The following is a 576,716-nucleotide window of genomic DNA, read 5'->3' as shown; positions in this document are numbered from 1 at the left end:
CAAGGTGCAGAGTCTGTCTGAAACATCAGATTATGGTCGCCGGAGCTTCCAACTGACTAGGGCAGGTATGTCCCTTTTATCTTTGTTGTCGCAAAGTCACTTGGCTTCACTCAGCAGGGTTCTTGCCTCCAACATACATTTTCCAAATTTGGCAAGATCCAAAGGGGTAGTGCTGGAGAAAAGAGCTGATACTGCCTCTACCCATGTCCGTGCCGGGTGGACAGATAGATCGATCCTCATAATGTGCGTGCAAGATTGCAGCAGCATATGAAATGCAACAGGGACTCCTCTCTATAGTTGTAAAGTCTGTATCCGACAATGTGTGAGAGTGGTTTCCATTCCTGATATAACTCCTTTGTCTGCCCTCTGGATCTCTTGCTGATATTTCTTTCCCAGGGCCAGGCTCGGATATTGCTGCATTTTATGGACCTCATAGTATGCAATAAGTGCTGACTGCCCTTTTCCCCCCTTATATCTGGTGACGTCCGCTTCTCACAATAGCGGGTGGACTTATTTATTTATTGCATTCTTTAAGGCCATGTAACTTATACCATCTGTTGCCCAGTTTTCAGTTGCCAAATTTAGGGATTGCCACCACTTTTTGCAGATTGCTGTTCCAGGAGTTATTCTTTGCTGTGTAGATTTGTTTGAAAACTTCCTTCATGGATCCTACTGGAGCATTCAGGGCCCAATAGCAGTATTTTGTCGGAGTGCCTAGACATTCATATTTTTGTTGCGTAAGGCCAAACTCCAGGCGAATCGGGGTACTGTGCATGTATTTTAGTAGCCAGAAAATATGCTTATATCCCTGGCACTGGGCTTTCTCCAGCAAAGCATCAATTTGGCCTTAATATGTTTATTATGCGTACCCTCTGTAGCTAGTAGTTTTGCTTTAATGACTCTCCTGATCGGTACAGTTGTTGGGCTGTATAGCTTTCTATAGAGTTTGCACAGAGCATAGGCTGTCCCTTGGGCTTTTGTTTTTATCTTATGTTGGTGTGTTGTCGACTTCCTTGTGCCGCTAAACCATGCCCCAAGGTAGTTGTAGGTTCTTGTGGTTGCTATGGTCTGGGGTCCCAAGCTCCATCTATGTAAAGGCTTTTTTGCATAGCATCCAAAAATCACCACTTTGGTATATTTTGGGTTGGCCACCAAATCATTAAGTTCGTTATAGCTGTGTAGACCATCTACCCCCTTCTGGAGACCTGCTTTTGTGTGGTAGAATTTTACCAAGTCATCTGCACACTGCAATAAATGCACCTTTTTCATACCTATCTTCGGGGTGGCTAAGTTTGCTCTGTACAACTGTTTGCCCAGATCAGCCGTATCTAGATTGAAGCATGTTGGGGCAAGGAGACACCCCTGTTTAATCCCTGATCTGTGGGGAGTTTTGAGGATACCGTGTCCCCCAGCCAGTTTTAAAAGCACCCAAGTCCTCCTATAAAGTGAAATAATGGCGTTCAGGAGGTTGTTGTTCGAGGGAGATTTTTTAAGGGTCAAGAGGGCAGGGGGCTGAACACAGGGCTCAGGGAACCTTCACCGTATGATCGAGGAGGTGAGTTAGGGACAAAAGGGGCACCTTAATTTGAGCCGGGATGTCTGGGAACTCTCGCTCTAAAAATGAAGTAAACAGATATGTGAGCCATGGAAACTGAGGCTGAAAGTTTAACAGTTTTATTAAGAAGATGCAACTTTAAGAAAAAGGCATAAAAATACAAAATACAAATATAGTGACCTCGCATGAATCAGAAGGCATTGAACTCGTTTGGAGAGAGACACTTCAGAAAACCTCAAAGACACATTCATAAATGCATTACAAAAAACATAAGTTAAATCAAGGAAAATATTCTCAGAATGCAAAACACACTTGATCTAAAATACTGAGAATACTCACGTACCTATCTAAAACCTAAAATAAAGCAGCTTTGCAAATGTAATATAAGTATGAAATGCTCAGTAAGAAAACACCAATTTAGGGACAAAATAGCATACATAGCATATACAGCAAATATATTGGCAAGTTAAATTGTATCTTAAAAACAAAAAACAAGAGTTCTTGGGGAGCACCCACACCCGCCTGCCATCTACTAACAGACGGGTGGGGTAGTCCGCCGAGAACTGTGTGAGCTCCCTTTTTATACTGTTTAAGGCTATGAGAAGCGCCTACAGTAACGTCATCTCACGCCACTTCTACCTACGTCACTTGGTGCATGGTTTGCACATTTTATCAGACATGTCGTGTCTATCCTACTAAATGCGGAACGTAGACTAGGTGAAAGGTTATATTCTCAGGCCAAGCGCTCGTCGTAAATTGCATAGGGCAGGCAGAAAATATATAATGCAAAGGAATAAAATATACATATATGAATATGTGTCTTGGTTATTCATCACCCCAGCTTGACGCGGCTGCGGTGGAAACTTCTCTATTTTCATGTACAGACCCAGGATGTGATGTGCTATATGTCGACAGAATAGAGAGACAGTGAACTCTGCGCCAGTGAACTTTGCACACGGGTAGGGTGGGGGCTCTTTAGTTTGGAGGAGGAGGCCTGCAGAGAGAGGTGGGCTGTGATTCTTGGTCAGACAAGCCTAGAGCCTGCTGTTCAGTAAAAATGGGTGCAGAGCTTTGGTCAACTTAACAAAAGGCCTACAAATCAGGCTCGCAGGGCCTACGTAGGGGTTCATACTGGCTGAGTGACAAGGATGGCCCAGGGCATTTGTTATATAGTAAAACAGGACCCTCCGGTCAATTTAACACGGCCTACAAATTAGGCTGGCAGGGCAAGGACAAGGGGCTTATACCTCAGGTGTGGACAGAACGGGCCTGGGGTACCCTATGATATAGAAGAGAACCTCTCTCATTGTCTGGAACCAACGGTTTATACTTTGCTTTTCATTCTTGGCTCATGATGGAAGCCTGAGTGGCAGACAGAAGCCACATTAAAGTCGGCTAGAACTTTAAGTGGCTAACCCATCTTTACCAAGGGGGCCTTTTACATGCATGTATAGGGGTACCAAGGAGTGTACACCATATAAATGTGTAAAGGAGAGCCCAGAAAACCTTACGTATCCGAATAGGAGCATCAAAGATAATTTGCAAATGTGTAGATGTGACTCAGGAGTTATTTACCAAGATTTTGCATGAGTGCTCATGTGGCACACAGTGAAGCAAAGTGACACAAAGCATTGCGTTGATTTACTTAATGTTATAAGTGTGTGTGGGTGGAGCATAAGCTTGTGCTGCGTAAAGCAAGCAACCAGCCAACCCTTAGTAACTAACCATCCTAGTGCATAGATAGGAGCACCAAATTGACCTTATTTAGGTGTATAGGAGCACTGAGGAGTCCTACTGGATGTGTATAAGAGTGCTGATAAGATCCTACATATGTATATAGAAGCGCTAAGTAGTCTTACTTTGTGAATAGGAACACCAAGGAGCCGCATGGGTGTATAGGGGCACGGTGGGTAGGACAGGCACAGAAAATAGGCCTAGGCACAAAAATAAAAGAGGCCCCATTAGTGAATTAGAAAGCTAAAAAAAGTGGCCCATGTTTGCAGATGTCTTAACTTGTTAAACACAATAAATAAAGTGTTTTTTAAAGTATGGAAGACTGCATGGATTGAGCTTGATGCAGGCAGTGTATGTGTTAATATCAGGGAAATCAGCATTAAAAACAGCCCAGCAGACCATAAAGTAGGCCCCCAACCAGTCCAAAAACCGACCCACACCACACAGACATCATGACCAGCCCATCGGGCACTGCCTGATTGTGCTAAAGGGCCAGTCAGACCCTGGGGGCCCAAACTTATCTACATACGAGCACTGAGGATCCCTTATCTGTATGTGAGCTCAGAGCAGTCATTCTATATGTGTGCGCAATGTGTGCAGGAACATCGACGGTATGTTATATATGTGTACAGGAATAACAGGAGTCCATATGAGTGTGTGTGCGCGCATGCACAGGTGGATAGAAGAGACCTTATACATGTCTATAGGCGCAGCAATGACACCTTACAGATGTGGATAAAAGAAGATAGGGAATTAAAGTGCTAAGTGCCTGATCCAAGCCATTTATGTACAGGGTGAACAGAAATGGGGCCAGAATACATCCCTGTCTCACCCCACTTGAACATGGGAAAGGGTCAGTGGTACTTCCCTCCTGATTGTATCTGACACTGGCAGTGGTATTCTGGTGCAATACCTTTAGAATGTTAATAAGTCCAGGGTCCACACCAAGACCTCCCATAATTTCCTACGGTTGACTCGGTCAAAAGCCGCCGTCAAGTCCATGAAAGCCAAGTACACAGTTTCTTGGCTGGCAATGGTGTACTTGGCTACCAATAAATAAAGGTTAAGACATAGATCGGTGGTTGACTTTCCGGGCCTAAAGCCATTTTGGGTGTCAGTGATAATCTGTTGATCCTCTGCCCAGTCCATTAACCGGCTGAGGATAGCCCTTCCTAGAACTTTCGCTAACACATCGATTAGGGAAATGGGCCGGTAGCAAAGTGGGCTGTCCTTTTTGCCCTTTTTGAAAATAGGAACGATTATGGCTGTGGACCAGGGTGGTGGCATACCTCTGTCTACTGCTGCATTAATGACTCTGGTCAGGAGTGGTGCCCAAAGATCTACCTGGCTCAAGAAAAGATCAGGAGGAATCCCATCAGGCCCCGGTGCCTTATTTCGAGTCAGTCCTTTAATTCCTACCTTGATCTCCCCCAGGGTGAAACTTATCTGGTTGATAGACTGCTCCCCCCTTCTGCTTCCGTCTGGGCCTCATTCAGGCAGTGATTGTAAAGTCCATGGGAATGCTCATACCATGATTCTGGCAGGATGTGATTAGCTACCCTTGGTTTATTTGCCTCTTGGAAGCAAGAGTCATTTATAACTTTCCAGAAAGCAGTTGTGTTCTTTAACGCTATTGCTTCCCTTAAGTCCTCCCAAGCCTGCTGCTGCAACTAGCTTTACGGCGTTTTACTGCCGATTTATCATTTGCCCTACATAGGGTCACCCTCCTCTTATGTCTTGGGGAGGATTTTAATGCTAATTTCAGCTCTCTCAGGGCGCGGGAACATTTTTGGCCGAACCACTTGGTTCATTCGTTCTTGCTTTGTATGTTTTGGCCCTAAGCAAACCAACAATTAGATGGGCAATACCCTCGAATACCATGACCAGTTCAATACCCTCCACATTTGGGTTTAGACAGTCTGCGATAAGCTGTTGGCCATTTTCAGCTAATGCTTTGTAAAAAGCTTCGCCGTTAGTTTGTGACCATCTGAGACTCCTCCCTTGATCTGTGGCACATGCCCCCCTCCCTCCCCACTCTCTGTGGATTCTTGTAGGGATTTAACTCCACGAGGGACATGACTAGAGGGTTATGATCACTGAAAATACTTAGACATATTTTGAAACCTGTGACCCATTTTTTTTAGTGTATTCGAAACAAAGATAAAATCAATAAAAGAAACACTTCCTCTGCCTTTAAATGTGGGGTGCACAATTTTATCTTTTCCAGCTTCAGCCAGGTCCATGGTATGTGTAAGGGCATGTGTGTTTACAAGCTTGCCTAATGCCCTTCCCTACTTTGTATATTCCATGTGCGGGCCCTCTTCCAGAGTGCACGACAACCAGTCCCCCCCATTAACTTTCAGGTGTGGGCACAGGTGGCAATTAAAATCACCAACTAAAACCAGCTGGGACATCTGCGCCCCTTGCTCCCGAATGCACGTGAGCCTACTCTCCAGCTCGTCCACTCTTGCAGTACTCTGGCCCGGTAAAATCGCATTATAGAAATTAATAAAATTTCATTTGTGGCCCTTATTATAAAACTTAATCCCCTGCATAAAATCTGAGTTCCAGCCCAGATCGGTCCATCTGCCCTGTAACTTGAGGTCAACATAAGTAATCAATCCTCCCCTTGCTCTCCCCGATGTGGCCTTACTTGCAGGCACAAAATAGGTTTTATAACCCTCAAGGTGGAGGGTACTACTATTTACCTCCCTCGTCTCCTGTAGACAAATAACCAGACATTTTTTAAAGTAAACTAGCCAATCCTCATTTTTAAATTTAGTACCTAAGCCTGCTATATTCCAGGAGATTATCTTAAAATCCCTCAGGGTATGTCCGTCTGGAATATCTGGTGTAAGGCAAAGTAGGGGACTGTGGGGTTCTGTGAGTGGGTGACTATGCTCTTGCGTGCCGGGTCCCAAAAGCTCTAAATGCGATGGACTTAAGGTGTCCTCCTTTGGATTTGCCCTAACGGTTCCTCCCAAGTCTGTGTTAGAAAGATGACTCTCTACACCATGGGCGCCCCTAGTTTCCCCCGGCCAATCCAGTCAATCAATATCATTTAGATCCCTTGCATTCTTAAGTGAGGCATACCGATTCCATACTGAGATTGTTGAGCCACCCCCATATGTTTCCACCATGTGGCCCTTGTGTTCACCACTGTTGTTCGGGTTAATCGTATGCCTATAAAAGAAGCTACTGAAACAGTAAAGAAACATCAAAAGTTAAAAGGATTACTGAGGCAACCTTATATGGGAGTATGGGGCACTGAGGAGGCTTCAAATGTGTAAAGGATGTATATCTATCTAGGTGTGAACAAGGCTGGGGACCCTGCTGAAACGCGTTACAGCGCATAAATAAACAACAACTTCACCTAAAAACTGGAGCTGCAGTGTTGGTATCTGGCTGTGCATGCTGGAGCTGGTCGTGGGGATATATGTGTATTTATGTGTGTATATATATATATATATGCCACTGGGTAGTTTTAGTTAGGACCACATTTCCATAGGATTTTGGGGTTTTCCAATAACTTTGGCGCTATTTGATGCATCTTCACAAAACTTTTCCCAAAAGTCTTATCCACCTCAGCTCCCTCCTGGAAAATTTTGGTGTGATCCGTCAAGGGGGGCAGAGAAAAAGGGGAGCTCCAAAATACATTTATACTCTTGCAATTTTCCATAGGAAAACTGAACTGAGATTCAGAAAAAATGATTGCACAGAATTACATCAAATTTGATAGAAAGCAATAAAGCATGCTTTTTGTGATTTGGTGTAATTCCATTCTGTAGTTTTTGAGAATTTAAGGTTTGACATTTGAAGCTGTCTGGGTGTGGCTAAGTGATTTGATTGATAGGCAGCAACTTGTTTTGCTAATAACTTTGGCACTGTTTGACGAATTTTCACAGAACTTTCCCAAAAATGTTAATCCACCTCAGCTCCTTCCTGGAAAGTTTTGGGGTGATCCATCAAGTGGGGCCAAGAAAAAGGGGAAGTCCAAAACTAGAATTTTCCCTTGCAATTTCTGGTAGCTTGTGAAAGATTTTTAACACCGATATCCATTTGCCATCATGTTTACGTCTCACGTACTTTGTTGTGAGAAGTTTTTCTAGATAACAGTGGACTTAGATACGCCCACTACTTATCATTGGTTGGCTTCACTGTCACTCTTGTTTACTTGCTTATTTGTTAGCTTGTGTGGGCTTTCCTTCCTCTTCTTGTGTTTGTCCTCCCCCCGAGAGCAAGGATGCATGACTTGTATCCTTCCACTGCTCAATGTTCAGGTGCTACTTTTTGTTTAAGCACTCCACAAGAGTACATGTGTATTCCAGATGTCTCCCTAGTGTGCTTCTGCTCTCCCCCTCTCCGCTCCATGTTGATTTCTCTCGTTTGCCTGAGTGCTTCTTCCATGCTCGCTCCTGTTGCTCTATCGCCCATTTACTTTACTCCACATTACTCTCTCTCCATGGGAGCTTGGTTCCCTTTCTGACTATTCCGTGTTGCTCCTCACACCCATGCCCCACGCCCTTTGTGTTGCTTCTCCCATCCTCTGTGATTCCACCTACTCACTCTCTGTATTGCTCTTCTTCCCTCCGTGCCACATGTTGCTGTCTCTAGCTTTTGGTTCTCCCTTTGCTTTGTAGAGAAGCTGAGGATATTAGAAACTGCTTTGCCAGGGAGCAAATGACCTGCACAACTTTTGGATCAACTTTGCCAAGGAACACATACTGCAGCTCCACTTCTAAACAGCACTGCGGCACCATGTGCTCTGAGGTCTATAATCAGAGGCTAGAGTGTCAAGATAGAGCAGGTCAGGCCCTCCGTATTCTTTCACTGATGTGCACAACTGCACCTCTGACACCCAACACCAGCTGTGCTCCTTCCCTTCCAGAGACACTAAAGAACAAGCAGCGCAGAGGAGCAGAGTATTCTCTTCTTCTTTCAGCTCCACAAGTTTTAGATTTGAATCACAGGGCTCCCCAAGTTTTACAACATCACAATTTGTAGGTCTTATGTACGAGGCAGCTTTTAGCTGTCTGTGGACCACTATCAATCAATCAGGGTTTGTAAAGTGCGGCTACTCACCCGTGAGGGTCTCAAGGAGCTGTGGGGCGTGGTGGCACAGCAGATCAGAATAAATGCTGAGTTCACAAGCCTGTAATCCGCAAAAATCCTGCAGACTCCTCTCCCATCGTAGCCTGGAACCCCACCATCGCTGCCTGCCTGATCCTGGGGCACAGTTTGGTCCGTCTTCCACGGCCCTATGACCCATTGCTGCTCGCCTTCGGTGCCACGTGTGTCCTGGGCCCAGACTCTGCCTCACCGACACCTGGCCTGGTTCGGCTCGGCTGCCTGTCTGCGATCCCTTCGAGGCTGCTCTCCTTCCCTGAAGGCCGCATCCACGTGCCCGAGCCGATTGTAGAACAGCTTGGAACTGGTAGATAGTTGGTGCTCTGGTTCACTGCTGATCCTGACTCCGGAGTCCAGGTTTTGCGTTTGACCCGAGACCGGAGATCGGCGGGAGCGGGAGCAGGCGAGGACGCTGGATGTCGGAAAAGCTTGCTCCGTTGTTTTCAAAAGCTTTTTGCCGAGTTTTTGCCGGATTATACTGGAACAATATCAGACTATCGCCGGACTGTCGAGGCACCCGAGGTCCTTGAGGCAGGGGGCCAGCCTACTTTGCCTGCTTTGTCCGACTTGTGAGTTCCAGGCTTACTGAGCAGTTTCATCATTTGGAGCAGTCGCTGCTTCCCGTGTTTCCATTGTTCCATGAGCATTTTTTCAGGAATTCATTGAGGCAACAGATTGGGATACAGCCTGAGTAAGCGTCTTTTGTAGAACGTCGTTAGCTGGTGTTTTACTTTTCAAGTTTTCTAAGAAATACACGGGTGTCTTCAGGCAGATAAGGTGTTCGCAGTAGCTTCTACCAAGTGTGCTCTGGGGAGGAATCCCGTGGTATTTTGACATTTCCCTAATTGAAGGAACTCTGGTGGAGTCTTCGAGCCCGTGTGCTCCATCCCTGGCTTTGCTGTGCTGTTCTGATTAGCGGGAGCGGGACTGCGAGGCCCAGAGGTGCTTGCGCCAGGACATCGCGCGCACCTGGTGCCTCTTCCCGCCCCCTCCTCCCTGAAGGCCTTTTAACGCCTCGCGGCCCCCGCTTCGCGGGAGCCGCTCGCAGTAGCTTCTACCAAGTGTGCTCTGGGGAGGAATTCCGTGTTATTTTGACATTTCCCTAATTGAAGGAACTTTGGTGGAGTCTTCGAGCCCGTGTGCTCCATTCCTGGCTTTGCTGTGCTGTTCTGATTAGCGGGAGCGGGACTGCGAGGCCCAGAGGTGCTTGCGCCAGGACATCGCCACCTGGTGCCTCTTCCCGCCCCCTTCCTCCTCCTACTAAGCCCAGCTCCCTTGCGCGTAAGCGGGACGCGCGCGGACTGCAGCGCGGGCGAAGCCCGGGACAAGGGCGGGACAGTCTTAGACAGTCCTAGACTGGCCGGGACTGGACTGGGCCCGCCACTCTGCCCGCACAATTATCAAAGCTAGTCGGCTGAAGTAAGACTATACCACCTATTTTATCAAAGTAGTTTTCATGTGATTGTAGTTAGCGCGCACTTATTCTGTTGTTATTTGTTTGTGTCGTATAGCAGTGTTTACTACCAACAGAAAATATGCCTAAGAAAATCGTCTCTGGAGCTTTAGATACGTTTAACACCATAGATAACTATCTGGTTCAGGTGGTAAATAAAATAAACAGTGACAGAAGGCAATCGCTAGGTTTGAGTCAATCCCCTGACCTTCACTTAGCAAGCCCCTCCACTAGTGCGCAAATGACTGATACATTATCGCTAGACCCCAGCATGAACATCCCTGACACCTACCCCCTTGACGTCGGAAACCATGATCAAAGCATAGAATTGTTGGTTGACCTAGAGACAAACGCAGAGTCTGACCCTGAGTCTCAGGCGGAACTCATAGCAGAGGAATCCTCACCCTCTGCGCCTGTGACTAGGGCGGTGAGAACCTGCAGAAAAAGTCAGCCTAGACGCGGGGGACCACGGTCAGGGAGGAAAAGGGCCCCTTCCCCACCAAAGTGTAAGGAAAAAAAACAAGAGCATGAGGGAGATAACCTTAGACAAATTATAGATGATGATCTATTTGACAGGATAGCGGATATGATAGATCTAAAGATAAAGACTATCATTAAGCCACTGATTGGAAAAATTGATAAGCTTACCGCAGAGGTGAAAAGGTCAGGAGGATTGCAACGTAAGCTAATAGAAGAAATTGAGAATGTAGTAACCAAATGTCACTAAACCAGTAGACACTGTGTTGGGAAATAATGGGGGTGATATAGTAGCAGATGAAGGCTTATCAGAGACCATTCCGCCTGGTCAGGCACCACCAGCTGTACCTAGTCAGGAAGCAGCAAGAGAGGCCCCTATACCCCCATCTACTGCACCAACACTGCCATCCCTAGGGGATAACCCCACACAATTTATAGTGGAAGCTTCACCATTGGTACTGGTACTAGCGAATGTACCCATCTTACCCCCTGGCCAGACAGAATCTATTTCATCTCCGACAAGCAAGGCGTTACACTGGCTGTCAAGCAACATGCAGATGGCACATTATGGGAAAGAGCAGTTGGCAGGGGAAATTGTAATGGCGAGGAGGATGACATGGATTGGGAACAGGGAAAAAAAGTTCAAGGGGGACTGTGTAGTGTTAAATTTCTCAAACGCAGACGTGCTCCCAAATGTCCTGTCAAATATATTTCCCCCCCAACGAAGAAGTGGAACTATAATCCCTCTCACCCTAAAATTTTTCTATAGTGAGCAGCAAAACGCGATCCATCCAAATATTCCAAGACCAGGGTGGGTCACAAGAAGTAACAGATGGGGTGGGGGTTTTGGACCCATACATAATGGCCATGGTATTGGCCCAGCAAATAGATTCGCTGCAGGGCCAGGTGATCATCAGAATGTGTTATTTTCTAAGACCCCTAGATCAAACTGGAATATAATGAATAGGTGGGGGGCAGGTGTCCCGGTAAATGACCGAAATGACCCCGGGATCTGTGGAAATGGGTTTGGAGCTTGGCCGGTTGATGAGCAGTTTTGGATGCGTCCCAATACCCCATTACCAAGGTGGAATGTAGCAACAAATGGATGGGGATTGGAGGCCCCACCCTATGATTGGGGGTTTGGTACAGTGAATAGGTATGGGGTTTTGGCAAACTTAAATGATTGCGATTGATGTATGGGGGCCCAAATACGTTAAAAAATGGATCAAGGGTCCCATGCATAATAAGCCACACCAAAGATAGGGGCAGAGGTCTTATAGATGGTATAAACATGTTTGAGACAATTAATCTGGAAGGCCGCAAAGCGCAAGTTGCTCTAGAAAGAGAAACCGCTCCCGACCAAATTGTGGGTGTGATCGTTGGTGGTTCCCTTAAGGAGAACGAGAATGTTATTGTTAATGATAATGATATTTCGCATGATCAGTTAAATGCAGTAGAGAGAGTGGGCAACTTATCGGCTAATGGAAGCCCCCACCTACGAGCAGAAGATGGGGTCCCCTTGACCGATTTTGTGGCGAAGAGAACTGTAGAAACATGCAAGATACTATGTTGGAATGTAGCGGGACTTAATTCCAAACGTAATGATAAGGAGTGGTCAAGCTTTGTTGTAAGACATAACATTATTGCCCTCCAGGAAACCTGGGATAAAACTGCTAACTTTTGGTGGGATGGGTTCACTAGCTTCGCCAAGGCAGCTATTCCTAGCCGCAGCGGCAGAGCTAAGGGAGGCCTGTTATTGTTATTCTCTCTAGAATTGAAGGGCTCCCTAAAACAGATTAGTACTGACTCGCACAACATACTTATCGTAGAGAGAGAGATTAACCCCACTAGGAGGTCCTTATACATCAATTTTTATAACTCCGGGAATAGGGACTACAGCGGTAGCAATATCGCCACTTTAGACGCTATATTAAGGTCAGGCAGCCAGATTACTCAGCTTGACACAGAGTATATCCTACTAAGCGATTTTAACATTCATCCCTGCACGTTAGCATGCAGTTTAAGTAACAAGGAATGGGGTGATGGTCCCGAGGGACCTCACTTTGAACATACCACAGAGGGAGAAGAGCTAGAGGACTTCCTGGCAAATTTCAACTTGTGCGAACCAGAGGGGTCCCAAGAATAGCTACCTTCACGGGCACCAATCCCGGAACCATAATTGATTATATTTTCACCACACAAGGTATTCTAAACCAGGTGCTTTCCTACTGCACTGTGTTATCTCACCACAGTGATCATAACCCTGTCTTACTTGAAGTGGCTTGGGGAGATTACATGGGGCCAAATCCGGGGAAAGTAAGGTCGGACCATTCTTTGCGTACCTCTGATCAGGGTAGGAGAGTTAAGTGGGCTAAGGTGGTCCCAGAAAACTTCTATGCTGAGTTTTTCCCGAAAATTAAGGAACAGGTTGAGGTTTGCCAGAACCCTCGTGCCCCGGGTTGTGAAACTATAGGGGCCTTTGAGTCGATCTGTGGGCAGGTGTCGCATGATCTCCTGGCTAAACCAAAGAAAGGAGAACCGAATAAGAAGCGCTGGTTCGACACCGCATGTTCAAAAGCACACAGGTCTCTGATGGTAGCTTTGAAAAAAATACCTAGGGTAAGGGGCGAGATTGTTAGATTGAGGAAAACCTATAAGTCAGCTATAAAAATCAGACAAGAAAGCATCAAACGGGAAGCCTGGGAAAATCTCCTATCCGTGGCTGTCCTGAAGGACAGTCGGAAATTTTGGGAAATAATTAAACAACCATTCTTTTCCGACCAAAATAACGAGGCCATGGACTGTGTCATCCCAGATGACAAGTGGTTGAATCATTTTAAAAATGTGTATGGGGATAATGATCAGGCAACTCAGGATGTGTCGCTGGCTACTTTAGACGCCACTCCTAATCATTTCTATAGTACAGAAGTGGAGAAAGCTATCTTGGCCACAACCAAGCATAAAGCCCCGGGCCCCGACGGGGTGCCAGCCGATTTTTTCATACATGCCCCAAAGTTGTGGGCAGAGGTATTGGCCAATGTCTTTACCGCCGTTAATAGCAACCCTACACCATCTTCCTGGGACATTTCCACCATCGTCCCCATCTTTAAAAAGGGCCAGCGGGACGACCCCGGGTGTTATAGGCCCATATCCCTCTTGGACTCGTCGGTGAAGATCTTAGGCAGAGTCCTTTTGTCCAGGCTGAGGGATAATGTTGAGAGTTGTGGAGGGTTGTCAGAGATCCAGTATGGGTTTAGAGAGAGGAAAGGCACAATCGAACAATGCTCCAACCTACACCTGCTCATATCAAAGTATACGGTGGCCAAGGAGGGGTCCTTGTTTCTAGCATTCATGGACCTCTCCTCGGCCTTCGATTTGGTGAACAGGGCTAAGTTATGGATGACCTTGCTGAAAATGGGGATCGACGAGGCATTGGTAAGATTTATGGCTTCCCTACACCAGGAGCTTTTTTCGGCCGTACGAGTCAAATAAGGGTAGGTGCACGTCCCTTTTCAAATCCCTGAGGGGGGTAAGGCAGGGCTGCATATTGGCCCCTCTGCTCTTCACAATTTATATTATATTAACGGTCTGGGTGCACATTTGGAGGAGAAGGAAGTCGACGTTCCGCGTGCGGGAGCAGTTAAGATCCCAGCGCTCCTGTACGCGGACGACTCCGTGCTAATTGCGCGCACGGGTGTCGGCCTTCAACGCCTCTTAAATGCCTTTGGCACATTCATGGAACAGCTTGATTTAAAAATAAATGCTAGTAAATCGCATACCATGGTGGTGGGCCGAGAAAGTAGTAAGAGGAGAACAAAAACCTTTACGTGTAGAGGGGATATGGTTTCTAGAGTTTACACTTTTCCCTACTTGGGGGTACTTTTTGACCAGAGAGGAACTTGGGGTCCTCAAGTGAGGGCGAAGAGGTTGGCGGTTATTAGATCATCGTCGGCCCTCATGGGCTTTGCGGGCAGGTTAGGTGCCAGGCCCATGGAAGCGTTGTTAAAAATTTACAAGAGTAAACCTGTCGCCGTTGCGTTATATGGTTCACCAATTTGGGGCTATGTAAACGTGGAACCAATCCAGAGAGCGGAGAACAGATTTATACGGACACTCCTCTCTGTGCCGCAGTCAACACCAACTTACTCAATACACTTGGAGGTGGGCCTAGATTTCCTTACTGATGGGTTGAATATGGCTCCCCTGATCTTTTGGTTAAAGACGTGGCTTAATGAAGACCTTCCACTGAACCATAAGATCATGTCCGACGTCTTGTCCCTAGACCATTGTAAAAAGATCCCCTGGCTGGCCTATCTGTTGAAGGTATTCTCAGATTTGGGACGACCAGAGCTTTTTACTTCCCCCCAAGATATCAAGGTCCAAGACATCGATCTTGTCAAAAAGCATTTTATGGGGAGGGCAAGAGCACTTCGTGAAGAAAGGGAATTAGTGAAACCATCAGTAAGGGGCCATTACTTACTCGTTAATTCATTTTCTTTAGCACCGTATCTTGGTTTTGTTACAATTCCATTCCATAGGTTTCTTTTAACCAAGTTCAGGTTTAATTTGTTACATTTTTATTTAGGCACTTTTAAAACATGGGAAAAACCGGAAATAGCCTCACCCTGCAGTTGCGATCATTTCTCACCCCAAGACACCATGCATTTTGTTATGTTCTGTGGGTTTTATTTAGAGCCAAGGAAAAAATATCTGGTATCAGCTTTGAAGGAGGCGGGCTTCACACAAGTGAGACCGGCTCTGCTCTTCTTGCAATCATTGCCCAACATACATATTACCTTTTGTATAGCCAATTTCTTGGTAGCTGCAGTTAGGATGAAAAAACACACCCATTAGATCCATCGTTATTCCTTTTTAACTTTTGTATGCCTAGATTTGTTTTAATGTAAATTATTTTATTGTCATATTTTAACACATATGAAATGTTCCTAACTCTTTGTATGAAATGTTTTTTTAATCTCTTTGTATGACTTTAATTGAGTCGAATAAAGATATTTTGACTGACTGACTGACTGAGTTCATCCGAAGAGACCACTATACTTTAAGTGAAATGAAAAAGGTGTAGTGGTGGGTCTCTACAGGGGGTGTGGTCTAAGAAATTAAGGGTGTGGCTTAAAACAAGTGAACGACAATCCCGTGTTTTACACAGAATACTGCCTAACCAGCCTCTGTGGGATGCCTGCTAATGCTTCCGAACATATCACCCAACAACAAACGCTTAAAACAATCCATATCGATTGGCTTTGTGAGTGCTTGTTAGTATTTTGATAAATAAGTAACAACAATTAGAATTGGTAATTACAAGCGGTGGCTATGTGACCATCACCCTGTGCGCTCTGGAGAGAGGCCAAGGTTCGGATAAGCAAGAAATCTGAACACTACTATGGTCCACTGACTCACACGACCTTCAGTCTCAGCTCCAGAGACCTTACCTAGACGCCTAAATGTGGCTCAGCTCACAGGCCCCCATACAAGCACTGGTAAACCCAGAAGCTCAGGCTTTCAGAGTCGAGCCCTCTTTGCTTTGCCAACGCTTAGTAAAATAAATTCGAATTACAAAACGACACTAACTCAGGTTTTCCAAATGTTAAACTCATAATCTTTACTTACGTAAGATATGCAATATTAATACAGTGGAGCTGGGGAACCAGGTTCGGGTCTGGTGTCGGCTTAACATCCTGTCATATCAGAATCTCCCCGTTCCTTAAAAAAAAAAATTTTCTTAAAAAGTGATCATCTGTATAATGTAATCTGGTGTTCATGTAAGTGCTCTGATGCCTTTGGGTCAATTTCGCGCTACATAAAGCTGAAAAAAAGAAGAAAAATGACATGTAAAACCATTGGCACAGGCAATAGACTGCAAGGGCTACTGGCTTTGCCAATGCTTATTAACAGGTATTTGAGAGGCCCTGACCAAAACAGTAATGTTGCTCTAACAATGCAAACACTATCTTCATAAACAAAAGCTTTCACAGAAGGCGCCTGTGTCTCACGTCTTTGTGAACGTGGGTTGGCGTGCACGTACGGCGCACGCCTGCACGTACAAATCTCCAGGTCTGCAAACCGGGCAACTGTGGGTTTAGCAGTGAGGCTACCAGACCAGGGTCTGCTTTGCATTCCTTGCAAAGCTGGAGGGCAGGACGGAGTGGACAGCTATAGATGCATATTTGAATGCTAAATTAGCGTCCCCAGACTGCTCTCCTCTCTCGCCCCATCATAAAATATTCAATATCCCAGCAAACCCCCCTCCCTCCACTCCCCCCCACCTCCGAGTCTTATAAACGAGCAGGATCTAAGGAGAGAGTATGGGACTCTGGGGGATTCAATAATTAATGACTGGGACCAGAGGGAAGGGAAGAGGCTGCGCTGCCAACCATTCAGTATTCACACCTCGCAACAGCCCTTGTTCTTCGCATGTTTCCTTTCCTACCAAGCCCAGTTGTAGAGAGGGTGGTGAGGTGGGCCAGGCCCTTCACCCCCAACCAGAGTAAGCCCTCTGACCCACCCAGGGCCCATTCCCAACTGGAAAACCAGCTAGTGCCATTATCGGCAACTTACCATCACCCACCGTCTGAACATGCATGAATAAATAAATACACAAGACAACTTTTGTTCTGGGAAAATATTGCTGCAGGTGTATTCCATACAAAGTATGCAATATGGTGGGTTATCTTACGGGCGATCCAAGGGCGGGTAGCTGTACCAACCTATGCTTCCCCCGCCCGCCTGATGAGCCAGCACTGTGGGACACCCAGACAGTGCTACAACTTTGGTGATCCTCTTCCGGATCACGTGACACGTTGGTCTCTTATTACTCACGCCCTTTCCGGAGCGTAGCAGCGCAAACCCCCGGTTGGTCAGGCCCCCAACCGCCCGAAGGACTAACGGGCGCCCTCGCGGTTTTCCAGGAACCTGCCCTGAGGCTCCAGGTCTTTGGCTCTGGCACTGTTACTGTGCCGCGCAGAGGTACCCTTACTGTACCCGTCTGCCGCAGAGGTACCCTTACTGTACCCGTCTGCTTCCAGATCGCCCTGTAACTCCGCCTGCAACGAAAAAAGAAAACATTACAACGTTCTACGTACATTGCCTGCCAACCCCACGCCAGGAAAGCGGTAGGGTGGGAGACGGCGTGTCTGGCACAAAGAGGACGCCAGAGAGGTAGGGGACGAGGTATAAGTACCCTCCCCCGACCTCTGTCTGCCGGAAGTGATGCGCCTAGCGTGCCAAGGCGAAGGACTCCTTCCTGAGTCCAATCCTTGGCCAGTGGGTGGCGTTTGTGCCCAAATGGCCCTAAAGGGCTGCCCGCCGCATAGTGCCATTATCGGCAACTTACCACCACCCGTCTGCCAATGCATGAATAGATAAATACACAAGACAACTTTTGTTCTGGGAAAATATTGCTGCAGGTTTATTCCATACAAAGTATGCAATATGGTGGGTTATCTTACGGGCGATCCAAGGGTGGGCAGCTGTACCAACCTATGCTGCCCCCGCCCGCTTAATGAGCCAGCACTGTGAGACACCCAGTCCCACAGTGCTGGCTCATTAAGTCACAGTCTCAGTCTCTTCTTACTCACACCCTTTCCGGGGCAGAGCGTAGCAGCGCAAACCCCAGGTTGGTCAGGCCCCCAACCGCCCGAAGGACTAACGGGGCGCTGTGGCGGTTTTCCAGTAACCTGCCCTGAGGCTCCTGGTCTTTGGCTCTCGCACCCTTACTGTGCCGTGCAGAGGTACCCTTACTGTACCCGTCTGCCGCAGAGGTACCCTTACTGTACCTGTCTGCTTCCAGATCGCCCCCTTGTAACTCCGCCAAAGCTCTGGAGGCGGCCCCCGTCACCGCCAGAGCCCCCCCACCAAAACAGCTAATTTCTGACCTGCAACCTGCTTTCTAGGGCCTCGTGCATGTCCAGTGGAAAGTGTCCATGCTCACCTGTGACAAATGCACCCCATGTATGTCAACCTGACCTAGGCGTACGACTGGAAGGCAATGGTGACAATGGACCCCATCTTCAGCAACGTAGCCTTTAACATTAGCCTGAATCAGCTCGTGTCTGGTCTGCGAACTTGCACCATGAACAGTTCCCTCTTACAGGGATGTTCAAAGGCCTCCTCTGACTTAGCTCTGTGCCACCTCTGCGGGGGATCATCTCAGACCACCAGAGCTCACATTGACCCATGTAGTTGCTGATCTCATCAAAACAGCACATTTCACACATGCGACCACTCATATCCAGGCCTCCTGCAAATCTAAGGGACGAGATCCCACCCTACTGGTGATAGATGAACCCCATCTATATCACAATAGCCCTTGACGTTAGCCTGGATCAGCTAGTGTCTGATGAAACAAAAGACCCTTCTGGCCTGTGAACCTGTGCCAATGACTATCCACCCTCCTGCGGGAAAGTTCCACTGCCTCACATGACCTAGCCCCGTGCCAACTCTGGGCGGGACGATTTCAGACACCAAGGCTCACATTGCCCCATCTATTTGCTGATTCCACCTAGCTGCCGTCCTTCTAGCACCGTGTGTGCCTGAACCCCTGTGTCGCCCATCTATGGGACAGCAGCCCACTTGTTAGGTAACCGCTCCCACCCCCGCCTGCCTACTTGGCTAATCAGGCGAGGAGGATTATCCTTAACCTTTGCAGTCCCTTTGCTTTCTAAATCATGACGCACAGGAATGTTCATAACTAGAAGTGTGTGACAATGAGCAAGGGTGCCCTCCTGCCCTTGCCATACATCCCTTATTCCTTATGGGAATTCCACCAGCTCAGCTCCCTCTGTGGTGAAACCCCCTAGGCCAGTGGTTCCCAATCTTTTTGACCCATGGCTCCCTTGACCCACTTGGCAGTTGGCCGTGGCTCCCCACCATTTTTTTACCGGCGCACCGGGGTGCCGCGGCGCACAGTTTGGGAACCACTGGTCTACATGAAGAATCAAGCCTAGACGTGATGAAGGATTCAGAGAGTAGACATCACCATCATAAAACTTTATTTGCAATCAAAAAGATCTTATAAAGTACATCTCAATTGCTAGAGAAAGGCTCAAGGAGCTCTGTGGCGTTACAAGAAGTTTACATGGGGTGGGCTCTGATGAACCCAAGATGGCTCACCAGATCCCCTCTACCCAGTGTTTTAAGTGTGCTGGGTCCTGCTGGTGCAGTTCTAAAAGGCAGGTGTTAGGACAATAGGTAAGTTTTACAGACACATCAGAGGAGGTCGCACAGTAGTACATAACTAAGCCCAGCCATATCCAAACATTTTCAACCATTTGCAAACCTATCCATCATGTATCCTTCCATCTATCATTTCACTCATCCATCCCTTCATCCATCCTTTCACTCATCCATCCATTATCCATCCATCCACACTTTCACCCTATCCATCTGTATACGCATCCATCCACTCTTCTACCCATCCATCCATTCACTCATCCATCCAGCCATTTACCCTTTCACCCATCCAGCCATCCTTTCACTTACTCATCCATCCACCCAGTCACTCATCCTTCCACCCATCCACCCTTTCAGTCATCCTTCCACCCATCCTCCCTTTCTCTCTCCATCGACCCTTTCACTTAGCCATCCTTCCATCCATCCATCCACCCACCCATCTACTCATCCACTCATTAATCCATCCATTGACCCGATCACTCATCCATCCTTTCTCTCCTCCATTTATCCTTTCACTCCTTCACTCATCTATTCATCCTTTTGTCCGCCTACCCTCCCTTTCACTCACCCATCCATCCATCCTTACATCCACCCTTTCACTCATCCATCCATCCATTCACCCTTGCACTTATAAATTCATCAATCCATCCATAATTTCACACCTCCATCCTCCCACTTACTCACATCATCCACCTTTTCACACATCCATCCTTTCACTCATCCATCCCTTCACTCATCCATCCACCCTTTTACCCATCCAGCAACCCTTCGACCCATACATCCAGCTATTTACCTTTTCTCTCATCCATCCTTCCACTCACTCATCCATCCATCCATCCTCTCATTCTCCATCTATTCAATCTTTCATTCATCCATTCACCCTTTCACTAATTCATCCAGCCATCCACCCATCCGTTCACTTACTCACTTGCTCACCTTTTCATATTAATTTTGAGCTGAGCCTTTTTGAGAAGAGGCCCATCAAGAACTTCACCCTCGCTGCAGGAGCCATTCCAGGACTGGGACAGAAACCACCCAGGGCGGAGACAGGATCCACCATAGGGGGGGGGGGGGGGGACAGGAGACATCACAGGTTTTGGGGGGGGGGGGGGGACAGGAGCCATCACGGGGGGGGCAGGAGCCATCACATGAGGGGGAACAGGATCCACCAGGGTGGGCACAGGGGTGGGCATGCAGTATTCTAGTATCATCTTTGTCTCTTCCAGGGTGGGGTAGGGCTCCTCACCCCCTCCTGGACAAGACAAGGAGACGACAGGGTCTCTGTCAAAAATGTTAGTTTTGCCATCCCCCACTGTGATGTACAGTACTTAAAGGAGAACTGATTTAACGGATTGTCCTCCATACTTTGTTTATCAGTGTGGGTGCGATTGTGCCATGTCTTTATTTTATTACATTTTAGACTGCATGTTTGAAGAACCGAGGTTTTCTTACAATTTAGTAACATGAATTAAACTCTGTGGAGAGAACCACGTGCTGCCTCGGTGTAATCAGGGCCTGTTCTACGATTTTTATGGCCCTGGGCAGGAAGGGAATGTGTGAGGCCCCTCTAAATTGCAGAGACATGACACGACGCATTCAGGGTTGTTTGCATCTGAAAAGATGCCCCTGCGACCGAAGCTGCAGCCCCTCCCTCTCAGTCACCTTCAAACACGACTTAACAGCTCATGACGGGGCTGAAGGTGTGAGTGTTGCCATCCCGCTGTGCCTCTCCAATGCTGCTGGGTATCTGAGCTGCGGCTGCAATCTCCCACATCCTGCGCGGCGGCGCGGCGCCCCTGGCTTCTAATCGCGGCGCACCGGGGTGCCGCGGCGCACACTTTGGGAACCACTGCCCTAGGCATACCAGCTAAGAGAATCTGTCTGATTTAATACAGTGCACACTGAGCGATAAGGTGCCTAACATTAAGGATTGATTAAGTCCTATCTAACCTCCCTCCTAGAATATTCCTGAAAAGGGGGCAGGGGCGTTCACACTGCCCACCCATGGGCAACCACATAGATGGAAAATTACCTGCTCCGTTAAATTGTAATCATTGTTGATCACTGGACGTGCCAAATGTTCTTTTACATAGTAGCCTTTGTGCTTGGCACCTTGCTTCCCCATTTCTTGTGACAGCAGCCCACTATGTTGGCTAACAGCGTCACCACCCAGCGAGGCTACCACAGCTAGCCGGGTGGGCATTTGAGCTTAACTGCAGGAACATGTCACCTACCCTTGGTTCTGAGGTGCACTTACTTCCCCCGTTGACCAGACGGTTGCACAAACCCCTTTGATTGCTAAACCCTGGTGAACACCTTGATGGTATCAAAGCTGGTTTGAAACAATATATGTCTTGTGCCTTCTACTGGAGACACCTCACCCTATCGTGCAATTACACTCACGCAGCGCACCCCGATTGGCTAACTGGCGTCGGATCACATCTGCACAGTACCTACTGTCCATCTACAAGCCTGGATGCTTTAAACCTGCCAAAGTGACGGAAACCAAGATTCCCAGTTCCCCGTTTAGCTGCAGTACACCTTCAATGGGTCCGCTGGGAGATACCAGAAACCGCATTGCTCATGCAAACCTAAAATACACAATTTTCACCCGGGCGTTCTTCTAAATGAGACAGGCTCTACACAGCCGTAAGGCCAGAGACACACATATATGTATTCTGCCCACTATTGGAGACAGCTCACCTCTTCATGGAGTGACAACTGCACAGGTGCCTACACAAATCCCCCAACAGACAAGTTGGCCCTGACTGCCTTGTGTTCTGGTGCTAGATTTGGAAAGAGCCTTGCCTCCACTTGCTGCCCCCTGGGAAACGCCCAATGCCCGTGCCCTGGCCGCAATGCGGCGATGCCCTCGTGTAGCATCGAACCCCTGGTCAACTAAGAGTGCCACTCCAACTGCTTAAACCTACACCTTGACCATGGGTGGAGTCTGGCTCTCCCCAAACTTCTGATGGTGTAACCCACAGACATGCCTCCAGTTCAGTTCAACTTAGTAATTCATAGCACTGACAACCACAAGGGCCTACTGCTGGGCTGTGTAAGTGCGGCCCAGGGTGACCTTAAACAATCGGCTTGGTGTGGATGGGTGCTAACATTACCTGGCTTAAGTGCAATCCCTTGGACAATCACTCCAGACAAGATGTGCTAATGCAGGTAGAAGCAAGAGTTAGACAGCCCGCCTTACTTCCTGTCCCAGCTATCTGGGTAAATTAGTGAAAGATGCACGTTTGAACTGGCAGCTGATACTATTACTTACGCCTGCAAATGCTCTGCTTGGAGCAGCCTGCTAGACAATGGCTTCCATTGAAAGGCGGTGCCAACAGACCTCCAAGCACTTAAAGCGGTACCTTCGAGTAGGGCTCTAATCTAACAGATGCCCCTTGCATTGGATGCCCCTAGGTGGCTAGGCAGAGACTTTGGCTTATCCCAGAGGCAGTGTAAATTTAGTGTGCCAACCGCACTCCCACAGTGGCACACTACAGAAGAGACTCTATACCAGTTTATTTTAATTACCCTTCATATCGTCCATACAAGAGAGACTTGTTACCATCTGCCCCTATTACCCTGTGCTACCAAAACTCATCATGACAACACAGGGATTACATAACTCACTAGGTCAATCGGGCCACTGTCCTATAGCTCAGGAGTGTAAAGTCTTTCTAACGTAGCCAACGGACGGTTTGTACGTAAGTGACTGCCCCCCTTATGGTACAACCAAATCAAGGGTGAAGCAATTGGAGCATGAGGCCTCAAGCAACGGGTGTCTTTGTGTACTGGAAACCCGAATTAAGCACGCAAAGAACCATGGACATCCCCTTAAATGCGAGTCACCCGATTGTCAAAGAATTATTTATGGATTCGAGACATAGGCACCATCTAAACTACTGAATTAAAATTGGCGAGAATAGTTCTTTGAAAGAAAAGCATTGAATGAATTGCTCATCAAAGTCAAAGGACATATCAAACCGCTATGGTCTACCTTGCTGAAAAGGATGGAGCATAGCCCATTGTTGGTCTTAGTGAATGTAGACATTATTCATTCATGTGCAGCCAGAGTGAAAAACACTACACCAAGTGGCCTTCCCACTTTATGGCACCCAAATTGGTTTAACGCACCAATAATCAACCCTAAACTGATATACTGTTTTGCCCCACCCAGGGCACCCCGTCCGGTTACTGCCAAGGCAGACGCCCCGCAATGCAACGCAAAAATGAAATCAAGCCTGTGATGTCATAGTCGCTACCTCTGGCATATTCTCAGTGTAACCGCTCCATGCGGTGCAAAGGCTCTTGCTATAAGAGGGAACCTCAAATAAAGTGCTTTCTTTACCTACCTTCGCATAATCTGCAGTCATGTGACCTTGTTGAATATTTGAGTAGAACCTTGGCTGGTGTTGAGCCATACCTGACCATAACGGAAAATGAAAACTCTGGAACTGTAGACATGAAGGCTAATTAAATGAAGACCACTGAACCGAGGCAACTCCTCAGGAGTTTGGCCTTGCAAAGCTGAAGTCATGAGACTGACGCATTTGCGTTTGTAACCTTGGGGGCTCACCCTACTGAACACATGCAGCAGGACGCATATCAGGATTACCGCCTGTCCCAAATAGGCATGTGGAGGTCCCCACGATGGAGGCCGGCTCGGCAGGCCTAACAACTCTGCACTGCTCATTGCATAGAGTTTTAAACCTCCCTAATAGTCTGAATAGTAACTGCAACGTGCTAAGGCAGTGTTAATTTACTGTTTTAAAACGTTACAAAGACACCAGATATCTTGTTGCTATCGTGAAACCTGCCCAACTTAATAATTGCTGCCCTCCGAAGGCTGAAAGAGAAACTTACAGCACCAGCTGGCTGATACCACGCTACAGGGATACAGCTCCCTGCCCCAGACCAGCACATAGGTGGTGAGCATGTCAGGAACCAGGGCATCATACCTGTCCAGCACCCAGCGACAAGCTAACCAAAATATATACCAAGCACAAAGCAGCAGGCGCGCAAAGCCCTCCACCAGGAACGTGGCCCATTCAGGGCACACAAGCAGGCCCACCAGGCGAGAGCGCCGCCAGCATCACCAGACGACCTCAGAACCGGAGCGGCGCCCTTATACAAGTGCAAGCATGGTACCAAAAGTGAGGCCCGAGGTGCGCCTTTTAAATAATTGCAGGAGAAACCCATTGAATGGGGAACACCAGAGGGTACTTATATGGTGCAGGATAGCAATGCCCTCTAGTGACCTAAATGCATACGGCTGGCCTGCGGTGGGCTCCGTGCTTTCTGTGAAAACATGCTAAATCGATTCAAATAAAAGCTTCAACATCAGGCGCTGCAAAAGCATCGAGACCGCCTTTAAAAGTAGACAGCTCATGATACACCTTCGTCGGCAAATAGCTGGGGAATAGAGTCGCAATGCCCCTCTAGTGGCCTGGATGCATAAAAGCTGAACTGTGGTGGGCTCCGTGCTTTCTGTGAAAAACGGATAGATAGATCCAACCTAAAGTCTTCAACATCAGGCGCTGCAAGAGCATCGAGACAGCCATTAACAGTGTTGTCTAGTCATACAATGTGAGCCACCCGCCTAAATTGGGAACGTAGTCACGTAAGTGGCTTAAAATATCTTAGTATAACTGTTTGCAGGTTTAACCAGGGCTGTGTGCATAAACAAGGACCCGCAGCGATTGCACCAGAGTCTGACCTCAGACAGAAAGCGCTTGCGATCATTGATGCATCGGCCATTCCCACTCAGTGCTACCAACAACCACCCGCTGTTACACCTCCCGTGAGAGGCAGCCGCCAATGTTACCCGCCCGGTCAAAAAACCGCAAGCTCCCGCTACGCCGCCGTTACAGTGGTACTGTAACTTGAGTTACAGTGGAGCATTGCCAGCCATGCCACAAAACGCATTACTTCATTGCCTAAAGACCACCTACCGCGGCATTTTTTTAAATTTTTTATTGCCGAACAGTGATCGGCGTGAACTCAATTCACTTAAGTTACAGTGGGGCAGTGCCCTCTGGTGGCCGAAGTACCATGTTGTGTATATGTTGCAGAACCTCAATCCTTTTCTTTCGCATCAAGCCTCCAAAACAAAAAGACCACACTGCCCCACCATTATTCTTGTGCAGCGTTAATGTCGAATGATATTATTCACAAAATCATGCCCTTGCATTATGGTTTATTGCACTCAGATTGCCGCCTCGACAATGCGGGCCCCGGGGGAAGTGAAGGTCGCAGACCAGTCTTCCCCCGGGGAATTCGTGCAACGACCGGAAGGAAATGGTGGGGGTGGGATCATAGGAAGGAGAGGGGCGGGAGTTGGGAGGGTATATAGGTGTCAGGAGAGGAGTATCCGGCCTCTTCCTGACACCTGAGCACCACCGGGGGGAGAAAAAAGTTTGTGGAGAGTTTATAGCGTTAGGCCATCTGCCGATTTGTCGATCGGCGGGGGGCTGACACTGGTTGGGAGGGCGGGGACCGTGAATTTGCCACAACTGGCTGGACGGCATGGTGACTTCGGTGCGGCGGACGTTGGAGCGGCATGAGGTCTTGGCTGGGCTTGGCAGATAATCTACGTCCTGGGGCGGTCTCATCGGGCGTGGGGGCCGGGATGGCCTCGCGTGCGCTGGCTGGCGGAGTCGACCGTCCGCTTCAGGTAGGGGGCGGGGGGGCTGCCCTATCGTGGTGTCTGGGATGCGGGGGGGATGGGGGGGGGCCTGCATGCGGGCGCGTCTGTCGTTTGCGCGTGCGTGCTGTCGAGGTCCATGCGGGAGGGGGGTGGGGGGCAGGGACGGCTCTCTCGGCAGCGCGACCTTGTCAGGCGGCCCAGGGCGGGACCGAGGCGGGGGAAGGCGGGGTATGCGTGTGTCGCCCGGCGTGCAGTCCTCATGGGTTCGAGCCTCGCGGTCGCGCCCCCAAACTGTGATGCTGGGGCAAATCACTTCATCTCCCCGTACGGGATGGGTAATGCGGGTAGGGGGCCTGGGAAAGCGCCCCACTACCTTAGGGCGAGTCGCGCTATACATTGATATGCGAAATGGGCTCTGCACATTGCCCACGGGGGTCAGAGGGACGTGGTGTGGGGGGGGCGGCACGGGTGGTTGTTTTCGGCTTGCCCAACATTTGTGGAGCCTCTTCACGGTAGTGGACAGTGGGCTCACCCCAGCGGCTTTACCCACAGCTAGGCAGGGTCCGGCATAGGTTTCGGGGGGGGGGGGGGAGGCGGGAGCAGATGGCAGTGTAGGAGCAGCGAGGCAGGGCTTTGCGTAGGTGCTGCTGCTGGGGAAGGAGGTGCAAGGGGAGTCAGGGAGCTGCAGGCAGTGGTGGCTGAGGTCATCGGAGTCCGGATGAGGGACTGCCAGTACGGCATGAGACCCGGTGGTGCTGGGGACCCACTCAGTTTAGCGACCGAGTGGGGGGGATCCAGGACCGGCGGAGAAGGCCGGCAGATGAGGGGTGTTGCCAGCGGGGCGCACAACAGCTCTGAGACGCTGGCCAGAAGCAGTAGGGGGGTCCGCGGCGGCCTGCCCTCCTTCGAGGGATTCGCGCATTGAGCAACGCAACCTTGTGAATCCTACCGAGTTCCGAGTATGTGCGGTGTGATGGGTGGTATGGCTGGGGTTGGGGGTGCAGATGGAAGACTGTGACGGTGTGCGACAGAAGAGGAGTTGGTGTGCCGGATGCAGTGCGATAGGCAGGATGTCCGATGGCGTGGCGTTATACTGTGAGGTTTAGGTGTTCACGCCCTGGTTGGCACCGGGTGCTAATGTCTAGGTCAGTGCAAGGAGCGACATGCGTCTCCAATGGGGCTTTGGAGAGGGGGCTTGCCAGGGGCGGGGGGGGGGGGTTTAAGTCTTGGTGTCGTACTTTGCCGATACCGTGTCCATGCCCTGGTTGTCATCGGGTGCTCAATTTCTGAGTTTATGCAATGGTATTTCCTTCAAAGCACAGCTGGTCAGCGGGGGAGTTCGGTGGTGATACCTGCAAGGATTGGTACGTCGCCAATGGGGCCTTGGAGTGGGGGATTGCCCTAGAGGGGGGGGGGAGGCAGCTAACCAGTCCATTTGTTATATGTTTCAGGCGAGTGCGGCCTCAGACGGCGCAGGGGCAAGGAGCTCCGGTCTGGAAGAGGAGGTCCTGGACGGACGCTCAGGTAAATGACTGGGGGGGGGGTTTAAGTCTTGGTGTCGTACTTGGCCGATACCGTGTCCACGCCCTGGTTGTCACCTGGTGCTCCATTTCTCAGTTTATGCAATGGTATTTCCTTCAATGAGGTTGGGACAATGCTGGAGGCCTGGGGAACCCAGGGCCTACGTGAGTACGTCGCCAATGGGGACTGGGAGTGGGGGATTGCACTGGAGGGGGGGGTGTGCAGGTAACAAGTCCATTCTGTTGTTTGTTTCAGGCGAGTGCGGCCTCAGACGGGGCAGGGGCAAGGAGCCCTGGGCTGGAGGTGGAGGTCCTGGACGGACGCTCAGGTAAATGACTGGGGGGGGGGGGGGTTTAAGTCTTGGTGTCGTACGTTGCCGATACCGTGTCCACGCCCTGGTTGTCACCGGGTGCTCATTTTCTAAGTGTATGCAATGGTATTTCATTCAATACGGTTGGGACAATGCTGGTGGCCTGGGGAACCCAGGGCCCACATGACGCATAGCTGGTCAGCGGGGGTGTTCGGGGGTGATACATGCAAGGGTTGGTACGTCGCCAATGGGCCTTGGAGTGGGGGATTGCCCTGGAAGGGGGGGGTGTGGGCAGGTAACCAGTCCATTTTTGTTGTTTGTTTCAGGCGAGTGCGGCCGCAGCTGGAGCGGGGGGCAAGGAGATCCAAGGGGGATGGCAGCTCCGGTCTGGCAGAGGAGGTCCTGGACGGACGCTCAGGTAAATGAATGGGGAGGTTTAATGTCTCGGAGTTGTACTTGGAAGCTTAGGTTTCACGCCCTGGTTGGCACCGGGTGCTCATTCCTCAGTGTCTGCAATGGTAGTCCTTCAGTAAGGTGGGGACGATGCTGGGGGCCTGGTGCACCCGGGGCCCAAATGACGCGCAGCGGAGGCAGCAGGGGAGTTCGGTGGTGATACATGCAGGGTAGGCAGGGGCCTGGGGGCCTCAGTATCTGGCGCACGAGGCGTGACGAGGGCAGTGTTCTGCAGGTAGGGACTTGCCTGGGGAGTGGGGACTGATGGAGGTAGTTTGTGGGCCACTTGATACGATATTCACCGCTCGGTAGGCGTCGCAGTAAAGGGGGCTGCGGGGGTGCGCCGGAGGGGTAGCGGAGGAGACTGAGAAGGCTTGGGCCGCTGCGTGAGGGAACCGGACGGGGTCGGGGGTTTTTTCGGGCACTGCACGATGCGTTTGGGGATCGTCACCGGGGTTGTAGCTGGCAATAAGTTGGAAGCAGGGATTCGGACTTGCAGGGCGCAGTTTAGGTAGGGGGGCCAGGACCTGTGTCTCAATGGTAAGTCTTGTGCCTACAATTGTGAAGGATCTCGCAGGACAGGGGTTCGAGTTCCGCACGCGCTGTCGGTGTCGTAAGGTGGTCAATGTCACACTCTTTTTTAAACATCGGGGAGATGTGTTGCGTGTCGGGGGCGAGGAGCCAACACACGGTGGTCGTGTCGTAACACCACTGCCACTGTGGCGATTTCGTCGGGGGCATCTGGGAGTATGGTAGTGCGGGGCACGGGAGACGAGATGACGTGGTACCGGTGGGGCAGCGGACATGGGCGCAGTGGCTGTGGTGAGGGGGAGCGCAGGAGGGGGGGAATGAGGCACCAGTGATTGGTGGTAAGCGAAGGGAGGCCTATGGCTGGGGATTTGGGGTTGCCAAAAGTGGAAGGTAGTTTAACGGCGCTACAGGCTATTTCGGTTTCGTTCGAGGACTGGGGCCGACGGGAAGTGGCTCCTTTACGGAGTGGCACGAATCTTACGCCTGAGGGCGGGCACAGAGGTGTCAGCAGGAGGGCTGTTCGGGGGTGGAGGGGGGAAGTCGGAGATTGGGGAGATGGCAGCATAGGAGGGTGTGTGGTGCCGTTGTAGGAAATAGAAGGGTTTAGGCGGGGGTTTGGAGAGATTGGGGATGGAGGGGGCAGGGACATAATACTTGCGGGACTAATCATTCTTTTTCTACTGCAGGTAGGGGGAGTGGCCTGGGATCCAGTGTGGTCGCATGGACAGGCGGACACTCTCCCGAACGTTGGGCAGCAACAGAGGCGACATAGCGGGTGTATGGATGTCATCTGGCGGGGGAACGCAGTCATTTGGGATGTATGATGATTGTGGGGGAACGGTGGAATTGACTCAGGGTGAGCGTGGCGGCCAGTGGGTGTGACTGTGCCATACGTTATGGTAACTGGCTCCACTACAAGCAAAGGCATTGGAGAGAAGGTTCTTCGGAACAGGGCAGGTCTGGTTTATTCCAAGAGTCTTGGCAAGGGATATGGTTCAATGACAAGGAACTTGGGAAGCGGGTTAGGGAGCAGCACTGCGCATTGCAATGAAGGGTCTCTGGGGGACGTCTAGCATGCTTACAAGGAGTCAGGCTGCAGTGAATGAGGCTGTTTGGGGGACACTGGTGGCCTGGTTGGGGAGGGGGGCGCTTTCATGGATGGGGAGGCTCCTGGACATGTTTCTTGGTTTACGAGGGACACTGGAGTAAGGGTGGATCGGCATCCACCGATGGTGCATTGCAGAGGAGGAACTTTTTTGGGGGCGGTTTAAACATGCTTTACAGCTACTAGCCCACAGGTCAGGGGGACTGTTTGAGGGGACGGTTGGTTTTGGGATGGAGCGTTTTTCATGACTGGATTGCCCTGGAAATGTACCTTGTTGGAAAGGTGCGCTGGCTGTATGGGTGGATGGTAGGCCACCGATGGTGCCTTGCAGAGGATGGATTTTGAGGGCTGTCGGAAATGCTTACGGGGGTACGGCCCGCAGGTAATGGGATTATTGGACGAGGCACAGGCGGTCTTGTTGGGGCTGGGGACGCTCGTCAGGGTTGGGGGATTGGCCTGGAAGGTTACTGGATTACAACGGATACTGGCTGTACGGGTGGATGGTCATCCACCGACGGGGCCTTGCCAAGAAGGGAGTTTGGGTGCGATGGACCAGGATTACGGGGGACGGTCTGCGGTTAAGGAGACGGAGGGAAGAAAGACAGGTGGTTGTTTGCGATGGTACAATTTTGTCTCGGACGGGGTTCGTGTGGTAAAAGCTGCTGGTTGTCGCAGGACATAGTTTCAGGGGTGGATGGTCATCCACCTGGTGCCTGGAGCGTTAGGATGGGCAACCTGGGGGACCGGTGGTCCTACTTAGAATAGGTGCGCCTTTCGCAGTCTGGGGTGTCCCGACGAGAGAGAACGTTGTACGGGATGCAGGTTTTAGGGGATGGGGGGGTCATCCACAGGGTGCCGCAAGGTAGACTGGATGGAGGCGAAAGGCGCACTAGAACTGGGGGTGGGGCAGGGAACCGCCCTCCGGGGGTTTCCCTGGTTGGCGGTACTTTGGAGGGGTGGGTAGTCACATACGGGCGGATCCACCCCTCGGGAGGGGAGAACGGTACACAGGTGACTGATAGCGGGCGCGGGAAGCAATGACCAATGAAGGAAATTACACTGAGGATGCTTGGAGGGCAAGTGATGGGGAGAGGAAGGAGGTCACCGAGTGAATGGGGGAAGAGTCTAACAGGTGAGATGGTTTTGAGAATGGATGAAAGGAGAATGAGTCGGTATGGGTTGGGGAAAGTATATTTATTGCATTTATGTACTGTCGAATAAAGTCTAAATGATTGCAACCATGTCCTAATAAAATGGCCTTTTACGCTTCAAGTAACAGCGTGGAGTGTGGTTCTTGCGCGATGCGGGCCCCGGGGGAAGTGAAGGTCGCAGACCAGTCTTCCCCCGGGGAATTCGTGCAACGACCGGAAGGACATGGTGGGGGTGGGATCATAGGAAGGAGAGGGGCGGGAGTTGGGAGGGTATATAGGTGTCAGGAGAGGAGTATCCGGCCTCTTCCTGACACCTGAGCACCACCGGGGGGAGAAAAAAGTTTGTCCGCCCACCCACCCTACAGACATTAAGCGAAGGGTTGGGATAGATTTTGGGCTGAGCGTGCCAGTTTAGGGCAGGGTTGCAGAGTAGAGGCGTCACGGTACTTTGGAGGGGTGGGTAGTCACATACGGGCGGATCCACCCCTCGGGAGGGGAGAACGGTACACAGGTGACTGATAGCGGGCGCGGGAAGCAATGACCAATGAAGGAAATTACACTGAGGATGCTTGGAGGGCAAGTGATGGGGAGAGGAAGGAGGTCACCGAGTGAATGGGGGAAGAGTCTAACAGGTGAGATGGTTTTGAGAATGGATGAAAGGAGAATGAGTCGGTATGGGTTGGGGAAAGTATATTTATTGCATTTATGTACTGTCGAATAAAGTCTAAATGATTGCAACCATGTCCTAATAAAATGGCCTTTTACGCTTCAAGTAACAGCGTGGAGTGTGGTTCTTGCGCGAACCTAAATGCGCACCGCCTGCGAGGCGGCCGCCATTATCGCCACATGTACATTTGCAACCTGTATCTTGTTATTGGTAGCACCTCCCTGTACCCATTTGTGCTACCTCGTACCTGAAACACGCAAATACCTTGGTTCAAACTAACCATCGGCATGCGAGACCATCATCGTGAACCTCGTCCACCAAACCAACAATCTAAGATGATTTAAATGTACATTTCTCAATCGAGAACAAAGGGTAATAAGTCGTACTTTGAAACGCTTCCGTGTTCTGCGCTTACCATCGGCGTGGGAGAAATAGATGCTATCACTCAGTAGGCTATCACTCACATCAACAAACGAATAAATCGGTTTAAATATCAGTTGGCAGTGAGACACGTTAATAACTTCTTACTGCTCTCAAATAAGCAACTTTTCGACCGTTTAAAACCTCCCAATAAAAACCAAGTCTCGTGGCACTACATGACCCGCATGGGGATCGAACCGGCAACCTTGTTATTCCAAGTGCCACACTGTAACCGCTTGAGCTACCTCGTACGTGAGACGAAACAAATAACTCAGTTTAAATAGACATAAGCATCTGAGAAACAGAAACAAACACTATAAAACGTTTCAAAAGCTGTTCGCACATAAGAACAACATTTCTTAAATTTGTTACTGTAAAATGCTCCGTGCCGTGTTGTGTCACGATTGCCGGTAAACGTTGGGCGGCTGGTGTGGGCCACCCTGTGCCGTGACCCCGCACCTTCGCCATCGTAATAGGCGGTCTGGAGCTTGTTGCCTCCGGTGAACTGCGAGCAGCCATGTGCACCCCACGATATCAATGCTCTGAACCCCCATTGCTGATAGCCGAAAACTCGCCTCGCCATTTGCTACGGACAAGTAGCTGGCAGGGTGAATACATGCAGGCCCTACGCTGCGTTTGTCGAGAGAGAACTCTACGGGGTGTCGGGGCTGCCTAACTTGTGCGTCCCGCTAATAAAGTTCTCAGGCGAGCAGCAGGCTAATAGCAAATACACCGGGGCGCGGGAGAGGTCACAGCCAGCCATGTGCGCCTCATCGTAATTCCCGGCGCTCGCCGCAACCCAACACCAACAGGGGCTAATTCCGGTACGTAACGGTTACCCAAGATAGTCCCTCCATACAGCCTTCCTCAAGATGCGGGTCTGAATGGGCCCTGTTGGGATCCACTCGTGACATGGCCGTCACCATAGGCTCGGTAGTGATTAATATCACTCAGCTGCCTCGACCTTGCCACCCGCAATACCGTGACTAATCAACCGAGGTTGCTGCGGTTCACTGAACCGGGCACTCGCACTTCCGAAACCGCCCCAGCGTGCTGAAGCTGGGGCGGAAGCAGCCTGTCTGTGGCGCCGGGGAGGGCCCAAGGGCACTCTCCCCGCAAAAGCTGACTCGCTGCACCCCCAGCACGCCCGGGGCCAAATCTATGAGCTTGCGCCCGGTCCTAGCCGACCGCTGCGATTGTGGCTGGTGGGGAGAAATTATACATTGGCCCATCGGGGCTCGAACCCGTGACCCGCAGGCCACACAGAGTGTACCGACACCTCTAGCCGAACCAGATCAACGGAGGTCACCTCGATTCGGTACTATGCGCTTTACGTGCACCTCTTTGCTTAGGGAGGTGAAGAACTGCGACGCTGCTCGCCACGCGCTGGAGCTGCACGCTGGTGAGCCTGGGCTAAGTCCAGCTAGTATGCGCTTGCTGCCAGCCGCCCCATGGTACCATGCTCCCATAGGGGGGGCGGGGGGGGGCGCTGGTCCCCGGCCAGAGGGATGGTGAACGGAGCTGGTCGCCCCTGTAATTGGGGGGATAGTAGGGTTAGGATCGGCGAGAGGCCGGCGGAAATTCCCCTCAACTCCGCCCCGATCCGGGCCACAAACACAGCTGCACGGACTAGCACCGAGCCGGCGGACCTCCTGCGGGCCGCACCACAGTGTATGCAGCTGGGGCAGAGTACCACACGGGCATCGCCACGAGGTGGGATGGAGAAGGGAGGCAGTGCCTGCACTCACCAGCCTCATGTATCTAGAAAGACCCGCACCACAACCAGGGAGACGGCGCAGGTGCAGGCAGGCCCAGGCCCCACTAGCTCGTGACACGACGCACCACAGCAGCACGATCACCCCCCATGGTAGGCCTCAGTCGACCTAGGACGCCGCTGACCACACAGGCCATTGCACTGGAGCGTGCCCGGGGGGGGAAGAGGGGGAGTATTTGCCGACTCACCTCGCAACAGCTAACGACTCGGCAACGGGCAAATGGAACTGCAAATACTGCCAACACTGCGAGTTAACGCGCCACAACGAACGACCCTCGTTCTCGAGCGACCACTCGACGGCGTGTCTGGCACAAAGAGGATGCCAGAGAGGTGGGGGGGGTACAAGTACCCTCCCCCGACCTCTGTCTGCAGGAAGGGACGTGCCTAGCGCGCCAAGGCGAAGGACTCCTTCCTGAGACCAACCCTTGGCCAGTGGGTGGCGTTTGTGCCCAAATGGCACTAAAGGGCTGCCCATTGGAATAGCCCCCCTGCGGGGGCCGCGGACAGCCGCATTCTTTCTGTTCTTGCATGTTAATGCTTCACGGGACGGTCGGCGGGCCCGATGGCTCCGCCTGATCGTTTCCTTTTCATAATAAACACCAATCACATGGGCAACTTTAAGGCCAGGGTACTGGTGTTGAGTCACCAGGACGGAAGCTGCCATCATGCACAACTGAACAGCAGGGATATGCTGCAACGCTTCCACTATTATAAACCATCTCTCGCAGACCCAATTTGTCTCACCTCTGCGACCTGTTGGCTTACCCAATGGTTTTTAGCTATGCTGTACAGCATCTTCAATACTATACAGCATGCCTAAAAAACACAAAGTAAAAAAGGTGCAATGATGTGGCGGTTGCATCATTTTCTAGGGGCTACCTAATAATGCCAGCGTAATTTTTTATTTACTAATGATCTGGCTCAGTAGGAAAAAAAGATGCTTTTTTTAAAGCATTGGCAACATGGAAGGCCGGTGGGGGGGAAGCAACACACATGGCATGGGACGGAAAAAGCAACACAGGGAGGGACAGAAGTAAAACGTAGTGCAGGATTGGGGAGAAGCAACAGGAGTGAGAGAAGTAGGGTGAGCGTGGGAGAAGCAACACAAAGGGCAGGAGTAGGGAGGAGAAGCAAAGGGCGAGAGAAGAGGAGGGCACGGGCAGGAAAAGCAACGGGCAAAAGAGAAGGAAGGCATGGGTTGGTGAAAGCAACATAAATGGGGAAGTTTGGAAAGGAAAAGGCACGAGGGAGAAAGCAACAGAGCAAGAAGAAGCATAATTCAGAGAAAGCAAGGGGGTTAGTACATGAAGGTGAGTGCAACTGATAGGAGGGCGGGGAGAAGCACATGGACAACAGACATCAACACAGAGTACAGGAAGAGAGAAGTACACAAGTGAAGACAGCTGGAAAACACATGTACTCTATGGAGTACTGAACCCAAAAGAAAAAATAGTGCTTGAAAAGCAAGCAGTGGAAGCACATAAGCCAGCCAATCAAGATAGATGGTAAAAGGTCTAAGCTCCATGGGAGAGACAAACACAGATTCACAAGCAAGGGAGCAAATAAGCAGAGAAATTGGAGTGGCGGGAAAGCCAACCAATGGTAAGTAGTGAGTGGGCTCCAAGGCCCTTTATGTTTTTGGTACGCCCACAGTATGTCTTGCAACAGAAAGCACATGCTGTGTCTAGTAGGCCTGAACTAAAAAGGACTGCGAGCTCCCATCAGAAGTTACTTTGAAGTTGAAAACAATCATCAGATGGACCCACTATCTTGCCTTCCATAGACTAGTAACTGAAAATGTGCAAACTATAATAGTATATGTTTTAGTTTGATTTATTGTGTACCCGCTGAGATGCCACTCTGAACTAGAAGCATAGTATGAACAAACATTGGCAAAGCCAAAAGGTCTTGCCCTTGTTGGCCCATTGGCCATACCAATGCTTTTTCCGATGTGCTGCTGCATAGACAAAAAGCAAAATGGTTATGCCGATGTCGTGCAACATCGGCAAAAAAAAAAAAAAAGCACTATGATGCTGCTGCTGTTGTTGGCCGCATCATTCTGTAGGCAATTTAAAGCATTATGACATATGTGAGTGCATGTGTCACCACACATGCACGCACCGACTGAATAATGGAGATGCCATTATCTTTTCTTTCATTGACTAATCTCAGATGGTGGACGCCACTTAGATCGAGAAATTAAAGTGTGCAAACAGCACATTCGGCAGTAAATGGCAGCTGTTGGACTACCAGAAAATAAACTTTATAAAAAATGACGCGAGAGAGCAGCACACAATGGAGAGAATAACACAGAGTGTGTGTGTGTGTGGTGGGGGAGGGGAGAGAGGAGAGAGGAGAGAGGGGAGAGGGAGAGAGAGGGGGAGAGAGAGAGAGACAGAGAGAGAGACAGAGAGAGAGAGAGAGAGAGAGAGAGAAAAAACACACACATGGAATGGTTAACCAAAGAGTTCCCTAAAATAAGCAGGGGACCATGCAGTTCCCCAAGTGTGGGCAGTGGAAGGGTACACGTTAGTCAATAAAAAGAATGGAAAGAGGCTATGCTCTAGGGAGAGGCAAGCACATGAAGAGGAATGCAAGCCTTCAAATAAGAGGCAGGCAAATGTAGCGATGGTGTATCGCTTTAAGCAGGCTCGTGGGTAGGAATAGAATCTACATCTGTATTAGGAATGTTATGGTTTGAGTGTGTATTCTTACTGAGTGTCAGTTGTACTGGGTGAGCTGCTGATCTCTGGATGTACTCAGCTGTACTGGAATAAACATTGGAATTATAACTACAATCTTCGCTTTACTCCTTCTTTGCCTGGATGAAGTATAGCCCGATACAACACAATTTTGGCGACGAGGATAAGAACTTCGTTCTTTTCTTGGGTTGGCGGAATTTTATTCCAAATTTGTTTACAATTTTGCAAAAAAAACTTATGAGATGCGAAATTTGTTAAAGAACAAGGTTATATTTGACTGGACGCCTGCTTGTCAGAGCGCATTTGTCACCATTAGAGAAGCAATTGCTCATGCTCCCACATTGCAGGGTTTTGATCCACAGGCGTTTTCCGTGGTCACGACTGATGCTAGCGGTACTGGTCTTGGGGGAGTATTGTCTCAAGTAGTGGATGATGGTAAAGAAGTAATTATAGCATTTGCGTCTCGTTCGCTTTCTCCTACAGAGGAGAAGTACTCTGTGATAGAACGCGAAGCTTTAGCCTGTGTTTGGGCAATGGAGCACTTTAGGAAGTTCATATGGGGTAAGAAATTTGTGTTGCGCTCCGACCATAAACCGTTGATGAAGCTATTGACGACAGAGGGTTTGTCTAGAGCCTCAGCGAGAATCGCAAGGATGTCTATGCGACTCCAAGATTTCGTATATGAAGTGAAATATGTACCTGGCGCAAAGAATATCATTGCGGATTTCTTGAGTAGACTTCCGTTACCTATGAAAGAAATTGACCTAGATCCTTGGTGTGAATTCTCTGTGGCTGGTGTGTTTGATGACACAACAGGGTTGCGTAAAGATGATTGGCACTTGGAGTGTAACAAGGACAAAACGCTGGAAACTGTCAGAAATAGAGTCATCCAAGGGTGGTCTAATGAGTGCAAAAAGGATTTGGCATTGAGAGCTTTTTGGGAATTGCGTGACGAATTAAGCCTTGATGGGGAATTTGTATGTAGAGGAGGAAAAGTTATACCTCCGCATGGTATGAGAAGCAAAATTATTGTGATTGGGCACGAAGGACACCCAGGCGTTTCTAGTACCAAGAGGAACATTAAGGCATTATATTGGTGGCCGAGAATTGACTTGGAAATTTAACGGTTTGTAAGGGAGTGCATCAATTGTGAATCTTCGGATAAAGCACAGAGAACACTCAATCCCCCAATGTCTTTGTTGTCTTGTCCAGAATTGCCTTGGGAGGAAGTCGCTTTAGACATTATGGGTCCCGTAGAATGGCAAGATGGTGTTACCAAGTACTTAGTGGTGCTTGAGGACATGTTATTGAGGTGGAAGTGGTGACGAAGGTGAACACTTAAACAGTTATTGGTTTTTTACAAAGATGCTTTCTTAGAGAGGGTCTTCCTGCACGCATCCTTACTGACAATGGTGTTCAATTCAAGTCTGACTTGATGAGAAAATTCATGGAGAATACTGGTATTCAGCAAAGGTTTACAGCTTTATATCACCCAAGAGGTAATTCAGTGGTAGAAAGAGTTAACAGGGTCTTGAAAGGTGTTTTGCAATTGGCGAAGAAAGGTAATAAGAATTGGGATGATGAACTGGACAAGTTGATTTGGTCATATAGAATCACCCCACATGACACTATTGGGGAAAGTCCGTTTGGGATAATGCGGGGGAGATTTCCACATTGTAAAATTAATCCTGGGTGGATTGGCAGAAGTAGAAAGTATGACTGGGATGCTGAACGTGTAAAAGAAGCTATGAAGGCTTCACAAGAGAAGAATAAAACATATTTTGACAATAAACATGGTACAAAAGAACCATGTGTTCATGTTGGACAATGGGTAAGGGTTAAATTTGCAAGAAAATCTAGCAAATTGCAACCCAGATTTTCAGAACCTAAAACCATTATAAAAGTCATGAGGAACACAGTGCAGCTTGATGATGGCAGTGTCCATCACATGAGCCGCATTGCGTTGTCAAATGATCAAAGTATAGCAAAAAATGATATTTCAGAGGAAAGAAGAGACTATTGGTGGATGGATGTTTTCCCGTCGGGGGGAGAAGGTAGTGAAAGACGAGGGGATATAGATCTGGGCGTGAGTGCGCAGTCCACAGAACCTTTGGGTTTCCAGATGGAGCAAAGTGGAGCAGCCGAAGTTGTCTCTGATGAGGGGGATGACATTGGTGGGAAAACCTTGGAAGGGAGTGTGTTAAAGGATGGTCAAGTTCTGGGTAAAGGTGGTGAAGTGATAACACAGAGTAAAGAGCCTATCAAGGATTGTGTTACTGGGGGTAGGGTAAACAGGTTTGGTAGGTGTATTACAACTCCCCGGAAACTTGATGGTTTCGTTATTTGTAAGTAGTGTATTATGTAAATTATGTTGTTATGTTATTTTGTAACAATGTGCGAGTTAGTTTTGTGAAAGTATATTTGTATACAAAGTATTATTAAGAAGGGAGATGTGTAGCGATGGTGTATCGCTTTAAGCAGGCTCGTGGGTAGGAATAGAATCTACATCTGTATTAGGAATGTTATGGTTTGAGTGTGTATTCTTACTGAGTGTCAGTTGTACTGGGTGAGCTGCTGATCTCTGGATGTACTCAGCTGTACTGGAATAAACATTGGAACTATAACTACAATCTTCGCTTTACTCCTTCTTTGCCTGGATGAAGTACAGCCCGATACTACAGCAAATGAGAGTGACAATAAAACCAAACAATGGCAAGCTCTAAGTCCATTGTAAGTTTTTGGTCAGCCCACATAAGTTATTTCTCAACCAGACAGCTTGCGCTATGTGGGAGTGAGACATACAAATACATTTTTAAAAAGTCAGCAAAATAAGTGTTGCATCATTGATTGGGGGTCAAGTTGTGGCAGCAGAAAGGTGGTGGAGTAATGAGGGGTGAAGGCATGTGAAGCAGCGTTTGAAAGTTAACTTATATTTTTTTAACCTCTGCTGCAAAGAAATTGGCAACAAGGACAAATGTGGCAGTAAATCTGATCAGGCACACTTATTTGTTCACAAAAAGGCTACATTTTAAAATATCTTACAGTGTTAAGGCACCTGTTGCAGAGAGTCATTTTTAGGGGATAGTAACAGTAAGATAACACTGCTGGTTAATGCACGTGCTGGAGAGATGTGTTTATCTAGTCACAGTTTTGACTCTTCATAAAGTAGCATAGAGGGTTAACGTGCCTGCCTCAAAGCACTCCATGTATCATGCAGATCACAGATTTGTGTTTTATGTAGATACCTCAGCGGGTTACTGCTTTTGTCTCATATCCTTTTGTTACTTGCAATTCATAAATTACAATCCTTCTAATATAGCACAGTGAACTATGAACCTCTGTCCAGGAGCAGCATGCAAGCTGCAAAGTTTAGAACCTTATTTTTTAAAGATCTTTCGTCATTCTAAGGTTGCTAAAAGAGTTCCTTTGGGAAATAATAAAGTCTTATTAGTAAAGATAACCCAAACAAATAATTACATTTTAAATCCTGACCTTGTGTTTGTCCAGATCAAGAACTCTTATCATATAATGCCTACCACTATGGATTGTATGTGAATCCTATACGTTGTAACCCTTATTGTCTTATATAACATTTCCTGTAAATTAATGTACACACATATAATTCATCGGCTCTGTATAATGTGTGTGCGATGCAACGTGCCATGGCGCCCTACACTGGGATGAGTAACACTATAAAATAAATTAAATAGAATGATAAATGAGCAAGTGCTAATTACATCGTTATTAGTATAATTCCCCAGACTCGGGATTACTGAAAAACATCAAGTGATTTAAAAAAAAAAATAGAAAGACATCACAGCACTACAGAAATACCTTATTTATTCCTAAAGTGTGGTGGAAGTCTTATCATAGAATATTGGTGATCATTCAGAATTAAACCGTTTGGTTTTGTAGAGCACTATTATGTGTTTGTTTTCTAAAATCACCTTAACAATCCGAGGAAATTCTGCTTGTGGCTAAGCAACTCTTGGGTGACACAGCTGGCTTGGAAATGGTGTGCCTCCTTCCCTTAGGATTGGAGGATCCAGGTCTGCGATAAGCCCTTCTACTCAGAACCCTACCTTTGAAGTAAAGCGTTCGCTGAGGAATCGTCTCAGAGTCTCACCTCATTTAATGTCTACATCAGTACCGTGGCGGATACTGTTCAGTCCTATGGTCTTGCCTTGGTATTCTATGTGTATGACACCCAGATGGTCATTTCCTTAACCCCAGAATATCATTCAAAAGCAGCTCAGTTAAAGGCATTGCTTACAGCAATTGCCAAGTGAATGGCGTATTGCTGTTTAAAATTCTATGGTGGAAAAATTGATGTCATGATAGTAGGTAACAAACCAAATTGCTGGACTCCTGAGTGCCGACCAGACAGCCTCAACCTCGGCCTAAACTGGTCAACACAAATCTAATAATCTGGCTTGATGTCAAACTGTCATTTGAAGTTCAGTTGAGGGAAACTGGGGCAGGTTGTTTTTCTATTGTAAGAACAATAGGAAAGGGTCTGGAAATTCTGCCTTGCTTGAGCCAGAGAACTCTATTCCAGGCCCTGATTACATCCTGCCTGGACTATGAAAATGTACTATACCAGGGTCTCTCTCAATCGGCACTGAGAAGTTTGCAGATTGTTCAAAATGCAGCAGCTCCGCCTCCATCCCGGAGTCTTCCCCCCTGGAGGATAGAGTGCTGGATGGCCATGTTCCGGACAGCACGATCTCCCTCATTTACAAAAAATTGATTAATGATCGCTCGGGCTTGCTGACTGGCCTCCGCGAGGCTTGGGTTGCCGACGGGCTGGAGTTGGACGACGAAGACTGGATTTCCGCGGTGGCCTCTCCGAAGGAGGTGGCCATACCGGCTCGCCTTCGCTTTGTCCAGCTTAAGATACTCCATCGGGTTTACATGACGGGGCCAAGGCTTCTGCGTATGGGCTATGCTGAGGATGGGTTGTGTAAGCGTGGGTGTGGTGCTTTGGCGACTTTTTTGCATATTTTGTGGGAATGCCCGGAGGTGGAGCGATTCTGGCGTAGTGTGCATGAGGTCCTGCGAGTGGTTACGCATGTCGCGCTGCTGCCTGAAGCGAGGAGATGCCTGCTGAATGTGTGGGAACCAACTGACTACTCGGTTCCGCAGACGCGATGGGTGACTCTGGGATATATGATAGCTAAGCGTGATATTGCTCAACTGTGGGGATCCCAGAGGCCCCCGGCGGTGTCGGCCTGGAAAGAACACATGGATTGGTGCATGTTCCGAGAAAAGGTGGTGTATGTGGCGAGGGGTAAGCCTGGGGCATGGGTGAAAGTATGGGGCCCCTGGAACGTCTACCGCGGGGGTATCTGCGTGCCACCATTGCTGCCTGCGGCCTCACCAGCCCCGTCCCCTTAGTTGACTCCTTTCCATAGCCCCGAGCACGGAGTTCCCCCAGTCCTCGATCTGTTCCCTTTCCCCTCTTTAGACTCCTGTTGATGGCTGGGGTCCCCGATTCGGGGAGCACGTGCTGTTACTTTCGATTGCGGGTTGCCTTGCGGGTGTGGTTTTTGTGTTGTGTGTATAAAATGAAACCGTATTGTGGGGTCAGAGTGATGTGGCCCACGACGCCGATACCTCCTGATTTTGCTTCTCTGCACCGCCCAGTGTTCTTGTATGAATGTCATATGCTCCTGTCATTCTAGCGGCCGGCCGGAAGGTTGTAAGCCCATACTTGTATATTCTTGAGATTGCAATAAACGGTTTAAAAAAAACAAAAAAAACAAAAACAAAAAAAAAAAAAAAATGCAGCAGCTCGTCTCTTGCTGAGGCTGCGTAGACACCACTCTGTGTCCGCCTGTCTGGTAATACTTCATTGGCTTCCGATTAAAGCAAGGATTTAATTCAAAGCCTTATGTTTCGCTTTCTGAGTCTTTAACAACAAGGGCCCGAGTTTGTTGCGTTATCAGGTCCAACCTTATACTCCAGAGAGACCTCTTATATCCTCGACTTCTTGCTCTGCAGCAATTCCCAGATTCCCTCAAAGCAGAAGTGGTGGCTGGTCCATCTTCCTTCTTGCTTTTAAATTATGGAACTCTCTTCAATCTTCCCTCCGGAATTCCTCTGATGAACACATATTTAGGAAATCTCTTCAGGCTTGGTTGTTTGAGCATTTGTGTTACGATCTTGTCCGACTCATACCTATCGTAGCGCTGGGGTAGACACGTGCTTTACAAGTCATCGTAGAATAGAATAACTGATATACGGTAAAGATATAATGTTAAGTTTTGTAGTGTGCACCCATCATGCCCTAAACACCTGTTGAAGTTTTTGTATTCAACAAGCTGCTTAGCAGAGCTATGTACATCACATTATGGTGTATTCCAGTCTGAGTATGTATACGTTTAATGTTTGTTTATCATAGGCAACTGCTATATGAGTGAATGAAGACGGCTTCTTTCATGGGCAGCTCACTTGGTACGTATTTAGTTGAATAGTGTGAATGTAATGATACTGTAGAGATATACATTGGTTTTCTGACTGCACATTCGTTAGCCGGAAAGTACATTCTTGGAATGGTTGTACATGGGTATGTTCTGGGTACTACTGTGATTCACATGCACATTTGTTAAACTAACTTTCCAACTGCTAGAATGAATGTACCTTCATTACAGTAGTTTTACATCTGATTAGGCTCAGTTTAATGCGTTTATAGTTAACGGTGCAATCCTGGTTCCAGATACTGAAAACAATTATATCATTTTAACCAAAGAACTTGCACTAATAATGATACTGTTCACGTAGGAACGATTGAGAGTAGGGTGGAGTGGTATCCTGGACGGTCTACCACTCAGCCTGATTGCCAATGGCCCAGTGTTCCCACACCCGGATTTCCTAGAAAGGTGAGCACCAGGCCTGAGTTTAACCTCTGGAAAATCTAGCCAGTAAAATCGTTTTGAGACTGGGTTGCAAATGAAGCCCTGGTACAGTCCACAGCCCTCAACTGACACCCTTCTGAAGCACAAGGGGATCATGAAATGCTGCCTCCTACCAGGCCATGTCTTTTCTTCCCTCTGGCATCCTCCTCACCCACTTTCACCCATCCTTGGCCCACACTGGCCGTCTGGTTTCATTTGCCACCATGTGTGAGCAGGAGACAGAGTAGATTGTTCCGAAGTAGAGTGAAGTGGTGTAGAGTGGAGTGGAGCAGGGTAGAGTAGAGTTGAATGGTAAAGAGTAGTGGCGCAGAGTGCAGTATTGCAGAGTGGAGGGGTGCAGAGTGGAGTGGCCTAGACTGGAGTTGTGTAGAGTGCAATGGCGAAGACTGCAGTGGTGCATAGTAGAGTGGGGTAGAGTACACTGGCATAGAGTAGAGTGGTGCACAGTAGAGAGGAGTAAAGTGAAGTGGCTTATAGTGCAGCATCAGAGTGCAGTGTTGCATAGTAGATTAGAGTGGCATAGAATGCAGAAGAGTGGTGCAGAGTACAGTGCAGTGGCGTAGAGTAAAGTGGCGCAGAGTAGAGTGGCATAGAGTTCAGTGACAGATTGAAGTGCTGCAGGGTAGACAGAGGCGGCTCCTCCGTAATGGCGGAGGAGCATCGTCCCACTCGTCAAAGCCAGTCAAGGAAAAATAAAATGATAATGAAACAATATCTTTATATTTTTCTTTGACTGGATTTAACATGCTTGGAGGGCGGGGCCGGGCCATGACAGGCAGGTGGTGGCATTTAGAAGTGCGCATGTTTGTTTGGGTGGCGGTCCTAGGCTGGCCAAACATACATGCGCACTACTATTTCTCCATCCCTGCTGTGACTGCGGCTGTGTTCACAGCAGGGTTGGAGAAGTGTCTCAGGCTCACAGGCAGTGTCTGAGCGGCAGAGCAGGCTGCTCAGACCAAACCGGATGCTGCTCTCCCAGCAGAGCAGCGTCTGGATTGGCTGAGCAGCTTCTGCCTTTTGAGAGTGCGCTGGGAGAGCTCCGAGGCTGGAGGCGGCTGTCAGCTTTGGAGGCTACAGCGGAAATGGCAAGTTAAAAAAAAAAAAATTCTCCCCCAACTCCCCCGGCCGCGACTGAGGGTAGAATGTCATAGAGTGCATTGGTGCACAGTAGAATGGTGTACAGTATTCGAGAGTAAAGTGACAGAGTACAATGGTGTAGAGTGGCGCAGAGTGGAGTAGCATATAACAGAGTACAGTGCAGTGGAGGAGAGTAGATTGGCATAGAGTGTAGTGGCGTAGAGTGTCTTGGTTTTGAGTAAAGTGGTGTAGAGAGCATTGGTGTAGAGTGCAGTGGCATATAGTGAAGTGCTGTAAAATAGAGGGGTGTAGTGTGGAGTGGCATAGAGTGGAACGGTGCAGAGTGGAATAGAGTGGCGCAGACTGCAGTGGCATAGAGTAGATTGTTTCAGAGTAGAGTGAAGTGCTGTACAGTGACAGTGGTATAGAGTAGAGTGTTGTAGAGTGCAGTGCTGCAGAGTGGCTTAGAGTGGATTGGCGTAGAGTACAGCTGAGTGGAGCGATCTAGAGTTGTGTAGAGTTCAGTGGTGGAGAGAGCAGTGTTGCAGAGTGACGTAGAGTGGAGTGATGTAGAGTGGTGTAGAGTGCATTGGCATAGAGTAGAGTGGTGCAGTGGAGTATAGTGCAGTGGTATAGAGTGCAGCAGAGCGGCATAGATGCAGTCATGCAGAGTCCAGTGGTGTAGAGTAGTGGAGAGAGCAGTGATGTACACTACATTGGTGCAGAGTATTTATTTATTTATTTAGCTTATAAAGCGCGCTTATGCTCAAGGGCGTCCTGGCGCTATCTACTGACTCCTGAGAAGAAAACGGGGATCTACTCCATAAATGACCAAGTCTTGAGCCCCTTTCTAAAAGAGAGGAGCTCCGAGGCATTCCTGAGATGTCCCGGCAGGCTGTTCCAGGCTTTTGCTGCACAAAAGGCAAAGCTGTTTCCTCCCCATCTGGCCTTTTTTATTTGTGGCACTGCCACTAGTCTGCCTTCGGCCGAGCGAAGCGCTCTTCCCAGTACATACCACTTAAAGCACTTACTTAAAAACTCTGGGCCACTGCCCGTCAAAGCTTTAAAGACCGTGCATAGGGCTTTGAATTGCGCAAGTCTTGTTACAGGCAGCCAGTGGAGTTGCCTGAGACCCTCTTGTACAGAGGTGAGGAGAGTGGAATAGAATAGGTTTATGTAGAGCACAACGGTGTAGTGACGTAGTGTGCAGTGGCTTAGAGTGCAGTAGCATAGAGTCGAATGTTGTAGAGTATAGTGGCATAAAGAGCAGTGGTGCAAAGTAGTTGATGTAGGAACAGTGGCGTAGGGTTCATTGGTTTTGAGTAAAGTGGTGTAGAGTAAATGGGCATATAGTGCAGTGGTTTAGAGTAGAGTGGCCCAGAGTAGATTGTTTCAGAGTGAAGTGGAGTGGTGCAGGGTAGAATATAGTGTTACAGGGTAGAGTGCAGTGGCATAGAGTAGTGGCGTAGAGTGGTGCAGCATTGATTGCAGTGTTGTGGAGTGGAGTAGAGTGTTAGAAACTGCAGTGGCATAGAGTAGATTGTTTTAGAGTTGAGTGAAGTGGCATAGAGTGCAGTGTTGCAGAGTAGAGAGGCATAGAGTGAAGTGGCGTAGAGTACACTGTTTGAGTGCAGTGGTGCACAGTAGATTAGACTGGTGTAGGGTGCATTAGAATAGAACGCAGTAGAGTGGTGCAGGTAGAGTGTGCAGAGTAGAGTGGTGCAGTGTAGAGTGGTGCAGCGTAGAGTGGTGCAGCGTAGAGTGTTATAGAGAGCAATGGTGCAGAGTAGATTGGTGTACAGTGCAGTGGAGTAGAGTAGATTGGCATAGAGAACAGTGGTGTACCGTGTACTGGTTTTGAGTAAAGTGGTTCCGAGTGCAGTGGCATATAGTTGAGTGGCAAATAGTGCAGTAGCGTAGAGTGGCGTGGCGTGACGTGGAGTAGAGTGGCATATAGACTGGAGTGCCATAGAGTAAATTGTTTCAGAGTAGAGGGAAGTGGTGTAAAGTGCAGTGGTATAGAGAAGAGTGCAATGGTGCAGAGTAGATCAGAGTGGATTGGTGTAGTGTCATAGAGTTCAGTGGCATAGACCTCATTGGCAGAGTTCAGTGGCATAGAGTGACCTACAGTAGAGTGGCAGAGTGCAGTGTGGCAGAGTATACTTTCGTAGAGTGCAGTGGTGTGTGCTAGAGTGACATAGAGTACAGTGGCAAATAGTAGAGTGGCGTAGCGTGCAGTGGCACAGAGTGCAGTGACACAGAGTAGAGTAGAGTGGCTTGGAGTAAAGTGACAGAGTACAATGGCGCAGGGTGCAGTGGCATTGAGTGCAGTAGTGCAAGCTAGATTAGCAAAGAGTGCACTGGTTTTGAGCAAAGTGGTATAGAGTACATTGTTAGAGAGTGTAGTGGAATAGAGTGGTGCAGAGCAGAGTGGCGCCAAGTGAAGTGGTGCTGAATGCACTGGCGTAGAGTAGATTGTTTCAGAGTAGAGTATAATGGTGCAGAGTAGATTGGAGTGGCGTACAGGGGATTGACGGAGTGCACTGGCATACAGTGGGGTGGTACAGAGTAGAGTGCAGTGCCATAGAGTTGTGTGGGGTAGAGCGCATTGGCATAGAGTGGAGTGGTGTAGAGTACAGAGGTATGGAGTGATGCAAAGAAGAGTGCAGTGATGCAGAGTGGAGTGGCGTAGTGTGGAGTGGCGCAGAGTAGAGTGCAGTGACATGGAGTGGTGCAGAGTAGAGTGGGGTAATGTGGAGTATGCATGTTATGGTAGCGTACTGCCATTACAGACAACACATCTTCCATCAAAATGACTATTACATTTATACTCACATACAGTTTTACTGATAAAAAATATACAGCACACAAACAATGTGTGGAAATATCTTCACCTAGTGTATTGATTTGATCCTCAAATCAGTTCATTTACAGACATTTAAATTGTACTAAAAAAAAAATAACATTGTACAGCCTTCCCCAGACACTTCTCAAGATGATTGTCACATAAATCCTCTCACTTCGAAGTCAGAGAAAGAAAAATAAACACCAAGCTCCTTGGAAGACACAGCCTCTGTCGTTGAACACACAGCAAATGTGACAAGATAAGAACAAGATTTTAAGGCCTGTTTACAGAAAGCAAGTTCTGGTAGGCTGCAACCTAAAAACCTGAACACGACCGAAAAATAATCTTCTTAGGCATGAAGGTAAAAGCACCACAATGAGCCAAAAACGTGTCACCCTCCCCTACCAAAAGGCTATTACGTGAGTGATTGACAAAACATCCTTTATTCAGAAAAAAGCAATAATGCAGCTTCAGCGCACAGAGGGTTCGCAATGTTTCCTTATTGTAATATTCTAATACAGGGGTGATGTGAAAAATACGGTGTGCACGCGCAATTTAATTAAGAATAATGACTCCGGCAGCTGGCTCCCACAGAGAGCTGTTTTCTCAGTAATTTCCAGTGTGTTCTACATTAAAGGCTCGCCGGATGCAGACTTAAGTGCATAATTGGGGTCTAAAAAGGTTCATTAGTGCTCACGCCCGTGACATTAGTACCCAGAGTCTGCATACTCCCGGCGGCAGGGAATAATGTGTATAGCTACATGTAATTTCAACACAATGCAGTACAATACATGTAGACGGAGCGCGTAATATGCTATTTATTACCCGCGATGAGCGTGGGCGGGGCCAGGGCTCAAGCGAGGCAAAGCCCCGAGTGGATCATAATGCTCGTTCCTTCCCTCAACAACGGTATTGATTCTCACGTGCATACAGGAATTATGCCACGTGGTTGAATCACGTGCAGCAGCTATAAACAAAGGTGTTTAACCAGAGGCGTAATACAAGGGGTTAAACCCATGGACTGAGATACTATAACACTGAATAGGCCTCGGACTGTTGGCAGTGTTGTTTTACTCTGTCAAGCCATTATAATATGTATTACGTTAGACAGTGGTATTTGGTTTTTAAGCCAGTTCCGTTGTAGTGTGGTCATAACGTGGGAATTCACCTGCACAAGATGTACATATCTGATGTTTGCATTCTTAGTAACTTGGCTTCCCCTTTACCAATCTGCACTAAACTGGGTGTAAAAATGGTCTGGAGGTATATTCAATAGCATGTTCAATTTGGTATAGATTGGTCAAATGGTTAAAACGTTATACAGTTGGGACTCAACTCCTTTTTACCTTCCAGCCGGACCAGAGATATGTTGTCCAGATATGTCCGCGTGTCTTCCCCTGAGACATATGAACAGGAAGCATAGAGAGCGGAGCAGAATGCTTTGAACTGGTTTAGTAGGTTTGCTGTATCGTAGTGCTAAGTACCATCCTTCCTGTTTATTATAAGGATAGCCACATCGACCCTTGATATCCTAAACAGAGTGGCTAATGTTTCCCTGGGACGCTCCCGATCCCATATCTTCTTGCCACTATGTATTTCCCCCCAGTAGTGAACTTATCTGTCTGTAATCTCTCTATATTCAATGTTGGCTTCATTCATTTCAGCCAACGTTCAGACACCTCCACCAAAAGCTAGTTCTTTCTCTAGAGAGTTCGTCTGTGCCTCTATAGTGCCGAAATGGCCCCTTAAGGCTTTTAGGACTCCACCTTGTTTGCCAATGCAATGCCTCCTTACATAAACCTTGAATGCTTCCCACAGCAGCCCCACTGATCCCACATTCAGCGTGAGGTAGTCAGCGGCTTGACTTATTTCATCTACAAGACCACATCTAGTAATGAATGGATCTGAAGGAAAGTCCCATCTGCAGTTCAATTTATGTAAGCTAGGGGGCCTGAGCCACAATATTACCACAGTGTGATCCGATAAGGTGCATGTCACTCATTCCACTGTGCCTGTCCACACAACTACGATTTCACTTCCTATCAGGTAGTCTAGTCTAGAGGATGTGTTGTGTACTGACGAGTAATATGTATATTACCTTTCGTCTATGTGTCTCATCAAGCATTGAACAGCCTTAGCGGCCACTGATGAGTACCTGCCAGTCTGTTGTGACCTACGACTAGCTAAATCTCTACTTAGATTTATATCTCCTACTATCGCTATTGTGCGTGCATCTAGGTTGCAGCACTTTATGAAAGAACGCCGGAGAGTCATTATTTTGACCATATATGTTCACAGCAGTGATATGTGTGGTCTCCACAATTAAGTGGCGTCCCTCTTTGTCTGTTGTTACCTGGAGAGGTCCTAAATGTGCAATTTTTTCTATAACAGTCACTACCTTCTGAAGTAACTGGGATACGAAGCAAAGAACCTGTGTGTGCTCTACTTAGTCGTTGATATATGTTCCCTGTTTGCTGCCAGGTAGGTTTCTTGTAACAGGGCTATATTTACATTGCGCCTGTCGAGGAAGGCCATCACCTATCTTTTTCATGGGCTGTTTAATCTTCCAACATTCCATGTGAATATTCAATGATCTTATCTGTTCATCTACTGCTCCCAATGACTGACATCTAGAATCTTATGTTGCCTTGTTCCCTATAGACATTTATACAATATGTCCACTACATCTCGTCTAACTTTAGTGAATCATTTGCTTGGAGTACGAAAACACCCAACTGTTCCCTTAACCCCAAACCCCCGCTCCACACACACAACACCGACTTCCAATGTGCCATCAACAATCCTTCCCTCTCTCTGTATAATTGCTTTTTATGAACTCCTAGTGTTCACCCTTCCAATCATAACTAAGAGAAAAAAAAGACAATATAGCTCTATGCGTGGAGGGCCTGTGGAAGAGTTTTACACCACCAATACTTGGTTGTGACTGGGTTAAAGTATTTAACAGGTACCATGTGAAATGACCTCTTTAATTAACTCACATTTTGTCCGTTTAATCAGGCTCATCTTTTATTTTTCTCAGGCAAAGAACACATCACTTCCATTGTTTGCCCTGCACTGAGTTTTGCATCATCTGTGCATTGCTAATCATTGTCGCTTATACGGGTATCTCTTGGAGTTTGAGGCGATGCACAGATTTTCCTCTCTTTCAAAAAGGTTGATACTTGCGATGGATCTGGGAACACATGGCACTTTTCATCGTAACACTTGTGGGATATAGCATCCTGGACTCTGTTCTTGATGGATTTATATTCTCTTGTGGCCTCCTAGACTGCCACCATGAAGTCTGAAATATGGTTGTCTTGGACCCTTCATACACTAGAACTTTTTCCTCCATGACTAGCTGCAATACTGTGTCTTTGTCTCTGTAGTTCTAACAATAGCACAATTATCAGCTGCACAGAAGCTCCCGGTGAAGGTCTAGGTGCAAGCGAACTGTGTGCTATTTCGCCTATGAAGACTGTTGAGGGTTTGATCTGTCAAATAGGTCGGTAAAATGTTTCTCAACAAAGGTTTCCATCCTGCCGGTGTTGGCTGTCTCAGAAATACCTACCATCCAAATAATATTCCATTTAGAACTCATCTCCAGTTCTTTTGTTTTTGATTTTATCACGTTTAGTATCTTTTCCATCCCGTTTATTTGCTGGGTTTGTAATGAGACATTATCCTCCAGGTTGAAATTCTTTGTTGGGTGCATCAATCCTGGCACCTGTTTGTCTAGGGTCTCCATCATGCAATCTATGCAACCTGTCAAAGTGTCTAGATTCCTTTTTATTGGTGATAAACTGTTTTATGCTGGAAAGTAGTGTCTTCACCTCTAGCTTTTTTCTCCAGGTTACATGCTCCATCTTGCACAGCAGTCCCTTTCTCATCAGTGATGACCATTTTCTTCGCATCAACTGTCAATATGGCTTGTTTATGATCTCCTTTTCCCAATTTGAGTGTGTTTGTAATTACAGTCAGCTTCTTCTTTTCATGTATTGTCTATTGTTTATTTTGGGTTTCAACTGCTAAATCACTCTACCTTTGCCCTCTATTATGAGGCTGCATTCTCTCAAAGCCATCACAATTCACTCTGTCTGCGCATTTGCCTCAGCTCATCAACAGCTCTAGTGTTAGATGCTTCCAAAAGTTTGAAGAGACAGCCATTCAGCCTGTGTTCTGCACTTCCAGTCTGCTCCACATGTGCTAGGGCATGTTGCTGCATTATTGCAGAGAAGGACTATGTTGTTGAGACCATTATTTTCATCTTATTGTTTTATGCTAATAAGCACATCTGAGTCTGTGCACGTTTCTTATGTTGTAGCCCTCTTACCAACTGAGGCTCTACATTTGATTTTCTTGTTTCTCCCTCTTGTTTTTGTTTCTTAGCAGTATCTTACCACTCCTCTGGGCTACAATTATCGTCAGGAAACACAATGGGACCGCAATAAAAAGAAAGGTGCAATGACTGAGGATTTCACAGAAGCCTCGGGGGAGAGGGGTGATAAATTCTAGCCACTAAGAAAAATGTGGACTACGAGCGATACACATTCAACCTAGCCTCGCAAGAAAAGGGAAAATCGATGAGCGAGTTCATCAGAAGATTGCGGAGGCTCGTCAAACACTGTGAATTGAACTAATTCTTGGATGAAGATGCAATCTGACACTGCATCATAGAGGGATGCCAGTCGGAATCCCTCAGACAAATGCTGCTAAGCAAGGGCTACAGAAGCAGACATTCATGTCATGGATGGGTGCTCAGCAGTTCTGTACTTGGCAGAGGAACTCCACCTGTAGTAACTCGGCATTCAAAATTATTCACTGGGCTGGGTAAGATGAAAGACTTTACTGTACGACTGCACATCAATGAACATGTCACGCCAGTAGCCCAACACTACCGAAGGATACCATGTCATCTGCAACAAGCAGTCGAAAGGGAATTCCAGGAGGTCCTAAAGGAAGATATCATTGAAAGGACACAAGGACCAACACCATGGGTGTCTGAGTTGGTAATAGTACCCAAGCGCAACACAGAAGGACATGTGCGACTGTGCATGGACATGAGAATGCCCAACATAGCGATCCAGAGACATCAACACTCGGGACTGCATCTAGCGGACATGATCTCACTTCTCGAAACTCTATCTCAACAAAGGAAATCAGCTAGAACTACACGAAGACTCAAGATACCTCATAACATTCACCACTCATCTTGGCCTGTTCCAGTACAAACGGCTCAGTTTTGGAGTGTCATCGGCCGCTGAGATCTTTCAAGAAGCCATTAGACGCACCATCAGCCCCACAGTAAATGCACTTAATTACAGTGACGACATCCTGACTTTTGGAACAACAGAGGAACACAACAACCATACACTGGAACAAGTATGCAAGGCTCTACAAACAGCCAACCTGACACTAAACCCAGACAAATGTGAATTTCACAAGGCACTATGAGAGACACTGATTCCCAAAGATGCAAGCGGTGCCAGGATATTCCTAGGGACGGCCAGTTACTGTGCTCGATACATCAAAGACTATACAACAATCAGGAAAGAGCTGAGAGACCTTACCAAGAGGGACATAAATTTAAGTGGACATAGGAATGTGAACAAGTGTTTCAAGAAATTAAAAGGAGAGTCAGTAGTGCCACCAACATGGCATATTTCAACCCATCCTGAAATAGGAAACTTACAGTTGACGCAAGCCCAGTGGGCCTAGGAGCCGTTCTAGCACAACATCGGCAAAAGGAGGAGAGACGATCATCTCATGTGCCAGTCGCAGCAAATCAGACATTAAATGGTCACACTCACAAGAAGAAAAGGAGTCATACAGTGGTATGGGCATGTGAGCACTACCATATTTTTGTGCTTGGGAAGCATTTTGACACCATAACAGATCACCAAGCGCTAGTGACAATCTTTGGAAATCCCTGAGCGAAAATGCCACCCCGCATATAGCAGTGGGGAACTAGTCGACAAGAATAATCCTACTCCTTTCACCCCAAACCAGGGAAAGATAACAACCCCACAAACTACATGTCTCGCCATCCACTCCAGGAAAAGAAGCAAGTCTTCTCTAGCAGAAGAATATCTCCTTTTTTATCATATACCGCTTGATCCCACTGTCACTTTCAATAAACATGATCGAAACAAGCAAAGAGACAGACCCTCCTTGGAGAAACGCAAGAAGATGGATCCAACAAGGCCAATGGAGACACTTAGAGGACAAGCCAGAAGAAGAAGGCATGAACATGAAGGACATAGCTGCACTCAAGACAGGTGAGTGAAGAACTAACTGTGAACCTTCAAGGAATGATACTACGGGACACAAGGATAGTTATTCCTCAACCACTCCAGTCCAGATTCATAGCCCTTGCACATGAAGAACAAGGGGGAATAGAGGTAACCAAGAGAGCAATGCGAGATCGTGTACGGTTCTCAGGGATGGATCAGGTAATGGAAGACACACTCAATGGATACCACTGTGTCAAGAGACAAGTTAGGCACTTAGAACGTTGCCACTCCAAATGTCGCCCCTAACAGAATATGTCTGGCACACCATTGCTATATATCTTTTCAGCTCACTACCATCGGGCAAATCCATTCTAGTGGTGATGGATGAATACTCCAGGTTTCCCATTGCAAAACAGGTCCCATTTGCCGAATTTGCTGCTCATCTAGAGTTCAAAAGCAGATATATCACCCCCCTCTGGCGACAAGCCAATGGCATGGTATAGTGATTGATGAGAACTCTGAAGAAACAGTACAGCAAGCAGAACAGTGTCACACACCACTACAACAAATGCTCAACACTGTTCTATGGGCATCCCAAAACACTCCCCACAGCACCACAGGACAATGTCCCGCTACACTTGTGTGGCAGGGAGCTTCAAAACAGCACATCCACCTGGAGTCGCCCTGTAAACCAAGCGCGAACATGAAAATCACATCCCAAATACTAGCTGCTGACACAGAGGCAAAAGAGAAGATGAAAAAACATGCAGGCACATGCTGATGGGCCAAAGACTACAACATCCAGGTCAGTGACCGAGTAATGGTGAAATAGCGACAAAGCAAAAAGACGGACCCAAGATATGACCCCCTCGACCCATGTGTGTAATCAGAAGAAAAGGGACGATACCAGAAACAAGGACAGACAGATAACAATAAACATATCCCACTTCAGACAATATTATGAAGCTGATGACAATCCTAACATGATGAAATACACAGAAGAGGAGAATGATGGGACACCACTAGCAAAGCACTGCAGGTGCAGCAGACTGAGGAGACCGTTACCAGCGCGCACACGCTGAAGAGATCAACCAAAAGACTCATCGAAGAAATGTGACTTGGGGGAGGGGAGAGTAAAAGGGTCAAGGAGGACAGGCAATTGTTTTCTCTGGCGGGTGGAAGGGGGATGCAAAAAGACGGGACACCGCAGGCAGGTCAGCAGTCTAGCTGACCAAGACAGGAAATGGGAAGCAGAAACTTCCTGGGAGGTGACGGCAGATTTCAAAGACAAGACAAATGAAAAGACGACGTGTGGGGACCAGCTCCACATGAGTAGGCCAGCTATTGTAAAAAATAGGGCATGAAGAAAAGAGACTGATACACCCTCCTTCCAGGCTTCTTCCTTCCTGCTGAGAGCTACACCGACTGGGGCTCAGCAAACAGAACACCTTGTGTCTCCTCTCCTCCATTCTCCAGGTTCCAAGATAAAGGGGAGACCCTTCAGCCAGGGCGCACTGTTTCCTCTTTCAATATAGTGCCTAAGGCTGCCACAGCAGAGGCTTCCAGCATGAGGTTGCTGTGCCCTGCACCATGGATCTCAACCCTGCCACCAGATGCTGATTGCTTCTGACAGTCTCCATATCTATTTTGGGTTTTGTTCCCAAATCTTGTCTCCCACTGGGCCAACCCAAAGCCCAGTCCAGCCTGTCCTGTATGTTACGTTCTGCAGGGGCATGAGCAGGCCACAAGTCCATGCCAGACTGGGCTCCCACAGGCCGCCACCCACCTCCACTTAGAGCAGCCCTGCCAAGTGCCATGCATCTTGCATTAGAATAATGCATTTCCAGTAATTTTCCTACATTACTGCAATGCCTGCATTTGTCACACAAAAGAACAGTGTCCTGAAGTGCGATAGTTCAAGTTTCTCGCTTTGCTGGGACAAATGGCATAAAAGCTGAGCTTGAGTGCTGTTTTTTATAACGCCACAAGAAGGTTCTAGTGTGCAATGGGAGGTATAGGATTCTCAATATATTACGACGTGGAAATATCCTGCTATCACAGTAAGCCAAACAAACTTCAGAGATTTGAAGACAAAAACACAAAACCATACTCTCGCCTAATTAATGTAAAAACCACTCCCTGCTCAAACCATAGTATCAAACAGATGTGGATGTACAGCTTCAAAACGAAGCCTCTAAATACATGCCAAAATCTGGGCCAGTCTAAAACTGCAGTAAAAGAGAGGCCGAATTGGAAGAAGATCTCCGCTGGGCCCTTCTCACATCCTGTAGTCGGCCTCAGGTCCCACATGGTAGGGAGCCTGGACAGACTCTGTCAATTGATCATGATCTGATCATGCCACTAATTAGATTGGTTGCCAGCCAGAGAGGTGCAGGCTGGGTAAGGCAGGGAATCTCTGTTTAATTTACTGTTTCTCTGCTGCCTCGCCCAGCAACAAGTGTCCGACCAGGGCTGCAGTCTGTGCCATGCTACTAAGTGTGGGTGATATTATACTGTTCACGATAAAGTGTCACTCATAGTCGCTGAATGTCACTCATAATGACACTGACATTATGAAAATGTCTCACATAAGCAATAACACTTGAAAACCAGAGTTTATCTAATGCATCTTTAATCTACATATACCTACTTCCTTTATGCATCTATGTACCTTCCATGTACTTGGATCTATATACTTATTAATTTTCTCCTAAAAAAGCATATTCAATGCACTACCCTATTTCTCATCCTATACCTCTACCAATATCTTTAATCTACATATGCTTACCTCCCTTATGCATCTATATACTTTCCATGTTCTTATGGATCTATATATTTATTACTTTCTTCTAATTCGGCATATCTAATGCACTACCCTATTTCTCACCCAATACATCTCTCAATATAGCTTCTACCCCAACTTTCTGACTCATCTCAAACTTCTCTCTACTACTCTTTCCAATGCACTACGCTATTTCTCAGCCTATACCTCTATCAATATATCCTCTACATTCACTCTCTCATCTAGCCCAAACCCTGTACCACTACTATGATCCACAAAATAACCCTTTCTAGACTCTCCCCTACTCTACCCCTCTTGGCATCATCTGACACCTCTTTTACTATACCGATCCCCCAAACCAAGCCTTTCTAAACTCTTCCCTCTGACTCTTCCCCTCCACACCTCTTTTTACACATCCCAAGCCTACTCCTATGACCTCTAAAACAAACAAAAAAGTCTAAATCCTTCACTCCTCTATCCCTCCACTATCCTTTTCAATCAAAATTACAGACTAACATGTCCACTTCTCAAATGTCACATTTCATTATACTAATTCACCACTAATTCTTTATGGGTCCCAGAGTAGCGTACTACTCACCAAAAAAGCGCTTCAACACCTCTCAGGGGTAGCAAGCACTATATAAATGCAAACCTTTTTCCCTCTTCTATCCCTCTGCTACCCTTCTCTATCCAAATAACTGAATAACATATCCAACCACTCAAATTACTTTCATATTTCACTATACTAATTCAACACTAATCATTTATGGGTTCAGGAGTAGCGTGCTACTCGCCAAAAAAAGCACTTCAACACTCCATCAGGGTTAACAACTGCAATATAAATGCTAACCTTTTCCCCTCTTCTATCCTTCCGCTATCCTTCTGAATCTAAATAACTGACAAACCTATCCACCACTCAAATTACTTTCATATTTCACTATACTAATTGAACACTTATCCTTTATGGGTTCCGGAGTAGGGTGCTACTCCCTGAAAAAGCGCTTTGACGCCTCGTCAGGGGTAGTAAGTGCTATATAAATGCAATTACAATAATACAATAAAATGAAACGTTGGCAGCTATTTTAGAGGTATCACTAGCCTCAGATTGCCGTGCCCCACAGTTCAGACACTGGGTCATTACCTTGGGTACCACTGAGCATACATCGCTTTAGAGGTGAGTGAGCCTGGCTCAAGCCAGATGTCCGGTTCTAGCTCAGCTCGCGGTCCACCTGAAACTTCGAGCCCGACCTCTCCCCCTTCAGCAATAACTCAGGCTGTGAAAACTATAATTGTGATAGCGAAACACAAACAGGGGAGCATTGTTGCATTTGTGACCACTAGACAAAGTGCCCGTGTTGGTGTATTAACATAATGTCGGCGTCTGTGCCTGCGCGTGCATCTGACACAGATGCTCGTTTCAGCTGAGGAAAACGACTTCTATTTTGGTTGCAGCCTCTGACAGAAGGAACAGAATTTCTGCTCACATTATTTGAGGTATGTACGCATGCATTAGGGGCCTACGTCAACACCTTGAAGCAGAACTGAACTATTTACTCAATTACTAATGAAGTCATGTCTAAAATAATACATGGCAGCTTGCAGCCCACTGTGTCGCCGCCACTGCCGTCAAGGTTGCATTTAAATTGCCAGTATAAAAAGCAGCATTTGAACAACAAAGGCCGCAGCTCATTAAATGTCCCTTGTATGGCTCCCACTTTCTCACTAAACAATTGAGCACTGTCCTAAACTCTAGAAAACGCCAAAACGAACGCATTGCTTTTTGGCACCAATAAACAATTCGTCCGTACTGGTGTTTCGAGTTTTAACACTATCTTGCTTTTCGCAGGCCTGACCTGTATTTTTTCGCCTTAACTCAGTGCTTAATTTGTAAATGAATACGTGCCAGGGCTCTCGTCAGCGGGGGCTTGCAACTTGCACCATCTATTGCCCCTGCCAGCTCTGCCAGTGAATGTACCAACACAACTACTAACTGTCACACTCTTACAACTGTGACAATTCATGTTATTCCAGGTCCCCAAAGCTTTAAGAATGGCTTGGGTGGCAGGTATCAGTCATTGTTAATGTATATTGCATTACTAAACAGCTGTTGTGCTCATACCTGAATTTGTCTGACAGCGCCACCATGTGACAGACTGTCATAAGCACCGGTGCTGACAATTAATTGCAGGTGCCCGAGCACCGGAAACCACAGGCTCAAATTGAGCACTGATCAGTACAAACTTTAAACAGAAAACTTAAGTACAAACCACTTTAAAACATGCTTTTGGAGACTTCTGGGTAAGATGTTGTCCCAGTGGTGTAACAATAGCCCCAGCAGCCCCGGTGATGCGGGGGTAGGGTTGAGCTCCAGGGGCTCTCTCAGGCCTTATGCACGGGTGGGCCTGAGAGCTCCTGACTGGGTCCGGAGCATGGGGGGGGGGCACAAGTTTCATACACCACTGTGTTGTCGGGGTAAGACACATCGTGATCTGATCCTACCCAGGCATGCTCTCCTCTGGACTACTGAGAGTAGAATGAAAGCCCATGTGAAGCAGAGGCGATGCTGTGCTGGCCGGGCACTCCACCAATCACTCTGAGCGAAGCTGTGAGGGACAGGAGTGTAGCTTCGGTGACGGGGGTGTTTGGGAACCCTGTTAGTAATGGGGGTCTCTAGTTGGCAGAGGTAGGTACCTTTGTCCAAGTAGGGACCCTTCTTTCTAGTCAGGATAAGGGAGTTACACTCCTAAAATAACCCCTGCTCACCCCCTTGGTAGCTTGGCACGAGCAGTCAGGCTTATCTTAGAGACAGTGTGAAAAGCATTTGCACATAACCAACAGTAATACAGTGTAAGCACTACAAAAGTACACCACACCAGTTTAGAAAAATAACCAATATTTTGATATAGTAAAGACAAGACCAAAAACGATAAAAATCCACAATACAGTACTGAGAAATCTTCAGTTATCAAAATAACCTTGAAAAACAGTTCCTTGATGTTGATAGCTCCGTCCTGGGCTATCATGGCTTTGTGAACAAACAAATCCAAACAGTTCTGGCTGACCGCATATCGTGGCCCACCTATGGCATCGGGAAGACCCGCAAAATAGTACCTTTAGAAATGCAGGGCATTGGCGACCTCTTTTTGAGCTTCTGAAAGCACGGCATCTGCATTCGGCAGTTTCGGAGGTCGGTGCAGAAGTTGTCGGCGCCCTTGAAGTCACAGGCGTTGCACATCGAACTCCTTGCGGTTGAAGTCAGGAGCGCTGGTGCCAGCAGGCGTCGGGTGCGAAGTGCAGTGGTGCGGTGTGCCCTAAGGTCACGGTGCGAGCAGCGGCTCGGTGGCGGCATCAGATGGCATCGTCAGTGAAACCAGGGTCGCGGTGCGAAGTGATATGGTGCTCATCGCGGTGCTGGCAGTTCACGGTGCAAGCAGTGTCGCCATTGTTGCTGAAGCGCTGTCGTCGGCTGATGAGCTGGAGTCGATGGCGCCGGGAGGCCAAGGCTGCAGTGCGGGAAGAGTGCAGTGCGTCGTGTAACTTTACGAGAGGTGTCCTTGAACCACGGTGAAAGCAGTAGCGTTGATTTTGGCATGAGGCGGCATCGGGGATACCAAGGCGGCAGCGTGAAGCGAGGTGATGTGGAGTACGGGGCCCACAGGTCGTGGTGCAAGCAGCGGCTCGGTGGCGGCATCACAGGCGGTGTCAGTGAGACCAGGGTTGCGGTGCAGCACTGCGGCGGTGCCCTCTGAGGTGCCTTCAGGACACGGAGTCGGCAGCGGCGTCATAGACGGCGTCGGGTTGCTTTTCCTTCTGTTGCAGCACAAAACACTTAGTCCCCAGTGCTGAGGGCAGAAGAACTTGAAGTCTTTGCTGTTCCTGAGACTTCTTGAACAGGGGGCAAGCTCTACCTCAAGCCCTTGGAGATACTCAAAGAAAGAAGTTGTAGAAAGTTCAGTCTAGTCCTTTCACTGCCCAAGACAGAAGTAGCCACTGCAGGCCAACACAGCAAAGCGCTCAGCAAAGTGGTAGTTCCTCCTCACAGCTTCGCCAGCTCTTCTTCTTGGTCCAAAAGAGTTCTAAAGTTCAGGGGTTTGAGCTCCACCTTTGATAGCCCAAAATACTTTGTCCTCTCAGGCAGAGAATGTCTGTGCCCAGCCAGAACCAGTTCTTCCTTCTCTGGTGTGGCTTCCTGGCAAGAGGTGGAGACGGCATTGTCAGAGGCAGACCAGGCCCATTCAGGTGCAAGGAAATCTCCTACCCCTATGCTAAAAGCAGACCAGGTCTATTCAGCCCTTTCCTGACCCACCTAGACTATCTGGAGCCACTCCTGTCCCCAGCCCCTGTCATTCAAAACCCAGACAGTCAATCCACAAACCCAGCAGAGGCCTGCTGGATGGCTGAGCAAGAAAATACCTACTTTCTGAAAGTAGTATTTTCAAACCCAGAATGTACAAATCACCTTCACTAAAAGATGCATCTTTAGATTCTGAGTCCAGGCATACTAAACCTTATTTTCCTACCTAGTTCCCAGGGCCAGTTATGTTTATAAGCTACACCCACTCTCTCATTTATCCCAAACCCCATACCACTACTATGTTCTCCAAAATAACCCTTTCTTGACTCTCTCCTACTCTACCCCTCCTTGCATCACCTGACACCTCTTTTACTATACCGATCCCCCAAAACAAACCTTTCTAAACTCTTCCCTCTGACTCTTCCCCTCCAAAAACCCTTTTTACTCATCCATAAGCCTCCTCCTACTGCTATGATCTAAAAAAAGAAATCCTTCACTCTTCTATCCGTCCACTATCCTTTTCAATTAAAATAACAGACTAACACGTTCACTTCTCTAATTACATATTTCACTATACTAATTCACAGCTAATCCTTCATGGGTTCCAGAGTAGCGTGCTACTCGCCCAAAAATTGTTTCAACACCTTGTCAGGGTTACAAACGCTATATAAATGCAAACCTTTTTCCCTTTTTTACCCCTCCCCAACCCTTCTCAGTCCAAATAACTAACTAACATATCCACCACTCAAACTACTTCATATTTCACTATACTAATTTTCAACACTAATCCTTTATGGGTTCCGGAGTAGCATGCTACTCGCCAGAAAAGCGCTTCAGCAGTCCATCAGGGGTAACAGGCGCTATATGAATGCAAACCTTTCTTTCCCTTCTATCCATCCGCTATCCTTCTCATTCCAAATAGCTGACTAATATCCACCACTCAAATTACTTTAATATTTCACCATACTAATTTACCACTAATCCTTTATGGGTTTCCGGAGTAACATGCTACTCACCCAAAAAAAAAGCGCTTCAACACATCAGGGGTAAGAAGCTCAATATAAATACAAACCTTTTTTTTCCTCTTCTATCCTTCTGCTATCCTTCCAAATCCAAATAACCGACTAACATATCCACCACATAAAATGTAATTGCATGTTTGACTATACTAATTTAATACTAATCCTCTATGGGTTCTGGAGTAGCATGCTACTCGCAGAAAAGCGTTTCAACACCTCTTCATGGGTAGTAAGCGCTATACAAATGCAATTACAATACAATAAAATACATTAAACAAACTCTCCATTCTGTCCTATGGGAAACACGTAGCCTTGCAATAGTGAAAAACTAAATTGGCAGTAATTCACTATCAGGACATGCCACACACACCAGGGCATGTCCTACCTTTCACATACACTGCACCCTGCCCACAAGGGGTACCTTGGGCCTACCTTAGGGGTGACTAATATGTAAGAAAAGGGAAGGGTAGGGTATGGCAAGTGGGTGCACTTGCTAAGTCGACATGTCAGTACCAGACTGCACACAGGCTCCGCAATGGCAGGCCAGAGGTTTGTGTGGGTGGCACAATCCAGTGCTGCAGCCCACTAACAGCATTTGATTTACAGGCCCTGGCACACTCAGTGCACTTTACTAGGGGCTGACACATAAATCAAAGAGACCAATCATGGAAATACCAATCCATAACACATTTTACCACAGGAGCACTTGCGCTTTATCACTGATCAGCCGTGAGAAAAGTGCGCAGAAACACTAAGCCAGCACAAACAGTCAAAACCGGGAGGTCAGAAAGCAATTCAATTCAATTCAAGCTTTATTTTGACAGAAATGTCATAAAAGCTACAAATAAAAATACATTGCTATTGTTTAAAAAAAGAGGGTACAGATATATGGCGTAATTAGTTGACATAGATGTTGGTACAGCCAAACGATCAGTAGAGCAAAATAGCAATGATAAGTAAATACATAGTTGCCTTACAAACCAGTATAAAAATAGTCAGTGCTTCATCTTTGTAAATAAGCGATGATACAAAACTAAGAAGGCATTAGGTTTGCCTAAACATGACTGCAGGGATTTAAAGAATAAAGTGCTTGTGCATGGTAATTCTAGCAGCAATAACATTGTAGCCTTAAAATCCACACTGACCTATATACAATAAAAACTATGTCTATCTTGAGAGGGCTTTCCATCTCATGAACCAGGCTTATCCCCAAAAGTTTGCTAAGCAGCATACAAAGAAAGGCCTGGGGTCGGACCTGAGGATACGCAGTGCTGTGTAGTGGTCGCGTCTGCCCAGTTGCTGGCAAAGCGGTTTCAGCCATTTAGCCCGTGATGATTTATACACCGGGCAAGCAAACATTAAGTGAGCAATGCTTTCTATCGGGGCCTTGCAACTTGGGCAATCTTTCCCATTGCTTTCGCACCATTTTGCTGTCACTTCGCAAACAGGGAGAGATCCATACCTAAAGTGCATATACAGCATTCTATCTCTTGGTACCTTGATTAAGTCAAGGAAGGGTTCATATTGTCTCATTTGTTTATGGGAGTAGAATTCTATTGTCAGTTTGCACACATTGGGTTTCCTGTTCTCTTGTTGGTCCACCCATTCCCAGTATATGCGTTTACGTTCTTCTCTCCTCAGGGGTTCCTGACTGGCCAAGCAGCCACCAAGTCCTATGGCTGACAACGTTCTTTTGATGTCACTAATCCAGCCTATTTTCCCGCCGGTATCTAGGTGGATAATCTTGGTGAGGGCTTCTGCATAGAAAGAGTGCTCGGGGGGTCTGCCTAATGCGAGCCCAAAAAAGTAAGGGGCGTAGCCTAGCTACATCACCTATTGACCGCCTGCCCATGTCCAGCAGCAAGGGGGTAATGGGGACGTATTTGGGTGCCATAACAAGGTCTCTTAGGAATTTGTGTTCTGACCTGCAGAACTCATCTAATTTGTCGAATCCTCAAACTTCTGCTCCGTAAAGGGCAGCGCTAACTGCTCTTGTATCATATATTTGGAGGGCTGGAACTACAGGCCTAGTGTGTGAAAGACGATGTTCTTTCCCTATTGCTCCAGCCACTCGTTTGTGTCCCATCAGCATCTTTGCTAGGTGGGGTCTCCAAGACATTTTATTGGAGAGTCTTACACCTAGATAGTCGAAGGTGTCGACCTTTTCAAGGGGAACCCCACCTAGCAAAGGGCCATTCTAACATGACCTGTGGCAATTAAAGGCCATGAATTTGGTTTTAGCACCATTTATGACCAATCCCCGGTTGTCGCAGAAGAGTTGAAATCTATTGATAAGGCGCTGTAGCCCTGCTGGAGTCTTAGATATCAGCAGGGTGTCGTCCGCAAACAACAAAGTTGGTATCTTATTGCCCCCCAGGGTGGGCAAATCTGCTGGCTCCTCCTGGAGGAAGTCAACTACCCCATTCACATATAGGGAGAACAGGGGTGGGGCCAGAACACAGCCCTGTCGGACTCCCCTATTAACGGGGATGCGCTCTGGTAATTGTCCCTGTTCCCGCCACCTGACCTGGGCAAAATTCCCCTTGTGGAGCCAGATCAGTAGTTTAAGGGGGATGCCCATTTCGCCGAGTGTCTCCCACAACCTAGATCTGGGAACCAGGTCAAAGGCAGTCTTCAAGTCAATGAATGCAAGGTAGAGACTGTACTTGCCTAGCACCACAATCTTCCAGTAAATGAGGAAGAATCTAAACACTTGATCCATTGTCCCAGTCTTTCATCTAAATCCGGCCTGGAACTGGGAAAGGATATCCTCATCTTCAGACCATGCCTCTATCCTGTGCAGAAGCATCCAGCCAAAGACCTTCTGCATAGTATCAATCAAACTGATTGGTCTGTAGTTGGTGGGGTCGTCCCTAGCTCACTTTTTGTGTATAGGGACTACTTCAGCGGTCTTCCACAACATCGGGACTGGTGCTCCATCGGCTAGAGCGTTTGCTAATAATAAGATATAGCGTGCCCAGTGACTGGGGTCAGCCAAAAATAAGTAACCAGGCAGGCCATCAGGGCCTGCATCTTTTGAGGGGAAAATGTTGTTTATTGCAGCTTATACCTCCAGAATGGTTAAATGCTCCTCCTCTGTCAGGTGCCCGTTTAGCCCGGCTAGCTCCCCTTCCATCCTAGCCTCTGCTGCTGAATAGAGCCGTATGAAGTGGTCGTGCCAAGTCTGACTGATGATATGATTTGGGGGTGAGCGTGCACCTGCCCTACTTCCCCAAGTGACCAGTTTCCAAAACAAATTATTGTCCTTAGATGTGCATGCATCTTTCAATTGCTCCCAGCGTGATTCGTCCTAATTTGCCTTAGCCTCCCGCTGGGCTGCTTTATAGGAATTTCTGGCAGATTCTATGTGCAATTGGTTCTTCTCTTTAATAGCTTTCGCCAGAGATGATCTTTTTTCCCTGCAGTCTTTGTTACACCAAGAGTGTGGGTCCTCGGTGGATTTGCTAGGTTTGTTATTCTGATTTGGGACATGGAAGTATGCATTGATTTGGGTAATGGTATGCATATGGGCCCTAGGCACGTCTGTTAATCTTGTTGCACTATGTGTCGCATATTCGAGCTTGGCCGTGCCTTCAGTTAATTCTTGTTTAATGCCAACAATCTTTGCCTCACTCAAAGCTACCCTCTTCCATTTAAAAAACTTTTTGCAGTTTGATGGAACTATATCTCTGGTGACTGTCAGGGGTTGGTTGTTCAGCTGGTAATAAGTTGCCTCCCAAAGGGGTTTCAGAGCTAAGCACAGGGGATTGTAGTCACTTTCTTCGGTTGAGCCCACTAGCATATCAATCAAGTGCCCCAACAATTTAACATCGAGGAGGATATAATCGATCCTGTATGGGCAGCTAACTTTGTTGTAGGTGTTGGCGCCTTGCTTATCAGATGGTGACCTACCATTGGTTGCCCTTAGTCCGTCCTCCATAATGATGGAATTCAGTTGGAGTACCTGTTGTGTCCATCTTTTAACTAAAGTAAGGTCAAGTTGAGGAACTGCCCATCTACTGTCTTGGTCTTCTGTTCCCATTAATTCCTCCGTGGCCAGGGGTTCATAGGTGCAATTAAAATTTCCTGCAACTATTACTCTTGCATGGGGTGAGCACTTATCTAGACATTTATCTAATGCAGAAATGATCGTTGAGGATCTACCTCCTTTTGTCCCTCTTGCATAAACATTAAAGAGTTCAATTAGGGGTCCACCCCTGGGTCCCCTGATACTTAGCCACAGGATATCTAGGCTTGAACTTGTTTGGAGAGAAATTCGGCAGTCTAATGCAATACTTGTCCAAACAATCAAGCCCCCTGACGGGCGCCCTCTCCCGACAGAAGTTGCGGGTGTATGGAAACAGGAGTAACCAGCTTTGTGTAGTGGAACCAAGCTCCACATCTCCTGAAAAATGCAGATATCGAAGTCTCCCACAAATTAATTCCAATGGGGAAGTGGAAGTTAAGGTCAGAAAGCATAAACTCAGGGGAAACACGCCAAAAGATGCCAAGTCTAACAACCCCCCTATTACATTTATTTTCTCATAAATAGTTGGGTACAGGTGCTTTCAGTCGGGTCTGGTGATGTGTCTTTTGGATTTGACCAGGAATTATTAGAAACACACAGACAAAAAAACACTGTCACAGCATGAGGTGTGCCTGCCTCCCTCCAGGTGTGACAGTCTGCAATGAGCTGCTGATGGGAAGCCATTAGCACTTACTCTTCAGGGCACTGCAGCAGTGGAGAGGACTGGAGCATCAGGTGGTGGGGGTCGGTGAGGGCCAGCGAGGGAGCTCCTCAGTTTATTTCTGTCCTCCTCCACTCCATGCAAGAGGTGGAGATAAATCAGTCTCTGCTCTTCACCTTTGTCTGCCACATAACAATTACTGCAGTCAACAGGGACAAGTTATGGCTTTAGTTTACTTTAAAACTGGGAAGCAGGTTCAAGTCCCAGCGTCAGTTCGACTTCCTGGGATTCTCTGCAAATCACCCAATCTACATGAACCTAAAAAAAAGAATATGACCCTCTGTAATATTATCTGGTGCTCATGTAAAGTGCTCCAATGTCTCTGGGCCTAGTTAGTGCTATATAAAACTGCATGTAAGGAAAGAGACACTATTTTGGGTTTATTTTTGCATTTACACACTAGCGTTATAACCTTTCTTAGAACGTACACAAGATGCTAGCCACAAGTAAAACAAAAAACACAGATGCACCCTTCACCAGTCTGTAAACATTGGAGGGCCTCTCTTAAGCACTGCAAAAAATAAAATGAATATTATAAAAAAGTGAGTGTAAAAGGCAGTTTAGGTCTGTGCCATATGTCCCCCAGTGAACATTACTCAAAATATCCAAAGCAAACGTATGGATAGAAGACACAATTAAAAGTGAGTTCCTAGTATTTTGGCTATTTCTGTGCTTCTAAAGTTTCTTTTTTTCATTGAAATGTTAGTTTCCTATTCAAGTACTGGTCCTATTAGCTTTAAAATACATTTATTACCACCAATGTTTGTCATCATTTAGCTCCATTATCCTAACTAATCAGTGTATTGCTAAAGGTTGCGATCTGCGAATGAGGGTCAATTGTTTTGGCTGCCGGGCTGAATTGTGGCCCCAATCTAACCCTGCTGCCCTTGAATAATAATGTATTTTAACCTAATACGTCAGCACGATTATCATAAAATTTGAAGCCACCCCTCATCTTATTGACCAGGCTGCGCCCCTGGTGAGGGCTGGGGCTCTCTTGAAACATACCTGTGATGGCGAGAGGCTCGTGAGGTCTTCTGGGGGTCCTGCCTTGCAGCGCTCGGCGTGGTTGAGCTCCGTGTGCTGTGTCGCTGCTGGAACTACACTCCCCAGAATCCTGTGCGGGGCACTTCCGCCCATAGCGCGCCCGGAGGCGCAGAAAAGCCGTGAGACATCCCCCGCGTCGCGGGACGCGCGCGGGCAGCGCCGGGCTGAGCCCGGGCAGAGGGCGGGCCGTCTGTGGCCGTCAGGGGCCAGAAGAGGCCGGGCTGGGCTTCCCCCCCTGAAAACCTTGGTACCACCACACTTGGCCCCATTCAGGTACTGATGCTGACTTTTGTGATCATTCGCCTAACGCAGTGGTTGCAGACCGGGGTTGTGCCTACTGGTCTCATTTTATGGTAACCTGCTTGCTGTTTGTAGGCACGATAGAGCCTGGGACTTTTTTGCCTTAAAATCGGACTGTTGGTATCCCTTATTCCCCATTGTAACGTATTATTTAATTTTGTGTAAGGGCTTTGTTGTGTTTTCTTCTATAAAGCTCTGTTTAGTAATAGTAATGTCAACTCGTTCTGGGAAAAGTTTGAGGGGGAAAGAGGGGGGTATGGCGGGCACTATGGACTAGTTCATCACTCGTGTGGCCAACGTTATTGATAAAGAAATTACTATGGCTGAACGGCGGCTATCCCAAAGCCCGTTTGCCGATAGACGTTCTTCGATTGGCCAGCTAGCCCAGATACCCTCCCCGGACCGAACCTCGGTCTCGTTCCCTCATGCCCCCCACTCCTTGGACCACCCTCGAGTTGCGGCCTTGAGAGCCAATATAGAAGGCCTTGAAAGCCTGACGGCCACGGCACTCAATATCCAAAATGATGTGGCCCCTATCTTAGCAGTAACCAAGCCAGCCACTCATTCTTCTTCACATTCGGCCGACCCTACTATCCTCCTAACATCACCCCCCACGGCGGTTATCGGGGTGCAGGCAGAAATCCATTCTGCCTCTCCGAAGAGGATAAGATTTGTCACACCCCGGAAAATCAGACTGCCTAAAAATTGTAAAAACAAGAGGCGGGTAGGTGTTAGGAAGGTTGTTCACAATAAATTAGTGGGGAGGGTGATCAGTCCCAGCCAGGAAGAGAATGATGAGGACACTACTGGGGGGCCTGCAGATTCTGTGTTTAACAATCAGACTGCGGGTAGTGCGGTGACTCTCCCCCTAGATTCTCCTCTCACCAAGAAAATGGAGGATATAATGAAATCCTTACTCCTTCCAGTACTTGATAGAATTAGAGGGTTAACTGAGCGTGTGGACATTGGGGTGGGATAGCGCACGTCTGGAGCACGGTTGCTGAACGTCCCTCCTGGGACACGGCAGAAGCTTGCTTACTGGGGCTTTTACCGCTCCCCTTGAAGGCGAAGCTGCTACGCCGCTTCGCTAACCTGGCATTAATGCTGGCAAAGCGCCTGATAACACAACAGTGGAAATCCCGCACGCCGCCACGTGTTGAGACTTGGGGAGAAGAAGTCTAACGTTGGGCGGTGGCGGAACGCGAGGCGCTGTATCGTGAGGAGAGTCGGGGGCTGCGTAAGCGGCCTATCTCACTGGAGTGGGCGCAACTGACTGAATCATTCAAGAGTGAGATGGAGGAGGCGGAGGGAGGAGCTACGGTACCCACCCCCCCGGATTCCCCCCGCATCAGTGGTGGTGCTCGTTGATAGAGGTGGATCGGTGGGAGTGAGAGGGGGTGCCTGACTCCGGGTGTTGTGCGGTGGGGTGTATGGTGTGATCGGGGCCCCTCTGTCGGGATACATGGATTGGCCTATGTTCGCCCTCATACAGGTGCTTGGGATGGGGTTGCCCTCTGCCCCGGCTGGTGGTCCCTTCCTGTTCCCCCCCCCCCCCCCCCCAAGTGAATGCTTCGAGGCCCCCAGACTGTGACTGTTTACTTTGTGGTGTGGGTGGGTATGGAGGGTGGGTTTTGGGTGGGTTTGGGGTTTGTGAATAGTTGAGCGGTTCCCGCTCCTCCTGACCACATTCGTTCAAAAGCTGGGTATGGAGAGCATAATACTGAGACGTACAGGCGACCCTCCTAGCGGGATTGGGACGTTGTCGTGTTCTTTTGTGGACAACAGCGCAACTTGAAAGGATAATATACAAAACCTGAATTGTATCCGGTGTTTCCGGAAAACAAATTACCTGTGCACTGTGAGGTGTAATTTGTAATACCTGCATATGAAAATCACAATAAAGTTTGTTTTAAAAAAAAACTGAGCGTGTGGACAAATTAGAACAGACAACCTTAGACAACTTTTTCTCATTAAAATCATTCATAAAAGTGCAGCTAAGGTTGAGGGAGGAAGGACTAGGGGGGGGGATATGATGGTAAGGCACTGTCTACCGTTCATCATAGTTTAGTTACCACCGTTGACAACTTATCAGTTGGGTTGGAAGTACCTAACTGTGATTTGTACCCTACTGTGTTGGCGGAGGACACTGCCAGTAATCCAGCCCACCCCTCCCATAGGCCTGCGGTGAAAATCAAGACCCCCAAGGCTCCCAGCCTCTCCTCAGGCAAAAAGACGACACGTTTCTTAGCCCCGGGTTGTTCAGGCGTCGAAAACTCAACTACTATACCTACCTCGCCAGTAGTACATAGCACACATGAGACCCCAATCGCCAGCTCAGTTCAAACTGCAAAGGTCAACATGGTGCTGCCAGGTGAGGCCACTTCTTGCATGCGGGACCTTAACATAAATCTTCCTCCTGATTGCCAGCCCTATGTAGTTGTGTTGACCGGTGTACCGGTGCTTAGTCCGGGCAAGAGTGAGCCTTATATCGATTTGTTTAATAAGACTCTATTTTGGCTCAAAGAGAATAGACCCTTGCCCGACTCTTGGGAGGGCCGGATAATCCATGTACGTAGAGTTGGATGTATTGGTAGCAGGGAAAAATCCATTAATGGGGACTGTATCATAGTGAACTTTGAAGACCCAAGGATCGTCAGCTATATATGTAGGGGACCAAGGAAGGCACATAGTCCAGTAGGCAGTATGGGCTCAATTGATACTCGTGACCTTAGTTATTTTAATCCTCCAATCCCGCCTGTGAGACAAGCTGGACTCCACATGCGGGAGGGCTGGGACAGCTGCCATTTTCGTGGTTGCACCTCTAAATTCAGCTTATTTAATATTAACCTCAGCCAGCCGCAGGGCCGTCTTTGGCAAGGTTATTGAAAGGAAATCTGCCCTAGACAGGATTGCCATATTGAAGCATCTGGGGAATCTGACATCGACAACTCTCCCCCTGGAGAGCAATTGGGGAACCCTCCCACCCCTACCCTCGCCCCCTTATCTACCCCTTGGGGACACCCACAGGCTGTGCCAGAGCCCAGTAGGGATCCATCCACTAAAGGCCTTCTGACCACTTATGATGTGGCACCACTTGTTGGCGATTTAAACCTTATTACTAACCCTACTCCCATTATAAGAGCACCAGCTCTAGGACAGGGAGGGGACCCTAATACATCTCTGAAGGTAGTTAGCTGGAATATTGCCGGTCTAGCCCGAAACATAGGTATCCCAGACTGGAATGCACTCATTGAAACCTTTGGGATTTGCTTGTTCCAGGAAACTTGGTGCCTGGAACCTCAGCATAAGCTGGGCTTTACCACTTATTTTGTTCCAGCTGTTCGACCGAAGGAAGGTAAGGGGCACCCTTCAGGAGGTCTCTTAATTTGGGTAAGCATTTCCTTGCGGTATTCTATCAAATGTTTCGCCACCACTTCCCCGGACTTACAGAGACTTTTAGTTCGTGGCCCGTGTGGAGGGCGGGCACTCGAAATATTTAATATCTATGTCAGAGACACTAGGGGTGGTGTATCCACCCTCTCCCCGACGGGCATTGAAGAGGAACTTAAGAACTGTGGTCCAGATTCCCTTGTTTTATTAGCGGGGGATTTTAATTGCACATTCGAACCTCTTGCAGTGGACGATGTGCTGGGCCTCAGCGACGACGACACAAGGAGAGGCATCCCGTCGCTGTCAATTGCTCCAATCAAAAGATGGTCCCAAACCGCAATTGACCTCAATGCCCTCTGTCTGGAGTATGGCCTTAGAGCTACCAATGGCAGAACTAAGTCAGACCAAATGGGGGCACACACATTCAATAGAATAGGCCATTCCTCCAGGATTGACTACATTATGTTGAATTTTCGTTTGTGGTCTTTCTTGGTGGATATGGAGGTCCGTCCATCCATCGACAGTGACCATAACCCTCTATCCTTATCTCTGTCCCCCTTGTGGAAGGGAAGCTCCCCTCTCTCAACTCCGCATTTGTGGAAATCATCACACGAAGTGTGTCCGTCTAACTGTGGCAGGCGCCTGAAATGGAAGAATTTTATTGGCAATGAGGTCAAGATGCGGGAGGCACAATCTATAATGGCTAATATTTTACCTCGCCTAGACTCCCCTTCTATCAGTGCGCCAGAGGTATCCGCAGTTTTTGTACAAACCACAAAGGCTATAGGTGAGTTATTCATAGCCAAGAACGTGGGAAAGGGGGCTAATATGAGAGATGGCAGGAAGGGTCCAGCCGGGTGGTTCTCAGGTGCATGTCGTGTGGCCAAATGGGAACTACTAAAGGCAGTAAAAGCTAAGAATAGAGCCCTGGTATGTGCTGCTAGGGACAATTACAGGAGGGCCTTAAAAAAAGCAAAGGCAGATTGGGAAGACCAGTTTTGGTGTGATCTCAAAGCCGCAAGCTTAAGGAAGGATGCAAAGGGTTTTTGGGACTTATTGAGATCCAGGGAGAAACCCGTGGACACAATGATTACATGTAATGTCCCAGAGAGTGCGTGGGTTGACCATTTCTCCCAACTTTATTCAATGGCTCAGGAAGTGGGGGACAACTTGAGTGTACGACACCCTTATGTATCCCCCCAGTCTAAGGACGAGCTTCTATTTACATCTAAGGAAGTGGTAGGGGCGATAAATAGCCTGGTGCCCAATAAAGCAGCAGGTCTGGATGGCATTCCCGGAGACTTGTTACACACCAATCCGGAAGATTGGGGAAAACTTATTTCTACCCTATTAAATTCCAGTTTTGAAGGAGCAATTTTCCCGACTTCATGGAAGGGTGCTGAGGTCGTCCCGATTTTTAAGAAAGGCTGTCGGAATGACCCAGCTAACTACCGTCCAATAAGTCTCCTAGACACTTCACAAAAGGTGGCTGGAAAGGTAGTCTTGACCAGGATACTGCAGCGGGTGGAGGAAAAGGGTATCCTTTCAGACTTTCAGGCTGGCTTTAGATCAGGCACGGGGACAATAGAGCAATCCTTTCGACTTATGATGCTTTACTGGAAGGTTGTTGTATTCGCCAAGGGCAGTCTGACTCTTGCTTTTATAGATTTGCGGACTGCCTTTGACCTAGTTCCCCGCAGCCAACTCTGGAAAGTGCTTGACGAACAGGGTATTCCACCCTATTTGTTAAATCTGTTAATAAATCTCCACGTGGACAATTTTGCCCAGATCAGGTGGGGTAATCAGGGGCAAAAAACAGCATGCATCCCTGTAAATAGAGGGGTACGCCAGGGATGTGTTCTTGCTCCCACCTTGTTCTCCTTGTATGTCAATGGAGTGGTGGAGCACCTGCTTCAACACCCTGCAGACGCACCATCCCTGGCCGGAAGAAGAATACCTACCCTTCTATTTGCAGATGATACCCTCCTGATATCTAAGACCCCTGCAAGTTTGCAGAGTTTAATAGCAAACTTCAAGTCTTTCTGCGATACGAGAGGGCTAGTCATTAATACTGCGAAGACCAAGTATTTGGTCCTCAACCCCCCGAAAAAGTTGGCCAAACCACCGACTCTAGATCTTGTCGCCCTTGAGAGAGTCTCAGAGTTTGACTACCTCGGTATTCGACTCTGCGACTCCATGAGCTGGAATTGCCACCTCCAAAAGATGTTGCTGACCCACAAGAGGGTGGTGGGTGCCCTGCTCAAGGAACATCGTGCTTCAGCCTTGAAACCCATCGCTGCTGTTTTAGATATTTACAGGGCAAGGGCTGTTGGTGCTGCTCTATATGGGGCTGAACTTTTGGGGGTTCACAGGGTGGAACTTCTTTCCCGCTCAGAAAACAAATTCCTTAAAGATCTAATGGGGCTCCCCTATAGCACCCCAACCCTCCCTTTGCTTCTAGATACGGGTATTCGCCCACTTAGCGATCAGGCAAGGCTCCGCCCTCTTCTCCTATGGGCGAGAATATGGAGAACACCAGAATTATCCAGCTATGCGGATGGCTTAACTGATGTGTTGGGCTCTCCAGCCTGGGCCAAGATTCCTTGGCTGAGGGAGGTCAAGCGTCTTCTCTTCAGCCTTGGACTCGGCGAAGACTGGAATAACAGAACTGCACCTCCTAAGCCAGAGCTGAAAAAGATCTATTGGAGCTGGGTAGCTGGCACTAGAAGTAGCAATGCCAATCTGTGTAGGTCCTCCATGGATTTTCTCCTGATAAAGGAAGTGCATTTCTGTGAACCTTACCTGGACATTATTTCAAACCGTAAGGACAGGGCTTTATATTTCCAATTCAGAGTAGGCTTACTCCCCGTTGGTGAACTGACATGCAGGTGGAAGGTTCCAATCCAGACAACTCCTTTTTGCCCCTTTTGCGAAAAAAGGTCTGAGTCTGTCCCCCATTTTCTGTTTGAATGCCCGGCCTATGCAGCCCCCCGGCGTAGATGGCTCAAGCCTCTTTGCAGAGAACTTGGAAGTAGACTCCACGTAGAGGCCATGCGAATACTAAAAAATGATCCACGGCCCCTTTTTGCCTGTGGGTTAGCCAAGTTCCTAGGTTGGGCTTGGCGTATCAGATCAGCTAGGCTTTCGTATCTTGTTTAATATGTTTTTATTTCAGGTTTTTATTTAATTTATTCGCACCAGTAGCTGTTTTGAAATGTTTGTTCACTTCTTTATGCACTGGTTCCTTTTTACTATTTTATCGTGTATTATTGTAATCCTGCTTTTTAAGATATAATCATATCGAAATAAAGCCTTCTTGACAGTGACAGTCAGTTCGAGGGCCCGACCGTGAAAGTGAGGAGGCTGCTCCGCAAGGAGTATAGTGGTGGCCCCCGGAGAGTGACTGGACTGCGGGAAACCTTGCAGCGGGTCAGCAGACTGCCCTTGAGAAAAAGAGAAGGAACTATAGCTCGAGGAATTACTACAGGCGGGGCTAGTTTGCCAATCTACGGGGGGAGGGCAAGGAATGAGGCTCACTTCAAGAGTGGCATGTGACCGTCATTCCGGGTGCTGTGTGGAGGGGTGGCTGCCCATGATCCGGCAGATTGGGATGACCCACAGAGCAATGCTGGGGGTGGAATGTACTTGCAGCGATTGAGACAGAACATATGTCAGAGCCGGTTCCCTGAAAATCGGTTCTTCCCAGTATTTGCAATGATAGATTAGCCTCCAACGCTTCGCCGGCACAGTGGGGGCGGTCAGGTAACAGGGCTGGTGAGGTGGTTGCAAAAACAAAAAAATAAAAAATAAACACTTACCTTTAAAACGGCTGCCATCGGGGGGCGTGGCCAAGATGGCAGAGTGAGCGGACGTGTATTCTCCGAGCTCCGCTCCCGCCGGGCCTCCAGCATTTACAATGGCACTTCCAGCGCACAGATTCCCCCATCGGAGGCTTCATTCCTGTGGGGTCGGTCCGGAGTGTGTAGCGGACCACCTTTGCACGTCTGCAGCGGACTGCCCGAGCGAACCCGGGCCGGCCCACGGCTCTGATGCCTGTGGAGGAGGTAGGCCGGGCCTGCAGTGTTGCTGCCCGACGGACTGCCGTTCCACGGCGCTTCTTCGCCGATCCTGCTGTTGAGCCCCCGGACAGTTCGCAGCCCCCAGCGTGGCCCGGAGGCCCGGGGCGGTTTCTGGCGGCTGCATCCAGCTTCAGACGCTCCCCGAGAGGCGGGCGCATGGAATTCGCATCGGCCCAGAGGCACTGCCGCGATGGCCTTCCACACACGCGAGTCAGCGGGCCCGCGGCGGGTCCCTGCGTCAGCCACCAACGGAGGGAGAAGAGCCACCTGATCCCCCTAGAGCGCAAGGCAAGTACCTACGGGGTGCAGGCAACTCCGGCCCTGCTTGCAGCCCTGCGGGGACCGTTGTACTACCCGGGAGTTGGTTGCAGCCTATGCTCGGCCGGTGGAGCAGAGGGGGGACCCCCAAAAGGCCTGCTGCGCCTGCGGGTGCGGACGCATCTGGCTGTGAGAGAGTGGCGGCTCCCTTCAGAGTCGACTTCGGGGCCCCCTGGATAGCGCGAGTGCAGAGATTGCAGCTGTAGCACCTTGGACGAGTACGAGCTTGTGAAGCCGCGTGGGGCATAGCGGCAGGTGAGGCCTACTGTGCTGGGGAGCGGCCGGTGCCTCCTGCCCTAGATCAGGCCTCCTTTGTGCGCCTCCCTGTTCGGCCTGACGGGGGCCCTTGCTGCAGGTTGGACACTGCTGTGAGTAGGGGCCACCTTGCTAGAACTGTTCATGAGCAGTGCCGATGGACGAGAGGGGGGCAGATTGACCTGCAGCATCTGGGGCCCACGATTTTCCCTCTCAGCCATCTCTAAGGCACGCCCCTAGAAGAGTGAAGGTGAACGGCTTTTGTCGCCACCTGCTGTGGTAATTGCAGAGCAACACCTTCCTGTGCCAGGGGCGAGGCTCAGACTGCGCGGAACGAAGCCACAGCAATCATCCTCCTGAGAGCTGGCACGCTCTCCCGCACCTCCTGCGATCGCCCAGCACCGGCGTCTCCCCTCTCCGGTGGCCCTACACGACACCTAGCCAGTCCGGCCTGCTCACCTCACAATGGCTGCGGCCAAAAACAAAAAGGACAGATCTGTGAAGGACCTCCTCTTGAAAGCTGCGGGTGACGCTCCGGGCTTTGGAGTGACGCCCGCTGGGGAAGGCCCAGACAACGCTGTCACTAGGGAGTTTTTGGAGTCCCTATTTGCCTCGCAAAGGGAGGATATCTTGGCCATCAAAACCGACCTGCAGTCGGATTTCTGAGAGGTTCCGAGGGATGTGGATGCGGTGGGAGAGCAGGTTGCCGCCCTGGAAGATTCTGCGACTGTGAGGGATGAAGAGATTGCGGCGCTCCAGCAAGAAGTCTTGCAATTGCGAGACCAGCAGCTTGACCTCCAAATCCACTCCGAGCACTTAGAGAATAGGTCATGGAGGAACAACATTCGTATTTGAGCGGTCCCAACGGGGGCGGAAGGAGAAGACCTCATGGGATACGTGCAGGACCTTTTACGCCTGGTCTTAGGCTTCTCCGTGGAGTCTGCAGTTAAGATTGACCACTGCCCCAGCTGACATCCTGATATGTTCCACAACTATAAGGTGAAGGAGGAGATCCTCATGGCGGCCCGCTCCAGTCAGCCTCTTTACTTTAGGGATCATACCCTTCAGCTGTTTCAAGACCTGGCGGCTAGCACTCTCTAGAAGCGACGAGACTTTCGCCCCATTACGAATCACCTTCGCTCACAGAATATCTCCTATGCCTGGGGTCACCCCTTTCGCCTCATCTTCCGCCTCAACGGGAAGTTGTACCAGATCCCTTCCCTGTCCTAAGCCTTCAAGGTGTTGAAGTTGTGTCCCGACGACCTGTCGTCTCATTCAGATGCTTCGGAGCGTGATACACGGAGGCCACCGGGCTGTGGGCCTCGAGGCAACCGCAATCTGGAGCGCCTCCGCCCTGACCCGGCCACCATCTGTAAGGAGCGGTCTGCTGTGCTCCGGACTTTGTCAGGTGGAGGGGGGATCTTTGGACACTAATGATTGGTGTTACTGCGCCTTTGAGGGCATAGCGTTCTTGTGGCTCTGGCGGGAGCGAAGGGATTGCCTCGCTTCCTTTTGGAGATGTCCCTGATTCCCTTGGCTGTCCCCTTCGATAACTGCCCAATTTCCGAGGTGGACTGTGTGCTCTGTCCGGCTCTCGAGATGAACTTGGTATATTTCTATTGGTTGTTCTTCATTTGTTATGGAGTTTTTTGTTGTTGTTATTTCTGGGTTGGGGGGGTCCTCTCTCCTCTGAGCTTGCTATCTAGGGTTCCTTGGTCAGGGCGCCTGTGCGCTTGCATGCACCCCCTTAGGGGTCCAGCTCACCGCAACAAGGTAAAATGCATCAGTTATGGCTCTGGGTGTCTCTTCTTCACTTGATGGCTGTCCAACTGGTTAGCTTCAATGTTAGAGGTCTTAACAACACTACAAAGAGGAAGGCTGTGCTCTCATTGCTTGAGCATACGAAAGGGGAGGTGTGCCTCCTCCAAGAAACTCACCTCCTTCATGGTAACACACACCGCATGCAGCACAGAGAGTTCCCTTTGCAGTTTTGGTCCTGAGGGAAGAATAAGAAGGGTGGGGTGGCCATCTTGATCTCCAAGCACTTTCGTGGTTCAGTCATAGGCACAGTGGCGGAGATTAAAGGACATCTACTAGCGTTGCGACTGCGCATAGGCTCCTCCAATATAACTATAGCTTCATTTTACGGCCCCAATGAGCACCAAGAGAAATTTTTGCTTAATGCGCTAGCTATAGTTCTTTGCACGCTAGACTCCCTAGTGGTGGTGGAGGGAGATCTGAATCTGGTTATGGATGCAGGGATGGATCGCTCTTGTCCAAGATGAAGCGGTGCGGGTGCCATATCGAGGTACGGGAAGGGGTGGCTTGATGACGGCGGCATCAGAGATGCCTGGCGCTGCTTACACCCCAATGAACGGGATTATTCCTTTTATTCAGCTGCCCATAAGTTGTATGCCCGCCTGGATCACTTTCTTGTTACCTAAGCAGCGTGGGCTTGTACTCCGGCCTCCACCATAGAGGCCCGCTCCCTCTCGGACCATGCGCCTATCCTTGCGGCTCGCCCTTGGGCTACCGTCCCCACCACATTGGCGTCTCCAGGACTTCCTTCTGCGGTCCCCGCAAGTGGTGGAGGACCTCCGTCATACACTAACTGATTATCTAGCAACCAAAGATAACGGCTCCACTGCTTTGGCCTCCATTTGGGAGGCACTCAAATTAGTCGCGAGGGGGGCTCTTATCGCTAAGGCGGCCCGTGACAACAAAGAAAAGCGGGCTAAGAGACAGGACCTTGAAGACCGGGGTTAAAGAACTAGAGGCCATACACAAACGTACAGGTGCCCCTCGTATCTGGCGTCAGCTAGAAAAAGAGCGGCTTCAGTTGAACCGGCTGGACCTTGACAGGGCCGAATACGCGGTGTTGCGGCTGAAACATAAATGCTACGTTGGCTCTAATAAGGGTGGTCGCATGCAGGCACATTGCCTCCGCAGCCAGCAGCAGTCTCAGGCAATGAGAGCGGTGCGAGTGGCCCAGGGAGCGGAGGTGACAGATGATTCAGACATTGTGGTGGCGGCGGCCTTTCGGGCCTTTTATACGAGTCTCTTTGGGGCGCAGTGGTTACTCCTCTCCCAACCCCCGAAACGGATGGGTTGGAGGCTCCTATTCGGATTGAAGAGGTGGTCTCGGCCTTCGCCTGTCTGAAACCCTTGAAGGCACCGGGCCCAGATGGTTTCAGCACCCTCTTTGACAAGACTTAATGTGAGGAACTAGCCCCACTACTCACCCGCTTATTCAATTCATTTGCTGACAGAGGCACACTCAGGTCCTCTATGCTCCAGGCGATGATCTCTGTCATCCCCAAACCAGGGAAGGACCCATTGTCCTGTGGCTCCTATTGGCCGATCTCCCTGCTGAACATAAATGCGAAGTTATTCTCGAGCATCTTGGCCCATAGAGTTAACCCGTCACATGCCTGGCTTGATTGACCCGGACCAGTCGGGCTTTATACCGAATCGGCAGTGTGGGGTCAACACCAAACGGTTATGCCACCTGATTGATAAAGTGCACAGGTCAAAGGAAGAAGCTCTGCTGCTGGCGCTAGATGCTGAGAAGGCCTTTGACCGGGTGCACTGGCCGTATTTGTTTGCTATACTGGAGCGCTTCGGTGTGGGGCCTAAGTTCCGCAGGTGGGTGGCTAGTATTTATAGTGCCCCTACTGTGGCGGTCAGGGTCAATGGCGTGCTTTCAAGAGACTTCGCAGTGGAGAGAGGCACCAGACAGGGATGTCCTCTCTCCCCACTGCTCTTCACCTTATATATGGAGCCCTTTGCCCAACAGCTTCGGGATAATCCACGGGCGCAGGGTGTCCCCTTTGGGGCTGACCACCGCTTAGTCAGCCTTTACGCGTATAATGTCATATTCTCTATGGCTCACACCCTGACTTCTATGCCGGCCATAGTAACAGCACTGCAGGCTTTCAGTCTGGTCTCTGGCTTTAAAATGAACTTGCAGAAATCACAAGTTCTGAATCTTACTGCGAAACACACTACTGTGGACGCATTGCGAGCACAATTCGACTTCGACCGGGTGTCGGGGGGCATTATATACTTAGGGTTGGTTCTCTATGATAGTCTGGACAAGACTATGCTACTTTACTCTCACACATCCGGAAAGACCTCCCTTTATCGCCACAGCCGAAGATGCTCTTGCACATCCAATTGGAAGGGGAACATTTCATTTGGGGTCCGATCTCGTCCAGACGGGAGAAAACGCTGCTACGAAGACCTAAGAAAGAGGGAGGTCTGGCCGTGCCCAACTTCACCCGCTATTTTCAGGCCTTGCTGTTGCAATAGCTTGTGGAATGGAACAGTCCCATGACGGAAAAGCACTGAGTGTTTATGGATCAGATGGTGGCCAGGCGGCATACCTGGAGGGAGGTCTGGCTGCCTCGATCAGCGTGCTCCTGGTGACTCTATTCCTCGCCAGTCACCCGCCCCACTATGATTGTTTGGGATAGAATGTCTAAATGGGCTAACCTCACCACGTTTCCCTCCCCCATGTCCCCAATTTTTCAAACCCTGACTCCCCTTCCGGGATAGACAGGGGGGTGGGCACACAGTGGGTGGAGGGCGGGTGTAAGCGCAGAGGGCATCTCTTTGACCACCAGGGTCGCATTCCCTTTAAAGAGCTCCGAGAGGGTTAAGGCCTTGCGGATTCGGACCTCTTTCAATACACACAACTGTTGCACTGGACATCCGGCCCCCTGGTCCACCCCCTGGTCAGCAGACCGTTCCTTCTGTTGGAGAGGTGGCTCGTGCTGAAGAAGGATGATCGCAAACTCATCTCTGAACTCTATACCTTCCTGACGAAAGGTGCACAGGGGGCTCTCTCGGCAGGACAGAAGCGGTGGGAGGCTGAACTAGGATGCACCCTTTCAGATAAGGAATGGGAGGACATCTTTCACAGGTCACACCACTTCGCCAACTCTATGGGCCACACAGAGACCGCATCTAGATATCCTACTGGTATTACACCCCGGCCTATTTAACTAAGTGAAACTCGCAGTGTGACGGCCTTTGCTGGCATGGCTGTGAGAGCCCTGGCACCCTCTTGCACCTGCTGTGGAATTGCCCAAAGCTTACGAGGTGCTGGGAGAAAATCCTCGATGAAATTGACAGAGCCTTTGACACTGCCATTCCGAGATTCCCCGCCTACACTATCTTAGGGCTGACCAATGCTCTGACCTTCACCCTGCGCTCGATCAGGGGGAGGCAGATTGCCCTGGCCTTGAACGCCGCGCACTGGGTCCTTCTAGTGGGCTGGAAGACAGACAGGGTCTGTAGGAGAGTAGGGTCTGCTTCCTATGGTCACCCCCACTTTTTGCTTTTGCTTCACTGGTTTTCGGCTTAGATGTGGCTGTGGGCCTGCTAATCAGACCCACAGCCCAGCTGTTCTCTCTCTAAATTAATACTATGTACTTTAGGTGCATAATCCAATTGGTAAGGATCACCTTATAGGGCCCTGTACAGTGTACCTTAGGTACCCAGGGCATGGGTGTACCCTAGGCCTACCAGGGGCTGCAGCATGTATTATGCCACCCCTGGCTGGCCTCCCATCATGACACAACTGGCTGATCACTCAGCTGGGGCAAGGTCGTGTAATCACCCCTTGCTTAGGTATAGTATTCCTATACCTACCTTATATATAGACACATGGGTAACCTTTCAGTCACTCCTATGGCAGGCCTTACCAATCCTGAAGGCAGAGTGCTTGGTAACATGTGAGATGGTGCTCTAGCATGAGCTGAGCCTGTCTGCAGCTTTCGGAACCATGTCCTTATAGCTGTTCTATGATATCGCCTACCATATACTCTTAAAGTGCCTTATAATCCTCGCGGTTATGGTAACTATGGTTTGGCTTTATCAAAACATGTCGTGTAAGGTGTCTAACACTTTGGAATACTACCCCCACACCATTTCTGGCGATGAGGATATTATTCCTCCCTTCTAGAGGGAGAAGACATGTTGAAGACCTACTACCCGGTTAAAGTTAACCAGAGCCCCAGCATCACAAAATGGATGCTGCTGCCACAGACACAAGTCTGACCTCCTGCTGCTGGGAGTCCTTCCAGCGAAGGAGGCTTGGACAATAGGTTTCCTGCCTTGGGAGGTGCTAGCACCACCCTAGACAGGGCTTAGTGTATTGGGGGATGGAGGGATGAAAGAAACGAGACACTGCCTGGGGCACACAAGGTGTCCCATGCATAGTTCGGTTCAAACCGGTGCTGGGGCACTCCAGCCCCAGTCCTGGCGCAAAACTGGACAAAGGGAAGGGGGTGTAACCACCCCCCTCCCTGGTCCCACCCATAGGAGGGACCTAGCAGGTAACCCAGCCCCCCAGATTAGTATAAGAGTGGGAGCTGAGTCCCTAGGACTTTGGATTATCCTGAATTGAAACTAGACACGAAACTCTGGACCTTCGACATTCGACAAGAAGACTGAAGAATCTCCCTTGTGGCCAAGGAGTTGCCACCCTGTGCAAACAGGCACCAACAAGCGACCTGCCGTTTGCTTTGCCCAAGTTCTACGAGGAACCGACTGCAGAGCTCGACCAGCGCCTTGAGCTCCAGACTTCTCTGACCCTGATCCACATCCACAGCCAAGCTGAGATCCGTGGAGGCGACGAGAGACGTGGGACCGGCTACCTGGGAAAATTGGCGAGTAGCTTCCAGTGCAGCTTCTGAGGCATCCTCGAAGTTGTGCTCTGGGGATTGAGAAGCCCCAACCCCCGAGCACCCTCTGCACCGAAGATCAGCCCTCCACACTCCACGAGTTCTGCGTGGGGCCCTTCTGCATTTTCCTGCTCGACGCGTCTGTCCGGTTGCTTGCCCGTTGGCTAGTAGCCTCAGTGACAAAGAACCCTTGACTTTCCACCGCTGGTTTGGCTCCTCCAGACTGGCCCTTGCTTCCCTGTGAAAGAGAAGCAACTCAGACCTTCCTGGTCTGCACCTGATGCGAATTTCCTATTCCGCGTGGGTTGCCTTTGCCAAGGCTTGTTGACTCCAATCGGGACGTCGACTCTGCCATCAGCAAGATCCTTCGTGGGACAGCTCGTACCCTGGTTCTGGTTGTCCTTGACGCCTCCTGGTCCACGCAGCTGCCGAGACAAGCTTCAAGCCATCACCTGTGTTCTGCACGACATCGCCTGGTTCCTTCCTGGTTCCACACGGTCACTGGCTAGTGACCCAGACTTTGTCCCCTCTGCTTGCAGGTGTTCTTCCTTCAAGATCCACCCTTGGATCCACCGGACATCTTCCTCCTGGCCGCCTGCCAGCATCTGTTCTTCAGGCATCCATAGGATCCAGCGACGACACCCGACACATCTTCACACCTATGCACCCGTCTCCTGTGGGTGAGGTAACGCGAGTACTCCGGTGCTCCAGTGGATATTGACTATCCAAGTGTCTAAGTCTCTAGTTGCTTCCTCCTAGTTACTTCGGAAGTGTCCTTATTCTTCCTATTTCTAATTACTACATTCCCATTGACTTTAATATAACCCGCGTGTGTGTTTCCACACTGCACACGCTTCCCGTGGGCCTCCCACTTCCTAACTATTGGTAGGGTAGTGTAGCCCCAGCGATTCCCTAGGCCTACTCCCTGTTCGTGACGTGGTACTTATACCACTTTCTTAGTATATGGTTTGCGTGGCCCCTGGGCCTAACTGTATTTTTCCTTTGTAACTTAACGTATGCTACTTAAGAAATTGTTGTGCTTAGAACTCTGAACTCATAAAGAGTGCTGAGGGTATATGTTAGAATAAATACATTCTAATTTTATATATATCTGGTCCGGTGTCCTTTCATTTGGTATTCAAGGGATTATAATGGTATAACAGCTGGCTTCACATGCCATACAGAGTTTAGCCTAAGACTGCTCTTGTCCATGCTACCACTAGGATAGCTGGTCTATAAGGTTGACTTTACAACCAATCACCATAAGGGTTGTTTGGACTGATACAAGGTGTACACTAGAACTAGTGACATCATATATCAGGCCAACTTCTCACAGGGTCCCAGACCACTATCAATGACTGCATCAGTTGTGGTCCCTTCTGGATGTGGAGCGCTTGTCTATGGCTACACTCTGAGACAAATCCGAATTTGCCAAGACATGGGCCCCCTTCATCTCCATTCTATCCCTAGAGTTCCGAGAACTCTCATGCCCTGCCTATTTAAGGCTACTAAAACTGATTCCTGAGAGTGGGGAGGGAGGCTAGCAGACGGGGCCACGAAAGACCTCACTTGTTACCCAGGGACCTGGCCACTTACACTTAGGAACACTTCTGGCTCACCGGGGGAGAGGAGGGGCGGGGGTGAGTGTAGGGCATTATTGGTTGGGTTTTGGGAATGTTCCTTTTTCTTTACTTTTTGGTTCTCTAAAAAGCAGACGTACTCGCCCCAAGAGGGCCTTAGGGTGTCATGGTTACATAAGCATGTATCAGTGCATGTTGGATAAGACTCATCAGTTCTCCCTTCTTATAGTGCTGAGTATGCCCAATGCTACACGTTTTCGAACGTGGCCGGCCTGATTCGGGTTGTAGGCGGCATGCTGTGTTAATCACTTGCCTGGTTCACGTCTGATTTATATGCCCTGTTTCTTTTCCCATCACTATGACGGAGCCGGCCCACTGGGTTGTAGGCAATGACGCTCTGTATTTTCATGATGTGAGTTCTGCCAATAAAAATCGATTTAATTCTAAAACGGCCGCCATCTCTTAGTCGCTTTGATGCTCTTCTTGGGAGGTCCAAACCAGGAAGCACCCTGGCTCCCCATAGCCAATCACAATGCTGCAATGCAGCATTGTGATTGGTCTGAGTGCCGTAGTTCAGCTCTCAGACGGGGAGCCTCTGCATGTTCCTCAGCAGGCTGTGCATTACAGCCTGGTGGGGATGATGCTAAGTACACATGACTGGCTGGTTCGAGATGGCCGGCCAAACAGTCATCATGTACACTTAGAGTGTGCAAACCACTCCTACCCCTGTGACTCCAGCACAGCCCGTCCCGCTTTAACCCAGCCTCGTAGCAGAGAAAAAAAAATGATAATAACGAAGTTATTAACATTTTATTTTAATTTGTTTCTTCTCTGCGAGCAGTGTGGCAACGCTCCTCTTCTTTAGAGGAGGAGCAGTCCCTGCGCAGTGACCCCTTTGGCACCCTCCACCAGGCAGACATTTACATCGATGCGGGGTCAGAACGGCCTTTGCTCTCCAGGATATACCTTGCCCGCCATCAGCACTAACAGAGGGCTGTGTTGGTATAGGGTGGAGAAGACTCAAGCATGAGCCCTCCATCTTAGCCCTGGGAACACATAGGTCTGCCCTCTAGTCCGCTTTACAATCATAAGGCGTAATGGGTGTACCTGGACCGGAAAGCAGAAATGGGGAGCCACCCAGTGAAGCAGAATATTAGTGCATCATGGTGACATAAGAGCGCCCAATAGGCACAACTTTCAGTACACAAACCGTAGACTATGCCACAATATGGCAGTAAGGGCAGTTAGAAGACAGTAAATGCCCATGGCACAGAAACGGTGTGAAAAATATATTATGGGCTACTTCTTCAAAACAACTAGCATAGACACAGACACTCAACACCCACAACCAGTCATAGCAGGCAAGGGGTCCCCCTTGGACGAAAGAGGGCCTCAAAGTGTGCCTTGCTTAAATGCAACAAGATCTGGATCAAAAAACCTGCAAGGTTTGCACACTGAAATCAGAAAAGATGTTGGGGAGATAAAAAATTACGTGCAGAAGCTAAGCCAGCGAATTGAAAGAGCAGAGGAATTTATAGTGTCGGCGACAGCAGTGGACCAAGTGGTCACTAGCACCACATACTTTCTGGAATCACAAGTATCCTGGTTGGTAAATAAATTACAAGGCCTAGAAAACAGAATCACACGTATCCTGGCTGGTTTTGAGTGGTCTTTCAGGCAAATGCATACCTACTCATTGACATAGAAAGAGCACACTGGCTGGGATGTAAAACACCAGTGACGAAGGAGAAGCTACGGGACATTGTGGTCAAACTTACAAGCTTCCCCATAAAAGAACGCATAATGGCGATGGAGCGCAAATCAAGTTAGACTCCTTATGGAGATAGTGACGAATCGCTATTTCAGGATCTCTCTGTGACCACGCTCCAAAAACGCAGAGCCTTCAAACTGGTGACCGCGGAACTGAGCAAGAAGAAATCAGGTACCTATGGTTTGTTCCGGAGGGTCTGTAGTTCAACAGCAGACACTACATTGACATTTCAAGTGAGAACTAAAGGGATCCATCCCACGATGAAAGGCTGACATACCAAAAAAACAGAAAGAGGACTTAAATAGAGAAGCCATGAAAAGAGGTCAAAGGAGAGCTCAGCTCCCCGCCCCCCATAAAGAAGGAAAGAAGCAATCAAAAAGAGGCAATGTGGCGCATAGAGGGGGGCAACATGGAGGGTACAGGGGGCATTGAGGAGTCCAATGAGGTACAATTAACCAGGGTTCTTACACACAGCATATAGTAAGGGAGCTTGACAAGGTATCACAGGAAGGTGAGTAGGGGGTAGAGGGACCATAGCACAGTACCACTACCACTGATGGCCAGACACACAAACAAATTCAATGCAGGGGGCCTCAGGTCTCCACATGGAGGCAAATGAAAGCAGGGCTCTGATCCTATTCACTTAGGATTAAGGTTCTCCCCTACCCATAAAGGAGATATGTTTGTAAGGTTAACTAATTCAGTTATAGTTCAGGGGACTAAACAACACACAATGCATGGGTGACATGACAGAAGGGGCTCCTGCCCCCTGGCTACTGCAACACAACAACCATCATTGAATACATCACTTTGAATATTCAGAGTCTCGACTCGCCTCGGAAACGCTGCTTAATTTGGCGCTACCTAAATCAGCAACAAGAAGAAAAAATCTTCCTACAGGAGACACATCTCTTGAAGCAAAGTCAATTCAGGATGAAAGACAGGAGTTATCCAACACAGTACTGGGCCTCAGGGGAAGCGAAAACAGCAGGGATAGCGAGCCTCATAAAGAGAAACCTTCCTATACAATCACCAAAATATACAGAGAGAGAGTTCAGAAGCCTGGCATTGCAAGCCTTGATAGCGGACTCCCCCTATACACTCATTAATATATATGCCCCCAATACTTATCAAGAAGCGTTCCTTGGAACGAGTATTATCAATGCTAGTGGGACCAACAGAGGGGAGCATTATCGTGGTAGGGGACTTACATTTAATTTGGCATCCAGAAAGGGATAGGACAACACACAGGTCACAAGAGTGGCTTCTCAGAAGCTGAAATCTTTTCTTGCAGAGCTGGGGCTGATAGATTGTTGGAGACATTTCCACTCCTACACTGATAAATACACCTTTTATTCTCAGGTTTAAAAGTCATATACTAGATTAGATATGTTTTTTCTCTCCAAGGACCATATTTGTTGGGTTATTGATATTAATTTTTAAGGGGGCACTGTATCAGATCACCGCCAAGTGGACATGTGGTTGGAAGATGCTCCGATGGAAGCTAGACAGAACTTGGAGGCTTCCACCTGACATTGAGAGGGATGTGGTTCACAGAAGACACTTGGCACAAAGGAGCGTATTTAACAACAATGACCCAGGCAACACTTCCAAAGCAAGACACTGGGATGCGTTCAAGGCGACTTTCAGGGGAGCGGTCATATCATTAATGGTTGACAAGAAAAGGCAGTCAAAACAGAGTGAACATCGGTTTCTAGTGGAGCTGGAAAAAGTGGATGGCCTGCATACATGTTGTCCCACTAAGCAGACAGAAAGGGAACAAAAAAAAAATGCGAGGGCAACTTAGGGCCCTGATGTAAGAAAACAGGGTTTTTGCAGATGCCCCCCCACACTTTTTGCCCTTATTTGGAATATTCTGAATGACTACAATTCTGCTCCCAGGAGCCTTACATCAGAGTGGCCACCTTGAGTCAGTCTCTCTGGCACCCCTTCCCATCCCAACATGGAGTGTCTGGTGTGTATTTCAAACTATGCATATTTATGGTATTGTTTATGACCTAGCTAGGTATATTAGATCACGAGCAATGAACAATGATACAGTGTTCATAGTTAATACTTTGTGCATGTGCACTGTGTTATAACGCAGCTAGGTATATTAGATCACGAGCAATGAACAATGATACAGTGTTCATAGTTAATACTTTGTGCATGTGCACTGTGTTATAATGAATGGAGAAAATGGAGAAGGCCTACCTATGTCATAGCAAGAATGAGTAGAACAACATCTACAGATGTATGTGTTGAATGAAAAATACAGACCTAAGCTGTCTACAATAGCAGAACAAAGAGCACAAATTGAGTCAGGGCCTGGGGGAGAGAAGCAGACACAGGTTTTAGTAGAATAGAGAAATATAATTAAGTAAACACAGTACAACGAATAGTTACAATGTAAACCACAGTCATGCAGTGCAACAGCACATCTCTCTCTGAGAAAATATGTAGCTAGGAGTTGATACAAAAGAACAAAATAACTAAGCGGCTAGGTTACAGAACAGTAGACGCGTAGGGAGTAGGGCATTACCAGGCTTCAAAGCAGGAGACAAGCCGAGGACACCAGTAGTGCAGCGGTGGCGTGAATATTAGCAATCCCATGTGAACTTGAATCACATGCCATAAATGTGTGGCTAGATGTTTTTGCAGAAACTATTGCTTTTTGCTGAGATGTAAAAAGATAACAATGTGCATGAGCAAACACTTGATTTGATATACTAATAATGTATGACATATTTGTGGCTGCAAAAGTATATAAGAAACTGCCTGCTACATTGTAATTTTGAAGTTCAGTTTTCAGTTCCACGGAGCTGACTGACCTTCGACTTGGATTTCATAAACTCTATACTATGCTACCAACAGAAGTTGTGTTGTCTTTTTCTTTAGTCCATCAACAACTCAAAATCTCTTGCCTCCCAATGTTTGCTAACATTGAGAAGAAATACTAAGAACATTTAAAGCAGCACAGCAGGAAAGTCATGGCTTGCCCACTTCCCCATCCAAGATGAGGCAGAGTCTTTTCTAATCAGGAAAGGGATTTAACAGACCTTCTGAGTGTTAATTATTTGTCATCATCTTGTATCTTCGCTGCCACCATCACACGATAACACACCCAACATCATATGGCAGCACAGCCTGCATCATATATCCTGTCACCCAACATCATTCAACATACCCACCATCATATTACAACACACTCATCATATGTCCCCATAACCAACATCTTATGACAATGCACCCACTGTAGTGAGGATACGATATTGCCTGCAGACATTGCTATGTTGGCATGAGTGAACTATATGCTTAAACACCATCTTGCCGCTTCTGCACACAACACTTCATGCTTCTGCTCTCATAAATAAAACTGCTTGCTTTTCTTCACATGGGAACGGTCTGTTTTTCACAAGTACAAGCTTACACTGCGACCTCGGTCTGCACAGAGTGTTCAAGGTCGAATAACAATGTATGCTGTTAATTCATGTTGATCAGTCCCACTCACTTAGACATAACACGAACACAGCTGCAAATAACGGGTGCTTTTAATATTGCATTGCATGCATGTGGGGAGCAGTTGGAGAAAACCTTTCCATCTACCGAGAGCTGTGCTTGTCCTGGGATATGATTCCCTTCATCTGATCTTGGAGGTATGGGGTTCCCCTTTTAAACCTAGAGATCTTCTATTATTATATAAACTAGCTCCCAGCCTGGGGAGGGTGGTACACGGCGCTATAGTCCTGGTTCCACTATCATTATATAATATGATTTCTCCTTTTGTGTTTTATGGAATTGTAACAATGCTGATTGTATTATTTTTATGCATCTTTTTACTAGTATTGGCGAAAATACTGCATCTTAGAGCACGTAGTTAAAATAAACATTTTAAACTATATCGTGTCTCTGATTACTCATGTTGTGGACTGGTGTAAGTGTTAAACCGAAAGAGTGTTCTTGATTCCCACTATTCCTGAGAGTTCACTAAGTCGCTTGTTCTGGGTTGTCTAATCACTGGTAGCTTCGCTGTAGCACGGAGAACGAATGAGACAATGATGCTAGTCGGATTGGGGTTCTGGGCACCGAGGTGGATTTTTGGTACACCACAATACACTGAGGTCCTGGTTTCCAGCGCATAGTTCTGTGCATGAGCAGAATCCCTGCAACATGGCGCACCTAACGTTTGGTCTTATTTTCGAGACACTTTAGTAGTGCTTATACTTGTCCACAAGACCCTCACTCCTGTTTCCGGACAACAGTTGTGACGGCATACCTATATAGTTCTGTCATAGGATCATTCAAGCTTGAGATTGTAGAAAGGTTTATATGTTGAATTACTAACCCTTTTTGTGCTACAATTTATATACATTGTTTTCCTCCTCTATGTCCTTATGGATGCGATCGACATTGCTCTGCATAGTCGCGCAGCGTTCCGGCGTCATTTAACGTAATACGGAGTGCCTAACGCAGGTATGGTGCTTATCTTTGTAGTTAGTGCGAATGCAGAGTTTCCCTTTGAGATTTTCTACTCTTGGGTTACTTTTGGGGCAGTAGATGGGGATGACGACTTGTTCCACTCATATACTCTCACTGCAACACCTGCGAATTATAGACCATATACGACACAAGAAGTTCCGATTTCAGCATGGCAACACCGTATTTGGTTTAATGGCGCCCTCCCCCACACCGTGACTCCGGTATGGTTAGGCCCTTTGTCTATACCTGGGGCCATTTGGCCAGTTTTTGCCGGGTTTACACCGCATCCACGTTATCTACAGGCCCCAGTAGACGATTTACATTTGCTACATACCTCCTTAATTGGGGTACATCGGGCTCTAGTACAATACGTTTCTCGCAATCTCCAGGTAGGGGCACCTGGGGTTGCGCCGCAACCAGTTGGACCGGCCGGGATGTAGATTAGTCCTGTCATGGTTAATTTGGTTACGGGCAAGCGCCCCCAAAGTAAGGATGATTTGCCTTATTGGCTTGCTTAGAAAATTGAACAACTGGAGGCAGTATTTCATAATACGAAGCCTGTGGAAAAACACAGGATCCTGACAATTAGTTTGCAAAATGACTTAGTACAAGAGGTGACCGATTGGGAAAATTGGGGTAAAGTATTTGCAGCAGTATAAGCGAAGTATTTCGGCACACCATCTATGAACGTCCTGACCTCCGTGATCAAGCGTCTTCAAGATGAGCATGGTCCGGAGGCAGCCGTTGAGTTAGGAATTAGGCTAGTCGAAGTGTTTGACGTAGTTAATGCTTTGCACCTTATCCCAAATACCGAGAAACCCCGTGAGTTACCAAAAATTATTGCGGAGGCCTATAAGACCATTGGCCGCAATAGTTTAGGTGTTAAGCCTTTTGCTAAATCAGCGGCGCAACAGCAAACACAGAAGGCGCAGTCTAATAAGGACAACCGGCCAGTTTTTTCTAAAAAGAATTGGAAAAATAAAAAACAGGGAAAGCAACAACTGAAACAGGGGTCGCGTGCTGCGTCATAGATACCAGAGTCTACTGAGAGCACTTATGATTTGCGTGACCACGCGAGAATGAAGTCTCCTGATAGATTTCAGAACCTGAACAACGTTCTTCACAGGAAACATCGGGCTCACAAGCCGGTGGCGGAGAACGCGGCTGAGGTCGAGTTGCCCCGCAAGGAGGTGAGCACCCTTGTCCGACTGACGGTCAAGGAACACAGGACGATTTTCCACGTCAACGCCCTCCGTTTCAGAAAAAAAAAGTTGCTGCATTAACAGCAAGGTATGCCACAGACGGTGAGAACTCAACTTCGGAACCTAACATGGGCAGTAACGCTGCTAGACAGCACAGCAGAGGATACAATAGTGCGGCAAGCACTGCCTCCATTTCTGAAGGCGACAGCAACTGACACTTTCATCACAGTTGAAACTGCTGACATTCGTGTGGCTCCCCCTGACAGACTATATGATATAGTATTTTTAATTGAAGGTGACATAAAACGCGTATATAAAGGGATTTTTTGGGGAAAATCTGACTTCCTCTTATGACATTTTGTTAGCTGAGGCAGATTGGCACCCGCCCTTCGTTTTGGCCGCTCCAAGGGGGGAGGATGTAATCCTCCCTAGTTTTTCACACACTGTGCCCAAGGAGCAGGTGCAGAATTTTAAGGAGGAGTGGACTCTGGTGCTTGCACCAGCTTTGTATCGTACTCAGGTTGGGTGGGATAAACTTTCGCCCCCACATGAGATACCTTTGCGGTCTATGCCACAGCCACAACCCCAATATCCCCTCCGACGGGAGGCGAAAGCTCCTGTTGCTGAAATCCTTGGCCAATTGGAATATCAAGGTGTGATTGAGACATGTGTGTCACCCATGAATAACCCTCTCTTTACTGTCACTAAACCAGATGGGTCGTACCGCCTAGTTTTGGATTATCGGCATTTGAACTCTCATTGTCGGACATGTGCGGTACAGAATACCCATAGTTTTGCACTCGTGAGAAAAAGAAAAAGATTTAAAACCACACTAGACATTTCTAATGGCTTTTTTAAGTCATAATCTGTCCTCTATTAGTAGTTAGTGGACAGCCTTTACCTCTGGCGGCAAACAAAAACAGTTCAAACGATTGGCCATGGGCTACAAAAACAGCCCGGGCGTTTTTGCCGCAAGTGTTGTCTCTTTGTTGGACAGCATAAACCCTGATGCGTACTCGTACGTTGATGATATTTATCTCATTGACGACGAATTATGGCTGCATCTCTGTCGCGTGGACCGCATCATTGTTTTGTTTGCGGACTACGGTTACAAATTTAACTTTGCAAAATCACACATTGCAGAGTACACAGTGTTGTTTCTGGGCTATGAGCTCAACAATGAAGTTCGAAGACTAGCACCTCACTTTCTGGAGAAATGCGCTACTCTGTGTTCTCCTACGGCTCGTAAAAAAATTACAATCTTTGCTGGGCTTTTAAAATTTCTTTCAAACTTACATTCCTGATTATGCCCAGCGTATCAAGCCGCTTTATGCCTTAATACAACCTACTTTTACCAAAGCCTGCTGGCTTCCGGAACATTCTGCTATTCTGCAATCTTTGCAGACTGATCTTCTTGAATCTGAATTCTTATTGACACGTGACAACCACACAAACCTGGTAATAGGAATTGTGGCAGGCGCGGTGGGTTTCACTTACTTGACGTTAAATGAAGGGGACATAGTACCCATTGCTTACAAGTCACACTTGTACACATCGGCTGAAATGTTCTTTTTGACTGTTGAAAAAGTTTTGACAGCTGTGCAGATGGCGATTCTAAAAGAACGGGTACTATCACAGGGAAAACGCATGCTGGTTGTTACACTGTATCCTGCCCTTGAGGCAGTGACGAAAGCCAGTGTACCAAATTCTAAAGCTGTACATCCCCATTGGATTCAATGGGCTACTTTGCTGACATCTCCTGATGTCACATTTATCTTTGACTCCTCAGTGCAAACACAGGAGTTTTTGCAGTATGAATTTGTTCATCCTGCTCCTCTGTCCATGCGACCGCTTGAGGATTACCATTGTATCATTTACACAGACGGTTCGGCGCAACCGGCAACGGAATCTAAACATTCTTATTCAGCAGCCTGCGCAATAGAGGCTGGTTCCATGGTGAATGGAGAATTCAAGTCCAATGTCGTGCACACGCAGGCATTAGGGGACTGGATCGCCCAGTTGGCAGAGCTACGTGCTCTGGGGCTTGCACTGGAGTTTGCTGATCCATATGTGACTACTTTGATCGTAAGTGACTCTTACTACTGTGTTCGGTCTTTCAACGACAATTTATTCTTTTGGAGTCAGAATGACTACCGTGATTCCAAAGGTAGCCCAATTAAGCATAAAATGTGATGGGTTTGAGTCGCAGAACTTAAAGAACGTCTGCCTCTCACACATGTAATTCACACTCTTGGTCATCAGCGCGTAGGAGTACATGCGGTTGGCAATAGTTTAGCTGATGAAGCAGCGAAAACAGCAGTAGCCACATACTTAGTAGCAGCAGTTACAAGGTCTAAAAGTAAGATTGATGATGACATCTTGGCAGCCATCGCTGCTAAGGAGAAGGGTGGTAATTACCCTAAAGTTTTGCCTTCTAAATATTCTTATCAGTTAAGTTCCGATAAAGTTCCCTATGTGAGAATTAATGACGTTGGTGACAGGTTGATTCCCAATGCGGACCGCAGACTTTCCTTGATAACAGCCGCAGACGAAGGCATGGCCTAGGCACATGCAGGCGTTTCTGCGACTGTTTCTATCTTACAGCAACGTTACTGGCGGTGTGGGTTGTATAAACAAACTTGTGATTATGTCCTTTCTTGTGACATTTGTCAGCAGATTAAACCTTCTACTGCTGCACGGTCACCCCAAACATAGCTGTACATATCTAATAAACCATTAGGTTGTGTTTACTTAGATCACTGCGGTCCTTTTTCATCTGATACTGCGTATAAGTTTATCTTAGTTGCAGTGGATTCGTGCACACGCTTTCTATGGGTTTGGCCACAACGCGGTGCTGACGCACGAACTGTCATCAGAGATTTGCGTGTCTTTGTGGGAATTTTTGCATGTGGCACCTTCCATTCTGACCAGGGTCCAGCGTTCGCCTCTAAGGCGTACAAGGAAGCCATGAGATCTTTGGGGGTGCAAGTCAAATTTTCATCTCCATACCGGCCCGAGGGCAATTCAGTTGTGGAGCGAATGAACCGTGATTTAAAGCAATCCTTGACAGCTAGAGTTTTAGGTCCTGGCAGCAACTGGCTCGTCCATTTATATAGCGTACAACGTGCACTTAATAATCTGCCGAGAAGATCTCTGGGTGGGCGAACCCAATGCGAAATGCTCTTTGGCATCAAAACGTTTGTCCCGGACCTTGATGGTCTAGACATGGCGGCGACAACCGCACCCTTTGACGTAGATAATCATTCTGCTGTATTACAGAACCTGCAAGAGACTTGTGATAGTCTTGCAAAGGAACATTTGTCCTCCACAACTGATGCTGCACTACAGATTCCGGTAGTGGGCTGGCTACCTCAGGTCGGTGACCTGGTCCGTGAGAAGGTGGAGAACAAGAAGGAGTTTGGCCCCTCTTACCGTGCACCGGTTCCAGTGCTTGGCGTGCAGGGTACTTGAACAGTCATTTTACAACCAATTTCCGGTCGCAAGGATAACAGGTACATCTCCATTGACAATGTCAAACTACAACGAATGGCCGATTCTTCATAGTATGACTCCAGCAGTTTCCTGCCCAGCAATGATAAGGAATTCTATTGTCATGGCCTCGTCAAACACCATCAGGCCTGAGGTGGCAAAGGAGATGCACACTGTTACTAATCCATTACTGAACCCTCCGGCTTGCAGTCCTAATGAAGATACTGAGTATGCGTACCCCTCAGACATGTCATTACCTGGTGTCCAAACAAATGCGAACAACCAGTCTTGGTTTTCATTTGACACTAACTCCACGACATCAAGTATCCCATCGAAATTGTCTATTTTTGTTACATGGTTTAAAAAACATTTTTTGAGTCCACCTTGGACTTACATCTGGTAGGTCCTCATCGCCATATTTCTATTCATGTTGATTGAATTTGTCCTAGTTTTTTTCCGACTAATTAATGGACATTACCTTACTGAATGCTCTGCTGTGAAGGTAATTGATGGAACTTTGGAACCACACTCTTCTTCACACATCATGAAGCGAGACCAGACTTTTGTCATCATCACTGCCTGGCCAGTGTTGGATGGAATTGTATGTGATGCTGTTAAGTTTCAAATTCATGGTCCCACCGAGGTGGTTCATGTCCCAATTGCACTCCGTGTTTGAATGGGGGATGTTGTGAAACAAAACATACGCTCTGATGATTGGGACGTCCAAGCCGTCGAATCTCTATTTTCTGATTTGAAATATTATGCTGCATTTGATGCTGAAGACTTGTATTTATATTCTGCCAATTATGCAGATTTGTTTTGTTATCAACACTATGGCTATCATTTCCTGCATACAACTAATACATTTAGAAATGTGGTTAATTATACACAATGAGAACATTGCCCAGCTCCCATTGAAGGCAGCTCAAATACCATTTTGAACAAACTTACATACTTCACTGATTTTAAACGATTCAATCCTGACCCTTTTTATTTTAAATTGACTTCTAAGTCCAATTCTAAAGTTAGACTCACCCACACTAAGTTGCTGTATTCAAAATCCTTTATTGACCAGTTAGCTATAGGTGGCTATGAGCTATGGAAGGATAGTGTCGATCTTAAATTTGTTTGGAGTTCTAGACCCTGACAGGAACAAGGCACGGAAGCTTTACATCGTGCGTGCCTTACCCCAAGCCACACGTTGTTTCTGATTAACTATTTATCAAACAACCTGTTTTGGATTGGCTACTTCGAAACAGCTGAATGCCCTGAAAAAGTCCAAATCTGTATGCTTATCATACATGGAATAATCACACAGATCTGTCCCTTGATGAATTCCAGTTATTAATTGCTAATTCGTCATTTAATGTTTCTAGTCTGGACCCCATGGGTTGGTTAGTTTGGCAAACCAGTACTGATTCATGCCAACATTGTTTTCTGGGTATGGCCACCGGCTACACACAAGATAGACCGGATGCCATTTTTGAAAACTCCCATTCAGTTACTACCTATTCAGTAGGAAAATTATGTCAAAATTGGCTGAAACACTCCACCCTAGCGTCAGTTAAACATCATTTGTCCTTACTAACTGACTAGGTTGATTTGACTGATTTTGTTAAAGGCCCTGTAGGTGGCAGGTCCAAAAGATATACCTATGCTATTTACAATGAGATTTAGAAACTGTCACAGATCGAAGCAGCTTCACGTTTAAGGGCAATAGACCAAGCGAATTTAGAGAAAGTTCTTGCTGCCGTTGATAATAGCATTACCACTCTATCCTCTCAAATTTACACATTAGATAATATTGTTTCATCTGTTGTGGACATTGTACATGATGAAGTATCTGTTCTGTACCATGGTCAAAATCAATTGCGTTCTATCATGCAGTTTGCTTGGACTTTACAAACATTGAAGGCTGGGAAAGTCCCATGGGACTACATGAACACTTCATCTTTTTTATGCCTTTTAATTTAACAGAAAGACAACAGTTCATGTCCATGAAGGATGCAACATACTCTCTATTACATATTGAGAAATTAGAACCATTACCATTTTTGGTAGCCAAATCTAATTCTGCTGTATGGCTCATCCATGGGGTTATAACTCTCACATTTTCCTTGTTTAAATTTAGTTTGTGTATGAAACATTATGCACTAGGAAGATATAAACCCCTGGGTAGTGCTTTTCTCCATGAAGTATGGTCTTTGCCATTCACACACAGATGTCTGAGGGATGACAAAGAGGTTTACTTGACTGGGTAAGATTGTAATTCCACACCTGATCACTCGCTTGTGTGTAAGAATATACAATTGCACGGCGCCTGTAATCTACAGGCACCTAATTTGGCTTGCATTTTAAAGGGTAATCCAGTGCCAGCTATCACACCAACTTTCACATTGCTTGCTAATGGTAGTTATTTACTTTTAAATAATGAAGCTGGCTGTGGTATGCTGGCTGGGATCCCTTCCATTATGACTGTCTCACAACGTGTAGTTAGCTGTAAAAATGTGTTTTTTCTGCCCCCGCATGGGAGGCTCGACATCTCGATTTGGCCTTCCATTCCGACCTTGAAGGCAGAGTTCAATAAATTGAGTAGAATAAGAGCACTATTGTCCCAAAAAGAAGTAGCTCTTACATCTTCCCGAGAAACATTTGTCCTTCACGTGGCCAACGCCCGTACAGAGGTGCAGGCGCTTTTCAATACTGATCTCCCACTTCATTTCGGCGCCTTGATTCACACTATTTTCAATGCCTCTACTACAACAGGCTTGGCCCATTTTTTAGGTCTCGCCTGACCCAGCGCATGCGCTGGTCTGGCGAGACTTATTGAGAGGGCGCCAAAAAGTGCTACCAGGCCAGCCTGGAGCTACAGTGCATGTGTGTGGGCACACGCGCCATGCTTTAGCGCGATTACTTTCACTTTAGCGGCCGCTTTGATGTTTGATCGCGATCACTTTTAATTTCCCGGCCGCTTTCCATAGCCAATAGGTCTCGCTTTTGGGACCTTATAAGTATTTAGTTATGCAACTGTTGCATTGCTAAACACTTTAAGGTCCCAAAGGCGAGACCTATTGACTATGCCAATGCTTGTTTAAACTTGTGGGCTCCGGCCTTGTAACCTCATTCCAAACTATATTTGGTGTGATACCGGCATTTTTTCATTCTATTTTTTCCAGCATCTTCGGCGGTTTCCCACTAGTTTCGCCTTGGCTGCCGGTGTGCTGCTGCTGATTTGCTTGCTCTGGAATGGCTGCACTGTCTGTGTCACAAAACAGCCGACCACGGCGGATACAGCTTCGTAGCCGTATGCTTGAATACTATGGAACGCTACCGCTAGCCACTCTAAGCGTGGCTTATGGATTGTCTTTCCGATTAGCATATTTCACTTGCGTGCAACCTGTGTCCCATTGCCTGGATTGGTCCTATGAATGGGCACTAGATCTCTGCCTCTCCAATATGGTGTCTCCTGCCCCGGATTATGATCGGCTAATGAGTCCCTTAGTGGCACATGAGCTGGACTGTTCTGGTGTTGGGATTGCGGCTGCGCACGGAGTTTTGGCTCAGTGGGATGTCGGTGCGGCTGCACATGACTTCTTGGAACAAAGTTATCTTGAAGAACACGCAAATTGTCCTCTGATGGATTAAATTGACAGCCTTCCATCCTCAGTTGCATATTTTTAATGATTTTTTTTATCTTTAGCTGGCTGACCCGCTGTTAAGTGAACCATGATTGCTGCTACACCAAACAGGTATTCGTCATGTGCAGGTACCAAGTTGGCAACCTCGTATGCCAGGTGGCTGCTGTGAAGATTGCTGCCATACTGATAGGATAATAGCCTGTGTTCTGTACCATGTCAGCGTCCCTGTTTGCCAGATGGGCACGCCGTGAAGATAGCTACTCTGCATACTTGGCCACAGACTGGGACTCCTGAGACTCAGACTACTAGTGGGGCTGAATCTGAATGGCACCTATAGTGAATGGGGAATAGCTACTACCACTAGCGAGAGGAAACTGGGACTCAGGGCCTTGCCTAAGAAACACTAGAGCCATGACCTCAAGGGACTGTATGTATTGTTTGTGAATGTCATATTTTACTTTGCGTTCATATATAAAAACTCCTTTTTTTCCCTATAAGCAAATATTAGATTGCACAATCCTTTAAGACTGCAAGTATTTGGAGTTGTGAACCTGCATTCACCCCCATATGTCTACCTTCCCCCTCTCCCCCAGCCCCTGGTAAGCCTTGGACTGCTCAACCTCCTATAGCACAGAGACTCAAGGTCTGAAATGGTACTTGGCTCACTTGCTCAGGATCCATAGTAGGTCGGACCCCATAACATCAAGAGTAAAAGGCCTCAACCCCCATGGTTGGACACCCGATGCTTACCCCGTGGCCCTCTGAACGGGGTTCTGACACACCACATTATCAAAATGAAATGATATTAAAAAAATTCCTCTTGACAGACAATTAACAAAATACATAGTACATTACCAAATAAAAAAGCACTTTGGCTCGTTGTCTCACCGGCTACTTAGTCACACAGTCATACAATCTTTTACAAGCTGATTACCATACTCACATCACCTTCACATCTCATATCCACCTGTCACAAGTGATGACAGGTAGAAGTTAAGGATGAGGTAGTGTGGCAGGGTGGTAAAATTAGGTTTAGTTTAATACTTTAACTTTTGAATTTCATATAATTTTAGTTCCCCTTCTACAATGGTAATAAATACTATGTTAATCTAAGTGCATTTGCATATATCATTTATGCTATTGTATTGATTTGGGTGTATTTGTGGTTTAAAAAATTTAGTTAATCAAAACCAGGTAGCAAGCGGTTACACTTAAAGATTAGCAGAGTTGTTTTCTTTTTTAAAGTCATTGTAACATAGAATCTGGGATCCAGTTTACAGAGTTTTCTCATGTCAATTTGCTTAACGGCTATAATAACATGGAATTTGGCCTCTGCACTCTAACAGTAAATATGTGTAAGTGTGTTTATTAGTACAGTTGCTTATAAATGTGTTCTTCTGGGCCACATCCATTTTAACTGACATGGCATTCATACAAAATATTATATCATTAAATATATTGTCCATTTTTATTTACCAGCAGCAAGTTGTTAATCAACTCTATTTTAGTGGCAGGTTTATTCAATGATAAGTGGGGTCAACATCATTTTACTATTTTCATCATCACTCTTTTGGTTTGTTTTTCACCCTGTTGTGCAATAATTTAATTTATGACTATACTTTAGATAGATTAATGTTTTTAGTTTAGTTCAAATTGCTTATCACCCTTTCCTTTATGGCTTAGAATGTAGTTTGTCCCATAATTTTCAACTTCAGGAGCACTGCCATCCAGTTTACCCACTCAGAGCTGAAAACATCACACACACTAAACTGCATGCTATTAAACTGTAGGACAGCAGTCAATCATGCCATCAAAATTGCGGACACCATCCAACTATACAAAATCAACATACATTTTCTAACTGAAACCTGGCTAAACGACCCCACAGGGCTTCTCAATCATTCGCTGTGACCGTAAAGATTGTATCTGTGGTGGATCAGCTAGCAGACACATGATCTCTGCCTAAAACTCTTCCCCACAGCTGTAAACGCCACCTATGAATACTTAGGAGTCGATCTCTATTCCAAAGGTTCCAACCCCATCAAATTCCAAGCCCTCTATCACCCACCAGGTGAGAAGCAGCAATTCTTAGATGATTTAACAGACCTAATAACACTAAACTCAATGAAGGACTCCAAGGACATTATTTTAGGAGACCTAAACTTACACCTGAACGATGCTGACGATACAACAGTACAAGTCCTATCCACCCTTCTTGAATTGAAAGGTCTCACTCTACATTGCAAAATGCAAACTCACAAAAAATGCTCTGCCCACGAAGCAATCCTTACCAACCATAATTCCATCTCCCTTCATTCCTATCTACTCCTTGACTGGACTGACTGCCACCTTATTCTATTCGATCTTGTTAAAGTCAAAACATTTCATAAAATGTGCCTTGGTCAACAATAAAGAAAATGGCCTGACATTAGAAAATGCTTTCAACTTTATCACAGCTGTAGAAGAGAAAACGGTAAACATAGAAAATGATTCTTTGGAATTTCATAAATAAATCATGTAGCTTTAACCATAGTAGACGAAGCTTTCTTGAACGTGTAAAAATAAATGTGCAGCTTAAATAGTAGGCTGTCATACCTAAGGAACTTCTATGACTTGGCCTCAAAAATAATTTGTCAATTTCTGCTTGACATTAAAATAAAATCCCTCTTAGAAACTGCTGATCCAATCCTCTAACTGTAAAATCGTTCGGCACTTTAAAATATGCTGCTCTAAGAGAAATGTATTTCTTTGACTCATCACAATATATGATTTCCTAATTTCACTCAACAATGTATTCTGCTATATTTTATAATGAGTAGAGTATTAGCAATGTTGAACTTTATGAAGATATTGTTTTTCATGATCTCATCAAGGCTTACTGAAAGAAATGTTTCATTGCTTTAGATGAGCCCTTTGTCCACACAATGGGATACTGACAACAGCAAACAGAATAGGCCTGCAAAGGTTCTCATGACAACCTTCCTTCATGTATCTAGTGCAAATCATATTAGAAATGTTTAGATAACTGCTCATTGACATGAATGTTTACAGTGGGGAATGGGGGGAGAGACGACAGAACATCGGAAGACCCATTTCCATTGGATGAACCGTGCTGCATGTTGCAAATATTTTATGTTTTCATATTTAGGTGTTCTTAGTTAGAGAGGATTGATGCATTCTTCCTTTTCCATGCCACCTTACCCTTGATGCTTTGTGCATTATTTTTCGCTTATCTTTGCCCAGATTGCTGTGTGCTACTACTAACAGTGATTTCCTATTATCCTGATCTTTTTGTGGGGAGCCTTTCTCCTACAGTTGATCATAGCTGCTGCTGTGATTAATTCTCTCTGACTTAATTAACAGTTGTTACTACAACTTGTTAGGGAACTTGGCTGAGTTTCCTGAACTACTCCTTATGTGGAGTTTGTTTTTTACCTAACTAAATGCTCCAGAATCTTGCTCTTTTCCAAGAGAACTCTTTATGAGTTTTTATTTAGATTAGAACTCTTAGACTAAGATATTGATTATTTCCTACATAGAATATGCTGTCTATTTTATGCTGATTCTAATGAAAGCTTTTCTCGAGATTTCTTTAAACTGATTAATGTGAATAAAACCGAAAAAAAACAAAAATCTTTTATTGAGAAATAAAGCTTTAAAACCATTCCAAACCTCTCATCAGAGACTGAACATTAAGTTTCTGAAAGTTGATAATTATATTTGAAATTAAATTTGTTACAGCTCCATTCTTCAATGGCATCTAAGATCCGTTGGCTTGGAGACGGACGAGCACCAAAGATAGGAGGCTTATGCTGTAAGTGCTTTGGGTTTGCACTGGTCATCAAATTGCCATCCCACATTTTGGGTGCTAGCAATCTCAATGTCAAACAACCTAAGCTCACCGCCCAGTGCTTAATTTGAGCTGGTGGTTTCCGGTGCTCGTCACCGGCACTTAATTGTCAGCACTGGCTTTAGTAACAGTCCGCCACATGGCGGCGCTGTCTTAGATGAGCACAACAATACGACCATATCACGCTATTATTATAGCTTTGTGTGGCCTGAAATAGTCTGAATTGTCACACTTGTAGGAGTGCGATGGGTAGGTACTATGTTGGTACTGTTATTGGCAGTGCTGGCAGGGGCAATGCGTGGTGCAGGCTGCAGTGGCCTTCTGAGAAGGGCCCTAGCACTTACTTTTTTACAAATTAAGTACTGCACCCACCCAAACCTATTGTCCTAAGCACTGGACAAGAAACATACACCAAATAGCTCAATCAGAGCTAGAATCTCTAATCAGTTCCAGAATTCTCCCACCTTCCAAACTTACCATCACCGACGACCTCACCATGGAGATTAAATGAACAAACCTGGAGAAAACGACCTTTGCTGACCCATTTCTCCCTTATCAGAGCTGAACGCCTAAAAGACAAAATGCATATCTACAGATAAAAATCATCTCTCTTCCGAGCACAACGTGACCACTCCAGAAAGAGACTCAAAGACCTTTTCAAAGTTATTAAATGTCATACCTCCTCTATCTCACAACATTCAACTTGATGTCTCTACCAAACGCTGTGCAGTTTTTCCAAATTTTCTTAGAACAAATAACAAAACATTGAACTCTCTCTAGACCCCATCACCTCATCTCCTGGCACCAATGATGGTCCTTCTACCAAAGATAGCCCTATCCTTGCCACCTCCCCAACCAATGGTCCTACCAAATTTACTCCCTCAGAGAACAAGTACACCAACAACAGCCGCTTACAACTGAAAAACAATGCTACCTGACCAACTCTGAAAATATTGTGGAAAAAGAAGCCCTTGAAATACCTTCATGTATGAAGCTGACATCCCACTGCTCCGACACGCTTCCCTCCTCTCTTGTCAAAAGTCTCAGACACATCATCTCCACAGCTGGACTAAAATCATTAACTCCTCCTTATCCAGTGGCTCTATGCCGACCAATACTCTCTCTCAGCTTGCTGGCATCAATAGAACTGTCATGCAGTTAGATCCCACCTAACCAAAATAAAAATTCCACCTCTACAACAGTATTAGTCCCACGAGGAGTTCCCCAAAGATCAATCTTGTCCCCTACCCTGTTCAACCTTTATATGGAACCTATTGCAGTGACCTTAAAATGGGACAGAATTGCTGATCATCTCTATGCTGATGACACCCAACTCTAAACAACACTCTCTAAATTGTTTAAACCTGGCTGACTAACAACCACCTAAAGCACAACCTCAACAAAACTGAACTCCTCTTCATCCAGTCTAAAGGAAAGTCTTATCCTATCCACAACTGGCTTGACAGCCTTAATGCACTAAACTGTAAACTTTCTGATTCTGTTAAGTCACTATTGCTTACTCTTGGCAATAACTTGAACATGAAAACCATATTAATATGTCAGTAAAAAGTCCCATCTTCATGCTGAAACACCTATAAAACAAGCATTTGCAATGCAATAGGTCTCACATTTATGAGTGTTTAAGCTATTGGCATTGTAAATGACAATGCCTTTTATTTATGTGTTGTTTTTAAAACAGATAAATAAAAGCCATTGTCACTTACAATGCCAATAGGTTAAACCCCCGCAAATGAGAGACCATTTGCATTGCAGATGCGTGCAATAACATTTTTAGAAAGCGTTAGGAGAGAGAGTGTCCTGCCTGCAACAGCAGGCAGACAAAGCAATTTGAGAAAATAGTGCTCGGAGGCTGTAATTAAAGCCTACTGAGCAACAACACATGTAACAGGGGATGTCGCCATGGGAGGTTACAAAATGAGACAAGACGGTACTAAGAAGGGACAACTAAGCTTTTTGACAAATAAACAGTTGACAAGGACACAAGTCAATCAAAAATGTGGTCAAAGAGTCGTCGGAATTTCAAGTCCCTACCTCAATACAGCATGCCTCGCAGAGCAACTGCTGCGCTGCCCAGGCTCGACCTAAAAAACATGTGTTATGATCCCCCCCCCCCCCTCCCTGGGGGACGAGCGCTGGCAGCGATACTCCGTTGTGCGCACACGGAGCTGCCCGAACTACAGTTCCCATGAGGCATAGCGCGTCTCGCGAGACTACGCGCTCAGACGCATAAAGCAGGAAGTCACCGGCCTCCCGATGTCGGAAATACCTGTATGGAGACGTCTTCACCATCCGATCCTTGTTTCCACGACGTGGCTTAGAGTACGGTAAGGGTGCTTGCACCAACTGTTGTTTGACCCTCCGTAGTCGAGCGGGTGCTCCTACGAAGACTTACGAATTTAACCTTGCGGATTTGTTCGGCCTGCAATTATCGGCAGGCGGGGAGAGCGAGCCTCTCACCTGGGATGTGTTTGGCCGGCGGTGTCGGCCGGCGGAGTGGAGGCGCATAGCCTCAAAACAGACCTTGTTACAAGTGCACAGATCAGCGCGTCCGTAGAGCCAAACCAAGGAAGCTCCTGGGCGCAGGACCATACCTTGGCTGCCTGTACCGCTTTGCACAACTTACGCTATCAGTATGGCTTGAACACGAAGAGAGAGTGTGGTGAATGCTTGATGGGGCATACAGTGATTGAAGCAGTACCTTGTTGTATTGTCTAACTGGTGTATTCTATGGCTCTATCTTAACAGGGGTTATCACGAGTGGTAGAGGGCTACGCTCTACCCCTGTGAAGCACGGTGGAGTCAAGTGGAGGAAAAAACCCTCCCACCACCATTTTATTAAAGGATGTTATTTTTCTTTACAGGTATAGGGGCTAGGGGAGATACCAGATCCAGGAAACAGTATTGATTCTTGTATATGTTTGGGGTGATCCTTACAGGTGTGTGTTCTGTTCTTTTTTCGTTACAGATCTCCCTCCCTGGCGTTCCCTACCTTTCCTTCCCTCGCTTGATCCTTCCGCTGACCTGTGCCGTTACGGCAATCAGGCTTGGTTAGATCAAGAGGTGGACCCCTCGATCATCAACCCACTCCTGAGGACCGGTCGGCGTAACACCCACTTCCCTCCCCCTGCTACTAACCCCCTGGCAGTACGGGATTTGCAAGCTGATGATAAGTGTAGCACTAAGCAGTGAGGTGAATCCCAAATTATGCCTTCTGAAGGACGGAATACTGCTACCTTGAGTCACAGTAATCTTGGAGTACGGCTCAATGAGAAAGCGTTCACTGTTGAGCTGAGTGGTACCTTTTATATGCCAGCAAGACAGACTCAGCCGTCCATTCATCCAAGGCTGGTAAAGAAGATAGTATCATCTGATATAAACAGTGGTTAAAATCAGCAGAAATGTTGTATGAACTACTATATAAAAACTAATTATTAGTGGTAGTAGCAGCAGTATTACCATTAACATTTTCTGAAACTGACCTTGAGAAGTCATCTGGTTTTCCAACTTCCCCAGACATCCTTGAAGGGCTGGGTGCACATTCTGCTTCACTTATTACTCTAGGAACTAAACCCATCCCAACTCCCGAAAACTAAATAAACTAACGATCATAGCTATCAAAGGTGCCGGCAAACCTCTGAGTGCCAACATTTGGAATTTAGACCTGCCTTCTAATCCTCCTGGAACTCTCAGTGGCCTTTAGTACCGTTAACCACAACATTCTCCTAAACACTCTCTCTCAGTTTGCTGGATTCAATGTAACAATCATGCCGTGGCTCACCTCATACCAGAACAAAAGATCACACCTAATCAAATTAAACAATTCCACCTACCCAACAGTATTAGTCCTACGAGGAGTTACCAATGGGTCAATTTTGTCCCCTGCCCTGTTCAACCTTTACATGGAACCCCTTGTAGTGATCTTAAAATGGGCCAGAATTGATGATCATCTCTATGCTGATGACAACCAACTCTAAACAACACTCTCTCCATGGTTTAAACCTGTCTGACTAACAACCACCTAAAGCGCAACCCCAACAAAACTGAACTCCTCTTCATCCAGTCTAAAGGAAAGTCTTATCCTATCCACAACTGGCTTGTCAACCTTATTGCACTAAATTGTAAACGTTCTATCGCTGACTCTGTTTAGTCACTATAGCTTACTCTTGATAATAACTTAAACATGAAAGACCATATTAATGTCAGCAAAAAGTGCCTCCTACACGCTGTAACACCTATAAAAAAAGCATTTGCAATGCAATAGGTCTCAAGTTTATGAGAGTTTGAGCTAATGGCATTGTAAATGACAATGCCTTTTATTTATGTGTTGTTTTTAAAACAGATAAATAAAAGACATTGTCATTTACAATGTCAAAAGCTTAAACTCTTGCAAATGTGAGACCTATTGCATTGCAAATGAGTGGTATAAAAATGTTAAAAAGGAGAGAGAGTGCCTGCTGCAGGACAAAGCTTTTTGAGAAAATAGTGCTCGGAGGCTGTAATTAAAGCCTACCGAGCAACAACACACGTAACAGGGGGTGTTTCAATGGGAGGTTACAAAATGAGACAAGGCGCTACTAAGGAGGGACTACTAAGCCTTTTGACTAATGAACAGCCACAGTTTACAGTGGGCAATGACAAGAGTCAATGAAAAATGGGAACGAGCTTCAAGTCCCTAACTGAAAACAGCATGCCTCGCAGAGCAGCGCATGCGCTGCCCAGGCTCGACCAAAAAATCACATTGGAAAGTGCTTCCCCACTTGCCCTCACCCCCCACTGCTACCAACCCTGTGGCAGTATGGGAGTTCCAAGCTGATGATACTGAGCAGTGAGGTGAATTCTGAATTATGCTGACTGGAGGAAGGAACTGTGCTACCTTGAGTCAAAGTAATCTTGGAGTACGGCTCAATGAGAAAGCGTTCACTGTTGAGCTGTGTGGTACCTTTCAAATGGCAGCAAGACAGACTCAGCCATCCATTCATCCAAGGCTGGTAAATTAGATGGTATCAGCTGATATAAACAGAGCTTAAAATCAGCAGAAATGTGGTATGAACCACTATAAAAAAACATGCATTGGCACAGCCAATAGGTCTCGCCTTTGGGACCTTATAAGTATTTAGTTCTGCAGCACAATATCCTTGGCGCAACAAAATCATGTGTTGCATGGCTAAACACTTATACGGTCCCAAAGGCGAGACCTATTGGCTATGTCAATGCTTGCATAACACATCAACATTTCTGCAGCTTCACCATGGTAAGAGCAAATGTATCATTTGTTTACAAAATCAGAGCACATGAAAAATAAACATCACTACCTGAACACGAAGAACTATGTGATTATCTTGAATATTTATTCAGCACCCTCTATGCTAATGTCAACCAGAGATGTTCGAACATGTAATAAACACTGACAATAAAACGTTCTTTGAATGAATAGATTCAGTGAACAAACGGAAGAGGTTGCTACATCCGAGCGGTGGAAGTTTCATTGTGAGCAGAACAATAAATGCAATGAAAATAAACTATTATGACTTCAGCTTGCTGCCTGTGTGAGAGGGTGTGTGCAGTGGGGAAATCATGAATGAGTGACAGAGATGACTTCCATCTTGTTCAAGATGGTGTTTTACACAGAAATGTGGTACAACTAAAACACATTAGAATACACACTTCAACACATCGTAGGAAATTTGTTTCAAATGCAATTATATTAAATCAGTCTACTGATGTGAAATCGTGTGTGTAAATGCATATGGTGCATTTTTAATGATGCTCAAAAATATAATCTACAAAACGCCTATACAAAGAAGACAAAGAAATGATGATAGAATTGAAAAAAGGACAGAGAGGCCCAAAAACAGTAAGTGTGTTGGAGAGAGAAGTGAAGAAAGGAAAATAAGGAGAGTAAAGAAAGAATGATGGATAGGTACGTAGTAGAAACTGGGAAAAGGGGAGGAAGAAGGTAGGAAGCAATGGTGAATGGAAGGACTAATGAAAGGTATACAGGTAACATGAAAGGAAGGAAGGGAAGTTGGAAGGAAATGTGAAAAGAACAAAGGATGGTACAAAGGTAAAATGATGGATGGAAAGGTGAAAGGTTTCATTGGTGAAAGGATGGGTAGAAGAAAGGGTGAATGGATAGTTGAATGGAAGGATGGCTAGGTGGATAGAAGGATGAATGGAAGGACTAAAGGAAGCATGGATGAGTGAAAGGATAGATGAGGGGTGGATGGGTCAGTGTTGAAACGTAATGGTCACTGGATGGAATGCTGAAAAACGGGTGGATGGATGAAGGAAGGATGGAGGATAGAAGGTTGGAAAGTTGTAAAAATGGTGGATGAATGTAGGAATGGATGGATGATCAGTGGATGAATGGAATGGTGAACGAATGGATGGGAGATGAAAGGATAGAAGGATGGAAAGATCAAAGTGGAAGGTCAATGGTAGGATGAATGGATAGATAGTGGATGCAAAGGGTCAAGGAAAATATTGTAGGAAAGGTTAGGCATGCTTGCTTTGCTCACTCTGTTATCTGTGGTTTGGCTCAAAGGAGGGGGTTAATTTTCTGGCTACTCCCTTTCACAGAGCTGTCTCAGAAGGTCTCACCTCAGAGAGGAACCCTGCAGATGACCGGGATCTGTGACGCTAATCCTCCGGCCATGACCAGTGACCTGAGCCTTTTCTTACCCCGACAGAGAAGAGGCCAACATACTGCTACCACTTGCTCTCCTGAAGCTGCATCCCTTCACCCCACCAAAAGCAAAGAAAAGCGGGCAGGAAGGCAAGGGAGGCCACTTGACAGCACACTCACATGCAGACACACACACTCACGTGCACCTACACATGCACACAGACACGCTGTATAGATTGCCCTGCTCTTTTACACCAAGCGCTCTGTCCCCTTTGGGCCTTTGGGAAGGGACACACGTCTCAACAGTCATCCGGCGACGCCAGCTAAAAACACGAAGGCGCAAACAATAGTAGTAAATAAATAAATAAATAAAAATAACCAGCAACAATCACACAGGCAGCATGAGAAACTGCCGGGGCACGCTTTGAGGTGAAACTCGGCACCCTCTCCGCCGAGCACAGCAGTTATTTTCATCTCATCATTCAAGCGTACAGAGGCCGCTTCTTTTTCGTTTTGTTAAGCGCAGGGACACAACAGGGAAATGTGTTTCGGGAATCCCAGCACTTGCCAGATCACGCAGGAGGTCAGCCCGCCTTTGTCTGGGACCAGAACAGAGAAGAAAGACGGCAATCAAACCTCCTCCTTGAGATGGTTTACAAGCACATGTGCCGTGCTGTCAGCGCCGCGGGCCCCCAGGTGACATTTGTAGCTTGTTGTCCTCATGCCAAGCAGAAAACCTTACGCACATTATCTGCGTGCAAAGCTGTCCCCGCCCGCCCCTCCTGCAGATCACAGATCCAGGCTAAAGCGCTGTTGTGGGGATTAAACATGTTTTCAGGGCAACTAGATTAGTGCCTCCTTTCTCACGAGTTAGAGAAATGGAAGAGCAGATAACGTGATAGTTATTAACTGGAAATGAAGTTAATCAGCACAAACACAAAGCAAAACCTCTACTAATAACTAGAGAAACTTGGTTTAACAAGGGGTGCCTTAAGCGCCTTTGGGCGGTTCACGCAGTCTCCATGCCTGGACCAAACAACAGACAGGCATGCGAGTGGTGCGCGCGCGCGCCACAGCGAGACATCTGTTTTGCATTATCGTGCATGCATCTGTGCACGATAATTCAAAACAGATGTGGCTCATGCGGGTAACCGCAAGCAATAGGCCGTGGGCAGAGCAAAGGCGGGACATGCACCCGCCTTTGACCAATTGCGTGCTGTCTTTCTCAGAAAGACGCACGCAAAGGCGAATAGCCTCTGAACGAAAACAAACCACACGCACGAGCATGTGGTGAGTTTTCCAAAGCCCTTTTACTGTTTACATAAAGTCTCGCCAGAGCAGCGCATGCGCGCTGCTACAGGCTCGACCTAACTAGTTATTAATAGTAGCAGCAGTATTACCATTAACATTTTCTGAAACTGACCTTGCGAAGTGATCTGTTTTTCTAACTTCCCCAGACATTCTTGAAGAGCTGGGTGCACATTCTGCTTCACTTTAGAAACTACCCCCCCCCCCCCCCCAAATAAAACGAAATAAACTAACGATCATAGCTATCAAAGGTGCCAGCAAGCCTCCTGGGTGTCAACATTTGGAATTCAGATAACCGCAAGATTGGATCAATTGCAGCTGGTTAGTGAGCTGAGAACTGAATAGGTTGACTGAACGCTTCTCCAGGAGTCTCTTACCCTGGGGACTGCGGACTGGCTTCCCCCATCTCCTCTGGCCAGGGAGAGTGAATGGATGTTAACGGCGACTCTAGCGGCTGGCGGATAGGAGCTACACCCCTCAGAGACAACACATGTTAACGGTGACTCTAGCACCAGAAGCTGTGAAGAGATCGCCTGTCTCTTCCTCCCCGAGCTTCGCTCGGAGCTGACACCCAAAAGTTTACCGAAGGTGCCCGGTAAGACTCCGGTCGTCGGTTTCCGGGTGAGAGGAGGCAGCGCCAGTATTGGACGCAGAGAGCCAGCAGGGGAGAGACGCGAACGACGCTGGGACGGTGGCTGGGACGGAGAGCTGGAAGACCAAGCAAACAGTTGGCGAGTATTGGGAGAGGAGAGTGTGGTCTAGAGCACGAGAGGGGCCGGGAGTGGAGAAGCAGATGGACAACCCCCCCGCATAGAGGCATTAACTGCGCCGGACGAATCCCCCCATATAGAGGTATTAACTGTGCCAGATAGTAGATGGCCATACTTCCATCCTGGACTGACGCTCTGCTGCGGTTGTGCCACCCGGTGGGCCTGTGCGGGTGAGAGAGTGTCGGTCAGACCTGTACTTCCAGCCACGGCCCCGGAATCTCTTGCCTTTTTGGGGGGTCCGAGGAGCGGTGGAGGTCTCTACCTGCCTCCCTCGGGGCACCTAATTGACTCCTGCGGTTGACTCGGCCGCGCGGCCATACTGGATTGCCCCTCGGAGACGCCATTGCCGGCGGGTGAGATGACTGCACTCTAAGGTCGCAATTGGAAAGATCCCGGTGCTGATCCATAATTCGAAATACGTAAACTCAGCCTGAGCTGCCGGGCCCTTTTGTTTTCCGAAAATATTGTAGAATCGAGTCACCTCTTCCCTAGACTAATCCCGATTTGGAGCAGAGAACAACGGGAAAGGTAGTCCACATTCTAACGGAGGAAGGTACTGGCGGACGCCGCTCACCGGGCCTGCTGACAATGCTTATTGCCTGCCCGGTCGAGCCGAGCTGAGTCCAGTGAAGCTGAGGCCCCCCCCTCGGTGAAGATTACTTCGAACTCCGAGGGCGATCAAGGCCCCAGTTGTGGACTTGAGAAGAGGTAGCATTTCTGTATAAGATAGACTGGACTGGGAGATCACTGTTCTAGACTCAAGTAGGGTGCGGATCTGGACTGTTTATTTTTGGTTAACTGGGGTACATTTATTTTTATTTTTTTTATTTTTTTTCCTTATAGTTGGTTTTGCTTTTTTTGTATCTTGAAGGGGGAAGACCTCTTGTGCTTGTCTATTAATCATTATACCAGTAGAAATTGTACACAATGGCTAGTACGGTACAAACAAGGTCATCCAAGCAGAGCTTGATTACTTCACTTAATCCTCGTTCTGCGACTAAACCTGCTCAGCCCACCGCAATTGATAGAATGTTGCGAAAAGCCATCGGTGCGGTTGCTAATGAAATCGAGCGCTCTGAGAAGCGTCTTTCATTAACCCCGCAAATTGACCCTATCCCCTTGTCCCAAGAGTCCGAGACTGACATGGTTGTAATCCCCCCAAATGCTCTAGCAGTCTCTCCATCTACTGATATTCCTTGCGCCCAGTTGGCGATTAATGACGATTTAGAGACACAGATAGTGGGGGGGAAGGGACAAATCGCTAGGAAAAAGAAACCCAGGCAGAAGAGGGGAAAAACTACCTCTGCCCCACCCGAAATCAGCAATGTGGTTGCAGGGGAACTTAAGGGGCATGCGTCGCTATCACAAGTACCCCCAAACTGGGTATCCCAAATCATTTGTGACTTGCAGAATTATTTTGAGCAGCTTATCAACACTCAAATGAAACTAATTCTGAGTCGGCTAGACAAAGTGGTAACCTTGGTCAAAACAAAGGGGGTGGGGGCGGGCAATACTTCGCCTCCACTAACAACTGCTAAAGTCACTGAGACTATCACTACGATCCCGTTAGTCGTACAACCAAGTAATCCCCCAGAAGGGCAATCCGCCATAGCCAAGCGCCCTCTATTGTCCCCAAACCCCACACACCAGTCGTGTTCTCAATGGCTATACTGTGAGCTCAGGTGATGTCACTCTTGCCCCACCAACACGTACCCCCCAAGGTTTAGCCCATAAACAGCCCTCACCAGAATTCCCACCCCAGTGTCAATCGGAAGGGCCACCCCCCAAGGCGATCATTAACTCTCTACCCTGTATAAACTTACCCCCAGAAGCGGCCCCATACGTAATTATACTCACGGGGGTCCCGGAGTTGAAGCCAGATCGTCCAGAGGCCTACGATGAACTCAAGAACAAAACCATGTTCTGGCTGAACAAGAATAGGCCGCTAACAGGGAACGATCAGGGGGAAATTCTGTTTGTCCGAAGGATGAGCTGGTTGGGGAACAGGTCAAAGGATGCTACCGGCGATTGTGTGGTGGTAAATTTCAGGAACCAGCGCGTAGTTGACCAAATATTAAGTTGGGAACCAGTTAGCCAATCAAGCAATATTAGATCTTTGCCCCTGAGCTTTTTCTACCCAAGGGGAATCCCTTGTTTTGGTCCAGGCCCCGGATTTCGAAGTACAAGTGATAGCCCTTTGGGTGGGAAGGGTTATTGCTGTCCAATGCCATATGCTTCCATTAGAAATCAGGGAGCACTTAGCCTGAGGAATAGATTCGGCCCCCTTATGTTTTTAGAGGAGCTGGACTGACTAAAGAGCAATAGAACCCTTCCCACGAATCGACTTTGTGAAAAGAGTTGTTCCCCTAATATCTCCCAGACTGTAACTTTATCTCGCCACCCCGCATTGAATGTGCCCTCCAGTCATGTTGTGGAGTCCCCGGATGGGACTCTTATGGATTGTGTTGCGGCCCCCCCTGTTTTAGGAAATACCCCTGGATTACCGGTTAGGTCATCAGGGAGCGAGGAAGTAGCGGGGCTGGATCACATCTCCCTGCACCCTCAGCGACCAGAGAATTTATATAATCTGACCAGGTCTAATGAGGACTCAAAAGGCGAAAGGACAGAGGACAATAACCTAGCTACACTATATCCAAGAGAGACACAAACACAGGAGGGGCTATCATGGAATATAGCGGGATTATCAGCAAAATTTGACAACCAGGAATGGAGGAAGTATATCACCAGGTTTCAGGTAATCTGTTTGCAGAAAACCTGGGTGATAGACTGTAGCCCCTTTCATCGAGCGGGGTACAAGTGTTTTTCTGTGCCTGCACAGAAGTCAACCTCGGGAAGAGCTATGGGAGGACTTTTTATATTTGTAGATCTGCAGTTGGAAGGAGTATGGACCAACCTAAACTGGCCCACAAATAATATTCAGGCCCTTGGGTTCCACACAAATGGGCTAAATGTGATTTTGATTAATTTGTATAACGCAGTGGCAGTCAAGGGGAAGGGATCTATAATAAGTGAATTAGATAATCGATTAAGGGCAGAGACAGCCTCGAGGAAGGGAGAGGTGGCCCCGTTTGTGGTTTTAGCGGGTGATTTTAATTGCCACCTGTGCCCCAACCGGATTCCTGTTAATGAGGACTGGTCTTGTTGCACGTTGAAGGAAGGTCCGCACTTTCAGCACTCTGGTGAGGGGATGGAATGGGATAGGGTCCTGAAAAGTCACGCCCTAGTACACACTATAGACCTTGTGGCTATAGGAAGTGGAGGGGAGGTCATTCCAACATTCAAGGGTAGAGGGTGTCGCTCTCTCATAGACTACGTAGTGGTCTCCAGTCTATTTAAGGACTGGATAAGAGGGGCAGAGATCGAATGGAGTATATTCAGCGATCACAACCCCCTAGTGCTGGAGTTAGTAGACCTGTCCCCCAGAAGTGCTAGGAGAGTTATAGGGGTAGCCAGTATTGAGAGGGTAACGGATCAGGGGAGACGACTTAGATGGACTAAAGTGGATGGGGACGCCTTTTATAAATCCCTAATGGAGACAGGGAATGGAGTGATTGGGGCGTGCCTTGACCTTTCGGTGGAGGGACCTGCCGTTGTCAAAGCATTTGAGGAAGTGGCGCATCTAATAGATGGGCTACTAAAGACTACTAAGCAAGGGAAAGTAAACGCCACCACCAGATGGTTCGATAAAGATTGTTCCCGGGCACAGAAAGAGCTAAAATCTAGCTTGAAAACTGTACCCCGGGACAAGTCACGCATTACACTGTGTAGGATCACATACAAAAAGGCGATCAAACGTAGGAAATATGCCCTCCAATCACAAGCCTGGAAAGATTTAAGGGCCGCAGCAGATAGAAGGGACATAACTGCGTTCTGGAAAATTATAAATAACCTATGTTTTCAGGACACTAATGCCCCAGAAATTGGTACCACCATTTTGCCAGAACAATGGTACGATCATTTTAAAAGTTTATATAACCACACTGCTGAGAATAATAATAAGGATGATGGGAAGGATCCCCGGTGGGTTACCACAGTTTAATTTTCTTTGCAGGAAGTGGTAGCAGGTATCCAGGGCTTAACGCAAAACAGAGCACCAGGACCAGATGGTATCCCACCAGATCTTTATTTAAGCAAGGTGGAGCTGTGGGCCCCTATTCTCACAAGGGTGATAAATGCGGCGGTCGCAACCGGCCTCCTGCGTTCATGGTCATCGACAAAAATAGTCCCCATCTTTAAAAAAGGGAACAGGGATAACCCCCAGTGCTACCACCCCATATCTTTGATCGATGTGACGGCCAAAGTTTTGGGACGAGTGGTCCTCAACCGCCTTACGGACTGGGCCGACGAACATCAAATCATCACAGACACTCAGTACGGGTTCAGGGAAGGGAGATCAACAACGGACCAGTGCCTGAACCTCTATCTATTGGTGGCAAAATATACTCTAGCTAGCAATGAGGCTATATATCTTGGGTTTATGGACCTCACTGCAGCTTTTGACCACGTCAATAGAGAGAAGCTGTGGGCCTTGATGTCCAGACTAGGGGTTGATCAGGGCTTGGTTAACATCTTGAGAGCATTGCACTGGAATACCACTGCTAAAGTGCGTTTTAATTTGGAAGGGGGCACTACGGCACCTTTTGTCTGCAATAGTGGGGTCAGACAGGGATGTATTTTGGCCCCGTTTTTGTTTTCCCTATATATTAATAATTTAGACCAGGCACTAGGCAAATTAAAAGTAGATTCTCCTCGAGTAGGTTCCCGCCCTGTCCCTGTGTTGTTGTGCGCAGATGATGCGGTTCTTTTTGCCCGCACCCCCAAGGGACTTCAGCGCCTGATAGACGGGTTTGTCAGTTTTATGGATACCTTAGACTTGTCGGCAAACCTGACTAAGTCCTATGTCATGTTGGCTGGAACCAAACCCTGTAAGAAGTTCTCATACAAAATAGGCACACACAAACTAGGGCAGGTACAGACGTTCCCCTACCTTGGCTTGTTATTCGATGGGCTTTTAAATTTAAAATTTTTAATTGAAGAGCGGTGCTCCAAATTAGTGGCCTCGACGGGGGCGATCATGAATTATGGACGCAGGCTGGGCCAGTGGTCACCAGAACAAGTTATGAACTTATACAGCTCAATTTGTTGCTCAAAAGTGGCATATGGGTCTGAAGTTTGGGGTTTTGTTAGCACTCAGCAGTTACAGACAGAGGAGAATAAATATTTGAGAAAGGTGCTCAAGACTTCACAAAGTATTCCCGCCTACATTATCCATGAAGAACTAGGAAGGGTATACATTGAGGACCTGATAAAGGTCAGACCTCTTATGGCCTGGCTAAAGATTTGGTCCAATACCGAGGCAGACCTGAGTAGACAAATTATTAGAGACTGTACAGAAAGGGACAAAGGAATGAGTATTCCCTGGCTAAAATACGTGAAGTCCACACTTGAGGGAATTGGTTGTAAGGATCTTTTTACCAATCCAACGGAAATTATCCCCCAAGATATACTGAGAGTCAAAAAAAAATTCTTGGACCTGGTAGCCTCACGTAGAGCGGCTGCGGAAGAAAGTAAAACCTCAGTCTGTGCTCACAGAATGGTGAAAACAGAGGAAGGAATGGAACCTTATCTCGCTCTTATGTATAACGCCCAGGATAGATTTTTAATCACTCGTTTTAGGCTCAACCTTTTACACCACCTACTGGCTGATCCACCAGGTTTTACTTAAACCGTTGAGCAGAAGGGTTCCTGCGGCTGCGACAACAGGTCTCCGCAGGATACCCTTCATTTTGTACTATTATGCCCATTTTATGTTTTACCTAGGCGTAGCTATTTAGTAAGAATTTTAAAACAGGCACAGTTTAAACATGCCAAGGTTGCCTTACTATTCTTGCAAAGGGCTAATGATCATCATACACTGTTTTGCATTATGAATTGTATTAAGGTTGCTTTAAGGTTAAGGAACTCAAGAGGGCTGTGTTGAATGAATTTTTTTTTTGGGCCAATTGTCTTCAACCATGTGTTATGAACCGTATTTTACTGATTTTAACTGTATATGGACTTTTATGGTATTTTTTAAGTACTGAATAAAGGATTATTGAATTTAATTGAATAGATTGACCTCCACGCTCTTCTGGAATCAGCATTCTTGCATCCATGTCAGGAGTAAAGAGATGTCTTTTTTTTATCAGCGATTGAGATAGACTCCGAGCTATGATCTATCCAGACCCATTTAGGTTCCCAAAATATAGCAGAACTTAGTGTACCACTAATTTCTGCTGGAGAATTTTTTTACACTCCTGATTCTATTTAGGCCGTTATCTTATCCAGGGTTAGTTTTGATCCATCAAGGTGATTGAACTTTTTTATTAAAACAGAATTCTGCAACAAACCTTTTTCCAAATGTTGAATGTACTTAATGGTGAAATTGAGTACATCAACCCAGCATTCAGAGATATATTCTGTGGCCTACCAGCTCGACAAAGATTTTAGTAATCTTTGCTATTATCATTGCATCAAACGTTTTCTATTGTGTTTTAAATTTTACTCTGTAGTAATTGTTCTCGAATGTAGTCTAATTTGTACATGTATGGGGGAGATTATGTCAGCTGTTGGTGTGGGTTTTATCAAGCTGCGGAATATTTAGGTTTTTTTCCCCCCCAATTTTTGTGCACCATTTTGAAAAGTCAATAAAAAAAAAGAGTATGCTTATGAAGAATACTTATTGCTGATTGTTGTGAGAGCCTTGCGAGGTGAATAAATGGTTACCCGTTGATTTGCTAGGTGGTTTAGAAAGAAAGCCTCCAGCTTTACGTATTGTCTTCCAGGGATACATTTGCGGTCATTGAGCTTGAGATGATTTATAATGAGGTGCTTTGGTAAGAAGAGAGACCAAGAGTAGGAGTGAAGAGAGAATTGGGCCTGCCTAGGCTCCAAGCAATGCATGGCAAGGGCCTGCCTGGACTCCAAGCGATGCATGGCAAGGGCCTGTCTGGACTCCAAGCGATGCATGGCAAGGGCCTGCCTGGACTCCAAGCGATGCATGGCAAGGGCCTGCCTGGACTCCGAGCAATGCATGGCAAGGGCCTGCCTGGACTCCAAGCAATGCATGGGAAGGGCCTGCCTGGACTCCAAGCGATGCATGGCAAGGGCCTGCCTGGACTCCAAGCAATGCATGGCAAGGGCCTGCCTGGACTCCGAGCAATGCATGGCAAGGGCCTGCCTGGACTCCAAGCAATGCATGGGAAGGGCCTGCCTGGACTCCAAGCGATGCATGGCAAGGGCCTGCCTGAACTCCAAGCAATGCATGGCAAGGGCCTGCCTGAACTCCAAGCAATGCATGGCAAGGGCCTGCCTGGACTCCAAGCGATGCATGGCAAGGGCCTGCCTGAACTCCAAGCAATGCATGGCAAGGGCCTGCCTGGACTCCAAGCGATGCATGGCAAGGGCCTGCCTGAACTCCAAGCAATGCATGGCAAGGGCCTGCCTGGACTCCAAGCAATGCATGGGAAGGGCCTGCCTGGACTCCAAGCGATGCATGGCAAGGGCCTGCCTGAACTCCAAGCAATGCATGGCAAGGGCCTGCTTGAACTCCAAGCAATGCATGGCAAGGGCCTGCCTGGACTCCAAGCGATGCATGGCAAGGGCCTGCCTGAACTCCAAGCAATGCATGGCAAGGGCCTGCCTGGACTCCAAGCGATGCATGGCAAGGGCCTGCCTGAACTCCAAGCAATGCATGGCAAGGGCTTGCCTGGACTCCAAGCGATGTCTGGCAAGGGGCAGCTCCTAAAGGAAATGGTCGCTCACTCATCTCAAAGATTGGCCATCTTCTCCCAGCAGGTCTTTGCTAAGTGGCACAAGAGAGCAGAGAGGACCCCAGCACATTTCCAAGGCTTGAATCAGTGGTCTCGTACTGGCTTCCGCGAGCATAATAGCCCAGACACTGAGCAGGATCTAGGTTCTTCCTTATAACTGACCTCCTTCCCCTGTTTCAGTCATTCTTTTTAGAAGCAAACAGACAAAGCATATATCATTGTAAAAAAACAAAAAAAACTGCAAAGAAAAGTCAAACCAAATCCTGCATGGTATTTGTTGAACTATTCACTTCCCCCTCCCCTTTCCCACGTGCATGCCTTTCTGAAAAACAAAACGCTGGTGAGTAAAAAAATAAAACCATGTATTACGTGTTTTAATTGCATGCATTTTATGCAGAGTTTTGTCCTGGTTTGGAACACGGCTTCTTATGCATTCTCACCTAATCTTCACAACCTATGTAGATGGGATTGACTATTGTAGTCTGAGTACTCCGCTGACACATGTGAATAGATTGCCTGGCTGCTTAAACTAAACGGCCTGCTGCTATTTTGTGGTACAGCGCCGAGACTTCTGAATAGGACTGTGCTGTCCTCCTTCCCAGAGCAGGGTCACACAGACTGCGTGCGGGGATATTCTTCCCAGAACAAGCTGCAGGTTTGTATTTGGCATTCCCATGATTTTCAGCGGGGTCTACCTTCCCTCGTGGTTTCTGTACACTTTTGACAACGCGCTTTGCCGGGAGCACATATTACTGTCGATCCAGTTTGTTGCAAAAGCTTGTGTTTGTGTAGTGGAAGTAATGCATTCCTTTTTAATCTTGCGAGAACAGAAAATAATTTTGAAGAATTTTGCCACGCTCTATTATCCATATTAAGTTTTTACACAGTTGATGCCCCTGCAAATTCGGGGCCAGAATAAGTGTTTGTGAATACACATGCCTAAAAGAATGTTTTAACCGTGCTTTGCCAATCCATATGTAAAATTGATAGAAGAACACCAGCATGGATTTAATAGAAGCATTTGCAATACAATAGGTCTCGCAATTGAGAGATTTTGATTTATTGGCATTGTAAATGGCAATGCCTTTTATTTATGGGTTTAAAAACCCTGGAATAATAAAAGGCATTGTCATTTACAATACCAATAGGTCAAAGTTTGGAAAATTCGAGACCTATTGCATTACAGAGAGCACGGTGTCCCACTTCAGGGACACTGTGCTCTGTTTCAGCTATTTTTTTTACTTTAAACTTTAATGCTGCGCTCAGCATTAAAGTTTAAAGGAAAAAAATATAACTGAAACAGAGCGCGGTGTCCCTGAAGTGGGCACTGCGCTCCACATTATAGTAAGAAAAAAAAAAAGCAGAGCCCGGGTCCCTGAAGAGGGTGCCGCGCACAGCAGTAAAGTTAAAAAAAAAAACCTGAAACAGTGAGCTGTGTCCCAGAAGCAGGTGCCGCGCTCAGCTTTAAAGTTTGAAGGGAAAAAAAAGCTGAAAGAAAGCCCCCTGAAGCGGGCACCGCGCGCAGCTTAAAGTTTTAAGCACAATAAGCGGCCGTTATTGTCCTGCGAGTCCTGTATAAGGGGTGGGGGCAGTCACATTTAAAGTGTAAGCGCACATAGCGATCCATACAAGAAGCGCCCACCATTGTCCCTCGAGTGCTTTGTAGGCGTGCTGAAAATACAAGAAGCAGCCAGCCTTTGTCCCCATTATTCATTAAACAAAATAGTGCTCCCCGACCTAAAAAGCGAACCGTGTAACAAGACAAGTAAAAGGTCCAGTCGTAATGGGAGGTCACAAATGCAGACAAGGCGGTACCTAGGAGGAATTAACACTCCGATTCACAAATGAAAAGCAACCATTTAGAAAGGACAGGAGCCAAATTAAAAGATGGGCGGAGCTTGTATGCTAAACCTCAATACAGCATGCTTCGCAGCAGCGCATGCGCTGCCCAGGCTCAACCTAAAGACAAAACAAAACATTTTCATCCCCCTTCAAGACCTGAAACTGTAGTGCAATCCCTAGTGCTCTCCAAGCTAGACTACGGCAACGCAACAATCACTGGTACTCCAAAAATCCACCTTCTACCTAAGAAATCCACGCTCAAAGTGAGCAGCTAGACTCCTCTCTGGGGAGAAGTGATATGACCACATAACTCCCACACTTAAGAATCTCAGTTGGTTAACAAGCGAAGTGAGAAGCATATTCAAAACCTCTTGCATAAGCCACAAAGCTCTCTACACTGGAATTCCGAGCTACCTCACAAAAAACTGGCAAAAGAAGGCCTCTGCAAAGCTCTAACATTCTGCTCCTGATTCCTCTCAGTAGTTAATTGTAGTTAGGAGCTAGTTTCCATAGGAAAGCACTTTTTTATTTGCCAATAACTTTTGGCCTATTTGAAGAATCTTGACGTAATATTCATAACTATCGGGATAGTCACTTCAGCTGCTGTCTTGGAAATTTCGGGGTGATCCATAAAGTTGGGGCCAAGAAAAAGGGGGTCCCAAAACACTTTTTTCTCCATGTTAATTTCCATTGGAAACTGTAGACACGGCTACAGCCCGAACTGCTGAACGGAATTACACCAAATTTGGCAAAAAGGTAGCGCTTGGTCCAAAAAGCAGTCTTTTTGTTAAATGGTGTAAATCCGTTTAGTAGTTCCTGAGAAATGTAAAGAAATTCCCAGTTGTATATCTAAGGACATGAAGGATCCGCAAACCCTCCCAATCTCATGCCTGAGATCTGATTAGCTGCCAGCGCTTCAAACTAGGAAGTGTTGGCAGCCATCTCGGTTGAACTGAGTCACAAGAAAAGAACGTAAAAACATAATTTTAAAAAAGAGGGCAGGGTAGAAACACCATGAAACCCTATGCCTGTTCAGGGGGTCCAACAGGGAGCCACAGGGCCAACAAAAGCTTCTTTTTAATAATAATTAAAAAAAAACAATTTTGGTGGGAGTCGCGGTGGATCCACAAGTACAGCTGAAAATTAGAAAAAGCCCCTGGGACCCGCGCCTCCCTGGGGCTAAATCCGTCAAATACGGGGGGCATGCGGCACCCCCGCAGCCCCGGGGACGCCACCTCCCTGGGGCTAATATTTTAAAATGCGGGGAGTCGTGCGTCTCTCCGCTGCCTCAGGGACTGCCACCTCCATGGGGCTATATTAAATTAAAATGTATAGGGGGCTCTAGCCCCCCCCCCCCAAGTAGCCCTGGGGACCACCACCTCCCTGGGGCTTACTATTTGTTGGAAGGGGGCCGTGCAGTGCCCCTCATGGAGCCGTACTGGCCCTGGGGACTACCACCCCCCAGGGCCAGCTCCAGCAATGTCCCAGGGTACCCACTCTGGGACATTGCAGTCTGCTAAGTCTTGGCGGGAGCCCTGCCCTCGCCAAGCCATAACAAACTCTGCTCCAGTTTATGGAAGCAAGAGCAGTAAAAATGCTCTCGCTACCATTTGGATAGAGAGGGAGCTGCATGTTTGCAGCTTCGTTTGTCCAAATGCAATGTCGGCTCCGGAGGTGGTAAGCTGGCAGGGATCGCGGGGGCCTTGAGGATCACCCCGCAGCCCCCCGACATGGTGGCATGCCCGGGCATGGGGTCACAGGGGCAATATCAGCCCGGGGAGATGGGCCATGCTGGCCCCCCTCCCTTTAAAAAAAATATTGTTGAAAGCCTGCCCCGCGGAATGGGGTTCCCGGGGCTGCAATAGGCCTGGGAGGAGGACTGGGAGAGGTCCCCACCCATGTAGAAAAAAAATAATAATAATCAAGGTGTGGCCCCGGGAATTGGGTCCCTGGGGCCAAAATCAGCCTCGGAAGGGGGGTCACGTGGACCCCTCCTATTTAAAAAAGAAAAATGGGCATGCCCCAGGGGATGGGGTGCCTGAGGCCGAAATGGCCCATGGGCGTGGGCCCTCGTCCCCCCTTCTTTTGTACTTTGAAGAAAATTAAAATAAAGGCCAAGCCCGGGGAGATGGGGTCCTTGGGGCCGAAATCGGCTGGGGGAGGGGGAGGAGGCGTATCTCCCTCCAGTTTTTTAAATACAATTTTTTTTTTAAAGGAGCTTGTCATTTGAGGAGTCATTGACAATGTTATGAGTGATGTAATATGTGAGGTCATAAGCAGTGCATTGCAGGGCGCGAGTTATAGTTAACTCAGGTAACTACAACGGGTACATTTCTCTGGTTTTGTATAAGTAAAATCTGACCCTAACTTCAACGTCCTTGTAACCTTTTTTTTTTTTGTGTGAATTTGTAGGGTTTTTTTTGTTCTATTTGCTAACTATAACGTCCCTGTAACCTTTGTTTTTTTCAGTGAATATATATATATATATATATATATATATATATATATATATATATATATATATATATATATATATATATATATATATATATATATACACATACACAAAGGACGGCACTCAACGTGGTGCGGTTGAAATATTTATTTGTCCCAATTGCAGACAAAACGTCTACGCATTTTGTCTCTCACTGCGCCTTGATATACGGTTTTTGCCTTACCGTGGAGCACACAGTATTTTTTATGGGTTTAGAATTTTTTCACTTTAGATCATTTAGGGCCTGATGTATCAAAGGGTTTTACCCATTCTGTGTCTATGGGAAAATGTGTTGATACATATGGCCCTAAGATCCAAGTTTTTTAGTCTATTTATTCCAATAGTTATGTCCAACAACTTTAGCTAGGGTATACTCTGGCTTTAAAAGATCATGATAGGATCAGGGGATGTAGCTAGAATCAGCATTTATGCAGCAATAGGAGTTGCACTCCATAAAATTAACGCTCCCCCTTCCAACACCTATCATGGCTATTCGTTTTTCGTGATAGAACCATAATGTGAGATTGTTATTTGTTCATTTGCACAGTTCAAGTAAAAATGTCTTGGCAAGCATTCATGCAGCAACAGAATATGTTTTAACATTTAACATTTCTTATTTAATATTCAATTATTTATAATGCATTTTAGATATTTAAAACATTTAATATATTTGAAATATATATATATTTATACATGTTTTAACATTTGATGCATTTATTAATTCAATGTATGACAACACTGTGACCAAAGAACTGCTTATAAATTGATGCACTGTACAATACTCACTGGTTTCTCTCTATGTTAGTATAGCTTTTTAATTATGACTATGACATTTTTAACTTTGTAGTAAATAGAGAAATTAGCGGATCAGAAGACAGACTATGTGATAGGTTCCAACATAGTATGCTGTCTCTGTCTATTCTAATCACGTGACACGGGGAAATGACACAAGGCATAATAAAAACTGTAGGCGGACTGCGTTTCCGCATGTGTTGCCCGAAACGCGTGATACGACTTTCGTGAAATAAAGACCTGTTTCCGCCACGTATTTTGGGTCCATGACTCTCTCTTCGCCGGCTGGAAGCAGGGGGAAGTCAATAATATATATAATATAATATATATAGAGATTTTGTGCAACTCTTCAAATAAATAACATCTTGCCTTATTTTTGGGGTTCGTGGTGTCTCTGTTCGCCGAGGAGGAGGCAGCACTTTAAAACTACATTATCCAGCATGCCCGTGGCCCACATGGGCGGGACTTTGAATGCAAATAAATCATGTTCCTTCCTTCCTCATCCTGTTTCCTTCCTGCCAGTGATCAAGGGCTCAGTGAAGCCCGAAACGCGTTTGGCTGCAGAAGGGGGAAGGCAGCCTCGCATTACACTGCTGCCTGCGGCGTCGAGTGCAGTAACCCTGGTGTATGCGGCATCCTCAAAAGGGCAACCTTGCGTTTTGATATATATATATATATATATATATATATATATATATATAGTATTCCTGTCTTGTGTATTCTAGGGACATCTGATCCCCCTCATCCTCTTACATGTATAACTCTTGATAGTTTATTGGGCTAGTGCAAAGGACTGATTACTAAGTATAGATGATTTCTACAAGAATAAAGTTATAGAGACATGCAGAGAGAGTCTACCTTGGAAAATCATTTAAAAATAAAGTATCTAAGAAAGCACCAGGAACTAACACCAGGTAAACAGGATGAAGGCAAACAGCAACTGAATGGTACGTAGGGGAGATGTTAAGCTCACGTCTGTGGAAAATATTACTCCTTGAGGCATCTTTCTCACCATTCCTGCAGGAATGAAAGGAATAGATTGAGTGGAGAGACGTCTTTACGAACAATAACATAAGTCACCCTGAAACGAAAGGAGCAAAGCAGAGAATAAACCAGAGTGTGCGTGAAATAATTACATATTAAGCAACTAGAAAATGTGATAGATTGCAACTAATACAAATACGTTTTTAAGTGAGATAGGTGACTATTCAGATCCACCTGCATTTTGAACAAACTGTTGATCATAAATGTCCAATATTCCTTTGATTAGCTTAAAAGGGAAGCACGCCAGTCAGCAAGGCATAATAGAAGCTGAATGAGTGAAAAACTGAAAAATACAAGTACCATAATGCTAAATGCGAAGTGAAACGGGAAGGGCCACACCTGACCTGTCGTACTGAAGGCAAAGGTTTGACAAATTTGAAAAGAAAAAAGCTTCTATGTTTGGGTGCGGCCACCCATCATGTTTTCACTTACTAATCTAGAGATTCCAGTAAAGGGCTCTCACTTCGGCACAATGAAACATGCATGACTCTTGAAAGTTCATAAAGCCTTCGATTGGCTGGCTATGCTTCGAAATGAACAGCCTTGCACCAAGGTACTCATAACAGACTGCACTCGGGGAACACAGAACATGCTGCTGTATAAAATGCATTTTAGCTTCACTTTCATGAGCACAATCAGAAGCAGCCTACTCGAGGAGGAAGGTCAGGAACCACTCCAGCACAAGTGAAAGCTGATATTTACTTCCTCTACTGCAAAAACGACAACAAATGGCCTTGGCAGCACTTTTCAATATACCTCGCTCTCTCCTGGCAGACTCTTAAAGGTAAATTACTTTAACTGAGGTAGTAGAATTATTTGTCAGCATAGTGCACAAAGTGAGATGAGATAGTTGGTTATTGGGGCAAGAAATAACACACCGACATTATATCTCAGCATTCATATTTGAAACTATTCAGGCTACCCGAGGGCGTAGAAGGTTCAGAAGAGAACATATATCTTCTGGAAGAAGCATTTCTAGATTTAAAAGAATGGGTTTTGGGTAGGAAATATATGGGGCCACAGAACCTGTTTGACATGGGGTTCTACTCCGTGTGCTCGAGACCAGAACTAATCTAATCTTTAAGCTATTTGTCTAAGAGAAAAAAATCTTCTTGCCAGAGAAAGCAGTGTGAAATTCATCCTTGAGCTTTTGGGCAGCATGCAGGGACAAGGCTTTAGGGTGGTTTGCAAGAGCCTGGGATCTTGGGCAGAGCAGAGAGGTCTGTCAATCCTAAATTCTATGATGTAGATCCAACGCAGTAGCCATTTTGTAAGTATAGATAATAAAGTTCCAATCTGGCCAGGCACAGCTACTAACTTTGCCAATGCTTGCAACACAGTTTTACAAGCAACGGCAAAGCCAATAGCAGTAGTTGCAGTCATCTCGAAAACTATAGTTTATACTTTTCTGGTGGCTGCCAGGTTGCGTCTAGAAACAACAGGACAACAGGACGGCCATCTTGAAAGTATAGGAAATGACATTTCAAGATATGGCTGATTAAAGCTATGTGCTTTGCCAAAAAGCAAAGTGAGAATGATTGGCTTTGCCAATGCTCGTTTGAATATTTGCAGAATGTTGGTTAGCAAATTGTTAGCTCAAAGAGGACTGACAACAGATGTGTGCAGTCAGACATCCAGCTGAAATAAGCATGTGTACAGTTAGTGGATAATTTAGCCCAGCAATCCGGCCTATCATCTGAAAGACCACCTCCGAAGCGTTGTCTCTCAGCCTAATAGAGGCAGAGATGGACTGATGCTGTGCGGCAGATCTTGTCCGGCCGGTATCTCTAAAGAGGCTGGTAGCCGTGGGGGTTGGCTCGCTAACAGGGTCTTGTAAGACTTCATTCAGAGGCTGCAGTAGTACCTATCTAATAAGAAGGTGAGTGGGGTTCTGTCCCTCTCTACAGAGGTTTATTGGCCAATTGGGAAATAAGGGATTTTCACAACATGCCTTTACGACGTAAAGGCCATTAGTATACTACAGAGTCAGTCACATGCACACAGGCCTGTTGAGCTTTAGGAAGTTTCAGTTCTTACTGGGCGACCATAAGTGTCTTGTACTGCCTGAGAATATCTGCATGTCTGATAGCATTTGTTGGTGTTGAGTGCCTGTAGGTTTTCATCTGTAGGTACAGGAATGTCTACGGTACCTCTAGTTTCTGGGTCTTTGATAGTGAATGTTGGTCTCAGAATCTAAAAGTATTTGTTGGTGTTTAGGTGCCTGACAGTGTCTGGTGTTCTCTGGTTGTTGTTTAGGGTATACTGGTCTGTGGGTGTCAACTGGTCTTGAGACACCTCACCTCACTGTGGTTTAATGGGTGTCTCTGGGTATTTGATTCTCTCACAGTGTCTCTTTTACTTTGGATGTTTCATTATCTTGGCTCTCTGATAATGTATGCTGACACAAAGGTGCCTAGCAGTGTCCATTCTCCTCTTTGTATCCGTCTCATCTGTCTCTGGGCATCTGATATCGTTTGTTTCCTTCTGGTTATGCAGTCAGTGTCTAATTCAGCAGGCAATGGGGGATTTATTATACTGCACGGGGTATCTGATAAAGTCTACAGGCTGTTGTGGCACTACCATAAGTGCAGCTGCACCAAGGCCACTGCACCTCAGTCAATAATAGCTATTTTTTTTACTACCAAGCTGGGGTTATTTTTTAGGTCGACCTTAGACAGCTAATGTGTTGTCTCCTCGAGACATGCTGTATTCTCTCTCTGGGCTTACAGCCTGGCCATTGTCTTTTTTTTGTTTCTTCGATTGCCGTTTAAAAATGCTTGTTCTTGTTTGCTTTGCGGACCTTGGGACAATTGCTAGGCTACTTTCTACGGAACTGAATTTGTCTCTGTTGGACTTCCGAGTGTCTGATAACAAATCAAGATCTTTAGCTGTGCCTGCTTTCTGTGTTTGAGAATGCCGGCAGGTCATCGGTGTCTGATAATAATCGGTTGGTCTCCAGTAGGGTCTGTTGGTCTCTGGGTGTCAGATAATCTTTCATGAAAGGGCCATTTCTCGGGGCAGGCTGACGGGGGCACTGCACTGAGTGCAGCGAGGCTAGTGCGCTACAGCAACAGTTGCCAACTGTGCCCCCTGGACCCAGACTGTTTGTAGAGGAGCTTGAGTCAGTGTGCCAATGCATTCTTGGCATTAAGGGAGGAGCATAGTACCACTGGCATAAAAGGATATGTAATGTGCCATTCGATGCACAGCGGCTTCAGACAAACAAGCATTGGCATAGCCAATAGTTCTCGTCTTGCGGGTCTTATAAGTATTTAGCCCTGCAGCACATTATACTGGGTGGTACAACATCTACTGTTCTTTAACGTATAAGCTTTGACACAAATAGGCACATTATAGCGCTGCATTGTATTTATTTAAAGTGTTATTTTTGCCCAACTGGTAGTCTGAACTCACATATCTGGAAGTACTTTTATACACAATTATGAAGACAAAAAAGGAGTTTCAGTGACATAAATAATTTGCCTGATAACACAATTTAAGCAATTAAGCCACAATGCATCCAGGTTTTCTGGTTCCACTCTGTACAAATAGCCAATAAATGCGTATTAATGTGTATTTCCTTATGCTAAGGTTTATATATATACACACACACATACACACTCTCGAGCGCTAGGAATTGTCAGCAGCTGAACACCCTAATGGCTATTGTGTCTCCATTATGGTGGCTAAGGTTTGATTATGCGAAAACAGCAGGTGTTGTCTCCTGCGCATGTTTTAAAGCCAGCAATTTGACCACGATACATTGTGCTATATACCAGTGTCATTTTAAAGTGTTACAAATGTAATGGTGACCACTGCCTGCCCTTAAAAAATATTTTTAGAGACAGTCACAAAGTGGAAGGGGTCCCCTGGGGACCCCTTCCAAATTGCGAATGCATTACCACCCTCTTGAAGAGGGTGGTAATTTGTGAGTGTTTTGCACATTGATTTGTGGACGCAATTAGGAAGGGAACGCCCCTTCCTAATTGGGACTCGCAATTCCTAAATAGCGAGTCCCAAATAAATTGCGACTCGCTATTTAGGAATTGTACATGGCCCATTGTACATTGTACGCAAACCCATTTGCGCATGCAATTTAGGGTCGTACATCTGGCCCTTTGTGAACTGGGAGAAGAACCGTGCGCCAGAACTGAACACTTACTGAAGACACGAACACTGGGAGCAGAGACTGCGCTGAAGATGAACACGCGCCAAAGACACATGCAGGAAACATTACAAACGAGAGAGCAGAAAGAAAAAGTAGAGCACTGAAACTATACATATGGGCAATAGTGAAAGGATCCATGTAGCTGGGCAGTTTCCAGGGTGGAACAAAACAGCCAAGAGGCAGGACAAATGTATATTATTCACCAACGAAAACAAAGGAATTTCCAAAGGCAGATGAAAGAACCATGGGAAAGCGCTAGGTGTGTTCAAAGCCCATAGAGTGAATACCACAAGTCTTGAAGTCAGCACATACCTAGGCTCGACCTAAAAAAGAAGGGCAACAGGGAGAAGATAAAATACAAAAGGGAAGATACGAAAGAGAGCTCCAAACAAGAGTCAGAGAATCTGGAGGCAGGAGACCTGGGCATCTGCGTGGTACACAGAGTAAGAAAGGGAACAGCAAGAGTGGGAGAAGAATAGGAGGGGTTTGTTACAGAGGTGTTTGAAAAGATGGAGGGAAAATAATGTGAATGGTAGGAGAGGTGAAGACAGCACACACATAAGGGAATGTTTTACAAGGTACACGTTTCACATTTAGGGTCAATGTATGCTAATGTATTTTATGTGGGTTTCCTGAAAATCTGGCAAGGATCCATCCCTCATGGACGACACTACATGAGTGAAACAAGCATTGGCAAAGCCAATAGGTCTGCCTATGCAAGAGCTATTGGCTTTGGCAATATGTTTTAGCCATTAAGTACATCAGTGTGGCTGCTGTTCAGCATGGCTAAATGTTAGTGGTGTAGTGTGGGGTTAGATTGGAGAGGGATGGGTGAGATAAAGTGGAATGAGGTGGATTGAGGTAGATTGCTGTGGGGCAGATTAGCAAAGACTGGAGTGGGGGTAGAGTGAGGTAAAATTGACTGGGGTGGATTGGGGTAGATTGGAGTGAGGTAGATTGGAGTAGCAGAGTTGGGTAAATTAGCGTGGGGAACTGGATTAGGATAGATTGGGATGGAGTGCGGTAGATTGGAGTGGAGCAGATTGGGGTGGATTGGAGTAGGGTAAATCTAGGTAGAGAGGAGTGGGATATATCGGGATAGATTGGAGTGGAGTGGGGTAGGTTAGGGAACAGTGGAATTGGTTGGATTAGGGTAGATTGGAGCGGCGGGGTAGGTTGTGTTGGAGTGGAGTAGATTGTAGTGGAGTGGGGAAATTGGACTGAAGTAGATTGGGATGAAGTGGAGTAGAGTGGATTGGGCTACATTGGAGTTGGGTGGATTCTAATGGATTAGATTGGACTGGGGTACATTGGAGTGGGTGGACTGGGGTTAAGTGGGGTACACTGGGGTAGATTGGAGCAGAGTGGAGTAGATTTGAGTGGAGTGCGGTAGATTGGGGTTGAATGAATGGGTTAGATTGGAGTGAAGTGGGTAGAATGAGGTAGAGTGGTGTGGGTTAGATTGGAGTAGGATAGACTGGATCATATTGGAGTGGATTAGGGTAGGTGGAGTGGAGTGAGGTAGATTGGGTTAGAGTGGAGTAAATTGACGTGGGGTAGATTGGAGTGGGGTGGGGTGGGGTAAAGTGGAGTAGATTGCCGTGAAGTGGAGTGGGGTAGATTGGGGTACATTGCAGTGGGATAGAGTGGAGTGAGGTAGATTGGGGTGGAGTGGGATTAAGTGGTGTGGAGGGGCATAGAGTGGAGGAGCATAGAGTGTAGTGGAGTGAAGAGTGTAGTGGAGTGAACTGTGTAGATTGGAGTGGTGTGGAGTGGCATGTCGTAAAGTATCTTAGAGTGGAGGGGCTTTGAGTGGAGTATGCATGGTGTGGTAGTGCACTGCCCTTACAGACAATACATTTTCAATTGAAATGACCATTACATTTGCACCGAAATACGGTTTTACTGAACAAAAATGATAATTTGTGCAAATGTCATCACCCAGTATATTAATGTTTTTGATAGTATTCACATATTTGTTTCCACCACACTTCAAAATTACAAGAAAATGCAGTTCATTTGTACTAATTCCGATATATTCTGAAACATAAGCATAGTTAATTTTTTTGTGTGTGCTAGAAAAACAAAACAATCCTACACCCTCTCCTCTTAAATGGATACTCGGCAAGATTGTCACAAATTCTCTCACTTTTAAGTCGGGGAAAGAAAAGTAAACACCAAGCTCCCTTGGATGACAGAGCTTGACATTTGAACACTGTCTTTGAATGCACAGATAATATGACAAGATAAGAACAAGATTTAAAGGCCCGTTAACAGAAAGCAAGTTTGTGGAAGAATACAGTACACAAGGTTTGGGCAATGGGAGTGAAGAACCCTAGCTGGACAACCTAAAGTAAATAAAGACAGTAACTAGAAATCCATAAATTGTGAGTTACAAACCACAAAGCCAATGGTAAGCAACAGGCGGAAAGCATTCCTAAGTCAGCTTTCTGAATGTCCCTAAGATATTTTTAGCAAATAAAACAGCTGGGCTGTAGGGTTGGCTTCGACCTAGAAAATGGAGAGTTAAAGTTGTGGCTACAGAAACGTGGGAAAAGGGCAGCTTGAGAGAGACAGGAAGGGGTAAAACAGGTGTGGAAAAATAACAGAGTATGAAATTGTAAAATGGAGGAGGGAGATGTGGAAGTATTTGAGAATGATAAAGTAGAGGGAAAGGAAGAACAAAAGGAGAAAAAAAGGGAGAAATAATAGGCGTAGAAAGGCGTCACATGATATAGCAAGACAGAGTGAAAGGAGAACAAGGGAGGTAGCTTAGATAAATAAGGGTGAAGTGTGGTACAGCGAGAGAGGAGGGATAAAAAGGAAGAGTAAGAAAAGAACAAAGGAAAGCAGAAATATGAAAAGGGGGATCAAGGAAGGCAGATAAATGAGAAAGAAGGAAAGTATACGGTGACAATGGGGAAGGAGGAAAATGAGGGTGGATAAAAGGGAGGCAGCTTGAGTGAAAAAACCTGTGAAGCTAAAACAGGAATTTTTGAAGCTACACGGAAGAAAGAAATCAGAGAAGATTATGGCCAGGGCCGGACTAGCTGCAGCGGGTGTTTCCCCTGTGTGCCGGAAGGATGGGGGGGGGATTTTGGACTGGTGGGGGCGTTTTTGTTACTGGGGTCCGGTTTTGCAGCGGTGCTTCAAAATCGTCCCCTTGTAGCAAAATCGCACCAGCAGTGTTCCCGCCAGCCGCCATCATACCCCCCCCCCCCCTCCATCCCCACCCAGGGCCAGTCGGACGTACTAGCCTGAGCTGGTTTGCGATCCCAGTCCAGCCCTTATTATGGCTGACTAAAAGAGACATATAGATGTAGAACAAAAAGGGGACATAGTGAGCAAAGAGTACAAAGGAGGGAAAGCAGGGGAAGAGGAGAAGAGAAACAATGAAAGATAGGAGATTAATACAGAAGGGGAGTAAAGAGAATACAGAAGGGAGAATGAAGGAATGGGGAAAAGAAGTTGCTGGGTGTTTGGTATACCTTGCAGTCCATAATGCATCCTGCAGAAGAGGTGTGGGAGTGCCTGCAGAAACTAAGCAGAGGGTGCTTGATGGTGCTCCTTAGAGTAAATGCAAGACCTTACCGGGCTGCCTCCAAGAGCTGTGCTGAGTGCCTGTAGGAACTCTGCTGAGTACTTGCAGGAATTATGCTGAGTGGCTGCAGGAACTGTGCTGGGTCTCTGTGAGTGTTCAGTAAGTTGTCTGCATGAATGCTGTTGTATACTGCAGGACCTCCCCTTGGGTGACTGCACCTCGTAAAGTACCTGAAAAAGCTGTGTGGAGTGCCTTCTGAAGCTGTGTTAAATGCCTGCAGGAGCTCTGCTGGTTCTCTGTAGGTGTGTAAGCAATCTGCAGTAGTTAAGATGGGTGGCTGCATGCGCTCCCTTGTGTGACTGCAGGAGTTCGGCGGTGTAGCGTCTTTCTAGCCTGGGCACCCGCCAATAACCACGCCACACACTGAACTTAGTATTTCACGTCTTTATTCTGCTGAGTGTAACTGCAAACTCAACATTCTACAGCAAGCTTTCATGGCATTGCGCTCTGATATCTACGTCACAGTCCGTTTGGAGCAAAAAGTGTTCCACCATAAAACATGCAATACACTACGTTTTGCCCTCCGTTAAATAACAAATTGCATTTTTTTTTACAAATCAACAGATATATATATATATATATATATATCGAACCACACTCCCTCGAAAAGAAGTCGAGCACACACGGATTCAAGTCTCCAACAGCCCCTTTATTTGGCTCACAGCATATATATATATATACATACATACAATCACATTTCTTCAAGCAAACTTCTTGGCGCTTTAATTATTCGACCTGATCTGGTTACTGGGAGCGATCATCTTCACTGTCAGGAATCTTCAAAGACGATAAAGAAGTAACAGCGGTCACTAGGTTTTCAGGTTCAGTCTTTCTTTTCCCACCTTGATCAGAAGATCGATGAATCAAATGCCAAAAGTGAGAAGAGTCTCAGGTGATAGACTTCTCAGGACACTGAGCAGTCACCATATGTTCCTTGGTGGGCACAACGTAGAAAGATGCAGCATCATATGGAGCATCAGATCTTGTCCTTCGCAGTTGGTGAGTGATCACTTGATTTCCCATCTTAAACTCAATGTTCTTTGGATGTCACCTCTTGTCGGCATAGGCTTTCATCTTTTCCTTGTTAAACAAGTCTTCCATTCGAGTTGTATTCTCACCTCCTTCTCTTTTGTTGGCTCGCTGAGGTAACTTGGTTGTAATTGTTCTCCCGAACATCAAAGTCAATGGACTTTCACCTGTTGTCATGTGAGGTGTTCAACAATAGGCTTGTAGGGTAGAATTCAACACAGTTTGCAAATTGAGCTTCTCAAGAGTTGCACGCTGTTCTGCTTTCTTTATCGTACTCATAAAACAAGTCTGTTGACCTGCAGCCACAAAGGGATACTCTTCTGACACTTTACATTCAGATGTTCCAGAAAATCTGTGAATTCTTGACTCTGCAATTATCAGACTTCAAAATGGCTGGAATGCCCCATGTTGCAAAAATTTCGCCAAGTCTCTCAATGACTCACTCGTGAATTGTGAATGAGAGATCCTCTATTAATGGAAATCGAAAGTACTCATCCACAGTTGCCATCAGATGATGTTCATTGTCGAGTGGACCAAGGAAATCGATGGCTATTCTATCCAATGCATGTTACGGAGTTCTGACATGGCAAGAGTATGTTAAGTAATGTTTGTAGAGAGGCAGTTACATAGATGACAGGCCTTGAGTTCCTTTTCAACCCTCTCATCTAAATATGGATACCAAATACGATCTCTGAGAGCGCTCTTGATGGCAACAATACCACGATGTCCTTCATGACCCACTTCAATTATTTTCTGTCTTAAACTCTCTGGAATTAAGATTCTCAACACTTGCAGTATACTCCTTCTTGAGTTATAGACAGTTCATTGTTAACGTTTTTGATCTTTACCTTTTCGCCATCACTGGTGAGAGGTCGAGTGCGTCAGTTCCGTGATTGATATGTAATTATATCTATCAACTTCAGCATGTCACTATCATGGCTCATGTCAGTGATGATCTGGGCTAATGTAATGGCAGCTGACGTATTTGACTTTACAATGAAATTATTGTAGGCTTTAGCTGTCTTGGATGAAGCACCATGACCTTGTATAGGCACTCTGGAAAAGTAGTCAGTAGTGTTTTGCTGCTTCCATGGATGATGTACAGTGGTGTAAGCATACTCTTGTAATCAGAGTCCCCACCGTTCAATGCAAGGAGGCATCTTGGCTTTTGGATAGCCAAAAGATAGTAAATAAAGCTTGATGATCAGTTAACAGCGTAAAGGGCTTTCCATATAGGAATACATGGAAATGTTCACAAGCCCATAGTACGGCCAAACTTTCTTTTTTGTATTAAAAGTAAGCATGTTCTGTTCGGGACATAATTCTACTGGCATAGACCAGAATATTCCTTACAACTGGGGTGTCTGCTGTGCTGTGCCAGGATAGCACCTAGCCCAACAAGCTCTGTGTGAATCTTTGGATTGAAATAGGCTATTTCAGGAGAGGTTTCAATGGATTGTTTGATTTTCTTGAAACTTCTCTCATATTCTTGTGACCACTTCAATGAAACATTTTTTTTCATTAATTCTCGTAAGGGAGTGCTTATGGTAGAAAAGTCTGCTATGCATTTTGAGCAGTAACTGGCCATGTTAAAAAATGGAGATATCACAGAAACATCTTGTGGGGAGAATCACTATTTGACAGCACTTGTACTTTAGCAGGATCAGGTGTCATACCCCAATCAGAAAATATACGGCCAACATTTTTTAACTTTGTCTTGTGGAACTCACACATATCTGCATTCAAAGTCAGGCTTGCATCAGTCTATTGAATGAAAAAACAATTGGGTGAGAACTTTATCATGCTCCTGTTTAGCTCCAAGAATAAATAATACATCTCTATAGTTGAATGCATTCACAACTGGCTGTATGACACATCGAAGGACGTCTTGGAAAAGTTCTGCAGCCGATGACAAATCAAAGTTGAGTCTTTTATATCGAAATAGACTGACATGCGTAGAAAATGTTGTAATATACCTGCAATCTTCTTCAAATTCCAACTGATTATAACATTTATTTAAATCAAGGCGAGGGAAAATCTTGACACTGTTTAATTGTTTCATCATGTCAGCAATATGTGGACCTGGATGTCATTCTCTTTCACTTGCCTTGTTCTCTTGACGCATAATGCATATGCGCACAGCTCTTTCAGTGTCCTTTTTGGGCACTACCACTATGAGAGAAACCCATGGCATCGGACCAGCTGAAAGCTTAATAATGTCAAGCTTAAGAAATGATTTAAGTTCTTTTTCAACAGCTTCTTGTAAATGGAAAGCAACTCGCCTATGTCTCTAAGCAATAGGACTGACACCATCATTAATGTGCAACTTTACTTTCATAGTCTTTAGCTTTCCCAAGGCATGAAACAATTAACTTACTGTTTTTTGGTGAGCATTCATGTTGTAATTCACAGAATTCAGTCCCATATCAGCAGCGGAACTGAAACTGAGCAGACAGGCACTTGCCGTTGTACCTTGAAGCACATGGATGGGTGCTTACATCTTTGCTTTCTTGTGTTTCAATGTCACTACAAATGAGCCTTGACTTTTTATGAGCGTTGATGCAAACCAAGTATACACTTTGGTTTTCGATGGCGTAAATCGAGGCAATGGAGACAATCCATTCTATTTCTCTTCAGCATTACATTTATTGATGCACCACTGTCGATGATGAAAGATATCAAGCAGTGAATATCAGAAGGGAACAGTTCCTCTCTCTGGGCCTGAGTAGGGAGTTACAATGACTATCTACACAATTGAGGATGGTATCTGGGAGGATCTGCAAGTTCAGATCGTAATGCCCTCACACACCTGTTAGGGGGTCATGCTTCATCATTGGGCGCTCCTCGTCGGACCGGCGCTGCAATGTCCGACGGGCCTGGTGACATCTTTATCGGAGATCTTTTTGATCTGAGAATGCCGTTTGATGAGTGAGGTGTGTGGGGCTATAGGAGAAACATTGTCCTCTAGAGGTTGCAGAAAGTGATTTAAAATGGCCCCTGACCTTGTTAATCCACTTTATTAACACTCAAGGTAGGGACTAATTAAAAACAGTGAGGCTACGTCTAATAAGTGAGGGTATTCGAGTAGCCTTTTGTTGATTAGGTCAACATGTTTCGTGTCTGGTGCTCTAGGGTAAAGCGACACTTCTTCAGGACCGATATGATCTGACCGCTAGTCATCATCCAGGTGAAACCAAGACGAGTAGGTTCTACTACGAGCCCGCTTCCTACTTAGGTATACCCGTTCCAGTGGTCGGGTCATCTTCCCTCATCTATGAGGCCTTCCATCCAACCTCTAGGAGGTGGAACGCCATATCAAGAACACTAGACTAAGGATTTTGTCTTTAAGAAGGGGAGTTCCCATCCCTTGACTGACGACTAGCGGTCAGATCATATCGGTCCTGAAGAAGTGTCGCTTTACCCTAGAGCACCAGACATGAAACATGTTGACCTAATCAACAAAAGGCTACTCGAATACCCTCACTTATTACACGTAGCCTCACTGTTTTTAATTAGTCCCTACCTTGAGTATTAATAAAGTGGATTAACAAGGTCAGGGGCCATTTTAAATCACTTTCTGCACCCTCTAGAAGACAATGTTTCTCCTATAGCCCCACACACCTCACTCATCAAACGGCGTTCTCAGATCAAAAAGATCTCCGATAAAGATGCCACCAGGCCCGTCGGACATTGCAGCGCCGGTCCGACGAGGAGCGCCCAATGATGAAGCATGACACCCTAACAGGTGTGTGAGGGCATTACGATCTGAACTTGCAGATCCCCTCAGATACCATCCTCAATTGTGTAGATAGTCATTGTAACTCCCTACTCAGGCCCAGAGAGAGGAACTGTTCCCTTCTGATATTCACTGACATGCCTTGGAGCATAGGAACAGGACCTCGATAAATAACAAGCTCTGACGTCCCCCCTTTTGATTATACGAAAGATATCAAGCAGTCATGTATTATCAATGTAATGTTTGTATGACTTTTGTGCTTTGGCATGTCGACTTTTCTTTGACTGACATTTTTCCTCACATGCAGCCTGTCAGTGGTGTAGCAAGGGGGAAGGTGGGGTGGGGGGCAGGCTGCCCCGGGCGGCACAAGTTTTGAGGGCAGCGAGACTCTGCCCTCCCCGTCCTACCTGCAGCCGCCGCAAGGCAGTGGCGGCCGCTGCAGGAATCGTCAGCAAACCCCCACCCCCTCCCCTGTGCTCTCCAGACAGCCGCCGCGGGCCGGAAACTCAGGGGCCACCACGGGCGGCCGCAGGTCTAGCTACGCCACTGCAGCCAGTCCGACATGCGCATGTTTCTCAAAGGTAAACATAGACAAAGCACAACCATCTTCCTCACTTTCACAGGATATTGAGGTGGACAAACTATTTGACGATGATTTATATGACAATGGACTTCGTTCAGTGTCAATTTGCCTCAATTGATGTCGCTGCTTGGCCTTGTCGGGGTGCATTAAGCGTTGCCTCTGGAATGTTGTAGTGATCATTTTGTCTTTGCACCGTGACGCACTTGCTTTTTCCTTCGATTTACAAACCGTCACAAAATGGTTCTCTTTCCTACAGCCTTTACATATCTGTCCAATGGCGGAACATTTACCTTCCTGTGGAGACGAAAATCCACCTTTAAAACATAACTTCTTTTTACTTGTAGACAACACTTTGTGTCCTTCAGTCTTTTGCTTTGTCTTACTTTTTATAATCATGACTGATTCACTCTGGGTGCCCTGGCCTCTATCTGTGTTTCAGCACGCTCCTCAGCCTTGGCAGCTATCAACACTCGCTCCAGACTAAGATTTTCTCTCAGCATTTGTCATCTGAATGAATCTCACTAGCATCCATCATTAACTCTCAGTTGCATACCTTCCACATCATTCAATTCATTGAATTTACAGTGTTCGATGAACGTATCAAGTCTCTCCACAAATTCAACACTGGTTTCACCAACTTTTTGTCATTCTATCCTGATAATGTATCTTTCATAATCAACTTTTGGTACTGAATTGAACTTTAGATTCAGCATTTCTTTAATCTGACGATGTGTAATTTCTAAATCAGTATGCAGCCTTTTCTTTAAGACTTCTTTCATACCATCACCAGCAGGATTTTTGAGATACTTGATAAGCTATTTGTCACCAGTCTCTTCAACTGTATCAAGGAAATCATCAAATGTCTCTATCCATGCAGACCATTTATCACCAATACTTTGGTTTTTGGCAGTATTTTTTTTTTTTTTTTTTAAAGAAACCTTTATTTGACTTCAAAGAGTTACAGACATGGGCCTACAACCACTTGGGCCGGCCACTAAGTAGTACGAGAAGAGTTAGTTCATCGTTATACAGACATGTCAATCAAAAGATCCCGTTAGTCCGTTCGCACCCTGAGTAAAGGCAGCAGTTGTATCCGAATACCAGTATAAAGACAGTTTCAGCTTTTAATTTAAAACTTACAAACATTTCACACGAACAAGGCAATAAAAATTATAAATATCAGTACGTGTTCCCCGGGGTAGGAAAGTCCCCTCCACATAGCAGTCATGAATGGTCTGCGACAGAGGAGGGGGGGGGGCCCCGGGAGTGGAGATAAAGTCAAACTGTAACATACTCATGATATAGCAAATTAGGAATGTTCAGCTAGGGGGACAAAGGAACATCCAATACTATCGCCAGAGGAGGAGCGCAGATGTCTCCGCGATAAGAATTCCACGGACCCCACACCTTAGACCATTTCCTGGGCTTGCCTCTCGCCACATACACCGTCTTTTCTCTAAACATGCACCAGTCCATATTCTTCTTCCATACCGAGATCGTGGGCGACCTCTGAGAACCCCATAACTGTGCGATGTCGCGTTTAGCCACCATATTCCCCAAAGTCGCCCACTGCGTCTGTGCCACATCATAATCATTTGGCTCCCACACGTTCAGCAGACACCTTCTAGCTTCTGGTAACAGAGCGACGCGTGTGACCTCTTCCATTACCGCATGCACCCGACTCCAGAAGCGAGCCACCTCAGGACATTCCCATATGACGTGAAGGAAAGTACCCAGCAAACCACAGCCACGCTTACACAGACCATCCACGGAAAGACCCATGCGCATCAGGCGGGGTCCAGTGACATACACTCTATGGAGTACCTTCAATTGTACGAGCCGAAGGCGTGCCGGAATTACCACCTCCCTCGGGGAGGCCACCGCCGATACCCAGTCTTCATCGTCTAATACCAAACCATCAGCTACCCAAACCTCCCTCAGGTGGGTCAACAGGTCCGCCCGGTCGTTTATAAGCTTTTTATAAATCAAGGAGATTGTGCTGTCAGGCACATAGCCATCTAGCACCCTGTCCTCCAATGGGGAATATTCCGGGATAGCAGTAGCATCAGGAAAAACCGAACACAACGCATGGCGGACCTGAGCATATCGGAAGTACTCCCTATCGTTCAGCTTATATTCCACTTTCAGCATGTCAAACGTTTTAAACTTCCCTTTCACCCAAAAATCACTCACCTTACAGATGCCAATCATATCCCATTTCTCAAATCCTTTTGTTTTCCACAAACAGCCCAGCCTTTCTGAGGCATACAGCGGGGTCGCTCGAGTCAGGCGGTCCTTCCATCCCATCGCAGCGTTCGCAGCATGCCATACACGCACAGCTATCTTTGTTGGGCCTGTCAACTGCACACCGGGAGACTTCGAATAAAGTGCCCTATTATAATCCCCACCAGGCAATAACATTTTATCCATCGCAAACGCCGGGTTCAGGGCCGGTCCGTACATCCCGTGATTTACCGCCGCCAGTTGGGACGCCCAATAATATCGCTTGATATCGGGGAGTGCAATACCCCCATCATACCAAGGGAGTGTCAATTTTGTGAGAGCGATTCGCGATCGCCCGTCCCAGAACAATTGCCTCTGCAAACTCTCCACCTCACGGAAATAGCGGGCCGGTATAACGTCAAGCGTGTTTTGTAGGGCATACAGGAATCGTGGTAGTGACATCATTTTAAACAACGCCGCACGTCCGAGCGACGAAAGCGGAAGCCTTCGCCAGCCCAAAACGTCGGCCTTTAGTCGCTGAAGTGGGGGGAGCAAGTTCCGCTCATAACGGGCCACAGGGTCTAATGTTATGAAGATTCTCAAATATTTAAACCCCAATTGCGAAATCTGGATAGGGCAATCACGCGGGAGGAGAGGAGCATCACCCGAGAGAACGTAGACGCATGACTTAGTCCAGTTAATGACCAAGCCGGAGTTACGACCAAATGAGTTTAGAACATCGACTGATACAAGTAGAGACTGCCGGGGAGATGTGAGGTACAGAAGAATGTCATCCGCATAAAGAGAGATGCGGTCCTCAAATTCGGGCGTCCATCGAATGCCCCGCAATGAGGGCTCCCATCGGAGCCAAGCAGCCAGAGGCTCCAAGGCAAGTGCGAAGAGAAGAGGCGACAACGGACAACCCTGCCGCGTGCCTCTTCCCAACACAAAGGGTGTCGACACTCTGCCATTCACCACCACCTGAGCCAATGGTTCATCATACAACAACTTCACCCAACCAATAAACCCGGGGCCAAAACCAAATTTCGCGAGTGCCGCCCAAAGATACGGCCATTCTAGAGTGTCGAACGCCATTGTCGCATCCAGAGAGGCCAAAATGTCCGGCTCACGGATGTGCGCCACTCTGGCGAGCACTCCATGGAGACGCCTCAGGTTCAGAGCCGTGTTACGGTGAGGTATGAAACCAGACTGATCCGGATGGATCAGTCACCAACAACCCTAATCAGACGATTAGCTAAAACCTTCGCTAGAATTTTAGGCTCCGCATTCAACAGTGAGATAGGTCTATAAGAGATACATCGATCCCGCGACTTCCCCTCCTTGTGAATCACGACGATTGTGGCAAGACGCTGATCATAGGGGAGGGAGCCCACTTCTCGTGCTTCAAGGAACACTGCACGTAGATGAGGCGCCATCTTGTCCGGACGCAGTTTATACAGTTAGATGGGAAGGCCATTAGGACCCATTGCCTTGCCGGAAGCGACCGAGCGAATGGCCAAAGCAATCTCATCAGGCGACAACGTCGCGTCCATCAGTATCCTATCCTCCTCTGACAAAGACGGCAACGCAATATCTCTCAGCAGTAGATGAGAGTCATCCTCAGAGCGATCCGAGACTGGAGAATATACTTCGCGGAAATAATCCGCGAAACATTCAACAATTTCCACAGGGTCAGTCCCACGTGCGCCATCCGCTCTCTCAATGACTGGTACCACTCGACTCGCTCTCTCTTTCTTGTCCAACCATGCAATCAACTTTCCAGCCTTATCCCCCACATCATATAGGCGCCCTTGTTGCTCCCTACTCATCACCTTGGCAGCATCGGTGACCAACGCTCTATAGTCAAGCTGCTTGAGACTGAGAGTGTGCAACTTATCATTCGTAACACCCAGCTCCAGGTCTCCTTCCAACTCAGCTATTTCGTTCTCAAGGCGAACCACCTCCTCAGTCTTGCTTTTCTTGGTGTGGGAAATTAGGGAAAGGGCTTGCCCACGGATCACCGTTTTGAAGGCTTCCCACAATGAGACAGCGGATGATACTGACCCCACATTTTCATTAAAATAATGTTCGAGAGACTTAACCAGTTCCGCCCGAATTTTAGGATTACGCATGTACCAAGGGTTAATCGGCGCAACCCTCCCCTCAGCCCCGGGGGCGACCTCCATGTGCAACAGTAGTGGGGAGTGGTCAGAGATACCCCGGGCCAGATGTCTCACTTCCCTAACCATCACCGCTTGTGCCGCCGGCATAAGGACATAATCAAGTCTCGATAGACTTCCATGAGCCCCTGAGTGGAAAGTGTATTGCGCCTGTGCCGGGTGCAGTAATCTCCAGCAGTCTATGAGTCTGAGGGTATCTATAAACCCACTCAGCCAGGTCTGCGCCCCAGGGAGATCCCTGGGAGGGTGACGATCCGCCCTACCGGATACGACAGAATTAAAATCGCCCCCCAGCACCAGAACCCCACGCGGGAGTCCCAGGACCATGCGCCCTAAATCAGCAAATGTTACAGTCTGCAATCCCGGTGGGACATACACAGAAACCAGCGAGACAGTTCTGCCCTCCCACCGTCCTACGAGTGCAGCATACCGCCCTCTGTCATCATGGATTATATCGTCCACCTCCAGCGGGAGAGAGGCTCTAACCAAGATGCCCACTTCCCTCGAGCCAGAAGTGAAACCGGAGTGAGCAGCGAGACGATATCCCCGCCTATTCATAGCATGGCAAGAATTCCCAATTAGATGCGTTTCCTGCAGAAAGACAATGTCTGGCGAGAGCCGTTTCAAAAACTGCAGCACTACCCCACGTTTAATCCTGTCCCCCAATCCATTCACATTCCATGAGAGTACTCTCAATCCCCTACCCCCCATCCCAACCTCGTGCACAACCCCCTCCCCCCAGAGAACACGACCCCAACCACCATTTATATAGCGTTACGTTGCCATGTAAAACATTCAAACATTCCCCAACCCCCCCACCAACATTCCCGTTACAACTCCCCCCTCCCTGCACCCCTGCGTGAGCCCATGTAGCCACCCCAACTTGCAGTGTGCCTGTCGCCCTACCATTGACTAATCTACGAAAAGAAACCCCAGAGGAGGAAAGAGCCTCACTAAGCACCCCACAACCCCCGGGCATGTAAGAATGAGGCACTGAATAGAAACATCGAACCAAGGCATTGAAGTGTCATCACAATGTTCAGTCACCGGGAGCCTCCTGCCCCGTCAAGCCCCCTCCATTCTCCTCAGTCTGTTCCTCTTGATTGCGTCGCTGGGGCAAAGTATCAAGCCAATCTCCAACCACCTCCGGCCGATCGAAGAAATGTGACCGATCCTCAAACTCAACACGCAACCTGGCCGGAAAGAGCATCGCATATTTCAGCTCCATGTCCCTCAGGCGCCGTTTAACACCCATGAATCCCTGTCTCTGCTTTTGGACCGATTGTGTGAAGTCCGGGTAGAAACTTATATTAGTGTTCTCAAACTTCGTCGGCCCACTCACCCTCGAGGCCTGCAGGATAGCGTCCCTGTCCCTGAAATTGAAAATTCTGGCAATAATAGGCCGTGGGGGTGCGCCCGCTTTCGCCTTACCACCTGGAACTCTATGGGCCCGCTCGACCGCAAAACATTTACTCAACCCTTTGGGTGCAAGATGGTTGATCACGAGGTCTTCCACGAAGAGGTCGGCCGCAGGAACCTCTGATTTCTCCGGCACCCCTATTATGCGCACATTATTCCGCCGAGCCCTACTTTCAAAGTCCTCCAGCCGTCGGACAAACAAATCATTGGATGTCCGCTGGTTACGGACCTTGGTTTGCAGGTCGGACACGTCTGTTGTCAGGCTCGACGTTCTCAGATCCAAGGATGTGACTTTTTCATTCGTTTTTTAAAGGTCCGCTCTGACTAGATTAACGTCGATCAAAACTGCATCCAATTTATGGGCCAAGGTGTCGAATTGCTGACTAACCGCAGCTTTCATCTCGTCGATGGCACCCATGACATCCTGCAATGTTAATTCTGTGGACGATCCCGGGTCTTCCTTGGAACTCTCCGGTGACTTATGCAGTCCACTAGGGGATCCTTTTGACTGAGCATAGCGGTCCATGTTATTTGCTTGGGTATAACCTCCCCGCCTAGTCATCTTGGATTTTTGTTTAACTCCGTCCGATCTAGCTGCCATTGTCTGAGGGCCACCAAGGTTGTCGTCCACCAACACAATTAGTAATCTCTGGACAGGCGATCTGATGAGCCTCGTCGATCACAGAGTGTAGGCCACACTAGTGTCCAAAATCCAGTCAGGATTCCCAATCGTCCCACTACCGACGTGTCGTTGACAAGCCAGGGTCTCTCAGCCAGTTTCAGCGAGGAGACCCGAAACCGAAAGTGAAAGTGCGGTGTACACACCAGCCCAGGGCCTGCATGCCGTTGTTGTTCACTTTCTGCCCGGCACCACGCCAATTCGAGTCCGGGGCAAGGCCAGGAGTAGGCCGCCGACTTGAAGCCAATGCTATCCCGGTTCCTGAAGTCCGATTTAAATTTGGACAACGGGAGGGGCCAAGATGGCGACCGGGACGGCAGCGTAGACTCCCGGCTCCGTGAACCTCCGCATCCCGCACGGATATCCTGCACGAGATCCTCAACCTGTGCTACGCGGTCGTGTTTCTGAAGGAGAGTGGCACCCGACTGTGTGACTCCGAGGTTTCTGGCTGCGGTACCGCCGGAGAAATGTGCATCTGAACTTTGCGGCCTGTGCGGCCCCGGAGCCGGGACCTCGAGTGGACGCCGTGGCCGGGTGGCAGGTCAACAACAGCGGTCTGTTGTGACTGGGTGGAGTCGGTCCACCGGAGCGGTGCCAAACTCGGCCTACATTTCGTCGTGGTCGTTTCTATTGTCAAGCGTAGCGGACCGGGTGCATGCCCGGGGGTGCAATTCTCAGATCCTCCGGTGGCTGCCCCTGCCTTTGATGGTGAGCTGCCCGGCCGCCGCCCGTATCCTGCCCGGATCATTGCGGGCCGCCCCCGGATTTTTACGGGAGCTGGTCCGTAGTGGGGACGACTGTTGCCCGTGACCACGCAAAGGATAACTTTTTGCCTGCCCCCGGAACCCGGTCACCAGCGACGTGGACATCGAGACGCTTGTCCCAGGGTCCCGGCCCCGGTGAGGGTCGGGCATACTTGGCGGCCATCTTGTTGCGATGAAGCCTACCATCCTGTCCGCTGGGTCGCAGCGGGCTTGTGAGAGTGCGACTTTTGGGAGTGTGGCGGCGCGATCCCAGAGAGCTGTGCTGGGGTACGGCGACCTACTCGAGGCCCTTGGTGCTCTTCACTCCTCCTTGATCCATGGTGTCGGGGTCTTGGGGAGTAAGCTCAACGGTGTGGCGTCGGCGTTGGGGCAATGGCGACCCGCCTGTCCGCACGTACACAGGGACTACTCACACTGCGCACAGGAGGACACTTTGGCGGCCACCCCTGAGGTTAGTGCACAGCTGGACACTCCGGCCAGTATGCTACAGTGTGTTCGTCCAGTTGAGGGCCTGATCTGTCCCGGAGGCATTGGCCCTGAGTGGGATGTGGTAGCCTCGTCCCGTACGTGCCCTCCTGCGACCCAAGGACAACTCCAGCAACTATTGTCTGCTTTGGCTGCTTCTGCCTTCCTGGACCTTGAGTGCAGTGCATATCCTGGGGCAGCACTGGGAAGCCTGTTTCTCCACGCTGCGGACTGTGTTGATGCTCAGAGACTTCCATCCCACCTGTATGCGTCGCTTCTCGGACGTTTTTGGACAATCCTCTACCTTGGAACATCGGATATGGTGCTGGGTCGAGGGGTAGGCATGGGCAGAATTCCAAAGAGTGGTCAGGGATAAGGCTGATCCTTCAGGGGTGGTCATCTAGTGGACGGGCGGGCTCAGGGGTTGCGTGCTCTCCTGGCATAGCTAACAGCATAATAGGTGCATAATGCTCCCCATCTTTCTTTGAGAAGATCGATTTTGTGCTGTTTATTGTTCACCTTGGGGGAAACTTGCCGTGCGGGAGGGAGAAGCCGGGGGTATGTTTTGAAGGCCCTCCTCCAGTTTATTAATACTCTCTCTACCCCCCCGTCTGGTGGGGTTCTTTTCCTACTTCTTTTTCCCTATTCTCCTATATTTCGGGTCTGGTTCCAGGGCGACAGGCACACTGCTGGGGGGGGGGGGCCGTACTCATCTGCAGAGGTGCAGGGTGGGGGGTTGGGGGAGGGGATTCTTTAGTCTTTTCTCTCTTTTTCCATGGCCTCCTTTTTCTTCTCTGTTTCTTTTTGTTTTTCTTTTTCTGGGATCAGTGTGATACACTTCCTTTGCTATGACTCGCTGCCGCTCCACGTGTACCACAATTTCCGGGGTGCTCTCCGGGAGTTCTGGCGGGGGACTGCAGGCGCCACTGCTTACGATATTTTTCCCCATCCTGATGTTCTTGTGTTTGCGCCATTGACCTAACAGATTGCTGTAAATCGTTTCTGTCTATTACTCTGCATATCTGTAATTGCTGTTTGAAAATTGTCTGGCACCTGATCCTTCTGCCTTGTTTTATTATAAAATGAAAACCTTTTTCTCCTGGTGCCCTACCTACGCTGTTCACAGTATTAGCATTACGATTCTCCTCCCCGAAGTGCTGCCTGTGTTTACATTTGCCTGTTTTTGCTCTGATTGCTTAGCGGCCGGCCCCGGGGGGTTGTAGGCCCATACCTGTTCTTGATTGAACTGTCAATAAAGGTTTTCAAAAAAAAAAAAAAAATTTGGACAACGGGTATCACCTCCGCTTATGTTCGCCTGTAGAATCCCGTCGATAGAATCAGGATTTATTCAGGATAGACGTGAGAGGTTGCGGAGGCCCTTGGGAGCCCTGTGCCTACGCGGCCATCTTGGTTGCGCACTAGGCTCCTCCCCCCCGGTTTTTGGCAGTATTGAAAGGTGGTGGTGGTTTCAAAAAGGTGGCATCATGGTAACTAATTATGGGACTGGCTGACCTTGAGGTTGGAGCTCTTTCTGCTTCTGTTGGCTGTTCATTTGAGCCTGTGTCATTTGTTCTGTTTCTGGGGCCTTGTGATGGACCAGCCTCAGAGTCGTCATGGACAATCAGGGAAGAGATTACTTTCTACCTCGGTCTCAATTAGAGCCCTTCATTTACTGGAGACCTCTGGGGTTGTTCTAAGCCATCACCTGGCAGCTTTGATGGTGAGCCGCTTCAGGTATCAGACAGGTCAGTAAGCACAACCTTCGCCTTGGGTCCCTTGTCTAGTACTGGCGTTGTAAAGCTCTGCTTATTTAGGCTCTGGTAAGTGCAATGAAATATACTTCTTTCCGACTTGTTCTGGCAGCCCTCACTGCTTGCTGTACCAGTACATGACCACCTTTTGCAGAATTGCTCCGTATAATGTACAACTTTATCTTGCGTGGCAGTAGGGTACCTTTATATATTGCTTGACCAGCAGGTTCTTGACCATTGAAGTATAAATTCTTTGCAACACTTCCGTTATCTTCATTTGCTTTACAGCGACTGGAGTTGCTCTTTGACGCCACGTGCATGAAGCGTGGATTCCATTATGCGACAGCGACACACGTGGAATGCACAAGCTGCTTGCTTGGACCACCGCAAACTCTCTGGGAGAGCACGGTCGTTCTTTGGGTTACTTATCCCCTGTCTTGTCGCCATTCGTAGAATATTCCCTGCCTCAGTACCCACCAATGACCACACCACAAATGGAGTTTAGTATTACACGTCTTTATTTTGATGCATGTAACTGCAAACTCAACATTCTAAAGCAAGCTTTCATGGCATTGCGCTCGGACACTTGCGTCACAGCCTGTCACAGCCCTACAGAGTCCATTAGAAGCCAAAAGGATTCAGTCAAAAAATATAGCTAGACACCACAGGTGGGCTGCCTCCAGGAGCAGCTGGGTATTTTAAGTGTTCAATAAGCTGCCTGCAGGAGCACTGCTTGTTCCTGCAAGAGTTCTACTGGTGCTTGCAAGAGCTCTTGTGGCGCCTGCAGTGGCTCTACCGGTGCCTGTGGGAACTCTGCTGTTTCCTGCAGGTGCTCTGCTGGTGACCGGAGCTCTACTGGTGCCTGCAGGAGATCAGTGGGATTCAGGCAAGAGCTTGAGTGCCTATGGACAAAGAGCCAGTTAAAATCTATGGGGATTACAAAACAGCACTATTGAATATTTTCAGGCAGGGTGATCCCATTCAAGTCATTTTGCTTGTTTGGTGGGTGAAGAGGAGGCCAGGTAGTGTGACACTCCGAAATGAGGGGGGTTTAGAGGTTTGATGTTGGTGCTTGCAGGAGTTGGGTTCGGTACCTGCAGGAATTCAGTAGATTAAGAATGTGGATTACAAATTAATAAAAACCAGCTCAATTCCATTTGATCTGGAATAAATATATAATGCATGGGATTTTTGCAATCCTTGTACAAATGCCTGTCTCCAGCTTATGGTGACAAGTAGAAAGAACGTGTATTTTTTGCACTCCTTAGATAACTATAGAAAAGTTAGAATCTGATGGCATGTTTCTATATATTCCAAATGACCGCAGTTTAAAGAAGAAAAAACACTGACTTGTACTGACCTGCTTCTAAGATCTTTTTGCAACAAATATAGAATACGTTTTTAAAGTTTAATTTTGCATTAGAGATTTTACTTTTATTCTTCATGTTTGCAAACATGCTCTCTCCTTTATGTGAAACCAAGGTTTTAAGTGGTTTGTGTGAAGGGTTATGGTGTGACCATGTATTATGGGATAAAGTACCCCCGCCGTACAAGATAAGGATATTGCAAGTCACCTCGGAGTTCCATAACCTTATAAAGTAACTCAGCCTCCAGTCCCATTCCTCTATAGGGTTATGAAACTCCTCAGTGACTTGCAATACCCTTATAAATGTACGGCAGGGGGTACTTTATCCCTTATATAATCTGTTTCACTACACAAGCAGTGCTGAACATTTTTAAAATAGAAGAGGTATTTACAGTTTTGCCCTGGGTGCCACACTGTCTTGAAACTGCCTGGTCTGCTAGTACCTCTGTTCTTTGGGTACCCGATTACTTCCTGTTGGTCATGTCTGAACTAGGCGGGCGAGCATTATCTCAAAGACATCCGGTGGAGGGTTAAATGTCGCTATATCCACATCAACACCACTGTCCAAAAACGATTTAGCATCCTCTGAACTGCATACAAATACGTCATCATGGTAAGATTATATTTATTATTCTTAACTCTACAGCTACCTTCCTGGGTGAAACCGTGGTAGCCGATGTAGTGGATGGAATATGTTTGTCATGAGATGTATTTCATGCCATACGGTGACCCCCACGCCGTAGTGGAGGAGCACTAGGGAGCTTTATTGGTAGGTACACTGGGACATTGCCCACCAAGGCCTTGCGGATGTGTATTTTGAATTTCACAATGTGTTGTGTGTTGTTTTGTCTGGTTGAGACACAATTTGGCTGCCTGGTTTTGTACCCTAAAGGTTTTGATTGTTTCAGCAGCCAAACAGAGAACAAAAACGGTGTGTACACAACCTGAGCTGCAGGACGGCGAGTTCAGTCGGTGCAGAGGATTTACGTAGAGGGGGTGGAGGGGGGGGGGGGTTGGATGTGGGGTTACACCTGCTCTTGGCTCAGTGTGTCTACAGATTTTTCATCACAGAAAGGATTAGTTGCGTCTGTCTTTCTGATCCTTGCCGGTAGCTGCAGACTGATTCTCATCATGTGTTCTTTGTCTCATCTCTTGTACAAACTTCTTCTACCCCACCCCCTCTGGATACTGTATTTGTAAATAATCCTTGTTGAAAATGGGAGTTCAGCGCATGCGCCAAGAGACCAACAGATGTAGTCAGAGATCTGGGGCATTATCAGGCAGACAGAGAACAGACACCAGCAAAGATCTACAAGAGCAACTAGGGATCTATTTGCATTATCAGACACCCAAAAACCAACAGTCTCAACCAGACATCGTCAGACACGCAGAGACAAACTGACACCAATAAAGACCTAAAAACATGTCAGACACTAAAAGAATGTGAGATAAACAGAAACCTTCATACATTATCAGATCCCCTAGGGACTAACAGGCCTAACCAAACCCCTACAGACCTCCTCAGGCATCCAGGGACTAAGACACACAGCCAGAGGTCTAGAGGTAATATAACACATCCAGAGAACAACAGACACCCATAGAGGTCGCCATGCACAATCAGTGATCTACAGGCATTATCAGACACTTGTAAATGGACAGACAGTATAGGACCCCCTGGGGAGTAACAGGCACAACCAAAACCCTACAGACCTCATCAGACACCCAGCGACTAAGACACACAGCCAGAGGTCTAGATGTAACATAACACATTCAGAGAACAACAGACACCCATAGAGCTCTCCATGCACAATCAGTGATCTACAGGCATTATTAAACACTTGTAAATGGACAGACATTATGAGACACCCAGAGACCAATATTCATTGTCAAATTCCTGAGACCAACAGATACATGAGATATTATCAGACACCCCCCAGAGATCAAGAAACACAACTAGGTATCTACAGCTATTCTAAAGCACACACAGACAATGGACCCCACCAGAGATCTACAAATATCTGACAACCAGAGACGAACCAACTCAACCACAGGTTTACAAACATTGTAGCACACCCAGAGAACAGCAGGCACAGTGACCTCTAAACATCACAAGACATCCAGGGACTGACAAGATCTTTCGATCTCTATGTCTGTTTGACACTCAGAGAGCAGCAGATGTAAAAAGGAGCACCCCTTTGGTCAACAAATATGGAAAGTGATCTAAAGAAAGTATTCCGACACCCACAGAATAACAGGCACAGTGGGAAACCTACAGACATTATTAGACAAGAAGAAAACAACAAACACATCTAGTGATCCAAACATTATGTGACAACCAGAGGATCAGAGTAAGAGCTGGAGACTAGAAGCCATTGCCAGAAAGCAAGAGGACAATAAAAACAAGCAGTATCTACACACATTGTCAGAAATCCAGTGACCAGTACACACTGCAGAGCTTGCTTATTCTTCAAATAGATAGATCGTTAGAAATCCTGTGGAGTTCACTCACCAGGGTGTTAGAAGAGCACTTAGTGCAGGAGTGTCTCTTTTTGGTCCACAGGATCCTGTTCATTTCAGATTTTCAAACTAACCACAGAATAACAAAACGGCAACAATGAGCAAAAATTGGTGAAATTTGCGTTCGTTAGGCATCCATTGACGGACATGAGCAACCCAATTCAGTGTTACCCTACCGGAAGCCTTCTGATATTCCCTCCACTCCTTGGCTATTTTTACTGGTACTTGAAGCAGTGTTAGGTATTTGAGGACTGTAAAGAGGCAGAAAGGATCTACTTTTACAGAGCAAGCCAACAGCAACAAACCCGATGCCAATCCTGTCGTCCACCCAAAAAGTGTGATGTGATGCAGGCAAGAGGCTTAACCAGCAGAGTCAACACATACTACCCCACTGAAGCCTCTGCGGCTCAGCTGAGAGAAGCAGATGGGCCACATCTATAGTAGCCTGGACAATGAGGTGAAGTCAAGTAGGGCGACAGTGGTTTCCCTAAATAACAGTCTTATTTTCTATCAGGACATACCATGAGATCTGGATCTTTCAATAGTAAGATCAGGAATGGGAAGTTGCTTGATTTTCTGGAATACTGAAGTCTACACATCAAAGGTTTCTGTAAAGATGGCATGAATATGGATTTAAATGTAATATCCTTGTAGAAACTGGGTTAATTTAGGTAAGGAATATCTATACTGACCTTCACTTACATTTTTACTTGCAAGTCAATGATCTGAACTCTACATAAGTGCAGGTCATTATTTGTTGACCTCAATATTTAGACCCACAACCATCCGCCAGGAACCCCAGAGCAATCAGAGATGTGTATGAGTTACACGTCATAGACGTATCTCCTGCAGGGAGTTCTTAGCAGGCGGCAGAAAATAACAAACCAGAATGGTTTTAGATCCTTCCTGACCTGGAAGGAGGAAGGGGAAGGTAGGTTTCTGATTTGATGCTTGCTGGCAGTCAGCTTCAAAGCAGATCTGAGCGAATCAGGGTGATGTGGTCAAATTTTCTGTGACCAGTGATTTGGCAGATGTGCACAGCAGCCTGCAGGTGGGTGAATGAAGGCTCTGGCACACCATTCAACAGGCCATTCCAGCTGGCAGTAAACACTGGGGTGAAAGGTGGCCTGGAGTGGAAAGGTTTTATCTTCTCTGGAAGGCTTGTTCGATACTAAAATGATTGTGACTTCCTGGTAAAGGGTGCTGTGAATGTCAGCCTCAATGTGGAATCCCATTGACTTCGCAGACTTACCGAGAGAGGTTTTGACACTGTCATCTTTCATGCCTGTTAGCCAGAATTAAATGCGATCCTGGTTGGTTCATCCCTAGAGGTTGACAGCAGACTTCCAGGAGCAGACAAGGCTGCAGCAGGATCTGACGAGGAGAGACATCTCCATATCTGAGGCACTGAATGTCATGCGCTGAAGGCACTCTGGGACTGAGCTGCCTTTTGTTTGTGTATTCATGTTTGTTGTGTCTTCAGAGGGCAGCAGGGCACACCGGGGCTGCGCGGGAGCGACACTTCTCAATCATGAACGCTCGCAGTGGCTCGAAATGTATTCAAACTACGGGGGCCTGCGTGCACCACCGCCGCAGATCCAGCCATACTGGCCTACTGGGGTTAATCGGGGCTTTAAGTGGGCTGGGTCCTGCCGGTGCACACCACCGGCAGTTCTAAAAAATAGGTGCTCCGACGGGTCCCTATTGGGCTCTCCATTTCAGCCCTCACCCTCAGGATTATTTTTTTTTTTTTTAACTCTGCAGCAGCGCCACCCTTTACTACCTTTTAGATGCAACTTCAAAGAGACTCGTTATAGTTCTTTCACAGTCCTACCATTTCAGAATGAAAGCATTTTTAGTACTATATATTACAAAGCCAAAGATGTTGCTAATTTTATCTTATACGACTAACAACCATTGACAAAGTAAATAGTCCTGACTTGTATGTGTAATGTTACTTGTTGTATTAAATATCTGGATTCAGTGAGGTGGCACATTATGCTAGGCACAGTTTTTTAGCTTAGGTGTTTTTAAACCACGCCCTTAATTACAACGTCCCTTCGAGAGATCCCCCCACCCCCAGTTTTTTCATCCCACTTATAGCCCTGGGGTTAATGAACCACTTATAAAAAGAGAAGTAAACATATCACAAGTTGAAAACAGTATAAGCTCACCTCAAGGCTAGACTTGAAAGACTGAAGCGAACAGACACAAGGGTGGACCCTGTGGGGCCCCACAAATGACAGGGAATTAGAGGCACATGAAGGTGTCCTCAGACCTAAACGTTTGCTGTGTGTATGCTCCTAATGTAGACCAGACTGCCTTCCTTTCCAGGTTATCGGGCTCGTTGGCCCATTGCCTCTCCGGACCCCTCCTGCTCGGTGGAGATTTTAACTCAGTAGTGGATGTAGATATGGACCGCTCGCATCCACCCCTCCCCGATTCTCCGGTTCGTCGCTTGGCTAGGGATCGTCGGGACTGGCAGACTCACTGGGGTCTAACGGATATTTGGAGGGCGCAACACCCCACAACCAGGGATTACTCCTACTTCTCGAGCCTCCATGAATTGCACGTTCGACTGGACGGATTTCTTGGCTCGCCCGAACTGGTTTCAGCAGCGGTCCGGTCTGAATATTTGACCAGGACCATTTCTGACCATAACCCCCTCCTGTTGGACCTTGGCTGGTTTCCCGGGGTGCCGGCGGTGCCCACCTGGAAGTTACGGCCCGAGATCCTTGAGGACAGTGTCTTCAAGGCGGACCTAGGTGATACGATTTCAGAGTACTTTGCGTCCAACCGTGGCACCGCGAGCTCGAGAGCGCTAGAGTGGGACGCTTTTAAGGTGGTGGTGAGGGGGTACTGCATTTCTAAACAGGTCGGCGTGAGGCGAGGTATCCTCGCCGACCTAGAGGCAGCGGATCGTAGACTCCGCGAGTTGGAGTTACGCCGCCCCGGGCGCCCCGAATTGCAGGCGCGCACGGCGGAGGCGAAGGAGGCGGTGGCGGCGGAGGTCGAACGGCTCCGCTGTTTTGACTATAAGGCCTATACGGTTCGGTCCATCGCAGAGGGGGATAGGTCGAGCGCGCTGTTGGCATGGCTGGCCAACCCTACGCGGCAGTCCTCACTGACGACGTCCATGCGCAGGGCAGACGGAACCCAGGTGTACACCCAGCCGGCGATTCTGAGCTGCTACCGGCAATATTACGAGCGCTTATACCGCAGTCGCTCGGTCCGAGACCCTGACCTGCTCGATAACTATTTGCGGCCTTTAGAGATCCGAACAATGGAGCGGGACGTGGCGAAAGCCTTGGGGTCCGACATAGAATTGGGAGAGATCCGTAGCGCCATCAAAAAGATGGCGAGAAATAAGACCCCGGGCCTGGACGGTCTTCCTGTGGAGTTCTATGCGGCCTATGCCGATCTCCTAGCCCCTAGATTGTTGGTAGTATACAGGGAGGCGAAGAGGCTTGGGCGTCTCCCAGGCTCGATGTGTGAGGCATTGGTGGTCCCGCTCCTCAAGCCTGGAAGGGATTCCTCCGATCCGGGGTCGTACCGTCCCTTATCGATGCTGACGGTGGATTATAAAATACTGAGCAGCATCCTGGCCTCGAGGCTGCTCGGCCACATGAGCTCCTTGGTACATGAGGACCAGGCTGGCTTTATCCCCAGGCGTAACACGACCATGAACATTCGCCGGTTGTTCCGCTTGCTAGGGGAACCGCTTGTGGACGCCCCGTGCCCGGTTGTCCTCTCAGTGGATTTAGAGAAGGCTTTTGATAGCCTGGAATGGGACTACCTTTGTACTGTGTTGCGGAGGTTCGGCCTCGGGGAGGGCTTCATCAGGTGGACCAGGGTTCTGTACGCCTCGGCGTCGGCCAGGGTTCGGGCGGGACCGCTGATTTCCTCACAATATCCGGTGGAACGAGGCACGAGGCAGGGATGCTCGTTATCCCCACTGCTCTTTGCGCTGGCGGTGGAACCTCTTGCGCTGCATCTCCGGTCGGGAGCCCATTACACGGGCCTGTGGACTCCGTCGGGCCCGCATTACATCTCACTGTATGCAGACGACCTGTTGCTCTTCCTAGAAGACCCGCTAGATGCCCTACATGGGGCTGCGACGGCGCTCACGGAGTTTGGGGAGGTCTCGGGCCTCCGAGTGAATTGGACTAAGACCTGTCTTTTCCCGGTCCGCAGGGGCACCCCTACCCCTACTCTGAGTAGGGAGATTAGATGGGAACCCGACTGCTTTAAGTATCTAGGGGTGTATGTCTATCATGAACCTTCTGGCCTCCTGGATGGGAACATTGCCCGGGGCATTCGAGCACTTCGAGGCAGTATGGGCTTTTGGGCCACGCTACCGCTCTCGGTGGCTGGGAGGATTGCTTTGCTTAAAATGGTGGCGCTCCCCCGGTTGCTATATTATTTCCGGACACTACCGATCTGGGTCCCACCGACCACGTTTCGACTTTTACGATCCATGATTGTCGGATTCCTTTGGGGTTCGGGCCGCCGGCGGGTGGCCCTCAAGACCCTACTGAGGCCGAAGGAGGAGGGTGGGCTTGCGGTGCCGGACTTCGAAAAGTATTATTTAGCGGCGCAGCTCCAGGCCTTCACCCAGGAGATCGCCCGGGAGTTCCGGGGCCCCGAAGAAAAGAGGGGAACGGGCATGGCCAGGCATGTTCTCTCCTTCATAGCGATGAGACAACGGTTGGCCTTGCAGGACTTGTCAATGGAGGAGCGGACTATCCGCCTGTGCTGGAACCGAGCTCACGCCCGGGGCCACCTGCGAACACCGTACGCGCCCGAAATACCGCTGGGGATGCTAACGGCTCTGCCCCATGGGGGTGATTGGTCACGGTTGGCGACCTGGGAGGACGCCGGTTTGCAGCTAATCGGGGATCTATACGAGGACGGGTCGCTCTTGCCCTTCCAGGAGCTCATCGAGCGCTTCGGGATTCCCCGCGGCGACTTTTTGCTGCACTCGGCCCTTGTTCGAGCGATCCAGGCGCACTGGAGACGCGGGCAGGAGGAACCTCCTTTATCCCCAGTATGCCAATACGTGATGATGTCTGCGGGCACGGTGAAGGCGGTCACTTGCCTTTACGGCAGACTGATCAATGAGGGGATGGCTCCCCTCACCACTTTGAGAAACCGCTGGGAGGAGGACATTGGCAGGGAGATCCCGGAGACGACCTGGGCCCAGCTAGTGCGGAGGGCCTGGAAGGGCACACGCCACGCCCGCTTTCAATTGGTCCACTACTACGTGCTCCATAGAGCCTATTTGACCCCGGTGAAAATCAGGCGATATTTTGGTACGACTTCGGCGGAATGCCCCAGGTGCCCGGCCCAGGAGGCGGACCTCCTCCATATGCTGTGGGCCTGCCCGGGATTGTCATCCTATTGGGAGGAGGTGGGGAAGACCCTGGAGGAAACGACGGGGAGATCTTTATCGCTTGACGCGGCGGTGGGTCTCCTGCACTGGTTCCCTCATACCCCCAAAAATAAAATTTCTAGCAAGTTCATTGATCTGGGGCTGCTCCTTGCTAAACGGGAGGTGACCAGGAACTGGAAGGCACGAGCTGGTCCGACGGGAAGCCGGTGGCGCAGCGAATTTTTGAAGTGGGCGGCGGGGGAGAGTACGCTCAGATACCAGCTAGCTTGGAGGCAGCGTAATGAGAAGGCACAGGAGGCAGCGCTGGAATGGGAGATGTTAGTGCAGGCCCTTAGGGATTATGGCGCCCCCAGCGACTCTGAGCTTGAGGAAGAGGCTCGCCCTGAGTCCCGATAGACGATTGCACTTTTCAGATCTATTGCTTTCCCCGTGGGTCCTTTTGGAGATCCTGTGGCGGTTGGTGCCGCGCGCTGATGGCGGGGGGGGGGGAGGGTTTACCTGGGTTTGGGGTGTTTTAAGAGTGGGGTGTTATTTTGGGTTTATGGGTTTGTTTGGAAAAGCAGATGACGGACAGCGGGTTCTCCGGGCCAGCTTCGACATCCTCCTGAGCCCCCATTGAATTTCGCCGCCCGACCCTAGGGTTGTGGGCTGAATGGCTGTGTAAGTAACTTACGGTGGGGGAACGGAGGGTTGCATCTCATTGATCGGGCGTGATATATAATGTTGGCCGATTATGTAACGATTTACTGATGCCTGCAATAAAAATATTTTAAACAAAAAAAAAAAATGAAGGTGTCCTCAGGGCTTTAAGTGGGAGAAAAAAACTGGGGGTGCTCTAAAAGAGGCATGGCAAATTTCTTAAAGGGGTGTGGCCTATCCAAGTAGGGGCGTGGTCTAAATCAAGATAACTAGCATTGTGTGCTTAAGAAAATCATGAAGTTGCATCCAGCAAAGGATAATAAAATAGGCAAAAAGGTATATTTATTAAGTATCAACCACAAAAAAAATGATTGTATCCTCATGTAACGCAACTGGTGCTATTATGTAAAGCGCTGTGATATCCGATTTGGGTCAAGTTCGCGCTATATAAAACTCCGTTAAAAAAAAAAAACTAACAGTGTACTTAGGAGAGGATATTTCCCAACAGTTGTTTGGAGAAAATGCCAATTCAAGACTGGAGCAAACTTAACCATCACCAGAGAGAAATTCCACAGTAATCGGTGCAAATTTGCCCAAAGTTTGTTGAGCTGGCTTTAAGTGAGCACTTGCGGTCCATTCCTTCCCATTTTTCTTTAATTATTCTCTTATTACACACTTAAGGGAAACTGTCTAATTTCAAGTAAGTGTTATTTGGTATCCCAGTAGTAACTAAGCAATTTCGCTGAGACTGCATAGTTAACAAAGGCACTTGATGCAGACTAATGGTTTCCTTTAAGCTGTTTGATGTCATTTTTCAAAAACATAAAATATGGTATAATTCAAGCATTCCACCCATCACATTTCCCTCACTGAGAAACCCAAGTGTAATGGATTTGTCATATCCCGAGTCAAAGCAAAGTTGCACATCAGCCTTTTACCTGTTACCAGTCAGTGTGATTGTATATTCCCCATCTGTGTAGAGTGTCACACAGGACTTAATTACATCAGTGTTAGTAAACATAGGAAGAGCAGAGCAATGTGAAAGTAGATGAAAATGAAACTCAGAGGGGTCCGTCTGGGTCGGCTTTACTATTGACTTGAGAGATCTACTTACTTCTGAATTGTGCCTGAACATTTTCAATGCAGCCACAAGCAAAACTAAAATTCTCAATTGCAACAATATTTTCGAATTCTGGGGAACCAGTGGCGCTCAATATTTGCCTTGGTTTCCCTTCGGAGGGCTGTTCAATCTTTTCTACGCATACGCAGTGCTTTCTATGAGGGTGCTTTACCACCGCATATATAAATCAATAAACAGAACAAGTCAGCATTGGCAGTGAGAGTGTTTTGAAAAAGATGAATGGCACTTTGCGGCGGAATGAGAAAGCTGCGGGGAAGGGGATTCAAAAAACGGCCATTAAAATACTCACGTTGCGATCGTGTATACTGGGAGGGCAAGTCTTGTGTGGCTTCAGAAGGATCCTGGCTGAGGCAGCTCTGATGCGGAGGCAGGGTCCCGATGGTGATGCTAGGGCTGGGGAGGCGTCACGAAGGTACGTTTCCTTTTCACTGCTGCTGGATTCTGTTGTAGACCCTCGTCCCTCAGTTGCTTTAAGGCAGAGCAGGGTCACACTGGTTGCTGGAGAAATCTTGCTGCAGGCCGTAAAAGCAGGGTCGTGCAGGTTCGAACCAGCTGTTGTTGTGCCGATGGCTGGCACGATGACGTAGGTGGCGATGCTTGTTCAAAGAGAAGGGAAATCCCGATAGAAAGTGTCTCTATTCAAAGGATTTCCCTTCCTGCTACAATGACGTCACGCCTTAAGCAGTGCGCACACATGCTCACCCGACGTCTGGTCACCCTACCTTTGACCTTTGAGGCCCGAAAATAGAGCCCACTAGAGACCCCTTTTGAGGCCCCCCAAAAAACTGGGGGTGCTCAGACCCCCACCACTTAAAGCCCTGGGTGTCCCTCTGGATGACATGCCGAGGGAAGAGCGAAGGAGAAGAAGCAGTGATGGAGGGTGGAGGTGATGTCCATGTGGTCGGAAATGATAGTTAGGAGGGCCTAGTGACAGTATGGAAAGCCTCCAATAAGTCTGACAGCATGAGGCGCGGGATGGGAAGCGTGCCACAGGCTCCCTGGATACACTATTTCTATATTGCAACGGGGAGGACATTCTAAGTGAGTATGGGGGGGGTGTTGCCGCAAGCTAAAGATCGCGGATGAACATTACTACCCCTTGTAAACAATCAATCAATCAAGGGTTGGTAAAGCACTGCTACTCACCCGCGAGGTTCTCAAGGTGCTAGAGGGGGGGAAGAGGCGGCTTCGATGAGTGCTAGGGTGATCAGAAGAGCTAGGTCTTGAGGTCCTTCCCAAACTGGAGCTGTGTAGGGACTTTCCGGAGGTGGAGGGGGGGGGGGTCGTTCCAGGCCTTGGCTGTGAGGTAGGAGAAGGACTTTCCTCGTGTTCTGGTCTTGCTGATACTTTGGACGGTGGCCAGAGAGAGCTCAGCTGATCGGAGATGTCTCTTGGGTGCGTGGAAGGAGAGGCGGTTGTTCAGGTATGCTGGTCCAATGTTGTGGAGGGCCTTGTATTTGTGAGTCAGGAGCTTGAAGGCCGTCGAAAAAAGATAAGTGCTGCATTTGGCGAACATTAACACGTTTTGGTTGTCCTTACAAGAGGAGGCTTCGAGGAAGTCGAGAGTAAAGAGGAGTAAGCCTAGGGTGAGAGAAATGTATGCGAGTATGTCGTGTGCATGAACGGAGACAGGTTTCGTTCGGCCAATATTGTGTCCTAAGTTGGTAATGACGACAGAGGGAGTGACGCAATGTTTTATGGATTTGCACTCTCTTTCCCCCCACTTTGGGTTTATGAGATGGATTGCAGCCCGTAGCCAGATTTCACACGTGTGACGTGGGCACATTTCAGCGAGGTGAGCCGAGCCTGTGGGTGACAGGATGCTTGAATAATGCATACTTGTACATGTCTCTCAGCGCTGGATCTGTTACAGACTGCCTTTTGGGACCGAGTTGTTCAAGTTTGCATACGTCTGTCATGTTTGAATTTCGCCTCTGAGGCTCTTGAATGTCTGAATTCGACGTCTTTGGAGCGTGGGGAAGTGCGCGTGTCAACAAAGACGCACTGGCGTAGTGATGCACTGAATAATTCAATCATGAATACATTAAACTTGCTGCAATTGGTAAGTAACGTGGAGAAGACGTAAAGGAGAGGTGTAATGTCGCGATACCAGGCCCTGACGTGACACGCGATGGTGTGCGCGTCAGGGCACGTTGTTGTACGTACTACAATAAATGTGACGTCACGCGGATGCGGCGGCAGTCAAGCCCCGTGCTGCGGAGACGGCAGCATAACCAGCACCAGTGTCCCAGAGTCTTTGTGCGCCACGCGCGTTGCAGGCCCCACGCGCATCGCCTGACACGAGCACAGGGACACTACAAATTGGCGACGAGGGTGCGATCGTGCCCCTGCGCAGCCTCGGCGCGTCCGGTTGGAGTGGCGGCCGCTAACGGTCCTCGTTGCGGTGCTCGTGCCCCGCCGGAGCGCGCTGGAGGCCCCCATACTGTGAACACACACAGAAAGCATCTCGGTGTGCCTGCCTGTTTGCGCTGGGGCCGGCTCTGCTATCGGCGCCCAGCGCGCTTCAACAACGTCACGTGCCCTGACCTCCTGACCCGGAGAGCACGCCGCGGCCTCGGTGCCCCGCCTCTTTGCCACGCGATCACCCAGGGAAGGCACACGGTGTCACCGGGACCATCGGAGGCCTGTGAAGGTAGGGTCAAGCATCCCCTGGACTCCCGTAGACTCTCCAAAATCAGACGGCATAAGGGAGGGGCTGGCCCACTCACACACACGGATCCCTGGGGACCCTGGGAACGAAGGACAGGCCAAGGGAGAAGAGGTCTCGCCTAAAGTTAGCCTAACACAGGCCAAAAGGTCTCGCCCAGGGGAGCCTGAACGGCCCAAGGGAAGCAAGGTCTCGCATCGCGCCGCACACACACGTGCGTCAGAAGGTCTCGCCCAGCGGGCCGGCGCCTGAAAGAAGGAGGTTCAAGCCCGCGCAAGCCACGTGCGCGCACCATGGCGACAATCCCGCCAATAGAGCCATTCTCCGTCGAGGGGGCCCCATCGACGGTAGCGGCCCGGTGGAGAGACTGGGAGGACCGGGTGCGCATTTTCTTCGAGGCCACGAAGGTCCACAGAGATCAAAAGCGCGCCATGATAATTCACCTAGGTGGGAAAGAAATTCACAACATAGTGAAGACTCTCACGGAGGTCACCCCCAAGACGCACACGACGCTCATAGCCGCTCTCAACGAGCACTTTGAACCGATGGCAAATCGGGACTATGAACGGTTCATATTTCGCCAGGCGCGCCAGGCGCCGGAGGAGTCGCTCGACAAGTTCCACGCTCGTCTCAAGAACTTAGCGGCCACCTGTGGGTTTCGAGACGAGGCGGAAGAGATACGAGGCCAGATAATTCAAGGATGTGCGTCCGCCAAGCTTAGGGAGAGGATCTTGGAGGAATCCGGGAAGTCTCTAGCGGACATCCTGACGATGGGCCGAACGAAAGAGCTATCCAAGGCGCGCGCCGCGCACATGGAGGCGGCACTGCAAGTGCCAGTGAAGGCCGAGCCGGTCAATGCCGTGGCGGTCAAGCCGAAACAGAGGTGGCCCCGACGAAAGCAAGCCCCGGCTGTTCCAGAACAACAGAAGTCCTGTGGGTACTGTGGTGGCTCACCCCACGCCCCGGCAGAGTGCCCAGCGAGAGGGACCAAATGCAGAGGGTGTGGACGCTTCAATCACTTTGAGAAAGTGTGCCGTTCGAAGGGTTTTCGTAAGCCCCGCCAGGCTGTGCACACGGTCGAGGAAGGAGGCCCAGGGGCCAGCGACATGGATGACGACGAAGAGGAGGAAAAGGTCATACACCGGGTGCACATGATAGGCACGGCAGCCCGCCGAACCAGGAGGCTACCGCAGTGCAGCATCCGGATAGGGTCAGAAGAAGTCACAACAGTGGTAGACACAGGAGCCAGCATCAACATCATGGCCGCTGCCATGCACAAGACCATGTGCCCTCAGCCCCCATTACAGCCCTCGACCATCACAGTATTCGCCTATGGACAGGAAGAACCGTTGAAGGTGCGGGGAAAGTTTAGAACGGTGATATCCCATGGGACCCGATCTATCACATCGAACGTCTATGTCACCGAAGACGGACAAGGCATGCTCCTGGGCTGTCGAGCGGCGGAAGACCTGGGAGTGGTGACCTTCGCGTTCGGGGTACACCAGGAGTCAGTACAGCGCACTCTGGAGGAATTTGAGGACATCTTTCAGGGAATAGGCAAGTTCCGGGGGAAAGAAGTCCACCTACACATCGATCCCACGGTCCAGCCGATAGCCCTCCGACATCGCCGCATAGCCTTCCACCTCAGGCCACTCGTGGAAGCGGAACTGAAGAAGCTGGAAGCGGCGGGGATCATCGAGAAGGTGTCCGGACCGACCCCGTGGGTGTCACCGATTGTGGTGGCGAAGAAACCCAAGCAGCCAGGCGCTGTCCGGATATGTGTGGACATGAGACTCCCGAACGTGGCCATCAAAAGGGAGCGACATATCACCCCCACGATCGATGATATCGTTGGTGAAATGGCCGGCGCCAAGTGGTTCTCAAAGTTGGACCTCCGCTCAGGGTATCATCAACTAGTCCTGGATGAGGCGTCACGGAACATAACGACATTCTCCACGCACGTAGGTCTGAGGCGGTACACGAGGCTGAGCTTCGGAGTCTCGAGCGCTGCGGAGGTGTTCCAGAATGTGATCCAGGAACTGATCGCGGGGATCCCCGGGGCGCTCAATGTCAGCGATGACATCGTGATACACGCCACGACGATAGCGGAACACAACGAGAGACTGGTGCAAGTGCTACGACGCATACGAGACGCAGGCCTCACGCTGCACCGGGAGAAGTGTGAGTTCTTATGCCGAAAGATCCAGTTCTTCGGCTACACATTCTCAGCTGATGGGGTAAACCCCGATCCGGACAAGGTCAGAGACATCAAGGAAGCAGCTGCTCCCGCCAATGTCACAGAGGTGAGAAGTTTTCTAGGCATGGTGAATTACTGTGGCAGGTTCATCAAGGATCTAGCAAACCTCACAGCGCCGCTGAGAGAGCTCACGAAAGACTCAACCCCGTGGACGTGGAACATGGACCAGAGCAGAGCATTTGAGGAAGTCAAACATGCACTCTCAGAAGCTACGACGCTGGCCTTCTTCGACCCGGCCAAGCTGACACAAATTGCCGTGGATGCTGGTCCGGTTGGGCTAGGAGCAGTCCTGCTGCAGAGGAAGACGGACGCTGAGGAGTGGGCCCCGGTGGCCTTCGCAAGCCGATCACTCACTGAGACGGAGCAGAGATATTCTCAAATAGAAAAGGAGGCGATCGCCATTCACTGGGGGTGTCGCCACTTCCACTTGTATGTCTATGGCAAACCATTCGTCGTGACCACCGACCATAAGCCACTGGTATCCCTGTTTGCAGGAACCTCGACGAAGCCGCCACCACGGATAGAAAAGTGGATGTTGCAACTGCAGGACTACAACTGCAAGATTGAGTATCAGCCGGGGGCGCGCAACCCGGCAGACTACCTCTCTCGTCACCCCCGAACAGCCACTCCAAGAGAAGCACAAGAGGCGGCAGAAACGGAGGAGTATGTCCGGTGCGTCACGGCGCGGTCGTGCCCCCGGCCAGTGTCCATGACAAGCCTGTCCCAGGCCACCCGCGAAGACGAGTGCCTGCCGAGGGCGAGAATGGCGGTCCGGGACAACAGCTGGACCCGCGCCCGAGAGGAGTGGAAGAGTCTGACGCCTCAGGCCAAGCAGATCATGGAAAGCCTATACCACGTGAGGACAGAATTAACGGAAGACGAGACTGGTTGCCTGCTGAGAGGCCACCGGCTGGTAATCCCGACGTCCCTCACTCAGAGAGTGGTGGATCTCGCCCACATCGGTCACCAAGGCATGGTCAAGACCAAGTCACGGCTCCGAACCAAAGTATGGTTCCCTCTCATGGACGACCTCGTGGAGGCGACAGTTCGCGAGTGCCAGGCGTGTCAACTGTCTGGTGAAGTGCCACGGCCTGCCCCGGTAGTGATGGAGCCTCGCCCCAGGAAGCCCTGGTCGAAGATAAGCGTTGACTTCGGCAGCCTGCCTGACGGAAGGCACACCTTGGTGGCCATAGACGATCACTCCAAGTATCCGGAGGTTGAGATACTGACCGCTCTGAGTGCCCAGGAAGTAATCCCGAAGCTCGAGAAGATCATGGCCACACATGGCATTGTCAAGGAAATCAGGACCGACAATGGGTCACCATTTCAGAGTCAAGACTTCGCGGCATACCTCCAAGCGCTCGGAATTCACCATCGGCGGATCACTCCACGATGGCCTCAAGCGAATGGAGAAGCAGAACGCTTCATGAGGACTCTCAACAAAGTCATTCGAATAGCCCACGAAAAGGGCCAGTCTGTAGAGCTTGCCATTTTCACGTTCCTCCGGAGCTATCGTCAGACGCCCCACTCCATCACGGGAGTGGCTCCCGCGCACTTGCTAATGGGGCGGGTGGTCACCGATTCCATACCGCATCACCCAGATTGGCAGCCCGAAACTCCCAATGACAGTGCCATTGATGCGCATCGACGCGGAGCGTTTGCCCAAACCGATGCCCGGAGGAGGGCTGTGTCCTCACCGATAGCCCCAGGTGACTATGTACTGATCCGGAACAGAGTGCCAGGGGGCAAGTTTCGTTTGAACTTTGAACGTCAGCCCTGGAGGGTGGAGAAAGTGAGAGGCACGTGTGTGACGGCCCGGAAGGGCGCTGAAAAGATAACGCGGAACGTCTCTTTCTTCAAGCGGATTCCTGTGCCCTCCGGAGGGGAGGAACAACGACAGGACAGGGAGATGCAACGACAAGGCAGAGATTTAAGAGACATGCCGCGAGAAGAAGGGTTTTCAGGACCCGAGAGCCCCGTGAGTGACAGGGTAGAGCTCACCAGTTCAGGGCATGTCACCATGCCGCCCCGGCCAGAGACCCTGCCGCCTGGAGTCGCAGGCGTACCTGAGGCCGGAGAGACCGGAGCTGAGAGTGACTTTGTGAGTGGAGATCAAGACGCTGCCGGTGAGCGTGGTGGAATGCGATATGACCTGAGGCCGCACCCAGCGCCTTCCTGCCGGCTGCGAGACTACGTAAAGTAAGACTGTTCATGTTTAGATATGAGCCTGTTTGAACTGCCAAAAGGTGGACAATGCGTGACCTGCCGTCCGTGTTGAATAGTGTGATTACGGACTGTTCTGGGGAATATTGTAATTTTGTTTTGTGTGTTGGGGAGGAATGTAATGTCGCGATACCAGGCCCTGACGTGACACGCGATGGTGTGCGCGTCAGGGCACGTTGTTGTACGTACTACAATAAATGTGACGTCACGCGGATGCGGCGGCAGTCAAGCCCCGTGCTGCGGAGACGGCAGCATAACCAGCACCAGTGTCCCAGAGTCTTTGTGCGCCACGCGCGTTGCAGGCCCCACGCGCATCGCCTGACACGAGCACAGGGACACTACAGAGAGGTTCCGTCATGGAGGGGCTTTAGAATGAACGCGTGGCGACCTTCAAGAGTTTTTGTTGGCCCTGGAGCAGGGTTGAGTTGTGAGTGATGGTGGTGATGGTGAAAGGGATGGGTGGGCGATGGCTAGTGTAGCTATGAGGCAACGGGCTTTTGTAAATGACAGCGGAGGCGAGGAGATACGGTGTTTTCTCTTGAGGGTGGGAGTCACGCGATGAGCGCGGAGAGGATTGATTGCATGCTCGTATGCAGGACTTTACGTGAGATTAAAATATGGGGAGGGGTCTCATGGGCGTGGTCACAGAGGCGCCACCGAAGAGTGCTTTATAAGGGGCGGGCTCTGTGTAAATCAGGACATGGTCTAAGTAAAGTGAGTCTAGAATCCTATTTCTCACAAATTTATCAAGTCAATTCAACAAACAATAACTGAAATCGGCAGCAGCATATTTATTTATCATGTTATGGTATGTTAGCTGGTTTTGTAAAGCGCAACTGCGCAACAGATACTCAGAAACGCCTTCCAGGCGCTAACAGGAGGTAGTAACCGAATATGTAAAATAAGCTGGAACATTATCTGAAAAGATGGGTTTTTAGTTGTTTCCTGAAGCTTAGTAGATTGTGTTGGACCTAAGCAGGGCTTTAAGTGGGCCGGGTCCTGCTGGTGCTCAGCACTGGCAGTTCTAAAAAGCAGGCGCTAAGATAGGTGCCCATCGGGCTCTCCATTTCAGCCCTCAGGATGAAAAAATAAACCACTGCCTCTGATGTAACTTAAAAGTGACTCGTTATAGTTCTTTCAGTCTCATTTCAAAACGGAAGCATTTTCAATATTATATACAACGAAGCCACAGTTGTTGCTTATTTATCTTATGCAACTAACAACCATTGGCAAAGCAAATAGTCCTGGCTTGCTGTGTGTGTGTAATGTTACTTGCTGTATTATATATCTGGATGTAATGACAGTCGCAGAAAAATGTTAGTTGGGGGGCACAATATGCCAAGCACAGATGTTTTGCGCGACCTCCTCCTCTGCCCTCTTGATTGTGGGCCCTGCCCAAGCATAAGCACTAGGACACTTTACAAGGTGCATGTACATTTCTGTGCGGCAGTGAAAGGCATTATATTTATTGTAAGGACCTTTCAGAGCTGAATAGTGATAGGAACATTCAAAAGAATGTAACCAGAGAAGAAAGGCTGCCCAAAAAGCGAGGGTGAGGCTAAAATAACATAGGCACAGGGACGAGAGGAGAAAACCAGTCTTTCTCCATTTGAGGGAAAAGGCAGATGTACATTTGCTCTTTTCACTCGACTAGTCCTGCTGTGAAACGTGACCGAAGAAATGATGCAAAGAACAAGCCTACACCCCCACTGCTACCCCCACTTCGAGTACCACAGAAGGCGGGGTCTGCAGCTCAGTAAATATGAGGATTAATATAGAGCCTGAAGGGGAACCCGTATCAATTCCCCTTTTAAATTACTGCAGGTGCTCAGACCCGGCCCACTTAAAGCCCTGGTCTTAGGGGAGGCTGACGTATATTAAAGGTGTATTTGCGTGTGTGACTGTGGTGTCTGCTGCGCAGTTTTGTGAATACGCTTTTTATGAAGAGTTTATGTGGGCCCAGCCCGCGGGGCGGGGGGGGGGGGTCTTTAGCAGTAGCGGCTGCTACAGGATTCGGGTGGTGGCCGGTGAGGGCGTAGATGGGGGAAATGAAAAGGCTAATATAAAATAAAAACACTTACCTGGTTATGGCCAGTGTTGCTGCTGACTCTCCTCCGATCCTCTTCATCTTCATCTTCTTACTGTCTGGAGTCCGTCAGCAGGAAGTACCGGGCTCCCAAGCTCCCCTGACTAATCCAGTGGTCGAAGTGGGGGAAAAAAAGTAGGGGAACTGTGGGCGGAGAATCAGAGGGCGGGAATAACCCAAGGATTGGCTCAGTGGGCGGAGCCAGAGGTGTGGCCAGAATGCGCATACATCCCAATTTTTTGTATTTGTTTGGCATTTCACTGCCGAGTTTAATCAACCAATGGATACACAGGATTATATAAGGTTATAATGAGTTATTGACATTAAATCACATTCACAAAGTGGGATACCCTTCTAATCACAGAATGTCCCAAATACGATAAAATGTGGAAGCCCAAGCCATTTGTCGCCGAGCCATGGAGTTTCTGTCATCAGCACTTCTCCCTTTTTCCACAACAGCAGTTCAAACATGAATGGCAAAATATCCTAGTTTGCAAATGTTTTCTATATAATTATGGCTCTGCCATATTTGCCTCCTAATGCAAGATCTGCTGCATGATCTGACCATTTAAACTAATAAATTGTTTATAGCTCAAACATATCAAAAGTTAATAAAAAATGTGACTTGTTTTGCTGCGGAGTGGATGGCTTATTGCAATGGTTGACTGATCACCTTTCTCACTGTTGCATTTGTATGTTACACTGGTACTAATAAGGGAAAATCTTTCCAAAGACTGTTAGCATGTGTACACATGTCAAAATAATAAAATATCAGAAAATATACTGCATTACGCTGCAGCCTTTTTTTAAATGCATAATTTAGTCAACACTGTGGCATAATTTTGTCCTCCTTTGCTGCATATTTAATTCCAGTGGCCCCACAGCAAGCAGCACATGTTAAAAGTGCTTGTGAATGAACCAGAGAGACTGTGAAGTTTGCAAACTTTGTTTGGTGTGCGTCCAAATTCTGCATTGCCAATCCCTGGTGAGTTGCAGCTACTACTTCTGAAATAAGGCCAATGGAGCTAACTATAGGTGAGGCAGACTAGCCACAAGGGCAGGGCCGGTTTTAGCACTGGTGGTGCCCTGTGCATTAATGTTTGTTATTACCCTCTAATGGCCACCTCTGCCGTGGATTCCCTCACTACCACCCTTTAACAGTGCCCCTCAAGTCTCCATAACCACACTCTATCTCAGATGCATTTAATTTGATCTACAGCACCACTCATACCAGTGTAGGGTGTCAGAGCACTTTACATCACACACATTACTCAGAGACAATCAATATGTGTGTAAATCACTGTATAGAAAATGTTACACAAGACTAAGGGCTACAAGGTGTAGGAGTCATATGACAACCATACTACTAGGCCTTATAGTTTAATAGTGATTGGTCTGCAGAAACATAAACTCCGAATTTTTAAACGTAATACCATGGTTGGGGGTTCTCTTTAATAATCAGAATTGATTTCTGTCCAAAAGAACACTTTTTGCAACATTAGGATAATCAAAGACTGGGGGGAAAAACATAACGCTCTAATTTATACCTTGCAGTTTGTATGCAGCTCTTAGATGAAAGTTAATAGCTCACTGTTGTATGTTAGGATTTTAACTTATAAACTGCAAGTAACAAAAGTATCTCTCTGACAAAAGCAGTAGCCCACTGACCTATTTACATTATGTGCACTTAGTGATCTGTGTAGGAAGGTGGAATCTGACTGCATGGTTGCCCCCACTTTTTTCCTGGTGTTTTGCTGGTTTTCGACTTAGTCTGGCTGGGATCCTGCTATTCAGGACCCCAGCCTATCTGCTTTCTCCCTTAAATTGATTACAAGTACTATAGGTACACTCCAGATTAGAATCTGGGGTACCCTTATAAGTCCCTAGTATATGGTATACTATGTACCAAGGGCATAGGTACCCCAGAGGCCTACCACGGGCTGCAGCATGTATTGTGCCACCCCTGGGAAGCCTTCCAAAATGACACCACAGGTCTGCTACTGCAGCCTGGGTAAGGTGGTGCATGCACCCCTTACTGAGATATAGGTTAACTATATCTCGCTATATCACTGCACATATAAACCTATCAGTCACCCCTATGGCAGGCCTTAGCAATCCTGAAGGTAGGGTGCTGGGTTTTATGTGAGAGGGTGCCAATGCATGAGCAGAGCCCCTCTGCAGCCTTCGGAACCTTTATTCTGGGGTTGTTTGTGATGCAGCCAAACCATACACTCTTAAGTGCATTATATCCAAACGGTAAATGCCACCTTTGGGATGGTTGCACGGAAACATGCCGTATTTGGTGTCAAACACTTTGGAATCATACCCCCACACCATTAACTGGTGTGGGAGTATGATCCCACCCTTCTAGAGGGAGAGACATGACAGCACCGGTATACCAGGTACCAGCTAATAGAGCCCTGGCATTACAAAATGGATGCTGCCAGCCACAGACACGAGTCTGCCCTCCTGCTGCTGGACGAAACTCCGGCAGGGGAGGCCTGGACAATAGGTTTCCTGTCACAGGGAGGTGTCACCACCACCCAGAAAGGCTTTAGTGTATTGGGGCTGGGTGGATGCACTCAAAGAGTGCTTTGAAGTTCAGCACTGGGGGCACATTTGGTGTCCCTGTGCATAGTCCAGCTCAAACCAGTTGCAGGGGCTACCATCCCCTGCTCTGGCGCGAAACTGGACAAAGGAAATGGGTGCAGCCACCCCTCTTTCCTGACCCTCCCATAGGTGGGTCCCTAGAGTTTGTCCCACCCCTTCCTTGGGTATAAGAAAGGAACCCCTGGCTACAGGACTTTAGATTACACCTGGACGAAACTCTGATACTGAATGCTGGAACTTCGACGATCTACATTGAACTAGATGAGTGAAGAATCTCTCTTGGAGTAAAAGGAGTTACTCCCCTGCAAGGCAGTCACCAAAGACACACCTGACCGGTTTGCAGCTCCGAAGCTCCTGCCAGACTCCAAAGAATTTTGCAACACAGGAGGTGGGTTTCCGTGGTCTTAGAGGTCGATCAGTGCCCACAGCAAGTCTGAGGCCCGTATCCCTCGTGGCGACCGTGCAAACCGAACCCCTGGACACAACTTCACTTTGCAGAAGCATCAGCTTTCCAACACCTCCTGCAGCTGAGCTTTGGATTACTTATAGCCCTGACCACGAGCAGCATTTGCACTGAAGTTTGCCCGCCTACACTCCATGAGTGTTCTATGAGCTGGCCCTTTGTGTTTCCTCTCGAGGTCCCTTTCCGATCCCTATTCTGTCGACTGGTGGGTCCCTGTGAAGGCAACTTTACCTCTATTTAGGCTTACCTGGTTGCTTCAGAGGTGCCCAGACTCTCCATTGCTTGGGGAGTCCCCAGGACCTTGCTGGTCCACACCGAAGCATCTTTTCTCTTCCTGCGTGGGTTGCTGTTGCCAAGGCTTGTTGTGTTCAATACGAGCACCGACACTGCAGCACTCGACATCCTTTGTGGGACAGCTCAAATCCAGCTTCTGGTTGTCGTCGACGCCTCCTGGTCCTCGTGGCTGCAGAGTCAAGCTTCGCCTCTTCGCACCTGAATCACCCAACATCGGTGGGCTTTCGTCTACCGTGCCCTTGGTCACTGGCAAGTGACCCAGACTCTGTCCCCTCTGCTTTCAGGTTCTTCTGATCTTCGATCCAGGCTTGGATCACACCGGGCACTTTTCTCCTTCCCGGCAGCAGCACTTTGCAGCAGATCGCCATTGAAATCAACGACGATCCCCGACACCATTTGACACCTATGCACCCGGCTTCCCTGGGTGAGGTAACTCGAGTACTCCGGTGCTCCCGTGGGTGCTGGCCCTAGAACCCCCTAAGTCTAAAGGGATTTGCTCAAAGTCCTCTCCTAAGTGTCCTTAACTTCTAAAATTCCAACCGTGACTATCCCATAAAATAGTACGGGGCTCGCGCCTGTGTTCTCACACTGCACGCGTCCCCCGTGGGTCTCCTGTGTCACTACCTTGGGTGGTTCCTTGGAGTCCCAGCGATTCTACGTGCTTTAGGCACTGTGTCTAGTCAAGTTGTGGTTCTTATACCAATTTCTTGATATATGGTTTGGTCCGCCCCTAGGGCCCATTGTATATTGTGCTATTTACTGTCGTTTTAAAACTGTATTATTGTGTATCTTGGACTCTAATCTCATAAAGAGATTAGTAGTGAGTGTTTAGAAATAAATACATATATTTTATATATACCTTGTGTGGATCTCCTTTCATTTAGTAATTGATGAGGTTATAAGAGGTTATAATCTGGTAAACCAAGCTGCTTTACACTCCTTCAAGACTTAGCCTAAAGGCTGCTCTCCATAGCTACCACTAGGATAGCTTTCAATAAAGGTTGTCTTTAAACCTATCATCAATAAGGGTTGTTTGGACTGGTACAAGGTGCCCACTATAACTAGTGGACAGCATATACCAGGCCAACTTCTCACAATCTGTATGGTACTTGTTCTTTGCAGCAGGCACATTAACCTTTGAGCTACCTTTCCATGAATCAAAACTTCCACTAGACAAAATGATCTCTCTCTAGGAAGAAAATTAAACTCCAGAGACATCATAACATTTTTATTAATGCCTCCACCCAAAGTCAGCACCCGGTGCGGTCACACCGGTTGCACTGCCCTAGAGCTGGCCCTTCTCAAGTGTCCTGTGAACACAGTGAAAGAGTCACTGTCGCTCTAGGGCAGAGGTCTTCAAACTTTTGGATGCCGAGACCCCCCTGTCAACATTTTGAGGCGTAAGGACCCCCTCTTGACAAAAATGTCTAAACCTGTTGACCAAATTGCGTGGGATGAAAATGTAAATAAGGTTATGTGATGCCGCGTATTTTGGGATAGCATTGCTTCATTATTTTGATATTTGTTACACACAGTAACGCTGAGGAAAGATTTCACCCAATCAGTACCCATTTATAACCAAAATACAGTAATTATCATCAGAAAGATTTCAAGTCAACCTTTGTGAAGGGCCTTCCACTCTGCAGCAATACGTGCTGCCACATTAGAAGCTCACCTGGCCCTGACCGGAAGAAGCAGGGGTCCCTTAAAACCCTGGCGGTTTTGTGTAGAGTTAAGCCTTTTACCCATGCAGCTTTCCTCTCACCCCCTCCCTTCCATCCCTCTCTCCTCTCCTAACCCCGGATCCCTCTCTCACTTTGCAGGTCATTTTCTTTCACCCCTTTTTACAACTTCTGAACTCTCCCCATTCAACCTCTCACTTCACCTTTAATCACCTCTTGCCATTCTGTCCTTTCACTGCCCTCATCTCTAACAGTCTCTCACATTTATCTAATGGCCTCTCTGGCCCTGTCACCTCCCGTGCCCCTCAGCACTTCTCATTCACCTCGTCTCTTCATTCAAATTTTTGTCTATTTGTATCTTACACCTCTCCAGTCCCCCCATTCCTCTTTCACATCTCCCCTTTGTTCTAACAGAAGCCCTCACCTTTGGATCACACTCACTTCTTGCGTGTCCACACTTCTCTTCGGCAATTCACATTTCTCCTCATCCCTGACCTCTTCAATCAAATTCTCTCACTCCCTTGCTGTCCTCTCTCATTTTGGGTGCGGATGCAAGTTCAGAATGGGATGAATGAATGTATGATTACTGATGGGCTTGTTTGAGTGAGTTGCATATTGAGTAGTGAGGGGGACAGGTGAGTGAAGTGTCACATGAGTGCAGGATGAGTAGTGTACTCGTGTGACTGCAGGTTGAGGTATAGTGTGAGCAGGACAAGTGCATTTTGAGAGCAGAGTGATCACTGTGAGTGCAGGGTGAGCGGGTGAATGGTGCAAGTGCATGGTGATCAGTGTGAGTGCATTGTGATCGCTGTGAGTGCAAGGTGAGCGGGTGAATGGTGCAAGTGCATGGTGATCAGTGTGAGTGCATTGTGATCGCTGTGAGTGCAAGGTGAGCGGGTGAATGGTGCAAGTGCATGGTGATCAGTGTGAGTACATTGTGATCGCTGTGAGTGCAAGGTGAGCGGGTGAATGGTGCAAGTGCATGGTGATCAGTGTGAGTGCATTGTGATCACTGTGAGTGCAGCGTGAGCGGGTGAATGGTGCAAGTGCATGGTGATCAGTGTGAGTGCATTGTGATCACTGTGAGTGCAAGGTGAGCGTGACAATGAAGGGCGAGAATGAGGAATGAGTTGTCTGAATGCAGGGTGCATTCCCAGACCCATGAAGTAACTCAGCATGTTATTGACGGGGCGTAGACTTTAAGATCTAAGTTAAACTATTGCGGCATTAATCGGGGATCGAGGGTGAAGGAAATAAATAATGTGCTGATCCTCCAACAAACTTCCAGTCCTATGGTTAGGGTTTCCAGCAAATTATTTTGGTGGCCCAGTCGGTAAAAAAAAAAAACAGTCACCTAAAGCGGTATTTTCAGCGCTTATCTGTGCATACTTCCCAGGGCCGGCTTTAGTGCTGGTGGTGCCCTGTGCGACCATGTTTGTTGGTGCCCCCCACAATGACCACCCCCACCACGGATTCTCTCACTAGCACCCTTTAACAGTGACCAAGTCTCCATAACCCCACACTCTCAGATGAATTGAATTAGTTATATAGTGCCACTCATACCAGTGTAGGGTGTCCGAGCACTTTGCATCACACACACATTACACAGAGACAATCAATCATAAGTGTGTAAATCAGTGTATAGGAAATGTTACATAAGCCAAAGGACTAAAAGTATAGGAGTCACATGTCATCCATACTGGTAGGCAGTATAGTTCAAGAGTGCTTGGTGTGGAGAAGCACAAACTCAGAGTCGAAAAAGAAACAGCATAGTTGGGAGTTTCCTTTAATAATAAGAATTGATTTCTAGCCAAATTAACCCTTTTTGCAACATTAATCAATGGTCTAATAATGTATTCTTTGTAGTGTGCATGCTGTTCTAGGATGAAAGTTAATAGCTCACTATTCTCTATTAGGACTTTAAGTTATAAATTGCAAGTAACAAAAGGATGTCTCTTTTGAAAGCAGTAACCTGCTGATCTCTTCACATCATACGCACTCTGTAATCTACTTGGTACACGTTCTTTGCAGCAGGCATATTAACCCGCTGCACTAACATCACCCAAGTCAAAACCTCAACTATACAACATTCTGATCTCTCTCCAGGAAGATAATTAATCACACAAGTTATCTTGACATTTATGTGAGGCCTGGTAATTGCCGGGGAAAGAAACGCTGCTGCAGGTGCTTCAAAAGCACAATAAACTTTCACACACAGCGCCCCCAGGAAGGCAACTTTGTATTCCTTTCCATGAAATGCATTCTCACACTACGGCAGTGAATGTAAAATCCAAATGTAAGGAATAGGCACAGTGGGGACCCAGGGAGTACTGGAACCAGCAAAAAAACCTAAGCCTCTGTAAGCAGTTTACAAAGGCATGTTAAAATGCAAATGGTCTTTAAAGACCTGTGAAAAAACACGGGGGTGCGGTGCCGGAGATAGGAATCCAGACACTGCCCAGCTGAGCCCCCAGCAGCTCAAGTTTCACTGCAGCAGCCCCGGCTGAGACACAGGACGGGGGAAAGGGGGGGGGGGGCTGAAGCCCTTGGGCCTGGGCAGAAGTGTGACTGGGAAGGCGCGACCCCCTTTGCATCACTCCACGGCCCCCCTGGGGGTCGCGCCCCACAGTTTGAAGACCCCTGCTCTAGGGTGTGCTGCTTCATATGCCTGTCTGCAAGACTGGAGGTGAACTTCAGTATGGATTGTGGTGGACAAACCTTGAAGGTTAACCCACACTTGCCACTGCTAGGGTTCACCTGCTGGTGCTAAGACACCATAGCTTCTAAGGTCTTGCGCAGCCTTCTAAGGTCTAGCATAGGAATGTGCTCCCTCAGGGGAGTGGTCTGGTGGACTGGGTATTAAGGCTGAACCTGATTCCCCAATTCCAAATTCAGTAGCTCTGGCCATAGTGCCACATCCTCTCCCCCGCTGAACACCATACTGCCCCACTGAGAAAAACTCACACTGCCTTCAACTACAACCCAATTGCTGCCGGCTATAAACACCTGGATACGGCTCAATTTAAATGACGCACTAGACAAGAGCAATATGCGGCCTACAAAAAAAAGTAACAACATCCTGGAAAAAGCAAACCCTCATAGGGAATGTAAAATTTAGCAAACCATGTGAAATGTAAGCAGGAACAACATGGTTACCTTAATGCGTTTACACTCACTATTCAGAAATCAGTAAGTGCTTTTGCCTGAAAAGTTAAGGACATGACTACAGGGCCCTGAATGGACCCATTTCAATGTCCATTGCTGATATCCTTACAAAACGTAAGCAGTATGGTAAAAAGACCACATCCCTGGATGCAGAGCCGCAGTACACATTTTGTTTTCCAATCCACACATTGCAGTACCTCCAGGGTTGGTGCACTAGTTGCAAGCTCGGGGAAAACAAAGACAAGAAAGCAAAAGTAGCGCTTCACTGGCAAACTGTAAAAGTGGCGCTAATGTGTTTGGGTGTGAATAAAATTAATCTGGTCAGTTTGCTACCACTCAGTCTTACTTTATTTAGTTATTTTTCCTATTTTTAACCTTTTATTCCAGATGCTGCACTTTGGAATTAAAATATGACATTTCCAGCAAAAATTATTTTCTTTTTTGGATCCATTTCACAGGGGAGCAAATAAAAGAAAGGAGAGGAAAGAGTGTGAAAACCCCATCTTGAAATCTCGGTTTTCTGTAAGAGAAGAACTGCTAGACAGAAAGAGAGGGAAGAAGGAAAGTGTGGAGGGGGCAACTGAAGCGACAGAGCAGAAGTGGACACTGTATTTTTCTTCTCTGGGTAAGAAGGAAAAGACAGAGTCCTGTTACTTCTCTGCCGCCCTTACTCGAACGCCGGGAACGCCGAGCTTTATTTATAGGCGATGGTGATTTCTTGCGTCCTGGGACGCATTTTCAAAATAAAAAAGAAGGGGAACGGAATCCCTGGAATTGAAGAAGTAGGGGCACGCCGTGCCCTGCCGTTCCCGCCCACTTCGACCACTGGACTAATCATAATGCTGCAGCGTTGTGATTGGTCTGAGTGCCCTAATTTGGCGCTCAGACCAAGCTTGGGAGCCTGGGGCATGTTCTCCACCCACGACGTAATGCAGCCTGGATGGAGAACATAGCAAGTGCACATGACTCTTTTGGCCGTCCCCAGGAAACAACGGAGCCACTAAAGTAGGAAAAAGAAAATGATAATAACGTTACGTTATTATAATTTTTTTTCACTGCTCAGAGAGCAGTGGGGCGACGCTCGTCCGCCTTTGTGAAGGAGCCACCACTGACTCTGTAGACAAGGCAGGAGGATGTGCTGGCGTACTGCGAGAGAACAGCGTGGAGAGCAGCTTCCTAAGGAGTAGTTGGGCGGGTGGCGGGGGGGGGAGAGTGAGAGTTCAGGGAGGTGCGCGTCTGATTGTAGGCTAGGCTGTTTTATGACTTGCTAACACAGTTGTTACCCCGAATGCTGTAGCCATCTGGGAAAATCGCCTCAAATACTTTAATACAGAAATAGGCACGAAATGGTGTGGCCAAGGCAGGTTATGCCCCTCCCTCTGAAAGAACAGGGGACAGGACATGTCCCTACTAGGGCTCTCTTTACAAGCAGCATGGTTAATTGTGGTATGTGAGGCAACTGCTGTTACCGCACATACTGTAAACATGTGTTTTGTAATTGCGATTCTCCTATTAACATGACCAGAGAATCTGGATTTCATTAAAGACACGGAGGCTAACATTATGCTTACACTTTTAATTGCGTCACCAAGCAGCCGCATACATCACAAAGGAAGTATTCCAAATAGAACATTAACAACAATAAAAGGCATGAGCCCACAGTATACTGCCTCTTTTAAATAGCGAGAAAACAAACAAGATAAGTTCATTAAAATCCTTGTAATTGAAGAAAACGTCTTGAAATTGAAGAAAACGTCTTGTTGAAACGTAGGACGTCGAAGAAGGAAGGACACCGAAGATGGAGAAGAAGAAAAAACTCTAATCCAAAATTCTTAGAGAGCATCTGCAAAGAGAGAAAATAAGTGCAAGTAAAACCAGAGCAAGAGACTGATGTCCAAGAAAAAAAAAGTATAAGAGCATGAAATATGTCAATTCAACAATATCAAGACAAATCAACAATATCCAAAGAAATGGATAATAAACAATAAATCAATTACAATAGATGCATAACAACCTCCAAAGGGAAAGAGGAGGGGGGGATAATGTTAGCCTCCGTGTCTTTAATGAAATCCAGATTCTCTGGTCATGTTAATAGGAGAATCGCAATTTCATTACAAGACCGGAGGCTGCCATTATGCTTGTTGGTAGCTTTGTAAAACTACATCAGACACATGCGAAACAGGTTTACAATAGTGGTGAGCAAAGGTCCGAGCATTAGACCAATCAGCAGCCTTGAGGATATCATCCAACTTACCTCCAGACCAGAAAGACTTACTGGCCATAGCGCCTCTGATAGAGTGTGGTTTAAAAATATTAAGGTCGATACCTGCCAGGTTTAACACAATCTTAACCCATCTAGAGATAGAACTAGAAGAAACAGGTTTGTGTGGTCTTACGAAAGAAATGAGCAACTGTGTCGCATTAAGAGGTCGAAGAGAATTCATTCTAGAATCGTATTCTTTCATACAATCAACCACACAGTTTGGGATAATCATCAAAACGAGGATAAAAGATAGAATTGGACATGGTCTTTGTTCTTCTGAAGAGTTCAAAGTTAACTCCAAACATGGTATAGGATCTATTAGATATCTCCAAAGCTTTGACATCAGAGACTCTACGACAGGAAATTAAGCAAAGTAAGGTAGCCAGTTTAATAGAAAGTTTTTTATTGTCTAAGAGTGAATTAATAGGCCAATTAGAAAAAAGGTCAAGGATCAGGTTCACGTCCCAGAGGGATTGATATCTGGGTTTAGGAGGTCTTCTGAGTCTTATACTTTTAAGAACCCTGCAAACAATTGCGTTTTTATCAATAGTTTTACCGTTAATAAGGGAGTGACCAGTGGAGATGGCAGATCTATAACAATTGATAGATCTATAACTAAGGCCTCTCTCAAATTGTTCCACCAGAAAATTGACTATGTCAACGATAGGTGCCTGTACGGAATCCAGATTCCTTTCCAAGCACCAACGAACCCAAGATTTCCAAATGTTGTTGTATCGGTAGTGTGTGCCAGGGGCCCAAGATTCGCCGAGGAGAGTTGAAGCTGTTGACGAAAGTCCTGAGAGATCATTGGATCTCCTGACACTCTCCAGGCAAGAAGGTTCAGTTTCCCTGATTGAACCATGGGGTGAAGATGACCGTCTATGTCTGTAAGAAGGTCCGCAAGGAAGGGAATTAGGAATGGGAAGTCGTAACTCATCTCTAGTGCCGTTGGGAACCAGGCTTGAGAGGGCCAGAAGGGAGTGATTAACACGATTGAGCATTGGTGAAGTCTGACTTTCTGAAGCACTCTTTGAATCATGGAAAAGGGGGGAAAGGCGTAGCTGTTTCTGCCTTGCCAAGGTTGGAGGAAGGCATTCACTGCCAGAGCACCCGGGTCTGGCATCCAACTGTAATAATTCACGATTTGGAAGGTTAGTCTGCTGGCAAAGAGGTCTAAGTCTAGAGGTCCCCAGTAGAAGTTGAGGGTATTGAAAACGGAGACGTTGAGTTTCCAATCGCTGAAGTCCAGAAGGAATCTTGAGTTCCAGTCTGCCGATACATTGGATTTGCCTGGGAGATATTCGGCTCTTAAGGCGATTTTGTGTTCCAAGCAGAACATCCAAAGTTTCTTGGCAAGATTGGAGAGGTCGGCAGATTTGGTTCCACCTAGCCGGTTTATGTAGGCGACAGCGGAGATATTGTCCATTTTTAGGATGATAGATCTGCCCTGAATGAATTGTTTGAAACTCATCAGGGCGTAAAGACCAGCTGTCAATTCCAGAAAATTTATATGATGTAAGGATTCTTTCAGAGACCAAATTCCACCAGTGTTCTGGCCTTGAAAGCATGCTCCCCAGCCATGAAGGCTGGCATCTGATTCTAAAACGAATTCTGGAGTTGAGCCAAAAATTGCTTTCCCATTCCATGCCTCTAGGTTGTCCAACCACCAGGTCAGTTCTACCTTGGCCTCCTGGTCTAGCGAAATAAGGTCTCCGTACCAAAGGCCCGATTGAAGGGCCCTTGCTTTCACCCTCTGAAGTGCACGGTAATTGAGAGGGCCTGGGAAGATGGCTTGTATCGAGGAGGAAAGGAGACCTAGTAATCTGGCTAGTTCCCTTAGAGGAAAACTCTGAAGTTTTAGGATATGTCTTATCTCTTTTTTTATTTTGGATATCTTTTTTGGAGGAAGGAGTAGTAGACAACTTGTGGTATCCACTGAAAAACCAAGGAATTCTATTTTTTTTTAAGGTAAAAGGATGGACTTTTCTCTGTTTATAATAAAGCCCAGATTTTCCAAAAGATCCATCACGGTCTTCAGATATTTGAGAATTTGACAATGGTCCTGAGAAAGGATGAGGATATCGTCTAGATAAAGTATCATGCGAATACCTTTTTCTCTTAAGCATGAAGCGATTGATCTCATTACCTTGGTGAAACACCAGGGGGCTGATGAAAGTCCGAAGGGGAGGGCTTTGAATTGGAAAAGATGGTTTTTCCAAAGAAACTGAAGATAGGGTTGGTGAACCTTGGCCATAGGAATCGTGAAGTAGGCGTCTTTTAGGTCTAACTTTACAAGCCAGTCTTCTTTTAGAAGTAAATCCCTGAGAAGGTGAATGCCCTCCATCTTGAAATGTCTGTAAACAAGGAATTTGTTGAGGGCTCTTAAATTTATGACGGGTCTCCACCCTTTGTCTTTCTTCTTGACCAGGAAAAGGGTGCTGATGAATTTTAGCATTTCTAAGGGGACTTCTACTATAGCACCCTTCTGAAGCATGTTAGAGATCTCCTCTTCTATAATCTTTTCCTGATCTAGGGAAAGAGGCATTTCTTTTGGGAAAGAAGATTGGTAAGGGGTTTGTGTAAAGTCTATCATGAAACCCCTGACGTTATTTAAAACCCATGGGTCCTGTGTTATCAACTTCCAGTTGTTGAAAAAGAGTTTGAGTCTCCCACCCACTTTCAGGAAAGGGGTGGAAGGAGAAGAAACAGAAATTGTACTCACTTTGGTTGTTGTTGTCGGTAGGCGCTCCGCGGGATCTGAAGCTTCTAAAGCGAAAACCTCTTCCTCTTTGCGGAAAGAATTGGGGAGTGTTTGGGTTGAAGAAGCCCCTTCCGCCATATCCTCTTCCTCTAGGATAGGGCCTTCTGTTGAATCGGCCGGAAGACTGGCCCCGTCTACCGGCCCTTCCGAAAAGGTTATTAGAATTAAACACTCTCTTCATATTTTGATGCGCTTTATCTAGGGCTGTGAATGTAGAAACGTATTTCCCTAGAGTCTTAATCAGGTCTTCCCCGAAAAGCAAGCCCTTAGGGTTGGCAGATGGCTCTTTGTCAGCTAGATCACTGAGCTTGGGGTTAATTTTGGTGAGGACCACTCTTCTCCTCTCAGAATTTAGGCTGGCATTTGCGTTACCTAAAAGAACGAGGGCTCTTTGACTAAGACCTCTGATGAGTTCTGTGTCGAGGGGAGTGCCATTAAGATGGCTTTCTTCTGAAATATCAATGATTCTTGCCAGGGGGCCCAAGATGTCAAGGACCCTATCTTTGCAGCCTTTTAGAGATCTCTCCATACCCTTCCTAGGGTCTCTTCCCAGCTTGAAAAGGTACTTTATAAGTTCTGGGTCGAGATTTGGGGTTTGAGAAGCTCTATCTCCGATGTTGGGTCGGCAACATTCTGCCCTTAGCAGGTTTCTAGCGTCCCTGTCAAGCGGGTTTCTAAGCCACTTAATGATGAATTTACTCACATGGTCGTGAGGGATCCATTCCGAGCTCCTTGGATGCTTGATGTTAAGGGGAGAGAACATCTCTTGTCCTAGAGGGTCAAGGATGGCATCTTTTGAAGAGTGAGCGAGGTCGTCGTCAAGAGAGCTAAACTCTAAATCATCATGGTCTAAGTCTAGGACATATTCGTCAGGTGAATTAGAGGCATCATCATCAAAGTAAAGGTCATCATCATCATTATTGGTATCATTGAGGTCATTTTGAGCACTTAGATATTTTGTGCCGCGGTGGACACCTTGATATTGTGTGCCGCTTAGGACACCTTTATGCGTTGTGCCGCTGGGGACACCTTTATATGTTGTGCCGCTAGGGACACCCATGGAAAAGGAGGTATGGTGGCCTCTTGTAAAAGTAGAGGTACTAGGACCTCTAGTGCTCTTCGGGAAAAACTCTATGTTATTACATTTTTTTGCTCTTTTTCCCTTTATATTAGTGAGATCTTCGCTAGTATGTTGTTCTGTAGAATTGTCCTCATCAGATGGAAGGGATCTTTTAGCAGTGATAACTTTGGACAGTGTTTCCAACATACAGGATCTCATCTCTTCCTGGATGATGTCTTTAAAGGCCTCGTTATTAAATTTGGGGGTAGGGGCGCTAGCCTCAGCTTCGTCTGAGTCAAAGTCAGACATGGTAAAATTAAATTATTATTTACGTTTATTATTATTTTTTTTTTTTATAAATTAACAAATAAATCTAATCTCACTCTCTTCTCCCCTTTTTTTTTTTTTTTTATATTAGAATAAAGGTAAAAGGTTGAAATAATTAATTTGGAGAATGAGGAATAATTATTCCTATATTTCTAATAGCCTTTCTGCTAAAGGCAGGCAAGAGAACATAAAAAACTGTGCCAGCGAGTCAACCGTCGTCCTCCGGTGATTAAAATGCGCTCGAGCGCGATCACCGAAGGGTATTTCCTTGTTGGTTGCCATGGAACTCAGACGCGTAAGCAGGGACAGCCGGAGGCTTCGAGGAATGTTCCATGGCAACGCGACGACGCTAGCGACGCGTTGCCAAGGTTCATTCCTTTAAATTCAGTGCGACGGTCGAAATGCAAAGGAAGATGAAAAACGCACTTAGCTTAAAATTAAACAAGTCCAAATCGGGAGGGGAACGATCGGAAGGACGCGTAATCATCATCCCATCTCCATAAATTGGAGAAAGGGAGACCGAAACGAAGGGAAGGGAAATGGGGGTAAGTCCAAAAAAACGTTATTTTAAGTAGAGGGAAGCCGTCTGCAAAGCGTGCTAAAGTGAGAATAAAACCAGAACAATTTCAATAATACAAAGAGAAATATGTATACAATCTCGGTAATACTAAGAGAAATATGTAAAAGAGTCGTGATACAACAGGTTATGTAGGGATCAGATACATAGAATAAGAACAAATATTTATAAAATATCAATACAGTTAAAATATAGCAAGAGAAGAAATGTAAGGGATAACTTATCTGCCTGGAGCCGCATTTAAAAGAGGCAGTATACTGTGGGCTCATGCCTTTTATTGTTTTTAATGTTCTATTTGGAATACTTCCTTTGTGATGTATGCGGCTGCTTGGTGACGCAATTAAAAGTGTAAGCATAATGGTAGCCTCGAGTTAACCCTGCTTGGGGGGGTGGGGGGGTGGTTACCAGTATTTACCATAACATGAGCATTTGGGTGCAATAACAATCACTATCCGCATGCTATTCCCCACAAACTTGTTGAAGGTAAAAATTATTGCACCCAATAAAGACTGAACACTTTTGTGTCAGTTTTACTCAGATGCAGTAATTATCACATCCAACAGCACCAGCAACGAGGACCTAATTGTTTCAGAACCAAACATAACCGAGGCTGGAAATCACTTTTGCCATTCATGGCACCCCATAATTTAAGCGCAATAAACGGAGAGACTAAGCCAGGCCGATCTGACTGTTCCCATTTCCCGCACTGGCCTCCACTGGATGGGGAGTGGATCACAAAAGAAGAGGGGATAGAATTGAGCACAGCCATGATCCGTAGTTTGACTTCAATTGCATGGATGTAGGTTAGGGGAAGCAGCTCTATCCCTAGACATCCATCTGATACCTCTGGCCCTGTACTTGCCACCCATGCACTCAGGGGTGATGAAGGCAGCAACAGGAACTTGAAAGGTTTGAAGAGCCCTGTTTATTTTCTGTAGTTTGTACTCACTTCACTTTTTCTAACTTCCCCTACATCAAATCTGATGTTACTGGGAGTCAGAGGAGGTAAGAGATCAAGCCTGTGATGGTATTGGGACTCAAAAGCTGTGCAATGTCATTTCTGCAACCCGTGACCTTTTACAGAAATGACTTCCATTTTTACGATGGTATTTTGTATGAAGACTCTGCACAATGAGGTAGAGGCACATGATTCACGGGCTGAGGATGTAGCTTAGTGAGTAAGATTCAGGGGTGTGAATCTCAAATTTCACAACTAAAAAAAGCAGCGGTCTGCAGGGTGGAGAGGTGAGATAGTAACACAAAAAGATGATGGACCGAATTCTGAACATTGTCAAACATTCACCCCCAGTCACAGATCTGGGTTAAATCCATTGTTATTTTTGCTCACCACGACAGCCCATTTTGGACCATATGCAAATCAGTCTTGACCCTGCTCCTCATGGGAACAGTCCAGCCCGAACTGCCAAGCCAGGTCTTCCCTGGACTGGAAAGAAGCATCCTGGGACCAGTTTCGGGGTATCACCCCTCATCAGCCAGGATAGCTTGAATCCAGTGGCACAGTGAGCAGCGGACCCACATCTGGGCATACCCTTCTCAGTTAGGGCAACTATAGCAACACAAAAAGATGATGGACGGAATGCTTAACATTGTCAAACATCAACCCCTAATCACTGATCTCGATTGGCTGTTCTTATGAGGAACAGGGTCAGTACTGAGTTGTATTAGGTGGGTCTCTGTCTAGAGTTGCACAGTGGGTGAAACATGATGGCTTGGAATGCCACCCTGAGCAACTGCCACTGGTTAGACTATTTGCAAGCATTCATCCCGTCACCTTTTGGGTGTTTGATTGCCAGTAGTATGCCTGGAAACTTAAGCGTGGCATCGCTTTCCGAGCCTACCACTGCCAATGTTTTAAATGTAGTACAATTGCACACATTCAAGGAGTATCTCTATGGTTGCAGATATACGACTTTTTTTAGGTCGAGCCTAGCGCAGCGCACACGCGCTACCCGTGGAAAACGACCTCTTGGAATCACTCTGGACTGTGTGTGTTTTTTTTTTATTGCATTTTTTCTATTGGGCTTTGCGTGCGTCTTTCTAAAAAGACAGCATGCAATTGGGCAAAGGCGGCTGCATGTCCCACCTTTCCCAGGAAATGTATTCGCCCACGGCCTACGGCTTGTGGTTACGAGCAGGGGCGCCATCTTTTCGGGGTCATGTCACCATCTGTTTTTAATTAGCGCATTCGCAATCGCTGCCGTGCTCACTCGCCCCTGCTTCTCTCTCGCGCCTTTCTTTTTAACCAACCCTCTCTTCACAGGCCACATGCACACGCACAGCCCTGCCAATGCTCTGTTTGTAATGAGAAACTTGTGCATTCGCTTTCATGCTAGGCCCATTGCTGTTGACTTGTAGAAGGAGGAAGGCAGCAGAATTGTGTTTTGACATTGGCGGCAGAGGTAGCGAGGCCTCTGCTTACACACAAGGCTCCTGATTTTCTCTACTGTGTTTGCTTTCTGATTTGGTACTGGCATTATATAATGCAACCTTAACTTTAAGGCAAGCACCCTATTGATCTTATGTTTGACCTCACAACCGCAGGTTCAAACCCCAGCGCGTCTGCTCAGCCTTTCATCCTACTAGAGGCAGACGGACTAATTAACATTCATTTGGTTGGCAATAAACATCTGTTACTCGGCACCAAGATTCAGCATACTCCAGCCCCGCCTTCACTTGCACACTGAGATAACTTACTTTCACCTCCTTTCAATTCGGCTCCTGATTTTCTATACTGTGCTCACTTTCTGATTTGGTACTGATTTGGTACTGGCATTATATAATAGGAACAAGCAGCGGCGGCGCGCAGGCTGCCATCTGTTTTGGGTCAGGTTTCATTTCCAGACCTTGCCGCTTTCATTAGAAGGCACCTCCCCTCCACCCTACCTCCACAAGAGTGCGCTTTCATTTTCTCTAAAACACAAAGGAACAGAAACAAAATCAATTACGGTGACATCTAACTTTTCAGCGGAATCGTCAGCACCGTCTAATGAGCGGGCCTTGGCCAACATGCCTACCCTGGAAGGCAGCAAGCAGCTGCTACAGTAGTTAAATCTCCTTAAAGACCATTCATGTCTTGGGGAGGAAGGGAACGATCCTCGTGGGGTTTCATTAAATAGCTACATTGTGATGCTTAACCATTTGTTGACCGGATGATCATGCTTCTGGTTAAACAAAACAGAAGAACGTTAGCAATCAACATTTTACCCTAACTCTTGTGGAGAAAAAACAAACATCTACAGAAGGTAGGCACAGTGAAACTCTACAGAGTGCATCTTTTCGCTCCCCCACCTCAGAAATCTGCAAGCACTCCTCCTTTCATTACTTTTTATTTTTTGCATTATGTAGCGCGAATGAAGGTATCAAAGCACTTTACATAAGTAATCTGCCCTGTGGGTGATAATGTGCTGCATGGCTAAACACTTATAAAGTCCCAAAGGCGAGACCTATTGGCTATGCCAATGCTTGTTATAAACTAGCCCCATATATGTTTAATATCCTGATCCAAAAACTGAAAAAGTTAAAACCTCTTAGTGAATTGAGAGCAACGCGAAAACCAACACAGACATGGTAGACCCGACTTAGGGTCCCAGACCAAACTACAAAACCAAGAATGCATTTGAGGGGTGTCATAACCCAAACACCTCCGCTCAATCTACGCTCCTGTCCATCCCACCTGGGTGTTGTAGATCTCCCTGGAAACTCATGACTACGATCATATATATATATATATATATATATATATATATATATATATATATATATAACACAATGGCTTAGAGCCCTCCTCCTGGGCTAACTTATTTTAAATGTATTTTCACTGCACACACTCTTGTTCGTGTCTGCTACAAGAAGACTTGATGGTAGAATTGTAAAATCAGTACATGTGGGCAGGTCACCATATTTCTAATCCCCCCTTTTACAAATCATTTTATCAAGTGCCTGACAGCCCCCTTAATACTAAGCTCAAATTGCAAATTGAGGAGGGCGCGCAGGCAAAATAATAGGGCAAGCCGAGCCTTGTGTCTGGCATAGATCTAAGAGTCCATGCGTGAGCCGAGCCATGAAAACGTTTGGCTTGTATACCGTGCAGCAAACGTAATGTAAAAATATAATACAATCTCTTCAAGATTCGAAAAAGTGTATTTCTTCAACACGCGTAAGCATTTCACCCTAGTACAACAGATTATTTCACTGCATAGACTAACATGTATTAAAAGTGATAGTTTTTAGAAACATTTATGGTTTGTTCCTATGACAATGTCATTAGTGAAACAAGAGACAAGACAGTAGTCATATAAATCCCAAATGTGGCTTAGATTCTTAATATAGATGGAGCAACATTTTACTCTATTAAATCAAACATAAGAGGGGCTTATACACCACACATCCTGAATTCTATTATTTAAAAATGCGCTCATATATTATAATAAGGAGGCTCTGTGAAGTAAAATATTTGTCTAGGATCACACAATTTTGACATGCAGGGAAGACAGTATTTATTAAAGGTCATACAGGTTATCTGGTTTCACATTTTGAAAATCCTGCCACCAGACGTCTGTCTCTCTCACATGTTTACATAAAAGGTCACTGTTTTGCCTTTCATTCTTACAACCGACACAGAGATGGCAGTCATGACTCTGGGACCCCAGACCAAATAGCCAAGAATGTATTTATTTGGGGGGTGCCACGCCCCAAACTTCCCCTTGAAGTTACGCCCTTGCTCCTGGCTACCAATAAGGGCATGGTCTGATCCAATCCAGCGACACCAACACAATGTCAAACCGTTACACGTGTTACCAAAGATTCTTTCCTCTTTAAAGCACACCTCAACTACTGGAGTAGTATTACATGCATATTTAGGTTGAAACAACTAACTGCAAACACCATATATGTGTATAGGCCTATCTTAAAACAACCAATATACCTAAATACACCGATCATTTCACATCTTTTTGGCACAAGCATGTTAATGTGCATGTTAATGTGCAGTATTGGTGTATATAACTCTGAACACTTCTAGAAATCTCACATACCAAGGCCCCCCCTTCAGCCTCACCTTCTGCCAACAATACATGCACCTTCCGGTCGGCAACCAATGAAACAAGCTATATGAAGTGCTGCAAGACCACATGTGGCAAAACAAGCTATAGAAATTCGAACAAGCATGGATAAAAAATGGTTCTCGATTAACAATGACGAGTGACATAGTGGATCACAGAGGCCTTCCAAGTAACTCTGGGCAACGTTTTATATGGAGGCACGATACTATAGTTTTTAGTGTGTTATGTCACACTATCGACCTACAAATATATTTTGTTTAGTTTATCATCTACCACTACATCGCCAAGGTAAAATCCAGTTACTTTACTATTGTTAACTCCTTCTCTACTTACATTGATGATGTAGTGAATTCAATATTTTTGCCATGTAATCTATTGCAAGTGATATAGTTCTCGCGCCCACCCAGTTGTGCCATAAAAGCATGCAGTTCCATACTGAAAAACCATGCACAAAAAAACTAGACTGCTAACCTGGCTTGATTCTAGTGGTTGCGTTCAAGACTCGCTAATTCATACAATAAAAGATTACACCCCAGAAGAACCAAAGGTGCTGAATGTTGTTTCGTGAGGACCAGATCCATGCCAGATTTTTAGAATATCCACAATGAATACATTTACAATAATTCCAGATAATCAATTATAAAATCAGCTGTTGTCCTGAAAATCAGACATAGTTCTGGCCATCTTGGCTATGCAATGTACACTCCTAACAGGCTGCATCGCTTGCCACAAGAAAAATGTTTTTGTTTTGTATTATTTATTACGTTTTTTGTTGTCATTTACAAGCCCCCATGCCACGCTTTCACGTTAATAGAGGGCGCTCCCCTTTCTTTAAATGACCTGTGCCCAAAAAAAGGGCAGCGGCTGCTATGAAAGTGAAACAGCGGCATGGGGCGCTTTTACAAAAAAAAGCATTTGTTGGTCAACTTGACAAGCAAATGCTTTTCTTTTTTTGTAAAAGCGCCCCATACAGTGCTTTCACTTTTATGGTGGCCGTGCCTCTTTCTTTCGACGTGGCTCCTCTAAAGAAGGGGGTGCGCCCTCTATTAACATGAATGCACGGCATGGGGGCATGTAAACAGCAAAAAAAGTTTGCAATGCAATAGTTCTCGCATGTGCAGGAATTTAAGCATTTGTCATTTACAATGCCAATAGTTCAAACTCTCGTAAGTGCGAAACCTATTGCATTGCAAATGCTTGTTATTTTATGAAGATAGGCAAGTGGGTTACTGCTTTTAACCCACAGATCTTTTTTGTTACTTGCAGTTCATAAATTGTAATCCTTCTAATGTAGCACAGTGAGCTATGAAGGACATGACTCCTACAACTTGGAATCTTCACTGTCTAAAATAACACGCCTTGTACATTGTTTTACACACACACATGATTTATTGTCAATGTATAATGTATATGGTACGTAAGGCACTCTGACACGCTGCACTGGGATGAGTGGCACTATAAAAGAAAAAAAATAGTGGTATTTAAATTGTTATTTGTGTAAATACTGGGACAGACCAATACGTCTGACATTTTTACAGTGCATGCATATTTCTTTATACAGGGACAAAACAAAGACAAAAGCATGCCTCTCTTAAGTACCTGTGAAGTGATGATGTTAGACCTGGCATCTTTTGGTGTGATTTCCCCTGTCGTTTTTGCTTCTGGCCTCCTGTTTTTGACTGTGTACTGAACCTCATTTTTGCTGGTTTTAGGACTCTGTACACTTTACCACTGCTGACGTGCATGTGCTCTGTTTCTAAAATGTAATGGCATTTGGTTTCTCCATGATTGGCATATTTGATTTTCTAATGAGTCCCTAGTACAGTGCACTGTGTGTGCCCAGGGCCTGTAAATCAAATGTTACTAGTGGGCATGCAGCACTGATTGTGCCACCCACATGAGCAGCCCTTAAAACCTGTATCGGGCCTCTCACTGAAGAGGCTGTGTGTGCAGTTTTAAACTGTAACTTCGACCTGGTAAGTTCACCTGCTTGCCAGGTCCAAACCTTACCTTTTATTACATGTAAGACAACCCTAAGGTAGGCCCTAGGAAGCCCCATGAGCAGGGTGCAGTGCATTTAAAAGGTAGGACATGTTACTTGTGAGTTTTATATGTCCTGGTAGTGAAAAACTGCTAAACTAATTTTTCACAACAGCAAGGCCTATCTCTCCCATAGGTTAGCATTGGAGCTCCCTTGTAACATCTTACAAGTCTATCTTCCAATTAGGAGCAGATAGAAAATTGGAGTTTGGTGTTTCTGGACTCACAATTTAAAAACACATATTTTAGTGAAGTTGGTTTTTGAACTGCAGGTCTAAAAATGCCACTTTTAGAAATTCGCCTCCTTTACAGTATAAAGCTTAATTCCTTTACAGCTTGAATCAAACATAAGCCTTTAATGTTTGATTTCGGGTATTTATTAACCCAACTTATTTAAGATTTTTCGTGTATTTTTTGCAATATTTTTCAAAAAGTGGGAAAAGGAGTTATGCATAAATTTCAATGATCAAATAAACATACATCAAAAAAACATAACACGAAACAAATTGACAACAACTACATTCAAATAAAATACATAGATAAGCAATTAGTTAACTATACATTATCTTTTGCATCATAATTCATTCAACATATGGCTAGCCTTCAGACTTTAATTAAAGCCCACAATCAAGGCAATGCCTAACAGGGGGAACTTCACTTGTTCGCGTTGGAGGGGGAATTAATTTATAGTCTGAACTCTCGCCTACACCAACATTATATTTATGTATTTTTGGAGCGTGTTTGTTTAAGTAAAAGTCATATAGTCTAGGCGCTCATTATTCTTATGGGTTCTTTGTTTGCATCGTTTGTTTTTCAGATTTTCGAGAAATATTTACAATTAATAAGCCCTGACGATAAGCACAGTACTTGAAGCCTGTGCTGTGAAACGCGTTGGCGTTTCATATCAACACTGCGGAACTACTTAAAAATATTATGTTGGTGTAGGCGAGAGTTCAGACTATAAATTAACTCCCCCTCCAACGTGAACAAGTGAAGTTCCCCCTGTTAGGCATTGCCTTGATTGTGGGCTTTAGTTGAAAGTCTGAAGGCTAGCCATATGTTGAATGAATTATGATGCAAAAGATAATGTATAGTTGATGAATTGCTTATCTATGTATTGTATTTGAATGTTGTTGTTGTCGAATTGTTTTGTGCTATTTTTTTTGATGTATGTTTATTTGATCATTGAAATTTATGCAGAACTCCTTTTCCCACTTTTTGAAAAATACTGCAAAAAATACAAGAAAAATCTTAAATAAGTTGGGTTAATAAATACCCCAAATCAAACATTAAAGGCTTTTGTTTGATTCAAGCTGTAAGTAAAGGAATTAAGCTTTATACTGTAAAGGAGGCAGGTATCCCCCTTTGTTTATTGATACGTAATACGGCCCTACCTCTTGTTCAATGGGCCTAACCCCTTTTGTGGTTTGAATTTTAGAAAGTTGGCATTTTCTTAACTTAACCAGTCTGTGCCTCTGCCTGTCCCTATAATACATGTCTGGGTTGGATGACAGTCTGGCTTTGTGAATTCACTCTAGATATTCACACACAAAGGGAGTTGAGGTGTGCCCTTCACATCCTAATGGACCATCACCCGGCTGATGAGCATTCCTAAGCTAAAGTGGTAGGAGGAGCTGACACTTGCACCTGAATAAGGCTGTGCCTGTTCCCACACAAAGAGCTGCATACCCCCCTGTAGTGTGTCTGGAGCCAGGGCCGGGAAGGACAGGGTCTTTTGCACTACAATGACCTTTCTTTGAAGCCTCCCTAATTCAAAGGCTAAAATGAGAATAAGTACTGGACCTCTTACACCATATACTTAGAACACTTCTGGACTGAGGACATTATGCCAAGAAGAAGAGCTGTTGAGCTGCCAGGAGGGACTGCCATTTTGCTGTTTACTTTGCTGTGTTGGCCTGCTGCCTGCTGCTTCTTGCCTGAGAGTGAGATGACAGGACTTTACTCTCTGCATCCTGCTTTCAAACGTTCTCCAAGGGCTTGACTGACCTTGCTTCATGTTGCTGAAGTCTCAGGGACATCAAAGACTTAACCTGCGTCTTGCTACCAGCACCTGGACTCCTCTGCTGTGAGTTCTGTCAAGTGGTGCCAAATTCTGAGCCCTTGGAGGTGAATTTGGTGCAGCAGTCAAGAAACCATTGACTCCAAGCGTCAGTTTGGAACCGGTACATCCCTGCGACATCGACACATTGCCGTTGCTTGCACTGAAGCTGTGGACACTGCTCAGTGAGTGCCCAACGCACCAACATCAACCTCCAACGCAACCCCGACTTTGCCTCAACGCCTCCGAAAAAACACAGCGCATGAGTCTTGAGCAGAGACTCACTGAACTGTGACGCCTCGCTCCGACTCCGATGCAGCCCGGCCCTGCGGTGGTTTTGACTGGCGCATAGTCTTCAGCCCAGCGGATCGCCATTGATGCCGAAGAATGGACACAGCGCACTTTCAACATCGACAACATGTTGCCTTCAAGAACCAAGGCCTCACACAAGCAACCATCACATCCCCTCATCTGTGCAACGCATCTTCCTGGAGCAGCAAAGCTTCAACAACCCTGCACCACCTTAAGGAACCGACACCCCATCTGCATAGTCAATGACTCACCTGCATATGCGACACCTCACCTTCTCTGCGCCATGCATCGTCTTTGATTTCCAATGCATTCAAGGTACGGTAAAAGGCTGTGTGATTCCTGCATTCGACCCGTGCTCCATTGCAGTCGGACTGAACTTTTGGATTCGTCCTGGTCAAGCGCAACCAGATAGCCCCAGTTGGAGCTACAGATTTCCAAGCACTGCATTTCGATTTAATCTTTAAATATTCATATCTTGACTTGTGCATGTTGATTTATTTGTTGCTATGGTCTTGTTTTACTCAGATAAATATGGGCTGTTTTTCTAAACGGGTATGGAATACTTTTGTGGTGTTTTCACTGTGTTACTGTGTGTGTGTGTGTGTGTGTGTGTGTGTGCGCACAAATACTTTACATGTTGCCTCTTTAGTTTAGCCTGACTGCTGTGTGCCAAGCTAACAGAGGGTGAGAACAGGTAAACCTTAGCGTGTACTATATTTACCCTGACTAGCGTGTGGGTCTCTACTTGGACAGGGCGCATAGCTCTGCTGTTGGAAAGTGGATTATTGGTAGGGGCAGATATGCATTTACCACTGGCAGTAATACCACTAACACAATATAGGGCACAAAATAGGTCTTCGGAGAATATTCCCATGCTCAAACCTTGGTAGCTTGGCTGCGAACAGGCAGGCTTAACTGTAAAGAGAGGTATGTAAAGCAGAGTTAGGTAGTAGTGTTCCCCAAAATGGGAAAAAAAACGCACTTCAATTAAGCAAAGTACGGATTTTGAGGTGGGTCCTAACTCACCTGTTGGTGGTTCACAGAACTTTCTTCAGGTTCCCTGTTGTTACTTGGCTCCTAGACATTAATAGTGGGTTGGCATTTCTGACATAGTTGTTCATCCGTATTCCACTCACGTCTTGGCTAGGCCTTTTTTATTCACTCTTCTATCCATTATACTTTAGGTTTGCACTTCCCATATGATCCTATTTCCTTTTCTCAAGTTGAATCCCTTTCTACAACAGGCCACGGTGATGCTTATTTCTTTTCGATCCGCTCCTTTTCTGACTGGGTTTTGGGACTCATACTTACACTAATTCTCTTATTAAGCTATACAATGCTTATCACCGGACACAGATAGCCTTCTTCACCTCTATCGTTGGCAGGACTTTACCTTTTGGTTATATTTCTGTCTTCCATCTTTTTTGTTGCTCCTTCAGTTTGTGTTTATTCACATGTGTATATTCCTTGTCAACAGCCTTGAAAAAGTCATTGTACCAATTAAGTACAGACGAAACACGTGTTGGCTGCATCTGATATTGGACGTTTGTACCACAATTTTTGGAGCTGTATTCATTACTGGACGACTGTATTACATCTCTTGGATATTATTTTCTATGAATAAAAAGGAATAATCTGAACATAACAGAGGACTACTGTATCCTGTCCAGTAAATCTGATTGGATATCATGAACTTCCCAAAGACATTTTTCCATATGATGTGCACACGCAGATGGACTGTTATATACATTTCGGAATAAGGGTGTGCTTGATAGCTGGTCTTTTCCTAATATAGGTATGTAAAGCATTTAAAAACACCAATTCAGTATATATTTAAGACACAACACACAATAAAAATCCAACACCAATTTATAAAAATATGAAATACTTTTAACTTTAAAATGACACCAAAACTAAACAAATCCACAGTAGGGAACCAGGGATATGATTTTTTTTATAGGTTAAACACTTTCTAGAGCTTAGAAACCAATAGTGCTACTTTAGGACATTTGGTTGCCTCTGACCAGGACAAAGTCAAAGTTTGAGGCTGACCGCGATGGAGCCATGGTCAGATACACTAAGCGGAGGCCCTGGTCAAGATTTTACCTTCTCAGCTAGAAACCTCTCTGGAGGATTTCTCACCAGACGTCGAGCAGCCTCCTCCAGCAGGCCAGATTCAGTGAAGAACTCCTTCATGAAGTTCCTCTTGCGGGTCCAAAGTGTCCAAAACACAATCCAAGGGTCTGAAATCTCCAAGATGGTCCTTGAAAGATCGGGACCACAATTTCCACAAGGCACCTGGACAACACTCTTAAAAGTCCACAGGATACACTCCAGGCAGCGGACTCTTGGTGGAGTTGATGCAAGTGAGCTCTGTTAACGTGTAGCTTGCATGGAGACCACTCTTTATTTGTCTTGAAACAAGGTACATCCAAAGGTCTGTAGTCCCAGATAACTCAACTGGCGCAGTCTGTCGGAATGCAGGGCCTGATGGTGCAAATCAAGTTTCCAGCTTGGTGTACCCTCTTTATTCCTCTTGAAGCAAGGTACATCCAACGTGCTGTAGTTCCAAATAATGAAGCAGGCACAGTCTTAAGAGTGCAGGGCCTGGTTACTGCAAATCAAACTTCCAGCATGGATCCTTCTTCTTTCTTAAGTTTGAAGCCGCAGATCTGAGAGACACTGCCCCTCTCAGATACTTATTAGGTGTTCTCTGGGGTCAAGCATGGGGGCACTTTTGTCCAATGAGATGCAGGCTGGAGAGGACGTGTTGTGGAGTGCACACTGAAGGAATAAGATTCTCCTCTCTAATGAAAGGAATAGTAATACTGTGCCTCTGCCCAGCCCTTTGAAGACTTTCTAAAACAGAAACTAAGGACTGGACAAAGACTCCCATATGACCGAAAAAGAAGAAAAAGACTTCAAAATTTGGAGAGAAAGTGTCCCATTTGATTTATTTTGATTTCTTGAAGGGGTCCTATAAAACAACCTTTCGGTCCCAACGAAAGCCATCAACACATAGGGCGCAAAGTTGGCTGAAACATGTTGACCTGGTTGTTCCAAAGATATATGTGAGAGACACCTAATACCTCTCTTTTCACATCTCGCATTTTTTAATCATAACACTACCTTTGATCTTCTTAATAAAATGTGGCTTGACCCATGGGAAAAAGTCCAGCCAGACAGGCACCGGCGGTTTCCCCGGTGGGATGCCAAGGTGGGGGCCAGTTTTGGGGCCCCTGGGGGCCGTTTTTGTTACCGGGGCAGCAATATCGGCCCCCTGTAACAAAATCGGCTGAAACCGGCCCTAGCAAACAGCTCAGCTACAACCCTCCTCCCACCAGGGGGGATGGCCGAGCAGTTTGCCAAGGCCATTTTCGGTTCCCAGTCCGGCTCTGAGTCCAGCTCGAACAGCCAGTCTAGGTCCTCCCTGAAACTGAAACAAGCATCCTGTTACCGGTTTCGGGGTTTTACCCCTCATCAGCCAGGCTAGCATGAATCTGGTGGTGTAGTGAGCAAGCCACCCACGTCTGGGCATACCCTTCCCACTTAGGGTGACATATGCAAAAGTAACAATTGATGGACAGCATGCTGGACAATGCAAACATTCACCCCCGGTCACAAGGATCTGGGTTAAATCCATCATTCCTTTGCTCACCACACCACCCCAGTGTGGATCCAGCCATATGCAAATCAGTCTTGTCCCTGCTCTCCATTGGAACAGCCCAGCCCGAACTGCCAAGCCAGGTCCTCCCTAGACCAGAAACAAGCTAAAGAACGATGATGGATTCAACCCAGATCTAATAGTGACTGGAGTGAGTGTCTGAAACTTTTCAGCGCTCTATCCATCATCTCTTTGCGTTTGTTTTGTTCTCCCTAAGTTGGCAAGTATGCCCAGACGTGGGTCCCTTGCTCACTTTTCCACTGGATTTAAGCTAGCCTGGCTGATGAAGGGTGTTACCCCGAAACCAGTCCCAGGATGCTGGTTTCCAGTCCAGGGAAGACCTGGCTTGGCAGTTCGGGCTGAACTGTTCCCATGAGGGACAGAGTCATGACTGATTCGCATATGGCTGGGTCTGAAATGGGGTGGCGAAGTGTGCTAATGAACGATGATGGATTCAACCCAGATCTCTGACTGGGGGTGAGTGTCTGAAAAGTTTCAGCACTCCGTCCATCATCTCCTTGTGTTTGCTTTAAACCCACATAAAAGTTAGACAATTGCAATTTGAAAATGCACTTCTAAAGATACTACAACCCTAAAGGTATTAAAATGCGTTAAATCCAGCCTCTACTGTAGCAATATGATTTATGCTAAGCTACCTATAGCTGCCAAGTTTCCCAGGTTCATGAACAATGTGCTGCTCCAGTCCAGGTTTCTATTTGAATTTTGGGACTTATTGTTCTGTTTTATAATGGAATAAACAAGGCTACAAGTCTCAGAATAAAATGAAAAAAGCTTGGTCAGGAGTAGCACATCATGAAGGGACCTGGGAAACAAGGCAGGGTTGATCCCTTTCATGAGAAGTGTAAGGCCAATTTGGAATGAGGGAAAAACCCAACAACGTGACTCATACCTGGCCTGAAGAGATCACACTACACCCGCTGCCCATGGTGAGCATGTTCCCTGATGTAGGAAGCAATGAACATCAAAGCCACCTGTGTAGATAGGGTAACCAGGTGTCCCGGATTTTCCCAGACTGTCCCGGTTTTCCGTCTTTTGTCCTCGCAGATCTAAAATTGGCTCAGGTCCCGGTTTTTTAAAAGGGTATACTGAAAAGAGTGAGAGTGAGAATAATAAGGAACAACTAGATGTACCGCAGACTAATTTCATCTTTATTGTGGTGGCTGTAGCCCGGCTGCTTATTGCTACGCAGTGGAAGGATGTTGAGCCCCCTACTTATCAGACTTGGCTGGGGCGCTTATTGGCCATATACAATCTCGAAAGAACGCTCTATAATTTGTGAGGGCCGGCATCACAAGGCAGAGGGGTGGGAGGGACCGGCTGGCTTTGGACAGATGAGAAGGGGGGCTGGGTTTGTAGGAAGGCCTCCCAGGAATCATGCTGTAGGAGAAGCTGACCATTCATCATTATCAATCAATCAGGTGTTTGTTAAGCGCGACTACTCACCCGTAAGGGTCTCAAGGCGCTGGGGGGTGGGGGGGTCGGAGGTTCCAGTCCATCAAGGAGGGGGTCTGTCGAAGAGCCCGGTTTTGAGGTTTCTTGCGAAGATGGGGGGCAATGTTCATCATTATCTCCTCCTACCTGTCTTTTCTACTTTACGCTTTATCGTACTGTATCTGACTCATCTTTTTTACCCATGTGTTTTATACAAAATGTTTATCGGATGTATGAAATCTTCACAATATTAATTGCCAAATTGTAATATTTGTTCTTATGAATGCTTTTACTCTCTTCCCTCCCCCCCCCCCCCCCCAAAAAAAAAGAACAACTTTTTCAGGTGTTCCACAGCAGGGCTAGTAAGCAGCTGTTATGAGTAAGCACTTTAATTAACAGGTATGATTCTGGTTTTAAAAATTAAATTTGTTTTACTTTCTTAGTGGCTTTTTTGTGTTTCTATGAGGATGAGGGCTGTCATTCTTAGCCACTTGATTGATGTAAATGTGAAGTCCTTCCTCTATTTTTGCGAATTGTCTCGGTTTTTGGGTCGCACGATCTGGTCACCGTATGTCTAGAGCATAAAGCACACATGAGCGACTGCTTCAGGACTCCCTGATGCTCGGGGCTCCCCTTCCGAAACATACCCTACCTCGGCGGGCGAGGTTCAAGCAGGGTGCCCAGGTCACTCCACACCATCAAGAACGCAATGCCGGGGGTCCAGGATTTTCTCTCACAAATCCTTTCTGGTCTGGTGGTTTACTATATGTAGTTTCAGTGAGGCTAAGCCTACAGCTTCCAGAATGCGTCATGGCGTTTAAAAAAAACACAAACTTTATATAATCTGGTGCTTATGTTAAGCGCGCTAATACCCTTGGGCAAAGTTTGCGCTATATAAACCTGCAAAGAAACAAGAATAAATGCCGAGGACTGAACCACTGTGTCCTTATGTGACTTTCAGTCACCTCACTACCACCCCCCTCGTTTCCACGAGCACCCTGAGAGCCCATAGTACCCCCAGGGGCACCCCGCTGTCCCCCCTCCCCTATGGTAGGTTACCCAAATGACATACACAAGACAGTTGGTGTTGGGTAACAATGCTGCAGGTTTATTACATAATTCCAGAATATGTAATGGGTGGGTTATCTTACGGGTGATCCAAGGGCAGGCAACCAACTGGGTCGCCTGCCCGCCTGATGAGCCGGGCAGCGCGGGATCGATGCCCGCCGTTGCTGCCCTCCATGTGATTCTTTCTACGATCACGTGCCGTTGGTAACTTCTACTCACGCCCCCCTTCTGGGGGCGGAGCGTCGCTGAGCAAGCCCCCGGTTGTTCAGGCCCACAACCGCCCGCAGGACTAGCGGGGCGCCGACACTGCTTCCGGGACCCTCCCATGAGGCACCTCGGTTTTGGCTCAGGCACCCCCTATGGTGCCGCGCAGAGATACCCTTTGTACCGGCCTGCTTCCAGATCGCCCTGTAACTCCGCCACAGCCCTGGAGGCAGCTCACCTTTGCAGCCAGGGCCCCCCACCAATCCGCTATAGTCTTACCTGCAACCTCTCCTATCTAGGGCTCCCTGCAACTAGCTGAAAGGGAACCATCCTTGCAGAAAGAAGAGTTTGAAATTCTGCCACCTCATGACAGTGTGACAGCGCTAGCGGGACTCAAACCCTGTGAGATCCCTTATATCCACAGGCAAAAGATCCTAATCGGATAGGGTCTGCTGAAATAAAGGACCCGTTGGGCCTGCGAAGATGTGCCAAGAACTATTCGCCCCCCTGCGGGAAGGTTACACCTCTTCACAATTCACGGCCTGCCCGCTTTGGCTATTATGGCGAGAAGGGTTTTACTTAACCTTTGGACAGTCCCCTCTGATTGCTAAACCTGGAGCACAGGAGTGCTCCTAGCTGCCAGCGCGTGACCATGGGCAAGGGGCGACTCTTGCCCCTGCCCACCATCCCTTATTCCTTGTGGGAATTATGCCCCTACAGATCCCTCAGTGATGAAACCCCCTAGGCATACCAGCTTCGGGAATCTGTCTGGCTTAAGCATTGCGCGCTGTCTGTAAAGTTCACACATTGAGGATTGACTAAGTCCTACTTCGCCCCTCCCATCATGCACCCCAGTAGGAGGGTGGGAGGGGGTGCCCCCCCCACAAACCCAGAGCATCCCCAGCGGTGCCAAATTCCTGCTCCGTTGAAGTAGAGATTTAGTACACCCTGGGCGAGACAAATGTTCTATTGACATAATGTCCCCTTGTTTTTGCCCCGCTGGCACCCCAGTTATTGGGACAGCAGCACCATATGTTGGCTGGCATCGCCCCCTGAGCGTGGTAAAAGTGTCCGTAAACCAGGATCCCAGTCTCCTGCAGTTGCAGTACGCGACCAGTGATTCCGTTGGGGGATACCACCAACCGCAATGGTCCGCTAGACATTAAGAAAAGCCCTATTTTACCTGGGCCTATCTCCAAATGATGGTGGTTTCACCCAACTATGGGACCTATTTACTTGTTTTGCTACTCGGCCCCCTTATGGGTAGGCCTCAGAGTTAGGGCAACGTACGTGCTCCCAGGGCACGGTGCTGCTGGAGAGCAGATGTCTGTTACCCACACGCTGATACTTTATCTGTTGCTAAATGCCCTACCGCTGGAAGCTTCCCAAGAACCGTAGACTTCGTGGTCCCACCTAGATTGATCCCATCGCCTGGGGGGAACCCAGTGGTGGAAGGACCTGCATGGTAACTCCACCCCAGCGTAGCTATCGCTTATTTGTGACGCCGAAGCAGGAGATGCCCCCTTAGTCTCAAGTTCTAACCCCTAGAGGATAGCCTTGGGGCAGACAAGTCTGTGGGAACCAACCGTAAACTTTGGTAACCCCTAGAGGATAACCTTGGGGGCAGACAAGTCTGTGGGAACCAACCGTAAACTTTGGTGCAAATACCGGCCCTATTCTGAATGTTGCGAATGCTGCATGGTCAATAATGCCCTGACGCCATGAGGCTCTACGTGGTGTTTACCAAACTTTTTGAACGACCGCACACTTGCTATATAACAACTATACCACACACAAGCCGCCTTGGCTAAAGCGCGGGTGGATAGGTCTTCATTGAAGCAACCCGAAATCTGTCTTTGGTTGCAGGGGAATGCCCCCCAAAGTACATCTGGACCTATTTCTATATGGTTCCTTCAGCTACTCCTCCTGCAGGCCTAACTCTTGGTTATGGTGCCCAGCTCAGTGTGCTGCAGGCTGGTGTTGTGCGTCTTCTCACATGGGTCTAAATGTAGATTTCAAGATCACACTACCCCTACAACCCCCAGTGCCGATGGCTTGACGAGGCTTGTGAGTTAGCCTAGGTGTTTCCCTTCAGTGAATAGCAAGCTCGCCCCTGGCATGTGCTGCGGGCACCGTGACGCCAATCGGCCAACGTTTAGCTAAGTAACGTGGCATGCGGGTAGTCCCATGCTATGTTCTCTGCCTGACACCCCCAGGGCGCTGTGCTTACAGCCTGCCCTCTCTAGAGGCCCCTCTTAGTCCCACTGACCTGCACGGATGCTGGGGCGGGGGTCCTGGGAAATAATGACCAACTGAGTGGTCACTTGCAACCCGATCGGGTTGATTGCCCAGACAGAAGTTGTATTGAATAATTGCAACCTACATGGTCCAGATTTAACTCGGGCGCCATGAGGCGGTCTGGAAGACGAACCGTTGTCCGGTAAGTCGGCTTAACAATGAACTATCGGTGGATTTGAGACAGAGGTACACTCCAAAACACCGAAATAACCACGGTGAGAATAGTTTTATGAAGAAATCCTTGAATGACTCGCTCCTCAAGTGACGGGACAAATACCCTGTCCAGTCACCACCGAAATAACCACGGTGAGAATAGTTTTATGAAGAAATCCTTGAATGACTCGCTCCTCAAGTGACGGGACAAATACCCTGTCCAGTCACCCCCGAGGCAGGCGTACTGCAATGTCAGCTGAGGCCGAGTGACACACAACCACCGACCTAGAGCTGATCACGGCAAGACGTACCTAGAGAACCAGACTGCGCAAAACTAGAAATTGGTATACGCGCGCGCTTCCACCGCAGGCAGTTCTACGGAACCCTGTATACTTATTCAGCTGGCGACAGTGGATTTAAACCAATGCATAAATCCAAGCCTGTTGGGTCATCTCTACTATATACATACCGCCCCGGCTCGTGGCAGACCGTCCCCAGCACCAGGTTGCAATCCGCTCGCGAGCGGCGCACCCGCAACCACTTGGTCAATCACGCCGGTAACCTTGTGCCGTGATTTTGGCCCTAGTGAGGCGCTATGTGGTGACCACTTATTCTTTTGCCACTATGTCAGTGCGTCCCCGTATTCAATGCGATTGGGGCACTGAGCCACACCCATATCTACACTCATCTAGTGGCTTAATCCAGGCTTCCCTTAGCATTAGATAATAACTACCATTCTATCTCGTTTGCGTTGCCCTTCCCGACTAGGCACCCACCTGGGTGGCTAGGTTACAGTTAGATATGTGTGATTTTCCCCATATCTGTGCCACAATGAGTGACAGGTGAAGGCGGCCCACATAAGCATGTTGGCGGGGCAGAGTTGCGGGCTTAAGCATACCTCTTTTATACTGTCGGCAGCGACCCGTGTTTAACTGCTACTAACATGGCCATGACCGTTCTACGTTAGGACTATCCCCACTCTGGTCCACCCTGCCCAAGGACTGATGCACTTGGGAGCGCAAGGCCGTAAGCAATGGGGGTGGGTGTCAAGACAACAACAACAATGACAAACGACCCAAGGCCCCTTTCAGCAAAAGGTTGGGGACGAGGGACACGTGATGCAATCTGTCAGTATAGTTCGAATTCTCACGATGGCTCCAACAGTTAACTCCCTAATTGGGACGCACCTCCCCTTGGCATGTGTGGGGGCATCTGCGAAGCATGAATCCTGTCATGGCTGCTCAAACTCATGCAGTAAAATGTGCTGAAAACGATCTTGTGGGACTGCTGTTAACTAGACATGCTCATCTATGCATTAATGTTAGTCAACCGTGCCGCACATGGCAACGAAAATTAATTCCATCCTATCTCATCCCTATACCTCTACTTTCAGGCTTAGTGCTGGTACAGCATCTCCACAGTGCCAACCGGTGGCGTACCATTTGCAACATGGGCAAGCCTGAAACTAGTGTCTATCATGTGTACTAGGAGCGACACCTTCTATAAGCGACACCTTCTAGATTCGACATTCAGTCCGCAAAGCATGCGGACTCGACCCGAAGGTATTGGAGAGCTGTACATGAGTACTGCCTTTACATTGCATACTCAGGCACAGGGGGAGATTAAGTGATTTGCCCAAAATCACAGGACACGACCTTGAGGCTCGAACCCTGGTTTCCTGCGCCAGAGTAGACGGCTGCACATGAATGCCGTATTTATAATACATATGCAGGCACGGGGAAGATAAGAGATTTCCCCAGGATCACAGGACGCGACCTGGAGGCCCTAACCCTGGTTTCCTGCACTAAAGTCGGCGACTGCACATGGTCAGTATTTTCATTTCATATCCAGGCACGGGTAGATTAAGAGATTTTCTCAAAATCACAGGACGCAACCCTGAGGCTCTACCCTGGTTACCAGCACCAAAGCCGTGCTTGCTTAGGCAAAGATGTGGCGGTGGCGCGAATATATAATGAATATATATTTGTTATTTTCTTGGCGCACAATCGGCTGGGATATACCGCATAAGCACCAGTTCAATTACTCCCACATAATTACCTCCCGGCCGCCAAGCATCCTCGGGCTCTGCCTGCACTTGCCACTTGAGGAGACGTGCAAGCCCGGCACAGGCCCGCTCGAGGTCACAGACCGCAGTGTCCGTACTGCAAGCTAAGCGACCACAAGCTTGCGATGTTAAAGCTGTATATGCGCCGCCCCGTGCCTCGAGTCGGCTGAGCGAGGGCAAAATAAATAAGGACGAGGCTTAACACATGTGCTTGCTTACTTAGTTTAGAGTGGTGGGCCTCCTGACCTGTATGTCGCTGTTCCTTCCGACCTCCGGATAGAACCAGTAACATGCCTACGCGCTTATCCCACTACCCCATTAGGCCCAAACCATAGGGAGCCGGCCGCCGTGCATAATGCTGTTTCTGACATTGCATCCAGCCATATGAAATCGTAACGTCGGACCTACGTCACTTAGCACTATTGGATTGTCAAGGGTTGTATGTAGCATGATCTGAAAAGGCAGAAACTATGCATGCTCACACTCACCGCGTGCAGTTCCTGTGGTGGGTGGGGGATCGAGATGCAGGTTACAAAGCGTCACGTGTGGTCAGGATCGGACTGCGCGACCATTGCTGTAAATAGCACTTTTATATCGCGGGCACTCGACCCGAAGGTATAGCAGCGCTGTGCATGAGCACCATATTTACATACATATTCGGGCACGGGAGTGAGATCATGAGCCGCCAGGTCCGCGACCCTCGGGAACCCGTGTGCGCACAACGGCGATGCGTTCTTGAGACACCGGTTGGGGGGGGGGGGAAGAAGCATCTGTCCATAGCGCAACTGCGCGCCAAAGTAACTGAGCACCGGACACGAGCACCGTACCACATTAATCAGTTCAGGTGCGGGAGATGTAGTCATGCCCGGGATCACGTAATGAGCGCGCATGTATTGGAGCGCCGGACACGAGCAAAGTGTCACACATTCATGCGCGTGGAATGTCGAAATTCCTCAAAACCGTAATGCGCGCAAAAGTATTAGAGCGCCGGACACGAGCACCGACCAAATAACCCATTCAGGTGCAGGGGGTGTCGTAATGCCCGGAATCACATAATGCGCGCGAATGTGGGCACGAGCAAATTCTTGTGAATAATACATGCACTTGTATCATGTATCTGCATTATAGGAAGCCAGCCAATACATGTTGCATAATTATCTAGCGTGAACTCGACCCGAAGGTATTGGAGCAAAATCTTGTGACCAATGCACGCACTTGTATCAAGTATCTGCCTTATAGGAAGCCAGCAAATACATGTTGCATATTTATATAGCGCGAACTCGACGCCAAAGGTATTGGAGCGCTTTACCTGAGCACCGTATTTACATTACACCTGCAGGCACGGGGAGCTTAAGAGATTTGTACCATTTAACACGATCACCGTGCCAGATCACGCGAGCACCGCACCAGATTAACCATTGAGGTGCGGGGGGTTTAGTAATGCCCGTAATCGCGTAATGTGAACAATGCATGCACTTGTATCATGTATCTGCCTTATAGGAAGCCAGCAAATACATGTTGCATAATTATATAGCGCGAACTCGACCCGAAGGTATTGGAGCGCTTTACATGAGCACAATGAGCACAATATTACATGATCGAATGTACCAGATCACACGAGCACCGCACCAGACTATCCATTGAGGTGCGGGGGGTTTAGTAATGGCCGGAATTGCGGAATGCAAAGCGACCACGCGTACCGGAACCTGATTTCCCTATACCAGCGTCTGGCTCGCAGGATACAACGCCTACCCCTTGCCCCCGCTCCCGTCAGCCCCCCACAACAGCGCACTCGCTGCCCATGAGCACGCAGCCCACTACATGCCCCCCCCCGCCCTCACCGACTGGAGGGGGGGCGATAACCTTATCCAGGGAGCGCCACAGGGGTTGCACCACCCACTATCCGCGGGGACCCAGGCAGCTCCCAACCTTGCAGTGCTGGTGTTGGGGGGGGGGAGGGGGGGGGGGACTAAATCATAACGGCTCCCACCCGGCGCAGAGTATGCGGTTTATTGGCCAGCCGCTCCCCCATTCATCTACTTGCTCGCGAGGGCCGCCGCCATTGCTATACCCCGAGGGACGAAAGGCCGACGGACACACGATTGATTCAATGTGTACTCGACCGGACATTAATGGAGCTTTCCCCAACACTTAATCTCGCTGCGGCGACGCTTTGGCACGGGATGGTTTAGACCGTGTCCGCGAAACCCTAGTTCGATGCGGCGGGGGTGGGGTGAATGGATAGCCCCGGCTGGCAAAAGTCTCATACTCTAACCATTAAGCCACCATGATTTTGAAGCTTTCACATTTAAAACCCCACAAACCCTTATCTCTTCGCGGCTGATGCGTGGGCAGGGGATGTTCAAGACCGTGCCCGCGAAACCGCCCGAAGCCCAGTTCGATATGGCGGGGGTGGGATGAAGGGAATGGCCCCGGCTAGCAAGAGATTCATTCCCATAACCTTCGAGCCACCGTGACTTTGTAGCTCTCACATTTAAATCCCGCAACTCTTTCGCGCCATTTTCCGCGCGCCCCCAGGGCCCCCCTAATCACGCTAAGGCCCCGCTACACCGCGCTCATTACGACGGACCGCAGCGTCGTCCTATCAAGCCACCATGGCCCATCTTGCGCCCCCCCCCGCCCGTGGCCATCCGAGCCACAGGGCCCGTCGACCTGATACTGCCCAGGGACAGGGCCGGGGCGGAGTGGGTGCAGCAAGACTCACCGTTGTTCCTGTAATACAGTAAGATGACGGCGGGGCCGGGATCGCAGCGACGAGGCGAGGACAACGACCGATGCCGCTGGAGACGACGACCGATCATGTGGCGAGGTGGGCGACAAAGAGGTCGCCAGGAGGGTGGGGGAAGGCTAAATAGCCTCCCCCTCACACCAGGGCCAGGAAGTGACACGCCTTGCGCGTCACTTCCGGCCAGCCCGAGGAGGGGGGCTCCGGTCGTCGTCCCCGGAGGGGAGGGGTGACCGGTGCCCCGGGGGCACTAAGGCGCCGACCGCCGATTGGCCCCCTGCGGGGGCCGCGGTCAGCGGCATTCCACCCAGCCACTCACCCACCTTCCAAGTTCTGAACTCCTCCCCCACCATTCTCTAAAAGCGCATTGAAGCCACCACATGACAGTGTAAGCGCTCTTCAAAGTTAATTCAATTATGCCGAGACGATGTTGCGCCTCACCTGCTCTCGCTGGGAGCGTATTCTTTCCATATTCAGACACATGAGGCTGTTCTGAGGACCTGACGAGCATGCATGTGTATCTTGTCACAGCATAGCGCTACTTCAGCCCAAAGGCTGCAGCCTGCAGGGCGCTGAAAAGAGTGATTGAGTGGTCGGCATGATACGTCGTCGTGACGCACCGTTCTTTAAAGCGGTGCGGCTACAGCTCTTGTGTGAATTGGCAGGGACAGGCCTGATAGACGCTGGGGATGCCGTGACGGGTCCCCGGTTAGCACATCTTGTGAGCGGTAACAGCTTTCAGCTTCATTCCGATGCGTTCCACATTATGGCAGCACGCGAGTTATGGCTCTCGAGACCGCGGCGAGGCAGAGGTCGGCCTGCAATGTAGACGATGGATGCTCGAACACAGCATCTACATTTGATTATCTGGGAATGAGATTAACAGCTGACCCCCCGCCGTGCGAGGCCCAGCCTCTGCAAACCCCATCCAAACAGAGCACTTCCGGCTCCTCAACAGACGACGCATAGGCTGCTGCTTTTTAAAACCGCCAGCCCATTTCAAGGCAAACAACGAGCAGGGGCGATATACATGCTACTGTACCAATCAGGAGTACAAGATCGGAATCTGGGTTTCATCCGGAAACTCTACTAGTTGAAAGCACGAAAATTACTCTTTTTTGCAGATTTATACAGCCCGAACTCGACCTAAGGTGATTGAAGCGCTTTCAACGAGCACCAGTTACGTTACACAAGGACACATTCATTTTGGGGGGGGGGGGGGGTAGGCACTGGGCGATTAAGTGATTTGTCCAGATTCACAGGATGTGGAGTCGACCCCAAGGCTCGAACCTTGGTTTCCCAGCTCCAAGGTCGGCACTGCAGTCTACTGTGAGACCACATCCTCTCCCCAATGCCCACATAATGCCTCAGTCCTGGGGACAGTCGGCCTCCTACTTCTAATGTCTGGTATATTCCACTCCAAATACTTGTAAAGTCTGGAAACTTCCACCCTAATGATGCTGTTATGGGTATATCCAGGGGGCACATTTTAGGGGCTATGAGGAACAGAGGCGCAACTAGAGCCACATTTCGGGGGGGGGGGGGGGGAATCTAAGAAAAAATTTCGGGGGGGGGGGGGCTGAATCTTTTAAGCCATAGGCAAAGTGGAACTGCAGGGGCTCTTAGAAGGGGTGAAACAACAGCGAGGCCTCATTAACATGCAAATGGTCTTTTAAAGACCTGTGAAGTGCTTGGGTGCGGCTGTGTGGGCGCCGGGAAGCTGTCTCATCCCGGGCTGACACACACGCGGGGGTGGGGTGGGGGGGGGGAGGGGGGTACGGGGGGTTTGGCTGAAGCCCTTTGAGTCCAATGGGTGTTGCGCGCCTGATGTGGAAAAAGGCTGATATGGGGGTTGCCCTGTGGTCGAAGTGGGGAACAAGCATTTACAATGCAATGGTCTCGGCAATATTATAGGTAGAGCTATTGGTATTGTTCATTATTTTTTTATCATTTTTGTATCCCTAAATAAATGGCATTGTCATTTCTATTGGCATTAGCTTTTTTTTTGCATATGTGATACCTATTGCTTTAGCAGAGAGAGAGTGAGGTAGTGAGAGAGAGAGAGAGAGGTATTGAAATAGAGAGTGAGGTAGTGAGAGAGAGTGAGGTAGATAGAGAGTGAGATAGAGAGTGAGGTAGATAGAGAGTGAGATAGAGAGATAGAGAGAGTGAGGTAGTGAAAGAGTGAGGTAGTGAGGTAGAGGGATGTTGAGAGGTAGTGATATATAAGCATAGAGTGTTGTTGTGATGTAGTGAGATAGAGAGAGAGGTAATAAAAGAGAGTGAAAGTGAGTTAGTGAGATAGAAAGAGTGAGGTAGTGAGATAGAGAGTGATTGAGGTAGTGAGTGAGAGAGAGTGAAGTTGTGAGGTTGTGAGCTAGAGAGTGCGGTAGTTATGTTTTGAGAGAGAGAAGTTGTGAGATAGTGAGTTAGTGAGATAGAGTGGAGTAGTGAGGTAGAGAGAGTTATGTAGTGAGAGAGAGTGAGGTAGTGAAACAGTGATGTAGTGAGGGAGAGGGATGTTGTGAGGTAGTGAGATGTAAGCAGAGTGGTGTTGTGATGTAGTGAGATAGAGAGAGGTAGTGAAAGAGACAGTGAAAGTGAGTTAGTGAGATAGAAAGAGTGAGGTAGAGAGATAGAGAGTGAGTGATGTAGTGAGTTAGAGAGAGAGTGAAGTTGTGATATAGAGAGTGAGGTAGTGAGAGAGTGAGGTAGTGATCTTTTTAGAGAGAGAAGTAGTGAGATAGTGAGGTAGTGATATAGATAGAGGGGAGTAGTGATGTATAGAGAGTTATGTAGTGAGAGAGTGAGGTAGATAGAGAGTGAGGTAGTGAAAGAGTGAGTTAGTGAGTGAGGTATTTTCTGACGTAGTGAGATAGAAACAGTGAGTGATGTTGTGAGGTAGTGAGATAGAGAAAGATTGAGGTAGTGAAAGAGAGAGTGAGGTAGTGAGGGATGTTGTGAGGTATTAAGATAGAAACAGAGAGTGATTTAGTGAAGTAGTGAGATAGAGTGAGGTAGTGAAAGAGTTAGTGTAAGTGAATTAGTGTATTTGAGAGAGAGAGTGAGGTAGTGAGATAGAGAGAGTGAATTAGTGAGTTAGAAAGAGAGTGTGAAGTTGTGAGGTAGTGAGACTGGTGTAGTGAAGTTTTGAGAGAGTGTGTTGTGTTATAGTGAGGTAGCGAGAGTGAGATACAAATAGATAGTGATGTAGTGATAGAGAGTGAGGTAGTGAGATAGAGAGAGAGTGAAGTTTTTAAGTAGTGTGTTAGAGTGAGAGATAGTTACTGTGGTAGTGATATTGTGTTGCTGTGAGAAAGAGAGTTGAGTAGTGAGTTAGAGAGTGAGGTAGAGAGTTAGTGAGAGAGAGTGTAGTATAGTGAGAGATAGTGAGGTAGTGAGAGATAGTGAGGTAGTGAGAGAGAGAGAGAGTTAGGGAGAGAGAGTGACGTAGTGAGAAAGCCAACCCCACACACATACAGAACCACCCACACAGAGCCACACACATACAAAGTGTATCACCCAGACATACATACAGAGCCACACATACAGAGTCAGCCAGACACAGATAGAGAGCTATCCACACAAATATTCAGAGCTACAGAAATCCACATACAGAGCCACTGACTTACACATACAGAGCTAGCCAGAGACATAGAGTCACTTAACACACATACCGAGCTAGCCATCTATACACACACAGAGGCACCTATGCACTTATTGAGCTACACATACACTGAGCCACACACACGCACAGCTACACACATAGAACCACACAGACATGCACAGACTTACACATACTGAGCCACACACACAGAACCACCAACACATACAGAGCCACACACACAGAGCGCCACAAACACAGTTACACACAGAGCCACACACATATATCCAGCCTAAACTTAGGTACACACAGACAGAGCTACTTCTAAATAGCGACACTTAGCCATAAAGCAATCTACACAGACACATGTGTACACATAGATCTATATACATTCACACAGTGCAATATAGAGTGGACGCCGTGTACCTGCGTTTAACCCTGACTCGTGCCCTGGTCTTGCCTCAATTGTGACGGCCCTTGTTCCACCAAAATCGGCTCTTTTGATTCACTTTAATTTGTGTGCACTACACCGGGACATATGTCATTTGCAGTGGGTCTAAGAGTGGGAGCTAAAACCTGCGCAACGTAAGGTAAGGCCTTGGTAGTTTGACAAAAAGAACGAGATGGGAGTTTAAAATGGTAACCAAATCCATGCATGAAAAGTTATTGCATCTCCATGACATCTTCAAAGAACTACCAAAAAAGAGAGAAGGGGCTGGAAGATTACCAACAGGTCATCGAGTCGACACAACATCTCAACACTTGGCTCCTTCACTTCTCTAACTTTCCGTGAACATGTGTGCGGTGTCTCTTATTGGGTTTTAAAAGCAGGCAAACACAAACCACTACTACACAAACATACATGCAGTACAGAAAGCACGAGTAAGAGTGGTGTGGGGAGGGGAGGGAGTTGTTTAAAGTATGGAAGAAAATAAAGAATTTGAGATAGTAGGCAGGACGATGAAGATAATGAGGACTAGTTCTTTTAGAACCTGCCATTCAGGTTCTGCACTGGGAGAATGTTCCTACCCCTCTGGGCATGAGATGAGCTCAGGCAGAAGCGTGAGGAATGAGATCGAGCAGGCTATGGCTCCAGAGGTCAATTACGTCAGACTGGTCGGACAATAGAGAGGAGGTGAGCGTTTCAGAGCGAAAGAGAGGTTTAATTTTGATTCAAGAAATGTGTTTACTACTACCGTTTGTCGACCAATTTGGAAAGTTGGCACTAACCTTACCTGCTGGTAATAGTACTTCTTCTCTTTATTCACCCATACCTTGAAAAGGCCTCTTAATTTTGGGGCAACCACTATTAGCTTCTCGAGCAGGGGGAAAAAGGACTTTTTTATGTTCTCTGTATTCAGAATGATTTAGTTGACGTACTTATGAAGCACAGGAGACTAGCTGGCCCTCAGTACTAAGCCGGGAACTCTACTTCACAAGAAGACCTCCGTAGGCTACACCCACTCCTTAATCCACTGATAGATCCCTCCACTTTTCACATACTTGAAGCACTCAGTGGGGGGGGGCACGGGGTTGCTGGTTGGGATTAAGGTGTATTGGCAGAGGCAGTCTGGGAAGCTCGCGGTACATCGCGCCCTGCACCTCTCGCTGTGTTACCCTCCGCTTTATGCTCCTAACAGGATGTAATACAGCCAGTGGCACAACAGTCGAGCCACATAATTTTATTAGGAACGGGGAGATTAAGTGCTTTGCCCAGAATCACAGGATGTTGTGTCCCTGCCGAGACTCGAATCTGGTTCCCCAGCTTCGAGCTGGACCACTCTGGCCATTATGCAACATCCTCTCCGTGTAAATTATTACTTCAGGTGCACCTGTCCAGTCGTTTAATTCGGAGCAAATCGTGCCCATAGCTCCTGGGGTGCCGTGTGCTGGCTGAACAAACCGGCCCCTGTCGACTTACAAGCCTGGCATCCCGAGCTGGCAGTGTTTAATGCCACTCTCGCACTGACCAGCCCAGAGTCTCGTGCACCTACTTAATGTGCTGCTGACCTGTGCGCTCGTCCTCCAGGCGCTGTGCAAGCTCCTATTACATGCCCGGTCTGTTAATGCTGGAAGGGGGTTGGTGAAGCTGCGCCATAGAGGGGTGCAAATTCGGAGCAAACCCTTACTGTGTTTCACAGGTAAAGACTCACAAATACATTGCACTCTCTGTGGCAGATAAAGCGCTGCGGGTTGAGGTCGGGCTGTGGGCGCATTCAGGAAGTTTTTCGGCGGCCAGAAGATCGATGCGTTAGCTGAAATGTAAAACAAAAAAAAGTGCGTCAGAGTACCAGTCCGGTCTGTTAATGCTGGAAGGGGGTTGGTGAAGCCGCGCCATAGAGAGGTGCAAATTTGGAGCAAACTCTTACTGTGTTTTACAGGTAAAGACTCACAGCTACATTGCACTCTCTGTGGCAGATAAAGCGCTGCGGGTTGAGGTCGGGCTGTGGGCGCGTTCAGGAAGTTTTTCTGCGGCCGGAAGATCGATGCGTTAGCTGAAATGTAAACAAAAAAAAGTGCGTCAGAGTACAAGTCCGGTCTGTTAATGCTGGAAGGGGGTTGGTGAAGCCGCGCCATAGAGAGAGGTGCAAATTCGGAGCAAACCCTTACTGTGTTTTACAGGTAAAGACTCACAGCTACATTGCACTCTCTGTGGCAGATAAAGCGCTGCGGGTTGAGGTCGGGCTGTGGGCGCGTTCAGGAAGTTTTTCTGCGGCCGGAAGATCGATGCATTAGCTGATATGTAAACAAAAAAATAGTGCGTCAGAGTACGAGTCCGGTCTGTTAATGCTGGAAGGGGGTTGGTGAAGCCGCGCCATAGAGAGAAGTGCAAATTCGGAGAAAACCCTTACTGTGTTTTACAGGTAAAGACTCACAGATACATTGCACTCTATGTGGCAGATAAAGCGCTGCGGGTTGAGGTCGGGCTGTGGGCGCATTCAGGAAGTTTTTTGGCGGCCAGAAGATCGACGCGCTAGCTGAAATGTACGCACAACAGCAAGAAGATCCTCACGGCCAGACGATACCTAAAAAATGGCGGATAGAAGCTTACAAACTTTTTCGGATTCGAGGGCGTGTTCCTGCTGTTCTAAAGAGGGCGTGGCTAAAAAGTGGAAAGAACAGCAAAAACACGCCCCCGAATCTGAAAAAGACGGAGCCTATTTGGAGGGACGGCTCTCTCCTCCAACGGCGGCCCTCCGTTTAGGAAGCCAGCCAATGGAGGAGAAGCAAAAAGAGAGGCGGGCTAAATAGCCACTCTAGGAAACATTAAATCTCGACTTCCGGTTCTGCCTTCGGCAGACCGGTAGTCCTCGACCTAAAAAAAGTAGTTGAACTGTGGGCGGAGAATCAGAGGGCAGGAATAACGGATGATTGGGTCAGTGGGCGGAGTCAAAGGAGTGACCAGCAAGAGCAAAACATCCCAATATTTAGTATTTGTTTGGCATTTTACTGACCTCTTACAGCTTATTACATTATTTGATTCAACCAATGGATACACATGTTTATTTAAGGTTTAATATGAGTTATTCACATTTAAATGTATTCACAAAGAGGAATATGTTTCCAATCAAAGAATGCCCCAAATACGCTTAAAAATGTAATCATAAGCCATTTGTCTCTGAGCCATGGCGTTTCTGTCATCAGCATTTCTCCTCCCTTTTTCCACAAGAGCAGTTCATACATAAATGGTAAAATATCCAAGTTTGAAAAGGTTTTCCACATAATTATGGCTCTGCCATATTTGCCACATAATACACCATCTGCTCCATAATCTGATTTTAACTTATAAATTGTTTGTTGCTCAAATAGATCAAAAGTTGCAAAACAATGTGACTTGTGCTGCTGTGAAGTGGAGGGCCCTTTGCAAAGGTTGACTGGTCTCCTTTCTCATTGCTACATTTGTATGTTACACTGGTACCAAAGGCAAAATCTTTGCAGAGACTGTTAGTATGTGTAAAAATGTCAAAATATGAAAGTATCAGAAAATATACCGCATTACACTGCAGCCTTTTTTTTGCTGCATAATTTAGCCAACACAGCAGCATAATTTTGTCCTCGAGTGCTGCATAATTCCAGTGTCCCCAAAGCAGGCAGCACATGTTAAAAGTGCTTGTGCATGAAGCAGAGAGACTGTGAAGTTTGCAAACTTAGTTTGGTGTGGGTGCAAATCCTGCATTGCCGATCCCTGGTGAGTTGCAGCTACTAATGCTGAAAAAAGGCCAATGGAGGTACCAATGGGTGAGGCAGACTGGCCTCAAGGGTCCTGGGACTCCAGTGACAGAGTCACTGTTGCTCTAGGGTGTCCACCCGTGCGGTGCACCGGGGGATTGCCCGGTGCCCGCTATGGCCTGTCTGACCCTGGCTGCTTCATAGGCCTTCCTACAAGAGTGGAGGTGAACTTCAGTATGGGTTGTGGTGGACAGGCCTTCAAGGTTTTTAAAATATATATATTTTTTAATAACAATTGGCAGTGTACAAAGCATCAGCATTTTCATCAAAGTGCGACATTCACACATTGCAAACAAATTTACAGACAGGCCTTCAAGGTTAACCCACACTTGCCACCAGGGTACACCTGCTGGTGCTAAGACACCAGGGCTTCTAAGTTCTAGCGGGGACTTCTAAGGTATCGCATGGGAATGTGCTCTCTCAGGAGAGTGGTCTGGTGGACTGATCATAAAGGCTGAACCTGGTCCCCCAGTTACAAATTCGGCAGCTCTGGCCACAGTGCCACATCCTCTCCTCCACTGAACACGTTACTGCCCCACTGAGAGAAACTTGTACTGCCTTCAACTCAGCTACAACCCAATTGTGCCCCACTGTAAACAACTGAGTGCGACTCAATTCAAATTATGCACCATATAAGCGTAATATACTGCCTAAAAAAAAAAAGTAACAACATCCTGGAAAAAGCAAACACTCATAGGGAATGCAAGATTAGGTAAAGTATGCGAAATGTAAGCAGGAACAACAAACAACATGGTTACCTTAACGCTTTTACACTCATTATTCAGAAATCAGTGAGTGCTTTTCTGACCACCTACCACTCCGTGAAGCTCGCGCTGCACTAGCGCTGTGTTTTTTAACAATTCTGCTTGTTTGTACCTGGGTTTGTATCTGTCTAGCACTTACCCTCGTTTTTAATTCTCACTGCCTCTTGCTGCTCCTTGCTTGCAGCGCGCGCCCTCTGGCCTCTCACTGCACTTAAAAAGCGCACTCTGCGCCTCCAAGCACCACCACTTTGGTGGGTCCGGGTCCTGGGGATCGATTTTGGGTGCCATTTTGGTTTGGGGCATTACTTTTAGCGGCGGCCGCCATCTTTGAGCGGACTCGCGCGCGTAGGGTGACGGGAGAGCCTACTTAAGGCGGCTCCTTGTGTGGTGGTGTTTCTGACCACCTACCACTCCGTGAAGCTCGCGCTGCACTAGCGCTGTGTTTTTTAACAATTCTGCTTGTTTGTACCTGGGTTTGTATCTGTCTAGCACTTACCCTCGTTTTTAATTCTCACTGCCTCTTGCTGCTCCTTGCTTGCAGCGCGCGCCCTCTGGCCCCTCACTGCACTTAAAAAGCGCACTCTGCGCCTCCAAGCACCACCACTTTGGTGGGTCCGGGTCCTGGGGATCGATTTTGGGTGCCATTTTGGTTTGGGGCATTACTTTTAGCGGCGGCCGCCATCTTTGAGCGGACTCGCGCGCGTAGGGCGACGGGAGAGCCTATTTAAAGTCGCCCCTTTCCGCGCAGCGGAACGCGCAGATGGTAGCCTTCGCTTAGCCTGAGTCGTGCCAGAGTCCTGCCCGTCTGCGCCCGTCAGCGTCTCGGAGGCGGCGGGGCGGCTGTGGACTCTGCTTGGGAGCGGGGAGGATGATACATTATACCGCTGCTACGCTTCGAGCCTTGCGTACCTCATCTAGCCTGTGTCGCTCTGTTTTTCCCGGTCGACACAAGGGTAAACGTCGCTGCCCGGCGTGTGGCTGGTCGCCCACTGGGTCACTCTGCTGCGCCCCTAGGACACCTAAAGTGCATGCGAAACATCTTTTCTTGCTGTTGAACACAAGATCGGTAGGAAGACATGCACAGCACATTTACGATCTTCTTGTCAGGGATAATCCTCTCTGCCTGCTCCTGACCGAAACTTGGCTGGGAGAGGCGTCTAATCCAGACATCTTCACTGCGATCCCTCCAACCTATAATATTTTCCGCCAAGACAGGGCGAAGGGTAGGGGGGGCGGAGTTGCTGTGGTGGTGAGGAAGAACATTTCCTGCTCTGTTCTTCCTGTTAACTCCATTGGGGGCTCTGAATCCCTTGGTTTTACGCTTAGACTGTCTCCAGCTCAAGCACTTAAGGGTCTCTTGGTTTACAGGCCTTCTGGCCCGGCGGGTTCCTTTTGGGAGGACCTACAGACAGCCATCTCGGAGTTGGCGCTGTCTGCACAGCATTGCTTGCTGGCAGGCGATTTCAATTTTCACCTCGATGTCACGGACGATCTGAATGGGGCTAAACTGCTGGATATTACATCTCCGCTTGGCCTGGATCCGTTTGTGTCAGGGCCTACACATGAGAGAGGGCATACCCTCGATCAAGTGTTCTCTTCTGTCCCAATTGTCGACATCGAAACGCGCCCGGTGCTCTGGTCGGATCATAGACTGATTGGGTTTTCCGTGTTGGAAAATGGGCGGTCTGACATCTGTGCCCTCACGGTGCCTAGAACGGCCTCGAGAGCGTTGCACAGAGTGACGCCTGATATGTTGGAGCAGGCGCTCACGGAACATCCCTGTCACCTCTCGGGGGATCCGGAAAGAGACACTGAGACCCTACAGCTATGGCTGACTGAGAGGTTAGATGATCTTGCACCAAGGGTAACCCCCCGGTCCTCGGTGATACGGCAGTCGGCGCCGTGGTTTACGGAGGCGCTGCGTTTGGCTCGCAGTCAATGCAAGGTTGTTGAGCGGGCCTGGCGCCTTCAATATGATGGGGAGGCCAAACTCGCCTATAGATCGGCGGTGAAGGCCTACCATCGTGACATTCTTGGTGCCAAGCGGGAATATCTTGCCAGGAGGATTGAGGTGGCGGCGAACTCCTGTAAGGAGATCTTCACGATTGTGAAGGAGTTTACGGCCCCTTCCTTCTATTCACCCCCGCCTGTATCATCGGACGCGTGGACGCGTGATCTTGCCACTTTTTTCACCGACAAGATTAAGGCAATTCAGGCCTCCTTCTCGGAGAGCGTTGTGGAGGGTTGCTGTGGCCTCGGGGCGGGACTTGGAACATCGTCTCCGCCTACCGCAGAACTGGCTGACTTTCCCCCTGTCTCTAGTGATATGTCCCGGGCTCTGCTGGCCAGTCTTAAATCTGGCTCCCCGCTGGACCCCTGCCCGGCCAAATTTTTGGCCGGGATGGCGGCAGTGGTGAATCCCCTGGTCAACCCGATCCTCAATGCCTCCTTGAGGGAGGGGTGTGTCCCTCGCACCTGGAAAAGGGCGATGGTGATCCCCCTCCTGAAAAAGCCTGGTCTTGATGCCGAGGTCTTGGCCAATTATAGGCCTATTTCACTTCTCCCGGCCTTGGCTAAGATCACCGAGAAACATGTTCATGGTGTCTTGTCGAGCTTTTTAGAATCTAACAATTTGCTCCATCCATCCCAATCCGGGTTCCGTCCGAACTTCAGTACGGAAACGGCGTTGGTGGAGGTCTCTGAGATCATCAGGGAGACCTTGGATGTGGGTGGCAAGGCCATGCTAGTCATGTTGGACCTGTCGGCGGCCTTCGACACCGTCCCCCATGAGGCGCTCCTCGCTAGGCTTCATGACATCGGCCTAAGGGGGACGGTGTTCAGATGGTTTTCATCTTTTCTGGAGGGCCGCCGCCAGACGGTCTGGGCTTCCCAGAGCTCCGCCGAGATGCCGCCATTGGGAGTCGGGGTTCCACAGGGGTCTGTGTTGAGCCCGACTTTGTTCAACATCTTTATGTCCCCTCTGGCGGCTGCGGTGGAGGCTTACGGAGCCCAGATCGTGTCCTATGCCGACGACACGCAACTCCTTTTCACATGTGCTAAAGACCAGCCATTTGATGGGGAGAGAATACGGGACTGCCTGGATATGGTCTTTGGCTGGTTCCAGCGGAACAGTCTAAAGGCCAACTCCAGTAAGTCGGAGGTGCTATTCTTCGGCTGTGTCATCGATCCCGAGTGGCGGCAGTGGTGGCCGGCCGCCATGTGTCCCCCGGCACAATCTTCCTTGGTGGCCAAAAATCTTGGCGTTAAGCTTGACAACAAGCTTTCTCTTAGATCGCATGTTCTTGGCCTGGCCGGCACCTGCTTCGGTGTTCTGAAAATGCTCCGCAAGTTTCTACCACTACTATCTGCGGAGCATAGACGGATCACGGTGCAGGCGCTTATCGGATCCAGGCTAGACTATGCCAATGCCCTCTTCCTGGGTCTTCCAGACTACTTGGTCCAGCGTCTGCAGGTGATACAGAACTCTGCAGCGCGCGCAATCTTTGGTTTGCATAGACGCGCACGGGCTTCTGGTCTTCTGCAGACGCTGCACTGGCTCCCGATCCGAAAGCGGATTATGTTCAAGTCCTTGACGCTGGTACATAAGGCTCTGTTTGGTTCAGGCGCAGGATATCTGCAGAAGAGATTGGCTTTTTATCGCCCCGCCCGCTCACTGCGTTCGGAATCCCTTTTCACGGCTGTGGTTCCACGTGTGAAGAAGGCTCGGATTGGGGGGCGCTCTTTCAGCTTCAAGGCCTCCCAGCTGTGGAACTCGCTCCCACTGGTACTTCGTAGTACTCCCAACTTGCTTCAATTCAGAAAGAATTTGAAGACCTGGCTTTTTAATCTTTCTGTTTAGGTGGATTTTCTTCTCTTTCTTTTTCGGGGCTCCTGTTTTTCTTGTTATGTTGTTATACACTGCAGCTGTATGTGGAAAGCGCCGGGACACTCTTTTAGAGTAGCCGAGCGCTATATAAACGCATTTTAACATAACATAACATAACATAACCTGAGAAGTTAAGGACATGGCCACAGGGCCCAGAAGGGACCCGTTTCAATGTCCATTGCTTATATCCTTACAAACCGTAAGCAGTATGGTTTATATGGACCACATCCGTGAACACAGAGGAGCGGTACACATTTTGTTTTCCAATCCACCCAGGGCTTTAAGTGGGATGAAAAAACTGGGGGCTCACTCAAAGGGGCGAGGTCAATGTAATTATGGGCGTGGCTTAAAATAGGTGAGCTAAAAATCTGTGTTGTGCATTGTGTGCCGCCTAACTTGTATTTTGCCGTTTCTGTCATTGCATCCAGGTATATGATACAACAAGTAACATCATACCTACAAAAAGCCAGGACTATTGGTTTTGTCAATGGTTGTTAGGAATATATGTCGTTACTACGCATTCCGTTGCAACGCATGCCTTTACCACGCATGCGTTACAACGGAATGTGTTTTCCACGCTTTGCCGTTACCTCGATTTTACCTTTACTCCGCTTTTTCTTTTTTTGGGGGGGAGACCCCCCCCAAGCCCCCTTTCTTCTTTTTTTTTCCTTTTTCCGCAGGTCTCCGCCGACACTGAAAACGGACTGATGCTTTTTTTCGGATTAGGATGACGTTGTTCCGTGATGACGTTGCTTGGGTGGTGAAGATGGTCGTTGAAGCATTACGCGTTGTGAAGACGTTTACGAGGTAAGTGTATCGTTGTAAACGTAATGCGTAGGAAATGCTTCGTGGTAAAGGCTGTTTCCCGTTGTTAGTTGCATAAGATAAATAGGCAGCAACTATGGCTTGTATATAATATTTAAAAAGCTTCCACTTAAAGCCCTGGTGACACCACGACAATGTTACTGCTCCTGCATTTCAAAAAGAGAAGGGAAATCCAGAGAGAAAATTACTCTTTAAAGGATTTCCCTTCCCCGACAACGCTCACCTGGCATGACATCATGCTGTAACTTCTCCACTAGTGAGAAGTGAGCAATGTGAGCAGCGCATTTCGATGTGCCTGCTGCCACTGCAGTCTGGGGAAAAACGGACCGCCTGTGCCAGGGAACAAAACAGCCCGATAGAGGCACATTTTAAGGCCTCCTTAAAAAAACTGCCGGTGCTCAGACCCGGTGAGACCCGGCCTACTTAAAGCCCTGAATCCACCCATCAACCAGGTATTGCTGTACCTCCAGGAATGGTGCACTTCCCCACCTGGGTAAAACAATGTTGTTTAAAGAAAGATGAGAAAACAAAAGAAGCGCTTTACTGGCAAACTCTATCAAGTGGCGCTAATGGATGAAAAAAATCACTCTGGACACTTTGTGACTACTCTGTCTTGCTTTATGTAGTTTTTTATTTATTTTTCATATTTTGAACCATTTATTCCTCTCTGAGGCTTTACTTTGGAATTAAAAAAAGTCAGAAAAAGACATTTCCAGCAGAAGTGTTTTTCTGTTTTTGGATCCATTTCACAGGGGAACAAATAAACGAAAGGAGAGGAAAGAAAGACGGTAAGAACCCTTTCTTGAAGTCACAGTTTTCAGCAAGTGAGGAGGAGAGAAACGGAATGAGATGAAGACAGAGGAGGGGGTGGGTGCGGGCTCCTGCCAGTGGCAGAGCAGGAGAAGTGTACACGGTCTGTGTCTTCTCTGGGCAAAAAGAGAAAAGACAGAGTCCTTTTCCTTCTCTGCCCACCCCTACAGTCACACAACGGCAACGAACGCCGAGCTTTATCTATAGGCCTTGGCTAATTCTGCCGTCCTGGGAAGCATTTTTAAAATAAAAAAGAAGGGGAATGGGTCTTATTAAATTAAAGAAGTAGGGGCACAAATTAAAGAAGTAGGGGCACGCTGTGCTCTGCCGATCCCGCCCACTTCGACTACTGGTGTTGCCTCATTTTAACAATTTTCAGTCCGAAGTGGCCAATGTTGCCCTGCATTCTGAACTGCAACCAGGGGCGCAACTAGACCTGAACTTAGAGAGGGAGGGGCTAACACTCCTAGCCAGTGCTGGTTAGGGTTGCCAGCTCATTATTTTGATGCCCCAAACAGTACAACAATAAGCCATATTTTCAGCACTTATCTGTGCATACTTCCAACAGCAAATATAAATAGAAAGCACTTTTAATTGTGTTCTAGGGCTGCCTCAATGATCAATGACTGATAATTAAAGGGAACAAAAACAGAAAAGTCACATTACAAATGAATACATACTTTTTTATTTATAACCCTATTTAGTGTCAAGACCAGGTCTTTGCAGGCTCTTTGAACAACACATGGCTGGCATTTTTCTTTTGGCAACCATACTTTATATTCCTTTTCATGAAATGCATTCTCACACTGCGACAGTAAATATAAAATACAAATGTAAGGAATAGGCACAGTGGGGGCCCAGGGGGGACTGGAACCAAAACAAACTAAGCCTGGGTAACCAGTTTACAAAGGTAACTAAATACGCATATAGTCTTTAAAGACCTGTGAAAAACTTGGGCTTGCCGGAGATAAGACCATATATAAACTCCAGACACTGTTCAGCAGAGCTCATATCAGCTCGAGCTGCAGCAGCCCAGGCTGCGATACACGACAAGAGTGGGGTGGGGATGAGGGGGTTTATGCGCGTGCCTGACTGCGCATTCCTGCACCCCGTCAGCGCCCCAGATGCATTAATTTAACTCTTATAGCTTGTTATTCTGGAGGAACTGAGGCTGAGCGGAGAATACAGACTTTCCGGAGGCCCTTTCTGCAGACTCAGGACGCGGCGGGGCTCTCAGGCCTCGGTTCAAGCACCAGACTTTGTTGATACTTTATAGTCGTTGTATGTATATATATCTAATGCACATATTCTGATATCTTGTAACAATAACGTGTGTAGGAGACACCGCCTCTATTTTGTGGCTGAATACCGACCACTTAAGGTTCACAGGCCCATGAATGAGTAACACTTCCGGTCCTTAGCTTTGCATTCTGGGACTTGTAGTCCTGATTTTATAGTGAGGTAAAATGAGCTACAAAATTTATAATGCGAAGAAATATCCTGGACCGGATGGCTCAAGGATGCAGAAAACTTGAGAGCTCTGAATATGAGGCGGGATGAGTCTAGCAACTAAACTCACAAGACTGCTCAAAGCTCATGTGGTTAAACCACATCAGTAAACGCTGAGAAATGTGAGTGACTGTTTTCTGTGACATGCTGCATAATGCTGCCATTAAGTGGGAACAGTGTACTAATACCCATAATGGAAGTGTGTCCAATCAAGGTCCAAGAAGGCCAGATCCTCTCAAGATTGTCAGGCTAGCCACCTTAGACAACTAACTATATATGAAATGAATTTAACTAAAATTCATTTACATTGTTGGGTGTTTGTCATAATAATGCAATAGTTGAGGACGCTTACTCAACAGACATAGGAAGCTAGAGACACAAGCATTGGCAAAGCCAATAAGCCTCGCCTATGAGAGAGCTATTGGCATGTAAATGTCTTTTAGTCATGCTGTTCAGCAGGCAGCTGCTATGCAGCATAGCTGACAGTAAGAAAAAAACGCTATGGCACAGCCGTTGATGGCTGTGTTTAGCATGCTTTTTTTCTGGTGGGACAGGAAAAGGCAAGCACCAATGCTGGAGGAGAGCAGGTGGGGCAGGAAAATTGATCAACATGGGATTGGATAGGGCAAGAAACAACAACAGCGGGGTCAGCAACAATGCAGGATGGGGGGATGGAGCAACAATGTGGGAGCGATGTGGCAAGTAAAAACGCAGGAAGGGGTAGGAGGTGCCGGGCAAGCAACAACAAAGGGGCAAACAACAACGTAGGAGGGGGCAGGAAAAACAACAATGAGTTTCAGGAGGAACGGGGCAAGCAACAACGCAGGAGGGGGCGGGTAAGCAACAACGCAGGAGGGGGCTGAAGGGATGGGTAAGAAACAATGAAGGAGGGACAGAGTAGCAACAATGCAGGAGGGACGGGAGGGACAGGGTAACAACAACGCAAGAGGGGGTGGGAGGGATGAGGTGGCAACAAAAAGGGATGGAGAGGAAGAGTCAGGATAGCAGCAACACGGGAAGGGACAGGGCAAACAACAATGCAAGTGGGGGGGGAAGATGGAGCATGCAACGATGCAGGAGGGGCAAGCAACAACACAGGAGGGGGCGGAAGGGTTGGGGCAAGCAATAATGTGGGGGGGCAGGGGATAAGGCAAGTAACAACAGAGGATGACACAGGAGGGAAAGGGCAGCAACAATGATAGCTAAAAACAACAACACGAGAATATCCAGCAACAACACAGGCTGGGAGGGACAGGGCAAGCAACAATGTGGGATGGGGTTGGGAGGGATGGGGCAAGCAATAATGTGGTGGGGAGTGGGATCAACAGGGCAAGCAACAACATGGGCGTGAGGGACAGGATTTGGGCAGCTGGAATAGTTAAGCAATACAAATCCTCCTGGTTGAGATGGCTAGGTTGGTGTGTGCCGAGGGACATGGATCCTGTACGGTTCGATCAAGTGCAAATTCTGAATTTCGTGTTTCTCTTGGTCATAGAAGGAATGGCCTATAGATGAGTGAATATGTCCTGATCAGCCATTTTGATGGGACATATCCCAATAGAGGGGTCTCAAGTAGGAAAACGTCCTCTAGTAAGAAAGCTGATGAGGGGAATGTGATTGTTGCTTCCCCCAGAACCAAGGTATTCATCACTTTGGAATGTAAACATAGTACTTCATCTTTTTCTATCAAGAGGAGTATTAAATATCCCTCAAGACAGAAGCTTTCAGGGAAGCTAGCCATGCGGTGTGTTGTGTCTAATCTTCTGTAGGAGAATCTTGAATGTCAGGGCCTTGGATATTACAGGTAGAGCATTCACATTTCTGGGAGAGCAAAATGTAATGCCAGGGTGATTTCATATCCAGCTTTCAATAGTGCCCCCAGGTTTTGTGTAGTCAGGGTATCGAGGCCTATTAAGGCATATCAGATGAGTTTCATCCCCCAGAGGAATGCCATCCACAAGCCTTTTAAGTCAGTCTCCTCTCTCACTACAGTGAGATGGTTCAGGTAGACAAGGTAAGAGGTGGGCATTGCAGTGGCGGCTCCTCCGCTATGGCGGAGGAGCGTCGTCTCACTGCTTTCAAGCAGTGAGAGAAGAGGAAACATAAAATGATAACTTTGAGTCAATATCATTATATGTTTGTGCTGTTTTACAGGTGGACGGGGCTGCTTTGCTGACAGAGCAGAGCAAACACAAGGAGATGATGGATGGAGCGCTGAAACTTTTCAGACACTCACCCCCAGTCACAGATCTGGGTTGAATCCATCATCGTTCTATAGCTCACTTCGCCACCTCAGTTCAGACCCAGCTAAATGCAAATAAGTCTTGACCCTGTGTCTCATGGGAACAGTACAGCCGGAACTGCAAAGCCAGGTCTTCCCTGAACTGGAAACAAGCATCCTGGGATCGGCTTTGGGGTAACACCCCTCATCAGCCAGTCTAGCTTGAATCCAGTGGAAAAGTGAGCAAGGGGCCCACGTCTGGTCATACCCTGCCTATTTAGGGCAAACAAAGCAAACACAAGGACATGATGGACAGAGCGCTGAAGCTTTTCCGACACTCACCACCAGACACAGATCTGGGTTGACCCATTGTCGTTCTTTAGCTCACTTCGCCATCTCCGTTCAGACCCAGCTAAATGCAAATCAGTCTTGACCCTGTGCCTCATGGGAACAGTGCAGCCCAAACTGCCAAGCCAGGTCTTCCCTGAACCGGAAACATGCATCCTGACACCAGTTTCGGGATAACACACCTCATCAGCCAGGCTAGCTTGAATCCAGTGGCAAAGGGAGGACCTGGCCTGGCAGGTCGGGCTGGACTGTTTCCATTGGGCACAGGGTCAAGACTGATTTGCATATGGCTGGGTTCAAACTGGAATGGCAAGGGGAGCAAAAAATATGGATTTAGGCCCAGATCTCTGTACTGAGGTGAATGTATTACCTTGTTCTCCCTTCTGTCCATCAATTGTTCTTTTTGCAATTGTCACCCTGAGTGGGACGGGAATGCCCAGAAGTGTGTTCCGTGCTCTCCATGCCACTGGAGTCAAGTTATCTTGGCTAATGAGGGTTGAAACCCCAAAACTGGTCCTAGGATGCTTGTTTCCAGTCCAGGAAGGACCTTGCCTGGCAGTTCGGGCTGGACTGTTCATATTGGGTGCAGGGTCTAGACTGATTTGCATATGGCTGGGTTCAAACTGGAATGGCTTGGAGAGCAAAAAACCGATGGATTTGTTACAGATCTCTGTACTGGGGTGAATGTATGGCATTGTTATGCATTCTGTCCATCAATTGTTCTTTTTGCATAATGATCTTCAGACAGGCACTCATTTATTAAGGTCAGATTGGTCGATACCAGGGTGTTAAAATCCAATGGGATGTCTTTCCCCTTCCAACAAAACTTAAACTCATTGTCCTTTATAATAGCATCAAGTGGGGTTTTGTTCTGGGTATCACAACGTTAGGATTGTGATCAGTGAAGGCACTTTGTGCCCCCTTACTGAACCTATGCACTTATTGTTCTGGAACCAAACACATAGTCAATTATTGTCCTGAAACCTCACTCAGTAAGGTTGCATGTTTAAATCCCCCACTATTTCCTGAACATTCTACAAATCAAAATCCATTAAACATTTGAAAACCACAGCACCCCTCAAAACCATCTTGGTATGGAATTTGCCTGAATGACAGTCTAGATTCAAATCTAAGATAGTCGGGAAATTGCCAATTTTTTATTTAAAATCCACCCCTTCTCCCAAAACAATAAGAAATTGCAGACCAAGGTCTCTGACGACCTCAAGAGCAGAAAAAAATAGGCTAAATTCCCATTTTTAGGGCTCAAGGAAACCTCATTGTAAAAGTTAATCAGGAAGAAATTAGAATTCCTGGAACAACGTAACTAGAAAATATTTATCCCAGGATGCTCGAGGGGAATAGGCACAGTCTTAAAATTCAAGGGGATTTTAAATAGAATCAGATGGTCACGCTTTGCGTGGCCAGAGGCAGACGGACATGCAGGCTCTATTTAGCTACAATAGCCACAATGAGCTATATTAGCTACAAGGTGTCGTGACCAAATCCCACGTCTATTGAAGTATGATTATGTCAAATTTATTAATAAAGGAAATCCAATCCCTATCTGTTATCTTGGAGGCCAGGCCGGAAATATTCCAACTGCCCATATCTAAGGACTCATTTAAAAAAAAATGTTTTTTCATCCATAAACCATCACAGTATGTAGCAAGTATGATTGCAATCCAAATACAAGCAGCCTGTCCTCATATCTAACAGAGAAAAAGAAAAAGAAACTTCATATTATTAAGGATCCCATTCGATCATTCATCCTGTGCTGCCTATTTCCTGCTACATTGGAATATGGACGAACAATATTCAAAAACATATCTAAATAATGTAACTGTAAACAAACCTCCCATCTCCCTCTTAGGTCACCTGGATATACACCACCCGTTCATCATGTGCCTCGAAGTTGTTATTAGTGCCAGATGCTGTAGCCCACCCGTGGGCTCACTAGCCGGCAGCCATCTATACAGTATCACGGCCCTCCAGGCCCTGGCGGACAATTTGTGTCCCCCACCCGTGAACTGCGAAAGGGAACCCTCCTTCTCTTCCTCCAGTGGGACCTCTGTTTTCATACCCTGCCATGCTCTCGCATCATCTTCTAATTTCTCGTCCATCTGGACTCGTCGCATGCGAATCAATTCCGCTGTAGCGCATTCCACCAAATCTTTAGTCCAGTTTTTCATTGTAGGTGGCTCTGCATATCTAAGGACTCATGATGAGTACTCCCCTTACACTGATGTTTAGTGGACGAGCCGTTACTTGGGGTTGAAGCTACAGCTGGGGGCTCACCATCATTGGTGGGGGCAGGTTGCCTTTCTAGATCACCCAGGCAGTCCACCGGGTTCAAATCCGCATAGAACTAGACACGGTTCTTCAATGGAATAAATTCTGTGAGTGATCGGGGATGTTGTAACAGTGCTCTAACATGCTGCTGATGCAAGACTATAAAAGTAGTCAAGTGGTAAAAGCCCGGTGCGATCAGTACCTGCGGGTCTGATGGGGGCATACTGCAGTAGGCTCCTAGCAAGGAAGGCTTCTTACAGGTTATTACAATGCTGTTCCCCTTGTTACCTTGGTCAAGGGGTCAGCCCAAGCTACTCTCCACACAAACAATATGTTTTGCAAAATCTGCTAGAGTGAAGTTAGTGTAATGGGTGCGCCAGTGGCACACTTTGTTTTTAAGTTGATCTGTGGATTCTGGAAGCGTAGAAACATTGACCAACACAGTCACGTAAGGACAGACTTCTGGGAGTGGATGTAGACTTGATAGTGATGAAAGGGGACAAAGCCATTATTGAGGCAAGGGAGCTAGGTTAACCCCACTTTGAGCCAAAGCTTCAATGACACCAAGCAAGTGAGCCCAATGCTACCCACAAGAATGCCCTTGTCTCTTCCATCCAAGCATCTATCTAGTCACCCTTTCACCCTTCCATCCACCTGATAACCACCATTTCACCTTTAACATTCTGTTATTCTTTCATCCACCATTCAATCTTTCACCATTCCATCCATCCATTGGCTGTTCCACCCATTTATCAGTACACACATTCATCATCTATCCATCCATACACCCATCCACCAATACAGCCATCCTTTGACTTGCCTATCCATCAATAAATCCTTTCATCAATCCATACTCTAGAATTTCCCTTTACTCTGCCATTCTTTCACCTGCCCATCCACCTATCCATTCACTCATCCTTTCATCTGCTTATCCATCCACCCACTCATCGATCCATCTTTCCAATCACCCTTCCTACCTTTTATTCACCCTTCCTTTCACCTTTCCTTATTTTTTACTTTCTATCATTCTTGCCCTTTTTTATCAACCCATCTTTCTTTCTTTCTTATAGCATTATGAGCTTTTGCCTGGCAACGTGCAGACAGAAGAGGCCCATTTTGAATGTTTGTGCTAAAGGCGAAGTAAGTGCCAGAACAGAGGCTCACTTTTACTCCTGACGAAGGCCCTACATTCGGCTTACTTGGGCACAAAAGTATCAGTGCTGGGTGCCAGTGAAATATGCATTAGTGACCTAAGCTGGGTGAGGTAGGTAAGAGATCAGCTGGTAAAACTGGCAGGCTTGTGTGAAATGCAGAGCTATAGAGAAGTGGAACCACTGTTCCTTTAGAAAAGGGAACCCAATGGAAGGGGGCAGCTTGATATCTAAGGACAGAGATTTGACTTACTTGCCTACTAAATAGTCCACTGATTACCTGAGAGACTCTTGGGTTCTTCAATCGGTCTTTCCTTACCTCTTTAGGTTACTCAACTTTGTTATGTTCTCAGCAGTGTTACGATTTGGGGTGGGGTTACATTTTGTTTACTTTGGGTATGTGGGAGAGTTAAGGATATGGGCCGAGGAAGGGATTTGTAACTGTGGGCCAGGGTTGCTTTGTTTTACTGTTCATATGTTAATTGACAATATAATTTTTTTTACCCTTAAGTCATTGTTTTTGTAAAACCTTTTTTGCAGCATTGCAGCGTTGTGATTGGCTATGGGGTGGGAGCCTGGCTGCCTTCTTCCTGTTTGACCTGGAGAGTCGGACACAGGCGAGCAGGCGAGAAGACATGGGACCTGGTGGAGGCGGCAAGGTACTTTTTTTTTTTTTTTTAAAGCAGCCCGCGCCCGTCCTCCCACCCGCAAGCCATGCCGGGCGTCCCTGGTGGAAACCACTGGGTGTACTGTTAAGGTGAGGCAGGTCCCATGACCATGCTCGTAAAGTAAGTTCAATTTTATCTGTCTCATAGCGCACGGGGGCAGGGGGTTGGCTTTTCCTCCTCTGGGAGGAAGCCTACTTGCATATCAGAGGCGGTGAGAGCTTTGAAGCTCACCGCTCCGATATGCCACTTCACTAGCCATCCTGTCAAGGAGGCAAGTGACACCTGCCGCCCAGGCAGGTCTTCGTTTCTGACTCCTGGGAGCCTTCACACCTCCTGGCAGGGGTTCAGATTATTGCCTTGGCAGCAGCAGCTGCAAGCTGACAGTCGGGGCACAGGAATGGCTGGTGCAACCAAGTGTGACACCTCTAAGGTAGTCACCTGGGTATCCGACTTTGGGGGAAAAGTCGGGTTTGATGGAACAAGTTGTTTGATACCAAACCTGACATATATTAGTGAGACCATAAGGGAGCTGGCCCATGTTATCCCATGGCACCCTGAACACTTATAGTATCCCCTAGTGGCAGGAGGCTACTGCAGAGACATGTAAGCTTGCAATTATATATACACACCTTTAATATAATACATCCTGCCTCCTTGGATCAGGACGCCTAATTAGGGAAGACTGGCATATATTAAAGGTAGTGCTTGGACCTTGCCACTCATGTTGAGGACAAAGTCGGGTTGGAGCAGTTTGCACTCCTCCTGCAGTCTGCAATAGCAGGACTGCTGTAGCACGATTAGTGCCGCCGGCCCAGGTGAGCCATTTAACTCCCATGCCCTGGGTATCAATGGGACCACTTACCAGGGACTTATAAGGGGTTAAAGTCCTTGCTAATTGGGTTTACTGATTCTCATGCTTCATATTTTAGAGAGAGTGCACCAGCAATGTGGCCTGGTTAGCAGGCTCCAGTGCACTGGAGAAAAAAAGTGTGTGTGTGCATGTGTGTGGGGAGAGGGGGTGACATGCAAAAAGGGTACCTTCCTACATTTGTGATATAGGTATATCCGTGCAATTTTCCCATCTTTCTGGCTGTGCACTTTTGTGTAATTCTAACCTACGGAGGACTAGTTCTTGTAAGTATGAAACCAACCAATGCCGAAGCCGGACAGACAGAGAAAAGGAATTTGTCCAAGGAAGGGGAGGGAACCACCCAGAAGAAGAGGAGATGGAGAGAGAAGAAACGGACCAAGAAGCAGAACGCAGGAGGCCCTTGCTACACGGGTGCAGGAGGACGCCGACTCTGATGAGACCCAGACTCGTGGAGTGAAGAGTGGTGGTCCCCCACGGAGGGAGCTGATGTGTGGCCGCAACTCAGGAGAGTTTCGGCAGACGCGGGTACGTGCCCATAGAAGAGAGCGGGGATATTCACACGGGCGGCTGGGACAAAACAGGGATACAGGAGGGTGCTCACAGCTGGGTGTGGGTAATGGGGTATTCCTTTCTCTCTTGTGGGCCTTAGTTCTCTCTTCTTTTCTCTCCATTAAGAATCCTAATTGAAGTAATCTTGGCCCTTCTCTAAAACAGAATCTTCAATGCTTAATTTGTAAAATATTAAGTGCGAGGGCTCTGACCAGCCACTGCAGCTTGCACCACCCATCGCCCTTATCATCGCTGCCAAAAAAACTACTAACCATCTCTTACGCATGTAAATGCAACAGTTCAGATTATTTCAGGTCCCCAAAGCTAACGGAATGGCTGGGGAGGCAGGTATTAGCAATTTTAGTGTATATTGTATTCCTAAACAACCGTTGTTCTGCTCATCTCTAAATTAGATGAGCAGCGCCCCCATGTGGTAGACTGTTCTAAGTATGGTGCTGACAATTAGGTGCCGGTGCTGAGCACCGGAAACCAATTAAGTGCTGGTGCTGAGCACAGGAAAGCACCGGCTCAAATTAAGCACTGATTGCATCTTCATTTGTTTGTTAAAGAACTCCTGGATTTAAAGGAGCCCCCCCTAACGTTTTCATTAATTTATCGCAGGACTCTTTAAGGTAAAGGAGGTTCTGCTCTAAGCCCTTAAAGATAGATTTGAACCGCACATTTGTTTTCTTTTTTTGGTTATTTCCTCTGGGTCCCTTTGAAAGGAACGGGTAGGAGGAGAAAACCATAGACTAATGTCAGGGATCTCTCACTTTAGACCCTTAAGAGTAACCCTTGCAAGAAAGCCTGGGACAAGGAAAACGCTAAGGGTAAACAAGACTGTATGTGCCCCTTTTCACTAAGAGTGAGGTAGTTGGACCACAGAACTACCGGCACCTGGGTGTGGTGATGGTTTCTAACTTTTAATAGTCTTGAAGGAAGTACTCATACTTAACGCTGTGTGGTTTTTTTCTTTTGAGCCTCCGGGTGACCCCCTCTTCATAGAAATGGGTTTGCTGAAAGAGAGAATAACAAAGAAGATGTAAAAGAAAACCACTACTTAAAAGAGAAGTGCTATCAGAAGTTGAAAGCCATTAAGATAATAAAGGATTCCACCATTAAGAAATACATTCAGCCTCCTCGCTTCTTTTTCCGATCAGCCCTCCCACTATGAGATGCTTCATTTTTGTAAAATGTTCGCATGTTTCAGGAGGAATACGTTTAATGATTACACCAATCTTTAGTGCTCATGTACTACCCTGGATATTCGTTTGCACGCTGCCCAGCGGATTTGTTGTAAAATTAATAATTGATAATCAGTGGAGCTAAATAGAAGATTTTATCACCCAACTCCAATGGCATTATGAAAAGAATTTGAGGGAAGAAGGAGGCCAAATATGAAAATAAAGAATGGATTGCCATCACGTATTACTAGGGCCTTTTGGAATTATGCCACTGCAGCAACCTAATTATACAGCAATGTGGACTAAATTTTGCGGCCAAAAAAAGGCAAATTATTCAGCATAATGAGTCACATTGTTTTAACGTATTACTTCATCATTTTGTCATTTTTACTCATGGTAATACTGTCTGGGCAAAGATTCCACCTCATTAGTACCAGTTTAACAACCAAATACAGCAACAAGCAACAGAAAGATGACCAGCCAGTGGCGGCTTCTCTGCTACGGCAAGGCAAGTTTCTTTTTTTTTATCCCCCCCATACGACCCCCACAACCCCCCCTCTCCCACCGGAACGCCCCGCCACCCGCTAACCACGCCGGCAGCCATTGTGACCAGCCAACGTTTGCAAGGGCCTTCCCTCCACCGCGCGGGAATACTTGCTGCAACAGTTGATTCGCTTGAGCTAGAAACTATTTTTTGTTCAAATCTGCAGATTATGCAACAGATAATGGATTATATGTAAATCCATAATTGTGGATAAAAAGCCGCAGCGTCTCCTGATTCCAGTGGCGCTGTGCATAACTTAGAATGAATCTGGCTGCGTGACGAGGCTCCACGTGAAGGCGCCAGGTGGGGTGACTAAGCCTAGCCTCATGTGCAGCTCACTAGAAGCTCTGCTTCCTTCAGCACAGTGACACCACCAGCCTGAGATTTCAATTTCAGAGTTAATTTCCCCAGGCGAGCTTAGCCGTTTCCCACCCCGTCCCCTCATTTGGAACAAATACCCTTTCCAATTACTGCTGCGGCGCTGATTAAGAGACGGTCTGGAGAGATTGCTTTCAGCAGGAGAGTGCAGTCTCCCTCTTTTGTTCAACCAGCATGCATGAGCAGAAGTAGCTTCCGAATAATGCAGAACCGGGTCAGCAAGCAGACCAGCAGCGGAGCCTCTCAAAGAGAACAGGTACAGCAAACCTAGCCGAGCAAGCTCCCCTCACATGCAGAACAGGTATAGCAAGCAGGGCAGTAGCAGAGCAAGCTTCCCTCTTACAGAAAACAGGTACAGCAAGCACAACAGCAGCAGAGCAAGTGCCCCTCTCAGAGAGAACAAGTAGAGCAAGCGGACCAGCAACACAGCCTCTCAAAGAGAACAGGTACATCAACCCCAGCAGAGAAAAATTCCCTCACATGCAGAACTGACAGGTACAGCAAGCAGAACAGCAGCAGAGCACGCTTCCCTCTTAAAGAAAACAGGTACAGCAAGCAGACCAGACTTCCCTCTCGTAGAGAACAGGTATAGCAAGCAGAGGAGCAGCACAGCCTCTCAAAGAGAACAGGTACAGCATACCCAGCAGAGCAAGCTTCTCTCACATGCAGAACAGGTACCGCAAGCAGTACAGCAGCAGAGCAAGCTTTCTTCTTACAGAGAACAGGTACAGCAAGGAGACTAGCAGCAGACCAAACTTCCATCTCACAGAGAATAGGTACAGCAAGCAGAACAGTAGCAGAGCAAGTGCCCCTCTCTGAAGGAACAGGTGGAGCAAACCCAGCAGAGCAAGCTTCCCTCACATACAGCACAGGTACAGCAAGCAGAACAGCAGCAGAGCACACGCCCCTCTTAAGGAAAACAGATACAGCAAGCAGACCAAACTTCCCTCTCACAGAGAACAGGTATAGCAAGCAGAGGAGCAGCATAGCCTCTCAAAGAGAACAGGTACAGCATACCCAGCTTCTCTCACATGCAGAACAGGTACAGCAAGCAGAACAGCAGCAGAGCAAGCTTCTTTCTTATGGGGAACAGGTACAGCAAGCAGACTAGCAGCAGACCAAGCTTCCCTCTCACAGAGAATAGGTACAGCAAGCAGAACAGTAGCAGAGCAAGTGCCCCTCTCTGAGGGAACAGGTACAGCAAACCCAGCAGAGCAAGCTTCCCTCACATGCAGCACAGGTATAGCAAGCATAACAGCAGCATAGCAAGCTTCCCTCTTACAGAAAACAGGTACAGCAAGCAGACCAGCAGCAAACCAAGCTTCCCTCTCACAGAGAACAGGTACAGCAATCAGAACAGCAGCTGAGGAAGTGCCCCTCTCACAGAGAACGGGTACAGAAAGCAGACCAGCAGCAGACTAAGCTTCCCTCTCACAGAGAACAGGTACAGCAATCAGAAAAGCAGCTGAGCAAGTGCCCCTCTCACAGAGAACAGGTACAGCAAGCAGACCAGCAGCAGACCAAGATTCCCTCATACAGAGAACAGGTACAGCAAGCAGACCAGAAGCAGACCAAGCTTCCCTCTCACAGAGAACAGGTACAGCAAGCGGACTAGAAATTAAGCCTCTCAAAGGGGACAAGTACAGCAAGCAGAACAGCAGAGCAAGCTTCTCTCTCACATAAAACAGGTACAGCAAGCAGACCAGCAGCAGACCAAGCTTCCTTCTTACAGAGAACAGGTACACCAAGCAGAACAGCAACACAGCCTCTAAAAGAGAACATGTACAGCATATCCAGCAGAACAAGCTTTCCTCTCAAACAGAAATGGTACAGCAAACCCAGCAGAGCAAGCTTCACTCACATGCAGACCGGGTACAGCAAGCAGAACAGCAGCACAGCAATCTTCCCTCACATGCAGACCAGGTACAGCATGAAGAACATCTGCAGTGCTAGCTTCCCTCTCAAAGAGAACTGGTACAGCAAACCCAGCAGAGCAAGCTTCACTCACATGCAGAACGGGTACAGCAAGCAGAACAGTGACAGACAGCCACGGCCTGTGCAGGTAAGAGCGGTAGGGCGGTGGGGCCGGGTGGGGGGAGTTAGTCAGACAACAACGAGGGGAAATTAATTATTTAATTTTTTCTCATGGTCATCTGTCATTACACCCCCCCCCTAACCCGGCCACACCGCCCTTACCTACACGGGCTGCGGCTGGCTACAGAGCAAGCTTCTCACTCATAGAGAACAGGTACAGCAAGCAGAACAGCAGCAGAGCAAGCTTCTCTCTCATAGAGAGTAAGTACAGCAAGCAGAACAGGAAGCATAACAAGTTTCTCCCTCATTGAGGACAGGTACAGCAATCAGAACAGCACAGCAGAAAAGCGAGCTTCCTTCTTACAGAGAACAGGTACAGCAAGTAGAACAGCAGAAGAGCAAGTGTCTCTCTCATTGAGAACGGACACATCATACCCAGCAGAGCAAGCTTTACTAAAATGCAGAACAGATACAGCAAGCAGAACAGCAGTACAGAGCAGCAACAGAGCAAGTACCCCTCACATGTAGACCAGGTACAGAAAACAGAACAGCAGCAGACCAAGCTTCCCTCTGAGAGAGGACAGGTATGGCAAGCAGACCAGCAGCAGAGCAAGCATCTCTCTCACAGATATGAGGTACAGCAAGCAGACCAGAAGCACAGCCTCCCAAAGAGAACAGGTACATCATACCCATTAGAGCAAGCTTCTCACACATACAGAACAGTACATCAAGCAGAGCAGCAGCAGAGCAACCTTCCCTCTTACAGAGAACAAGTAGAGCATGCAGACTAGCAGCAGACCAAGCTTCCCTCTCACAGAGAATAGGTAAAGCAAGCAGAACAGCAGCAGAGGAAGTGTCCTTCTCAGAGAAAAAAGGTACAGCAAGCAGACCAGCAGCAGACCAAGCTTCCCTCTTCCAAAGAACAGGTACAGCAAGCAGACCAGCAGCAGACCAAGCTTCCCTCTTTCAAAGAACAGGTACAGCAAGCAGACCAGCACCAGACCAAGCTTCCATCTCACAGAGAACAGGTACTGCTAGCAGACCAGCAGCACAGCCTCTCGAAGAGAACAGGTACAGCATATCCAGCAGAGCAAGCTTCTCTCACATGCAGACCAGGTACAGCAAGAAGAACTGTGGCAGAGCAAGCTTCCCTTTCATAGAGAACAGGTACAGCAGGAGAGCAAGCTTCCCTCAGATGCAGAATAGGTACAGCAAGCAGATTATCTGCAGCGACAGCATTCCTCTCAAAGAGAACTGGTATAGCAACCCCAGCAGCACAAGCTTCACGCAGAGGCAGACCAGGTGCAGCAAGCAGAACAGCGACAGAGCAAGCTTCTCACTCATAGAGAACAGGTACAGTAAGCCGTACAGCAGCAGAGCAAGCTTCTCTCTCATAGAGAACAGGTACAGCAAGCAGAACAGCAGCAGAGCAAGCATCTCTTTCATTGAGAACATATACATCATACCCAGCAGATCAGGCTTCCCTAAAATGCAGAAGAGGTACAGCAAGCAGAACCGTACTACAGCTAGTTTCCCTCTCCCAGAGAACAGGTAAAGCAAGCAGAGCAGCAACAGAGCAAGCTCTCCTCACATGCAGACCATGTACAGCAAGCAGAACAGCGGCAGACCAAGCTTCCATCTCACAGAGAATAGGTACTGCAAGCAGACCAGCAGCATAGCCTTTCAAAGAGAACAGGTACAGCATATCCAGCAGAGCAAACCTCTCTCACATGCAGAAGAGGTATAGCAAACAGAGCAGCAGCATAGCAAGCTTCTGTCTGACAGAGATGAGGTACAGCAAGCAGACCAGCAGCACAGCCTCTAAGAGAGAGCAGGTACATCATACCCAGCATAGCAAGCTTCCCTAAAATGCAGAACAGGTACAGCAAGCAGAACAGCAGTACAGAGAAGCAACAGAGCAAGCTCTCCTCACGTGTAGACCAGGTACAGCAAGCAGAACAGCAGCAGACCAAGCGTCCCTCTCACAGAGAACAGGTACGGCAAGCAGGCCAGCAGCAGAGCAAGCTTCTCTCTCACAGATATGAGGTACAGCAAGCAGACCAGCAGCACGGCCTCCCAAAGAGCACAGGTACAGCACACCCAGCAGTGCAAGCTTCCCTCACATACAGAACAGGTACATCAAGTAGAACAGCAGCGGACCAAGCTTACTTCTCACAGAGAACAGGTAAAGCAAGCAGAACAGCGGCAAAACAAGTGTATCTCTCGGAGAGAACAGGTACAGCAAGCAGACCATCAGCAAAGCAAGCTTCCCTCTCACAGTGAACAGGTGCAGCACACCAAGCAAAGCAAGCTTACCTCACATGCAGAACAGTAACAGCAAGCAGAAAAAAGCAGACCAAGCTTTCCCCTCACAGATAACAAGTTCAGCAAGCAGAACAGCAACAGAGCAAGTGTCCCTCTCGTAGAGAACAGGTACAGCAAGTAGATCAGCAGCTGTGCAAACTTCTCTCTCACAGAGAACAGGTACAGCAAACCGAGCAGAGAAAGCTTCCCTCACATGTAGAGCAGGTAAAGTAAGCAGAACAGCAGCAGAGCAAACTTCCCTCCTATAGAGAACAGGTACAGCAAACCCAACAGAGCAAGCTTCACTCGCATGAAGACCAGGTACAGCAAGCAGAACAGCAGCAATCTTCCCTCACATGCAGACCAGGCACAGCAAGCAGAACATCTGCAGAACTAGCTTCCCTATCAAAGAGAACTGGTACAGCAAGCAGAGCAGCAGCAGAGTAAGCTTCTCTCTCATAGAGAACAGTACAGCAAGCAGAACTAGCCTCCCTCTCAAAGAGAACTGGTACAGCAAACCCAGCAGAGCAAGCTTCACTCACATGCAGAACGGGTACAGCAAGCAGAACAGCAACAGACAGCCGCGGCCCGTGCAGGTAAGAGCGGTAGGGCGGAGTTAGTCTGATGACGACGAGGGGAAATTAATTATTTATTTAATTATCCCTCGTGGTCGTCTGTTGATTCCCCCCCTAACCCAGCCACACCGCTCTTAACTGCCCGGGCTGCGACTGACGACAGAGCAAGCCTCTCACTCATAGAGAATAGGTACAGCAAGCAGAACAGCAGCAGAGTAAGCTTCTCTCTCACAGAGAACAGTACAGCAAGCAGAACAGCAGCAGGGAAAGCTTCTCTCTCAGAGGACAGGTACAGCAAGTAGAACAGCTGAAGAGCAAGCATCTCTCTCACTGAGAACAGACAGATCTTACCAAGAAGAGAAAGCTTCCATAAAATGCAGTACAGGTACAGCAAGCAGAACAGCTGTGCAGAGCAGCAACAGAGCAAGCTTCCCTCACATGCAGACCAGGTACAGCAAGCAGAACAGCAGCAGACCAAGCTTCCCTCTCACAGAGAACAGGTACAGCAAGCAGACCAGCAGCACAGCCTTTCAAAGACACAGGGACAGCATATCCAGCAGAGCAAGCTTTCCTAACATGCAGGACAGGTACAGCAAGCAGAACGGAAGGAAAGCAAGCTTCCTTCTCATAGAGAACGGGTTTAGCAAGCAGAACAGCAGAAGAGCAAGTGTCCCTCTCATAGATAACAGGTATAGCAAGGAGACCAGCAGCAGAGCAAGCTTACTTCTCAAAGAGACTAGGTACAACACACCAAGCAGAGCAAACTTCCCTCACATGCAGAACAGGTACAACAAGCAGAAAAGCAGCAGACCAAGCTTCCCTCTCACAGATAAAAAGTTCATCAAGCAGAACAGCAGAAGAGCAAGTGTTCCTTTCATAGGTAACAGGTAGATAAAGCAGGCCAGCAGCAGTGCAGACTCCTCAGTCAAAGAAAACTGGTACAGCCAACCCAGCAAGCTTTACTTACACGCAGACCAGGAACAGCAAGTTGAACTGCGGCAGAGCAAACTTCCCTTTCATAGAGAACAGGTACAACAAGCAGAACAGCAGGAGAGAAAGCTACCCTCAGATGCAGAACAGGTACAGCAAGCAGATTATCTGCAGAGAAAGCTTTACTCTCAAAGAGAACTGGTACAGCAAACCATGGCAGCACAAGCTTCACTCAGAGGCAGACCAGGTGCAGCAAGCAGAACAGCGACAGAGCAAGCTTCTCACTCATTGAGAACAGGTACAGTAAGCAGAACAGCAGCAGAGCAAGCTTTTCTCTCATAGAGAACAGGTACAGCAAGCAGAACAGCAGCAGAGCAAGCATCTCTCTTATAGAGAAGATATACATCATACCCAGCAGATCAGGCTTTCCTTAAATTCAGAAGAGGTACAGCAAGCAGAACCATACTACAGCAAGCTTCCCTCTTCCGGAGAACAGGTACAGCAAGCAGAGCTGCAACAGAGCAAGCTCTCCTCACATGCAGACCTGGTACAGCAAGCAGAACAGCGGCAGACCAAGCCTCTCTCTCAGAGAGAACTGGTACGGCAAGCAGACCAGTAGCAGAGCAAGCTTCTGTCTCACAGAGATGAGGTACAGCAAGCAGACCTGCAGCACAGCCTCTAAAAAAGAACAGGGACAGCATACCCAGCAGAGCAAGCTTCTCCCACATATAGAACAGGTACTTCAAGCAGAACAGCAGCAGAGCAAGCTTCCCTCTTACAGAGAATAGGTAAAGCAAGCTGAACAGCAGCAGAGCAAGTGTCCTTCTCAGAGAGAACAGGTACAGCAAGCAGATCAGCAGCAGACCAAGCTTCACTCTTCCAAAGAACAGGTACAGCAAGCAGACCAGCAGCAGACCAAGCTTCCCTCTCACAGAAAATAGGTACTGCAAGCAGACCAGCAGCAACGCCTCTCAAAGAGAACAGGTACAGCATATCCAGCAGAGCAAGCTTCTCTCACATGCAGAACAGGTACAGCAAGCAGAGCAAGCTTCCCTCTTACAGAGAACAAGTACAGCAAGCAGATTAGCAGCAGACCAAGCTTCCCTCTCACAGAGAATAGGTACAGCAAGCAGAACAGCAGCAGACCAAGCTTCCCTCTCACAGAGAACAGGTACGGCAAGCAGACCAGCAGCAGAGCAAGCTTCTCTCTCACAGATATGAGGTACGGCAAGCAGAAAATCAGCACAGCCTCCCAAAGAGAACAGGTACAGCATACCCAGCGGAGCAAGCTTCTCTCACATACAGAACAGGTACAGCAAGCAGAGCAAGCTTCCCTCTTACAGAGAACAAGTACAGCAAGCAGACTAGCAGCAGACCAAGCTTCCCTCTCACAGAGAATAGGTACTGTAAGCAGACCAGCAGCAGACCAAGCTTCCCTCTTCCAAAGAACAGGTACAACAAGCAGACCAGCAGTAGACCAAGCTTCCCTCTCACAGAGAATAGGTACTGCAAGAAGACCAGCAGCACAGCCTCTCCATATCCAGCAGAGCACACTTCCCTCACATGCGGAACAGTTGCAGCAAGCAGAACAGCAGCAGACCAAGCTCCCCTCTTACAGAGGGAAGGTACAGCAAGCAGACCAGCAGCAGAGCACACTTGTCTCTCACAGAGATTGAGGTACAGCAAGCAGACCAGAAGAACAGCTTCTCAAAGAGAACAGGTACAGCATACCCAGCACAGCAAGCTTCTCTCACATGCAGAACAGGTACAGCAAGCAGAGCAGCAGCAGAGCAAGCTTCCATCTCATAGAGAACAGGTTCAGCAAGCAGACCAGCAGCATAGCAAGGGTCTCTCTCATAGAGAACAGGTACAGCAAGCCGACCACGGAAGAGCAAGGTTCCTTCTCACAGAGAAGTGGGACCAAAATTGTGCACGCTTCCCCCACATACACAAGTGCAGCACTGTCAGAGCCAGTACAAGCTTCCATCACACACAGAGGACAAGTGCAGCAAGGGTAGGAAAAGGTGCTAGCTTAGGATAATGGTTAGAAGTGTCACTCACAGTAAATAGAGAGCATTGTCAGAACCTGTGCAGGCTTTGCTCACGTACACATGGCTAGCACCAAAAGTGCATGCTTTCTTCACACACAAAACAGGTAGAGGAAGGATAACAGCTGGGCAAGCCTCCCACATACACCGCACCAGGTACAGCAAGGGCAGAAACATTTCAAATGTCTCTCAATCAAGAACAGCAAGTGAAGGGGCAGAAACACGGCAAGCTTCCATCACATGAACAAGACAGGTACAACACACGTACCAGGAACTGTTAACTTTAATCACACATGGAACAGGGACAGCAGCAGTCCGGCGACCTTTACGTACAAACACTAGATGAAAACTATAGTGAATATTAAAAACACAAAAAAGATACAGCAAAGAAAGCAGGACTGCTATCTTTTTTCAGTCACAAAACAAAGCACAGGCCTCTGCAAGTACAAGCTTCCATCACCGACTGATCATGTGCAGTTTGGGCAAAAGAGTGCAAGCATCTTTCTTAGTAAACAGAGCTCATAGGCAGAACCAGTGCTGATTTTGCTCAAATAAACTGTTCAAGGGCAGTAAGAGCAGATACAGTGCAAACATCCTTAATTGGTAAAGGGCAGGTACAGCAATGGGCAGAAGTACAGCAAACTTCCCTCACCCACAAAACACAAATAGCCCTGGGTAACAGCAGTGCAAGCTCTCACATAATAGATACAGGGTGGGTAGAAACAGTGCAATAATCCACAACATACACAGGTGTAAACAGGTAGAGTATAGGCAGAAAGAGTGAAATTTCCTTTACACACAGTGAACAAGTCAAGGGCGGACAGAAACACTGAAAGCTCTGCTCACACAAAAGGTAGATCAGGGACAGAAAAAGGGCAAAGTTTCATCACATGCATAGGAGAGGTGCAGCCAATGAAAAGCTGTGCAAGCTTCCAGAATGTAAGCACAACAGACAGAGGACTGGCAGAAACAGAGCCTGCTTCCATCAGAAGCAGGGGACATAAGCAGGTGCAGCACGGGCAAAATTGTGCAAGCTTCCCCATTCCTCTTTCACACACACACACACATATAGATAACCTTCTCTAACAAAGGGAATATGCACAAAAAGCGCAAGAACCCTTCCACCACACAAATGATGCAACACAGATAGAAACAACAGTGAAATATTCATTGCACATGAACCAGGTAAAGAACTAGGATCTGCAGGGCAAGCTTCCCTCACACTCGGAACAGGTAATCCACAAGTAGGAGTGTCCGGATAATGGTACAGCGGCAGCAAAGTAAGTCTATGTGCCATGGAGAACTGGTGCAACACAGGCAGCAGCTGTGGGAGGTTGTCTCATACACAGAACAACACTGCAAGCTTCATGCACACACACGGCACAGGTACAGTATTAGGGAGAGCTCAATGTGTGGCACGTTCTCTGCTGTAAACATGCAATGATTGACAGGTCGAATCACGGCAAGGCAGTGTCAGCCTGCCAACCTCAAGATCAGCAAACTCATCAGCATTAAATTGGTTAGCAGTAAGGTGTATACTTATGTAAGTGGGCACCTTACACCAATCCACACAACCCTTATGGGGATTTTAGTGGTCTTAGACAACCTTAGAAAGCTCTCTAAGTGGCAGCTGTGGAGAGCAGCCTTCAGGCTTAGTCCACAGGAGTGTAAAGCAGCTTGCCATGCCAGAACATAATCTTATAGGTATAGATTAAGTGAAAAAGAACCAGGTGTATTTATAAAAATATGTACTTATTATAAAACACTCACTAACATACACAAATATTTCCTAGCAGGAGATATACACAGTGCACACAATACTTTTCAATAGAAAGAGGTAAGTAGCACGAAATACACAGTAGTCGCCAGTGGGAGACCAAACCATATACTAAAATAGTGGTATGTGAACTAAGACTCAAGTCAAGACTATACGCAGAAGACACAGAAGTTCCGGGTGTGAGAAGTTGGCCTGATGTATGATGTCACTAGTTCTAGTGTACACCTTATATCAGTCCAAACAACCCTTATGGTGATTGGTTGTAAAGTCAACCTTATAGACCAGCTATCCTAGTGGTAGCATGGACAAGAGCAGTCTTAGGCTAAACTCTGAATGGCATGTGAAGCCAGCTGTGATACCATATATAATCCCTTGAATACCAAATGAAAGGACACCACAACAGATATATATATAAAATAAAGTGTATTTATTCTAGTCAAACCCTCAGCACTCTTTATGAGATTAGAGGTAAGTACAACACAGTCTTATTCAAGCATACATTAAGTCACACAGGTAAGTAATACAGTTAGGCCCTAGGGGCCACGCAAACCATATACTAAGTAAGTGGTATAAGGACCACTGTCACGGATATAGGATAGGCCTAAGCCTAGGGAATCGCTGGGGCTACACTACACTAGCAACAGTTAGGAAGTGGGAGGCCCACGGGATTCAGGTGCAGAGTGGAAACACTCACGCGTAATGCGTAAAAGTCGATAGAAATAGTAGTTGTTAGCAATTAACAGTTTAAGGACACTTCTGAAGCAGCTAGAGAGTCGAGACTCGGAAACTAGACCCTAGGATAGTCACTACCCTCGTGAGCACCGAAGTACCCAAGTTACCTAGCCCACGGACTGCGGGTGCATAGGTGTGAACTTGCGTCGGGTTTCGTCGTGGACTTCTATGGATGCCTGAAGGAAAGTTGCTGACAGGCAGTCAGTGAAGAGTGTCCGGTGGATCCCAAGGCTGGGATCAAGAAGAGAGGAGACCTGCAAGCAGAAGGGACAGAGTCAAGGTCACTAGCCAGTGACCACGTGGAACCAGGAAGGAACCAGGCGATGTCGTGAAGATTGCAGGTGAAGGTGAAGCTTGTCGCTGCAGCCACGAGGACCAGGGAACATCGAGGACAACCAGGACCAGGAGGCGAGCTGTCCCACGAAGGCTCTTGCTGTCGGCGGCGTCGAAGTCGAACTAGGACTCACCAAGCCTTGGCAAGCGGAACCCACGAAGAACGGAGGACTTGCTTCTGGTGCAGACCAGGAAGGTCTGGGGTGCTTCTCTTTTGCAAGGAAGCGGGAGCCAGTCTGGAGGAGCCAAACCAGCGGTGAAGATTTCTGGATGCGTCGTCACAAAGGCCACTAGCCAACGGGCAAGCAACCGGACAGGCGCGGAAAGCAGGAAAATGCAGAAGGGCCCCACGCAGGACTCGTGGAGTGTGGGGGGCTGATCTTCGGTGCAGATGGTGCTTGGGGTTGGGGCTTCTTAATCCCCGGTGCACAACTTCGAGGGTGCCTCAGAAGCTGCGCTGGAAGATACTCGCCACTTTTCCCAGGTAGCCGGTCCCACGTCTCTCGTCGCCTCCACGGATCTCAGCTCGGCTGTGGATGTGGATCAGGGTCGGAGAAGTCTGGAAGTCAAGGCTCTGGTCGGGCTCTGCAGTCGGTCCCTCGTAGAACTTTAGCAAAGCAAAGGGTAGTCTCTTGATGGTGCCTGTTTGCACAGGGTAGCCACTCCTTGGCCATAAGGGAGATTCTTCAGTCTTCTTCTTTCGTCGAATGTCGAAGGTCCAGAGTTTCTGTTCAAGTTGCAGGTTCAGGATAATCTAATCTCCTGGGGCCCAGCTACCACTCTTATCCAAATCTGGGGGGCTGGGTTACCTGCTAGGTCACGCCTTATGGGTGGGACCTGGGAGGGGGGTGGTTACACCCCCTTCCCTTTGTCCAGTTTCGCGCCAGGACTGGGGCTGGAGAGCCCCAGCACCGGTTTGAACTGGACTATGCACGGGACACCTTGTGTGCCCCAGGCATGTCTCATTCTTTTCATCCCTCCCTGCCCCAATACACTAAGGCCTGTCTGGGGTGGTGCTTGCACCTCCCAAGGCAGGAAACCTATTGTCCAAGCCTCCCTTGCCGGGATCACTCCCAGCAGCAGGAGGTCAGACTCGTGTCTGTGGCAGCAGCATCCATTTTGTGATGCTGGGGCTCTGGTTAACTTTAACCGGGTAAGTAGGTTACAACATGTCTTCTCCCTCTAGAAGGGAGGGATAATATCCTCATCCCCAGAAATGGGATGGGGGTATTATTCCAAAGTGTTAGACACCTTACACGACATGTTTTGATAAAGCCAAACCATAGTTACCATAACCGTTTAAGATTATAAGGCACTTTAAGAGTATATGGTAGGCTATATCATAGAACAGCTATAAGGACATGGTTCCGAAAGCTGCAGACAGGCTCAGCTCATGCTAGAGCACCATCTCACATGTTACCAAGCACTCTGCCTCCAGGATTGTTAAGGCCTGCCATAGGAGTGGCTGATAGGTACACATGTGTCTATATGTAAGTTAGGTATAGGAATACTACACCTAAGCAAGGGGTGATTACACGACCTTGCCCCAGCTGAGTGATCAGCCAGTTGTGTCATAATGGAAGGCCAGGCCAGGGGGGGCATAATACATGCTGCAGCCCCTGGTAGGCCTAGGGTACACCTATGCCCTGGGTACCTAAGGTACACTGTACAGGGGCCAATAAGGTGACCCTATCCAAATGGGTTATGCACCTAAAGTACATAGTATCAATTTAGAGAGAGAACAGCAGGGCTGTGGGTCTGATTAGCAGGCCCACAGCCACATCTAAGTTGAAAACCAGTAAAGCAAAAGCAAAAAGTGGGCCCTACTCTCCTACACCGGGGACCCAAGGAACCACCCGAGGTAAATAACCAGGAGCCCCGTGGAAGCCGTGGGCAGAGTGGGAACGCGACCGCAGGATCAATGCAAGTCAATGGGTAAGTCGCTGTTGCAATTTTAAAGAAGAAGAATGCTTCCTAGTGGACCCTGAAGAAACCCTGTGGAAGACAGAAGGTTGGAGAGCCACCCCACCTGTGGATACCTTAGGAACCAGGATACCTACACCATGGAAGCCGGGTGCATAGGTGTGAAGTGGCGTCGGAAACCGCCTTCGAACCCAATGGAGGACTTCAGGAAGATGCCGCTGCTGGAAGACGAGAAAGTGTACGGTGGAAACCAAAGGTGGATTCAAGATGTGAAGAACCTGCAAGCAGAGGTGACAGGGTCTATGCCACTCAGGAGTGACCAGGAGGCCCGAAAGGCGACTGCAACTGTGCAGACCAGGCGTTGCTGAGGATGACCAGGAGCCAGATTCAACCTCTCCAATGTCGAATGTTGAGAGATGAGGGGTCGGTGTCCGGCGGGAGCATCATCAAGCCTTGGCAACTGCAGGCAACATGGAAGTTGAAGAATGTACAATGTCGGGACTAGCAAGGTCCGGGAAACTCACCACAAGCAGGAGAGTCAGGGTAGGCCCCGAGCAACCAGGGGAGCCTAAAGAATTCAAAAATGACCCTCAAGAGGACCCACAAGCCGAAGGCACTGTAGTCGCAAGAGGACATCGAGCAGCTCACCAAAGATGCAAGCCCACGATGCAAGTGATGCGGTGTGGAGTGAGGCTGAAGATCTTGGTCACTGGAGATACTTGAGGTTAGGGCTACTTGGAGCACAACAATCTTGGTGGAAGGAAGCCAACAAGCCTGCCAACTGCAAGTCGACGCTGTGCACAGGGGTTTGGTTCCTGCGGCTCCAACGAGGGATACTATCCTCAAACTTTGGTGAGAGGACAGGGCAGGCCTCTTCGGAGATGAGAAGAACTGCCACCTGTGTTGCTGAACTTTTTAGAGTCATTGGGAGCCCAGGTCAGCTTAGTTGCGGTGCCTGCAGATGCAGGGAAGGGACTCCTTCACTTCAAGGGATATTCCTTCAGGTGTCTTGGATGCCCAAAGGCCTTGGAAGGTTCCTGTATGGTGCACAGGCACTGACGTTGCCGCAAACGAGCGGGGCTACGAAATGAGAAGCAGCAGGAGGCTTCCTGGTTGCAGCCTAGATGCCCAGAGCGAAGTCCAGCGAAGTTCAGAGTGCCCAGACGGTTGAAGAAGAAGTGGTGTTGGAAATGTATCTTGTCCCACAACGAATTTAGGGACCCACTCTCAGGTAAGCCCTTAAATACCCTAAGGAAAGGGTTGGGACAATACAGGGGTCCATCCCTAAGGCGGGGCTGGACAAGAGGGAGGATGCTCCCCTGTCCTTTGTCCAGGTTCGTGCCAGAACAGGAGCCAACGGCTCCCTGAACTGGTTTGAGCTGGACTATGCATGGAGGGCACCAAGTGTAAACTGCACGCAGACTATGTGGCGCTGGCAAGCGCCCCCACCTTGCCCCAATACACTAAATCCTGTCTGGGAGGTGGTCACACCTCCCCGTGACAGGATACCTATTGTTCTGATTTCCTCTGCCCGAGCTTGGCTCAGCAGCAGTAGGGCAGACACGTGTCTCTGGCCGGCAGCAGTCCTAGCTTGCTATCCAGGTCTGGAAGACTGGTACCGGGAACACCAAGGGCATCCCAGGGGAGCTTTACGGTGGTGGAATAATACCTCCCACACCGTTTATGGTGTGGGAGGTATGATTCCAACATGTCTGATACCCAACATGATAGGATTTGTTACAGCCAGTTTTGAGATGGATATTGCGTAATGACGCAGTGCCCCAATATATGTCATACGGCTGTCTCACTTACAGCCCAGGAGAATGGACTTTATGGGCTGTAGGGGTATCCTGCTCATGCAGGGGCACTCGCTCGCTTAGAACCAAGCACCCTGCCCTCAGGATTGTAAAGCCTGCCTTAGGGGTGACATAGGTTTTAAGTGTAGTGACCCTAGATATAGGTAAACCTATATCTTTCGTAAGTAGTGTTAACATCAGCTTACACAGGCTGCAACGGCAGGCCTGTAGTTAGAAATTGAGTGGTCTCCCATGGGTGGCATAATACATGCTTCAGACCCCTGGTGTACCTATGCGCTGGGTACCTTAGTACCAAATACTATGGACTGATAAGATTACACCACTGTCCAATCTGGGATGTACCCAAGTACTTACCAAACCAATTTGGGGAGAAAACACGGAGACTGGGGTCCTGATAAGCAGGATCCCAGCCAGCCTAGTCAGAAACAGAATTACATCAAGCAAAAATTGGGGGTAACCATAAAAGCAGATCCTACTTTCCTACTCATACAAGAAGAACAAGACAAGGTTATATCACACGGAGAACAGGTGCAGCATGGATATATGCAGTGCAAGCTTCCCTCACACACAGAACAATCACAACATGGATCGCCACAGAAGAAGCTCCCTTGCACAGAGATGTGGCACAGGGTGGATCTCTGCCACTCAATATTCCTTAATACACAATAAGTTGAACACGGATCTCTGAAGTGCACGCTTCCATCACCCAAGGAGTGGTCACAGCATGGCTCGCCACAGTGCAAGCGTACAGCACACAGGAAAGGTACCGCTTATTAGATAACCACAGTGCAGACTTCCCTCACACTGAGCAGGCAACACATGGATCTGTGCTGTGCAAGATTCTACTACAGACTGAACAAGAGCTGCATGGACTTCCACAGTGCAAGGTCTTACCACACACAGCAGTCAGCAGCAGTGCAAGCTTCCACAAAACAGAGCAGGTACAGCACAGATGTCCAAGTTTAAAGATCCCACTACACACAGCAGTGCGTAGCAGTACAAGCTTCCACCAAACAGAGCAGGTACAGCACGGATTTCCACGGTTAAAGATCCCACCACACACAGCAGTCGGCAGCAGTGCAAGCTTCCACCAAACAAAGCAGTTACACCATGGATGTCCACAGTGAAAAATCCCACCACACACCGCAGCCAGGCAGCAGTGCAAGCTTCCACCAAACAGAGCAGGTACAGCACGGACGCCCAATGTTAAAGATCCCACCACACACAGCAGTCGGCAGCAGTGCAAGCTTCCACCAAACAAAGCAGTTACACCATGGATGTCCACAGTGCAAAATCCCACCACACACAGCAAACAAAGCAGGTACAGCACGGATGTCCGCAGTGCAAATTCCAACCACACACAGCAGCCAGCAGCAGTGCAAGCTTCCAAAAATCAGAGCAGGTACAGCACGGATGTCCGCAGTGCACGCTTTTAACACAGAGAACAATGACATCTGTATTGCAAACTTCCATCACAAACCCCAGGTACAGCATGGAAGTCCGCGAGGTAAGCCTCCACCTCCTCCCCTCCCCCAACAGACTTAGTATAGGGTGGATCTCCGTAGTACCAGCTTCCCGCCCAGTCCCTATCACGCCTTTCTTCTCCTGTGGTCCAAGGCCGCCTTATTCCTCCACTAGTCGCTAGGCACCGGATGCAAAGGATGCTCGAAGACAGTTGCCGAGCAACCAGCGCAGTTCGCTTTGCAAAGTCCTGCGGTGACTGAGGAGCTACAGCCTCCCCACCCAACGTGCTGCGCCCTCATATGATAGCCATGTTCATCATCATCATAGTATGTTAACTTAATTATAAAGCATGCCTTCCGATACCAAGGGGGTGTCTAGGTGCTAGCAGCAGAGAAAGCGTCAAGGGGGTGCTATGGTAACGAATGAGATAGTCTGAAATGCCACGTCTCCGGGGCCTTGGAAAGGCCACGCGGCCGCGCCAGCTTCTGACATTTTGTGGTAGCTTCTTGGCGGGGGTGTGCTGCTTGACTTTCGGAGGGAGGGAGGGAGAGGGCCACGACCTGATGTGCCATGGAAAGGATCTTGAACTTGTGACTGAGCCTGTGCCAGACTGTTAGTGATTTAGGCGTTCTTTGAAGAGAAGGAGCCTGGCTCTCGTGTTGTGTTGTATTGCATCATTTACATAGCGCTTCGTACCCCGCCATAGGATCACAAAGCGCTCTTGCATTGGGTTATTGAGCGTCCTATTGGAGTGCAAGGTTGAAAAAGGTGTAGGTGTAGATCGACAAATACGAATAAGTAGTTTGTGGTGCAAGAGGTTTGGAGAAGTGCAGAAAACGTGCTGCCGTTTTGTGGATGTGCTTAAGCGCGAGGTGTTGTGGAGAACACAAGAGTATATGCAGGTTGGCAGCCACCACTGACGTGGATCAGTAAACCACAGGTGATATACTATACAGGCTGCCCAGGAGTTACCGAAGCCCAACCTCTGGAGGCAAGGCGCGGCAACCAGAGAAAATTATACAAAGTCTACCCAAGTGAGACACAGAAGGCCAACCTCTGGAGGCAAGGTGCGGCAACCAGAGAAAACGATACAAAGTCTACCCAAGTGAGACACAGAAGGCCAACCTCTGGAGGCAAGGTGAGGCAACCAGAGAAAACGATACAAAGTCTACCCAAGCGAGACACAGAAGGCCAACCTCTGGAGGCAAGGTGAGGCAACCAGCGAAAACTATACAAAGTCTACCCAAGCGAGACACAGAAGGCCAACCTCTGGAGGCAAGGTGAGGCAACCAGAGAAAATTATACAAAGTCTACCCAAGTGAGAGACAGAAGGCCAACCTCTGGAGGCAAGGTGAGGCAACCAGAGAAAACGATACAAAGTCTACCCAAGTGAGACACAGAAGGCCAACCTCTGGAGGCATGGTTAGGCAACCAGAGAAAACGATGCAAAGTCTACCCAAGTGAGACACAGAAGGCCAACCTCTGGAGGCAAGGTGAGGCAACCAGAGAAAACGATACAAAGTCTACCCAAGTGAGACACAGAAGGCCAAACTCTCGAGGCATGGTTAGGCAACCAGAGAAAATTACACAAAGTCTACCCAAGTGAGACACAGAAGGCCAACCTCTAGAGGCAAGGTGAGGCAACCAGAGAAAATTACACAAAGTCTACCCAAGTGAGACACAAAAGTTCAAACTCTCGAGGCATGGTTAGGCAACCAGAGAAAACGATACAAAGTCTACCCAAGAGCCACAGAGGCATGGTTCAGCAACCAGAGAAAACTATACAAAGTCTTCCCAAGAGCCAGAGAGGCATGGTTAGGCAACCAGAGAAAATTATACAAAGTCTACCCTAGAGCCATAGAGGCATGGTTAGGCAACCAGATAAAATGAAACAAAGTCTACCCAAGGGCCACAGAGGCATGGTTCAGACAACCAGAGAATACTATACAAAGTCTACCCAAGAGCAATAGAGGCATGGTTAGGCAACCAGAGACAATTTTACATAGTCTACCCAAGAGCCAGAGAGGCATGTTTAGGCAACCAGAGAAAACTATACAAAGTCTACACAAGAACCACAGAAGGCCAAACTCTCGAGGCATGGTTGGGCAGCCAGAGAAAACTATGCAAAGTCTACCCTAGAGCCACAGAAGGCCAAACTCTTGACGCATGGTTGAGTAACCAGAGAAAACTATGCAAAGTCTACCCTAGAGCCACAGAAGGACAAACTCTTGAGGAATGGTTGGGTAACCAGAGAAAACTATGCAAAGTCTACCCAAGAGCTACAGAGGCATGGTTAGGCAACCAGATAAAACTATACAGAGTCTACACAAAAGCCACAGAAGGTCAAACTCACGAGGCATGTTTGGGTAACCAGAGAAAACTATACAAAGTCTACCCAAGAGCCTCAGAGGACCAAACTCTCGAGGCATGGTTGGGTAACAAGAGAAAACTATACAAAGTCTACCCAAGAGCCACAGAAGACTAAACTCTCGAGGCACGGTTAGGCTACCAGAGAAAACTATACAAAGTCTACCCTAGAGCCACAGAAGGCCAAACTCTGGAGGCATGGTTAGGCAACCAGAGAAAACTATACAAAGTCTACCGTAGAGCCACAGAAGGCCAAACTCTGGAGGTATGGTTAGGCACGGAGGCATTGTTTGGCAACCAGAGAAAACTATACAAAATCTACCCAAGAGCCAGAGAGGCATGGTTAGGCAACCAGATAAAACTATACAGAGTCTGCACAAGAGCCACAGAAGGCCAAACTCACGAGGCATGGTGGGGTAACCAGAGAAAACTATACGAAGTCTACCCACGAGCCACAGAAGACCAAACTCTAGAGGCATTGTTGGGTAACTAGAGAAAACTACACAAAGTTTACCCATGGGCCACAGACGACCAAATTCTCGAGGCACGGCTAGGCAACAGAGAAAACTATACAAACACTACCTTAGAGCCACAGAAGGCCAAACTCTCGAGGCATGGTTGGGTAACCAGAGAAAACTATGCAAATTCTACACAGGAGCCACAGAAAGCCAAACTCTCGAGGCATGGTTGGGCAGCCAGAGAAAACTATGCAAAGTCTACCCTAGAGCCACAGAAGGCCAAACTCTTGAGGCATGGTTGAGTAACCAGAGAAAACTATGTAAAGTCTACCTGAGAGCCACAGAGGCATGGCTAGGCAACCAGCTAAAACTATACAGTCTCTACACAAGAGCCACAGAAGGCCAAACCCACAAGGCATGGTTGGGTAACCAGAGAAAACTATACAAAGTCTACCCAAGAGCCACAGAAAGCCAAACTCTCTAGGCACGATTAGGCAACCAGAGAAAACTATACAAAGTCTACCCAAGTGAGACACAGAAGGTCAACCTCTGGAGGCTTGGATAGGCAACCAGAGAAAACTATACAAAGTCTACCCAAGAGCCAGAGAGGCATGGTTAGGCAACCAGAGAAAACTATACACAGTCTACCCAAGAGCAAGAGAGGCATGGTTAGGCAACCAGAGGAAACTATACAAAGTCTACACAAGAGCCACAGAAGGTCAAACCTTTCGAGGCACTGTTAGGCAGCCAGAGAAAACTATACAAAGTCTACCCTAGAGCCACAGAAGGCCAAACTCTTGAGGCATGGTTGAGTAACCAGAGAAAACTATGTAAAGTCTACCTGAGAGCCACAGAGGCATGGCTAGGCAACCAGATAAAACTATACAGTCTCTACACAAGAGCCACAGAAGGCCAAACCCACAAGGCATGGTTGGGTAACCAGAGAAAACTATACAAAGTCTACCCAAGAGCCACAGAAAGCCAAACTCTCTAGGCACGATTAGGCAACCAGAGAAAACTATACAATGTCTACCCAAGTGAGACACAGAAGGTCAACCTCTGGAGGCTTGGATAGGCAACCAGAGAAAACTATACAAAGTCTACCCAAGAGCCAGAGAGGCATGGTTAGGCAACCAGAGAAAACTATACACAGTCTACCCAAGAGCAAGAGAGGCATGGTTAGGCAACCAGAGGAAACTATACAAAGTCTACACAAGAGCCACAGAAGGTCAAACCTTTCGAGGCACTGTTAGGCAGCCAGAGAAAACTATACAAAGTCTACCCTAGAGCCACAGAAGGCCAAACTCTCGAGGCATGGTTGGATAACTAGAGAAAACTATGCAAAGTCTACCTAGGAGAGACAGAACTTCAAACTCTCGAGGCATGATTAAGCAGCCAGAGTACTACAAAGTCTCCAACCAAGAGTGAGAGAATCTCACTCTCTGGAGGTACAGGTGAGCAGCCAGAAAGAACTATACAAAGTCTACCCAGGAGCAGCAGAAACCCAAACTCTCGAGCAATGGTTAAGTAGCCAGAGAAAAGCACATGAAATATACCCAGACGCGTCAGCAGCCTACTCTCTGGTGACACAGTTAAGCAGCTAGATTGTTAAAGCTACAGGAGAAAGCTACAGCAAATCGACCCAGGAATGGAAGAGCCACCCTCTGAAGGCCCAGTTAAACATCCAGAAGGACAGTATAAGGGCTACACCCTGGAGAGGCAGATGAGCAACCTTTGCACCATCACACAAGAACATATCTACGGGAAACAATTCAGGAGCAGTAGGTGTAGCCTACTGGGAATGGGTTGCACATAAAGCATTGTTGTTTGGACTGGTTTGTCTGCCCATGAGTGCTATTAGCCCAACTCTTCACCACAGATGCCATTTAGGAAACTGATGAGAGGGCACCAACAGTTTTTCTGAGGAAGAAATGTAAACTTGAGGCAATAAATAGCAGATTGCGCTAGGGGTAGAGGCTGTTGCAGGGAGCCACAGGTTTGCATACTTATTATACCTCAAGGTTTACTCCCATAAAGCCTGAGGCAGTTTCTTGGCATGCTAGTGGTAACTGATTTTGGGTAGTTGGACAGTTTGGTCAAGTTGGAGGAATTTTGGTATAATGTGTCAAGGATTTGAAGTAAATAATTCATGTATTATTGATAGGCTGAGGCAAAGGATCTCAAGAGTGAGGATAGGGTACAGAGGTAAATGTTTGAAGGGGATGCAAGCGAAAGTGTCCAAGAGGAACTCCATGAGAGAGTTGGCGAGTTTTTGGAAGTGATGGGGAGTTGGTGGCCTGCGTTAGAAGGAGCTAATGGGGTTTTGAATCACTGCACGAGCGGCGAGGCGGTTGTGTTTGACAGTGCCCAACCATGTGGCCAGGTCTAAAAGGAGTAGGGCAGTGGCACCTCAGTCACCTGTCCACATTGCAATCATGCCTCAACCTTTCAAGTCTCCAATGAGAATGAGAAGGCAAGATGGCAGCTGTGTGATCATTGCTGAAGCCGCTCGTCCAGCACTCCACAATGGACTAGAACCGCCACTCTAGATGGATAAATTGAACCGGATTCTGATCGCAACTATCAACAAATGCGGTGCGACAGGGAAAGTTAAAATACAAATATTTTCCCGATTTACCTGGCCGTTTGTGTGTACACCTCTGAGGGCGGTCCTGAAGGCATTCGCGGCGTCGGTGGTGCTCGTGGAGGGCTCTGGTGAAAGACGCCAATCTCGGCTCCCGGACCGAAACATGCCACCAAAAACAACCAAAGCCCCCGCGGGATCGTGGCGAGAAAAGCGCCGTGGCTGCTGGTGTAGCAGAGGCGGTAGGGGGGCGCGGTGGTCTAGCTGAAATGACTGGTGCCCGCTCTGTAAAGCAGCGGGTGATACCCAGGATATTTTGTGGACTGGGCAAACCTGCAGCAAAACTGAAGAGCACTGAGAAGGAGCTCCTCCCAGTACTGTCTAAAGGGTTACTAGAGGAAATAGAGACCCAGGAGACAATGGAGGACACTGTGAGTACCAGTATGAATATTAATAAAGGTGATATCAGTGTGGTGGATGTAGGGAACCCCTGCTCAGTACGGGAAGATGGGGGGATCACGAAGCCCTGGTTAGCAGTGGGGCAGATGGTGTCACTGATAAGGATGGTAACGCGGGGGAAACTGCACATATGAAAGGGAATCCAGTTAATAACTCTAACTTTATGCCCATTGTTATACTGGAGGAGTGCCCGCGAACACTGGAATTTGGAGCGAATTTTTTTTCTCTTAATGAAGACTCAGAACTGTCTAATCCCAGTGACCTAACTGATCTTGACAACTCAGGGACGGATTCCGACAGCCCTCTCTCTAACCGCAGTACACAAAAGCGATTCCCTTCTTTAGCCAAATGCAGGAAAAAAACGAAAAGTGGCGGAGTATTGCAAGAGTCTGGGCAATCGGGATCCGATCATAGTCAGCTCAAATGGGACTACTCAACCACTCAGTTTCTGAGTGAGAATGGCGGGCATGATAACCGAGACACTGGTAGCGAATCTATAAAACCGACCGATAAGCTTGAAAATGCAATAGAGCCCCCCCTCAATGACTCTGATATACGCAACCCTTAACCAGATACAAGGTGAAGCAAGACAAGAACATAAACGTGCCCATCTCGCAACAAAGAAGCTTCAAGGAGCAATACGGAAAGTAAATAAATCCTGTGCTGAGATTACGGAGAGAACGGCCGCCCTGGAGAAAAGAGTGGTAGCACTAGAGACTGGTGCAGAGAGCTCAGCCCGACAGGTTTCCTCAAACCAATCCCGTATGATGGACGTTATGTGGAAACTTGAAGATTTTGAAAATCACCAGCGTCGCAACAATTTAAGACTTCTTGGTATCCCTGAAAATGTGGAGGGGACGACATTACAGGCTTTGTGTTGCGCCTGCTAAACTGGGGTTTTCCTGAGCTTGGGCAGAGGGATTTGGAAAAGGAGATTCAGCGGGTTCATCGCTTCCCTCTCATGCTTAAAAAGAGCCATACTAATATCTTTTGGCAATTTTCTCCTGCGCCAGGCAGTGTTTGACAAAGCCAGACCTGAGGCACGACAGTCGGCGGAGGGTCTCTCCTTCTTTGTGAGACCTGATTTCTGCCACATTACGGTAGAGAGAAGGTGGAGGCTCCGTCAACTAATCTCGCCTTTCCAAAAGATAGGATCAGAAGCTTTTTTACTTAGTCCAGAGAGACTTAAAACTATTTATAAGGGTACCACTAGAATATTCACATCAGAAATTCAAGCTCAAGACTACCTTCATGACATCTCGGAGACTAGGGTCTCCAAGAGGCCTGAATGATAATTGAGGGATTACTGAGGGATAACTGTAAGCTATGTGATTAGATAGAATCTACTTTTTTTGTGCTGTGTTTTTGAAAAGGGGAGGGGCTCTGCTAGCTTAACTATTTAAGTTGCTCAATTGCTTTCTATTCTCTTTTGTGGGGGTTCTTTTAGGGTTTTTTCAGGTTGGTTTTTTGGTGGGTGGAGCTGGACGGGCGGTGGGGAGAGCAGCTTCATGCAGGAGGCATCACAAGGGTCTTTGGACCTTTCTTGCCTAGGGATAGAGGGTAGGGGCAAGACATGGGGGGTTGGGTGTGGCGACCCAGTTTGTTGCATTTGAGATGTCAGATATGGTAGTTTTAATGTTATTAGCAGTGGTAAAAAGGAAGAAGAGCAGAATGGACATGTGGTATATTAAATAATTGTGTTAAATAAATTAAGGATAGCCTCAATTAATATATTTGGCCTGAATAAGCCCTTGAAAAGACGAAGGATTAATGTGGATGTGCAATATCTGAAAGCAGACATAATTTGTCTCCAAGAGACCCACATTGAGGCCAGTAGACTTAAGATCAATGAACTAGAAGGATATAATTTGGTTTCTGCTACTACGCAGGGGACCCGCACTAGAGGGGTTGCAGTTATGGCAAAGAAGAGCACAGGTTCCCACGTTCCAAACCCGATCAAAACGGTAGATGGGTTATTACTCAATGCCTCACCAAGGACTACACTTTTACTTTATGCTCTCTTTATGGCTCGATACTAGATGATCTGACCTTATTTGATTAGTTGAGTGTTGAGTTGCTAGGCTGGCCCCTACCCCTAATCATCTGTGGGGATGCTAATATAAATCTATATGGCTCATACGTTGGACGAAAACCTAAAGTCTTTAAAGCACTTTCTAATTTTTGCAAAATCCACGGCCTCTCTGATGCATGGTCCATACTTAAAACTCAGGATGCGGGATTTACCTTCTTTTCCGCCCCACATCAGACCCATGCGAGGCTTGATTATTTTTTCGTATATCAAGAGATTTTAACAAAATCCAACATACAGAAATACCCTCGGGTGATGTCTAATCACAACCCATTAGTGTTGGAGATCTCAGTACAGACAAGAAAACTCCCTATTTCTCACTGGACTTTTAACAGAGCATTATTATATGAGGATGACTATGTGCAACATATGAGGGAGTGGATTCCTAGATTTTTGGAGGAAAAGTGCGCAGGTTGGGATAATCTGGGATACACTCAAAGCCGGGATCAGAGGGGAAACAACTGGATATGGCTGGGCTGCACAGGCAAAGGAGAAAGATTTTCTTCAGGAACAATATCAGAAGCTGAGTGTAGCTGAAACTCAATTGATACAGGCTATCACCAACAAGCGAGAAGTAGAACAGACACAACCAGAGTTGCTGCTGCCAAATCTTCCATCATAGAAATATCAGTGAGCAAAGCAGCAGGGAAATATGCTGCTTGGTGGTCCAGACTGTATGAGTGTGGGGAAAGGGCGGGCCACGTGCTGGCGATGCGGGCGAGACAACGCACAACCCAAGGAGGCATTTCAACAATAGATGATCCGGGGATAGGGTCGGTTACAGAACCTAGCAAAATTCGAGCTGCTTTTCACCGTTTTTATCAGAAGCTTTACTGCAAGGATATTTGCAATGATGAGGAGATAATGCAACATTTTTTGGCTGGAGCTCCAGCGGAGAAACTATCTCCAGAAGAGCGAGAAGACTTACAATCTCCAATAACAACAGAGGAGATCCATGGTGCTATCTGCTCATTGGTCAGTGGTAAGGCAGCAGAACCAGACGCTATACCTGGTGAGTTTTATAAAATCTTTGCCTCCTCCCTACAAGAAATAATGAAGCATGTTTTTTTGAATGCCCAGAGTGGCCATGGGGTCCCGAAGTCTTGGGAAGCAGCTAATATAGTGGTTTTCCCTAAGAAAGGAAAACCACCTAATGAAATGGGGTCATATCACCCTCATACCTTAATAAACAGCGACATTAAAATATACGCTAAGATATTCACTGCTCGCCTTGCAGCCTATATTAAGAGATTAGTTTCCCCAACCCAACATGGGTTTGTACCTGGACGCAGAACAATTGACCAGAGGGTTATTACTCTTTTTGATGCGGCAGGTATTACCGGGGACCCTATCGGGCTTATCCTGCTTGATGCAGAGAAAGCCTTTGATAGGGTCTCCTGGTCTTTTTTATGGGTAATCTTAAAGGACAGAGGATTAGGAGACAAATTACCTATGGCTATGAAATCAATGTTTAGAAATCCGACTGCACGAATTTCAATCATGGGGGAGATGTCAGACCCTATACATATTAGTAGAGGGACCCGGCAGGGCTGTCCTTGCTCACCCCTACTGTTTGTGCTCTATATAGATCCGCTGGTTAGAAGGATTGAAGCTAACAATTTGATTGCCGGAGTGCGGAACATTGGGGGGGGAATACAAAAATGTGGGCGTATGCCGATGATCTTGCCATAATTACTTTAGATCCCGTGAATGCTTTAATCGAGAAAGAAGCGGATATCTTTGGGAATCTATCGGGCTATCGACTGAATCAGAACAAAACTCAGATCCTGACCGGTAATGGTCTTCAGATAAGCGACGCACGGGTGGTTCAGAAAGCAGTTTATTTGGGTGTCGAAAGCATGGCAGATGTCTCCAAATCCAATTTAAACCCCAAAATGTTTAAATTTAAAACCGAATTTAGCCGTCTAGAGAATTTAAAGCTTACGATGGTAGGGAGATGCAATGTCATCAAAATGATTTTTTTGCCAAAGATTTTATATTTCTTAAGGGCCATTCCCTTGTCCATCTGTAATGCCTGGTTTATTACAATGAACCAACTTTTTTCAAAATTTATCTGGGCCAACTGCCACCCTCGAAGAGCATTTAAACTATTAACTTTGCCTAGAGATAGAGGGGGGGTGGGCAGTACCCAATCTTCAATTATATTATTGGGCGGCTCTGTTGCAGAAATGGGGATATTGCTTAACGAAAAAGATGATATAATGAGGGTAGGCTCCTCTGTCTCCGTTTTTTAGTTGATTTTAGGAACTGATGCTAAGGGGTGCCTTTTACGGCACATCGACTTTAACTACTTTAAACGGGTTAGATTTAAAACTCTAATCTGTGCTTTTAAGGTCTGGACTTCGGTCCGTAAAAAACTCGGTCTTGGACGTTTTAATGCTTATACCCCATTATACTGGAATAATTGTTTTCCGCATATCTTCAATGATGGCCATATGAGACACTGGCATGATAAAGGCGTACGAATAATTGGAGATCTTATAAACGAGTCTGACCTGTTATTGTTTGATGTTATAAGGGACAAGTTTGGGCTTGACAACAGACAGTTTTTTAAATACCTCCAAATAAGAGACTTCATAAGCAAAAAGCTGGGCGGAGCCTCCGGCTTCTCCAGGGTGAGGTTGATGGATGAACTATTTAAAGGTTCAAGCACTTTAGGGGGATTGTATAAAATGTTAATCGACTTATTACCTGACGACCTGACTAAACATATAGATCGTTGGCAAAATCTGCTAAAGATTGAACCCGGAGAAATCGAAGATTCACTATATCTGGCCCAGACGTCATTTATGGCGACTAATTTACAACTACAATGTTTTAAAACGTGGTTCAATCTGTATATTACGCCTGCTAAGATTGCCAAATGGGGTAGAGGAGCAGGCTCCACTTGCCCGCGCTGCCAGTATCCAGCAGCAGACAGTGTCCTTATGTTTGCTACATGTCCTGTATTAGATACCTTGAAATTAAGTGTTAACGGCTTCTTAACAACTATGTTGGGCAGGGAAATCGATCTTGCTCCTCAACTGATTGTATTAGAGGTAGGATGTTATTTCTCCATGGACAGTTGTCCAATATTATAATTTCTTTGCAAATGATTTACTGCTGATCTTATTTGAATGACGCCTTGCAAATTGCACATTGGCACATAGTGTTGTGGTTGGTTGTTTTTCTTTTTCAGGTCTCTTTCCCCTGATGTACCTACCCTAATTCCCTTCCCGCCTTTGAGCCATTCTGTTCCTCTACTCAAATTATTGTCAAAGACAGAGCTGCCGGATGGTGGTTTCTGGGGGGGTACTGCGCCGGAGAAACCTTCTCACTGACAAGGGGATACATTTTTTAGGAGCCCAAATGCTAGGACTGACAAATACCAAGGCTGCCTTGTTTTGATTCCACCCTCAGGCCTCTTTCCTCCACCACTCTACACTTCCGGTCTGCTTTTCTCAATCGTTCAGGTTCTTTTTCATCCTTTCTTTCTCCCTTTGTCACTGTCTTCCTATCTTTGCCACCACTGAGTAAGCGAAAAGGAGAATGAAGGTAAAGTGCAATGATGAAAAATTAGTCCTGGCTCCCAGGAATGGGGGCCTGGAGGTTGTTGATTAGTGGAACACGTGGAGTATATATTATGCTAATAACATTGGGCCCAACTTGTCAGCGTTCAAGGCTGAGTTCAAACTGGTTTGGCCTGGGGATATTAATTGGTCTTTTCAGCCCTCAGAGGTCCTTTATATCAGTGCTCGGATGTGATATATGTAATGTTATTTCCCTTTTGGGGGACAATTTCCTAATTGGGAGTTTTTTATCTGACCCGCTAAATTTTATACGGTCTGAAAATATCATGCAAAACAATGGGCGCCTCGCTGTAAGGGCCACAGTGTTTGTGCAGTTATTTCAAGATGTGGGTTGTGGCTGTAAAGGGATCTGAGACCTGGGATTGTGCAATTTGTGGTGTAATTCAATTGGACGCAAGAGTTTTTTTCAACATCTCCTGTTGGAGCCTCTGTACAGAAAGCCCTGGTGAATACTAGGGTGCCCATTCCTAGGCTTTGGGTGAGGATTAACAGGTTGGGTCTTGGGCAGGTCAGGGGCATTGAGCAGAGGGAAGAATTCCTTGTTGATGACCTTCTTGTACACTCTGCATAATCAGAGTGAAATGGTGGTGGTGGCACAGTTGGCAGCAGAAATCAGAAGGGGATTGCATAGTAATCGAACAAGCCTACAGGTACAAGATATAAAGTTTTGGACTGATACCGTTGGATATGATACTGTTTGTATGCCAGATGGTGCATGGTATCACACTTGGAGGCCCCGCATTCCACCGTTTAGTTCTTGGTTGAGTGATAGAAAGTGGGTTTCAACCATTATTCCAAAGACCTGTTCATGAATAGGTTAGTGTGACTTGCCAAAAGCCCCAGGTAACTCCCAGCCGTTCTTATTATCTAAAGGTTTCTGCCATCACCTTTTTTTCTCAGAGAAAGACCCTAAGCATGAAAGGGATGCCCGGAGGTTGGGCTTGCAGTTCATAGCAAACGCAAGGAGAGTTCATAGTCCCATAAAAGCTCAAGATGCACCTGCCTGGTGAGGCTGAAGAATGTTTGTGGTTGGCAGTAGCTCAGATTACATCGAATTCGTTGCATCATCTTTTTGATTGGCAAAGGTGTCTTGATTATGGTCCAAAGCACTAGGATTGCGATATAGGATGAGATTAGGAGAGGCCGGACTAGGGCCAGGAGGCCCATGAAGGATGTGAAGGAGCGGTGGTTAACATTGGTAGGTAAAGATGCAGCACCTTACCCTCAGGCTGCCAGGTAGACGTGGGTGCAGGCTGGGACTAGTGAAGCAGCAGGGCTAGAAAGACCAAAGTTGTTGGAGCCTGAGCTGTCCTTTGTTGCCAAGAGTTGAGCCACAAAATATCCTAAGCATCCTTTTGACTTGCCTTTTTGTCACCTACTGGAATAGGACATTAGAGTTTACTTAAGGCATCAAAGTTTCTAGTCATCCCCCACTCTGCCTTGACAACCCCTTTTCCCCAATAATACTTATAATAGCAGCAATAATAAGTCATCCTGTGATCTGCAGACTCTCAGCTCTTTGGCTCTCAGCTCTTGGCAGCATGTGCCAATCTCTGCTAAGCAGTCACTGGGAAATATGGAGGCATAAGTAAGCCATATGGAAGAACATCACATCAGAATCTACTTTTTCAGGGTACGCAATGTCAGGGTGTCCTGGTGTAGACAGTTTTTTATTTCCTAATTTAAAGTTCAGTGGTAATTAAAGAAAAAACCTCTAGCTTTTAAAGAAGATATGCTAAATATGAAGGAGAATCCTTTGACTTGAATTTCCTATATCATAGGTATGGTGGAGTAAATTCAGTGAGTGGATTCTATTCTAGTCTATTCTATTCTTTTCTTGAAACTGTAGGGTTGTGAGGTACTATCAAACTCTGAATCAGGCTCTATGGGTCTGGTGGTGGACCAGCAAGGAGCTGGATTGCCAGCTTTAGCCAGGCTGTCAAATCTAGAGTTTGCTGCTGGTCCGGCATATGATGAGGCCTCACCTACTAGACATGGCATGCACGAGGGGGCGTGGCTAGCGTCCGGAGATGGTGGATGCCTGTTAGGTGAGCTCCGGGCCGGGGGCTCTACCATCCTGTATACTACTGGATCCTGAGGGGCTGTGACGGTGTCCGGCACCCGGGCGCTGCCTCCGGAGTCTGGCGACCTGTCTGGGAGTGCTCACAGCGGGAGCGGGAGTCGCCACGGCCGACTGGGAGCCGTCCACGACCTCGCGCCACTCCAGGCCTGGCGGCGGCGAGGGGGGCTGCGGCCACGGCACTGTGGTACAGAAGACGCCCGCCGACGTGAGGCGACGTGCGGCAGCGGCTCGCACTCGACCCCCCCGGGCTGCGGCCTGGCAGAAGAAGGCCAAAGATAGGTGTCGGGTGTCCCGGGCCCCCCACCGGAGCGTCGCAGCAGTGCCCATTGGTTGTTTCCTGGTAGTGATTCCCTGGGGACCGGCCTGGAAATCCGAATTGCCTGTGCCCGCCAAAGGGCCTCGGCTGGCCGGGACACGGCGAGCGGCCTGCCCGGTCCCCCAAACCGACGGACCCACAGGTGTACTGGAGGCCCGGACTACGGCGACCCTGGTGGAGTACAGGCCCGGGGCCTTATCGCGCCACAGATCGGTGGCGGTGGGTCGGAGGCCCTGAGTGAACCTGCGGTGGCCCGGGGGTATCTTTGGTGAGCTGCTGTGTCTGGAGGACTGTGGGGGGGCCCCCCCGGGCTTCGCTGAGCGCCCGCAGGTGGGTGAGTCTTCTGTCTGTCCCCTGGCGATCCTGAAGGTGCGAGCCATCTGCCGGGTGGCGACTGGCTGAGGAGGAGGCGGCCGGTGCGGACCTGTGGCCCGTGGGTAGCCACCCACTTGGGGGAATATGCGGTCCTGAGTGTCTATGTGGAGCTACTGTGAGAGGACTCGCGTAGCGGCAGCGCCAGCGGCAGGCAGCCTCGAGTCGACAGCTTCCTTCGCGCCACATATCGGACTAGAATTGAAGTGTTGGTTGCTGGGGTGGTCATTGGTGGTTGGCGCCTGAAGCCCTGCCTGAGGAGGAGCGGTACCGTTGTGACCATAGTCAACCCCTCACACCAGTAAGACTTTGGGGCCCTGGGTGGGCTAGTATTCTGCTGTACAGCTATTTCCTTGCGTTCTTACACGCACCGGAGCATCGTGCCTGCGTGTAGGCCCGCTTACCTAGCGGGGACTTGTACTTGTTCCGAGGGGTGGCTGCGGGGCGAGCATCGGAGCCTGGGGTATCGCTCTACCCTCTGCCCATCGTGGGGCACGGCTCCGGTGGCGGAAATCCCCGATTAGACGCCCGGCCTTTCCAGCTGGTTACCTGTCTCTCGCCTTGGTGACGAAATGGGTAGGATTAAACCCAAGGTACCTGTACAGCCGGCTTGTGAAACCACTATGTCTCATCCCCCGGACCGCGCGGACGATCGCCCGGGCCCATCAACAAGCATGGGCCTGCCCGCCCCGTCCCCGGACAAATTGGACATGATCCTCAAATAGATCAGAGACACTCGGGCAGCGTTGGAAGGCCAACTGGGAGTGATCTCCGTAGATCTGAACCTCCTGAAGGATGACCACAAGAAGCTGGCAGACAAGGTGCAGTATACGAGCAGGACGGTGGAGCCTCTGGTAGCTCAGGTAGCGACCCATTCCGAACAACTTACCCTCATGCGTCAGCAGATCGATGCCCTACAAACAAGAGCGGATGATGCGGAAAGGCACGCGCGCCGCAACAATCTCCGGATAGTGGGTACCCGGAGGGCGTAGAGGGCCCGAACCCCACGACTCACATTGAAAACTGGATGAGAATGGTGGTGGCCCCTAATGATCTATCCCCCCACTTCACCGTAGAAAGGGCACATCGCGTTCCTGCGAGAAGACCTCCGCCGGGAGCCAACCCCCGTCCTATCCTAGCACGCATTCTTAATTATAGAGATCGCGACCACCTACTGCGAGCGGCCCGAGACAGTGGTTCACTCTGTGTAGACAACGCCACCGTCCTCATCTTCCCTGACTACACACAGGCAGTCCAACGAAAACGCTTCTCCTTCATGGAAGTGAAGGCGCGGGTCCGAGCCGCAGGCCTTCCCTTTGCGCTGGCACGATGACAGTTCCAAGGTCATATGTCTTCATATCCTGGAATGTGCGGGGCATGGGATCCATTCAGAAACGCCATCGGGTAGTGGCCCAGTTGCACCGCCGTAAGGCTCAAATTGTATGTTTTCAAGAAACACACCTGATCTATGCCGAATCCTTGAAGTTGCAAAAATGTTGGAGGGGTCAATTCTATGCCACTTCATACTCCGCCTTCTCTAGAGGGGCTGCTATATGGCTCCGAGCGGGAGTCCCCTTTTCCTTGCTAGAGAGCCGGATCGATGATCTGGGTAGGTATGTGTTGTTACGGGGCCTATTAGATGGCTCGCCTGTAGTGCTGGGTTCTTTGTATGCCCCTAATGTAGATCACGCCCAATTCCTCTCCCGGGTTTCCGTGGCCTTGTCTGACTGGAGTGATTGTCCATGGTTGCTTGGTGGAGATCTGAATGCGGTGTTTGATGTCGAGTTAGATCGATCTCGCCTTCCCCTGGCGGGTACCGCAGCTCAGGCTCGAGCCGCGGCCTTGGGTCAGTGGACACGGGGTTGGAATTTGCTAGATCTTTGGAGATCGCAACACCCGACCGATAGGGAGTATTCCTTTTATTCTTATCCTCATCACCTGCATACACGCCTGGATTACTTCTTGGGCTCTCCGACATTGTATTTTGCGGTCTCCCATTGCACTTACTTGCGCAAAACCCTGTCCGACCACAACCCTATCGAATTGTGCCTTCAATGGGGCCGTTCCCCAGCACCGATACCGACTTGGAGGATGCAACCCCTTCAGTTAGAAGACCAGGTCTTCCGTGATACCTTACAAAGGGCTATCAATACTTATTTTGCTATCAACGAAGGCACTGCCTCGTCACGCTCCATAGAATGGGAAGCCTTGAAGGTGTCAATGCGGGGGGTGTCCCTAAGCTCCTTGGTGGGGGCCCGTAGGGAAGTGGTCCGGGACCTAACGGAGTTGGAGGCTGTACTACAGGAACATGAAGTAGAGGCCCAAATGGACGAACAGGCTGAGGAATCCTTGCAGAGGGTCAGAATAAAGTATGCGGAGGCCCTAGAGCGTCTTCGCTTATTGGACGTCAGGGCATACACTCAGCGCACGCACTCGGAAGCTGATAGGGCGGGCCCATTACTAGCACGGCTAATTGCCCCCTCAACCTGCCCTACTCCTATCCTGGCTATTAATACCGCACAACACGGACAAGTCGAGACCCAAATGGGGATAAACATGGCGTTCCGGACCCATTAAGAGACACTCTATGGAGCGCATCCCACGCCAGGCGCAGATGACGTGGCAGAATTTCTGACGCAGGCGAACCTCTCAGTGCTCACTGCAGCAGAAATCCACGACTTAAAAGCCCCGATTACTTCGGCCGAGATTAGAGTAGCTATTAAGTCCTTAGCCCATGGAAAGACCCCTAGCTCTGACGGGCTGCCCATCGAATTTTACTCCACCTTTTCGCCTCAATTAATCCCCAAACTACTACAACTCTATACGACATCACTCACGGAGGGGAGACTGCCCCCTACCACGTGGGAGGCGATTGTCACATCCCTCTTAAAACCAGATAAAGATCCCTTAGATATGTCTTCCTACCGGCCGTTATCGATCCTTAACACAGAATATAAAATTCTTGGTAAGCTCCTTGCTAACCGCCTTCTCCCACTCCTGTCGCGGTTGGTCCACACAGACCAATGCGGGTTTGTCCCACGGCGGAGTACATCGCTCAATCTTCGGCGTTTTCATGCCATCTTGCACGCATCCGGGCTCCGACCGGCGGGAGCAGGGTGTTTATCCTTGGATATATCGCAGGCCTTCGATACTCTCAGTTGGTCTTATATGCTGGAAGTGTTGGCAAAAATGTGCGTCCCCCCAGAACTATGTGCCTGGATTTGGTTGCTCTACACCACCCCTACGGCCCGGGCGAAGACAGGCTCGATTATCTCCTCTGCCTACCCCATCTTTCGAGGTACGCGCCAGGGTTGCCCACTATCACCTATTCTGTTTGTTCTGGCGCTTGAACCGTTAGCCCAGAACCTTAGGCGGGCCATGGTCCCCCATGGCATCCAGATGGAAGGTGTCCTGCATTCAGTCTCGCTTTACGCAGATGACATGCTGCTGTACTTTCGTGATCTCCAGGCCGACATGAGGGAAGTGGCAGATCTCTTTCTTCGATTCAGGGAGTTATCCGGTTTACATCTCAATGCTTCTAAATCCATAGCCTATTCCTTCAGTGGAGCGCTTGCGGCTCCGGAGCTCCGGTTTGGGCCCTTGTCCTTAAGGGTGGCACCAGTCACGTTTAGGTACTTGGGGATTAATATCTTTCGATCCGTGCCGGATGTTATAGCAGGCAATCTAGTGCATACAATCTCTTCCATACGTTCCCAAATTGCATTTTGGAATACATTGCCTCTTACTGTCGCGGGACGGCTAACGATATCTAAAATGGTGATGCTGCCTCTCCTGCTCTACCATTTCGTCAACATCCCAGTGGTATACCCCGCTTGGATTTTTCGAGAGTTGGATGCGCTGCTGATCTCGCTGGTCTGGGGCCCGGGGAGGCATAGGGTGTCATTAGCTAAGTTACGGCTACTGAGTGGTGCCGGTGGTGTGGGAGCACCCGACTTTAGGGCATACTGTATTGCTGGTCAGCTGCAGTGGTTGGCCTATTGGCTGGCTGGGAAAACCTGTTTGAAATCGGTTACACCCCTGCCCAACTAGCACGTGGTACATTGCAGTCGTTGTTGTGTCCTGGCGCTCCTAGGCTATTGGACCCCCCGGCCCTACTGAAAATAGCGCTTCAGTATTGGACGAGGGCATGTAAATATGCTAAAATCCAAAATCCATATGCTTCCAACATACCACTGTGTGGCCTCCCCACGAGACGGGGAATTCTGAGTGCTAGACAAATACGGCCTTGGACGCAACAAGGAGTGGAAACAATAGGTGCCTTCTTTCAGGAAGGCAGTTTGATGCCCCACGTGGACTTCGTGAGGGTCAACATGGTACCCGATGCCCAGTTTCTGCTACATGCGGCGATCTCCCGGTATATACGGGCACAGTGGCAGGAGACACCGCTGGAACCCTCGACATTTCACCTCCTGCGCTCCCTCCACATGATGGGACATGGACGCTACCTGGTCCGTTGGCTGTACCGGGGCCTTCGGGAACACACCCAGATCTCCTTGGCTCCTCTCCGGTTGCGGTGGGAAACAGATTTGTCCCGGGCAATTAGTGATAGAGAGTGGATCTATATACTGGAATACCCTAAGAAAGTGTCCAGCAATTGTAGATTGAAAACTATTCAATTGTTTGTCCTCCATAGGGCTTACCTTATGTGAGAAGTTGGCCTGATGTATGATGTCACTAGTTATAGTGTACACCTTATATCAGTCCAAATACCCTTATGGTGATTGGTTGTAAAGTCAACCTTATAGACCAGCTATCCTAGTGGTAGCATGGACAAGAGCAGTCTTAGGCTAAACTCTGAATGGCATGTGAAGCCAGCTGTGATACCATATATAATCCCTTGAATACCAAATGAAAGGACACCACAACAGATATATATATAAAATAAAGTGTATTTATTCTAAGCAAACCCTCAGCACTCTTTATGAGTTTAGAGGTAAGTACAACACAGTCTTATTAATGCATACAGTAAGTCACACAGGTAAGTAATACAGTTAGGCCCTAGGGGCCACGCAAACCATATACTAAATAAGTGGTATAAGAACCACTGTCACGGAAATAGAATAGGCCTAGGCCTAGGGAATCGCTGGGGCTACACTACACTAGCGTTAGTTAGGAAGTGGGAGGCCCACGGGATTCGTGTGCAGAGTGGAAACACTCACGCGTAATGCGTAAAAGTCAATAGCAATGTTACAGTTTAGAAATAGATAGATTTAGGACACTTCCGGAGTAGCTAGGAAGTTGAGACTTGAAAACTAGACACTAGGATAGTCACTATCCTGATGAGCACCGGAGTACCCAAGTTACCTAGCCCACAGGCTGCGGGTGCATAGGGGTGAAGATGCGTCGTTTTCGTCGTCGACTCCTATGGATGCCTGAAGAAAGATGCTGACAGGCAGTCAGGGGAGAGTGTCCGGTGGATCCCAAGGCTGGGATCAAGAAGAGAAGAAACCTGCAAGCAGAGGGGACAGAGTCAAGGTCACTAGCCAGTGACCACGTGGAACCAGGAAGGAACCAGGCGATGTCGTGAAGAGTTGCAGGTGAAGGTGAAGCTTGTCGCTGCAGCCAGGAGGACCAGGAAGCGTCGAGGACGACCAGGACCAGGAGGCGAGCTGTCCCACGAAGGCTCTTGCTGTCGGCGGCGTCGAAGTTGGACTAGGACTCACCAAGCCTTGGCAAGCGGAACCCACGAAGAACAAGGGACTTGCTTCTGGTGCAGACCAGGAAGGTCTGGGGTGCTTCTTCTTTGCAGAGAAGCGGGAGCCAGTCTGGAGGAGCCAAACCAGCGCAGAAGATTTCAGGGAGCGTCGTCACAGAGGCCACTAGCCAGCGGGCAAGCAACCGGACAGACGCGGCAAGCAGGAAAATGCTGAAGGGCCCCACGCAGGACTCGTGGAGTGTGGGGGGCTGGTCTTCGGTGCAGATGGTGCTTGGGGTTGGGGCTTCTCAATCCCCGGTGCACAACTTCGAGGGTACCTCAGAAGCGGCGCTGTAAGTTACTAGCCACTTTTCCCAGGTAGCCGGTCGCTCGTCGCCTCCACGGATCTCAGCTCTGCTGCCGATGTGGATGAGGGTCGGAGAAGTCTGGAAATCAAGGCTCTGGTCGGGCTCTGCAGTCGGTTCCTCGTCGAACGTTTCACAAAGCAAAGGGTAGTCTCTTGATGGTGCCTGTTTGCACAGGGTAGCCACTCCTTGGCTACAAGGGAGATTCTTCAGTCTTCTTCTTTCGTCGAATGTCGAAGGTCCAGAGTTTCTGTTCAGTTTTGCAGGTTCAGGATAATCTAAAGTCTTGAGGCCCAACTCCCACTCTTATACTAATCTGGGGGGCTGGGATACCTGCTAGGTCACGCCTTATGGGTGGGACCTGGGAGGGGGTGGTTACACCCACTTCCCTTTGTCCAGTTTCGCGCCAGAGCTGGGGCTGGAGTGCCCCAGCGCCGGTTTGAACTGGACTATGCAAGGAACACCTTGTGTGCCCCAGGCATGTCTCATTCCTTTCAGCCCACCCTGCCCCAATACACTAAAGGCTGTCTGGGGAGGTGCTAGCACCTCCCCAAGCAGGAAACCTATTGTCCAGGCCTCCCTGGCTGGGATCACTCCCAGCTGCAGGAGGTCAGACTTGTGTCGTGGCAGCAGCATCCATTTTGTGATGCTGAGGCTTTGGTCAGAGGCTAACAGTTGAAGTATGATTTTAACATGTCTTTCCCTCTAGAAGGGGGGAATAATATTCTCATGTCCAGAAATGGCATGGGGGTATTATTCCCGAGTGTTAGACACCTTACACGACATGTTTTGATAAAGCCAAACCATAGTTACCATAACCGTCTAAGATTATAAGGTACTTTAAGAGTATATGGTAGGCTATATCATAGAACAGCTATAAGGACATGGTTCCGAAAGCTGCAGACAGGCTCAGCTCATGCTAGAGCACCATCTCACATGTTACCAAGCACTCTGCCTCCAGGATTGTCAAGGCCTGCCATAGGAGTGACTGATAGGTACACATGTGTCTATATGTAAGTTAGGTATAGGAATACTACACCTAAGCAAGGGGTGATTACACGACCTTGCCCCAGCTGAGTGATCAGCCAGTTGTGTCAAAAATGGAAGGCCAGGCCAGGGGTGGCACAATACATGCTGCAGCCCCTGGTAGGCCTAGGGTACACCTATGCCCTGGGTACCTAGGGTACACTGTACAGGGGCCAATAAGGTGATCCTATCCAAATGGGTTATGCACCTAAAGTACATAGTAGTAATTTAGAGAGAGAACAGCAGGGCTGTGGGTCTGATTAGCAGGCCCACAGCCACATCTAAGTCGAAAACCAGTAAAGCAAAAGCAAAAAGTGGGGGTGAACATAGAAAGCAGACCCTACTCTCCTACACAACCCCCCCCCAAACTTAGGGACATTAAACTAACCTTGACCAGTTGAGTCTTCATGTTCTAAGTGGAAATATCTGGAGAGTCCATCTGCATTGGCATGGTCAGTCCCAGGTCTATGTTCCACTGTGAAGTCCATCCCCTGTAGGGAAATGGACCACCTAAGAAGTTTGGGATTTTCACCCTTCATCTGATTTAGCCACAAGAGGGGCTTATGGTCTGTCTGAATCTTGAAGTGAGTGCCAAACAAGTATGGCCTCAGCTTCTTCAGGGCCCAAACCACAGCAAAGGCCTCCCTCTCAATAGCTGACCAACGTTTCTCTCTAGGGGTCAGCCTTCTACTTATAAAAGCAATGGGCTGGTCTTGACCGTCTACATTCAGTTGTGAAAGAACAGCTCCCACACCTAACTCAGAAGCATCTGTCTGGACAATGAACTCTTTGGAGTAGTCTGGACTTTTCAGAATAGGTGCACTGCACATGGCCTGCTTCAGGTCATCAAATGCTTTTTGACAGCTTGCTGTCCACTGAACTTTCTTTGGCATCTTCTTGGAGGTCAAGTCATTAAGTGGTGTCACTATGGACCCATAGTTCTTAACAAACTTTCTGTAGTACCCAGACAGGCCCAAGAAAGCTCTGACCTGAGTCTGGGTAGTTGGAGGAGCCCAGTCCTTTATGGTCTGGATCTTGCTCTCCAGTGGTTGAACCTGACCCCCACCAACTAGGTGGCCCAGGTATACAACCTTGCTCTGCCCTATCTGGCACTTAGTGGCCTTGATAGTGAGGCCTGCCTTTTGCAGGGCCTCTAAAACATTCCTCAGGTGGACCAGGTGATCCTCCCAGGTGGAGCTAAAGACAGCAATATCATCAAGATAAGCTGCACAATAATCATCCAACCCAGTAAGGACTTGATTCACCAGCCTTTGGAAAGTGGCAGGTGCATTCTTCAAACCAAAGGGCATTACCACAAATTGATAATGTCCTCCTGGGGTCGAGAAAGCAGTTTTGGCCTTTGCACTCTCAGCTAGTCTGATTTGCCAGTAGCCTGCTGTTAGGTCAAATGTGCTCAAAAACTTAGCAGCTGCCAGTCTGTCAATGAGCTCATCTGCCCTAGGTATTGGGTGGGCATCTGTCCTAGTGACAGCATTGAGACCTCTGCAATCCACGCAAAACCTCATCTCTCTCTTACCATCTTGGGTGTGAGGTTTTGGCACAAGGACTACAGGACTAGCCCAAGGGCTCTCTGAAGGTTCAATGACTCCCAGCTCCAACATCTTTTGTACCTCAACTTTTATGCAGTCCCTGACATGGTCAGGTTGCCTGTAGATTTTACTCTTCACAGGCAGACTGTCACCAGTGTCCACCTCATGGGTGCACCAGTTTGTCTGACTTGGGGTCAGAGAGAACATATGTCTGTAGGCCTGCAGAACTTGTCTGCAGTCCTGTTGCTGATGGACAGTGAGGCTGTCAGAAAAGACCACACCATCAACTGAGCCGTCATCAGGGTTCTGAGTCAACAGGTCTGGGAGAGGGTCACTCTCTTCCTCCTGCCCCTCATCTGTAGCCATGAGTAGCCCCATGTCTGCCCTGTCAACATATGCCTTCAATCTGTTGACATGAAGCACCCTGTGGGGGCTTCTGGGAGTCCCAAGGTCCACCAAGTAGGTGACTTCTCCCTTTTTCTCAACAATAGTGTGGGGTCCAGACCATTTGTCTTGGAGTGCTGCTGGGGCCACTGGCTCCAACACCCACACTTTCTGCCCTGGCTGGTAAACAGTCAGTACAGCCTTTTGGTCATGCCAAGCTTTTTGGAGTTCTTGGCTTGCCTCAAGGTTTTTAGAAGCCTTCTTCATATACTCTGCCATCCTGGAGCGGAGACCAAGTACATAATCCACTATGTCTAGTTTGGGTTGTCTGAGAGGTCTCTCCCATCCTTCCTTCACCAAACACAGGGGTCCTCTTACAGGATGCCCAAACAAAAGCTCGAAAGGGCTGTAGCCAACCCCCTTTTGTGGGACCTCTCTGTAAGCAAACAGAAGGCAGGGTAAAAGGATGTCCCATCTTCGCCTAAGCTTGTCTGGTAATCCTTTTATCATTCCCTTTAGGGTCTTGTTGAATCTCTCAACAAGCCCATTGCACTGTGGGTGATAGGGTGTGGTGAACTTATAGTTAACACCACACTCCTTCCACATTGCAGTCAAGTATCCTGACATAAAGTTGGCACCTCTGTCAGAAATGACCTCCTTTGGAAAGCCCACTCTGGAGAATACTCCAAGCAGGGCCCTTGCCACAACAGGAGCTGTTGTGGTCCTCAGGGGAATTGCTTCTGGGTACCTGGTGGCATGGTCCACTATCACCAGTATGAATCTGTGCCCAGATGCTGTTTGTGGGTCCATTGGTCCTACAATATCTATGCCCACTCTTTCAAAGGGGACCCCCACCACAGGTAGTGGTATGAGGGGGGCCTTTGTGGTGCCACCTGATTTGCCACTGGCTTGGCAGGTGACACAGGAGCGACAAAACTCCTTAGTATCTTCTGACATATGGGGCCAGTGAAAGTGAGGGACAAGCCTGTCCCAAGTCTTGTTCTGGCCTAAATGTCCTGCAAGGGGAATATCATGGGCCAAGGTTAGAAGGAAGCCTCTGAACTTCAGTGGTATGACCAACCTCCTGGATGCACCAGGCTTGGGGTCTCTAGCCTCTGAGTACAGTAGCCCTTCATCCCAATACACTCTATGGGTACCTTGAGCATTCCCTGCAGCCTCAGCAGCAGCCAGCTGTCTGAGGGGTTCAAGAGAGGGGCAGTCTAATTGAGCCTGCCTCAGATCTGCCCTGGAAGGTCCCCCTGTCCCAAGAAACTCAACCTGATCAGGTTCAAGTTCTTCTAGGACAGTTCCTTCAGGGCTCTCAGAATCATCCTCCTGGGAGGGCTGATCCACCACCTGAGGCAGGGGGGAAGGCACAGCCTTAACCCTACTGCTCTTTCTCTTGGATTGTGACTGGTCCATAGTTTCAGGATCCAGCACTTGTTCAGTGTTGCACTTTTTGGCCTGTGACCTGGTCACAGCAAGGACATGTGCATCTATCCCCAGCATTTCTGCATGGGTCCTATACTCCACTTCAGACCAAACTGAAGTTTCAAGATCATTGCCCAGTAAACACTCTACAGGAAGGTCTGAACTAACAACAACTTTCTTGAGGCCAGTTACCCCTCCCCAGGAGAAGTTAACAATAGCCACACTATGGGAGGTAGTGGCATTGCTAGCGTTGGTCACTAGGTAATTCTCACCTAGTATGATCTGTCCAGGGTCCACGAAAGCAGGTGTCACCATTGTGACACTAGCCCCAGTGTCCCTGTAGGCCTGAGCCATTCTTTGGTTGATAAAAGGTGTCTGTCTGTACTTGCCCAGGTTACTGGGGCCTACAGTAGAGGACAAAGCTAAGTCCCCATCACAGATCAGGACAGCCTGAGTAGGTACTCTGACTAGGCCAGACTCCTCCTCAGTTCCCAGGGTTAACCCTACTACACCCTTTTGCTGGGAACCACCACTTACAGCTGAACTAGGGGGTACAGTTGCCTTAGGGGCAATGGTGGCTGGGGGCTTATCCTTTTTGGTGCACTCACTAAACCAATGTGAGGTAGACTTACAATAGTTGCACCATGGTTTCTTTTGGCCTTCTTTCTTCTTATCCTTTTTGGAACCACCCTCCCCCTGAGCCTTTTGGGGGCCTGGTGAAGACTTCTGGTCTTTTTGTTTCTGCTCATTACCCTTCTGGTCTGCCTTTTTCTGATCACCGCCCTGGTTCTGGTTTTTCTGCTTAACTCTAGTCCTGACCCATCTATCTGCCTTCTTTCCCAATTCTTGGGGAGAAGTCAGATCAGAATCAATCAGGTGTTGATGCAATAGCTGGTTTTGACAGTTGTTAAGTATTTGTTCTCTCATGATCAAATTATACAATCCTGTATAGTCCTTAACCTTACTTCCCAATAGCCAGCCTTCCAGAGCCTTAGTGGCACAATCTACAAAGTCAGTCCAGTCCTGAGTCTGTGTCTTCTGGGTATCCCTGAACAACAACCTGTATTGTTCAGTGGTTAGGCCAAACCCATCAATCAGAGCACTCTTCAGGACAGTGTAATTATCTGCATCCTCATCACTAACTGTGAGGAGCTTGTCTCTTCCTTTCTCAGAGAAGGAGAGCCACAAGATAGCTGCCCACTGACTTTGGGGTACCTGCTGTACTTTGCAAGCTCTCTCCAAAGCAGTTATCCATTTGTGGATGTCATCCCCACACTTGTAGGGAGGGACAATCTTGCTCAGGTTTCTATTATCATAGTGCCTGTCTCTATCTCTAGGAATGTTGCTGCCACCAGTGGGTTCTAACCCACTTAACTTTTGTTCTCTAGCCAGAGCAAGCTTCTCTTTGGCAAGGGCAAGTTCTTCCCTCTGAATCCTCAGATTAGCCTCCCTCATTCTGGCTGCATGCTCCTTTCTCTCAGGTGAAGTCATTCCCCTGTGAGAGGAAGCATTAGAGATGTTAGAGACATGGGAGTGGATGGATTCCCCTGAAGGGGATCTGTCCTTCCTGTTTCTCTGTGAATGTCTACTTGTGGGTCTGTATGGGGGGACCCCATGCAAACTCCCATGTAAACTTAAGTTAGCCTGGCTAAGTCTCCTTACTTGGCTCTGGCTGTCTACCTCCCCATCTGAAGCCCCATCTGACTCCTCTGTGGTGGGTAGACCCTCTTCTGTGCCTAGGGCACCTTCCTGTGATGCCCTCTGAGCATCATACTCCTCTAGGAGTTGTCTTAACTGAAGGAGGGTAGGGTTTGCACCCGGTTTTATTCCTCTGGAGGTACACAATTGTCTCATCTCCTGGAATGTTAAGGTATCATACCTAGAGGGGGTCTTCTGCAGACCTGCCCCTCCTGAGAGAGCATCTACTTGATCTCCTCCCAGAGGCATGATCTAGTGAGGGTGTGGTGTGTGCACCTACCTACACTAGTTGTATCTACTAAACCTTTCTAGTAGTTGTAGTCAGGGTGTGTTATTCCCTTCAACCTACAACTACAAAGTCCAGTAGGACTTAAGAATAATAATCTATGTTATATGTACCTAGACAATATCTGTGTGATCTTTCAATTTAGTATCTCAAGATTACAATGGTATTACAACAGCAAGCTCAGATCCCAACCGCTGCTCACCAATGTGAGAAGTTGGCCTGATGTATGATGTCACTAGTTATAGTGTACACCTTATATCAGTCCAAATACCCTTATGGTGATTGGTTGTAAAGTCAACCTTATAGACCAGCTATCCTAGTGGTAGCATGGACAAGAGCAGTCTTAGGCTAAACTCTGAATGGCATGTGAAGCCAGCTGTGATACCATATATAATCCCTTGAATACCAAATGAAAGGACACCACAACAGATATATATATAAAATAAAGTGTATTTATTCTAAGCAAACCCTCAGCACTCTTTATGAGTTTAGAGGTAAGTACAACACAGTCTTATTAATGCATACAGTAAGTCACACAGGTAAGTAATACAGTTAGGCCCTAGGGGCCACGCAAACCATATACTAAATAAGTGGTATAAGAACCACTGTCACGGAAATAGAATAGGCCTAGGCCTAGGGAATCGCTGGGGCTACACTACACTAGCGTTAGTTAGGAAGTGGGAGGCCCACGGGATTCGTGTGCAGAGTGGAAACACTCACGCGTAATGCGTAAAAGTCAATAGCAATGTTACAGTTTAGAAATAGATAGATTTAGGACACTTCCGGAGTAGCTAGGAAGTTGAGACTTGAAAACTAGACACTAGGATAGTCACTATCCTGATGAGCACCGGAGTACCCAAGTTACCTAGCCCACAGGCTGCGGGTGCATAGGGGTGAAGATGCGTCGTTTTCGTCGTCGACTCCTATGGATGCCTGAAGAAAGATGCTGACAGGCAGTCAGGGGAGAGTGTCCGGTGGATCCCAAGGCTGGGATCAAGAAGAGAAGAAACCTGCAAGCAGAGGGGACAGAGTCAAGGTCACTAGCCAGTGACCACGTGGAACCAGGAAGGAACCAGGCGATGTCGTGAAGAGTTGCAGGTGAAGGTGAAGCTTGTCGCTGCAGCCAGGAGGACCAGGAAGCGTCGAGGACGACCAGGACCAGGAGGCGAGCTGTCCCACGAAGGCTCTTGCTGTCGGCGGCGTCGAAGTTGGACTAGGACTCACCAAGCCTTGGCAAGCGGAACCCACGAAGAACAAGGGACTTGCTTCTGGTGCAGACCAGGAAGGTCTGGGGTGCTTCTTCTTTGCAGAAAAGCGGGAGCCAGTCTGGAGGAGCCAAACCAGCGCAGAAGATTTCAGGGAGCGTCGTCACAGAGGCCACTAGCCAGCGGGCAAGCAACCGGACAGACGCGGCAAGCAGGAAAATGCTGAAGGGCCCCACGCAGGACTCGTGGAGTGTGGGGGGCTGGTCTTCGGTGCAGATGGTGCTTGGGGTTGGGGCTTCTCAATCCCCGGTGCACAACTTCGAGGGTACCTCAGAAGCGGCGCTGTAAGTTACTAGCCACTTTTCCCAGGTAGCCGGTCCCACGTCGCTCGTCGCCTCCACGGATCTCAGCTCTGCTGCAGATGTGGATGAGGGTCGGAGAAGTCTGGAAATCAAGGCTCTGGTCGGGCTCTGCAGTCGGTTCCTCGTCGAACGTTTCACAAAGCAAAGGGTAGTCTCTTGATGGTGCCTGTTTGCACAGGGTAGCCACTCCTTGGCTACAAGGGAGATTCTTCAGTCTTCTTCTTTCGTCGAATGTCGAAGGTCCAGAGTTTCTGTTCAGTTTTGCAGGTTCAGGATAATCTAAAGTCTTGAGGCCCAACTCCCACTCTTATACTAATCTGGGGGGCTGGGATACCTGCTAGGTCACGCCTTATGGGTGGGACCTGGGAGGGGGTGGTTACACCCACTTCCCTTTGTCCAGTTTCGCGCCAGAGCTGGGGCTGGAGTGCCCCAGCGCCGGTTTGAACTGGACTATGCAAGGAACACCTTGTGTGCCCCAGGCATGTCTCATTCCTTTCAGCCCACCCTGCCCCAATACACTAAAGGCTGTCTGGGGAGGTGCTAGCACCTCCCCAAGCAGGAAACCTATTGTCCAGGCCTCCCTGGCTGGGATCACTCCCAGCTGCAGGAGGTCAGACTTGTGTCGTGGCAGCAGCATCCATTTTGTGATGCTGAGGCTTTGGTCAGAGGCTAACAGTTGAAGTATGATTTTAACATGTCTTTCCCTCTAGAAGGGGGGAATAATATTCTCATGTCCAGAAATGGCATGGGGGTATTATTCCCGAGTGTTAGACACCTTACACGACATGTTTTGATAAAGCCAAACCATAGTTACCATAACCGTCTAAGATTATAAGGTACTTTAAGAGTATATGGTAGGCTATATCATAGAACAGCTATAAGGACATGGTTCCGAAAGCTGCAGACAGGCTCAGCTCATGCTAGAGCACCATCTCACATGTTACCAAGCACTCTGCCTCCAGGATTGTCAAGGCCTGCCATAGGAGTGACTGATAGGTACACATGTGTCTATATGTAAGTTAGGTATAGGAATACTACACCTAAGCAAGGGGTGATTACACGACCTTGCCCCAGCTGAGTGATCAGCCAGTTGTGTCAAAAATGGAAGGCCAGGCCAGGGGTGGCACAATACATGCTGCAGCCCCTGGTAGGCCTAGGGTACACCTATGCCCTGGGTACCTAGGGTACACTGTACAGGGGCCAATAAGGTGATCCTATCCAAATGGGTTATGCACCTAAAGTACATAGTAGTAATTTAGAGAGAGAACAGCAGGGCTGTGGGTCTGATTAGCAGGCCCACAGCCACATCTAAGTCGAAAACCAGTAAAGCAAAAGCAAAAAGTGGGGGTGAACATAGAAAGCAGACCCTACTCTCCTACACCTTACACCCCATACACTAAGTAAGATGTACACAACAGTGGCTGCGGCCTGTCCTCGGTGCCCGTCACAGGATGCCGATTTGTTGCATATGTTGTGGCTCTGTCCGGCGCTGCGGGGATACTGGGGTAGGATAACACATGTCTTAAATATAATTACGGAACGCCCCTCCTAGGACACAGCAGAGGCTTGTCTATTGGGTCTTTTACCGCTCCCCCTTAAGGCGAAACTGTTGCGTCGTTTTGCCAATCTGGCATTAATGTTGGCAAAGCGCCTAATAACTCAGCGGTGGAAGTCTCGAGCCCCGCCGCGTGTGGAGGCCTGGGAGGAGGAGGTGTTGAGGTGGTCGGTGGCGGAGCGAGAAGCGCTGCACCGGGAAGAGAGTCGAGGGCTGCGGAAGCGTCCTATATCCCTAGAATGGGCACACCTGATTGAGCTGTTTAGGAGTGGGGTGGAGGAGGGAGAGGGGGCTATAGGGAACAGTCCCCAAAATCCCCCTGTATGAGCCAGGGTACGAATTGGCGGATGTGTCTGGTGAAGGCTTGAACCAGTCCCCCGGTACTGGGTGATGAAATCTCCCGAATGATTAAAGCCACTTCCTGGTGGGTGGAAGTATGAGCCTTCCCCCCCCCCCCCGTTTCACCCGTTCTCATTTATCTAGGTCCCCCTCTGGCCGCTCTGCGGGACCTTCATCCTTCCCCTACCGCACGCTTGTGGTGGGGTTTCCTCCCCCTCCCTTTCCCCCTCCCGAGAGATGATCGAAATTTGTGGCACGTTTGGGTTAGCTGGGTGGGTTCAGGGTGGGATGGGGAGTTGGAGGGTTGTTAGGGAGGCATCGCCCCCCATAGATATAGAATCTTGAAGGTTGGGAATGTAGCACATAGCAATGTACTTGACAGATGTCCTCCAAGCTATCTTATGTCAGACTCGGGGTGTATTGACGACTATGCTGCACCATTGACAAGATTACACAAGTTGCCTGAATTGTATCCTATGACTTATTTATATTAAATGTGATTAATGTAGTATGTAACTCATTGCTCCTTCCCATGACAAAATTGAATAAAAATGTTGTTAAAAAAAAAAAAGACATGGCATGCACAGTCTTCTGCAAGACATATTGTGGGCTTACCAACAACATACAGGGATTTGGAGCCCATTCATTGCTTCTGCATTGGTTGGCATTCCTGACACTCATTTGCCTGCTTCTTAGTCATGTCCCAGCTTGTCAATCTTATGTGTGTGCGCCTACTGTGGAGCATTGCCTCTTTACCATCTCTTTTAATAAGGCAGGCTTCAGTGCTTCCACTTTCTTGCTTTTCAGTAACTACTTTTTTCTTTTGGGTAAAACACCCATTGGGAGTGCATGTGTTTTTCAGCTGTATCCCTTGTGTCCTTCTGTTTCCCTGCACTCTGTGTTGCTCACTGTAGCCTATGTGCTCTCCGTGCCCTCATATTGCGCCTGCTCTCGTCTACTTACCACGTTCCTTTCGCACAATCAGCTTATACCCCGCCCATTCCACGCAGCTCTTTTTGGCCTGTTTGCTTTCCTCGGCACTCAACTTTGCTCTCTCTGCGTCATCTGTTTTTTTCCCACCAGCACCTTCAAGGTTGCTTTCCCCCACTCGCACCACCGTGTTGCTTCTGCCCCCAACCAGCTTCCCCCGAACTGCTTCTGCTATGTGTTGCTTCCTTCCCCCATAATTCTTCCACCCCTGTTGCTTCCACTCACTTTCTTAAAACAAGCATTTACAATGCAATGGTCTCGGCATTGTTAAAGTTAGAGCTATTGGCACTGCTCATGACATTATTTTTGTTTATATTTTTGTTTTTAAAACATTTAAAGAAACGGCATTGTTATTTTCAATGTCAATAGCTTAATCGCTCTCAAATGCGAGACCTATTGCATTTGCACCCACACACAGAGCCACACACACAAAGCCACCCACACACACACACACACAGCCACCTACACAGAGCTATTCACATAGAGCTACCTGCACACAAATCGAGCCACCCACACAGAGCCACCTACACACACACACACACACACACACACAGAGTTACCCACCCACAGACAGAGCCACCCACACATAGAGCCACCTTCCAAAAAAGCCACCCACACAGAGGCGCGCACACACACACACACACACACACACACAGCCTACCACACACACACACAGATCTTAGAGTGGCTATTGAGGAAATCATGGACTAAAGACGTGAAAGACTAAAGGCAAAAGCAGCACAGGTTGCGGTGACGCGCCTCCCAGACGGGAAACAACCTTTACAACGCAACTATTACATCGCACTACACTTACAAAGCAGGCATTACAACGGAACATCCTTTACAACGCATGGCACTACAACGCATACCATTACATCGCATGACACTACATCGCATGTCATTACAACGCATACCATTACAATGCATACCATTGGAGTTAGAATAGTAATTTATAACCCCTACACTATCCAACACTTACCCTACTGAGGGACATCTGTGTCACTGCCCCATGGCAGCAGCTCTAAAAGAAAAGAGCGGAAGTGAAAGCACAGCGAGGCCAACAAAGGGAGTGGCAGGGTTGCTTAATGTATCGGGGAGGAGATGGGGGGGGGCTATTCTTTCACTGAGCACAACTGTGCCTTGGCTATGGTTTACGTCGAATGACGCGGCTCGGGAGTAAAGACCAAAAAGACAACGGGAGGAGGAGGGAGTAAAGACAACACAGACAACCGGAGGGACAGGAGTAAAGACAACACGGAAAACACGATGGGTAGGGGGGTACAGGAGTAAAGACAACACAAACAACGGGAGGGGGCAGGAAGAAATTGAACACAGACAATGGGAGGTGGGGGTCTGGAAAGGCAACACAAACTACCGCGGGGAGGGGGCCGGAGCAAAGTGAACACGGATAACGGGAGGGAGCAAAGTAAACAGGGACAGATTGCGCAACAGGAAAGTTACTATGTAAGCTGAGGCATGATGCCATTTAGCTGTGACCCGGAAGCATGTTAAAGGGCCAGTTAGGTGGTGAAGTCAACAATCCAGTGACATCTCGCAAACTATTTTCTCTTAAAGCTCAGTGCACCCCTCTGAAGCAAGGCGCCCTGGGCCGGGGCCCAGCTTGCACATGGCCAGACAGGGCTCTTTTGTCACACTTGGCATGGGAACATTGCCAGCTGTTGAAGGGTGCATTCCTGCTCAGCCTCAGGCCTGAACCCAAGTGATGCGGAGTGGGACAGAGCAGCACAGACAGGCTCTGAAGATGAAACCACGCCTCTGTCTCCGAGGGACATCTAGGCACGGCTCTTGTGTCACACTTGGCATGGGACCCTTGCCATCTGTTGCAGGGTGCATTCCTGCTCAGGCCTGAACCCAAGTGATGCGGAGTGGGACAGAGCAGCACAGACAGGCTCTGAAGATGAAACCACGGCTCTGTCTCCGAGGGACATCTGTGTCACTGCCCCAGGGCAGCAGCTCTAAACGAAAAGAGCGGAAGTGAAAGCACAGCAAGGCCAACAAAGGGAGGGGCAGGGTTGCTTAATGGATCGGGGAGGAGATGGGGGGTGGCTATTCTTTCACTGAGCACAACTGTGCCTTGGCTGGGGTTTACGTCGAATGACGCAGCTCGGGAGCAAACACAAACAATCCTCACAAAGGTACCTTTCTGTGCACTACCACCGCCATGTACATTTGTAGCCACATCATTGACACCGCAACCAACTCTCGGTCTGGTCAGCAACAGGAAATGCATCAGAGAGCACGGAACGTTAAATAAAAAAAAATGCATACCACACGTTAATAAAATAATCGTAATCTCCCCCAAAAAACATTAAGTTAAAGACACTAGTACTAAATGCATTCCATGCGCAAGTGAAAGGCATGCAATAGTTAAAAAAAAAAGTGTGAGGAAAAAAACTCAGCACAGTTTGGCTCCTGCAGCCTCAGTAATGGCGCTGCTATCATGTTACACAGAGTGGCCAATCACTTTTCGGTCCATTAAATAAAGATGTAACAAATGCGTTTGACTTGGTGAAATATTTTTTTTTAAAGTGGCGGGCGGAAGCAGGGATGCCAGAAAGCAAACAGGGAAAGGCTATGTATATATCAGCGCCGGGAGGATAACTGGGGCGAGTTGAGAAGAGAAGGGGACAGTTTTAAAGAACAGCAAGAACTAAGGGAAACAAGGCAGAGCAAAAGGCAAGCACACCAAAAGAGCGGAAGTGAAAGCACAGCGAGGCCAACAAAGGGAGGGGCAGGGTTGCTTAATGGATCGGGGAGGAGATGGGGGGGCTATTCTTTCACTGAGCACAACTGTGCCTTGGCTGGGGTTTACGTCGAATGACGCGGCTCGGGAGTAAAGACAAACCAGTAACAATCTCTAAACACACGTCCATATTTTCGCAATGCTGGCTGCAACACAAGGTCCATTTAGGTGGTATCATGTCCTGCATTGTCACCTAATGTTACTGGCTGCATTATATATTTTGATGTAATGACAGAAGAAGTAAAATACCAGTAGCAGCACACTAAGCTAAGCATGGATTGTAAGTTTGCGTGTCATGCCCTTAATTAAATCGGTTACGCCCCTTTGAGAACCCCCTCCCCCTTCAGTTTTGAAGCCCTGGTGCTCTGGCATAAGCAGATGCTGCCGAGATCTATGTTATGTGTAACCTGCGGGTCACAGTGTTGAATCTTTGTCCGATAGGGAATCGTTTCTTGGAGCTTTGAATACCTAATGGTGCTCAAATCCTTAGCACTTACTTTCGACTTCAGAAGCCTGAAAGGCTGAGACAACTTTTCGGGGAGAGCGACCTATCTGCTGGTAACAAATATAGCGCTTCATGGAGCGCTCCACTCCAGTTCTCGCTGAGCTGTCTTATCAGCACTCTCCAAAGTGCTCATATCAGGCGATCCTGTTCCTCTTTCTTTCTTACCAGGACATGACCTAGCAATAACCAACTCCACTCTGCCACTCGATAAGCCGACATTGATGACACAGGCAAGCGCCTGGAAATTGACTCAATCTGCTTTAGGTGGGGCCCCATTCTTATGTTACAGTGCTACAAAGTTATAAAATCCGAAGGACAGCTCAGCTATAGAGCGCGTTTCTTCAGTGGAATGTGACCTGCAGATCACGCTGTCGAATAGCTGCAAGTCCACTGCGGCCTGTCATCCTTCCAAGGTTGAAAAACGTAGTATTACCCAGCTAGTTATTAATAACTTTCTAAGAGACGGTAAATGAAGGGCAGAATTCAAATAAATCACCCCCTCCCCCTCCAGACACACACACATACAGGTGCAGCTTGGGTGATGACAATAATACAACATTCAGGGTAGACCCTGAAAGTGCCAAGAGCGAGTTAAACGAGGCAACGCGCATTTCAAAGAAGTAAACACACGTGTCTGTACGCGCGTAAAAAAGCCGTATGTGGACTCCGGCCGCCAGGCAGGTGGACGACAAGCTGGCATCTGTAAGAGCGGCCCCTCTGCTATCACAGCTCGGCGAAGTGCGAGACTTGCCTCTATGATCAGATAAACGGAGATTAGAAACCTTTGTGGGGTTTCCTCATTAAAGCCCGGGGTGCCGGGGGCGGAGGGACCGGGGGCGGTCAGCTGCAGCCTTGACAGACATGCGGCAGCGCCGGGCCACTTCAGTCCCACCCCTCTCAGTCTCCTTCCTTCCGAGTGAGACTGACCTTCCCCCAGCCCTACCCGCCCATTTCCACCAGATTTCGTTGTTGGCATGGGGTGTTTGGATTCATACTGATAGCTGAGATAAAAGCGTCTGTGACTGACAGATAGCCCGTCTTTGCAGATGTGACGCACTAGATTAAAGAGACATAAGGTGGAATCGACTACGCCGTCTTGGTATTCGCCTCCCCACCCCCTATATTCGAAGCACTGACAGGCCGCATGTTTCTAAATAAACATGACGTTTGGCTCCGGCACCTATTGTTGAACAAAATAAGCACGGTGTACAGCGCGACATCCAGCCAGTCCACAAACACAATGCCAAATGTAAAATTGGAAGACCCTGAAAGTAAATTGTTATTAGCTAAAAGGTCAAGGTAGGTTTTCGAAGTAAGAAATCCAAAAGACCAACAGACAGCTATGAATTGCAGCTATATCTAGTTGTATCACATCTTGTAACTTTGAGGGGGAGAGAAATGGTATAAAGGCGTCTATTCTTGTCAGTTTTTTTTATCAACCCCTATAGCTACCTACGTGTTGTTTTCTGAGAAACCAGTGATCTTTGCAGCGGAAGTAACCGTAATTACACTGATTCATACGAGGGGGCTGACTGTGTTCCCTGGAGGTCAATGATTCCTAAACAGGGAAAGAGGGCAGACTGATTCATGTGAGATAAGGGTACTCATTCAAACTGAGACATTAGTGCGTGCAACGGTGGCAAACGACTGACGACAGCAGGATTCCTAAAACGCTCCGCTGCCCTGAATCCACTCTCACCTTCTGAATCCTCTTCAGGGCCATAGCCGCCCAAACACACCGGCCGCAGCGGCTCTCTAAGGTTCCGCGGGGAGCGATGTAAGGAGGTGCGAGGAATGATACTCTGGAAGAGGCTGAACAGAACACGGGACGGCGGGCGAGATCTACTTCCGGCGAAACAGCAAGACCGGAGACACCACGCAGGAGCCAGCGTGGGAGTACGAAGGAGATCAGGTGAGGGAGCAACGCCGGGACACCACCGCCTTTCTCCGAGGCACAGCAGAAAATGCCTCGGAGAAAGGGAGTGTCCTTTTCGGATTTGGGGGCGTGTTTTGCTGTTGTCTCCTCCCTGAGACTTCTCGCAAAAAACACGCCCCCCGATCCGAAAAGGACGGGGCTTCAACGGAGTGACTGGACCTCTTCTCCAGTGGCTGGCCAGCATTTAAGAGGCCAGCCAATGGAGAACAGGAGAGAAGAGGGGCGGGTGCAAGCCCCTCTTCTCAAAGTCACTCCAACTCATTAAATCTCGGAGCGAGACTGCGCAAGCGCAGCCTTTCGCAGCCGAGACCTAAAAAGACAATGCTTTTGGACTTTTGTTTTCGTTTTAGTTACCAAACCAATTAGCATCTGCTTAAATTCACAGAAATACAGTACAAACCTAATTCCATAGGATGCCTTTTTTTACAGCGCCATGGAAAAGTTGAAAACTAGAGCCCCACAGACTTTAAACACCATTTAATTTAAATATTGCAAGTTAGCAACGTGTGTTTAAACTAAGACTATTAGCAGGCCTTTGAGATTACCTGACAAACTGGCATTATTTCGAGAAAAAAATTGATAATGGACACGCCAGGGAAGACCCACTTATTTCCAGGGTACAATATGGTGGGGAAACCCACCCCCATCAGCCAATATGCTGAGCATGTGATAGTGGTGCTGTCGCACCCTCTTACCTCCCTGTCCGCCCTCAAAGATGAGCTCCGGCGCTTCGGAGATCTCTCTGGATATGAAGTTAACTTACAGAAATCACAGGTTCTCAGTCTCACTGCCCCTCTAACTCAACAACTCAACCTACGCACCCAATACCCAATCTCCTGGGCCGAGACTTGCATCCCATACTTGGGCCTACAAATTGCTCTGACTGTCTTAGAAAGAGCGGGAAATTAATTATCACTGGCTCCTCTGACAGGAGAAAAATGACCTCTCTCTCTGAGAACAGCACTAGAGTCGGACCCTATGTAATGCCTACAGATTCAGCACTGGGCCACCCTCCCCTGCATTGAAACAGAGACCTCTAACGACCTTGGGAAAATGGATTTTCCTGAAGGATAATCATTTGATAACCGAACTATATGATTTATTAGCACAGCTTTCCCCCGCCCCCTTGCCCCCACCAAAGGGATGAGAAGCCGAATTGGAGGAACCAAGGCCGGACTGAGATTTCAAACCAGACCTGACAATTAAGTTGGACTGGCCCGTGGGGGGGGTCTACGGTGGTGCTGGTCGGAAACACTGCTGCTTTTGCAAAGCCGACTCCCAGTAATAAAACCGTCCCCCACCGCCCCTTACCCATAACCCACCGGGAAAACGCCCGGTGCCCGCTACGGCCAGTCCGGCCCTGGGCGGATGTTCACACAAAGAATGGGAAGACATTTTTTACAGCAGACGGCATGCAGCACACAACGCTTCCAGCAAGGAAACCACAACCAAGATAGTGACTTCCTGGTATTTTACTCCAGCCCGGATACAGCAGTGGTGTCCAGAATATAGCAAGGAATGCGGGCTGGGTTGCAGAGACACTGGAGCGATGCTACATCTGCAGTGGAATTGTCCAGCACTGACCCGGTACTGAGAGAGGGTCCTGGACCATAGATAAATCATTTGCTCCACAGGTCCCGCGTTTCCAGCCTATGTAATATTTGCTCTTCTCAATCGACAAACGTTCCTATTGAACTCAATGAAAAGTCTGCAAAAACCTTTAGCGCGGGAGGTGGTGCACCAAGTTATTATATCCCTATTCTAGCTTTTACTAGGAATGGAAAAGTTAACACTCTCTGTAGAGCACATAGTAGAGTGTTATCAAGAGAAATGGGCTTCATAAATTAACTTCCTCTTGTCCGAATTCAACCAGCTGACATGTCTCAATTACCTCATGCTATTGCATAAAGCACCCCTCACACATATTCTAGCAGTGACTTTGTGCTAATTGACTGAGCACATGCACAGTATTTGTTTTATATAAAACATACGGGAGGACCCTATCGGATCTTCTGCGGTGTAAGCTGAATACAACATAGGTAGACAGAAGACGAGTAGAACGTCATGGAAGTCACCGGTATCAGCCCTGCAGGACAGTGGATTTCTGATATTGATGGACACTGCTGTAGACTAGTTCTCTCTGAATGAAAATGCTGCTAGTAACAGGGGGATAGAGTGGGACGCATTGCAAGTTGTAATGCAGGGCAAAGCGGGTTTGCGGGTCACATCCATGACAAAAAGTTAGACACTGCATTACTAGTTAAGGAAAAAGAACGGTCAGGTTTTTAAGATGCAGCCATGGTAGATGCCTGGAACCTGGAGAGTCTCTTTAGTGAGGAAAAGGAAAAAACACCATCAAGAAGGAACTACTCCAGGATAGGTCATTTAGTCAGACGTTGCACAGAGAAGGTGATAAAACTAGCAAACTACTGGCCTGGCTTTTAAAAAAGAGAACATTTCTTCATGCGTAGCAGCGTTTAGATATAGAGCGGGTACTCCCATAAATACACAAGAAGGTATAAACGAAGAGACGGAGAAAGCTTTCAACAGTGTCTCATGCACTACATGTTTGCAGTACTAGAAGCTATGAAGTTCAGGTCAAAATTTCTCATCATGGTCAAACTACGGTAAACAAGTCCGCTGGCGAGAGTGAAAACAAATGATGTCATATCATGAAAGTCGGAGCTGGAAAGGGGTACACGATAAGGAGATCACTGTCACAATTTTTTTATGCCTTGGCAATTGAACCGCTGAAATGACAACTTCGATTCTCTCTAGACAACTGGGCAGTAGAGATTGGGGGGCCATAGACACGTGGTCTCCTTATAGCCAGATGAACTACTTCCGTATTTGAGAAAGCAACGGAGGCACCGCTGCAGAAAACCTTGGGAAAATGTGAGGAACAATTTGGGATTAGTATAAATAAACAGAATAGACTCCAAGCAATACAGCTTCCTGGTAGACCTGAACTTCCACCTCGACGAACCCAAGGACACCAACTCCGCCACCCTCCTTGAGAACATGAGTAACATCAGCCTCACAGAGCAAGTCGTCAGTCCCACGCATACCGTAGGTCACACACTGGACCACATTTTTTCCTCCAGTGACCAAATCAAGTTCTCCCACACAACAAAACTGACCTGGACAGACCACAGCATCGTTCATAACATGACATGTGTATTTGTAAAGTGCACATTCACCGCAAAGGGTATCTTGGCGCTGAATAACAGATATTTTTTCGTTACCCAATTCAATGGTACTCACTTTATCGATCTCAGATGGATGAAAGGCTGACTGACCCGCTGGGGTTTTAACCTGTGACCATGAGGTCGAACACAGGTCCCTGCAGTGGACGCATTAGTCTACTGAGCCACCAGACCCAGTCCACTTCACCCTCACCAGCTCCCCAGAACCCCCACCCAGACCAGCCACCCAACCCCGCAGTAAGTGGAGCAGAACCACAGAACTCCTTTGGTTCTCCACCCTCCGAGCAACCAAGCTTGACCCCACCAACAACCTAGAACTCAAAGTCCAGAAGTTCTCAAACTGGATCTCTACGGCCAAAGACACCCTTGCCCCCATGAAGGAAACCCCCTGTAACAGGCCCGCAAAACACACCAGATGGTTCACCCCCAAACTACAGACCGTCAAACGCGACTGCAAGAAACTAGAGAGAAACTGGCACTCCAACAAGCACCCCTCCAACATCAGCACATTAGGATCCGTCCTCAAAATCTACCACCATCACCTCAGGGAGAACAAGAAGGACGCCCTCACAAACTCACACCAAAGCCACAGACACCCACAGACTTTCCAACTGGAAGCAGCTCTCAAGTCAAGACACCACCAACACCATGAGCTCCATCCACTCATGCACACTCACTGACCCCTGCCCACACCACACCTTAGACCTAGGGAGAGTAGAAATCAGCTTACAACCTCACAGAGATCTTCAACACATCCATTCTGACAGCCACCGTCCCAGCCGCCTGAAAGCATGAGGAGGTCAAGCCTCTCCTGAAAAAACCCTCCGCTGACCCCAGCACACTCAAAAACATTCACCCCATCTGGCTACTACCCTTCCCAGGGAAGGTCCCGGAGACAGCCATCAACCGGCAGCTCACAGAGTACCTCAGAGAGCAACTTCCTTGACGCCTCCCAATCAGGCTTCCGGGCCAACCAGAGCACCAAGACCGCCCTGATCACAGCTACGGACATCAGATGCTTCCTCGACCAAGGGGAAACAGCAGCCCTCATCCTCCTTGCCCTCTCGGTGGCCTTCTACACCATCGCCTACCACGCCCTCATCGCCAGACTACACCGCCTAGGCATCAAAGGCAATGCTCTCAACTGGATCTCCTCCTTCCTCTCTGGCCAAACACAAAAGATCCACCTGCCACCCTTCTCCTCTGAAAGCAACGGGATCATCTGCAGCGTTCCCCAGCTCCCCTCCTTCAGCCCCACCCTCTTCAATACCTACATGACTCCTCTCACATACATCGCCCGCACCCATGGACTGAACATCATCTCATATGCTGACGACACGTAGCTCATCCTCTCCCTCTCAGAAGACACTAACACAACCAGAGCCAACTTCCAGAACACCATGTCGTACATCACCAGCTGGATGAAGGCCAACTGCCTACAGCTCAACTCGGACAAAAAGGAAGTACTCATCTTCGGAAACAACCCCTCCCCCTGGGACGACTCCTGGTCCCGCACCTGCCCCAGCCAGCCACACCTGCAACCTCGAAATCACCCTGGACAGCCAACTGGCCATGAAGAAACAATTCAATGCTGTCTCATCCTCCTGCTTCCTCACCCTCCACATGATCTTCTGATGGATCCTCACCTCCACCAGAAGGACCGACACACAATCCCTCAGCTCTAGCCGCCTCGACTATGGCAACACACTCTTTGCCGGAGCCACCAAGCAACTACTCAACTGCCTCCAGACCATCCAGAACACCACAGCAAGACTAATCTTCAACCTTCCCAGGAAAACTAGCAGCCCCCCCCCCACTTCAGATCCCTCCACTGGCTCCACGTACAGAAAAGATGCATCTTCAAGCTCCTGATTCACGCCTACAAGGCCCTCCACAACTCCGGACATGCCTACATCAACCACCGCCTGATGTACCATTGACCCACCAGACAACTTTGCTCCACCTCCTCGCCCTGGGCCGCACCCTACGCATCTGCCGGAACCGCTGTGGAGGTTGCGCCTTCTCCTACCTCGCCACCAAATCCTGGAACAAATTCCCCCACCACCTATGCACCTGCCCTTCACTGGAAGAATTCAGGAAGAAGCTCCAGACATAGATTTATGACCAAGAACATCAAGATCCAGCGCCTGGAGACCCCCAGGGTGAAAAGCCACGCTCTACAAGAACCCTTTGATTAAGTGATTGATGTACCCTTTGGCCGGACTGTCTGGCACTCCATTACAGAACCTGTCGGTATTGTAGCGCATCGGGAAATTGAGACATTTAGATATTTGAAGGTAATGATAACAGATTCCAAAACTCAGTGGGACGAATTAAATACTCTACAGCTACTTAAGAGCTTACAGGGATTGTTAGACTTTTGGATCTCGCTGACTGTGGGTGTAAAGGAGAATAATGACAACAAAGATGACAGTACTACTCAGATGTTTATACTTGGTTCAAAGCAGTTTATATGTAGTCCACAGAAGCATATTAGACATTTAAGATAGATACTAAACACCATAATATGGGCTGGGAAAAGGAGTAGGGTTAAAAGTGTACTTGTGACATTCACCTTTGAGGAAGATGGGCTGGGGGTCCCAGACATGGAAGCATACCATCTGGCGACCCAACTGCAATTTTTAACGGGCTGGTTTGATCAAGAAAGTAACACAGATAAAGAGTTGCTGGGTGTGCTACTACTGGGGGATGAGTTGGTAGAAAGACTGTTCCTGGACACTGAGGCACCCCACAGATCCACTTACTTGAAAAGGGACATTATTTTAATTTGGAAGCGATACTGACTGAGATGGGGCCACCAGATGCTATATGCACGTGAGCTACCAATATGTTGCCCGCCAGAGATGGCACAATTAGTACGCAGTATGTACATGCCCAAGAGGAAGAGAGAAGGATGTGAAATATTTGGTGGCATCTGTTAAATTGTGGCCCTGATTTAGTTCAATATGTCCATGGAACTATTTCAGGAAGACACGGGTCCGCTTTTACAACGTCAGGCCATAAGCAGTGCTGCCCACCAATTATGGGTTGTATACAGAATACTCAGAGTACGTCCAGTACTTGGAAAACTGATTGTGCAATAGATTTCGCAGACAATAAGTGGTGTGGTACCTTTACATTCATAAAGGCAGTATCAAGTACTGTGAGATTTAGATTATTAAACTTCAAATTAACACATAGGACAAATATGACCCTGGCAATCCTACCTAAAATTAACCCTAATATGAAGGCAGTCTGCCCTATATGTGGTGTTCCGAAAGCCACATACCGCCATTTGGTGTGGAATAGCCCCAAAGTGGAGGAATATTGGGGAAAAGTAGTAGTAGGAGAAATAGACACCACCCAGTAAATTAATTGCCACTGCTCCAGCAGACGTTTGCTGGGTAAACTATAAATACCGTCACATCAAAGTACAAAGAAGAAAGAGATTCATACAGTTCAGATTACTGTTAGCAAAGAGGCTAATCGGTATTTGTTGGCTTGGGACTAGATCAGTCAGTCAGTCATAACCACTTTAATCGATTAATTAAAATCATAAAAGTTCATCACAATAATTCATACACATAAAAAACATTACAAAAAACAGGACTAGATGCCCTGTGGTGGAGGGTTGGATCCGGGATGTTGCTGAATAGACATTAGTCCAAGAGAAAAATGAAACTGACTAAAAAGGATGAAAACAAGCATTTGCAATGCAATAGGTCTCGCATTTGCAAGAGTTAGAGTTATTGGCGTTGTAAATGACAATTTCTTATCTATGTGCTTTCCTTTACAGTATAGTGGCCTTTGTAACCTTATAAGTGTTTAGCAATGCAGTTTATTATCCTGGGTGCAGTCTGTGGTGTTCATCGGTGTAATCGGCTGGTTAAGAATCTAAGCGGTTTCGTGTCCTATCAGTAAACACTGCGCTCTTCCAGCCTTGAGCATTTTCATATGCTTGCGACCACGTGCTCTAGAGGTTGGAATGCTAAGGATACACTCGGCGAGAGATAGCTTTTTTAATGTGACCTAAATTCAGTTTGCAATGGCTTACCGCCATGCCTGCCCAGATCTAGAAAGCTTTTTTAGGCAGCTTTGAACATTAAACAAGTTGAGCAAACTGTGTTATCCTGAGCAAATCACTGTATCTATTAATGCTGCACTACCGCTATCTGCTAAACACAGATCCCAAGAAACACGGTAAGTGCAGCATGGTTTCTTTTATTTCGTTGTGTTTTAGGGACTGCTGAGTGTACAGATGGAGTGCTAGGTGTACAGAGGGATAAGAAACGCAGGGCATTTGGGCTGCTGTACAGATGCTGGCAGTGGTTCTTTAAAGAGTGGTTAAATGGCCGGGCAGCAGTGTGCTGGAGGTGACAACACTAAGTTTAGTTTAGCCTAGCCAGCTCCAAAGAATCGAGCTGGAGGCTCTCTCTTTTTGACTGGTGTAAATTATTGTTATGAGGCCTCCTGTGAATCACTGGCACACGTGCAAGTAATCCACGACGAATAGACAGCCGGATTGGTAGCGAATCCAAGTGGCAGGAATTTATTACACGAACAACACTAGGAGGACTGTACCTGCTCTGAGACATGGATGCAATTAAAACGTGCATGCGTTGTGCCTCAAACAGTAAAAGGCCTTCTTACCTAACTGTAAAATTGATCCTGCTGAAGCACAAGTGTTGTGACGCTGAACCAAGCAGAAACGGACTTCTTTCACGGGGTGATTCTTTGGGCGAAGCAGCCCACTTTTCTGGAACTAATATCCAACTAATGTTAGGGCTGAAACGAAACTCCTGACGTTTGGCCAACTACCTGTTGTGCAAACAGATCCTAATAGATGCAACGGAAGCCGTACTGCTTGTAGACTGTCTCTCTACAGTGTGCTGTGATCTAAAATGTTCTGTTAGGCTGACTGTCTCTTATCTTTGCCTGGAGACCCCAGATGTTTCTTTCTCAGCAACGGATGAAAAGCCTATTTTCCAGGCTCTGTCTCGATGGCCCCTTCTAAGCAACGCACTCCCGTCGTATGCCTATCAATACATATCAACTCTTAGTATGGATTGGCCACTTCACTTGCAGGTCATATTAAAACGACTGCTTTTCGGCCCATTAAACTTAACTTTGAATTTAAATATTAATAAATGTAACAATGTGACGCCACTGTACGATATTTCTTGTTACCCGTTAATCGGTACCGTTTCTAAGGGACAAAATACAAAAAGATGAAACATGCAAGCTTTTTTAGGTCTCGCCTACGCAGTGCGCATGCGTTGCATAGGAGGGCCTTTAGCCATCGCTCTGCTTATTTTCAAGCACGAATGTGTGCTTGTGGCGGCATCCACCTTGCGGGAGCGACCAGGGGCGCGCCACAAGTGCAGTGCTTGAAAATGAGCAGACTCCGTGCACACACACCACTCCCGGGCTCACCTCCTGCTACCCCTCTCTCTCACGCGCATTCCTTGTTTTGTCATCTTGTGGATGACTCATCTCCCCGATTTCCCGATTTAACTTTATTACTGACAGCACTTTTTATTCAATTCCCTTTGGGGAAATTAAAAGTGAAAGCCCTTAATTTTTCAAACAGTCAAAATATTTGAAATGCGTTTCATTTGTATGTGTTTTTTTTAATAGCATCCGATATTTCACTCATATGGTGGAAGTTTTGTGAAGTAAATGTCCAGTATCACCATGTTGTATGGTTCCTAACGGCAAATGTGCCAGCTATTTGAACACCACGTCCACCACCACCACGTCCACCACCACGTCCACCACCACCATGTCCACCACCACCACATCCACCACCACCACGTCCACCACCATGTCCACCACCACCACGTCCACCACCACCACCATGTCCACCACCACCACGTCCACCACCACGTCCACCACCACCACCACCATGTCCACCACCACGTCCACCATCACCACGTCCACCACCACCACGTCCACCACCACCACCAAATCCACCACCACAGCCACCACCACCACCACCACATCCACCACCACCACGTCCATCACCACCACCACGTCCACCACCACCACCACGTCCACCACCACCACCATGTCCACCACCACCATGTCCACCACCACCACGTCCACCACCACCAAGTCCACCACAACCACGTCCACCACCACCACGTCCATCACCACGTCCACCATCACCACGTCCACCATCACCAAGTCCACCACCACCACATCCACCACCACGTCCACCATCACCACGTCAACCACCACCACCACGTCCACCACGTCCACCACCACCACATCGTCCACCACCACGTCCACCACCACCACATCCACCACCACCACGTCCACCACCACCACGTCCACCACCACCGCCACCATCACCACTACCATGTCCACCACCACCATGTACACCATCAGGTCCACCACCACGTCCACCACCACCAAGTCCACCCCCATGTCCACCACCACCACATCCACCACCACCATGTCCACAACCACCATGTCCACCACCACCACTTCCACCACCACCACAACCACGTCCATCACCACCACGTCCACCACCACGTCCACCACCAGCACGTCCCTGTCCACCACGTCCACCAACACATCCACCACCACCACGTCCAACACGTCTACCAACACGTCCACCACCACCACGTCCACCACCACCACATCCACCACCACCACATCCACCACCACATCCACCACCACATCCACCATGTCCACCACCACATCCACCACCACGTCCACCACCACGTCCACCACCACCACTGCCACCACCACCACGTCCACCACCACCACATCCACCACCACCACGTCCACCACCACCACCACGTCCACCACATCCACCACCACCACGTCCACCACCACCACGTCCACCACCACCACGTCCACCACCAAGTCCACCATGTCCACCACCATGTCCACCACCATGTCCACCACCACGTCCACCAACACCACCACATCCACCACCACGTCCACAATCACCATGTCCACCACCACCATGTCATCCACCACCACCACGTCATCCACCACCATCATCTCCACCACCACCACCACGTCCACCACTGTGTCCACCACCACCTCATCCACCACCACCACATCCACCACCACCACATCCACCACCATGTCCACCACCACCACGTCCACCACCACCATGTCCACCACCACGTCCACCACCACCACATCCACCACCACGTCCAGACCCACCACCACATCCACCACCACGCCTAGCACCACCACGTCCACGACCACCACATCCACCACCACCACGCCCACCACATCCACCACCATATCCACCACCACCACATCCACCACCACCTCCACCACCACCACCACATCCACCACCATGTCCACCACCACCACATCCACCACCACAATGTCCACCACCACCTCATCCACCACCACCACCTCCACCACCACCACCACCCGTGACAGGTAAAGTGTCACTGGAGGGCAGGGATAATAGGAGTGTCAACCCCGGCTGTACATGGGACATTTAAGGATGCATTGGGTGTGAGAAGACGGGAATAGGGGCTAGAAGTATTACACCAGACCCAAGATACATTTTGAAGAAGCGCAATGTCACAGGGGCTCCTGTAAAAGCACTCGCAGCATCTCTACCTCACAGTGGCATACCTGCACGAGCCACTCACTCAAAACAAGCATTGGCATAGGCAATAAGTCTTGCCTTTGGGACCTTATAAGTATTTAGCCATGCAACACTTGATGTTGTTGCACCAAGGATATTGTGCTGGATAACTAAACACTTATAAGGTCCCAAAGGCGAGACCTATTGGCTATGCCAATGCTGGTTTAATATCTGATGCTTTTACATTCTGACAAGGTTAATGCCCTGAAACCTGACACTCACCATTGGCAGCAGCCCTCCCTGGCCTCAATGGTGAAGCTGATTGTTGTACCCCAGGCGTAGAGCAGCAGCAGTCCCTTGGGATTTTAAGCTTGGAGGCCAGTGCCAAGGAAAGCAGCGTAACTTGGGAGGAGATAAAGGGAAAGGCAGGCATGTGGAGTGCTGCGTGATGGGGCTATGTTGCTCCCAGTGAACGAGACGCCAGAGCCTGGGAGCACCTCTGCCACTTAGAGAAGCAGCCAACTGCCCAAACCAGATCACTGCAGCCCCGTGCCATGGAAGGATAGACGTAGCCGAGTTTTGGCACAGGAAACAGTAGGAAGCTGCCGCACGTTGCACTTGTGCCTTTGGTTACAGTGGTTGCTCCCAGGGCTCGCAAGTACAGTAGTGTGGCAGAACCACCATTATTACACAAACAGGGACAACGGGTACCGCTCGGAGCAGATCAGAGCAATATCGAAAACGAGAGCGGCCCACAATGAGACGCGCAGCAGCTATTTAAGTATGTGAATTTGACACTAGATCTTTAAAATTAAGACAGCGCTCAACTTGCAGGCGTTTGTGCAGGGGGGCGTGGAGTTTGGAACACAGCGTATTAAGTATGTCTGTGTATGTCTAGATGGACCACCTGGAATAAAGCGTGATCCTGCTATCTCTAGGTGAAATACGTGTGATAGTACACTATCTATAGGGTCCATTTATTTAACAAGTGAATGCATGCACAGCTATATGGACTCGGTGGCACAAGTGCGACATTCATGAGATCTACAAGTGCTCGTATTTTAAAAATATACATTAGCAGATGTATAGGTACTAGGTCGTACAAGCACGTTATTATATTATTCAGAGATAACCTGCATTTCAAAATATATACATGTACATCCATAGTGATCTGGTGGCTCGAGTGTTACATTACACTCTCAGACTCTATTTAACACGTGTACACTAGCACATCTCTAGGGGACAGGTGGTACAGGCGCAGTATAGTAGTATATACAGGTGCGTATGTTTCACAAGTACATACTGGCACATTTCTAGGCACCAGTAACACGAGTATCCAGAGGTACCTGCATGGCACAAGCAGACATTGGCACATATACACGGTACAGCTGGACTACCGTGATGTCACTTTATCCAAAGTCAACCGGCAAGGATCGGCAGATGAATGTTCACACTTCCAGGCGAGCACAGTCGAAACTACTTAGAAAAATATGTGTTCTACAGGGACTGTACCCCCCTCCCCAGACTTTATCCAGACTTTCCATGTGCATACCTGAAGCCTCACTGTATGGACGTGTAGGCCCACTCCTGCACCTCTTTTCATTCTAGCGCCTCCTTAGTTACAGACATCCGCTTAGCGCCTCGTTTCCCTTTTAGGCGTCCGCGGCGCTTTAACCGGACAGGTACTGAGTAAATACACTTCATTTATTTGGTTCAAAAAAGGGTGAACGGCCCAGAGATCCCGATACTGGATATGAATCCCTAGTATACGTAGAGGAACTCGCTCAAGGCTCTGGACCTTGACAGCCTTGAAAAGACAATTGTGGATTTATCCGAGGACCCGACGAGATCCGCTCACCCTAACGACCGACAAAAATTGGATGTTAAATACACTGTTTTATCACAAACCCGAAAATGTACAGACATCTCGCTGACACTATGATGTTGGACTGTAACAACTAGCCTTGAGAAAGCCCTGGCTCTACCTGCCACATAGGCCGAAACACGTGTCGGCTGTTCATTTTCCCCACACTTTAATTTATGAAAAATGACAAATGAGTGAAACGGACACAACAATGTGGTGATTAAAAAGAATCACTTTTCACTCGAACCAACTTGGCTTACTGTGTTGATTTCAAGCAAGGAATTACCCTTTTGATACGTATATAACGCTGGAAAAGAGGAACACCTGCACATAACCCCTCTTACACTTTATTTGTCAGAGAGAGTGCAGGCACCTTAGGGCTGGGCTGCTGTGGTTATAAAGGAGAGAGCGTGCGAGGACTGCACCGAGCGTGCGTGCAATTTCATATTTTCATTTGAAACACTCGGCGCAGCCTTCTATTTCGGCATGTTTATCTCTGCGCCTCTTAAGAGACCAATCACGCGCACAAGTTCCAAAACACACCACCCACTGGAGAAGCACTAACACACCGCCAAAGCGTCCGGTTCACCCCTGGTTCTCTGTGCGTGGGTTTCAGCTCGGGGCTTTGTCAATATCCCCTGTCTTAAAGACCATGACATTGAGTTGGGGCAGCCCCCCCACCCCCCTAGGGAGCCAGGCGACCTGGCAGTTTCAGTAAGTTGTAAGGGTGGGGGACAAGGGGCACATATCCCTTCTCCGTTACTGCTTGGGGAAGGTTCCTCACTGCAAAGGTGCCTGCTCTGCAGGTGACAGACCATGTCTCTGCAATGCAAGGACCACTTACCGACCCCCTTCTGGAAAAAAAACTGCTCCCCCATTACGCCTTTCATGTTTCAGAAGCCAACTTTATCCAGTTCTATGGATTTGTGCGCCTGTAGCAGAGGTATTATTATCTCTTTCCCATCTCGACGGGTTGACGCACCTTGCCATCCTGCTGAAGTGTTATCCACAGAACAGATGTGTCATTAACAGCGCATCGAAGGGGCAAGCGCCTCAACACAGGGCCTTAGTTTTGAAGAGAAGTGGCCGGTACCACCGCTTGGATGAGGACCCGGGCACCAAATGAAAAATAAAATGTGCGGGAGGCATGATAATATTCTGCCAGCTGTGAGACACATTGGGGGTGTGGGGGAATAAATTACTGAGCGTCGCATTTTTGAAGCCTCCTCCCCCGCCACACGCTCTGCTTAATGCAATGAATGGGAGCCGGGGCTGCCAGATAAGCAACCCTGTCCCGACTCTGAGATCGTATTGGCGCTGCAGCATGAATGGAAAATGTGAGCGCTATCAGGGCAGCTGATCAGGGCCTGCTATCCAGCCAGAAATCTGAGGGGGGCTAAGGTCTGCTAGATACTCTCGCGGGTGGAGGAGGGGGGGCATTACCCAGCGGATACTCGCCAAAGTCAATATTTCCCAAAGTGCTTGATTTAAAGTTCTTTTAAATGTGCATTACAGGCATCTTCCAAATGGTTAAGGCAAAAAAACACAGCAATGTCCAGCAAGAGAAAGAGACAGGACGCGCTGAATATCGGCACGTTTTCTGCTGATCAGAACAAGGTGCGCGGCCGCTAATGTTAGAGTGCGACGTGCTGCCTTTGTGAAAGTAAAAGCAGCCGAGCAAGAGGAAGAGACAGTAAGCCTCTCAGAGAAGGGGGGCTCGAGCGTGAGGCAAGGACAAAACGTGAAGAGACGCAGCGCGCATGCGCTGCAACACTAGGCGAGTGCACGGGGCCTAAGGGAGACAGGGCAGTCACCAACCCCACTTCCAAAGAAACCCAACAGAAAACCAACGACTATAGATCTCGCAAGCGAACAGTGCATGCGCTGCTACGCAGGCAAGACCTAAAAACTACATGAGAGTCTAGATATGTGGAACATGCTGACAAGAAACTTGATTTACCCACCACATGAAAGACCCCCTAAAGCAGTACTTAATTTGTAAAACAATAAGTGCCAGGGCCCTCGTCAGGAGGCCACCACAATTTGCACCACACATTGCCACTGTACGTATAAAACTACTAACCATCACACTGCAACAAGTGTAACAATTCAGACTGTTCAAGGCCGCCAAAAGCTTTAAGAATGGCTCGGGTGGCAGGCATTAGTTGTTTTTAATGTATATTGAATTGACAACAACTGTTTTTCTGCTCATCTTTAAAATACACAAACAGCGCCACCATGTGGCAGCTGTCATAAGTGCAGGTTCTGGCAATCAAGTGCCAGCAGTTGAGTACCTGTGCCCAGCACGGAAACCACTGGCTCAAATCAAGCACTGCCCGAAAGTACTGAGGTTTTGTATTAGAGTACTCAAATGAATGTTTAATGTACTGACAGAGTCATACACCATAAAGTGTGTTGTTGCTTAAATCTGTTGGATGTATCCGATATGCCTGGACTGCATACTGCTGTCGGGCTAGTGTGAAACACAATATTCTTTTGTCTGTTAAAGTAGAACAATTAATACTAATATATTTAAACAAGCATTTGTAATGCAATAGGTCTCACATTTACGCACGTTTGAGATATTGGCATTGTAAATGACAATGCCTTTTATTTATGTTTTAGTTTTTAAAACAAATAAAAGGCATTGTCATTTACAATGCCAATAGCTTAAACTCTTGCAAACTTATTTTAGTTATTTATTTATTTTAGGAGTTTTATATAGCGCTAGCTGGACCCGAGGGTATCAGAGCGCTTCACAGCATGTACAATTATGTGCAAATATACAGTACAGAGAGTATGGAAGAACATGAGGGTTCACAAGGTTTTCTTGATCCGAGTCAGTGTCATCGGTCACAAAATTAAGGTAAGATGGAGAGCTGGCTCAGGTACTTCCTTGGCTCTTATCGGTTCGCTCAACAGCGGTCAAGGAAGAGTGCTTTGAGCAGGTTTTTGAATTTTGTAAACGAGGGGGTCGTTCTAATGTGGGGGGGATGGAGTTCCAGATTTTTGGGGCGTTTCCAGCAAATGATTTGGCTGCAGTTTTTTGCTTACGAGTTTTCAGCGGGATGAGTAGCAGAGTGTTGGAGCTCCTGAGGTTCCTGGACTGGCCGGCCCTTTTGAGTTTGGCGGCCAAGTTTTCCGGTTTGCCTGTGTGCAGGGCTTTGTGCGTAAGGCAGGCCGTTCTGAAGCTGGCTCGCAACTCAATTGGGAGCCATTTAAGTTCTCCGAGTGCAGGAGAGATGTGTTCGAATTTCCTAGTTCCGGTGACCATTCTGGCTGCTGCATTGAAGGTTGTTTTCAGTGGGGCAAGGTGCGATTTTGCAGTCCCAGTCAGGGCTGCAATCCATAGTCAATTCTGGAGAGCACCAGTGCTTCGGTGGCTTGTTGAAGATCCTTGGGCGGGAGGAAGGGTTTTATTTTGTACAGTAATTTCAGGTTGAGAAAGGCACGCAAGACCTATTGCATTCCAAATGTTTGAAGGCATTGCTGAGTGGCCCCATCTGTCTCCCATGGCCCCTGAAGAGCTCTCCGTTTGCTACAACTTAAATAAACAAGCCAGTGTTCACAACTGTGCACAAGAGACCCTCCTGCAGTAAGAGAAACTCTTTAAAGAAAACAGTGCTTTTAGACAAAATAACACGTACCATGTAACAACCGAAGTAAAAGGATCAGTCCTCATGGGAAGTTACAAATGAAGACAAGGCGGTACTAAGGAGGGACTAACAAGCCTATTTACGAATCAGAGGCCAGCATTTATGAAGGACAATGACACAAGCCAATGATAAATATGGGTGGAGATGGGTGGGGCTTCAAGAGCATACTCCAATGCTGCATGCCTTGCCCAGGCTGGACTTAAAAAAGATGGGCTGAACTCTTGGACTAGGTCAGTGACCCATTACGGTTCCTGTTTCCTTCGATCGGGACAACAATTTAATGTGCAGGGTCACCTGACACGTGCCAAGATGCGAATGGTTAAAATACACAGGAGAGTGCACCACACATTGTCTTCTGTCCTCTCCTCAGCCTGAGCAGGAGGGTGCCTGCAACAATCCACAGTGACTGTTCGGAGGGTATACAAAAAAAGGCACGCTAAGTAATTGAGAACCCCTCAAACCACCTGAAATACCAACATAGTATGGGGCCTTATTGATCTTCAAACATTTGTAGGCAATGAAGTCTTCGAAAATTTGTGTTTGGTTGAAGTGGCAGTAAAGTTGCTGTTGTCATGGAATCTTTCTCCTTCAGTGCCTCCTCGCTCCCCAAGTCTTTCTTTCGCTGTCTTAGTGTCCTTTTCAGTCTGCAAGATGAGCCGACCTCAGGCCCTGGATCAATAATCTGATGGTGACAACATTATTAATACCAGACTCAGTGACAGCTCTAACCTTTTGGTGGTGTGTTCAGAACACCGAGACCATTGACTGCTGCTCTGCATCCCAAGTATGGCTGAAGAATGGTTCTGCAGCTCGTTGATCGCCTACGTGTTTGAAACAGAAAGGCCATCTTCTATGCCATCTTTGTAGAGGACACAGAAATCCTCTCTCTACCATGTTTTATATAGGGTAGAGGGAGATCCTTCTTTTTATGGGGGAGAAGAGTCCTTTCTCCTCAATCCTGAGTTCAGATGATCCTCGGAATCTCCGAACCACTTTTCCAGAGGGAGAGCGTCCTGTGGATATGTTTTTTGGAGGTATGATGCTTTCTTGCTAAGATTTTCTTTTTCCGCACGGCAAAGATAACCCTCTATCCAACAATGCTGTATGGGTGAACAGCAAAAGACACACAATTGATGGACGGAATTCAGAACAAATCAAAACATCAAGAGATCTGGGTTAAGTCCATCATTTTTTTGCTCACCATGCCACCCCAGTTTAGACCTGGCCATATGCAAATCAGTCTTGACCCTGTGCCTCATGGGAACAGTCCAACCCGAACTACCAAGCCAGGTCCTCCCTGGACCGGAAACAAGCATACTAGGACCGGTTTCGGGGTTTCACCCCTCTTCAGCCAGGATTGCTTGATTCCAGTGGCACAGTGAGCCCAGGACCCACGTCTGGGCATATCTGGTGCACTTAGGGTGAGAAAGCAAAAGACACACAATTGATGGACGGAATGCAGAACAAATCAGAACATTCACCCCCAGTCAAGAGATCTGGGTTAAATCCATCATTCTTTTGCTCACCATGCCACCCCAGTTTAGTATGGGTGAACAGAGCATGGTGGTGAATATTCCCAGTCGGTCATCTAAAACAAGGCAGAGATGCTCTTCTTCATTATGACTTTATGAAGCAAAGATGGCCCTTGTAGCCCTGGTTTCTACAGGGCGTTGAACTCCTCACCACCATCGCCCCTTCTTTTATATAAAGGCACGCAGTTTCTGATTTTGACAGAAAGGTTCTCTTTCCGGAGCAGAAATTTCTTACCTCGACCATCTGCAGGGCTGGAATGGGAGCACAAACCAGCCCTGGCAATTCACTTGGACGGGCGGGAGGGGGTGGAGGGTACTAGTGAGAAGCACTGTTGCTGCTTTTGTTACAGGGGGACGATACTGTATTGCAGCACTGCGGCAAAACCGGCCACCACCACTCAAAAAACGCCCCCCACGCTTCCGGCCCACCAGGAAAACGCCCGGTGCCTGCTACGGTCAGTCTGGCCCTGCCCATCTAGGTATATGAAAGGCGAGAGTCCTGGTCATCTTTGTTCAGATCGGCGACTGCCTTGTCTGTCCTTTCTAAGGATGGCATCATTCTGACCCTCCTCTTCACAATAGCAATGCTATTTAAATATATTTAAAACAAGGAAGCAGACAGAGAAATAAATTTAATAAGAGGGGAAAAATAAATAGTCTCCCAAAATTGTGATTAATTAATAAAAAATCATTTACTAAGAGAAAAAACAATTGAGCAACTTAATCACCAGTCCTTGGACAGCCCTTTTATTGTTATTATCAAACATGCCTGAACGTAACTCGCAATATTGAAGCAAAGGGTGATTTTGCCTTTCTCCTTCCTGTAAAGCAGGACTGTGTATGGGCAGCTGCCTACCATCAGGGGACTTGCAGGAAATGGCATGCAGGGACTTCCGTCTCATTGGCCAACGGCTGTGTGTAAGATCACTGAGCAGCTTTTAGGCCAATACCAACTACCACTAACTGGATCCGAAAGTTACCCAGGTCTGTAAACACTGAGCTGCCGTGTCAGAGTCTTTAAAGCATGGCAAAGGTAACAAGCATTGGCAAAGCCAACAGATCTGGTGTTGACTGTCAGCCTCTTGATTGACAGTATTTTTTAAATGTATTTGTTAAATATGTTCCCAAAAGCATTTAAAAAGGGAGCCAGGTGAGTGTTTTTCAATGGATTTGTAATACAGTTTTGCTAAAACATTCCAAGATTGCTGCCTTTGCGTGTGCAACGCATAGCGCAACCTCTTACAATGTTTTTGTAAATAAGGGTTAAGTAAAACATTTAAAGATGGGCACCCTTGTATACACCTGCAAGGGTGGTCGTTTTGGAATAGGTAAAAAGCCCACTTTGAAACAAAGCCACTGCAAGCAGTATGCGAGGCTTGTGAGGCAGTGCAAGCAGCAACAAAGGATCAGTAGCAGTGTATGAGGCAGCTGCTGGGAAGGCAGGCTGGTGAAAGGGGGAGAGGAAGGAAGGGAGAGAGGAAGAGGAAAGGGTAAGGGAAGGGAAGTGAAGGGAAGTGAAGGGAAGGAAAGGAAAGTGAAAGTAAAAGGAAGGAAGGAAGGAAGGCCGGCCTTCCATTGCCCACAGGTCCCTGGCACTGAACAGGATTACTTTTTCTCTAAGTGATGACATTGTGCTTGGGCAGAGTGCTGTAAATTACAGGGAAAAGGAATTAATCACTCAAGTAGGCTGACCAAAAAAACATGTTTCAAACTGCAGAAGCAAAATGCAAATTACACCTGAAGAGGGCTGGCTGAAAACCCGTCTTGGGAAGTATATATATATATATATATATATATATATATATATATATATATATATATATATATATATATATATATATATATATATATATATATATATATATATATATATATATATATATATATATATATATATATATATATATATATATATATATATATACATATACATATACATATACATATATAATTAAAAAAAAAGAAGAAGAGGCTTAACTATGGTCAAACTGAAGGAAAAAAAATCAACCCATACTTTTGTCTGTATTTAATATAGCATAGACTTAGAAAGAACCTAGGAATGCGATAAGAATGGAAAGAAGGAAAAGGATAAAAAAACTAAATGAATGCAGTAGAGGAAGGAAGAAAAGATAGAAAACATGGAGGATGGGTCCCATGTCTCTGTAGCACAACTTTGTATACCCCTAATACTCAGATGGACAGTATTAATACTCCTTTGATTGCACTGAACCCCTAGGAGTGATAGATAAAGCAGTTATTTTAAGGGGAATGTGTCAACACCCCCCCCCCCCCTCCCCCCAAAGAATAGCCAGCTGGCTCCATGTCACGGCCACACGTTTATCTAAATCTAAGTGTTTTAGTCAACATCACCATCCATGCTGGGACTCGTACTTATGTTTTCTCCATGCTTGGGTAGAGAGCAAGGTGTCGGTCTCGTTGTTAAATATGGTGTTTTGGGGTTCACCCCACCCAAAAACTCAATCCACCCTTCCATGCAGACACCTGCCAGGCCTCTCAAGGTCCCTGCCCCATGCATGACGAGCAGCTCACGCTTGAGGGCATTTAGGCATTGTTGAACCCCCTCTCACTTTTTTCCTCTAGCACAGGATGAGCATCACAGCTCCAGACTCTGAGTGAGAGTACAAACAAGCATTTGCAATGCAATAGGTTTCGCATTTGAGACAGTTTACGGTATTGGCATAGTATATGACAATACCTTTTATTTATCTGGTTTGATAATTAACACATAAATAAAAAGCATTGTCATTTACAATGCCAATAGCTCAACCTCTTGAAAATGCAAGACTTATTTCATTTCAGAGAAGCAGCCGCCATTGTCCTGGGCTGCTCGGAAAGTGAAAGCGTGCATGGCGCGCTGAATGTTGCAGGAAAGCATGTTGTGCCTGAGGAGAAACTCATTATAGAAACTAGTGCTTACAGACTAAATAAGACATACTGTGTAACAACAGAAGCAAAAGGGCCAGTCCTCAAGGGAGGTTACAAATGCAGACAAGGCAGTACTAAGGAAGGACTAACAAGCCTATTAACGAATCAAGAGACAGAATTTACAAAGGACAGTGACATAGCCAATCAAAAATATGGGCAGAGCTTCAAGTCCTGACTTGGAAACAGCATTCCTCGCAGAGCAGCGTATGCGCTGTCCAGGCTCGACCTAAAAAATGTACACAGCATGCGTTATGTCTTGGCTGGTGAGGAAAACGGGTCCAAAAATGACATATGAAGTTTGTGCATTTAGAGCGCTGAGAGGCAGGGCTTGATTTAAGAAGAAACAGGCATCATGGTTCTATTATGGATTGCTACCTGTCAGAAAGACCTGGCAAGGCTCGGTGTCCCCAATGCAGTGTGATTGACAGTGCAGGGACAAGAAGGCTCTGTGCTGCTAAACACACTATATGTGTGACTCCAGGCCTGAAGGGAGATCTGTGCCTGAGCAGGCATTGCCAGGATTGGTACCCGTCACCTGCGGATCAACACTTTCTTTAAGGCCTAAACGTTCAATTCAAGAGCTGCTACTCCAGCATTCTGATCTTAGCTTCACAGCTCAGCAATAGAGTTTGTACGAACCAGTGACGAAAATGGCAAGGGGCAATAAACATCAGCGCAATAGCGTGTTAGACATTTATTGACTAATGCCAACCTCGTCACTGGGTCGTACGAACTCTATTCCTTATTTACTTCGTTCTTCAGCACTTTGGGCACAGATTAGATAAATATGGCTCCCGGCTATTCTTTTATTCTTGGTGCACCTTCACTAGTTTAAGTCAGACCTGGTATGCATGCCCTCTCTTAGGCTGAGCTGACTTGATAACTGGAGACACTTCGTTCTATGTGTCCTCCTAATGAAATTGCTGCAAAGTATTGGGCAATGAAACAAGTTGACCCCTCACCCCTGAATGATCTAAACATGTCTTGGTGGTTTGAAGATGTACTGAGGGTGAATCATTAGCTATCTGCATCCCTCCAATACATTTTATCCCCTTTACAGCAATCACGCCTTGAATAGACAACACGCATCTTTTTGAGGCGTTAGATAGTCCCCTCATAGCATGATATCAGAACTAGTTCAGGGCCAGATAGCTACAGACCTCTTTCTCTTCCCCCACAGTGGAGGGCAATGCACATGCTGAAATATTGTTCCTTAGCCCACATCTTCCTGTTAGGTCTGCCTAGGAGATGACACCTATGAGGAGAAGCTCAGGACCTGGTACACTCAATATTTGTGTTCCCATTGTGTAGCTTCTGTTAGGTGTCTCCTCCAATTTTTTGCGCTCACTGCGCCACTCTGGTGTTTACTTCTGGTACTTTCAAATCTTGTGTCACATCCACTTGGTCCTATAGTTCTTTAAACTTTGTGGCAAAGAACCCACTTCCAATTGGTCTTACATACTTTACATACAGTGCAGCTCCCTCATTGAGTTCTACGGTATTTCACAGATTAGGGTGGGACTAGGGTGAACGTCAAACACACAGAAGGCGATGGGAGGCTGTTTGCAATACGTCTGACCACTGACAATCGCTCGAGCCGCATTCCCACCCATTGTTCCTTTGTTCATTATGCCACCTCAGTTTGGACCCAGCAACATGTCGGGTCTGGTGGCTCAGTGGACTAATGCGTCCATCGCAGGTGCCTGTGTTCAACCTCATGGTCACAGGTTTAAATCCCAGCAGGTCCACTCAGCCTATCATCCATCTGAGGTCGATAAAAGGAGTATCATTGAGTTGGGTAACAATAGACATCTGTTATTCAGCGCCAAGATACCTCAGGGTGAACGTGGGGTTTACAAATACCTATGTTATGTTAACATGTAAATTAGTCTTGACCCTGCTCCAATAGGAATGGTCCAGTTGGAAATGCCAGGCCAGGTCCTCCCTGAACCAGAACACAAGCAACTCAAGACCAGTTTCGCCCTGATTGGGGGGTCTTCAGTTGTGTGTAGCTTGGTTCCAGTGGCACGGTGATCAAGGAACCCACATCTGGAAATACCCCTGGCCACTTAGATCAGTACATCAAACACACAAAGGGTGATGGGAGGAATGCTTGCAGTAAGTCTAACCACTGGTAATCCTGCTTACATGTAACCATCTGATTACCCTATTTGTGCCAGTCACAGAAATACTTGCTTTTAGCCAGTTCGTTCTGTGTGTAAGTGTGTCAACATAGAATGAACGGAGGAGCGGACTGAACTCTCCGGAGGCTCTGCTCGGCTGGTGAATGTGATCCGCCCGCTGTGCTGATAAATGGACACTTCACACCCTATAGCTCCCTGTGCGGGTGACAATAACCCCCCCTTCTGTGAAATCATTTCATTAACCACTTCAGTGGCAGCACCTGCCCCTTGGAATCTCTTTTGAAATGAGTCATGATGTGCTCACCCCCTCCCCCGCTCCTTCACCAACGCACACCTCATCACTAACTCCCACACCGTTCCCGTTATGACGCGCATGCCATCCAATCTTCAGCCCTGGAGGGTGGTGGCGTGCTGCAAGCCTGACAGGCCCTGACGCACCATGGCAGACATGCAGAACACCTGCCACCAGCAATTACCCTCCCACCCAAGATCTGTAAGCGAAGGGTGGCACCGCAGCCCCAGAACAGAGACAGGGTCTCAGTCTGAGTCAAGGTTAGAACAACACAGCCTCTTGTTCAGAGGCAGGGCTTCAGTCTGTGTCAGGTGTTAGAACAAGATGGGCTCCCACTAAACTGTCTTATCTTTCTATGTGCGAAGACTCTGCAGTGGTAAAGATACTACTCGTTAAATACCTTTGTGAATAGCAAACAATTATAAAGTAACACAAAAGCGTAAGTTTACCTGTGTGAATTAGACCCACAGATCGAAAAGATGGAAGAAGAAAAAGATTGCAAAACGATCCCAAACAGAAAGCAAAAACCTGCAAGAGTGAGAACAAGCATTGGCATAGCCAATAGGTCTCGCCTTTGGGACCTTATAAGTGTTTAGCCATGCAACAGTTGATGTTGTTGCACCAAGGATATTGTGCTGCATAACTAAATACGTGTATGTTCTGAAAGGCGAGACGTATTGGCTAAAGCAATGTTTTTATAGCATAACTATAATTCTAAACACTACTACAAAGTAATGAATTCTGTGCTACTGAAAAATCTTGTTCTAGCTTTTTTGCTTAAAAAGCAAATGTGGAATAACTTTACAATTAGTTTTAATGCTAAAGTAGCCTGAAAGCTAAAAATACAAAATTGTACCTTCTGACCAATGTGCAGTAATATTTTTTTAGCGTACATAAAACACCCAATTAGACCTTGGTAGTTTGGATTTTATTTTTGAGCTATTGGCATTGCCACTTTGTGTTGTTTTTTTGGCACCTTATAAGTGTGTAACCAAAGATATTGGCAATGGTTTGTCCAGGAATAACTGACAAATGTTTGTTAGTTTAAATTGTATTGCAAGAATTTTTTGTTAACATTTTTAGTACTTTAAAGTAAGTTGAGTGAAAAAAAAATATTTATGATGTACATTTATACATGTTTTATAAATGTATTCATTCTGTTGCAATATCTTTTAATATTTTTGTAATAATGCCATTGCAAAATATTACTTCACATGTCTACGGTAAATATGGCAGAAGTGCTTCGGATAAATCTTCCACATCTGTATTGATCATAAACCAGTCCATTAAAAGATCATTGACAATATCCATAGATTGATATGTTTCAGTATTGTGCACTTGTGTTGTTATTGTAGATGGCCCCAGAAATCTGTGCGCACTAAGCAGCCACAGGTTCAAATGAAAGCAGGGCTGACTCTAAGTTTCATCCTTCCTATAACTTGGGAAGAGAGGCAGCATGTGCTAGGAGAGAGCGCTTGTTTATATGGTGTGTGTAGAGAGCATCCCCTGTTTTAATGTATTATACTAAAATACATGCTAGCAGATACTTTTGACAAAATACGATTATTTTTAGTGCAGCTGCTAGATATGTAGCACAGTTATTGACAGAGATCAACAAGCCACAAAAACAGATATCTCCAGAAATCGGTGCACACACAGCAGCCACAGGTTCAAATTAAAGCAGGGCTGACTCTAAGTTTCATCCTTCCTATAACTTGAGAAGAGAGGCAGCATGTGCTAGGAGAGAGCGCTTGTTTATATGGTGTGTGTAGAGAGCAGCCCCTGTTTTAATGTGAATTGAAATGTGCACCGGTAACATTATAAAAATAAACATAAACAAATAAAACAAGGGTAGGCACGGGGAGATTAAGTGATGGTTATTGGCAGTGATCAACAAGCCTCAAACTTGGTTAGGTGGAGACGGTTAACAAGGGAGGGCGAGGGTGAGCCAGGCAGGGGAGAGAGAGTAAACAAAGATAAAGAAGCGGGCGCGGCCACGCTAATTAAGAACAGATGGCCCCAGTAATCTGTGCACACGCAGCAGCTACAGGTTCAAATGAAAGCAGGGCTGACTTTAAGTTTCATCCTTCCTATAACTTGAGAAGGGAGGCAGCATGTGCTAAGAGAGAGCGCCTGTTTAATGGTGTGTGTAGAGAGCAGCCCCTATTTTAATGTATTATACTAAAATACATGCTAGCAGATACTTTTAACAAAGTACAATTTTTTTTAAGTACAGCTGCTAGATATGTAGCACAGTAATTGGCCGAGATTAAAAAGTCACAAAGTTGTTTAAAAGGAACCGGTTGACAAAGGAGGGCGAGGGTGAGGCAGGCAGTGGAAGGGAAAGTAAAGAAATATAAAGAAGCGCGCGCGGCCACGTTAATTACAAACAGATGGCGCCTGTGCGCCACAGCTCGCTCCCGCAAGGTGGATGCCAACACAAGCACGAGTGCTTGAAAAGTGCAGACCGATTTCTAAAGGTCATCTCCTAGAGCAACGCATGTGCTCTGCACTAGGCTCGACCTAAAAAGGGTCAGGGAGTCACTAATAGTGGATTAAAGACTATCAGCCTTGGTTTTTGGCGTGTGGACATTTAATTGCACCGACCCCCGGCTTTTGAGCAGAGCTTCGTACACTGGCATGCTTTCCTTCACAAATTAAGCAATGGTTGGTGAGCGCTGCCAGTTACGTCATTCTGTGTTCTGTGGTGCAAAATTGTAGTCCTACTTGTAAGTTTTAGGAATGTCCTTTTTTGTTTTCAAAATAAATCTGGTTGCCCTACCACTCAGACACTGGTCTTCAGTCTGTAAAGGAGAGAAAGAGATTGGCTTCTGCTCAGAGACAGGACTGCCCTCTGTCAGCTTGGAGCAAGTCCAGCTCCTACTCACTGACATTGCTACAGTTTGAGTCAGGGTTCTTTGAACAAGTGTGCTCCTGCTCAGAGACTAGACTCCAGTCTGTAAAGAGTTAGAAGAAGACGGCTCTCCCTCAGACACAACACTTGAGTCTGATAGATCAAGACCTTCTCCTCTATCAGCTCCGCTCGCTGGTTTCCCATAAAGACGTGGCACAGTCAGAACGACCTGCCTTCTCTCTCTCGATATCAGGACCTAGTCTGCGCTCCAATGGCTGGTACTCCGTAGGGCCGGTTGCTTTAAGTATCCAGGGCTGGGTCTCTGATTGGCAGCAGCTGACCCTAGCACCATGACTTGTTTTTCTGTCCGACAGGCGCTTGTGTAGACTACCTGGACGGGTTGCTCACTGGGCTGGTTCTTGCTCAAGCTTGGTTCCCAGTGGATTAGACCATGGTATGAGCTGCTAGGGCAGACCCTACGTAGAACAGGTCCTGGTTTCAGTATCCGATGCTGGTTCTCTCTTGACTACGCACTGGTTCAATCTTTCTTGGCTGGTTTTCTGTAGAGCAGGCCATGGTCTGAGCCACCTGGCCTGGTCCTCTGGTGAGCTGGCCCTGTTCTGAGCTCTAAGGACTGTGTTTCTATAGGGCAGGTCCTGGTTTAAAGTGCTTGTGCTCCCTGAGGTGGCTCCCTTCAGGCCTGGTCCTGGTCCGCGCAGTCTGGGTTTCAGTAGGATAGGCGTTGATCCGAAGACCCTGGGCTGATTCACTCTGGGCCCTGGTTTAGGCTCATGTGCTGGTAACCTGCAGATCGGACCCTTGTCCTGGCTCTCTGATGACAAGGCCAGCCCTGCCAAGTACCACGCATCAGGAGTTAGACTAACGCCTTTCAGTGTGGTGGTCAACATCACCACACTGAAATGCAAAGTCAAGCATTTTTAGCCCCCCCAGCCAAGCCTGAGAGCTGCTAATTAACAATGACTGAGTGAAAGCTGACGTACACAGGGCTGCGGTAGGCTTGGGGGCAGGATCACCTCACTCTGGCTACAATGTACAACATACACCCGTCGACCACGGGATTCAGATTCACGTGACCTGAAGAGAGTCTGTAACAATCTGTCCAATCATGGCTGCTGCTGAGACAGTCAGGAAACTTTGTCAGGCCCCCGCGGCGCGAGCGAGTGTCAGATCATGAGATAGAAGTTGTGGTGCCTCGGCAGCCTGCACTGAGAACTGCAGCCTCATTGCCAGGCGAGTCTGCAAGGCTGCCCGGGGGGGTTGCGCAGCAACCCCCCTAAAAGGGCGGCCGCCTTAGTGCCGCATGAAGGCACTGTGGGCAGCCGGTCTAGTTCCTGGTTTGGGCCAGGGAAGACGTCCGGCAAGGGATCTTCCGGCGGATGGGGGAGGGGGCAGGGGTATATAGGCTGTCCCCGCCCCCTCCTCGCCCTCTTGTCCCTCTCGTCTCCCCTTGTGCTCCCTTCACGCCGTTCGTCGCGTCGTGGTCGCACTAGCGTCGTGGAATCTCCTGGCTGCCTTCACGCCGTTCGCCACGTCGTGTGTCGCCGCAGCGCTGGGTCCTCCTGGCTGCCCTGCACACCGGGTTTCTACGCCGTGCTCGTTTCTAGTGAGTTGGTATCGGCACCCCCCCCCCCCCCCCAAATTCCCTGATCACCCCGTTTGGTGCGATATGGCGTGCAGCCCAGCATGGGCTGTTGGCGCTGGGGGGAGGAGGTTGCGGCCATTGAGGCGCGCCATGTACTTCCGTTGGGCAGCATTAGTTTATTGACGCGGTCAATATTGTGGGCAGCGGCGAGGGCCGTTTTCGCAGGCTGGGCCTGGCGGAGGGCGAAGAAGGCGGACCGGGTAGCAGGGGAGCCTGGTTCGAGCATAGTCGCTAGGAGTGGCGGCTCGGTGTGTGATCTTGGCTAATTTTCGGGACGCTCTAAGATCGGAGTCACTGTGGCCTAATGGGTAAGGTCTGAGACTCTTACTCTCAAGGTCACAAGTTTCAATTCCCGTTGATTGTTTCAGGTAGATCTCTTTAAAGAACCGTTTATGCCGAGCACGTTAATGTATTATGCCAATGCCGTAGCCACTGTAAATGCGATGCTATGTAAGGCGCTCTAACACCTTCGGGTCGAGTCGCGCTATATAAGCCAATGTCTCTGGTTCGATCCCTGTAAATGCCAAAGATTTGGGGTTCAATTACGTAGCTGTGCACTGCTAATTCTGTTATGGAGAGTCCGGGGCTCGCGCCTCCGATTGCAGTGACGATACCGACGCAGTCGATGGGTGACTGTGGGGAGGTTGAGCGAAAGGGGGTGCGAGGGGCGCTGGTTGTTTTACGGTGCCCCCCGGTTTCGCGACCGCTCGTCGATCTTGTGGAGTGCAGCGGTGGGCATAGAGGCGCTGTGGTGACATGATGCACCTTGGGCCTCCCCGTGCCTGGGTTTGTGACATAGATGATAGTGAGTGCTTTCAGCGCTCCGAGGGCACGTGCGTGCCGCATATCAATTACCGCACCGTGCCTATATGACCGGCGGCTAAGGTGCGTGTGTATCCCCCCCCCCCCCTCTCAATACCTTGTCGCGGGCGGGACCCGGGAGGGAGGGGCGGCCTCCGTACCAACTTATTTCGGGGCATGTCTCTCCGGCCCCCCCCTTCCTTTTTATGCGAAGAAGGGGGCGATAGGGGCCAATCTCCAAGGGATGGGAGGTGGCAAATTTCGGCTGGGTAGGTTATGTGAAGCAATTGATGTTGTATTGCTAGGAAATGGAAATGTGTAATCATGGGAAGGATCATTTTATTTGGACCTCAGGTTGTATCTGACGCCTTTTAAAGCAAGTGCATGCCCGCTCGGGCCGACTTCAAGTGTCATATTGCTGCTTTTGGGAGGGCCTGTGGGGGGCCATGGGGATGGTCGGTTATTCACCGAGATGAGTTTGTGAGATCACTCGTGCGGGCCGCGCTACCTCCAGTAATTTGCCTTACTTTTCACTTGGTGCAGCGCGCCTTCCCCGGACGGGGTGTCTTTACGCTCCTTGTACACTGTTCATGTGATAGTGTCATGCGGTTACAATTCAAAGTGTCCCGTGGTGGTAAATGTTCATGCAGTGCTTTAAGTTGCATTTTCATAGTAGGCTTCGCCTCGTTGTCACTGTGGCCTCATCAGTCCAGGCGGGTATGCGCACCATCTAGGGGAGAGGAGTTGGCCTATAAGTTAGGGCGCTCGACCTCAGACCTGGGGGTCCTGGGTTCGAGCCTCGGTAACGACGCTAATCCTCCCTTGATCCTGGGCAAATCACTTAAAAACTACTGAGTGTCCTCATGCAACGTAACTGGTGCTATGAATTGCGCTCTGATACCTGATGGGATTCAGGCCAAGTTAGGGCTACATTCTTGCACAAGGAAGTTCGTGGCACAAGGCACAAAACGGCAAATGAATATGTTGCCAAAACCGGCATTTTCACGCAGTTATGATTTGCATGTTAAGGAAATGTTTTAATAGATTCTCAAGTCTGTTTTTGCATGAAGTTTGGTAGCATTTTACTGTGGAGGTGCTTGCTCCACGTCCTCTACTGAGGAGGCCATCTCCAGGCCGTTGTGTGAGTTGGAGCCTCTCCGTGGAGGCCCAGCCATTGGTGCACCCTTGTCCCCCATGGATGCACGGAAGCTGCTTCTTGTGGCCATGTTATACTTATTGGCACTAGTCTTTCAACCCCCTGACGGCTCCTGGCTGGGGAATGCAGAGGAATATAAATGTTTAATGCGCAGCCTCGGTCATCTCCCTCTGACATGGTTTGACATTGTGTGGTACAATGATGACTTTTCATTCATGTATTTCAGATCAGTTTAGGTGTTATACAATTGTTTTTATTAAAACGGCAGGGGGTGAGGGACTAATAAACTCTCACCCCTGCCAATACAAGCACAGGGATAAACCATTGCAGATTTGAACCTTGCATTAAGTTACAGCCTTGTTCGTCGTGATCCGCAAGGTGATATAGTTAACCTGGACTTCCAGGGGCTGCAATGGCCTACCAATGTGATTCGCTGGATCAGGTTTTCCGGAGCTAAGTGTGAGGGGGTGGTTCTTGGTGCGTGGCACCGCCTCTTATTGTTCAGCTCAGAGTAATTCAATCTCATTAAGATTGCTATTGCCTGCTGCCCAGGCCGTTCTACTAGCGGTGGGAGTATGGAATAGTCTTTACTGTCACACTTGGACTGGTGTCAGGGTTAGCAGTTGTGATGTTACTGGGAGTGGCAGTGCAGCGGGAGCCATGTGTGGGGCAAACTGAAGTGGCCGCCTGTCGCCAGTCCGGGCCAGTCCGGGCACTTAAGTGCGCAAGTGTAAGTGTCAGTAGTTAGGGTGGCAGGTTTGGTAGCACGGCAGGAGTATGTATGGCGCATTATAAGGGGCCGCCTAGTGTCAGTCCTGACAGTTTTATACGAGTTAAGCACTTTACGTGCTGAATTGTGAGGTCTTTTGGACACAGCTGGGCCGGTGTTAGGGCAAGGAGATTGGGGCGGTCACAGTCCTTCCTGCCCGGGTCTCGAAGTATGGGTGCAGTCACATGGGCAGAGCTCCTGGTTGATGCAGATCTTGAACTTATTGCCAGTTGGGAAGGCACGACGTAGTGGGAGACATCAATATTCGTACATCCTCCAGTTACCTTCAGTAGACCTGCCGCCCATTTCTCGCACGCTCCTTACCTCACCTAGTCACCCATTTCTCATGCTTTCATTACCTTCCCCAGGTGCCGCACCACCAGATGAGCGGTACCCTTCCTTAAGGTTGGGGTCCCCTTTGTAAAATAGGGTTGCATTGGAATGTTTTAAGGTGTGCTGTGATGCCTTTAAATTTGTGTGCTTTGTCACATTCGGGCTGTCAGCTAGGTGTGTCGACGGTGGCTCGCGTTTGGGTGCGCATTGCAGCAATGCGGGGATAAAGTGTAGTTGGGTAGACAGTTGTAAGGGGGATGTAACTTCAAAGTGACTGATTAGGATTTACACAGCCTCTTCTTTCCAGAACCATTACATGTACAACGGAGCTACAGGTTGCCTAGGCAATGAGGCAACTACCTCCTAACAAGTTTGGCTTGTAGGTATAGTGTCCTTTTGTAGTACGTAGCTTGAGGCAGTGACAGAGGCCGCGATATGCCACACAGAAGCATTATGTTGTTAAGAGTAGGATGATAAGGTAAAAGCGCAACAGGTTACGATGATTTGGAATCACATCGTCATTGGTGTTGAGAGTGAGGATTCGGCGGTGCTGGTAGTTCGCCTATAACGGAAAGGGAAGAGCTGGGGGGGCCTTCCTTCTGAGGAGGCCGCTGTGTATCTTGTGCAATTCCTCCATCCACGCCTTTTATTAAGGGCTCCACCGGGTGTTGTGCAGAATTGGCTGTTTGCAGGTGTGGGAAGGCCAGCCCAGCTTTCGTATTCGCAGGCAGTTTAATCTGAGGTAGAATAGCTCTCGGGGCCATGCAACTGAGCTATAATGGGGAATTATTTCACTATATGCAATTAGCAGCACTGATTAGCGAATAGAGGGGCTTGTTGTAGGTAGTGCGCCGTGTGTAGTAAATATAGGGATGCGATGACGTGCTCAGTATGTTTTGTAACTGGAGCTTATGTTTAACGTTTCAACACCTTTGCGTTCACATACTCTTAAAATGAAATGTATTTCTCAATGGGCATAGATTAACGCCATGAATGGTGATCAGTCAGGTTCAGTGAGCCGGACACCTAGTAAATGTGCGGTGGGCCAGTGGCCGGTCTGCATGCCATAGTCATTACCTGAGCTAGCTGGGGAGCACTGCAGATTAGTTTTAACTCTTAAACAACACTTGAAGCTTGCGCAGGGCTCCCTCGGCTCTGGGTGTCTTTTAGAATGGCCGGGGTCTCTTCACCGCTGTGTCCGGGATCAGGGGGAAGGTGTACTCACCGCCTTCAGCACTTATGCTAATCTAAGAGTTAAGCTTAGTGTTGAAGGAGTTGTAATGTTCCCGGGTCGTTCATTGGGGCTCCTTAGGGTAGGATGACCTAGCCGCAAGGAACAGCTAGGGTGGTTTACGTGTGCTTTAGCGATCATGAAGACAGTATGCATCGCGGGCCCTGGCTCACACTGAAGTGGGCAACGATCACACACACCACAGGTGCCAAGGCCTGCACTGATGCCTGGCCCTAGGTCCCCAGGTCACTTCTGAAAGGGCTATGCCTTCAGACGCTGAAAGGATGTCCGTTGTTATTTACTCAAGTGTTATTGGTTATTTCCTGGGTTATCCGCGGGTGTAGAGCGTTAGGCTCTTGTTGTCTTTCCATCTGGTCTGTTTGATGCGGGATGGTGGATTTTGGGGCACAGCCGCGTGGTGGATCTTTCCGTGTCACACTGGGGTTAGCCTGCCTTTAATCTCCCTGTTTGTCACACACGGTTTTAAGACGATGATTGAGTTGTTAGTACTGTTCTTAGTATTGAACACACCAGGTACTTGTGGTACTGATATTTGCACCCAAACAATAGGTACTCTAGGACACATGTCTTCCATTACACACATCTCCAGACAGGACTGCCCCTCCCTGCCCCCTCTCCCCCCCCCCAATTTTGGAGCAATAGGGGTCCAAATACTGGTGGGGTTGGCAGGCTTTGACAGAGGTTGGCGGCGAGCTCGCACATCATTCGGCTCATAGGATGATTCCGTTGAGTTTTGGGGCAGGTCACTGGCCGCTTCTTCACGCTGTGTTTGTTCTTCGAGGTATGGTCGGGTCAAGTGACGGAGTAGAGCAATCATCGCATGGTATATCTGGGCATGGAGGAATGCCAGGCAAGATTGTAGTGTAGGCAGGTAGTGGTACTTATCGGGGATTGGATGTTTGTCTCAATGGCATGCCGCCATGCAAAGGGACCATGTACTGAGGTCACGTACATCAGGCAGTGACAGGTCAACAGGGACCATGTGTACTAGAATATACAGGAGTGGTTCCCGCCACGGTTGGTCAGATGGGAGGCTGTCGTCTTTATTCTCACTGGATACCCTTACTCCAACACTCCTATTGTAAGCTTAGGATGCCTGCTGACGCTGTTAGACCTGCTATTAGTTATTAAAATCACCTATGTGCCTTGGCATGGTTTGTCTCGCATCAGGGCCAGTTGGGGGTTACTGTCAGGACACGGTTAGACTTCTTGAACATAGACTTGTCAACATCCTCCCAGGAAACCATGATTAGCATGAAGGTATTGTACCATGGAGAGCCAATGGTTGTGGGTTCGTGCACAACAGTAGCAAGGGAATTACAGTCTGCTTCATCAGGCCACGTGTTCCATCATTAGCACCAGCAGCTGTAGAGCTCCTATTTTCACCCGGGACTGGGACTGGCAATGTCTAACTCTTACAGCCAGACACGGAATAGGCAAAGGACATACCTTGTTGAGGCAGTAGTATTGTCTGTCTCGCTTCCAGGCCAGTTGGGGGTTACCGTTCTGGGTACGGTTCGACTTTCTGGTTGCGTTTGGATGCTTGGACAGGTGCCCGTGCACCTGTCCAAGAGGACATGTAGCACGGCGGTAAGTGGTTCAGTTGCTCCAGTTATTCGTGTTAACGGGCAGGTGAAGCAGCAGAACTTAGAGGGGCTTGGGTCTGACCTCTGGTTCAAGGGCGGAGCCTGGTAAGCTCACTTAGTAGCCCGTCCTTGAGTTCGACGAAACGGGTACCATTGATGTGAGTAACGGTAACGGTCAACTTCTCCCGCCCTCCAGCACTGGCTGGCAGCTATGCAGGTTGTGGAAGTGGCCTTCCAACAGGGGCGACTTGGTCCATATGATTGGGGGAAACTCCTGGGAAACATATTTGGGCTACAAAGTAGCAGGAGATCTATTGGCTTTCCCAGTATTCGACATAGAGGTATTTACGCTTTGGTTCCCCCCTGGGTCACGCTGCCTTGTCTGCTCCCTGATATGCTAGCAGAAGTTTGGGAGGGCAAGGCTTCACATAGGGTGGTGACTGTCGGAAGGTGATGGCATACTCCGACTAGTGCTAGACTCAGATAACTGAGGAAAGAGGAGGTAGAGCGGGCTTGTCATCTCTTAACTACACTCGCATTGGCACCTCCTGGCAGGAGTGGCTTGGAATAGGTTTGTTCTTCAGCCAGGCAAAGGTATCATTGGACCATCGCCTATTCTTAGGCAGGTTAACTCAGTCATAAATCCATGGGGAGTTTAGAATGGACGGGGGCACCTCTCCTGATGGGGCATGCAGGCCTACGGTCCTGTATTGGTTAAGACTTGTTTAGGCTGGACCTTGGAGAAGCCCGGCAATAAGAGGTTTTGGCTTCATCAGGCATGGTCTTATATCACGCCGAGTCCACAGGGTGCCTGGAGGGAGATGGGGTGCACCTCTCTAGTTTAGGCATGGATCCTTTCCTACTGGACCTAGGGGAAGCTTTGGCTGCAGCAGGTTGTAAGGAAATAAGGCTACCTTGGTGGGGGGCCCTGGTAGTGACGGTGGCCACTCCCAAGGCTGTGGAGGAGTTACAGGGCGATCCAGAGTCAGCAGATACCAAGGGGTACTTCATGCAGCAGCACAGCGTGGTGCTAAGCCAGGATACCCATGGATGTCTAGAGTTGTCCCCTGGAAGAACTACGGCGCCCCGTTAGTCCTACGGGCGGTTGTGGGTCTGAGCAACCGGGGGCTGCCAGCATACGCTCCGCCCTCCTCTTTTGGGGGGTGACGTGAGTAAGCACGTGGACTGGTGGTCCACAGATGGGAGGGGTGGCCCCTCCCAAGATTTGGTATGCACCAATCGGCGACTGCCATGGTGTAATTTAGGCTTATCAGACGGGCAGGCTGCTAGGCGTTGGCCTGCCCTGGGATCGGATCGCCCGTAAGATAACCCACCATGTTTGCATATTGGTTATGCTAATAAACCTGCAGCAATATTTCTCCACTTACAATAAGTGTCGTGTGGTTTATTTATGTATTTACTATGTGTTCTGTGACAACAGTTGCCGATATTGGCACTAAGGCGCAACCCCCCTAAAAGGGCCGCCGCCGTAGTGCCGCATGAAGGCACTGTGGGCAGCCGGTCTAGTTCCTGGCTTGGGCCAGGGAAGACGTCCGGCAAGGGATCTTCCGGCGGATGGGGGAGGGGGCAGGGGTATATAGGCTGTCCCCGCCCCCTCCTCGCCCTCTTGTCCCTCTCGTCTCGCCTTGCCCGCCCCTCCGCTTACCCAGCAGACGGAGGTACAATGGAGGGGGGGTTATGCTTCTAACATGTTACTTTGTGTTGCAGGAGGAGTTACAGGGCGATCCAGAGTCTGCAGATACCAAGGGGTACTTCATGCAGCAGCACAGCGTGGTGATAAGCCAGGATACCCAGGGATGTCTAGAGTTGTCCCCTGGAAGAACTACGGCGCCCCGTTAGTCCTACGGGCGGTTGTAGGTCTGAGCAACCGGGGGCTGCCAGCATACGCTCCGCCCACCTCTTTCGGGGGGGGGGCGTGAGTAAGCACGTGGACTGGTGGTCCACGGATGGGAGGGGTGGCCCCTCCCAAGATTTGGTATGCACCAATCGGCGACTGCCATGGTGTAATTTAGGCTTATCAGATGGGCAGGCTGCTAGGGGTTGGCCTGCCCTGGGATCGGATCGCCCGTAAGATAACCCACCATGTTTGCATAGTGGTTATGCTAATAAACCTGCAGCAATATTTCTCCACTTACAATAAGTGTCGTGTGGCTTATTTATGTATTTACTATGTGTTATGTGACAACAGTTGCCGATATTGGCACTAAAGTCCTGGACCGCGGACGCTGCCGGGGGAGTTGTCGCAGCTGGCCCGTAGCGTTGCACTCACTCAGGTATCTCGAAAGTTGTATTGAATGTACTTTTGAGAGGCAGAGCACGTCATCATTCTGAGCCTGTAAGTGTACACCTCAGTCACAGCCTGCTCACACAGTTCAGGGTCGACTCAGGCTGCGCTGCTGACGTCGGCTGATGCCTCGGGCAGCAGACTGGGTGCTGCGCTGTGCTCACACAACTGTTCTGAGACTGAGCTCAGGCACTGAAGCCAGTTATTGATTATTGGAATGTATTTATATTATATTACAGAGTTGCACTAACTCGTTGGGATGAGGTCCCGCAACTTTCCCTTTCATTTTAACAGCGTCACTGTGTCAGCAGAGCTGTAGCTCTCTCTGACTGGCTGCTCTCAGGCTGCGGCTAGTGCCACTGTGGGGCTGGGCAGTGGCACGCTCCGGGCAGACTGCTCAACTGACAAACTGTGAGTCCGTGAAGTCGGTAAATGAATGGATGTTAATTATTTAGAGCTAGCTATAGTCTGTTGAAATTATTATTACAGCCTGTGCCTCAGCCTCACTCTCCTGCTGTGGCCTGGGCAGCGCTCCGTGTCTGCGACTCAGCCGACAGTGATTCTAAGTAAATTATGCTTAGCAGGCAGCTGAGATCTGCACTGGCCCTGCACACAACCCGTTTGATCTGCTGCACCCAGTAGTGTTATCTTTTCTATTTAACTGTTCGTTTGTCTGCATATGTGCACACAACTTCAATAAGGCACTGCCTCTGTAAATCTTGTTTAAATTCATGGTTACACATTTGTTTAACAGTATCCGGTTACAAGGGCACTAGGTTAGTGCCCTTCCATTTCTGGTACTTTGCAGCAGTTTTAAGATCTTCTTAGAGTTTCTTATTGCTCAAATGCGTGTAATTTCTGATATTTATACGTTGCCCTCATCTTCATTGCTTGATTTTGCTCGCAAGAAAGTGTCAGTCACTCGTAGTCGTTGAAATGTCACTCACAATTACACTGAAATTATGAAAATATCACACATGGCAATCTGGCTCGCTGATAGGCCCTGGTATGAGTTTCCTGTGGTCTCTCTTGGTCAGGGGTAGGCCTGGCCTCCTTCTGAGGGTCTCTCCCAGCTCGTTCGTCCATGGTGGGAGCTCTCTCCATCTGTCAGCCCACAGACCTCTCTGGCGCGCGCGCGCGGCTGGGTCTGGAGCGCACCTGCGCGCGCTGGTGAATATTAATGCAGACCCCGGTGTCAGGCCTGACAGATGTATTCAGGCAGCTCTTGGCAAATGATTAAACAAAACTATTTAAAATAGGGTCCAAGGGATATATATTTTAAAGACCCACACCTGATTTTATCCCCAGCACCAACTGAATGTATAACACACGAAACACAGGGGGTCTAACAGCCAAATTTGAGAGGCTACGCTGTCGATACTGAGTCAACAAGATCTCAAAATATCTTTATCGCACACACATAACGTATTAATAAAGATAAAGAAGGAAAAAAGGCTAACACTACATGCATAGAGGAGACCGGTACATCATCGATTATTCGTAAAATGGCTGATTAATCCACAACAGATTGTAAAGGGTTTCCATCAAATTAGACTCAATGATCAGTCCTATTATTTGGCCAAACCCATGTGCAAATGAGGCTGGTCCCCTGATCAGTGGGACACTCAGCTCCGCACCTTATTGTTGTATCAGGATTTGGTCCACCAAATACACAAACCGTCCATGATGACTGATCTTTTGATGGTAAAGTAAGAAGAAGTAGTGCAACGAACAAGAAAGTGATTTAAAATAGGATGGAATGTCCTCCTTCTAAATACTTTATTCTACGGACTGGACACGCCTCCTAATTAAAAAATAGAACAGTGCAAAAGAAGACAGTGACAATTATCTGTCTACATAAGGGCCAACATGTTTCTGCCTAACGGGTATTTAATCCCTTGGCATTCGTCAGGGCCTCTGCTCGTTTAATAGTTGCACTCCTAATAGTGAAATATAGAATTCACCACCATCACCAAAAACAAATTATAGTAAAACTGGTTAGAAACGGTACAACCTGTAACAACCAATGACATTAACCCTCCGATTCACAATGGTTACTGTGAATTCTGTGAAGGAAAACGTTATATCATTAGTACTGTATTCGATGCATCAGTCTCATGTGCATAGTGTGTCACCAAACCAACCAATAATGTGTGTCAGAAAATTAATTTTTATGCTTACCCTTTGTGGTAGGGCAATAGACCTCACCTCACCTGGACACTGCTCAGGTACTAAGAGGCCCCGCACTACAAAGATATAGGGAAAACAAAAGAATGTGGCAAAGTACTGTAAAGAAATTTTTTCCGCTTTATACCCTGCCTATGATCATTCCTATAACCAAATGCCCTGTATCTATAGGCAAAACATGTGAGGTAGATAAACACCCCAAACTCAGTGTACTAAGCCTCAAAATGACCCAGAAACTCGACTAAGACACCAAACTTTAAGGAAGATTAAAACTCCTTTGTATGCTTATTCAGGAATTTTACAACATACTAATCTTCAAAACCTGTGATTTGCTAAAGTTTACAACATAGTATAGCTAAAAATATTCTAAAAATATTCTGTGATAGCTGCTAGTACCTCAAGCTCCCATCTGAGACTTGGGGGAGGCACCGATCTGTAGGAGATGCTAGTATAAGTAGTCTAGTGAGGGTTTGTTAGTGAAGTATCCCTCCACCTTTAAGATGTATACTAGATAGTGGCGATCTTATCATGTGTCCCTTCAATTGGTATATATTAGTGGCAAGGACACTATTATCAGACATTTATTGTGAAATAAGCCTTATTGGTCTTTATTTTCATAAGAAAACTAAGGACACTACTTTACGCTCGAAATCTCGCGAGATCTCGCGAGAGGAAGTGCTCAGAACTACCATATGATGTCATATCGGCCATCTTTGTAGTTCCTAACACTATGATCTGGTAATCATTAAACCGTGATTATTCCTCACGTGCATATGATGTTAGAATGCCCCCAGTGTTGTGAGTCACTGCCTATTTTTCTCCAAAATAAGCCTACTTGAGCTTGTTTTCTTAGGAACAAGAGCGCACTACTTAGCGCTCGAAATCACGCGGGAAGATGCGCTCAGAACTACCCGATGACAACATATCGGCCATCTTTGTAGTTCTGAAGGCTCCAACCTGTATATCATAGAATCACGATTGACCATGTGTTGTTTTTGAAAAAAGTACCAGTCATTGGGCAATGACAGCTGCCCAATGATGTCATTTCGGACATCTTTGTAGTGCAATGACTGCAACCTATTGGTCCGTGATATTCCAATGTTGTTTTTGGGAACACAAATGCTCTAAGTAGTATGCCATGAGTGGCCTCAGAGTGTATTCAATGGGCATAACTATGCAGATGCTCCAAAATCTTAAAATGTGGGAACCATCCTAATGGTTGTGCATAGCTATATGTCACCCACCAGTGTATGTCAGAAAACTCCCATAATCAAACCTATTTGTGATATTATGAGAAGAGTGTGAGCAAAGTAATTCAGGCATGAATCAATATGTACAACATGTTTATATAGACACACCCTATTACAGTCAGTATATCCCAGTTATTGCTCACTAGTGCCAAAGCTACAGGGAGGTCCAAGGAATATCATCATTTAATCCTCCTGTATCTGTCCGAAGTTTATAAATCCATTTTTGCTCTTTTCTAAAAAGGTAACCCGACACATCACTTATGTGACTGGGTATATATGGCTTCTCCAGGACAGTCCATTGGAAGTCTGTTCTAGATGTGCACGCTCCAGGAAATGTCTCGTAAGTTTAGTGTTGTTTTTCTTACAACGAAAAGAACTCTTGTGTTCCAACATCCTGGTGCGGACTTTGCGGGTTGTCATACCCACATATCGTGTGGAGCAAGGACATGTCAGCATATAAATCAGATTGGTACTATTGCAATTACTATAGTTACTCTGCAACCAAGGTCTCGTGGTGCCTATATCTATCTCCTTCGTATGTTTGGTCTGAGGGCAGACTGAGCAAATGCCGCAAGGGTGATGCCCGACAGCTGGTGGAAGGTTCCACAGTGTTCCACCAAGTTTCCTAGGGAGCTCTTTTGGGCGTGTGTGAACAAGTCGATCCCGAATGCTGCTTGCCCTTTTGAACGCAAACAAGGGTTGCGCGATTTTCTCTCTCCCATGGTTCAGAAGGCGCCAGTGTCTTTTGACAATCTTCTGGATGGCATTGCTTCTAGTATTGAAGGTGCTCACGAAAGTGAGTCTAGTCAGAGGTGGTTTAAGGATTGGGGCTTCCAGGAGGGCCTCCCTATTGTTGTTAACCGCTCTCTTTTTTGATCTTTTTATGAGTGAATTAGGATAGTGTCTGTCCCGTAATTGTCCACAGAGATTCCTAGCATGCACCTCAAAGTCCTCTCTATTGGAGCAGTTCCTGCAAACCCGTAGGAACTGGCCATATGGTAGATTCTGGCGCAGGGACTTCGGGTGGTAGCTCTCGTAAAGGAGAAGTGAGTTCCGCGCCATAGGTTTCTTGTACAGTTCACTCTGCAATCCTGCAGTAGTGACATAGATCGACAGATCTAGGAATGCAATTCTTTCCTTATTTGTTTCCATGGTGAATTTAAGAAACTGGTTTCCATTCATTGACGGAATCCACCGTGCCTCTCCACACCACCAACACGTCGTCAATATAACGCTTCCACCACCTAATAGAGGTGAGGAAGGGGTTGGTGAGTGTCAGTACGTGTTGTTGTTCGAACTGGTGCACGTATAAATTCGCCAGGCTCGGCGCGAAAACGCTGCCCATACTCGTGCCCGAGATCTGGAGAAACAGCTTGTCCTCATACTTGAAGAAATTCATTTTCATGGCTATAGTTGCCAAAGCCATTATAAATGGTACAGGGGTGATAGTTTCACATATACTATCCCTCAGGATGGATGTTACGACTTCCAAAGTCTCATCCTGAGGGATAGAAGTATACAGTGATTCTACATCGAAAGAGACCAGGAGGTCTCTTTCAATATCATAATCAATTTCTGGAAGGACACGCAAGACATCTTTAGTGTCCTGCACATATGTAGGCATTTTCTGTACAATTGGCCGCAGAAAATAATCGACAAAAGTTGACAACGGCTCCAGGAGAGACCCTATTCCTGAAATAATAGGCCTACCAGGCGGTGGCCTCTGTGGTTTGTGTACCTTTGGTAAAAGGTAGAAATAAGGAGTGGTTGGGTGTTTAGCAACCAAATAAGTCACCTCACTTTGAGTGATCCAACCCTCAGATAAAGCTTCTTCAACCATATCCTGTATCTGTTTAGTCACCTCTTCTGTAGGATCTGTAGACAAGGGAGAGTATGCCTGTCTATTGTTTAGTTGTCTATAGCACTCAGTCTGGTAATCCGTGGTGTTTAAAATAACTATAGAGCCGCCCTTATCTGCAGGCTTTATAGTTATTAAATGATCCTCTGAAAGTGATTTCAGTGTCATTTGTTCTGATTTGGTAAGGTTGTTAAATGACCTGACTGTTGTGCTCCACAGTGAAGCAATATCACCCGCAACAGCTTGCTCAAAGGCTAAGACCTGTGGAGGAACCGTGTGAATAGGTGGCTGGAATTTAGATTTTGGTCTAAGACCGGTGTTTGTGTCGCAATCAGCATTAATCTGATCCTTGAAGAGATAGTGTAATCTAAGTTTCCTGACAAACTGACTCAATTCGCATTGGAAAGTGAATGGGTCCCCATGATTCGTCATGACGAAACCCAAGCCTTTATTCAGTACTTGTTCTTCAAGTGGAGTTAGTATCTTGTTAGATAAGTTGACTACGAGGGATTGTTCGATGGGCCTGCTTTCTGGTTCTTGGCAGTTTGGCTCCGTGTACCTGCATGTGGGCCTGTCTGGTCTTCCCATTGTACAACTGTGTTTTGTGCTGCTCGCCTTTTGCCTCTTGGTCGGCGTGGGCCAAACCCTAAAAAATGTTGAGAATTGTAGGCATTTGGAAACCCTTGGAAATTCGGCGGAGGTGGAGGTACAGGGTAAGGCTGTTGGTTCGGTGGAAAACCCCAAGGGGTGAGTGGCCACCATTGCTGGTATGGATCAATATGTTGATTGCCATATGAGTAGGGTCTGTTCCCCCTACCTCTCCCACGTTGTGGAAAGCTAGGAGCGCCCGTGTTGGTGTTGTCTGGATCACTACTGTCAGACCCTGAACTAGAGTAGTTAGACCCATAACGTTTTCCATTGTTTCTGTATAAAGGGGGTGTGTACGTATCGCTCGTATAGGGGTACACACGTTCATGCTTCCATTTACTCAAATCTTTTTTGAATTTATCTAATTTTGTTTGCAGAATAGTCTCCTTGAATTCACCTGAGTTTTTGTTCGATTCGTCCTGCTTGATTTTTAAACAGAATCGGTGTTACTGTTGTTCTTATTGCTGCTTCTAAAACCTGTATTTCAACCGAGATGGTATCGGCTATTCTTTTTGCTGTGCTAATAATCAGTATTAGCCAGTCTCTAGTACATCTCCATGCTAAGATCTTCTTAGAGTTTCTTATTGCTCAAATGCGTGTAATTTCTGATATTTATACGTTGCCCTCGTCTTCATTGCTTGATTTTGGTCGCAAGAAAGTGTCAGTCACTCATAGTCGTTGAAATGTCACTCACAATTACACTGAAATTATGAAAATATCACACATGGCAATCTGGCTCGCTGATAGGCTCTGGTCTGAGTTTCCTGTGGTCTCTCTTGGTCAGAGTTAGGCCTGGCCTCCTTCTGAGGGTCTCTCCCAGCTCGTTCGTCCATGGTGGGAGCTCTCTCCATCTGTCAGCCCACAGACCTCTCTGGCGCGCGCGCGGCTGGGTCTGGAGCGCACCTGCGCGCGCTGGTGAATATTAATGCAGACCCGGTGTCAGGCCTGACAGATGTATTCAGGCAGCTCTTGGCAATTGCAATCGAGGGTCTTGGTCCGGGCGTCCGCGCCCATCACTGAGCGGGGATTGGAGGTGGGGGGGTAGGGGGGGGGGGGAGGAGGCAGAGGGCCCTTCGATCTAAGAGGGGCGTGTGGCCCACCGTGGATATTGTTCAGCGAGCGGTAATGAAGTGATCGGGCGGCCTCTTCCCATTCACGAGCCTGCCTGCCTGCCATGTCTCCGTCTACCTGTCAGTGGCTGACAGGGACTCTGCGCTTGGGGGCAGCTTTATTGTCTCTGCTGGGACTTGTGTGCGCGCGCGTTTATTTAGGTGTGTATGTGTCCGGCTTTATCTAAGTGTTTGTAGATCGGTGCTGGTGTTTGTATCTTAATAGTTTGAGCATGTATTCATATCTGCGCTGGTGTGTTTTGTCTACTCGACTTAAAGTGACCACTTCACACCAGTTCAGTAGGGACGCTGTTTCCAGTCCTGGACTTTTTTATGAAAGTCTAATGCATTGTGGGTATTGTAGCCATGTGTTTCTTCACTGGCATACTAACATAAACCTGAAAAAATAACTGATTGGTAGGCGAAAAGTTCAAGAGTGGAGACAGTGCCGGAAATGACCAAGCGTGAGGTGTTCACCCCACCTGGAATGTGCCTCTCTGTATTTTAGTGTGTGTGCGCGTGTCTTCACTTTTATTGACTTGTGCAGCCTGTATAAGAGATATATATATATATATATATATATATATAGAGAGAGAGAGAGAGAGAGAGAGAGAGAGAGAGAGTTTATAATATGAACACGTGTGCCAGTCGGTACTGGGTTTGTTTAGTGTTATGTGTTCGTGTGTCAGTTTGTATGCGTGCCTGCTTATGATGTGTCTGCCTTTAGTGATATGTGCCTGTGAGTCTCTCTGTATCTGTACATCTTTACTGGCATGAGCATGTGTGCCAATCTCTACTGATGATTGGTGATATACTTGTTCATATCTGTGTATTTATGTCTGTCTTTTCCCTTGGTACCCATGGGTTTATCTGCATTCAAGTGCGCGTGCTTGCATCTATGTTGTAATTGTGTGTGCCTTTTAGGTATTTTGGGATGGGTCTGCCTGCATTTTATTATGTGTGCACCTGCTTATATGCCACTATTCAAGGCCGGCGTTAGCGCTGGTGGCGTGACCATCTTTGTTGGCGACTCAATGACTTCCTTCACTGCCACCCTCCAACGGCGTCCCTCTTCACTCCATAGCCCCTCTCTCACATGTATTTAATTTCTTTTATAGCGCTACTCATACTAATGTCGGGTGTCAGAGCGCTTTATATCACACACATTTTATAAAGCGACAATGAATCAGACAAGTGTGCAAATCAATGCAGAGCAAATATTACATAAGACGACCAGGACTAAAAGGTGCAATAGTCATATGCAGCCATACCGGTACTCATTACATGTTAAGAGTGCTTGGTCTGGAGAAACACAAACCCTGGATTTAAAATATAACACAGTGGCGGGAATTGCCTCAACTGAAATGAATGCATTAGTAACCAAAGGAATCCTTTTTAGCAACAGGTTGGGGTATAATACAAGGTTCTAAACCTATGCCTTGCAGTTTGCCTGCAGCTTTTTTGATTCCAGTCAATAACTCACTGCTCTATTAGAGAAGATTTGTAACTTATGAACAGCACACAACAAAAGGATCTGTGACAGAAGTAGGAACCCACTGAGCTATCTAGATAACAAACAAAAGTGGGATCTGCATGTTACATGTGCTTTGCAGAAGGAACATTTACCCTCTGTACTACTTTATTATGAGTCTAAGCTCGAAAAAACACTACCTGACGCCGTGACACTGTCTGCTGCATTTTCCCTGGGCCGGTCACGCTGTTGGTCTCCCCCGCCGCCACTGCTACCGCTGGCCGCTGTGGGGGGAGACTACAGCGCCCAGAGTTCCCGGTGCCACTTCCTGCTACCAACGAGCTGCGCGCCTGGAGGCGCATAAATTGCTGAGGCTCCCTCGGTGGAGCGGGGGCTCGAAAAAACACTACCTGACGCCGTGACACTGTCTGCTGCATTTTCCCTGGGCCGGTCACGCTGTTGGTCTCCCCCGCCGCCACTGCTACCGCTGGCCGCTGTGGGGGAAGACTACAGTTCCCAGAGTTCCCGGTGCCACTTCCTGCTACCAACAAGCTGCGCGCCCGGAGGCGCATAAATTGCTGAGGCTCCCTCGGTGGAGCGGGGGCTCGAAAAAACACTACCTGACGCTGTGACACTGTCTGCTGCATTTTCCCTGGGCCGGTCACGCTGTTGGTCTCCCCCGCCGCCACTGCTACCGCTGGCCGCTGTGGGGGGGGGACTACAGCTCCCAGAGTTCCCGGTGCCACTTCCTGCTACCAACGAGCTGCGCGCCCGGAGGCGCATAAATTGCTGAGGCTCCCTCCGCGTTGCGGGACGCGCGCGGGCGGCGCCGGGCGAAGCCCGGGCCAAGGGCGGGCCCGTTTGAGCCCGTTAGAGACCGAGTAAGGCCGGGCTGGGCCATCCCCCTTCGAAGTTTGCCAAAAGGTCAGTTATTGTTGGATATTTGAAAGTTGTGTGTCCTTAGGTACTTCTGAAGTAGTGTTTCCAGCCCCCAGTGCACTATAGCCGTATAACATTTGTATAACTTGCATTGGTGCTTGGAGCTTTGCTGGCCAATTGAGACCGCACACAAAGAGTTGAATATCCACCCTCGAACGATGACTACCGCTCCAGTAATAGGCCGGAAGTCTCTTGTAGGTACATTAGACCAATTTTTGGTAAGAGTTTCCTCTATCTTGGACAAGGAGATTGATGTTACCGAGAAGCGTTTGTCGCTGGGTTCTCTTATCAACAAACGCTCCTCGCTGGGCTATCTGTCACAAGTACGTTCCCCTGTTCGTATCTTGGAATCGGGAACTGATACCGGCGATGTAAGCCTTGTGCCGGACGACCCTGAAAATAATTCCTCTTGTCATGACTCACCAATGTTTTGCATTCCAGAATCTGATGGAGCTAACCTCAACACTAGACCGAAAAAGGGCTCCACAAATCCATTACAAACCATTGGTGTGTCGGAAAGTGTAAAGACTAGGTCCGCCACGAGTTCAAAGGCTAAAGCACCCACTTTAAATAACAAAGAAGCCCTGAAAACCTTGAAACCCAAGAGAAAGCGGAGAGAACCGCTGGACGTTGGACACACAGCAAAGTCCAGAAGAATTAGCCTAGGGGTCACACCTGAGAATATTCCTGTCCCTAAAGGAGTATCTTTAGTTAGTGGGAAGGAGAGCGCTCCTATGTTGCCCTCCTTGATCCCGCCCAAGGACTTGCATAATCTGGATGAAGACTTTTGGGGGAAACTGGAATCAATCTTTTACAAAACTTGCCAACCAATTTATAGCAGGCTGGATAGAATTGAAAATAGATTGACTTGTTTGGAGTTGTTGTGTTCATCAACGCAGTACCGGCAGAAACATGTTACCAATAGCCGGGGGTGTGAAAAATCTACTGCGAAAACCCCGAACAAAAATGTTTCAACCACTAACACTGTACCCACTTCTAACCCAATTATTGCTACAACCAACCCACCTGACAAGGTAACAGGGAACTCAATGCACACCTCACATGCAGGTAACCTAGAGAGTGGGGGTAATATACAAGCGACAACTAATAGTAGCCAGGTGACAAAAGTAGCAGATAGGGTAGACTATAGTCTTCAAGCGACAATGAAACATCCAAATATTCACCTCCCCCCTGAGTCAAGCCCCTACGTGATAATATTGGCAGGAGTCAAACCCTTGGGCCCAGACTCTAGGGAGGACCACAGGGATCTGAAGAACAAGTGTGTGTATTGGCTAAATTCCAATCGCCCCTTACCCCAGAATGTTTCAACAGAAATCCTCTTTGTGCGTCGAGTTAATTGGGTGGGCCCCAAAAAGAAAAACATAGTAGGAGATTGCGTAATAATTAACTTTAGAGACTTAAGGGCAGTTGAGCATATTTGTCACTGGCCAAACTCAAACCCATGTACTCCTATCCTCTCCCTGCCTTTGTCCTTCTTTTATGACAATCGCCAGTGGCCCAATACAGTGGATTTCGGCTACAGTGGTAACGATACGTGGCCCAGAAATAACAGATATCCTAACGTGCAGACTGAGGGTATTAGGTCCTCTGGCCTGGAAGATTGCGATTGACGACCAAATTCCTGTAGGTCTAGGAAACACCCACGCAAAACAGATGTAACCCTTGTAGAAAATAGGGTAGTTCACTACACCCCAACTAAGGACGATAATACTGATACTAACATTACTAATGAAACATTATTGGACCAGCGTCAGCTGGGGGAAAAATACCGGCCTCCAACTGGGACCGGACCTATATCCCCACCGAGTACCGTTATAGCGGTAGCTGGCACATCTGGTAACGTCATGTTGGATACTCTAACTAATGAGAAAATTAGTAGCATCAACAACCTGATTTCTCTAGCAAGGGAAAGCTCAAGCCTATCACAAGGGACTTTAAGCCCTTATAAGGGTAGACTACAAGTAAGTGGCCAATTGTCAATAATGTCCTGGAATATAGCAGGCCTAGGTCAAAAGATGGTAGACCCTGATTGGCTGGGTTTCATATCAAAATTTGATATGTGTCTCTTTCAAGAGACTTGGTTGATAGATCCCCTGTTATGCAGTGGATTTCTCAATTATCATATCCCAGCCTTAAAAAAAGGAAGAGGTCGCCCATCTGGTGGGCTAACTATATGGATTAAACAAGACCTGGGATGTCAAGTCTCCCAAAGCTCTAATATTAGTGATGATATATTATCTGTAAAGATTGTCTCAAAGGATGGGGTAAACCTCGAAATTTTTAATGTTTACGCACGAGGTCTGCCGGGGGGGAAAGAGTCCCCAGTAGTACAACTGCTGGAAGAATCAATTGACTCCTTGCCCTCTAACTATCTACCCATTATAGCAGGCGACTTCAATGCCTCGTTTGAGCCCCTGGATCACGACATATCTCAGCTTGCTGCTGAAGAAGATGCAAGTTGGGGAATCCCACCCCTTGAGATAGCCCCAGTAAAAAGGTGGTCTGGGGCAGTGATAGAGATCAGGGTGTGTATAATATTCTCACTACCACGGATAGAGTAATCTCACAGTTACACGCACATGCATTCATCATACGCTAGGGCCCATTTCACTAACATTCGCTCAAATACTCTACCAGCAATAAACCTGTGGAAAGAAAACTCCTAATCACCCTGCATCTATATCGAGGTCGATAAGACCTGGTTTTTGTGACTGTAATCTATACAACATATACAGCAATAATCAAAAATGTAAACCCAATAATTGATAAGAAAGAATATCCAACACCATGTTTTAAAATTATATTGCTTTATCTAAAATTAGTCAAAAGGAAATCAATCAGAGTAAATCATTTCTCATAGTTACCTATTCTAGCTAAATGTCAGAACGGGTCAGGACAAGTCTCTCGGTAAATGTCTCTCAAGACGAAGTCCCTTCAGCATCAATCCTCAGCAACGCAGATTCGGTATGCGGCAAAGGCAAAATGGCAAGTGGCAAAACCCTCTCTAGGCTAACATTTCTTATAGTTTCTAAACAATGGAAAGATACATTGGAAACATAGAAAAAACTGTAATGTCCGCCGGACCTGCTGAGCAGAGCGAGAAGGAAAGGATGTAACATCGCTACATTTGAGAATCTCCGCTCAGGAAAAGTTCACATAATGAAGACTACGGAACAGGAACCAAGAAATAAAACATGTATCATTTTAGTTCTACTTCTCCTCGGCAATCGAGCCACAGTTCAGAGCTTCTCTCTAAGGCTCCTTTGTTTCCCAAGGCTGCCAAGGACATTTTCACTTCACTTGGAGATCTCCCAAAACTGCTGCTGTCCTCATGGAAAGTTTTCAAATAAGCAAGCAAGGACCATGGTCAGTTAGCTTCAGGACCATTTCCAGCAGGGGTCTCCCTCGTCACAGTTTTCATATATAATTCACAGCCAGGCTCACAAATCGGCCATCTTTTCTAGGCCATCATAGACCTCAATAGACCATCTTAATTAAAAGAAACAAAAACAACGTTATCACAGCATAGTGATTAAACAGTGTTAACCCCTCTAATACCCTTATGTGTATGCATCTATCTAGCACTTGCAACATAGAAAAGCATTAATTCGAAAAGCATTTTGTGCTCAAAAATAAACAGCACATAGCAACGTTTAAACATGAAAACACGCACGTTATTTTTTAAACAGCACATTTATGCACACCCACGTGTAACTCTCTCTTGTTAAGACAAACAGATTGATTAATATAAACACACTTGCACAAGACAAATAATTAATTATTAATTATTAATAAATTAGTACAATGAATAGACATGCCAGAGCTTCAAAAGCCACTGAATTTTCAAACTGAAAACTCTGCTCCAGCAATCCCCCCTTTGGTGATTTTATCACCAAATAAACCCAAAAATAAATTAGTGAAAATTTAGTCCCATTTTAGGAGAAATCGGAAATGTCTTTTCCCCTTACACAATATTACACACCAGTCACTCTTTCATCATCCCTTTTTGTCTCTAAGTAAACACTCTCCCTCAATTCTTCTAGTTCAATTTCTTGCGGTTCTCTTTTCAACCTCTTGTTTTTCTTTTCTTTATTCAATTTCTTCCCTCCCCTGTTTTTACAACACACACACACCAATCTTATTATCAATAAAGCAACAATTATACAAGTTAAGGGAAACAATATTCTACCTATAATAGTACTACCTATTTTTGCAATAAAATCCTTAACAGCTATCATTTTATTAGCTATTTTAGTCCATAAATTCTCAGCTTCAAGTGGTACTAATTCTTCATGCAAATCAGTAATATTTTTGATATAGACCTTCAGGTCTTTGCTTTCGTCTGGAATGTAAGTGCAACAATGTTGAACTTTCAGCATTCCACAGACTCCACCCTTCTTGGCCAATAGAATATCAAGGGCAAGTCGATTTTGCATAGACATGGCACGTACGGCACTTAATTCCGTATTCACCAAAAGAAACCCTCCAGCGGTATTTGTCGATAAGCGATCAACCACTGTGGACAGTTTCCGAATTCCATAAGCATTCAAAGAAATTCCCACTGCTGGAATCAAAACCCCAAAAATATCACCCACTATTTCAGACCAAGTTTCTCTCTTAAAACGCATTAGTAAGTTAATATGTTCTACATCTGCTATTTTATCTATATGAAAAATCTTTGGAAAAACCAGACCCACATAACACGTGCCATACCAATGGTCAGGCAACTTGTAATAAGCCTTATTCCCACAAACATAATATACTCCTGGAAAATTGTATCTTCTCCACCTCTGAAACCCCAACCTGTTGCAATGAAGTATGTATCATGGCACTCACTAGTCCCGACAAAATATGTATCATATTGGGATTTCCTTCTTGTAATACAAAGTTTACCCTTCTGTGGTGCATCTAGAGCTAAAGTTGGACTAGCCCCATTCTTCAACTCTTTTCCCATCTCAATGTCCCAAATTGTCTCACTCACTTTATATTTTCCTGCTTTTTCCTGCATGTTCAATCTCCTTTCTTCTACCATATCCAGGAAAGCTTTCTCCTCTCCTTTCAAACTGCAAGTTAAATTATTCTTAAAAATGTAATCTAATGTTAATCCTTTTTCTTCGATAAAAATCTCACCAAAAGTGTTAGCTTCTTTAGCTGGATTCAGCTCTTTGTTCATTGGCAAGTGCCCAAAAATACTATCTCTGTTAGACATCTTATAATCTACTTTCCCTAACAAATAAAAAACACTACTTAAAATACTACAGGAAATACCATATGTAGCTGGTAAATGATGATAAGTAACACCCTCTGAAACGGATGCAGGTAATTGCATACAGACGTAGCAATCCCTTACTTCCATTGTTTTCACATATTCATATAACAGTTTTGAAAAAACATTACTAGAAAAGTTATTAATTGACCTATCTTTGTGTATGTAAGTATTACTAATTCTAATTGGAACTACTTTTTGCGAATTCTTCTCTTCATTTGTCACATTCTCTGTATGCATTTCAAACTCTACTTTAAAAGTCACTAATAAAACTAAAACACCCCATAGAAGCATTAATAATCCAGTACAGCAGCAGCACATCCTACACCACCTTTTAAAGAAGGCACATCTATTTCTATTATCCTCTATGTTAGCCATTTTACTACTTTAGTTTAGCCTCTACTACTCCACTACTGTTTGAACTTCTTCAATTCTTCAGCAATTCTTCAGCTTTCAGTTTTTCCAAATGATCTCTTCGTTCACTTAATCCAAGTGAATTCTTCCTTTATTCAGTTTGGATATTTGTCATTCTTCACTTCAATTTCTTCAACATCAAATTGTATTAGATCTCCAACATCAAAATCCTCAGTACTCGACTCTTCTCCAATGTCAGTCAAGAGTACTTTCAGAATTTCACCAGTATCTTCCTCAACCACTTCTCTCAAGATCTCTTCCGGATTATCTCGAGTCACTGTTTCTTCTTTTCCTCCTTCAGACAGTGCCACATAAGACCATTCCGGTGATCTGTACTTTTGGTTGGGTCTTCTTACTCTTTTTATTTCCACTGGTTCGTTTGATTCCTTTGATTCTTCTCCTTCAGTTTTTGAACTTTGACTCGAAACTTCATTCACTTGTTCAGCTTTCGATGTACTTGCTCTTATTATTTTGTATCTCAGCCTCTTAACTCTGTTGTTAGGCCAACGATCTCCTCTTAACACCTTTTTCGGCTTTATTTCTTTATTACTTCTTTCTCCAATCCAAGTTCTCTTTCTCAGAACTCGACCCTCTGTTTGTTCATCCTCATCATCTGTTTCAAGTGCCTCTTGTTTCCGTTTTCCAGCAGCTCTCTTCTTTTCCACTGATTTTTTCACCACTGTTTGAGACTTCCCTACTCCTGTCCCTCCTCGGGTCTCCGACACGCAATCTTCTTGCTGTCTACTTGTCCCTTCACCTGGCTCATCAAGAATGTTCCCTACACCTCCTCGGGGGTCTTCCGCAATCTGTCCCTCTCTATCTTCTTCTGACCCTACTTCTTCAAGTATAATCTCAAGTGGTTCTTCAATCTCCTCCTCTTCTGATTCAGGAGTAGTCTCTGTGTGATTTCTCTTTTCTTTTCTTTTTCCTTCACTGCTGTTTGAAACTTCAGGCTCTCTTACAGAATCTGATCTCTTCTCTGATACTCGCAGTGGTTCATTCGAAGCTTTTCTTACTTCTTTCCCCACTGATTCTGTATCTTCATCATCACTGGAATCTGACTCTTCAAAATACTCTTTACCAGTCCCTTCTTTTGGGTTTGGAACTCTCAGAGTATGACTCGCATGTACCCAGTGCTTCACTCCAGCACACTTCACTGCAGTCGTCGTAGTCAGAATAACTTGTCTCGGCCTTCCCCACCTTGGAATCAAGCAATTTCTTCTTCTGTGAACTTTTATCCTCACCCAGTCTCCTGGACTCAGATCATGGGCTTGCTTCTTCTCAAGTGTGGTAGCTTCTTCTCCAACCTGGTGAAACACAGAATGAACTGCGTCAGCCAGGCCTTTACAGTAATCCAAAATCATGTCATCAGTTATTGTCACCAACTTATTGACAGGCACGAATGCATGGCGCATTGCACGTCCCATTATTATTTCGTGCGGACTCAAACCAGTAGTTCTATCTGGAGTAGATCTCATAGTCATCAGAACTAGAGGTAAAACATCTGGCCATTTCATGCCAGTGGCTAAGCACATTTTTCCAATCCTATTCTTGATTGTGCCATTAATCTGCTCAACCACACCAGAAGCCTCTGGTCGGTATGCACAATGTAGCTTCTGCTGTATTTTCAATGCTTCACAAATCAAACCCATAAGCTCATTTTGAAAATGTCCACCTCTATCAGACTCAACTGTTACTGGAAACCCGTACCTAGAAATCAACTCCCTTAACAGTAACTTTGCCACTGTTAATCCATCATTTCTTCTAGTCGGGTAAGCTTCCACCCACCTGGAAAACAAACAGACTACCACTAGAACATACCTCAGTCTGTTTACTTGGGGCATCTCAATGAAATCAATCTGCATTCTTGTAAAAGGACCTCCTTCTCTGCCTATTGTCCCCAGACTCACCACTGTCTTTTTCCCAGTGTTAAATTGCTGACAAACTAAACACCTCTGACAGATGCTTTCTGCAATTGTCCTGAACTTTGCATTGTACCAGGTCTGCTTGAACGACCTAACCATCGCGTCCCTCCCCAAATGTCCCTGGCCATGATACATCCTTGCCATTGACGACAAGATGGAGTTGGGCATTACTGGTCTGCCATCTCTGTAGACCCAAACATGGTCTGTTTCTCTTGGAGCACATCCTGCCTTAATCCAATCTTTTTTCTCTTCCTCTCCTGCCTCATCCTGCAACTGTTTCACTTCATCCCAGGTTTCTAAGACATTAGTAAACATCACAGAGAGTAAAGACATTTCCCCTTCTCTGTCCCTGTTGATGGACTGATTTGTTTTGGCACAGTATTGCGCAACATCGTTGGCATAACGGTTTCCGACCGTTATAAAATCCTCCCCTTGTCCATGGGCAACACATTTTACAACTGCTAACTCTTTAGGCAGCTGTATCTACCAATCATTTCAGCATTCTTTATTGGAGTTCCACTCGATGTCAAGAAACCTCTTTGTAGCCAAAGTTGGCCAAAATCATGTACCACTCCAAATCCATACTGACTATCAGTCATTACAGTTGTCCTCAAATCTTTCCCAATTTCGCAAGCTTTTGTCAATGCCACCAATTCAGCAACTTGCGCAGATTTCACTCCTTTCAATGGTGATGCTTCCATGACCTCTGAAACTTTGCATACCGCATATGCTGTACATAGCACACCATCATCATTTCTCAGACATGATCCATCCACAAACAACACATGATCACTCTCATTCAAGGGTAGATCCCTTATGTCTGGTCTTGGTTTTGTACAGTACTCAAGCACATCCAAACAATCATGATCATCTTCCATCTTCACACCCACATTTTCAATATCTGGCAAAAGTGTCGCTAGATTCACATTTACACATCTCTCGAGAGTCATATTTGATGCTCCCAGAATCACTTTTTCATATTTAGTCAACCGACTATGTGACATGTACTGAGTTCTGCTTCTTGTCAAAAGAATTGCCACATTGTGAGGTACGAATACCCTTACAGGATATCCCATTATGATTCCCTCACTCTGTTCCAGACTCCTGCATGTTGCAGCCACAGATTTCAGACAACCTGGTAAACCCACAGCTACAGGGTCAAGTGTCGATGAGAAGTACGTAATTGGCCTTCTCAGTAATCCATGTTTCTGAATTAACACTGAAAGTGCACATCCATTTCTTTCACTGCAGTACAGCTCAAATTCCTTTTCATAGTCAGGCATACCCAAAGCTGGAGCCTCACACATTTTACTCTTGAGCTCTTCAAATGCTGCCATTTGTTCTGCATCTAGATCCAATGGATCTGTCATTTCACTTTTTGTCAGTTTAATCAGTGGCTTTGCTATCAAGGAAAAATTAATTATCCACTGACGACAATAACCCACCATACCCAGGAACATTCTCACTTCTCTCTGGGTTTTTGGAGCTTTCATTTCTCTGATTATTCTGATCCTGTCATTAGTCACTTTTCTCAGACCCTTTTCAATATTGTGTCCAAGATAATGCACCTCTTTCTTGCAAAATTGCAATTTGGCTGGAGATACCTTTAACCCTCCATCTGCCAGATGATTCAGTAAAGCTATGGTATCTACTTCACAAGCTTCACGTGTCTTTGATGCTACCAGTAGGTCATCAATATACTGCACTAGCACTGAACTCTCAGGCATGATCAAACTTTCCAACGATTTCTTCAATAACTGATTGAATATCGAAGGACTCTCCGTATACCCCTGTGGGATTCGACACCATGCTAAGATACGCTGGCCAAACCTAAATGCAAAAATCGGCTGACTATCATGATGCAATGGAATTGAAAAGAACGCATGACACAAATCAATCACTGTATACCACTCAGCATCATGTGGAATTTGATACAGGATCACTGATGGATTTGGCACAATAGGACAGCATGCCACCACAATTTGATTAACTTTTCTCAAATCCTGTACGATCCTAAATTTCCCATTGGGCTTTTTTAATCCCATTATCGGTGAATTACACGGACTACTCAGTAGTTCTCTCAGGACTCCTTGCTGAATCATTTTCTCAATTATAGGAGTTATCCCTTCAAATATTTCTGGTGTCATTTTGTATTGAGGAATGTTAGGATATGTGATTCCCTCTTTCACTGCAATTTTCACTGGATCTACATTATTCATCAATCCCACATCCTCTCCAGTAAAATCCCAAACTGTCCTTTTCACTGTGTCTCTCAGCTCTCGAGGCAAATCCTCCGGATTAAACACAGCAAATGCACCAATTAACTCACTTTCTCTATTCTCTAGAGTCACTCGGTACAAAACATCTTCATCTGGTGTCTCAAAGGCTATTCCATCCGGTGTACAAAAAATTGTGCAGTTCATTTTGCACAACAAGTCCCTACCCAACAGGTTCACTGGACTCGTGTCACAGACAATAAATCTGTGCATGTCTGAAAATTTCCCTATCTGTACTCTTACAGGTTCAGTAAGACGTGTTTTGATTTGCGTATTGGCTACACCAACTACTTGGATTGCTTCATCCGAGAGAGGAAGATTTCTAACATCTGTTGACCTGACAGTTGATCTTGTCGCACCTGTGTCTACCAAAAAAGTAACACTCTCCTCATTTATTTTCCCATCCACAAATGGTCCTGCCTGGTCTATTTCTAGAGTTGCACCAAGTATGCACTCTTCTTCCTCTCCTCGGCACCGTCAATAATCACCCTCAGACTCACTCCCTTCACTCTTTAACAAGTACTGTTGTACTTTGTTAGAACGTCTTGGTTTGTTTACCTGCTCATCATTGTAGAATCCTGAATCCTGATTATACTTTTGTAACCCTCTATTCTGCGGCAAGGGCGGTTTTGGCTCTTGACTCTGCTGTCTCACAACTTTCTGTTGTTGCTGCTGTTGATTATTTCCTTCGTTCTGCACCTGTTGATTTAAGGATTTATTTTCATTACTTACTAATGGTGGATTAGGACACTCCGATCTCCAATGCCCCAATTGGCCACAGTTGTGACAAGGAAACTTTTTCTTCGCTTCCTCAAGACTTCCTTTTCCTTTTCCTGCATATCTAGGTCTATTCCCTGCATTGTTTCCTGAATTATTCGCCTGTTCCACTAACTGTGCTTCCTGTCTTTCCGCAACTTTCACTTGTGCCCACATTGCTTTCTCTTTCAGCTTTCTTTGTTTTGCTTCAATTTCATCACTGAAGTATTTTGCATGCCTCAGGATTTCATCTACTTTCTTACTCTGCCAATCCACTGTGTGCTCACGAATTCTCTCACCAATTTCAGGTCTAAGGCCATATACAAATCTGTATACAAAATGACTCAAATCTTTGTCACCCAGGTGTTCATCTCCACTGAATTGTTTAAATGCCAGTATCAGCCTTTCGTAAAAAGCATGAACTGATTCCTTCGCTTCCTGTTGTGCTCGATCTATCTTTACCCAGTCTGTCTCTTTTGCAGGTACTTTACTTTTCAGGTATACCATCACCTGATCATACTTCCTCATTACCTCTGGATCTGGTGCCCCTGTTCTTGGGTCTCTTGGATATTCCTCAGTAGGCCAACTCACAACTATTTTACACTCAGTCCACAAGTCTGCTGGAACAATTATATCAAACAGACTATTCAGGTCAACCCACAGCACTTTTGACAATTTCACAAACCTATCTACCTGCCTATACCACTCGACGGGCTTTTCTCTCAATCGAGGGAAATCATTCGTGAATGATAAAATATCCTGTCTAGTCCATGGAACATGTACATATCCTCCTCCAGGTATTTCTCTCATAGGATAATTATCCACTGGTTTCTCCTTTTCTCTCACTGGAAATGCTGAATAAGCTGTTCTATCTTCAGCCTCATCTCTTTTCTTGTACCACCTATCCTTCCACTTTTCTACATCACCCCATCTTCGCAATAATGCTACCATTTCTTTAATCTGTCCTGTTCTACCAGTAGCATTCAAATTTTCAATATCCTTCTCTGTAAAATCCATCCTGTAAGTTCTTTGTAAAGCTTTCACTTTATCTATGTCAACTCCCTGTTCATTTGCTATTGCTCTTAGCCTGTCATGTGTATTTCTTGCTCTCCAGGTAACACTCTTGCACATAAACATTAGTTCACCATCATGATGACTCTTCAGAATCTCTGTTGGAACTGTTCCTGTAACAAGCTCTTCTAGTTCTACACGTAACCTAGCTACATCAATTACTTGTGAATCTTTATCCTTTTTCTGTAGAACCTTCATCCAATCATTCAAATCATCAACTGTTATTTCAGCAGTTTTTCTCACTGGAACCACTCTCTTTTGCGGTTCTAAAATTGGCATCCCTGAACAACTAGCTTCACTAGCATCCAATATTTCACTACATGTGTCATGTCTTGATTGTCTCAGGTCATTTCTTTCTGCTCTTTTGCCTGAATCTCCTGAAGGACCAACTGAATTTGTCAGATTATTCCCTACATATGGAATCACCAGTCCATTCTCACCTGTCCTCTGTTTGTCAAACACAGGCATAACCGGACCTATTGTTACGGGCACCGTAACAGCTTCTAGATTCTTCGTTAACTCCCTAATCTTCTCTGTCAACTCTGTTGTAGTTCTGGCTAATTGTCTGGCATTCTCATCAAGGTAATGATCACTTCTTACCTCAGGTGTCTCATTTTCTGTCTCACTAACACACACTGTATCTCTTATCGGAGAAACAACTGGTGTACTTTTATCCGGTTCTGGTCTATATGGAGGTGGTCTCTTGTAAATCATGTCATTCAAGACCTCATCCTCATACTCATTAACTCCATATTTTCTTATTTCTGACTCAGGAACCCTTTCTGCTCCTCCTTCAACTGTTCTCATCGGATATAATCCCTCTGACATACTAACATCTCGCCACCTTTTCATTCGATCATGATGAGTCTCACGATCATGTCTCCTCCCAAACATATACCTATAGTACCCTCCAGATCTCTGTTTTTCTCTCTCATGTACTTCCTCTTCCCATTCCACTAAAGCCTGGAACTGTGTAGGTCTCGGTTTCGGGTCAAGACATAGCATCTTTTCCCGTAAATTTCTCAACACGGCCAGATTAAATGAACCATGTTCTGGAAATGCTAGAACACCATCTTCTTTAGTATACCTAACCCAATTCTCCAACCATATACAGGTATGTAACCCATGTCTTGCAGCCATGAAGGATGCAGGTGTTTTCGGTGGAGGTAACAACTCGCCCTCTCTTGTTTTAACATCTTTATCCTTGCCAAACCACTTTTTAATTTTACCAAAAAATGTCTTCTTCTTCTTCTCTTCTTGGTAATACATTTTAGCGTTTACAAAGAACTCTACTCTTTTCCGTATTATAAATATACTATACGAATTTTTCAACCAATTGCAGCGCGACTCACACTAACGCACCAATCCTGGAACGTCTACGTCACTAAATAGCCCTTCCAATCCTTGCGCGGCTCACACTAACGCACCAAATCGTAGCGCAAGCACTATTCTGATCTACCATCCAATCAGAGCGCGGTCTTTCTGACGTCAACAGTCGCTGACTGCAGCTTCTGCTCTGTCTTCTGTCACTCGTCTACCCCTCCTTTACAAAATCTTTTCAGTAGACTTCGTGTCAAAATTTCTACAAAATCTATTAGTTACAACATAAAAACATCTCCATTGTCTGCTTCGCTAACCACAGAATAGTAAAAGAGAGTCTATTTCATAAGAGACCTTGCATTGACACAGTAGCACTTCCTCTACTCTGCCCTACTAACATACATTCATTAACTGTTTCCTCTAGGACTTGTCCAAAGAGTCTTACAATCAACTAAATGTACAAACATTCACGCACATTCATACAAGGAAATATAGTACATACGCACAGAATCCTGCTTCCCGAGAACAGACAATCTGCTCCACTACAGAATTATAACATACATCAACTAAGCAAACTTTTTTTGCCCAATTCTTCAAACAAGCTCAGAGAATACCCATTACTCCTCCCGCGATAAGCTTTAACGGAAATCCTTACGGATCCCTGGGACTTAAGACCAGAGTTTTCACAGATAACCTTCACTACCATACACACTCCTTATATACCAGAAATATCTAATAGTAACATACGACGATGTCACTGATTCCGAACCCAGACAATGTGACGCGCAACTTCAATTGTTACACGTTATTCCTTACAATTCCGTCTTTCCCGAGAGCAGCATATACTTCCCTCTGCCCTACTACGGAAATGCTACAGCTTCCAAGTTCCAGAAGCACTACATATAACTCAACATTACGACTCCAACATATAGTATTAGTACATATACCAACATGAACCAATAATCAATAATCAATAAGCTAATGTACAAGCAATCTTATCAGATCAAGATAATCATCAAAAACCATTATGTCTAGGGAGCCATTTGAGAGCAGCCAATGGCAGGAGCCCGTCTGACAAATGTGGTTCAAATACCTTTGACAACGGTCGCAGGGCAAGCAGAATTGATTATTTATTGATTCATACCAAACTCTGGCCCTATTTTATAGATATGGAGGTAGTAAATAGAACCGAGAGTGACCATCACCCGTTGGTCTCATCATTCAATCCATCCTTACTTGGCGTTATAGATAAGCCACAAATAATATACGAGCCAGAGCACCGCCTGTCTAACGACATGCGCCACCTAAAATGGGACCGGGTTGTAGATGACCCGGAAGTTTTACTATTAATAAAAGAAGAAGTCACCCTTGCATTGGAAGAACTGGGTTTATCGGTTGAGGGTCAGGACTCCCATCAACGTATAGTGGAAATTCACGCAAGGCTTTTTGCGGGCCTGCGGAAATATTTCCTCAAACCCGCCCCTCCCAGGAGCTCCATGCCTCAAAGAAAAGCGGGTTGGTACAATAGTATGTGCAGGAAAGCCCGGGACGAATTAGGCAGTGCACTCAAGCAGAAGGACCCAACACTCGTAAGATTTGCTAGGTCAAAATATGGGAAAACTCTCAAAGAGGCAAAGGTAACTTGGGAAAATGAAATTTGGAAGGATCTTCTTGAGGCTTCAAAAAGTAAGAACAGTAAAGTTTTTTGGGATACTTACAAATGGGATGGGGTGGTATAGTTGAGCGTCCTCAAAACAATGTGCCACAGAACGCTTGGATAGACCATTTCAAACCCCAATATGCTGTGTCCTCCCAAAACTTTCTTATTGAGACCTCTCCCTATGTATTTTATAAAAAGGCCATATTTACGCTTAAGGATGTGGACAGAGCACTAGATGGAGTAGTCAGAGGAAAGGCCCCGGGAATGGATGGTATCCCTGCAGATATGTTTACCAATGACAGAAGCCTCTGGTCGAGCTATATTATGCGACTTGCCAACGCAATTGCTCAGGGAGCGGACATCCCGCCCTCATGGAAGTGCGCTGAAATCGTCCCAGTATTTAAAAAAGGAGACAAATCAACCCCTAGCAATTACAGACCAATCAGTTTGATTGATTCGGTCCAAAAGATCGTAGGCCGTATGCTTCTCTACATAATTCAAACTTGGATGGATGATTACGACATCCTAAGCCCAATGCAGGCAGGGTTCCGTTCCCGGATAAGTACAATCGACCAAGTCTTCCGGTTTGTCAATCTATATTGGAAGACGGTGGTCTTGGGGAAAGGCGCCCTTTATGCGGTCTTTGTGGACTTAAAAGCCGTATTTGACTTGGTCCCAAGAAGCAAGCTCTGGCAGGTCCTGATGGAACTGGGAATTGCACCCGAACTCCTCACCGTGATCATCCGCTTGCATGAGGGAAATGTTGCCAGGGTCCGCTGGGGGGGCCCGGGGGAGGTGACTGAGGACTTCCCGGTTGGCAGGGGAGTGAGGCAGGGTTGCGTCATGGCGCCGACCCTGTTCTCGCTCTTCGTCAACGGGGTGGCCGGTTGGCTCTCGCGGACCCCCACCGACGCGCCGATTCTGGCAGGAGTGCGTATCCCTATCCTCATGTTTGCGGATGACACGCTGATAATCTCTAAGACCCCTGGCGGGTTGCAGAAGGCTGTCGGGTGTTTCGAGGAATTTTGCGCTGAGAGGGGCCTGGAGGTAAACACGGGGAAGACGAAGTTCATGTCTTTTAATGGATCAAAAACCTTTAGAGGGAAAATAATCATGAACAAATCGCCCCTGGAGGAAGTGACATCATTTACATATCTGGGGATAACATTGCAAAATGACATGCGTTGGGGTTGCCAATTAGACCGTGCTGGCCTACAACATAAACAAAAAGCAGGGGCCTTGTTGGCTAGATTCAAAACCTCACTAACTAAGCCAATTTCTCCAGTTATAGAAATCTATGGCACTAAGGTCCTGGGCTCATGCCTTTATGGGGCTGAGCTCTGGGGCTTTAATAACTTGAATAGCTTGAAAGCTCTAGAAAATGCTTTTTTGCGCAAAGTCACAAACCTCCCTTCCAGTACACCACTGCGACCGTTATTATTGGATTTGGGCAAAAAAACCCTAGAACATTTGGTGAGGCTACGTCCAATGTTATACTGGCGTCGACTCTGGTGTACTGACGAATTAATACATTATAGGAATGGCTTTAAAGATATCATAGAATCTGACAGGCCACAAAAAATATCATGGCTACAAGGGATAAAATCTCTCTTGGGAAGTATAGGCCTGATAGATCTCTGGAAAAATCCTGCAGACACCACTTTTCCTTCCAAAGAAAATTTGAAAAATATGTACTGGGAATGGGTATATAGACTGGAAACCACCCAAGGCCTTTCTACCCATTTAACAGCCCGCTTTCTGGACCTAAAAGTTCTTCCCCACCGAGAGGATTATTGGGATATCATTGAAAAAACCACTGACCGCAAGTTATATTTCCAGCTGCGGGTGGGTACACTACCCATAGCGGAATTTACCTCGAGATGGGGTAGGCAAGGCAGTAATAATGATAAGTGTTACAGATGTGCTGAATTATGTGAGAATATCGGACACGTATTATTTTTCTGCCCAATGTATGTGGCACCTCGTAAAAGATGGATACAACCCATCTGCAAGTTTTTGGGTACTAGAAGATATGTTACTGCTCTTCGTATCCTGTGCACTGATTCTACTCCCCCAATATGTATAGCAGTGGCTAAATTCCTAGGGTGGGCCTGGTGTATAAGAACAAAAGCCCTGTGGCAAATAGCCAACTCCTCTCCTTTGACTTAACACTTAATCGCATATCCTCTATGGAGAATCTACCTGTTGTCGACAAATAGAGTATTGGGATGTGAAAGCTATGCCTAGCTATCTTTTGTACATTATAAGCTGACATGTATAGTCTTTTAAATCTAATTTTTACCACAAGCTCGTCGGCCATTATAAATTTAATTGTAATTTTATCTTTTTAGGTAATTTATATGTATTTATATTTAATGTTTGTATGTGCTTTTATGACTTAATTGCCGAATAAAGCTAATTGAATTGAATTGGAGTCTAAGCTGCCAACACTCAAAAGTCAGATTGCTCCAGCAGGTACATTCATCACCAGTTATCTTGACATTTTTATTATCGCCTGAAAATTGCTTGGCATACATAGAACCTTGCAGCAGCACCCCTTAACCCAATAAGATATTTCATAATCAAGCTTCCTGAGCTTGGCTCCTGGTGCAGATCCTGCCGCCAACGATGGCTTTATTCTGGTGTCTTATTGAAATGAGCATGTGTTCCAATTGTCATTTTGTTTCTTTATTTGTTTGAGGTTTTATATAGCAAGGGCCACATCAAGCTGGCTTCTGAGCACCTTGCATTGGATTGAGGCAATAAAAAGAACCAACTGCTAGAACATACATAAAGCCAGAAGCAACTAGTAGGGTACGCTTTGAAAGCCAATCACAGAGAGAATAGTTGTCAGAGAAAAGGGGCTGAAACAGAGCAGCAAACATGCTTCATAGGCATCTGCCCATTTTCAGGGTGAATGTTAGTACATGTATCGAAATGGAATGTAAGCAAGGACAGAATTATATAGGATGTTACAGGATTAAAGACTAGAATCGGGCATCTGCTTTTGTGTTGTGTTACTGATATGTACATTTGTGCCTGTCTATATTTAAGTGTGTATGCACATTTGTATACGTAACAGTTTTACGTCAGTATTGGTGTTTGGGTATCTTACTGATAAGAGGTTGACTGTATTTATATGTGTGGGTATGTATGCATTATGTATATGTATGTATGTGTATATATATATATATATATGTAAAAGTGCTTATGTGTATTACTGACATGCCCCTGTATTTGTGACAAGTGCGTGTTGTTTTATTGGTCTGTGTCTTTACTGGCATGCACTGGTCGCCTGCATATAGAGATATGTGTCTGAACTGAGCCTGTTCCATTGCATGCCTATAATGATATATGCCTGTGTGTCGGTCTGAACCAGGGTGGCTGGATCTACATGTGTGTTTGCAGAGGTGCCAGTGTATCGGTCTAGGTCTTACTGTACATGTCTATCTGTTCTTGTCTGTACTAGTGTGTGCCTTTAACTTGCTGTGCCTGCCTATTGCTATCGTTTTGAATTAAAAATTACAAAGGTCAGTGACCCAATGATGAATAATGTTCAATCATCCTCTTACCCGCCTGTCCACCCTGAGTCACTGAAATCATCAATGACTTCTTTAACCCAGTCCAGAAATATCCAAGTTAGGTTGACGAAGCAAAGCATCTAGTCTGCCAGTGGAACCAACTTCTGTATCCCGCGCAAGGCAAGTCTCCTCCCATACTAATGAGATGACCACAGTGACTAATCCCTCTTTGTCGAGGGGAGTATCCTCCTAGCCAGCTCAAACATCCAATGGTCACCCCACTTCTAAACAGACTCCCAGTAATCTTGCAAGTCCTGGAAAACATTGCTCGCTCTCCTTACTTCCATATCCGATCCACATGCTGGGAAGGATTGCAACTGATCAGCTGCAGGAATATGTGAACATGTGGAACAGCAGCAGCTTGCACAGGATATCCAGAGTTCAGTCATACTAGGCTCTGCCACCAACCAGATGACAACTCCTCATTGCTCTTGATGAGGGCCAGCAAGCTGCTTTGATTCTCCTCGACCTCTCGGCAGCCTACGACACTAGCAAACAAACTGGACTCCTGCATACACTGGAAGAGCAGTTCACAATCTCTGAAAGTGTTCCAACCTGGATCACTTCATACCGCAACTACCGACCTTATCAGGTGCGTCGGGGATCTTCAGAATCTTCCTCTTGGAGTCTACAGTGCAGGGTCTCCCAAGGCTCTGCACTTTCCCCGCTACTGTTTAATGGTTGCATGCACCCCTTCTCACGAGTACCAAACCAGTATAAGATCAATGTCCAGGTGTGTGGAGACAACACTCAGATCTAGGTCTACCTAGAAATTCATTCAGACAGTTTGTCCGCCATTACCCACCACCTGAATCATATCCAACATTGAAAGAGAAATGTAATTGTTCCTAAAAAGGAAAAAAAGAATTCCAGTCCAGGAAGGGCGTCACTACTCTACTCCTCCACCTCAGCCCCAAAAGCCAAAAACCTGGCAATCATCTCTGATTTGGTCTCACCTCCCAAATCAACACTGCTGTGAAGTATGTCAAATGTCAACTCTTCATGCTCTAAAAAATACTCTCTCATTCAGACCACCCATCGGATTGAATTCACATGACCCCTGGCCATGGGTCACACACACTAGTAAGATAAGCTATAGAGGCTTCATCAAAGAACCTCTTTAGCAGTCTTGAAAAACTCCAAACGCAAGCTGCAAAGATTTCCCGGAACTTGCAAACATTACATTAAGCCAATCTCGCACTGGAAGAGCTCCACTGGCCCCCAGTGACTGCTTGGATGTAATTCAAGGCACCATCATTGCCCATAATGCCTACGAAACAAGAGACAGACGTAGCTACAAAAAACTGACCCCACATTACATTTCCACCTGGAACCTAAGTTCTGCCTTGCCTCACAATCCTACATCTCTCATTCAAGAAGCTAAAACATCACAGCCGATCCGTGGGTGCCCAGGGCCCTAAACTGCGTAATGCCTTAAACCCACTTAAGAGGTGAAATAAGATGCAAACTTCTTAAAACTAACATCTTCAAGAAATCATTTACCTGAACCCATAACTGAAAGATTTTTTTACTTCATCTATCCATCTTCATCCATTATACACTGCATAGTGTAGGCCTTACTTTGATTTTTGTACAAAAATGCTGCAAACTTTAGGGTCCTATTTACAATAATGTCACGCAGTGCAGTGAAAGGCAGGAACGTGCCATATTTAGGGTAATATGGTGCATTCCTGCCCTTTCCCATGAACTGGTGCCCTTTTGGCAGCCTAGTGCCAACGCAGACACCGTTGTACCATGGTGCATGGGTGCCTGCGTTGCAGGCAGGATTGTGTTTGTGCAGCAAGGGGCACCTTCCTGCACCAAAACAAACCTGAGAGGCATATTCCTCTCTCTATGTGAGCTGCAAAATGCATCACACATTGAAAGAGGAAGTAACGAGGAGAAATACAGCTTTCACCTCGTAACACCCGACCTAAAAAGGTGTGGTTTTTTTGGTGCATTCCCAGGTCTAGCAGTTCTGGTTAAACCTGGGAATGCGTCAAAAACCATGGGAGTTGCGTGGGACGCCCATGGAAGGCGTCCCCATGGCAGAGTAAGGCAATGCAGTGATTTGTTTGGCATTGCCTTACTTCAGATGTATGGAGCCACTCAGGGTCACACAAAGTGGCCTTGGGTGGCTTTGTGTCGCTCTTGCACCATGTTGCGTGTTTCAAGAGCGACGCAAACCGGCACAGAAATAGGCCCCTGAATGCACAAAATGCTGCAAAGCAGATACACAGAAACCAATAAACACACGACTCTCTGTATTAGAATGTATTTCAGTCCAACTTCCCCTGCATGTATTTGCACAGATGTGTGTCTCCAAGAGAGGTATGCATTCGGGACTGTATGTCTATTGAAGTGTGCGTGTCTCTCCACAGACGTATACATGTGTATGTTTTAACTAGAGTGTTTCTATTCCTGTGTCTGTTTGGCTTGCTTTATCAGTGTGTGTCTGTCCTAGTTTGTGCCTGCATGTTTATATATTTTTGTTAGGAATGAGTGTCGCTCCGCTTGTGCGTCTCAAATCATTGATGATCACATGTATGCATTTATGTGCATACATGTCCATCTTTACGTCATTATACACCCAGGCGGGCATGTAACTGTGGGTTTTTATGTACTTGTGAGTCTGCATGTGTCTATACCGGTACATAATTCCGGCATCGTAAATGCCAGGAGGTGCGCCTGCAGTCTGTGCCTCAAGGGGGCGGGGCACATACAACAGCGCTAAAAGCGCTCCAGCAATACCGCTCCACGGAACGTGGCAGGTGAAGCCCGGGCCCATCCTGCGCCCAAAAGCGACAGGATGAGGCAGGGCAGGGTCACCCTCATTATTGGCTCTGGCCCACAGGACTTGAGGCTCTGGCAGTGGCGTAATGAAAGTTGCCGCCCCCCCCCTGCAAGGTAGAGGGAGGGGGGGCAGCTCTCCCGCCGGAGTACTGAGCTGAGCCCCCCCCCCCCCCTCCTCCAGCAGCCACTGGACTCTGGTAAGCGTTTTGATCAAATCTGGCACATAAAGCCCCTTACTAATCCGTTTTGATTTATAAAACTCTAAGGGGAAAGGAATCTCCACTCAGGTGGTTTGGTTAATACCATTCTCCATGGGGAAACGAAAGAAAGCTACGGTACCCTCAAATATACAGGGGCTACCTTGGACGGGTTCTTAAAATGCGCAGTCGGAGTCATTTTGAAGGAAACTGAGTTGGCGGAGCGTAGGTTACCTCTTTTTTCACCGCCAAATATTTCTTCTCACCCTATATTGACGTCACCGGCTACGCTGAGAGGAAACATTAAGCGGGCCTCTCAACGGTGCCCCCTGCCCAACTATACCAATAGCGGTCGTAGTGGGTAATGATGTATTACCATCTCTACCTTAATTCAGTTGGAAGCAAGTCAGTGAAAAGGAAAAGTACAAGACGTTTGAAGCCTAAAAGACAACGTATTGCAGCTTGGAAAGTCTGGCAGGGGAATAGCCAATCATTAAATAATTCGGATTCAAAAGGCCTGGACGCTTTGTTCAGTGATTTTAAATCTTTTACAACCGACTTTATTTCTAATAAGCTTGATCCCACCCATGCTCGGCTAGGGGAAAGCGAGGCCTAACTGGGCAATTTGAACCCGACTTCTTCACTCCATCGTGAAGGTCCGCCTTCTGACTTATCTGCATCAGGATTGGGGGTGCCAATATTTGGGTCTCCTGTTGTCCATCTCCAGGCTTCCAGTTCGGGGGTGTGCCCTCCTATTATAAATATTGGTCTGATCGCTAACCAAGCTGGCTCAAGCCCGGCCAAATAAATTATGTGGTACCCTCTACAAAGCACGTGAAGGGAAAGCCAAGCCCAGGTGGGGCAGCAAGCAGTGCCCAAAGACTTGGGCCTCGTTCAGAATGTAAAGATCAATGAGAGAGCTAGGGAGACGTGGGGTACGTCCGTATCCCCTGTGGTATAAGTCAGTTTAATCAAAGCTGGACGAACCCGAAGGTGTTGGTACAATCACTGAGAAGCAGTGATAGGGAACCCACTAGGTTGGTTAAAAGGCCCCTCACACACCAACCTGGTTGGTGTCATGCTTCATCATAGGGGCTCCAACCGGGTGGCCGAGTGCCTCCCGGTTGTGCTGCGACGCCTGGCTACAGCGGAGCTGGTGTGGTGCAGAAGTGTGATGTAGTGAAGGTTTAAAAATATCTCTGAGAGTCCTTGCCGAGGTAAATTTATTATTGGCGGCTCAGGATATATTAAAATTAAACTATGTGGTGCAACTACGAAAGAGGTTAGTTTCTAATAGTTGTATGTGTGGTAGGTCTAAGTGTTTCAGCCCACTTCAGAGTGTCAGGGGCTTTCGTCAGGACCAGTGAGTGAAGTGAGTGGCAAAGTGAAGGATGCCACGTGATTGGTGAAAAAATAAAAAGATTTTAATTACCTACACACTCGCTAAGGTGTGTGGAATCGGTGTCTGCACACTGGCGGACACCGCAGCGAAAAATAACACTATGGCTGAGTATTGATCGCTGCTCAGGAAAGGGGAGGAGTGCGCTCCTTAAATCACAAATTTTGGTCAAGTAGCAGCACCTGTATTCCACCTACTAAGGGCTCCCGGATCCCGGATGGTTAGAATGGCCTACAAGGTCTACTTTCTAAAGTTGGTGATACTGTTTATTCTTTTCCCCTACTTCCCCCTGATTGTACTCCCTATGTTTTAGTTTTAAAGAATGTTCCACCTGTTTCTCGCATGAGCAAAGAGGATTTCCAAAGTTTAAAGACTAAAGTGATTGTTAGAAATGGGATTTTTGGTAGGCTAGGGCATGTGCCAAAGCCAGGCAGAAACCACCACTCTAGTCAGGATAAGGGAGTTACACTCCTAAAATAACCCCTGCTCACCCCCTTGGTAGCTTGGCACGAGCAGTGGGGCCTATCCTAGAGGCAGTGTGTAAAGCATTTGCACCTAATCAACAGTAATACAGTGTGAGTGATGGAGCGGGTAAAACTTTTTCTTTTCATATACCCAATCCATTTATATAACTTTATATTAAAATGATTAATAATTAATTCTAATAATTAATAGATTGATGTGATGGTACTAAATCAACCTTATTAACCAAGAGAATACACGTGGGAATGCATTTGCATGGCTAAAATTAATAAGTGAACTAAGTTTGTATGCATATTAAAACGACAAATGTTGCTTGAGCAGTGTTAATGTGATTTGCGCTTAAATAAACCAGCATTAACGGCTTTGAATGTTGCATATGGCTAGATAAATGCATACACATAAGGATATTAGCAAGGGAATAACACTGTTTAATCATTTCTATGTATTAATTACGATTTTGTGTTTCTTTGCTTAAAGTTGACTATTCTGGCCTACCAAAAGATGGCCGCCGACTGAAACCTAACTAAAGTACATGAATTCATCATTTGAACAATGGAGAAAGGCGCCTGCACTGACTTTGTTCGTGTCCCTTGTGTGACCTGTCAGACCATGCCCATGAAGACTACCCTGGGCGAGGTGCCAATGTCCCTGAACCTGAAGCAAATGTTGCAAATGGCAAATGAATTATCGAACTCAACCGGTTACCAACGAACTGATACAATTTGTACCTGGGATTAGTCTTTCCCATACATCTACTGTGAAACTTCTTCCACATGAGAAAATTTGAAAATGTTTCCTAATGTATTGAGATATATTCAAATTCAGCCAATCCTCGGCCTGGGAATTGGGAAAATGTAACTGTTACATGTAAATTTTAGTATAAATATTAGTAGTCTAGAGAGGGAAGGGGCTACTCTATGCTGCTGCTTTTCGCTAGAGACCACTTTGTGCCGAGCTATTGACGGAGAATCGATGATCAGAGATCCTTATGCTGACGGAAGAGGACGGAGACTTTAGAACTCTGATGAATTTTCTGAGGACCAGTTCTGACTTGGAGAACGACATTTAGCCAGAATAGGTAAATATGACAAAAGATGATATTGCATTATTAGGATTTAACCTGCATTTGAATTAGATAAAGAAAAATCATTATTTGAATTACTGTGTCGGGTAATTATTTCTTTGAAATGTTTATTGATTAATTTGAGAGTTAAAAGCATCATTAAACTAAATAACAACTAAATGATCTGATTAACCTCCTGATGGAGGAATTGTTAGGGTGATTCAGTAGAAGTGGTTTCCTCTATCAAAGCGAACAGCTGTAGTTTGGGATTTGATATCCCTCTGTAGGCACGGATAGTTTGAGAGAATGAATGTTGGTGTTATGGGCCCCACCAGCGTGTGATGTGTGTATGTGCATGTGACTGAGAAATCATTCCGTCCGTGGAAGCAGGGGGAAATTTAGTAATCCGAACTGCACCAGTATTTCTGGTAGCTAGAGATGGTTTTTATTGTTTTGGTTTGATGATTTTGGCATGTATATAGCTTATCGATTATTGATTGATACTGATAAATGTACTAACACTATATGTTGAAGTCGTATTGAGTTTTATGTCATCTGAACGGCTTCTGGGAGGTAGGAAGTCGGGAATTGATAACAGTTCCGTAGTAGAGCAGAGGTAAGTGCTGCTCTCGGGAAAGACGGGATTGTGGTTGCCCGTAGGTACATGGGAGAAATGTGTGACAATTGAAGTTGCACAACGCATTGTCTGGGTTCGATTCGGTAGCATCACTGAGTGTTACCATTAGTGATATTTCTGTGTGAAAAGGTGTGAATGATAGCAAAGGGTTACCTGTGAAATTTTGGTCTTAGATACCAGGAAACCAATTGGCATACCGATAACGCTTATCACTGAAAAGGTAGCAGGTGTTCTCTGAGCTTGTTAAAAGGACAAAGTAGAGGTAAGCGCTGCGTTGTTAACGTATATTATAATTCTGTAGTAGGACAGACTGTTCGCTGTTCTCGGAAAAGACAGGTTTCTGTGTGAATGAACTATATTTTCTTGCGTGAAAGTGCGTGAATGAAATAGCATTCGGGTTAATTGCGGAACTCTGGATTTATTTCTCAGGAGCATTGCGTTACCAACTATGTGTCTTAATTCCGGAGAAGACAGTTAATTGAGGCTTGATAGAAGGGTGAAGTAGAGGGATGTGCTACTTTGCGAACGGACGTAATGATTCTGTAGTAGGGCAGAGGTAAGCGCTGCTCTCGGAGAAAACAGAATTCTCGTGGGAAAGGTCTTTTACTATTCTGTGGTTAGCGAAGCAGACAATGGAGATGTTTGTATGTTGTAACTAACAAGTATTGTAAAATTGAAACAAAGTCTACCGAGTAGTTTTGTAAAGGAGGGGTAGACCCGAGACAGGAGTCAGGAGCAGGAGCTGCTGCAGCGACTGCTGACGTCAGGAGGACCGCGCTGGGATTGGACAGCTAGTCAGTGACGTAGACGCTCCAGGATTGGTGCGTTAGTGTGAGTCGCGCAGGGATTGTAGATTGTGACCGTGACGTAGACGCTCCAGGATTGGTGCGTTAGTGTGAGTCGCGCAGGGATTGGAGGTTGTGACAGTGACGTAGACGCGCCAGGATTGGTGCTTGAGGGAGAGTTGCGTTGTTATTGGACCAAAGATCGTATAGTTGCAGAAAAGACTAAAGGGTTCACGAAAGAAAGGAAGATGTATTATCATTCACCGGAGAAAAAGAAAAAATCTTTGTTCAGTAAAATAAGAAATTGGTTTGTGAAAGACAAAGAGATTGTGACTAGGGAAGGACAGTTACTTCCTCCAGCGAAAAGCCCCGCATCCTTCATGGTTGCGAAATATGGGTACCATACTTGCATCTGGTTAGACAATTGGGCGAAGTATACAAAGGAAGACGGAGTTTTAGCGTTTCCAGAAAATGGTTCCTTTAATTTGGCAATATTAAGGAACTTACGGGAGAGGATGATGAGCTTAGATCCGCGACCTAGGCCTACGCAGTTTGAGGCGTTGACAGAGTGGGAAGACGAGATGCATGAGCGAGAAAAACAGAGAAATGGCAGTAGGTACCGATATATGTTCGGACGGCCAAACGATCGCGAAACTCATTGTGATCGAATGAGAAGGTGGCGAGACGCAAGTATGACTGAAGGATTGTTTCCAGTGAGAACTGCAGGGGAAAGTGAGGGAAGAAAATGGATAGAAAAGAAAAACCATGTAGAAACCAGAAGGTACGGGGCAAACGAAACAGATGATGATGTCTTAGATGATATGTTTTACAAAAGTCCACCTCCGTACAGGAAGGAATCAGAAACGCCAACTGCAGATACACCAGTGAGGGAGACTCTGAGAATCATTAAGACAGAAGTTGTGACTCCAGAGGTAAAGAGAAGGAATTCTCTTAGGGAACGGGGAATGGAAAATAAGGTAGAGAGTGAAAATTCCAGGGAACTAGCAAAAACCACATTAGAGCTGACAGAGAAAATAAGAGAATTGACGAAAAATCTAGAAGCAGTTACAGTCCCTGTGACCATAGGTCCTGTTATGCCTATTTTTGAGAAGCAGAAAGGAAGTGAGCACGGTCTAACAGTTCCGTATGTGAACAATAGACAGACAGAACAGCCCCTGATGAGAGCAAAAGAGAATTCCTGGAGACACACTATGAGTGAAGGTGAATTACATGTGTCGAATAACCCATTCTATTGTCCTGATACTGTAGAGAGTAGCAGAATGGTAGGAGGATCAATATTAGAACCACAGAGACTGACGGAACCAGGGAATGTAGAAAAATCAGTGGGTATAACTACCTACGAATTGAGCGAATGGCTGAAGGGCTTGCAGGGTAAAGAGAAAGAATCCCATACCATTGATGTGGCAAAATTACGGATGGTGTTAGAAGAACTGATAGTAGGGACCATCCCCACAGAAAAGATGAAAAATTACCAAGATGAGGAACTATTGTTTTTGTGCAAAAGTGTCACCTGGAGAGCAAAGAATTTACATGACAGACTAGCAGAAATAGCAAGTGAAATGGGAATTGACATGGACAAGGTAAAAGCTTTACAGAAGCCCTACCGAGTGGATTTCACAGAAAAAGACATTGAGAATCTGAACACTGCAGGACGAATAGGGCAGATTAGGGACATGGGGAGATGTGGACAAATGGAAAAGCAGGTGGTATAGAAAGCGGGATGACACCTCAGACAGAACATTTCCAGCGTTTCCTGTGAGGGAAAAGGAAAAGGTGGTGACAGAGTTCCCTATGAGAGAGATTCCAGGAGGGGGATATGTGCATGTCCCATGGACCAGACAGGACATTTTGTCATTTACAAATGACTTCCCTCGATTACGAGAAAAGCCAGTCGAGTGGTACAGACAGGTAGACAGATTTGTTAAATTGTCAAAAGTGCTGTGGATTGATCTGAATAGTCTGTTTGATATAATAGTGCCAGCAGACTTGTGGGCAGAATGCAAGATAGTCATAGATTGGCCCACTAAAGAATACCCGAGAGATCCCAAAACAGGAGCACCAGACCCAGAGGTAATGAAGAAATATGAACAGGTCATGGTGTTCTTGAAAAACAAAGTGCCTCCCAAAGAAACAGACTGGGTTAAAATAGATCGAACCCATCAAGAAGCGAAAGAGTCAGTTCACGCATACTATGAGAGGCTAATATTAGCTTTCAAACAGTTCAGTGGGGATGACAATCTGGGAGAGAAGGACCTGAGTCATTTTGTGTACAGATTTGTGTATGGACTGCGCCCCGAGATTGAGGAAATGATTAAGCAGCACACCGTGGACTGGCAGAGCAAGAAGATAGATGAGATCCTAAGGCATGCTAAATACTTTAGCGATGAGATTGAGGCAAAGCAGCGAAAACTAAAGGAAAAGGCAATGTGGGCTCAAGTGAAAGTCGCAGAGAGACAGGAAGCTCAGCTGGTTGAACAAGCTAATAATCCAGGCATTAAACCGAGATTTGGCCCAGGAAAGGGGAAAGGTAATATAGAAGAAGCTAAAAAGAAGCTTCCATGCCACAATTGCGGAAGGTTAGGGCACTGGAAATCCGAGTGTAAATATCCACCAAGTACTAATAATGAAAATCCATCATTAAATCCACAGGTGCAGTGTGAGGGGAGTGGCCCACCGCCGCAACAGCAGAAGGCTGTTAATCCACAGAATCAGGTGCCAAAACCGCCCTTACCGCAGAGCCGGAACACCCAAAGATATAGTAAAGAGACGGGATTCTCCAATGAAGAACAGGTAAACAAACCGCAACGCGCGAGCGCTGTGTCACAATATTGGCTGCAAAATGACGAGAGTGAGTCAGAGGAGATTTATTGACGGTGCCGAAAAGAGGAAGAAGGGTGCGTACTTGGCGCATCTCTAGAAATAGATCAGACAGGACCATTTGTGGATGGGAAAATTAATGATGAAAACATTACTTTCCTAGTAGACACTGGAGCTACGCGATCTACTGTCGGATCAGCAGACGTGAAAAATCTTCCTCTTTCGGATGAAACAATCCAAGTAGTTGGTGTATCAAACACCCAGATTAGAACGTACCTTACTGAACCGGTAAAGGTCAGAATAGGAAAATTTTCAGACATGCACCGATTTGTGGTGTGTGACACCAGTCCTGTGAATTTGCTAGGTAGGGATTTGTTGTGCAAAATGAATTGCACCATATTCTGTACACCAGACGGAATAGCATTTGAAACACCAGATGAGGATGTTCTGTATAAAATGACCATAGCTAACAGAGAGAATGAGGTTGCTGGAACCTATGCCATATTCAATCCAGATGAATTGCCCCCAGAATTGAAACAGACAGTGAAGGCAGCTGTCTGGGATTTCACTGGAGAAGATATAGGCCTGATGAGAAATGTAGACACAGTGAAAATCACTGTCAAGGAAGGAGCAGTTTCCCCAAACATTCCACAATACAGACTGACACCCGAAATAATTGCAGGAGTAACACCTTTCATTGAGAAAATGATCCTGCAAGGAGTGTTAAGAGAAATATTGAGCAGTCCATGTAACTCACCTATAATGGGACTGAAAAAGCCTAGTGGGAAGTTCAGGATTGTGCAAGATTTGAGAAAGATTAACAAGATTGTTGTGTCATGTTGTCCTATTGTTCCAAATCCATCAGTGATTTTGTATCAGATTCCTCATGATGCAGAATGGTACACAGTAATTGATTTGTGTCATGCTTTCTTTTCCATTCCGTTGCATCATGACAGCCAGCCGATTTTTGCATTTCGGTTTGGAGAGCGTATTTTGGCATGGTGCCGAATCCCACTGGGGTACACAGAGAGCCCCTCCATTTTCAATCAGTTGCTAAAGAAATCTCTGGAAAGTCTTACCATGCCTGAGAATTCAGTTTTGGTACAATATATTGATGACCTATTAGTGGCGTCAAAGACACGTGAAGCCTGTGAAACGGACACAATAGCTTTGCTGAATCACTTGGCAGATGGAGGACCAAAGGTATCTCCAACAAAATTGCAATACTGTAAAAAACAGAAGTACAGTATTTGGGTCATACCATTGATAAAGGGCTGAGAAAAGTAACCATAGACAGAATCAGAATCATCAAAGGAATGAGAGCTCCAATGACCCAAAGAGAGGTGAGAATGTTCCTAGGGATGGTTGGTTACTGTCGTCAGTGGATAAGTAACTTTTCCCTGATTGCCAAACCATTGGTAAAATTGACAAAAAGTGAGGTTAAAGACCCCCTTGAACTGAATAAAGAAGAATTGGCGGCATTCAAACAGTTAAAGAACAGTCTTTGTGAAGCCCCAGCTCTGGGAATGCTAGACTATGAGAAAGAATTTGAATTATACTGCAGTGAGAGAAACGGATGTGCACTCTCAGTGTTAATACAGAAACATGGAAGGCAAAGGAGACCAGTGGCATATTTTTCGTCAATGTTAGATCCAGTGGCGATAGGGTTGCCAGGGTGTCTAAAAGCAGTAGCTGCTACATGCCGTAGCCTAGAGCAGAGTGAGGGAATCGTGATGGGGTATCCAGTAAGAGTATTTGTACCTCATAGTGTGGCGATCCTCTTAACGAGGAGCCGAACACAGCTCATGTCCCATAGTCGGCTGACTAAGTATGAGAAGGTCATTCTGGGTGCAACCAATGTGAGTCTGGAGAGATGTGTGAATGTGAATCCAGCACAACAAATAAAGTCCGCGGGTCTAAGCCAAACACTCATAAGAAAAGAAGCGACAAGTCAGCACATTCAAAAATGAAAGAAGTCCTCATGAAGAGGGCCAAGTCCCATCACCCACCGAAGTGGCATGCTTCATCATCTGGGACCTCCCATAACTACACCTGGTGTAGTCATAGAGCTACTACTCCTTCGATTACTGTAACAAGGAGGAGCTCAGGGATGTTTTGATTACTGTAGTTGGGAGGGTAGATTATCTCAGACTGAGAAAGCTGTCATAAGTGTGGTGAATCTAGATGCAGTGTGTAGAAAAAAGTGGTTTAAAATTGATCATCATTGGAAAATAAATTTTATTCTGTATCCAATGACACCAAACTAAAAACAGCAGAAATTGTAAGGGGGGCGCATCCACAAACGTTATAGGGCCGCGCCCTCGTGGGTCAACATGTTTCAGCCAACCTGTGTCTACCCAATGACCGTGGCTTTCGTCAGGACCGAAAAGGTAACACTACTGCAAAAACGTGAGTGAAAAGTGAGGTAAAAGGAACAATACAACCTACCGAAGTACCTACTTATCTGTGGATATGTGGCACCGTAGTGATGTAGCTTAATCACCTAGAGGCAAAACAAAATAATAATACATGAATGTGCTGAACAAATCTACTCTATTTCCTTTAACCTAATGCAAATGTCTCATACGTAAACACTTAACAAGCGTACAGACTGCATGGTCTTCTTACCCGCAAAAAGTCGGGGATGCACCTACACTCCTGGTTACTACTCCAGTTGTTTTGTATTGTGAATCCAGCTACACTTTTGCCTGATGCAGAGAGAGTGTAGGTAAGAGAGGATGTTGATCATGATTGTCTGGATGTGCTTGACTACTGCACGAAACCTCGACCTGACATAAGAGATCTGCCATTGCCAGAAAGTGATTATGTGTTTTTTGTGGATGGATCTTGTCTAAGAACAGATGAAGGAGTGTTGAGTGCAGCATATGCAGTATGCACAGTTTCAGCAGTTATAGAAGCATCACTTTTGAAAGGAGTTAAATCCGCTCAAGTAGCAGAAATAGTGGCATTGACCAAAGCATGCAAAATTGGGAGGAATATGAGAGTGACTGTGATGACTGACAGCCAGTATGGCTTCGGAGTTGTCCACGACTTTGGCCAATTATGGCTACAAAGAGGTTTCCTGACCTCAAGTGGAACTCCCATAAGGAATGCAGAAGTGGTTGGAAAATTGCTTGAGGCAATACAAATGCCCAAAGAATTGGCTGTGGTAAAATGTGCTGCTCATGGTCAAGGAAGTGATTACATCACTACCGGGAATCGCTTTGCAACTGATATGGCTTAGTATTGTGCACGAAACCAATATTCTATCAATCAGTCAAAGGAAAAGGAAATGTCTTCTTGCTCCTTAATGTTTACTAATGTTGTGGGAACATGGGATGAAGTGAGGCAGTTGCAGGATGAAGCAGGAGATGAAGAAATGAAGCAGTGGGTAAAAGCAGGATGTGCACCCAGGGAGAAAGATCATGTGTGGGTCTATCGGGATGGAAGACCAGTAATGCCTGATAGCATGATGTCAACCATGGCACGGATGTATCATGGCCAAGGACATCTGGGAAGGAATGCCATGATAAGGGCTTTTAAGCAGACCTGGTACAATGCAAATATCAGGTTGATAGCAGAAAGTCTCTGTCAAAGATGCCTGATATGTCAGCAGTACAATCCTGGAAGGAAAACTGTGGTGAGTCTAGGCACCATAGGCAGGGAGGGAGGACCTTTCACCAGAATGCAAGTAGATTTCATTGAAATGCCCCCTTATAACAAGCTGAGGTATGTTTTGGTGGTAGTTTGTGTGTTCTCTAGGTGGGTGGAAGCATACCCAACCAGAAGAAATGATGGAATCACAGTGGCCAAGCTCTTGTTGAGGGAATTCATCCCAAGGTACGGGTTCCCAATAACAATAGAATCAGACAGAGGAGGACACTTTTACAATGAGATCATGAAATTGATTTGTGAAGCATTGGGTGTACAACAAAAACTGCATTGTGCCTACCGACCAGAGGCTTCTGGTGTGGTCGAACAAATGAATGGTACCATCAAAAACAGAATAGGGAAAATGTGTTTAGCCACAGGAATGAAATGGCCTGATGTCTTGCCTCTAGTTTTGATGACCATTAGGTCTACTCCAGACAGAACTACAGGTTTGAGTCCCCACGAAATCATTATGGGACACGCTATGAGACACATGTTTGTACCAGTCAACAAGCTGATGACTATAACTGATGACATGATTTTGGATTACTGTAAAGGCCTGGCTGACGCAGTCCATTCTGTGTTTCACCAGGTTGGAGCGGATGCCACCACACTTGAAAAGAAACCAGCCCATGATCTGAGCCCAGGGGACTGGGTGAGAATAAAAGTCCACAGAAGAAGAAATTGCTTGGTTCCAAGGTGGGGAAGGTCAAGGCAAGTCATATTGACTACAACAACTGCTGTGAAGTGTGCTGGACTGAATAATTGGATACATGCAAGTCACACTTTGAGAGTTCCAAATCCAGCAGACAGTATTGGGAAAGAATATTTCGATGAATCAGGATTGAGTGATGATTCAGGCGATGAGAATACAAAGTCAAAAGAAAATCCTGAAAGGGGGGAAGAGGAGCCAAGACTAGTTCAGACTCCAAGAAAAGAAATTCTGAGGAAAAGATTGCAAATTTCAGATGGTTCAGATTCTGGAGGCGAACAAAACGCCAGTGGTGAGCACAGAAAGAAGAAAAGAAAAGAAAAGAATGTCCAGTCAGAAGTAACATTTACACCAGATGAGAGAGTAGAAGAAGTTCCACCTGAGAAAATACTGGAAGGAAAAGAAGGGACAGTCACAGAGAGAGAGGGACAGATTGCGGAAAAACCCCGAGGAGGTGTAGGGAACTGCAACACCCAGCTAGGTGAAGGGACAAGTAGTCATCAGGAAAATGGCATGCCGGAGACCCGAGGAGGGACAGAAGTAGGGCCAACACAAGAGGTGGAAAAAGAGACTGTTGAAAAAGAAAAACCAAACGAGACAGAATCTGAAGACAGTGAAACTGAAATACCAGAGAGTCGAGTTCTAAGAAAGAGAACTTGGACTGAGGAAAGAAACAGTAAAGATGGCAAAACAAGAAGGAATGCTAAAGGAGATCATTGGCCAAACAAAATTAAGAGACTGAGATATCGATTGACACGAGTCAAACCCTCAGAAGCTGAACAAGTGAGTGAAGTAACCAGTCAGCACAAAGAGAAAGAGGGAGAGACAGAAGTGTCTGAAGCAAACAAACGATCGAGAAAACCAAACCAGAAGTATAAGTCAAGGAAATCCAGAGGAGACTTTACTGAGAGTGGTAAAGGAAGAAGAAACAGAGGAAATCCTGAGAGTTATCTTATCCGATATCGGAGAAGAAGCGGAAGATCAGGAAATTCTGTATGTGGATGACGAGAAGGAAGTGAAAAACGACGAGAGGCCAAGCTGAGTAATTTCAAACAGGTCCTTGTAGAAATATAAAGGATTGAATAAGAAATTGAAGTATTTGGATCACCTGATAAGGTCTTAGCTCTTGTAGGAAAGCTACAAGAGGCGGAGTAGAAGAGGCTAAGTCAAAAGACACGGTCAATTTTAACAAGATGGCTAACATTAATGATAACAAGAGTAGATGTACCTTTATGAGAAGATGGTGCAAGACATGTTGTTGTTATACAAGACTATTAATACTCGCTCTTTTGATCTCTTTCAAAGTAACTTTAGATACGCTAGAGGGGCATACAGAGAATATGACTAACATAGTGAAAAGTTCACAAAAGGTAGTTCCATTTAGAACAAGCACTGAGCATATGCACAAGGATAGGTCAATAACTGATTTTTCTAGCAATGTTTTTTCAAAATTATTGTATGAATATGTAAAAACAATGGATGTAAGGGATTGCTATGTATACATGCAGTTACCTGCCTCTGTTTCAGAAGGGGTGACTTATCACCTCCCAGCAACTTATGGAATAACATGTATCGTTTTAACTAGTGTATTTTATTAAGTAGGGAAATTAGAATATAATTTGTCTAATATAGATAATATTCTTGGACAATTGCCCATGAACAATGAATTGAATCCAGCAAAAGCTGCTAATGTATTAGGTGAGATTTTTATAGAAACTAAAGAACTAACTCTAGAATATATTTTTAAGAACAATTTAACTTGCAGTTTGAAAACAGAAGAGAAAACATTTTTGGATATGGTTGAAGAGAGGAGATTGAAAATACACAAAAATGCAGAAGGACATAAGGAAGGGGAAAACATTTGGGAAATAGATGGGAAAAAGGAGACAAAGAGTGATGCTAGTCCAACAATAGCTATAGATTCACCACAGAAAGGCAAATTATGCATTATGAGGGAAAGATCCCAATATGATTATTATTATGTAGGGACAAGTGAGTGTCATGATACATACTTTATTGCATCTGGATGGGGATTTAGAGGCGGAGAAGATCCAGTTTTCCCTGGACTGTACTATATTTGTGGGAACAAGGCTTATTACAGGTTGCCCGACCATTGGTATGGCACATGTTATGTTGGCCTGGTCTTTCCAAAGATCTTTCACATGGATAGAGTAGAAAATAGTGGACCAAATAACCTACTAATGCGTAGCAGAAGAGAAACCTGGTTAGAAATTGTAGGTGATATTTTTGGAGCCTTGATACCAGCAGTGGGAATATCTTTGAATGCAAATAATATCCGGAAATTGTCAACCATAGTGGATCGCTTGTCAACAAGCATCGCTGGAGGATTTCTTTTGGTAAACACTGAACTGGTTGCCATGCGTGCTATGATTATGCAAAATCGACTTGCCCTTGATATTTTATTGGCAAAAGAGGGTGGAGTCTGTGGAATGCTGAAAGTTCAACATTGTTGCACTTACATTCCTGATGAAAGCAAAGATCTAAAGGTATATAGTAAGAATATTACAGAATTGCATGATGAAATAAAACCACTGGAGGTTGAAAGTATCTGGACTAGAATTAGTAATAAGATGGCTGCTATTAAAGCTTTCTTAGGTAAACTAGGTAGTACTATATTAGGAAAAATATTATTTCCATTAACGTGTGCGATTTTCATATTATTAATACTTAGATTAGGATGTATGTGTTGTAGACATAGAAGAAATAAAAAGAAGGTTAAACGAGAAACTTACAAAAAGAAGGAAAAGAAAGCAGAAAGAGATCTTAATGAAATAGAATTGGAAGAATGGAAGGAGAGTATGTATGACAAAACCAAAAGAGAGGATGAAAAAGAAACAGAATTCTAATTGAGCAAGAAAACATTTCGAATTTCCATAAAAGGGGAAAATAAATTGATTTTTGTGGGTTTTGTTTGTGGTGATAAAATCACCAAAGGGGGGATTGATGGAGCGGGTAAAACGTTTTCTTTTTATATACCCAATCCATTTATATAAGTTTATATTAAAATGATTAATGATTAATTCTAATAATTAATAGATTGATGTGATGGTACTAAATCAACCTTATTAACCAAGAGAATACACATGGGAATGCATTTGCATGGCTAAAATTAATAAGTGAACTAAGTTTGTATGCATATTAAAACGACAAATGTTGCTTGAGCAGTGTTAATGTGATTTACGCCTAAATAAACCAGCATTAACGGCTTTGAATGTTGCATATGGCTAGATAAATGCATACACATAAGGATATTAGCAAGGGAATAACACTGTTTAATCATTTCTATGTATTAATTACGATTTTGTGTTTCTTTGCTTAAAGTTGACTATTCTGGCCTACCAAAAGATGGCCGCCGACTGAAACCTAACTAAAGTACATGACTTCATCATTTGAACAATGGAGTAAGGCGCATGCACTGACTTCGTTCGTGTCCCTTGTGTGACCTGTCAGACCATGCCCATGAAGACTACCCTGGGCGAGGTGCCAATGTCCCTGAACCTGAAGCAAATGTTGCAAATGGCAAATGAACTATCGAACTCAACCGGTTACCAACGAACTGATACAATTTGTACCTGGGATTAGTCTTTCCCATACATCTACTGTGAAACTTCTTCCACATGAGAAAATTTGAAAATGTTTCCTAATGTATTGAGATATATTCAAATTCAGCCAATCATCGGCCTGGGAATTGGGAAAATGTAATTGTTACATGTAAATTTTAGTATAAATATTAGTAGTCTAGAGAGGGAAGGGGCTACTCTATGCTGCTGCTTTTCGCTAGAGACCACTTTGTGCCGAGCTATTGACGGAGAATCGATGATCAGAGATCCTTATGCTGACGGAAGAGGACGGAGACTTTAGAACTCTGATGAATTTTATGAGGACCAGTTCTGACTTGGAGAACGACATTTATCCAGAATAGGTAAATATGACAAAAGATGATATTGCATTATTAGGATTTAACCTGCATTTGAATTAGATAAAGAAAAATCATTATTTGTATTACTGTGTCGGGTGATTATTTCTTTGAAATGTTTATTGATTAATTTGAGAGTTAAAAGCATCAATAAACTAAATAACAACTAAATGATCCGATTGACCTCCTGATGGAGGAATTGTTAGGGTGATTCAGTAGAAGTGGTTTCCTCTATCAAAGCGAACAGCTGTAGTTTGGGATTTGATATCCCTCTGTAGGCACGGATAGTTTGAGAGAATGAATGTTGGTGTTATGGTCCCCACCAGCGTGTGATGTGTGTATGTGCGTGTGACTGAGAAATCATTCCGTCCGTGGAAGCAGGGGGAAATTTAGTAATCCGAACTGCACCATGAGCACTACAAAAGGACACCAAACCAGTTTAGAATAATTTCCAATATTTTTATATACTTAAGACAAGACCAAAAACGATTAAAAAAATCCACAATACAGTACTTAAAAATCTTCGGTTATCAAAATATGCTTGAAAAATAGTTCCTAGATGTCGATAGCTCCGTCTGGGGCTATCACGGCGTCGTGAGAAAACAGATCCAAACAGTTCTGGCTGACCGCAGTGTCGCGGGCCAGCTACGGTGTCGGGAAGACCCGCAAACAGTACCTTTAAGAAATGCAGGACGTCGGCGACCTCTCGTTGAGGTTCCAAAAGCACGGCGTCCGCAGGCGGCGGTTCCGGAGGTCTGTGCAGGAGTCGTCTGGGCCCTCGAAGTCACACGTGTTGCAGATCGATCTCCTCCTGTTGGAGTTAGGAGCCCTCAGGTCGCGGTGCGAGCAGTGGCTCGTTGGCGGCATCAGATGGCGTCGTAGATGAGACCAGGGTCGCGGTGAGAGGTGAATGCAGTGCTCGTCGCGGTGCTGGCAGGTTGCGGTGCAAGCAGCGGTGTAGTCGTTGCTGAAGCGCTGGAGTTGATGGGAGCCGGCGTCGGTAGGCCATGGCTACGGTGCTAGATGAGAGCGGTGCGTCGTGTAACTTTATGAGCAGTGCGCTCAAACCACGGTGCAAGCAGCGGCGTCGATTTTGGTGTGGAGCGGCATTGTCGGGGATACCAAGGTGTCGTCGTGAAGCGAGGCGGTGAGGAGTGCGGTGCCCACAGGTTGCGGTGCGAGCAGCGGCTCGGTGGCGGCGTCAGCAGGCGTTGTTGGTGAGACCAGGGTCGCGGTGCGGCATTGTGGCGGTGCCCTCTGCGGTGCCTTCAGGACACGGAGTCGCAGCGGTGTCGTAGACGTAGTCGGGTTGCTTTTCTTCTGTTGCAGCACAAAACACACAGTCCCCAGTGCTGAGGGCAGAAGAGTTTGAAGTCTTTGCTGTTCCTGAGACTTCTTGAACAGGGGGCAAGCTCTACTTCAAGCCCTTGGAGAAACTCACAAAGTAGATTGCAGAAAGTTCAGTCCAGTCCTTCCACTGCCCAAGACAGAAGCAGCCACTGCAGGCCAACACAGCAAAGCACACAGCAAAGTGGTAGTTCCTCCGCAAAGCTTCTCCAGCTCTTCTTTTTGGCAGTCTTCTTGGTCCAAAAGAGTTCTAAAGTTCAGGGGTCTGGGCCCCACTATTTATATCCCAAAATCCTTTGATCTCTTAGGCAGAGAGTGTCTGTGCCCAACCAGAACCAGTTCTGCCTTCTCTGGTGTGACTTCCTGGCAGGAGGTGGAGACGGCATTGTCAGAGGCAGACCAGGCCCTTTGAGGTGCAAGGAAATCTCCTCCCCCTTCCCCAATTGCAGGCCAGGTCTGTTCAACCCTTTCCTAACCCACCTAGACTATCTGGAGCCACTCTTGCTCCCCAGCCTTCTGTCACCCAAAACCCAGACAGGCAATACACATTCCAGTAGAGGCACACGGATGACCGAGCAAGAAAATACCTACCTTCTAAAAGTGGTATTTTCAAACACAGAATGTAAAAATCCCCTTCATTAAAAGATGCCTCTTTAGATTCTGAGTTCAGGCATACTAAACTTTGTTTTCCTACCTAATTCCCCTGGCCAGTTATGTTTATAAGATGTTATTAACAAACTCCCTATTATTTCCTATGGGGAACAGGTAGCCTTGCAATAGTGAAAAACTAAATTGGCCGTAATTCACTATCAGGACATGCCACACACACCAGGGCATGTCCTACCTTTCACATACACTGCACCCTGCCCACAGGGGTACCTTGGGCCTACCTTAGGGGTGGCTGACATGTAAGAAAAGGGAAGGTTAGGGACTGGCAAGTGTGTGCACTGGCCAAGTCGACATGGCAGTTACAAACTGCGCGCAGACTCTGCAATGGCAGGTCTGAGTTACCTTTTCAGGGCTACTCACGTGGGTGGCACAATCAGTGCTGCAGGCCCACTAGTAGCATTTGATTTACAGGCCCTGGCACACTCCGTGCACTTTACTAGGGACTAACAAGTAAATCAAGTATCAAATCATGGAAACACCAATCCATAACACAATTTACCACAGGAGCACTTGCACTTCACCACTGATCATCAGTGAGAAAAGTGCGCAGAACCACTACCTCAGCAAAAACAGAGTCAAAACCGGGAGGTCAGTAAGCAGAAACTCAGGAGAAACATGCCAAAAGATGCCAAGTCTAACAGTGATCTTCTGGCTAAAAATTAAAACGGGATGGCGGTCAGACTGGTGGTATGAAATCTTGATGATTCGGAGAACCCCCTGGCTGGGCAATGGTAAGAAGGAGACTGTGGGTGATTGTCTTATAGTTAGCAGTAAAAGATCAATGGTGGTAAGGCCTCTTCTACATAAAAAAAAATCTACATCAGCCAGCTGGCAGCATTCACGTGGTACCCCTGGGTTATTTTTATAACTCTTCAAACTGGTGCCAAGCTTTTACCATTGAGCCTAATTTCAGATAGAACATCCAGACAAGAAATACTTTTGATGGTCTGGCCACACTAGAAGACATTGATTGACGCCACTCCAAAGTGCCACCCGCATCTAAGGACATGGACTCTTTGAGTTTGATTCAGGCCTCTTCCTAATGTTTTGGCTGTAGTATGATGGGCTCCAATTATAACAACATGTTCATGTTTCTAGTCCAGGGGGCTGCACCAAGCCCCAGCGTATTGAAGGCCCATTGGAAACTCGGCCAAATATGTATACGGAGAGCACACTAAGTATTATCTCATGGAACATTAAATAAATCAATCAATTAGGGGCTGTTAAAGCGCACTACTCACCCGTGAGGTTCTCAAGGCGCTGCGGGCGGGGGGTGCAGCTCTGGGTCAGCGAAAAAGCCAGGTCTTGAGGCTCATCCTGAAGGTGTGCAGGATAGGGGAGTGTCGGAGGTTGATTGGGCGCTCGTTCCAGGCTTTGGCTGCGACGTAGGAGCAGGCTCTTCCACCTGCTCTGGTTCTGCGGATGCTAGGGCGAGGTCGTCGGAGCGGAGGTTTCTTCTGAGTGCGTGGAAAGAGAAACTTTCATTGAGGTATTTGGGTCTGATGTTGTGGAGGAATTTGTAGGTGTGGGTGAGTAGCTTGAAAGTTACTCTCTTCTCGACAGGGAGCCAGTTGAGGTCTCGCACATGTTGGGTCATGTGCTCATGTCGTGGTGTGCCGAGGACGAGTCTGGCTGCAGTGTTCTGGATGGTCTGGAGTTTGTGTATCAGGGATTTGTTGACTCCAGTGTAAAGGGCGTTTCCGTAGTCCAGTCTGCTAGTTATGAATGTGTGGGTGACGGTCTTTCTGGCTTTGGGTGGATCCACTTGAAGGTCTTTCGGAGGATGCGGAGGGAGTTGAAACAGGTGGTGGCGACGGCGTTGATCTGGTGAGTCAAGGTGAGGGAGGAGTCTAGAATGATGCAGAGGTGCCAGTCGTGGTCTGTCGGGGTGTGTGTGTTTTCCGAGGGCCACCAGGACTTGTCCCAAGCGGTGGGGGAGGGTCCAAAGACGAGGACTTCTGTCTTCTCGGAGTTCAGCTTTAGACAGCTGTTGCTCATCCATGCTGCTGAGTCTTTCATTTCTTCCAGGAAGCAAAGTCTGGTATCTTCGGGGTTCTTCGTGAGGGAGAGGATGAGATGGATGTTGTAGGTGTAGGATACTATGCTGAGCCCTTGCTGTCTGATGATGGCGGCGAGGGGGGCCATGTAGATGTTGAAGAGTGTGGGGCTGAGCGATGATCCTTGTGGTACTCTTCGGAGAAGAAGGGTGAGAGCCTGATCCTTTGGGGTCTGCCGGCGAGAAAGTAGTGGATCCAGTCGAGGGCAGTTCCCCATAGTCCAGCGTCATGGAGTCTGGCTGCAAGAGTGCAGTGGGAGACGGTGTTGCAGGCTGCGGAGAGGTCTAGCAGGATGAAGGCCGTGGTGTGTCCCTGGTCGAGTAGCATGCGGATGTCATCGGTGGCACTGAGGAGGGCGGTCTCAGTGCGGTGGTTGCTGCAGAATCTGGAATGGGAGGAGTCGAGGATGGCGTTCTCTTCAATGAAGGTGGTCAGTTGGGCGTTGACAAATTTCTCAGGGACTTTGGCTGCGAAGAGAAGGAGAGAGATGGGCCAGTAGTTTTTCAGGTCCGTCGGGTCAGCCGAGGATTTCTTGAGGAGGGGCTTGACCTCAGCCCGCTTCCAGTCATCGGGGAAGATGCCGGATTCGAAGGTGGCTTTGATGGTGCGGCGTAGTTTGGGCACAATGGCGGCGGCTCTGTGGAAGATGTGAGGCAGGCAGGGGTCCATGGAGGCTCCTGAGTGGGTGCTCTATATGGTTGTGGTGGTGACTTCGGTGGTGACCGGTGTCCAGGTGGTGATGGCGGGCTGGCTGTCATTGCTGAAGTTGAGGGTGGTTTCCAGAGTCTGTTTTCTGAAGTTGTCGTAGAGGGCCTTGATTTTCAGGTGAAAGTCGGAGCCGAGCTTGTTGCAGAGGTCCTGGGACGGTGTGATGTCCATGGGTTCGCTGAGGGGTTTGGTGAACTTCTGGATATTGTTGAAGAGTTTCTTTTGCCAGGGCTCATACAAAAAGCTTAAAGCCAGACTGGTTAAGTGTTAATCAATCAATACGAGATCCTTTGCAGTCAGGAAACATGGTTAACAATTGATTTCCACATTGAAGGGTTTTACGTGTGTTTTCAACAGGCATTTCCATCTTCGACTGGTAGAGCTAAAGGAGGCCTTGGAAATTTCTTCTCTGTAAAGGTATCGGACTTAAAAGCACAAAAATGCTGGTTCTCTCCTTATTTTTTGGTCTCCCTTTTATCACTTCCCACGTACTTCGACGGTCTGTTAATTAACTTTGATTCTAACATCTTCAATTGCTCAACTAGTGTTATTATTGATCAATTCTTGACTTTCTAGGAAAGTTCTATAATCAAACCAAAAATTCTGCTCATATTATATGATTTGGAGCCTTCAACATTAGCACCTGTAAATTGTCTGATACTCATGCGTGTGGCATGAGTAGCAAAAGTAATGTCAATGCCACTCACTTTACTCATTCTGTTTATGGGGATGCTTTAAATGAAGTATTATTGATGTTCGATCTAGTGTTTGCTCATGACGTCCATAGTTCCTGTAATCCTACAGTCCCTACGTTCACAGAAAATCATTGCTGGTAGTAAAATTTACCCCATTTTATTATCTTCTGAACTCCTGCCCTATTTGATTGGTTTTGAAGTTATTGGCAGCTGTATCAGTCAATCCATTATTATTTCCTTAGACTCTCTTATTCAGGTGCCAAGGCCCAAAAGGGCTGATAACTGGGAACTCACTAGGAATTAGGGCTTAAAATAAAATGGAAATAAGTCAACACAGCTACCTTTATCCAAACCATGATAAATGACCCCACTGCCGCCTTTATGTCTTGTTTAAATTACAACAGGGGTCCTGGGGAAATTATTCCTCCTTTGTGAACCTTTGCAGGTCCATTTCAAACAATCTTTCAATATTAGTCCCCCAAAGAGATGGCTTTTTGCTGTTGGTTTAACAATGCTTACTCAGCAGCTCACAAAACATTATTGACAGCATTGAAGAGTCACGCACAGGTAGCATATGATGTTAAGTTGGCCAGAAATAACTATCAAACCATCTTTAAGAAAGGAAAAGGGAAATTAGGCTGAAAGCTTGGGAGGAGCTCCAATTGGCCGAGGCCTTGAAATATGGATATAGATGATGTAGTTTGACTACATCATCTATATCCATAACATCAATTATGTACAGCTGATTGTTCTCCTAGGACGAGACAAATCTCTGTGTTCCCTTTTGGATTAGATGTTTCCTGTCATGAAATGTGGATAACATTCACTTTTGTCTCTTTTCATGCCATATTGCACATTTAATTGTCTATCTGTACTCCTTTTTTACTGATTTAACATATAAAAAGATCTGTGATCATTTCACAAAAAGCTATCCCGTGTGTGTGTGTTTTCATATTTTATGTGATTAGTTCGGCTAATTGACATGTTGTTGAATATTTGTCTTGAACTCACCCCCAGATTAATTTCCTACACTAAAAAAGATACAATTTATTCAAACAAAATCCCTTGTTGGCACATTACCTTTTTGTTTAAACCTGCCCAAGCCCTCAAGGGTATATTGGGTCTGTTTCCCTATGGTTACACTGCACGTTTAAATAGAGCATTGGATGCACGAAAGATATCACTAATAGCACTAAGTAAACAAAGTGATTGCTAAAAATGTCCTAAAACATGCCGCCCTAATTATCGCTTGCCATGCAGCTTTTATGACTAATGAAGGCATGGCGGTGGCGCCAGTAATACGCCTGCTTCCGATCACAACACAGAAAGTGAGAATTATCACAGCATGAGACCCCACAGTAATCATTAGCACAGCATGTCGACAGGCGCCCCAGGCTGCTGGAGCACTCAACTATAATTAATGCGCAGCACGTCTTCCGGAGACGAGCACTCAACTGGAATTAACGCGCACAAGCTGTTCCACTGTGAAGCGCGTTCACAGACCAGAATCGGCTCGTTCCCAGACCAGAATCGGCGCAGCACGTCTTCCGGAGACAAGCACTCAACTGGAATTAATGCGCACAAGCTGTTCTACTGTGAAGCGCGTTCACAGACCCGAATCGGCTCGTGCCCAGACCGGAATCGGCTCGTGCCCAGGTCTGTCTCCCTTGGGAGTAAACACGGCAACAATAGTCTCGTTGGCGGCAGAGCTTCGCGCTGCAACGCCAGCGAGACCTAACAAAAGTTAGAAACTAAGAAAGGACTATCATGGTCCTATGCAGGCGGAAGGTGGAGCCGAAGGGACAGGGAACCAGTCAGGAAACCCATATGGTGGAAAAAAGGAGACCACCGGGTATGGAAGAGGAGGAAAGGAACACAACAGGGATGTAGCCTGAGGAACCCGTAAGACGCGGGAAGCGAGATGCCGACGACGGAGTGGCTGAAGAGCACCAAGAAATCCTGCTTCGGCGGACCCAGGACTGAAGACGCTGAACCCGATGTGACTCCTTTACAGTTGAGTGAGGAATGGTGGTCACCCGTGGAGGGTGCAAGTCAGGAGAGTTGCGGCAGACGCCGCACGTGGGTCGCAGGGGAAACCGAACTGGAGAATCTCGAGTTGGTTGCTTTGATATGGGGAGGATTGGAAAAGGGATGGGCATTTTGTTTTTTTCCTTTTTTTGCGTTTTCACCATGATTTCACCCGAGCATAGGCATATGTTAGCCTGCTAAAGCTCTGTTGCTCCCCAAATCACTGCTTAGTTTCTTTTGTGTTATTAAAGCCTAAGAATAGAGGTGAGACGCGAAAGAGGATGGCATTATCGAAGATAACTGGAAACATATAGAAGTACACTTAAATACAAACCATCCGAGGTTATTAAGTTATTTCTTTTTCTTCTCAACCCCGTTAACCCTCAGGAAGAAAGAGGGGATAACTAGAGGAGCCGTTGGAAGGTTCTCTATTTTCTTTGTCCCACTCCAATTTGTTTTAATTTTACTTTATTGACAAATAGTCAGGGCTCGCGCCATCACATGGGTGTCGATAAGGGTCCTATCCTGAACAAACTGAAAAAAAACAATCAGTTACTGCTACCTTCTTGTTCTTTTTGCTTTGGGCCTCCGGGTGGCACCCTCCTGGACGAAGTAGAGGACCTAGAAGGAGAAAAAAGATAGAAGTTGAAAGGAACTAATTTCTCATCAATCAAAACTCTAAATAACTGTCCTAATAAGTCTGTAGAGCAACAAGGATTCACTCTGTAACACTGCTTTATACTGTCGCAGAGTGAACACATACACCCCCATGAAAAATACCCCCACTTACTTTGTTTCCCAGGGAAACGGTGGGTCATATACCTTTAGCATTTCCCGACAGCCCGATATTTTAATCATACCAACTAGGAGAGTGAATAAACTATTTTTATCCCACTAGTTAGATATTTTTATTCTCCTTTTTTTGTATATAAATAAACCCACTCCAATATCCAATCAGTCACAATAGGTGTATAAGAACATCTTGCAATTAGTGCTCCCACATCTTCGCTGGTAGCAGCACACCGCTTTCCATAGAAGGTTAGAGAGGAACCCTATGATGAAGCATGCCACCATGGGGTAACGCTGGTGGGTGAGGGTTATTTAAAAATCAAGTTTTCTTTCCTTCCTACAATAAGGTTGAAGGTCTCTTCCTCCTCGTTCTGTTCTCCCGGGAGGGACTCCTTTTTAGGTCGAGCCTAGAGCAGCGCATGCGCTGCTTGCTCGACTTTTAGTAAAGGGGTAAAAAAAAGTGCTACCAGATGCTGCCATGGCCGGCCTAGAGCTTGAGTGCATGTGCGCAGGCATGCGCTTTGCGTGCCTCTCTCCGCGCTTCAATTCCCTCCCCCACCACAGATCTCGTCACTCTGCTGGCCTCATTAAGTGCAATTAGCCTGGCTGCGCGCGCGTCTGTTGTGATTCTTCCTGTGTCTGGCAAGCACCAAGACCACTTCACTCCTTTTTACAATCCTTGTTGTTCATTAGCAGGTAAGGACTGGCAAAAAAGTTCCCAGTGCTTATAACTGATACTGCAAGTTAAACTTATTCTTTAGTTTTTTTTATTTTATGACCCAACTTGTTTACAAGGCTCACATTTTCTTTCCATCTGCTTTCTGATAATTCGGTCCCTGACGCTTCAGAAGATGATGCGAATATTCTGCCCCCTTCTTTCTATGCAAGGAATGAGCCCCACCCCAAATCGATCTGTGTATTGCTTGAGCTATGGGTGAAATCTGTGCTTTGGTGAGCCAAATTCAATCGCGAAAAGAAAAATTAGCTTCTTTACACCGTGGGGTCTATTCCCTAAGGCATTTTGAAGTATATAAAAATTCACTCCTGTAGCACTATTTTATGTACCCTTGCGTGCGTTTTTTAATTGCACCCAAAACGTCCAACTATCTATTGTTAAAAGTGTGAAGAGGGCACAGTACATTATATCTGTACTATGGTTATTCCCTTAACATTACCATTTTATTCTCATTTAGATGTTTTTGGGGTAATTCAAAAAGAATCCAAGAGTACGTAAAATAGTATTACAGGAGTATGTTTTTACATACTCCAAAATTCCCTTGAGAATAATTGGTCCCAATATGTTTACTCCAGAAATACCACCAATTAATATCAATCTTATCACTAAGTCGTCCATAAAAAAAATTAGACCTCAATAGCTTGCTGGCTTGGACAACGACCCATCTGCCAGTGTCCCGGTTCTCTTGCCTCATTCAGAGTTGAGGTTATTGATGTGTTTTCTAAGGTGAACTTTACCTATAAACAACCACTAGCTCGTATGTTGCCCAAAGGTGTGTCCTGTTAGGGCAGACCTTTCAATAATAGCATATGAGCTGTGGATTCCATAATAAGAAAACTCCCTCCAGCCCCCATTAACAGTTCTGCAGAATGCACTTTTGGAGCAAGCTTTTTTTTCCCTTCTACACTGACTCAGTTCAAAAAAAGATATCTTCTTTAAACACTTCAGAAGGCAAGGGCGGCCTCTGAAGTGTATAACATTATCCCACTGGGACGAAGAGGGCACTCTTTACATCAGGGGTCTCCAACGAGTAGCTCGGGAGCTACTGGTAGCTTGCCAGTACCTTCAAAGTAGCTCTCAGAGGTGAAGTCAAATTCAAATTCAGAGTAGATGCCTATTAAAAAAGGCAGCACTGCTCATTGTAAGACCATTAGAGTGACAGCCAGCCGTACTGTTGGCAGTAACTCATACTAACACTCAGACACACACTGTATCAGCCTATAGGGCCTGCCACCTTACAGTCTGTATCCAATCTCAATATAACTAAGCCACAAGGAGATTGACCATGTTGTAGTCCCTGCTGTATCAGACACAACATGTGTGTGAACAGTGGACCATCAAAGCATGGTAGCAGTAGCCTGAGCAGTAATCCGTGCTGACCCACCAAAGTGTGGGACTGCAGGAGTCAGAGTGAAAATGTGTCAGTTGGGCGCATGATCACTCAAGACCTGGTGAGAACAGGGCATAATCCAGGCCAGAGAAAATTAAGAGACTCATCAGCATTTATCTGCGTCCATATTAAACGCTATTGCTTCCTGAAAGCTACGACTGGTGTCAAGGACCATCAAATGGGTATGCTAGCCCCCATTATAAGGGTGTTATCTCTGACATAATTGTGCTCTTGTTCCTCGCATAATAGTGCCAATGGCATAATAATGGTCATCCTTGACTATTTTGGGTATTTTTGGTCTAGTTGTGGTATACTGGCAGCCATCCTTTATTACATACTATGAGTATGACTGGCCTACATTTACCCATTCCTGGCATAATAATGGTCATGACTGACCCTTAAGGTTTCCAGCCTTGGCACAACTGTGGTCATAATATAAAGGTGGGCATTACTGGCATAATACAGGCATCCGTGGTGCTGTAGTGAGCATCCACGGCATATGACTGTAATACCTGGGTATTCAAAGTAGTCTGTCCATATAAGACATTTTTACATAGGAGTACTCGATGAAAATGACAACCTGATGTTTTGGGACTGTGCATTTCCTAAACTCTGAAAACTTATTTTAAAGGCAGTTATTCTTTTCAAAAATGGGTTTTCTTCTGGAAAATTGAGTTTGTTCACCCACAGTGGAAAGGGGTATTTGTTAGGAAAATGTGCATTTTAAGAAACTGATGAATGATAATTCAAGCTGAGCTGGGGAGACCTACTGCTGTATTTATGTCCTTTGTGCCATAGGGCATGTCAAGATTTGAATCTTACATCATAAGTCACGTGGAGGCATTTTATATTGTTTAACTTTTTACCGCATTTCTGCTGTTACCCGCACTTGGAATACTTGGGTGGTAACTACTGGTAATCCTGCTTATGGTGGTCATAGTATAGTCCCTATTTTACAGTTAGAAAATGTGCTAGTAGCTCGGGGAGACTTTCCTTGAGAAGAAGTAGCTCTCAATACAGAAAAGGTTGGAGACCCCTGCTTTACATCAAACACCACTTTGGAGTTCTAAGTCTAGACAGTGCTAAAAAAGAAAGTCTATGCTCCTTGTCTGAATGTGAAACAACTGGAAATTACAGCGGCCATTACATCCTCAAAAAATTCAATGTAATCTCGACGAGAGTCCAACCTTAGAAACATGCCCTATGCGCTGACAAATACAAACAAGCATTGGCATACCAATAGGTCTCGCCTTTGGGACTGTATAAGTGTTTAGCCATGCAACAGTTGATGTTGTTGCACCAAGGATATTATGCTGCATAACTAAATACTTATAAGGTCCCAAATGCAAGACCTATTGGCTATGCCAATGCTTGTTGGTTATTTATATTTAGTTTGAGAACAAGTCCACTTCCTTTTTCCTCTACCTCCCCCATTTGATTTTGAGCTAATAATAAATATGCCATCATTAAGAAACACATTCAGCCTTCTCGCTTCTTTTTCCGCCCATCCCTCAAACATTATTGCAGCAAATACTAAATGTATCCTCAGTATGGTGCCAGGCCCAGCTGGGGTGTCCTCGCAGACATTTTTAAGTCCAGCATGTCTTTATGGGCCCATTATTAACAAATGTACTTAGATCGGTAAGCCAGGGCCCTATCCCAATTTGGAGGACTGCCCTTTTGGTCCCAATATTGGAAAAAGGGGACAGGCCACAGCCAACATGTTATAGACCAATCTCACTTACTGACACAAATGCAAATATTTTGGGCTAAGTTCTATTGTCCTGTCTTGAAAACTGGGCCTCATCAAACAACGTTTTATCTGATGTCCAATTCGGTTTCAGACCGGACTAAAGACAATAGAACTATGTCTCTAATCTCTACATAAAACTGTGTAAGTACACGAGGGCTAAAAATGAATCAGTGCACTTGGCTTTTATAGATTTGTCAAGTGCATTTGATCTTGTGAACCACCACAAGCGGTGGGACCTAATGGGAGAGATGGGCGTAGAACATGACCATTTAACCCTCATCCGTCGTTTACATCAAGAACTGTCAGTACGGGTCCGATATAGTCCCACGGGTGAATGCTCCCCTTATATTCAATCCACACAGGGAGTTAGGCAGGAGTGCATTTTAGCCCTGTTCATTTTTTGTGTGGGATAAATCAATTCCTGATAGAAAAGTGAAAGGATGTCTCGTGCATGGGAAAAAAAGTGGTTACCTATTCTATTGTATGTGGACGACGCAGTGCTGGTTGCCCACACAGCAAACAGGCTCCAGATTTTACTGGATCTAATTCTAGAATTCATGAGGGACCTTGATCTTTAAGTTAATTATACAAATTCTTGTATAATGATGTGTGGTCGCCTGCGCACTAAGTAAGAATTTTAGCATGAGGGTCATACTTTAGCAAAAGTTACAAATTTAAATTACTTAGGAATTATTTTTAACACTTTTATTAGTTGGGTGCCCCTTTCAATCTTAAGACTGCAGCTTTTTAATAGGAACATTGAAGCTTTATTTTAGATTCGCCAGAACACTGCAGAATAAACCAATACTAGAAATGCTGAGACTTTACAGGTCCAAATTTTCCTTGGTTGGTTTATATGGTGCTGGGCTGTGGGGTCTAAGCAAGGCTCGGATTCTCCAAACAGCTGAAAAACATTTTACTTGAAGACTGCTTTCTGTTCCAGGCAGCAAAGCCACTTTAATTTGCCATGAAGAACTAGAGCTGACATACTTAGAAGAACTTATTGGCCTTGCTTCCCTATTACTCTGGATAACAATTTGGGTTACACCTGAGAATATTTTGACCAGAATGTGCCTGGCTATTTGCTCTTCTTTAGATATAGCTTTCCAGATACCATGGCTTTCCTACATAAACAACACATTTAAGGCATTAGGCCCTGGAGACCTGATTAACAATCCCTCCATGTGAGAAGTTGGCCTGGTATATGCTGTCCACTAGTTAAAGTGGGCACCTTGCACCAGTCCAAACAACCCTTATGGTGATTTAAGAGGTTAAAGATAACCTTAGAAAGCTATCCAATTGGTAGCTGTGCAGAGCAGCCTTCAGGCTTAGTCTTGAAGGAATGTTAAGCAGTTTGTTCTACCACAATGCAACCTTATAGTATTGGTTGAATGAAAGGAGAACCACAGAGTAGTTATAAAAATATGTATTTATTAATATAACAATCTCTAGTACGACACTGTATCTCCTACATGGAGATAATCACAAAGCACACAACACTTAAGCACAGAAATGACAGTAAACAGCACTAATACACAGTGGGCTCTAGGGGGGACCAAACCATGTACTACAATAGTGGTGTAAGAACCACAACTCGAGTCAAGACAGTGTTGAGAAGTTGCAGAATCGCGGGGACCCCAAGGAACCACCCAAGGTGAGTAAGTAGGGACCCCACGAAGGACGGGTGCAGTGGGGGGGAACACAACCGCGTGCTCTGTACCATTCTATGGGAAAGATGCGGTTGAAGTATTAGAGTTTAAGGACCCTTCCCAGTGGACTTCAAAGAAAACCCGTGGAAGTTAGGAGGTTGGAGAGCCACCTCACCCGTGGATACCAAGGTACCCAGGTTACCTATCGCTGGGAAGCAAGGTGCATAGGTCTGAAGTGGCGTCGGAAACCACCGTCAAACCCAATGGAGGACTTAGAAGAAGAGCCAGTGCTGGAAGGAAGAAAAGTGTTCATTGGAATCCAAAGGTGGATTCTAGTTGAAGAGTACCTGAAAGCAGAGGGGACAGAGTCTGGGACACTCAGGAGTGACCAGGGGCTCAGTAGACGAATTCCCACCGATGTTAGAGGCTTCAGGTTGGTTGATGGAGTTCTTGACTCTGCAGTTATGGGGACCAGGAGATATCAAGGACAACTAGGAGCAGGATACGAGCTGTCCCACGAAGGATGTCGAGTGCTGAGGGGTCAGTGTCCAAAGGGAGCACCAACAAGCCTTGGCAACGGCAACCCACGCAGAAGGTCAAGGATGGTTACGGTTCGGACCACCAAGGTTCAGGAGACTCACCACAGCAAATGGATTCAGGGCAGGCCTGGAGCAACCAGGGGAGCCCAAGAAAAGCAAAGATGACCCTCAAGTGGACCCACAAGCCGGAGGCACAGGAGTCGCGAGGTGACCTCGAGCGATTTCACCAAACAGCAACCCAGTTCTTGTTAGGAAATGGTGCCAGAGGTTGCGGCTACTCGGAGCCCAATGCACTTGTTCAGGAAACGTCAACAAGCATATGCATCTGCAAATGTACGTGGTGCACAGGGGTTCGAGTATTGCAGCCCCCACGAGGGATTCTGACCTCAAACATGGTGAGAGGGCAGCTCGGACCTCGAGGGACGTAGAAACTCACCTCCTGTGTTGCTGAAGCCTTCGGAGTCCGTAGGAGCTCAGGGTCAGCAGACGTGACAGCAGAATTATGGTGCCTGCGAATGCAGGGGAGTGACTCCTTCACTCTAAGGGAGATATCTTCCGTTGCCCTTGATGCTCCACAGGTCCTGCACGGATCCTGGATGGTGCACCAGCACAGACAATGCTTCAGACTGAGAGGGAGATGAAGTTGGGCCCAAACGAAGTCCAGAGTATCCAGACGGTCGAAGTTCAGTGGTTTCTGGTTCAGAATCTTGTCCACGTGGAATCGAAAGTCCTACAGCCAGGTAAGCCCTTTTGTACATACGGGAGAGGGTTGGACAGATTCAGGGGACCCTCCCAGGGAAGGGTCTGGACAGTGGGGAGGTTACTCCCATGTCCTTTATCCAGTTTCACGAGAGAGCAGGAGCCAATGGCTCCCAGGACTGGTTTGAACTGGACTATGCACAGGGATACCAAATGTGCCCCTCATGCAGACTTTTGGTCGCTGGCAAGCGGACCCACCAGCCCTAATTTACTAAATCCTGTCTGGGAGGTGGTCACACCTCCCTGTGACAAGATCCCTATTGCTCTGTCTTCCCCTGCTCGAGCTTGGCTCAGCAGCAGGAGGGCAGAAATGTGTCTTTGGTCGGCAGCAACCATTTTGTGCTGCCAGGGACTAGAAGGCTGGTACCGGGAACACCAGGGACCCAACGAAGCTCACTTTTGAGGGGTGGAATCAAACCTCCCACACCAGTTGCCGGTGTGGGGGTATGATTCCAACATGTTTGACACCAAACACAATATGGTTAGTTTCAGCGATGGTCATCAATTGGTCGTATAATGCCACTCTATATGTTTAAATGCTGCATCACTGACAACCCGGTAGAATGGACTCCGTAGGCTGCAGGGGTGTTCTGCTCATGCAGTGGCACCCTGTCACTTAGAACCAAGCACCCTGCACTCAGGATTGTAAAGGCCTGCTAGAGGGGTGACTTATAGGTTTTAAGTGCAGTGACCCTTAGATATAGTAAACCTATATCTTAAGTGGTGCATGCACCAACTTACACAGGCTGCAATGGCAGGCCTGTAGGTTCCATTTTGCATGGCCTCTCATGGGTGGCATAATACATGCTTCAGTCCATGGGAGGCCTCTGAGGTACCTATGGCCCTGGGTACATGGGTACCATATACTAGGGACTGACAAGGGTACTCCAGTATCTAATCTGAAGTGAACCGAAGTACATAGCCCAACAGTTTGAGGAGAAAGCAGATAGACTGGGGTCCTGATTAGCAGGATCCTAGTCAGATTAGTCAAAAACAGTATCACATTCAGCAAAAAGTGGGGGTAACCATAAAAAGCAGATCCTACTTTCCTACCCTCCACAATTGGACCCAAACATAAATTGGTTGTCAAACAGTCTTACCTGAATCACTGGATGGATATTCGTTTGGAAGGTGCCTAGCCCATGGATTCTGTTATAAGGTATGCTGAGGTTTCCACTACACGCAGCATTGAGTCCTATTTAGGGTGGATTGAGAATCCCACATATCGACACATGGTTAACTACTTTAAGATTGGGCATTCTGTATTTTAAATTTGCCTTTCCATTTCCAGGGTTCAGGAAAGGGGAGCTTTCGCCATGTGGGTGCAACGGGTTTTCTATACAGAACACTTGCCACTTTATTTTATTTTGCACTTTATACACGGGTGCCGAAACTCTCCTTTTACGCAAGTCAAATTTTAGAAACCACAAAGAGGTGCTCATATTCTTGCAATCTTTGAGCTCGAGGGATCTTTGCTTTTCATTATAAACTTTTATAAAATGTGATTTTTACATCTGGAAAGGTTACCGATCTTAAGGTATTATTCCAATAGATCTTTTTTAATAAACCAGAGTTGTCTTTAATTGCTTTTTTATCATGAAGGTACCAGATGTTAAAAATGTTTTATTGTTTAGGACTAATTACTTGTGAGCACCGAGTTTGACGACCCTATGTTTTAAAGTAGCTTTTGCGCTTTGCGATTCACTTTTGTACCTGTACTGACTGACCCGGTTAATAGAACAGGGTTTATCTGGGTGACGCCGAGATGTTTAAAAGAAACGAATGCATTGATAGGACCCTAAATGAGGTTTTTGTCGTCCTGTGTTTTGCTTAGCTGACTTTTTATCTGCAAGCTCCACTTTTATAGGCTATCTAATAATGTTTTTTGGTCAGCAGCTTGTTGTATCACAATAGAATCTATCCCTGCTTCAGCTCATTTTCAACATGCTTTCAAATTGTTTTTAGCTATAATATGCCTATGCCATTTAAAAATGTGTTTCACAACTTATGTTCTTAGGCTGCCTGCACATTATTGTCTGGGGGGCTATGTTGCATATGCTCATCTGAGCTCCTTTTGCTCTTGCTTTCATTTTTTACAACTTTAGCGCAATCTGTAGCATTCCCATCGAGCTGCTGAATGATGTCTATTTATTGTTAAGCTGTGTATGTGTTTTTATGTTTTACTTTTATAGCCTTTCGGCTGAATGAAATTGATTGACTGTATGTTTGTGTATTTGTGCCTACATTTGTAGATGCTGGGGTATGTCTTCTAGGTGTCAATCTATACATATTTTTACCATTCACTTACCCGTACTTCATGTTTTATCTTACTGTTTGTGGCATTGGCGTCTGTATGTGCAATTTGAAGCTGTCTATTGATGGTAATTGTTTTTCTGTGAAGGCCGATGTATCTCTTTGTGCCTGTAGGAACTGATTGAGGCTGTCAGTGGGGTTTGTCTCTATCTTGATGGGTCTGCCTGTTTTAGCCTTTTAGCCTGCCTGTCTTTAAATCTGTGTTTGTCTGTTCTGTTCTTTGAGTCTTTTTTGTCTCGTGTTTCTGTCTGTTATTGGTGACTGTGTAATTTAGTATTAGAGTGCCAGACAGCGCAGTTAGAAAGGCCTAGTTCCAGCTTGCCAAGAACTTTCAGTGGGCTCACAGCCCTGCCTATTGATTACCATAGGTCGGCTTTATTGTCATTTGCTTGCTTCTCTTTAAGTGGCATTCCTTGTCTATCTTGTTTCATCCTATGCTTCTTCTTCCCTTGGGATATTTCCTCTTTCCCATGTTTTGGCTTGCTGGCATGTATCCTTCCATTGCTCACTTTTAGAGAACTACTTTTTAGGTCTCGGCTAGCGAAGGCTGCGCTTGCGCAGTCTCGCTCGCGAGATTTAATGACTTGGAGAAGAGGGGCTTGAACCTGCCTCTCTTCTCTCCTCTTCTCCATTGGCTGGCCTCTTGAATACTGGTCAGCCATTGGAGAAGAGGTTTGTCTCTCCAAACAAGCCCGTCCTTTTCGGATTCGGGGGCGTGCTTTTTAGATTATTTCTCTTTTTTAAAACACGCCCAGAAGACAGCGAGTCTACGGCATGTCTTGCTCAAGCTGCCTACACACGCCAGTTGGCTCTCTGATTGGTTGGCAACTACCAAATAAGCACTGTGATTGGTGGACCTTGTCAACCAATCAGAGAGCCTACTGGCCCCTTGTGCAGGCAGCATGAACAAGACACGCTGTAGACTCGCGTGGTGCCCACCCCGCTGGTTCGTGCCCCCCCTGCGTGAGGCTGACGCCAAGAACACCTGGGATTAGCTGAGTCGCTGCGATGCCCGCGGCAACCGGGAACCAAGGCAGAGTCCGCCTGTGTGGACGTGTAATGTACCGTCAGGCTGCTTACGTATATTATTATTTGCTACGTACATGTGCTAATGACTGTTTGTGAAAAATCTTATTATTATTATTTTTGAGTTTGTTATCGGTGTCGTGTTATGAATACTGTTGCTTCGCTTCTCTGCCCTTCCAGTAATGCCCGTGTCCCTTCCTCCCTTACACATGCCGCGCAGACGGCGTTTCTCGCCTCCCTCTCGCGGCCTGCGCTCCCCTCGGTTCCCCCAGCCTCGCTCACTCCAGTTTTGTGTCACTCGCTGTAGGAACAGGAGTGTCACCACCGGGGCCGGAGAGCGGACCCTGTTTCCCGGTCACTGCCGAGGCCGCGGTTCGGAGCTGCGCACTTCGGTGCAGACGACCCCTCCCTGAGGGGAAAACGGCACAGAATAACAGGGAGCGTGCGCCGTCCGCGAGACAGCCAAAAGTCAGAGAAGGCGGGGAGCTCAAATGTGTGGAGCCGGGGAATACAGCCCCAAGAGCACCTGCTGCTCACAGCACTTCGAAGCTCCCCTCGAGTCGTAGTAAGAGCTGTGGAAACAGATTGTTTGTCACCACCAACCTTATTAATGAATATTAATAATATTATTATTATCTCCAGAAACCCATCTGTCCCGCTTGAAGTCATCTGTGGCTGCTTTAAATGTGCCGCGCGGACTCCGGACTGCTATTCTTGACCCCCGGATCCTGTGGCTGAAACCACGGACCCGCAGGGCGCAGGCACGGGCAGGATGCAAGTGGTTCATCTGTCACTTCAGCTCCGAGAGGTGACGCAGAAAAGACAGCTGAAGAGTGGGCGCTTATAAGGCCCGATGTTTACATTGTCCTAAAGCGTGGGGTTCGCCCGTTTCTAAGCTATACCTATCGTGACGGATAAGGTAACTCAGGCACTGAGAAATGAGTCCAGGATCACACAATATGCAAGTGTACAGTTCTCAATTAGAACATAGCCCGCCTGTTCATTGCTCAATGTGTGAGAGGTTCGAAAGGTGTGCACTGATTGGCCTGGTGCAGGCGGTAAATGAAAAATAAACCATTACCTGAATTTAAGAAATTGGATCACCCTCACCACGGTGCAGATTCGGTGTGCAAACATATTAGGGCATATATTTGCGCAGTATGCTTTGTGCTCGATTTAGCCCTGTGCGTGCAAAAATAGGATTGTGCAAATGCTTTAAGCTCATTTTGCTTCCCTTGTACATTTTTAATATTTAAGCGGACAGCTTCCAAGCAAGTGCCGGCGCTACACCGGAGCAAACACAGTTTCCATTCAGCTCTTGAGTGTCACTAGTGCAAACAGGGACACAATCACGTCCCACTGACCCCAGGAGGGTTCTTCCCAGGATGCATTTCTCATGGAGATGGTGTTATTCTTATCCTACTCCAAATAATGGCGGGTATTCCTCGGAAACGGAGGCATTACGGCTCTTTATATTCAGGACTGACTGACTTCTGAATGTCAGTGTTGCTAGACAGCCAGATGCTCTGCTCCCAGTGCAGCGGTGGGGGCTGAGGCCCCTCCCTCTCGCATCCCGGCCAGGGAAGCACAGCTCTCATTGTTCATCAGAACTTCCCAATAGCCGGCTCCGTTTTATTGCCTTGCACTGTTGCCATTCAACAACAATTGACTCTATTTTATATTGTGTTGACAGTCACAGGAGTTCACAGGACGGGGTGGGCTCGAGCTGCACATTTGAAGGTTGTTTGTTTCTAGCTCGATAACCCTGTCTAGATCAGATCCCGAGACAATCAGTGCTTCGAGGAAGAGCTTTCTTGACCCGGAACTGGAAGCAATCTCTGCACAGGCTGTCTTAAGTATCTACTGGCAGTCTTTTATTCTGTATAGCCTTATCAACGTCCTACTTCCTGCCTGAAACACCTGCTGCCTTCCTAATCTATTTATAGAATTATTAATTTTATATAAAGCGCCCTGTTGCCCGAGGCATCAATGCGCTGCACGGGTCACACAGACACCTGGTAACAGTACTGCAGTACACAGAAGCGATAGATACGTTTATAACACTGCACCTCCGGGGAGTGGCCTTCGAGTCAGAAGGTACGTGGATGTGTTACGGAAAAGCCGTTTTTTTCTGTTTTCCTGAACACCAGCAGAGTGGGGGCAGTTGTAGTTCCTCGCAGAGCAGCGGCACCACAGAAAGTGTGTGTGTGGCTCTGTGTGTGGGTGCAAATGCAATAGGTCTCGCATTTGAGAGAGATTAAGCTATTGACATTGTAAAAAATAAAAACAAAAAGAATGTCGTGAACAATGCCAATAGCTCTAACTTTAACAATGCCGAGACCATTGCATTGTAAATGCTTGTTGCTTATGCACTCCATGAGACTGCATGGGTTTTCCAGAGCATGTGGTTCTCTGCTGAATTTTCGGCCCCCTGTGCTCTGTGTTGCTGTTTCCATTGTGTTACAAACACACGCTTTTCTCAACTGTTAAACTCTTCCCTCCCCTGTTAACCGTGATGCTTTCTTGCTTGTTTCTCCCAACCATGTGTCGTTCTCCCTTGTGTGCTGCTTTGCCCATCCCCATCAACTTCTTTATTTAAATATATTTAAAAAAAACTGTGTGAGGACCAGGCAGCATATTGCCACGCACCTGAAAAAAGCAATTTTGCACTATTTCTTTTTTTGAATTTACTGATCCATCTTGTATTGGTATGTGCCGTTTTGGAGGTGCTGCATGCATAATGACACATGCACACACACGTCCCCAAGCACGTGCAGACCCACAAAACAACTCGGGCTCTGTAGCTGCTTCATCATACCTTTTTTTTTGTAGCGCTGTATGGCATCTTCAATCCTGGTACCCATCTTGCACTTTGTGTTTGCAATCATCATTGTATTTGACTGTTTCAGACACCAACCAAACAAAATATTCCTCCTTTCCGTCTCTCTCTGCTTTTTCCCCGTCTTGTCTCCAGTCTTTCTTTCATATTCTTTCTCGTTTTCGCTTCTGCCCTCTCTGATTTTCGCTCATTCTTTTTGTGAATGTGCTCCAATAATACTTTATTAACAAGCCTTACGGGTTTACAGATATATCCAAAGCCTTACTGCTTCACAGTCATTTAACTTTGGTTTTATATATGATCTCTCTCTCATTGCCAGTATCTAAATTGTACGTCGAAGCCTACCAGGCAGCACAGCTGTCTGGTTTGCTAACAACATATTGTGGACATTCAGAAGCTTCCCTGGGAATGCATTCCACCTATTGTTTATAATTGGTTTTGTGGTTTGTAACTCACCTTTGATTGCTTTCGGTTTGTTGGCTTTATTATTTTTAGGCTGTCCAGCTCAAGTTTGCCCCTTCCCTTGCCCAAACATTATTTACTGTATTCGTCAACCAGAGCTCAATTTCTGTAAGCAGGCTATTAAATCTTGTCGTTATTCTTGTCACATTTGCTGGGCATTCAAAGACAGATGGCAAATGTCAGGTTCTGTCTTCCAGGGAGTTTGGGGTTTACTTTTCAATTTCTGACTTAAAAGGGAGAGCATTTATGTGGCATTCATGCTGGCTCGGGGGAGTGCTTGAAGAAGGCTGTACGATGTTATTTTCTAGCACACAGCAGAATTGAAATGGTTGTAAATGAACTGTGCAGATATTTCAGAATTTGAAAAGCCCAAATGAAGCATATTTATTAGTAATTCTGAAGTGTGGTGGAAACAAACATTTTAAAACGATCAAAACAAACCAATACACTAGGTGATGACATTTCCACACATTATAGTTGTGTGCTGTGTACTTTTATCAGTTAAACTGTAGGTCTGATGATTTCAATTGAAGATGGTGTTTATAATGGAAGTGTGCTACCACACTATGCACATTCCACTCTACTCTACTCTGCACCACTCCATGCCACTGCACTCTACTCTGCACCACTCCACTTTACACCACTCCACTTTACACTACTCCACTTTACACCATGCCAATCCACTACTCCATTCTACGCCACTTCACTCTACGCCGCTCTACTCTACTGTGCACCACTCTTCTCTATGCCTGTGCACTCTACTCCACTATACTATACGCCACTGCACTCTTCGTCACTCCAGTCTAGGCCACTCCACTCTACGCTACTCTGCAACACTTCACTCTTCGCCGCTGCTCGCTATGTCAATCCAATCTACGCCACTCCACTATACTCTACACTCTATGCCACTCTGCTCTGCACTACTCTATACAACTGCACTGTATGCCACTCTACTCTGCACTAGTGCCCTCTACTATGTACCACCCTTATCTATGCCACTGTATTCTATGACACTGCATTGTATGATGCTGAATTCTATGATGCTGCACTCTTCACCAATTCACTCTACTTCACAATAAGTCACTATGCAATTACATTCTACTCTACTCTGCACCACTCTACACCAATGCCCTCTCCAACACACTACTCTCCAACACTGAACTCTGGACCACTGAACTCTATGCTACTCTACTCTGCACTACTGCATTCTTTTTCAATGTACTCTATGTCACTCTACTCTGCAGCACTCCACTCTACGCCACTGCACTTTATGCCACTCTAATCTGCACCACTGCACTCTATGCCACTCTATTTTGCATTACTGCACTCTGCGCCACTCTACTCTGAACCACTGTACTCTATCATGCAACACTCTAATCTACACCACTGCATTCTACACCGCTGAATTCTATGCTTTTGCACTCTACGCCACTTTACTCTGCAACTGTCTAAGCTAATGCAATTTACACCAGTCCACTCTGCTTGACACCACTCCATTGTATGACACGCAATGTAACTCTACTGTATGCCACTCAAATACACCACACTCTATGCCACTCCACTCTACCCCACACTATTCTACTCTATGACACTCCACTCTATTCTCCTCTACGCCACTAACATTTGGCCATGCTGGACAGCAGCCACGCTGGTGCACACCATGGTTGAAACACATTGGCAAAGCCAATAGCTCTTGCATAGGCGATACCTATTGCCAATACTTGTTTTATCCTCTACTTTATTTCTTTAATCAGCCATATGTGGCCATAAAAGACACAAATAACACAGAGCGATTAAATTATTATAAAACAAATACCTACATCAACCTCGGCATAATTAATAAGATAAATGATCTAATAAACATAAGGCACAATAACTAATGCTCAGTAACAAAATAAAACAACAACACATGAATTCTTTAAAACAATTTGCATATCCGCATATGAAGTGCATAGTGCATCTATAAAATATAAACTAATCAAGTACAGAAAATATCTAAATTCAGAATAAGATCATATTAAAACGAACAGTACTATTTGCCCATAGTTCCCAAACCTCCTTTTGCTGGGCCACCTTCCTGTAGATGCGGCGGGCAAGCTGTACTTCTGACGGTACTCTCAGGGAAGCAGATAAGGCTAACCTTAAGTGCCGGATATCCCCTGAGCTATGTTCATCCAACCAACGGGAATCCCCGTTCTTTTTCCATACTGGTTTTAAAAGAAAAAGTTAAATGGTCCGGACTGATGTATAAAAATGGCCAAACATATCACTACCACATGATACAGATGAACCGCTCCCCCTAGAAGTGACGAGTAGGCTCCAGGACCATAGCCTGGTGGTAGGAAAAAGAGACAGCACCAGCAACTGGAAATAGAGAGGGGGTCCTAATATACTCAGATGGAAAAAATAATTCATAAAATGGGCAGACTGTGAGGGAGCAGTCAGGTTGCAAACAGCCCAAACAAATGGAGAGCGAGAAGACACTAGAGACAGCTAGGGCATGGACAGCGTTAGTTGAATTGTTGGGGAACCCGGAGCATGAGGTAGGAGAGGAACCACCAAGGGAGGCCCCCGAAGGCGAAGGCTGAACCCCGCACTTCAGACATCACCGAATGGCGAGCAGTGGGGCAGGTGCACAACGGTAGTAACTCCTCAGACTGATAGGATCTCAGCAATGCACCCATAATGGCAGCCAGCAGAACAACAAGACGGGCATTTTGAATCAGGAAGATAAGAGATTGCTTGTGCGCGACACGCCTGGGGGGGTGGCGAGGGAGGGGGGAACAGGTGCGAACTGTTTTTGATGTTGAGCACTGACTATTACTAATGTTAAGGGTTAAAAGTAGAGAACTCGATGGACTGATTCTGATGTAGCTTGCGATACCTTTAATAAATTGATAGAGGGGTGGGGGCCTTGAGCTAATAGCACGACACTCCATTCTACCTTAGACATGTAACTATAGGGTATTGAGGTCAACAACTGAATATCCGTAATTTAAAGTATTGCTGTAACTTGTTGAAACTTACAAGAATGTTTGATAAAAAAACTCAATAAAGTCTGTTTATAAAAATTTATACAGATAAACCGCTCAGAACCAGATCCCGGGCACTGACTTAAAATGGTGCCCCGGGGAATATACTGGATATTTAAGGCACCGGATTATTCTGACTTCATCTCATCTCTGTAGTGCTGAGTTGGCAAAATAACACTGGTCAGTTCAACCCTCTTTACGGGAAGAACCCCATCTCTATCCTCTCGTCTCCAATCTCTCCTTTCCAGTCTTTTTCGCTCTGCTCCTTTTTGTGTGAGTCACTTACCTTTTCTACTCAGTTCTATTCTCACCCCGTCTGCTCTTCTTATTTTTTCTCATTCTTTCATTTTCTGGTATACTGAGCTAGCAACCGGTCCTGGGAAGCTAGTTTCCGGTCCAGGGAAGACATGACTTGGCAGTTCGGGCTGGACTGTTCCCATGAGGCACATGGTCAGACTGATTTGCATATGGCCATGTCAGAAGTGGGGTGGCAGAGTGGGCTAAAGAACGGTGATGGATTAAACCCAGATCAGTTGACTGGGGGTGAGTGCTTACAATGTTCAACACTCCGTCCGTCATTTCCTTTGGTTTTTGCTTTGTTCGCCATAAATTGGCAGGGTATGCTCAGACGTGAGTCCCTTGCTCACTTTGCCACTGGATTCAAGCAAGCCTGGCTGAAGACGGCTGAAATGCCAGAAACCGGTCCTGGGAAGCTTGTTTCCGGTCCAGGGAAGACATGGCTTGGCAGTTCGGGCTGGACTGTTCCCATGAGGCACAGGGTCAGACTGATTTGCATATGGCCATGTCAGAACTGGGGTGGCAGAGTGGGCTAAAGAACGGTGATGGATTAAACCCAGATCAGTTGACTGGGTGTGAGTGCTTGCAATGTTCAACACTCCGTCCATCATTTCCTTTGGTTTTTGCTTTGTTCGCCATAAATTGGCAGGGTATGCTCAGACATGAGTCCCTTGTTCACTTTGCCACTGGATTCAAGCAAGCCTGGCTGAAGACGGCTGAAATGCCAGAAACCGGTCCTGGGAAGCTTGTTTCCGGTCCAGGGAAGACATGGCTTGGCAGTTCGGGCTGGACTGTTCCCATGAGGCACAGGGTCAGACTGATTTGCATATGGCCATGTCAGAACTGGGGTGGCAGAGTGGGCTAAAGAACGGTGATGGATTAAACCCAGATCAGTTGACTGGGGGTGAGTGCTTGCAATGTTCAACACTCCGTCCATCATTTCCTTTGGTTTTTGCTTTGTTCGCCATAAATTGGCAGGGTATGCTCAGACGTGAGTCCCTTGCTCACTTTGCCACTGGATTCAAGCAAGCCTGGCTGAAGACGGCTGAAATGCCAGAAACCGGTCCTGGGAAGCTTGTTTCCGGTCCAGGGAAGACATGGCTTGGCAGTTCGGGCTGGACTGTTCCCATGAGGCACAGGGTCAGACTGATTTGCATATGGCCATGTCAGAACTGGGGTGGCAGAGTGGGCTAAAGAACGGTGATGGATTAAACCCAGATCAGTTGACTGGGGGTGAGTGCTTGCAATGTTCAACACTCCGTCCATCATTTCCTTTGGTTTTTGCTTTGTTCGCCATAAATTGGCAGGGTATGCTCAGACGTGAGTCCCTTGCTCACTTTGCCACTGGATTCAAGCAAGCCTGGCTGAAGACGGCTGAAATGCCAGAAACCGGTCCTGGGAAGCTTGTTTCCGGTCCAGGGAAGACATGGCTTGGCAGTTCGGGCTGGACTGTTCCCATGAGGCACAGGGTCAGACTGATTTGCATATGGCCATGTCAGAACTGGGGTGGCAGAGTGGGCTAAAGAACGGTGATAGATTAAACCCAGATCAGTTGACTGGGGGTGAGTGCTTGCAATGTTCAACACTCCGTCCATCATTTCCTTTGGTTTTTACTGAGCTATTGTACATTATTTTTCTCTCTCGTTATGATCTACCCCTCTCCTCCTCAGTTTTTTCACTCTCCTTCCGCATACATGCTAAAAGACCTGATTCAGGCAAGAGACTCTCGATTTTTTTAAACAAAAATGGCATTATTTTCACTGTCTGGCACCTGAAACCGCCTCTGCTTCAACATAAGTCAATTGGAGAGATTCATTTCCCCGATTTCTTTATAGGTCGCTCCTGAGCCAGCGCGCATGCGCTGCTCTGCGAGGCTTTTAGTAAGGGCTTTAAACTCGAAACACACGCGCGTGCGTGTGCTTTTTTTATCTCCTGCTATTGGCCTTTGCATGCGTCTTTCTAAGAAAGACAGCACGCAATTGGCCCAAGGCGGGTGCATGTCCCGCCTTCTTTCTCCCCTGGCCTAGGGTGCTCGGGAACAAGCATCAGCGCCATCTGTTTCCAATTATCACGTTTGCGTTAATTGGAAACAGATGGAGCTCATGCTGGCCCTGGCTTTTTTTTCCCCTTTCAGCGCGATTAAGGCCACGCTTGTGTTTAAGTATTTATTAAGTAATAGTGGGACATAATAGGTAATGAGCTACAATCTGTAAAATACCCAATGACCTCAGGTGAGATTGTGTTATATGGAGGTTGTGAACCACTTCAAGGGGTGCCGGCCTAGGACTTCCCCCAAACTGCGCTGTGCTAAATTAAACCCGACCGGTAAATAGTTGAAAGCTGTATTTAAGTAAGATTCTAAGAAGGGGGGTACAGTCCTTAATGAACAGGCGCTCCTGAATTCACCTTCGTGCTTTAGGGGAAGACGATAGACCTGAAAATGGAATGATAAAGTAGCGACTTACTGGGTTCGCGCAGCAGCGTCTGCCTCCACCAGACAAGCCAAGGTGCGTGGGATGCGCAAGCTGCACTGTTTACCAAATCTGCTCGAAAACGTGTTTACCACCAAACATCACATCCTGCTTTCAAGCAGAAGCCAGCAGCAAACCCACTGGCCAGACAGCCAAATCAACAAGCCGCGCAGGCTGCCTAATGAGGTATTTAAAAAACCCACATGCGCCCGCTTGACGGATCTCCAAACGAGATGTACACGGCAATTGTTTATTTTGAATCCAAGCGTGTGCCAGGAAAATACGAATGTTATGTTCCTGCTGGGGAGAAGGCACTGTACACAGGGTCATCGATGATCACTGTAAGCCGGGATATTGTTTTGCTAGCGCCCAAAAAGCCTGGGCGGACATCTTACGCTATATTTCAATCTTTGAATTCTATGCAGTTCGTTCAGGTGTGAAATGCTTCTGGCAGCCACCAAACCTCTAATTAAATACTTAGGGCGATGGAAACACATCCCGGTAAAATCGGAAACAGTGTCAACTACTTCATTTGAAACAGAAAACGAGGCACCACATTCCAACAAAAGGTATCAAAACATGTTAAACTTAGTGCGCGGAGTTCAAATATCTTGAAGAATGGGCTATAATGCTTCAAACGAGATGCAAAATTAAAAAAATGGTTGCATAGACGGGGAAACCTTTTAACAGCTGGTTTGTCAGATGCAAACACTTATCAGTCGGTTTGTTTACTGGCCTGTGTAAAATAAGGTGGTTACTGTTGTGCTGCTTGTGGCCAGTTGCCCACCTCACCAAACCCACCATCAAAACTGAATGAGAAATTACATCACATTACGTTTGGACCTGTCCAAGCAGTTTGAAGTGCCACTGGTATGTAGACGGCAGAAGAGAATACTACTGTGGGGCAACTCAAACTCCTGTCCTATCGAATCTGGCAACCCCACAAGCCCCAAAATCAAATGCTAAGTTGACAAAAGCAGTTAAAGTCAGTTTTTCAACTGCTTCAAATGGCCAGCACTCACTAGTTCCGACTACCAGACCTCCTAAATGTTTTTCCTTTGATACCAGAAGTTCTGGTTGAAGAATAAATGTTCTCCCTTGGATACCGGAAGTTCTGCTATAAGGAGATCCACATAGGGGTTGTCCGACAGGATCAGTAGTATGTTGGGAGGTGCAGGTGCCACTGAGGCTAGCAGTCTGCACGTCACTGACAGCACAGTGCGAGATAATACATAATACCACTCAGTGCCACATAATTACACACCACATAATTACACTCTACTCAATGCAACATAAATACACTTCACATAAATGCACTCTATGCCACATACCACCAATCATAATTATTATCCAATCAGGGGAGGGGGAGTTAGAAGAGATAGTCATCCATTCATCTTCCAGGGTATATATCTTAGATCAAGGGGGAATGGATCACTTGTAACCAAAAATTAGCGGTTCGTGAATCTGAGTGTGAAAATATTAACACCTAGATAGGTGTTAATGAGAACCCTCAATAGCGTATTTTTGAGTGGTATGGGCGGTTCTGGGCGGTTTATCTTGATTCTCCGCCTTATCAATACGCATCAGCATTATCATTGGGTCTCTTTTGTCATGCTGCCTCCACCTGGAGGGAACCACTGTTTCTTGGTAGTGATCAGGAATAATTGTGAAAAAGTGATAATAGTGAGGTTAAAAATGTCGTCCCACACTACCTTGAAGAAATAACAATTTATTCTGGTGGGCGTGTGGGTAGACTATTAAAAAAGAAGAAGTGGTGCTACAGGTTAGATTATGTAACTTAAGCACTGTGGGTGTCCATATCAAAAGGTCGACATGTTTCTGCCCGTTCAGTGCCCCAGGAGGGGGTCGTGGGGCATTCTTCAGGACCTATTAGTGTGAGCTGTTGTTGTACAGTTCAAGTGTTAGTAAAGATCCTCTCTTCAGACAATATGATAGATAGCAACGTCTCAGAAATTACTGTTATCTGTGAAGAAATGAAATTGAAAACTAAGAGACAAACAATGAGGAGAAATCCCCAATTTTGGGGTGGTAGTAGGCTAAAAATAGATAACAGAGCTAAAATAATGGACAAGCAAAAAATGGCAATTCTTATTGATACTGTCAAGCAACTTATATAATGGCAAATCTCTGATATACTGTGGGATTATAGTAGCCAAGGAATGATATATCTATGTGGGCGGTACGATTGGCCGATCACATTTCTATGATATGTTTCCCTTGGTTAATCGAGTGATTGGAACGAATATGAAAAAATAAAATAAAGGACAAACGTTACAGTCATTCCGATATTTGAACAATCGCAATACAAGCAGACCTCAACGTTAGATAGGCAGAGGCAGATTACCTTGAGACGCATCCGATTGGCGGCTTTGCCGTGGCAGCGTCACTATCTTGCCTGTGTAAGTAAAAAACGGGGGAGACAGGGAGGGGAGGGAGGTGGGGGGATAGGGTATTACAGATACCGTTAGTTTGTAGAGCTTCAAAGCGGTTTTGTTGACCACCGACGGGATGTGTCTTCCGTACCTCAGTTTCGGGCAATGCACGACTTGTGCTGACGCTGGCAGGCAGGGCTCGTGGAGAACGAGATCCTGTGCGTTGTCGGTTTTAAGCTCCGTGTATGGAGAGAAACTGAAAAAAGACTTGTGTGTTGTTCAAAAAAAGTGGAGGTGGGGTAGATTTTATTAAAAATTATAAAAAGGCCACTCTGAAAAAATAATAAAAATGCTAAATAATAATAATAATAATGTTCTCCTAATGTGTTTTTAAAGTGGTTGAAGAACATTTTAAATTCAAAGAGGTCATTGCTTGTATATAGTTCAGAATTGGGAGCTGATTGGGTAGAGCAGGATGGCATTTTTCAGCGTGTAACATTCATCATGTCTTATTTGAAGTTGAGCCAAGGTATATTATCGTTCAGGCCTTTCGTGTCTGTACTGAGGCGGTGGACCCACCTCTGTTCTCTTTCGAAGAGAATTTTCTCGGCATTGTTCTTGCACCCTATTAGTGTTTCTATTACGATCCAATTCAGATCGTCCACTGAGTGTTGTTGTTCAATGTAGTGACGGCTCATTTTGGTGGTTTCACGTCTGCACTTCACATTGCTTCTGTGTTCACAGATTCTCACCTTTATTTTTCTGCAGGACATTCCGATGTACCTGAGATTGCAAGGGCAGGTAATCATGTAGACTACAAAGGCTGTGTTGCAGTTGGTGTGTTGTTTTATGGTCCACTTCAGATCGGGTAGCAGTTGAATAGTTTTTGTTGGTGTTGTTAGATGGCATACTGAACACTGTCCACATGGAAAGTGACCTGTAACTGGCTGGAGGTCCCAAAGGGTATTTTTCAATTTGAGGGGGGCCGCAGGTCTTGTGTGTACCAGGATGTCTTTTAGGTTTCTAGTCCTCTTATTTGCAAATCTGGGTTTCTGCCATTTTAGGTTCCCCGAAGTCAAGATACGCCAGTTTTTGTTAATTACTTTCTTGACGGCAATACTTGCTGTGCTGTATGTGGTGACACAGGTGGGTGTATCATCTGTTGGGTTCCTTGCTGTAGTTTGGAGTAGACAATCTCTAGGTTGGTTTCTCGCTCTTTTTTTGCATTTGGAGATGATCTTGGTCGGATAATCCCTTCTGAGCAGCTTGGAGCTTAGGTCGTCAGCTTGTTTTTTGTATTCTGCTAGATCGCTGCAGTTGCGTTTGAGCCGTAGGAACTGGCTGTAAGGTAGATTTTCTTTCAGGGGGCGTGGATGAAAGCTGTTGAATGAGAGGAGACTATTTTTAGCTGTTGATTTGAAAAATGTTCGTGTTTTGATGGTATCATTCTCAACATAGATGGTTAGATCTAGGAAGTCGAGCCGTACATTGTCGGCTGTGTAGGTGAATTTGAGACACTCATCTTGGGCATTCATCCATTGATGGAAGTGGTTAAGGCTTTCATGATTGCCTTCCCATATTACCATGATATCATCAATGTATCGTTTCCAGAAGAGGATGTTGTTAGTGTATGGGTTTATGGGGTTTTGTATGAACATTTGTTCAAACGCACTCACGTAGAGTCCCGCTACGCTTGGCGCAAAGGTACTCCCCATCGAAGTTCCGTGTCGCTGTTGGTAGAGTTTTCCTTCATATTCGAAGTAATTTTCTGTGAGAGCCAAGGTACAGCATTGTAGGATGAAATGTCCAGATTTGCAAATAAGAGGACTAGAAACCTAATAGACATCCTGGTACACACAAGACCTGCGGCCCCCCTCAAATTGAAAAATACCCTTTGGGACCTCCAGCCAGTTACAGGTCACTTTCCATGTGGACAGTGTTCAGTATGCCATCTAACAACACCAACAAAAACTATTCAACTGCTACCCGATCTGAAGTGGACCATAAAACAACACACCAACTGCAACACAGCCTTTGTAGTCTACATGATTACCTGCCCTTGCAATCTCAGGTACATCGGAATGTCCTGCAGAAAAATAAAGGTGAGAATCTGTGAACACAGAAGCAATGTGAAGTGCAGACGTGAAACCACCAAAATGAGCCGTCACTACATTGAACAACAACACTCAGTGGACGATCTGAATTGGATCGTAATAGAAACACTAATAGGGTGCAAGAACAATGCCGAGAAAATTCTCTTCGAAAGAGAACAGAGGTGGGTCCACCGCCTCAGTACAGACACGAAAGGCCTGAACGATAATATACCTTGGCTCAACTTCAAATAAGACATGATGAATGTTACACGCTGAAAAATGCCATCCTGCTCTACCCAATCAGCTCCCAATTCTGAACTATATACAAGCAATGACCTCTTTGAATTTAAAATGTTCTTCAACCACTTTAAAAACACATTAGGAGAACATTATTATTATTATTATTTAGCATTTTTATTATTTTTTCAGAGTGGCCTTTTTATAATTTTTAATAAAATCTACCCCACCTCCACTTTTTTTGAACAACACACAAGTCTTTTTTCAGTTTCTCTCCATACACGGAGCTTAAAACCGACAACGCACAGGATCTCGTTCTCCACGAGCCCTGCCTGCCAGCGTCAGCACAAGTCGTGCATTGCCCGAAACTGAGGTACGGAAGACACATCCCGTCGGTGGTCAACAAAACCGCTTTGAAGCTCTACAAACTAACGGTATCTGTAATACCCTATCCCCCCACCTCCCTCCCCTCCCTGTCTCCCCCGTTTTTTACTTACACAGGCAAGATAGTGACGCTGCCACGGCAAAGCCGCCAATCGGATGCGTCTCAAGGTAATCTGCCTCTGCCTATCTAACGTTGAGGTCTGCTTGTATTGCGATTGTTCAAATATCGGAATGACTGTAACGTTTGTCCTTTATTTTATTTTTTCATATTCGTTCCAATCACTCGATTAACCAAGGGAAACATATCATAGAAATGTGATCGGCCAATCGTACCGCCCACATAGATATATCATTCCTTGGCTACTATAATCCCACAGTATATCAGAGATTTGCCATTATATAAGTTGCTTGACAGTATCAATAAGAATTGCCATTTTTTGCTTGTCCATTATTTTAGCTCTGTTATCTATTTTTAGCCTACTACCACCCCAAAATTGGGGATTTCTCCTCATTGTTTGTCTCTTAGTTTTCAATTTCATTTCTTCACAGATAACAGTAATTTCTGAGACGTTGCTATCTATCATATTGTCTGAAGAGAGGATCTTTACTAACACTTGAACTGTACAACAACAGCTCACACTAATAGGTCCTGAAGAATGCCCCACGACCCCCTCCTGGGGCACTGAACGGGCAGAAACATGTCGACCTTTTGATATGGACACCCACAGTGCTTAAGTTACATAATCTAACCTGTAGCACCACTTCTTCTTTTTTAATAGTCTACCCACACGCCCACCAGAATAAATTGTTATTTCTTCAAGGTAGTGTGGGACGACATTTTTAACCTCACTATTATCACTTTTTCACAATTATTCCTGATCACTACCAAGAAACAGTGGTTCCCTCCAGGTGGAGGCAGCATGACAAAAGAGACCCAATGATAATGCTGATGCGTATTGATAAGGCGGAGAATCAAGATAAACCGCCCAGAACCGCCCATACCACTCAAAAATACGCTATTGAGGGTTCTCATTAACACCTATCTAGGTGTTAATATTTTCACACTCAGATTCACGAACCGCTAATTTTTGGTTACAAGTGATCCATTCCCCCTTGATCTACGATATATACCCTGGAAGATGAATGGATGACTATCTCTTCTAACTCCCCCTCCCCTGATTGGATAATATTTCGCAGCGCACAGCTGTGGGAGACATCACTAACTACTTCCTCAAATTGAGAATACATAGTGATTTCTTTTTTGTACATAACAGGAACCAAGGTCCAAGACGACTTGGTTTTTAGACATCATTTAGTTTTCCAAAAATCATGGCTGAAAATTTAGGTTTGAGTTATTCAGTGGACGAAATCAACGCAATTCTTTCCTTACCCTCACTGCTACATAATAGTGATCTCACACAAACCCTAGAACAAAACTCAGACTGGGATGAATTATCTGAATTGAAGAAGGAGCAAGTCAGGACGGCCATCCACGGCGTTATTATGACGGAATATCTGCGAGCCAACGCAGCCCCAAGGGGACTTTGGGTACATAATGCACCACGCATTTTTCTAAAAGATCTGGCATTCCGAAAAGACTGGTCCGCAATATCGTGGAAGTGCACAAGAGACTATCTAGTCTTAATAATAAAAACAGCAACAAGATTGACAGAGACTCTCACTATCAAGATCCAACTGCTTGAAACTAAAATCAAGAACATGGTACAAATTTCAGTCTACAAAAAACGACTTGACGAAATCAATAAGGAAATGAACGAGACAAAAGATTACATTACTAACAATAAAATACAAAAATTAGGCAAAGACCTAAAACGCTTCTCCATGGAGAAGATGCATCCATATAGCAAGGACGATTATGAGATTTCGGACTATCAGTCCGACACTGACAACAGTGGAACTTCAAGTGACAACTCCGATTGGAATACCACTGACACAAGACAACCAAGAAGGAACCGTGGCCCTTACAGACGACAACAACAACGTAGACCCAACTTCTGGCGCACTCCCCAATTCGGGAATCAACATCCAATCCCATTTCAACCGTATACACCGAACTTTCAGGGTTGGATGAATGCCTATACTACAGGGCCCCCACCCATGGGACAATACATGGGACCCTATATGCAACAACAACCTTCTTTTTTAGGACGTGGCCAAACCAACCAGAGGGGACGACGAAAAGGAGTAACGTGGACAGACCCAGAGAGACAAGTCCAAACAAGGAGTATGTCCAACGTAACCAAGGAAAAACCGGGAACGAGCACGACTCGTTAATAATCAATCTGACAGAAACAACCCTCACACAGGCCCAAGAAAGAGTGTTGAATAAAGGATTAGGATATGTACCAACCCCCAATCTGGATATTTTTAAAACAAAATGCGAAGTCTCCGAATTCTGCAGGAAATTGAAATTGAAAGCCTTTTTTACTGGAAAAGAGACGGAAAACAAAGAAGGAGATACATCCCTACGCCTTAAGTCCACTTTTTGCCCACTAAATCATCAGGTTCCCATCGAACTTTTGGCTTTTGAACAAGCCATAATGAAAGAGATTGATGAATTAACAGTCAAAAAGCCATTCATGAATTTAACCAACACAGAAAAACAAGCTTTGGAGACACTGAAAAACAACAAGGAGATAATAATAAAACCGGCAGACAAGGGAGGAGGCATCGTTCTATTGAGCAAAGAAGGCTATAACCATCAATGTCTTGACTTACTGTCAGATGAGAAATTCTACAGTCCAATCACCACAGATCCAACCAAAAGATTACAACAGACGATTAAGATCATGGTGGAAGAGGCCGAAACCAATAGATGGATTTCACACAACGAAGCTGATTTTTTGAAAACTATCTCACCCAGAATACCTTATTTCTACTCCCTCCCCAAGATACACAAGGATAAGAGACCACCTCCAGGCCGCCCCATTGTGTCGGGCATAGGATCGGTCCTGGAGCCGCTGTCCCAATTTGCTGACCATTTCCTAAAACCGTTAGTCCAACGAACACCTACCTACTTGAAGGACACTCGCGACCTACTAAATCTTCTGCAAAATGTGAACTTCTCCTCTGAGACAATGCTTCTAGTAGGTTTCGATGTAGAGAGTTTATATACCAGCTTACCTCAACAAAAAACTCTCGAGACTTTAGAAACTATACTCTTTGGTCACCCCCAGACATTTCATCCTACAATGCTGTACCTTGGCTCTCACAGAAAATTACTTCGAATATGAAGGAAAACTCTACCAACAGCGACACGGAACTTCGATGGGGAGTACCTTTGCGCCAAGCGTAGCGGGACTCTACGTGAGTGCGTTTGAACAAATGTTCATACAAAACCCCATAAACCCATACACTAACAACATCCTCTTCTGGAAACGATACATTGATGATATCATGGTAATATGGGAAGGCAATCATGAAAGCCTTAACCACTTCCATCAATGGATGAATGCCCAAGATGAGTGTCTCAAATTCACCTACACAGCCGACAATGTACGGCTCGACTTCCTAGATCTAACCATCTATGTTGAGAATGATACCATCAAAACACGAACATTTTTCAAATCAACAGCTAAAAATAGTCTCCTCTCATTCAACAGCTTTCATCCACGCCCCCTGAAAGAAAATCTACCTTACAGCCAGTTCCTACGGCTCAAACGCAACTGCAGCGATCTAGCAGAATACAAAAAACAAGCTGACGACCTAAGCTCCAAGCTGCTCAGAAGGGATTATCCGACCAAGATCATCTCCAAATGCAAAAAAAGAGCGAGAAACCAACCTAGAGATTGTCTACTCCAAACTACAGCAAGGAACCCAACAGATGATACACCCACCTGTGTCACCACATACAGCACAGCAAGTATTGCCGTCAAGAAAGTAATTAACAAAAACTGGCGTATCTTGACTTCGGGGAACCTAAAATGGCAGAAACCCAGATTTGCAAATAAGAGGACTAGAAACCTAAAAGACATCCTGGTACACACAAGACCTGCGGCCCCCCTCAAATTGAAAAATACCCTTTGGGACCTCCAGCCAGTTACAGGTCACTTTCCATGTGGACAGTGTTCAGTATGCCATCTAACAACACCAACAAAAACTATTCAACTGCTACCCGATCTGAAGTGGACCATAAAACAACACACCAACTGCAACACAGCCTTTGTAGTCTACATGATTACCTGCCCTTGCAATCTCAGGTACATCGGAATGTCCTGCAGAAAAATAAAGGTGAGAATCTGTGAACACAGAAGCAATGTGAAGTGCAGACGTGAAACCACCAAAATGAGCCGTCACTACATTGAACAACAACACTCAGTGGACGATCTGAATTGGATCGTAATAGAAACACTAATAGGGTGCAAGAACAATGCCGAGAAAATTCTCTTCGAAAGAGAACAGAGGTGGGTCCACCGCCTCAGTACAGACACGAAAGGCCTGAACGATAATATACCTTGGCTCAACTTCAAATAAGACATGATGAATGTTACACGCTGAAAAATGCCATCCTGCTCTACCCAATCAGCTCCCAATTCTGAACTATATACAAGCAATGACCTCTTTGAATTTAAAATGTTCTTCAACCACTTTAAAAACACATTAGGAGAACATTATTATTATTATTATTTAGCATTTTTATTATTTTTTCAGAGTGGCCTTTTTATAATTTTTAATAAAATCTACCCCACCTCCACTTTTTTTGAACAACACACAAGTCTTTTTTCAGTTTCTCTCCATACACGGAGCTTAAAACCGACAACGCACAGGATCTCGTTCTCCACGAGCCCTGCCTGCCAGCGTCAGCACAAGTCGTGCATTGCCCGAAACTGAGGTACGGAAGACACATCCCGTCGGTGGTCAACAAAACCGCTTTGAAGCTCTACAAACTAACGGTATCTGTAATACCCTATCCCCCCACCTCCCTCCCCTCCCTGTCTCCCCCGTTTTTTACTTACACAGGCAAGATAGTGACGCTGCCACGGCAAAGCCGCCAATCGGATGCGTCTCAAGGTAATCTGCCTCTGCCTATCTAACGTTGAGGTCTGCTTGTATTGCGATTGTTCAAATATCGGAATGACTGTAACGTTTGTCCTTTATTTTATTTTTTCATATTCGTTCCAATCACTCGATTAACCAAGGGAAACATATCATAGTAATGTGATCGGCCAATCGTACCGCCCACATAGATATATCATTCCTTGGCTACTATAATCCCACAGTATATCAGAGATTTGCCATTATATAAGTTGCTTGACAGTATCAATAAGAATTGCCATTTTTTGCTTGTCCATTATTTTAGCTCTGTTATCTATTTTTAGCCTACTACCACCCCAAAATTGGGGATTTCTCCTCATTGTTTGTCTCTTAGTTTTCAATTTCATTTCTTCACAGATAACAGTAATTTCTGAGACGTTGCTATCTATCATATTGTCTGAAGAGAGGATCTTTACTAACACTTGAACTGTACAACAACAGCTCACACTAATAGGTCCTGAAGAATGCCCCACGACCCCCTCCTGGGGCACTGAACGGGCAGAAACATGTCGACCTTTTGATATGGACACCCACAGTGCTTAAGTTACATAATCTAACCTGTAGCACCACTTCTTCTTTTTTAATAGTCTACCCACACGCCCACCAGAATAAATTGTTATTTCTTCAAGGTAGTGTGGGACGACATTTTTAACCTCACTATTATCACTTTTTCACAATTATTCCTGATCACTACCAAGAAACAGTGGTTCCCTCCAGGTGGAGGCAGCATGACAAAAGAGACCCAATGATAATGCTGATGCGTATTGATAAGGCGGAGAATCAAGATAAACCGCCCAGAACCGCCCATACCACTCAAAAATACGCTATTGAGGGTTCTCATTAACACCTATCTAGGTGTTAATATTTTCACACTCAGATTCACGAACCGCTAATTTTTGGTTACAAGTGATACATACCACCAATCAACATAAATGCACTCCACACCATGACACAATTTCACTAAGCATAATTTCACTCAACACCACAGTTCCAGGCCACACAATTCAACTCCACACATTTCCAAAACACACCACATAATTACACACCAAACAACATATTTCAACTCCACAATCCACAACGTACCTCCAATTCACACCATGCAGTGGCACCACCTGAGCACCAAACATCACTCACCACCACCATTTTACATCAGCGCACCACCTAGGCATCACGTCAGTCTGCCCGCGGAATCTGGCATCTGCTGATTCTCCCCTAGTGTCCGTCCGCAGCTCGTGTGCTAATTAAATTACTGTTTTCCAACCTCCACTCCCCCGTTATTTATGTCCTGCTCCCCATAACAAAAAAATTATAAAAAACAAGCATGAGAACAGGCAGGAAGAAGTTGCCAGCAGTGCAAGTACAAACAAGCATTGGCATAGCCAATAGGTATCGCTTTTGGGACCTTATAAGTATTTAGATATGCAGCACAATATCCTTGGCGCAACAACAACTGTTGCATGGCAAAACACTTATAAGGTCCCAAAGGCGAGACCTATTGGCTATGCCAATGCTTGTTGCTGTTTTTGTGGTACTGCAATATATAGGGATGTTATTTGTCACAGTTTACAGTTTGGATTAGATCATTGATGACACTATTGTTCATAGGATCACGATGTCTCCAGTGACAACTTCTTGCTGCCCAGGTCGTGCCGAGGGGTTCCTTTTCCGGTGATTCTGCTGTCCTGATCGAGCCGAAGGTCCTGCTGCAGTTTTCTCCTCCCTTTGTGTGTGTGGTTGTGGTTGTGTGTGTGGTTGTGGGTGTGCGTGTGTGTGGGTGTGGGTGTGGTTGTGTGTGTGGTTGTGGTTGTGTGTGTGGTTGGGTGTGGTTGGTTGTGGTTGGTTGTGTGTGTGTGGTTGTGTGTGTGTGTTGTTGTGTGTGTGGTTGTGTGTGTTGTGTGTGTGGTTGTGTGTGTGGTTGTGTGTATGTGTCGTGGTGTGTGTGAGTGTGCGTGGTTGTGTGTGTGTGTGTGGTTGTGTGTGTGTGTGGTTGTGTGTGTTGTGTGTGTGTGGTTGTGTGTGTGTGTGGTTGTGTGTGTGTGATTTTGTGTGTGGTTGTGTGTGTGGTTGTGTGTGTGTGGTTGTGTGTGTGGTTGTGTGTGTGTGAGGTTGTGTGTGAGGTTGTGTGTGTGGTTGTGTGTGTGGTTGAGTGTGTGGTTGAGTGTGTGTGTGGTTGTGTGTGTGTGGTTGTGTGTGTGGGTGTGCATGCTTGTGGTTGTGTGTGTGGTTGGGTGTGGTTGTGTGTGGTTGTGTGTTTGCAAAACGTAAACCAGCAATTATAACCTGTTTTACATTTTAGCTCATAAAGACTCTCAAGCTATGTGCTGCTCTACACACATCTTACCCTCCTCCATCGTTCAAGTTGGTCCGTTTTTCTTTCTCTAGCTTTAATGCTCCTTGCGACTGTGAGTGACGTAGGATGCCACGGCGTTGCCATAGACACTACAGCGGCCTCTTACCCGGAAGTGGAAAACGTGACATCCCGGCAAGGTTGCTAAATCTGGAGGGGGCAGATTCTGTCGGCATGGGAACCCATGTCAGGTAAGCACATGGAAGTTTGTGGTAGAAGTCTGCAATGGAAAGAGCGTAGGTGGGCAGCAAGGTAACAGCTAAGCAGTCTGTAAGTGTGACTACCCCAGCGGCAGGCTGTTATGTAGCCTCGGCGACAAAGTTATCCTCTTTGTTTGTAACCAAATGAAGAAAGCACCTCCCATTCGCTTATGTAGTGAATCCCAGTCCTTGGCAACCTACTTAAGGAGGAAGCTGTTTTTGGCACTTTTATATAGCGCGAACTCGATCTGAAGGAATTGAGGCGCTTTACATGATATTACATTTCTCTCTACACTATCCCAATGCAGTACAAGTGATGATTGACGTGTGTTTTATTTGCCCCGCTTTAACATTTGGACCAGTTATTTTTGTATACGGTTTTGTACAGCAATGTGACATCTTACGGCTTCCCATAGTAAAAATAGCATTTAGGAAATCAGTGCATAGGGTTCCTGCGTCTCAGTGCCCCTGGGTTCCTGGAACGTATGTATCAGGGACCCATGCGTCAGGAAGTATCTAGGCCGTAGTCTATATTCACCAATCATGGTCTCCGAGGAGATGTTTCCTGACGTGTAGCAGCCCCCAACGTGACTGTTTTCATGACTGACCACTGTGGCCTTTGTCTGTCCGTGAACAATATTCTCCCAGGAAGAAGGCTCGCCAGTTGCAGTGCCGAGGCATCTAATGGCAGTTATGTTGTACGTACATATTGCCAAGTTTTCTGATTGCTTATATAGCATTTCCATGGTTTTAATGTACTTATGAGTGACATTATACTGCAAAATTTGTTGACACATAGAGTGACTATTTCTCACGAGTAAAACCAATCAATGACCTGCATGGGAGATGAATATCAAATTAAAACTTTTTAAGCAATGTGAAGCTTTATAAATATCTTGAAAATGCAGCTAACCCGTGAAATGGAAGTTCACTTGCCTAATGCCTCTTTCCAGGATGACCGTCCACGGCAGCCTCTCTTCTACTATGTGCAATACATTTTAAAACAATGGCATACATATTTACAGTGCTTTCAGTTGCAGAGTGAGACCTCGTAGCACTATAATACAGACGGCATTATTCGCCACTGCACCAACCAGGAATTCATTTTGTTTTTCCAAAATTATGCACAAAACATCTGCAGTGATTGCATTAACCAGCTGAGGTTTCAAAACATAAGAGAGTGCATTTCCCAAGCTGAGAGCTTAAAAGCTGCATGGAACAGGAAATTCCCATACATCATTCATAAGAAATTGCTATTACATATGATTCATTCTCTGTGTGTGGATGGAGCAAGATAACCTAACCCCCGGTATTTTTGTGTCACACTGTCTGAAATATAAATTGGAAACAAGCACGCGCGAAAAGCATGCCGCGGGGCCAAAGCGAAAGTGATCGCGGGGCAAAATGCTACTGCCGGCCACAGCGTGCAGTGCATGTGCGTGAGTGGTGCGCGCGCAGCAGTAATCACGCCATATGGCGCCTCTGCTCAAGCCCGCGCCCGCGTACATGCACTGCAAGCTGTAGCCGGCGGTAGCATTTTTTTAAGCCCTCACTTAAAGTCTCGGCCAGACCAGCGCAAGCGCTGGGTCAGGCGAGACCTAAAAAACTAGAAGACATTTTTAATGTTAAAATCCTTTTTAATCATGTTGTTCAGTTGTATAAAATGACGTCTTGGTTTGTTTAAAGGTAACAAAAATGCTTAACACTTTTTATTGTAACTTTTCAACATGATGTACAGCAGCCACAATGCTCTACATCATACCCAAAAGTTCTGGCTAAACACATAAGGTACCAAAGGTGTGACCTATTGGCTATGCCAATGCTTGTTGAAAAAGCTTCCACTCTGCTGCTCTCTTCCCTTCCCCTCATTAACAGGCCCTTACTCGCCCCCTGTCTGGCCTGCTGTTCTCAGCTTCAAGGTGCCCCTTGTCCTCTCTAGTTCTTTGATCAGGCGCAGTATTCAGTCCTGTGAGGGCTTTTTCAGCGTGGGTCCCTCTCCGACAGCTAATCTGAGCACTGCCTGCTGAGGGTGCACGAAGAACCTGTGAAAAGGAGACAATCGGGGAGAAGAGGGATTCAGCGAGGGGGGGAAGGGGTGGAGCAGGAGAGAGCAGAGACAGTATCGCAAAGAGAGAAGGCAACGTGAGGGAGACGAAGGCGCGAGACGAGAGAGGGAGAGAAGAGGAAACTGGAGAGAAATAGGAGTGACATAGAAAGAAGGAGAACATTTTAGAGAAAACTAAGAGCTAGAAGAAATAGGAAGCAGCAGAAAGAGAGGGGGTGAATAAATGAGAAGTGTAGCGAACAGAAAATAGAAAGATTTTTTTTTAGGGAGAAGATAAAGATAGTAAGCAAAAGGAAGACAGGAGGGAGAAAAGAAAAGGGTGAGAAGGTAAATTGGAAAGTAGAGCGGAGGGGAAGAGATTTTAAAAACAGAGGACGAGACTTGAGGGGGAGTGAGCGATGAGAGAGGGATGACTGCGAGCTCGGATAAATGAGAGGCAAGAACGAATGATGGGGTCTGAGAAGAGAGGTTGAGAGAATGACAGTTATTGGGGGAGGGGGAGACGGAGATGCATAACGCTGATAGAGGGGAAGCGAGATAGACAGACAAGGGGAACCGGAAAAGAGAGAGTATGAAAGGGACAGCACAGACAAAGATAAAATGAGTGATAGAGGGGAGGAGAAACTAGGTAAGCACAGCAAGAGGGGAGAGGTGGAAGAGAGGGCAAAGCATGACATTGTCGGGGACGACTCTGGGAGGCCCGGTCTGGATCATATGCCAGGGTCCGCTATAGGCTACCGTACCCCATGCACGAGGGACCATATCCCAGTGCTCCCCTCCAAATGTATGCTTCCATGCACACACTGACATGGGAATATATACACAAGCACACAAAAACATCCATTCTCGTACATTGAGAAACCACACACAAACTTTCCCATTAACTAATTTATCTGCATACTGTTGGCTTCCGATGTCTTGGTGGAGTGTCCCCTGCAGAAAAACCGATATGCAGTGGTTTGGAGATGGCTGGCCCGCCAGATGACCATGTTGCTGTGGTAGGCTGCGCCTGAGTTGTTTGCACAGCCCTACCTCCTGAGCCTGTGGGTGGCGTTAATGCCAGAACTTGTGCAGAGTGGGAAAAAGAGATAGCTGTGTAGGCGCAGGAGCTCACAGTGATTCTTAGGAACCTTCCAATGGCACCGCCCAATCGCAGGACTGCTGAATACGAAGACTTTCTTCACCTCATGCCTTTTCCTTCCACCATCCTACACTTCCCGTATCTTGATCTCACTTTTACAGGTTGTTTGTTATGGATCAATTCTGTTTTATTGAGTTTCAAAACTGTAACCAACAGTAACGAAGAAGCATGACAAGACAAATGAAGCAGTCAATTACCTACAACCTGCAGGCAGGTGTGTGCTATATCACGAGTCATCAGACCAAATAGAGGAAATCTACCCTCCACCAACCAACGCACCCCCATACCCTAAACACTTTGTCAGTTATCTGCCCATCAATACAGCAGTCAATCGCCTACAACCTGCAGGCCGGCGCGGGCTATATCACGAGTCATCAGACCAAATAGAGGAAATCTACCCTCCACCAACCAACACACCCCCATACCCTAAAAACTTTGTCAGACAGTTATCTGTCCATCACTGGATCATGCCCATCTTTGCAAATGGGAGGCACCTTCTGGATCATTTCCACTCTGTCCCCTCTGGATCCTGCGTCAGTTTGCATATATGTGTGTAGAATCCCTGTTTGCAAGCCGCAGGTGCAGCAGTTTGAGATATCTAAGGCAGGTCAACTTGTTGAATTTGGTTGAAAGCAGGGCAATATATGGGACCCACAATTCCCAGTACATCTCCAGCTTCAGTGCCTAGGTGAGCGTTAATATCTCCATCCCCAATAGGTGCCAGATTTTGTGTAGCCATGTTGTATGTGTTGAGACCCTGTCCTTACCTTAGATTGAGCATTGCCTGTTGTGCCAACCCTAAAGCGATTTGCGGACCTTACAGGGATTTCAATGGGTATCTTAGTCGGTTGGATAACCGTAGGAAGAGAAATGCAAGACATTGAGGAAGCTTGGTTCCCAGGAAGTTGTCTATATCTTCTACGATCGACTGCCAATATCGAGATAGCTTTGGGCAATGCCATAAGAGGTGCAGTATTGTTCTGGTTGTGCCGCATCTGCACCAATCTGCTTGCTGCGGTCAGGGCACCATTTGTGCACAGGGGGGTAGATTGGTCAGCAAGATTGGTGGGGGGAGGGTGAGCTTCAGGTTTTCCAACAATCACGCAGGCATATAATGTTAAAACACTTTATACAACAAGCGGGGAGTATGAGAGGGGCTAAAGAGGCAGCAGAAAGCGAGAAGAATGCAGATTGGTAGGGATACTAAGTGAGGAAAAACACGTTAGTTTGTAAACTAACCAACATTTTTTAAGACTTTCAAAACAGAGAGGGAGTGAGTGTGTGTGTTTTTTTGTCTGTGGGTATGTCAACATTCCTGGTGAAACCTGACAGGCACATCACCATACCTGACTGAAAGCCCCTGTACCCAACTATTCAGCATATAATAGATTTATTTGTGGGGGGGGGGGGGTGGGGGGGGTGTGTAACACTCAAAACTCCCGCCTGAACCTATGCCCCGGTTTGTGTATGCATGATGGGGTTGTGTATCAGTATGTAGTGATCTTGGCAGCTGTTTCTACTCTAGAAGCATTATGCGCAGTGCCATGTCTGGTAGTAAATGCCCTCCCACCCTGTGTGAATGTCACCTTCCAAATATTGCCTTCTATCTTTTCTACCCTGAATTCTTCTCCCTTCTGCACTAGGAGAGCATAGAATATGGTTATTACGTGATCACCATCCTTTAAAAAGAGACATTTCTCAAAGGGAGCAAGCGCTATCTGACCATGTGGGGTGACGGAGTGGTGCATGGCCCAGTGCTGGATCTGGAGATAGTGTAGGTGTTCACTTTTCAGGAGACAGTAGCCAGGTTTCAATTTATCAAATTGAATAATCTCGCCCCATCAAACAATTGTCCAAATCTTTTCCAGCCCTCCTGTTGCCAATGGAGAAAGTTATTTGGTTGGAGACCTAGGGTAAATTCGGGGCTTTCAAGTATTGGTGTCATTGGAGAGGGATAGGACTTCAGCTCTCTACGCAGATCCAGTTTGTAGACCGCTCACCTGGTCCGTGTAATAGGGGATGAGTATAGGTCCCATGCCCTATGTTTCTGAGGAAGCCATGGCACCTACCACATGTGTTCCCGCTACTGCCTGGTCCATGAAGCTGCAGTGTTTCTCTGTTTCAGTGCAACCCCATTGAACCAAATAGCTTAACTGCGCTGCCTCATAGTGATGAGTAATACTTGGCACACCCAGCCCCCCCCCCCCCTCCCTCGCTAAACAGGATATATAGAAGGGTATGACGCATGCATGGCCTCTTCCCACCCCACACAAAGTGTTAATTTCAGACTGCAATTTTTTCAAGGTATTGGCTGGAGATGCCAGTGGGAGAGTGTGGAATAGAAATACCACCCTAGGCAGAATGGCCATTTTTAGGACTGCAGTGCGACACAGCTAAGAAAGACAATGCTGTCGCCATTAAGTCTTATTTCACATATCGCATGAGGATGCAGTAACTAATCCCTACCTACCGTATCGTTTGATTTTCAAAGTTATGTAAAAGGAAAGATGGCAGAAATACCCACGTGGTACTCATAGTATGGCCCGCGGACCTTGCAGGTAATGTACCCATGGCCCCCCAGAGAGAGTGGAGAGGGAGTGGAGAGAGAGAGAGAGAGTGGAGAGCAAGAGAGTGAAGAGTGGAGAGAGAGTGGAGAGAGAGGTGGAGAGAGAGGTGGAGAGAGAGGTGGAGGGAGAGAGAGTGGAGGGGGAGAGAGAGTGGAGAGAGAAAGTGGAGAGAGAGAAAGGAGAGGGAGAGACAGTGGGGAGAGAGAGAGTGGAGAGTAGAGAGAGAGAGACTGACTGACAGAGACTGAGATACTGACTGACTGGCTGAGAGACAGAGAGAGAGATAGAGAGTGACTGACTGGCAGAGAGAGAGAGACTGACACAGAGAGACTGACAGAGACTCACTGACAGAGAGAGACTGACTGACACTGACAGAGACACAGACTGAAAGAGAGACAGACTGAGAGAAAGACACTGACTGACAGAGAGAGAGACTGACTATGAGAGACTGACAGACAGAGAGAGAGAGACTGACAGAGAGAGAGACTGACAGAGAGAAAGACTGACAGAGAGAAAGACTGACAGAGAGAGACTGAGAGAGACTGACTGAAAGAGACTGACAGAGAGAGAGAGACTGACGGAGAGAGACTGACTGAGAGAGACTGATGTAGAGAGACTGACAGAGAGAGAGACTGACAGAGAGAGACTGACTGAGACTGACAGAGTGACTGACACAGAGAGACTGACACACTGACAGAGAGAGACTGACTGACAGACTGACTGACTGGGACTGACAGAGAGAGAGAGACACACACACACACTGACTGACAGAGAGAGACTGACTGAGAGAAAGACTGACAGAGAGAGAGACACAGAGAGAGAGACTGACAAAGAGAGAGAGATTGAATGAGAGAGAGAGACTGACAGAGAGAGAGACTGAATGATACATTGAGAGAGAGACTGACTGACAGAGAGAGACTGACCGACAGAGAGAGAGAGAGAGAGACTGACTGAAAGAGACTGACAGAGAGAGACTGGCTGAGAGAGACTGACAGAGAGAGAGAGACTGACTGAGACTGACAGAGAGACTGACACAGAGAGAGACTGACTGAGAGAGAGAGACTGACAGAGAGAGAGAGACTGACAGAGAGAGAGACTGACAGAGAGAGAGACTGACAGAGAGAGAGACTGACAGAGAGAGAGACTGACAGAGAGAGACTGACTGACAGAGAGACTGACTGAGAGAGAGACTGACTGAGAGAGACCGACTGACTGAGACCAACTGACTGAGAGAGACTGACTGACAGAGAGAGAGAGACTGACTGACACAGAGAGAGAGAGACTGATGGAATTGGGGTCAAAGTGTGTATGAAGCTATGCAATGCCTCTTAAGATTGCTATTGTCTGCTAATACAAATGTATTATCAAAATGTGTTCTTTGAAGTTACATCTGCTTTTGAAATACAGCTTTGTCTAACGTTTTTAAACTTTTTTTTTTAAACTGTAGCCCGCCCCCCACTGACCCCTCCTCCACCGGTGCGGCCCTCGGCCACAAACCACACTGTAATTTTGGTCCCCAACAGAAAGTTTGTGTGTACCCATGGGGTCTTCAAAAATGTAGACAAAATATCCTACACTTTCAGGAGGAACAAAGTGAAGGACATTCAACTGTTTCTAGTCAACTTGTCAAATGATACAGACATGAATATGACTTATAACAACTGTTGAGAGAGGGAATCCTGGTGGTTAAAAAATGACAGGCTGTCAAATTTGGGCTACATACAGATAGTGAGCTCTATACTATGTTACCATAATTTACGATAGGCTCAGGAATTATGAATGCAACCTGTGATCTTGCATTTAAAAAAAGATGTATCCCAATGGGTTTTCACGAAAATTGTGATTTAATTGTCTTCCGTGAATCTATATTATATATTTCTAGAGCACTTGCAATTAGATGTTACAACTGTATGCATCACATCCAAATTGAGTTATTAATTTTAAAATCATTTTATTTATTATTTCTACTATTTAGTGAAGATAAGAAAAATGTACAGTATTCTTTTCAGATTTTTAAGATAACTTTTCAGATTTTTAATATAACTCAGCAGTAGATCGGCCTGTGTTCAACACACGTTTTTGCTACTTTGCACATTTCATATTATTTAAATATTTGTGTTTTAAAAACTTGATTGTTTTTTAAATTGCTGGTGCTAATAACACGGGGGCACTTTGAATGAAGTGGGAACAGTGAATAACTTGGGGGAGAGAAAGGAGCCCGGGTCGGTCATCTAGAGACGTCATTTTTAGTTCTCGCTGAGCCAGCGTGCATGCGCTGCTCGGAGAGCATTTAGTATATGGGTTTTCAAAGTGCTACCCACAAGATTTTGCAGGCCTGAAGCTTAAGTGCATGATGGCGTGCACGTGCACAGCTGCTGCTCGCACTCCCTCCTCCCTTCTCCCCCTCCCTTTTCGTCAGCTTTAATCAGGCTCCTCTGCTGCTGGCATTCCCCCCTCCCTTCTCGCCCAGCCCTTCTTGTCACCTCGGCTTGCACTCACCCCTCCTTTCTCCCCTTTCGGGCGCTTTCGGCCGCTTTGATGTTCTCAGTGAGCCGCTCGGCCAATGCTTGTTTTTATAGGACTTGTTTTTAAAACCAAATAGGTCGTATTGAACTACAGTGTTGTATTTTGGTACTGTTGTAGGCATGCTACTGTATTTTAAGCTGTGATCAACTTATATTTTGGTACTCAGATCTGTATGTTACTGCACTTTAAAACCCATAGCTCTGTCATCTTGAATAGTGGCATGAAAGTGACATGATAAAGCAGTTTGTTACAGTTGATGCTTGTACTTGTGGTTTGCGCAGACCTTTTCTGGTTTCACGTCTCTTCTGGAATTTTTTTTCTTCCGTGAAATGTATTGTGAAAGACAAAAGGTGTTTATCAACTGTGCCTGGGAGAGCTGCAATCTGAGCCTGGCACATCTCGCCACATGCAATTTCCCAGATAGAAAAAATGCGTTAGGCTGAAATTCAACTCTTCTCTTCAACCCCTCCGTTTGTGTACATTTTAGATGTCTGTGCTGCCGTCGTACGGCTAGAGCTTTTGAGAGATTTCAGGTGCGGATATTTCTTTTTTAGTAAAAAGGCGACAATATATTTTTTGCAAATTCTTTAAAAGGCAACATGGCATGCTGTACTGTAAACGTCACATAGATGGCGCAAGTACTTGGACGTAACTGTTTATAGATCTGTGCAGACGGGTAACAACATGGGTGGCACACGAAATTGCTACAACAAATTGAGTTGTCCAAATCTCCCCTTCTATTCCAGAATGCACCCTTCCCTTCAAGTACCTTATTAATGCAGCGCTCTCTGCGTGCTTATAATCATTTTGTTGGCCGTATTGGTTAGAGGTGCGTGCATGGTTAAGTCTTACATCCCCAGTCTCCTGGTGCTAAAGTTCTCGATATTTAATACATACACACCCTCTGTTTTCAGAATCCATGGCTGGTGTTTCCTGTGTCAAACAATCATTTTGTGATGTAACTGTGAGTGGGTCGTGAGCACTGACTTGTGAATTTCTCTGATCTCCACCTTGATGAAGGACTTTGATGAAGGAGTTTGGTGGAACATTTCGCCATATACTTTGAAGTATATGGCTTCCTCCCCATGAGCCACACATGGGTGACTGTAATTACTGGTGCTGGATGGGTATGATACTCTGTGATTTCAACTCTTGACCATATTTATGGAGTTCCTGGTAAACCTGTTTCAAGGTTCGGGAACCTCTGCTCACACCAGGTACTTCAGGTTTCAAAGTGCAGGCTTAATACTCAGAACCATATGTTAGCGATCCAATGTTTAAGTGCGCTTCACAGAGGCTCAAATGTTTTGGGGTCGGTTGAGGAAGGGGTCATTACTAGATGTTTACTTGTCGGGTATCACCTCGTCTGTTGTTGCAGTATCTCATCCATCAGAAAATGACACTGTTTCTGATAGCTGATGATGCTCAGGAACGATCTTTTGGCATGGTTACCTTATTGCTTTTTGTAGGACGCTTGCACTCATTAGTAGCATTTTACAGTGACTGCTATGTAACATGTATTTTGCATCCACCGCCCCATCCTTTAAAGTGATTGCTCTAAGTCACACATAGTGTAGTTAATAGCCACTACAAAGAAATTGTTCACAAGTTGCTTTACACAAAGTGTTATTTTTAGCTTTTGCCTACACAGAGCTTGCAAAATCTCTTTTGGCAGCAACAACAACAACAAAACAAGCATTGGCATAGCCAATAGTTCTCACCTTTGGGACCTTGTAAGTGTTTAGTTATCCAGCACAATATCCTTGGTGCAACATCAAGTGTTGCATGGCTAGACACTTATAAGGTCCCAAAGGCGAGACCTATTGGCTATGCCAATGCTTGTTTGTTTGGTTAGTGCGTACTCTAGTGGTTGGATGCTGAATTTTAGCTGCTCATGCTGAGGCTTTTGCCTTACCATTTTGGGTAGAAAGAAAACCTATTCCCTAGGTGGGTCAAATAGGAAAGGTGCTACTCTTGTCTACGCAGCGCTGATCAATGCAAATACAAGCTAATAATATCTAGGATCTTTTAGTTGAGGGCAATTTGGACCTTTTATTTGTAACTGAAACTTGGTTTTCTGATGCATCTAATCCTTCCATTGCTAGTGGAATCCACAATAGCTTTAAAATCTACACGAAAGATCGCCAGGTGGGGAGGGGAGGTGGCCTGGCTTAGATCCTCAGAGAAGATTAGAGTTGTCAAACCTTTGAGGTGAAAGACTTCCTGGGGCGGAAGCCTTGGGCTTTTGCATCTCCTTATCCCACCAGCACTCTGTGGCTGGAGCTTTAATTTACAGGCCACCAGGTCCGGCAGGCTCTTTTATGAAATTTCTAGATAAAGCAATCACCCATTCAGTGCTAAGATACTCACATTTTATGCTTTCACGTGATTTTAACCTGGACAAATTGGTCGATGCTGAGGCCACTGAGCTTAAAGAATTGATGGAGTTTCTTGGCCTAATTCAATATGTAGTGGAGCCAACCACCAGGGTGGCCACATACTGGACCAAGTGTTCTCCAATATCGTTATACGAATGGAGGACCCGCAGCCCCATATCTGGCCCGACCATTACTTAATCAGACTTTCGTTGCTGGTCCCAGTAAAATTAGACCCAGCTACAGGAGGGCTAATTCACAATTTGAAAGTCTCTCATAAGATAAAGCCGGCAGAGTTCATGAGCATTTTGGAACAGCACATCCTGACTTTGTCAGGCTTGGTTGAGGAGGATATCACTAGGTTTGATACTTGGATTAGAAATGCTACGGAGGAACTAGCACCGTCTCTTCTGAGCAGCGTGAGCAGAAGGAAGTCTTCCAGCCCTTGGTTTTCCGACACTCATAAAGCAAGAAAAAAACATTGTAAGGTGCTGGAATGGAAATGGAAGAAGGATTATAACTTACTGGACAGGGAGGCCTATACACTAGCAGTGAAGGAATACCATGCTTTAATTGCTACAGCCAAACAAGCTAATTAACAGGAGATGATTGGGAGGGCAGGGAATAGGTCTAAAGAAATCTTCTCAATTGTTAAGAGATTCACGTCCCCATCAGCATGTGTCAGTTCCCATCAAGTCTCTGCAGAATGGTGTGAACAGCTCGCTAGTTTTTTCAATTCCGCGATCTTAAGTATTCAAGCCTGTTTGTCATAAGGTATAAGGTTAGATTAAGAATTATGGAATAAATAGCAAGCCTGCACGTTTCCCTTTTCTACGGCAAGGCTGAGTAACTTAGAGCCTATTTCACTAAATTGATCTCTGCGTGCTTTGAAGGCCATTAAGTCTGGCTCTCCTGCAGATCCCTGTCCCCCTAATTTACTTGCGTCAGGGGATGACACCATTAATCCTGTGGCTAACTTGATTCTTAAAGCATCAATAAAGACTGCTTGCTTCCACATACTGGGAATTGTGGCAAAGATTCTTTCACTTGTTAAAAAGCTTGCAGTGGATCGGGCCATTGCAGGTAGCTATAGGCCGATCTCCTTGCTGCCTGCCCTATCCACAATTCTCAAAAAACATGTGAACAAAAAGCTCTTTAGATTTTTGGAAGTTAACAATCTGCTACAGCGGAGCCAGTCAGGCTTCAGAGCCTGGTCTAGCACTGAGATGGCATTGGTGGAAGCACCAGAACATATTAGAGGAATTCTGGATGCCGAGGGAAATCCTGTACTGATTATGTTAGACCTATCGGCAGCATTTGACAAGGTCCCCCACTCAATGTTATTGGACCATCTTCAGGCCATTGGAATAACTGGACAGGCCTTGGACTGGCTAACATCCTTTTAAGCACGGGAAGTGCATTTGCATAAAGTGAAGTGGCAGCCCTGCAAAGACCCTGTCACCGGGCCATGTTTGTTTGAAAGGCAGCATCTCCTCTCAGCGAGTGAGCTGAATGGACCTCATGGCTAAAATATGCAGGGGCATATGAAGATGCTGCAGTGACGCCTAGTGGCCATGGGTGGTCACTGCAACAGTCAAGTACCCCTGTGATGGAGGAAAAGCCATCGGCGCGAAGAGGGGTGCTTTGGCCCCAAATAGAAGAGTGACAGGCCCCCAGGGGCTTTGAACTATTAAGGAGATCGGGCACGGGGTGCCATATGTCAGCTCCATGTGAGATGTGAGGTTTGTGCACTTCCCAGCAATTGTGTACTGCCACCGCATTCATGAGTGTTGACTTGTGCCCCCTAGTGGCAAAGGCCACCACAGCAGGAGAAAGGCCCGGGTGTGCAAGACGCCAGTGGAGAGCCCCTATGAAGAGAAAGTGATATTATGGCGCAGCCTTGAGGCGCACACACAATGCCGTTGAGTGAAGGAAGAGGAAGGAAAGAAAGTGACGCCACGTTGTAGCCTTGAGGCACAAGGAGTGCATCCTCAAGTGAAGACAAAGAGGTGAAGGAGGAAAGGTGACCCTCCAGTCAGGGAGTAGAGCACCAAAAAGATCCCTCAGGGAAGGGACAGTGCCTGCAAGAGGTCCATGAAGAGAAGACCTGTGAGAGGTCCACGATGAGAAGAAGAGCAGAGTACTACAGAGAGGACAGGATGAGACCAGGGAGGTCCCTGTGAAAAGACGATCACAGTGAGAGGCCTGGTCAGGAGAGACAGAGGAGAAGAGAGTCAGTCCTAGGGGGCAGGACATGACAAGGAAGGTCCAAGTGAAGTGCACGTCACATGACTAGGCCTGGTCAAAAAGAAGGAGAGAAGAAGGAAAGAAAAAGAAAATGGAAAGGAGAAGAGTGTGGCACGAGGCCAAAGCACTAGAGTGCGAAGAAGATGAAGGAAGAAGAGAAAGGTCTGTAGTAGACACCTGTCACACTACAAACCACTGACAGTTATCTGTGAGTGTCATCATTGTCAAGTGCATCACTTAGGCCATCTATGAAGCACTGAGCATCTAGAGTCGAGCTCTGAGCCTGTGAAACACCCAGAAGTCAACTAGGCATCTTTGGCACCGTGGGAGGCTGGCCACCCAGAAACCATCTGTGTTCCCCAGAGAACCGGAGGCCTATTGAAGACAGCACCATTGACCATTGTACCATCCACCCGTGGGATTGCACGACGAGGCTTGGACGTGACCCTGTTCGGAGTTCATCAGTGACCCCTTAGCATGGCCTATGAGCAGCCCCGCACAGTCCATGCAGTCCCGTGGCAATCCAGGTGCAAGGGCCTCAATGGATTCCTGTGAGAGGGGAATCCTGTCAAGAGAGATGTGTCTGCAGCCACTCCACGACAAGTATTAAGAAACACGGAAAGCGTGTATGAAGATTGGGTCACCCTAAAGACTATCCTGTAGATACCTTTGCACCAGAGTACAGATGGCAAGGCTACAAAGATCCTAGAGCAACTTCCCTTGCTGCGGAACGAATGACTTGTATTTGGTCCTGTAGATGTCCACTTTGCGCACAGTCCAGAGAGTCCTTTGGAAGCTAGTGTAAAGGGCCTCATGGATGTCCTGTGAGAGGGGAATCCTTGTAGGAAAGTTGCTCCACCAACGGGCACCGGGAAGCATTACAGCATCCGAGGAAGATTCTTCGACCATTGCAGTAACATCATCTGTCTTTGCCAGCTTGCTAGCCATGGAGCCAGTGCGCCTTTGAAGACATAGCAGCTGACTCCACTACTGCTCCAGAAGCACCATCACAGTGAAAAATGTAAAATGACTTCCACACGTTGAGACCACGTGGGACAGGACCCAAAGTGCCCAGGTAGACTGTAACAACATGGACAGACTTCATCCACACTACCATTTGTGTCTAGAGTAGTCTGGTGAAACTACGGAGGCATGCTCCCAGCTGCACCAGTCCCCTTTTCCTGTCCTGCAAGCAACCTGAATATACTCAGTGGAGTTTTTGTTATTTTGTTCTTTCCCACAGGTTGGACTTGGTCCATTTTCAATCAAGTTCGGGAGGGATGTAGTGACTGGCTGGTCACAGTCTACTGTTTCTAAATTATGTGTTTCCACCAGCCACTCCTTGGGGGCTGGCTTCCACACTCACCCCCATCCATCACAGGTGTCATCGATCATGTGTCCCTGCCAATAAAAGGGGCCGGGCGAACGTGCCCTGAGCCAGTTCCAGACACTATAACTCCATGTCTGTGTCATTATTACCTCTGCATGAGAGCCTAGGGTCCTAACCCTTCGAATTGCCTATGGTCCTTGACAATTTTGAATTTATTATTATAAACATAAATCTTAGATTTATTAATATGATCCTTAAGATGGTCATCTGGAGTAGAGGGACTGCTCTATACCTCTGGTCTAGACACCCAGGGTATTCATTTTTTATTGGATCCACTACTGTTTTAGAGATTTTTGTTTAATATTGTTGCACTAAAGACATATGGCACTGTAAGCAAAAATAAATTGAAAGCAATTCTCATTTCACTTTTTTGCCAGGATATTTGGCACCATAGGTTATTACAATTTTTCTGTAATTACTTATATGGGAAATGTTGCAGAATGTCAGTGTCTTATTATTTTGATAGATGTGGCACAAATCCAAGTCCGGTGCCTGTGACTTCAGGCGCCAAACATGAAAGGATCTGTACAATGGTGATGGACCCTTTTTGCTGATCGATTACTTTGTTATTGCTCTGCATGATTGGTTCTAAGGTAAGACACAATAAACGTAAAACACTCCGTTTTCTTATCAAGATAATATTTTTGAAAAAGTGTACTTTGTGACAAAATGCTATTTTATTATACTTACTTTCAGGTCTATGGGCCAATCATGCTATGAATGCCAGTTTTGTCTGTGGGATAATAAGATAACAAGACAATTCCAAATAAATCCTTTGTTTGGTTCGAACAGAACACTTTACATTTTCAGGAGGGTATAAAGTAAAGGGCTAGTGCAAGTAACATTGAACCAAATTCTTGTTGCTTAGCAGTACTTTCCCAAATTGATTCCCATTCGTTAGGTGAAATATACGTCTCGTTTCTGAGCTTATTTATTTAAATCCTACTGAGAATTCTGATCCATGTTTGGCAAATTCAGTAGTGTCTTAAAGGTATATAAGACTTCCTTTCCCAACAACTTCTTAAATATTTGATTTAAGGACACGTTTTAGAATTATTGTAAGGTGTTGGGTGATTAATGTTAGATTTAAAAAAAATACTTCTTATAAGATGATGCATTTATTGAGGTATTACAACAAACAAATGATGGACGGAATGCTGACAATGCATACATTCTCCCCCAGTCAAGAGATCTGGGTTAAATCCATCGTTCTTTTGCCCACTACACCACCCCAGTTTAGACATGGCCATATGCAAATCAGTCTTGACCCTGTGCCTCATGGGAACAGTCCAGCCCGAACTGCCAAGCCATGTCTTTCCTGGACCGGAATCAAGCATCCTAGGACCGGTTTCTGGCTATCAGCCGTCATCAGCCAGGATAACTTGACTCCAGTGGCGTAGTGAGCACGGGTCCCACGTCTGGGAATACCCATCCCACTTAGGGCGAAAAGCGTTACAACAAACAAATGATGGACGGAATGCTGACAATGCATACATTCTCCCCCAGTCAAGAGATCTGGGTTAAATCCATCGTTCTTTTGCCCACTACACCACCCCAGTTTAGACATGGCCATATGCAAATCAGTCTTGACCCTGTGCCTCATGGGAACAGTCCAGCCCGAACTGCCAAGCCATGTCTTTCCTGGACCGGAATCAAGCATCCTAGGACCGGTTTCTGGCTATCAGCCGTCATCAGCCAGGATAACTTGACTCCAGTGGCGTAGTGAGCACGGGTCCCACGTCTGGGAATACCCATCCCACTTAGGGCGAAAAGCGTTACAACAAACAAATGATGGACGGAATGCTGACAATGCATACATTCTCCCCCAGTCAAGAGATCTGGGTTAAATCCATCGTTCTTTTGCCCACTACACCACCCCAGTTTAGACATGGCCATATGCAAATCAGTCTTGACCCTGTGCCTCATGGGAACAGTCCAGCCCGAACTGCCAAGCCATGTCTTTCCTGGACCGGAATCAAGCATCCTAGGACCGGTTTCTGGCTATCAGCCGTCATCAGCCAGGATAACTTGACTCCAGTGGCGTAGTGAGCACGGGTCCCACGTCTGGGAATACCCATCCCACTTAGGGCGAAAAGCGTTACAACAAACAAATGATGGACGGAATGCTGACAATGCATACATTCTCCCCCAGTCAAGAGATCTGGGTTAAATCCATCGTTCTTTTGCCCACTACACCACCCCAGTTTAGACATGGCCATATGCAAATCAGTCTTGACCCTGTGCCTCATGGGAACAGTCCAGCCCGAACTGCCAAGCCATGTCTTTCCTGGACCGGAATCAAGCATCCTAGGACCGGTTTCTGGCTATCAGCCGTCATCAGCCAGGATAACTTGACTCCAGTGGCGTAGTGAGCACGGGTCCCACGTCTGGGAATACCCATCCCACTTAGGGCGAAAAGCGTTACAACAAACAAATGATGGACGGAATGCTGACAATGCATACATTCTCCCCCAGACGTGGGACCCGTGCTCACTACGCCACTGGAGTCAAGCTATCCTGGCTGATGACGGCTGATAGCCAGAAACCGGTCCTAGGATGCTTGATTCCGGTCCAGGGAAGACATGGCTTGGCAGTTCGGGCTGGACTGTTCCCATGAGGCACAGGGTCAAGACTGATTTGCATATGGCCATGTCTAAACTGGGGTGGTGTAGTGGGCAAAAGAACGATGGATTTAACCCAGATCTCTTGACTGGGGGAGAATGTATGCATTGTCAGCATTCCGTCCATCATTTGTTTGTTGTAACGCTTTTCGCCCTAAGTGGGATGGGTATTCCCAGATGTGGGACCCGTGCTCACTACGCCACTGGAGTCAAGCTATCCTGGCTGATGACGGCTGATAGCCAGAAACCGGTCCTAGGATGCTTGATTCCGGTCCAGGGAAGACATGGCTTGGCAGTTCGGGCTGGACTGTTCCCATGAGGCACAGGGTCAAGACTGATTTGCATATGGCCATGTCTAAACTGGGGTGGTGTAGTGGGCAAAAGAACGATGGATTTAACCCAGATCTCTTGACTGGGGGAGAATGTATGCATTGTCAGCATTCCGTCCATCATTTGTTTGTTGTAACGCTTTTCGCCCTAAGTGGGATGGGTATTCCCAGACGTGGGACCCGTGCTCACTACGCCACTGGAGTCAAGCTATCCTGGCTGATGACGGCTGATAGCCAGAAACCGGTCCTAGGATGCTTGATTCCGGTCCAGGGAAGACATGGCTTGGCAGTTCGGGCTGGACTGTTCCCATGAGGCACAGGGTCAAGACTGATTTGCATATGGCCATGTCTAAACTGGGGTGGTGTAGTGGGCAAAAGAACGATGGATTTAACCCAGATCTCTTGACTGGGGGAGAATGTATGCATTGTCAGCATTCCGTCCATCATTTGTTTGTTGTAACGCTTTTCGCCCTAAGTGGGATGGGTATTCCCAGACGTGGGACCCGTGCTCACTACGCCACTGGAGTCAAGCTATCCTGGCTGATGACGGCTGATAGCCAGAAACCGGTCCTAGGATGCTTGATTCCGGTCCAGGGAAGACATGGCTTGGCAGTTCGGGCTGGACTGTTCCCATGAGGCACAGGGTCAAGACTGATTTGCATATGGCCATGTCTAAACTGGGGTGGTGTAGTGGGCAAAAGAACGATGGATTTAACCCAGATCTCTTGACTGGGGGAGAATGTATGCATTGTCAGCATTCCGTCCATCATTTGTTTGTTGTAACGCTTTTCGCCCTAAGTGGGATGGGTATTCCCAGACGTGGGACCCGTGCTCACTACGCCACTGGAGTCAAGCTATCCTGGCTGATGACGGCTGATAGCCAGAAACCGGTCCTAGGATGCTTGATTCCGGTCCAGGGAAGACATGGCTTGGCAGTTCGGGCTGGACTGTTCCCATGAGGCACAGGGTCAAGACTGATTTGCATATGGCCATGTCTAAACTGGGGTGGTGTAGTGGGCAAAAGAACGATGGATTTAACCCAGATCTCTTGACTGGGGGAGAATGTATGCATTGTCAGCATTCCGTCCATCATTTGTTTGTTGTAACGCATTTATTGAGGTAGACACAATGAGATAATGAAATGGGAATTTGTTTCTGGTTACCTTATAATAAAAATATGAGATTACTGCAAATAGTAGAATCAAACTAGATTTCTGCATATTAGTTATTTGTTCTTTATTTATGTTGCTGTATCAGACACCGAGTTTATTTTGGTTATCTTTTTCTCTATTTTTGTATTAACTTTATGCTCTGGTCAGCCTTGAAGAAGTGGGTCAATGGCCTCTACAAAACAGGTGTTGGATGTTACAGTGCATCTTTGAGGCACAGCTGGTACAGCGTATCTTCGAGGCACATAATAGAAGATCATTGCTAATTGTGCTGTCAACAGAAAACAACTCCTATTATCAAAACGATCTATCAAATGTCAAAGGGTTTCAGAGAAAAAAACTTTAAATATTAAGGAGGGACACTCTGTAGGCAAGATAAGTCTTCAGATGGAACTACTTTTGTGTTAGATAGGGCTCCCAGTTTTATGTTTTTTTTTTTTTTTACATTTCCAGCTGTATCCATATTTATTTTTTGCTCATTTTATCTGTGTTTGTTTATTTTGTGCTTAGTGTAAAACATTAAGGGCCTCATGTAGGTAAATAAATTTTACCGGTTCTTAAATACCGAGCCGTACCGAATCGGTAAATTAGAATCGGTAAGTTATATGTAGGTAAAAATTCGGTAACAGTTACCGATTCGGTAACATTCGGTAATCACGAATCGGAATTCACCGAATCGGTAAATACCGAGGTGGTATTTACCGATTCGGTAAATACCGAGGTGTTATTCACCGAATCGGTAAATACCGAGGTGGTATTTACCGAATCGGAAAATACCACCTCGGTATGTACGGATTCGGTAAATCAAATCACATGACTTGACGAAACAGCTAATCCAGTGCAACGACAGCCCACCCAACCAGGAAGTGCCAGCACCCAGGCAGGTGTACATAATTAGCCGAAGTGGCCACACCCAGGCAGGTGTACATAATTAGCCGACCCTGGAGAAGCTTGGAGTGCAGAGGAGAGGCAGGGAGCCGTTGCATGTGCGAGCGGGTAGACGAACAGCATGTCCAGCCAGAGAACACAGAAAGACGGAGGGGAAAGGAGGAGGAAGCTGAAATTTAGCCCCAAGGAACTCCAGGTGCTGGTGGAGGAGGTGGTGAAGCAGCACCAGAAGCTGTTTGGAAGGCAATCCCTGCAAGTGCCTGAGGCTGAAAAGCGCAACATATGTCTGGCCATCCAGGCGCAGGTCAATGCTGTGGGAGTGACCCACAGGGACATTGAGGTCCTCAAAAAGCGCTGGTATGACCTCCGGATTGTAACCAAGAGGAAGATGGGCGACATCCAGAAGGAGGCCAGCCAGACCGGAGGTGGAACCAACAGGGCACCTGCCCTCACCGAACTGGAGGAGCTGGTGGCGGCCACAATCGAGCAAGAGAGCGTCGTGGGTCTTGGGGACGCCGACAGCTCTGCCAGAGCCGCAACACACCAAGGTAAGACGAAAGCACAGCAATGTAGCCCCCCCTACCCCTATCCCACATCCCCCATTGTGAAACGAGAATCACACTGCAGTCCACACGTGTCAGTGCAGACAGGCAATGCATTCCGGGAGATGTAGTCAGGGCAACACTAACCATGACGTAAATGTTACAGGGCAACAAGGCATGTCACGCACTCGAGGCACAAGGAGACAGGGGACATATTGGAATGTGAAATGATTTATTGTGACGCTTGCAATGCAGCCCTTCGGGGACACTGAGCCAATGTTGTATTTCTGTCCACAGATGTGACATCATGCAGGACAGGGCATGCTGCAGGAGAGACGGCACACCGGCCACATAAATCACCTCTAGCCAGCACCAGTTCAGACCAGGGAGCAGGCCCACTGGCAGCCGCACCACCAACACAGCCAGCCTCGCCGCACACAGAGCCAGCATCACCTCACCGAGAGCCAGCATCACCTCACCGAGAGCCAGCATCACCACCACCAGAGCCAGCATCGCCACTCATGTTCGAATCACCGGCCACATCTCCGCTTGCAGGTGTGAGAATGAGGAGGCGTCCAGCAGCCAGGCTACGAGCCTTAGACACCTCGTCAGACGACAGCATGGGCCCAGAAGACCGCACCGGGCCCCAGGAAGGGAGCCATGCCACTGTGCCCCACACCTCACAGGCAGCACAGACGGAAGCAAGAGGGCGCCGCAGGTCGCGTGTCCAGAGTCCACCAGCACCCACTGACGGCCATGGTGTCTTCTTGGGGCTCGAGGGCCAAATGTTGAAGCAACAGCGCCTGCAATCAAAGGCAGTCATGTCAGTCCAGAGGCACATGCGGGTGATGAAGACAACATTAGTCAACATGGACACCAACATTAGCGGCATGGCTGCGGGCATTCGGGACATGTCCCAGTCAATCCAGCAGTTGTGCAGCAAATTAGATGCGGACATCGAAGCACGGCGCCGGGAACGCCAGAGAAGGGACACTACCAGCAGGGCACTCAACCGTCTGGCAACTGCGACTTCTCTACTGTGCCGGCGCTCTGTGACGATGCAGGAGGGCCTAACACAGTGCTGCAGCGACCTGTCTCGGGGGATGGTGCAGGTGACAAGTGCACTAGGGGTGCTATTGACTAGTCAGGCGTCGACAACTGCTGCAGGGGATGCTGCGGAGAGCATCGACACCAGCAGCAGCATCACACCCCCCGTCCCAGAAGCACGCAGGAGCAGCAGGCGGCTTGGGGTTGGCTCTAGTGAGGATGCACAGGCCGTGCAATCCACCACTGCAGCGCGTATGCGCAAACATTGATGTCGCCCTGCTTAGCCACTTCCCATTGGGTGACGTAACCCTGGACATACTCCTTGTATAGATGGTATATTGCCAGATTGGCCTGTTCATGTGTTCATGGCGTGGTGCCACATTAAAACTACGTCAGGACTTCTCACAACTCGCTGTGTCCCCTTACTTACTCAGAAATAGTTGCATGTGATATCTGCCCGTCTCTCTCTCCCATCGATTGCAGTTGGCACTCTAGCTGCGTTGCCCTCTGGCTGGCCTGAGTCATCCTCGTTGTCCTCAAAATATGTCAGTTCCACATCTGTACCTTTTTTCGTGGCAAGGTTGTGCAGCATTGCACAAGTGGCAATAATCTTGCAGCAGGTGATGGGTTTGTACTGGCGTGCGCCTCCGCTCTTGTGCAGGCAGCGGAACCTGCTCTTCAGTAGTCCAAACGTGCGCTCCACCACATTGCGTGTTGTTTTGTGTGCCACGTTGTATCGTCTCTCACTCTGGGTTGCTGGGTGTAGGTAGGGAGTGAGGATGAATGACCGGCATGCATATGCACTGTCGCCTGGATGAGTATAAGGGAACCATCAGTGACATGCCTCTATGCACTATGATTTGCAGGTTTCAAGGGGCGTCACTGTTACTTACCTAGCAGGTATCCCTCTCCGAATTCTCCGGCACTCAGTCGTGTGTAGATCCCACTATTCTGGAAGATGTAAGAGTCGTGGGTGCTCCCAGGAAACTTTGCAACAATATCTGTGATGATGTTCCCTGCATCACAGATCACCTGCACATTGATGGAGTGGGTGGACTTCCTGTTCCTGTAGATGTGCTCTGTATCAGCTGGTGGACAGATTGGGATGTGTGTACCATCAATACAGCCGATGACATGGGGGAACTGTGCCATGTGATAAAAGTCTGTTTTTGTTTTCTGCAGTGCAGCCTGTGTGTTTGGGAAGCTTATGTAGTGGTGCATTCTCTGCATCATGGCATCCAGGAACTTCCTGAAGAAACGTGACAGGCAACTCTGGGATACCCCACCCACCGCAGCTATCACCACCTGATAACTGCCGGATGCCAGCAGATGTAGGCTGCAGAGCACCTGCACATGTGGGGGTATGGCGTGCGCCCTTCTTATTGGATGGTCCAGGAGTGGCTGTAGGTCCCTGATTAAGTCCATGATGGTTTCGGGGTCTAGCCTGTACCTCTCATGTATCTCTGCATCAGTCAGCTGGAATAGTGTGATGCGCTGTCTGTAGATTTGTTCCTCCCGTCGCCACACCCTCAGTCCTGCTGCCTGTAGACGTAGGCGCCTTGCAATGACGTACATAGCGGCCATGTTGTCCACGCTGTAGCATTTTGGGATTGCTTATATGCATTGTTGATGGTTACCACCTGCTTTCAATCCGTGTTAATTACCGACTCTAATTTACCGATTTTCTTGGATTTCTTAATTACCGAGTGCTCCTACATGTCATTTTCATTTTTACCACTTCATATTTACCACTTCATATTTACCGATTCGTTAATTATGTATTCGGTAACTCTGAATCGGTATTTTGGAATTCGGTAAATATGAATCGGTATTTACCGCCTCATATTTACCGAAAATTGGTTTTTGGACTCCTACATCTCACTTGTCTGAATACCGGTCGGTAACGGCATATTTACCGAAAATCGGCCGTTACCGACCGGTATTTGGCTACCTACATGAGGCCCTAGGTTCCAATGGGTATATTTCCACATTTATTTAATCAAAAAATGTTTACTCTTGTTTGAATGTAAAGTGGGTTTTAGCCGTTAACAGTACATTCATTTGAAACTTTTACCATTGTACAACAGCTTAAACCGATGTACTGTTGCACTTATTTAACCTTCATTAGGACATCTTTTATAGTTTAACTCTCTTGATTAATTTCTCACATACAACATAAAGGAAGGAAATCAAATCTCGACTCCTGAGTACAATATAGGACATTAGGACATCTTTTAAATGTTTTTTTAAACTCTCGTACCTGTCAATCTGCACTGCTATTGACCCAGCATTCATGGATGACAGTATTGAGAGCAATCTAAAAGAAAACCTATTTTTTGTATTTATCCAGATTTAAAAATAAATACAGACAGAAAAATAGATGTTTTTCAATGTATATTTATCTGTGAAATTCAGTAAAAATAGAAAACTGGGAGGGTTAATCATAAATATCTGTGTTCTTGCTATTTGTCTTTGTTTGCAATTAAGAATGACATTTTGCCAATAAAAAGATTGTGTTTTTTAGCTTAGTACCTATGCTATGGGTCTTCTTAAGAAGTTTAGAAAGGAATATGCTCTGCTACACCCTATGGACTAAGTGGTTCTGATTTGTATGAAATGAGTTTGATAGTCTAGGGAGATTGCAGACAGTGAAGGTCCTTGGGAATCCATGCCCTCCTTATACTCTTAAGACTGCACTTCATGCAGAGGGATACTGTAACAAAGAAACAGGCTAGTAGCAGGCTGAGAATGAAGATTTGAGGAAAGGCTTTTTTAATATAGGGCCGCTGATCACTTAATGAGGAAAAGCTTTTTCAATATAAGGCCGCTGATCACTTAATAATAGACAAGTGCAAATTGCTTCTTATGCTCCAAGTAAAGATTTACCTGGGCATGCATCTAAGGGTGAGCCTGTAGGTTTTATGTTTAAAAGTTTTAAACGTTTCTCACACTCCATGAAGGGGAGGAGTTGACACTCTTTCAACCAAGACTGGGGTTGCTCACTTTCTTATCCAAAAACAATTGTTAGGTTGAGCTATCATTGACTGCCAATGCTGTAATCTGGTCTTATTACTCTAGTATTAGTATAAAAAAAAGCATGAGAGAAGTTCAGCCTGAGGATACAATATCGTTGTTGAAGGTATTACGACTGAATAATGAGTCAAGCTTATTGAATAATTCACGTGACATATCTTCTGACTTCAAAGTTTTTGAGGAACAGACTTCTCTTTCACACTCATGATACAGTGGTAATATATTTTGCAGTAGGTAGGATAATTCTAAAAAGAGATCATAGTTCTTACTCTACTTAACTTCCATCCTATGAATCAGGGTTTCTTGTGGTTGGTGCTCCACATTCAGAAGTGGGGGAATGCATGACTGACTGCAGTACGACACATCTGTTGCCGGTTTTCCCCCCTTTTATACTTTGAGGGGTGGGTCATATTTAGGGAGGTCATCCCAATCAATATTTTTCAGGCCGGGGTCCACTATGCAAAGCTTGGTGGACGTAGGCGTGGAAAGCAAACAATGACCTCCCCAACATGCAGGGTGAAACTCCATGCACGACAGGGCCATTGTTTTTTATTTTTCAGAAACAAACACCTTTTTGGACATTGGTCTCTAAAAAGGAAGGAGAATGCTGATTTGGGCGGAAAAACATGTTGCGCCACTCAGAATTAATCTTTGCGAAAGCACATCTGCCGCACCAGCGGATGCATTTTTGGTAAAAAAGATCTATGTCAGGTGGAAAGCTTCCAATGCAGTAGGTAGTCACATGCCGAGACTGAGCAGAAGTTAATGCCTTCTCTGACACAGGGGCCACCTTCGAGGAACTAATAGACCCCTTAGTCTCAATATGTGCCAGAGCATCTAGTGCTGTTGTTGAGTGAAGGAAAACCTACAACACTCTTTTGGATAATTTATGTTACATGAACCATCTTTAACTTGTAGATTGCCTTTTAGATAGTGCTATTTGTCAGTATCAGAGACCTTTTTCCAAGGACAGGTTCATGTCGAAGAGGCAAATAAATGCCCAATGCTACTTTTCTGAAAATGTAATATTTCAAAGGGAAATCATTTATGGTCCAACTTTAACATAAAAATGGGTAGCGATATGTTAACTCTTCGCAAAAATAAAATAAGACCTAGGGTAAGCCCACCCCCTACCACTGATGGGACGAACCCCTTACTGCATGACTAAGTTTAAAAGAATCCAAAATTCCGAACAAGAGTGGTGCCCAATAAGGTATATTGAGCTTCATTATGTTCGGTGGCCCCTTTCTTAATTTAATATTTACTGTCACTCCTTCTAGGCTATATTCTGTCAGTTGAAGCTTTGGCCATTAAAATATCCAACAGCCAATCCTGCTTCGTGCTGACATTTTGTTTTCTCAGACACCCAAGGGGCTCCAAAAAAGTCGTCAATGTCATTGCTAGTCTTGCCTCATCCGACACATTTAATATTATTGTGTAAAAAAAAAATATTATGGTCATAAAATGTAGAACCAAGCCCCTTACGGATATATGACTTAATTTCCAGAAAAGCAATAGTCTCCAGATGGAAGCCCTATGCGTGGCTTCCTAATGGAATGTCGTGCAGTCATTGATTCTCGGTAATTCTGGTGTTTAATGTTTTTTTAAGAGCACATGCTATTGTTTTTTTAAAGGAACTTCTGATGCACGTAAAAAACAGGTCACCTACTTTGAGGGAGAGCAGGATGACTTCTGCTCCAATAAATTGTTCAAGGGAAAGTGGTTGGCAGGGTCATCATTCTGCGAGTCGGTACGTGGATGGATGAGGAGCAGGTTCTTTCTCATTTCCAGGCCGGGTTTCGGAAAAAAGTTGGTACAATGGACCAGGTCTTCCGCTTTTTTGCGATCTATTGGAAAACCGTGTCAATTAATCATGGTAGTCTTTACCTGGCCTTTATAGATCTCAGGATGGCGTTCGACCTGGTCCCCCGTGCTAGGTTATGGGAAGTTTTGGAGGAGATGGGCTTGCCAGGCTACCTTCTGGACCTTATAGTTAAGCTCCATGAAGGCAATTACGCAAGAATCAGATGGGGTACCCAAGGCCAATTGACCGAGAGGGTGCCCGTGAGGAGGGGAGTCCGCCAGGGTTGTTTCATGGCGCCGACCCTTTTCTCCCTATTTGTGAACGGTGTGGTGGACCATCTAAGGGATGAGTCGGCGGATGCACCATCCCTGGCTGGGGAAAAAATACCAACTCTCCTCTTCGCGGACGACACCATTCTGATTTCAAAAACCCCGGCAGGTCTCCAAAAGCTATTGCATCGCTTTAGTGATTTTTGCAAGGATAGGGGCCTTACAATTAATACCTGAAAAACCAAACTTATGGCCATTTCACCATCTAGAAGAATTTTGAATAACTTTTCGCTCAATGGCGAGTCCTTGGAGATGGTGGAGTCCTTTGACTACCTGGGTGTTAGGGTGAATAGTCGGATGTGCTGGAATGACCATCTGGCTAAAATGTCATTAAATTTTAAAAAAGTAGCAGGGGCGGTAATGCGTGAGCATAGAGTGTCAGTGAGTAAACCAGTGGGCCCGGTCTTAGCTATTTACGAAGGCCAAATCTTGCCTAGTGCTCTGTACGGTTCCGAACTCTGGGGGTTCGAGAATCTCCCGGATTTAATAACCTCTGAAAATAAATTCTTGAGAGATTCGGTTGCCTTACCAGCTTCTACCCCATTGATACCATTACGTTTAGATATGGGCAGGCGTCCCCTTAAGGAAATTGTGCGCCTTCGCCCTTTACTTTTTTGGGTCCGGCTGAGAAGGACTGAGGAGCTTAAGAATTACGCTGCTGCACTGGACGAACTTATCTTGTTGGACAAAGGTAACAGGATTAAGTGGTTGAGTAATCTGCGGCAGCTGGTGGGATCTATGGGTCTAAGTGATCTATGGAAGAGCCAATCCCCCCCACCTAAGCTAGTTATTAAGAAGCTTTATTGGGAGTGGGTCCAGCTGGAGACTTTTCGTAGAGGTGCTAGGGGCTCTCTCACTGAGCGGTTTCTAGATTATAAGGGGTTCCGGCTATTTGAACCACTCCTTGATTATATAGAGAAACCCTTCGACAGATCATTATATTTAAAAATTAGGTTTGGAACCCTCCCTGTAAATGCCTTTACTTTTAGGTGGAACCATCAAGGTAGTTCAACAAAGGCGTGTCCATGTTGTGCAGCCCCTATTGAGTCCATGGCGCACCTTATGTTTGCCTGCCCGGCTTACAAGGTACCTAGGAGGATATGGTTAAAACCACTATGTAGGGGCCTGGGCCTTCGATGCCACGCAATGGCCTTGCGAGTCCTCTGTACCGATACATCCTCCTCTTCATTAGTGTGTGGTGTCGCTAAATTTATCAGAAGGCTTGGGTGATCCGCATGAGGAGACTTAGGCTCCAACTTACCCTGTAGGTCGGGGTGTCATAAGAGGGATTGGCCATAGGGCCAGGCTATCGATGAGTTATTATGTTGTAAACACAGAGTAAATGATGAATTTTAATAAGTTTTTTGTAATGTGTAATGTAATTTGTGGTATAAATTTTAGCGATCATATTGTTTTTAGTATGTGTTTATATAGGTCATGTTATTGTATACTTACTTTTATGATGAAAATTTTATCGAATAAAGTATTACTGACTGACTGACTGTTCAAGGGATGTGCATGCTATAGTACCTCGTGGTGGGTCCTGACGTGTGGCGTGTTTTGTGATGCATATGTTATATGACTGCATGTTGGGTTGCTGTGTTGACAGTATGCTACACAAGGGTACTGCAGCAAATGATGGAGATTCCCGTCCATGTTAATCTGGTGGGTACACACACTCCAGTTACCTTCTCCTTGCACAGACCTCGCTTATGTTGCCCTTGTGGATATGATATCCCTCGGGTAGCATCCCCCTGCAGAGCCCTGCAGGACATGGTGGAGAGCTGCTGAACCCACAGCGTATCCTGTCAGTCCAAGAGCTCGACTAAAAACAAAACAATTTCCAGAAGCATCTTGGTTATAGAGGGCGCTCTACCTCCAGCTTAGCCTAGTTCACCATGAGGTGATCTCGCTGTTCGATGTTAAATTTACATCTCAGAGGCATTTCCCTTTTTGTCCTGGTTTGGGAGGGGCTTGAAATGGGTTGACACTGTTCAGGAAGTCTGGTCTTTTTGCTGGAATGCACATTACTTTCAACATTTGAGCCCATCCTCTCCACGTGCAAAAAAGCCCAGGAATGGGTGCCTGGCACTCATTAGAGTCAGGGATTCTGAATCTTTTGTTAATCTTTGACTCCAGAGCCCATGACCTGCTGTTCCAGAGACCTCTCCTTGTAGCAGTCTTCACATCAGAAAAATAAAAAAACACTGACAGCAGCAGGGAGACCTCAGACAGGACCAGACAACCCATGTTTCAGTTTTACCTCAATGCAGTGAGTGAGATTATGATCTGAAGATGCCCGACTGGCAGGATTGGAGCTATGCTGCCCTGAAGAGGCGAGACTATGGCATATGCCATTCTGACAGAAGCCAGTGTGGACAATGAGTGGAATGAAAGAGCTCGCCTAGGGCCATAAGCATGTGGTTACCCCGCTAGCCTCATCTGAGCTCGGGAACCGTTATGTGAAGATTACTCAATGCTACCGGGTTTGCTTGGTCCTCTTCCTGGAGGAGGCTCTGCCCTGCCCGTAGTCCTGGTAGGATAAGTATCACACCTTTTATGGCCGGAGTTGAATTCAGGATATTTTCACTTCTGCCGTATTGACTACGGCTGCTCACCCCAATTCTGGATTTCAATACCTACAGAAAGCATAATGTTCTGCTAATATCACAGTTTAATGATGCAGTGTTCCCCAACGACTAGTGGGAACCAGTGGGTTTACCCAGGTTCATTGAGAAGCATTACCCATAGTAAAAAAGTAAGAACTGAAGTTTCCCAGTGACTGCTGTCAACGTAACTTCAAGCCATTCATAACATTGAACATAGACCGCAATACACTTTAGTTAAAAGCGGCATTTCATGCAATTGCAATGAAACTGTTTGGAGGCAAAATTCTGTCACACAATGTGCTAGGGCTTTTTGATTTTATTTGTCCTGAAATGTCATAGTCCTACTTTACTTATCTTAATATAAAGACATATTGTCTAATATAAAAGAGGGTGGTAGAGAATTAACCAAAAACAGTGGACTCAATATATACGTCTCGAGCCGTTTAACAGATTTAGTGTTGGCCCAATTTGCAGTCACTGTGTTTGGTGGAATTAATTATGTGGAAGACCACCTTGAATTCGGTGGCAGACTTTCAGCAAATGGTAAGTAATGTTTCAAACAAGCCTGGAAACATCCATGGAGGATCAGGAAACCAGTTGTAAACAACAGTAGCAACTGCGGATAATGGCCAATGACCTCTGACTGTCCGACGACCCAAAGTGAAAGCTCTACTGGATACACACCAGTGATGCGGATGTTTGGTGATGCCAAGCCTGATGCATTGTTGGCAGGTAGCACCTTGCCCGAAACGTGTTGCAAAGATGGTGGCCATCGCTTGGGGAATGATTGTCAGCATATTCCTAACCCGAGGAATTATAACCAGCATATTTCTAAATCAAAATACACTCCTCTTTCAAAACACGCATAGGTCAAACCTATAGGATAGATTGTTTTGATGGCGACTTTTGCCGATGCTGCACAGCGTTAGGGAAAAATAAAAATATTGTTTCCAGATGCTGTGCAGCATTGGCGATTTTTTTTTATTTTTTTAAATGGGGCAATGAGGTGGAAAACATGAGCTCTCATGAATGCTTAAACAAAAAGAAAAAAGTTTCCTAAACGTGAGCATTGAAAGGATACAAGTCAGCCAGTCAAAGGGATGATTAAGAGACTATGCTCCAGGGGAGGGACAAACACAAGGGACAAAGAAATCCATTCAAAAAGAAGCAGGCAGATAAAAGTGACAGCAAAGTCAATCATTAGAAAACAATAAGCTGGCTGTAAGCCCCAGTAGGTTTTGGGAAGGCCGCAAAGGGTCTTTCGCAACCTGAGACCTTGTACCGTCTGGTAAACGGGACATAATGTGCCCGACGCAAGAGTTCCCCGAGTCTCAGCAGTTACTTCTGAGGTATTTTGCTCGTGAGGCTAAGCATCTCAACCTAAATCTTTCCCACAGAAAAATTTGTGAAAAAACAAGCACTATTGACTTTACAGATTAGCATTTCCATTAGACTTCAGAGCAAAAAGTCCAACACATGATGTGCAGTGACCCCTTATCTACATGCTTTTACGCATCCATACATACGGCGTGAACACCAGTTTTTCCCTAGCAGCAATGGCACAGGGTTATAGACAGTGCTGTGGTTTTCAAACATCACTGAAGTGTTAAACCCGCATCTCATGAGCAGCTCCACCACTCACTGTACTAGAAGAGGATCCGTGCGCGGTGAGTGGGTCTTCTCATTTCTTTGGGTGCCACACACAGCCCAGAGGGGGCACCTTGGTTCCCTTGATACCAGCCTTCAAATCCCTGGCCATGGCTGCAGCCACGGTACACTTGTCGTTTTGCTCTGGGGACGTATGAGTTTCAATTTGCCTTTTGCCCCGTTGGTTAATGTGAGGTTGTAGCACAGAGGAGGTTTCTTCGCACTCCGAGAACGGGTCCTTGCTGAACCTAGAAATGGGCCAGAGATGATCGGAGATGAATCTGGGCCGCGTTGGACAGGAGGGGGGGAGGAGTGGCGGTTGGTTCACAGACATGACCACCACCCTAGTGATGTGAACTAGTCCCCTTAAGGGCAGGTCATCAGGCTGTCACGTTAGTGATTAAGGCCCAGAATGAAAGCATAAACAAGCATTGGCGTAGCCAATAGGTCTTGCCTTTAGGACATTATAAGTATTTAGTTATGCTGCACAATATCCTTGGTGCAACATGAACTATTGTATAGCTAAACACTTATAAGGTCGCAAACGCGAGACCTATTGGCTATGCCAATGCTTATTCTAAATGGCCAGAAATTGGTTTTGTAATAAAAGCTGATGCCCACGGTGTTGTCAAATTCCTAGATGAAATTTTCTTGAGAGAAGGATTGACGAGGGGAAACAATTCACGTCAGAGGTCTTCCAATCGTATCTAACTAGAAACATGATAAGACATAAGACGTCTGTTTGCCATCCTGCTGGTAATGGTGCAGTTGAGCGCTTTAATAGAGTTATTAAGGGCAATATCCAGTTGGCCAAGAATAACAACCTGGTATGGAAACAAGAAATTCTATAAAACATTGTGGGCCTATCGCATAACACCTTGCAGTTGCACGGGTCACAGTCCATTTGAGCTCATGAGGCGCAGAACTCCCATGTTAAAAGACAATGTGGGGTGGTGTTCGGCTGCAAGGTCAGTGGACTGATCTGCAAGCCAGGTGAAGTGTAGGCTTGAGGAGGCACAGGCAAATTGCAAGAAACGTTTTGACAGGAAACATAGCAGCTAAGAAGTACATTTAATGGTTGGAGACATGGTAAGGGTTAAAAGGAGTGGTCACACGAACAAAGGAGAGAACAGGTTCTCAAAACCCCTCTCCGTGATCAAAATCTTTTGCAACTCAGCCCTTCTCATTGATGTTAGAATGTTGCATTTTTCAGCACTGTCCTTGTGTAAACAACCCAAGACAATGGTGTCTAGTTCAGGACATGACAGCTCTGTTAGTGATTTGCACAGGTCTATTGATACCAACTCTTTCAACTCCGGAAGAGAGTACGTAAGTGATTCTGATAATGAGGTTGAAGGTGAATGGTTGCAACCCAATGTTGACGTGCATGAATCTCCAACCTGCTCAGAGACAAGTAAGGACTCCACTTCTGTGCTCTGTTCGAGCAATACCAGTAGAGTGGGGCAACGTATTGTTCCACCCATGACGCTTTCTAGATTGGTATGCTATTATTAACAAATGGATTTGTACCCCTCCTTGCATCCTTTTCCCTCTTCCCCCGCCCCCTCCCTCTTCCTTACGCACTTTGTCTCCTTGTTACAATTCAAAAGGGGGAAAATGTTTTGTGTTCTGTTAATTGCACTTTTGTCCTATCCGGGGCCTCGTCCTCTTTTCCCTTCTTCTCGTCATCAGCTGTCCCTTCTAGAATGTTGACACTGACGATGAATGAAGCGTTTGGACGTCTTCCCGGAGCACTTGACCTGAGAATACCTGTGTTGGTCATTGAATAAAGCTTTTCCTACTGAACTTTTTCCGAGTACGGCGTTTACTTAACAGGAGTGTGATCTCTTGCGCTAGAACAACGACAAATGGAGCCGAATTTCCGGATTAAAAAATTGGAATACATGAGATATTGGGGTTCAGCTGTGTGGGTTCGGCTCCCACACAACTGCTTTGGGTTTATACCAAATAATATTTGTAGGTGTTTGTTGGAAACGGGGTAGCGTGGTGCAGAGCGGGTGGGCCAAACTCCGGAGGAAATGTGTAAAGCATCCATACCGCACACACAGGCGACACACGAGGCACACTACAAAAAGAGACCACATCAGTTTAGGTGAAAAACAGTATGTGTATTGTAACATAAACACATCGGAAAGGGAATCAAAGGTGCAGATAAACTGTGCCAGCCGGCACCGGGTAATAATTCACAGGGGGAGACTATTTACAGGGCAGGGCCAATCGGGCCGCTGCCAGAACCATCATGAGTCCACCAATAAATGAAAGTCCATAAGCAGTAATGTCTCACCGGCCGTACCTACTGGAGAGAAGACATGCACTTGGCATAAATCACTTTAGGCATTTATCAAGGTAGGCCTAAACATAAAACCAGCCATGTAGGCATTAGGGAAAAACATTAGGCATAGAGACATTAGCATAGGGCATACGCATGTGAGCACCGAAGCATCATCATTATGAAAGCATAAGGCGTACCCAACTTGGCTCAGGCAAAAACCTAGAAATAACTCTTAGGCATAGAAACACAATTATGCAGCCTACCAGCTTACGTCACCTTGGGCCTAAACTCCTGAGGCATAAAAGCAAAATCATTAGGCATCAGTCATGAGGCATCGGTAACATAACCTTGGGCATAACCTTATGCATATAATCACATTATACTTCATACCCACACAAGTACCTTGGGCCTCTCCTCAATGTGACCATCAGGCCTTCCAACAGTGTAAGGCATCAGGCATAGAATAAAAACATTAGGCACAAATCCCATTAACAGTGGGTATAACATTAGCGTAAGTCAGAGCAGGCCTAAACAGGTGCATAGGACATTTCCTTAGGCGTAAAAGCCCATTATGCATTTTATCAGCATACATGAAACATGAGGTAGACCAACATGGTACAGAAAACACATTATGCCAAACATCAGTAGTGCGTCATGGGAATACCACCTGGGTGTATAACCCACCATGCGTCCCAAACCATATGCCCCTCGTGGCAGCTGCCCACTGTCCAGCGGGGCAGTTGTGGAAAATAAATGCAGCGCTGTCCGTGGGATGCAGGACTAAGAGTCCTGGGGGCTGGAAAACAGTTGTAGCACTTCACGAGGCACTAGACAGCAAGCAGAGCACAGTCAATGCAAATATAGCACTCTGGCAGCACAGCGCTGCAGGACCCACGCACCTTCTTCTCCTAGGCAGGGGCTGGAGGCAGCACTCATGAGGCGCTAGATGGCTCACAGTCCCAGGGTCCCACCGAGGGAGTAGTGCCCACGCTCCTCACCTCCTGGGCAAAGGAAATCTAGCGCTCCAGGGACAACAAGATAGCGTCTCTCTCTCCTGGCACTCCACATGCAGCGCTCACGAGGCGCTAGGGCCCAGAGGCACACAGTCCCACACACCAAAGTAGCGCCCACGCTCCTCACCTCCTGGGAGTACAGTCCAGTCCAATAGAGCCCTCTCAAGGCGCTAGGTCCCACAGGATAACGTTGTAGCGCTCACGAGGCGCTAGGGCAGGAGAGCAGGCAGGCGATGCTGGGCCAGATCAGCAGTCAGTGGGCACTCATCAGTATAGGACAGCAGCTCTTAGAAGCAGCCAACTCCCATAAAGTGGCACTCCTCCTGGCACCACAGTCTCCACTCCAGCAAAGGGCTCTCACTAGCCCTGTGGACAGCAGAGGGGTACAGTTGGGCACAGGGGCCAGCACACAGGCCCATGCGGCGGTACCTCCTGGCAGAGTGTCCCCTCTCATTCAGGACCACGCTCAGTCTGAGCACATGGAGGCACAGCTCCTCTACATATCCACCCCTCCTCCCACCTACCAGCAAGGGCTAGAACCTTCCAGAAGGCTCCTGGCAGTTCCCAACTGTCACTGTGGGGGAAGTGTGGAGCACCTTGTCACTTCAGACACTAGACCGCCAACCCACCGCAGGCAGGCGGCACAAAGCACACAGCAATGGCGTCCATTTTAAAAGTGACATTTCTGCAATGGTGAAAATAAAGGTGCGTACGCCATTGCACAGCATTTATTATTTTCCTCTCACACCACACATGGCATATACATTTCCTACCATGGGGGAGATGTGCCTTAAAGGGGGGGTTTCCTAATATAAGCCTATGTAAGGCAGAAAGCACCCCAAACAGGGAGACATTTTAAACGTAACAACGCAAATAACCCTCTTCACACCATTGCGCAGTATTTAACATTTTCCATTCCGCCACCCCCTGTCAGTAGAAAGGCTCGGGGGAAAAGCTAAACAATTCAGGGAACAAGGGCCAAGTCCAACAGTGTTCATAAACCCACGCATCGCCATTTTAGTTTAAGCTTAACGATGAACACCAAAGAAAAATTAATTCATAATAGGCGCCTTACAAATTCTAGCAATATATAAATAGTAAACTGAGTGAATTAGTTCTTCCCAAAGTTTATTTGGTTCAATCCTAGGACCCGCCAAGCACTACTGAATGGCCTGCCGTATCCCTGGAAGCGGTGAATGATGAAGGGGCAATCCCCTTAAAACTAAAGATAGGAGCAAAGAGGGGGATACGTCACAAGCACTGTCCTCGTGACAGCAGTGCGCTAAGCTAGTCGGTTATGCACTGGAAGGAGTGGTGCAGGAGACTCCTTGAGGCGACGGCGACGCACTCAGGGATCGTGACGCAGTATACAGGTCGGGTGGCTCTCGCCGCGGAAGCCTGCCTAGCACAGACTTTGTGAAGAAGTGCTGGAAGCAGCAACAGGAAGCGACACACTCCTGAGTGGTGACGCAATGTGCGGGCCGGATGGCTCTCGTAGGCGGAAGTCTGCTCACCAACACCTGTTCCGTTTTCATGGGGGACAGGGGTGTTCCAGCTTTGTCAGTTCTGATTTCGCCCGCTAATCGGGGGCAAAAGTAATCCAGTGAATAGTCGGACCCGTCAACAGACGGCAGTCGGAACACACAACAGGTATATTCTATGATAATGTACCTCTGTCAAGAAGAGAGGAGCAAAGTTTCCGGTCTTTTTAATGCACAGTTAATGCGAAAGGGAAGCCGGTGCCCTGCTCTCAGGTCGACACTACCCTAGGCCTGTTCATGTCAGTATTTTGTACTTAAAAGAGGCAAAGAACTACAAGTCGCTTATCAAGTGATCCCATTTCATAGGTGCTACTTTCGCTCATCCTAGTTTTTTTAGTCAGCGCACTTTCAGTTCTGCGATTCCTCTGTCCATACTTATTATAACAAGCACAGACCGCTTTCACTTTTGTCCGTCGTGAAAGCTTTCTTGTCTTTATTGGGCCATGTTTTTGAAACACATGGCCTCATAAAGATAAGAAAGCTTTCACGACGCACGGAAGGCAGACGAGCCCGTCCAAATGGGACGGCTCAAAAAGTCGAACAAAAACGTCACGAACACCTCTTTTCCAATGGCTGGCCACCGTTTAGCATAAACGGTGACGCCGGCCAATGGAAAAGAGGGGCGGGGCTTAATGCCCTTTACAGAAAATACCCCAAATCATTAAATCTCGCCAGCGAGACTGCGCATTTGCACAGCCCACGCCAGGCGAGACCTAAAAAAGACTTGTCCGTCCGGAAACTGGAAGATTTGATCATAGAATGTAGCTTGCCACAATATGTATGGGATGATACAACCATGTGAGGTTTAAATGTTTTTTGTTTTAACTTGTTTCTATTGAGTATTTTGCAAGCAATGCCGTCTCTCGAAGGTACATGACGTCAGCTCGTTACAATAACAGTTGTGCTGTAACAATGTACAGGATGTATTGGTTTCATAACAAGTGGAAGTGCGAGCAGCCCAGGAAAGTGCATGCAAGAGTCACAGAAAGAAAGAAAAGCACATGTCGGGGGTGAACAGCATAGGCGCACATACAATGCACGAAGGCGTCCGATCCTTCACCCCACACACATAGACATCCGTTCTCACTGCAGGAGAAGAAACCGTACAGATTGAGAACTTGTAGTGCAGGTAAATGACAACCAGTGGGCAGACAATGAAAGAGGGAGGAGGGTAGGGGGAGGTCAGGCCTACTGCGGCAGGCGGGGCTACAGTAGGGTGACCAACTGGCCTGGGTGCAGATTCAGGACGGTGAGTGAAAAAATTGAGGACAAAGGGACAAAATTCAGGACAGACGGTTAAAATTCAGGACAAAAATTCAGGGCAAAAGGTACGTTTTGCACACACATCAGAGGAGGCCGCGCAATAGTATATAAGTAAATAGACAAAATACCTTTTTTATGTCCCAGAGGAACAGAGAACAAAAATAACTTCCTATTTACAGGGTTTCTTTTTTGTCGAACTGAGTAGTAAACAGTTTATCAGACTTGGAAGGATGAATAGCTGAGCGAGCCCTGACAAGTTTCAGACCTGTGTGCTGTAGGATACGGAAGTCAGCAACGGGAATTTGACTCACTGAGTCATCTTACAGTTTAAAAGGTGCTATTGCACGCGTTTGCAAACTATCTCATAAAGTAGAACATGTATACTTAGAGGACCATATTCTCTTTGCCAAACCCCTAGATGGCTATCCCACAGCTTGCAATACAGCAGTTGAAAATAATTCGCACATTAGCTGGTATTTATCAGTTCGATTTCTGTACCTTTTTATTTCTCAAGTTTGCTTTATGCTTCTCTCCTCTTTCACAACTTGCTCTGTCCTAGTCTCTTGGTCTTTCAATAGATTTTCGAGTTCATGAACTCTGTCTACTAACTGTACCCAGCAAAAACAAAATATCGTGTCATTATGAAGCTCCAAGGATTACAGCAATCAGTGGCATAACGAAAGTTGAGGGCCCCCCCCTGCAATGTGTACGGAGGGGCCCCCTCTCCAGATTTAATCCGGAGCTCTCAGGGCTGAGTACTGTGCTGAGGGCCCCCCTGCGGCTCAGACTCCCCCCCACCACCACCACTGGGGCTGCGGGAGGGCCTGTGTTACACCCGTGACTGCAATTAATGCCTCCCAAGCAGCCTTGCACATATTTGCATTTCTTTGGGGAGGCAGACACCCTGGGCTTATTTCTTTTCAGCCGTCTGCCCCTCCCTCCGGGGTGCAGCACAGGAGACTCCCTTGCACTGTAGCTGGGTGATCTAAATTGTGTAAATTTACTTTTGTACTTTAGCTGAGAGGCTGAAATTACGGACAAATGCTGTCCGTGAAGACATTCATCATGGGCAACGGACTTAAGGGCTAATTTATGGACTGTCCGTGAAAATTACGGACATTTGGTCACCCTCTGCTACAGGTGGAACATCTATGGCAGAACAGGTCCAGGGCGCTGGTCAGAGAAGCAGGCTCTGCGCTGAGGGGGGGCATGTAGCTGTTCAGGCAGGAGAGGTTCAGAAGCATGTGCCCCACATTTGAAAGCTTCCAGCATGGTGGCCCACTGAGCAAGTACTTCTGGAGACCCGCCAGTTCTTCTGACTTCGTCCACACCTCCACTGATCGAGCCCAAGCAAGCAGCCAAGGAGAGGCCCTCGACATCCAGGCGCGTGTGATCCCCCACTTAGCCAGAGAAGAGCCAGGTTAAGGAACCTGGCGACTGCCCAATTTTTCTTACTACATTTATCTCAGGACAAGAGTGCACACGCCCCAGGTGCACAGAGTGGGAACCCAAGTGGTGCAGGAGAGGCAGGCAGTAACAGTACAGACGGCCAGTGATCGTCCAGCTGAGAACAAGACCAAAATATATGGACAAAGTCTCGCACAAGCAAAAAAAGAAGGAGGCATCCGTACGGTGGAAGAACCAGTTGATCTTCGTGGGAGTGAGATACACCCTATGTAGTATAAAAAACGGCATTAGTTTGAAATGCATGTTGCATGAGACGATGGCAGGGTAGGTCAGTATCATGGCCAACTCTGCATCGCTGCACGCCCTACCCAGGTCCTCGCTCCACCGGTCACGAAGCGTGGGGATAGGTAGGCAGGTGTGCTCGTGCAGCGCTTTGGTGAACCATGTGACCAAGTGACACTTAGTAGGTGCAGGTTTTGAAGTACCTGATGTGTGCTCGATTCAGACTGCAGTGATACACACCCCCCCCCCCCCTCCCATTGCACTCATAATGTATCTATAATTGAATTACATAGGAGGAACTACCTGGGGAGAGATCAGTTTTGTCACTCAGGGCAGCAAACGGGATGAGCTCAGTGTCAGAGAAGAAAGAGGTCACCCAAGGTATGATGGCCCGCCTGGTGCAAGGGGCCTCCTTAGCCACCGCCAAGAGGTGCAGGGTCGGATTGGAAGGGCGGGCAATCGGCCCCTGCCCAAGGGGCCTGTGGCAGAGGCCAGCTTGTAGGCCAATTTTTTTAGACTGTGGATCAAGAAACTCCAAATACCTGGGCTGGTTTTCCAATAGAGCTGCAGCTTCAGGTGAGAGGTAGTCTGAGTAGGCCACATATTAGGCCCATTAATTGTCATTTGCAGAATGACAATACGGTGTCAGGAGGACGCCATCATGTAGAGCACTTTCTTACATCCAGGGCCCCAGAAGATGTCAGTGAGCCTTTGAGAGACTTGTGTCTGTTGACCAGTGCAATTAACAAGCCATCGGTGTGGGGAGGAAGCTTTTGTTCCCCACAGCAGGTCACAATGACCAGACAGACATGCTTCAGGTGCCTGCTGCCAGTTTTCTCAGATTGAGGTTAGGAGTTTCATTCAAATACTTTGCAATGGAATGAGAGAGAAAAACAAGAAGCCCAAAAAATCTGTCTAGACACGGATAAGAAGAAATCACCTTTTTCGGCATGAATGGTTGCGAACTGCAATTGTGGGCCACTTTGTTTTGGGTTGCCCGGGCCGATTTTTCATCCCAATCCGACCCTGATGAGGTGTGCTCGCTCTCTGAGTGTACCGAGCAGCAGGAGCAGGGGGGCATGTCGCACCGGCGTTAGGGGCGTTAGTTAGACATAGGCAACGGTGGAAGCAGTGCAGCGCCGCAGACAGATGCATGGGCGGAATGGGATCGCAAACTAAGGGGTGGAAGAGGTACAGTAAGCGCTCCAATGTCCACAACGGGGACGTTGATGTCGATATGTCCCCCAGATCATGCTCGGAGAACCACTGATGTGAGGTTTAAATGATTATGGTGTTCTCTGTGTGCAATTGTCGTCTTCGGAATCCATTTTGAAAGAGAGCTCTTTAAACAGTTAGCAAAGCATGCTGTTAGGAGCAGAGCCAAAGGTGGGCGACTGATGTGTTCCTCAACCAAGGAAGGGTATATACCTTTTCAAGGACAGTGGCAGCTAACAATTGCTTGCTAGTGACCGCTTTTATATTGAGGGGGGCAAATAACAGGAGCAGAGTTGCTCCTAACATGTAATGTTTTTCAGCCTCCAATTAGGTGCAACAAGATTCAGAGGAAGAGGATGACTTCAGAGAAGCTGATGAGTTTTAGGATATCAGGGTTGCTGCGCCTACTACTAGAAAACAGCACTAGCAGGGAGCTTTAAAACTCAATTGCTTGCATTTACTATTGCTGACAAGTCTGAAAGTTTGCTAAAGACATTCTGACACATTATGAACACTCCTCTAATCTCGGTCAGAAAGCAATGTACTGGATTCTACTTTTGTGGGCTGTCCCCAGTTATAGAGAGATAATTGATTTCAGGAAGCATTCCTAAACCCATCTCTCTGACTCTTCCTCTCCCTTTCCTTATCTCAAACCCCTTCTTACTGCTATGAATGCCAAAAAAAACTTTCTAGGCCCTTCCTTCTTCTATCACTCCACTAACTCCTTTACAATCCAAATAACAGACTAACATGTTCACCACTCAAATCAAACTAATTTCATATTTCCCTACACTCATTCACCACTTATCCTTTTCAAACTGTGGGGCACGACCCCCAGGGGGGCTGTGGAGTGATGCAAAGGGGGTTGCACCTTCCCAGTCACACTTCTGCACAGGCCCAAGGGTTTCAGCCCCCCTTCTGTCTTCCCCCGTCCTGTGTCTCAGTCCGGGCTGCTGCAGTGAAACTCGAGTTGCTGGGGGCTCAGCTGAGCAGTGTCTGGAGTCTTATCTCCAGCACTCCCTTGTTTTTCACAGGTCTTTAAAGACCATGTGCATTTTTACATGCCTTTGCAAACTGGTTACAGAGGCTTAGGTTTTATCCCTGGTTCCAGTACCCCCTGGGTCCCCACTCAGCCTATTCCTTTCATTTGTCTTTTACATTTATTGCTGTAGTGTGAGAATGCATTTCATGGAAAGAAATATAAAGTAGGTTTGCCAAAAGAAAAATGCCTGCTGTGTTTTGTTTAAAGAGCCTGCAAAGATCTCCTCTTGGCACTAAATAGACTTAGAAATAAAAAAGTATTATGCATTTGTTATATGACTTTTCTGTCTTTGTTCTCTTTAGTTATCAGTCATGGATCATTGAGGCAGCCCTAGAACACAATTAAAAGTGCTTTCTATTTATATTTGCTGTTCGAAGTATGCACAGATAAGTACTGAAAATACAGCTTTAGGTGACTGCTTTTTTTTGTACCGACTGGGCCATCAAAATAATCTGCTGGCAACCCTAACCATAGGGCTGGAAGTTTGTTGCAGGATCAGCACATTATTTATTTCCTTCACCCTCGATCCCCGATTAATGCCGCAATAGTTTAACTTAGATCTTAAACTCTACACCACCGTCAATAACATGCTGAGTTACTTCATGGGTCTGGGAATACACCCTGCATTCAGACAACTCATTCCTCATTCTCGCCCTTCACTTTCACGCTCACCCTGCACGCACAGCGATCACAATGCACTCGCACTGATCACCATGCACTCGCACCATTCACCCGCTCACCTTGCACTCACAGTGATCACTCTGCACTCACAATGCACTTGTGCTGCTCACCCTATACCTCACCCTGCAGTCACACGAGTACACTACTCATGTGACACTTCTCACCTGTCCCCCTCACTACTCAATATGCAACTCACTCAAACAAGCCCATCAGTAATCATACATTCATTCATCACATTCGGAACTTGCATCCAAATTCATACGCCACCTCACTCACCCTGCAGTCACTCCTCTTGCCCTACTCTCACACTGTTGCATCGCTCACCGTGCACTCACATTGGCACTCTTGTCACCCGCACAGTGCAGAGGGTTAATGTGCCTGCTACAAAGAATATGTACCATGCAGATCACAGAAATGAGTGTGAGTAAACTATGAGTAGTGCTATAAAAGATGAAATGTTTGTCAGAAAGGTGCTATAGAGAGATGTGGTGCATTGTTGGTGAGTGGCAGTGAAGGAATTCATGGAGAAGGAGGAAACGGGGGTGGGGCATCAAAAAAGACTGTTGCACCGGGTGCGACCAGTGTTAGGACCAGCCCTGACTGGGAGTGTTAGCCCCCCCCCCCCCCGCCCCCCCTGAAGTTCTGGTCTAGTGGCTCCCTTGCTTCTGCCTATTATTATTTACATCTGTAATGCACTACTGTTACCAAAAGATGTCCTGGGGCTAATAACCATCCACTGCCTGAAGGCAAATGAGAAACACACAGAAGGAGAACCAGCCAAATGGGGTAACCTACAGAGCATAGAGAAAGGTTTTTATATCTTCCTAAAGGATAATAGATTCTTGGTGGAGCGAAGCAAAGGAGGGTGCACGTTCCATAACTGCGCGGCCTGCATCAAAACAGCGAGACAGACTACTCATGCCTTCTTGAATTAGGGAACAATAAGCAGAGTGGCACATGCCGAGAGGAGCATACGGGTCCGACCTGTATGCTTGGTGAGGAGAGATGAGAGGATGAGAGAGGACAGCAAGGGAGTGAGAGAATTTGATTGAAGAGGTCAGGGATGAGGAGAAATGTGAATTGCCGAAGAGAAGTGTGGACACGCAAGAAGTGAGTGTGATCCAAAGGTGAGGGCTTCTGTTAGAACAAAGGGGAGATGTGAAAGAGGAATGGGGGGTCTGGAGAGGTGTAAGATACAAATAGACAAACATTTGAATGGAGAGACAAGGTGAATGAGAAGTGCTGAGGGGATCAGGAGGTGACAGGGCCAGAGAGGCCATGAGATAAATGTGAGAGACTGTTAAAGATAAGGGCAGTGAAAAGACAGAATGGCAAGAGGTGATTAAAGGTGAAGTGAGAGGTTGAATGGGGAGAATTCAGAAGTTGTAAAAAGGGGTGAAAGAAAATGGCCTGCAAAGTCAGAGGGGGATCCGGGGAGAGGAGAGAGGGATGGAAGGGAGGGGGTGAGAGGAAAGCTGCATGGGTAAACTGTTTAACTCTGCATAAAACCGCCAGGGTTTTAAGGGACCCCTGCTTATCCTGGTCAGGGCCAGGTGAGCTTCTAATGTGGCAACACGTATTGCTGCTGAGTGGAAGGCCCTTCACAAAGGTTGACTTGAAATCTTTCTGATGATAATTGCTGTATTTTGGCTATAAATGGGTACTGATTGGGTGAAATCTTTCCTCAGCGTTACTGTGTGTAACAAATATCAAAATAATTAAGCAATGCTATCCCAAAATACGCGGCATCACATAACCTCATTTACATTTTCATCCCACACAATTTAGTCAACAGGTGTAGAAATGTTTGTCAGGAGGGGGTCCTTACACCTCAAAATGTTGACAGGGGCATCTCGGCATCCAAAAGTTTGAAGACCTCTGCTTTAGGGGTTCCAGAGTAGCCTGCTACGCGACGAAAAGTGTAACAACACCTCATCAGATGAACAAGCGCTATATAAATGCAAACCCTTCCCTCCTCCATCCCTTCACTATCCTTTTAAAATCCAAATAACAGACCAACATGTCCACCGCTCAAATGAATTTCATATTTTCCTTAGACTAATTCACCACTAATCCTTCTCTGGTTCCAGAGTAGCGTGCCATTCGCCGAAAAGCCCTTCAACACCTCATCAGGGGTAGCAAGTGCTATACAACCGCAAACATTTTCCTCTTCTATCCCTTCACTATCCTTCTCAATCCAAATAACAGACTAACGTATTGTTTCCACCACGGAAATTAATATCATATTTCAATATACTAATTCACCACTAATCCTTTTTGGGTTCCGGAGTAGTGTGCTACTCGCCGAAAAAGCGCTTCGACGCTTGTTAGAGCTATACAAATGCAATTCCAATACAATAAAGGCTTATTCAAAAAATGAAAATGTGACAAGTAGTTGTTACCCAGTTGTGTCCTCAAATTTAACAGGGGTAGCGGGGGCTTTGAGCAAAGATGTACAGAAATAATCAGAGTGAAGTAGAAACAAATGTAAATATTGGTTTAGCTAGGGATTGAGGGGGCATGTTAAAAGTATACCAAACAGCCTCAAACTGTCAATGCTTCAATTGCCGGGTTCAATGGGCTTTGCCAGAAACTACAGAAATAGACTTTACAAGCATGTGGTTAAATTTGAATCATCGTGGTAGTAGGTTAATTAATGCCAGGTTTACAAACCTAAATAACGGACAATAAGTGAAGTATTAGAAGGGCAAAAACCAACTTCAGGAAATTGAGTGGAATGAAGGAGACTTTCTTAACCAATAGAGCGTTCTGGGCATTAGTTTTGAAAGGCAGTAGCATTTCATCCTCTGCACCAGACTGGGATCACAAATGCTCAGTGGGCCTTTCACATAATTACTTTATAGGACATGGATCAGAATGGGAAATGTGTTCCTTCGCCTATTTTAGGGCTGTCTAAACCCAGTGACGGTTTCTTTATGAAGGTGTGGGGGCATTGCCCGCCTGCCCTGAGCCCCATATGAAATGATTTTTTTTTCAGCCACGGCAGTGTGCAGCGTGGCCCGAGTAAACTTTTCCATTTTGTAATGTAGAGTCAGGTGAGGGTGGGCGGAGTCGGACGTGGGTGGGGTGGAGCTTGAATGGTGGTTAAGTGAGTGTGAGAACGCAGGGGCCCCTTGGGAGAGTGCATATGTTGGGTTATTTATTTATTTTTTTAATGCGATTTTATATAGCGCGAACATAACCCGAAGGTGTCAGAGCGCTTTACAAAAGAACCAGTTGTGTTGCATAAGGACTTTGGATTATATGAGTTACATAAGAGATTTACAATAACACAGAGTCTGCGGGTCTATTAAGGAAATATGTGAACACGGACTGGTACTACTCAACAGGAAATAGAAGTATAAAGGGAGTCCTCTTAAAAGAGGACAGAATCCCATCACCCACCTTATTCTTCACCAGCGCGTTCGTTCATTTGGTCAGACCGCGCCCTTAATGCTTTTTAACCTTGACACCTTGAGATATCTAATAAATATATTTTTCTCCTGGTAGCCAATTTTAACACACACTTCATTGACGCTGCACCATATATTTTTCACCACACTTTGTGAAGCTTCATCGATCTTTAGGAGATCAAGTCCTCTGCTTACATCTTAAAACATCCGTGAGCTCCTCCTTTGACATTTGCAAGGAGTAGTAGCTCCTTAACTGCACTAGGTTGCAGTTAAGAGGAGATCCCATATGATGAAGCATGCCACCTCGGTGGGTGATGGGATTCTGTCCTCTTTAAGAGGACTCCCTTTATAGTTCTATGTCCTGTTGAGTAGTACCAGTCAGTGTTCACATATTTCCTTAAGAGACCCGCGGACTCTGTTATTGTAGATATAGTAAGGGGACTTGTCCGCGCCGGTCTGAAAATCTCCCTCAGACCCTTTAACCCACCCGGTTTTTGTAACATAAGGGATTTAAACAGAAAAAAAATGCAAATGTACAAGTGGAGTGAAAGGAGGGAATAATTGCAAATGTACAGGTTGTAAAGTCACTCAAGGAAGAGATACAGATACACTCTAAAATCACACAGGAATGGTAGTAAGTACATAGGCCTACTACATATAGTAGTGGTTAGAGTTATATATACAAGTGGAGTAAAAGGAAGGAAAAATTGCAAATGTACAAGTTGTAAAGTCACTCAAGGAAGAGATACAAACAGGTACACTCTAAAATCACATGGGAATGGTAGTAAGTACAAAGGTCTACTACATATACTAGTGGTTAGAGATATATATACAAATTTCAAATTCACTCAGGATTACATTTTAACAGCGATTAGGCTTGGACAATTATATACTACATATTTACAGAGCAGGAAATTCTTGCCATCGTTCTGCCAGGTGTTCAGGTGGTGTTGCACTCAAGGATGGTGGTCTTGGGTCTGGAGGGATCCCCGTGTTGGAGATGTCCATAGGGGTAGAAGGCCGGATGGTGGTGGGGGAAGCAGCATGCTGGATCGCCGGGCTGATTTTGAGGTCATGCTGGGCTCCATCTTGTGGAAAGAGGAGGGCGCTCAAGGGCAGGCGGAACTGTCCCACAAAGTCAGATCTCCCGCCTGGCTCAAGCACCCGCAGTGAGGCCCCGGCCATCTCGGTAGCTCCTATCTAGCACAGCCAAATGCTGGGTGTTAACTCTGCCCCATTTTTCCTCCAAGGGCAAGACACCGCTTGTGTGGAACCCCAGGATCACCCCAGCTGGCCAGTATGGTGTGCCACCGAGCTTCGTTCACCTTCCTGTGCCGACTGCGTCGGTGAGATCACACGGTGCGGCCTCAATCCCCATGCGTCTTCGTCCCAGACATCATCGGTGCACTCATCCTGAGCGAGGGAGACCATCTCCAGCCGCTGTGGAGATAGGGGAAATGCCTCCTCAGTTGCCGCAATCAGTGCCGCCTTCACGGGTTAACGCCGTCATTGGGTTGGACTGGTGCCTTGCTATACCCAGCCCAACATGTGCACTTCAACCCTCACCTACCTGCAAAGATAGGATCCCAGGGTGAATTACATCCAGAGCCCCCCAAGTCTCCAAAGGAGCGTTGGCAGCTCCTGACAGAGCAAGTCTTCGTGTTGCTCTCACACAGTTAACGGCAGTGGAGTAGGAAAAGGATTGGCTCAGGAGTCGCGGGGGTGGGGCTACAGCAGGTCCGTGTTGGTGAACAGTGAATTTTCATGCACGCCTGGAGGCTGTGACTGGACTGGACAGTGAGTGTGCCTGCTCATTTTTGTTTTTAAAAGGGCCTTCCTGGTGGAGCCTTAGTCTGTGTATCCTTGGCCCTGCTTAAACACATTGACCCTGCATTGTCATCTCCAACATGTATGAAAGGCCAGGGATTACCGACGGGGCAGGAGGGGGTTCATAGACTGTGGATCGCGTGTCCTCGGCGCTGCCATGGCTGTGTCTGGGATTGCAAGAAAATATTAAAAGCTAAAAACTGAATTTGCTAATGCATTCTTTATATTTTACAACTGACCCAGATATAAAGCGTGTGAGCTTTGTTAATAATCTCTCAAACCATTTTGCATAACTTGGTCATGTTCTGCCACTCTATAGCAAAGCTTGGGGCAACCAAGTGGCAGCCTTCTATCTTCCCTACGCCATCTCTCTGTTTATTAAGTGGAGTCATTTCAACACATTACATTGTTAGCTGAAGTGGTATCACACGTCTGTTCATGCTCTAAAAACACAGGAAATTACATCACAGAACCTTTAATCCCGATGATCGGCTACTACTATGATAAGGTCCAGTGGCATGTTAAAAACATCAAAATCTAAAACTCTACTCACTTTTAAAGATCAGCAATGAGATGGATTAATTGAAACAAAAAGATAGCAAGGCAGGCCGCAAGTCTGCAAGCAGAAATATACGATCAGCCTGGCTCTTTGACAGACCCCCTCTGTGATGGACTGAAACCTGCAACCCCCCCCAAGCGTCTTGAGACCCTCACGAGTGAGTAGTCGTGCTTAACAAACACCTGATTGATTGATTGAGCAATTGCCGCCCTTAATTAATAGCTCTCAAGCGGCCCCGTGTCATGAGGCTGACCTCTACCCAGTCCTGGTCACTAAACATACCGGCAAAGTGGAAGATGAAACTATAAGTCCCTCCCTCCCTTCTGTTATTAGTGTAAACAATGGACTTGTCACAAACATGACAGGAAAGTTGACAGGTCGGCATTGTTATGCCCTTACATTTATTGTAATTGTATGTGAGCCGTTTTTAATAAGGCTTAGTGTTCCAAATATCTGTCAGCAGATCATGTCAGTCCAGTGCATTCTGGGAGATGAAGTCCTCATTTTCTTTCATTAGGCATTGCTCCCAAGTTTTGCATTCACCATTTCATTCACTGTAAGCACCATGTACTCTCCCAGCAGGCTGTAAACCCCCCGCGTGCTGCCCGACAGGCCTCCGATGCAGCATGTGTTATTCTTCTAACACAGCACTGCTGAAAGCGGGAGCTGGTAAAGATATGCCGGCTCATCGATATTTTCAGACATGACATGCAGTATGTTATTGTGAACGCATCCTGAGCCCAGCATGTGTTGGAACCGCAGGAACGAGGCCTTTCCAGTGCCTGTTATGATATCATATTGAATTTTATCGACCCCCTGATCTCTGCACAGCTGCAGCGACCTGATGAAAATGAAATGCTTTTCTTCAGACTAGGAGCACTGCCATAATATGTTCAGGCCAAAGGTCATGCAACATTTTCTGGTGATACAATATACTTATGTGGGGTTTGGAAACCTGAAAAATCCTACCTTTTTTGGTCACAGAATGTTGTTAAGAGTTTTATATCTGTCAATCTGTGTTTCAAAAATAGTAGTTGCTCTGCGCACCTTTTGTATAATGACAAATAGTTGAAAGAACACATTTGTGGCTTCCATGACACTATTATTGTTGTTACTCATTTATCTTAAACAGCTAACAACCATTTACAAAGCCAATTGTACCGACAGGTTTTAGGTGTATGTCAATTGTTGTGTCATATATCTGGCTGCAATTACATCTCATAGAGAAACCAATATACAGGTCGGGTGGCACACTACAGAATCAGAAATTTATTTGACATGTTCCCTTTTAAAGAGCCCCCACTTTTTTCATCCAATTTTAGACCTGTCTGCACATATTTCTATACAACTGATTGCAGCCAGAAGCGGTGGGTGCTTCCCGAAGCCTGGTTAGAGCATTAGGTTCCAAAGCTGATGCTGCAAGCTATGCATGCTGAGCAAGCACACACTTTAATGGGCTGAAGATGTCGAGCTGTATAATTTGAGCAAAAACCAAAGGAAATGATGGACGGAGTGTTGAACATTGCACGCACTCACCCCCAGTCAACTGATCTGGGTTTAATCCATCACCGTTCTTTAGCCCACTCTGCCACCCCAGTTCAGACATGGCCATATGCACATCAGTCTGACCCTGTGCCTCATGGGAACAGTGCAGCCCGAACTGCCAAGCCATGTCTTCCCTGGACCGGAAACAAGCTTCCTAGGACCGGTTTCTGGCATTTCAGCCGTCTTCAGCCAGGCTTGCTTGAATCCAGTGGCAAAGTGAGCAAGGGACTCACGTCTGAGCATACCCTGCCAACTTATGGCGAACAAAGCAAAAACCAAAGGAAATGATGGACGGAGTGTTGAACATTGCACGCACTCACCCCCGGTCAACTGATCTGGGTTAAATCCATCACTGTTCTTTAGCCCACTCTGCCACCCCAGTTCAGACATGGCCATGTATAATTTGCACATTACAGTAACTGTTGAACATATTAATGCAGTAAGATATGGGGCGGTTTTTAACATGCTTAATATTTCATGACTATACGCTCCCACTGCTTTATAAGCCTTGCTTTATCAATAAATGAATTTGCTTTAAAACACACCATTTTCAAATCTTTAAAAAAAATGTATCAAGGGGAGGACCCACCCTGGACACACCTTGGACTCCACATTTGTCCATTAAGCTTGCTCGCATCGCTCGCACATATAAAAGTCATACTAAACTATTACACTCACCACTTTCAAATGTCACCAGCCGCCACTGTCTAAAGCTGCTACGGGTCCAATCACTTTCAAAGAAATTGAGATCATCATTAAAATAGCCAAATCCTTCAAGGGACACGACCAAATGGTATCCCGTTTGCAACTCTAAAATTGCCATAATATGTTCAGGCCAAAGGTCATGCAACATTTTCTGGTGATACAATATACTTATGTGGGGTTTGGAAACCTGAAAAATCCTACCTTTTTTGGTCACAGAATGTTGTTAAGAGTTTTATATCTGTCAATCTGTGTTTCAAAAATAGTAGTTGCTCTGCGCGCCTTTTGTATAATGACAAATAGTTGAAAGAAGACATTTGTGGCTTCCATGACATGTGACACTATTATTGTTGTTACTCATTTATCTTAAACAGCTAACAACCATTTACAAAGCCAATTGTACTGACAGGTTTTAGGTGTATGTCAATTGTTGTGTCATATATCTGGCTGCAATTACATCTCATAGAGAAACCAATATACAGGTCGGGTGGCACACTACAGAATCAGAAATTTATTTGACATGTTCCCTTTTAAAGAGCCCCCACTTTTTTCATCCAATTTTAGACCTGTCTGCACATATTTCTATACAACTGATTGCAGCCAGAAGCGGTGGGTGCTTCCCGAAGCCTGGTTAGAGCATTAGGTTCCAAAGCTGATGCTGCAAGCTATGCATGCTGAGCAAGCACACACTTTAATGGGCTGAAGATGTCGAGCTGTATAATTTGAGCAAAAACCAAAGGAAATGATGGACTGAGTGTTGAACATTTCACGCACTCACCCCCAGTCAATTGATCTGGGTTTAATCCATCACCGTTCTTTAGCCCACTCTGCCACCCCAGTTCAGACATGGCCATATGCAAATCAGTCTGACCCTGTGCCTCATGGGAACAGTGCAGCCCGAACTGCCAAGCCATGTCTTCCCTGGACCGGAAACAAGCTTCCTAGGACCGGTTTCTGGCATTTCAGCCGTCTTCAGCCAGGCTTGCTTGAATCCAGTGGCAAAGTGAGCAAGGGACTCACGTCTGAGCATACCCTGCCAACTTATGGCGAACAAAGCAAAAACCAAAGGAAATGATGGACGGAGTGTTGAACATTGCAAGCACTCACCCCCAGTCAACTGATCTGGGTTTAATCCATCACTGTTCTTTAGCCCACTCTGCCACCCCAGTTCAGACATGGCCATGTATAATTTGCACATTACAGTAACTGTTGAACATATTAATGCAGTAAGATATGGGGCAGTTTTTAACATGCTTAATATTTCATGACTATACGCTCCCACTGCTTTATAAGCCTTGCTTTATCAATAAATGAATTTGCTTTAAAACACACCATTTTCAAATCTTTAAAAAAAATGTATCAAGGGGAGGACCCACCCTGGACACACCTTGGACTCCACATTTGTCCATTAAGCTTGCTCGCATCGCTCGCACATATAAAAGTCATACTAAACTATTACACTCACCACTTCCAAATGTCACCAGCCGCCACTGTCTAAACCTGCTACGGGTCCAATCACTTTCAAAGAAATTGAAATCATCATTAAAATAGCCAAATCCTTCAGAGGGACACGACCAAATGGTATCCCGTTTGCAACTCTAAAATTAAACCCCACCTTTTGGACCACCTGTTTTCTACAGTTAAGCAATATTTCACATGGGTAATGTTCTCTTCTAATGGGATTGAAGCCAGATAGTAGTAACAATATATATTAATAAGCCCCACAAATTTGTTCTACAAATTACAGGATGATTGCACTTTTTGATAGCGAATGCAAAATGTTTACAAAATAAATTAATGGGCATTTAACTGACGGTTTGAATACTGATGATATATTACCTATTGAACAGGCAGGATTTAGAAAATGTCATGGGCTTCTGTTTTTTAGCAGAAAAAGACACTCACAGTAGTATGTATCTGTTGAGATGGGTACAAATCTCTTCTGCTGCATTGTTGTACGACTTTAGACTGAGCAACCAGAAAACGATTATGGGGCAATTTGGATTTAATGGGTATAAACTCAGGCTTATCAAAATGGTTTCAAGCCTTTTATTTTGACTCAAGGGTTAAAGTTTGACCGGGGAGGGAGGGTGCAAGCACAGATAAAACAACAACTGCGCCCGTCCGCGGCTGGATTGCGGCCAGCGCCAGCCACGCTGCCCCACTTACTCCAGGTATTGTGTATTCATCAACTATACTAACAAGCATTGGCATAGACAATAGGTCTCGCCTTTGGGACCTTCTAAGTGTTTAGCCATGCAACAGTTGATGTTTTTGCACCAAGGATATTGTGCTAGATAACTAAACACTTATAAGGTCCCAAAGACGAGACCTATTGGCTATGCGAATGCTTGTTTTGCCTGTCGGAGTTAAACACCAATCCTCACGTGTCACATACAGAAAGGCAGAAGAGTGCATGCGTTGTGTAATGTTGAGATAACGTGTCCAACATGTGCAAAAAAACAGAGCTACAACAATGAATCTGCGATGGTAAGGCTAAGAGACAGAATCGCAAAAGAACACGTGGCTATATTATAATCACAACTGAAATGCAGAGAGAAAAATGTCAAAAGCAGTGGAAGGGAACAGAACTTTTAGCCACTTCACATCAAGGTGAACACTAAAGGAACCCTCCCGTAAGCACAGATTTGCCCCAGTGCGTGCACCGAATGCTGTGGGTAGACGCCGGGGGGTGCTTAGAGCGGGAATTAGTGGTGGAAGTAAAAGGTTTCCCCTTGATATGATGTGTCTATATGTACACATGGCACACACTGGCGAAGTCGCCTGTGATCCTATTCTGCCCCTGGTGTGAAAGTGCTAAGTGTGGCTGCCCCGGCTGGACAGTGCATTCCTTTATTTAGGGTCAGTAACGTCCCATTAGCCTCTAGGACAGCGCCAAGCTGCCCACTGCCCCCGCCCCGGCTTCTGTTCTGTCTCCCTGAGAGGAAGCGGGCTCCTTCCTCTGCCCATCCGCGCTCATGGCCTCTATTCTTAGCCTGCAGACCCATGTCCTTTGGCAGCGATCATTAAATGCTCTCCGAGGTGCAAATCCACTGGATGAAGTGCCAGGTAACACTGTTTATTTGTGCCCGTGTTTCATTTAACTACCGGACAGGGCCTGTTTGCGGGTGTACATTCCTTAAATCATGTGTAGAAAAATGAAACGCAGACTCGACTGGTACACGACATATGTAACTACATGTATACATGGCAATATCCAGATGTCATACACTGAAGAAAAGACGTGTATTAGTTTTTAGATAACTTTTTAGCTAAACACTATCAAGTTAAATGCACGTGCAGTTAGTTATACCGGTTTTTTTTTTGTTTGAAAAGTAGGCTAAATAATATTGTTTAATTTAGTGTGACGAGGCGGCAGCAGGCAGGCTGATGGGTGGATCAGCGGGATGAAGATGCTCGAAGGGAGGGCAATGCGTGTCAGCACGTTGTTAGAGGTGAGCGTTGGAGGCACTACCCAAGGTCTGTGGAAGAGGACCGAGGGGAGGGAAGGAATATGGTAGCTCCGAGGAAGACGCAGGGATTTTGCCAACGTGAGGGGACGGGAAGGGAGTGAGGCGGCGGTGTGGGGGAAGCCTGGAGATCTCCATTTAGAATGCAAAAATGAGCCAGGTGTGGTCAACCTCCTTGAGATAATAGACTCTGTCAGGTTGCACCATCTAGTCCAGGCTCCGACGCATCAGGCAGGTCACATATTGGACGGGGTCTGTTCCAATTTTACCTCGCTCTCAGCAGGCACTCCCATCTCACAGATATGGTCAGACCATGATTTCATCCCTCTCATCATCAAGAGGCCAATCGCAGATCACTCTGCCAAGGAAATCACCCCCTCACAACCAAGGCGCAAGTGGGCACAATTAGCCACCAACCCAAAGTTGTCCACCATCGCTCATGCCTATGTGATGAGATTTCGATCTTCTTCGAGGAAAAAATGAAGAATATTCCAAAGGACTTCGCAACGCCATCCCCACAAAAACCTGATGCCAACCTGAAGCCTGACCCTATTAGTAATAGCCCTTCCCTCCAAGTTTTCGACCCAGTTACGCTGGAGCACACACGGGCAGCAACTGCTGCCTGCAAATCGGATTCTCCTCTAGATGCCTGTCCTCCTTTGATTCTTCACAAAATTATAGACACTGTCAACCCAGTGATCAACCACATAGTAAGCTACTCGTTACTTACAGGCACAGTCCCGGATGAGTGGAAACTAGCCTACCAATTCTGGGTAAAATCACAGAAAGACTAGTCAATAAAGAACTATCACATTTCTTCGAAACCGCCAAGATCCTTCACCCATGGCAAGCAGGCTTCCGTCCCAAGCACTCAAGAGAATCCGCACTTTGGGAAATATCTGACACATTAAAATCCATAGTCGACAAAGGCAGGAAGGCAGTGTTAATCCTGCTCGACCTGTCTGCCGCATTTGACACCATCTCACACAGCATTCTTCTTGCAAGACTAGTATCCAGTGGCATCTGCAACATTGTTCAAACCTGGATCAAGTCCTTTCTAAAAATCGTAGGCAAGTTGTGTCTCTTGGTTCATTCTTCTCCGCCGAACGTCCTATTACCACAGGAGTTCCACAGGGCTCTTCTCTTAGCACGCTGTTGTTTAACATATATATGACCCCTCTCATCTCCTTGATTTCTTCATTCCAGATTGAAGTAACGTATTATGCAGACGATACACAGTTAATTCTATCCCTGGACAAAGGTTCCACCAATGCAGAATTAAACTTCAAACTCTGCCCATCTGATGTCAACCAGTGGATGAAGGACTACCACCTCAGGTGTAACACAGAGAAAACTGAGATTCTCCTGATAGGTAAAGAAAATCCTTTCCAGCCACGTGTTTGGTGGCCGGAAGATGCTACAGCTCCCCCCTCCACTGTTAAAGTAGCAAAAAACCTGGGAGTACAGTTCAACACCACACTCTCCTTCCGACCACACGCCTTGACAGTGGCAGGGACCTGCTTCAATTTAATCAAAACACTAAAAAAATTATTCAACTTCATCCTCTTTCCGGCTAGGAAGACAGTAGCCGTAGCGCTGATCCTTTCACGTTTAGACCATGGTAACGGTCTCCTAGCGGGAGTTAATAAACAAATATTACAGAGACTTCAGATGGTCCAACATGCAGAAGCGTACCTAGTCCTGAATTTACCACGTAGGCCCTTGGCTTCGGCGGCTCCTAAAACCCTCCACTGGCTTCCACTCCACAAGAGAATCTTGTTCCAAATACTCTAAATTACCTTCAGAGCAGTGTCAAAACTTGGCCCAACGTACCTCTCAGCTAGATTCACCCCACACACGACGACTAGAACCCTCAGATCTTCCTCTGCAAACTTCCTCAAACCTCCCGGTTTTAGATACAAAACCAAGGGAGGAAAAACAGTACCCGCATTAGGAACCAAAGCATGGAATCTCATGCCAACTCAACTGAGGCTCCTCAGAACAGAAACACAGTTCAGGAAGGCACTGAAGACCTGGATTTTTGGATCTTCAGATGAATTCTTCCTATCCCTCATATAGGTCTCTCTTCCCCCCTCGCTCTGCTTTGACCTTCATCTGGTCAGCGCCAGGATGCTCCTTCCGGAGTGACAGCCCGCGCTTTACAAATACATAAATCAAATCAAATCAAACAACTACCAGCCTAAAGCAAGACTGGACGCTTGCACTTATCCTCTTACACTTATAATAGGCTGATATCCACAGACTATTATAATCAGAAAATAGTTTTCTTACAAAGCTAGGTCGCCAAGATTTTTCTTTACTCATGTATGTGGATAATTTGATCGTTAAAGACCGGATTCCCATTGGGCTCCAATGGCACTTTGATAAGCTGGCTATTTATTACGTGGTTAGCTACCTGACTATCAATTTAAATAAAATGACACCAATAAAGTTTGGCAGGGAAAAGACAACAATTGTTCCTCAAAAAAACTCTATAAATCACTAACTTATGCTACTGGCTTGTTCTATTAGCGAGGGCCCTCAATTTGATTCAAGTATGTGAAAAATCCAAATAGCGATAACAGGGCTAAAGTTATTTAAGATACAGTACGACGGGTGTCCGCTCCAGCTATTCTATGCTCTTTTGATTGTAAAATCAAAGTAAAGATGGTGTATTTATGTGTGGCATATCTAGGAACACCGGAAAACAAATTAGACCTTGTAGGGTGCAATGACTTGAGACATCTGTTAGACCGAAAAAATTAATCTAACCCTCAGCCGCTTCTTGGGTTTGAACTTGTTAGAGTGGGGGCTAGTTTTTCTGCAGCTAGAGCGGCTCTAATGTACTGGAGGAAGAGTACGGCAAATAAAACGATTCTTTAGCGAGATCCTCTCAGCAGAACTCAAGTTATGTAACCTGCTCAACACAATTAATTTATTGATTTTTTGAGAGTTTTATAGAGCACTAGCTAGACCCAAATGTATCAAAGCTCTTTACAACAGTAAATGTTCACATCAAAGATAAGTCTATACAGAGCATCTGAGTCAGAACGCTTTACAACAGTAAATGTAAAGTCTATGTTTGCAGTTCAACTTAGTTCTTTTTTTTAGCGCAGCGGACAGGCCCACCAAGGAGACAATACAAATGCTTCTAAAGGACCCAGCGCAAGGTAGTAATAGCATTCCTGCAAAGGACGCATCTCACCGAGGTAGAAGAGGGAAATCTCTGGAAGAAGTGGCATGGCCAAACATACTCCGCTAAATACTCTGTTTATGCAAGAGGTGTTACAATCTGGGTATCCCCAGTAGTGATTTTTATGAATCAAAGTGTTAAAACAAATGAGGAGGGATGCTGTGCTTTGAGTTATGGCCTATCCAATAGAAGGGAAATATGCATGGTCATTATTGTTTGAAATTGGGTTTCTGGTTGGCAGAGGTATGTATCCTGTCCAAGCAGGAACCACAATCCTAGTAAGGGTAAGTGTAGTACACACTAAATGTTTATCTGTGCTCACCCTCTGGTAGCTAGGCACAGAGCAGTCAGCTAAACTAAAGAGGTAACGTGTATTTGTGGGCACACACACAAGGTAACAGTGAAAACTCCACAAAAGTACTCCACACCAGCTTTATAAATATAGCCAATATTTATTTGAGTAGAACAAGGCCAAAAAGATAAAAATCCAACATACAAAAGTCAAATACAACTCTTGCAAGATTAAATCAAAATGCTGTGCTTAGAAATCAATAGCTCCAACTGGGGCTATAGGGTCACACTTGACCGGAGCAAATCCAAATGTTCAGTCCGACCGCGATGGAGCGTGGGCCGGATACAGGTGTCACGCAGACCCGCTGACAGTACCTTGGATGTGTCAAAGCTCGGGAACGATGCTATGAGCAAAGGTGGGGATGCGTTGCTGTCGAAGAAGATGCTTCGTTTCTGAAGTCGGGGCAACATCGCTGATGCGTCGATGTCAAGAAGCAATATGCATCATGCCGATGTCGAACCGCTGGGTTGCTTCGGGGTACAGGGACGGTGTGTTGCAGACATTGGCGATGCGGTGTCTGGGGCACAGGAAGCAGCAGTGATGCGAAGGCACTGCGTTGGCAAGTTCGGGGCTGCGTTGTATGTCGTGGTCATTGCATCACAGTAGGCGGGCGGTGTCAGCAGCCCCAGTGCTGGATGCGGTGATGCGTCCGGGTCGCAGGGAAATGCGCTGGTTCCGATCAATGCTTCGGTGTCGAAGTGTTGGTTTCTTGGTTTTCACCACCAAACACTCATTTTCAAGGGCCCATGATTGGATTTGGTACCACTTGGCAGAGCAGGACACACAGCAGAGAAGCCCAGCTGTTGATAGCACGAGAAGCCCAGCTGCTGGTAGCCGATACAGGTGAAGTCTTTGATATCCCTGAGACTTTAGAAACAGGAGGCAAGTCCAACAAGCTTTGGAGATCCTTTAGAGCTAAAGGATGTAAAGAGTCATGTCCAGTCCTCTCACTCCCAGGCAAATAGCAGCAGGGTGCCGGTCAACACAGCAAAGCGAGCAGCAAAGTGGCAGTCCCTCCTGGCAGCATAACAGCCTTTCTTCCTGGTAAAATGTCCTCAGTTCCAGAAGTGTTCTGAATATATGGTGTCAGAAGTCCAGTACTTATATCCATTTTAGCCTTTGAAGTAGGGAGACTTCAAAGAAAAGTCTTTGTAGTGCACAAGACCCTGCCCTGGCATCAGACACACTACAGGGGGGAATGCATCTCTTTGTGTGGGTACAGGCACAGCCCTATTCAGGTGCAAGCGTCAGCTTCTCCCTCTCACTCTAGCTCAGGAAGACCCAACAGCATGGTGATGTCCCATTAGGATATGCAGGGCACACCGCAGCTCTCTTTGTGTGCGACTCTCTAGAGGGAATGCACAAAGCCCACCTGTTGGGGGCGAGTGGTGAAGAAACTCCTAAAGAGGCATTCATTTGTGTGTGATATGGCTGTATGGAGTCAACAACCCGTGTGAGGATGCTGGGGCCCCTTGAAGGAAGTGCACATCGAGATGGACTTGTGCCTTGCTATACCCAGCCTTACATGTGCACTTGAACCCTCACATACCTACAAAGAAAGGAGACCGGGGTGAATTACATCCAGAACCCCCAAGTCTCCAAAGAAGCGTTGGCAGCCCCTGACTGAGCCAGTCTTCGCACTGCTCTCATGCTGTTAACGGCAGTAGAGCAGCACGAGGATTGGCTCAGGAGTCGCGGGGGTGGGGCTACAGCAGGTCCGAGTTGGTGAGCAGCTAACTTTCATGCACGCCTGGAGGCCGAGACTGGACTGGACAGTGAGTGTGCCTGCTCATTTTTGTTTTTTAAAGTGCCTTCCTGGTGCTTTAGTCTGTGTAGCCTTGGCCCTGCCTAAACACATTGATCCCGCATTGTCATCTCCAACATGTATGAAAGGCCAGAGATTACCGACGGGCAGGAGGGGGGTTCCTGGGCTGTGGATCGCGTTTCCTCGGCGCTGCCATGGCTGTGTCTGGGATTGCAAGAAATTAGAAAAAGCTAAATACTTGTTGAATTTGCTAATGCATTCTTTATATTTTACAACTGACCCAGATTTAAAGCGTTTGGGCTTTGTTAATAATCTCTCAAACCATTTTGCATAATTTGGTCATGTTCTGCCAATCTATAGCAGTGCTTGGGGCAAACAAGTGGCAGCCTTCTATTTTCACTGCGCCATCTCTTTGTTTATTAAGTGGAGTCTTTTCAACACTTTACAGTGTTAGTTGAAGTGGTATCACACGTCTGTTCATGCTCTAAAAACACAAGAAATTACATCACGCAACCTTTAATCCCGACGATTGGCTACTACTATGATAAGGACCAGTGGCAGTTAAAAGCATCAAAATCTAAAACTCTACTCACTTTTAAAGATCAGCAATGAGATGGATTAATTGAAACAAAAAGATAGCAAGGCAGGCTGCAAGTCTGCAAGCAGCAATACACGATCAACCTGGCTCTTCAACAGACCCCCTCCTTGATGGACTGGAACCGGTGACCCCCCCAAGCGCCATGAGACCCTAACGGGTGTGTAGTCGCGCTTAACAAACACCTGATTGTTTGAACCATTGCCGCCCTTAATTCATAGCTCTCAATCAGCCTGTGTCATGAGGCTGACCTCTACCCAGTCCTGGTCACTAAACATACCTACAAAGTGGAAGATGAAAATATAAATCCCTCCCTCCCTTCTGTTATTAGTGTAAACAATGGACTTGTCACAAACATGACAGGAAAGTTGACAGGTCGGCATTGTTATGCCCTTACATTTATTGTAACTGTATGTGAGCAGTTTTTAATAAGGCTTAGTGTTCCAAATATCTATCAGCAGATCATGTCAGTGCAGTGCATTCTGGGAGATGAAGTTCTCATTTTCTTTCATTAGGCATTGCTCCCAAGTTTTGCATTCACCATTTCATTCACTGTAAGCACCATGTACTCTCCCAGCAGGCTGTAAACCCCCCGCTTGCTGCCCGACAGGCCTCCGATGCAGCATGTGTTATTCTTCTAACACAGCACTGCTGAAAGCGGGAGCTGGTAAAGATATGCCGGCTCATCGATATTTTCAGACATGACATGCAGTATGTTATTGTGAACGCATCCTGAGCCCAGCATGTGTTGGAACCGCAGGAACGAGGCCTTTCCAGTGCCTGTTATGATATCATATTGAATTTTATCGACCCCCTGATCTCTGCACAGCTGCAGCGACCTGATGAAAATGAAATGCTTTTCTTCAGACTAGGAGCACTGCCATAATATGTTCAGGCCAAAGGTCATGCAACATTTTCTGGTGAAACAATATACTTACGTGGGGTTTGGAAACCTGAAAAATCCTGCCTTTTTTGGTCACTGAATGTTAGGAGTATTATATCTGTCAGTCTGTGTTTCAAAAACAGTAGTTGCTCTGCGCGCCTTTTGTATAATGACAAATAGTTGAGGGAAGACATTTGTGGCTTCCATGACATGTGACACTATCATTGTTGTTACTCATTTATCTTAAACAGCTAACAACCATTTACAAAGCCAATTGTACTGACAGGTTTTAGATGTATGTCAGTTGTTGTGTCATATATCTGGCTGCAATTACATCTCATAGAGAAACCAAAATACCAATCGGGTGGCGCACTATGGGAAACAGAAATGTATTTTACATGTTCCCTTTTAGAGAGCCCTCACTTTTTTCATTTCATTGAAGACCTGTCTGCACATATTTCTATACGACTGACTGCAGCCAGAAGCTGGTTAGAGCATTTTCTTCCAAAGTCGATGCTGCATGCATTGCAAGACCCTGGGCAAGCACACACTTTAAAGGGCTGAAGTTGTCGAGCTGTATTATTTGCAAATTACAGTAACTGTAGAACATATTAATGCAGTAAGATATGGTGCAGTTTTTAACAAGTTTAATATTTCATGACTATACGTTCCCACTGCTTTTAAAGCCTTTATCAATAAATTAATTTGCTTTAAAATGGAATATTTGCAATTTTTTTTTTTTAATTATCAGGAGGAGGACCTACCCTGGACACACCTTGGACTCCACATTTGTCCATTAAGCTTGCTCGGGTCGCTCGCATACATAAAAGTTATACTCAACCATTATGCACACCACTTCCAAATGTCACCAGCCACCACTGATTACACAGTGTGTTGTGTAGACCGCTCTTACTGATTAATACCAATATAAACATATCTAGAAAGGCACTGGTCAGAAGTCCGATGCATACAGCGGACTCCTGGTACATCAAGGCCAGAGAGGGGTTATCACAAAACAAAGCACCATGCTCCAAACACGTCACTTTAAAGCATATACAAGGTTCAGAGCAACATTTTGCGCTAGTGATCCTAGAGACAGAAAAAGCATTTGATATTGTGGGGTAGGAATATATTTTCCAGGTAATGGGCGGATAGGGTTTGGTCTGGAGTTTCAGTGTTACTTCAGACAGCAATATGGCACGCCCACATCAAGTAGCAAAATGGGACGACTTATTTCTGATAGCTTGGAAATAGAAACTAGGACACGGCAGGACTAGCCCCTCTTGTTGGTAATATCTGCTATAGTTCTGGAGACCCTGGGATACAGTTGCAGACCACGCTGCAAGAGCAGAGAATAGTAGTGGAGACACTAATCATGTGCTGTCAGTATACGCAGAAGTTGCGCTAATTTTCCCCAGTTGTCTGGTGGGCTACGTGTCACGGCTGTTAATCTAGTTGAACTGATCTGGGAGGCATTCGGGGCTGCAGAAAAGTTGAGAAAAAAGGCAAGCTGTTGCCTCTAGGTGGGATGACGTGACTCCTAAAATAGGAATACCTGAAAACAGAACTTCAATGGGAGGCAATTCGTTTTCCATATTTGGGTATACAGATCATAAACTTACAGACAGAACACTATGGTCATAGCAGAGGGAAAGTTTTAGAGGAACTGAAGAACCTGGTGTGATTCTGGAACACCCTGCCACTGTCGATCATGGCACAAGTGGTGATAGCCAAAATGTTTTTTATTCCAAGAGGTCTATATGTTACAAAGAAGACAATTTATCCATCGGAAACTAACTGTTCAGGGAGTTAGATTGTTGCTGATTTCGCTGGCCTGGGCAGGTCAAAGTAGGGTAAAACTACATACATTGAAGAAGAATTTAGAACACGGGGCAGAGGGCTGCCGATTAAGCAAGTGTAGCACATGGCAACACCGTTACAACATGCGGCTAGGTCGCTCAAAGAGGGAGCGAATTGGGAGAAGCAACTCCTGTAAGGCACATATTTCAAGACTTTGCTGGGGGAACTCCTCATGATGGGAGTATCATCCCGCTACATTGCCCATACTGGATCTGTCAAGTGGGCAATGTGTGGGGGCGAGCGGTGAAGAAACTCCTAAAGAGGCCATCATTTGCGCGAGATATGGCTGTATGAAGTCAACAACCCTTTCAATGATTGTATGAGATGTCCATGGTCCAGCGGAGGAGATGGAGACACAAAATAGTGGGATATATGTACCCTAATAAACCATTGCTTACATTTCGAGGGATTCGGAGGTCTATGGTGTTAAGCAAAGTCCTTGTTTGAAATGTGAAGCTAGTAAAACAGCCAGGGAAATATAGAGGTACTTTCCAGTCGCTCCTAAAGTGTCCGAAATCATGTTTGCTCTACTGAACATAACAAGGGTAGGCCGTTGGTCTCCAATTTGTACTACCCCTTTACATTGATGAGATAATAAGACAACTTCGGTTTAAATATACAAACATCCCATAGAAGATATAACTGGAAGCAAACATTCGCACGTGTAAATGAAGTGTCCGATAATGCACGTTTAAGCTGATACAATTGAATATACTGCATAGGATGCACCCAACCCCTATGAACCAGGGGAATAATGTATCCGGGTAGATGGATCGCGTGGCCCAGATTTTAAGAAGATGGCTTTACACATATGGTGTTGGAGTGGATAATTAGTATAAGTATTGAAGGGAAAGTGATGACCCAAAACCATACACCTGGTAACGGAAGCCTGTCAAGCAGAGCTTGCTGTGAGTGGTACCTAGGCCAAAGTGAACAAATAGATACACATTTGCAATATTTGGGAGGGATAACTGCAGGCGCCGCATAGCCATCCACTGGATGAGCGCCCAGGGCTCGAGACTGAAAGAGTGAATAAGGGCCACGAAGGAATGAGCCACTGTGAAACAGGGTGTGATGAAAAATGTAAGTCAGGATGATAAATTGACGGGTGACCGATAGACTGGGCAGTAAAGCTTCATGGATTAACAGATCTTCTGACATCAGACACTTCAGGAAAATGCCAGGTGCACTTCCGGGAACAAGGAATGGAAAGGATATTGTAAAGTTGGAGTTTGAAGAGACACTACCATTTATAGTGTGGCCTGGGCTGCTTTGAAAAGGTGTCTTCCTAATGTCGTTGTACTCAGGGGGAATGTTGAGAACCCAGCATGTCAATGTCTGCTTTTCAAACATACTGTAAATGCTTGTATGTGGTCTGAAATTGTGTCTTTCCACTTTGTGAAAAGTTGAATTAAAATTTCACAAAAAAATGTCGAGAGTTTTACTCGAGACCTCGCTTGCTTCATAAATCAATTTCGAGGTTTCACAGTAGCCTCTAATTTTAGATTTGACATGGACCAATAAGAAACCACTAAAAACTGTTGACTGCACAGTACTGAAGAAGAAAACCTGTTCTATGTATTGTGGGCCTGTCCAAGACTTTTCAGACATAGGCAGGCGTTATTTTAAGAATTCATTCTGTTAGGCATTCATAATATGATTACTGATTTCACTTTTTAGGTCTGTCATTAGCCAAGACTTTTTTTCTTGAAAACAATCCTATAAAATAAATACACATATATACATTTAGGGCCCTTTCAGTTACCCTTCTTCATCAATTGGTCAGCTGTACTGTCACTCACATTTTGTTCCATCCACCACAGTTTACAGCATGGGGCAGAGGGTCCGCCTACTTCCGTCACTGGCTATCCTCACACCAGTGACTGCATTTTGCCTGTGCGTAATGTGATCATCCGCACATTAAGTAGTGCACTTCAAAGTCACCACTTTAAAATAAAATAGCTTTGTAATAACATGTTTTAAACATGTGTTTCTTTTTATGTGCAGCTCCTCAGACTTCTAGGGACCGCGCCTTCATTTTAATGGGCATGACATCCGTTTCTCTAGCTCAGGTCAGAGCTGATGAAGTGTGCGGTTGCAGCTGCATATGTACACAAATAAGCTAAACTGATTTGGACGATTGCATTTCACTTTGTCTTCCAGGAGTCGCTTTGACCCAGCAGCTCAGCGTTCACTGTGATCTCAGAAGCAGATACTGCGGCGGTGGCAATCAAGCTGTAATTCACGAGCAGGGCTGAAACATTTCAGCAGAGACAGATCGCTGCTCGTCTGGAGAGGGCGACCTTTTAAAATGCTGCAATTCGTACTTGTCACACTTTTTGCTCGAGAAATCCACAGGAAAGCTTCCCCTCAAAACCTGCTGAGTGTGACAAGCATGACAAAAACAAAACTATATTTTCTCTATTCAGTAATTAGTCTGTTAAATGTTAAACCTTTGATTCTTGCTAAATTTAACAAACAAATAGGCAGTTGTTAGTCCTGTCATAGAAAAGAGCCAGTTACCTTTTTTTCTTAAAGCTTAATTTTGGTCAATAGATTATAAACATGGTATTTCACTGCATTCATTGTTCCCAGCAATAGTTGTGGGAAGGACTTTCTCTTCCAGATGGCACCTCTAGTAGGTTGAAGTTATTTACAATATGATGTTCTTTTTTTTAATTCATGTATGGGGAGGGCTCCAAAGGCAAAATGCAATTCTGCGTGGCACACCAAACATCCTTTCCCTGTTCCTTGTTCCGTATTTCTTTTCACCCAATGTTCATGGCCCAAAACACCCACCCTTTCCTTCCTTTTTGTTGTTCAGTTATCTCTTCTCAGTTAAGTTTCACATGTGGAACTTTATCAATTTCCATTAAGCATTTGGCTAAAGCAAAAAATGTTTTTTTTATGGCATTAGTTTTCTACAATATAGATGCGCAGTTTATTTGTAATCCTTGCAGGGCATTGCTTTAAACGGGCCGGTACTGAGAGGGAGAGTATGTGCACTTCTCAGCAGCATTGCAATACTTTAATGGGAGAGAACAGGCACTTCTCAGGAGCAAACAGGTACTCTGAATGGTGAGTACCTGCACTTCTATATTTCCAGTTAAAGGTCTGTTGTAGCGACAGCAATTTCTTTCTTGTACATGGTACGGTTTGTGCCAACAAAGTCGAGAAGACACAGTGGGATATTAGTCATTGGCTCACCCTTATCATGGGAATTTGCTTTTATATCAGCTGTGATGGATCACAGCTGCTCTCCAAGCTGCACTGATCCTGCCACACCCCTCCTGGACTGCTGCTGAGCCCCTGACACAGCTGTGCTGCACGCCACAAAGAGGCAGGCATGTTTCATGTGGCATGTCGCTGTTCCACATGTCTGACGAGGCATCTGCCAAGCCATGCCTTCCCTGGACCGGAAACAAGCTTCCTAGCACCGGTTTCTGGCATTTCAGCCGTCTTCAGCCAGGCTTGCTTGAATCCAGTGGCAAAGTGAGCAAGGGACTCACGTCTGAGCATACCCTGCCAACTTATGGCGAACAAGGCGGTACAAAAGGGGGTGGTGATGGACGGAGCATCAGAACCAATCAAACACTCACACCCAGTCAACAGATCTGGGTTCGATCCATCACCGTTCTTTAGCCCACTCTGCCACCCCAGTTCAGACATGGCCATATGCAAATCAGTCTGACCCTGTGCCTCATGGGAACAGTCCAGCCCGAACTGCCAAGCCACGTCTTCCCTGGACCGGAAACAAGCTTCCTAGGACCGGTTTCTGGCATTTCAGCCGTCTTCAGCCAGGCTTGCTTGAATCCAGTGGCAAAGTGAGCAAGGGACTCACGTCTGAGCATACCCTGCCAACTTCTGGCGAACAAAGCAAAAACTAAAGGAAATGATGGACGGAGTGTTGAATGTGCTATTCCCTATAAACGGCAAACTTCAGAAGACCACAAATGCGCCAAAAGCACCTGGTGATATATCAAATGATACCTTGATAAAGACAGTGAATACACAGGAATCAAAAAATATCTGTAACGTGAAAAAAGTCCACACTTGTAATCAATCACTAAATTAGATGGTAACCGACCGACCCATTATTTGGTATTCATTCTCTAATTCGAATACATAACAATCCATTCCTGGGGACACTCTAGAATATGCGATGTTTGGCGTTTCCTTCATTGCGAGCAGGGCAAATCCACCAAAATAGATTTTATGCATCAGCCCGATGTCAAATCTCAATAATCAGTTCCCTGTAAAAGTATGCAACTTATGCCCCAAAAAAGTTGCCCCTACACTCATTTCCAGGTGTTAATGGGGAAGGGAACACCCCCAAAAGTCAAAGGGGATGTAGGAGAAAGGGCGTCTCCTTAAGGAAATATATGTTTCCCGATGAAAAAAAATACAAAACCTGCATTTCAAAAAGGCAGTAGTATTTTAGACATGGAAGAAATGCCTACCTGAGGCCTGCTGCTGCACACTATGTGCACACGACAGTCACCTGCTTCAGATGATAGTGCCGGACTGCCGCTAGTGCGTCATGCGTGTGTGCCTCTTAAGATGATAAGGCAGGCCCGCGGCAAGGAATTTGAAAAAGGTTACGCACGCACGCACTCTGCCGCAGCTGCACATGACCAATTCCAGCCCAATCAGTGGCCAGCTCACTGGCACTGACTGAAGGCATAGTTTTATTATCGGCTCTACGCTCACGCGCTCAGCTCTTCACTGGGGACTCGGGAGAATGAATGAGAGTGCTGAACTTGTTGTGAAGAGTGTTCATTTTTTTGTCACGCACTTTGTGCGATCTAGACACGGCCCTGTTAAAAACGTTCCGGTGCTAAGCACCGGAAAGCAACGGCACAAATTAAGCACTGGAAGCCCGTCAGACTCTTGTTGAGACAAGCACAATTCAAATGTTTGCCTTTCTTTTGGTGTGCTGCTTCCCCTTGCACCAAATCCACTCCCACCCCCTTCACAGCTACTCGGCACCTTCACAGCAACCTTGTCTGACCTCTTTCCAAACAAGGTACCGAAAATGCTGTTTTTATGGTCCTTTTCAACATTACTATGTGAATATTCAAAAGTATTCTGGTCATTTGTGACGTAGGGTGAGAGAACATGCAAGAACATTCTTTCACGATTTCACACATACAATCCCTCTGATACAAAAACACATACAAGTATTTGAATATGAAAACAAAAAACACACTGTCAAAATTGTTAGAATACCAAATTAATCTTAAATGCAGAGGAATTAACAACAGCTATCAAAAGCGAAAGTACCCATGAGGCCCCCATGCTCTCAGGAAAACTAAAAACAGACTGGCAACATGAATTTAATAACAAAATAATCATAAATGTAGAGAAATAAACACCAGCTCTCAAAGGGAAAAAAAGAACCCATGAGGCATCCCAGGCTCCAAGGAACGATGGGCAGGTGCAGATGCAATCTAACACAAGCGCATCTGCCTTGGTGGGATAGGTTTGAGAGTCTACAAACAAGTTATGTCCCTTTTTACATTATCAGTGTATAGAACTGTGTGTATCTTTGACTCTATCTGCTACTCTCTGTAATCGTGTGCCCCCCCACCACCCGGTCATGACCCACTAACCTGAAAATCCGGGGAGTCTGCAGAAGCCAAGGGGAGGCCGCCAATCTCGCATCTCACCGTGTGCTGGAAACCCCGGTGCAACTGCAGGTGCAGCGGCTGTGAAGAATGCGCCCACAAAGAAATGCCTCACTTTTTTTTAAACAGCAACAAGTTTCCAGCATCATTTCCAAGAGACCATTCACTCAGTCAGGTTACCTCAACTGCACACTTGAGGCCTGACAACTCTGTCATTTGGGTCACATAAAGCATCCGTGCCTGTATATTTTACAGTCTTATATGGCCAATCTCCACTCACGGACGCTGAGGGTAATTAACGCCTTTCGGCGCACCACTTAAGATCGGCGCTGCTATGAGCAGCCTTTGTGACTTGGGTTAAATGGACTGGATCTCAGTGCAGCACGGATCACACGTGCATCCACTTAGGAGGACTCTGGTGTCGGTGGGGGAGGGTGTTTCAGGGTCCACGGAGCAGGAATCTAATGCGCATAATAAGCAGTGTAATGTGAGACCGGCCCACGGGTAAAATCACATAGTACCCCCAGGGGCACCCCGCTGTCCCGCCTCCCCCATAGTAGGTTACCCAAATGACACACACAAGACAGTTGGTGTTGGGTAAAATTTGCTGCAGGTTTATTACATAATTCCAGAATATGTAATGAGTGGGTTATCTTACGGGCGATCCAAGGGCAGGCAACCAACTGGGTCGCCTGCCCGCCTGATGAGCCGGGCAGCGCGGGAGCGATGCCCGCCGTTGCTGCCCTCCAGGTGATTCTTTCTACGATCACGTGCCGTTGGTAACTTCTACTCACGCCCCCCCTCTCGGGATGGAGCGTCGCTTAGCAAGCCCCCGGTTGTTCAGGCCCACAACCGCCCGCAGGACTAGCGGGGCGCCGACACGGCTTCCTGGACCTCCCTTGAGGCACCTCGGTTTTGGCTCAGGCACCCCCTATGGTGCCGCGCAGAGGTACCCTTTATACCGGCCTGCTTCCAGATCGCCCTGTAACTCCGCCATAGCCCTGGAGGCGGCTCACCGTCGCAGCCAGGGCCCCCCACCAACCCGCTATAGTCTTACCTGCAACCTCTCCTATCTAGGGCTTCCTGCAACTAGCTGGAAGGGAACCATCCTAGCAGAAAGAAGAGTTTGAAATTCTGCCACCTCATGACAGTGTGACAGCGCTAGCGGGACTCAAACCCTGTGAGATCCCTTATATCCACAGGCCCAAAACTTACCAGTGAGCTATAGCTCCTGCTGTTGTAGATGACCCCATCTATGTCCCCAAAGCCCGAGACGCCATCCCAATCGGATGGGGTCTGCTGAAATAAAGGACCCGTTGGGCCTGCGAAGATGTGCCAAGAACTATTCGCCCCCCAGCGGGAAGGTTACACCTCTTCACAATTCTGGGCCTGCCCTCTTCGGCTATTAAGGCGAGAAGGGTTTTACTTAACCTTCGGCCAGTCCCCTCTGATTGCTAAACCTGGAGCACAGGAGTGCTCCTAGCTGCCCACGCGTGAGCATGGGCAAGGGGCGACTCTTGCCCCTGCCCACCATCCCTTATCCTTATGGGAGTTATGCCCCTACAGATCCCTCAGTGATGAAACCCCCTAGGCATACCAGCTTCGGGAATCTGTCTGGCTTAAGCATTGCGCGCTGTCTGTAAAGTTCAAGCATTGAGGATTGACTAACTCCTACTTCGCCCCTCCCATCATGCTCCCTAGTACTAGGGTGGCAGGGGGGGTGCCCCCCCACCAACCCAGAGCATCCCCAGCGGTGCCAAATTACTGCTCCGTTGAAGTAGAGATTTAGTGCACCCTGGGCGTGACAAATGTTCTATTGACATAATGTCCCCTTGTGTTTGCCCCGCTGACACACCAGTTATTGGGACAGCAGCACCATATGTAAGCTGGCAGCACTCCCTGAGCGCGGTAAAAGCGTCCGTAAACCAGGATCCCAGTCTCCTGCAGCTGCAGTACGCGACCAGTGATTCCGTTGGGGGATACCCCCAACCGCATTGGTCCTCTAGACATGAAGAAACCCTATTTTACCTGGGTCTATCTCCAAACGATGGTGGTTTCACCCAGCTATGGAACCTATTTACTTGTTTTGCTACTCGGCCCCCATATGGGTGTGTGCAGTTCCTGTGGTGGGGGGATCGAGATGCAGGTTACAAAGCGTCACGTGTGGTCAGGATCAGACTGCGCGACCATTGCTGTAAATAGCACTTTTATATCGCGCGAACTCGACCCGAAGGTATAGCAGCGCTGTGCATGAGCACCATATTTACACACATGTTCGGGCACGGGAGTGAGATCATGAGCCGCCAGGTCCGCGACCCTCGGGAACCCGTGTGCGCACACCGGCGATGCCTTCTTGAGATACCGGTTGAGGGGGGAAGAAGCATCTGTCCATAGCGCAACTGCGCGCCAAAGTAACCGAGCACCGGACACGACCACCGTACCACATTAATCAGTTCAGGTGCGGGGGATGTAGTCATGCCCGGGATCACGTAATGAGCGCGCATGCATTTGAGCACCGGACACGACCAACGTGTCACACATTCCTGCGTGTGGAATGTCGAAATTCCTTTAAACCGTAATGCGCGCGAAAGTATTAGAGCGCCGGACACGAGCACCGACCAAATAACCCATTCAGGTGTAAGGGGTGCCGTAATGCCTAGAATCACATAATGCGCACGAATGGACACCCTTCACTACAACGCAACCTCATTTATCAGGCCCAGTTCGCTAACTGGGCACGGGCTGTCAGTTTGTACATCGCCGTGATACCGACCAATCAACCAAGGAGGCATGCACTGGGGCTCTTCCTGCCAGCTTGCAGGATGTGAACAGACCCACGCAGCCACCGGTGTCCTTTCCGCGACGCAGCTGAGCCCGATCTGTCCCAGCATGTGTCTGGCCGCCTCGCGTGGCAGAGAGCGCCCCCCAGCCATTCGTAGTCGGGGACTCGGACTCAAGATGTGAAACAGGGAGATTTGTTCCGCCCTATGCCAGTCAGCCCTACGCCAGCCAGACCCAGCCGGAAGGACCAGACCTGGCCGGGTGGGGCGATGGGGTGCTAGCCACCCAATCCATCCCCGGCGCCGTTGACATCAGAGACACATACTCGGGGAGAGCAGGGTACGTGGCGCAAAGGCAAGGGGCGGAGTCAGACCCGCATATGTGGGAGTCCACTGGCTTTAAAGATTTTCGTAGTCGGCAGGATCCGAAACTGCGCGGGGGAACCCCAATAGATTTCTAGTCTATCGCCGTAACCGCTCGGCCACGACATTAAAACATTAATGCGCGCTAACGTATTGGAGCGCCGGACACGAGCGCCGTGCCGTCGTAATGTCTGGAATCGTCTAATGCGCGCAAGTATGGGCACGAGCGAAATCTTGTGAGCAATGCATACACATGTATCATGTATCCGCATTCTTCGGCAGCCAGCAATTACAGCTTGCATATTTATATAGCGCAAATTCAACTCGAAGGTATTGGCGCAAAATTCTTGTGAACAATGCAATCCCTGCATCAGCATCTGCCCATATAGGCAGCCAGCCAATGCATGTTGCATATTATATAGCGCGAAATCGACCCGAAGGTATTGGAGCGCTCCACATGAGCACCGTATTTACATTACACATCCAGGCACGGGGAGCTTAGTACAATATTACATGCTAGACTGTCCCATATCTTGAGCACCGTATTTACATTACACATCAGGCATGAGAAGCTTAAGTACAACATTACATGCTCGAATGTCCCAGATCCCGCGAGCTCTGCACCCGCGAATGCGGACGCGACCTAGCGGGCTGGTACCCGATTCCTCCAAACCCGCGTCCTGCTCGCAGGTTACACCGCCCCGCCCCGTTCCTCTCAGCACCCTCACGACAACGCACTCGCTGCCCCTGAGCACGCAGCCCAATGCATGCCCACCCCCGCCCTTACTGCATCGAAGCCACCGGAGGGGGGGGGGGGGACTGATCCCGGGAGCGCCACGGGTTTGCACCGCCCGCGATCCGCGGGAACCCAAGCAGCTCCCAACCTTGTAGTGCTGGTGGGGGGGGGGGGATGGGTCCGAGTACCCACGCACGCTCCTAACGGCTCCCACCGGGCGCCGGGTGTGCAGCTTATTAACCGGCCGCTCCCATATACACTTACTTGTGCAAAGTGCGCAGCCATTGAGGAATACACCCCAAGGGACGAAAGGCCGACGGACACCCGATTTATTTAGTGTGTGCCCGACAGGACCTTAATGGAGCTTTACCCCACACGAATCACGCTGGTCCTGCAGATCGCATACATATCCGGGCCTGGGAAGATTCAGTGATTTGTCCCGAGTCACAATCCCAGCGCGAACTCGATCCGAAGGTATTGGCACGCAGTTCCGGAACACCGTATTTACATACATCATCGGGCACGGGGAGATCAAGTGATCTGCCCAGAGTCACAGCGTGACTCGCCCGAAGGTGTTGGAGCGTAGTACATAAGCCCCGTATTTACATAAATATTCAGGCACGGTGGATTATAGATTTGCCAAGAGTCACAGCGCGACTCAAGCTTTAATGATTTGCCCCGAGTCCCAGCGTGACACGCCCTCAAAGGTATTGGAGCGCCGTACATGAGCCCATATCTATCCACACATTCGTGCACTCGACGTTAAGCGCGCAGTTCTGGAGCACCGTATTTACATACATCATCGGGCACGGGGAGATCAAGTGATCTGCCCAGAGTCACAACGTGACTCGCCCGAAGGTGTTGGAGCGCAGTACATGAGCCCCGTATTTACATAAATATTCGGGCACGGTGGATTATTGATTTGCCGAGAGACACGGCGCGACTCAAGCTTTAATGATATGCCCCGAGACCCAGCGTGACTCGCCCCCAAAGGTATTGGAGCGCCGTACATGAGCCCATATCTATCCACACATTCGTGAACTCTACGTTAAGCGCGCAGTTCCGGAGCACCGTATTTACATACATCATCGGGCACGGGGAGATCAAGTGATCTGCTCAGAGTCACAGCGTGACTCGCCCAAAGGTGTTGGAGCGCAGTACATGAGCCCCGTATTTACATAAATATTCGGGCACGGTGGATTATTGATTTGCCGAGAGACACGGCGCGACTCAAGCTTTAATGATTCGCCCGAGTCCCGGCGTAACTCGCCCCCAAAGGTATTGGAGCGCCGTACATGAGCCCATATCTATCCACACATTCGTGCACTCGATGTTAAGTGCCCATATTCACCGCGCGACTCGACCCGAAGGCAATGGAGCGCAGTACATGAGCACCGTATTTACACACATATCCAGGCACGGGGCAGATTATGCGATTTGCCCAGAGTGCAGTACGTAGCGAACTCGGGATTTAATAGATTAGCCCCGGGTCACGGCGCGACTCTCCCGAAGGTATTGGACCGCAGTACACAGAGAATGGCAGCCCTCTCTGTTCGCCGCCAGCTATTGACCTTACCCCCCTCCGCCCATGACAATCCGTGCCACAGGGCCCCGCATCAGCAACCCCACTTTGACCCAACTCGAGGCGGAGGGGGGGGGGGGGGGGCGATTAATTTGCCAGGATCACGCGGCGCGGGGATACTAAATGACTAGCCGCCGGATGGGTGGGCGGCTTCGAAGCCAACCTCACCCAAGGGATTACCTGCTTGCCAAACGTGGGGTGTGGGCATCGATCCCGCTACTTTTAGCCCGCCATCGGGAGCTCTACCAATCGGGGCTATGTCCCTCACTACACCGATAAATTCGGCCGGTGGACCGCGTCACTGCCCTTTAAAGTCGCCACCCTCGCCCTAATCTTGCGCCCCCTCCGCCCGTGGCCATCCGAGCCACAGGGCCCTGTCGACCTGGTACTGCCCAGGGACAGGGCCGGGGCGGAGTGGGTGCAGCAAGACTTCCCGCAATCTGGAGACACGACGACGACCGATCAATGGCGAGGTGGGCGACAAAGAGGTCGCCAGGAGTGTGGGGGAAGGGTAAATAGCCTCCCCCTCACACCAGGGCCAGGAAGTGACACGCATTGCGCGTCACTTCCGGCCAGCCCGAGGAAGGGGGCTCCGGTCGGCGTCCCCCCCCCCCTGTGGGAGGGGGTGGGGAGGGGTGACCGGTGCTCCGGGGGCACTAAGGCGCCGACCGCCGATTGGCCCCCTGCGGGGGCCACGGTCAGCGGCAGAGACGCCAGTCCTGCCATCAGGATGTCCCAGGGAGTTTTGCCCTTGCAGGGGCTCCTGCGCTGCTGTTCACCTCCGTTCACAGGAACACAGGGGACGCCCGGGAGATCTGGGCTGGCATAAATTCACTGGACTGCCTTACACCGAGGATGACCACTTTTCCTCCGGGATTCTGCAGCTGCCCGAGGCCACCGCAGGGGGCCACTCAAGATGGCGGCCCTGTAGTGGCATCGGGCTTCCCACCCCCCACCTTTCTCCCCCCCTTTTCTCCAGGTGGGGGGGTTTGGCTGGGGGAGCAGTCCCCATTAGGTCGCGGGTGTCCCGCGTCTCGTCCGGGGCAGGGTGAGGGGTACATAGGTCACCCCACCCCCTTTTCTGCCTCTTTGTGCACCGGATGCGCCGCGGACACCACGTCTCTCACACACTCTCTTCTGACCTCGGGAGCTGATCGCAACATTGCACGGTGAGTGCATGCATTGCCCCCCATGCCCAATCTCCCTATGTCGGGGTTGCATTCAGGGCAGGGCGGCCCAGCCTAGGCTGGAGGCTGCTGGGGACGAGGGGAGCTGGGTGCAGCTTCAGGGGTTGGCTCGTGGGTCTGTGGGCTCGCATTCGGTCGCCGGCGTGGCGGGCACCTCTTGCTGCTGGGGTGCCCTGGGCTGTGCCTCGGTGTGGGTTCCGGGGGCCTGCCTCTCGGCTGCTGGGGCCTCCCGCTGCCGGTCATGGCGCGTGTGGGACATACCACTAGGAGGCTGAGGGGCCGTTGTTCCCGCGTGCCTCGCCCCCGCACTAGGTATGGTGGCCCTGTCCTCTCGGGTTCGTCCACGGCCGGGCGAGTCGTGGAGGAATGCCTGTGGGTGGCACTCGACTCCGGTCGCGGGGGCAGGGTGGGGGCGGGTTCGCTTAGAACCGGCCTGTGCGTGAGCACTTGAAGGGGGCAGCTGTTGTGGTTAAGCTTAGAACTATTAGCTCAGTTGAGTATTGTTGTGGTGCTCAGATCCCTAGATTCCTTATGAACCGATTGGATTCTGTTTGGGCACACCCTCATGCGATGTGGTTCGTCGGCGAAACGGCCGACGCTGGTGCTGGTAACCAGAGTCCGAGACTCGAGGTCGGGTCTACATCCTGTGTTCCTGAGCTAACCACTTAATCTCCCCGTGCCTAATGTGTAATGTAAATACGGTGCTCCCGGGGGCCATGTGTGGCGGAGCTTGGCATAAAAGTTCGAGGGCTGAGATTTTAGAAAGTCGCGTTTCGGGCCCCATGGTTGCGGAGTTTTTGAAGGGGTGGAGATGGCGGCTTACCTGACCCGGGTTGGATCGGCTTTGCTGCTCCGACTCGGGGATGCGGGCGTGGCGTGTGGGCCGACGTGCTGCGCACGTACCGCACGGTACAGCCCGGGTGGTTGCCGCGCTGCCTTTGCTCAAAAATATGCAGCGCGCACACCCCAGGCACGAACCCCGGCTCCTTCAACACCGCGAGCCTCGGCAGCTGCTCACCGCCGCTGAGGCCCGGAGGTGGGAGTGGCCGGTTACGCATCCCGCACCCGCAGGGCACCATTGCCCTTCAGCCTAGGGCAGCCAGCGCGACCGGGGGATGAGCCACACCTCGACCGAACACCCTTTGCGGCAGGTGAGTTTCGGGGCCCAAGGGTCTATGGCTGTGGCCCTCATTACTGATTTCTTCCATGAGCACACAGGCATTCCGGGGTTTAAATACCTCGGACCCATTTCCCATCGGCATCGCAAGCCAGATGGCCCGAAACCGGCAACAAGCAAATAGAGGGGAGATACGAGGAGAGGGGGAGGCTTGCCAAGTGCACAATGTGTGGGCGCGAATAAGGCACTTGTGTATGTCAAACCCCAGGCAGAACTCGCCGCTATAGCCCCACAGTAGTACCACCATGACTCTGCACTCGGCAGTCTCACTCTAGGGAATAATACGGGAGCAGAAGAGTAGAGCGCGAGCCAAGAGACAGGACCTTTAGAGGCAGGGCAGGCGATGGACAGGGTAGAAGGCTACGCGTGAGCTGCATGCACTCCTGTCACCCCCCCCACCCCCTCACATTGCCAACACCCCACAGGGCCTGCATGGAAAGGTGACCCCGGCCCTGAACCAGTAAATGTATCACCCGGGCTCCACCATTTTCAGCGTGACACCAGCGGGGGTGTGCGCTTCACTCTGCTGGGAGGGGGCCTGGGGTCGGAACTCGCTGTGGTTCACTTCCAATTAGGCTCCGATTTCCCACTCTAACGCGTGGGAGTATGCAGGACAAGCTGAGAGATGGCGTAAGGGGTTATTACAGGGGCCCTGCGAATGCGACAACACGGATGGGTTCAATGTAATAATGTTGTTTTGTTTTGTCTATGCAGGCAAGGGACAGATGTCAATTCACCCCCCCCACTCCCAAGGATTCGCTAGGAAACGCACAAGCAGGTAAAGGTTAGGAGCCGCGAGGGACAAGGTTTCACGTAGGGCATTTTAGATGCCTCGCAGCACAGGGCCCGCGGGGCGCTGGTGCCTCCAGCAGATCCTGCTTAGCCCGGCATTATTTCAGCTCTCACCGATGCCTCCAGTCTCACAAAATCGTTACTCTGCGCTAACAAGGGCACTGTCATCAACGACCTCATCTTCCATTCTAGAAAAACGTCCCTCTGGTGTAATGCCTTCTCAAGCCTCCTCAAAGTACAAGAAACCAGGGTCATCCCACACGGAAAAAAACTCACAATCACTCCTTCTGCAAATCTGCGTGCAGACCTTACCATCTCCTTATACAACAGCGGCACCATCCTGATTCAAGGGCCTCCCAAAAATCTCATCAAATTTGCAGACCTCTTCACCCTCCTTAAAATACATATTCACAACCCAGCTCAGTCCCCACTCCAGCCACTCCTCCCTGCACCCACTCCGCCTAGTATACCCTGCATCTTACCATCCACTCCTGACTTGGGGGTACCTGGCCCTGCCAGTGGCCCTACCTTGGGGGGTCCCGGCCCTGCCTCCCTGTCACCCATGCCTGCCATCCACTATGCCCCATTACCTCCACATCCTGGCCTCCCAGGAAACCCCTCGCCATCAAGCACCGAAGCTCCCCCTAGGATCTCCCCTTCTCGGCTACCCAGCCACTCCATCTCACCTCCAGCATTCACCAGAAGCGTCCCCAAACCCTTAACTTCCTGCCACCGGCCCCCTGTAACCCCTGCTAGGTATTGCAATACCGAGCTGGAAACACCTCATTCGGCCCAGAACCCTGGTAGATTTAACCCCTCCGCCAGGCTGCTTTCTCGCTCTGGCGAAATCGCTCCCACCCGCCTGGCCCCTTGCCCACAAGACCCCTCTTCACATAGGGACACGGACCATCCTAACCCCCCTCACTCTATCACAATAGCACACCAGCTTCCAGCCCTCAGCCCACCTAAACCCGCCTCGAGTCTACCGGAGCATACCGTCAGAACGGTCCAGTGTCTCCCTATAGCTCACCTACCACCAGTCCTCAACCCGCCTGATCTCACCGCTAGGTCACCTGAACATACCATCAAAACTGCGACCCGGCAACAGGCCGCAGGCCTTCCAGAACTCACCTCTCTTTATGATATTGATATTCTCCACCGCAGATCCTCGGAATTAACACTGAGCATCCACAAATCGATTCTTGACCTAAAGCACCTCCTTCACATCACTGAACTCACCTTCTCCAAACTATGGCTCTCTCAGACTGAAACTCACATCCCCGTCACGAAGCCCCTCCTTCACCCTCTACCTCTATCCCAAAGACACCTACGCCCTCGCAAGCAACCCTGCCTCCTCTCTGAAGAGGAAATTCTTGCTCTCCTCTACACCTATAAACCCTCCCTGGGCATGATCAATCCCTCAGAACTCACGGAGGAAGAAGTAGCTGACCTCCTACGTAGCTACGACTCTGCCTTCATAGCCCCATGCCCATTAGACCCAGAGGGTGAACACCCTATCTGCACGGTTGTAACCAACCCTAACAGAGTTGCTACCCGCCGCGTCCGAGGGGTGGTAAATAGCAACCTAGCCATAGTTCCCTCCTCTGCCGCTACGGTCGACACCCACTCCTACCCCTCCCTAGCCGGCCTCCTAATAAACTGCCGATCAGCTGTAAAGCATGCATCCGATGTCGCCGACCTCATCATGAAACACAAATCGGATCTTGCAATCCTGACTGAATCATGGCTCAAGGATTCCTCATCACCCTACCTTGACCTCTTGGTCCCACCCAACTATAGAATTGTAAGGTTGGACAGACACTCAAAGAAAAAGGGGGGCGGCATTGCCTGTATCTACCGCTCCAGCCTCCTTGTGACAGAACTGCCGGTGGACCCCACGGACTCTTGTGAATACCTCGCACTCGCCATCTCCAACAACACCTCGCAGCTGTGCAAATTGCACATTTTTTACCACCCCCCTGGCAAAAATGACTGCTTTACGGACCTCCTCATGGAAATACTCACTACTAAGGTGTCCCCAAGCTCTAATGACATTTTTCTTGGTGACTTTAACTTGCATTGGAACGACCCTAAAAATCCTCAGGTCAACGCGATCAGAGACCTCTTAGCCGATCTAGCCCTTACCCAAGCTTGCACCCTCCCCACTCACGCGAAAGGTGCCACCCTCGACTGGATCATTGCTAAGAAATCAGCAGTCAAACTTATCTCCATTGATCCTTGTGATTGGTCTGACCACCATGCCATCACCTTCCTCCTGCCCAACACTCGCAAACCATGGGCCCCCCAACCTGCGATTCCCAAACGATGGGTCAGAGACACCAAGAACCTTGACCACGAGAAACTGGCAGCCCGTTGTGAATCTGACCTCCCCCCCCCTCCACAGTGCACAACGGTCTCAAACCTGGCGGACCACTACTCCTCCACCATATCCGACATTCTCGATGACCTGGCACCGCTAAAACTAAAAAGAACACAGATCAAAGACAGAAACCCCTGGTTCAATGGATCCCTCAACAAGGAGAGGAGATCCCTGCGACAGTCTGAACGAATCTGGAAAAAACACCCATCTGCGGCACATCTAAATCTCCTTCGCCAGGCCAGAAATGCCTACAACAAGAAAATACTCAACACTAAAAAAGAATTCTTCAGAACTGAACTGGAAAATGCGAAAAATAGGCCCCACAAGCTGTTCAACCTGGTCAAACACCAATCCAACAAACTAGTGAAAACTGCCAAAGAAATACCGAAACCCTTAATATCAAGTGAGGAATTCTCTTCCTTCTTCTGTGAAAAAATCTCGGCCCTAAGAAATGAGCTTAAATCTGCAACCCTCCACCAAAATCAAAATCATCCAGCCCCACCTTCTTCTTCTGTGTTGTCCACCCAAACCTCACCCAAAAACCTAGCACACTGGTCCAATTTTAATCTATATGACGTTCAATCTGTCTCTAAAATTCTTGCCTCCCTTAAACCGAACAATCATTTTAACGATCCTCTCCCCTCTAACTGCCTAGCTGCCGCCTCGAAGGCCATCATCCCTTCCTGGACCTCAATAATCAATGCCTCCCTCCTACAGGGCTCAATTCCTGACTCGCTCAAGGCGGGTCAAGTTGTCCCCATCCTAAAAAAACCTACGCTGGACCCTGCCTCCGCCGAGAACTACAGACCCATTTCCAACATCCCACTCCTTGCCAAAGTTCTGGAAAAATGTGTGCAACAGCAGCTAAGCCATCACATCAACAACTTTCACCTGCTCGATGACTTTCAATCAGGCTTCAGACCGGGACACAGCACAGAAACCACCCTCCTCCACATTGTTGATGACGCTCTCCAAGCCCTAGATCTTGGCAAAACCTGTCTCCTAATCCTTCTAGACCTCTCTTCCGCCTTTGATACGGTGAACCACGAAATTCTCCTTGAACGCCTCAAATCCAGGATGGGGCTGGAGGGCACCGTCCTTGAATGGTTTAGATCCTTCCTCCAAAACCGATCACAAAGAGTCCTTATCAATGGCGATCTATCCGCCCCATCTCCAGTTTCCGTGGGAGTCCCCCAAGGATCAACCCTATCCCCTACCCTCTTCAACCTTTATCTCGAACCTCTCACCGAGGTTCTGCGTGCCGCCAACATCTCATACCTTATGTACGCCGACGATACACAGGTCTACATTAAAATCTCTTCCCCCCAGGACATTCTCTCCCTAAACATGGCACTGAAGCTAACAGTTCATTGGCTCACTGCCAACCAACTTAAACTCAACGCCAACAAAACCGAATTCCTTCTGATCTCCCCACCCAAACCTAACCCAGACATCCAGGAATGGATCAAGACAATCACGGCACTAAACTGCCCGCCTACCATTGTTGACTCTGCAAAATCCCTGGGAATAACCCTTGACGGCAGCTTGAATATGCACAGCCATATAAACGCGATGGCCAAAACGGCTAGATTCCAACTGAGCTACCTAAGAAACCTAAAACCCTTCCTCGAGAGGTCCGACCTTAAAATGGCTACCCAGGCCCTTGTCATCTCCAGGCTTGAATATGGATGCTCTACTCTCGCAGGGCTACCCAAGAACTCTCTGGCCCCACTGAAAGCCTGCCTCAACTCCGCTGCCAGACTCATAACGGGCTCAAAAAAATTTGACCACATCTCTCCCCACCTCAAAGCTCTGAACTGGCTGCCCCTGGAGGCCAGAATACAATTTAAACTGGCCTGCATAACTCACAAAGCTCTATACGCGAACTCACCGACATTTCTTGCACATAAACTCGTGATATCCGGACAGGCCAGAAATTCCCGATCTGCCAAAAACCTGCTGTTGCAGCCAGCAAAATTCCGGAAGAAAAAAACCTACAACCGAGCCTTCTCTGGAGCCGCTCCAAGAATCTGGAACTCTATCCCACCCGCCGTTAGAAGACTCCCGTCCTTGGCACACTTTAAGAGGGAGACCAAAACTTTCTTAATGGGAAAATACCTCATCTAGTGAACCCCTTACTTTCAGACTTGCCGCGTGTGCCCTATAACTGCCCGCTTAAACTTTTTATCCCATTTGTAGCGTCAACTGCAGCTAGGATGCACCTCGTGGATTGGAAACTTTGTTTTGTATTGTTACTCTGCATACTTTAATTTTTCTCCCACAGGTAGCTTGAACTTGAAATTGAATCTCCCCCTGTATCCCTTTCTCTCCCAGTGTGATCCCTCCCGTCCCTACGTCTTACTCCCCCCTCAATCCTGTAAAGCGCTCTGATACCCTCACGGGTCTGGTTCGCGCTATATAAAACTGTAAAATAAATAAATAAATAAATAAATAAATAAATAAATAAAAAATAAAAATATGCGGAAATTGTTTATCCGCCCATCTCATGCTGCGCTGTTTTGTTTTTCAGCCCGACTCGCGCCCCCTGAGCAACTCCGACGTGCGGGTGCAGCCCAGGCCGCTTTGCGAGATGTTTGCAGAGGTAACGCACGCGGGTGGGCATGGCGGGGGGTGCAGGGTTGGGTGGGTGAGGACGGGCTGGCAGGGAACCGCCAGCGCCCGGTAGCCGGTGGGTGTCGTATGGATAACAATGTTCTTCTTCATCCGTACGCAGGGTCCTCCGAGTTCCTCCCCTCCCCCCACCTACCCAACACCAGTGCCGTCAAGACAAGAGAGCAGCAGCTAACAGCTGGAGTAAGTAAGGGGTCGGGGGCTGGGGATCGAGCATTCGAGGGCCAGGACAGGAACATAGAATCGTCACCTCCAGCAGGGTCATTGGCTTACAGTTCTATTTCTTTTTCAGGTGAACTGCTCCGCACTGACCAGATGAAGAGCCAGGGATCCCCCCGCTTTTCTCCCAGATGTCCCAGGTGGAGAATTCCATGCCAGGAACCTCCCACGATGCGCAGTTGGCAGCCGTTATGGAGATGGTCAGGGCGAAAGGAGTGGCGTGGGCCACTGAGCTATTGATGGCACACAATCCGGACGATTCCGGTGTCGCCATGCCTGTCCCACGCATGGGGCAGGAGCCCGCCGACGAGTCAGGGCCCACCAGATCTAAGATGGTTCGCAGGCCCACAGTTAAGGACTTTCCAGCAGATCCGCTGCAAGCTAAGAGCCGTACCTCGGGCCTTTTGCGGACTGTGGCCTTGCCTGTGGCCGATACACCACTGCACCCCGCAGACGGACCAGTGGCCCCCCTGGTCAACGCCGCCACCAAATTTGCCACACGTGACGACCTGGGTAAGCTCACGGATACGTTAACGAACTTCATGACGGAGGTCAGAGCTGGTCTCCTGGCGGTTAACAACCCCAGCATGGTCAACATAGCGAACAGTGGCGTGGAGGTAGCTAGACCAGCACCACCCGCGCAGGCACCAGGTGCCCCTTCAGTCAAGAACGTTTGGGGTGGAGGTGGGGGAGAAGTCACTGAGCAGAGTTGCCACATGGCAGCCTGCAGCAAAGGGTCTCAGTGCCAGTGCCAGAGTCCGGGGCAAGTGAGTACACACCACACTCCTATGGGAGCCGGAGCGCCAGGGGGGACCTCGCCTGATCTAGGTGGGCAGCATCGGGCAGAGCCAGCCTCCTCGCCCGCAGCCACATGCGCACCTCCTGCGGTTCCTGCCGCCCCCGCTACACCTCCACCCGTGCCCCCAGCAGCAGGCACTCCCTCCCCCCCCCCCAGCTGCGACGCCGCCCGTGCTCCCCGCTCTGCGCCACTAGTCACATTGGCCCCCCTGTTATTAGGCCGGTGCTCACTAGCTTGGGAGGTGCCACTTGCGGCCAAGGAAGGAATATGTAGGAGGGAATTCATTGACATTTTTACGCTTCTGATGCACGGGGCAGAAGGGGTGGATACCAGGAAAATGGGTGGCAAGGAGGAGGACTAGAAGGTTCGCTTCCGAGCATAGCCCGATAAAACAATTAAGAGATGGGGCAGGCCTTCGCTATCCTGGCTGCGGTGGTCATGGAGCGATACCCAGAACAAGGGCCGGGGTTGTTCCAATACGCCGGCATCATTACCAATGAGGCGGAGACCAACGACGGGATGGGCTGGTACAGGTATGACTGCGAGTTCAGGAAAAAGATGGCCATGTGTCCGGAACTGGGGTGGGACCAGTTGGAGGTGCGTCTCTGGGTCCTGCGCCAGGGCAGGGTTGAGGCCGACGAGAAGTCTATCACCAACGTGAAGAAGGGGGAGCCGAGCAAGGGCCAGAGGCAGGACAGGAAGGGTCCGTTTAAGCAGCCCTTTCGGAGAGGCCGTGGTGGGGGCCAGAAGAAGGGACCTAGGAGAGTTTTCAGTGGAACGTGCAGGCTGTTCAATGCAGGGGCATGCTCCTGGGGCAGGGCCTGTCGATTTTCCCACACCTGCAGCAAGTGCGGCTCCCCACACTTGGCCACCTCTTGCGGCAAGCGCAAGCACGCCTCCATGCCGACCAGAAACGACAAGTAGGCCCCTGGGCCGGCCTTCCCTGGCCAGGTCCTCCCCCCCCCCTTCTCCCCCAGGTCAGCCCAACCTGCACCCCCTGGGGTACCCCCTCCGGGGACCGCCAGGGCAAATATCCGTCCCCCATTGTCACCGCCAACCTGCTACCGCTATTAAGGGAGTGCCCCAATGCTAAGGATAGACTGTCTCTAGCCCATGGGTTCTTGGAAGGCTTCAGAATTCCTTATCAGGGGCCACTGGTCAACAGGGACTCTGAGAACCTCAGGTCTGCCAGGGACCCTCCCGAAGTCGTAGGGGCAAAGATCAAGAAGGAAGCAGTCCTGGGGAAGGTGGTGGGCCCCTTCCTGCAACCCCCCCTCTTCCGAACTTTGTGGTCTCTCCCTTGGGGGTGGTCCCTAAGAAGGAGCCAGGAGCTTTCAGGTTGATCCAACACCTGTAATACCCGGAGGGGGATTCAGTGAACCACTGGCTGGAGGAGGGTTCTTGCTCGGTCTCTTACTGTTCGCTCGACATGGCAGTGGACATGGTCAGGAGGGCGGGCAGGGGAGCGTGGTTAGCCAAGGCTGACATTGAGTCCGCCTTCTCCCTGTCCACCCTGAGAGCCAGTACCTCCTCGGATTCAAGTGGCAAGGTGAATTCTTCTACGACAAGTGCATGCCAATGGGGTGTGCAGTGTTGTGTGCCTACTTTGAGGCCTTCAGTTCATTCCTGCAGTGGGCTCTCTCAGGGAGATTTAACGTAGAAGGGGGAACCCACTACCTGGACGATTTTGTGTTCACTGGGGGTGCGGGTACGCAGGAGTGCAGCAGGGGGCTACAATGCTTTCAGGAATTGGCAAGACACCTTGGGGTGCCGTTAGCACCTGGTAAGATGGAGGGTCCTGCGCAGGTTCTCACCTTTTTGGGCATAGAGCTGGACATGGTGACGGGCGTGTCTAGACTCCCTGCAGAGAAGGTCCAGGATTTGCGACAGGACATCCAGTCACTGCTTGGGAAAGACAAGGCTCCTTTGTGTGTCATCCAAAGCCTCTTGGGCAAGCTCAATCTACACAGACAGAGTCATCCCGGTGGGGCGAGTGTTCGCCAGGAGATTAACCAGGGCCACAGCTAATGTGTCTAAGAAACACTACCTGGTTAAGTTGGGGGCAGGCTTGAAGAAGGACTTGGTCATGTGGGGGGGAGTTCCTGTCTCTCTTCAATGGGACGGTCATCTGGAGGGCCCCCTGGGCTGACAGTCCCGAACTCAGCCTTTTCACTGATGCATCTGGGAAGGAGGGCTTTGGGGCAATCCTGGGCAAGGAGTGGTGAGCACAGGAATGGCCCAACGCCTGGCGCAAGCGCGGCATTACTGCCAAGATCACAGTTTTGGAACTTTTCCCCATTGTCATATCCCTCCACCTGTGGCCCGCGATCTTTTCGGACAGAAAGGTCCTTTTCTGGTCGGACAACATGACTGTCGTACAGGCCATCAACGGGCAGACTGCCAAGTGCCTGCTGGTGCTCTGCTTGCTCAGGGAGCTCGCCAGAGGGAGCCTGCGCTGCAACTTTGAGTGTAGGGCTAGACACATTGAGGGGGTCAAGAATGTGGCAGCTGACGCTCTCTCTCGTTTTCAGTGGCTCCATTTCCGGGAGGCCTGGCCGCAGGCGAGAGCGGAGATGACCCCCTTCTCGGCAACCCTCTGGAGGATCTTGGAGTGGAACAACAGTTGAGAGCCATGGGGGAACGGGCCTTGGCCCCCGGTACTAGGAAACGGTACCTGGCACACATGACCTCCTTCAACAAAGTGGCTGATGCCTTGGGCCTGTCCGGGGAACCCATGGAGGGCAAGGCACTGGCATTTGTGGTATGGGCCAAAAAACAAGGGAAGAGCCACTCATGGGTTTGTGGTCATTTAGCCGCAGTCAGCCACGATGTCAAGCTTAGGGGAGGACAGGACCCAGCCAAGTCCTTTTTCATCAGGGCGGCACTGAAGGGGTGGGCCAGGGACGAGCCCCGGTTTCCAGACAACAGGTCCCCCATCACCTTCCCCATCCTGCAGGCCATGCTGGACGTCCTAGGAGGAGTCACCCACTCGCCCTACGAGGCGTCCCTCTTTTCCGCCGCTTTCTGCTTAGCATTTTATGGAGCGTTCCAAATCAGTGAGTTAGTGGCCCGGTCCAAAACAGATAGGTCAGGAGACGCTTTGGGCATAGTGGATATTCGGTTGGAGGGTAAGTTGACCATCCACCTCAGAAGGTCGAAGACGGACCAGAAAGGGGTGGAGATGGAGTTATTGCCTTTAGGAGACCCCAGATACTGCCTGGTTGCCAAGATCCGGGAGTACGTCTCATTTCGCCCAATAGCACCTGGGTACTTATTGATACACACAGACTTAGTTCCCCTAACCATCTTCCAGGTGGAGCGCGTAATGGGTGCTAGCCTGTCCAGGGCCGGCCTACTCCAGGCAGATAAAAAATATTCAAGCCACTCTTTCAGGATTGGGGCAGCCACCACTGCATTCACAGCAGGCTTGGAACCTGCACGTGTTAAAAAAGTAGGGCGCTAGGAGTCACAGTGTTATAAGCGTTATATTCGCCCCTGAAGGGGCCTGGTTAGTGTAAATAGTACTGTAATGTGCAGTGCTGTGTGCCACATGTTTTATGTGTTTTGTGGTTTTAAGTGCAATTACATATTGTTTATGGTAATAAACTTTTTGAGTTGAAACGTGTCCTTTGTTTCATCAGGGTCACGTGTGTGGGTCATTGGGCACTCTGCCATCTTCCGGTTGGCCCGTTGGGCATCGATCAGGAACTGGATGTGTCGATTCTCGCAGACAAAGTTTGAGTGGTTGGGTTTTCCAGGGATGAGATGGAGCAGCCTCATGAACAGACTGGAGCACTCGCTAGCAGCGCTGGGTGCCCCGCCTAATTTTTTAGTGATCCACCTGGGGGGCAATGGCCTGACTGCCTCTGGGAGGACTTTGCTCCTGCATGCCATGAAGACTGACTTGGGGGAGCTTAGGTCAGTGCGAGCTCTGGTGGTCAGAGATTGTGCCACGGAGAGTCTGGCAGGGGGCAAAGTCTGGCGAGGCGGTAGAGCGGTCCAGGAGACGGGTGAACAGCTCCATGCGCAAGTTCACTCAGCAGAGGGGCCTGGGATCCATCAGACACGAAATGATTCAGGAGTGGGTCAAAGGATACTTCGAGGCTGACGGGGTACACCTCACTCCAGTGGGGATGGACTTGTTCTTGTTAGACTTGCAGGAGGCGCTAGCACAAAAGGGTTGCAGGTAATAGACTAGAGCGGTTGGTGGGGGGCCCCGGCGGTGACGGTTGGCTGCCTCCAGGGCTGTGGCGGAGTTACAGGGCGATCTGGAAGCATACGGGTACAGAACGGTACCTCTGCGCGGCACACGGGGTGCCAGAGCCGAACCCCAAGAGCCTCATGGGAGGTTCACGGAATCTATGTCGGCACCCCGTTAGTCCTTCGGGCGGTTGTGGACCTGAGCAACCGGGGGCTTGCCTGGCTACGCTCCGCCCAGAATGGGGCATGAGTATAATGGACCTAGGGTGGTCAGGTGATCCGGGAAGAGGATCACCAGAAGGTGCAGTACAGAGGTGGTTCGCCACGGTGCTGCTAGGCTCATCAGGCGGGCAGGTGGCGAGAAGGCTGCCTGTCCTTGGATCACCCGTACGCTGACCCACCTGATTACATAACGTTGTGTGTAATAAACCTGCAGCAGTTTTTTCCCCAAGTATAAACTTGTGTGGTGTGTATTTATTTGCGGGCATTCATGCTTTGGGGGGGGGGGGGGACCTTTGCCATGATGGTGCTACTGTGGCCAGTGAGTACTGCTGCCTACCAGTTCAGTTGGAGAGGAGATGGCGGCAGAATGGCAAGGCCCGAGATGCCTTCATCCACGAGCAAGGGTTGCCCAAAATGGGGGCGTGGCCAGTGATAGCCTGAACAGTCTCTCTACAGGGACACAGAGGCGCTGCGCACCCTAGGGGTCTCCAAACAAGGCAGAGGGAAGGGGTTGGCGAGAGGGATTTGCCTCAGTGATGCCAGAGGAGTAAGTAAAAGAAATAAAACTCACCGCGCTGCCTTCACTTCTGGCCGTCCCGACTCCCGCAGTCCTGCTTTGGTCAGCCCCAGGCCGACCAAAGCAGTCAGGGCTCACAACAGTGGGCAAGCCGCTCCCCCCTGCTCTCGAGCAGGACCGCCCACAACCAGGCACTTCTGCTTTCTTGCAGTGCGAGAAGCAGAATCATAAAATGGTAGTTTTACCATTTTATGTTTCTGCTTTTGGCACTGTGAGGAAGCAGTAGGGCGACACCCCCACGCCCCTATGGAGGAGCCACCACTGGTTCTAAGGTTTCCATCGCAGGCTGGAGTTCAGCAGCTCTGTGGAGAGGATGCTGCAAGCAATGTGACAGAGCAGCTCTAGTTGTCACGTGTCATTCAAGGGGCAAAGAGACGTTTATTGAAGTCACGGTTTTCGGCAAGTGAGGAGCGGCGAGAGAGACAGAAAGAGAGGGAAAAAGAGTACGAGGAATAAAGAGGGGTGGCAGCTGACAGCGGCAGAGCAGGAGAAGTGGACACTTCGACCACTAATCTTAACTTACAAAACCTGCTGGGCACCTAGGGATCTCACGCACAACAGAAGCAGGCTGCAAGATAGGCCAATCAGCCCTTGCCTTGACACTCCTGACTCCTCCCCTCTCGAACTCCACAGCACCCAACTCAGTGCGGCTTTCACTACCGCGGGGCGGGCTCAGGAAAATAATGTCTGGAGGGCTGCCATGGGCAGCGCTTTCACGCACTACCAGATTGATTGCCTTCGGACCCAAACAAGCTACTTTGCATCTACAGGTGGTGGCAACACTGCACATGAGCGGGCATAAGCGCGTATCGTGATCTGTTTAACACGGCTGTGATCTGTTTAACACGGTTATCTCTCTTCTATTTCTATGAAGATTAACAGTGTGGAAAAGAAAGAGGGACAACAGTGTTCAACAATGCAGGCTTTTCGGAAATGCGATTGGCGCCGATTTCGGAGCACAAATAGCACCCCCCAGACTTGACACCTTCTGCGGTGCACTGCTTGCACCGCCCAAAAGCAGGCACTGTGTGTGGGCTACTGCTTCTGCTTCTATGTTTTTTTGAGCTTGTGCTACTTCACAAGTGAACTGCTATTCTGAATATGATGGCCCTAGGATTCAACCGGTATGATGTGGGGATGTTCTGTAATGGAGTCATGCATGTAACAACTCAGCCGAGAAAGAGCATTGGGTTTACCATGTTGTCCTACTTGGAAATGAATAATGAAGTCAAAGTAATAAAAAAACTGAGTCCAGCGCAATAGCCGCATGAAGAGGCACAGGCTGATTTAAGAAACTTCAGGTTTCAATGGTCTTTTAGGACTGTGACTGTGTGTAAGATACCCAACAAATAGTGTCTCCATTCTTCAAAAGCCCTTTTTGTGGCGAATAACTCCCTGTCTTCCACCCAGTAGTTGGTTTCAGCTGGACTTAACTTATGTGATATGCATGCCAATGGATGTATTTTCCCAGATTCTCTATCTCTCTGAGATAAAACCCCTCCAATGTCCACCTGGGAGGCATCAGCTTCCATGATGAACGGCTGAATAGGATTTGGATGCTGCAATATGGGGGGCACTGACAAAGGCTTCTTTAAGAAGTAAGGCAGCCTTCTCTGCTCCCTCGGTCCAGTAAAATTTCATACCCTTACATAACAATCTAGTGATGGGAGAGGCCAGGGTAGAAAAATGGTCTATAAACCTGTAGTAAAAGTTAGCGAAACCCAGACAGCTCTGCACTTTTTTGGCTGACTGAGGTGACTTCCACTGTGTGATGGCAGATACTTTCTGAGGATCCATGCTAACGCTCTATGCAGCTAAGACATAGCCCAGAAAGTACACCTTGGCGACATGAAATTCCCATTTCTCAAATTTCACGAATAACCAGTGCGCTCTCAATTTCTGTAGAATAGCCCTGACATGCTTTTCATGTTCTGGTACTGAGGAGGAATATATCAGGATGTTTATCAATATATACCACAACACACATATCCAAGTATTCTCGTCACGCCTCATTAATGAAAACTGGAACACAGCTGGGATGTTGCAGAGGCCGAAGGGCATAACCAAATATTTGTACAAACCAAATTTGATTTTTTGATTAGTCGCCTTCTCTGACGCATCCCAAATCGTACGCGCCCCTCAAACCCAGTTTGGTGAAAATGTTGGTGTCTTTTACTTGATCCAATAGTGACTGAATCAAAGGCAGGGGTAACATTATTTTTTTTTTTTTGAAAAACCTTTATTGACATTTCGATCATTGACAAGTATGGGCCTACAACCCCCCAGGGCCGGCCGCTAAGCAATCAGAGCAATAAGGTCAAATATAAGCACATGCGGCACCGCGGTAGCAAAATCTTCATACTTAAGATAGTTCGGCCCGGGAGCCGCGCAGGTAGGACACCAGGAGAAAAGGGGTTTTTCATTTTATAATGAAACAAAACAGTAGGATCAGGTGCCAAACAATTTCCCAACAGCGATAAAGGGCAGGCCGCATGATAGACGTTAGCAATAAACAGCAATCTGTCGAATCCATGGCGCAAACACAGGAAAGGATGGGGAAGAATATCAAAAACAGTTGCGCCTGCAGGCCCCCATACCTAACGCCCAGAGAACCCCCAGGAAACTGTGGCACACACGGAGAGACAACGGTTCACAGCAAAAGAGGCGTACCACGCTGATCCCAGAAAAGAAGAAACAAGAAGAAACGGAGAAGAAAAAGGAGGCCATGGAAAAAGAGAGGAAGACTGAGAAAGAAAAGAGTCCCCCCCCCAACCCCCCACCCTGCACCTCCGCAAATGAGTATGGCCCCTCCCCCCAGCAGTGTGCCTGTCGCCCTGGAACTAGACCCGAAATATAGAAGAAACAGGGAAAAAGGAATAAGAAAGAACCCCACCAGGCGGGGGGGTGGAGAAAATATAATAAACTGGAGGAGGGCCTTCAGAACATACCCCCGGCTTCTCCCTCCCGCACAGTAAGGTATCCCAACAGCAAACAATAAGTAGCACCAAATCGACCATAACAAAAGGGGGAATGGGGAGCATTGCGCACCGAATATGCTAGTAGCTGTGTCCTGGGAGTACACAACCGTGAGTTCACCCGTCTACCAGATGACCACCCCGAGGGATCAGCCTCATCCCTGACCACTCCTGGCGATGCTGCCCATGCCTACCCCCCGACCCAGCGAAATGTCCGATGTTCCAAGGTGAAGGGATGTCCCAAAACAACCGGGAAGCGACGCACACAGGTGGGGTGGAGGTCTCAGAACGCCAACACAGTCCGCATCTCGGAGGGACATCTTTCCCAGTGCTGCCCCAGGATCTGCACTGCACACAAGGTCCGGAAAGGCTAAATCATCCAAAGTAGACAGACATTGCTGGTAAAGTCCCTGGGTCACCGGAGGTCGTGCACGGGACGAGGCCACCACCTTCCACTCGGAACCACTACCTCCGGAACAGATCAAACCCTCAGTCAGCCGATCATACGGTAGCATACTGTCCGGAGTGTACGGCTGTGCCCTAATCGCAGGGATGGCCGCGACATTATCCTCCTGTGTGCAGTGTAGGAAGTCCCCGTGTAACTGCGGACCAGCATGCCGCCATTGTCCCATCGCTGATGCCACACCGTCGATCTTACTCCCCAAGGCCTCGATGCCACGAGCCAAGGAGAAATGAAGGGCACCAAGGGCCTCAAGGAGGTCGCCGTACCCCAGCACTGCTCCCCGCGGTCGCTCTGCCACACTCCCAAAAGTCACACACTCCCAATCCTGCTGCGACCCGGTGGACAGGATAGTAGGCTGCATCGCAACAAGATGGCCGCCGGGGGAGGCCCGACTCGTATGGGGGCCGGGACCCAGGGACAAGCACCTCGGGGTCCACGTCGCTGGAGACAGGGGTCCGGGGGCAGGTACAAATTCAGCCGTTGCGTGGACTCGGGCAACAGTCGTCTCCACCAAGGACCAGCAGCCGCGAAAATCCGGGAGCAGTCTGCAAGGATCAGGGCGAGCTAGGGGCGGTGTCCGGGCAGCTCACCGTCAAAGGCAGGGGCAAACACCGAAGAGTCTGAGAACTGCACCCCCGGGCATGCCCTCGATCCACTACGCTTTAGCAACGGGAGCGGCCGTGGCGAGATGCAGGCCGGGGGCAGCACCGCTCCGGTGGACCGACTCCACCCAGTCACCACAGGCCGTTGTTGTTAAACTGCCACCCGGCCAAGGCGTCCACTCGAGGTCCCGGCTCCGGGGCTGCACGGGCCGCAAAGTTCATCCGCAGATTTCTCAGGCGGTACAGTAGCCAGAAACCCCGGAGTCACACGATCGGTTGCCACTCTCCTTCACAAACACGATCCCATGGCGCAAGCTGAGGATCTAGTACAGGATATCCGTGCGGGATGCGGAGGTTCACGGAGCCGGGAATCTACGCTGCCGTCTCGGTCGCCATCTTGGCTCCTCCCCAAAATAGTTACATTATTAACAATTCTATAGTTGATACTGGAACAAAGCTCTCCTCCCTGTTTTGGCATGAAGAACAGACGAGAAGAGGCAGGAGAGTGCAACTACCTTATGAATCCTATCCTGAGCATTTTGTCCAGGAATTCTCGGAGATGTATATTTTTTTTCTCTGTCAAGGCGCATATCCTACTACAGGCAATCTGTGCATAAGGAAGAAAGTCAATTTGACAGACATATGGTCGGTTGGGTGGGAGGACGACAGAGGCGTTATCTTTATCGAACACATCAGCGAGATTCCGATAACATGAAGGCAAAGTGGCAGTGTCATCTTCTGTTGTCATGGCTATCGCACTATGGGGATCAGATGCAAGGGATAAGCAATGCTTAGCGCAATAATCAGACCAAAAAGACAGAGTATGCTTAGCCCAGCCAATATCAGGGTGTTTGATGAACCAGTGGATACCAAGGATAGCCTGAAATTGGAGGGCCTTAATCAAATCAAATTATACCTCTTTTTTATGTGTTTCTTGTACATGCATCGGTAAATTCGTAGTGGAACGTGTAATGGGTCTTGACTTTAAGGCACTTCCATCCATGGTCTTAACATCATCAGCTATGTGCTTGACTACGGTGGGTATACCATATCGAGCAGCCAAATCTATATCAATAAAGATCCCAGTAGCACCAGAATCTATTAAGAGGTGTAAGTACTTGGAGTATTCTCCCCAAGTCAAGCGAGTGTAAACTAAGAAATTATGATATAAGTTCATAGAAATGATTTGAGCTAAAGTTTGTGAGACTGTAGGACCTATACTATCTGAAACACTCATATCAACAGGTTTTGGGCCTTTAGTTTCCCGACTACTTTCTTTGTTTAGGCTTCAGAATAAAGTCCCATTGGAAATGTCCTTTTATCCCCGCAGTATAGACATAACTTCATATCACGCCATCTCCGACGTTCTTCCTCACTCAAGGGGCCTTTGAGACAACCTATTTGCATAGTTTCCTGGTCAACTGAGGGTGTGTCTGGTTCAGGTTTTGTTTCCCGATACATGAACATCCTGGCATCAGTGCATCCTCTGTCTCGTTGTCTTTCTGCTAGACGATGGTCCGGTTTAACTACCTAGTCTGTCAACTCATTAGAGGAGTTGTGAGGCTCCGCCACCTGAACCAATAGGTCCTTTATTTAGTCTCTCAGTCCTCAGTAAAACAGGGAACTTTGTCTTTTTTTATGCCAATTTGTTTGAGCAACGAACCAATCAAAGGTGGAAATATAAGTCATGATATCTTTACTACACAGTCGCAGATTAAGCAACTCAGCATCCATTGACTGCATAAAGGAGTGACGATCAAAAAGTCTTTTTAGCTCTGACCTAAAGGCTATTTGTTAATATAACAAGGGATGATTGTGTTCCACTAGTGTTGGGGCCCACGTAGCTGCCGTACCCTCTAAATATGAAATCAGAAAAGCTACCTTTGATTGTTCGTTAGGAAAACAAGAGGCCTTGTACATAAAATGCAACTATCATTTATTGATAAATGAAGGAAACTTTATAGCCTTATAGCCCGCGGTAGCGGCTATTAAAGGCCCGTTCCAGCGTTAAACGAGGGCCTTTAACAAGGGAGCAGGACTTTAATAGCCGGTATAGCCCAGCTAGGAAGGGCTATAAGGCTATTAGAACATTCTGCCACTAGAGGGAATAAAACAAGTAAAACAAAGGCTTCAGGAAGCTCGAGGGGATTGAAATCCCCTCAGGCTCCCTGAAGCCTTTGTTCACAGCCACAGCTGTGAACAAAGAAACATTGGAATGTTGGAGCTCCAGGCTTATACCAGCCATTATAAGCCCACAGCTACTCCATTGTTTTCAATGAGCTCCCAACATTCCAATGTTCTAATATAGCCTTCTAGCCCGCCGTAGCGGGCTATACCGGCTCTCAAAGGCCCGCTCCCGCGTTAAAGGCCCGAGCCGAAGGCGAGGGACTTTAACAAGGGACCGAGACTTTAATAGCCGGTATAGTCCTTCTACAAATGGCTATAAGGCTATTAGAACATTCTGCCACTAGAGAGCAGAATGTTCTAACAAATAAAACAAAGGCCTCTCGAAGCTCGAGGGGATTTAAATTCCCTCGAGTTCTGAGAGGCCTTTGTAAAAGATTGGAATGTTGCTCTGCGGTGCTTTACCGGCCCGTAGAAGCATGGAGCACTCCATTGTCTACAATGGAGCTCCCAACATTCCAATGTTTTAATAAAGGGTAAAGCGTTTTGGAGGAGCTAATGGAATAGTGGGAGGGGTAGTGACTTGAATAACGATGACACCTGTACCCTGACTGGTTCCCGGAGCAGAAGATGTGTGAAAGGTACCACCCCCAACCTTTGTGCCTTGCCCTGTAGCCTGTCCACTACCCCAGAAGCTCCCAACCCTTGCAACACATCTACTCTTTGTGACAATGTTTGTGTTTCTTTTTGCAGGTTGCCAATCGTATCAGCTATTGTGATATCTCATGTTGCACCGCCTAAACAATGAAGCAATTGTAACGTAGCATACATTTAGCATTCATAACAGCGTCTTAACACAAGGCTAGTGCTGAGGGGCTGTAAAAAAATAAAGTGATAACACCATACAAAATAAATGCATTACTTCATGCAAACTGTCATGTGCCACCTCAGAAAAATCTAAAGGAAAAAAGGTAAAAATGATTAGGGTTCATCGATTCACATTAATGCTTAGAGCAATCTAAGATATCCTGTAATCCAGTATTTTTACATGAATAAAAGAATGACGCTCTTGTGACCTCTCCACAGAAATAACCAGTGAGATCAGAAGCAGCACAAAACAAAATCAGATAAGTATCAGTAATGTCAGTAAGGTAAGAGTACATGCACCACTAGTATGTTACCCCAAACAGTATATGGCTTACATCTTGTCTTCTGTTTCTTTCTTTTTTTTATTCAAGGTGCTGCGCCAAGGTAAAGCTGCAGGAAGCCGCAGGAACGGCAGAACTGGATCCCCTAAACATGGGGCAAGCGCAGTCCCAGGATTGCATGAATCTGACGAGAGAACTGCAGAAAGGATGCCGAGGGGCACGAAGAGAAACCCAAAAGAGCAGGTACGTGTTGTAACGACAGGAAGTTACTAGCCAGAACAGCAAGCAGTTTCCTGCCGCATAACGCGGCTTGGATATGTAAACGTTTAATGTTAAACATGTCTTTACAGTGACTAGCACCTCATTGCAATTTTCACAGTAGCAAACTGCCTGCTCCAAAGGAACACTAGGATGCAATATTAAATACTTAAACTGTATCATGGGTAAGGGAGTAGCTAGAAAAATAAACATCTATATTTGATAGCTATTAAAAATCCCATTCAATGGTGAAGTCTGATTTTTTAAAATAAATAATATGGAAAAAGTTACTTTTATAGTTACTTTTGTTCTGCCTAAAGTTGCAGGAATTAATAATCTTCATTTTGCTCTCCCACTTCGGCCAGCCAATAAATAGCATTAGAGTAGACGTGAATGCAATGAGAACTTGCTCCTAGGAGCTAACATCAGCTGACCAGAATGGGCAGAGATGACCTATCTGACCCTGACAGAATATGCAGAGGAGCTAGCAGGATCCTTTTTGATATTAGTGTCAAGTACTGCTTGAATGTCACATCCTGCTAGACAGGTTTCATTTTTTCTTTTTTCAAATGACACTTTGGGGCACACTTCAAAGAGGCCATTCCTGTCACAAACAATTGATGGCAGAAACTTAGGCAGGGCACTTCTTTTGATCTCCCCCAGTCAGTCAGGACCACTTCACAATGAGCCTCTCTATAACATTAAAGTGTCACAGCCTGTTTGACAGGTCTGCTGTGTTTACATATATTAATTGGGGCGCACTTCAAAGGCCGATTCTTGTGTATCCCATGTCGGGTTACTGAAAAATCAGTTTTGTTCTACCAGACTTCTGTATCTGAGGTTGTTGTGGGTACAGGGACTGCCTCAAATTGGATTTTGGTTTTAGATGAGGAACGACACTAGGATCACCATAGTAAACTTCCAACACACATACTGAGTTTAGTGTGACAGAAGACTTCAACCAGCTTGAAAATGCCCAAAGTGGATGGGGTTAGCCCGAGGAATCTTTAGCCCAATTGGTTAAGACATATCCAGGGCTTCATTCCCACCCAGTAGTTTGTGCCAGACATAACTGTGCCATCCCAAGACACCCACTTCAGAACACTCCTCGACCTGTGGAAGATCAGAAGAGGACTAAACCTGCTGTCTGAGATGGGGCGTGGCCAAGGAGCCGAGCATGACGGACGCGTGAGCCTGAAGCTCTGCGCCGGCCTGAAATTTATCAGTTTTACACTCATTGCCAGGGCCTGGGGAGCACCTGTAAACGGTGCCCTGAGGCACGGAGACGCCGGGGGCTGGTTTTAGCGTCGTAGCGACTCCCTGGGTTGCCGCGGGAGTTCGGTGCTGTGACCTCCATGCCCAAGGGGAAGCACGCAAGATGGCGGTCCGCGGGTGACCGTGGCTGGGAGAATCGGAGCCTGCTCTTGCATGTGGCCTGTGCCCTGGGTCTGAGCCTGCGACGGCAACTCTCGAGCTGAAGGAGTGCGACGGAGGCAAGGCGGCAGACAATGGCGGAGATACTGGCACCATCGAGGTGGGGAGCGCACACTTCGACGTGATTACACGGCGCGCAGAGCCTGGTCGGGGCTCACACGCTTGGCGGATACGTGTCCCTTGGTGCCTAGGACTGAAGAGTGCCTGCAGCCAGAAGTGTGGAGACGCTGGGGCTGGATTCAAACGGCTGGGCAGTTCTTAGACCTGCTGTGGGAGTTTGAGGCTCTGCTGGCTCACCCCTGAGGGCAGCGGGAAAGATGGCAGCCCGAGTGTGACTGCCCCTGACTGAAGGGTGGGGCACGCTCCAATCTGTGGCCCGCATGTCAACAGACGTCCTGCAGCTACGAGTGCACAGCTGACAAAGTGGCCAGCTGGGAAGCAGCAGCCCTTTGCGAAGGTGCTGGTGCCACCGGGGAGAGTTGTGCACCACTCGGCGCGGTGGACCTATGTGTGGGGCCCGGTCGGGGCTTATATATACAGCGGGCGTGTGACATTACTGGTCCCAATATTGGAGGGCGCCCTTGCCACTCACGGGGACAGAGGGCCCCCTCTCCCCTCTGTGAGGTTGAGGGGCTGCGTGAGGACCGGCTGGGCCCTGTAGGGTGAGCGTGCTGGTCGCTGCAGGAACTGGAGCTTGACTCCTGTGGACTGGTGGTCTGCCGGGGCTCGTCCTGGTGTAAAGGGTGCCGTGAAGAAGAGGCAGCCGCCACTTGGTCTATGTGCCGGGCCTGCCTGGGGTGACTGCAGAGAGCTGAGACTATTGCTCGGGGCCCATATCGGGGCTCAGGGATTGGAGTGCAGGTGTGGCACCCTGGCTCCCTTGTGGTGGCGGCGCCTGGTGTCCTTGCTAACTGCGTTGAGGAGGCATATGTTGAAGGCCTCGCTGGTCCCTGGGGCAGGGCAGGGGCACCCTCCGGTGAGTGCGTAATGCCTGGGGGCCCTCTCTGGATAAGTGCCTGGACGTTGTGAGTCTTGCTGGCAACCCTTAACTGTGGAAACTGCCCAAGGCTGCCGGGCTCTCGTGCCCGCTTCATGGGGTGTTGGAGTTCCGTTGCCTGTATAGCATGATGGTCCCTGCCCCGGAGTGAGAGAGCCATTTCCTGCCATGAGTGGGAGTGCCCTGAATTGAACAGTGTTCGGCGTGGAATGCCTGGTACCTGGTGGTGTGTGGACTGACCCGGCGCATGGATAAAGGTCTGGGCCTGCATGAAGCTGGCCTGGCTCGTGACCTCAGGGCGCTTTCCTTATTTGGCCCCCTTACGGGTGTGGCCACCCAGTGGGTTGGCGATAGGCATCATGGGTAATCCCCGGGGCCGACAGGCGGGAGCCATGCAAGACCCGGACAACAGTGCCCAGGAACAGTCATAAACTGCTGTGGACACCCCGATACAGCAGCAACTGGGCTAGATTTTGGAGGCCATAGCAGACACGAAAGCCACCCTCCACCAAGATATCAGCACAGTGGCAGTGGGGCCAGGTCTTTTGCGAGAGGAACACAAGAAGTTCTCCGAGAGGGTGAAAGGGGCCGAAGTCAGCATTTCTGAGACAGCCCCTGCCCAAAAGGCCCTGGAACAGCAGGTGGGTGCCCTCACAGACAGGGTGGGTGTCCTGGAACGGCATGCTGAGGATTCGGAAGGGTGAAATCTATGGAACAATGTCCGGATCTTGGGCCTGCCAGAAAAAGTCGAGGGTAACGATATGGTGGCCTATCTGGAGCAGTGGCTGCGCTCTGTGGTGGCGTCTGAGGGCCTGTCGCCATTCTACTCTTGAGAGGGCCCACAGAGTCCCAGTCAGACCCCCGGCGCCTGGGCACCCTGCACGGCCAGTGTTGGCCCGCTTGCTTCACTTCCGACACAGGGATCCTCTGTTACGGAGGGCACGAACCGAGGGTCCCTACACAGTTGACAACAGTAAAGGTACCCTTTTTCCAGACTACACCCTAGAGGTGCAGAGGAGGTGGGCCTCCTTCATGGAGGTTAAAAGAGCCCTGAGGGAGGAGGGCCTGCAGTATTCATTGATGTTCCCGGCTAGGTTGTGGATTGTACTAGACGGCACCACCCACTTTTGTGGGAGTCCGGGTGAGCCCTGGGACTGGATTGAGACTTATAAGACGGGGGCCTCCCAGTCTGTGGGCCCCATAGCTGACGCGAGGAAACTGGTAGAGCATGGAAAGAACTCTTGGAGACGCTCCCGGAGGGGAGCTCCGAAGAAGCAGACATCTTCCCAAACCAAAAGGGAAAGGGCAGAAGCCCTGTAGGCAGTGGCGGCGATAATGCAGGGCATGAGCTCTGTCCCTGGGACGACAGCCCACTCATCGAATGACACTGGGGGTGTGAACTCTGACACATCCCACAGTGAAGATGCCGATGGTGACGCCTTGCACAGCCGAAGTTATTTGAGGTGACCTGGGCCCTGTATTGGTCTGCTTGCTTGGGGAGTCGTTGGTCTCAGGCCCGGACTGGCAATGTCGGGCACCGGGCAATCCCCCGGTAGGCTGCCAGGGGTGGAGGCCGGTTTTTTGGTAGGCGGCCGGTTTTATTCCTGGGGCCGATTTTTTGGTCAGACGTGCGGACGCCACAACAGCGTTTGTAAGAAAATTATTTGGATAACATAAGACACTCACTGACACTCACTACGGCACTGTTCACACACATCACTGTTCACACACTTACAGGCACATGCATCAAAGCTATTTGCGATCGCAAACGGCGCGAATCGCAAAAATCGGCCGTTTGCGATCGCAAAAATAGCTTTTGCGATGCATGAAACAACTTGCCACTCGCAATTTAAGAAATCGCAAATTATTGTGATTTCTTAAATAGCGATTGCATTTAAGGAATCCCTAATTGAGATTCCTTAAATGCAATGCATTACAGTTTCCAAAATAGCGATTTCGCTATTAGCGTGAGCAAATTACCATGAGGCTGGACCTCATGGTAATTTGCGAAAACTTAGAAAAATGCACTTATTTGCATTTTAATAAGTTTCATGTTGTCCACACACATGCCCTTAGAGCATGTGTGTATGCAACTTTTGTGCAGAGTGAACATACATGGGTGCAATAGGGTGTCATTTTGACACCCTTGCACCATCGAAATTGCGGGAGCAATTTGCGAGTACCTACTGGTACTCGCAAATTGCTCCCGCAATCTCTAATTCATTCCTATGGGCCTGGAGGCCCATAGGAATGAATGGGAAGACATTCCTTAATTGCGACTCGCAATTTGCTAGTCGCAATTAAGGAATTTGTGGGAATCGCTATTTCTTTAGCGATTCCTACATGCATAGGGTTTTGCTATTCCTTAATTGCGATTCCTTAATAATCGCTATTAAGGAATCGCAAAACCCTATGATGATGCATGTGCCTGTTAGTCTCAGGCTCTCTACACTGCCTGGGCAGCGCCGCCTCATTCGCCTGCAAATTAATTTATTATTATAATCACCTGCATTGGGGGGTGGGTCGTCTGGTCGCGCTCGCGCGCTTTGCGCAGTCGCAGAAATCTCCGCCGGCGCCAGCCCCCACGTGTGCGCGGTCTCAGTTCACCCACCTTGTGGTGACATGCGCATTGGGGTTTAGGTGCGCGTGACTCGTGACCCCGACTGAGGAGACGGAGCATTCCAGAACAGCCAGAAGACAGGGAACGCACGGGCGCCGCACCCCATAATTTATTTCTAGTACAGAGCGAGGCTGTCCATCCGTCGTCGAATCGTCGCCCGCCGCACGCAGAGGTGAGTCAGTGTGTCACTCTTTACTATTAGGCAATTGAAGCGAGGGGCCGGGAATCGCTGCGCAGAGAACCGGCCGGGCCGGGGGAAAGGCCTATACCCTTTGTTAATCCCACTGGGATTAACAAAGGGTTGGGATTAACAAAGAGTATAGGCCTTTCCCCCGGCCCGGCCGGTTCTGCGCAGCGGCAGCGCACTAGCGCCCTGGGCCGGCCCCTGACTATTCTTGTCTTGACGATCCTGCTGGCTGCTGCAGAGCAACCATTTGTCTGTTGTTGGTAGTTTTTAAATGCAGATAAACTGAATTGTATGGGAATAGCTCAGTAGGTTACGCCTTTGTCACAGCGATCCTTGTGTTACTTGCAGTTCAGAAGTTGCTATCTTAACATAAGACCAGGGCCAAAGAACTGCATGCAAATTTCGCTTTTTTGTGTTGTGATGTAGTTAGAACTTCTCCATTCTTTCATTATTCTAATGTTACTAAAAAGAGTTTGGGCAGTTATACATTTTTATTAGTAAAGCCGACCCTGACCACTGGAGTACTCTTTAAATCCTGATTTTGTGCTTCTCCCGACCAAACCCCCATAAAATATATTACCCACCAGAATGGATGAATTGATTTCTACACCTTGTAATCCTCATTAGTTTATGTGACATTTCGTGTAAACCGATTTATTGTCTCTGTATAATGTGTGCTATGTAAAGTACTGTGACACCCTACCCTACACTCATATGAGTAGCGCAATACAACGAATGGAATGGATATGAGAGAGGGGCAACGGAGACATGAGGGGCACTAGTGGAGGGTGGCAGTGAGGGAATACCAGGAAGAGGTCATGGGGTGGGGAGGAGCTACGGGGAGATGAAGGGTGCGGGTGGCAGTGAGGGATTCAGAGGAGGAGGTCACAGGGTGGGGGGAACTAGTGGAGAGTGGCAGCGAGGGAAGCCGAGGAGGAGGTCATGAGGTGGGGGAACTACAGAGAGATGAGGGGCACTAATGGAGGGTGGCAGTGAGGGAAGCCGAGGAGGATGTCATGGGGCAGTGGGAACTACAGAGAGATGAGGGGCACTAGTGGAGGGTGCCAGTGAGGGAATCTGAGGAGGATGTGGGTCACAGGCTGGAGGGGAACTACAGAGAGATGAGGGGCACTGGCGGAGGGTGGCAGTGAGGGAATCCAAGGAGGTGGTCACGGGGTGGGGGGGAAAATACAGAGAGATGAGGGGCGCTGGTAGAGGGAGCAGTGAGGGAATCCGAGGAGGAGGTCGCGGGGTGGAGGGGAAACTACAGAGAGATGAGGGGCACTGGTGGAGGGTGTCAGTGAGGTAATCCGAGGAGGAGGTCATCTGGTCATGGGGTGGGGCGTGGGGGGAACTACAGACAGATGAGGGGCGCTGGTGGAGGGAGCAGTGAGGGAATCTGAGGAGGAGGTCATGGGGTGTGGGAGCTACAGAGAGATGAGAGGTACTGGTGGAGGGTGGTGGTTAGGGTGTGAGGAAGAGGCCATGAGGGGGAGTGGCTATGGAGAGATGAAGAGCACTGTTGGAGGGTGGTTGGTAAGTTATCTACAGAGAAAGAGGTCAAAAAAGAGGTTAAAAAGACTTTTGTACCAGCACTAAAGCTGGCCCTGTCATGGCCTTTCTGTTTGTGTTCATTTAATTAACAGTCAGGTGATTAGTACAACTGTTGAGCATACTTTAACATGCATGCTGATTACATTTACTGCTATATTCAATGTTTCAAGTTTGAAGGTGATTTTACTTTTGTTTTTTACTGGGAATAATGAAAGTGGAGCCCGATGGTGCCTGATATGGGGCTGGGTCCCAAGGTCAGCTGTGGGATAAGGTGCAATGGAGAGGGGTGGTAGAAAAGTCGATAATCAAGTCTGTAAGGGAGTGCGCTGCACAGTCATGGGTCAGGTGGAGGTAGTAATGAAGAGGGTTTCTCCCTGAAGGCTCGCACAGAGGGAGCCCGAGTAGAGTCACTTGCTAGATACTCCCACCTTAGAAACCTCCTCTTCCCATCAAAGGGACATTACATGGAAGAAAAGCACTTTTTGAGAGTGATAACATTTAGAAAGAGACTTGGAAAAGAGTGTGTTTTACTGTACCTTGTAAGACTAAGGAGAGATAAAAGGAGGGCCCTGAAGCAGGCCTGGCTAGATATATAAGCGATAAATCAGGCCAGCAGTGGCCCACCCGAATGTACCTTTGTCCCACCCAAACAAAAATTCCTGGAGCCGTGCCTGCTACCTACACCTCCCTTTTGCAGGCAACCCTTTGGTTTCTCCTTCCACCGGCGGAGTCCATTGCTGCCGGAGCGAGGTGGTGGTGGGTGGGTGGCTGCCTGCCTGTGCCTGCCTGTGCCTGCGAGAGTCTGGCTATGCTAGTGCAGCACTGTGGATATGTGTGACTGTGCTCCCATTGGTGGCGCTGTTGTGCTGCTTGACTCTTGGGTGGCTGTAACTGGGGCGAAGGTTGGGGTCAGCAAGTCTGCTTAAAATATATTTTTCAGCACAAGCCCCACGTTGGGGCTTGTGCTGAAAAATATATTTGAAGCAGACAACAGGGCTTTCTAGCGTTTATTTATTTAAATTTTATTTTTAAACACGACTGAGTCCTTTTGTTTTGTTTTCCACTGGCCACTGCCTGGTGTTGCCACTGGGCTCTGGCACTTGCGCCGCTTAGGCTAACGTGGGGGGCCTTTTTTAGCTCATGTTCAGGACAAAGGCTTTTTCCTGAACATGAAAGATGTCTGTTTTTTGGGAAGGAGTCCGAGCCACGTGGATTACCGAGTTTAACAGAACATACTGCCAACACGTGGCAGTCAGCCTGGTCGGCGCCACGTCCAATCCTTACATCAGGGTGGTTGTTGTAGTGTAGTCCGCATTGTTTCCTGAATTAGGTTAGATGTTTCAATTCGGTGTCAAATTATTGTGTGGTGCACATGGATTTTTCTTGTATCTAGATGTCATTGTGATTGTGCAGTCAGTATTCACGCTAAATAACCGATGTAGTGTGCTGAGAGACAGCGCATCTTAACCGGCTGCTAACACGGTGCCTGATTTTGTATTCGCTGTAGGAAGTGTGCTTCGTATTCAAGGCACACAGCGACAAGATGATGAGCTGCGCACAATATTTACATGCCTTTACTTATCTCAGTAATTTCAGCATCGCATCGACAATATCGGCGAGTGACCTCAACATAGAAGAGGGCATTGCATTGAAACACAGACTTAGGCAAGTCAAAGGTGGCAGCTGCTTTTCTTTAAAGATGGTGTTTATTTTAGGGCCACACCCTTGCAGCAACATTCTCCTCTCGCTACCATTATGGGGATACATTAAATAAAAACAGTACTAGACAAATCACATCTCTTGGGAGAGCAGCATTTTATTAAAGCACTCCAAAGTGTGCCCCTCGTGCACGTTCTTATTAATAAAGCTTTCACCAACTAATGCGAACAGAATTTGAAGCTAGCCTACAAGAAGTGTCTTATGGGCTCCAGGATCATTCGCGATTCTGATATAGGATTGTAATTTAACATCTTATGGTGCAGGTTATAGAGTAAAGGGCTTAGCGCTGCTACCATCTTCTTCAATGTAACTTTTGACCTCTAATGGGCCTTTGTACCCTTGTATCAGTTCCATCTGTTAAAGGTCGCCCTCGGTGCGTTCCCTATGCGCTGGCTCAGTTGCTTCATGAATCATGACCTATATTTTGTTTAATTTTCCGGATTTCAGGCCGGATTTCACAAGAAAGGAGTTTGCGCTGGTAAAATGCGCACTTGCGTGTTTAGTGCTAGTGTCTCTATTGAAAGTCGCCTCCTGCTGCTAGGGCCTGCTCTTTTGCTGTGTGAGGAAACCGAAACGGCCCCAATCAGTTCTGCTTGGCTAGCGAGTTAGCACTTGGCAGCCATGTGCCAAACAACACTGACCCAGGCGCACATAAACAGACACACACTCAGGGAGGTGGTGACGTGCTGGTGGGTGCAGTGAGGGAGGTTTGGGGGGGGCAGGGCGTGACTATACCAGCAAGTTAAAGCCGAAATTGGTCGCTTCAGTGTTGAAGGGGAGGAAAGAAGTAATACCTTTCCAGGAAAGGTATTACTTCTTTGTCATGATTAAACCAATTGCTATTGGACACTTCTCCAAGTAGCCGGAATCGCGTACTTCTATACGGTGCAGCTTTTTATGTGGTTGTACATTCTGAAGCAGCGCATTGATTCAACAAGATCATCTGCGACCTCCCCCAAAACAGTGGCTTCTATTTCCGCGCTGTGTTCTTTATCTCGCAAGTACTGCTACCTCACTGAGGCCGGCAATCAAATTTGTAATCACACAAATATGCGAAATCTATAGCAATTTTACACTGACTCACTTCATGTGGCCCGCCACTACAAAATGATATAAATAGAACATCATGCTGCAGTAAGGAGGAGAGCCTGAGGCCAGATCCCTTAAGAGGCATTGATTGGCACAGGTACCGTACAGAAGCAGAAATCACGCAGTCTTGTAGAAATAACACCGGCCTTCCGCATTGAAGTTTCTACCTAACTTTTCAAAACATTCCCATTACAGTTTGCATTGCATTGCCTGCTCAACAATCTTGTTGCTATCTCTGAATAATTGTAATACTGATCTGTTGAGAATGGGACCAGATTTACCATACCACACTAAATGTCCACCACTGTGACCCACCCCCCCCCCCCCACCCCATGGCACTAGATCACTAAATTGTACTGATAAAGGAGATAATTGTATGTTATGGTTACAAGGCCAGTGTCATATGTTGAAATCCCCCAGTGACGCAATTAAAGCCAGGAAATGCTGTAGAGGAGGGAAAGGGAAGGGGGGAATAATGGAAATTGGGGGGGGAGAAACTTGGAGGAGATAACGAGAAAGACGTCCTGTTCACTCATAAGCTTGATAAAGGATCCATTTTGCCCTTTAGCAGCAGGTCCATGTACACCATAGTACCCCCTAGTAGTGGTTGCTCACTGCGCTTGCTCGATACACACCATGTGGGGGCTGGTCTCACTTTTACTTCTCTCTGATTTACTACTTGTGCCTATTTTTGGTGCTCTCTGAAAGAATGTCTATGGGTACATATGACTGGGTGGGTAACCTGGTGCTCTTGAAGGTCATCATCTACTATTTACTGTGGTTTGAAAGTTGATACAATTGAATATGTAATGTAAAATGTGCTGTAAAATTCACAATTTTGGTCGGTTGTTTTCCAAAATTTTCTTGGGGGGAGAACCCCCCCAAACCCCCCTAATAGCGGTCAGGCTCGCTCGCTGCGCTCGCTCGCTACACGCTGGACGGGGGCTGGTCTGCCAAATTTGATGGGGGCTGGTCTGCCAAATTTTGCCAGGGCTGATTTCAGTTCCCAGTCCGGCCCTGGTTGGTCTGCTGGTCTGAGGTTGGTGGTCTCCGGTCCTGGTCTACGGTGACTTGTGGGGCCGACGCCCGGGACGGTTTGGGTGCCATTCCTCTATTGTCTTCTACTCTTACTGTCCACCCCACTTCAGTACCTTACTAGAGCAAGGCCTTACTACGGGTCATGTTCCACTGACCGTTGTCGGGTTGTCCTGGGGAGTTGTTCAAGATGGGGGTTTCTTAGACGTGGTTTCTATTGTCTGTTTGATTGTTTGCAGAGGAGGGTGGTGGCGCATGTACTGGGACATGGGCGGGGGGGTCCCTCCTATGTCATCCTGGGGAGGGTTCTTGTGGAAGCGATATGCACATATGGCACTGTGAGGTTCCCCACGTGGAACATTCATGGTATGGGGACAATCGCCAAGCGTCATAATATTTACTCCAAGACTTTGGGGCAGAGATGTGCACATAGCCTTTCTACTGGAGACATATCTTTTCACTTGAACATACATGGCTGGACCCGGAAGGGAGGTTTGTCCTGCTAGTGGGTCGCTTGGCAGGGCAGGAGGTAACCCTAGGCAGTGTTTATGCTCCTAACCAAGACCAGGTGGGTTTTCTAGAGTCTCTCTCTGCCTCATTAGCCCAATGTCTAACAGAATCTCTCATACTGGGGGGGATTTTAATTGTGTGGCAGATGTTACTATGGCTCGGTCGCACCCTCCCATGCCGGGGACCCAGCCCCATCGTACTGCCTCGGGCTTCCAGGCTTGGATGTCCCACTGGGGCGTAGAGGACACCTGGAAACTGTAACACACTATAGCCAGGGAGCACTCCTCTTATTCACCAGTGCATCATGTCCATACCAGGCTTGATATGTTCCTTTGCTCCACGGTATTTTTTAGTTCCGTGTCTCATACTGAGTATTTGGGGCGAACCCTGTCGGATCATAGCCCATTGCTCCTGCTGCATGAACCACTGGGTCGGCACCCTCAGATTCCTACTTGGAAGCTGAATCTGCTCTTACTTGATGACGCATCTGTCCGGTCCTCCATGGAAGCGTTTGTTGACAATTACTTCCTTCTCAATGCTAACACCGCCTCATCTCCAAAGGTAGAGTGGGAGGCCTTTAATATTGTGGTGCGGGGTCATTGTATGGCTCAGGCGTGTGGGGCACACAGAGAGATTAAGTGCTAGCTGCTAGACTTGGAGGGGACCATCCGTAGACTGGACAACCTACAGGGCATAGATGACGTGGCCCTACCGTCCCTACATAAACAGCGGGCGCGATATCACGAAGCACTGGGAAGATTACGGTGTTATAACTATAAGGATTATCTGGATAAAGTGCAAAAGGAGGAAGGGAGGGTGGGCCGACTGTTAGCATGTTTAATTAATCCTAAAATGGGGGGCGCGCTCATCACACGGCTTGGACTAGCTACAGGGGAAACAGTGCATGACCCTGATGTTATTAATGACACCTTCTTGCACTATTATGAGAGCTTATATGAGGCCCGACTGCGGCCCCCTTGTCAGATATACGTAACTTTCTGGCTCCTCTGCAACTCCGCACACTTGAGGCAGACGACCAGGATGAACTAGGAGGTCCGGTCATGGTGCAAGAAGTCAGAGCCGCTATAACTGCGTTGGCACACGGTAAAACACCTGGGCCCGACGGTCTACCAGACGAGTTTTACCAGCAGTCCATTGATATTCTGGTGCCGCGCTTGGTGTCATTGTGTGCGGAAGCATATGAGGGAGGGGGGGTTTGCCTGAATCCACCCAAACAGTACTGGTGATTGCACTTCCTAAGTCCAAAGAACCAGATGCGGGAGTCAGGGACTATTGTCTGCTCTCCCTGCTGAACTTAGACTTTAAGATCCTGAGTAAAGTATTGGCGGGTAGGTTGCTCCCGCACATGAAGTCTGTTATTCAACCGGACCAAAATGGTTATATCCCCACCCGTAGCACCTCTTATAACCTCCGTAGGCTTTATTCTGTGCTCTGGCTTTACAGCATGCGGCGGTTTTCTCGGTCGATCTGGAGAAAGCGTTTGACACAGTGAGCTGGGAGTTCCTATTTGAGGTGATGCGTCGCATGGGCTTGGGTGATGACTGGGTGCGGTGGGTACAGCTTCTCTATGCCTCCCCCACTACAAGGGTTAAGACGGGAGAGCTATATCTAGGCCTTACAAGATCTCCCGAGGCTCCCGGCAGGGCTGTACTCTATCCCCGCTCCGGTTTGCCTTGGCTGTAGAGCCACTGGCGGAGCGGTTTCGCTTGGGGGGGTGTGGGTTGGGGCTGCTGTTGGGCGGGTGCTGCCACCATATCTCTCTATGCTGATGACCTGTTGCTGTACCTCGCGGAGGCAGTTGAGGGGACCCCCACGGCCGTGCAGATTCTAGACAGTTTTGCTGTACTCTCGGGCCTTAAGGTTAATAAAACTAAGACCTATTTGTTCCCAATCGCCGGGCCTTTACCTAGGCCGGAGGTGCTACCGCCTGACTTCCTTAGGGTGCAGCATACATTTAAATATTTGGGTGGGCCTTCAAATTTACCACAACCTGGATGATCTTAAGGATGGGAATTTGGGTAAGGCGTTGCGTTCCCTTCGCTGTTGCGTTCATTTCTGGAACTCGCTGAAGCTGTCCACCATGGCCCGGATTACGCTGTCCAAAATGGTTATGTTGCCCCGGCTGCTTTACTTTTTTGTGAATCTCTCGGTTCTGATGCCAACGAGTTGGTTTCGACCTCTTCATGCTCTCTTGCGCCAACTGGTTTGGGGCGATGGCCGACAGTGAGTGTCCTTGTAAATCCTACAGCGCCCTGTGTCGGAGGGCGGACTTGGGGCGCCTAACTTTGAATTTTACATGTTGGCCGCCCAATTGCAGTGGTTAGCGCAATAGGTGGAGGGAGTGAATGAGGAGGAAACGTGCCTCACGGACTCTGTATCTAGCTGAGGACTAGTGATGGCAAAGCTCCTCTTGCCAGCTAAGTCCATCCCTTCCTGCTCTCTTTTGCAGCGCACGGCTTTCCAGGCATGGAGATGGTGCAGTGGCAGTAGGCAGCACCCTGTGAAGTACTCCCCCTCGATCCCCTTGGTGGGCCTTCCACACGGAGACCCTCAAACTGTGTTCACGGATGCCCAGCTGGCTTGCTGGTCGGGAGCTGGGCGGGAGACTGTAGGGGATTGTTACTTCAACAAAGCTCTGATCCCTTTTGTGGACTTGATGGAGGATAGTGGACTTCCCCCTGGCCAATTCCTGCGCTATGAAGCGTAGATGCGCGCGTTTATGCAACTATGGGGCCCTGGAAACGAGGAGCCCGATACACATCCTGTCCTTCATGCACTACTCACTCTAGGCACGGTGGGGCACCTTGTGAAGTGGCTCTATGCCGTTCTGGTGGAGGCCTCTACCGGTCTGCTGGATAGGTTATGGGCACGATGGGATACAATAGGGAATAGGGTTCTTAATGACTCTGAGTGGCGTAAAGTATTGCGATATCCTGGGAAAATCTCCCGGAACACCCGACTGAAATATATACAATTTAATTATACCGACATGACCTACATGACACCGCATCGGCTCAATGTGACATATGGAGGGGAAGTACGACCATGCCCCAGGTGTATGCATCCTGACGCTGACTTTGTCCATATGATTTGGGATTGCCAGAGGTTACGCCCTTACTGGGAGGCGGTGTTGCTTAAGATCAGAGGCATGCTTGGAAGGGAGTTGGCCTTAACAATTCAGACATGCCTGTTAGGTCTCTTGCCCAGACCGCCTAAACGCAAAGTTGGGAATCGCTTGATTGATCTTGGCCTGGGCTTAGCTGAATTCAGGATCGCGAAGGAGTGGAAATCTGCGAGAGGACTGCAGATCTCGGCTTGGGATAGGGAGGTCATTGAGTGGGCGGGAGCGGAAGGCAGAGCATTGGTGTGGGAGGAAGCTAGAGGAGTGAGTGAGCCCCCGATGGCCCAACAATGGTGGGAAGTAGTAGCTGCATGAGAGAGGCCGGCGGAGTCGGGCAGTGAGGAGAGAGCATTGGATGGTTTGCCATAACCAGATGGTGAGACCCAAACGCTTGAGCCAGGACAGTTGGGGGCTGCTACGGTTTGATGTTTAGTGAGGGATTGGGTGGACTTAGATCACGCTCATATTTGGTCAGACCTACGGAGGTGGGAGAGCACCGATAGGTGGGGGATCCCCCGCATCAGCCAAGTTTGCATTTATTGGTGAGTTGGGATAGTCCTCAGCCCCGCTAGTTGTTAGCATATTGCTGTGACCACACCATCCCTCTGCACCAGTTTGCCGCTGTTGGGTTATTCTTTGTTTTTTTATTTTTTATTTCTCTTTTCTCATTTATAATTAATGTGGCTTTATATATTGTCAATGGCAAGGTACGATCCAAAAATACACAAAGGTACTAGCCCGGTCCCAGGGAGACCCATAGTTTCAGGGATTGGCTCTATACTTGAGCCTTTATCCCAATTTGTTTACCATTTCCTTCAACCACTGGTGAGGAACATTCCATCTTTCATCAGAGACACGACAGACATCCTCAAAATAATTGATTCAATAGAAGACCCCACGTGCATCGATTTACTCATAACCCTTGACGTAGAGGCCCTCTACACAAATTTCCCTCAGGGTGACACCCTTTCAGTAGTAGAGACGGCCTTAAACTCATTGGAATGGTCTTCCCCTACTCCGGTCACGTTTATAATGGACCTTGCCTCCATAGCACTGACTGAAATTTTTTTTGAATATCAGGGGCAACTATACCATCAATGCCAAGGTACTTCGATGGGGAGTACGTTTGCTCCCAGTCTGGCCTGCCTCTATATGGCAGCCTTTGAGGAACAGATCATTAATACTGACCGCAATCCGTTTCACCAACATCTAGTTCTCTGGAAACGGTTTATTGACGATATTCTCATCTTCTGGAGGGGTCCCACTGATACTTGTAACACCTTTGTACAGTGGATTAATCAGCAGAACCCTTTCCTCAAGTTTTCCCATACTATTTCAGACACAATAGTTGCTTTCCTGGATCTAAACATTAAGCTATCGGAGGGACAACTTTCGACAAGCTTATTTAAAAAACCAACAGATCGCAACAGCCTCCTGCTATACCAAAGCTACCACCCTAGAGCCCTTCGAGATAACCTTCCCGTTGGTCAATTCCTACGTATAAGACGTAATTGTACTTCAACCAAAGATTACAAAGTAGAAGCCACCTCTTTAGCCACCAACCTTATGACTAGGGGTTATCCACACAAGGTGATTAAAGACTCCATGAAAAGGGCCCTCAACAATCCTAGAGAGTCTCTTCTAGAGGTACACCATAAACCACCCGAAGACATCATGACATGTGTGACCTCATTTACACCCAACTCAGCCCTGACCAAAAAAATCATCCTGAAACATTGGGAGATTCTCAACACAGGAGAGCTACAGATACCAAGACCCAGATTCGTCTACACAAGGACTTGTAACCTGCGGGACATGTTGGTTCACACTAGACAAAAGAAAAATGTTACCCCATCACAGACCACACTTTGGGGCCTACCACCAGTCAGAGGCCATTTTCCCTGCGGGACGTGTACTGTCTGTGACTTCACTACAATTACCAAGGAAGTCACACTACATGCCAACCACAAATGGAGTATCAAGAAACATACGAATTGCAACACCAAACAATGTATTTATTTGATCACATGCCCATGTGAGTTACAATACATTGGTATGACTATGCGGCCAGTCAAAACCTGCATAATAGAGCACAGAAACAGCATACGTTGCCAACGCAGCACGACCAAACTCTACAGACACTTTTTGGAGGCACATCATTCCCCCGAGTCATTACATTGGGTCATACTAGAATCCCACACGCAGATTTCCAAAACCTCTCTATTCAGGATTGAACAAAGATGGGTGCATAGGCTTTCATGCGACATTGTAGGCCTGAATGATGACATCCCTTGGAGTACCATGCCATAATTGGATGTTTACTCCCAGGGCGGTTGAGTTATCCTTACATATTTCAACACTGAGACACCAAGGCTAATGACTCCAACCACCATCGATAGTGAATCAATAGCCCGCACCATCTTGTACTCCCTCTACGACACTATGAAAATAGCATGTTCTACTTAGCCATCAGCCCACACGTTATTTAGCGCCATACTCCAAGGATCTGCAGTGAGACTGAGCACAATACACAGTTCTGTACCATCTCTGCTCATCCCAAATAAGCGACTGCGGTATTTGTGAATTACACCACGACAACACACCGGTCATCATGCCAGTGACTCCATTTCTATGCTTTTTATGTTGTTTGATGGTGTACTTCCACGATAGGTTTTGACGCCACCATGGGGTGACTGCGGATAGCCCATGTACACATACTTTGGCATAATTGTTATTCATTTACATGTGTCTATTTGGTAATACTTAATAGAGAGTGGCATCTGTAGATCACGTCAAACTTGATGCATAATATGGCGCTTCACCTCCTGGTAATGGGTCTATGTACCTTGCGAGATTGTCCTCTCTCTCCCCCTCACTACAATATTGTAGCGCGACACATCCATTCACGTTGCTTAGCAACGGACTACGTCTCGATTGGCGTTAACTAAAGACTCCGTCGAATCGTGACGTTCCCACACCCTGGCGTCCCTGATCATTACCTAGCAACTGCGGACGTCACCACGCTACGTGACGGCGCCGGGTTAGCACGTCACGATTACTTTCAGTTGCAGTATATCTACCCGTGGCGGCAGACGTATCTCACCACCTTGGTCCCTGGCGGTTTGGGTAGGTCTTCAGGATTAACGTTCCTTGACGCTGGTGAGTACACTTACTATATTGTCTGCAAGCTACCTTGAACTTTTGACAATTTTCCCCGTTGTCAACCACGCTGGGTACCGCGAGCCACGACAGACCTCCGGTCCTGGGCTCCGGTCCCATCGGTTCTGAATTTAGTCAGAACGTATCTTGGTTTTGAAGGAAGCAATGTGCTACTGTTATGTAAGACGCCGTATCTGGTACCATGTTCGATCGGCATCATTACAGATCACGTTGTTTCATTTTTACATTTTTACTTCTGTACCCTTTTATTGTAGGACCCAATCGGTGTGCTTTACAACCGCCAGCACCGTTGCTAGCTTATCTAGTCAACGCACTAGGTAAGTGAATCCCTGCTTGTCCTTGAGAGCATCACTAGCTTACTAGTAGCTATAGATCAATACCACCGCCCCCTTCCCCTCACGTTCACTGTTCCTTTGAAATAGTGCACCTATTATTACTCTGTTTTATTCACGTCCTGCACGGTGATTTTTATAACGCCATTCCTGACATATAATGTACTAGACAAAGAGATGATATTGATTTTATTTCTTCATGTTGTCACTTTATCTTCACAGGGCAGCAACCTAGGACGTGGTATGTAGAGTTCACATTACCACTTTTATGTAGACAGCTTTTGATCCTGATGAATTGCCCTGATCCTCCAGACAATTTTGGCAAGAAACATGTTGATCCTTTAGAGTAGAGCTTCACGTCTAGACACCTTATTTCTATGACTTAGCCACTCTACACCAATTTTAATAGGGTAGTCTACCTTCAGAATAAAAACATTATTAGGACTGACTAACCTTTTTTAAACTTCCATTTCCTGCTACATTCATTACACTAGGCCCCTCACCCCCAAGCACATATCGGCAGGAACAAAAGATCCCCGATAAAGAGCCCCGGTTTCGGGAGCCCGTCAAGGATTGCAGCGCCGACTTGACGAGGGGCAGTGCTCATATGATGAAGCATGACACCTAGCTTGCTGGGTGTGTGAGAGCTCTAGTTCCGTAAAGGGCACTTCCCTGGCCCTCCCCTGATTACTTCCTGATAACCAATTGGTGACTGATTCTGGTCTCCTTCTTGGTCCTCATCTCTTCCTTCCTGTACCTGAGGAACTCTGTACCCCGTTTTGAATAAAGGTACGATACAAATCATGAACAGACATGTACAAGATAGATGGATGCGGCCAGTTCGGCAGCACACTTGACAACATTGTCAGTAACGGGGGGAGAACATGGCGGCTGTGAGCTGAGCGGTCGCTTGCTGTGCCAGTAAAAGTTCCTGTGATGCCTCGCTAAATAGTCTCGTTAGAAATACTGAAAAGGTGCTGGAAGGTGCTGGGGATCTATGAAACCGTCTTGGGGATTGCAGTAAGATCTACGCCGGAAAATCGTATAAGTAATTTTTAATTGATTAAAATATTGCTGACCGGCTCTCCTGGGGATGTGTTTGGCGGCGCCGACGGACCTCCCGCGTTGCCTCGCTGCCGCCCCGGAGTTGAGGAGGGGGCGGAGGTCTACGGCTCGCCAGCTGTTCCGCGGAAGCCTTTCCCGGGGTGTATCCGGGAGTGGAGTGGGCAGAGTCAGCACTAGGCGGGCGGCGGGAGCCGCCATACTCACCACGCTGGAGAAGGAATGCGGGGCCCCGGGGAGGCTGGAAGGTGAGGAGTCAGTAGCGGTGTTGGTTGCGTCGGTGTGCAGCAGAGACGGCGCTTTGAGCCAGGTAGAGGGCGAAGCCAAGGAGTTGGAGCAAGTGAAGGTACTGGGGGTTCAAGGGCTGGATAAGGGCAGTAATATCAAAGGATTCCAAGTTGGTAAACCTCTGGTGTCGCATGTTGCACCTTATTGCCTGATGCGAAAAGGAGACTCTGCATCCAATAAATCAGCCCATAATAGTATCACTCAGCCAGAGGCAGAACAAGCAGAACAAGTGGAACTGGAGAAAACTGCCAAAATAACAATAACATCAAGAACTTTGAAAGTTAGGCCCGGTAAAAGAAATAAGAAGGGTGGGGGAGTGCGTGCACCCGAGTTACAGATACAGGAGATACAGAAGTTCGACGCGAGTAACATCTATAAGGAAATGAAAGACATTAAAGACATTAATAAAGATACTAATAAAGTCACTAACAAAGAATCTCTGCAAGGTAAAGGATCACCTGGCGAGAAGTCAGCAGGAGACATCGAAGACAGCTCCTTTCCCTATCGAGTGTACAAAGGAAAAGGTACAAAAATTACAAAGAAGAAAGGCTTTACCTTAGATCCTAAAGTGAGAGTAACGCCATCCTTCAGATCATACTTCAAAGTCCTTCCTCAAGTGTTGGGTGTGATGAGACAAGGGGAATCTCTTAGGGAAAGTCGAGATCAGTTTGGCCTGGAAAAGCCGTTTTTTCATCCTGCAAGTATGACAACAGAATTTTCTCGGCTCCAGAATGTCTCTAATGTTTCTAACGAGTGTTTGGTCACATTGCCTACTATTGACTCCCCACCACTTATGGATGGTTTACTGTTAAAACCAACAAACATACATGAGATGCCTGATGAGCAATTGGATGTACAACCGTCTCAGTTAAATATCTTCAGCTCCCCGGATGTAATAAAAAGCAAAGGGGGTGCGAGTTTTGATGGTTTAATAAAGAGTGCTGATGTGGTTAACCCGGGCGGCGCTGCCTTAATGGGAGCCATTGAAAGGGATAATGGGGTAGGAGGTGTAGTTCCTGGGGATCCATCAACCACAGGAAGCTCATTAGAATCGCTATTTTTCACCTGGCATCCGATATCAAAAAGGGATTTGCAGTTTCAGAGTCAAATCAAGGAGACATCAGACGTTTCTGCGAGTCCCTGGAAAAGAAGTTTGACACTTTAAGCTCCAGGACGGTAGCTTTAGAGAATTCCGTGGAAGAACTTAAAACGGATTTGGGAGCGGTTAAAACAGACATCTTAACCCTAAAAAAGGAAGAGGCCTCACTTCAGGATCGAATGGAAGTGTTAGAAAACCACTCCAGGCGCAATAATTTGCATCTCTTGAAGGTACCGGAAGGAAAAGAGGGAGATGATATCAAATCTTTTATCATAACCCTCATTAAGGAAGTAGTGGGGATTGAGGAGACGGAAGAGGAGCTAAGGCTAGATATACAAAGGATTCATAGAGACCCCTTTAGGAGACATCCTAACAGAACCAAACCAAGACATTTTTTTTATAAACTTCCTTACCTTTGAATTAAAAGAGAAGATATTAATGGCTGCTCTCAAATTGAAATCGCTTAAATCAAGGGATTTTACTTTCGAGATAAGGTCGGACCTTTCACGAGTCACTTTGGACCGCCAGTGGGAGCTGAGGAAAAGAATGGAGGACTTCAAGAAATTAGGGGCAACTGTCCATCTCAAATTTCCGGCCCAATTGAAAATTATGTCTAACAACAAAATGCACAATGTACGAACAGTGCAGGAGGCAGACGACCTTCTCGAGAATTGAAAAATCTGAAGACAACTTAGGAAGTACCAGCTAAAAAAAAAAAAATATTTTAGGTAGGGCAGTATATTTGGTAGAATTGGGTAGGGAGATAGAAACTCAATTATTTCATTAATTTAAGCTAACAGACACTTTAGTAGAAGATTTGTTTTTTTTTTTTTTAGAAATCTCTAAGGATACAATCTCACATATCTAGCGGGTGTGACATTATTATTATTATTAGATAAAAATGAGGCAGAGCAGGGCTTACCGGTAGGCAGAATCTGGACTCGTCCAGGTAAATAGGGGAAGGGTTATCCAGGAGGGGAAGGATGGGGTGTCAGAGGGGTGTGGGGGTAGCATGGGTAGGGGAGCAGATGGGAAAAAAGAAAAAAAAGAAATCCTCCTTCGACTTCTAATCCAAGCATGTTTTATTTTACGCTGTTTCCGGTTTGGTACAGATAGCTTATGGGGTGAGGCAGTGAATAATTGTGGTCCCTTGAACCTCCCATGAGAACGCTTTATTGCCTATCATGGAATGTAAATGGCCTCCGAGTTAAGAGCAGGAGAGAAAAAATATTTCAGTACCTAAAGGACTCACCTACACAGATATTCATCTTGCAAGAAACCCACCTTATTAAAAAAGAAATTATGGAATTTTGTGGGAAACGTAGGTGGGTAGAATGCTGTCTTTGTTCTGGCCAATCGGGAAATGTCAGGGGGGTTGCTATTTTAATCAAAAAACAAACGGATGCTAGCCATTTGAAGGTTCGGACTGACGATAGCGGTAGATGGGTGATGGCTTGTATTTCTGTAGAAAGTATGCCGATTACACTAGTTGGGTATTATGGCCCAAATCGGGACGACCCCTTAACTTTAAAAATAATTTTTGCTAATTTGTTGGGGTTGCCTGATACGTTATTCTTTGCAGGAGACTTTAATATAGTATTAAATCCTTTATTGGATAAATCTCCAAGCTGTAGGGCAAATCTACCGTCTAAGTCTAGCGTCTATTTAAAAACAATGACGACGCAAAATGCGTTAGTCGATATCTGGAGGGAAAGGTCGGGCACCCAAGTTGGGGTGTCCTTTTATAACAAAAAAAATAGACATAAATCCAGGATCGACTACCTTTTAATAAGTAATGATCTTAGAGGTAACATCCAAGATATAGGTTAATTGACCCCTCATCTTTCCGATCATGCGGCAATTTGGATGGACTTGAAAATTGCAGAGAAGGTTCAACAAAGGGTCTGGTTATTTGACCGTACACTTCTTTTAGATAAGGCGGAAATGGATATCTGTCTCAGGAGATAAAAAATTTCCTAAACATCAATATCGGTACAGAAGATCCTATGGTGATTTGGGATACTCTTAAATCCTTCTTGAGGGGTTTGGTTACAAATAGGATGTCGTATAAAAATAGGCAGTATAGGGAAGAAATTTCATCTATTGAGAGACAAATGAAAGAAGATGAAAAGAAGATTATTAAAGAAACCAATCAAGATCAAATTCAGCAATTAATAGCAAATTTGGACTCTCTGAAAGCCAAGTTAGACAGTATAGTTCAGGCTAGAATATCTAATAGGTGGGAGGTGAGCAAACTTGCTCATTTTGAGTATGGTGAGGGTGCAGGCAGGTTACTAGCCTGGAAGGCCAAATCAGATAGAGTGCGCAACCTGATAAAACAAATAGACTATGCAAATATTAAAACCTGCAACGAAGAAGGGATAGGAGATGCTTTCCATACCTTTTTTAAAGAACTTTATGATGAGGATATTGGTGTAGATACCACATCATCAAAAGATTGGTTAGAATCAATCCATCTGCCAGTTCTAGAATCCATAAAACGAGAGAAGCTGGAGGTGGAATTTTCTCGTTAGGAAAGCTCTTCTATCCTGTAAAACAGGTAAGGCGGCAGGGCCGGATTACCTTCCTGCCGAAGTGTACAAATCCCTGGGCGAGGAGATAATTCCTTTTATGACCATGATTTTTAATAAAATCTTGATAGAAGGGGCTAAACCACCATCCTCGTGGGGAGAAGCAAATATCACTCTGATCTTAAAACCGGGTAAACCAGCTACAAAGTGTGGGTCGTATAGACCTATCTCACTTCTTAATTCTGATTATAAGGTTTTCACCAAGATTTTGGCCGACAGGCTGGGTGCAGTTGCAGGGGACCTATTGCATACCGACCAGAAAGGTTTTATAAAAGGCAGGAATCTTTTTGATCTAACACATGACCCTATAGGTGCGATAGACTGTGCCTCGAATTTTAATCTTCCCTTGGCAGTAATGACACTAGATGCAACAAAAGCCTTTGATAGGGTAAACTGGAATTACCTTCCGGCCGTATTGGAGAAATTAAACTTTGGCCCACAATTTCGACAAACTATAAACCTCATATATAGTGACCCCTCGGCAAGGTTGGTGGTCAATGATAAACTGACTAAACCCTTCAGTATCAAGAGAGGAACTAGACAGGGCTGCCCCCTCTCCCCACTCCTCTTTGATTTGTACATCGAGCCGTTTGCTCGGTGTCTCAGGGGGGAAACAGCTATCTTACCATTTAAGAGTGGTACATGGGAGAGGAAGGTAGCCCTTTATGCAGATGATATTCTTATCTTTTCATCAGATCTAGAGCTATTATTTCCTCCGGTAATTAGGTTAGCTGAAGAATTCGGCCGAGTCTCTGGCTATGAGATCAATGCAGATAAGACCGAGATTATGACCTGGAACCTGCCAAAGGTCAAACACCATACTAAAGATGAGATGAGGTATTTGGGAGTCAAAATTGTACCTAATATAGATAACATAGCTAAGGTAAATCTCCTAAATATTCTAAAAGAAAGTAAAAAACAAATGAGATCTTGGGCCCACCTCCCCTTAACTATTTTGGGAAGAGTTAATCTGATTAAAATGACAACCCTTCAAAAGGCAACATTCCTTTTTAACACCATACCCCTACACTTTGACAAATTAATAATTGACAAATTCCAGCAGTCAAACTCATTTGTGTGGGCATACAAGTCAACCAGGATTTCCTGGAAAAAACTAAGACGCAAAAGGGAAAACGGAGGTTTTGCACTTCCAGACATTCAGTATTATGCATGGGCATTCCAACCAGGGGCGTAACACAGGCCCCCGCAGCCCCCGCGGTGCGGGGGGCCCCCACGCTCCAGGGGCCCACTCACTCTTAGCGGAGGGAGAGGGCTGCGCCTGCAAGCAAGCCTCTTCAGCCTCCCCAAGTCCCCATAAATTAAACTGTGCGCGCACACCATGGTGACGGCATCTAAGCCTCCGAGTCTTCCCTCTCATTCTGTCTCGCTCCTCAGTTAATGAAAACCGAGACTTAAAGAAACGGGTATTACCCTCTCTTTCCTCCTTTCGTTTATTTGCTCCCCTGTGAAATGGATCCAAAAAAGAATAACATTTTTGCTGGAAAGTTGTCTTTTTCTGACACAAGTGCAGCCTCCAGGTGGAGAGAAATAAAACATTCCAAATGTGAAAAATAAATAACTAATTAAAGCAAGACAGAGTGGTTGCAAGGTGTCCAGATTGATTTATTTACACCTAAACACATTAGCGCCACTTTACAGTGTTTGTCAATGAAGTGATACTTTTGTTTACTCCTCTCTCTTTGAGCAACATTGTTTTCCCTGTGTGGGAAAGTGCACCATGCCTGGAGGTACTGAAATACCTGCTTGATGGGTGAATTGGAGAACAAAATGTGTACAGCGACTGTGTGTTTACGAACGTGGTCTTTTTAAACCATACTACCTATGTTTTGAAAGAATATAAGCAATCGGCACTGAAACGGGTCCCTTCCGGGCCCTGTAGTCATGGCCTTACCTTTTCATGCAAAAACACTCACTAATTTCAGAATAATGAGTGCAAAAGGAAAAAGGTAACCATGTTGTTCTTTTACAAAAACACAAAAAGCCACCAACGACAAACAAGGGTTAAGCACTTAAATTCCCAAAATTCATCTTATCAAAGAGCGGTGCATCCACTTCCAGCATCCGTCGTTGAATGATGCTACAGAGTTCAAAGATTTAACAAGTAAGCCAGGTGCACTCAACAAGAGTCATTCAAAACAACAGGTAATGTCCATTTATCTTATTTTTATTCCAAAAGGTTGTACAGAAAACGGAAAACAGCCAACGCGTTTCGCCCCTTTTGCCAAGGAACTTCTTCAGGGCTATAGATAAATTGACACGAGTAATACCAGTAAGGCGATTCACACAGTATCCCAAAAAATTATTAAGATCGATGTACTGGAGAAATATTCAGCAAAGATGTATATAGATGACATCAAAATACGGATTTCAAGGTCTATTTTAATATGGAAGTGACCCTTACATTACTATCCGATCTGTATTTTGATGTCCTCTATATACATCTTTGCTGAATATTTCTCCAGTACATCGATCTTAATAATTTTTTGGGTTACTGTGTGAATCGCCTTTCCGGTATTACTCGTGTCAATTTATCTTTAGCCCTGAAGAAGTTCCTTGGCAAAAGGGACGAAACACGTTGGCTGTTTGCCGTTTTCATTACAACCTTTTGGAATAAAAATAAGATAAATGGACATTACCTGTGGTTTTGAATGACTCTTGTTGAGTGCACCGTCCTTACTTGTTAAACCATGTTGTTCTTGCTTACATATCACATGCTTTACTTAATCTTGCATTCCCTATGAGAGTTTGCTTTTTCTAGGATGTTGTTAATTTTTTTTAGGCAGCATATTGCTCTTGTCTAGTGCGTAATTAGAATTGAGTCACATCCAGGTGTTTATAGCGGGTCAGTGCAGTGCAAGTTTCTCTAAGTGGGGCAGTATGGGGTTCAGTGGGGGACAGGATGTGGCGCTATGGTCAGAGCTGCTGAAGTGGAACTGGTGAACCAGGTTCAGCCTTAATGAACAGGCTCCCAGACCACTCTCCTGAGGGAGCACATTCCTGTGCTACACCTTAGAAGGCGCCGCAAGATCTTAAAAGCCCTGGTGTCTTAGCACCAGCAGGTGGACCCTAGCGGTGGCAAGTGTGGATTAACCTTGAAGGCCTGTCCACCACTATCCATGAAGTTCACCTCCAGTCTTGGGGACAGACCTATGAAGCAGCACACCATAGAGTGGCAGTGACTCTGTCACTGAGGTCACAGGACCCTTGAGCAGGGTGGCTCTAGGGCAGTGCGACCGCACCGGGCGCTAACTTCAGGTGGGGGCGTTGTGTTTGTAAGTATATTATGGTTTTAAAAGCACTTGCTGCCTCCTTCCTGGCCTCCAACATTTTTGGGCAACAATAAAAATGTCTTGATATCGCCAGTGATTAATGTTCTTAGTAGAGAGAGATGGTGTTTTGTCTAGTGGAAGGTTTGACTCATGAAAAGGAATGGCAGAGGTGTAATGTGCATGCTGCTAAGAACATGTGTCATGCATATCACAAAGTGCACATAATGTGAATAGGTCAGTGGGTTACTGCTTTTGTCAGAGAGACCCTATTGTTACTTGCAGTTAATAAGTTAAAATCCTAACATAGAACAGTGAGCTATTAACTGTCATGTAAGAGCTACATGCAAACTCCAAGGTATAAATTAGAGCGTTATGTTTTTTTCCCCAGTCTTCGATTATCCTAATGTTGCAAAAAAGGGTTCATTTGGGTAGAAATCACTTCTGATTATTAAAGAGAACCCCTAACCATGGTATTATGTTTTTAATTCTGAGTTTGTGTTTCTGCAGACCATTCACTATTAAACTATGCTGTCTACTAGTATGGTTGTCATGTGACTCCTACACCTTGTAGTCCTTTGTCTTATGTAACATTTCCTACACAGTGATTTACACACATATGAATGATTGTCTCTGTGTAATATGTGTGATGTAAAGTGCTCTGATACCCTACACTGGTATTAGTGGTGCTGCACATTTTCTGATACTTTATTATTTTGAAAGTTTTACACATGCTAACAGTCTCTGCAAAGATTTTTCCTTATTACTACTAGTCGAACATACAACTGCAGCAATGAGAAAGGTGACCAGTCAACCTTTGCAAAGGGCATTCCACTTCACAGCAGCACAAGTCAATTTTTTTTGTAACTTTTGATGTGTTTGAGCTATAAACAATTAGTTAAAATCGTCAGATTATGCAGCAGATGATGTATTATGTGGCAAATTTGGCAAAGCCATAGTTATGTGGAAAACATTTGCAAACTAGGATATTTTGCCATTCATGTTTGAACTCTCTAGGCATCTTGAAGCTGCAAAACTCCTGCATCCATCCCAAACTGGGTTTCGCCCCTCTCAAGGGACTGAAACAGCCTTACTGGCAGTCGCGGAAGACTCTAGAAGGATTCTTGATGCAGGTGGTTCTCTAGCCGTGATATTGTTAGAGCTCAGCGCGGCATTTGATATGGTTAATCACCGTATCCTAATGCATCGACTCAAAGATCTGGGTGTGACAGGAACAGCCCTGAATTGACTGTGCTCTTTCCTTGAGGCTAGATCCTTCCAGGTCTTTGAGGGCGAGGCCATTTCAAGTGGTGTCATGCTTCATCATCGGGTCACCCCGACGCCTAAAAGTCGGGGTGGGCTCAACCACAGTGTTGGGAGCTCTTGATAGAAGTTGTTGACCTGGGGGGCTGAATAAGTTAAAATACCTCAGACAGATCCCCGGTATCCCTTTATTCTTGGGTCTGTCTGGGTAACTAAAAAACAAATATTGGGTCTTATTAGGAATCTTATGGTCCTAAGACCCTAGTGCCAACATGTTTCAGTCCTATAATGGCCGTAAAGGTCCTGGACTTTCATCAGGGCTAGGTTGGGCCTCCCTAGGAGACAGGACAGACGGGAATTCCCTATCCTGTACGTGGTGCAAGGGCAGAGTAGCTGCTCCTTGTTTGGGTGATTGATTATTTACCAATCATATGTTATACTCCATCCAATTCTTGAATGGTTTCTGTATCTCAGGGGACCGTAAAGCGTCTAGGGGTAGCTCTATAGTCAAACCTTCTTCAAGAGTCCTGCCCCGCGTGCACACCTACTTGGCTTCGGAAAGCCGGGAACCGAAGCCAAGTAGGTGTGCACGCTGGGCAGGACTCTTGAAGAAGGTTTGACTATAGAGCTACCCCTAGACGCTTTACGGTCCCCTGAGATACAGAAACCATTCAAGAATTGGATGGAGTATAATATATGATTGGTAAATAATCAATCACCCAAACAAGGAGCAGCTACTCTGCCCTTGCACCACGTACAGGATAGGGAATTCCCGTCTGTCCTGTCTCCTAGGGAGGCCCAACCTAGCCCTGATGAAAGTCCAGGACCTTTACGGCCATTATAGGACTGAAACATGTTGGCACTAGGGTCTTAGGACCATAAGATTCCTAATAAGACCCAATATTTGTTTTTTAGTTACCCAGACAGACCCAAGAATAAAGGGATACCGGGGATCTGTCTGAGGTATTTTAACTTATTCAGCCCCCCAGGTCAACAACTTCTATCAAGAGCTCCCAACACTGTGGTTGAGCCCACCCCGACTTTTAGGCGTCGGGGTGACCCGATGATGAAGCATGACACCACTAGGGTGTGTGAGGGTAAATAAACAAAAAGGAAGATTTTCCTTGCTCACCTTTTGGTGAAGACGTAAGAATTTACCCTATCTAGATCCTTCACATCTTTCCCCACTGAAGTGCATCTATATCAACCACGGTTGATCTGTTAGAGTAATTTAAGTGATTAAGTGACTATAACATAGGAGGAGTTACTCTGACTTTGTAACCTCTTTACCCTTCCAGGTATTGAAAAAAAGTTTTTTTCTACTTTACCTTTAATGTGAACATACGAGGCCATTTCAAGCCCTAGGCCCCTTTATTGTGGAGTGCCTCAGGGGTCGTCCCTGAGTCCCACTCTCTTTATGGTTTTCATGGCTTCTCTCGCAGACATTGTTCTACCCTTTGGGGTGCATATAATTACATATGCCAACAACACTCAATTAGTGGTGGCATTTAACTACAAAAGCAGTTCCCCTACTTGTCTTGGCCCATGCCTCAAGGAGGTGATGAGGTGGATGTGCCATTCCCATCTAAAACTGAACGGTGATAAGACCGAGCTTATGTTGCTCGGTAATCCCTTCCCCTTCGAGGTTTCCTCTATCTGGCCAGCATGTATGGGCCCTGTGCCTATCCCCAAATCCGAAATAAAGCGTTTGGGTTTCTGGCTTGATTCTGAGCTTAGCTTTTAAACCCAAGCAAGATAAGTTGTTGCCTCCTACTTAGGTATTCTAAGACTGCTGCGTAAAGTGTTGCCTTTGCTACCCCCTCAAGCAAGAAAGCTTGTGGTCCAGGCACTTGTCTTATCCCGCCTGGACTATGGCAACGCTCTTTATCTCGGTGCTCCCTGTGCGGTCTTTAAGAATCTTCAAATCATGCAAAATTGTGCCGCAAGGATTCTTGAGGGTACTCCAAGCCGCCAGTCAGCCAAAGCTGCACTTAGGTCTTTACATTGGCTTTCCATTCAGGAAAGAGTCCACTTTAAAGCCCTCTGCACCACCCATAAGATGCTAGGGGGTGTGGCACCGGCTATCATTTCTTCCTTTGTCCGGCCCTACCAAGCCAACAGGCGGTTACGTTCAAATGACCTCCACCTGGCGTCTGTTCCCAGAATCAAGAGGTCCAGAAGTGGCGGCCGGCTCTTCTCTTACAACGCCGCTAAACTCTGGAACGCCTTACCGCTTCAGCTACGTAAAGAGCCAGACCACACCGTCTTCCGCAGGAGGCTCAAAACCTGGCTTTTCCCTAATTGATTGCCACAGCTTAGTGCGGTTTCTGCCCTAGCGCTGGGATGCCTTCGGGTAACCATGCGCTTTATAAATGCTATTTCATTTCATTTCATTTCAACTGTCTCTTGTGGAAAAAGGGAGGAGAAGTGCTGATGACAGAAACTCAATGGCTGGGAGACAAATGGCTTGAGATTCCACTTTTAAGGATATTTGGGACATTCTGTGATTGGAAATGTATCCCACTTTGTGAATGTATTTTAATGTCAATAACACATGTTTAACCTTAAATAAACATGTGTATCTATTGGTTAAATTAAGTAGTGTAATAAACTGTAACCGGTTAGTGAAATGGGAAACGAATACTAAAAATTGGGATATTTTGCTCTTTCTGCCACACCTCTCACTCTGCCCACTGACCCAATCCATTGGTTATTCCCGCCCTCTGCTTCTCCTCCCACAGTTCCCCTACTTTTTTTCCCCCACTTCGACCACTGCCTGGCACTAACATGCATTAGAGACAACTGTGGGCTTTTACCACTGGGTCTCTCAGAGAATGACACCTCATGTCCATACACGGGGGCTAAACACAGCACGTTTCTGGGTTCTCCGCACAACGTGTTTGCTATTTGACGCCAGACTTCTGCAGCTTGTGTTGAGGAAATTAAACATCCCCTTGTGCTTGTATAAAACATAGCTGCCAAGTGGTATTGGCACCATGTCGTGTCCATTCGTAGCTTTTATCCAACAACACTTTGCATGCTGGAATGTTTAACCCCTTACTTAGATGGTCACAGCACAACTCCCAGAATGCAAGGCGCTGTTGGCTTAAAATCCAGGCCTGGCTGGCGGTGTCACACGTGACGATAGAGCCATTTGGAGGCAATGGTGAATCTGTAATTTAGCAGGCGTGCCTATACTCTTAGTAAATTGTAAATACCGCCAGTGTTGACACACTGAGGTCTGAGGACTCTGTTTGTTATGAACTACGGCCCAGTCTGGTGGTTCAGGTCAGTCCTTGTGAGGGAAGCTGCTGGACTTGTTTTTACCATGCACTTTGAAAGTATTTTCACCTTGATGCAAGAAGAAAGTTGGAATGTTTTACAAAACATGCTTGATTTTTGTATATTGATGGACTGGTGATTGCTTTATTATGCACTTTGAAAGTATTTGCACTTTTTCTTTTGCTTTACTAATTACAGTTTGTATAGATTGTCATTAGGTACTTGCTGATATGGTTTGTTTTTATTCTACATGCAGTGTTATTTATGGTGTTGCCTGTAATACGTGTACCTTAAATCTTGTATTTAGCATTGTTTACACTACAGAAATGATAAATTAAAACAGACAAACATCTGCATCAATGTTCTGAAGCATCCAAACAGTTTTCTTCCTCAGCCTTGTTTGCCTGCCTGTTTTGCAATGCTTACTAATAAAGACATTATGATTGGAATTGCTTCCTCAGTTCACGTTATTATCATGCACAACCCTTGACAGTCGCTAGTGTGTGGCATGCAGATAATTCACCAGTCTATTTCTCTTGACGTTCGCAGGATACTGAGTTATAGCTTGTGTACTTCTCATGTATATTGTAAGCCTGGGCAAAGCACTACGCTACGCTCGCGTAGTTTGCGAAGTTCGCGCTACTTCGCACTACGCGAATTGCACGTAGCACAGTGCGAACACGCGTAGCGTAGTGTTGCGTAGTGCTGCTGTCATTTTTTGCTTGCTCGCGGTCCTCAACGTCAAGTTGGCGACCGCGAGCAAGCAAAATGGCATCCCGGCGAGACTTTTTCCTTGTTCGCGATCAGCAACATCAAGTTGGCGATCGCGAGCATGGAAAATAAACCTCCCAGCGAGATTCCCAACGCGAGGAGGTTAGGTTTCTCATTGCGAGTGGGCGCGTATGCTCGCGACCGCTCGCGATGAGAAACTACCAGTATGCGTTGAGAAAGCTGCCGCTCGAGTAAAAATCTACTCGAGCAGCAGAAAACTACAGCTCGCACTGTGCAAGATGCCATTTTCAATGATTGCACAGTGCCGGTTGCTTGTCCGCACTGTGCAATCATTGAAAACGACATCTGGCACAGTGCGAACAAGGTACTACGCAGTTCGCAAAGTGCTACGCGCAGCTCGCGTAGTGCGAACTGCAATTTGCGTAGCTTCGCGAAGTGCTACTTCGCGAACTACGCCCAGGGTTAGTATATTGTCAGTCGAGTTTTTATGGAATTGCAGGTTTGGGTTGGTCTTTCAAAGTTTCAAGGTATTGGCAATTCTATTTCAGACCCTTCATAGTTGTTCTTTGTTCTTCAGCCATAGGCAGTTCCTGAGACAATAGGACCGCTCCTTGGCATTGTTCTGACTGCTGCCTCAGTTAAATAATCTGCTTTTGACAGTATTGTTACAAATGGCATAGCTTGTATGTTCAGAGTGTTTCCCACTTTCTCATTAGAACTTAGAGAAAGACAATATAGAGGCATTTCATTTAAATGTTGGAGGTTTCAAATCAAAATATGCTAGATTTCTGGGTGGTAGGGCAAAGTGGTAGATGGAGGGCCGCGCCGCCGGGGAGGGAGGGGGCCCCCTCCATGTGCTTTGCAGGGGGGCCCCCTCAAGTTTCGTTACGCCACTGGTTCCAACTGACCCATTCGAGAATGTTGCTGAAATCTCCAGATTTATCAGATAGAGGGATGATGTTTAAAGCCATGTTAGAACAGGCGGGGCTTCCGCATGAAGGCTTCCTTTTTAAATATGGGGACAAAAACTATTTTAAGAAAGTAGGCTGAAGGTTTTGTGGGGTGCGGCCCAAATCTGGGCCAGACTTAGAGCGGTAACGGGTATCGACTATTACTCAAAATTAGCTCCATTGTGGGATAGCCCGGGGACACCGAATTGTTTAAAAGATGCGCTAGCTATACCCTTAAAAACAGCAGGGCTATCAACATGGGGCGAATTAATGGAAGATGGCTCTCTCCTTTCTTGGGCAACTCTTAATGAGAAATTGGTCGAAGGTATGTCTAGATTTAAATATCTACAGTTGAAGAGTTGGTCACAGAATCAAAAAACATCGATAGGGCAGGGTAATGCCCTAGAGGAACATCTAGTAGTAAAGCCAGTAGGAAAAAAGGAGGTATCATCTGTCTATTGGGCAATTGAGGAAGCCATAGATGGGGATTTTAGATTGGCGGGAGGAATTAATCCCGGAGGCAGATTGCGCTGAACTATGGCGGATTTCGTATGGTACTCTGTTCTTAACGGTGAAGCCAGCATGGCTGAGAAGAAATCACTACTTCACCACTCACAGAGCTTATTTATCCCCGGCAAGGCTTTCTAAGATGTCTAACTGCCCATCAGCTAAATGCAAAAAATGTAACATGGAAAGAGCCTCGGACACACATATGTTTTGGAACAGCCCAGCCATTTCGGAATATTGGGAGAAAGTGGGGGCTAGTATAAAATCTATTTTAGGATAACCATTATGTATCACACTTAGTTTAATAAGTGTTGGCATCCAAGAGGACATAACTAGTGCTAATAGAGGCTTTCTATTTTTTGCCATTCTGCTGGCTAGATGAGAAATCTGTAAGAGATGGGCCGAGGTCTTGCCCCCCACACACTCTGATTGGCTTTCCTCATTGTATAGAACATCTAAGATGGACTTGGCCAGACTAAAAAACAGCAAGAAGAGAGCCATCTGGGACTGTCTGGTAAATTGGATTCCAGCTTAGATAGTTTTTTATGGTCATGTTATTATATCACCTTTTTGCCATCTTTCCTTCTTTTTGTCATATGATTAAGCCTCCTGGGAAGCTCTCAGATTGTGCTGGACACTACCGATATCACGGGTGTACTAGGAAACGGTGACTTAAGGGGGGTGCCCAGCTTACAATCTTTTGTCCCTTTAAATCAGGGGAGAGGATGCCCATCCTCTCCTTAACAACGAGAGGTCAGCAACAGGTAGGAAGCTTGTGAGCCACTGGTAGGAGGATGAAAAAATGGTTGGGGCAGTACCCAAAATCATTAAAGCGAATCCTACCTCTCCTAGTGAGAAACAGTGGAGACTTGTGGATCACCACCTAGCTGGGGTCAGAGGCGGATGAGGATAAAAAAAAAAAAAGATAGATGGATATTGAACAACTCTCTATAACATTGATGAGATACTTCTGTATTTGTGGGACTAGCACCCTTGAATGTAGTCTGAGATTGCAGTTGCATTATATTGTGTCTACCTCTTCTTTCTTGTTTTAAGTTTCTTCCTTTTCTCCCGATTGTATTTTTATGATCACTTTCTACAAAATGCCAATAAAAATATATTTGGGGGAAAAACACTGCTGTCTGAGACCTGTGAAGAGCCTAGAGGACTGGACTGCTCTCCCTCTTGTAAAGAACTGGACTCCAGGGGTCATAAGGCTGACATTCTCTTAAATGTACAGGAGCACAAGCTACACAAGGCCTTTTCCAGCAACTGCCCAGCTGACCAAAGGAAATAGGACATGCACTGGACCCTCCTGTTGGCCTTTGCATGTCACCCTGTGATAGTCTCCAAGTGCCTCCCCTGAAGACCTGGGGGGCTTTTAAAGTGTACTCCTGTGGTGGATTGCCACTTCAAAAACTAAAGTCAGAAGATAAAATCTTTAACCAGGATGAACCTGGTTAGTGTTTCCAACCTGCACTACATCATGGTCGGTGTCAAACTGCACCTACATCTGATCTACCACAACCACTGACTATCAATGCCACTTTCTGGTTCTTGGTGCTATTTTTACTTAATTTAAAAAAAAATCATACCTCCAGTTCCTCCTATTTGATTTTTGTCATTTTATGTATTAAATTGTACTCTGTTTGAAATCATTTTGGGGATTTTTACTGCTTTACTTTTCAACTTTATTACTGTTTTAGTACTGCATAAATACATCACACACTGCGTCTAAGTTAAGCTTATTTGGTCAGTGCCATAGCTACCAGGGGGTTAAGATCAGCTTAATTTAGTTACTTCAGTGGTTTACCCCGACAAGATTTGTGATTACTTGAGGTGGGTACTTACCCCGTCAATAATTATAACCCCATTTCTTACAATTACATTTTAAATGTTTATTTGCTGATTCAACTCAAATTGGTAAATATAAAGTCAAAATAAAAGTGCCTGTATCACTTTTTGGTGCGTGCATGTGTGTTGCAACTAGCAAGCAACTACACATTGAGGTGGGCAGATGTATTGTAGCACCTTTTTTGTATACTCTTTAGCCATGCTGCACAGCATCGCTAAAACCATTCGCAAAGCCAGTAGGTTCTAAAGGCGAGATCAATTGGCTTTGTCAAAGAAGGTTCATATTCCTTTCTGCCATTTTTTGTAGTCCTGTTCCGTATGCTAGTTTAGAACTTTTTATCTTGACAAAGTCAGTTGGATTTATGCATGCATACAGGGTTGCAGCTTTTACCTCAAGATGAAAAAACGAGGACTTTCTACATACACAAGATTGGCCTCTCTGCTTTACAAATTGATGAGAAGCACAGCCCTGGAAACCAGTATGAACCAGCCATTGGTGCCACATCATGGGAACCAGCCATGGGTGCTACATAATGGGAACCAACTGTGGGCGCCACTCGTGGTTTAAATGGCCAGCCAATGCCTAGATCAAAACTTTCAGTTTTTGCTTAAGTGTACCACGCTGGATTGCTTTTCGACACATTGCGGTCTACAAGACACACTAAACAAGAATTCTGGCTCTAGTTTTAGCTGGTGTGGCTGATGATTACAAAGAATGGCAGAGGAATTTTTAACATAACATGTATTTGTACTGCACTTTTACCTGTATCATGGCTCTGATAAACATATTTTTTTTCCCCATTCAATGGTACTCATTTTATGAAGCTCGCGGGAGGTATGACTGGGAGGAGAGTGGGGGGGGAGGCTGAATGGATCTACCAGGATTCAAACTTGTGCCCATGGACCCACGTCTCGGACCCCGTAGTGGATGCAATGAGCCCTTAGACCCAACTAAGAGGCAATAGGCTTCAACTAGATTCCTTTTATATCATCACCACTATATAGTAGCTGTACTTAAATCCCCCACCCATTCATATTCACCGACCCACTTTCACTCAATACTTATTTACCACCTAATTACTTACTGTTAATTTTCTTTTTCGGATACTTTGAGGGTTGTGTATTGTATTAGTTGCTTAACGGTACTCTAACTTACTTTTGCCCACCCAGTTATTCCTATTTACCTACCCAGCTACTCCTTTTCCTACCAACTTCACTTACCACCTGAAATTCAATGTTTCACTCCCCTTCACAAAAGTACATTGACTCTACCACCCACTAGCATTCAAACGTCTACATTAAGCTTTCACTCACATTCACCCTACCACTCACATATACCAACCCACTCAGCCAACCCCCGCAATCAATGCCTGAACCATTTCGCAAACACATACAATCTCACCCATCATGCAATCAACAGCCCTAGTAATAAAACCCACACCTGGTGCCTTTCTACATTGTTTTAGTATTCCCTGTAGAACACGCTTTTGAAATTGATGTTCATACAGAATTAGCCGGGAATTCACAGAGATTTCTCTTAAATATCGCCTCCTCTATTTCATCAGTAGCCCTTTCGCGGTCTTTGCCACGATCACTCAACTTACTTTCATATTTCACTATACTAACTCAACACTAATCCTTTATGGGTTACAGAGTAGCGTACTACTAGCCGAAAAAGCGCTTCAATGCCTCGTCAGGGGTAGTAAGCGCTATATAAATGCAATTACAATACAATCTTTGTCCATAAAGGCTAATTAGTCAGTGATCGGGGAGTCGAACCCCAAATAAATTCCAAGCAAAATCAATTGAGGCAACTTTAAACATGTTCGTTAATTATGCTCATCTAATTTGATTTCAGTTAAATTGTAAATGCACATTTAAACAATGGACAGTAAATAAACAGGTCATATAAACATGTGTTCAGAAAAAAACATTATAAATCATTCATGTATTCCCCTCAGCACTCTTGCCTAGCGCGTCCTTCCTGCCACTACCATCAATTGAAACCAACCACCTAACAAAGCAACAAGCGGTCGAACACACTTGAAATAAACACGGGGCTCCTGAAATAGACCTCACAAGCGGCCCCATTCTTCTGAAAGCGCGCTTGAAACAAAGCAGCCTCTTCTCCTGCCCCTGGAGACAGCCAGCAGCCGGGCTGCAGCACAGCAATGCCAGACAACGGGCAATCACCATCAAAAACGCTTCTCTTTAAAGAATTAACCACGCTCAACACCAGAGCCCAAAACTTACTTCACTCTGAGCAACAAGAAAGAGGAAGTTATGATAATTGCCTCCATTTATATGGTGGACTGATTAATAATATTTATGCTACCTCCTGCCTGGTTGTGCAGAATTGCGTGTGTTGTGCGTTAAAGAGCTGTAAATAATAAACAGAAGCAATAGAAATTGCACAAAATGAGCCTTGGCATCTGCTCAGTATATGTGGCCTCGAGTGGTTAGTTAAGGACTAACATTCCAGTCCATCACACCATGCACAGGGGTGGATTTTGTATGTCCATGTCTTGAACTCATATATTTCCAAGTTCTCTCAAATGTGATGAAGAAAAAGGCGGCACAATGAAATAAAGTAATTGCCTAGGATCTCAGAGTTTAATCAAGCACGGAAGCTGGGATTACTTCCTGGTTTCACATAATGCTGTTCAGCCTCTAGTTGGGTGTCTCTTGTTAAAGCCTTATGTTTAATTATTTGAGGGGCTAAAGCAGCCCAGCAGTCCATTATCACATTATTTTACCTGGGTACATGCTTTACATCTCGCATGAAGTTGACACTAGAAGCTCAGATGAAATCACAGCAGCAACAAGTGCCTCATGCACGCCTGGTATCATAAGCAGATGAACCGTAAGTGCCCGCTATCAAATTATGGGACTCAGATTGAAACTGTAATTTGGATTTTGACAAAATGTAGCACAGTTTCAGAGACCAAAGACTTTTGAACTCCAGTGCACTTCCAGTTGTCCAACTGAGAGATCTACAGGAAGCACTCAGACCACTGGCTCGCACAGGCAGAGTTGCGCCCTGGACCACAGGCTGCAGCCGCTCTGTCCAGCAGCCGGTACGGGCTTAGTGCACCGCAGTCAGCGCTCAATGCTGCAGTGCACATGGCACACACACGTGATTCTCCTTGCCAGTTGCCACCCAGCATATCTGCTCTGACTAGTGTCGAGGTCAGGCATCACCAGCGGAGTCAGCACTTTAGTGCTGGTAACTGACAGATGGCTGCTGTGTGCTGGCTGCCATGGGCATGCCGCCTGGGCAAGGGGCAGACAGGGCTCCCATAGTGCTGCACACTGGTATCCCAGGCCAGGGACAAGCAAGCAGAAGAACCAAGCGATCCCTTTTCCTTAGTCTTGGTTCTGGTGGGGGAACCAAAGCTGAAGGCTGGTCACGGGTCAGTACCTAAAACTCTAGGCTTCACTTCCACTGGGGAAGAGTCTGGGTGCGACAACAACTTTAAAGCAGAGGATGGGTACCTCGCAGGGTGAGGCCGAGCAACTCTAGCATGGTCCGTCATTGTTAGAGATTTTCCATCCTATGCAGACTGATGGTTTGCGACCATTGACACTTGGGTGGAAGGGGCAGGTTACTATGTTTAATGATACAATATTACAGTAGAGGGGCTCTTGTTAGTGTGTGTGAGGCTTTACTGACAGCCACTGCCTGACTAGGCCAAGAGGTTGAGGGGGGAAGCTGCATGCCACACTGACCCCCTCCTGTGTCAGTGTGCATGCAAAATCATAATGATTCATGGACTGATGCTCCCTTGTCTTCACACATGACTCTACACTGAAAAAGCACACACACTAGGCCAAAAAAGACAACCTACCACAGAGTTTTTTCCTGGACAAATGGGAGAAATATTGTCTTACTGTGCGGGTAAAAGCCCAATGTGGTAACATAGCTTGGCAGAAGCAGACATAATGCATCAACCCAATGTAATCACACAGGGTAATTCTGCTCACAGCGTGTTGATCTGTATGTTATTTTCAAGCTCAAATTCAAGCAGAAATTACTTATATGCATCCGGCGTCCCATAGAAGTATCCCCTTGTTTTGCTTTAAACAACGTGTGCTTAAAAGCTTTGCAATTTCTTTTTCAGACGGTGAAGAGATAAGCAATGAAACAACATTTGTTGATGAAAAAGTGACAAAGAACTAAGCTATCCCCCCCCACATGTGCAGCACAAATATCTATCTTGTTGTAACCACAAGTCTTTCATCCTCTACCAATGGAACCTGTAATGAAACTGCAGGAGCGGAAAGATTATTTCTCATTTATACTCCAACTACAGAAGATGAGAATTTGACACCGAAGAAAAGGATTTGTCGCAGCTCTGTGGGTTCTGAAGGACTAGGAATCATCGGAGAGAAATGCAACATAAAAAGACCACTGGAGGTAAAAAAAAAAGGTGTTTGTAAACACATTTAGCTTTGTAATAATAGCCTTAAAAAGCGGTTGTGATGCCTCTCGCCTGGAGATTTCCATTATGCTGTGGTGGCGGTGAGATTTTCCCTGTTGCCCCAACTTGCTAGCGAGCTGCAGTCTGGTGCACCTGCTTGAGTTCAGCGGCCTCCTCCTGGTGCACGGAGCCTTGGATCCTTGTTGACCCCCGCAGCGCAACATGCCTTTCAACAATCTAGCGGGCTTTTGGCTCACGGGCACCATGGTTTGTCCGGTGGTCTGCCTTTGGAATGTTGGGGACCGCCTCCACCTGGCAAAGAGCAACCAGCGCTTGTTGAAGAGACCTCTCCATCTATGGCTTAGGAGCATGCCTGACATGTATCACGCATCAGGTGTGACACTCACGCATTTCAGTGCGGTGTTCCGCATCACCTCACTGAAATGCTTTGGCAACCATTTATGTCAATCTGAAACTCTGGCTACGCAGGGTGCCAGCGCGCGCCGCCTGTTCACCTGTGCATCGGCTCCGCTGCTCCGAGGCGTGCTGCCAGCAGCTGCTTGCTGGGCTCAGTAAATTAATACATAGTTAAAGATTGTTTCTCTCAGCTCTGGAGTGGCAGAGAGTGCAACAAAGTAACAAATCTGGCCAGCCTAGTGCCTGCCTCCAGGCTGCATTTCCTGCGGCGCCACACCATGGGGGCCGTGATTATAATCCGGATGTGACCGCGGTGGTAGTACTGCCTTGTAACGTCCGGTCCTGGAGGAAGAGGAAGTGAGACAGAAGCGGCGGGGATTCAATCTGAGTCTACGAGTCCTCGGATCCAGTGCTGTCTGCTGCGGTGCACAGCGTCGCAATAACCCCCCTGCCCCCACCCCTCCAGCGTTCAAGTTGCCAGACCGGTGGGGGGGGGCGCCGAGACCCAGAGTGACTGAATATTTTGTCACTCACCGACAGGACACTCAGTCCGCCCACCGCGCATCAGAAGAGAAAGGACAGGGGAACCCTACTCACTGACGGAACCAGGGTAATGGTTATATAAAGGGAAACAAAGGTTCCTGTGGACTCATAAAAATGATTCAAGCAATATAATTTGCACAATCGCAATAAAAAGAGGGTAGAATAATGTCAGAGGGCAAGGAACCACCAACACATTTGTACAATTATGACTTGTTTTATAAACACAACAGACTTATTATGTACATTGTTTAAATGTACAATAGAACAGATATTTGTGCACTGTGTCCCAAAGTGAAAAATGGAACCTAATCGTAAGTGACAGGGTGTATATTTATATACAAGGTTTCCATAAATCTTAAAAGGCGACCATTCTTGTATGATTTCTTTGTGAACAGCAACTGTATATAATAATACGCGCTGTGCAATGGTTCGCTCTTTCAGCTTGTCGACGGCGTTTCGACCCTCTATCAATACGGGGTCTCCTCAGGACTAGTGATGCAGGGACATCTATGATGAAATAATAAGAGCATAAGGCCCATGTACCGGCACAAATGCGAGAAATAATCAAAAAGGGGACATGGAGTGTGAATTACCTGGATTGCTTAATGCGCAGCCTCGTGAACTAGTGATGTGCCACAAGTGAGAAATGAAAGGGTATTACTCACAAGAGGACCCATCCGGGTACTGCCGGGTGGAAATGGGAGAGAAGGAGAGTATGGTTAGGGGAAAGCGGTGAGACAGGGCAGGATATGTGATGCATTTTGATTCAAAAGGTGCTCTTACCTCAGTGTGAGGAAAGGCTGGCAGTCAGGGGTACGGTTTGGCCGACCGGCTCTTTACATCAACTCGCTATAGCCATAGCGGAATGGTTAATCCCTGGTAAGTTCTGGAAACAGTGACAATGCACTGTGTGGGTCTATGGATTTAATAAAAGGGGGAGGTTGGTTTCCAGAGAAGGCGGTGAGCGTAAGGTATTACGCTCTTCAGTTAAAATTGTTCTTACCTGGATAATATTCTGTGCGCAATGAATCACAGCATCTGTTTTCCCAAGCTGCGTGAGTCAGCTTCAAGGACGGTACAATGACAGTGATCGCTTTGGAAGACTGCTACTATATGCAGTGTTTCCCGCCATTTCTGCATGGAGAACCGGCAGGCCTTGCTAGGGATAGGGGAAAACACCGTTCAATCCGGTGCTCGGTATCCGTGAAGGATAGAAAGTAAAGAAAGACCTCCGTGTTCTTGTGGCACAAGTGTAAATGCTGCGCTGCTGTTAAATGCAAGTGATATTGTGAGGCATGTAATATTGTGAGGCATTAACTAAATTCTTATGCAAAGGGAACAGATACAGGAATTTTGTGAATATATTGGCGAGGTGATACATGATCAAGGACAGTATCATAATTACATTTCTCATTAGTCATCATTTACAGAGATCATATTTCATATTACATTACATATGATTTGGTATAAATAAATAAATAAATAAACCATTTGTTAGGAATAGTGTGAGAGATAAAATTAAACAGTGAACATTAAAATACTTCATATTTCATACCAAAATGGCATTTCACCTTTGGTTCTGGATTAGTACACGAATAATCAATATTGAGTTCTTATTGGAGGGTGGTGACATACCCCCTCCATTCCTCAGCAGAGTTAAGAACATCATCTATTGAGTTGACCCTGTCAATCCAACGACACTCGTTGCGCTGTAGTATGTGTGTAATGTCACCCCCCCCTCTCTGGTAGAGTAGCGACATCAATTACTTGCCATCTTAGTTCGTCTGCAGTGTGATTTTTCTCATTTTAATGCGACACCAGAGGGGCATTGGGAACCGATCTACGTATGCGACTACGGTGTTGACTAATACGTGCTTTGACCGGTTGTTGCGTTTGTTCAATATATGGAAGTCCACAGGGACACAGAATACAGTACACTACATTTCGTGTGTTACAGTTGGAAAAGGTTAATAGATCATGCTTCACATTGCCATGTTCAAATGTGGCAGTGTTAAACATGAGATCACAGGAGACACAATTGCCGCATTTGTGATGCCCTTTGATTTTGGGAAGGCCCCAAGCGCTGATAAGTGTATTGGTATTGTTAATCTTGATATCTGTGGCAGATCTGACAAGATGATCTTTGATATTTTTCCCTCTCTTGTATGCAAATAGTGGCGTCTCTATTGTGGGGTCAACACTTTGGATTATGTTCCAATTTTTTGTGATCAGGTTGCGCACTTGATTGGTGTGAGTGCCAAAGGTCGTAACGCATACAATCTTTTCAAGATTTGAGAAGAAGACTGCTCTGCTGCAGAGAGTACATCATGCAGTGTGCTGCAGCTGTGCGTCCGCGGGTCCCACTCCCTGTGCGGCTCATGCCGCGGTCTCCGGAAGTCAGCAAAGGAGCTAGATAGACTTTAATTTCTATGCTTGTAGGGTTTTGGGATGTAGACGGAGTGTCTCAAAGGTCGCGTGCTGATGGCATATTAAGAGCAGAGATGGACGCATTATCATCCAGGCTTCCTTAGACGAAACTGGAGCCCGTCGTACAACAATTGCCGCTCCTCGAGTCGACTCACACAGTAAGTTGTGCCTCAGTGATGTATCAGTTTTCTTCAAAGTGTACTTTACACATAGCTGCCAAGGTTTCAGATTGCTATGTGTGATATTTTCATAATTTCAGTGAAATAATTACGAAACAATGTGAATGCAGAGACCACACACTGCCCAGATGAACAGAAGGGCCCCTGCACACATGTGTTTTCAGAAGGTGCTGTCACAGAGCTACTGCATAGATACTGAGCACGTGAGCTGTGCTGAATTAAGTTTGCTGGCACTGAAAGTATTAGGACTGGCAGTTCAGGGGCTATGCAGCAGCTTGAAAGTCTTTCCAAAGCTTATTACTGTTTTAAAGGGTGTAATTTCTGATATTTTGCTTTTTCCATGGACCTATGTGTTTGGTTTTATTTGGTTTTATTTCAGGGGGAAAATGTCACTGTCACTGAGAACTGCAGTCATGCAGTCTCTCCGGTTAGTGCCCTTCCATTTCTCGTGCTTTGCTGCAGTTTGAAGACCCTGTTAGAGTTTCTTGTTGCTCAAATGGGTGTAATTTCTGATATTTATGTGTTTCCCTAATCTTCATTAGTTGATTTAGATCGCGAGACAGTGTCACCCATAATCATTGAAATGACAAATTATGAAAATGTCACACATAGCAATCTGAAACCTTGGCAGCTACTATTGTGTGGGACTCCAGTCCAGCTTATTTGTCTCCTCACTCCTGCATACTTTTCTTGACCATTTACTCTATGCGACAGGAGGTGGCTTGTGACTGCTGTGCCCAATGGGAAATTGCTTTTGTTGCCTGATTTATTTATATTTATTGGCCTGACTTTTTGCCATTTAGGACGGAGCTCGTCCATTTTGGGGAGTCTCTATCTACCTCCCTTCACATGAAGTTTCTTCCTCAAGATGGCGGCCGAGTAGTATGATGAAAATAAACATAGGAATAGCATTCATTTCCTTTCAAAGAAAGTACAGAAGGACTTTATACAAGTTGCCAGTGCACTAAAGAAAGATAAATCTTCTCACTTAGATTGTTAAAAATAAACATAGGACTAGTACTTTTTCCCTCTCATAGAAAGTAAAGTAGAACTTTTAAACTGTAGACCAGGGTACAAAAGAAAGGTAGGATGTCTCACTTGGATTCACTTTAGTAGCAGCATCTTGGAATGGTGCTTGGTCATGGTATGGTGAATCAATATACAGTGTACCAGATGCTTTGAATCAAAAGGTCGTATATACTATAGCGGTCTGGTGACATCTCAATCTCGAACCAAGAACCTTTCACAACCATTAATGTTGTCGCTATCTACACCATGGCACTAAATCACACTAGCTTCACCTATCTAGAACAAGTGCTGGAAACTAAGTAGGACAGGATTTGGCTGATGTTCGTATTTACTTAGAAGCCCAATACTCTGACCTCCGATTCGTTTATCATGACGATCTCTTCAGTTTGACTGACTTAACTTTTAACAACTACTTTTATATTTTGTGCCGCCCGGATGTATATTGAAATCTCTACACACCTTTGACCGTTTGCCTTAAAGAAGACTTGATTGTTAGTTATTGATTTCACTGCATATAAATACCATTTTAAGCCTTGAGGAAGTCGTTTTACGACGAAACACGTGTCTGCTGTGTTTTTGCTACATCTACGTGTCAAGATTTTGGAAATTACCAATCAAGATTACAGGACACTGATTATTTAATCATTTCTGAGTTTTGTATTAAACACTTTACCGGCTTTCGCCTGCCAGTTGGAACTTTTTTTGTGCTGTGCTGTGCTGTGTTATCCAATTTTCAGCTTTTACGACAACCTGTCACGGGTAGGTCTTAATGCTTTTAAGATTGTCTACCCCCCTAACCTTTCTAAGAAAGCGGCCAAAATCTTCAAACACAATCTGATCAAACGATTCCCTGAAACGCTCTTCTCTGATGCCTATTTCTGCACGTCAAAGGGTGTGGTAATTAATAACCTAATTTTCTTCAGTACCAGAAGAGCCCAGTGGAGAAGTCCTAACATCCACGCTTCGATTCAAACCAATAGCTCACACTCCAATACTCCGTCCTCTAACCCACAACATCCTGTCTCCTCCCCCACTACTTACCTCCTCACCTATGAGAAATCCACTTTGCCCCCATCACTCCTCTCCCGGGGCGGGTCTCAACTAGCTACCCCTAGGCCTGCTGCTCGCAATGCTAACCTGCCCTCTATTGAGGACAGGATGGCTGACCTCAAGCAGGATCCCCTCCCCTGCCCCACTACTTACCTTCTCATCTATGAGGAACCCACTTTGCCTTCCAACACCCTTCTCCCTGAGGGGTCTCATCTACTACCTACTCCTAGACCTGCCGCCCACAATGCTGACCTGCCCTCCATTGAGGATAATTTGGCTGACCTCAAGCTTGATCTCCAACTTGTTAAAGATAGCCAGTAGACCCTATTACACTTCTCTATGAAGCTGGAGAAGTTTTGGAAGCTTGCGCTATACAAAACTTTTCAAATAAATAAATAAATAATAAGCCTACTGTAGAAGAAACAGGACAATATTGAAAGTGTAGATGATTTAATGATGTTTTCGCACTAAAAAATTGGCTATTAACTGAAATTTTTGCAGTTTACAAAATGGGTTTCTTTAGGAACTAGTTGCCATACATTCCAAAAATCCTAACATTCAAGCTAAGTTATGAGTGAAGGGAGATTTGCCCTTATAAGACGGGGAGGCGGGAGATTTATCAATCTTTAACATAGCGCAATGCAGAAAGCCATTTGGCTGCGCTGCGCTGTGTAAGGCAGGAATGCGCAGTATTTAACTTTATAAGGCGCATTCCTGTCCTGTATTAGTGCTGGCGCACTCTTAGCTGCCTAGCACCAACACATGCACCCTTGTGTCAAGTTGCAATGGTGCCTGCGTCATAGGCAGGAAGGGACACCTTCCAGCACAAAAAACAATCCTGAGAGGCATTTTCCTCTTTTTAAGTGTGCTATAACTAAGAATAACGTTCAGGTATAAAGACACATGTTCTAGGTATGGCAATTCAAACATCTAGCTATAATAAATATTGTCCTACCATGAATTAAAGGGTGTACCTAAACGTTAATCGCTTATTAGTTAAACCTTCTTATCTCATTCTGCACTGCTTTATGCTTCTTACCCCTAAAGGGTTGGTAGAGGGGTTAGTACTGTCAAACGTGCAACATTATTACTGTAGACCCTACTGAGGACACATGACAGTATATAGCACATGCTGGTATATTACACCTGATAAACCTGTATAATTCTTGTTGGGTAGTCCCTCTGGATTTGTATAATGTTACACTCATAATTAAAAAATCCTTTTTTATAATAAGGTTCCCAGTATCGGTTAATACGTCATTTTAGAATGGTCAGGAAAAAATTTGAGACCTAAGGTAAATATGTAACAAATGATCAATGAAGTTGGTCTGATCGTGAAGATTCTAGCGTAGCGGTCTCCAAACTTTTCTATACCGAGAGCTACTTCTAATCAATGAAAATAGTCCTGAGCTACTAATGACTTTATGATTGTTGCAATCATAGTTACCTCTAAGTTGCGTGCTCGAGTGGGCGCGCACAATGTGTTTTCCTCCGCGCACTGAGTGTGATGCAGCGCGCACCTTGAAATGTTTCGGTGAAGAGTTTGAAGTGACTCCTCCTTTCTCTCTGCTGAGAAGTGAGGAAGGCACGCGGAGTAAATCCGATGTGATGTTTTCTCCTGATACGCCAGGTTTTAGAGCCAGAGGCCTAAGGTGATATATATCCATTCCACCCACTAGCCAGCAGTTCTTCTGTGCATGGAGACTGGGCCTGGAGGTGTCTGCTATCCAGTCACTGTGCATAAAAGAAGTGTCATAGAGCGGCTTGTATTTGTAAGAAGCTATCAGTGATGATGCTGCCACACAGATAATGAAATGTGAAATGCCGCTTTCGGGACAGACCATTGAGAGGAATGTGAACACCTGCAGTGGAGCTCGGCCCTAAATCAGCAGGGGAGGGTGAGCGGATGCAATGCCTTGATAGGAGATGGGCAAGTTTAGTATTCATTGCTTAATGAGTCTGTCTCCTTTTTTTGCAGTTTTATATATAGAGAACCGGACCAAAGGTATCGGTGTGCTTTACATGAGGATCAGTTACAATACAAAAGGTCATATTCATTTTTTGTAGGCACGGAGAGATTATGTTTCTGCCCAGAATCACAAGATGTTGAACATCTAGTTCCCCAGTTCCAAAGTCCGCCATTGTGCAACACCCCCTCCCATGTCCCCCCTCACCTCTCCTCACAAATCAAAAAGGTGAGTTAAGAGCACTGCAGGGATGGGATTTGTAAACCATTCTTCACAGGTGCCCAACGCCCATTGGGCTGAAAGGGCTTCAATTCCCCCCCCCCCCCCCCAACCCCCTACTCCCCTCCGTTGCGTGTGGCAGCCCGGGCTGAGACAGCTTCCAGGCCACACACACAGCAGCACCCGAGTAATTCAGAGGTCTTTTTAAAATACCATTTACTTGCTAACAAGGCTTTATTGTTTTCCACCCCTTCTTGAGCCCCTGCATCTCCACTCTATCACTGGAAGAATTAGCCCCCCAAAATGTTTAGTAGCACCCCCTCCACCCCCGAAATGTGGCTCTAATTGCGCCTCTGATTCTTCAGCACACAGAAAAAAGGCAGAGCAGCTGTTCATCTAAAGGCTGCTATATGTGCAGGAGCAGGGCTGGCAATGCTGTGCCTGCCCTGGGTCAGTCTTTCTGTGTAGACTGTAGATTTATTTATTTAATTTTGCTCAGCTTGAACATGAGAAGGAGGAAGCATCAAACACCTGATTTTTCCCACTCCTGAAATCTAGATGGGGCCTGGATTTCTGAACTTTGTCATGCCCTCCAAGAAATTATAATTCAGCCATGATCCAGGGCATGTTTTCTCTCTCCATCTGATTTGAATTGTTCATTCCAAGCAACGAAAAACAGGCACAAGCAGCAATAGTGTCTGTGTGGCAGTCAACAAGTAGGAGTACAAGGTGGAACTGAAGAAAATAAACTATGGAGTGTGATATAAATACATAATGAACATAAGAGAAAACAAGGAAATATGAATGTAGTAAAGAGGAAAAGTGTATGAGAAGAGTGAGAACTAAGGAGAGCAAAGAAGAGAAATACGCATGATGGAGTGACCATGGATGTGTTTGTGTGGCTAGTATCTCATGTTCAGGCATTTTACACCCCAGTAATGTGCAGGCCTTTCCCGGCACATTTTATGTGGCCCAGTGACAGGTGAACAGTGTGTTATGTTCAGAGTGATCTACGGTCAGGTATTCTGAGGCACAGTGACTATTAGACAAGCAAAGGCACTGTAGAGCTTCCTCTCCGTTAAAAGTACAACCACAGAACATCTTTATAAATGCTCACATACATTTTGCTTGCTATATTCCTAACACCAAGAAATGGATGACTGCAGCGTTCTATCTTGTACTGTTGATTGCCTTCTTTTGTGATGCATATTTTAGTCTGGATCCTTTCCCTGGTTCCAAGATGCTTCTTTTTTTGGCTGGCATATAAATTTGGATGGTCGATATTTTTGCTGTGGCACTTTTTCACATGGGCATATTTTCTCTTGTTGCACTTTTTTTTGTGTGGCCTAGAAGTAATGGTGTTGTTTTTTAACATATGAAAAAATGAAGAATACTTCAGACTTTCATATGATTGTTTTTGTGTACAGTGTCTATGATTGAAGTTCTAGTCACTTTTGTGAGCTATCAATTTCGACAGTATCTAAACCGAACACATTTAAGTCAATATCATTGGGAAAATGTGCTATAAAATGCACACATTAGAAAAGTGAAAACTAGGGTGGATGGCAAAAGGAGGGTTCGAAAAGGCGGGTTCCCTTCCTCTATACCTACTTTTAAGCAGTACCTGGTTCACCTGCATAGTTGCACATTATATAACTCGGTTGCGCTCACAGGCAAAAACAGTGTGCACGCAAACATTCCGCTGCTGCACAAAAGGAAGAATAATTGGAGGGAACATTGGTTGCAATAGTGACCACAGTATAGATTTACTATTCTCAGCTCCATTTCTACGTAACTTGAAGATATATACAATAGATAGATATAGAGACATTCAAAATGAGTAGATGTGGAGTTAAGAATATACATTTAACTAAACCATATACTTACCTTCATGAGGTTATGGTTGTTGATATTCTGCATACAGTATTTTGGCAGGATGATATTTAAAACTAAATATTGTGATAGAAAATGGACTATCACAGTGCAAGATGGGGCTACCAACAATAATGTCGGAAAAAGATTTTTCAATATAAAATGCCTCCACATGACTAATGAATAGCCACAGGAGCCAGTGGCCACTGGTACAAAGGAACTACGAACAGCTATAAATCTACTACACAAAACATAAATTATAACTCAAAGATCAACTTTAAGAATGTTTTGGATTTTGTTTTCAAACATGAACATACCACTTAATCAAAATATGCATTTTTCTATCAAATATGCCCTTTTAATTTTGTGTAAAAACATTCCAAGAATATTTTATCTTTTTACACTCTCTATATGACTGATAGGGTGCACCTTGTAAAGTGACAAATCTCCATGTGATTTTGCAATATTGAGAGTGGAGACTGGGGTGTATGCAGCTCTGTCATTGGCTTGCATCCACTAAAAGGGTCCAGGGATGTGTAGTGCTGCCTTATATAATGTGGTAGACCCTCTGAATTACATACAGTACTGGGTTGCACTTCGGGGAGCTACTTCCCGAGCTACCGTTGAAGACACCTGCTCTACTTTTAGTGGTGGCGACGTGTGTGGATTTTTAGGCTCACCGACTCTGCAACTCCTGTGTCTGCAGGTATTCCAACCAGATATTGCAGGTCTGCTCAGTTTGAATCATGATGTACTGCCCACAGGAGTGGTCCTCACTTGTTTGCATGTGGTGGCACCAGTGCTGAAGATTCTGACATTGCCACTTTTAACAATTGTTGGTAATTGCCCCAGATGTGAAGGTTGGTTTGAGGCCAATGTTGGTGCTGAGCATGCAGGCACAGGAGAAGATGTTCGGTCTACAGGCATAGGGACCTGAGTTAAGTGTTGCGCTCCTCCTGTCACATGTACCCTGCTCACCACCCTAAAATTCACTGCGGCTGCATGTACGTCACAACAGCATCCTGGTGGCCATATTTTGCGACAGTGTTAGCACACAAGCGGAAGAATGCTGCATAACGAAGCGCTCAGTCTCTTAGCAGGTCTATGCGCAGCACTGCTCATATATTGAAGTAACAAACTGATTATTTAATACACTGCTCAAAAATTTGCAGCATCTTTTAATAGAAGGAACAGGAAAAAAGGGTTTATTAAAGCCTTACATTTTATTCATGTGGAAAGGCACAATAGTTAATTACTTCTTGATATGATGTGACAATTGCTCATTTGTAAGGTGCATTTTATTATCATTACTTTCACCAAGCATATTTTATATTCTTATTCGAACATGTTTGCAATGATTCTGCCTTGCAAGAAGGGCATCATCCCAGACTGTCATGCAGCCACTTTTATTTTACAGCGTCGGGAACGCCAGCTATTCAATGGAAACAATGAATTACCTAGTTGCCATAGAGGCTGCTAAGTATGAAATGTAGCATTGTTATTCAATCAACTCGGGCAAGCAGGGCAACAAGTGTTTGACAATTTACCCGAGGACGAGGCTCCACCAGGATCCTTCGGTGTATGGGATGAGGACCAGGAAGCATTAGCACACTTGCTGCGGCAGGTGTTCCTTGAATATTGGGTTTTATTGAGCATCATGACAAGAACGCAGAAACCTACAGGGCGGCCTTACAAGTTTTGGATTCTATTTGCAATTTTGACAACGTTGCTATCTACACACGAGGTTAGTTTGTATTCAATTGTTTATCAAGAAAAATACAGGAATGATCAATGAGTTGTAGGAATCCCACTCTTTTGGAGGCCATTGATGTAGCCTGCAGCATTGAGGGTTCACTGCTCTCGTCTAAAGCTCTATCATCTGAAGTTGGCAGTTCTCCTATTGGGAGCATTAATGGCAATGGAGTTCTGCATGCTATAACAATAACTGGTAGCAATTCAAACTAGAATAGTTTGGGTCACTTGTTGTAGATATGGGTCTAAGTGTCATGATGGCAACAGCAGGTCTTGCCCTGCTGAGGGCGAGCGCTGCAACTTGTGCAATATAATTAGGGCTCCCGGTTTTATGGTATTTATTTTTTTGACATTTCCGTCTGTATTTATCCATGTTTATTTTTCATCAACTTTATCTGTATTTATCCATATTTATTAAGGGTGTTGTGAAAAAACATAAAGCTGAAACTGGTATATTTCCACATTTATTTAACCAATAAATATGCAGTCATGCTGGAATGCTTGCCAGGTTTCAGCGATATGAACACCCACAGAAGATAAATCAATGCACTTATATGAACATATGCACATTTCGGTATCAGCCTTGTGCATATCTACTGCTGTTTAAGCCCCTATACTAAAATTTCTTTCTTTTTTAACCCCCTTTCCTCTCAGTCCACACAGTTATTGGCCTGGTAGACACGGCAAAGTATATTTAGAATCATCAAAAGCACTCAATTTCCGTTTTTATCTACATTTAAAAATAAATACAGACAAGAACATAAATTGCTTTCTGTCTGTATTTATCTGTAAAAATCTTTAAAAACGGAAAACAGGAAGCCTTAAATATAATTGGTCACTTCAGTGTGTACGGGTGTTAAGACTGTCTGTTCAGGTTGACAAGATTGAGGTAGAGCGAGGGTATGTGCTGAATGATGCTTGATTGTGTAGTACTGACTGTGAACTCTAGAAAACAATGATGCGGTAAGGGCAGTTAAAGGTCCTTTATGGGAGGTGAAGTTGAATGAGGTAAGACTGCAAGTCATCTCTGGATCACCTGTCGCCATTCTCTCAGACAACTCATTTTACGAACACTGTGATAAAAATGTTGTTTTGTCTAGCACAGACATCAATCAAAAGGCATTTGGTGTACACAATATTGACATGTTAGGGTTTTTCAATAGTTCAATGAAATGTTGGGTAGGAAACCAAAGATTTACGTAGCACTGAAAGGAAGAGACCATGGGATGGCAGGACTTAACCATATTGGGTCTATTTTTGAAACCTGGTGCAGATAATCTAGTTGTGCTTCGAGATATGCTTTTTTCTGATTGGGAGTGCAGTTTAAGTGGTTAAAATATTTGAGAGGATGATATTCTCAAAAAATGTCTTGAAGTTTTTGTCAATCGTGTATGCTAAGTCAAAGGTTTTGAATGCCATATTAGACTCAAGAGTCAGGCTACCCCTGTGGTTCATGAAGTTAGACTGGTTCCTTTCAGTGTTAGAAGTGAGCTGAAATTTCCTCTTAACAGGGTTTGCTCAAAAGGGGCAATTCAGCCTGTTGATTCATCAGAATACGTTCTGCCTGCTGTAATCACATGTAACAGTATGGCAAAATTAGTTTATGCACAGTTACGCACTGTCAATAGAAATGCCCTTAGGTATTCTCCATAAATAATTAACCATTTGCTTTGTACTAGGTTCCTCTATCACCAGAATCTCAGGAGCTCACAACTTTTGCGTCATCTGTTGGAGTATTCTAATACCCGTGCTTGCCTCAGGGGCAAGAGTTTTCCTGACAATTATCGATCTCTTATTTTCTGGTGTGTCAGGAATTTCATTATGTTATCCTGATCTTCCATCCTGATTTGCGCTTATGATCTAGAGGCACATGATATTATTTTGGGATGCCTACTCACAATCCTAATGGATCTAGGCATGACCATTGTGGGAGACAAGTGCACATTTTCCCACTCAGAATTTGTTTGTTTAGAGCATACTGTTTCATCTGTGGTACTGTTGATGATAAGGATGCTTTGAGACTCTTTGTTAAGGACCGAGTGAGTATTGTGCATGTTTTGTGTATGACTAAACCCTTATTGTACAACCTGTAAGGTTATTGTTAAAAAGAGTACAACGTTTGTTTGGTCACTAGAGGCTGAAGATGCTTTTGAGAAAGTCAAAAAATGATAGTTAAGACAACTGCTCTTAGCTCTTTTATGGCAGGTAAAAAAGTGCATTATCATGGGGGATGTCAGTATTTGTTGTTTGGGAGCTATTTTAAGAAAGTTAGTTGATGCACGTGAGCAGACTGTTGCTTCAAGTCCAGAGACAAACAGAAACTATAGTAAGATAAAGTGTGACGCACTTGCCGGCTCAGGGAGGTTGTAAAACACAAGAATTATAAACGAGTTGTCAAATTTTAAAAATTCACATATCACACAGCCTATAGCCTACTTGTTGTGTAAAGGTGTGTTAAAAGCTACAGAAAGACTTGCAAAGCTGTTTTTTTTAACCATATTTTATTGGCTTTTAGACAACATCAGTACATTACATTTGAGTATTCTCATTTCCGTATCTAGCGTTTATTGTACATGGCATTCTGCGTTCATTCTCTGGCGTATTTTCTTCAACATCCTGTCTTTAAAATAAACTATCCCCCCTTGAGTTGCGCTTATGTAAATATGTGAGTGTGTCTGCGTGTTGCTGGGTTCTCGTGCATCAATCTCTTAAAGTCTGTGCGTTGTGGTGCTGTACAGTCAGACTTCTTTAGGCTGTATGTCCCTCCTGCCCATTCTCCCGCTCTGGCTCTGCCAACTTTGGGGTCTTTGACGCACTATTGTTGTCCTGCCCGCTAACTCCCAACTCGCACACTTTCCCATGCCCTAGCCCTCTCCATTTTGCCTATTCCCCGGCTGGCCTCTCTATAGTCTGCCTTCTGCTCGTGCTCACTTCTCAAGCTCCTTTTTCCAGGTGACAATCCGTGGCCCTCCCAATGCTTTCCAATTCCTGGCTATCTCTCTCTTGGCTAGAACATAGGCGAGATCCTGGAACTTCCCTGTTACTTTATTTTTGGCCGTGTGGGGGAACCACCCTAGTAGGAAGTGCTCTAGGGCTTTCAGTAGCTCTTTGTCAATAAGGTCGCCTACCACCTGTCTTACCGCGTACCAAAAGGATTGCAATGTGTGACAGTTCCAAAACATGTGAAGTATGTGCGCCTCCCTCTCCCCGCATCTCGGGCACACTGCCGGTTCTGCCCAAACATATCTCCTAATTTGGGCCGGCGTTCGATACGCTCTATGCAGCACGTAATAATTAATCAATTTAAATCTTGCATTTCTAGACACTTTCGGGGTTCGCTCTAGGATTTTTCCCCAATCTCCCTCCGCTATCTGTTTACCTAGGTCCACTTCCCATTGTAATCGCAAGCGCTCTAACGGCTTTTGCGTGTCCCCTTGTATTGCCTTGTACAGGCAGGACACCGTCCTAATTTTCCCTGCTGATAGCGCGACATATCTACACCCTGCCAGCGCTCGAGGTGCACACCTCCTACCTTCCAGTGCTTTCTAATCCTTTGTGCAAGGGCCCGTGCTTCAGGAAGTGACCCCCGGGCAAATCGTATGCAGGTTGCAATTCTTAAAATGATAGGAGCGTGAAATCTTGGTATAGGTCCTCCATCACTCTTAGGCCTACCTCAGCCCAGTCCTCCAGCCCTGCCCAGTGCTATCCCTGTGGAAGATAGCGTAGCATTGCGATAGGAATGTCAGGGAAATAGGGGGTCGCAGCGCCCGCCCTTCTCAGGTACCTAGCTGAACAGCGCACCACCACCCTAGTTTCGGTTGTCTCATCAGACGTGTTCTGACGCACTCGCAGCAGGATTTTCGCCAGGGTTACGATCCGCTGCCAGCCATTGGATCAGCCAGTATAGCTGTACAGCTACGTAATAACTCTCAAAATCAGGCACCGCTAACCCGCCCTCTTTCGTGGGACGTCACAATAAAGCCAAAGCCACTCTCCTACGTCCTGCACCCCAAAGGAATGTTGTAATCATTAAGTCAAGCTCTTGGAATATCGCTTGTGCGGTCCACACCGGGAGAGCCCCAAAGTAGTACAGTAGGCGCGGCAGCGTTACCATCTTCAAGACGGCTACCCTCCCAGCTACCGACAGCGGCAGCATACCCAAAATGTCCATCGCTATTTTCTCTGATCGTATCGCTCTGCCCACATTACCTTCCAGTAATTCCGCCGTTCCATGATATATTTTAACTCCCAGGTACTGTAGGTAGCTAGGTTCCCAATTCAAATGTTCTAAATGAGGCAGCGAGGGTATCCGGCGTCATTGGGTATAAGCTGGATTTTTGCCAATTGACTTTAAGGCCAGACACAATGCCAAATCGGGCCAGCATGTCACGTGCTCCGCGCAGTTCGTCCGTTGTATTACATAAGAATAGCAGTAGGTCGTCAGCATACAGTGCTATGAAATGTTGCACCGCTCCCGGCCCCAGGCCCTCATAGTCCTGCCCCCTCGTCGATCTTTTCTGCGTGTAGTGTCTAACCCCCCACTCATCCTCTATCTGCACCAGAGGGGGTCCCCTACTGGGTTCGTCAGCCATGCCCGAAGCGACCCAGACTTGTCCCTCTCAGCGTGAGTGCGTTCTAAGTATTTCTTGTAATCAAAGCTTCTAAGCCTCTCTGTCTGCTTTGCCACTTCCTCCTTGGCTTCTAAGAGTGCCTGTTGAAGCTCTGGGTGCTCTGGTCTCCTGCATTCCAACTCTCTGAGGGCAGTCTCTGCCCCCTCTACGTCTCTCATGATGACACATCTGACTCCCGTAGCGCGTGTAATGCATTGGCCCCTCAGGACCACTTTGAAAGCGTCCCACTCCGTATTCGGCGATGTGGCCGTTCCCTCTTGGGTCCGAAATAATGTGCTATTTCGCCCCTAATCTCTTCCCGGAAGACATCGTCCTCCAGGGTATCCGGGCGCAGTCTTCATGTAGGAATCGCTGTTGCTGGGTGCGCCCACTTTAGGGTAAGAATTAGTGGGTTATGATCCGAAATTGTTTGCGCAAGGTACTCCGCGGCAGTGACATAACGCTGGGCATCTACAGAGCACAAGAAGGCGTCCAGCTGCGCATGTACCTCCTGGACTACCGAGAAGTATGAGAAGTTCCTTTCCTGGAGGCATAGGGTCCTCCACGCATCTATCAGGCCCCAGCTCTGTCTCCAAGTAGTAAGTGCATGAGAGGCGCGCGCTGCCTGAGACTTTCGCAATGGCGGGTGGGATCTGTCTAGAAGTCTATTGTCTACGCTGTTAAAGTCGCCTCCTACTATAGCAGTACCTGTTAAATATTGCGCTAATCTGTGACTCAACTTCGCAAAAAGCCGGCTGATCTACATTGGGGGCGTAGATGCTGATTATGCTAATCTCTCGACCCTCTAGTCGCCCCTTTATGGCTACATAGCGGCCCTCCGGATCCACCAGTGAGCTCATCAGCTGAAACGGGACTCCCACTTGAATCCATATTAGTGCCCCCATGCATAAGCCAAATAAGTGGTCTAAAAGAGCTTCCCCCTTTATCGCCTCTGTAGTGCCTGACCCTCCTTTTGCGTTAAATGCGTTTCCTGCAGAAGAGCTATCTGGACTCCCTGACTCCGAGTGTATGAGAGTACCTTGTGACGGTTTGACATTGTATGCATGCCCCTGATATTCCATGTCATACACTTGTATTGCTGTTTGTCAGCCATTATTAGGTATTACTATGCCCTGTTCGCCTCCCTGGCTGTATTGCGCCGCCTGGGTGCGCCTCCAACTTGAACTCGCATGATTTCTTGTGCACTGCAACTCAAGTCAACATTAAACATTTTCCCGAACTCCACACCCCAGGACAAGCAGGGAAAAAAAACATCCAAACTAGTATAATATGTCCGCAAGTGACTGCATGAGTTTGATCAGTCAATCACAGGGGGGGAGGCCACTCGCCCGTTGCTCTCCCATTCTCTGCAGCCGCCATCCCCTTCCGTAGTGTCCGAGGTCCCCCCCCCGCAGCACCCCCATACCTTATTGCAGAGGCAAGAGCGCCTTGTAGCATTCCAGACTTGTTCATCGCAGCCCATCGTCCTCTCCTACTAAACAATGTCATCCGCCGTCTGTGAAGTGACGTCTGGGAGTGTTACACACTGCGCCTCCGAGTCGCTGGACCCATGCTATGAACCGGATTCTGCTGCAGTCTCGCTCTCCTCAGGGGGCATCTGGCTCCTCGCTTTGCCGCTGATCAGTGCCACAACTTGCATCACACTCTGACGCTCAAGATGTGCCCCTCCTGCGTGGGTGCCAGAGTCTCTTTCCCGCTCCGCCGGTTCCTGGAGCGGTTTTCTCATCGTCTTCTCTTCTCTGGGTCTCTTGGCAGCTCTGTCCCTCCATGCTGGTCCAGCCAATCCTACGCCTATTGGGGGGTTCTGAAGAACTCCGTACCCTTGCCTGAGGTGAGTCGCAGCGTGGCCGGGTACTGTATCACGTATTTGTAGTTCAGTTGCCGCAGTCTCTGCTTCATGTCCCGGTAGGATCCTCTCTGCCTTTGCACTTCTTGGGAGAGATCTGGGAAGATTCGCACCGTGGAATTCTGTACTTGCATATCTCCTCTGAGGCGTGCCTGGGTAAGGATATGATCTCTGTCCTTGTAGTGGAGGAGCTTCGCTATCACCACCCGCAGTGGCGTTTCTGGCAGAGGCGGCTTTGCAGGGACGCAATGTGCCCTTTCTAGGGCAAAGAAGTTCGATAAGCCGTCCGGCGCTACTTCTTCACTGAGCCACTTTTCCAGGTAATCTGTCATGCTGCGACCTTCAATTTTCTCAGGCAAGCCTATGATTCTCAGGTTGCCTCTGCATGACCTGTTCTCGGCGTCTTCAGCCTTGCCCTCCAGGACATGCACCTTAGTTTCCTGCGGTCATTCGCTGTTTCATTTTTGCTAGAGCCGGCAATGCTTTAGCTAGTTCCCCCTCATTTGTTTTGACCCGACCTGCCAGTTTTTTGTGGTCTTCTCGGAGCAATCCTATGTCGAGGCTCAGTGAGTCAATTTTACCTTCCAACCGTTCACTGGAGGAGGAGGTAAGAGCCTGCAGTATGTCCTACAGCGTGGGGTCTCCAGAGTGTTCCATCTGTGCCGCAGCCCTCTCTTTCTCATCTGATGATTTGCCTGCCAGGGTCTCTGCCCTATCTTTCTTTTTGGAGAGCTTCCCCATGGTGTCCTCTCGCACTGCGGTACTTCTGGCGCTACGCGTACTCATGCGATTTCAGGTTACTCTCGCCGTCTGTGCGGTCGGCTTATCTGGCCAGTGCTCTATGGGTTGGTGTTACCCTCCACTTGAGTTCAACCCGTGCCCGTTTACCTCTGTGGCAACTTTCTATTGTTGTCCCGCCGTCCCCTGCAACACGTCTTGGCGCTCAGCCTAGGTCTGGCTTCTCCCCCCTTCAAATCTGTCCAAGGATTCTGGTCCTCTCCGGGCTCTGACCCAATACACCACTTCACCTCTAATTTGGGTAACCGCCAATGTCTCACCTTCAGGCGTATGAGCCCTCCGTCTCCTGACGCAGTTCTCCAGACTATGCGCTCTGGGATGACCTCTCTGCCACTCTGGGATTAAGGCCTCAGAGCTAGCTGCTTCAAGGACTGCTCTCTGATAGCCGCTGCGGGTCCAGGCCGCTCTAGGTCTCTTTACGTAAGCCTCCCTCTTGGGGCCTTGTCCTCATTCACTCCAGATCTGCAGCCTCTGGCCTCTTCACCCGGCACTGCGCAGATGCTTCCTGCCGTCGCTGCTCACAGCAAGGCTCAGGCCCAGGTACACGCCCTCTCTAGCTCTTTGACTATCTGCTTTACGCCGTGCCACCTTCTGTACCACCAGGCCGCCTCACCATCCCCGCATGCTAGAATTGCCTGGGGGGGGGGAGGGTCTTAGATGTGTCCGCTTAGGGCCTTCCATTATCTCTGCTGCTCTAGTATGTGCCCCAGCATGTATATAGCCCAGTTTCTGCAACCCTTGCCGTTTTCGCCGTACCCAGCACTCACGCTCCTCACCTCCGGAGCTTCCCGGGCAACGTCCAGGCTATAGTTCTCCAGGAGTGGGCTCGTCTGGAGAGTCCTAGTTAGCCCGTCGTTTCTGCGGCCGCTCCTCACTGCTCTGTGTTTGCCGCATATTCCTCTGCTCCGGCCATCCCCAGCCTCAATGTCTGGCCTTTCTAATGCTGTGAGGCCCACTCACCGAATCCGAGCCGATCTCCTAGGCCCGCCAGCCCGCATCGCTTTCCTCCGGACTCCAGCGCTTCAGCTGCACGGGGGAATAATCTTCCCCACCCCGCTGCCCCACTCCAGTCCTAGTCCTCCGGGGCGCAGATCAGCCCACTTGGGTTCCTCAATGGAGTCCTCTGTTGCGCGGTCACCAGGTTCGGCCAGGGTCTAGTAGGCACCAGACATCAGGGGGCGCAGATCAGTTAGGGCATCCCACTGCGTGACTCGGGTCTCCTTTCTCCACTACTCCCAGCCTGCCATGTACTGTTGCCCTCCTCTTCTAACGGCCATTCAGGGCTCCAGGCCCTCTCTCTCTCCATGTCTCGGAGGTCGGATGAGGGGGAAGGGTCCGCTTCTACTTCCCCCCAAGCCGCCTGTCTCTGCTCCCGCTATTGCCAGTGCCCTAGTTCTCTCACCTCGCATGGGCTGGTGCAGCACTCTTCTGTACGTGCCAGGCCACTACCACCGCCACCACAGGCCTGGCACTCAGGGTGTCCCAGCCAAGCCTCTGCTCCTTTCCCCCTAGTGCAGCCCTGGTGGCGGGGAAATCTCTGACCTCAGTCCAAGACCTGTGTTGGGCCGGAAGGAGAGGCATCCACAGCGAGTCACGGCCCGATCAGTGCCACTGCCTAGCTTTTTTTCCCGGTTCCGTCATCTACCACCTGGTGCCGCCATCATGGCTCGCCATGAGGCTGTGATCAGCTCCGGCGCTAGGGTGACCAACCGTCCGTAAATTTCACGGACAGTCCGTAATTTCGGCCGTCTGTCCGTTGTCCGTGAAGGATTCTTTAACGGACGCCATTTGTCCGTAATTTTAACCGGGCACCGATCGCACCACCCTAAAGCCGGCACAGCTTCCACCCACCTCCCTGCTGGACTCCGATGCTGTTGGGGTCGAGTGTAACAGACTCGAAGCAGTACCAAAGCTCAGATACCCAGCAGCATTGGAGAGGCACAGCGGGATGGCAACCCTCACACCTTCCGCCCTTGATGAGCTGTTAAGAGGTGCTTGAAGGTGACTGAGAGGGAGGGGCTGCAGCTTCAGGAGCAGGGGCATCTATTCAGATGCAAACAGCCCTGAATGCATCATGTCTCTGCAATTTAGAGGCGTCTCACACATTCCATTTCTGACCAGGGCCCCAAACATCATAGAATCGGCCCGAGGCAGCACGTGGTTCTCTTCACAGAGCTTAATTACTGTTACTAAATTGCAAGCAAACCTCGGTTCTTCAAACTTGCAGTCCATAATGTAATAAAATAAAGAAATGGCACAATCACACCCACACTGATTAACAAAGTATGGAGCACAATCAGTTAAATCAGTTCTCTTGGAGTATCTCCTTTAAGTACTGTACATCACAGTGGGAGATGGCAAAACTAACATTTTAGAAAGAGAGCCTGTCTCGTTGTCTTGTCGGGGGGGGGGGGGGGGAGGAGCCCTACCCCACCCTGGAAGAGACCAAGATGATACTAGAATACTGCATGCCCATCCCTGTGCCCACCCTGGTGGATCCTGTTCCTCTCCTGTGATGGCTCCTGCCCCCCCCCCAGTGATGGCTCCTGCCCCCCCCATGTGGTGGCTCCTGTCCCCCCCCTGCCTGTGATGGCTCCTGCCCCCCCCCCTCCCCCCTGTGGTGGATCCTGTCTCCGCCCTGGGTGGTTTCTGTCCCAGTCCTGAAATGGCTCCTGCAGCGAGGGTGAAGTACATGATGGGCCTCTTCTCAAAAAGGCTCAGCTCAAAATTAATACGAAAAGGTGGGCGAGTGAGTAAGTGAAGGGATGGGTGGATGGCTGGATGAATTAGTGAAAGGGTGAATGGATGAATGAAAGATTGAATAGATGGATGAGAGAGGATGGATGGATTGATGAGTGAGTGGAAGGATGGATGAGAGAAAAGGTAAATAGCTGGATGTATGGGTGGAAGGGTAGCTGGATGGGTAAAAGGGTGGATGGATGAGTGAAAGGATGGATGAGTGAAAAGGTGGATGATGAGTGAGTGGGTGAATGGATGAGTGAAATGATGGATGCATTGATGAATTGATAAGTGCAAGGGTGAATGGATGGACGGATGAGTGAAAGGGTGGATGTAAGGATGGATGAGTTAGTGAAAGGGAGGGTAGATGGACAAAAGGATGAATAGATGAGTGAAGGAGTGAAAGGATAAATGGATGAGAGAGGATGGATGAGTGATAGGGTCAAAGGATGGATTCATGAGTGGATGAGTAGATGGATGGGTGGAAGGAAGGAAGGATGGCTAAGTGAAAGGGTCGAAGGAGAAAGGGAGGATGGATGGATGACTGAAAGGGTGGATGGGTGGAAGGATGAGTGACTTGGTGGATGGATGAGTAAGTGAAAGGATGGCTGGATGGGTGAAGGGGTAAATGGCTGGATGGATGAGTGGATGGATGGATGGGTGAGTGAAATGATAGATGGAAGGATACATGATGGGTAGGTTTGCAAATGGTTGAATATGTTTGGATATGGCTGGGCTTACTTATATACTATTGCGCAACCTCCTCTGATGTGTCTGTAAAACTTACCTACTGTCCTGAAGTTTTGTCCTGAATTTTGACCTCCTGTCCTGAATTTGTGTCTTGAATTTTGACCCTTTGTCCTGAATTTTTACACTCACCGTCCTGAATTTGCACCAATGCCAGTTGGTCACCCTAAGCTCCGCCGATTTCACCACGTTCTGCCATTCTTCCAGGGTTACTTCCTTCACCTGGGATACACTCCGCTCCTCTTGTACATCCTTGGGGAGGGGGTCCAATCTCGCTCAGGGCGTCAGGATGATGTTAGATGGCGGCCGGCCGGCCGACGGGAGCTTGCTCCATCGGCCCAAGCCACGCCCCCCCCCACCTCCCCCCCAAGACTTGCAAGGCTGTTATCCTTTAACTACCTATCAGGTGAGTAGAATATCAGAGCTGATTACTTTTCCCGCATGCCTTTAATCAGAAGAATCTGAAAAGAAACGCATGAATGATACGAAGTGTGTGGTGGCTGGTTTCGATGCTGTTTGGGTATATGAAGATAAAGTGAGAAGGAATGGCGTGAAGCCTACGAGAAAGATGACATAATTAGAGAAACATTAGAAATGACCGGATCAAAGAACAATGCCTTGGTGCTGAATAAAGGTATCATGCTCATGCGGTTCCTGAGCTTTCTATTGCACAAGGCATGATGAGACCAGATCTATTTATCCTGCCAGTGTCTTTGAGGGATGCTTTAGCAGATATAGGGCATGAAGGACGTTTTGGGGTAACTGACACCTGTGAGAAATTGAAGCAGTTTTATTGGCTGTCTTTACTGGCTGGTTGTAGGAAATACAACTTTCTGTGTAGTCAATCCAGATGTCTGACCTTTTGCTGGGCTCTATATTTTTGCTAGCTGTAGAACTCTGTCCACTTCTTCCCTGCTAACCAGTGATAAAGTGCAAGTGCCCCTCCTTTCAACATGTTCAAAGGGGTATACTCCTTATTGGCTTATTTAACTTACCTGTAAGTCCCTAGTTTATGGTAAAAAAGTGGACCCAGAGCCTGTAAGTTAAATGTCATAAGCGGACTGCAGCACTTCATTGTGCATCCACTACCGTCACAGTGTAAATATGACTGCTGGCCTACTCTCTGTAGCCTGGCTGTGCAATTTTAAACTGCAAATTTGACCTGCCAAAATAACCCCTTTTGATATGCCATAACCTTCCTTTGAAATATTTGCAAGTCACCCCTAGGTAGACCTTATTGCCCATAAGGCAGAGTGCATCATATTTAACAGTAGGACATAGAGAAGTTTAATGTTACACATGTCCTTACAGTGAAAAGCCCCAACAGCTATAGCTGTAGCAAAGAGGGCTGTTCCATAGGGAAACACCGGAATGCAATATTAAAGACTAATTGTAGGAAAATACCTCTTTTTGCATGATCACTCCCAAAGTTTTGGACTGATGCTGCTGGTTTTTCAACCCGGAGAGTGCACTAACGCCTGCTAACTAGACCTCAGTGCCAGTGCTCTGACCCTTAAAAGTGTATGTTTAATTGGCGTATGCCCAAGTGGCATAAGTTAACTTACTTATAAGTCCCTAGAATATGGTGCCAGGGGTACACAGGACCAGTGTCCCTCATGGGCTGCAACACTTATTGTGCCACTATGAGTGTAACAAAGTAAACATGACTCCCAGTCTGCAACTGAAGACTGGTAGAGCAGTTTTAAAACTGCTAACTCGACTCTGCCATTTACACCAATTACAAAGTCCAGACCTTCCTTTTAATATATATAAGTCATCCCTAAGGAAGGCCTGTCGAGCCCTAAGACAGGGTGCTGTATATTAACAAGCATTTGCAAAGCAAAAGGTCTCACGTTTGTTAAAGTTAGAGCTGTTGGCATTGAAAATGACAATTTTTTTACTTGTGTTTTTTTATTTGCAGTGGAGTAATTATATTTGTATAACCCTATTGCCTTTGGTATAAAAAAGCATAAGTAAAAAACATTGCCATTTTCAATGTAAACGGCTCTAACTTCAACAAAAAGCGAGACCTATTGTATTGTAAATGCTTGTTTACCTACCATGTTGCAGGGTGCAGTACCATATGTGGCGAATGGTACTGCACCCTGTAAAGTAGTAGTTAATAGAATTAGAAATGCCAATGTTTTTTACCTAGCCATATTTCAGAGTGCAGTACCATATGTGGCCAGAAGACGTAACTAGGACGTCTATTTGCCACATATGGTACTGCACACTGCAACATGGCTAGGTAAAAAACACTGGTATTTATAATGCCAATAACTCTAACTTCAACAAATGCCAGACGCACTGACATGGCAGATATGCAGGTTGCGTCTTTTGAAAATAGGGGCCGACGAGGTTCATGGAGGTTTCAGCGGTAAGCTCAAGGAGTGGGATAGCCAATAATGCTTAACCCCTTGAGTGCCCATGACGAGATAGTCTCGTAATGGGCCGCGGTTGCATTGTGCCCATGACGAGACTATCTCGTCATGAACCCCGCCCGCTAATTCAACGCCCGGCACAGGGCGGGGAAAGGGCGGGGCACACAAGGGGTTAAGAGCGACTCCATCAGCAATAATAAACAAGTACACAGCAATTGCACAAACTGCCTTCGCAGGCTTTTAATGGAGCCCGGGCAAGGCGGCCAGTGCCGCGCAGTTTCTCTCTAGGGGGCTTGCGGAATACCCAATAGAGTTTGTCAAGTGGCGCAGAAGAAAAGAAAGCACGACTCGCAAAAGTCTATTTTTTCAATATTTCATGCTTTTAGTAAGCAGCGCAGCATGCTGCATGTGCTGCGCTGCTTACTAGAAGCATCAAATATTGAAAAATAGAGTTTAGCGAGCCGTACCTACCGCTGGAGTGGGGCGAGGTGTGGGGTTTGAATATAAAGGCTTGCGGCCGACTTTGGCTGCTTCTAGAGACAAAAAGAAAGTCATGCAGCCGCTATTGTTAAAGCCTGCCGTGCTGCCAAAATAACCCCACGAGATGCGCACTGCTGATAAAAAAATGAAGCGCTGGGTGAAAAACAAAAAAGAATACAATTTCCAATGCAATTGGTCTCGCATTACTAAAAGCTAGAGCTCTTGGCATTGAAAATTACAATACGTTTTTACTTTTGTTTTTTTATTTGCAGTGGAGTGATGATATTTGCATAGTGCTATTGCCGTTCTATGACCTTGCGGCACTAGAGAACCAGAAAATGGGAAATAGGTTATGAGGGAGGGGAGACAAGAGTAATATGCTACCCGACAACAAAAAACAACATCCTGGAAAAAGCAAACACTCATAGGGAATACAAGATTAAGTAAAGCATGTGAAATATAAGAAGGAACAACATGGTTACCTTAATGCACTCAAACCTAGCCATATTACAATGAATGATGATATTATAAGCCATTTTACGTGCACAGCCACTAACTGGGTTACCAATAACATTTGTGGAATACCCAATTAAATAGTGCCAAATGTTCCGCCTGAGGAGAATGAAAGGCTAGATGACCCTCTACAGCTCAGACAGCAAAGGCACGTGCCAGCGAAAGATGAACTGCAGAGGTAGTCCAGTTGATCTTATTTAATAAATGCAAGGGCCGCGTCCATAAAGTGGGCGCTATTTGAGAGGGCGCTGGGCGTGGCATAATGCGCCTGCGATGTGGCGTAACAAACAGAGCAGTATCTCTGGGTGTGCATTAGGCTGTCCCAAGTGCCTCAAAAAAACATGAATGTGTATTTCTATAAAAATGGTTTTGAAATAGAGTATAACAGCAGTAAAAAAAATACACTTGCTACATCAGTAATAATTAGAATACTAGATCAGTTAGTGTAAGCAACATTTTATCTATGATAAGGCTTCCCATTGACTCTTCACCAGCCACAATACAAAGTGTGATTTCACAAAAAAACCTAAAAACGTCCCAACTATCTGGAGTAATTACATACATCTCAAATGGAGGGTGCAAGAGCCTAAAGTCGGCGTTTGTGGGGCAAAGTGATTTCAGGGAGAAAAGTCTTACTTTTCTGAAACAGCATTTGCTTTACATTACACTACCATCAACTCCTAAGTCAGTAACACACCGCACACCAAGAGGAGGTGGAGTCGACAGCACCACCACTCATCCCTACAGACATCAGCACACAACACTGGAGTCGAGTCCTGTGGCTAGTATCACACAACACTAACTTTGCGTTCTGTGGCCCTTGCACCAAGAACTTGGGCCAGCTGTACAATGAACCACCAGTGAGCACTGGCGCCTTGGCACACGGCACCACAATGGAGCCCTGTGGCTAGTATTACACAAAGCAATAGAATCAAATCAGAAGCACACACAGGTACACCTGTGCAGGAAGGCTGGCAGCAAGCAGCAGTGGCATCAAGCACTGAAGTTAACAATAACAAGAATGCAGCACTGCCACGGAGTCCTGGATAAACTCGCAGCAGCGTTAGTGATCTGAAAATCAATGCTAGTTACCGATGCAAAGCGCACAGAAGACCCCAATTCTGCACTAAGAGGAACTATTGTGTACCTGGGTGCTATATGACATAGATTCATGTTCAAAACAGTGCCAAGAGGTTAGAGGGGAAGTCACTCTTCACAAAAGCGGCTGTTCAGGGGTGACAGTGCGCAGACACATTAGGAAGTGTTACCACCAGAGGAACGCCCTTCGTATGCCCTGGCACCCTAGTCGAAGTCTAGGTGTAGCTGGACACTGTAACCACCTGATTGTGTGAGGAGGTGCCAGGCAGAGTAAGCAACTGGATTAGAGCTCAAATGTGCTATGGCACGTGAGCTTACATAGGGGAGCCTAGTCACGCCTAGTCACTGTGGGCACTTTGAGCAGAGCCCGGTGTGCTGCGCTGTGGGCACCCGAAACTGAGCTGGGATGTGATTGCTAAGTAAACCCAGAGCAGCCCATGTAAGAGCTTGTACTAAACCTAGCTGTGGTGGGCATTGAAGGTGCTTGGGCTGTTATTAGTACACCGTTCAGTACACCTGGGGAAGCAAGGCAACACCGTTATCCTTAGCTGCGTTATGCATCGAGTTCCAGTCAATAGTCTACCCTGATTGGCGCAGCGTTTGGAGCCAACCAACGTCATTTATATCTAGCCCAAAAGAACGGCCTTTACAACTGACACCAGCGTGACCTGCGCTTCTTTGTGAAATGGGCTGTTGTGCCAGCTGAACCAATGGTCCAGTCTTCAGTTTAGGCGCCATCTTGCACTAGGAAGCCTGTGTCTAGAACAGGTGTTGCCAACCTTTACTGTAATAAGAGATACTTATGTTAAATGAAAACCATCCTGAGCCACTAATATTATTAGTGTTATAGACAATAGTGACTACATCAGTCAACATTACTTTAGCGACTACCATAAGTAAGATTGCTGACAGGGAACACCTCAGTTCATTAGGCAGGGTTGATAGTAGTAATGTAAAAAGGCTTTGTCAATGTGAAATGACTCTAGGTGGGTAATACATGCCAGCTATCGATGTTATGCCCCTGGCATCAAGGTAATAATATTAGTAATACGTCTCCACAAATCTGCATGATTTGTCTCTCAAATATATACTTCAAATATATAATTCAGAAATTCAGCCATTTTTTTCTATAGATCAGTTTATGAGCTCTGAAAATACACACATTTTTGTCTCCAATACATGCTTTCGAGTTTGGTATACACGTATTAATTTTACCAAGCAAAAGCTGGTTTGCACACTGGAGAGCTACTTATCGGTAGTTGGAGCGCTACTGGTAGCTCACGAGCTACTCGTTGGAGAAGCCTGGTCTGGAACGAGTAAAAGGTGGCAGTGTTTGAACGGGTGTAATCTTCTAGTCAACTGTTTACAAACAATACGGTTACTATGGAAATACAAACAATTACAAACAAGACAATTACAAACAATATGGTTATTTTGCACCGTTTCTAAGCTTGTGAAAAGGCAAATGCCATTGCACGAAGGTGCTTGTGCAACCTAAAGCAGGAGGAGGGAGTGCACCGCACCCACTTGTGGTGAGTTGCAAATGCCGTGTGTGCCAAAGCAGGAGGGGGAAGAGCACTGCACAAGATCCCTTAGAAGCATCTGATGGCTCAGGGTTGTGCGGGGAGTTACATGCAGCATTACAAACAAAGCTGCAGGCTGTGCCCCTGGGAAACCGGGTTCTAGTCTTGGCATAGGCAGATACGATTAAAAAAAAAGAATTAAACTTATAAGAAATATTATGAAACAATGTTTGAATATATACAATTACACAATGTTAACAAAACAAGCGGGAGGGGGAAGTGCACTGCGCCCTCAGAAGGCATCTGCTGAGATGCAAATGCTGTGATGAGTCAGGGTTGGGGGAAGTGCCAGCAGGCAGGCAAAAGTCATGTAAGAAAATATTGCTTGACAGAGTGTAAATAAAGAAATGGGGTAACAACATATGTAAAAGGGTCAGTCCTCATTGGAAGGTAACAGAAAAGAGGGACGTACTAAGGAGGGACTAATAAGCCTATTAACAAATCAAAAGCCAACATTTACGAAGGTCAGTTACAGCAGCCAATTAAAAGATAAGCGGAGAGTGGGCGGAGCATCAAATCCATACCTGAATATAGCATATCATGAAGAAACAGCGCAAGCGCTGCCTAGGCGAGACCTAAAAAGCAGACCATGCATTTTTTTTAATGTTCTAACAGTAAACACCCCAAATTGTCACTTTTGCTATAGAAAGGCTAATAGCCCCATTGGCAAGTACATTATTACACAATGACAACTCACCTGTGTCTGCATGAGACTACAAAAATTGGTACTTCAATGTATCCAAAGAATCCTTAAACTGAACCTGGCTTGATGCCCAAGTCGACTTTAATGTAGCTGTCCTGACCCAGTTGTCCTGTTCTTGCGCTAGTTCCTGTCATTGTCCCTAGTGTGACCCCCCCTCCCCTCTTAAGACATTGGTAGTGTACAATCAAGTAAGTCTGGTTTTTTTCACTAGCGCTTTTGTTGCCCCTACGATGGCTCTTGACCTTTGAAAAAGAAGAAGTTCTTATGAGACATTCACGTCATTGTACCAGCCTATGACTCACTAATTGTTTCCTACCAGTAATTGCTGATGACTCACTGATTGGTTCCTGCTGGCCCCAATCTAATTTCCGATGACTCATCGGCACCACACTTTGCACCTACTATGTATTCAAACCCCCCAGGCTCTGGAACGAGCACTTGGCCTCGTTGCCCTAACCCACTCACCTCAGCTGCAGACTTCTCCTGCTTTGAATCCTCTGCACCTTCTCACAGCAGCTCCAGCTCTTCACATCTCAGCAACTGCTGTTGTCTTGCTCGTCACCAAGCCCAACGTCTTCCAAGCCCCACGGCAACCACTCAGATCCCGGATCATCTTGCAGGTGCGCACCTCGTCCCCATGCTGGTTCAATCTTCCTACAGACAAAGGAGAAGAGAAAAAAGAAGAATAACTTGCCACCGAACCGCCATCTGATGATCAGTTCTAAATCGACGTTCAGGTAAACCAATTCCTTTTCAAAAGGCAGGTGCAATAAGACCAGCGCAAGTGTTTAAAACATTGTAACGAAAGATGCAAAAGAGCAGTTAATGAGTTTGGGGAATCGTCATTAAATTGTAAGAAACAGTTAGATAAATGGACGCGAGTGTATTGCGTCTTGCATACACTCCTGGAAGAGCTTATCTCTCAGATTCATTTTGAAAAAGACATATTTATGCTTGATAGACAAAACTCCATCTAAGGATTTGTTAATACAGTTTCATTGAAAATATGAAGAACTCTGGATTCAGCTAGACCAAGTTTGGTTTGGACCAAGGCTGAATTTTTTGCTAAATCAGCTAAAATAACCCTGTTTCACAATTGGAAGTGATATCCCCAAGGACTGTTTTAAAAGGGTAATCAATTATCCAGTTAGCAAAAGTAATTACTCAATATCGGTTTTCGCTTATCAAATTGTGTATTACCATAACTTGTTCTTTACAGAGGTCAAGAGTTTCTCCCTCCAGCCCAGGCAGTCCTGTGTAATGAGAGCCGTGCAAAGCCTGTGCCATCTCTTTCTTTGTATCTCATTCCCATTCCCCCTTCCCCTTGGGAACTTTCACTGGGGCAGTGTTAATACCATTCATTCCTACCAAGAAAAGGTCCTTAGCGGGAGTCCGGGTCCATCGTCACCCCATCGGAACTTAGCAGTGTTCAGGTGAGTGGATTGTGACAGTAGCTTTCGAGTATATCGCAACTTCAGAAAGTTGCCACTCTGTTGCCCAAGTTTTCCAAGGGCTATTTACATTGCTGGCCACAAGACAGCCTTCTGCCCTCCTGGGGAAAGGTGTGAAGGATCACAGGAAAGGACACAATAGTAGGGTGACCAACTGGCATGGGTGCAAATTCAGGACGGTAAGTGTAAAAATTCAGGACAAAGGGTCAAAATTCAGGACAAAAATTCAGGACAGAAGGTCAAAATTCAGGACAAAACTTCGAGACAAAAGGCAAGCTTTACAGACAGAGGAAGTTGCACGATAGTATAAAAGTGTGTAAATAGACAACCACTTAAATACAAGTCAAAACAAGCATTTGCAATGCAATAGGTCTCGCATTTGTTAAAGTTAGAGCTGTTGGTGTTGAAAATTACAATGTTTTTTACTTTTGCGTTTTTATTTGCAATGGACTGTGATTTGCCGCTGGTGATGGAAAGGCACAGGGAGATGTAGCTCCACACCTGCAGCTAAAATATAAAGCATAGCGAAGACTTTTAATTGCATTGTCTCATTTCTGAATGCTTTCTGTATAATGTAAGCAGTTTGACTTAATAAATGTTGTTTTCAGTGTCTGTTGCTATGCTCTTTCTCACACAAGTACCCTTCAAAATACATTTAATTAGGCTGAGCAGGCACCCTGGAGCCTTCACCCCACAACGTTATCTCGTACGCCCTCTGATTGGATGACTTCTGGTGATATCTCAACATGATACGACGCTTATGAAGATGCAGCCATGAATCATGAGAAGAAGTGGCAGAACATTCAGAGAGGGGGCAACAATGCCAGTCCTTTAGAAGTCAGAATTTCCGCTAAAAGATCCTCTGTGTGTTCCCTTCTCGTTCGTGTTTTTTTTTTATCTCTCTCTTATTTCTTGCATTGCACTATTGAAACTTTATTATGCCCGGACAGCCGCGCAGGCTGCAAAATTAAAAGTGGAAGTGCTTGTAAAACGTTGGTGACGACTTTGGAGCTGGCGACTTCAAGCATGGGCTCAACATCGTGCTCATGTAAAGCACTCCAATACCTTGGGGTTGAGTTCCGCTATATAATCGCAAAAAAAACGAGATTGAGCTATTGACATTGCAAATAATAATGCCTTTTTATGTTTTAAAAACATAAATAAAAGGCATTGTTATCTACAATGCCAATAGCTGAAACTCTCGTAACTGCGAGACCTATTGCATTGCAAATCAATGGAATATAAACCTGCAGAGCAGACAACATGGCTAGTGCAACAAGAACAAGGTGACAAGACACCAGACCACCGCACCAGACCAAACGCATTTAAACCTGCAGAGCAGATACCAGTGCAGCAAAACCCTTACACAGACTCCAGACCAATGGAATATAAACCTGCAGAGACACCGGTGCTAGTGCAGCAATACCCACTAAAACACCAGACGAATACAATATAAACATGCAGAGCAGACAACAGTGCAGCAAAACCCTGTAACAGACATCAGACCAATGTAATATATACCTGCAGCGCAGGCATCAATGCTGGTGTAGAAAAACCCAGCAAAAACACCAGACCACTGCAACATACCAATGGAATATAAACCCGCAGAACAGACACCAGTGCTAGTGAGGTAAAACCCTGTAACAGACATCAGACCAATGTAATAAATACCTGCAGCGCAGACATCTGTGCTGGTGTAGCAAAACCCAGTAAAACACCAGACCACTGCACCAGACCAATGGAATATAAACCTGCAGAGCAGACACCAGTACTAGTTCAGCAAAAAAAGTATAACAATAGACCACTGCACCAGACCAAAGGAATATAAACCTGCAGAGCAGACACCGGAACTAGTGCAGCAAAACCCTGCCTCAGACATCAGACCAATGGAATATTAACCTACAGAGCAGACATAAGTACTAGTGCAGCAAAATCCTGCCACAGACATCAGACCAATGGAATATTAACCTGCAGAGCAGACATCAGTACTAGTGCAGCAAAACCCTGCCTCAGACATCAGACCAATGGAATATTAACCTGCAGAGCAGACATCAGTACTAGTGCAGCAAAACCCTGCCTCAGACATCAGACAAATGGAATATTAACCTGCAGAGCAGACACCGGTACTAGTGCAGCAAAACCCTGCCACAGACAACAGACCAATGGAATATTAACCTGCAGAGCAGACAGTACAAGTGCAGCAAAACCCTGCATCAGACATCAGACCAATGGAATATCAACCTGCAGAGCAGACATCAGTACTAGTGCAGCAAAACCCTGCCTCAGACATCAGACCAATGGAATATCAACCTGCAAAGCAGACATCAGTACTAGTGCAGCAAAACCCTGTAACAGACACCAGACCACTGCACCAGACCAAATGAATATAAACTTGCAGAGCATACACCAGTGCAAGTGCAGCATTACCCCATGACAGACACAACCAGTGCAATATTATCCTGCACAGCAGACACCAGTGTTAGTGCAGCATAACCCTGTATCTGGCATAGTACCAGGGCAATATAATCCTGCACAGCATACACCAGTGCTAGTGCAACCTATCCCTGTAACAGACACCAGACCAGAAGAACGCAAACTTGCAGAGCAGAGACCAGTGCATGTTCAGCAGAGCCCTGTAACAATCACAAGACCAGTACAATATAGTCCTGCACAGCAAACACCAATGCCAGTGCAACACAACCCTCTAACTAACACCATACCAGTGTAATATATATAATCCTCCACTGCAGACGCTAGTGCAGCATAACTCTAACAGGCACCAGACCAGTGCAATATAACCCTGCACAGCAAACACCAATGCCAGTGCAACACAACCCTCTAACTAACACCATACCAGTGTAATATATATAATCCTCCACTGCAGACACTAGTGCAGCATAACTCTGTAACAGGCACCAAACCAGTGCAATATAGCCCTGCACAGCAAACACCAATGCCAGTGCAACACAACCCTCTAACACCATACCAGTGTAATATATATAATCCTCCACTGCAGACGCTAGTGCAGCATAATTCTGTAACAGGCACCAGACCAGTGCAATAAAACCCTGCACAGCAGACCAGTGCGGCTTAACACTGGAACAGACACAAGAGCAGTGCAATATAGTCCTCCACAGCAGACACCAGTGCCAGTGCAGCATAACCCTCTAACTAACACCACTGCAGACGCTAGTGCAGCATAACTCTGTAACAGGCACCAGAACAGTGCAATATAACCCTGCACAGAGGACCAGTGCGGCTTAACCCTGGAACAGACACAAGAGCAGACATCCACATCAGAAATCAGTACCAGTGCGGCTTAACCCTGGAACAGACAAGAGCAGACATCCACAGCAGACATCAGTACCAGTGCGGCTTAACCTTGGAACAGACACAAGAGCAGACATTCACAGCGGACATCAGTACCAGTGCGGCTTAACCCTGAAACAGACACAAGAGCAGTGCAATATAGTCCTCCACAGCAGACACCAGTGCAGCATAAACCTGGAGCAGACACAAAATCAGTGTACTATAACCCTGCAGAGAGGAGACCAGTGCTAGAAACCCTATAGCAGACACACGACCAGTCAAACTAATCCTGCACAACAGACACCAGTGTTAGTGCAGCATAACCCTGGAACAGACACAAAACCAGGCACTGTAACCCTGCAGAGCAGAGACCAGTGCTGGTGCAGCTTTAGGCAGGAGGACAGACACCAGAATTATTAAAGAAACCCATGAAGGGGGAAAATCCGTCGCCAGGGCAGCATATTACAACGAGGCAGATAATACACCAGCTTTCCCATGGCAAGGGGGCTGGGGGTCGGTGTTCGGGTGATGCACTAGCGTGCCCCTGGGAAGAGGGAATACGTTCGGATAACACACCAGCAGGGGCTCGGAAGAGGGAATGGGTTAGAATAATATGCCAGCATGGCCAAGAAAGATGGAATCTGCTCGTATAATTCACCAGCATGGCATTGGAAGGGGTAATCTATTCCTATAATGCACCAACATGACCCTGTGAAGAGGGAATCTGTTTGTATAAAGCACCAGCATGACCCTGGGAAGAGGGAATATTTAGGGTGATACACCAGTACCATCCTGCGGAGAAGGACGCTCTTATGGGAACGCACCAGGATGGTACTCCAAGAAGCGAGTGCTCTGGGAAGAGCGCAGCACAGTCTAAGGGGCGGCCTGATGAGGAGACACTTTCACCTTAGCATGTCAGACCCTCAAGGGGCAGATCGTTAACCAAGAGGGCCATGGAGGGCAGATTTCATGAGAGCACCCCCGCCCTGACCCAATGCCCAAGATCCCCACTGCCCCCGAGAAGGGCAGAATCTTCCCCTGGATGTCCCAAGAGGGGTATTTCTACTCTATCAAGGTCCTAAAGAGGGCAGATCCTCCCTCTTAAAGTACCGAGAGGGGCAGATCTTTCATTTCTCCACACCTGGCTCTCCAGCTGGGGCAGATCTTCCCTCTTAAGGTACCGAGAGGGGCAGATCTGGCTCTCCAGCTGGGGCAGGATGGGGCGTCCAGCAGGGAAGGGAGCAAGTTCCGCCTTAGCCACTGTCCTTCAAGCTCCAGCGCCTGCATCTCATCCCAGAAATGAAAGGAGCATTATCCAGAGCCCAAGACAACTAGAGAGGAGGAGGGGGGGGCTGAGGGGCGGGGCTGATCCCCAGAGGCTCCTCTGCGGGGTACATAACGTCATGAAACGCTCCTCGGTGGGCTCTGAGCGCTTTAAGTTTGGGACGAAGGGGGCTGAATGAAATCATCACAAGCCCCCGAGCAGCAGGTGCCTGTGTGAGATTCGACTCCAGGCGCTATCCGTGCTGCTTTATACATAGACCGAGGCGCCCTGTGTTCAGCATCGCACCTGTGGCACGCGCTGCCTCTAGCGCTTCCGAGCTGTGAATAACGTCTCGAGATGGGCGAGCGTTTCTAGAACGCGCACACAACAGCTCGGACACTGCAGCCAGTGTGACACTACGGAGGCACAGCGCACAGCTGTACCCTGGCAGTGCGACTGGGTATCAGACAGATGGGCACCTGGGTTGCACCATCATCTGCACCATCACAACGGCGCGGCACTATATTCACACTGAAGGCCTTAATATGTGCAGCATTGTCCCCTTATCTGTGCACCCGGAATGAAACTGTGCTTTCATTTTGTTGCTTCCCCGTGAAATGGATCCAAAAACAGAAGAAGCCCGCGAGTGGTGCGTGCGCACGTGCAACAGCGAGACATGTGCTTTCAATTATCGCGCCTGTGTCTGGGCACGATAATTGAAACCACGCACCAAGCGCGTAATAGACACCATAGGCCATGGGCGGAGCAATGCGCCCGCCTTTGGCCAATTGCGTGCAGTCTTTTATAATAAGAAGCATGCAAAGGCCAATCGGGTAGCACAAAAGGAAAAGCACACGCACGAGCGTGTGCGATTCCTAGGGCAGCTTGAAAACCACGTTTTTCAGGTCGTAAATGTCTTGCGCTGCGCGAGCAGTGCTCCTCACTGCAACGCTAGGCGCGAGACCTAAAAAGATTATATTAAGTTGAGACAATCGTGCACTTCCTGGTTTTTTGGAATGTGTGCAGCTTTGAGAAACTGTGCAGGTCTTTTTGGGGTATTTCATATGATAATAATCTATTTACATGGTTACTGCACTGTGTTGTCCAGTCTGATATTTTGTTTACAACTCCTGGTCCTACGCAGGCATGTTTGGTG

General features: G+C 47.1%; 1 long non-coding RNA gene across 1 annotated transcript; it reads right to left on the bottom strand.

The window, feature by feature from the left end:
• Positions 1 to 178,235: 178,235 nt before the first annotated feature.
• LOC146833534 (uncharacterized) lies at positions 178,236 to 570,182 on the bottom strand. Its single transcript, XR_014960250.1, has 3 exons — positions 570,002 to 570,182; positions 375,154 to 375,212; positions 178,236 to 178,492 (listed from the first exon to the last, which is right to left on the bottom strand). It is a non-coding gene; the product is annotated as an uncharacterized LOC146833534 (long non-coding RNA).
• Between the last annotated feature and the right edge of the window lie 6,534 nt (positions 570,183 to 576,716).

The sequence above is a fragment of the Triturus cristatus genome, chromosome 4_2 (assembly GCF_964204655.1).
Source record: "Triturus cristatus chromosome 4_2, aTriCri1.1, whole genome shotgun sequence".
Taxonomy (NCBI): domain Eukaryota; kingdom Metazoa; phylum Chordata; class Amphibia; order Caudata; family Salamandridae; genus Triturus; species Triturus cristatus.
The sequence above is the reverse complement of the archived record's forward strand: the minus strand, read 5'-3'. Positions and strand labels throughout refer to the sequence as shown.